Below are 545,565 nucleotides of genomic sequence, written 5' to 3'. Positions count from 1 at the left end.
GAACAACTGGTTTGGTGGAGAGATCCAATAACAAAAAGTTGGGAAATAGGTAAATAATTTGGGGTAGAGGTTATGCTTGTGTTTCTCCAGGCCAAAATCAACAGCAGATTTGGAAAACATCAAGACACCTGAAAACCTTATGACCCAGTTGCCGAGGAAGAGATTCTGGGAGGATCCCAAGGACCCCCCAGTGGCAGCCACATTGAGACTGACACTGAGGAGGACCCCAGCTATCATGAGCAACACCCATTGAACACAGCAACCCACCTGGGGAAGATCAAGAAGCTGTCACAGATGGTGGAAGAAAACCTGAGGAAAGTGGGACAACCAGTCACAATGAGCAATTTAACGGTAGCTATGATAGCAGTGATCATCACTGCCATGAGTATTCCTTCAACAAGGGCTGACACAGAGAACAATTATACTTATTCAGCATATTTATCAATCTTGGCTGGCAATAATGCCTGGATGTAATCATTCTATGACACAGTTACACATGCTTTCTGATCTCAGTATTTACCATAATAAATCTGCTCCTATAATTGAGGCATACCACCCTCAAAAACCTATTTGTAAATAAAATTGAAACTGGCCAGAAAATATGAACGTACTTGTTTAGGAAGATCGCATTGCAGAACAGACAGAGGTGCTGCACGATGATTCCTATGGAAACACTATTAATTCGTCCCCTAAGGGGATGTTTAGCTTAAATTGCACCTCTCAGACTGCATGCCATGGTCATACTATGTTCAGCTGGTCTGAACAAAATGGTCAGATGGTAGAAATGGTAAGAAGCACAGCAAGAGTTCCTGTTATCTGTATCTGGAAACATGGTGGTATAGTGGCACCTCAACCTCAAATGATATGGCCCATTGTAGGAGCTAAATACAAGGATTTGTGGAAACTATTAATAGCTCTTAGTAAGAACAAAATTTGGGAAAGAATAAAAAAGCATCTAGAAGGACACTCTACAAACTTGTTTTTGAATATTGCAAAATTAAAAGAATAAATATTTAAAGCATCCCAGGCACACCTGACCTTAATGCCAGGAACCAGAGTGCTTGAAGGAGCTGCAGACAGATTAGCAGCTATTAACCCATTAAAATGGACAAAAACACTTGGAAGCTCTGTAATTTCAATGATGACTGTGCTTTTAATCCGTTTTGTTTGTCTTTGTATAGTCTGCAGATGTGGATCCCGACTCCTGCTAGAAGTAGCTCACCATGGCAAAGCTGCCTTTGCTTTTATCGCTTTGCAAATCAAAGAAGGGGGACATGTTGGGAATAGGCCCCAAAAATCTGGCCATAAACTGGCCCCAAAACTGGCCATAAACAAAATCTCTGTGACAGGTTCATGATGGCCATGATGCCCACACTGGAAGGTTGTGGGTTTACCAGAATGAGGGCAAGGAACACCTCTCCCACCCAGAGGGGAAAACCACTTAAAGGCATTCTTAAACCACAAACAATAGCATGAGTGATCTGTGCCTTAAGGACATGCTCCTACTGGAGATAACTAGCCAGAGCCCATCCTTTTATTTCAGCCCATCCCTTTGTCTCCCATAAGGAATACTTTTAGTTAATCTATAATCTATAGAAACAATGCTTATCACTGGCTTGCTGTCAATAAATATGTGGGTAAATCTCTGTTCAAGACTCTCAGCTTTGAAGGCTGTGAGACCCCTGATTTCCCACTCCACACCTCTATATTTCTGTGTGTGTGTCTTTAATTCCTCCAGTGTTGCTGGGTTAGGGTCTCCTCGACTGAGCTGGTCTTGGCAAGTGGCGCCCAACGTGGGCAAGCTGGTCTCAGCATGAATTCAGGTAATGTTTGTTTATCACTCTAACAAAATTCCTGCAGTATATTGGTATCCCTAATAAAAAAAAAGCTATTGTTTGTAATTTGATTATGCATTCTTTATGATTGTGAGATCTGACTATGCAAGTTAGAAATATGTAAGGCAGACTGGCATGCTAGCAACTCTAGAGCAGGAGCCAATGCTATGATCTGCAGGTAGAATTACTTTTTCACTGGGGAAACTTCAGTTTTACTCTTAAGGCCTTTCAACAGGGTAGATGAGTCCCACCTACTTTGTTGAAGATCATCTCCTTTACTTAAAGTCAACTGATGGCAGATGTAAACCACATCTACAAAATACTTTCACAGCAACACCTTGTGTCTTAGTCCATTTTCTGCTGCTATAACAGAATACCACCAACTAGGTAATTTATGAACAATAAAAGTTTACTTGGCTCACAGTTCTGGAGGCTGGGAAGTCCAAAAGCATGGTGCCAACATCTAAAGAGGGTCATCCAAAGGTAGAAGGCAGAAGCAAGCACAGAACAGAGAAAAGGGGGGCTGAATTTATCAGGAGACCACCCACATAGTAACTAACCTACATCCACAATAATGGCATTAATCCATTCATGAAGGCAGAGCCCTCATGGTCTAATCACCTCTTAAAGATCTCACTTCCCAGTACTATTGCATTGAAGATTAAGTTAAGTTTCCAAAATGTATACTTTGCAGGGCATGCTCAGATCATAGCACCTACTTTAATTGAATAGCTGGGCACTATAGCCTGGCCTAGGTGACGCATAAAACTAACCATCATAGTACATTCCTGTCAGCATGGCATTCACACACATCTTAAATTGTATATAATCTTGAAATGACAACAATAAATTCCCATCAAGATGGCTGACTGAGAGAAGCTAGTGTACACCACTCTCATGGAGAGAAGAAAGAATGGTGAGTCAGCACTAACTCTTCAATTGGATCATCCAGGTGGACACACTGGGAATCATCAAGAAAGCAATGCAACCCACAGGGAATGGAGAAGAGCAAGACAGGATAACCTTTGACCTGGGAGTTGTGTGGAGCCAAGGGAGGCTCCCCACTGTGGTGAAATGCTGAGTGAGAGTTCCCAGGGACCCACACTTATGCCATGAACCTTTGCAACTCTAGGCTCAGAAAATCCTCCAATAATTCCATTACCCTTCACTCTGGGGATTCCAGATTGACATGAAAATGTATGTGGAGTCTTAGCAAAGCTTCCACTCAGGCACATGAGTGACTCTGCATTTCTCTGAGGTGGACCTCCCAGAGGCAACTGAAAGCCTCTTTGCCACTACCCCTACTGCCCATGGGCTAGGGAAGGAACAAAGATCCTGTGAGCTTTACCCACACCTCCAGTAAGCCACTGCTACCCTAAGAAGAGGCCAGTCTCTCTCCCTCATGTCCCCCTCCTCCCCTGGTTTATCACCAGGCAGAGGATCTTGGCTTGAGCCCACGACACAGCTACCCTACTCCAAGCCAATCATGTCAATTGGTAGTGGCTCTGCAATTCTCTGGTGGAGCCCCAAGAGACAAGTAAAAGGACCTCTGCTACAATGACAGCCAAGATTTCTTCCCCTGCTGCCTCCAAGCTGGAGAGTGAGCATAAAGCCTGAGCTTCACCCCACAGCTGTGGTGTGCAGCCCAGGAGTGCCAAGCCAATATCTGCAGCCAGAACTCAATGGGGCAAGGAGCCCACACTTTCAGAATACTGAGAGGGAGCATGGTTGCAAGCATGAGGAAACACAGAGGAGCAATGTAGCTGAGCAAGGGCCTATCTACTGGCCATTAAATTTAAGCACCATCTACTGGGTCACAGCCCAAACTTCAACATGAAAATATTTTACTAATATGCCCCCCACAACATGAAAGCCAGGATAAGAATTCAGCTACAAATACGACCCTACACAAAGCCTCAGCCCTCTGAAAACATCCAGAAAAGAACTTAACTGACTATACTCAAGTTACTCCACCATCGTTAAAGGAACATCAGCCCACATAGATGAGAAAGAACCAGTGCAACTTGTAATCTGGTAACTCAAAAAGCCAGATTGTCTTATTTCCTCCAAATGACCACACTAGCCCCCCAGCAAAATTTCTTAATTAGACTAAAATGGATGAAATGACAGATATAAAATTCAGAATATGAATAAAAGCTAAGATCATCAAGATTCAGGAGAAAGTCAAAACTCAATCATAGAAATAGAAGGATTATAATAAAATAATGCAGGAGCTGAAATATGAAATGGACTTTATAAGAAAGAACCAAACTGATCTGATACAGCTGAAAAAGAGTACAATAATTTTGTAACACAGTTGCAAGTATTAACAGCAGAATAGACCAAGCTGAGGAAAGAATCTCACAGCTCAAAAATAGGTTCTCTGAACTAACTCAGCCAGATAAAAACAAATTTAAAAGAATAAAAAAGAATGAATGAAATCTCTAAGAAATATGAGATCATGTAAAGAGGCCAAGTGTATGACTCACTGGTGTCCTTGAAAGAGAGGGAGAGAAAACAAGCAAGTTGGAAAACATATCTGAAGATATCATGCACAAAAATTTCCCCAACCTCACTAGAAAGACCAACATTCTAATACAGGAAATTCAGAGAACCCCTGCAAGTTACTATATAAGATACCATTCCCAGGATATATAATCATCAGATTCTTCAAGATCGACATGAAAAAATATATATATATATAAAAGGCAGCTGGAAAAAAGGAACAGGTTACCTATAAAGGGAAACCCATCAGGGTAACAGCACATTTTCAGCAGAAACCTACAAACCAGAAGAGATTGGGGGACTATATTAAACATTCTTAAATAAAAGAAACTCCAACCATGAATTTCATATCCAGCCAAACTAAGTTCCACGAGCAAAGGAGAAAGAAAAATCCTTTTCAAACAAGCAAATGCTAAGGGAATTTGTTACCATCAGACCTGCCTTACAAGAGGTCCTTAAGAGAGTGCTAAATATAAAAACAAAAGACCATTACCAGCCACCACAAAAACTTACTTAAGTCTACAGACCATTGACACTATGAAGCAACCACACAACCAAATCTGCATAATAACCAGCTAATAATGTGATTGCAGGATCAAATCTACACATATCAATATTAACCTTGAATGTAAATGGGCTAAATGCCTTAATTAAAAGGCACAGAGTGGTAATTTGGATAGAAACGCAAGGCCCAACTGTATGCTATCTTCAAGAGATCCATCTCACATGCAATGACACCCATAGGCTCAAAGTTAAAGGATGGAGAAAAATCTACCAAGCAAATGGAAAACAAGCAAATAAACAAAAAGCAGAGGTTGCTATTTTAACTTCAGTCAAAACAGCCTTTAAATAAATAAAAGGAGACAAAAATGGGCATTACATAATGGTAAAGAGTTCAATTCAACAAGATCTAACTATGCTAAATATGTATGCATCAAAGACAGGAGCACCCAGATTGATAAAGCAAGTTCTTAGAGACGTACAAAGAGTCTTAGACAATCACAGAATAATAGAGGGAGACTTCAACACCCCACTGACAGTATTAGACAGATCAATGAGGCAGAAAACTAACAAAGATAATCAGGATCTGAAATTGACACTTGACTAAATGGGCCTAACAAATATCTACACAACTCTCTACCCAAAAACAACAGAGTATACATTCTTGTCATCTGCACATGGCACATACTCTAAAATTAACTACATAAGTAGCCATAAAACAATCCTTAGCAAATTCAAAAAAAACCCAGATCATACCAAACTCATTCTCAGACCACAGTAAAATAAAAATTGAAACCAATACTAAGAAAATAATTTTAAAAATGCAATTATATGGAAATTGAACAACCTGCTCCTGAATGACTTTAAGGTAAATAATAAAATTAAAACAGAAATTAAATTCTTTGAAACTAATGAGAACAAACATACAACATATAAGAATCTTTGGGGCATAACTAAAGTGGTGTTAAGAGGGAAGTTTATAGCACTAAATGCCCATATCAATGTAACCAACATTAGAGCTGAATGGAAAGAAATGGAGATGCAAAAAACCATACACAAGGTCAATGAATCTAGGAGTTTGTTTTTGGAAAGAATAAGTAAGATGGAGAGACTTCTAGCTAGACTAATAAAGAAAAAAGAGAGATTTAAATGAACACAATCCAAAATAGCAAAGGGTACTTTATCACCAAATCCCACAGAAATACAAAAACCCTCAGAGACTACTATAAACACCTACAAGCACAAAAACTAGAAAACCTAGAAGAAATAGATAAATTTCTATAAACATAAAACCTCCCAAGATTGAACCAGAAGAAGCTGAATCCCTGAACAGACCAATAATGAGTTCCAAAATTGAATCAGTAAGGAAAAAACCTACCAACCAGAAAAAGCCCAGGACCAAATAAATTAACAGCTGAATACTTTCACAGCAACAGTTGTACAAAAAATATCTGGTACCATTCCTGCTGAAACTATTCCAAAAATTGAGGGAGAAGGACTCCTCACTAACTCATTCTATGAGGCCAGCATCACTCTGATACCAAAATCTGCTATCAGACACAGCAAAAAAAGAAAACCTTAGGCCAATATCCTTGGTGAACATAGATTTTAAAAAATCCTCAACAAAGTACTGGCAAACGAAATCCATCAGCACATCAAAAAGCTCATCCATCAAAATCAAGTAGGCTTTATTCCTGAGATGTAAGGGTGGTTCAACAAACACAAATCAATAATGTGATTCATCACATAAACAGAACTAAAACCAAAACCCACATGATTATCTCAGTAGATGCAGAAGTCTTTCAATAGAAATCAGGATCCCTTCATGTTGAAAGCTCTCAATAAACTAGACATTAAAGAAACATACCTCAAAATAATGACAGTCACCTATGACAAACCCACAGCTGACATCATACTGAATGGGCAAAAGCTGGAAGCATTCTCCTTGAGAACTGGCACAAGACAAGGACGCCCTATCTCACCACTTCTATTCAACATAGTACTGGAATTCCTAGCCAGAGTAATCAGGCAAGAGAAAAATCAGAATCATCTGTTTGTAGATAATATGATTCTATACCTAGAGAACCCCAGAGGTGCTGCCCAAAAGCCTCTAGATCTGATAAACAACTTAAGCAAATTTTCAGGATTCAAAATCAATGTACAAAATTAAGTAGTATTTCTATACACAAACAACGTCCAAGCTGATAGCTAAATCAAGAACAATTCCATTCACAATCACCACAAAAGAGTAAAACACCTAGGAATACAGCTAACCAGGGAGGTGAAAGATCTTTGCAATGAGAATTACAAAACACTGCTGAAAGAAATTAGAGATAACACAAACAATTGGAAAATTATTCCATGCTCATGGGATGGAAGTATCAACACTGTTAAAATGGCCGTACTGGCCAAAGCAATTTATAGATTCAATGCTATTCGTATCAAACTACCAATAACATTATTCACAGAATTAGAAAAAACTATTTTAAAATTCATATGGAACCAAAAATGAACCCAAATAACCAAGGCAATTCTAAGCAAAAAAAAAAATGAAGAAGAAGCTGGACTTTGTTCCCATTTTCAAATTATACTACAAGGCTACAGTAACCAAAACAGCATGATACTGCTACCAAAATAGATACGTAGAGCAAATGAACAAAATAAAGATCCCAGCGATAATGCCACACACCTGCAACCATCTGATCTTTGACAAAATTGACAAAATTATAAATTGGGGAAAGGACTCCCTATTCAATAAATAGTGCTGAGATAACTGGATATGTAGAAGACTGAGATGACCCCTTCCTTGCACTATATACAAAAATCTACTGAAGATGGATTAAAGACTTAAACATAAAACTTAAAACTAAAAAAATTCCTGGGACATAACATAGGAAATGCCATTCTTCACATAGGCCCTGGAAAAGATTTCATGATAATGCCAAAAGTAATTGCAACAAAAACAAAAATTGACAAATGGGATATAATTAAACTTAAGAGCTTCTGCACAGCAGAAGAAACTGTCAACAGAATAAACAGACAACCTACAGAATGGGAAAAAATATTTGCAAACTATGCATCCAACAAAGGTCTAATATCCAGAATTTATAAGGAATTTAAACAAATGTATAAGCAAAAAACAATCTCATTAAAAAGTGAGCAAATGACATGAACAGATCTGTATTAGTCAGGGTTCTCTAGAGGGACAGAACTAATAGGATAGATGTATATCTAAAGGGGAGCTTATTAAGGAGTATTAACTCACATGATCACAAGGTCCCACCATAGGCCATCTGCAAGCTGAGGAGCAAGGAAGCTAGTCTGAGTTCCAAAGTTGAAGAACTTGGAGTCTGATGTTCAAGGGCAGGAAGCATCCAGCATGGGAGGAAGATGTAGGCTGGGAGGCTAAGCCAGTTTAGCCTTTTCATGTTCTTTTGCCTGCTTTTATTCTGGCCTCACTGGCACCTGATTAGATTGTGTCCACCCAGATTAAAGCTGGGTCTGCCTTTCCCAGCCCACTGACTCAAATGTTAATCTCCTCTGGCAACACCCTCACAGACACACCCAGGAACAATACTTTGCATCCTTCAATCCTATCAAGTTCACACTCAGTATTAACCATCACAAGACCCTTCTCAAAATAAGACATACATGTGGCCAAAAAGCTTATTTAAAAATGCTCAATATAACTAATCATTGGAGAAATGCAAATCAAACCTCAAAGAGATTACCAACTCACACCAGTCAGAATGGCTATTATTAAAAAGTAAAAAAATAACAGATGCTCTCGAGGTTGCAGAGAAAATGGGACACTTACACACTGCTGGTGAGAATGTGAATTAGTTCAATGCTTGTGGAAAGCAGTGTAGCAATTTCTCAAAGAACGTAAAACAGAATTACCATTCAACCCAACAATCTCATTATTGGGTATACACCTAAAGGAAGAGAAATTATGCTACTATAAAGTCACGTGCATGTGTATGTTCATAGCAGTACTATTCACAATAGCAAAGACATAGAATCAACTTAAATGCCCATCAATAGTAGACAGGATAAAGAAATGTGGTACCATGAAATACTACACAGCCATAAAAAAAAGAATGAGATCATGTCCCTTGTAGCAACATGGATGGAGTTAGAGGCCATTATCCTAAGCAAACTAACACAAAACAGAAAGCCAAATATCACATGTTCTTACTTATAAGTGGGAGTTAAACATTGAGAACATATGGACACAAAGAAGGCAACAATATGCACTGGGGGCTATTTGAGAATGGAGGATGAGAGGAGGGAGAGGATCGTAAAACTACCTATGAGGTACTATGCTTATTACCTGGGTGATTAAATAATCTGTACACCAAACCCCTGCAATTTGCCTTTATAACAAACCTCCACATGTACCCCCGCACCTAAAATAAAAGTTTTTTTAAAAAAAGGACAATAATAAAATTGTATTTTCACTTCACAGATGTAACTATTCTGTATACAATAAAAAATGTGCTAATACTTTCCCCCAAAAAATATGCAAAGACCTTGGGTGATGTTCATTCTTCTCATTGATCTGCTCTAACTTATATACTGTAATGGAAAATTAACTATCATTAATACATTTTAAAAGATAAAGAGATAAGTGTGCAAAGGAAAATATTTTTATATAAGCATATATATGTATATATACATATATATATATAAACAGACTCATACCAAAATATGAATATTCATAACAACTATAGTCCTCGTTTCTACAGCTGGTCATATGATTGTAGCTTGTATTTATGACTATCATATTCCACCACTCTTTCTGTGTTCCCTTTGCCCTCGGCAGGTATTTCAGCTGGTCATGGTTTTTTCCTGGAAAAATGACACAAACCTTCATCCTAAAGGATCTGGTAGTTCTGCCAGAATTGAATTGTAGTTTTCCATTGACCTTAGTCACAGGACATGTTTGTACTGAAAGATGCTCTAAGGGATCTCCTCTACTCAAGACACATTCTTTTTAATTTAATTATACAATAGCAGCCCAATTTCCCCTTGATAATCAGGATCAATCACTCCAACCAGTACAGTAACTCCCTTCTTTGCCTAAAGAAGGGAGGCATAAAAGACCAAAGTGTCTGAGTTGTAGTCTTAATTTCCACTTCAGTGGAATCGTGTCTCCTGGTGAAATCATTCTTCCCTTTGGAACTAAGACCTCTAGGTCAGCAGAGCATTAGGTTTTTGGGATAGGAAGAAAAGAATTGCTAGTGAGTCACTAAGGGCAGCCTGCTCACTGTCTGCAAGCTGAACAAGGTAAATGTTGAGTAGCCGGATGCTCAATCCACCAATTTTCCTACTACTACATACTCTATCCATTAGTGTAAAATAAGCAATTAATTGGGAGAACTAGCAAGCATTAGGAGATTGTCCTATTCTGCAAGGTTATTGGGAAGGAGAAAATGTTAATTGCCACTAAGAAAAACAAAACAAAACAAAAAATGAAGTGCTGAAATCTATCATATTCTGGCATTAAGAATTTTCTGTTTTTCCCATAGAATATTGTAAAACATTTAGACAATAGGGTTTGTACTGTTATAAGATCATTCTGTGTTTATAATGGTTTCTTTAAAACATCATGTTAAGAATAAATTCTGGCCTGTAATATCAGCACTTTGGGAGGCTGAGGTGCAAGTATAGCTTGAGGCCAGGAGTCTGAGACCAACCTGGGCAACAAAGCAAGACCCTGTCTCTACAAAAACAAAACAAAAATTGTAAAAAAGAATAAACTCTGCTATTGAACAATATCAGTGAGGTAGTATAGCTTATTGAGATTAAATAAATAATCAAAGAACATACATAGAAAAAATTAACAGCATGCAATTTTGGTGGGATTGATGAAATAAGTGCAGAGCCAGTAGAATGATCTCAAAGGACTGAGGATTACATGCTATTGTATTTTAGGATAGGAAAGTAAATTGAGCTAATACATTTTAAACTTTTGACTTAAATGAATGATACAATGTTATTTATATAAGTCTATGCTTTTATAATTGATTATAACCAGAAAATATAAAAATAAAATACTGTCACTCTATTTGAACTAGCTTGAGAGAAATATTATCTACGTCATAAAATACTAATGAATTTTGTGTATCTTTCTTTTTTTTTTTTTTTTTTTTGAGACGGAGTCTCGCTCTGTCGCCCAGGCCGGACTGCGGACTGCAGTGGCGCAATCTCGGCTCACTGCAAGCTCCGCTTCCCGGGTTCACGCCATTCTCCTGCCTCAGCCTCCCGAGTAGCTGGGACTACAGGCGCCCACCACCGCGCCCGGCTAATTTTTTGTATTTTTAGTAGAGACGGGGTTTCACCTTGTTAGCCAGGATGGTCTCGATCTCCTGACCTCATGATCCACCCGCCTCGGCCTCCCAAAGTGCTGTGTATCTTTTTTGTTTTATCTCCTCACAGATTCTGGCCATCAGCTTTTGTGGCACAGACGACTGTGCAATTAATGGAAAATTAAAAACTAAATATCCATTTCTTCTAGGACACGAAGCAGCTGGAATTGTAGAGAGTATTGGAAAAGGAGTGAGAAAGGTAAAACCAGGTAAAATAACACAAAAGTAGAGACTTGTCAAATAGTGTTGGGGGGTGGTGGTTTCTGACAGTTTACAGATTGGAAAGAGGAATTCCAGTATGATCTTCATCCTATCATAGATTTGACTAGTGTATATTTAGTGCCAACTATCTGCTAAGTAATAGTTTGGTGCTGAATCTTTTTTAAAAATTAAAGAACCAAATCTCTCCTCTCATAGAACTTACATTCTGGTGACAGTGAACAAGATAAAAAGAAAGCTAGGCCCCAGTGTGTATTGTTCCCCTCTATGTGTCCATGTGTTCTCATCATTTAGCTCCCCCTTATAAGTAAGAACATGTGGTATTTGGTTCTCTGTTCCTGAGTTAGTTTGCTAAGGATAATTGCCTCCAGCTCCACCCATGTTCCCGGAAAAAGACATGATCTTGTTCTTTTTTATGGCTGCACAGTATTCCATGGTGTACATGTAACACATTTTCTTTATCCAGTCTACCATTGATTTAGGTTGACTTCATGTCTTTGCTATTGTGAATAGTGCTACAGTAAACATACGTGTGCCTCTGTCTTTATGATAGAACAATTTATATTCCTTTGGGTATACCCAGTAATGGGATTCCTGGAACAAATGGTATTTCTGTCTTTAGGAATTTGAGGAATCACAAAAACCATCTTCTACAGTGGTCAAACTAATTTTACGCTCCTACCAACAGTGTATAAGCATCCGTTTTTCTTCACAATCTCACCAGAATCTGTTATTTTTTGACTTTTTAATAACAGTCATTCTGTCTGGTGTGAGATGGTATCTCTTTGTGGTTTTGATTTGCATTTCTCTAATGATCAGTGATGTTGAGTGTTTTTTCATGATTGCCGGCTGCATGTATATCTTCTTTTGAAAAGTTTCTTCAATTGCCTATTGCAGGGTGGAGAGTGGGAGGAAGGAGAAGATCAGTGCTAGGCTTAATACCTGGGTGAAGAAATAATATGTATGACAAACCCCCAGGGCACAAGTTTACCTATTTGACACACCTGCATATGTATCCCTGAACTTAAAATAAAAGTTAAACTAAAAAAGAATAAATTGAAAATGACAGATACAAATTTAAACAAAGAAGATACACATAAAGCCTCATTTAATTAAATAGTGTGTTTTAAATGGACATGAAGTAGAACACTGTAGTACACTGTAAGGACTTTTACTCCTAAATGATTTTGAGTAAAAATGATACGCATTCTTATATGTTTAAAAGGAACACTCAGCTGCCATACTGAAAAAAAGAGATGAGGAGGAAATAAAGGTGGAAGTAGGAGGCAAGTTAGGATGTTATTATAGCAGTAAACACAAGAGGTGATGATAGCTTGGACCAGGATGATAGTATGAAAGTAGTGAAAAGTGATTGGATTCTAAGTATATTTTGAAGATAGAGTCAACAGAACTTGCTAAAGTGTGAGAAATAAAGGCATCAGGATGACTTCAAAGTTTGGGTAGAAAGACTAGTAAGTACATTGGGATTGCAATTTACAGAAAAGAAGGCTATGGAAAGCGTAGATTTTGAGGCACTATAGGGAGCTTGAATTTGGCCAGGTTATATTTAGGGTGTCTGATGAGAGCTTCCTTATGTCTTCATTATAGTGGAGATATATGTGTGTGTACATATATTTTTATATATTATATATAAATATATATAATTAATATATATTAATTTATAGATATTTTAAAAATTCTTTTGCTCTTGGAGAAGAGCTAAACATGTAAGCTCAGTTTATCATCTTAAATCAGAAATATCCTCTATATTTTCTTTACTTCTAATAGTTTTTTCTTTCAGATGTTGTCAAAATATTAGGTTTCTTGCCCCTAAACTCAGGCCAGATAATCTTGGAAGTTGAAATAACACAGCCCTTATTATACCCATATGACATAGTTACCATAGTAACTCAATTCCATGGTCATCCAGTAAAACTTCCCCCAAAGAAGTGGCTTGTCAGATAGAGGTTCAATGATCCAACATAATTTCAACCAAGTTCCAGAAAGTTGAATAAATTCCCTGTGATTTAATAAGATTTTACTTTACCAGTATCATAGAGATGAAATTAAAAATTAGAGGTGTCAGCTTTTTGGGTTTCTGACAAATGGAGTGAAGTGAGTAGGTTTAGCTAAAGTGACCTGAGGCATGGCCATTTGAGGTTCTAGTATTCATTTGACTAGGGACAATGTGTCTCACAGGTTAAATTTCTATTCCTCTTTAGGTATAAAAGCCCTCTCTTTCTCTGAAGCACTGTCTTCACTTTTCTTCCTTCTTCTTAATTTTAACCTTGCCTCACTCAGAAGGTAACAAGACTACTGGGTGAGATCTGAGGTGGGGGCCGCTTAACGGCCTCTCTACCTCCAGTTCTTCCCAGGCCCATCATCTCCAATGTCCCCAGTGTTGTGTTTCAAAACTAGATTTCACCTCTTGAGCGGTTTCCTCAGTTATCATCAAGATGTAAATATTGTAACAGAAATCTTTTCCCTCTCAGGAATCTTAATAAACAATAAGAGAGTTCTCCTAGTTCTCTTCTTAGGGAAAAAAATATTTCATGAGCTACTATGGCTAATGTATAAAATTGCCAAGTGCCAATGAGAGATAGCTGTTAAATGCTTTCTGTCTTTACCACTAACTTACTGAATGCATTAAGAACTCTATTGATGTGTATTTCACACACCACACAATTCACGCATTTAAAGTGGACAATTCAATGGTTTTTAGTATATCTGCAAATATGTGCAACCATCACCATAGTCAGCTATAGAACGTTTTTGTCACCTTAAATACAAACTCTGTACTCTTTAGCTACCCCCATTCCTCCTCCACTGACCAAGCCCTAAGAAATGTGCAATCTCCTATTTTGTCTCTGTAGATTTGCCTATTCTAAACATTTTGCATACATTGAATCATATGATATGTAGTCTTTGGTGTCTGTCCGGCTTCTTTCACTTAGCATGAAGGTTCATTCATGCTATAACATGTATCAGTATTTCATTTCTTTTTATGGCTGAATAATTTTCCAGTGGATACCACATTTTATTTATCCAATCATGAATTGATGAGGATTTGGATTTTTTTTTTTTTTTTTTTTACATTTTGGCTGTTGTAAATAATGCTTCTATGAATATTCACATACAAGATTCTGTGTGGACATACATTACCATTTTTCCTGGGTAACTCTGTGTTTTGTAGTTTGAGTACTGCCATACTGTTTTACACTCCTGCCAGCAGCGTAGGAGAGCTCTTATTTTGCTACATCCTCATTTTTTGATTCTTGCCACATGCTAGTGGGTGTGTAGCCAGTTTCAAAGGATGATGAAAATAGTCCCCACTAGGACAATGTCAAGCAAAACTGTGATGTCAGGGCAACCACAGAGAATCCCCACTAGGACAATGCCTAGTGGAGCTGTGGGAATGGGGCTGCTTCCAAGATGCCAGAACTGTAGAGCCACCAGCATGCATCATCAGCCTGAAAAAGCCTCAGGTATGTGACTTCAATGAATGAGAGCTGAAGCATGAACTGTTCCCAGCAAAGCCATAGGTGCAGGGCTGCCTGAAGCCTTTGGGGCCCAACCCTCACCCCAGTGTGTCTAGAAGATAGGACATGGAGTAAAAGAAGATTATTCTCAAGTCTTAAGACCTGACGTTGTTTGCTTTGTTGGGTTTTGGACCTACTTGGGACTTGTTGCTTTTCTTTTTTTCACTGTTTCTCCTTTTTGGGATGGGAATGTCCTTCCTGTAGCTGTCCCACCATTGTGTTCTGGAAGTGCATAGCTGGTTTGCTCACAGGCTCACAGTAGAAGAAAATTTAACACTGGAGCTAGTTAAGACTTCGGGGGCTATTAGGGTGGAGTGCATGTATTTTGTACGTGAGAAGGACATGAATTTTAGGGGACCAGAGGTCAAATGCTATGGTTTGAATGTGTCCTTTTCAAAATTCATGTGTTGGAAACCTAATTCCCAATGTTACAGTGTTGGGAGGTGAGAACTTTTGGGAGGTGATTAGGTCATGAGGGTGGCGCCCTCATGAATAAATTAATGTTGCTATGAAAAGGGCTTGCAAAAGTGGGTTTATTCTCTCTTATCCTTCCACACTCTGTCATGTGAGAATGCAATAAAAAGGCCCACATTAGATGCCCATATCTTGATTTTGAACTTCCCAGCCTCCAGAACTGTGAGAAATAAATTTTTGTTCTTTATAAATTACCCAGTCTCAGGCATTCTGTTATAGCAGCACAGACTAAGCCACCTTCCTTTATTTAATTATAGTTTTCTTTAGTTCTTTGATCATATTTATAATGTCTACTTTGAAGGCTTTGTGTGTTAAATTCAATGTCTGGTTGTTCTCACAGGCAATTTCTTTTGCCTGCTTTTTTTTCCAGTGTATGGGTCATAATTTCTGGTTTTATTTTTTTGCATGTCTTGTAATTTTTGAGAAATTGGACATTTTAGATAATACTGACAGAACAATCAAGTGTCTTACTACAGCTAGGAAATAGTAAGTACATGGCTCAAAACCCAGTTCTTTGATAAATTTAATCAAGAAGATAAAGGATATCTAACTTTGTTAAAAGTAAGCTTGGGCATGTGTTGTGAGAGGTTTTAATTGAAATACACCGTAGTCTTTTGTATATATTTATCCTTTCAACATTCCAGAGAGACTTTTTGATGAATGATTGCATTGTTCTCTCCAGGAGACAAAGTCATCCTTCAGTATGGAAAATCTGACCCTTGTTTGATCCCTAAAGGAAATATATGCAATCAATTCAAGTAGGTCTCTTTAATTACTAAAATTTCATCCTATACCTCCATTCATCTCTCATATGTGCTTTTATGGTTTGCTTTACTAAGCTTTGATGGTATTTGTGAAACCATGGCTGATGACACCACCAGATTTACCTGTAAAAGAAAACCAATCTACCAACTCCCTAACACAAGCACCTTCACTGAATACACAGTGTTAAGAGAAAGTGCATTTGTCAAAATTGATCCTGATGCTCCACTAGAAAAAGTATGTTTGATAGGCTGTGGATTACTTGCAGGAAGAGGGCAGGAATAAATAATGCAAAGGTAAGGATTTAGATTGGCTTTTTTCCATCACAGTCTTTTAAAGCCTCCATCATAGGCTCTTGCATTTAATGTATACAAGAAGTAAACCAAGCTCATCTCTGTGATGCCTCCTTCAGGCCATCCTGTTTAAAAAGCTCAAGGCACAAAAGAAAGGGGGGTAGGAGGAAGAGATGTATGCCCAAGACTGCCATTTTTCAGCTTTTATGGTTGCCTTCTTTTCCCCCATTCTAGGTTTAATGGTTTTATAAATTTTCACAAAATGAAAGGAAGGAACAAACACATAATGTTACAAGTCAGGCTTCCTTGTTGCTTAGCACATTTGAGAATACACAACTTAGTTTATACCACTTAGTATTTTACATTTACTTATTGCATTTTTCTTTGTTTTCTTGCATATAGAAAAGAATGCATGGAAAACAGGAGTAAAGGGAAGTGTTGAGAGTGGGATAGCAACTCATTAGGATTCTTGGAGTTCTCTCATAAAGTACTAGCAAAATGGTAGCATCTGTTCTTAACTGGTATTTTTAGGAGATTATCATTTAGAAAGCTTGCTTTTTGAAGAAAACTGGAATATGAAAAGTAAAGAGTTTGCTGGTCTTCTCTTTTGGTATAGGAAATTTAAATACCCTCATATACTAGTCTGGGCTGTCTTAAAGTGGAGAACAGAAAGGGAAAGAAGACAGCTCTTTCATTTGTCCTTTGTCTACAAGAATTTCTGCTTACAACATTTGGGGCCAAATTTTAAAGGCCCAAATAAATCTATCAAGAAATAAAACCCCCTAATACTACTGATTTTTGCAACTCTCAAGTCTGACACAAATTCATAACTTTATAAACTGCCTATGCTCCATTGGTAACTGGGCATTGTGTATGCTCAGTTGACTACCATGAATAGACAATCCCCCAAAAGAAGTGACACTGAACTAATGACTGAAGGTGCTGACCATTTCTGTCTCAACAGAAATTGCCTGAAGGGCCAAGGGCTTCTCAGTCAAGAAGTTATTTTTTTAAAAAAACACCCTTTTCAGGAAGATTGCATAAGTTAACTGGCTTTTTTTAGTGCAATAATGGAACCTAAGTGTTGTCCTCTTCTAAACAAAGGTAAATAGGTTCGGGTTAAAGATAACAATTCAGCTACCTTTTGTTGCCCTTTCTCATTTTTATGAGCCTTAGTCACATTTCGTACCCCCTTCCAGTTATTTCAAAGGAGAATAAAGGCTTTATAAGGAATGACAGTTACTAAATAGATTCTATGGATGCGTACTTTATTAGAATTGTTTAGCCTAATCATTAGAATGGAATCATTTAGAATCATTACATGTGTATCCTTGGTTAAAGGAGATGCAGTCAGTACAGATTTTTATGTGCATTTCTAGGAAATTCTTAGCCACATATTTCTGTTTTTTATGCATGGCAACCTCATAAGTAGACACCAAAAACTGAATCACAGTGGCTGGGTAAAATAAAATTTTTGCAGCTTCCTTCATGTAAATATAATGCCCAAAGGGAGAAAGTTACATCGACAGCTACTGCTACTCAACTGGTCTTCAACCTAAAAAAGAAAAATTGGAAACTGCTCTCCAAGCCCTTAGGGGAATCATAATTTTGACAATTCTAATACTAGTTTCTGACATTCCTATAAGAAATCTTTTCCTCTGTTGTCTAGAGATTGGTAGTACATCATATAAAGCTCTCAAGTTCCTTTCAAAGGAAAGTGTTATTTGAAAGATTTAATAATTTAAAAAGACAAATTGACCAGAAACATCACCTCCCTTTCCCAGTGGAATGGGGTCCACTCACTTTCTCAGCCTGCATTGCCTTTGGATGTCTGTGTCTTCTGATAATTTAGGTCAAATTCTTTCTAACTTGTACTGTGTTTGGCCTGGGTGAAGTTGGTCTCTTTATTATTATGGGTTGCAAAGCTACTGGTGCTTCCAGGATCATTGGTATTGACATCAACAGAAACAAATTTAAGAAGGCCATATCTCTGGGAGCTGCTGAATGTTATTAGTTCCAGGGATCTTGAGAAGCCTATCTGACACGTGCTCATTGAAATGAGTGACAACATAGTATTTGAAGTTACAGGCTTTGTTAAAACCAAGGTGTACTCCCCCCTGTAATTTTTAAGATTGCAGATTTTATGGTTGGGCAACCAATATGATTTGGCTGTGTCCCCCCACCCAAATCTCATCTTTAATTTTAGCTTCTATAATTCCATGTGTCATGGGACAGACCCAGTGGGAGGTAATTGAATCATGGTGGCAAGTCTTTCCTGGGCTGTTCTGGTGATAGTGAATAAGTGCCATGAGATCTGATGGTTTTATAAAGGGGAGTTCCCTGGCACAAGCTCTCTCTTTGCCTGGTGCCATATGAGATGTCTCTTTGCTTTTCCTTTGTCTTCCACCATGATGGTGAGGCCTTCCTAGCCATGTGGAACTGTGAGTCCATTAAACCTCTTTCCTTTATAAATTACCCAGTCTTTGGTATGTATTTATCAGCAGCATGAGAATGGAGTAATACAGCAACCCATCAGTTGCTGGGAATCTGGCTTTTAATAGCCTCTCAGAGTTGGGACGAGGCCTTTAAGATGATCTAATCCAGCCACTATGTAAGAGCAGGGAATCCCTTTCTTGCTGTTGCTACATTAACACTTCCAGTGAGGGGAAATGTCACACAAGAAAAGGCAGCCATTGCCCTTTCAGAAAAGTGGCAGTTTCTCATGTTCACCCTTTAGATAGCTCTCTCCTTCCTCAATGTATCCACAATCAGAAAGATAGGTTCTTTTAGTATCCCAGAATATAATTTGCCAGCATTCAAACCTACCACTTGCTATTTTACCATCATTTGACCTGTATTAGAATTTGTTTCTTAATGTTTAGTCTACCCATGATCGACCTATCAGAGTTTTCCTTACTGAAAAGATGTAAGAAAAATGACCTGAGTAATTCTGCTTTCTCTAGCTACTCTTTTCTCTTCCTTTTTCCTTGTTTGAGACATAGCATTATAACATTAACCACATTAAAAGCCTCCTTATTTGCCCTTAACTTTTTTTTAAAAAAAGAAAGTCTCAAGTCATTCTTTTGGTCTTTAGTTTTGAGACACTGTTCTTATAGGTCCCGAGACTCTATTTTATTATCCTGGATAGCAGGGCTCTCCTTTAATTTGTTGTTCTCTTCTTTGAGAAGTCTGTTTTAAGAGCTCTAGTGCAGCCATGTTGGAATCGTTACATGTGTATCCCTATTCTTCCTCACAGAGATCATTTGCAGAATCCATTGTCAGAGTTTCATCCTTTAAATATTCCTCCCCTTTGAAACAACTTATTGTCTTGAGTACATAGCCATGGGCTCTAACCTATTTTTCCTAAACTTTAAAAAATTTGGCCTTTACAAAGCTTAAATATAAGTCTGATTCTTCTTAATGTTGCTTCCTTGATGATTAGGAAGGAAATCATCTAAGATGACATGGTCATTTCCATCCTTCATCTTACTACCAAATAACGTTCCCTATTTGCATAGAGTTCAGTCAGGAAAAAGAGTTCTTTTCATTGCTCTTTGAGTTGGTTGGAAAATGCAGCTGTCAGCAAACAAAGGCAAAATGAGACTTCCAGCACATATTCAGTTAGTCTCCAGCACTGCTATTCATCACTGAGCCTTATCTCTATGGTTTATTTTGCCTTTTGATTCTTTGTTGAAGTGCTATCCTCTGCACTTAAACTCAGTTATTGAAACTTCGTAGGGATCTTCTAGGTGCACAGAACATTTATTTTTATTTGTAAGTAATTTTCTCACAAAAGGGGGTTATTTTAATGGACAGATTGTGATAAAAAGAGATTATTTTAACTAATGGGAGGAGAGTGGTTTTGCCAGGGATTGCTAAGCAGGAGCAAATCTGACTCCATAATTAAATGCTGTCTTTATATGAAAAAGTCTCTCTTTTTCATTCTCTGACCTTAAACAAGTTGACTGCCCTGAAATCCTGCAATAAGAATTATGGAAAATGTATGATTAATGGAATAGTTCCTTTTGGAACACACTTCATTTGATCCAGTGCTGCTCTTTTTTGGAAAAATAAATAGAAAGGCTCTCTGGAGGTTAAGGCACTAAGAAGACAATAATTTCTAGTATAAATGTGAACATAGCCATACATAATTGATGTCTTTCCAAAACCCAGATTGCTATTTTACCTGATGAAAAGTATTTTTAAGAAGTTTAAAAAACAAAACTAACAAAACACAAAACAGTAAAATGTGAAGGAAAGATTTTAGCTGCTGTGAGTACCATTCATCTTCACGCCTGGCTGCAATCGATGTCAAGAGAATTCCTCACCAACTCCCATCTGCAGGATGTGTCAACACAGTGGTTTAAGCAGCCTCCACTACCACACCTCCAAGAATTAAAATAAAGGGAAATAACCCATCAGCAGTCCAAGAATTAACATAAAATCAAGGCTTAAAACATTTTGGTGGGGTGAATTGTTTGAAGGTTAACACACAGACAAACACACACACACACACACACACACACACACACATTTTGGCTGTCTTAAAAATAAAAGAGAAAAGCAAAAGTGGGTACACGTTCACATATAGTTTCCAAATCTCTTCTAGTCAGAGGATTCTCTTCTAGACTTCATCATAATTTTCTTTCAGCCACTAAAGGTTTTATAATCATTTTTCAATAGCCAGGACACCCAAGGGTATTTAATCATCAACAGATACAACATGTTCCTATAAATGGAAGAGAGAAAATTCCTTAAAATAAAGGGTACTATATATATTCTATACCTTATGGGAAAAGGCCTGAAAGAAAATTCTCCAAAATGTTAAATGTGTTTTTTCTGATTTCTTTTCTTTTCTTTCTTTTTTTTTTTTTTAAGACAGGGTCTTGAGACCAAGCTGGTCTGAAGCTCCTGGGCTCAAGTGATCCTCCCGTCTTGGCCAACCAAAGTGCTGAGATTACAGATGTGAACCACAGTGGCCAGCCTAAATGTGGTTTTTCTGGGCATAAAGAGGACGGCTAATTTGATTGATTTATTTTAGTCTTTATTTTCTAACTCTTCTCCATGAGTATATTATTGTTTTTTAAAAATTTATTTTTAAACTGGACAGCAAAAACTTTTGTTTCTTTAATTTTTATTCCTTTCTTATTCATTTTTTAGTTGTAAAAGTAATATAAGAATAAATTTTCATTATAAAAATTTAAATCACATAAATGTAGAGAATATAGAAACTATAGAGGCATAGGGTCCAATGAGGTAGCCACTAGCCATATGTGGCTATTAAACACTTGAAATATGGCTAGTTCCAATTAAGTTGTGCTATACATGTAATGGAAAATATTTGATTCATACTTTTTGATTTAATTACATGTTGAAATAATATTTTGGGATATACCTGGTTAGATTAAATATGTTACTGAGATTAATTTCACCTGTTCCTTTTTGCTTTTTATAATGCAATAACTAGAAAATTAAAGATTAAATATAAAATTCACCAGTAAAATTAAATATATAGTCAAATTCAGAATATGCCAATACTGTTATGGTGCTTTGTACATCTCTAGTATAAAGATTAAAAGTCAAAACAGCCAAAAATAACTACACAGGGGGATTTATTCCTGGTATGCAAGGCTGGTTTAATATATGGAAATCAATCAATGCGATACATCACATTAACAGACTGAAGGACAAAAATCAAATGATCATATCAATTGATGCAGATACAGCATTTGACAAAGTTCGAGATTTTTCTTGATAAAAACTCTTAACAGTTTAGACATAAAAGGAAACTTCCTCAACTTAAAGGTCATCTATAAAAACTCCCAGCTAACATCCTAATCAATGGGGGAAAACTAATTAATTGTTCTTGATAATACTTTTAAACAAGAAGAAGAAATAAAAGGTACCCAATTTGGAAGTGAAGAAGTAAAATTATCTCTATTTTCAGATGACATGATCCTATATGTAGAAAACCCCAAAGGCTCCACCAGAAAACCGTTAATATAATAAATGAATTTAGTAAAGTTGCAAGATATAAAATCAACATACAAAATTTGTGACATTCTATATACAAATAATGACCTAGCTGAAAAAAAAATCCCATTTACAATAGCATCAAAAAATAAAATAAAATATTTAAAAATAAATTTAACCAAGATGGTGAAAGACCTCTACAAGGCAAACTATAAAACAGTTAAAGAAATTGAAAAGAATACAAACAACTGTAAATACATCCCATGTTCACAGATCAGCAGAATTAACATTGTTCAAATGACCATACTACTCAAAGCAATCTACAGATTCAATACGATTCCTACCAAAATACCAATGACATTCTTCACAGAAATAGAAAAAAATTATAAAATTTCTATAGAACTACAAAACCCTCAATAGCCAAAGCAATCCTGAGCAAAAGAAAGAAACCTGCAGGTATCACAAGATCTGACCTCAAAATATACTACAAAGCTATAGCAACCCAAATAGCATGATACAGGCATAAAAACAGACACATAGACCAATAGAACAGAACATAGAGCCCAGAAATAAATAAATCCAAATATGTATGGTCAATTAATTTTCAACAAGGGCACCAAGAAAACACAACGAGGAAGGGATAGTTTCTTCAACAAATGGTGCTGAGAAACTGGATTTAGTCCCAAAAATAAATAAATGGGACTATATCAAACTGAAAGGCTTCTGCACAGCAAAGGAAAGAACCAACAAAATGAAAATGCAATCTACAGATTGGGGAAAAAATACTTGTAAACCATATACCAGATAGGAGGTTAATATTCAAAGTTTATAAATAGCTCATACAAACATATATAACCCGGTTTTAAAATGGGCAAAGGACTTGATGTAGACATTTGTCAAAAAGCACATAAAAATAGCTAATGGATACATTAAAAGGTACTCAACATCCCTAATAATTAGAAAAAAAACAAATCAAGCCTGGGCGCAGTGGCTCACCCCTATAATCCTAGCACTCTGGGAGGCTGAGGCGGGCAGATCACTTGAGGTCAAGGGTTTGAGAGCAGCCTGGCCAACATGGCGAAACCCTGTCTCTACTAAAAATACAAAAAATTATTAGCTGGGCGTGGTGGCAAATGCCTGCAATCCCAGCTACCTGGGAGGTTGAGGCAGGAGAATCGCTTGAACCCAGGAGATGGAGGGTGCAGTGAGCCCTGATCGCGCCACTGCACTCCAGCCTGGGTGACAGAGTGAGACTCCGTCTCAAAAAAAAAAAACAAATCAAAATTACTGTGAAATACATCTTTACACATCTTAGGATAGCTATTATCAAAAAGAGAAGCAACAGAATGTGTGGGTGAGGGTGTGGAGAAAAGGGAACCCTTGTACACTGTTGATGGGAATGTAGATTGGTGCAGCCATTATGGACAACAATAAGGAAGTTCCTAAAGAAATTACAAATAAAGCTACCATATAACCCAGCCATCCCTCTTCTCTTGGCTTGCTGGCTTACTGTGTATTTCTCAACTCTGCCTCTATTTTCACATGGTCTTCTCCATCTCTCTGTGTTATCTCCTTTGTGTGTCCTAAAAGGATACAGGGTGTTGGATTTAGGGCTTACCAAGATAATATAGAATGATCAAGAGATCCTTAACCTAATTAACATCTGTAAAAATCATTTTCCCAAATAAAGTCACATTTATAGGTCCCAGAGAATTAGTATATGAACATTTTTTGGGTGTCCACCATTCAACCCAGTAGAAGGTGACTGTAGGATCATGGTTCTTTTAAACAAAGTAATGTGGCAGGGGAATTGAAACCCAAAAACACGTGAGCAAGTTCACCAGTGTCGCACAGAAGCCAGTGGCAGAACTGGTTCCATGTTTAGAAAAAATGGGAGAAGTGGTGCATCATCAGCCTGAGAATGTTGACAGATTCTCAAAATTCACACATATGAATGAGCTCTTTGTTTCTCATTTTTCTGCTCCCTCAGCTGAATAAAAAGGACAGACAGTGGAAATGTTTCCTGAGCTCCTTTAGGGAATCTTAGGATGAGTGACATTACTTTGGATTACCAAAGTAATGCAAAGTATTATGCATTTACTTTTTCCAGTCAGTGGGTCTAATTACTATCAGCTGTTATCAAGCAATATCTTAGGTTTATTTCTGTTAGAACTCAAAATGGAGCACTTCTGAATACATAGTTCTTCTGGCTCTGAGAAGAGATATTTCAATTCATTGAGAGAAGTGCTGTAATTTAAGTGTTGATAAAAGAAGTTTAAAGAGCATTCTCTGCCATTTGCATATCCATATTAGATATTTCACAGATACTGAATAGTTAAAATGATAGTTGGTTTATGATTTAAAAAAAGCTTTTAAGGAAAAATTACTGTAGGGTGTGACAAGAGAAAAGACAGCAAAAAGGCACTGGAATGCCTACTTTTAAAAATAGCTGATTATGTACTATCTAAACTTGTCAAAAGAATATATCTATATCAGGGTGGCTTTCTGGAGTGGGAAGAGAAATTCAAGATTCTTTTCAAACCGATGTTAATCTAAGTCTACCTATATATTCTCTTCTAACATCTTGTTTCCAGTCACAGGGTTTAAGTGCTATATTCACCACTAGGTGGTGGTAACACACCAGGCACAGACTTCACGGTGCCCAGTCAGCTAGGGAAGAGGTGGAACACAAGATTGGAGGCAAGAAAGGCTGTGGCCATTTACCTCCCTAAACTAAAAACCCTTAGAAGGTAAAAGTAAAGGCTACTATATAGCCCTTTCGATAAGACATTATTGATAAGTTGGAACATTCTGCAATACGTTACTTCCACTGACATAATTGACATTTTGCATCCTACCTCAATAATTGACATTCTGCAACCTACCTCAATAATTGACATTCTGCAACCTACCTCAATAGTCTTCCATTTTTTCTTCACTAAAGTTAAGCTATAAATACTTATAATAATACATCCCAAGATAAGCAGAATTAACAATTAAAATAATCCCTACAAAAATGCTTTACAAACTCACAAGTGCCAGAGAAATATGGAATATGCTTGGCCCTTAAATTTTTATTCAAGGATGAGAATATTTAGAAGAGTCCTTCTCGCTCTGGGAATACCAAAGGATCACTTGGGGACTTTTTGCAGCAGATTCTCCAGATATTTAGGTGGGATTTACCCTCTGTGATAGTTCAATAAATATTTACTGAGTGAATGAGTGACTTAATGAATGAATACATAAGACAAGTGTGGAGTTGGTGAAATGAAAGGCACTGACTTAGAGATAGACTCTTATGGCTGGACAGTAGGCTGTGGGAAAGGAGGGCAAGGGAAGAGGGGGAGACACAAAGAATCTCCAGTCAGTGACAGGCACTGTCCTTCCAGAAAAGTTGGAATTTGGGCAGTTGCAGTAACCCTGAAGCACCTGGATGTTAACAGACCATGTGCAGAAGTCAGCAGTTTGAGAGTTTCCCTCTGAGAATACTGAGTTTGTTAATATCTGGTACCAGGGCTTTATTCCAAGTTGAAGAGGCGTCTCCTACTTCTAATCTGTGGCTGGTAACCCTGCCTCAAGGATAAATATTATCCTCCTAACCCTAGGATTTTCTAAGTATTTGCTTTCTCTGAAGATATGTTGGTCCTCTCTGGCTATGGACTAGAGGAAACCTACAGGGCATAGCCCAGGACCACCTCTGTCCAGGACAGTACCAATGACCCTTGGAATAAAGAGTTTTGGCTCTTAACCCAAACATCAGAAGCACCTGAGGAGCTTTGCAAAATCGTGTAGGCTCTGAAGTCCAGCCAACAGTTTATGTTTGAAAAACCTTCCCTGGTGATTGATAAAGACCCAGGGTTGAGAAAAATAACTAGAACCAGGCCTCAAAGACTTGCTCTAGGGCCAGAGGGCACTGACCGCTCCACCAATGCCCTGTCACCCTGTTCCCTGTCATGTTGGGTTTATACAATACTGAGTTTTCAGTAGCTTGACCAGTACCAGAAATGTTACAGTATTAAAGGCAAATTTGACAGCCCAGCTGCTCATTTATGGTCGCCTGGGGGGACATCCTTTTCTTTTTCCTAGAATAATAATATTAATAGCTAATTGAATGATCACAATGTTCTACACTCCATTAAGCAATTTACATGCATTTATTCCATTTAACCCCCACAATCATCCTACGAGGCAGGAACTTTTATTACCCATATTTTACAGGTGAGAAAATTGAGGCTTATAAAGAAGTTGTGGATGGACCACTTAGTTTGGAAGGTGGCAGAGTCATGACCAGAACCAACTTGCGTTTGAAACCAAAGCTTCTGTTCCTCCAGAGCACATATTTCTGTTATCTATGGAGGCAAGCTTCATGAAATAATCTGACTGATAATATCTATAGGTTATTGAAACAAAATCCAATGCAGTCTGGAAGGAATAATAGTAGAAAATGTAACAATCATTGTGTCATTTCTGGCTTTAGTAGGAAATAAATAGGTGGTGTCATCAAGGTGAGTTATTGCAAAGAGTTTAAGAGATTATTTATAAACCTATGGATAGCATTTTGTAAAAGCAACCAGAAAGGGTCTAGGACCCTGGAGCTGGTATGTGTGGGAGCAGGAGAGGAAGCACTTGCTGGAAGCTGGAGAGAGGCAGGGCTGTATGAAGAGGGCCTCAGGACAGAGATTCATTGGATAGAGGGAGCCAGCCAAGAGGTGTCTGGGGAATAAATACCCCAACCTGATTCTGCCTCATTCTGTCCCTGCACTCTGTTTCCCAACCTCCAACTGACACCTCCCTTGGCCAAAATGCAGCCAAGGGGCAAGAAAGCCCTGGACTAGTCCACCTGAGTCAGTTAGCCCACCCAGTTACAGAGCAGGATGGATGGGGGACCAGGGAAAGGAAGTTGGTGCTGTCCAGAAGACTTACATTGACTTAAAATATATCTTTAGGGCCGGGCACGGTGGCTCATACCTGTAATCCCAGCACTTTGGGAGGCCGAGGGAGGTGAATCACTTGAGGTCAGGTGTTCAAGACTAGCCTGGCCAACATAGTGAAACCCCGTCTTTACTAAAAATACAAAAATTACCCAGGCATGGTGGCATGCACCTGTAATCCCAACTACTTGGGAGGCTGAGGCAGAAGAATCACTTGAACCCAGGAGATAAAGGTTGCAGTGAGCTGAGATCGAGCCACTGCACTCCAGCCTGGGTGAAAGAGTGCAACCCTGTCTCAAAAAAAGTGCATATATATATATATTATATATCATATATATACAGATATATATCAGAATATATATATCTATATATCAGAATATATATTCTATATATAATCTTTAGGTACTTTGGTTGAAAAATGAAAGGTATTACCCTCCAAAATAATGATTAGCAATCACAAATAAAACTGTCCTAGTAAGTACCTATTACAGTGTGCACTTTAACTTCATTATGTTATTCTACATTTATAATACCTCTTTAAGACATGCCTTATTTACTGGGTCTCTGAAAAATGCAGTACCTTTTTCAAGGTACATAGTTAGTACCTGGTCAAGCTTAGATTCTAACTCCAAAACCTGTTTTCTTTTCACCATGAAACACTGAAAATGAACCAAACTGAAAATGACTAAGCAAATAATTTTATCTAGAAAGACCTAAAAGAGTAAGAAGAAAAAATATAGTTAATATTTTTAGATAAATCATTTTTATAACATGATAATTCAAAGTATTAAAAACATTGATGTTTCTCAGTCTTCTCTCATTTTTCTCTTTAAAAGGAACTACTCCAATATGATAGTGCACTCAAAATAAGTTAATAATTGGCCTGTCTTGCTGAATCAATTTAGACTTACCTAATTTGTTTTGTTGACTTTCACTCCTCCACTGGGGTGGATGGAGAAAGCTACATTTACACAGGGCTATGTTTTAACATAAACTGAGGTGGGGTTCCTGAAGCTGGGCTCTCCAAAGGAACAGAATAGGCAGCATATAGTGCAACCATGGTATGACTGCCTCAGACTGACTCGATGCCTTTCTCAAAGTCCCAATAATAGAATCAATCTTTAGCTGGCACATTTCCTAGCGTGGTGCCATTTTAATCCATGAGCCCAAATTCGTTGGTCAGATGGGTTGGCGAGCTCTCTCCTCACACGGAGCAAAACAAGAACAGAAGGAGGGATATAAGTCAGGGGAGAGGATATAAGAAAGACCTGGATCTCAAAACATTTCAAGGAGGGAGCTCTACTTTTGAGACCCTGTGTTGTGTGAGGCAATCTAGCGGGCAGACAAGGCAGAAACCAAGGAAACAGGAGATTCATGACTAAACATGCATAATTATATATGGCACTAGCCACAGGCAAGAGTCATTCTGTGAGCTCACCTGTTCCCAAGCCCATCCCAGATTCCAGTGCTCTTGCCTCTGAATTAATACAATACTCCTTGTTTGATTAATTAATGTTAGCTGCTTATCGTCTTACGAAACTTTTCATAGGACAATGTCTTATGTTTTCTGCCCTACTGTAATGTGTCTTTTATGTTGCACATACTACAATGTTGCGCCACTGTTAGGATAATCGGTAGCTAAATGAATGAGTGGAATGAAGGAATGATAGTTAAGAATCTTTGCAGACTAGGGCAGAGACAGGAAGGTGTTGGGGGAGTCTGAAACAGGAATCAGGTTTCACCTCACAGCGTTCCTTAGGAATGATTGTTCATTCAGACAACTCCAATTTCCTGGTTTTCTTCTTTTGGTTAAAATGTGTACACCTCTTCTCTCAGAGTCTGTTCCCTGGAAGCAGCTCATCTTCCTCGGCGGCTGTCCTTTACCCCAAGGCTGTCCTCACCTCCTGTGCTCCTCGGCCATGCCAAGAGTCTCCAGGCCTCTGCTCCTTTATTTTTCCAGCTGTGGGGGGAAATTACCTTTTGTGAAAAGTAATACATAGAAACAAATAAGAAACAGTAAAATCATTTAATATATTGATTATTTCTTCTTGTGATGACTTACTGGATTAGAAAAAGAAATACAATGTATACTTTATTTCCAAGAAAAAGTTTCTGCATTTAAATATCCTAAGAATTCGAGTCCGTACAGGATTTGGAATCCAGATTTGTGACTGTTATAGAAGAGAAGGTTACATACGTGGTTTTCAAAATTGCTTTAGCCATAAAATTCTTACCATTCTTCCCTTGTGCTGTCCCTGAGGGAATCAATAAAGAACATGTGAAATCTGTTTCTAGATGATTGGAAAAGGTAGAACTCCAGACAGTGCCAGTTAGTGGGGTGCTAAGTTAGTTGGCTATCAGGCTGAGGAGATATGGAATCACTGGCTGTTAGATTTAAGTCAGTATTATGATACACATTGGTGGGGGATAATCTATTAATAGTTAGAAATATTGGTCTTGATAAAGTCTGGATTCAGATTCCACTGCTGCTTAGCTGTGTGATATTGGATTAGTTACTTAACCTCGCAACCCTTCAATTTACTTATCTGTGATATGGGAATACTAATATCAACCACTTCATAAAGTTATTTCATAAAAATGAAACGATATAATGCATGTAAAGCTCTTAGCCCTGCATCTGGCACATGGTAAACATTCAATAAATATTAGCTAACATTTGTGTAATCATATCTCTTAACAGCTTGAATTGATTTTCATTTATGCATAGTGCAGAAAGCTTATTGTCCAATACAACTCCAAACTACTTTTGATGACTTTAGTTGAAGTCCACCAGGGAGACACCTGAAATCAAAGAAAGATTTGGGTTTATTTGCTTGTTGTAACAAGAGACAACATGCCTTTGGGAACTGTAAGGTATCTCATAAGAGGATGCCAGAAAGAAGTTATTATAAGAGTTGTGCTTGTGTTAGATGAGTCTGCAAAGGGTTTAAGGAAGTGGAGCTTTGCCTGGGATTGGATGCTGTCAGGAAGCAGGGGCAATTCTATGATTGGGCATTTTAATAGCATTTATCAAGAAGGCAAGAGTAATAAAGTGGAAATGAACCTGTAATTGGTAAAGAAGCAGCAGTTACTCATTTAACCAGATACTGTAGTTATCTTTTCTGTGCAGCAAATTATCCCAAAACTTAGCAGCTTAAAACAACCACCAGTTAGTTGTCTCTCACTCTTTCTAAGGATCAGATATCCAGGAAAGGATTAGCTGCGTAGTTCTGGCTCAAGGCGTTTCTTGAGGTCTCACTGAAGCTGTCAGCTGGAGCTGCAGTCCTAGAAGACTGGGGCCAAAGTTGAGCTTCCAACACTTTCAAGTGGCTGTCGGCAGGAGGCTCCAGTTCCTCTCTATAGGGCTGCTCTGACATGGCTTACCCCATTGTGAGGAAGAAGAGAGCGCAGAAGGAATAAGGTCCAATGAGTTTTATGATGGAGTCTTAGAACTACACATTGTCACCTCCACCTGATTCTATTCATTAGAATCAAGTCACTAAGTCCAGCCACCCAACAGGAGGGGAAGCTCTACCTCCTGAGGGGAGGAGGATTCAAAAACTGCAGACATTTTTTTCACACTTCCACATTAGGGAAGTATGATGTTTTGTCACTTTTGTGATTTGAACAATGATCATGTATGTAGACATATGTGTATGCATGCTCTGACATGATTACAGAGTGGCCATGTTTTTCTTAATCCATTATGGTCACACAGCAGATTTGTGTAATGTTGGTATTTGGGAAGTTATTTATGTTTAACAAAGAACATCTGAACTTGCTGTGAGTGTCAGATCAACTCCTGGATATCAGGGACTGATTTATTTCTCCTTACTGTCCATAATAATTTCAACATTAAGGACTGTTGCCCTAGACACAATGATATGGCTCGCAGACCATTTTCCATGTATTTCTTTTCTACTCGAGTAACAGAATCTGAGCTTTATTTGGCATACATCTCAAGGCAAGTATCCCCTTCCCTGCTGCTAGTCTAGGTTTCACAGGTGACCTAGTTCTGGTGAAAAGTGGTAAAGGGACATCGCCAGGATGCTTTTTGGGAAAGATTGCTTTCCATGAAAGAAGGAGGCATGTGAATGGGAATGTCCTATTTAGTACTTTTCTGGATTTTTGTGTTTGTGTGAGGATGAGATGTTTGCAACTGCAGGCGCCATCTTGCTAGAATGAGAGGAAGGACAAAAGCCAGCCCAAGGTCCTGACATCACTAGGGCCCTAGACCAAGGCCAGCAATCACCAAACTCTAAACTTCTGGCTAGTTTGGATTTTTTTAAACACACACACACACACACACACACACCATTTTATTTAAAGTATTTCTGTTCCTTGGAAGAAAAATTTCTAACTGTCATAAAGAATCTCCTCAAGATAAATTTGATTGTTTCCTTTAGGAATTTTGTATAAAACAAAGAGAATAAAAATTGTTTCTATGAAGAAACAGGAAAGCTGCCACTTTGTACAAGGCACAGTATAACAGAATTACCTATGTACTTTGGGTGTTCTCATCATATTCCTACATAATCCCTGTATGGTATTAAAACATTCCCTTTTCACAAATGTTTAAACTGAGATCTAGATGGGGTTAGTAACTTATTATGGTCAGCTGCTAAGTATCAGAGCCAGAATTCCAACTAAAATCTATTAGACTCCATACCCCAAATTTGCTTGCTAGCACTGGCCTGATTTAAAGCAGCATGTGATTAAAGTAATATTCTAGTTGTCTGTCTGATAAATGACATTGGCTAGTATTCCTTCATAACATCTCTCATCTCTAGTGGAGAAATTGATAAGGAAATATGAGAAGACCAAAACTAGAGGAGCAGTTCAGCTTATAGAAATGCTAAGGGAATTCAAAGGGACTTGAAAAACAGATAAGCTTTAAAATATGAAAAATGCTACTTTTTAATCAAAAGTGACATTACAATTTTAGAGACTAAAACATGATGTTCAAGAAAATGTCTTTCATTGAAAGAATACAAAAATGTAGACTGGTAGTTCTTCATAGAGTATGTTTTTGCTGAGAACAAATTAGCCTAGATTTTATCTTTACTCTTCTTTTTGGAAAGTAGAGTTATTTGGGGACAAAAGATTATTGATATAAAAGTTGATTAAACATGTATTATATTGTAAACTTCTTGGAACAGAAACTACATCATAACCATTTTAATACTGCCAACTTAAATAACAAACAGAAGAAAAGGCTCTCCAAAAGAAAATGATGTTTATTCAGGAATAGGGTATTGCAATGGGAATATGTGTGCCACAGTGTACTATGTGCACATTCAGGGAGATGAAGAAAGACAAAGGTTTTGAAAGGAAAAATGAGGCGGGATGTGGCCAAGAAAGCCAACTAGAAGCAGCTAGTGTGCATGGCTTTCATGGAGAAAAAGAGAAGGGGCAAGTAAATACAACACCTTCAACTGAAACATCCAGGTACCCGCATTGGGACTAATTAAGGAAACAATTTGACCCATGAAGAATGGAGAAAAGCAAGGCAGGACAACGGCCCACCTGGGAGTAACACAGAGCCAAGGAAACCTCCCACACCCAGGGAAGCAGTGAGTGAATGTGCAACCTCGAGAATGCATGATTCTCTCACAGATCTTTGCAACCCTTGGGTCAGGAGATCCCCTCATGAACCCACTCCACTGGGGCCTTCTGATACACAGAGCTGTGTGGAGTCTTAGCAGAGCAGCTGCTCAGGAACACACAGAGATTCAGGATCGTTAGATATTCAAGTTCTCTGGGCTTTCCAGCAAAAGTAGCTGCAACTCCAGCAAAGCAGGAAGTTAGACTTTGGTACATATCACTAGAAAAGAGGCTGAATCCAGGGGGCTGAGCAGTGACAGTCTGCAGGCCCCATTTCCACGGCACCTCACAGGATAAGACCCACTGCCTTGGAATTCCAGTCAGCCACCAATAGCAGCATTGCACTTCCCTGTGATGGAGCTCCCAGGTATAGGGGCGGGCTGCCATCTTTGCTTTTTGGGCAACTTAGCCATTCCAGCCTTCAGGCTTTGGAGAGTCTGCTTCCCTGGGTGTGGGAGGTTTCCTTGGCTCTGTGGTACTCCCAGGTGGGCCGTTGTCCTGCCTTGCTTTTCTCCATTCTTCATGGGTCAAGTTGTTTCCTTAATTAGTCCCAGTGGAGGTACCTGGATGTTTCAGTTGAAGGTGTTGTATTTACTTGCCCCTTCTCTTTTTCTCCATGAAAGCCATGCACACTAGCCAGGGACAAAGGTAGTACCCAAGCACAGCACAGCTGCTCTGTGAAAATGTGAACAAACTGCTTTTTTAAGTGAGTCCCCAATCCCATTCCTCCTCACTGGCTGGGAACTCCCAAGTGAGGTCTACAGCCACCTCCTACAAGTACACTTGGGCCAGCAACAGGTCTGTACCTCCATGGTACAGAGCTTTCAGAGGAGGGACAGTCTGCCATCTTTGCTCTTTTGCAGTTTTCCCTGGTGATACCTCCAGGTACTGGAAAATCCGAGGAGACTAGAAACAGGAGCAGGCCTCCAACATACTGCAGCAGCCCTACAGAAAAGTGGCCAGACTGTCGCTTGGGTGCCTATTCCCATATCTCCTCAGCGGGCAGGTCCTCCAGGCCTGGGCCCTAGCTGACCCCTCCCAGACCTATTAAGCCAGTTGCAATTCAACAACTCCCTGAACAGAGTCTCCAGGGGCAACTAAATGCCTTTCTACCACTGCCTCTGCAGTGGAACTGCACTTGCTACCCTTGGACCAGTGAAGGAGCAAAGACCCTAAGTGCTTTAACCATACCTCCAACAAGCTGCAATTGACCCAAGGAAAGGAGATCAGTCTGTCTCCCATGGGTCTCACACACCCAGCACTGCTTGTCACCAGGCAGAGACCCCTGGCTTGGACCCACAGCACAGACCCTCCATCCTGAGATGATTGTACTGAGTAATTGCTGACCTGCATCTCTCTAGGTTGGAGCCCCTAGGAGACAAGCAAAAGACACTTGGCCACAACCACTACTAAGGTTCTTTACTCTGCTGCCTGCAAGTTGGGGAAGGAATATAAACACTGAGATTGTCCGAGAGCTACAGTGGCCAGCCCAGGAGTGCCAAGCCATGATCAACCACCAGCACTCAATGGGGAGAGGCACCCACACTTTCAGAGCACTGAGAGGAACATACCTGCAACTGTGAAGAAACACAGGGGAGCCACACAGCTGAGCAAGAGTCTACCAACTAATAAGCCTAAGTGACACCTATTGGATCACACCCCGAAGCTTCAACACCAAATCCTTGCTAACACATCCCATTCTGAAACCAGAGACAAGAAATCAGCTTCAAATAAAGACCCTGCACAAAGTCTTGGTCCGGTGAAAACATCAAAAAAGAAGTCTATTGACTGTATGCAATCTACACTGCTGTAAAGAACATCCACATGCAGAGACGAGAAAAAAAAAAAGTCAAGAACTCCAGTAACTCAAAAGGCCAGAGTGTTATATGTCCTCCAAATGACTGCACCAGTTCTCTGACAAAACTTCTTAACCAGGCTGAACTGGCTCTAATGACTGAAGTAAAATTAAGAATATGGATAGGAAAGAAGATCATCAAGATTCAGGAAGACAGCAAAACCTAATCCAAGGAAAATAAGAATCACCTTAAAGTGATACAGGAGCCGAAGGATAAAACAGCCGGTATAAAAAAGAGCCTGATGGGTCTAAAAGAGCTGAATAACAAAATACAAGAATTTCACAATGCAATCACAAGTATTAATGCAGAATAAATCAAGCTTAGGAAAGAATCTCAGAATCTCACATGAAAATAAAGAAAAAAGAATAAAAAGGAATGAACGAAACCTCTCAGAACTCTGGGATTATGTAAAGAGGCCAAATCCACTAATCACTGGTATCACTGAAAGGGAAGGGGAGAAAGGAAACAACTTGGAAAACCTATCTCAGGACATTGTCCCTGAAAGCTTCCCAAACCTTGCTAGAGAGGCCAAGAGTCAAATTCAAGAAATGCAGAGAAGTGCAACATTCTACACAGGAAGATCACCCCCAAGACACATAATCATCAGCTTTCCCAAGACTGAAATAAAAGAAATAATGTTAAAGACAGGTAGAGAAAAAGGGCAGCTCACCTACAAAGGGAACACCATTAGGCTAACAGCAGACTTCTCAACTGAAACCCTACAAGCCAGAAGAGATTAGAGGCTTAGATTCAACATTCTTAAGGAAAAAAAATCTTTAACCAAGAATTTTTATATCCAGCCAAACTAAGCTTCCTAAGTGAAGGAGGAATAAGATCCTTTGCAAATAAGCAAATGTTGAGGGAGTTTGTTACCACCAGACCTGCCTTATGAGAGATCTTGAAAGGTGCACTAAATATGGAAAGAAAAGTCTGCTATCAGCTAATACAAAAACACACTTAAACACACAAACCACTATCACTATTAAGCAACCACACAAACAAGGCAACATAGTAACCAGCTAACAACACAATGACATGATCCAATCCACACATATCAATACTAACCTTGAATGTAAACAGGCTAAATGCCCTACTTAAAAGGCATAGAGTGGCAAGTTGGATAAAATAGCAAGACCTAGTGGCATGCTGTCTTCAAGAGACTCATCTCACACAAAATGACACCCATAGGCTCAAAATAAAGGGATGGAGAAAAATCTACCAAACAAATGGAAAACAGAAAAAAGCAGGGGTTGCAATCCTAGTTTCAGACAAAAGAGACTTCAAACCAAAAAAGCTAAAAAAAAAGACAAGGGCATTGCATAATGATAAAGGGTTCAATTCAACAAGAAGACTTAACTACCCTAAATAGATATGCATCAAACACAGGAGCACTCAGATTCATGAAGCAAGTTCTTAGAGACCTACGACAAGACACAGACTCCCATACAATAGTAGTGGGAGATTTCAACACTCCACTGACAATATTAGACATAACTTTGAGGCAGAAAATTAACAGAGATATTCAGGACCTGAACTAAACATTGGACCAAATGGATCTGATACACTTCTACAGAACTCTCCACACCAAAACAACAGAGTATACATTCTTCTCTTTGCTACATGGCACATACCCTAAAATCGACCATGTAATTGGACACAGAACAATCCTTAGCAAATGCAAAAAAATCCAAATCATACCAAACACACTCTCAGACCACAGTGCAATAAAAACAGAAGTCAAGACTAAGAAAATAATTCAAAACCATGAATTACATGGAAATTAAACAACATGCTTCTGAACTACTTTTGGGTAAATAATGAAACTTAGGCAGAAATCAATAAGCTTTTGAAACTAAAGAGAACAAAGATATCATATTCCAGAATCTCTGAGACAAGTAAGGCAGTGTTCAAAGGGAAATTCATTGCACTAAATGCCCATGTAAAACAGTCAGAAAGATCTCAAGTTAACAACCTAACATCACAACTGAAAAAAATTAGAGAAGCAAGAAAAAATCAGCCCCAAAACTAGCAGAAGACAAGAAATAACCAAAATCAAACCTGAACTGAAGGAAAATGAGACATGAAAAGCCATTTAAAAGATCAATGAATTTAAGAGTTTGTTTTTTGAAACAATTAATAAGCTAGGCCACTAGCTAGACTAATAAAGAAAAGAGAAAAGATTCAAATAAACACAATTTGAAACGATGAAGGGAATGTTACTGCTGACCCCATGGGAATATAAATAACCATCAGAAACTACTACAAACTCCTCTATATGCACAAACTAGAAAACCTAGAAGAGATTGATAAATTCCTGGACACATACACTCTCCCAAGACTGAACCAGGAAGAAATTGATTTCCTAAACAGACCACAACGAGTTCTAAAATTGAATTAGTAATAAATATCTGACTAATCAAAATAAAGCCTAGGACCTGATGCATTCACAAATTCTACCAGATGTACAAAGAAGAACTATTATCATTCTTACAAAAGCTATTCCAAAAAATTGAGGAGACAGGACTCCTCCCCAACTAATTCTATGAGGCCAGCGTTATCCTGATACCAAAATACTGTCATAAGACACAAGAAAAGAAAACTTCAGGCCAATATCCTTGATTAATATCAATGCAAAAATCCTCAATAAAATACTTGCAAATCGAATCCAGCAGCACATCAAAAAGCTAATCGACCATGATCAAGTAGGCTTAATCCCTGGGATACCCAAGGTTGGTTCAACATAAGCAAATCAATAAATATGATTCATCACATAAACAGAACTAAAGAAAAAAACACATTATTATCTCAGTAGATGCAGAAAAGGCTTTTGATAAAATTCAACACCCCTTCACGTTAAAACTCTCAATAAACTAGGTATTGAAGGAACATACTTCAAAATAATAAAAACCATTCATGACAAACCCATACCTAACATTATACCAAATAGGCAATAGCTGGAACCATTCCCCTTGAACACCAGCACAAGACAAGGATGCCCTCTCTCACCACTCCTATTCAACATAGTACTGGAAGTCCTAGCCACGGTAATCAGGCAAGAAAAGAAATAAAAGGCATCCAAATAGGAAGAGAGGAAGTCAAACTATCTGTTTACAGATGACATAATTCTATATCTAGAAAATCCCATAGTCTCAGCCCAAAAGCTCCTTCAGCTGATAAACAACTTCAGCAAAGTCACAGGATAAAAAATTAATGTGCAAAAATCACTAGCATTCTTATATACCAACAATAGCCAAGCCAAGAGTGAAATCAGAAAGGCAATCTCATTCACAATCACCACAAAAAGAATAGAATACATAGGAATACAGCTAACCAGGGAGATGAAAGATGTCCACAATGAGAATTACAAAACACTGCTCAAAGAAATCGGAGATAACACAAACAAATGGAAAAAACATGCCATATTCATGGATAGGAAAAATTAACATCATTAAAATGGCCATACTGTCCAAAGCAATTTACAGATTCAACGCTATTCTTATCAATCTACAAATGACATTCTTCAACTAGAAAAAAAATTTTTTAATTTACGTGGAACCAAAAAACAACCTGAATAGCCAACATGATCCTAAGGGAAACAAAACAAAACAAAAACAAAGCTGGAGGAATCATGTCACCCAACTTCAAACTATACTACACGGCTACAGTAACCAAAATAGCATGGTATTGGTACAAAAACTGGCACATAGACCAATGGAACAGAATAGAGAACCCAGAAATAAGGCTGTACATCTACAACCACCTGATTCTCAAAAAAAACAAGCAATGGAGAAAAGGCTCCCTATTCAATAAATGGTACTGGGATAACTGGCTAGCCATATGAAGAAAATTAAAACTAGACCCCTTCCTTACACCATATACAAAAATTAACTCAAGATGAATTAAAGACTTAAATGTAAAACTCAAAACTATAAAAGCTCTGGAAGACAACCTAGGCAATACCATCCTGGACATAGGAACGGGCAAAGATTTTATGACAAAGACACCAAAAGCAATTGCAACAAAAGCAAAAACTGACAAATGGAATCTAATTAAACACAGGAGCTTCAGCACAGCAAAAGAAACTATCAACAGAGTACACAAACAACCTGTAGAATAAGAGAAAATAGTTACAAACTATGCATCTGACAAAGATCTAATATCCAGTGTCCATAAGAAACTTAAACAAATTTACAAGATAAAAACAAACAGTCCCATTAAAAAGTGGGCAAAAGGCATGAACAGACACTTCTCAAAAGAAGACATACACGTGGCCAACAGTCATATGAAAAAGAGCTCAACATCACTGATCATTAGAAAAATGCATTTTGAAACCACAATGAGATACAATCTCATAGCAGTCAGAATGGTTACTATTAAAAAGTAAAAAAAATAACAGATGCTGGTGAGGCTGTGGAGAAAAGGGAATGCTTATACACTGTTGGTGGGAGTGTAAATTAGTTCAACCATTGTAGAAGACAGTGTGATGATTCCTCAAAAACCTAAAGTCAGAACTACCATTTTATCCTGCAATCCCATTACTGGGTATATACCCAAAGCAATATAAATTGTTTTATTATAGAGACACATGCACACACATGTTCATTGCAGCACATTTCACAATAGCAAAGACATGGAATCAACCTAAATGCCCATCAGTGGTAGACTGGAAAAAGAAAATGTGGTATATATACACCATGGAATACTATGCAGCCATAAAAAAGGAATGAGATCAGTCTTTTGCAGGAACATGGATGGGGCTGGAGGCTATTATCCTCAGCAAACTAACACAGGAACAGAAAACCAACTACAGCATGTTCTCATTTATAAGTGGGAGGTAAATGATGAGTATGAACACAAAGAAGGAAACAACAGACACTGGGCTCTTCTTGAGGGTGAAGGTTGAGAGGAGGGAGAAGAGCAGCAAAGATAACTATTGAGTACTGGCTTAATTCCCAGGTGATGAAATAATCTGTACAACAAACCTCCATGAAATGAGTTTACCTATGTAACAAACCTTCACATGTACCCCTGAACCTAAAATAAAAGTTAAAAATAATGAGCAGAATTGTATAATTGTTTTGAGATAATTATCTTTCACTACAAAGATTAATAACAAAGGAACAAAGGTGGTGCCAGTCTGAGTTTGGACAGGCAGTTAGTTGCTGGGCAGATATCCTCACAGAAGTATTTTTTGTGTAAGGTTGTGATGACCTTTGTGCATTGTTGTGGCTTCTGTAGAGTCTTTTGTGGAAGTTTTTATTATCTGGCATATAAGTGTGAGAAGCCTCTCTTCATAGCCCTCCCCAGCTCTATTTGTCAGGGTTTTTTGTATTTGTTTGTTTGTTTGTTTGTTTTAAACATACATGACTCCATTTTGATTCCGACCACTTTCATATTTCTCTTTTTGATTACGATTGTTCTCGGAAGGTATCACAGATCAATCATCCTGTAGTTAGGTTTTGATTGTCCTTCAGTACCCAAATGAACCTGCACTGAGTTGCTGGTCTGTCCCACACTGGAGAGAGTGATTGGCAGCTAAGAGTCAATGTCAAACTCTGTTTAGCAACATTTCAGCAATAAGGGAAGTTTGAATGGACAGCTCTCCAGTCACTCCTCAGGTGGCTCTTCTCTTTTAAAGACAGAATTATTTGGGGATGAAAGACTATTGAAAAAAAAGATTGTTGAGAATCTATTATATTCTAAGCCTATTGGAACAGAAACTGTCTCAGAATCATTTTAGTATCTGACCCCACCACCAATATCCCGGCACCTAGGCCCACAGTAGAAACTAATAAAAAATCTCATTGAATGAATAAAAGATTTATTGCCTGATTAAGTAAATGAATGGTCACTCACACTTGTGACATTTGTAACTTTTAGGGGATCCTGTGAACTGAGTTTCCCAGGCTCCAATTTGATTCAGTTCTTTTCTTTCTCATAGCCCAGCCAAGCCTTCTTGATCCCATTGTGATCCTTCACACTGGAGGACTAGTCAAGCAGTTAATCACAGCCGGTGGTTTCTTCAGCTGCAAAGGGAAATGTCACTTTCACTGTGACTCAGCTCTTTTCCACTGCTTTCTCGAATTGCTGTTTGTTGAATAAATCTGGTCGAGTTTGACAATAAAGGTCTCCCAGGAAGTGTTAAAATAAATGAGGTCTTGGTAAGGTGTCTCCTAGACATTTAAAACAAACAAAACAAAAAAAAAACACACTTCATAAAAACAATTGTTTGGTTAATGGGCTATCCTTTGATTAAAATTGTAAGCATTTGATTTAAAACTGGCTGGTAGAACTTTCATTTACTAAGTAGTTTACATTTAGGTATCAGTGTTGTCTTTGAAGTATAAGAAGGTGGTCATCTTTTTGCTATATGCTTAAAAGGATTTATCAGTTAGTGTTGACTGGAGTGCCCAGACTCTGAATCTACATGGAGAGTCACCCTTGCAGTACTTGAGCAGCCCCATGTCTAAAAATTTTGTTCCTTTCAATATGATTATGTTTCCCTGCCTCTTCATGTCTGGCCCCCCACTTGGGATGTTACAGAACTACCCTCAGTTGCCCAATGAGCCACTGATGTAACAGAATGTGTACCTGCCCTTACAGTGTCTTCCAGGACCCACTTTCTGATGTCCTGTGTTTTTCTGGATACATTTGGTACTCCTATACACACGCTTTCTTCACTTCTCCTTGTTGACCCTGCCTGGAGAGGAGAGATCCTATAATATTCCTTTTGGTTAGAGACCGCTTTTGTGTTCATTTCATAGAGCTGCCATAACAAGGTACACAAACTTGGTAGCTTAAAACAACAGAAATTTGTTCTCTCATAGTTTCTGAACACCAGAAGTCCAAAATCAAAGTATCATCAGGATTGGATACTCCTAGAGTCTCTGAAGCAGAATCTGTTCCATGCCTTTCCCCTAGCTTCTGGTAGTTCCCAGCAATCTTTGGCATCCTTTGGCTTGTGGATGTATCACTCCAATCTCTGCCTCTGTGGTCACATGCTGTTCTCCTCTGTGTGTCTCTTTGCATCTTCACCTAGCCTTCATATAAGGACACTAATCTTTGAATTTAGAGCTCACTCTAATTCAATATGACCTCATCTTAACTACTTACATTACATCTGCAAGGACCCTATTCTCAAATAAGGCCACATTCTGAGGTTCTGGCATACGTGAATTTTGGAGGAACACTATTCAATCCAATACACCTCCTTTCTTCCCAGCTGGGTCTTACAGGAGCACAAGGTATCATTCAAGCTTTCTTGAGATTTTGCCCACACCCTATGCCTACATATATATGTGCAAGCTCATTTATCTAAAGAGAAAAGAACTAGAAAGCTAGGCTTTCATCATTTGAATGCACATTTAAGAGTGGCAGCTCGGAGAAAATAATGTGCATATAAATTATTCAAAGCTTGTCTCGTGGTATCCCAATAAGGGTAGTTACCTTGCAGTGGGCAGGCTTATCACTGATCTTCAGTAATGATAATAAAAGCTAACACTTGTTGATCATAAACAGTTTTTTAGGGAATATTTCAAGCATTTCATAAATGGTATCTCATTAAATCTTTACAACAGTTTTGTGAAAGAAGTACTAAATTGGTATTATCCTCATTTTACAGGTGAAGAAATTAAGACTTGCAGAAATTAGTTTATCAAAGGTAACAATATTCTTAAATGGATGTCAGAGTCCAGAGATGAAACTTTTAAACACTTCAATGTGGTCTTCTTATAAAAAATACATTGTCTTCTCCATTTGGCAGATGAGAAAAAACGTGGGTACAAGAAGTTAAGTCATTTGTCTGAAGTGTTATAGCCGGTACATCTGAAATGAAAATCCTGATCTGTTTTCCCTTAAAGCTAAATTCTTTTTATAGCACCTGACTGCAAATTTGTTTCTACAGGGGCCCAGGTGATGACAGCAATGGAGGAAAGTGGGTAGCTGGCTCTTTGAGGATCCAGCAGATCAAAAAAAAAAAAAGAGGTTGAATTATGAATAATAACCTCAATGGTTTGTCCAAGAGTTTGCTAAACCCACACTAGCCTGACTATGCCTGAGTTTAAATTTGGGAGCCCTTTCTTTCCTTTTGACGCTGAGATTCTGTGAGCAAGACACTGCCCTCAGCTCCATGGGTGTAGGGACACAGAAACTCCCATTTAGGGGGCTTCAGGCTGATAATACTGACTATACTGATACCTAAATGTAAACTACTTAGTAAATGAAAGTTCTACCAGGCAGAACTTTTAAATACTTAGAATTGTAAGTATTTAAATCTAATACTTACAATTTACTTTTAAATAATTAAAATTTTAAGTATTTAAAACTAATACTTACAATCAAGGGATAGCCCATTCCTTGATTAAATGATGATGGCCCAACTTAGAACTTGGTGTTAGGACTCAGACCACTTGCTGGCTTCCAGCTCATTTCCTTTCCTCTTTTTTTTGCCTTTTCCTACTTATTTATACCCTTTGTTCAACTATTTTATAAATATTTTCCACAATCCACCAATAGGTTTCCTATCACCCATGTAGCATATCATTTCCCCTTTGAGATTACCTTGAGATTTATTTTAAATTGTGCCTCAGTCTCTTTCTCTAAAATGAACAATATCATCTGCTTTGTAAGAGTTTTATAATCAAATGAGATAATTATTTAGTGATCTAATAAACATTTGCTATGATTAATTGAAGGAACATTCAGTTAAAAAGAGAAAGATATAGACCATAATTTAACCAAGGTAATTTCTAACAAATTACGGGCCATAATTTCAGATAGAAGGAGGTTACCTACTCTCCTTACACAATGGCAAAAATTTGGCCAGGTCTCTGACTTTCAAGCATCTTTTGATATAAAATATCCTGTTCTACTTTTTCTATAAAGCACTGAAATATTTCAGAAATTCTTCCATTTCAGTGTCCAAGTTACATTTCCAACACCAAGTCTCAAATATGGAAGTGACATCAACAACATCAATGCCAAAACTCTTTACCAGACTATGCATTGATTTTTAATTAATTCAATTAATTCCCCATAGTTTAGGCAGAGTTAAACCTTTTTATTTTAAAATTACAAGTTCTTCGTTTTGAAGAAATCCAGGACAAACCATAGCTTCTTGTCAGTTTAGACCTCTCTTACACAATTATAGCTCTGACCTCAATTTAGCCACCAGCATCCTCATAGTTATATAATTCCTGGTCTCGTCCTCAGTCAGCACTGCCATAAGACTCAATCTTGTCACAAAACTTCATTCCTAGGACAAGAAAAAAAAAAATACAAGGCCACAGTGTTGTCTGACCATAGTTCTTTAACAATGTCCGGGGCTCTTTCCTGCAGAGGTGTGTTTAGCTGAGGAACCTCAGATTTCATATCAGACAGGCACCTGCTCCTTAAGGTTCAATTGGGCTCTTCCTTTTGCTTTTATCACTGAGAATAAATGCACATTTTACACTCATACATTTCCATTTTTTCCAGGCAAATTATAGAAGGAGTGAGAGAGCATACCTATGTTATCTGAGAGAAAACTGGCAAAGACAAGCCAACCCTTTGAGGATGCTATGCTTTACCTCGGTAATGACACAAAAAGTGATGAAGGATGCAGTGCCAGTCTTGGAAGGACAGAAAGTACAGGGGCATATCTCACAAAGCATAGTCTTTGGAATGAACTAGGGTGATCTAATACATGGTTTTGGGCTGTGTTTCTTAAACTATCTGTGATGAAGACCCTTTCTATTCCTTCTCCAGTCCATCATGGACTGATCCTTTTATAAAATATAATAAAAATGGATTACTAGAAAAATAATGAGAAGCAAAATACTAATCCATATTTTTTGATTATATTTAACAGATATAAACTTAATTTGTCAGTTTCTATAGAAGTTTCTAAACACTCTTAGTTTTGAGGTCCGTCTTCTCATGGACTGAGGAGGGTTCATGCTAATAATAATAATAATAATAATAATCAGAGGGATCACGCTTTGGGTGGCACTGCTAGTATGGAAGAATAGTGGTCCCAGATAGGCTTCACACTGGGTCACTTGGGAAGATGTCCCCAAACTTGTGTTTATTGAAAGGGGAATCATGTGGATGTTGTTCTGGTATTGTGTTTTTTTAACAGCTTCTCAATTCTTTCTAATGTGCAGTGAAGTTGAAAAACATTCCTCCAGAATAACAGGCCTTGTTATTTAAGCTTCATTTCTGTCAATTACTGACAAACAGCCAGATCTACATAAAGAGTAATAACCTTGAAGGTACAGACAGCTTAGACATTCTAGCCCTGACCAGCTTAATTACATAAATAAAATTCTAGCTTTTATTTTTTAGAGATAGCCCTGGCATTCATTAAAAAAAAAAAAACTCAAGGAATTTCTTTAAGACAAAATGACATTCTTTGCTCTGATATCAGCATTAGTTGACCATTTGATCTAAATTTGTTTCTTGTGTGAATTTACCAGAAGGGGATACATTTTACAGTATGGTACACATGGACCTGTGTGTAAAACCAGACTTCATTTTACTACCTGTGGGAATATGGGCCAGTTATCTAAAATCTCTGAGTCCAGTTTCTTTTTTAAAAAACTTTTAAGTTCGGGGGTACATGTGCAGGTTACATAGGTAAACACATGTCATGGGGTGTTGTTGTGCAGATTATTTCATCACTGAGTTTTTAAGCCTAGTACCCATTAGTTATTTTTCCTGATACCCTGCCTCCTTCCACCCTGTACCCTCTTATAAGCCCCAATGTGTGTTCTTCCCCTCTGCATGTCCATGTGTTCTCATCATTTAGCTCCTACTTATAAATGAGAACATGTGGCATTTGGTTTTCTGTTCCTGCATTAGTTTGCTAAGGATAACAGCCTCCAGATCTATCCATGTCAGAGCAAAGAATATAACCTCATTCATTATAATGGCTGCCTACTTTTCCGTGGTGAATATGTACCACATTTTCTTTATCCAGTCTACCATTGATGGGCATTTAGGTTGATTCCATGTCTGTGCTATTGTGAATGGTGCTACAATAAACATACATGTGCATGTGTCTTTATAATAGAACAATTTATATTCCTTTGGATATATACTCAGTAATGTGATTGCTGGGTCGAATGGCAGTTATGTCTTTAGGTCTTTGAGGAATCACCACACTCTTTTCTACAATGGCTGAACTAATTTACACTCCCACCAACAGTGTATAAGCATTCCTTTTTCTCCAGAACCTCGCCAGCATCTGTTATTTTTTGACTTTTTAAAATGGCTAGTCTGACTGGTGTGAGATGGTATCTCATTGTGGTTTTGATTTTCATTTCTCTAATGATCAGTGATGTTGAGCTTTTTTTCATATGATTGTTGGCCACATGTATGTCTTCTTTTGACAAATGTCTGTTCATATTCTTTGCCCACCTTTTAATGGTGTTTTTTCCTTGTAACTTTAAGTTTCTTATAATGCTGTATATTAGATTTTTTGTCAGATGCATAGTTTGCAAAACTTTTCTCCCATTCTATAGGTTGTCTGTGTACTCTGTTGGTAGTTTCTTTTGCCGTGCAGAAGCTCTTGAGTTTAATTAGATACCATTTGTCAATTTTTGCTTTTGTTGCAATTGCTTTTTGCATCTTCCTCATGAAATCTTTGCCGGTGCCTATGTCCTGAATGATATGGCCTAGATTGTCTTCCAGAGTTTTTATTGTCTTGGGTTTTACATTTAAGTCTTTAATCCACCTTGAGTTAATTTTTGTACTTGGCTTAAGGAAGGGGCCTAGTTTTAATTTTCTGCATATGGCTAGCCTGTTATTCCAGAACCATTTATTGAATAGGGAATTCTTTCCCTATTGCTTGTTTTTGTCAGGTTTGTTGAAGATCAGATAATTGTAGGTGTGTAGTCTTATTTCTGGGTTCTCTGTTCTGTTCCAGTGGTCCATGTGTCTGTTTTTGTACCAATATCATGCTTTTTTGGTTACTGTGGCCCTGTAGTATAGTTTGAAATTGAGTAGCAGGATGCCTCTAGCTTTGTTCTTTTTGCTTAGAGTTGCCTTGGTTATTTGGGCTCTTTTTTGGTTCAATATGAATTTTAAAATAGTTTTCTCTAGTTCTGTGAAGAACGTCGTTGGTAGTTTAATGGGAATAGCATTGAATGTATAAATTGCTTTGGGCACTATGGCAATTTTAATGATATGGATTTTTCCTATCCATGAACACGGAATATTTTTCCATTCATTTATGTCATCTATGATTTCTTTGAGCAGGGGTTTTTAGTTCTTCTTAGAGAGATCTTTCATCTCCCTTGTTAGCTGTATTCCTTTTTGTGGCAATTGTGAATGGGAGCTCATTTGTGACTTCGCTCTCATCTCATCTTGACTGTTGTTGATGTACAGTTGCTAGCAATTTTTGTGCATTAATTTTGTATCTTAAGCCTTTACTGAAGTTGCTTATCAGCTTACAAAGCTTTTGGACTAAAGTGATGGGGTTTCCTAGATATAGGATCATTTCATCTGCAAGCAGGGAGAGTCCAGTTTATGAAATGCCTTCCTCAAACTACATTTTATTACCTGTGGGACCAAGAGGAAGTTATCTAAAATCTCTGAGCCCTTGTTTCTTAAATGCATTCCTCAAAGGATCATTGTGAGTTTTCAATAAAATAACCCACAAAAATTGATTATATATTAGTGTCTGGCAGGTAGTCGGATTACTCAAATATTAACCCTCACTCATTCCCAGGGCTGACATCTATCCGATATGCCTGGAAATGGCAAGTCAGCTGGCATCTATTAAATTAAGCTGTGGATGCACTGATTGATCAGTGCCATGTATTTTAGGTTGATAAATATTTTGAATATTTTGAATATTACATCTACCAATCGTGTTTCTTATGCGGAATCTGTTCAAAGTTATAGTGCCAGGCAGTATATATTAACAAATTGGTACCTTGTTTATCAATTTTTCATGTACATGATTAATGTGAATCAGATTCCAGAATCTAATCAACCTCAGAATCTAATCAAAATCAGGCTCTCAAACTTACATAGCTGAGAATTTTTTAGACCCAAGATAACCTCATCATACTATAGGAATCCCAGGGAGATGGGATTCAATATCATCCTGGATCTGCCCTTAACCACCTTAAAAACAATCTAAAACTCATGGGGCACCTGGGTGGAGAACAAAAGCAGAAATACCCGGTTCACTGTAAGAGCAGTATTCCTTTTGTTCTCGGAAGGTCCAGACAGCAGTGAAGCTTTCACCAGTTCAATAAGATGAAAGAAAACAGTTAAGAAGTTAATGAGAGTTGTGGTTTTTATCACATTTATAATATTGTATTAGGTTGTTGCAAAAGTAATTGCAGTTTTTATATTAAAAGTAATGGATTACTTTTGCACCAACCTATTAGCAAATTGTTGTTTTTGCCTCCTCTTCCTCTCTTTCACCTTCCTCGCCCATCCTTGCAAATACTCCTACATTTCAAGGTTCATGTGATATAATTGTATTTGGAGACTTAGACCTCCAAGGACTTTCCAGTTCACCTCCTGGGACATGTTGATCCATGTTTGGATCCATTCTGGCTTCTGATCTCTAGCAGCCAGAATGGATCTAGCAGCTCACTGGGGTGAATGAAGGAAGTCACAATGACCTCTGTTGGCTGCAGCCTAGATGAGTGCTCTTCACTATCCCTTGCATTTCCAATTATCAGTCCTTATGTTTCATGTCTTAGGTAATACTGAAGTTAGTCTAACCTCTCCCACAGTGCAGGAGTTTGGTCTGTATTGTTACTTGCAGATGGTTGTGACCTTTTCATGATAAGCAGCTCAAAACCTTCATAAGTTAACCTATTTAAGCTTGGAATTCTCTTCTCCATATATATAACAAGTTAGTCTCAAGAGTTTCTCTCATGTTTCTACTTCCAGGCTTTAGAAAATACAAGGGGGTAAAACCATGAGGAACCTCTTTTCTCCAAATAAAGGCTTGCAAATGTGAAACAGGTTAAAGCAAAACTTCAAGAGTTGAGGTGCGGTGGGGAGTCACTGAGGTTTCTTCCAGGCTTGCCCCTGACCACACTGCTGCAGCGTAAGGTGAGGTACTAAGTATGTGCAAAGCTCTGCAATGAAGAATTGGTCCAAGGCCACTTCCGCTGCTACCATACCATTCCAGGAGCCTGCTCTATATTTTAGTGACATGAGTCCTGAGGGGACCTTCGGAAACAGATGCAAAGAGAGAAACTTTAACTTGACTTAATGAGATACTGAACACCTCCCAGAGCCATGTCTGTCTTCTTCGCAAGGTTGTGCCTCCCATCTTCCAGTTTTTAGGCACGCTCCCTTTCTGATTGCTGTGTTTTGATGCCGGTCCTTCCCTGCCAGAAACAGCCTTTAGGCTCAGTCTCTGTAAAGAACTGCTAGGCCTTAGTGCCTTGGGGTCATTTTCAACAAATCCTTAGTTGCATACATCACAAAACTGATTCTCCTGTGCTTTTTTTTTTTTTTTTTTGAGATAATGAGTAGGAAAAAGAAAAAAACTTGGGTTTATTTTTTTCACAATCCTTGACCTCCTTGAAATGAAATTCTCATCAGCCAGCACACCGATTTCATGAGCTAAGTGAAATGGAGAGTTTATGGGAAGCAGATGTGAAGCCCTCATCTTGTGAAAAATCTGCTTTGGATTCTTTTCTTGAGTAGGGTGTGCATGCAGAAGCAAATTTTCTGAAACTACTAGGCACAATCTCCCATGGCAGTTCTGAAAGCTGGCACAGTGTGCCTGAAAAAGGATTAGCAAAAGCGTGACAAATCTGGGCAGAGCTGCAGAGGCCCGATCTCTGCCCTACTCGTGGCACAGCCTCATTCCCAGTTGGCTTGGCAGAGCTGATGGTATGAAAGGATGAGTTTCAGCTTGCATCTAGCCATAGGATTTACCACCTGAGTTTGCAGTGTTGGAGAAAGAGAATTTTAGAGACAATGGCAAGAATGAAACCCCACCCTCAAGGTTTGTAGTTTACTAAAGTGGAGTGTAAATGAGCAGCATTCACCCTAATACAGGGTGTCTAGTTATATCCCACTCAGTAAGTACAATTGCATAACTATTTATGCTATTAAGAATGATTTAGCAATAAACAGATCCTTTCTTCCCTTCTTAACCTTAGGGAAATACCTATTTAATTTTCAGTTACTGAGTGTTTGACAGTTTAATAAGCACTTCCGCACTTGTGCTTTACAGCAAGTCCTGAAGTGGGTATTATTTTCTCCCTTTGTGAAGGTTGGAGCATTTAGTTTTCTCGCCATAAGTGCCTACCAGTCCCTATGGAGCAGATACCTAGCTCTTTTGACTGTAGTGACTCTTTCACTTCTCTGCTGTCATTATGAGACTGGAGTGAGAACACTTCTGGACAGGGTCCATAACAGAAAGCTGTTACCGAAGGGCGAAGGAGCAAGGCTGTAGGAGAGTAGTGCTGATAACATGACCCTGTAAGCCTCCCACACTTACAGACTCCCACACTCACAGGTGCTGCAGAGTATGGACAGGGTAACCGACTAGTCTCCATTTGCCTGGGACTCTCCTGGTTTGGGAACTGAAAATCTTGCATCCTGGGAACCCCCTCAATTCTGTGCACACCAATGGCTGGTCAACACCTGTGTGGATCATATTTTGCCTCTTAGGTTTCATCTAAATTTCTGGTAGCACTTCCAGGTTCAAAAGACTTAGTCCTCAAACTCTTAGGAAATTCTGGCGGCTTCCAGGACCTCACAGTCGATTGCTGCAAGACAGCTTTACTGAGTCAGGACTCCGGGACATTTGGTCTCATGTGGTTCCATATTTAAATATTTGAGCAAACAATCCATAATAATAATAATAATCCAAGCAGCCAACTGGAGTCAAGTTAATAATAATGACATCTGCTACTGATTATGAATCAGGCAGTATACTTCAGTGCTTTCTGACCCTCACTACCAGTCCTCAGGACACCCATGCAATGTGGTTATCATTAGTCTTATTTTATGAATATGGAAGCTGAAGTCATACATATTCAAGCAAGGCTCCAGGCCCTGAACCAAGTGACTCTAATTCCAAAGCCCATATTCCTGTAGTACACTTTTCAAAGTTCCTCTAAGTTCCCCTGTATCTTGACCTGAGGAAATTACAGTTGCATGGGTGCTTTGAGGTAATCATTAAAGGCTTTTGTAAACTTTGGGAGTAGGACCAGGCTCACAGTAACTAGGAGATTGAGTACCCTGAGGGTTCTGGCCCCAGAATTTCATAGAAATATGGTGTTTAGAAGAAAGAAGTCATCTGTTAAATTCTCTAAACCTAAAATTAAGACTTAGCTGCTATATATCCAAACTGACCCATTTTTTTTATTACCTTCCAAGATTCAGCTTTTGGCACTTTATCATCCAATCAAGTTTCATGGAGACTGGATTAGGACCATAAGACTTATTCAGATATTAAGCCTCACATGATACATTATTTTTTGTAAAAAAATTTTAGATTAATATGATACAAAGTTTTGCCAAGCCCTTAAGAGGGAGTTTATCAATTCAGCGCTTTTGCATTTATGCTGTCACCACCCATGTTTGAACTCATTTTCTTTTGTTCATAAGTAAACAAGTTTTTGTTTGAAAGTCGAGACTAAGAATACCTGTCCTTGTCCACACCTGTTTAACTTTGTCTTATAGTGCCAGCAAACATACTGGAGTTCTTCAGCACTACTGCTAAAGCAATGGTGCTTACTCACAAGCCAAATCAACTGGCAATGGTTTTTCCTGGTGGATTTGATTTGGTTAATGAGTTGTAGTAACAAATTCTAATTACAAATTCTGAATTTGACATAATATATGTTAAATTGGATGTACATTTACTATGTTATATTGAAAGAGAGATGTGTGGAAAAAATGTATACTTATTTTTGAAAAGAAACTTTTGTTTGTATCTGAAAAATAAACTCTTAGCAAATTTCATCTCTGGGTTGTTAAGAGTCCAGGTTCTGGACTTCATAGCTTGAACAGCTTTGTCTGAAGACTTAGAAAACCTGCTTCACTGGATCACTTAACAAAAGTAAAATATCCTTTGTGTAAAGTTTTCTTGGAGGTGATGGTGTACCAGTATGCTGACCATCTGGTGTACCAGTATGCTGACCATCTACTGTCAAAAATAACATCTATACTGGACATTCTCCTATCAAATAATAGATCCAGAAGCTTCTGGAGCCATTGCAACTTATATTAAGAAATAATGGTCTGTAATGGTTAAACAGCTACTCAAGAAGACCTAGGTACTTGCCCAAGTAGATGAAAACCCTCTGGCATTCGATAGCCAGTATGCAGGCTGGATTTCAATTTCTCTTGAGCCCCTGCACTGTGTTACATTGGTGCCGTAAACAAACTGTACAACCATATGAGGCAACTCTGTGGTTAATGGGATTTGGAGTCAGATGATAATTTCTCTAAGTGCAGACACAGAAAGTTTCACTTAACTTTCTACACCTAAAATACTTAGAAACCATAGTCATCCATATTGATATTTTATATCATCTCAACTTCTCTTGCCCAAACTTGACCTACTGTTGCAATTATTTTACATTTCCTTGGCTCTGTTTTCATTTATATTTAATTCCAGAAACCACATCAAGTCTTTGCAGAATGAAGTAGAGCATTAAGAAGTAGAGATGTACACACGCATCTCTAAAATCAGCCATGCCTAGGCAAAGCAGCTTGCACTTAAACACCCAATACATTTTTCATGATTGTGTTGAAGTGAAGTAACCTAACCCGTTTTTATATCCTTCAAAATAAGGTGGATAGGAATGCTTTCAGCCCTTTTCAATAGCTTTGATTATCTTGTTTTTGTTAGATCCCTCCTCTTGGTTTGATCATAGTAGTTACTGTATTTCTTTTTATAAGTTGGTCTGCAAAGGGTAGGGCTTGCAGACCATTGCAAAGTTGTGACGGCTGTGAGTCATATTGCTGAAGGTGGAACTCTGAAGCCAGACTATCTATGTGAAGGCACAAGCTGCTGTTATATACAACAGAGTGAACTGAGCATCAGTCAGAAAAAGTCTATGTTTGCAGAAATACAGATCCAAGACAAAGACAGGATGGGCACTGCTGGAAAAGTAAGTGGAACATTTCTGTCCCCTCCTCATCATGACCTAATGATGTGAGGCTGATACTTAGAACTTTGAATCCATTAAAGTAATTAAACACTTGGAGATATTCCTTGAGGAATGAAATGCTTGGTGAGCAGGCATACAGTGAGGGAAACACTGGATATGGTGTTTCAGAGAATGTCAGTGGAAGCAGGGGTAAGTTGGAAATAGTATATCCAATGTCAGCAAGACATTGGTGGAAAATAGAGAAATTGATTTATATTGGCATTATTCATAATTTGATTTCCGGATAGCTGGGCAATTGCTCCAGGAAGCCAAATGTTTCCACAAGGACACTTCAATCGTCTCAGTAGCATGTGCTGCACTCGCTGCAGTAGTTCAATGGGAAACCAGGGTCTCATGCCCAGATGTTGGAAGAAACGTTCCTGCCATTAAGAATGGAAAATGCTAATTCTGGGATGCAAAATGGCCAAGAAAGTGTCATGAATTTTAGGTTTCTTACAAATGTAATTTTTATCAAAATATATATTTAAAAATTCTTTAAAATCAAGACTATATTATTGGTAAAGTATGTTTATCGTTCTAAAAACAACAGAGTTAGCAGAGTTGGTATTAACTTTAGAAACAGCTTTGCTTTGTTTTTTTTTATTTGAAAATAGGTCAGTATATTTCCTTACTTTAAATGGGTACATAATTGCTTAAAGGACTAAATTTTTTTGTTTGTTTTGTTTTAACTTGAACAATTTTGCATTTAGCTTGCTTAAGGTTTTGGAAAAATAAAGATGACATGAGAAGTCTGGGTAATGTGACAAGTCAGGAGACTCTATGATGTTAGAATTTGAAATAAGTTTTACTAGAATTGGATAGAACTGGAATAAAACCATCCTAATTTGGGTCAGAAATCCAGCAAAACTAGATTACTTGGGAAGTTAATTTTGCACTACAGAAACTAGCAACTCTACCCATGGATATTAATGAATCTTAGAACTGAAAGGAATCTTAAAAATTTGCAACTTTTACCACCCAACAGATGCTTCAGGTCTGGTTACACTATTTCTAGGAAGTCGATATTCATCCACTGTAAGAACATTTCTGATGATGGAGAAAGTAGCCTCAAGGCAGCACTTTCCAATTAATAATACAGTATATAATATATAAAGAGTATAAAAGTTATATGATTTTGATATATGGTCATGCAATAGTGTGGTTTGCCTAAGGATTATATATTTCCCAACTTTCTGTAGTGTTCCAGTGTAGCTCTTGAAAGGAGTTTCCCTTTACATTGGGATTGATTTTTTCTCTTTATAATAAATGTTTTCTTTTTCATTAAAAAAGTAAAAGATAACTGTATTAGTTTCCTAGGGCTTCCATAACAAAATATCACAGACTGGGTGGCTTAAACAGCAGAAATTTGTTTTCTTGTACATCTGAAGGCTGCAATTCTGAGATTAAGGTGTCATCAGGGTTGGTTTCTTCTGAGGCCTGTGTCCTTGGCTTGTGGATGACCCTCTTCTCGCTGTCTTCACATGATCTTCCCTTTTCCTAATCTCCCCTTCTAATAAAGACACCAGCCATATTGGATCAGGTTCCACCCTGATTACCACATTTTAAATTAATTACTTCTTGAAAGACCCCATCTCCAAATACAGTCACCTTCTGAGGTACGGGGGGTTAGGACTTCAACATACGAATTTGGAGGGAGACACAATTCATCCCATACCAATGATTATTCTAGAAAATTTGGAAGGTCAGAAAATATGAAGGAAAAAAATCAATCATAATATCACATCCCCAAACTACCATTTTTGTGTGTGTGTTTCCTTCTATTTTTCCATCCATAGTTTATGTAGCTGTACTCATACAATATACAAATATTTTATCCTATTTTTCCATCTTAAACATTTTTCAATTTATAACAATTTATAAACATTTTTAAATGTCTAATTTCTGCATTTAGCACAATTTATTTCATCATTCCTCTATTATTGTTTATGTATTTTCCTTTGTAAATAGTGCTGTGATGACATCTGCTATATAGAGAGGTTTTTCTAAAATTAATATTTCTTCGAGGTAGCCTTTAAAAATGGAATTACATGGGTAAACATGCCACAACATCCTTAAATATCTTGATGTACCATGCAAATTACTTTCTAAAGGGTTGACATAGGTAAGATGGCCCATTTTACCATTTATCTGACAATACTGTGTATTCTCATTAAGTTCTCATTAAGTAAAAAGTCATTTTCAGAGCATGGTGGCTTGTGCCTGTAGTCCCAGCTAACTGGGGAGGCTGAGATGGGAAGACCACTTGAGCCCAGGAACTAGAGTACAATCTGGGCAACAGAGTGTGATATTGTCTTAAAAAAATTTTTTTTTTTAATTCATTACAGACTTGATAGGCACAGAATTGTATCTCATTTTTATTTTTTTAAAAGGCGTTTTTATGAGTGAGAACAAACATGTCACAATCTATTCATTAATCTGTTGCAGTTTTTTCCATAGGTCCTTTGCCTGCTATGTATCTCCCAGGATGTAAGTGTGGTATGTGGAAGTGGGAAGGAGTGTTAGGAGTGAAGTTGTTAACACTTCCTCTGTAAATTTGAGTAAGCATTGTATTTATCAAATGTGGTAACTTTTATCTATTTAATATTTTCCCTCAGTACTATTTGATGTCAATGTGGAAAATTTACTATTTCTCAACACACAAAATTTTAATTCTTAGAAGCTGTTTCCTTTATGACTTTTTTTAACTTTTATTTTAGGTTCAGGGGTACATGTGCAGGTTTGCTACATAGGCAAATTGTGTATCATGGGGTTTGGTGTACAAATTATTTTGTCACCCAGATAATAAGCATGGTACCTAATTGGTGGTTTTTTCATCCTTACCCTCCCTCCACCTTCCACCCTCAAATGGGCCCTGGTGTCCATTGTTCTTTTCTTTGTGTCCATAGGTACTCAATATTTAGCTTCCACTTATAAGTGAGAACATGTAGTATTTAGTTTTCTGTTTCTGCATTCGTTTGCTCAGGATAATGGCCTCCAGCTCCTTCCATGTCCCTGCAAAGAATATGATCTTATTTTTTTATGGCTGCATAGTATTCTGTGGCAAATATGTACCACATTTTCTTTATCTAGTCTAGCATTAATGGGCGCTTAGGTTGATTCCATGTCTTTGCTATTGTGAATAGTGCTTCCGTGAACATACGCATGCATATGTCTTTATGGTAGGATGATTTATATTTCTTTGGGTATATACCCAATAATGGGATTGCTGGGTCAAATGTTAATCCTGTTTTATGTTCTTTGAGAAATGGCCAGACTGCTTTCCACAGTGGCTGAACTAATTAACCTTCCCACCATCAGTGCATAAGTATTCCCTTTTCGCTCCAACCTCACCAGTTTGTTTTTTGACTTTTTAGCAATAGTCATTCTGACTGATATGAGATAGTACCTCATTGTGGTTTTGATTTGCATTTCTCTAATGATTAGTGATGTTGAGTATTTTTTCATATGCTTGTTGGCCATAAGTATGTTTTGTTTTGAAAAATGTCTGTTCATATCCTTTGCCCAGTTTTTTATGGCGTTGTTTGTGTTTTGCTTATTATTTTGTTTAAGTTCCTTATAGATGCCGGATATTAGACCTTTGTTAGATGCATAGTTTGCAAATATTTTCTCCACTTCTATAGGTTGTCTGTGTACTCTGTTGATAGTTTCTCTTGCTGTGCAGAAGCCCTTTAGTTAAATTAGGCCCCTTTTGTCAATTTTTGTTTTTGTTGCCATTGCTTTTGGCATCTTTGTCATTAAGTCTTTACCAGGTCCTATGTTCAGAATGGTATTCCCTAAGTTATCTTCCAGGGTTTTTAGAGTTTTGGGTTTTAGATTTAAGTCACATCTTAAGTTAACTTTTATGTATGATATAAGGAAGGGGTCTAGCTTCAATCTTCTGCATATGGCTAGCCAGTTACCTCAGCACCATTTATTAAGTAGAGCATTCTTTCCCCATGGCTTGTCCTTTGTTATTTTTTCTATCACTCTTAAGCATAAAAGTTACTCCATGCTCAGTATGATCAATATTTACATCTTCACTGATTGATAAAATAGTTTGACTTTAAAAATAAATCTTGGGCCAGGCACAGTGGCTCACACCTGTAATCCCAGCTCTCTGGGAGGCCGAGGAGGGCAGATAACAAGGTCAGGAGATCGAGACTATGCTGGCCAACATGGTGAAACCCTGTCTCTACTAAAATACAAAAACATATTAGCTGGGCGTGGTGGCACACACCTGTAGTCTCAGCTACTCGGGTGGCTGAGGCAGGGGACTCACTGAACCTGGGAGGCAGAGGTTGCAGTGAGCCCAGATTGCGCCACTACACTCCAGCCTAGCGACAGAGCAAGATTGCGTCTAAAAAAAAATAATAAAAAAATAAAAATCTTAACAATGAATCCAGCTTGAATTTGTTTGGGAATGTGGTGTGAGATTTCTAACGTCAACATTGGGCCATATTACACTGTAACCCATAACATTTTCATTAGTAAGGCAGAGGGTAAATATTAAATTGAGCTACTGATGGCTTTCAGCCGCCCATCTGTTACCAGTGTATCATTTTTCACATTTAACCTTTTTACAAAAGAGCCACTTAAGAATCCATAAGAGCTCTCTAGGACTGTTGTGTTTGTTGACAAGTTGAAGGTAACTTATTTTGCATCTGAACAAATTAATTAAAATATTTTATAGGAGTCCTAGACAGATTGGGAGGTAGGAAGGTGGAAACAATTTCTCTATGTGTGTCTGTCTCTGTCTCTCTCTCTCTGTCATAATTCAATAATCTTAGCAAAACCATTTAATTGAATAACTACAGCAAAACCAGTTGAACAACTGGATGCCAGTCACTGGTATCTCCACACCTAGTGTCCACTACTATAAGATGACAAGCTTTAACCTGCCTATCAAGCCCTACCAGGTGCAAGAACTGGGCTAGGTGCAAATGGGATGCAGAGATGCAGACACAAATTCAATCATCCAGGAACTCACAGTCATAATCTGTATGCTTCATGATGTTCATGGTTCTCTTCATCCTTACCATGCTAATAGTCTAATTTCTTCACCATTGCTATGTGATTATATGCAGCTATTAAATACTGGTTTAAATTCTTACAGACAAGTCAGCAGCATTTTCTGTTTTATAAATTTGTCTCTTGTGAATAAGCGATACACAAAGGACAATTTTGTTAATCTATTAGATTTGAAATTGTAACAAAATAACCTATTTTTGGGTGGGGGTGTTATGTGAACAGCAAACAAAAATCAATAAGTTGGGAAAAGTACCTCAGGTCTAGTCCAGCTCTGCATGTCATGTGCTAGGTGACCATGGATCCATCATTTAGTCACTCTGGGCTGCATTTCTCATGCCTTAAGCAAAGGCACACACAAGATGATTTATAAGGCTTATAATACTAGTGTTTGATGAAAATCATTCTGGAAAACTTAAAATATTATATATGCTCTTCTGTTCATATTTATACTAGTCAGGGAGTCTGTAAGTTAAAGGCATAATTCAGACCCATTATAATACTTGCCTATTTCTTAGGTTATTAAATGCAAAGCAGCTGTGCTTTGGGAGCAGAAGCAACCCTTCTCCATTGAGGAAATAGAAGTTGCCCCACCAAAGACTAAAGAAGTTCGCATTAAGGTAAGCGTGAGCCCTAGAGAACTTAAGCCAAAAGCGTTATCAAACTTATATTGAATATAGCACTGTTGTGAGGCTGGATTCTTAAATAAGGAGATGCTTCCCATGTTTGGAGTATTAATTCCTTTACTGGCTCTTATATATTGTTAAGGATCTGGTTGTACTCGATGTGAAATTAATGAGTTCATTATCCTTTTAAAAAACAACAGTGCTAACATGCTTTATTATACCTTTGATTTGTTGAATTTTTATTCATATAGTGTCTAATTTAAAATGGTTAATAATCATAGCTAAAGACTTCTTTTAAAATCTTCTGGGAGTCAGATTGTTTTGAGGTTACTTTTTGCAAAGAATGAGGAACTCACTTGTGCCTGGAGAAATGACAACTTCGTGGAACGTTTTCCTCCCTTTCTTTGGACAGAGCTTAACCTTGGCTTTGGACACCAGTTGTTGAGTAGGCATTGCTACCAATCTTTCTTTGACCCTCTTACTGTTACCTGAGCACAACAGTAGCAGGAAGATTTTGCTCTTTGCTTACCTTCTTGCATGCCATTTCCTCTGTTCTTTGTTAAGAGAGCCCAATAAGGGCCTAGCTATAAAAATCTACTTTGGGGCCATCACATAGTAACATCTGTATTCTGGTTCCCTCACAAGAGCACCAATTTACTACAGACAGGCACCAAGATTCAACCTAGGGTATAAGGGAGCAATATTATAAGTTCCGTCAGAGAGGGATCTTGTCTGATGGTTGATTTTTGGCTCAGAATAGTCTAAGAGTAAATGTTGTTATATTAGGCAAAGATATTGATTAAACAATTATAATTTCTTCAAGAAGTTAAATATTCTCCCAACAGTGAAATGATCAGTTTGTTGATTGGTGCAATGTTTTTGTCTTTGAACACAGATTTTGGCCACAGGAATCTGTCGCACAGATGACCATGTGATAAAAGGAACAATGGTGTCCAAGTTTCCAGTGATTGTGGGACATGAGGCAACTGGGATTGTAGAGAGCATTGGAGAAGGAGTGACTACAGTGAAACCAGGTATATGCAGGTGTCAAACCACAAGTTTGAAATAATTAGGCTTTGATTAGCCTATCAAAGGAAATAGCACACACTAGGAATTATTAGAGGGATCCTTAACACAATTCAGGGAATTAAAAGGATACAAGAATGGATTTTACTGAGTAATGTTTAATTTGGCAAAACCTCAACCTTTAGAAGGCAAACCTTACGGTGTTTATAAACCTTAGAATATATTTTTAAAAGTTTTACCTATAGTATGGGCTCAATTCACATTTGTTAATTTCATATTTTAACATTAATGAACAGCATCTTATATCATGATTTTTTTCCTGTAGGTGACAAAGTCATCCCTCTCTTTCTGCCACAATGTAGAGAATGCAATGCTTGTCGCAACCCAGATGGCAACCTTTGCATTAGGAGCGAGTAGGTTTCAGTCATTTTTACTTTAATGTATTTACATTTTTCCTATGCTAATTTTTGAATTGAATTAATTAATACGTGTATTTGATGTATCAAACAGTATTACTGGTCGTGGAGTACTGGCTGATGGCACCACCAGATTTACATGCAAGGGCAAACCAGTCCACCACTTCATGAACACCAGTACATTTACCGAGTACACAGTGGTGGATGAATCTTCTGTTGCTAAGATTGATGATGCAGCTCCTCCTGAGAAAGTCTGTTTAATTGGCTGTGGGTTTTCCACTGGATATGGCGCTGCTGTTAAAACTGGCAAGGTAAGAAACAGGGTAGGCTAGTTTATTTGTTCTTCTTTCCTTTTCTTAAATGATTTGCTTGGAATCTTGAAGAGTTTTGGAAAAAAAAAAAACATTTAAAAGAATGTATTGCATATTCAGGCTGCCAAGCAACACAATGCCAAATCAACTAAAAGAAAAATAAAAAATTCAGATTAGAAATTTTATTTCTTCTTTTTACACTTGAGAATATTTATTGACTATATTTGCAAACTGCATCATTTCTCCATCTTTAAAATATACCCCTTCCCCATATGTTAAGTTTGTTAAGATAGGACAATCTCAGTATTTTAGTTACAGCAGAGGCTTTTTGTCAGAGCTTTTACTCCTAGTTTCTTGTCAGCTAAGTAAGATTTATTGTATAACTACAAAATACAGTAGTAAGTACATTACCAACTTCTCAGAAAAAAGTACAATTTTGTCAGATCACCTGTTATAGATAATATAAAGAGCAATAAAATCATTAATCATTTTGATTACCACCTATAATGCGTATCAGAAATAAAATACAGTAGTGTTTGTTGCCTATTATCAGTAATGCTGTTACTGTTCACCAAAACTGATTTCTCAGTATACATTTTTCCATCAACTGTGATGTTAGATAGGATCCCTGGAATTTTAAGTTAATCACATGAAATTTCACAAGTAAATTGGAGTTCAAGGAATTAAGAATCTTTGACCTCTTATTATTTTGAGATACGTCCCATCAATACCTAGTTTATTGAGAGTTTTTAGCATGAAGCATTGTTGAATTTTGTCAAAGGCCTTTTCTGCATCTATTGAGATAATCATGTGGTTTTTGTCTTTGGTTCTGTTTATATGCAGATTACATTTATTGATTTGCATATATTGAACCAGCCTTGCATCGCAGGTATGAAAGCCCATTTGATCATGGTGGATAAGCTTTTTGATGTGCTGTTGGATTCGGTTTGCCAGTATTTTATTGAGGATTTTTGCATCAATGTTCATCAAGGATATTGGTCTAAAATTCTCTTTTTTGGTTGTGTCTCTACCCAGCTTTGATATCAGGATGATGCTGGCCTCATAAAATGAGTTAGGGAGGATTCCCTCTTTTTCTATTGATTGGAATAGTTTCAGAAGGAATGGTACCAGTTCCTCCTTGTACCTCTTGTAGAATTCGGCTGTGAATCCATCTGGCCCCGGACTCTTTTTGGTTGGTAAGCTATTGATTATTGCCACAATTTCAGATCCTGTTATTGGTCTATTCAGAGATTCAACTTCTTCCTGGTTTAGTCTTGGGAGGGTGTATGTGTCAAGGAATTTATCCATTTCTTCTAGATTTTCTAGTTTATTTGCGTAGAGGTGTTTGTAGTATTCTCTGATGGTAGTTTGTATTTCTGTGGGATTGGTGGTGATATCCCCTTTATCATTTTTTATTGCATCTATTTGATTCTCCTCTCTTTTTTTCTTTATTAGTCTTGCTAGCGGTCTATCAATTTTGTTGATCCTTTCAAAACACCAGCTCCATGATTCATTAATTTTTTGAAGGGTTTTTTGTGTCTCTATTTCCTTCAGTTCTGCTGTGATTTTAGTTATTTCTTGCCTTCTGCTAGCTTTTGAATGTGTTTGCTCTTGTTTTTCTAGCTCTTTTAATTGTGATGTTAGGGTGTCAATTTTAGATCTTTCCTGCTTTCTCTTGTGGGCATTTAGTGCTGTAAATTTCTCTCTACACACTGCTTTGAATGTGTCCCAGAGATTCTCGAATGCTGTGTATTTGTTTTCATTGGTTTCAAAGAACATCTTTATTTCTGCCTTCATTTCGTTATGTACCCAGTAGTCATTCAGGAGCAGGTTGTTCAGTTTCCATGTAGTTGAGCGGTTTTGAGTGAGTTTCTTAATCCTGAGTTCTAGTTTGATTGCACTGTGGTCTGAGAGACAGTTTGTTATAATTTGTGTTCTTTTACATTTGCTGAGGAGAGCTTTACTTCCAACTATGTGGTCAATTTTGGAATAGGTGTGGTGTGGTGCTGAAAAAATGTATATTCTGTTGATTTGGGCTGGAGAGTTCTGTAGATGTCTATTAGGTCCACTTGGTGTGGAGCTGAGTTCAATTCCTGGATATCCTTGTTAACTTTCTGTCTCGTTGATCTGTCTAATGTTGACAGTGGGGTGTTAAAGTCTCCCATTATTATTGTGTGGGAGTCTAAGTCTCTTTGTAGGTCACTCAGGGCTTGCTTTATGAATCTGGGTGCTCCTGTATTGGGTGCATATATATTTAGGTTAGTTAGCTCTTCTTGTTGAATTGATCCCTTTACCACTATGTAATGGCCTTCTTTGTCTCTTTTGATCTTTGTTGGTTTAAAGTCTGTTTTATCAGAGACTAGGATTGCAACCCCTGCCTTTTTTTGTTTTCCATTTGCTTGGTAGATCTTCCTCCATCCTTTTATTTTGAGCCTATGTGTGTCTCTGCACGTGAGATGGGTCTCCTGAATACAGCACACTGATGGGTCTCGACTGTTTATCGAATTTACCAGTCTGTGTCTTTTAATTGGAGCATTTAGTCCATTTACATTTAAAGTTAATATTGTTATGTGTGAATTTGATCCTGTCATGATGATGTTAGCTGGTTATTTTGCTCATTAGTTGATGCAGTTTCTTCCTAGTCTCGATGGTCTTTACATTTTGGCATGATTTTGCAGCAGCTGGTACCGGTTGTTCCTTTCTATGTTTAGTTCTTCCTTCAGGAACTCTTTTAGGGCAGGCCTGGTGCTATCTATGACAAATCCACAGCCAATGTCATACTGAATGGGCAAAAACTGGAAGCATTCCCTTTGAAAAGTGGCACAAGACAGGGATACCCTCTCTCACCACTCCTATTCAACATAGTGTTGGAAGTTCTGGCCAGGGCAATTAGGCAGGAGAAGGAAATAAAGGGTATTCAATTAGGAAAAGAGGAAGTCAAATTGTCCCTGTTTGCAGATGACATGATTGTATATCTAGAAAACCCCATTGTCTCAGCCCAAAATCTCCTTAAGCTGATAAGCAACTTCAGCAAAGTCTCAGGACACAAAATCAATGTACAAAAATCACAAGCATTCTTACACACCAATAACAAACAGAGAGCCAAATCATGAGTGAACTCCCATTCACAATTGCTTCAAAGAGAATGAAACACCTAGGAATCCAACTTACAAGGGATGTGAAGGACCTCTTCAAGGAGAACTACAAACCACTGCTCAAGGAAATAAAAGAGGATACAAAGAAATGGAAGAACATTCCATGCTCATGGGTAGGAAGAATCAATATCATGAAAATGGCCATACTGCCCAAGGTAATTTATAGATTCAATGCCATCCCCATCAAGCTACCAATGACTTTCTTCACAGAATTGGAAAAAACTACTTTCAAGTTCATATGGAACCAAAAAAGAGCATGCATCGCCAAGTCAATCCTAAGCCAAAAGAACAAAGCTGGAGGCATCACGCTATGTGACTTCAAACTATACTACAAGGCTACAGTAACAAAAACAGCATGGTACTGGTACCAAAACAGAGATGTAGATCAATGGAACAGATCAGAGCCCTCAGAAATAACGCCACATATCTACAACTATCTGATCTTTGACAAACCTGAGAAAAACAAGAAATGGGGAAGGGATTCCCTATTTAATAAATGGTGCTGGGAAAACTGGCTAGCCATATGTAGAAAGCTGAAACTGGATCCCTTCCTTACACCTTATACAAAAATTAATTCAAGATGGATTAAAGACTTAAACATTAGACCTAAAACCATAAAAACCCTAGAAGAAAACCTAGGCATTACCATTCAGGACATAGGCATGGGCAAGGACTTCATGTCTAAAACACCAAAAGCAATGGCAACAAAAGCCAAAATTGACAAATGGGATCTAATTAAACTAAAGAGCTTCTGCACAGCAAAAGAAACTACCATCAGAGTGAACAGACAACCTATAAAATGGGGGAAAATTTTTGCAACCTACTCATCTGACAAAGGGCTAATATCCAGAATCTACAATGAACTCAAACAAATTTACAAGAAAAAAACAAACAACCCCATCAAAAAGTGGGCAAAGGACAGGAACAGACACTTCTGAAAAGAAGACATTTATGCAGCCAAAAAACATGTGGAAAAATGCTCACCATCACTGGCCATCAGAGAAATGCAAATCAAAACCACAATGAGATACCATCTCACACCAGTTAGAATGGCAATCATTAAAAAGTCAGGAAACAACAAGTGCTGGAGAGGATGTGGAGAAATAGGAACACTTTTACACTGTTGGTGGGACTGTAAACTAGTTCAACCATTGTGGAAGTCAGTGTGGCGATTCCTCAGGGATCTAGAGCTAGAAATACCATTTGACCCAGCCATCCCATTACTGGGTATATACCCAAAGGACTATAAATCATGCTGCTATAAAGACACATGCACACGTATGTTTATTGCGGCACTATTCACAATAGCAAAGACTTGGAACCAATCCAAATGTCCAACAATGATAGACTGGATTAAGAAAATGTGGCACATATACACCATGGAATACTATGCAGCCATAAAAAATGATGAGTTCATGTCCTTTGTAGGGACATGGATGAAGCTGGAAACCATCATTCTCAGCAAACTATCACAAGGACAAAAAAACAAACACCGCATGTTCTCACTCATAGATAGGAATTGAACAATGAGAACACATGGACACAGGAAGGGGAACATCACACTCTGGAGACTGTTGTGGGGTGGGGGGAGGGGGGAGGGATAGCATTAGGAGATATACCTAATGCTAAATGACAAGTTAATGGGTGCAGCACACCAGCATGGCACATGTATACATATGTAACTAACCTGCACATTGTGCACATGTACCCTAAAACTTAAAGTATAATAATAATAATAAATAAATAAATAAAATAGATCTATTTTATTAGAAAAAAAAATAAAATAGGTCTATTTTATTAGAAAAAAAAAAGAATCTTTGACCTAATACATTATTAAAAGAAAAACCTTTATCAAGAAATGCAATTGAAAATGAAGTTTCTAGATTTAATTTTTGTTTCTTCCACATCTCCTTCTGATTCAAATTTCTAAAATTTATATTTGTATCTAAATTTATTTACAAATGACTCAGAGTTATGATTTTTTATTTCTTCTATTAAAAAATGGGATATATGTGCAGAGCGTGCAGGTTTGTTACACAGGTATACGTGCGCCATGGTGGTTTGCTGCATCTGTTGACTCGTCCTCCAGGTTCCCTCCCCTCACCCCCCACCTCCTAACAGGCCCTGATGTGTGTTGTTCCCCTCTCTGTGTCCATGTGTTCTCATTGTTCAACTCCCACTTATGAGTGAGAACATGTGGTGTTTGGTTTTCTGTTCTTGTGTTAGTTTGCTGAGAATGATGGCTTCCAGCTTCTTCCACGTCCCTGCAAAGGACATGATCTCATTTCTTTTTATGGCTGCATAATATTCCATGGTGTATATGTACTACATTTTCTTTATCCAGTATATCATTGATGGCCATTTGGGTTAGTTCCAAGTCTTTGCTATTGTAAATAGTGCTGCAATAAACATACGTGTGCATGTGTCTTTGCAGTGGAATGATTTATATTCCTTTGGGTGTATACCCAGTAATGGGATGGCTGGGTCAAATGATATTTCTGGTTCTAGATCCTTGAGGAATTGCCATACTGTCTTCCACAATGGTTGAACTAATTTATATTCTCACCAACAGTGTAAAAAGCGTTCTTATTTCTCCATAGCATCACGAGCATCGATTGTTTCCTGACTTTTTAATAATCGCCATTCTGACTGGCATGAGATGGTATCACACGGTGGTTTTGATTTGCATTTCTCTAATGATCAGTGATGTTGAGCTTTTTTCATATGTTTATTGGCCACATAAATGTCTTCTTTTGAGAAGTGTCTGTTCATATCCTGTGACCACTTTTGGATGGGGTTCTTCATTTTTTTTCTTGTATATTTGTTTAAGTTCCTTGTAAATTCTGCATATTAGACCTTTGTCAGATGAGTAGATCACAAAAATCTCCTCCCATTCTGTAGGTTGCCTGTTCACTCTGACGATAGTTTCTTTTGCTGTGCAGAAGCTCTTTAGTTTAATTAGATCCCATTTGTCAAGTTTGGCTTTTGTTGCAATTGCTTTTGGTGTTTTTGTCATGAAGTCTTTGCCTATGTCTAAGTTCTGAATGGTATTGCCTAGGTTTTCTTCTAGGGTTTTTATGGTTTGGGGTTTTACATTTAAGTGTTTAATCCATCTTCAGTTAATTTTTGTGTAAGATGTAAGGAAGGGGTCCAGTCTGAGTTTTCTGCATATGGCTAGCCAGTTTTCCTAGCATCATTTATTAAATAGGGAATCCTTTCCCCATTGTTTGTTTTTGTCAGATTTGTTGAAGAGCAAATGATTGTAGATGTGTGGTGTTATTTCTGAGGCCTCTGTTCTGTTCCATTGGTCTATATATCTGTTTTGGTACCAGTACCATGCTGTTTTTGTTACTGTAGCCTTGTAGTATAGTTTGAAGGCTGGTAGCATGATGCCTCCAGCTTTGTTTTTTTGGCTTAGGATTGTCTTGGCTATATGGGCTCTTTTTTGGTTCTAGATGAAATTTAAAGTAGTTTTTTTCTAATTCTGTGTAGAAAGTAAATGGTAGCTTGATAGGGATAACATTGAATCTATAAATTACTTTGGGCAGTATGGCCATTTTCACGATATTGATTCTTCCTATGCATGAGCATGGAATTTTTCCATTTGTTTGTGTCCTCTCTTATTTCCTTGAGCAGTGGTTTGTAATTCTCCTTGAAGAGGTCCTTCACATCCCTTGTAAGTTGTATTCCTAGATATTTTATTCTCTTTGTAGCAATTGTGAATGGGAGTTCACTCATGATTTGTGTTTTTAACTGGAGGCCCTTTTCAGGTTTCACTTTTTGACCCTAACACCTAACATGTTCAAGAACATTCCTCTCCACAGGTCAAACCTGGTTCCACTTGCGTCGTCTTTGGCCTGGGAGGAGTTGGCCTGTCAGTCATCATGGGCTGTAAGTCAGCTGGTGCATCTAGGATCATTGGGATTGACCTCAACAAAGACAAATTTGAGAAGGCCATGGCTGTAGGTGCCACTGAGTGTATCAGTCCCAAGGACTCTACCAAACCCATCAGTGAGGTGCTGTCAGAAATGACAGGCAACAACGTGGGATACACCTTTGAAGTTATTGGGCATCTTGAAACCATGGTAAGACCCAAAATTTGAGAAGCCACAAAATACCCAAGTTATTAGACATGCACAAGGTAAATTTAATTGTCTATAACTTTATTAATAGTCAATAATGGAAATATCTCTGCGATAGTCAGTTTTACTCAGGCAAAAACTGATAATCACATAGCAATTTTGCCTAAAAAGTCAAACACTTAAGAGCAGGTTCACTGGACCAAAGTTAAATACCATATCATACCACTCTCAGCTGACTAGATGGCAAGGTAGTCAACCCTTCTAGATAATTGTTTTAAGTAGGATCTTCCTTGTATATGTAGATTTCTTGGCGAAAGCAATTCTGTCTCTTGAATGTCAGCAAAGTAAGCATCAGAAGGTGACTGAGGAGAGGTGAAAAGGGATTATTCCAAATGTTGTGGTCTATTCCCCCAAATCTGTGATCCATCGACCTTCTCACTCTTTACATCTGAGCTTTGTTTGCCCTCATCTGAATTCCCTTAGAATATGAACCTTCAATTTTCTAACCATGCCACCTGTATGGCAGCCCGCAGCACCAGACCTTCAGTTAGACCTGTAAAACAGATCTGAGATTCCTGGAACTAGAAAGCTCCAACCTGGCATAGCGTAAAGAGACTAGGAAAAATGGAATAAAGCCACTTTTGCTCAAGATTGAGTGGCAGATTAACTCACCTTAATGCTTTTGGTAATTTAAGAATAAATAGTCCTTAATTTATCATTGCTGTCATATTTCTTTCCTAGTGAATCACTTAGATTTATTTCATATCAACAAATAGCATTCTAGGTCATAAGTTTTTGAAGCCATATGTGATACTGGATATATCATTAGAGCCTACTGATTTCCAGTTGCTACTTGATGAAGGCTGGTCTCTAAAAACAATGCCATCTGTTGCTCCAATCTAGCAAGTATTAAATTATTGCTTAATAACTGGATGGGTTAATGACCAGAAAATGTGAGGTTAGTCTCAGAAATGCTCCCAAGAAAAGGGACTCTTTTGTCCCACATTTTAGTATTTTATTTAATTTTAAGACTAAACTTAAAAAAAAAACTACGCTAAATGATTTGGTATACTTAATTCAATTTAGTTTGGTTCAAATGGCTTTCTAAGGCTTATCTGAAGTGGTGATATTGGTATGAAAATATCACAAGAATTTCCCTTGTATTTTAGTGCATGGTACACTAAAAATGCCACAAACACTGACCACATTGATTGCTGTTTCTGCCTTAAAGGGCAAATGTGTATAGAAATTTAATTAAGGACTAAAGTTGCACTGAAATTTTTTTAAAGCAAGTAAAAAACAAGGTGGCTTAATTTAATTTCATGACTTTGTCATAGTACATAGGTCATTTCAGAGCTTATGTCACACTGTAAGAGACACAGGAAGCAAACGATCTCCTCCGTTTTAAACTCAGATTGATGCCCTGGCATCCTGCCACATGAACTATGGGACCAGCGTGGTTGTAGGAGTTCCTCCATCAGCCAAGATGCTCACCTATGACCCGATGTTGCTCTTCACTGGACGCACATGGAAGGGATGTGTCTTTGGAGGTCAGGAAAGCAAAGCCTCTGGATGGGGAGTGATGGCTTTCACTCTGGTGCTTGGCAAGTGGGAGAAGCCTGTTTCCTCAGGCCTTTCTTCCAAGAATGAGTATGAAGTGATCTAAAATGGAACTGTGATCATAATAACACAAAAGATAATTCTCCACTCCTCACCTTGATGTAGGACTAATATTGGTGGACGCATTTTTAATATTAACATCTGCAACTCAAGTTCCCCAAAGGCCTGAATGAGAGACACCAGTAGTGTTTCTATAGGGATGAATTATGTAACAGGAAGTTCCGATTTAATCCATTATTATTAATATACACAAGAATGTGTATTAAAGTGAATTTATTCGATTCATAATAGCACCAACAAAAATCCTGGACCCAAAGCCAAAACCAACAACAACAACAAAAGGGATTGTCACATTTTATGGGAACAGTTCAGATTCACACTGGAAGGACTTAGATTATCACTCAACAATTAATATTGTTTTAGGAGAGATGGAGCCAGGGCCACTCTGCTCAAGGTAGGTGACACAGTGAGTCCTTTTTTTTCCCTCCTTCACAAAGTCTCGTTTTCTAGTGCCTTCATACAGAGTTGTACTGGGTGCTTTGAAGGTACTCCCAATATTAGAGTCTGCTTTATACAATATAAGAGAATAGTAACTATTCAAGTACTTGTTAAGAGTATAAAAAGGAGAAAATGATTGTTCTTCACTTAGAGAAGTACATAATGTAGCGAAGGATACAAAAACAAATATAAAAGAAAGAATATAAAAATAAGTGCAGCTATAAATATTATAAAACAAATTATAAGAGGAGTTTTTTAGCATTTATTCTATGTTAAAAGTTTTACATTAATGTGTTTGAAGTTTATTTTATTTCTCAGTAACTCTCTGAGGAAGCTACTTAATGAATAATAAAACTGAGACTTGGAACTATTAAGTTTTTTGCCCCTATAGCTCTCAAGTTGAGAACTGAGATTTAAAGCTGGTCCATGGGAGAACAAAGTTTTTCCTCTTTCTGCAACATTACTTGGGGCATAAAAAAGCAAGAGGCTAGTTGGTATGGATGAGGTTTTATAGAGAAGGCTTTTCAGGGAAAATGAAACTTGAAGAACAAAACAATAAGAGATATAAGAAGTTGAACCTCCTTGCTTTGACTATTTGTGGGAAGTGGGAAGATTATAGATTATTCAGGAATATTAGAGGTAAAATTCAGTTATTCAGCAAATATTTGTTGAGTGTATACTGAGTACAGGTACCATTGTGTACATAGTGTACCATTCCAGGAGCTAGGAACGGAGAAGAGACAAAACATACCAAGTCCCTGATCTCAGGAAGTGTGAGAATCCTCTCACTTTGGTATAGAGAGACTGACAATAAATAAATGAATGCAGAATATACCATAAGGTTACAAGTGCAAAGGATAATAATAAAGGATGGGTAACGGGCAGTGCCAGAGGACTGGGGTGGAGGTGGAGGTGAATGCTATTTTATAAAGTTCAAGGAAGGCCTCCTTGATAAGGTAACATTGGAGCAAAAACATAAATAAGATATTCAGAAATCTTGGGAAAGAATATTCCAGGAAGGAGACGTAGTAAATACAACAGGGTGTTGGCAAGAACCATAAGAACGGGGAAAAGGTCAGTATGGCTACAACAGAGTGAGGACAGAAGAACAGTCACAGCTGGGGTCAGAGGACCTTAAATTATATGGGGCCTTTGGGCCATTGCAAGGTTTTAGGAGTTTATTCTGAGAGAGAAATAAAACCACAGAGGCTTCTGAGGGAGGTGTCACCTGATCTGACTTCCATTTTAACACTCTCCTTCTGGCTGCTCTATGGGGAATACTCTAAATGGGGCAAAGGGCACAAGCAGGGAGAGCATGGAAGAAGTCATTATAATGCTGGAAGGAAAGGATGCTGGCTTGGAGTGATGGGGCTGGTGAGAAGTAGTCAGCTCTTGGATACATTTTGAAGATAGAGTCAACAAAATTTGCCGAAATAGTTATTGTATGGCAAAAAGAGTAGCATCCAAGATTTTTGGGCCTAAGCAACAGGAATCATGTCACCATCATCATTTATTGAGAAGGAAGACTATAGAAGGAATAGATTGGGGGCTAGGGTGGAAGTGGTAGAAACCAGGAGTGGTTTGGGGCAGGTTACACTTGTGCAGGTACCTGTGAGATACCTGAATAAAGATGTCTATAAAATGTAGGCAATTGGCTATGAGTCTGTAGTACAGGTAGAGGTTTAGGATGGGTATAGAAACCTAAGTATTTTAAGAGGAGTATATCGAAAGCCACAAGACCAGAGGAGGTCACCCTAGAAGTAAATGTAGATAAAGAACAGAAATGGACCAAGGACCAAGCCCTAGGAATCGTTGGAGTTAGAGGTCTGGGAGATGTAGAGGACCCAGCAAAGATCTGTGGAAGAAGTAACTAGTGAGCAAGGAAAGTGACAATGATGATGACGATGTAGTATCTAGAAGCTAAGGGAACAGAGTGTTTCAGAAAAGGGGAGCCACCAACAGTATCAGTTATACCTAACAGTTCATATAAGAGGAGGACTGAGAAATGACCCCTGTCTGGGTCAAAATGGAGCTCAAAGATGACCTTGATGATATCCATTACAGGACAGTGCTGGGGGCAAGAGCGTAATCAGAGTGGGCTCAGAGAGGGTGAGAGGAAAGGAACAGGATCCAGAAACAGTGAACTGAAGACAATTCTTTCTGTAAAGTAAAGAAGTTTCTCTGCAATAGAAGCAAAGATATGGGGTGACTGGAAGGAGATGTGGGTATCAGAAGAGTTTTTTTAACCTTTGTTTCTTTTTAATTTAATTTAATTTTTATTTTACTTTAAGTTCTGGGATACATGTGCAGAACGTGCAGGTTCGTTACGTTGGAATACAAGTGCCATGGTGGTTTGCTGCACCCATCAACCCATCATCTAGGTTTTAAGCCCCGCATGCATTAGGTATTTGTCTTAATGCTCTCCCTCCCCTTGCCTGCCACCCACCGACAGGCCCTGGTATGTGTCATTCCCCTCCCTGTGTCCATGTGTTCTCATTGTTCAACTCCCACTTACGAGTGAGAACGTGCGGTGTTTGGTTTTTTGTTCCTGTGTTAGTTTGCTGAGAATGATGGTTTCCAGCTTCATCCATGTCCCTGCAAAGGACATGAACTCATTCTTTTTTATGGCTGCATAACTTTTGTTTCTTATGCTGGGACAAATACAGCTTATTTGTACACTGCTGGGAATGATCTAACACAGGGAAAGTCATAGTGCAGGAAAGAGAAGGAATAAATATAACATAATAAAAGATAAGGATTATTTAGTAATGTCTAAAGAGAAAATGTGTGCTTATTTGCAGGTTTGAAAAGCAGAGATGATGTCCCAAAACTAGTGACTGAGTTCCTGGCAAAGAAATTTGACCTGGACCAGTTGATAACTCATGTTTTACCATTTAAAAAAATCAGTGAAGGATTTGAGCTGCTCAATTCAGGACAAAGGTAACTGTTTCTTATGATGATCTTGTCTCTTCTCCACAGGCTACTTTTAAAATTTAGTACTTATAAATGTGCCTGTTTTCTTCATATTTTATTTCTAATTATTTAATCTAGCCAGATTGATACAGCTAATTACTTCTCTTTACCCACTGCATTAGTGTATTTTCATACTACTATAAAAAAAAAAAACTGCCCGAGACTGGGTCATTTATAAAGCAAACAGATTCAATTGACTCACAGTTCAGCATGGCTGGGGGCTTCAGGAAACTTATAATCATGGTGGAAGGCAAAGAGGAAGCAAGGCACCTTCTTCACAGGCTGCAGGAAGGAGAAGTGTCGAGCAAAGCGGGAAGAGCCCCTTACAAAACCATCAGATCTTGTGAAAACTCACTCACTATCATGAGAACAGCATGAGGGAAACTGCCCCATGATTCAATTACCTCCACCTGGTCTCTCCCTTGACATGTAGGGATTATAGGGATTATAATTCAAGATGAGATTTGGGTGGGGACACAAAGTCTAACCATATCACCAACTTAGTATGCCATTGTACTATATTAATCAATTTTTTAAAATCTTTTGGATTTTGTTTACCTAGTTGATTTCATTGTGGCTATTTTTATTTCATCATAAAGCTGCTATTTATTTCAAGTAAGCCACAAAATTTCCTTATTTTACAGTTTTCAAAGTGCTTTCTCAAATGTGCATTATTCAGATCCCTGTAAGCCAGGTATTATTTTTACCATTTTTAGATGAAGACCAAGGTTGTGAAAGCAAATAAATAACTGGTCAAACCTCCTGGGGTAGTGCCAGGATATAAACTAATTGCAAAACTTGTGCTCTTTTGACCATATAACAAACTTCTCTGACAGAGCTTGGCAAGCTTTGGGTAAACATGGGTGTGATGATTACTACTCTTGTTGCTTCTGAGGGTTGGGCAAGGATAGAGGTCAAGTATGAATTCATGCAAATTTTATCTACAACATCTACCTCATGGAGGTCTCAAACAGCAATCAAAAAGCCTGTCTACAAGATGAAATGACTTTCACTCATTGGGCCTATAAATAATTATTGAGCTTCCACTATGTGCCAAGGACGTGGATTTCATTAGTAAAAGGAACTGTATATTGAGATCCAAATTTTTACTAATTTTTTTTTTTACCTGAGAGATTTTTCAATGTTGTGTCTTGTCTCCACATTTGGTCTAGCCTACAGGATCATCATATTATGAACATACATTTTTTTAAGCAAGTAAACAATGGGATTTTGTAAGAAAAACTGTCAGAACCACTCAGTACTACTTTACTCAGATAAGCAAAACTAACAGCTTAGTATGGCCTGCTTGGAAAATAATTACTATTTGTTTTCCAAAGAAACATAAATTCTGCTTTCAGGAATTTTGCTTCAAATATCACCTTAAAGCAGGGACATCCAAACTAACATTTGTAAACCTAAACTCTTCAATTTCCACCTACTTCCTGCACAGCTCTATTTGAATGTCCCACTTGGAAATATTTTTTCGCCAGTAATTTTTATCTCAGTCATTATATTATGCGTTCCTCTTTTATAGATGAGAAGCCATAGCATCATGTCTGACTTCTTTTTCACTCTTGCCTACCACATACAAACCAATTCTAAGCCTTGATGATGCAACCCTTGATTTCTCCTTCAGAATCCCTCATCTCATTGCCCACGCTCATTGCTTTAATTCAGTCTAATCATTTCTGACATGGACATGGTAGTGAGATAATAGGTTTTCCACCTTCTGTATTAAAATACATTCCAGTTAGTCTTTCACTAAGCTGCCAAGCTCAAGTTTTGCCAAAATGCCAATGTCTTAGCATGGTTTTGAAAGCCTTTATTATTGAACTAAAACCTATTTTGTTTCAACAGTTAAGAATTTGGCATTCATTCTATCACCCTCTGCAGCAGGCTTTTGGGATAAAGTGAGGGAAGTAGGTCTCATCTACTTGCAGGATCTCTTGGGCACCCAGAAATCTAAACATATTGGATTACCTTTCCTGTTCACATGTTCCTAGGCTTGTTCATGCTTTCTCCTCAACCTGGAAACCACTTCCCTCTTGTTGGCATACTGAAATTATACTGATGCTTTCAGAATTAGCTCAGATACCCTTATCAGAGTTGCGTAACAAAGAAAACTAATTGTTAAGGACTTTGAGCCCAGAGGATTTCCAATAACAGAATTTACTTGAAGTTTCTATGACAGATAGAAAGGACAATTGTTTAAACTATCCTTTCTTGAAAGATATGAAAACAAGTCATTAAAAACTCTCATTTTACATTTCAGCATTCGAACGGTCCTGACGTTTTGAGATCCAAAGTGGCAGGAGGTCTGTGTTGTCATGGTGAACTGGAGTTTCTCTTGTGAGAGTTCCCTCATCTGAAATCATGTATCTGTCTCACAAATACAAGCATAAGTAGAAGATTTGTTGAAGACATAGAACCCTTATAAAGAATTATTAACCTTTATAAACATTTAAAGTCTTGTGAGCACCTGGGAATTAGTATAATAACAATGTTAATATTTTTGATTTACATTTTGTAAGGCTATAATTGTATCTTTTAAGAAAACATACACTTGGATTTCTATGTTGAAATGGAGATTTTTAAGAGTTTTAACCAGCTGCTGCAGATATATAACTCAAAACAGATATAGCGTATAAAGATATAGTAAATGCATCTCCTAGAGTAATATTCACTTAACACATTGAAACTATTATTTTTTAGATTTGAATATAAATGTATTTTTTAAACACTTGTTATGAGTTAAGTTGGATTACATTTTGAAATCAGTTCATTCCATGATGCATATTACTGGATTAGATTAAGAAAGACAGAAAAGATTAAGGGACGGGCACATTTTTCAACGATTAAGAATCATCATTACATAACTTGGTGAAACTGAAAAAGTATATCATATGGGTACACAAGGCTATTTGCCAGCATATATTAATATTTTAGAAAATATTCCTTTTGTAATACTGAATATAAACATAGAGCTAGAATCATATTATCATACTTATCATAATGTTCAATTTGATACAGTAGAATTGCAAGTCCCTAAGTCCCTATTCACTGTGCTTAGTAGTGACTCCATTTAATAAAAAGTGTTTTTAGTTTTTAACAACTACACTGATGTATCTATATATATCTATAACATGTTAAAAATTCTTAAGAAAATTAAAAATTATATAAAATGTTTTGTGGTGATATATTTTTAAACAGGCATATGTTGTTATTAAGCTTTTATTTGTTATAAACAAAGTGTTGAAGCGCCTGAAAACATAAAAATACTTTATAAGACATATAAGAAGTTGGGTGGTCATAGCAGAAATTGAGGCTTCCAATGCTAGGGCATAATATAGATTGGACACTTCTACCATGGTAAATTGCAAAATGTCCAGGTATTTATGAACCACTTTTACATGATGAATATTTCCCAGTGAAAAGTGGCATGAACTCGAGGAGTAAAATTTCCTTTTTCTTTTACCAGTTTGTCAATCTAGGCTTAATCTAGGTTTAAAAAAAATAGCTGAAAAGTGTAAATAATTATTTTGAAGTATCTTCATCATCAGCTGAGTTTAGCTATGGCAATTCTCAAAACACTATGAATATTTACAGCTTATAAGAATTATATTTTTATGTATACATATATATATCTATATTTATGTCAATAAATAGATACATAGATAGATGATAGATAGATAGATAGATAGATAGATAGATAGATAGATAGATGATAGATATAGATAAGTATAGAAAATCTCTATCCAAGAATCATTTGGAGACATTTCCTCTGTCCATTAGCAATATCTGTAGCTAGGATCTCAGAATCCATTAAGGAAGGAAAACTGCCCCCCAAAAAAGCATTTTTAACAAGAAAAATATGTAGAATGGATTAATTCCTTTATGTCTCCTGACTCAAATTTTGAAAAACATGTAAATAAGGATACTAAAAGTAATATGCAAATATAGGTACATCAAAAGAAATAAATCCAAGAAGGAATAAACACATTTATATTCTCAGATCACAGCTTTTTAAATGAAATCCACTTTATGCTTAGATAAAATTATATTTTGACAAATATGCTGCATATGTGACAATTTTATTTATTTAATATTTATTATGATACTTTGTGGAATCATTCCTCATGTCTGAGCTTGTCATGGCCAAATAATGAACAGAAAGACCTTCTACTATCTTTCTCAGGGTAACCTGCACATGAATAGCATTTTGAGTCATCAGAAAACACTGGTTCTAAGAAGAGATCAGGAAATCTGATTATTTTTGCATATTTCTTATTTCTGGTCAATGAAACCACAAAGCATTGTCAAACTGAGTTCTTGAATATAAATCAAAATATAAGTAAGCAATAAATAGCTAGAGGAATGCTAAAAGAAATATCCAGCTTCTTCTTTAAAGAATAGTCTAGACTTCTAATCATTTAACTGATATGTGGAGAACATTCATTGGGCAATTTTTTTTTTAATTTCAACCAGTATTAAGCACTGAGCTAGGTGTTTGGTATACAGTAATGAATAAAACAGAATAATGAATGTCCTTTGGAGCATATGGTCTAGTAGTGATGGCAGCTCCTCTCTGCTAGGAACTGAACACTCTTCGGGACACCCTGGCTGCAGAAAGGAGTGACCCACTGCAAGTCTCCTCTGAGCTGTTCTATCACTCAATAAAGCTCTTCTTCACCTTGCTCACTCTTCAGTTGTCTGCATACCTCATTCTTCCAGTTCGCAGGACAAGAACTTGGGGCCCACCAAATAGCCGGGCTAAAAGAGCTGTAACACCAACAGGGCTGAAACACGCCCCTTGCTCACCATGTTGTGGGTGACAAGGAGAGAAAAGAGATGGAGAGAAGAGCTGCGACCCTTTGGGGAGCCCAGACCTAGGAGCTCCCTAAGCCAGGCTGTAACACCCTCTTTGGAACTTTATGGTTCCTGATGTCTCCAAGCTTCCAGGCACCACTGCATTCTTGGTGTCAGCTGTGGAAGCTGCTTATGGTATGCCTGGTCCAGCCACAGACTTGCAGGAAGCGGGTGCTCATGCCAGCACCTGGAGCTGCCCACCCTGCTGCAGCCAGCATGCCTGGCTGTGTGCAGTGGCCAGACCCCATACTTCCTCACACACCCCTCATCACTCCATGACGGGCTCACCCTTGGCAGGTGTGGGACCCAGACCAGTAGCATGAGCTGAGCATAGCCTGCCAGGCCGAGTGGGCCGAATGAGCCCAGCAGGCCAGAGCAAAACATGAGCAAAGGCGCCACTGGCCACAGAGGTTTCTGGCTGGCAAAGTGACACCCCAAGGATCCTGTAACAGTAGGAGATTTAATAAGTAAATAAACATATAAGTATATTACTTCAATTTTTGATAAATGATAAATAAGGCAATGATCAAGGTGCTGTGTTAGAGAGAAAAAAGAGGGGAAACAGGAAGGTATTTCCAGCTTTCCATAAGGTACTTGAAGGCCTCTCTGAGGAGGTAAATTTAAGCTTACATGGAAGGATAAGCTAGAGCCAGTTCTGTGAAGAGAAGAGAAAATTATCTCAGGCAAAGGAAAAACATGGCCAAAGGCCATTAATTTGGGAAAAGCATACCCATTTATTGTTGGGAACTATAAAAGGGCCAGTGTAGCTGGTATTTGCTGCAAAACATTAATGATATTGTTTAGGTTCACGAAGCTGAAAAAGATGCTAAAACCTTGTGGACATTTTTATACATTTACCTCAATAATCAGCTTCCTTATGTATATTTCCCAAAGATAATGTGATTTGATTAGTGCCAAAATTGATATGAAATTATTTTAATTTAGAGGAAGAAAAGGACTATATAGAAATAGCATTCCCAAGAGTACCCTCTTGCCCACGACTTCAACTCCAGTCTCTGCAAAGATTTCTTTCACCAGCAATTTCTTTTTTGTTTCTCATTGCTATTTACATCTAAAATTATTTATATTTTTATGTAATAAGTAACTAACCAAGGCCCCATAAACTAGTTTATAGTATTCATCTTCTTCATGCATAGGTATTTGTCCATTTTTTTATTCCTTACTCCCTCACAGAGTTAGATTCCCTTCATTAAGGAAAATCTCGATTACCTAGGCCACCAGCTTTAGGTTCCAGTAGTTCTTTCCACCATGTATCTGACTTTGTCTGTTACCCTATAGGGTACAGAAAAGTGACGGATGCCTTCACTGAAAGTCCATTCCGTTTTACATGTAAAGTGTCAGAAGATAAGAATTATGTTCTAAGTTCTTTCTCAAAACAGTACCTAGTATTAATAGAACGTTTTGTGCCCAATGGACACTACGCAAACATTCTTAGCTGATTTAACAATTGAATTGAGAAGATTATGTATTTCTGGCTGTGTCACGTGTCCAGCTCATTAAATGCATCTTCATGTTAGCCAAAGAATTGAGTGAAATAATAAAGCATGTTTTTGGCAACAGCTCTTTCAGGTAGTCAAATTTTTAATTTTAAATTTGGATTTATTTTTCTGTTTGGTAAACCAATGAGACTTACACTTCAGATTCAAGTCAACATTTTAATTAATGTTTACTAGCATTAGGACAAATACCTAATGCATCTGGGGCTTAAAACCTAGATGACGGGTTGATAGGTGGAGCAAACCACCATGGCACATGTATACCTATGTAACAAACCTGTACGTACTGCACATGTATCCCAGAACTTAAAGTAAAATTTAAAAAAATAATAAGGCTTACTTGAATTTGCAATGGTATATTTGAAAAAAAAAATGGATATGTTGTTTTAATTTCACTAGCATTTTACAAATTTCAATGCAAGTTTTGGCAAAGAACCACATAGTTACATAACTACCTGGCATGCATCATTTTAGTACTATTTATTCAGAAAGGCCTTTTATAAAACAAACTTTCCTGCCAAAAAATAGGAAGTACAAATATTGTACTCTGATTGTGTATTACAACTTGTCAAAAGTGTGATGTGGTGACCTAATTCAGGAGGCCTGGGTTTGATTACAACTCTACCTCCAATTAAAACTCACAGTAGCTATTTTCTGAAGTCTGATATAGCATTCTCAAAGGTTCTAACTAGAATGAGGTTTCTTTTTTATTATTAATAACTTTTCTGTACCTACTATGGTTTTGAGAGGGTTTCTGAAATTGTCATAAAATTGGTTATTGGTTTTCCTTTACCTTCCAAAAGAAGACTGAGGGGTGTCTCCCTAAGGAAGAAAAGGTGCTAAAGCACTTGCAATTTGCTGCTTCAAACTAGGAGACTTATCTAGTGCATTTGTTCTAGAAAATTAGAATCATAGACATAGTCTCTCCTGGAAGACACTGAAAGTTCTAGGAAGCACTTGGCTACATTTGAAAGAAACACTCAAAAGAGATAGCTTAATCGAAGATGAAATCCCTCGGAAGAAACAAGAGAGGACTCGGTTCTAGGACCTCAGTCCCAGCACCATCAGGAAACCTTATTTTATCCCTATCTGCTTAGAGGATGCTTGGTATGGCAGAATTCTAATCCTACTTTGGGGTGTTGTCCCTTTGAAACTTAAAAGTATTGAAACAATCAATTCTCTCTTCCTCTTCCCTGCTAGCTTGTTGCCCTAGTTCATTCCTTTATCTCTTGCCCATATTCCTGCAATAACCACCGAATGCATGTCCCTGCCTACTGTAGAATGGCCTTGGAATTAATTTGAATGGCTTATTCAAATCCCCCAATCCCACCCATGGGAATGCTAAATTCAGCACTCTCTTCCTCTGTGCTTTAAATACATAAAGGATTTTTGAGAGCAAAGGAGAAAGCAGCATCACACTCATTCTCCACTGATATGGTTAGGCTTTGTGTCCCCACCCAAATCTCATCTTGAATTATAATTCCCATAATCCCCATAATCCCTATATGTCAAGGGACAGACCAGGTGGAGGTAACTGAATCATGGGGACAGTTTCCCCATGCTGTTCTCGTGATAGTGAGTGAGTTCTCATGAGATCTGATGGTTTCATAAAGGGCTCTTCCTTCTTTGCTCTTCTCCTTCCTGCTGCCTTGTGAAGAAGGTGCCTTGTTTCCACTTTGCCTTCTGCCATGATTGTAAGTTTCCAAAGCCGTGCTGAACTGTGAGTCAGTTGAATCTCTTTCCTTTATAAATTACCCATCCTTGGGCAGTTCTTTATAGCAGTGTGAGAATGAACTAATACATCCACATTCTCTCACTTCAAGCCTTAGAGCAGGATACCTCACGGTCCCAGCATGGACAGGATGTGTAGAATGTAGAGGAGATGCTCTGTTCATTGTGACCAGCTCTGCTTGAGCCCCAGCAGATTCTTGTTCATGTAGGAGAGAGGGGAATAGACCACCACCTGAAAAGGATGGAGGTAATGCCAAACACCTAGGCGTAGGTTTTATCTCTGCCCTCCTTCTTTCCATCAGAGCAGGAACTCTTTCTTATTCCTCCGTTTTCTTTAAGAAGAAGGATACTTATCTTTCATTGGCTTGTTTCTCTCTTAAAATCAAGGCAGAGGATTCAGGGTCTAATTACCATGGATTTACCTCCATTATCATTCATTGGAGACAAGCTCGGTTCTAAGCTTAGTTCTACTTTGGGAATTACGATATTCTTCTGGTGAGATTTACTGAGTTTCAAAATGTTTACTCAGTACTCACCAAAAACATGGTCTTTGTGACTTAATTTTTCATTTTTCTTTAGAAAATCACCAATACTTAAAGAGAAATTTTGCTATCTTCTTGTCTTTCTTCAGGATAATTACAAAGAGAACTTCAAGAAATTTCACATACCTTGCCTCTTGTCTTACTCCCTTCAGATATAGCTTTCCCACTGTCCCCAGACTGTAATATCCAAAAGGCAAATCTGACCATGCCACTTCTGCTTAATAAATATTCAGGGGCTTTACTTTGCCTCCAAGATTATTAATAGGCATCAAGGGCCCCTCGAGATGGGTTCCCATTGCTCCCTGCACTACCCAACATTCTCAGACAACATTAAAATGCTGCGCACACCATGCAGGGTTTTATTTTCTTTCTTGCTTTCTGTCTTGCTACTCCTCCTCCTTGAATATTCTCTCATCCTTCCCCTTTGTCTTGGCAAATTCCTGCTCATTTTTTAGGGTTTAGTTTTATCTTCACTCCTCCAGAATATCTCCTCTGATCTCAATGTGTCTGCTGTCTCTTTGTAACCTGGTATAAGTCTCTTTTCGTGTATCATGTTATCATTTAATTTTCTGTTTATGTGTTTGTTCTTTCACAGGTCTATTCATCTAACTCCAGCCGCTGGCAGAGAAGCTAACAAGAATAGAGATCCACCAGTGTTTCTTTTCTTTTCTTTCCTTTTTTTTTTTTTTTTTTTTGAGGTTCTCCATACTCGATTTTTAAAAAATAATTTTTCTCTTTCTTTTTCTTTTTCCTTTTTTTAATTTCAATAGATTTGTGGGAAACAGGTGGTGTTTGGTTACACGAATAAGTTCTTTAGTGGTGAGTTCTGAGATCTTGGAGCACCCATCACTTGAGCGGTGTACACTGTACCACCCTTCTCCCACCCTTTCCCCTGAGTCCCCAAAGTTCACTGTACCATTGTTATGCTTTTGCGTCCTCATTTGCGTTCCCACTTATGAGTGAGAACATACAGTGTTTGGTTTTCCATTCCTGAGTTACTTCACTTAGAATAATGGTCTCTAATTCCATCCAGTTTGGGCCTTTCAGGATTGGTTTCCTCTGCAGTACTTATGAGGGCAGGAAGGTGGCAGCATTTAGCTATCAGTGAGTTCATGCTGACGCTAGGAAGAGAAACAGAAATAACCACTCCTATCTTGGGACATTTTTCCAACTGCCTTGATTGCTTCTCTTTTCCAGCAGAACTGAGAAAATAAGGCCACAGTTGAGAATTTTGTGCTTGATGGAGACATCAAACCCAGAAATGCTGGACTGGCTGAGCAACTTGAGTAAAGCTCATCCTCCCACTTTTGTCATGCAGGCCCTGGGAACTGCTTTAGGAATGAGAAAAATGGACATAAAATGATCTGATCAGTATGTAAATTATTATCTTGCTTACAGTTTCATATACTAAGGGAATTATTGGGGGAGATTGCTTATATCTTCAATGTGACTTCAAGTCTATCTTTTTATACTTTATTTGCATTTATTAGTGTTTAATCCCACAGAATGATCCCATTCTCCTATTTTAAGTGTTCTAATTCCCGCACACAATTCCTCTACCTATAGGTTCTAAATTTATAATTGTAGGTTGAAAGAATGGTTTTGTTCATTCAACCCTAAGCATTCAGTGGTTGCTACATTCTTCATGTTACATTTTCTCAGTTCCTTATGTTGGTTAACGTCTTACTGATTAGGCTGAGAACTAGAATTTCCATCACAGTAGTACTCATGCTGAGTAGTCACTGCTTATTGATTTGTCTGGTGGAAAACCTGAAGGTAGGACCTGTATCAGTCAGGGTCTTAGCAGGGAACCCCTGTTTAATCAAGTTAGGGCTTAATGGGAGATAATTTTCTTTCCAGAGGTACAGGCAGGGTTAATCACTCCAATAAGGGATGTTGAAGTATCCAGGGTTTCGCTACAGTGGGAAGCTATTATTGCCCCTAGGCCTGAAGGTCGATGACAAGGAAGTTACTAGAATCTGGCAAGTGATGGAGTGGAGCTATAGCCAAGGGGCTGCCTGAGAGGAGCAGTGGCCAAATGTGATTGAGAATTGCTGGTGAAATGATTCACCAACCACAGGAAGAGGCTGACCATCATAGACCACATTTCAATGACTTATGTTTCATTAATGAGTCATCATCAATTTCTCTTTCATTTTGATAGCCCCCTCTTAGGATTCAGGTTTTGAGGTAACTCTTCTACTAGACAACATTTTAAAGTAGTAACTATTTTTCTCATTGCTATTAACCAAGCCACACATTAATGCCGAGCTTCTGTTAAGTAAAAAATAACTAGGGATACCAGACTGAGTTTTTCAGCCCAGTCAGAAGAAAAGCAATTTGACATACTGTTACCCTTTGCAGTCTTAGCAAGAGAAAGACAATGCGCTTGTTTATTGTCTAAATTAGCACTTTGCCCCTGATACTCCTCAAAGCTGAAAGACCCTCTAAGATCAAGAACTGATGAAGTAAGTCTTCAGATTTGATAAACTGGTGTTCTATAGGGAAATTAAAGCCAATGTGAAATTTGCAGTTGACTTTTGTGATGACTACCTTCCCCTTTTAAATTCTGAGTGTATTATGCATTTAAATATAAATTGGTCTTTTCAGGGCTATAGAAAAATGTGCTGCTCAAAAGGAGATTTCCATCTCGAAAAGGCAAATTACTGGGAAAAATGAATCTGTTTTCTCTGCCAAGGTAAGCTACTAATTTATGAAACACGCTGGGGACTTGAAGCAGGATATTCGGCACCACACCTTCTGATCACACCCACTCTTTGTTGAGTAGCTGGATTCTGTTTTCTCATTTAACACATGGTTTCTTTCCCTAAAAATGAGAATGAAAAATCTTGCTCTTTGAGAAACAAAGTTGGAACTTTGTGTATTTTTTATGGCATTATTTTGAGTATGAGTTTTGAGGTAACTATTTTCAGATTCCAGGAAGCTATGAGGCCATATCTAGTTTCAGAGTTGCATTGCTGTTACAGGCTCAGCATTAGGTAACATATTTTGTTTTCAGTCTGTTTCAGCTCCAGTATTGACTGGTTTCTCTCTCTTGAACTTTGCATCCACAATTCAGTTTAGGGAGAGTCAAGAACATAAGTGTTTTAATCATTAACCATTAACTTTTAAAGCACCGTTAATCCCGTGTATGATTAGCTCAGCTTTCAGAATCAGAATTCAGAAATATGGTAAAAATCACCAGGACAAACTTCTAACAGTTTTCACAAGTATTCCCAAAGTGATGATCAAAGCCTACAGTAACAGATCTTTTAAAAGAAGGGGCTTCCTTATGGGCTGGGCCCCCCCAACAGGGGTAGTTGATTAAGAAAATCTTACCACTTTCTTACAACTTTATAGAAAATAAGTCATGTTAAAGCACAGGGGTAGTGAAAGGAGTGTTTAAGAAGTGGTCTCAACTGAGGTTTTGGGGTGCCAGTGGAGCTCCTTTGCCTTGGTTCCAGCAGAAGAGTGATGCATGTGAAGCATGTGGTTATGAGTGCCCCAGGTCCTTTTGGGCTTTAGCTGCTTACCACATGGTGAAAAGGAATGGTGATAGAAATCCAAAGTGAACTTTTTAATATTATTATTATGGCTTTATATATAGTCAAAAGAGCTCACCTTCTTCTCCTAGCTCAGACATGGGTTTGGCTAAGGCAGGAGAAATGGGGTTGGGGAGGTTGGGAGCAGGGCATGCAATGCTCTTCTGAAAAAATAGGGACATAAAGGAGATATGCCCGCAACTCTCCATCAGGTTGAAGGATTCTTTCTATTAGCCTTTCAGCATTTGGATCCTTATGATTTTGGTGCTTCTCTGTAGCATTGGAGACATAGAAGGAGACTGCCTCCTGCTGGGGTCAGTATTTTCTGCATCCCATGAACGGAAGTGAGAACAGCCTTGGGAGCTAATGCCGAAGGTGGGAGAATCTGATGCCCTCAGTCTCCAGTGAACTAAAGTAAGAGTCTTACTACTTTCAGTGCTTGGGAACTGCTGCAATACATGGGCTGCTCCAACTTATTTCCTTAAACCTCCACTCACCAGATTTTCAGATGCTGCACAGGTGGAATGGTGGATCAAGTTCTAAATGTCACATGACTGTCTTGTTTAGTTATATGTTGGGTGTAGCCCGTGGAGTACTCAGGCCCTAAAGAAACCCTTTTGGATGAATAAACATCCCAGAGTCCTTATGCTAGTTCTACCTGTGAGGTGTTTGCTACGGTCTGAAAGTTTATGTAACCCCAGCACTCATATGTTAAAATTCTAAAACCCCCAATCCCCTTGATAGTATTTGGAGGCAGAGCCTTTGGAAGGTAATTAGGTCATGGGGGAAAAGGCCTTATGAATGGGGTTAGTGCTCTTATAAAAGAGGCCAGAGGCCAGGTATGAAGGCTCATGCCTGTAATCCCAGCACTTTCACAGGCTGAAAGCTAGGATCGCTTGAGCCCAGGAGTTCAAGACCAGCCTGGGCAACATAGTGAGACCCTGTCTCTACAAATAATTTTAAAATTAGCCCAACATAGTGGTGTGTGCCTGTAATCCTAGCTACTCAGGAGGCTGAAGTGGGAGGATCACATGAGCCCAAGAAGTCAAGGCTGCAGTGAGTAGGAAGGTACCTGCCTTCAAACCAGGAAGAGGGTCCTCACTAGACACCCAAACTGCCAGCACCTTGATCTTGGACTTCCCAGCCTCCAGGGCTGTGAGAAATAAATTCCTGTGATTTGTAAGCCACCCAGTCTATGGTATTTTGTTACAGCAGCCCAAATGGACTGAGGTAGTATTCCTAGTCCCATCTCACATCTTAGACTACAAGTCCTAGAGAATACATGCTGAGAGGAAAAAGCTTTTAGGTGTTTCAGGGCATCTCCTATTACCCCCATTACCCTCTTCTCCCTAAAGTCATGGAGTGAGGGGGTTCAGAATTACCTGAAGCACAGAAATTTATACTAGGAGACCATATAACACCCTTTTGTTGGCTGTCAGGCCCATGAGGTAACCTAGTGCCCAGAGCCCCCTCACTTGAGATCTTGGAGGTTCCCTGTCAAAGGCCTAGAAAAACTAGAGTTGAAGGCTGCCACTGCAGCTCAATGCAATTCCCATTTCACCTTCCAGTAAGAGCTTTCAACACCTCCCTGATCCTCCTAAAATCCTTTCATCGGTGATGGCCCAGAGGATAGTCTCTGCCTGAAGTCTCACCAGCTCAGAGTAGAGTTTCCATTATGAGAAACTCTGATGCTTCCATGCACATGGAGTGGGTAGATGGGTAGGGCAGGGCAATGGACATGTTTGGATGTACCAAGAAGGAAAGAGGAAAGGTCAGAGTCATCTTCTTCCTTATAGGCAATGCTCAATTTCCTATTTATAAAATGGGTAAAATCCCCTGCCCCATCCCCTTGCTGGAGTAATAGTGCAAAGCAGGTGAATCAGGAAGGATAATCAGGTCCTCAGTGGCATCAGTGGATTCTTACACTGTCTGAACCCTTAAGGTTAGAGGCAAGCAATATTTTTCCTAAGAGTCTGCAGAGAAGTCATGAGGAGTTTAAGTTTCTGTTATTCTACTAACTGTTTAACCTTTGGAACAGTTACTTCAAATCACTCAGCTTCAGTTTTTGCCTGTATAAAATATAATAGTAAATATCTTCTAGCATTTCCATGATAAACTATGGAGATGGTGAGGTCTGCCCAATTGCAGATGAGAGAAATTCACCCTCAAGCTTTGTTGAGCAGCTCTCCCTGTGTGGTTGCCATCCCCTCCTACTGCAATCTGCTTTCCTTGTGCAGTGGACAAATAGAATACAGATGGCTCAAGACTCAGGTCATCCCAGTATAGCAGATCCAGAAGAAAGAAAACTTCCCTCTCCTAGAATCTTTTCTTAAAAATCCCAAAGAAGAGCTCAAACAAGCATGGCTGGGGCCATGTGTTCATCCCAGAGCCAATATCTTTGAATGGAACAATGTGATGCTGTGATTGAACAGAGTTGGGTCTTGTGCTTATCTCCATGGCTGGGTTGTTGCAGTGGCAGGTTCATTGGAAAAACATGGAGTAAGGGAAGGATAATTCCCAAATGAAGAGGATTTATTATAAAAAGAAGGAAGAATCGAATGCTCTGGATTCAGTAACAACAGACATCCATGACAAATTGAGAATGTGTTAAGTCATGGAATACAAGGAAGTGTGAACAACCAAACCAAGAACAGCATAGGAAGGCACTTAGGCCTCGGCAATGCCAGAACAGAACTTGGCTTCAGCACAGGGTTCCTCTTTACTGTTATATCTACTTCTTTGTGTAAGTTTGCTTCTTTTTACTTCACTATACACTGGCTTTCTCCACATGTCATGAAACATAGTGGGTATTAGTACCACTCCCACCAACAATTCATGTCCTCCATTCCCACCAATGACTCATGTTCTTTTCATAGAAGGGTTGATATGGAAGCAGGGTGTTTAGGCAACTCTGAGACACAGAAGGCCTTCACTTTGTGATCCCCCATGTTCATCTTCTGCCCCTTTTCTTCATCTCTGGAGTCATCCATCTCCTGTGTATTAGCCAACATTGGTAAATGGCTATATAGCTCATTATCCGACCAGTACAATTTTTTTAATTTTTATTTTTTGGCGGTATATAGTAGGTATATATATTTATGGGGTATGTGAAAATTTTTGATATAGGCATGCAATGTGTAATAATCTCATCAGGATAAATGGAGTATCCATCATCTCAACCATTTATCCTTTATGTTATGAATAATCTAATTATACCCTTTCAGTTATTTTTAAATGAGCAATTAAATTATTATTGACTATAGTCACCCTGTTGTGCTGTCAATTTGTTATTCATTCCAACAATATTTTGGTACCTACCATCCCCACTTCCCCTGATCCGCCCATTACCCTTCTCAGCATCTGGTAGCCATCTTTCTACTCTATCTCCATGAATTCAATTGTTTTAATTTTTAGCTCCCACAAATAAGTGAAAACATGTGAAGTTTGGGTCTTTCGGTGACTGGCTTATTTCACTTTACATAATGATGTCCAGTTCCATCAGTGTTGTTGCAAATGACAGGATCTCATTTTTTATGGCTGAACAGTACCCCATTGTGTATATGTACCACAGTTTCTTTCTTTTCTTTTTTTTTTCTTAAAAGATGGGGTCTTGCTTTGTCACCCAGGCTGGAGTACAGTGGTGTGATCATGGCTCACTGCCACCTTGAACTCCCAGGCTCAAGGGATCCTACTGCCTCAGCATCCTGAGTAGCTGGGTCTAGAGATGTGAGCCACCATGCCTGGGTAATTAAACAACAAAAACAAAAACAAAAATGTAGAGATGGGGCCTTGCCATCTTGCCCACATTGGTCTCAAACTCCTGGACTCAAGCAGTTCTCCTGCCTTTGCCTCCCAAAGTGGTAAGATAAAAGGCATGAGCCACCACACCCAGCCTCACATTTTCTTTATCCATTCATTTGTTGATGGACACTTGGGTTGCTTCCAAATCTTGGCCACTGTGAAGAGTACCACAACAAACATGGGAATGCACATATCTCTTTGATATCCTGATTTCTTTTATTTTGGGTGTATACACAACAGTGAGACTGCTGGATCATATGGCAACTCTATTTTTAGTTTGTTTAGGAACCGACAAACTGTTCTGCTTAGGAGTTGTACTAATTTACATCCCCACTAACAGTTTACAAGGGTTCCCTTTTCTTCACATCCTTGCTAGAATTTGTTATTTCCTGCCTTTGAATAAAGCCATTTTAACTGGAGAGGGCATCTCCTTGAGGTTTTGATTTGCATTTATCTTATGATGAATGATGTTAAGCACCTTTTCATATAGCTGATTGCCATCTGTATGTCTTCTTTTGAGATATGTCTACTCAGACCTTTTGCCCATGTTTTAATTGGATTATTAAATTTTTTCCTATAGAATTGTTTGAGCTCCTCATTTATTCTGGTTATTAATCTCTTGTCAGATGGGTAGATTGCAAATATTTTCTCTCACTCTGTGGATTGACTCTTCATTTTGTTGATTGTTTCTTTTGCTGTGCAGAAGCTTTTTACCTTTTGTGTTCCCATTTGTCTGTTTTTGCTTTGGTTGCCTGTGCTTGTGGGGTATTACTCAAGAAATCTTTGCCCACTCCAACGTCTTGGAGACTTTCCTGAAAGTTTTCATTTAGTAATTCCATAATTTGAGGCCTTAGATTTACGTATTTAATACATTTTGATTTTATTTTTGTATATAGTCAGAGATAGGGGTCAAGCTTTATTCTTTTGCATATGGATATCCATTTTTCCCAGAACTATTTATTGAAGAAACTCTCCTTTCCCCAATGTATGATATTGGTGGCTTCATCAAAAATTAGTTCACTCTAGATGTATGAATTTGTTTCTGAGTTCTCTATGCTGTTCCATTGGTCTTTTTGTTTGTTTTTATGGCAGTACCATGCTGTTTTGCTTATTATAGCTCTGTGCTATAATTTAAAGTCAGGTAATGTGATTCCTTCACTTCTTTAGCTTAGGATAGCTTTGGCTATTCTGGGGCTTCTGTGGTTCAATATAAATTTCAGGATTGTTTTTTCCATTTCTGTGAAGAATGTCTGGTATTTTGATAGGGATTGCACTGAATCTGTAGACTGCTTTGGGTAGTATGAACATTTTAACAATATTGATTCTTCCAATGCATGAACATGAAATGTCTTTTCATTTTTTTGTAGCATCTTCAATTTCTTGCATCAGTGTTTTATACTTTTCATTGTAGAGATCTTTCACTTCTTTGGTTAATTCCTTGGTATTTTATTTTATTTTATTTGTTGCTTTTGTAAATAAGATTACTTTCTTGATTTCTGTTTCAGATTGTTTGCTGTTGGTGTATAGAAATGCTACTGATTTTGTATGTTTATTTTGTATCCTGAAACTTTACTGAATTTGTTTATCAGTTCTAATAGTTTCTTTGTTGGAGCCTTTAGGCTTTTCCAAATATAAGATCATATTATGGGCAAACAAGGATAAATTTGAATTCTTCCTTTCAATTTGATGCCCTTTCTTTCTTTCTTTTGTCTGATTACTCTAGCTAGGATTTCAGTACTATGTTGAATAATGGTGGTAAAAATGGGCAGCTTTATCATGTTCCTGACCTTAGAGGAAAGGCTTTCAGCTTTTCTCCATTCAGTAGGATACTAGCTATGGGTCTGTCGTATATAGCTTTTATTATGTTGAGGTACATTCCTTCTATGCCCAGTTTTTTCAGGATTTTCAACATCTCATGATGCAATATTGAATTTTATCAATGCTTTTTCAGCTTCCATGGAAACGATCATATGATTTTTGTCCTTCATTCTGTTGATATGATGTATCACATTGATTGATTTGCATATGTTGAACCATCCTTGAAGCTATGGGACAAATCTCACTTGATCATGATGAATGACCTTGTTAATGTGTTTCTGAATTCTGTTTGCTAGTATTTTGGTGATAATTTTTGCATCCGTATTCATCAGAGATATTGGCCTGTAGTTTTCTTTTTTCAATGTGTCTTTGCCTGTTTTCGGTATAAAGTATTACTGGCCTTGTACAATGAGTTTGGAAATATTCCTCCTCTATATTTAGAACAGTTTGAGTAGGATGGGTATTAGTTCTTCAAAAGTTTGATGGAATTCACCAGTGAAACCATAAGATCCTGGGCTTTTCTTTGCTGGGAAATCTTTTATTATGGCTTTGATCTCATTACTTCTTATTGGTCTGTTCAGGTTTTATATTTTTTCATAGTTCAATCTTGGTAGGTTGTATGTGTCTAGGAATTTATTCATTTCTTCTAGATTTTCCAGTTTTTGGCATACAGCTACTCATAGTAGCCACTAATGATCCTTTGAATTTCTGAAGTGTCAGTTATAATGTCTCCTTTTTCATTTCTGATTTTATTTATCTGGATCTTCCCTCTTTTTTTCTTAGTGACTTGGATAAACATTTGTCAAATTTGTTTATCTTTTCAAAAGACCAACTTTAAGTTCTCTTATATTATTCTTTTCAATAAACTTTCTACTCCTATCACTTTCTCTGCCTCCTCTTTAGGTCACTAACTCTTAAGGTTTGTCCCTCTGAGGCTTTTTTCTAGATCTTGCAAGCATGCTTTTTCAGTTTTTTTCTTTTTTCTTTTTGTCTTCTCTGTGTATTTTCAAATAGTCTGTCTTCAGTCTCACTAATTCTTTCTTCTGCTTGATCAATTCTGCTATTAAGAGACTAAGATGCATTCTTCAGCATGTCAATTACATTTTTCAAATCGAGAATTTCTGCTTGATTCTAATTATTTCAATCTCTTTGTTAAATTTATCCGTTAAAATTCTGAATTCCTTCTCTGTGTTACCTTGAATTTCTTTGAATTTCCTCAAAACAGCTATTTTGAATTCTCTTCCTGAAAGATCACATAACTCTATTTCTCCAGGATTGGTTTCTAGTGTCTTAAGTAGTTCATTTGGTGGCATCATGTTTTCCCGGATGGCCTTCATGCTTGTGAATGTTCATAAGTGTCTGTGCATTAAAGAGTTAGCTATTTATTGTAGTCTTGAGTCTGAGCTTGTTTGCACTGTCCTTCTTGAGAATGCTTTCCAGATATGAAAGGGACTTGAGTGTTGTGATCTAAGCCATATCTGCTTTAGGGATCTCCAAGTTCAGTTATGCTGTGGTTCTTGCAGACTCACAGAGGGGGTTTTTGTTCTTGCAGACTCACCTTGGTGGTCTTGGATAAAATCAAGAATAATTCTCTGGATTACCAGGCAGAGACTTATGTTCTCTTCCTTTATTTTCTTCCAAACAAGTGGAATTTTTTTCTTTGTGCTGAGTCATCTGAATCTGAGGATAGGGTGACACAGGCATCCCTGTGGCCACAACCACTGTAACCACTACCTAGCTACTAACTATGTTCATTCAAGGCCGTAAAGCTCTAAGCCAGCAAGAATACTTCAGCCTGTGACATCAAGGCTTGCTGAAACTTAAGTTTAGTCAACTGGGATGGACAGTTCCTCTCTGGCTAGAGCTGGTCTAAATGCTCCCTCAGTGGGTGGGAATTAGCTGAGTTCAGCCCAATTTTGCTTTCTGCTATGACAGGGCAGCACTGAGTTCACTTCAAAGTCCCACTATCACTGCACTCTCCCTCCCCCAAGCACACAGATTGTCTGCACCACAAAGCTGCTACCGGGGTATGATGGAGGGGTAGCATCAGTGACCCATGACTATCTTTTCTACCCTTTTCAGTGCCTCTTTCAGCTGTATGAAGCTAAAGCCTGGTACCGTGATTGCTCTCCCGATTTTTGGTTCTTACGAAGGTGCTTTTGCGTAAATAGTTGTTAAATTTGGTGCTCTTGGTGGGGGCAGGGGTGGTGATCAGTGGAGGCTTTTATTTGGCCATCTTGCTCTGCTCCTCCAACAAGTACAATTTTAAGAATGAATGGCTTCGTTATTGATAACTATGGTAAGACAGGGGACACAAGCCATCGGGGACCCAGAAAAATTAGGACATATAGTCACCCTCTGTTTAGTTTTCCACTCCTTCACTCTCCTCCTTTGTTAAGAGCTGCTCTTAGAAAGGGAATATCAGTCACTGCATGAATCAGAGTTCTTTGCCTTCCAGAGAAATTTTTAATGTTAACTCACATGGAAAAATAAATAATTTTCTTTCCCTTGTAAAGGAAGTAGTTTCTATCTTTGTTTAATGAAAATATTGTTTCAGTCCTGCAAGATAAAAAAGTTCCAGAGATCTATTTCACAATAATTTAAGTATGTTTAGTACTACTGAACATTACACTTAAAATGCTAGGGTGGTAAATTTTATGATAGGTGTTTGTTGCCACCATAAGAAAATAGATTCAAATTGAACTTTTGGACTTTTGGAATAGAAACTGGATAGAAACCATATGAATAGTTTCTATCGTTTTTTCTGTAACATATCAAACCATTTTGCCTTTTAAGTTTACAATGTTTTTAAAAGATAACTTTATGATTCATTGCCTTTAATCAAAGACTTTCCATAAGGGTTTTTTTTTTGTTTTTTTGTTTTTTTGGTTTTTGAACACAGGAAGGTAAAGCCAGCCTGGTGCCTGTTAGAAGAGTAATAACAAAAAATTACCCTGATCAATCTCATAAGGTATATGTAGGCCTTTTAAAATCTTCTTTGGTTCTAGATGCTTGATGAATCACCACACTGTCTTCCACAATAATTGGACTAATTTACACTCCCACCAACATTATAAAAGCTTTCCTATTTCTCCACAGCCTCGCCAGCATCTATTGTTTTCTGACTTTTTAATAATCGCCACTCTGACTGGCATGAGATGGTATCCCATTGTGGTTTTGATTTGCATTTCTCTAATGACCAGTGATGATGAGCTTTTCTTCATATGTTTTTTGGCTGCATAAATGTCTTCTTTTGAGAAGTGCCTGTTCATATCCTTCACCCACTTTTTGATGGGGTTGTTTGATTTTTTCTTGTAAATTTGTTTAAGTTCCTTGTAGATTCTGGATATTAGCCCTTTGTCAGATGGATAGATTGCAAAAATTTTCTCCCATTCTGTAGATTGCCTGTTCACTCTGATGGTAGTTTCTTTTGCTGTGCAGAAGCTCTTTAGTTTCTTTAGATCCCATTTGTCAATTTTGGCTTTTGTTGCCATTGCTTTTGGCAAAGTATTATAAATCATTCTGCTATAAAGACACATGAACACGTACGTTTATTGCAGCACTATTTACAATAGCAGGCTTGGAACCAAACCAAATGCCCATCAATGATAGACTGGATAAAGAAGATGTGGCACATATACATCAGGGAATACTATGCAGCCATAAAAAAAGAATGAGTTCATGTCCTTTGCAGGGACATGGATGAAACTGGAAGCTATCATTCTCAGCAAACTAACACAGGAACAGAAAATCAAATATTGCATGTTCTCACTCATAAGTGGGAGCTGAACAATGAGAACACATGGACACAGGGAGGGGAATATCACACACCAAGGCCTGTCAGGGGTGTGGGGACAAGGGGAAGGAGAGCATTAGGACAAATACCTAATGCATATAGGGCTTAAAACCTAGATGACGGGTTGATAGATGGAGCAAACCACCATGGTACATGTATACCTGTGTAAGAAACCTGCACGTTCTGTATATGTATCCTAGAAGTTAAAGTAAAATTTTTTTAAAAAGTAAAAAATAAGAAAAAATCTTCTTTGACTCGTAACTGACATACAATATACTGCACAGATATAAAGTGTACAATTTGATAACTGTTTATATATATTCACAATCAAGGTAATGAACATGTCCATTATGCCACAAAGATCTTTGTGCCACACTGTGATTCCTATTCCTGCCCCTCCCTGTCTTCCCCATCCCAACACAACTACTGATCTTATTGCTGCCACTGTCAGTTTTCCTTCTGCCTGAAGGATTTTCTTTAGTATTTTTTGTACTGTGAATCTGACGGTGATTACTTCTTTCAGCCTTTACATGCTGAAAATAGTCTTTATTTCACCTTCATTTTGGAAAGATATTCACTGGGTATAGAATTTTAGATTGAAAGGTATTTTCTTTCAATGCTTTCTACTCTGTTCTCTCTTGTGCTATTTCCAGTAATAAATCTATTGTCTTGCTTACTTGTGTCTGCTAAGCATCACCAATATTTTAAAAATTTTTCTCATTAACATTGGTTATGACTATGATGTGCCTTGACATAGTTTTCTCCTTATTGTTTGTACCTGGGGCTTATTGAGCTTCCTGAAGTTGTAAGTTTATGATTTTCATGAAATATGAAAAATGTTAACCATTATCTTCTAAAAATGTTTTCCTTTTCTTCCTAGGGCTACAATTACACATATATTAGGCCTCCTGAAGTTGTCTCACCTCGCACTGATGCTTTTTTCAGTTTTTTCCCTGTATTTAATTCTGAATGGCTTTTATCTTTTTTTCTGTGACATACAATTTGCTGTTAATCTCATCCACTGTATTTTTTATTCCAGATGTCTAAAAGTTCAACTTGAATCTATTATTGTCACAAAAAACGCCTGTCATAAAATTTACCATCTTAACAATTTTTAAGTATAATGTTTAGTAATGTTAAACATACTTAAATTATTGTGAAATAGATCTCTGAAACTTTTTTATCTTGCAGAACTGAAACAGTACTTCCATTAAACAATAACTCCTCTTTGTCTCCTCCTCCTACCCCACCAGAAACCACCATTCTACTTTTCATTTCTATGAATTTGACTACTTTAGATACCTCTTATAAGGGGAATCATACAGTATTTGTTCTTTTGTGATTATTTCGCTTAATATTATATTCCCAAGGTTCATCCATGTTGTAGCACGTGGTTAATTTTCATTTCATTTTATAGCTGTATAATATTCAACTCTATCACATTTTCTTTAACCATTCATCTGTTAGACATTTAGGTTGCTTTCACCTCTTGGCTAGTGTGAATAGTACAGCTATGAATATGGGTATGCAAATATCTCTTCAAGACCTTAATTTTAAATCTTTTTAATATGTACCCAGAAGTGGAATTGCTGAATGATATAGTAATTTAATTGTTAAATTTTGGAGGAACCACCATACTGTTATACATACTGCCATAGTGGTTGCACTATTTAAAAACCCAACCAACAGTGCATGGTGTCCCAATTTAGCCATATCTTTGCCAATACTTGTTTTTTTTTTTTTTTAATATAGTGGCCATCCTAATGGGTGTGAGGTGATGCTTCATTGTGGTTTTGGCTTGCATTTCTCTGATGATTAGTGAAGTTGAGAATTTTTTCATATCCTTGATGGCCATTTGTATAACATCTCTGGATAAATGTCTATTCGATTTCTTTGTTCATTTTTAAATTGGGTTATTTGTTTTTTTGATAATGAGTTGTAGAAGTTCTTTATACATTCTAGATATACCACTTACCAGATATATTATTTGCAAATATTTTCTTCCATTCTGTAGATTGCCCTTTCACTCTGTTGACAGTGTACTTCGATAAACAAAAGTTTTTAAGTTTGATGTAGTCCCATTTGTCTATTTTAGCTTTTGCTGCCTGTGTTTTTGCTGTCATATTCAATAAGTAATTGCCAACTCTAATGTCATGAAGATTTTCTCCTACGTTTCCTTCTAGGAGTTTTATAGTTTTGAGTATTATATTTAAGTCTTTAACCCATTTTAAGTTAATTTTTGTATGTAGTGTAAGATAAGGGTCCAACTTCATTTTTTGCCTGTGGATATCCGGTTTTCCCAATACCATTCATTGAAGAGACTCTTCTTTACCCATTGAGTGGTCTTAACACTCTTGTCAAAGATCATTTGGCCATATTTGTAAGGGTTTATTTCTGAGCTCTATATTTCATTGGTCTATATGTATGGCTTTAATGCCAATACCACACTGTTTTAATTATTATAGCTTTATGATATATTTTAAAATAGAGATGTGTGAGTTCTCCAACTTTGTTCTTTTTCAAAATTGTTTTGGCTATTCAGTTAGGACCTTTGTTATATTTGTATGTTTCTATGTAACATGTTCAGTCATTCCTCTAGCTTTTGGAACATATAGAATGATTATGGCTTAAATGTGTCCCCTCCAAAATTCGCATGTTGTGAATGTGGTAGTAATAAGAGATAAAACCTGTAAGAGGTGCTTAGGTCATGAGGGTGCCTCTCTCATGTATGGAATTAACACCCTTACAAAAGACACTGCACACAGCATTTGCTTGCCCTTCCACCTTTTTCCATGTGAGTACACAGTCTTCCTCCCCTCCAAGGGATGTAGCCTTCACCAGACAACCAAACCTGCTGGTGCTTTGGTCTTGATAATTTTCTGTTCTTTATAAATTACCCATTATCAGATATTAGAACAGCACAGACAGGCTAAGACAGCAATTGGTACCAAGATGTGGGGTTGTTGCTATAAAAAAAATCTAAAAATGAGGCCAGTTATGGTGGCTTATGTCTATAATCCCAGAACTTTGGGATGCCGAGGTGGGCAGATCACGAGGTCAGGAGATCGAGACCATCCTGGCTAACACAGTGAAACCCCATCTCTATTAAAAATACAAAAAATTAGCTGGGCGTGGTGGCAGGTGACTGTAGTCCCAGCTACTCAGAAGGCTGAGGCAGGAGAATGGCGTGAACCCAGGAGGTGGAGCTTGCAGTGAGCCGAGATCACGCCACTGTACTCCAGCCTGGGCGACAGAGCAAGACTCTGCCTCAAAAAAAAAAAAAAAAATACTAAAAATGTGGAAGCAGCTTTGGAACTGGGTAATGGGCAAAGGCTGGAAGAGTTTGGAGGAGTAGGCCAGAAAAATCATATACTGCTGTGGCTGCAGCATTAAGGGTAATTCTGGTGAGAGCCCAGAAGAGGAGAGCTGTAGAGAGAGCCTTGGTATTCTTGGAGATTACTTCAGTGGACAGGAAGAGAATATTGGTAGAAATATGGACAGAGTAGACAACTCTGATGAGATTTTAGACAGAAATAAGTAATATCTTACTGGAAACTGGAGGAAAGACCATCCTTGTTACTGAATTACATTCCTGTCCGATGACTTTATGAAAGACAGAACTTAAGAGCAATGAACTAGGATATTTGGCAAAAGAAATCTCTAAGCAGAAAAGCTTTCAGGATGCTATGTGGCTTCTTTTAACTGCTTATAGTAAAATGTAAAAGGAAAAAGAGTTTTAAGATAGAACTTATAATTAAAAAGGAAAGCAGAATGTAAAGATTTGGAAAATTTTTAGCCTGGCTATGTAAACAAAGAAAGAAAACCAAGGGTGCAGCCAAGTGACCCTTTTATAAGGAAATATGTATGGATAGTGTAAAGCCAGGTGCTACTCATCAAAAGAAGGGAAGAATGACCTCAAAGGCATTTTGGAGATCTTTGAGGCTCTTCCTCTCATCATAGACTCAGACTGCCAGGAATTTGAGGCCAGAACAATTTTGAGAGAGGTCCCAGAACTCTCATAAAGCCTTGGGATTCATGATTCAGGGCCACTCTATGTCTCTGCTACCTTCATTCCAGGACAGCACTCCTCAGCCACCCCAGCTGTGGTTCAAGTGAGCCTAAGTGCAGTTCAGGCTGCTACTCCAAAAGGCAAAACCCACAAACCTTGACAATGTCCACATGGTGCTAACTCTGCAGGGATGCAGAGTGTGCAAGCTCTATGCAGGCTGTTAAAAATGCCATCAGAATTTTAATAAAAATTGCATTGAATCTGTAGGTCACTTTGTGTAATATGAAAATTTTAACAATATTAATTCTTCCAATCCATGAACATGGGATATCTTTCCATTTATTTGTCTTTCTCAATATGTTTCATGAGTTTTTTCGTAGTTTTCAGTGTACAGATCTTTCACTTCATTATTAAATTTATTTCTTAAGTATTTTATTCCTTTTGATGCTATTTTAATAGAATTGTTTTCTCAATTTCTTTTTGAATCAGTCATTGTTCTTGTATTGAAATATGACTTTTTTAATGTTGATGTTATATTCTATAACTTCACTGAATTCATTTAACAGTTTTCTGGTGGTGTCTTTAGGGTTTTCTATATATAGGATAATGTAATTTGAAATCACAGACAATGTTACTTTCTTTCCAATTCAGATGCTTTCTATTTCTTTCTCTTGTCTAATTGTTCTGGCTAGAATTTTCAGTACTAGTTGAATAGAAGTGGTGAAAGTGGGCACCCTTGAAATCCAAACTGTTCCAAATAACATTTGAAGTAATACATTAATTAGATTCTACTTGCTTTTTAAAATTACTTCCCCTACTGCCTCCACACACTATACATCCAGCCAAAATATGCCCCATACATTGTCCCTTCTATGAAGGTATTTCTCCAGTTGGAATTATTTTTCCCTCATATGCCCACTTGTCAAAATATATAAAGCCCAGTTTAAATTACTTTATTCATGGAGATTTCTCAGTCACTCTGGTTTGACCTATGTGATAAGTCTTTTTTAAGCTTGTAATAAAACATGTATCTAACTTTTCCCTACATTAACTTTTAGAGTTTAAATTCCTTAAAAGCAGTAAGTGTCTCTAGTTCATCTTGGCATTTTTATTTCTTGCTTCAACTGAGTAATAAGAGTTGACTAAACAGAGTTAGCTAAGGAAAAGAAAGTACCCTCCTTTGTTTTGCTCTTTCCCACCCCAATCAGAATTTTTCACAAGCTTTGTTGAAACACACCTAACAACAATTCTCACCTACATTTTCTATATAGATCACTATCTCCCATAGAGACACTGCTCTCTGCTGAAGCCCAACAAGACTTGGCTCTTATTTTCACTAGCTTTATTTATTTCAACCTTCTGGCACAACCATATAATATTTTTGTATTTCCTTGTGGGAACATATGTGATTAATAGTTTTTATATTCTCTTATTCTTAAGCAAAGTATCCCAAGGGCTGGGCACCTGTTCTGACAAATATCAAACATCTACAGTAAGATAAGTGAACATATGATAAGCACACATTTATTTAAAATTCTCTCTTTGTTTAGAAAATCACACATATTTGCCTTTTATTTGTCCACACAAATTCACAAGAAATTTTTTCTTTGAATCCAAGTCAAGGCAGAAAAATATTGTGATTCTATGTCACCACAGACCCACATTATTTGCCCTCAGGAAGTAACACAAAGAATCAGACACTCTTCTCCTCCCTCATTTCTGGGAAGATCATCAGGTTGTCCCAGTGGAGGCTCATCTATAAGTACAAGTAAAACCCTTCTGCAGCCCTCTATTTAGTGAGTGGGCAATTCTAGCCTGAGCCTCAACTTTTCAGGTAATTGAAGATTTTAACCATCAAGGAGCAGCTGAACGCAGTGCAGCACTACCTGAGTAATAATTGGCTTCTAAACCAGTTTAAAGAAAAATGACAATGCCATAGGTACTTGAAGAATATTATTTACAAGCTAAGTAAATGAAAACTCAGTTGAATCAGTTTTGCCACCACGCATGTATATCTTGGACTGTCTTTTTCCACAAAACTGTCATAGGTTTTCTACTTCCTTAAGTTAAAGATCTAGGCTATAATTTTTCTTATTAAATAACTTAAGCTTTTTCCTGTTAGTACAGATGAGAGCATATTATAAACTTCAGTATATGACTTCCCAAAAAGTCCACAATTTCATTTTTAATTTATTCTGTAAAGCAATAGCTAATGAAAGTTTGTGTTTTTTTACTGGTTGGTTGGTTAATTTCTTTGTTTAAATCTGTATAATTAAATTTTAATCTAGTTTTCAGACTATATAACTTTACAATTTCTGCTCTTTGGAGTTAATAAGACTTTGTTTCCTAGGCCATCATGTATTTTGTAAGTCTTGTATAAACTTTCAAAAAAAGATATTCTTTGTATGTAGAATGTACAGCAATATAATTTTACCTCATTTAATATTATTATTCTAAATACTCTTCACATGTCAAGTATATTAGTGGTCCACAAGCTTTTTGGCACTCGGGGCTGGTTTTGTGGAAGACAATTTTTCTATGAACTGGGGTTGGAGGATAGTTTCGGGATAATTCATGCACATTGCATTTATTGTGCACTTTTTTCCTATTATTATTACATTGTAATATATAATGAAATAATTCTACAATTCACCGTAATGTAGAATGAGTGGGAGCCCTAAGCTTGATTTCCTGCAACTAGACAGTCCCATCTAGGGGTGATGGGAGACAGTGACAGATAATCAGGTATTCAACTGTCATAAGGAGTGCACATCCTGGATCTCTTGCATGTGCAGTCCACAATAGAGTTCTCACTCCTATGAGAATCTAATGCTCTGCTGATCTGTCAGAAAGCAGAACTCAAGCAGTAAAGCAAGCGCTAGGGAGCGGCTGTAAAAACTGATAACATTTTGTTAGCTCGCTCATCACTCACCTCCTGCTGTGTGGTCTGGTTCCTTAATAGTCCATGGACTGTTACTGATTGGTGGCCCTTGGGTAGGGGCCCCTGAAGTATACGACTGATTATGAATGAATAATGTGCACATGAATTACCTGGGGATCTTGTTAGAATGTAGATTGTGCTTCAGTAGGCACAGTGGGCCATGAGGTTCAACATCTCTAATAAACACCCCAGTGATGCCCACGTTGCTGGTCTGTGGACCTCACTTTGAGTAGCAAGGGCTTAAGCCACTCTTAGTTAGTATTCTGTAACTTGGAACCCAGGTATCACTATGGATGATGCCCCGACCTTTATGCATTCCTCTCCCTTAGATTAGATTGGCACTTCCAAGTTCCTTGAAGTGATGACTTCTCATTTTCTCTATGATTCTAACTTTTAAGATATTATATTATCTAATGCTAAGGTATTCCTTGACTATGCAATTTTCCTTCTGGCCATAAAAAATTATCCTCTCTGTCAGGTCTCAGGCTTCTTTGATGTTTATTAAGCCATCCTGATTTTTTGTGTTTAAATTTGCCCAATATATATGCTTAAAGACTAATGGGTACTCAAAATATTAATTAAATGAAAAACTACTACCATCTATTTTTTATATCTTTGATTTTTATTATTTTGGTTCAAGAAGTATCTTTTTGTTTTGTTGTCCTGTTCTAGGGTCTCTTGATAAGTATCTAGAAGTTGTCCAGATTGCTGATTTGACGTCAAGAGTGTCAATTCTGGTCTTTACTATTTCCATTTTGAGTTTTTATTTGTTGGCTTGTTTGCTTGCTTGTTTTTACTATTATATTCCTAGTTTATTGTGTAAGTTGTTCATTCACTGGGATTCCACTTGGAGCTCAGCCTTTACTTTAGCCGTAATGGGTCAAAGCATCCATTTCATAGAGGCTATTCTATTCATACACCTGGAGAAGACCAATGAACCAATTGCTTTCTAAAATTATGATTTGTTTCTTATAAAAAGTTATGTTCTTTTATGTTTTCGGGTGTTGTCTTCCCCCCCTTATATTGCAGTATTGTTTTATAGGCCCCATTTTAGTTTCTTCTTGTTTCCTTTTTCTTATATAAAATTGTTTCTGATACTGCATTTGTCAAAAGATAGGGTGAGTGGAACAGCCTTAAGCTTCCATTCTGTCTACTTGGGAGCTTGTTTGGTAGCTAAAGCTAAATTCTATTTTCATGCACAGCACCTAGCCATGCAATATGCAGTTCTTAATTAAGCAACATAACACATGGGACTAGACCTCCTCATTAACTGTTCCCACAGGCTAACTCCATCCACACTTGCAATACGTTTCCTTTGTTCACACTAAGCATACCAGGATGCCCTGTGCTTTCTCCAGACCGCTTTTATACAATATGTTGCATTCATAAAGAAGCCTGGATAGAGAAAGAGCAGTAGTAATGGTGCAGGATGTGTCTAGGAGAAGTAGGATAATTCCAATGGGCAAAGACAATTCTACATGGTCTGTTCAGGAATGATAACATTTCCTGATGGTCAGTAGAGCTCTTTAATCTGAAAAAGGCATAGAGAGGAGAGATAACAAAGTATTTTCATATTTCCTTTGGCATATGGTTCAAAAGCTAGAGTATGTGGTATGCCTCAAAAACTGTGCTTCTCAATACAGATGAAAAATCTATTCTGACTATGGCCTTTGAATTTATATTGTGGATACTAGCTTTTGTAGTAATTGTTGGCTTCATTGGGTGGAGGCACAGGAGGCATGATTATTCATCTATCATGTTAACCCAGTAATTTAATCCAAATACGCAATAACCTAGAGAATTAAGGAACCTGTGATCAGACCCCCATATTAGCAAGGGATATAAGAAAATACAGAATTCCCATTCTAGATATTTCACCAACTACATGTGACCTGAAAAAATTGCATAATCTCAGAGGGCCCTTAATTTTATCATGTGTGAAATAATTTAGACTAAATAATACCATCTAGCTGTAATTTTTTGTTTAAAAAATCCTCAAAGTACAATGGAAATGTTTTTATTTTTCCTACAGAGATTTAAAGTCCAAAAAGTCTTATAAAGCACAGGTTCTCATTTTCAAAAGACATAATGCTTAGAATTCATTATATTTTTTACAGAATATCATGTAATATTGATGTTACATTTAGAGTAACTAATTATGTAATTCTGAGATTATAGAATAAACATATGGAAGCAGATGTTTAAGTTTATGATAGAGAAAAAAATTATATTATTTTACTTCTGCTTCCTACTATTTTCTTGTTCTACATATTCTTTTTAATTATCTTTTTAGTTCTAGAAGACTTTTACAAATTGGCCTTACAATTAACTTTACTGAACTTTTCAGATTCTTGAGAATATTATTTGACATGAGGTGTCCAAACAGATATTAAACTTAGCTTGTATAACTTTGTCAACAAGCTATTAAATTGCTATTAAACTTCCTTGTTTAATTATTCTAATCATAACAATTCAGAAGAAAACAGGCAACTCTGACCCCATGGCTTATGCACCTGGCTTGGTCCTTTGGGTCTTTCCAATTACTGTGTGGTGTTCGAGGTAGATTTTAATCCCATAAGATTAAGAATAAACATTTCTTTCTTTATTTTCCTTTTAAAGGCAGAAGTTTTGAAATAAAGTTGAAATGTGTGGTGTCATTCTACCTGGAACATGTCCACATAGAACGAAAAGCATTTTTTTTCCTTTTCTTTTGGCTGCAGTGCAAACATGGTGCACATGCACAGGAAGCGTGACTGCGTGTTTTTACTAATGCATAACACATGTCTGGGAGTGCTTGACTCCTAAAAAACCATGAGTTTTTCACTTACTTTGCACGTGGTACCCTGAAGTTATAAGAGTGCTACAAATTATTCAGTAAACATGTAACAAAGTTCAGAAAGAGTGATGGTAGAAATGGGTGTCCAGAAAGAGAGTAAACAGATGTTTTCATTCAACAACCATGACCTTCAGCTTTGGCAATAAAAGTAAATATAAATGACATTGGAATTTTCCACCCAGATCCAAGGCTAGCCTTCTGGTTTAAACTTCTTTATATCTCTATGACATTATCTCCTTCTAAGACCTTCTTCTCAATTGACCCGAAACATTCATATGATTGGTGGCCAGAGAAATATCGATCAAGATTATTGCTATTTACTCCCCGATGTTTAAAATAGGACTTTGAAGCAAGACAATAAGCTTAAAAGCCAAGCTGTTTAGGGTAGAGAATTTTCTAAATTCCTTTTCTTTTTTTTCTTAAAGGCTGAAGAAGACTCAGATTTCTGACACAATGGTAACACCTATCCCTTCTGCCTGTGACTGCCAGGGCTTGCTGTATGATGATAAGAAGAGAATGTGACACAGAGGAAGGGGAAAAAGTCCATCCCTCTGGTAGTAGGGGGTTGTGGAATGGGAGGGAAAAAGGGAGAAGGAGAAGTAGAAAATACTCATATCTAAATGTCTTCATGTCTTCTGCTTGACTTTAGCCAGGAATGAGTGTTAGGAAAGAGGGGATGCTCTAGAAGAGGAAGCTATGGAGTCTTATTTGGGTCTATGTAAATAGCCCAACCACAGGCCCTTCTGCCCAATCTAGGGCAGACCCATACCAGAGTTTAACGTGGCAACAAAGTGTGGTTAGACAGAAGTTAGGCATGGAGTTTAGCTTTTCAAGGCAGCTTTCCATCACTACAAGGCCAAGGCAGAAATTAAATATCTCATTTCCTTTTTGCAGGGTAGAGCAAGCAGGGCAAAGGGGAATGACTGAGCAATCAGGTGACTTGAGAGCCAAATAACATTCCCATTCACAGGGTCTGAATTGGTGAAATGTATCAAGATCTTCAGCTTGAGATGGACCATCAGAGCAGGAGGCCAGAAGAGAGACATGGGGTTTGTTGTGATAACTAGAGCTAAAGTGAGCTAAGTGATCAGTAGAGCAACACTGGGCTCTGGCCAACCAAAATAAACCAGACCATGAGCTCCACCAGATAAGGCCCTCTGCTACAAGTACAGTAGGTGAGCAGCACCCAGGCAGAGAGAGGCATTGTCAGGAAGACTGAAGGAAAGAGGAGCATCACAAGTGATGAGGAGCTGATCTTCACCTAGGCAAGGAGGTGGGAAAGTCTTCCTTCCCCCAGATGCCCTGGGAGAGAATTGGGGAACAGGAAGACTCTGGGAAACTGAGCATTTCTTTTTATCAAAAGATAAAGAGCACAAGGATTATTTACATCATTGTAATAACCTACATTTTTTAGGCATAATTTTAGAAACATATCTTGGCTGCATATATGTGAGATTGCTTACATTTTTAAACATTACAATTGCTTATTAAATAAAAGAAGGACCCAAATAAGAAAGAAGAGAAAAAATAAGCAAGATGCTTAAAATGACTTATCTCCTTCAACAGTAGAGTTCTCCAGCAAGAGAAATACTAAAACCTAAGCTGTTGCTTTAGCACTAAGATTAAGGTTCCTTCCCAAGTGTTAGTCCCAGTAAAGAAGGGTATGAGAAAAAATTGTGAAGTGCATGCAATTTGTTGTTACTTCTTTCATGATTCAACATTCTACTAAGCTACCTGATTTACCCTGGTTTTGTTGTTGTTATTGTTGTTTTTAGCCATTACAAATACTTTGCTCTCAGGGAAGACTCAGATATTAATTATAAATCTCAGGGTGAGTTTATTAATGCTAAATGATGAACAGTGTTATATTGAAAGATATTTCAAAAACAACCAAATCTAGTTTCCATAGCAACTATTTTGTATATGGAAGAGACACAGAAATTAAAGAAAAAAGACCTACCACTTACTGTGTGACCTTGACCTCTTTGATAATGTTTCTTCATTTGTGAAATAATGAAAAACTAATCATTACTCTACCAACTCTCTTCCTTTTTATGAAGATTGAAACCACATTAGTGAAAGTGCTTTGTGGTCTTTGAAGAATATAGTTATAATTGTTATGTCAAAGACCAAAAGAGATATTCAGGACTCAAGGCAGGCCTTCAGGGTTTCCCTGAGATAGCACTGTGGGCATTGTTTCATGATCTTTTACTATATGAGAAGTAGAGAAAGGAAGAGAGTTCTAAATGTTCATATACTGTGGTCATAAAATGCTTAAATTACTCCCTCCTAATCCACTTCTAAGATAAATATTGGTGAGGAGCCAGGATAGGCACTTTTTTTGTTATTTACAATCGTGGGGAAGGAGTTGAGTTGAAATCAAAGCCTTTAGTAATTTAATATAATGGTGTATAGGATCTGAGTGCCCTACTGCCTCCTAGCAATAAAAAGTTTGACTTCTAGAGTCAAGAACTTCTGTTTTTGCTAGTCTCCCCAAAATTGTCACTCTGTGAATATACACATTTTCTGTTCACAGTAGTAGGGATGTGGATTTTTTGCTTATCATGCTAGTTACTCCCTTGAAAAACTGAGTGGTATTTATATGATTGATAAGCTTATATACCACATAAAACCCATGCTCCAGCTTGAACAGTTATGGATGGGTAATGATATGTCTTGGTTTGCTGAAAATATAATTACAAAGTAATTATTAATGACTTACCTTTCAGTCTCAAAAATGTTCCAGTTCCAACAATTAATTATATAATCATTTTACTTATACCTATATGCGAACCAGAATTGGGACACATGGGCACCCTCGATAAAACCCAGATTTAATCAACTGCAAAAATCTTCCTCAGAAAAAGAAAAATTCAAAGTTTCAAGAACTAGAACTTCATGTTAATTTTTAACGAATAGCTCTGACGTTGGTGACCTATTTCAGAAATATTGTAGCAATTTAAAAGAGTAATACAGAATAACAACTTTTGCTACTTTGTGGATCATACAAGCTAGTATAAGATTAGAAAGAGAAAAGATCAGTGTAATTGATTTGATAGAATCATAAAAATTACTCTTAGCAGAATTAGGGTGAATGAAGTCTATCTTCGATAACTAGATAATATTTAAATAGTAATCATTTCAGACATTTTGAGTGTCATTTTGTAAAACTGGGTCCATCTTGATGAAGGTTCCAAGTCATTTGAAAAGAATATATATCATTTCATCATTGAATATAATCTTCAGTTAACGTCAATTAGCTCAAGTTGGTTGGTAATGTTGTATTATTCAGGTCTAGTATATCCTCATTAATTTTCTTTCTACTTCTTCTATCAAGTACCGACAGAAGATATGAGAGTGTTGAATTCACTCTCATGGTATGAGACATGAGAGTGTTGAATTCATTCTCACGGTGTTGAATTCATTTGATAGAATTCAGTACTTCTATCAAGTACTGATATGAGAGTGTTCAATGAACTCTATCACCCTGCAGTGATATAGAACAATATAACTTATTCCGCCTATCTAGCTGTAATTTTGTATCCATTAATCAACCTCTCCCTATATCCCATTTTCCCCAACCCTTACCAGCCTCTAGTGAGCATTCTACTCTCCATTTTTATGAGATCAACTTATTTAGCTTCCAAAAATGAGTGAGAATATGCGATATTTATCATTTTGTATCTGGCTTATTTCACTTCATATAATATTCTTCAAACTCCTCCATGATGCCACAAATGACAGGACTCTTTTTTTAGCTTAGAGTCTATTTTATCTGATGTAAGTTTAGCTACTGATCACTTTTGGTTTTCCATTGCATGGAATATCTTTTTCCACCCCTTAACTTTAAATCTATGTGTGTTTTTAAAGGTGAAGTGAGTTTTTTATAGGAAGCATATAGTTGGGTGTTGTTTTTTTAATCCATTCATTTCAAAAAATCCATCCTTTTTTTAATCCAAATGGTTTTTTAAGCCATTTTATATCTTTTAATTGGGGAATTTAACCCATTTATATTCAAGGTTACTATTGATAGCTGAGGTCTTACTCCTCTCAATTTGTTAATTGCTTTCTTATTGTTTTGTGAATCCTTTCTTTCTTCCTCTAGTATTGTATATCCTTTTGGTTGGATGTATTTCTGTAGTGGTAAGTTAGATACCTTTCTTCTGCTCATTAGTGTATCCATTCTACCAGTGAGTTTTATATTCTCATCTGTGTTCTTATCCTTTCACTTCCAGATGTGGGATTCCCTGAAGTATTTCTTGTAAGATCTGTCTAGTGGTGATACATTTCCTGTTTTTGCTTGTCCAGGAAATACTTTATTTAGCCTTCATTTTTAAAGAATAGCTTTTCTGGGGGTAGTATTCTTGGCCAGCAAAGGTTTTTTCAGCACCTTGAATATGTTGTCCCATCCTCTCCTGGTGTGCAAGTTTTCTGCTGAGAAACAGTTGTTAGTCTAATGGAGATTTACTTATATGTGACTTAAGGCTTTTCTCTATTTTTAAAATTCTTTCTTTGTCTTTGCCTTTTGACAGTAAAATCCCAATAGGCCTTGGAGAGGAGCTTTTTGGATTAAGTATATTTGGAGACTTTGAGAGCTAGATATCCTAGATAACATGGATCTAGATATCCATTTCTCTCTGAAGACATGGGAAGTTTTCAGCTGTTATTTTCTTAAATATGGTCACTATGCCTCTTCTCATTTCTTCTACTTCTGCAACTCTCAGATTCATATATTTCATTAAAGCTACTTAATGGTGTCCCATAAATCCTATAGGCTTTGTGAAAGAAAAATAAACCTTGGGACCCTAAAATCCCTAAGCCAGAAGGAAAAGTCAATCTGGGAACTGCAAGGGCAAACATACCTTTCATTCTACTCCTAAATAAGATAGCTACATTTTTTTTTAAAGCTACATACCTCCCTCACAATTTGCCCATAAGGAAATTCCTTGCGAACAAAGGACAGATAGAACTCAAAGTCATCCCTCTGCTCATGTGGGACAAATGCCTATCTGATTGCTTCCTTTCCCTATTGTTTCACTAAGCCAGACTAAGGCATAAGTGACTATTCATGTAAATTGTGTATTTAGTAAAAGACTAATCAGAAACTCAAAATAACGCATCTATTTGTCTTTTATCTACTTATGACCTGGAAGCCGCCTCCCTGCTTCAAGTTGTCCTGCCTTTCCCGACGGAACCAATGTACATCTTACATATACTGATTGATATCTCATGTCTCCCTAAAATGTATAAAACCAAGCTGTGCCCTGACAACCTTGGGCAATGTCATCAGGCCCTCCTGAGGCTGTGTCATAGGCATGTCCTTAACCTTAGCAAAATAAACTTTCTAAATTGATTAAGACTTGTCTCAGATGCTCTTGGTTTACAACTTCTTCATTCTTTCTTATTTATTATTTTTTCTGACTGTATTATTTCTAAAGACTTGGCTTCAAGTTCAGAAATTCTCTCTTCTGCTCAACCTAGTCTATTGTTGAAGCTGTGATTGTATTTTTCATTTTATTCCTGAAATTATTTAGCCCAACTTTTTGAGTTTTGGGGGCTTTGTTTGTTTGTTTGTTTTTGAGATGGAGTCTCACTCTATTGCCCAGGCTGAAGTGTGGTGGTACGATCTTGGCTCACTGCAACCTCTGCCTCCTAGGTTCAAGTGATTCTCCTACCTCAGCCTCCTGAGTCACTAGGATTACAGGCATGCACCACCACACCTGGCTACTTTTTGTATTTTTAGTACAGAGGGCGTTTCTCCATGTTGGCCAGGCTGGTCTCGAACTCCAGACCTCAAGTGATCTGCCCACTTCAGCCTCCCAAAGTGCTGGGATAAAATTAACTTTTTAACTACAGTACTGGTTTGCTTGTGGGCTTGTTTATAATTTGTCCCAATGAACATTGTATATTAGAATATAATAATGTAAAATATAAAGAAAACTAAATATTTTAATTCCCAATATTCACATGTAATTGTAATATAACTTAGTTACTGTCATTCTTGTTTCCATTAAAAAGAAAGCCTTGGGCAATATTTTCAAAATAAAACAAACTATTAATAGCTGTCTCTAAAACCTTGATAAGCTTTTTAAGGACTCTGTACAAGATGCACGTTAGAAACAGATATAGAAATGTTACTTTCTTACTTCACTATTAAAAGGGTGAAATCAGCGGGTGCAGTAGCTCACTCTTGTAATCCCAGCACTTTGAAAGGCCAAGGAGGTGGGGTGGATCACCTGAAGTCAGGAGTTTGAGACCATCCTGACCAATATGATGAAACCCCATCTCTACTAAAAATACAAAAATTAGCAGGACGTGGTGGCATGTGCCTGGAATCCCAGCTACTCGGGAGGCTGAGACAGGAGAATTGCTTGAACCCGGGAGGCGGAGGTTGCAGTGAGCCGAGATTGTGCCATTGCACTCCAGCCTGGGCAACAAGAGCGAAACTCTGTCAAAAAAAAAAAAAAAAAAGTGAAATCAAGGTGCTAAAAGGCAGCACCCCCTCTAGTGGCTCTGGGAGATAGCCTGATGATCTAAAACAGATGGCAATTCAAAGAAGCTGAATAGTTGGAAACAAACCTAAAAACATATGTGAATTATTTGACAGATTGTTCTCTTTAACTGATGATCATGTTATTGTAGAGTTTAAAGTATTCTGGTTTATATATTTAAAAGATTAAAATAATCAGACTTTCTGGGTTAACCTGAATAGTCATAAATTTTTGCCATTCCCTCCAAGTGGTTTGTTGTCTTGGCTTCTATCTCATATTGCATTTATAGGTTCTCTTTGGGAATCTTTGCCCCCATCCTGTTCCCAGAATTCTGGAAGGTAGGCAAATATTGTCTCTTCTGTGGTAAATTCCAAACATAAAGGGCTTAAATATTGAGACATTGTGGATTCTCCAAGTAAACCTCCCAGATACCCTATAATGTATCTAGCAGTGGATAAACACCATTTATGTGCTCAGAAATTCTAAAGCAGTCTTAGATGACCACCTGTATTAGTCAGCTCTCACACTACTAATAAAGACATACCTGAGACTGGGTAATTTATAAAGAAAAAGAGGTTTAACGGACTCACAGTTCCACCTGTCTGGGAGGCCTCACAATCATGGTGGAAGGCAAGTAGGAGAAAGGCACGTCTCACATGGCAGCAGGCAAGAGGGAAATGAGAGCCAAGTGAAAGGGGAAACCCCTTATAAAACCATCAGATCTCATGAGACTTATTCACTACCAGGAGAACAGCATGGAGAAAACTGCTCCCATGATTCAGTTATCTCCTACCCATGATTCGGTTATCCCCTACCTTATCCCTTCCACAACATATGAAAATTATGAAAGCTAAAATTCAAGATGAGATGGTAGGGACACAGCCAAACCATATCACCATCTAACAATATGAAAATTTTATATATGTGAATACAATTTATATATAAATGTATAGTCTTTGTACACATATATACATATGCATACATATATATGCATTCAGAGAAACAAGAAGATGTATTTTCATGAAACAAAACAGCAGGTTATTTCATGTAAAATGCAGAAAACAAAGATGAGCTATTCACAATGATAGGAATTGTAGCATAAATTAAAAACTCAATAGAAATGATGGAAGAAAAATTCAGGAAATTTCCCAGAAAGTAGAACAAAACACAAGAGATATAAAAAAAGAGAAGGGGAAAAACAAGAAAATGAAGAATACCAAATCAAGACATTCAATATCTGAGTAGTAGAAGTTTCAAAATGAATGAATAGATAAAGCAGGGTGGGAGGGGCAGGGAGGGAAGATCATTAATATGACAACTTAAGTAAATATTTTAGAACTGAAGAAAGACAGTTTTCTTAAATCACTGAATGCCAATGAAATGGACAAAAATAGACCCACTCAAAACAGATCATTATAAAATTTCATATTACTAAGGATAAATGAAATATTTTACAAGCTTCCAAAGGCAATAGGAGGACAAAGAGGAAAAGGGATAAAGGAAGAAGGATAGGGCTGAAGTGATGTGGCCACAAGCCAAGGAATGCCAGCAGCCATAGGATCTGAAAGAGGCAAGGGACAGGTTCTCTCCCAGAGCCTCCAGAAGGAGTGCTGCCCTGCCAACATCTTGATGTCAGCCCTTGATACTGATTTCAGACTTCTGGCCTCCAGAACTGTGAGAGAATAAACTTCCATTGTTTTAAGCCACATACTTTGTAACAATTTGTTAGAGCAGTCACAGGAAACCAACAGAGCAGGTGTGCCCCAGATGTATAGCACACAGGATGTATTAGCACAAGTCAACATTGAAATACAAGAAGGTGGCTGGGTGCGGTGGCTCATTCTTATAATCCCAGCACTTTGGGAGACCGAGATGGGCGGATCACGTGGTCAAGAGATTGAGACCATCCTGGCCAACATGGTGAAACCACATCTCTACTAAAAATACAACTGGGCCTGGTGGCATGCACCTGTAATCCCAACTACTTGGGAAGCTGAGGCAGGAGAATCACTTGAACCCGGGAGGCGAAGGTTGTAGTGAGCCAAGATTGTGCCACTGCACTCCAGCCTGGCAACAGAGTAAGTAAGACTCTGTCTCAAAAAAAAAAAAAAAAAATTGCAGGATTAGAAATACAAGAAGGTTATAGAACACCAAGCAGATTTAACAGAAGACTACCTCAAGGCATTTAATAATCAAACTCCCAAAGGTCAAGGATAAAGAAAGAATCCAAAAGCAACAAGAGAAAAGTAACAAATAGCATACAATGGTGCTCAAATATGTTTGGCAGCAGACTTTTCAGTCGAAACAGGAGAGAGTGGTATGACACATTTAAAGTGCTGAAGGAAAAAAACTTCTACCCTAGAATAATATATCCAACAAAAATACTCTTTAAACATGAACGAGAAATAAAAACCTTCCCAGACAACAAAAGCTGGGGGATTTCATCAGCACCAGACCTGTCCTGCAAGAAATAATAAAGGAAGTTTTGAAATCTGAAAGAAAAGTGTGTTAATGAGCAAGAAGAAATCATCTGAAGGTACAGAACTCACTGATAATAGTAAGCACACAGAAAAACACAGAATAACATAACACTGTAATTGTGGGGTGTAAACTCTTGACATAAGTAGAAAGACTAGATGATAAACCTATCAAAAATAATAACTTCAACAAATTTTCAAGTCATAGTACAAGAAAGACATAAAAAGAAACAATGAAAAGTTAAAAAGTTGGGGGGCAAAATTAAGTGCAGACTTTCTATTAGTATTTTGCATGTTTATTTGTTTATGCATCAGTGTTACATTGTCATCAGTTTAAAATAATGGGTTATAAGGCTGGGTGTGGTGGATCACGCCTGTAATTCCAGCACTTTGGGAGGCTGAGAAAGGTGGATTGTGAGGTCAGGAGTTCAAGACCAGCCTGGCCAAGATGCTGAAACCCCGTCTCTACTAAAAATACAAAAATTAGCCGGACATGGTGGCACACACCAGTAATCCCAGCTATTCAGGAGGCTGAGGCAGGAGAATCACTTGAACCCAGGTGGCAGAAGTTGCAGTGAGCCGAGATCACACCACTGCACTCCAGTCTGAGTGACAGAGCAAGAATCTGCCTCAAAAAAAAAAGGGGGTTATAAGATGATAGTATTTGCAAGTCTCATGGTAACTTTGAATTAAAAAACACACAGTGGTACATTAAAAATAAAAAGCAAAAAATTAAAGCATACCACTAGAAAAAAAACACCTTAACTAAAAGGAAGACAAAAAAGAAGGAAAGAAAGACCAGAAAACAAATAACAAAATAGTGAAGGAACCCCTTACTTATCAATAATAACATTGAATGTGAGTGGACCAAACTCTCCAATGAAAAGACATAGAGTGGCTGAATGGATGAAAAAAACAAGACCCAATGACCTATTGCCTACAAAAAACACACTTTACCTAGAAATATACACAAAGACTGAAAATAATGAGATGGAAAAAGATATCCCATACAGTGGAAACCAAAAAAGAGCATCAGTAGCTATACTTATTAGACAAAATAGATTTCAAGACAAAAACTGTAAGAAGAGACAGAAAAGGTCACCATATATTGACAAAGGGGTCAATTCAGCAAGAGGGTATAACAATTGTAAATATGCACCCAACACTGGAGCAACCAGATATATAAAGCAAATATATGGAACCAAAGAGATAGACCCCAATACATTAGTAGCTGGAGACTCTAACACCCCACTTTCAGCATTGGACAAAACTCCCAAACAGAAAACCAAAAAAGCAACATCAGACTTATACTGCACTGTAGAACAAATGAACCTAATAGATATTTACATAACATTTTATCCAATGGCTGCAGAATACACATTTTTCTCTTTAGCACATGGATCACTCTCAAGGGTAGACCATATGTTAGGTCACAAAACAAGTCAAAACATTCAAAAAATTAAAGTAATATTAAGCATCTTCTCTGCAACAATGAAATAAAACTAGAAATCAATAGCAAGAGGAATTTTTAAAACTATACAAATATATGGAAATTAAACAATATGCTCCTGAATGACCAGTATGTCAATAAAGAAATTAAGAAGGAAATTGAAAAATTTCTTTAAACAAATGATAATAGAAACACAACATACCAAAATCTATGGAATACAGTGAAAGCAGTAGAAGAAAAACTTCAAATAAATCATCTAATTATGCATCTTAAAGAACTATACAAACAAGAGCAAAACAAACTCAAAATTAGTAGAAGAAAATAAATAATAAAGATCAGAGCATAAAATAATTTTAAATGAAGAAAACAATACATAAGATAAATGAAACAAAAAGTTGATTTTTTTGAAAAGGTAAACAAAATTGACAAATCTTTAGACTAAGAAAAAGCAAAAGAAGACTCAAATAAATAAAATCAGAGATGAATAAAAAGACATTACTGCTGAGACCAGCTTGGTCATGGAGACCTTAACCCAGCAGCACTAGAGGAATTAAGGACACACGCACAAATACAGCATCTGGAGTGGGAAATCAGAGGAATCACAGTCTTCAGACCTGAGAGTCCCAAACAGAGTTTGACCCACATATTTACTGACAGCAAGCCAGTGATAAGCATTATTTCTATAGATTATAGATTAACTAAAAGTATTCCTTATGGGAAATAAAGGGATGAGCCAAAACAAAGGGATGCACTCTGGCTAGTTATCTGCAGCAGGAACATGTCCTTAAGGCACAGATCGCTCATGCTTTGTTTGTGGTTTAGGAATGCCTTAAGTGGTTTTCCACCCTGGGTGGGCCAGGTGTTCCTTGCCCTCATTCCGGTAAACCCACAACCTTCAGCTTGGGCATCATGGCCATCATGAACATGTCACAGTGCTACAGAGATTTTTTTTATGGACAGTTTTGGGCCTGGTTTATGGACAGATTTGGGGGCCTGTTCCCAACATGTCCCCCTTTTCTGTTTTGCAAAGCAATAAAAGCAAAGGCAGCTTTGTCATGGTGAGCTACTTCTTCCAGGAGTTGGGATCCACATCTGCAGACTATATAAAGACAAACAACACAGATTAAAAGCACAATCATCATTGAAATCACAGAGCTTCCAAGTGTTTTTATCCATTTTAATGGGTTACTAGCTGCTAATCTGTCTGTAGCTCATTCAGGCACTCCAGTTCCTGGCATTAAGGTCAGGTGTGCCTGGGATGCTTTAAGTATTTGTTCTTTTAATCTTGCAATATCCAAAGACAAGTTCCTTATGTTTAGGTCCTACAGTGGGCCATATCATTTGAGGTTGAGGTGCCACTATACCATCATGTTTCCAGAAAAATAGGAACTCTTGCCATATTTCTTACTATTTCTACCATCCAACTGTTTTGTTTAGACCAGGTGAACATAGTGTGGCTGTGACACACAGACTGAGAGGTGTAATTCAAACTAAACATCCCCTTAGGGGACCAATCAATAATAATTCCATAGGAATCATTACACAGCACCTCTGCCTGTTCTGCAATGCAATCTTCCCAAACAGGTACGTTCATTAATTCTGGCCAGGTCCAATTCTGTTTACAAATAAGTTTTTGAGGGCAGTATGCCTCAATTATAGGAGCAGATTTATTACGGTAAATACTGAGATCAGAAAGCATGTGTAACTGTGTCATAGGGTGACTACATCCAGGCCATTATTGCCAGCCAAGATTGATAAATATGCCTAATAAGTATAATTGTTCTCTGTGTCAGCCCTTGTTGAAGGAATACTCATGGCAATGGTGATCACTGCTATCATAGCTATCACTAAATTACTCATTGTGACTGGTTGTCCCATTTTCCATGGTTTTCTTCTGCCATCTGTGACAGCTTCTTGATCTGTCTCCAGGTAGATGGCTGTGTTCCACGGGTGTTGCTTGTGACAGTTGGGGTCCTCCTCAGCATCAGTCTCAATGTGGCTGCAACCAAGGGGTCCTTGCGGTCCTCCCAGAATCTCTTCCTCAGCATCTGGCTCATGATAAGGCTTCAGGTGTACTGATGGTAACCAAATCGGCTGCTGGTTCTGGCCTGGAGAAACACAAGCATAACCTCTACCTCAAGTTATCATTTTACCTATTTCCCAACTTTTTGTTATTGGATCTCTCCACCAAACCAGTTGTTCCGCTTCTGTCTTTGCAGCTGGTTTCTGTAGATGCTGTTCAGCTGCTGATAGCATCTGGCCTTTAGGCAGGCTCAAAAAATTTAAAGTCAATAATGCTAGATTCAGTTAAATATGGGGTGTCCCATAGTCCCTGTTTCTCCCCTTTTGCTTTTACAACTGCTGTTTCAGGGAGAGATTCATTCTTTCTACTCTGGCTTGTCCTTGAGAATTATATGGGATGCCAGTAATGTGTTTAATATTCCATATAGAGAAAAATGTAGCTAGATCTTGGCTAGTATAGCCTGGGGAATTATCTGTTTTAATGGAAGCTGGAATGCCCATCTCCACAAAACACTGCAAAAGGTGGCATTTAACACAGGCAGAAGACTTTCCTGATTGGTATGTAGCCCAAAGTGAGAAAAGGTGTCCACACATACATGTACATAAGCTAGTCTCTCAAATAAGGGAACATGTGTGACATCCATCTGCCAAAGAGAATTAGGTTCCAATTCTCGAGGATTAACTCCTCCTGTAAAAGATGAGGAATGCACTATTTGGCAAGTTGGACATCACTGGATAATAGCTTTAGCTTCTTTCCAGGTAATGCTGTATCTGAGTTTGAGACCAGAGGCATTAACATGTGTTAAATTGTGAAAGTGTCTGGCATTAGATATTGCAGTAGCAACTAGGTGATCAGCCATTTGATTCACTGCAGTCAAAGGTCCTGGAAGAGGTGTATGAGCCCTAATGTGAGTGACATAAAAAGGGTGCATTCTACTCCTGACTCCTGTTTGCAATTGGGTAAATAAAGTCATCAGTTGTTCATCTGTATGAAATCATAACTCAGCATTTTCAATTAATTGTGTGGAATGAACCACATATGAAGAATCAGAAATCACATTAATAGGCATATCAAAAGCAGTCAATACCTCGATTACAGCTACAAGCTCTGCTTTTGAGCTGAAGTAGAGGGCGTCTGGAAAATTTTACCTTTTGAGCCAGAATAAGAAGCTTTACCATTACTAGACCCACCAGTAAAAACATTCTCAGCACCTTCAATTGGTTTGAATTTAGTTATTTTAGGGAGAATCCAATTAGTTAATTTCAAAAATTGAAACAGTTTCATTTTAGGAAAATGATTATTGAGAATACCCACAAAGTCAGCTAAATGGGTTTGCCAAGTAAGACTATTTATAAAGGCTTGCTGTATTTGTGCCTTCATGAGAGGGACAATATTTTTTCCAGGATCATATCCATGTAATTTAACAATCTGAGTTCACCCATTTCCTATCATAGTAGCAATTTGATCCAAATAAGGAGTCAAAGTCCCTGAATTAGTATGTGGAAGAGAAAGACACTGTACAAGATCTTGCTCTTGAACAATAACATCAGTAGGTGAATGCTGAGTTGAAAAAATTTGCAAATCTAGAGTCTTCTCTGGATCTATTCTATTGATTTGAGCTTTATGGACTTGCTTTTTGATGACTTGCAGCTCTGCCTCAGCTTCTTTTGTTAACTGCTGAGGGCTAGTGAGACTAGGATCTCCTCTAAGGATAGAAAATAGATTACTCAGGTAGGAATGCCTAGGGCAGGTCATGTCCAATTAATTTCTCCTAGTAATTTTTGAAAGTCATTTAATGTTTTCAATTGATCCCTACATATGGTTACTTTCTGTGGCACAATGGTGGTATCATTTACTAAGGTCCCCAAGAAAGAAGTAAGGAGTAGTAGTCTGAATTCTGTCAGGAGCTATAATTAAACCAGCATGAGAAATTAAGTTTTGCAAGAGATCATAACATTGGATTAATATTTCTCAAGTGATGGCAGCACAAAGTATATCATCCATATAATGAATAATGTAACACTGTGAAAATTTTTTACTAGTAGGTTCAATTGCTTGCCCTACATAAGTCTGGCAAATTGTTGGACTGTTTAACATGCCTTGTGGCAACACTTTCCAGTGAAAATGCTTAGCAGGCTGCAGGTTGTTTACTGCAGGAATTGTAAATGCAAACCATTCACAGTCTTGCCCAGCTAAGGGGATAGTAAAGAGTCTTTTAAATCTATGACTATTAAAGGCCAATTTTTCAGAATCATAGCAAAAGAAGGCAGTCCTGGATGCAATGTCCCCATAGGTTGTATAACTGAATTAATGGCTCTTAAGTCAGTTAACATTTTCCATTTACCTGATTTTTTCTTAATTACAAAAACTGGAGATTTCCAAGGGGAAAATGTTGGAGCTATGTGTCCTTTTTCTACTTGTTCAGTAACTAAGTCCTCTAAAGCCTCCAGTTTCTCTTTATTCAGCGACCATTGTTTTATCAGATAATTGGCTTATCTGTTAACCCTTTTAAAGGTATAGGTTCTGGAGGCTTAACAATGGCTGCCATCAAAAATGATATCCTAAATCTTGGCAAGAAGTTTGTCTTCCCACTTGAAGGGCTTCCTTCAAACCTTGCAAATTTTTTCCTAGTCCCATACCAGGGACATACCCCATTGCATGCATCATATGTTGACTTTGAGGGCTATATAATTGTTCTGGAATTAGAACTTGTGCTCCCCATTTTTGTAATAAATCCTTTCCCCATAGATTTATAGGTACAGAAGTCATAATTGGTTGAATAGTCCCAGGTTTTCCATCGGGCCCTTCACAATGCAAAATATAACTACTTTGATATACTTCAGGGACTTTACCAACTCCAACTATGTTAAATTGAGGGGGTTGAATTGGCCACATGGACAGCCAGTGCTGTAGAGAAATGATTGAAATGTCTGCTCCTGTATCTACCAAACCTTTACATTTCTTTCCCTGAATAGTTATTTTACAGGTAGGGTGTTTATCAGTAATTTGATTCACCCAAAGCTGCTTTGCCTTGTTTATTTGTGCTTCCAAATCCTCCTGTTCATTTAATTTCACTTTTCCCCATTTCCACATATGGCACAATCAGGAGCTGTGCTATACACTCTCCTGGCTCTGCTTTCCAGGGAACAGAAGTAGATATAAAAATTTCAATTTCCCTATTGTAATCTGAATCAATGACTCTGATATGTACTTGCACTCCTTTTAAATTTAAACTAGATCTACCTAGAAGTAATCCTATCATCCCCATTGGCAAGGGTCCACAGACCCGTGTTGGAACTTTTTGTGGGGGTCACAGGCAGAAGGCTCACAACTTTTGTGCAGCATAAATCTACTGCGGCACTACCGGCTGTGGCAGGGGACAGGAATTGTACAGGGGTGAGGGAAGGGCCTGAGCTGGAAATGCTCTGGTTTGGAACGGGGCCCAGGACTGGCCCCTCATGGCATTTCCCAAATTTAAAAGGAAAAGGCTCAAATGTAGCTATAATATTTCCCTGTTGATCTGGGGGGTGTATGCTAACAGGGAACTGCCAAGCCTGTATATCACCTTCTCATATAGCTTACTGGATTCCTGCCAGAATAGAACTGAGAGCAGTCACTTGAGGTACTGCTCAGTCACTGGGGCAAATACTTTTCACCCAGTGTCCTCCAGAAAAGAAAGATCTGGAGGGTCAGGCCACTCTTTTTCTTCAAAATAATGGGGGGGTGCCGAAGGGTAGGGATGAACCTCTTCCTCCTTTGCCACTTTAGCTTTAGCTGGCAAACAAACCTGCTCTGTCACCTCTTCTGTTACTTTGTTATACTTTCCTTCCTCCTCATCATCAGTGTGAAAAGGTTCCAAGGTGGAAAGAACCAGAGCCCACACTTGTCCCATTGTTACCCTGATGCTTCCGAGCTCCCCTTCTTACTCACCATGGGGACTGCTTAAGAGTACTCAGGTGTCCTCCAGTTTAGTTCCACATTCTCCAACCATTGCTCCAGTGACCATTCGACCTAGGTTCGAGCCCCCACATTGGGCACCGCTTGCCAAGACCAGCTCGGTCATGGAGCTAACCCAGTGGTGCTAGGGGAATTAAAGACACACACACAGAAATATAGAGGTGTGGAGTGGGAAATCAGGGGACTCACAGCCTTCAGACCCGAGAGCCCTGAACAGAGTTTGACCAACATATTTATTGACAGCAAGCCAGTGATAAGCATTATTTCTATAGATTATAGATTAACTAAAAGTATTCCTTACAGGAAACAAAGGGATGGGCTGAAACAAAGGGATGGGCTCTGGCTAGTTATCTGCAGCAGAAACATGTCCTTAAGGCACAGATCACTCGTGCTATTGTGTGTGGTTTAGGAATACCTTTAAGCAGTTTTCTGCCCTGGGTGGGCCAGGTGTTCCTTGCTCTTATTCTAGTAAACCCACAACCTTCAGCGTGGGTGTCATGGCCATCACGAACATGTCACAGTGCTGCAAAGATTTTGTTTATGGCCAGTTTGGGGACCAGTTTATGGCCAGATTTGGGGGCTTGTTCCCAACACATTACAACTGATACAACAGAAATTCAAATGATCATTATTAGGTACCATATGTTGATATACTGGAAAATATAGAAGAAATGGATAAATTTCTAGGAACATAAAACATGCCAAAATTGAACCAAGAGGAAATCCAAAACCTGAACAGGTCAATAAAAAGTAATGAGATTGAAGACATAATAAAAGATCTCCCAGTAAAGAAGAGCCTGGGACCCAACGGCTTCACTGCTAAACTCTACCAAACATTTAAAGAACTAATACTAATCCTACTCAAACTGTTCCAAAAAACAGAGGAGGAGGAAATACTTCCAAACTGATTCAATGAGGCTAGTATTACTCTAATACCAAAACAAGACAAAGGCATGTTAAAATAAATAAATAAAAACTACAAGCTAACATCTGTGATGAATATTGATGCAAAAATTGTCAACAAAATACTAGCAAGTGAAATTCAACAATATATTATAAAGATCATTCATCATGACCAAGTGGGATTTACTCCAGGAATGCAAGAATGGTTCAACATATGCAAATCAGTCAATGTGATACTTCATATCAACAGAATGAAGGACAAAAACCATATATTTCAATGGATGCTGAAAACTCTTTTGATAAAGATCTACATCTTTCAGGATTAAGAAAAAAACCTCAGAAAACTGGGTATAAAAGGAGCATACCTCAACATAATAAAAGCCATATATGACAGACCCCCAGCTAGTGTTATACTTTATGGGGAAAAACTGAAAGATTTTCCTCTTAAATCTGGAACACGACAAGGATGCCCACTTTCACCACTGTTATCCAACATAATACTGGAATTCTTAGCAAGAGCAATCAGGCAAGAGAAAGAAATAAGGAGAATCCAAATTGAAAAAGAAGTCAAATTTTCCTATTGGCAGATGATATAATCTTATATTTGGGAAAACCAAAAGACTCCCCCAAAAAACTACTCAAACTGATAAACAAATTCAGTAAACTTTTAGGACACAAAATCAATGTACAAAAATCAGTAGCATTTCTAAATATCAACAGTGAGCAATCTGAAAAGGAAATCAAAAAAGTAATTCCATTTATAGCCACCACAAATAAAATTAAATACCTAGGTATCAACCAGAGAAGTGAAAAATCTTCACAATGAAAACTATAAAATATTGATTAAAAAAATTGAAGAGGACACAAAAAATGGAAAGATATTCCATGTTCACGGATTGGAAGAATCAACATTATTAAAATGTCCATGCTACACAAAGCAATCTACAGAGTCAATGCAATCCCTGTCAAAATACCAATGACTTTCTTCACAGAAATAGAAAAAGAATCCTAAAATTTATATGGAATCACAAAATATTCAGAATAGCCAAAACTGTCCTGAGAAAAAGGAATAAAGCTGTAGGAATCACATGATCTGATTTCAAAATATACTACAAAGCTATAGTAACAAAAACAGCATGATACTACCATAAAAACAGACACATAGACCAATAAAACAGCATGGAAAACCCAGAAAAAAATCTTCATACCTACAGTAAACTCGTTTTCAACAAAGGCACCAAGAACATACATTGAGGAAAAAAAGTCTTTTCAATAAATGGTGCTGGGAGAATTGAATATTCATATTCAGAAGAATGAAACTTGACCCCTATCTCTCACCATATACAAAAGTCAAATCAAAATGGATTAAAGGCTTAAAATCTAAGACCCTAAAGTATGAAACTACTACAAGAAAACATTGGGGAAGCTCTCCAGGACGTTGGTCTGGGCAAAAACTTCTTGAATAATACCCTATAAGCACAGGCAACCAAAACAAAAATGGACAAATGGGGTCACATCATGTTAAAAAAAAAACTTCAGCATAGCAAAGGAAACAATGAACAAAGTGAAGAGACAACTCACAGAATGGGAGAAAATATTTGAAGAAAAACCCATTTGACAAATAATTAATAACCAGAATATATAAAGAGCTCAAACAATTCTAGGAAAGAAATCTAATAATTCAATTTTAAAATGGGCTAAAGTTTTGAATAGCTATTTCTCACAAAAAGACAAACAAATGGCAAACATGCATATGATGACGATCATTGATCATCAGAGAAAGGCAAATCAAAGCTACAATGAGATATCATCCTATCCCCATTAAATAGGCTTTTTTTTTTTTCTGAGATGGAGTCTTGCTCCATCACCAGGCCAGAATGCAGTGGCACGATCTCTGCTCACTGAAACTTCCGCCTCTTGGGTTCAAGTGATTCCTCTACCTCAGCCTCTGAAGTAGCTGGGACTACAGGCATGCACCACCATGCCCAGCTAACTTTTTATATTTTAGTAGAGACGGGGTTTCACCATGTTGGCCAGGATGGTCTCAATCTCCTGACCTCATGGTCCACCTGCCTTGGCTTCCCAAAATTCTAGGGTTAGAGGCGTGAGCCACTGCACCCAGCCTAAAATGTCTTTTATGCAAAAGTCAGGCAATAACAAATGCTGGCGAGGATGTAGAGAAAAGGGAAACCTCATACACTGTTGGTAGGAATGGAAGCCAGTACGACCACTATGGAGAACATTTTGGAGGTTCCTCAAAAAAATTAAAAATATAGCTACCATGTTATCCTGCACTCCCACTGCTGGGTATATAACCCAAGGAAGGAAATCAGTATATTAAGGAGATATCTGCACTCCCATGTTTATTGCAGCACTGTTCACAAGAGCGAAAATTTGGAAGCAACCCAAGTATCTATCAACAGATGAATGGATGAAGAAAATGTGCTTCGTATACACAATGGAGTACTATTCATCCACGAAAAAGAATGAGATCCTGTCACTTGCAACAACATGGATGGAACTAGAAGTCATTATGTTAAATAAATAAACCAGGCAGAGAAAGACAAACATCACATGTTCTCACTTATTTTTGGGATCTGAAAATCAAAACAATTGAACTTACGGAGAGAGAGAATAGAAGGATGGTTACCAGAGGCCAGCAAGGGTAGTGAGAGGGATGGAGGAAAGTGAGGATGGTTAATGGGTACAAAAAAATAGTTAGAATAAATAAGACCTAGTATTTGACAGCATAACAGGGGGACTATAATCAATAATAATTATGCACTTTAAAATAACTAAAAGAGTATAATTAGATTGTAACACAGAGAATAAATACTTACGGGGATGGATACCTACTTTTCCATGATGTGATTTTTATGCATTGCATACCTATACAAAAATATCTCATGTACCCCATAAGTATATACATCTACTGGGTAGCCATGAAAATTAAAAATTAAGATTATTTTAGTGTTCAAAAAAAGAGTTGCTTGCATTCCAAAATTCACAAAATACAAAATGAATAAAAATTGTAGAACAAAGTTCATAGCATTGTGCAAATAAGTATATATGGCTGGGGATAACATTTTCAGTGACTATATTGTATAAGAATTCTAAAGATACTACATTTCACACACCTTGGAAGTGCTCTGGAAAACTTCTACTTGAAAGCCAATGCAGGGTGTGTAGAAAATTGCAGAGCAGAGCTATATCAAGTCTATAAGAGAAGAGAGCAACTGGGGCCCATTAGTCAGCTCCACTGGCTTCCCCTTGGTTGACTCTTCTGGATCTTTTCCTCTCTTTTCACATCCCTTAAACTAACTCACTCCACTGCTTTCTATATTAGCAAATTATAATCATTAAAAAGACATCAACTCAGATATGGAAAAAAACAAAAAAAGAAAGAATAAGAAAAAAGATAGAAAGTAAATCTATGTAAACACATGTTTACTTGAGGGTCTGCTTCTGGAACCACTGCTGGGGCCAAGAACTGTATCAATGTATCCAGTTAGGAAAGGGAAAGAAAATTCTTTCAAACAAAGGTGATTTAATACAGAAAGTTGGTTATTGATGTGTTGGAAGGTGAAAAAATTACAAAGGGCAAACTGAGGTCACCCAAAACATTAAGAACATTAAGCTCCTGAGGGAGGACAAAAAAAAAAAAAGTGGTACAGTTACCAGAACTAAAACCTCAGAGGAAAGGGTATAGCCCAGTGGCTGCTCAGAAGGCAAAGCTCATACTTACACTGCCAAGAGAGTGTGGCCCAGCTGTGGCTGATCCCTGTGAGAATAAGGCAAGGCTGGTGCCAAGAGGGCCTAAAACAGCTGACCCAACCATGTGACATGGAGTGACACTAGTGGGAATTGGAAAGTAAGTCCCTTCTCCCCTCCACTGCTTTCAAATCTCTCTAGTACCTCTCATTGGCAGAAACATTAGAAAAGCCAGATGTCAAGGTAGACTAGGAAATCAGATTTGGAGAATCACAGCACTGGCAGCATAGAACAAATTATAAAAGGATAAACTGTGAGACAATAGGTAAATAAACAACATTGCATTTTTGTTTACTTCAACTCCAGCCTACACTCATACTTGCTTCCCTCCAATGGCCACATATATGACATCTCCCTTTTAGAAAATGAAACTCCTCCCTCTGATCCTTCCCAGCACTGTTTCAAGAGGTTCTCCTTTCTCCAGCATCTTCAGACACCCCTGATCTTTCCTGACTGAGATACAATTCTAAGAGGTTTTCCCCAGAGTTCAATTTCCTAACTAAGGAATAATAATGATGATAAAAACAGCTAACAATTAAGTGGCACTTAATATATGCCAGGCACTGTTCTAAGTGCTTTATGTTTACTAACGCATTTAATCCTCAGATCAATCCTATGATGTAGGTACTAATCTGATTCCTTTTCACAGGTAAGGAAACCATAGCCCAGAACCAGGGCCCCAGATCTTTCCAGACTGCCATGATCTTGTGAAACAATAGGTAAATAAATAAACTGTGTGAGACAATAGGGTAAATAATCTTTCTAGACTGCCATGGGTCTTGCACAGACAACTAACTGCTGTGAAAGAATCTCCCACTTAATCTAATTTTCCCTCCAGCTGCTCTACTGTTTCCTTCCCTTGGATGACAAACTTCCTAAAGAATAACTTGCTCCCCTTTCTGACCCTTTCTGATTCCTCAGCCTGTGGCTGCAGTTCTACCCTCCTTCCACAGTCATGAAGGACCTCTGGGAACCAATTCCAAGGCTTCCTTCAGCTTCTTTCCTCTTGACTTCCTGCTGCAGAGTTATCTTCTTTTCATGACTCTGCCTTATGTAATTTTCAGATTGCTGTCCATCTCTTCACTTTTTACTGTCAATTTTCTTGAAGACTGCTCTTCCCTCTAAAATTTCTCTCTCAAAAAATTAATTCATACTGAGAGTTAGAAATTATCACCTCTCACATTATTGGTCTCAAATCCATGTATTGAGTAATTTTATATTGCACACAACATCCCCATGCTTCCCATGACCCAGCTGGAACTTTCACTCAGCATATTTCAAAGTTACCTAAAATTTAACATGTTCAAATTAACCTCCTTTGTTAGTCAATAAAGCTACTTTCCTCCCACTCCTTCAGGCAGGAATGTTTGGAATTGTTTTGGAGTTATCATAAGTTCTTTGATTTTTTCTTTAAAATTTATTTCTTCATTCCTTCCTTGCTATTTCTACTAAGTCCTGGAACTAGAGCAGTGAGCAGATGAAAGTACAGACTTTGGAGGCAGACAGTCTGAGTTCTAACTCTGATTCAGCCACACCCTGGCTGGGGGCCCTGGTTCTGGGCTATGGTTTTCTTACCTGAAGAAAGGAATCATATTACTACCTAAATCATAGGATTGATCTGAGGATTAAATGAGTTAGTAAACATAAGGCACTTAGAACACTGCCTGGCATATATTAAGTGGCACTTAATTGTTAGCTGTTGTTATTGTGTCTGGAATTGGTGGATTCTTGGTCTCGCTGACTTCAAGAATGAAGCCACGGACCCTCGTGGTGAGTGTTACAGCTCTTAAAGATGGTGTGTCCAGAGTTTGCTCCTTCTGATGTTCGGACATGTTTGGAGTTTCTTCCTTCTGGTGGGTTCATGGTCTCGCTGGCTTCAGGAGTGAAGCTGTAGACTTTCACGGTGAGTGCTACAGCTCTTAAGGCAGCACGTCTGGAGTTGTTTGTTCCTCCAATCCGGAGTTGTTCATTCCTCCCAGTGGGTTTGTAGTCTCGCTGGCCTCAGGAGTGAAGCTGCAGACCCTTCACGGTGAGTGGTACAGCTCATAAAGGCAGTGCAGACCCAAAGAATGAGCAGCAGCAAGATTTATTGCAAACAGCAAAAGAACAAATCTTCCACAGTGTGGAAGGGGACCCAAGTGGGTTGCGGCTGCTGGTGGGCAGCCTGATTTTATTCCCTTATCTGGTCCCACCCACATCCTGCTGACTGGTCCATTTTACAGAGACCTAATTGGTCCATTTTGACAGGGTGCTGATTGGTGCGTTTATAATCCCTGAGCTAGACACAGAGTGCTGATTGGTGTATTTACAATCCTCTAGCTAGACGTAAAAGTTCTCCAAGTCCCCACTAGATTAACTAGACACAGAGCACTGATTGGTGTGTTTACAAACCTTGAGCTAGACACAGAGTGCTGATTGGTGTGTTTACAAACCTTGAGCTAGACACAGAGTGCTGATTGGTATGTTTACAAACTTTGAGCAGACACAGAGTGCTGATTGGTGTATTTACAATCCTTTAGCTAGATGTAAAAGTTCTCCAAGTCCCCACTAGATTAGCTAGACACAGAGCACTGATTGGTGCATTTACAAACCTTGAGCTAGACACAGGCTGCTGATTGGTGTGTTTACAAACCTTGAACTAGACACAGAGTGCTGATTGGTGCATTTACAATCCTTTAGCTAGACATAAAATTCTCCAAGTCCCCACCAGATTAGCTAGATACAGAGTGCTGATTGGTGCATCCACGAACCCCAAGCTAGACACAGAGTGCTGGTTGGTGAATATACAATCCTCTGCCTAGACATAAACGTTCTCCAAGTCCCCACCTGACTCAGGAGCCCAGCTGGCTTCACCTAGTGGGTCCCGTGCCAGGGCCGTGGGCAGAGCTGCCAGCCAGTCCCGCGCTGTGCGCCTGCACTTCTCAGCCCTTGGGCGGCCAATGGGACCAGGTGCAGAGCAGGGGTAGGTGCCCGTCAGGGAGGCTCGGGCCATGCCCAAGCCCACTGCGGGGGGGCTCGGGCATGGTGGGCTGCAGGTCCCGAGCCCTGCCCCATGGGGAGGTGGCTGAGGCCCGGCAAGAATTCAATCGTGGCGCAGGCAGGCCAGCAGTGCTGGGGGACCTGGCACCCCCTCTGCAGCTGCTGGCCTGGGTGCTAAGCCCCTCACTGCCTGGGGCCGGTGGTGCCGGCCAGCCGCTCCAAGTGCTCTGAGTGCAGGGCCTACCGAGCCCATGCCCACCCGGAACTCACACTGGCCCATGAGTGCCGCAGCCCTGGTTCCTGCCTGCGTCTCTCCCTCCAAACCTCCCTGCAAGCAGAGGGAGCCAGCTCCGGCCTTGGCCAGCCCAGAGAGGGGCTCCCATAGTGCTGCGGCAGGCTGAAGGGCTCCTCAAGTGTGGCCAGAGTGGACGCCGAGGCTGAAGAGGCACCCAGAGCAAGCGAGGGCTGCTAGCATGTTATCACCTCTCATTATTACCATCATTATTATTCCTTAGTTAGGAACTTGAACTCTGGGGAAAACTTCTTAGAATTGTATCTCAGGAATTTGCTTAACCTCTTTTGTCCTCAGTTTCTTTACAAAGTGTGACTTATGATACTATTTTCCTAAAGAGAATTAAGTTAAAAGATATCAGTAAAGCACTTAATAAAGTAATCACTCAATACATTTTGGCCATTGTTAGTAATATAATGTGATTATCAATGAAAATAATATGATTCTATGGGAAATCACTGTAGATTCTTCATCCTTAAAAAACTATTTTCAATATATAGACGGTTTATTAGTCTCTTCTCACACTATAAAGAAATATCTGAGACTGTGTAATTTATAAAGGAAAGAGGTTTAATTGACTCATACTTCTGCATTGCTGGGGAGGCCTCGGAAACTTACAGTCATGGTGGAAAGCAAAGGAGAAGCAGACACCTTCTTAAAAGGGTGGCAGGACAGAGTGAGTGCAGCAGGGGAAATGCCAGATGCTTATAAAACCATCAGATCTCATGAGACTCATTCATCATGAGAACAGCATGGGGGAACCACTGCCATGATCCAATTACCTCCATCTGGTCCCACCCTTGACACATGGGGATCATCGGGATTACAATTCAAGGTGAGATTTGGGTGGAATCACAGAGTCAAACCAAATCAGATGGTACCCATCATTTGTATATATTCTTTTATTGTTGAAATTGTGGAATTCATGCCATTTTTTATTATTTTAAATTATTATATAATATTTTTTCTCCATCATGTTAAAATGATTATTGGCATAGCATTTTCTTATACCAGTCTATAATATTTCACTAAACCGTTTGCTGAGCATTAAGTTTTTTTAGTTTGGTACTCAGAGGAAGCTGCCAGGAATATGTGTACAACTTTGTCTTTTGGCTTTTCTCAGATTATTTCCCAAAAACTTTCACAGGGAGAGATATGAACAAGCATTTCCAACACTCTGTATATATGTGTTTTATGAGAGAATTAGGACCAAGTTGGAAAAATATTTTCTAACCCAAGGGTAGAGGAGACAACTTTAACTCTCTCACCAACTTTGGTTTCAATGTCAAAGTGAAATGAATACTTGATTTGTGGTGTTGGATTTGGGTAGATTAAACATACGGCCCTAGAAGCTTAGACTTTTTGCTCCTCAGCCTGCCTCAACCTCACAATATTTGAAAGATGTTAGACTATGGAACTGTGAGAACAATCCTGTATTTTCCTTATCCAAATATATTTAAATAAATATTAACCACATTGTCTTGCCAAGTCATTTGGCCAATAAAATGAGGAATTTGAAGAGTATTGCTTCTGAGCTCCTTGCCAGTTACAGTGTTTTTCCTCAAGCCTTGTGCAGTGTGGAGCTATCATTCAGGGTAGATAGCCGAAAGTCGTACTCAAACTCTTTCCAGCCCCACTCCTTTTTTTTTAGTGGAAAGAATATGGGCATCAGACAGATGTGACTTGGCATTCTGCCTCTGCCATTTACTAGCTTTGTGACACCTTTGAAAATGATGTGGCTTTCTACACCTGCATAACCTCAACCCTCTGGTTTTCACTGATTGCTTCATGGCCAGACATCAGACCCAGGTTGGACCCCTGACTCAACTGTGTGATCGAGAGACTCTAGCTAAAAGATAGAAGAGTCAGGGCCAGAGTGTACTCAGAAAGAGAAAAAGAAAAAGAGAGAAGCAATGAGGAGAGACAGCCCCTGATGTCCAGTTGCTCAAGATATACCACCCACTTCTTGTCCTTTGATGTTTCTGTGACTGTCTGTTATATTATACTATAAAACTCATTAACACTAGCCTGACTGCAGTTCTGTTCTTGAAGCCAACATCTCTGACTTAAAAAGCACATTTAGAGATCTACAACTTTTGAGCTTCTCTTACCTCATCTATAAAATGAGACTAATAATAATACCTTCCTTGTATGATTGCACTAAGGATTCTGTGTAACAATGTGTGGAAAACTCTGAGTTCTGAAAACATAGTAGGTGCTCAATAAATTATGGCCATTAACTTCCTGCAAATTTATGCCTCATAAATAAACCACCAATATATTAGGAATTCAAATTATTTCTGATACCCTACCATGTCTGTCCATCACTCTGTAAACAGGCCAATCCAATGAGTCTTTCAAATTGGTTGCAACAGGTGAACTCCTTGATGTTATCCAGACTAAGTAGCTAGACTTCCTTCCTTTACACTGCTCTCCACAAAGTGGGTGAGCAGAGTGATGGCGATTTTCTAGAAGTGATGCCTACTCAATCACCATAAGACCACAATGAGGAAATGAAAAACCTTTCTCACCTCTCTGATAGGTGGAGTAGTGCACCCCTAGCAGGACTCTCTACACCTGCATAATTGGTGTAGTTAGAAACAGACAATAATGTTGTTCCTTTGACAATTCTAGAAAAATATAGTTTATGTATATATGTTGACAGACTACATCCAATTGAATAGTTAAATGCATTGTAGTCCTCAAGTCTTGGTAGAAGACTTGAGATTTATTTTTTTTAAATCAAACTCGTATTCACTTATATTCATGGCATTAAACAAAGAACAATGGAGTGCCCAAGTGAGTTTTTTGGTCTGTTTGCCAAAGTGATCACTTTTGTTTCTAAACATCTCTCTACAAAGCCTTCTTCCTCTAAGTTCTTTGATCAGAATGCCCTGTACCTGACACAGTACTACCCAGATAGGCTGACATGCCTACTGTGTGCCTTTTTCCTCCCTAGATTGAGAGCTTCCATTTATGGATAATAATTGTAGCTAATATTTGTTGAAGATTCTCCTATCTGCCATAGATGCTTTACATGGATTATTTCATTAACTCACTAAACAATCTTTTAAAGAGGTGCTACTGTGTCCAGAATTAGTTCCTTCTGGTGGGTTCTTGGTCTCGCTGACTTCAAGAATGAAGCCGTGGACCCTCGCAGTGAGTGTTACAGTTCTTAAAGATGGTGTGTCTGGAGTTTGTTCCTTCAGATGTTCAGATGTGTCTGGAGTTTCTTCCTTCTGGTGGGTTTGTGGTCTCGCTGACTTCAGGAGTGAAGCTGCAGACCTTCGCAATGAGTGTTAGAGCTCTTAAAGGTGGCACGTCCAGAGTTGTTTGTTCCTTTCTGTGGGTTTGTGGTCTCACTGACTTCAGGAGTGAAGCCGCAGACCTTCACAGTGAGTGTTACAGCTCTTAAAGGTGGCGCGTCCGGAGTTATTTTTCCTCCTGGTGGGTTCGTGGTCTTGCTGGCTTCAGGAGTGAAGCTGCAGACCTTCGTGGTGAGTGTTACAGCTCATAAAGGTAGTGTGGACCCAAAGAGTGAGCAGCAGCAAGATTTATTGCGAAGAGCAAAAGAAGAAAGCTTCCATGGCATGGAAGGGGACCAGAGCGGGTTGCTGCTGCTGTCTTGGGTGGCCAGCTTTTATTCCCTTATATGGCCCTGCCCACATCCTGCTGATTGGTCCATTTTACAGAGTGCTGATTAGTCCATTTTACAGAGTGCTTATTGGTCCATTTTTACAGAGAGCTGATTGGTGCATTTACAAACCTTTAGCTAGACACAGAGCACTGATTGGTGCATTTTTACAGAGTGCTGATTGGTGTGTTTACAAACCTTTAGCTAGACACAGAACGCAGATTGGTGCGTTTTTACAGAGTGCTGATTGGTGCATTTACAAACCTTTAGCTAGACACAGAGCACTGATCGGTGTGTTTACAATCCTTTAGCTAGACAGAAAAGTTCTCCAAGTCCCCACCTGACCCAGAAGCCCAGCTGGCTTCATCTCTCAATCCCCCATCTAAACATGACACCCCAACTGCTGTTGGGAATTGGGCGATGACTGCTCTAGCTAATTCCTGCTGGATAGGAGCGAAGAAGGGGCCCTGCAGTTGTAGTGTCCTCCAGAGGGGAACTCTTTAGGCCAGTGAAAGGGCCAGTGGGTTGGTCCAGGGGTCCTCAGTAGAAGTTGAGCTCATTTGGGGTTCCATTTGTAAGACCATCTGTAGCTTGACGGCCTCGATTCTAGAGGAAACAAATTTGACAAGGAGGTTAAAAATACAGGGCCTGAAGGCAAGTAATAGCAAATGGCAGCCACGGGACCTAGAAAGGGGAGAAGCCATGTTGCCCAACTCCAGAGGTTGGTATAAGAGTTTGAAAGGCATTGTCTGATTTCAGAAGCCTTTTCCTGTAAATGCTGGGAGGCATCTCGTACTATCCCTGATTGGTTAGTGTAAAAACAACACTCTTCCCCTAAGAAGGTGGAGAGTCCTCCTTTCTCAGCAGTGATGAGGTCTAGGCCTCAGAGGTTTTGGAGTGTCACTGCTGTCAAAGAGTCTATTTGGGATTGTAGAGTAAGGATAGATTTCACTGTTTCTTGTAAACTGAGAGATCCCTTGAGAGTGTGTGGTAGTAGGATAATACATGTTACACTGTTAACTTTTAGCAAACTTTACTTTTGTTGAAAAACTTGTAAGTTTGGGATTTCAATTATTCTTTGCTATTAATAAGACCTCGTTCAGTCCATATTAACTTAGAGTTGGTATAGATGGCTCCTTCCTGATACTGTAAGTACTTTAAGGTTTGGCTGAGTGCAAAACAACTCCCACGTTCGAACAGACCAATTATTAGGCAATTTTCCTAACTCTGCTTCTACAAGAGTTTCCTTATTACCTACTGAATACCCATTGTGTCTTTTTCCCTTAATCACCCTGGAGGAAACATCTATTGTCCTGTTCTGAGCTCCTCCTAGATCTGGTAGGAACTTTGTATGGTAATTAATTAAGATTTAGATCCCCTGTTAGGAAACTTGTTGGTTTAAAGATTTTTGATAGGAAGGCTACAGGTTGTCAGTGGCCTCAGTGCTGTCGGGCTACTCCCTTGTTTACACTGACAACAAAATGGTATTGGAGTGTTATAGGGTTACAGAGAGGACCTTCAATTATCAATTATAGGTTTTAAATTTACCCTGGCTTTTAAAGGAATAGAGTACACTATTTTTTCTTTACTACTTCTCTCTTTCTCTTTGACTTCTTCTTTGTCTCTCTCTTTCTGACTCCCTTTTTTGTCTGTCTCTCCCTCTCTGTCTTTGACTTTGTCTCTTACTTTCTTTCTCTCTGACTCCCTCTTTGTCTCTCTTCCTCTCTCTGTCTCTCTCTTTCTGACTCCCTTTTTGTCTCTGTCTCTTCCTCTCTCTCTCTTTCTGTCTATTGAGAGGTGAAGCCAGCTGGACTTCTGGGTCAGGTAGGGACTTGGAGAACTTTTCTGTCTAGCTAAAGGATTGTAAACACACCAATCAGTGCTCTGTGTCTAGCTAAAAGTTTGTAAACACAACAATCAGCACTCTGTAAAAATGCACTAATCAGTGCTCTGTGTCTAGCTAAAGGTTTGTAAACGCACCAATCAGCACTCTGTAAAAATGCACCAATCAGTGCTCTGTGTCTAGCTAAAGGTTTGTAAATGCACCAATCAGCACTCTGTAAAAACGGACCAATCAGCACTCTGTAAAATGGACCAATCAGCGCTCTGTAAAATGGACCAATCAGCAGGACATGGGGTGGGGGGGGCCAAATAAGGGAATAAAAGCTGGCCACCCAAGACAGCAGCAGCAACCCACTCAGGTCCCCTTCCATGCCATGGAAGCTTTCTTCTTTTGCTCTTCGCAATAAATCTTGCTGCTGCCCACTCTTTGGGTCCATGCTACCTTTATGAGCTGTAACACTCATGGCAAAGGTCTGCAGCTTCACTCCTGAAGCCAGCAAGGCCATGAACCCACCAGGAGGAACAAACAACTCTGGACGTGCCATGTTTAAGAGCTGTAACACTCACTGTGAAGGTCTGCAGCTTCACTCCTGAAGTCAGTGAGACCATGAAGCCACTGGGAGGAATGAACAACTCTGGACATGTCACCTTTAAGAGCTCTGACACTCACTGCGAAGGTCTGCAGCTTCTGGACACAATACTATTCATTCTCACCTTAAAGACGAGGAAACTAAGGCAAAGAACAGTCAACTAATAAGTCCAAGTATACAGAGCTGCTAAGGAATAGTCTGTCTGATCCCAAAGGCTGTGTCATAACCGCTTCCCTATACTGCCTCTCAGCAGAGGTAAGAGTCAAGTTTTATTTATCACTGCCACCCCATCAGCCCCAGCTTAGTGCCTGACACAGGGAGATGCTCAATCAATGCTGATTGTTATTGAGTGGACTAGAAATGCAAGGCACAGTGAGCCCCTTTGCTGTGACTGATGGGGTGTCTGATTTTCTGCTATAAAGAGGAGAGTGCTGTATCAAACACACTCCTCTGGCTCCTAGCTCTCTCTGTTCCACTTTGTTTATCCAATTTCCCTACTCCTCCTTCGTAACTGCACCATGTGGATTCAAAATTGCAGCTTAGTGCAGACAAAGGGAAAACGGAATTCTGAATGACCCCAAAGGGAAAACTGAACTCTGAATGACCCCTGTGGGTTTGAGAGAAGAGAAGCAGGAACTTGAGAGAGGAGGAAGAGAGAAAGTAATTAAAATGTATCGTTTTAACTTAATATTTAACCGAATGATAGCAAAATCTTATCTGAAATTGGAAAAGTCAAGGTTTTGAGTGCTGGTTCGGTGCCCATTTCTTTATGATTTGATAGTCTGAGAAGAATACGACGGGTGTGGCTTAAAAACCTAGATCACGTGTGTAGTTGGAATTGGGTGTTATATGAGCAAACAAAATAAATACCTGTGCAACATACCTGCTTTATGCACTCAAGCAGAGAAGAAATCCACAAGTACTCACCAGCCTCCTGGTCTGCAGAGAAGACAGAATCAATATGAGCACAGCAGGAAAAGTAAGCAAAAAATATATTACTGTTGATAATATATTCTCTTCAATATAACAAATAAAGGAATACAGTATTAATAATGAATAATTTAAAATTTAAAATTCATATCTAAATTAGATGATGAATAATTTAAAATTCATATCTAAATTAGAAATGATACACTGGAATATGATATGCAATATATGCTATAATATGTAATGTATACTGAACTACAGTGGAAATAAGCTATTCCTAAATACCTTCAAAAAGAATATATAGAATCTGTATCTATTGTCTTTATTTCCTACATTAAATAAATTTGCCGTAAAGTGATAGTTTATTCCAAGCTAATCATGACTGATTTGTAAACCTAAAGTTAGAAAAGTCTTTAATCAGAAGCTATCTTTATATTAAGAAAGCATAATTTAAATGTGTTATTATTTGTATTCATATTTTTTGTGAACACAAGAAGTCTGACAAAACTTTTATGAGAGGGATTTGAGAAGATTTTGAAATATACTTTTAATCTTACTATAAAATATCTTACAAAATACTCATTGATCTCACAGCATTAGAATCATCAAGGTTAAGCAAGACATCACATTCAAATTCCGTTTAAAGGGGGCCCATTATGACACAATTCAGGCAATTTCCACAGAAATCTTATGGAACAGTATCTCCCCTATATAAAAGTCAATATGATCTTACAGAAAAATAATAATGCAATTTGAATCACTTATTAGCACTCAGAACACAAATATTTGTTTTTTCTTCTATAAATTTATACTTATTTTTCAATGTGTTTACAGGTGCACAGAAATGCATGTGGTCATTCAATATAATCAATTGATATTATTAATTGCCTAATTTAAAAAAATCTGTGCAACTATTTCCAGCCATTTGTTGTGCTAGGAGTGTATCACACAATAAAACACCTCACTATGATAATTCAGTTTAAAGGTTCTGAGGCTTACCTTTATGCTGTGCGACAAAACAGGCTCATGTCAATAAGACTGGTTGGAAATCACATGAGTGGCCCATTGGTACTGTTCTTACACCACTTCACTTTACTTTACTTTCATTCATTATTGATTAATATTTACATTCCTCATAGAAAATAATTAGAAAAAAGAAAATTTAAATTTACCATTTACTAAACTCGACTTAAAAGAAATAATGAGTTCATAGAGCAAAAGTATAAACCAATCATTAATGAAAATAATAACTGATGAAATAGATAATCCTCCCCTCTTGAGTGCAACATCAATAACTTAGCTTTTTGACAGCATTTCATTTATGTTTACCCGTCCTGCATTTTATTTTCCTCAATCCTAAATTGTGACAATACTAATGTCTATTTCATAAGGTAGTTGTGAGAATTCAGTAAATTAATAGTGAAAAGCACTTAGAATAGTACCTGGTAAATAAAAATAAGTCAATAAATATTAGCCACTGTTATTATTGTTGCTTTATAACTTTTTGATATTTACTACCACGGAGTACAGAAAACGTGAGGCTACATTAATTTTTTCATTCGTTTTTTTGTTTGGAGATGGAGTATCTTTCTATTGCCCAGGTTGGAGTGCAATGGTGATCTCGGCTCACTGCAACCTCTGCCTCCCGGGTTCAAGTGATTCTCCTGCCTCAGCCTCACAAGTAGCTGAGTTTACAGGTACACGCCACCATGCTTGGCTAATTTTAGCATTTTTAGTAGAGACAGGGTTTCACCATGTTGGTCAGGCTGGTCTCCAACTCTTGACTTCAGGTGATCCGCCCACCTCGGCCTCCCAAAGTGCTGGGATTAAAGGGATGGGCAACTGCACCCGGCCTGATCTTTATTCTCTGGACAGCCAGCTTTGAGACTTCAGGAAAATTATTCAATCACTGAGTCAGTTGATCCTCAATTATTTCAGATGTAGTAAGACCAATAATTCAATAGTACTGTCCTGGTAGCATCCGTTTTAGGTTTAAAAGTAATTCATATTGTTTACAGCAGCACAATTTGCAATTGCAAAAATATGGAAACTTCCTAAATGCCCATCAACCAACGAGTGGATAAAGAGAATGTGGTATATGTACACCATGAGATACTACTCAGCCATAAAATGGAACAAAATAATGGCCTTTGCAGCCACTTGGATGAAGCTGAAGGCCATTATTTTAAGTGAAGTAACTCAGGAATGGAAAACCAAATACCATATGGTCTCACTTATAAGTGGGAGCTAAGCTATGAGGATACAAAGGCATAAGAATGATATAGAGGACTTTGGTTAGGGATAAAAGACTACACGTTGGATACAGTGTACACTGCTCGGGTGACACATGCAGCAAATCTCAAAAACCACCACTAAAGAACTTATCCATGTAATCAAAAACAACCTGCACCCCAAAAACTATTGAAATTAAAAATAAATAAATTTTAAAAATAAAAATAATGCATGTAACTCACTCAGCACAAGCCACAGTGCACCTGTCACATCATAGGCACCTGACAATCAGAAACTCCTACTATTAGAACTTTATTTCCAAGTATTCTGATATTTATTTTGGCATGGACCACATTGAAAATCCTGCAAAGTTGAAGGATTTGACAAATGAATAATGAAAATTAATTGGCAGAAGATGAAATTTCAATTGAATTTTTATTATATTTGCAATTATGTTGATTCTGTAAAGAAAGAGCTCAGTGAATTGTACATGCTTTACCACAATAAAGATGGGTTTTACAGTACACTGCCAAGCACTGGAAATATGTGATCAGCTTTTATTTTTAAGGACATCTGTGGATAAGCTTGCTAGCTAGAAACTCAAATACACAGTTTCTCCAGTTTTTAAATACATGTGTGTGGTCTGAATGCACACACACACACACACACACAGAAACACACATACACAACACCAACTCTAACCTCTGTAATTTTGGGCTCAAATCTAAGCTGGAAGGAGTCTCTGCACATAAATTAGATGAACAAAACAGGCTGCCAAAGCTAAGTTTCAAATGGGTGTTTGAGACAAGTAACACAGAAGTGGAGAGAGAAAATTAAAAGAGGACAATAGGCAAATAGAGAAAGAGACATCATCCTAAGCAGGAAGGTAAATGTATAACTGTTTTTATGGAGTCAGATCCTTTTGGCCTAAGCAGAAAATTGAGCAAGAAAGCAGTGTATTTTGGACAGACACTGACTCTGTCAGCAAAGTAAAGGTGACTTAGAACATGTACCAGCCAATAGTTGTGGGTAAACAGTTGTCTTCAGGACAGTGTTAGAAAATATCAGGATTAAACATCTTTGGAGAAAAAAAAATCAAAAGAATAAATGGTGCTGGGAAAACTGGCTAGCCATATGTAGAAAGCTGAAACTGGATCCCTTCCTTACACCTTATACAAAAATTAATTCAAGATGGATTAAAGACTTAAACGTTAGACCTAAAACCATAAAAACCCTAGAAGAAAACCTAGGCATTACCATTCAGGACATAGGCATGGGCAAGGACTTCATGTCTAAAACACCAAAAGCAATGGCAACAAAAGCCAAAATTGACAAATGGGATCTAATTAAACTCAAGAGCTTCTGCACAGCAAAAGAAACTACCATCAGAGTGAAAAGGCAACCTACAAAATGGGAGAAAATTTTCGCAACCTACTCATCTGACAAAGGGCTAATATCCAGAATCTACAATGAACTCAAACAAATTTACAAGAAAAAAACAAACAACCCCATCAAAAAGTGGGCGAAGGACATGAACAGACACTTCTCAAAAGAAGACATTTATGCAGCCAAAAAACACATGAAAAAATGTTCATCATCACTGGCCATCAGAGAAATGCAAATCAAAATCACAATGAGATACCATCTCACACCAGTTAGAATGGCAGTCATTAAAAAGTCAGGAAACAACAGGTGCTGGAGAGGATGTGGAGAAATAGGAACGCTTTTACACTGTTGGTGGGACTGTAAACTAGTTCAACCATTGTGGAAGTCAGTGTGGCGATTCCTCAGGGATCTAGAACTGGAAATACCATTTGACCCAGCCATCCCATTACTGGGTATATACCCAAAGGACTATAAATCATGCTGCTATAAAGACACATGCACACGTATGTTTATTGCCGCATTATTCACAATAGCAAAGACTTGGAACCAACCCAAATGTCCAACAATGATAGACTGGATTAAGAAAATGTGGCACATATACACCATGGAATACTATGCAGCCATAAAAAATGATGAGTTCATGTCCTTTGTAGGGACATGGATGAAGCTGGAAATCATCATTCTCAGTAAACTATCGCAAGAACAAAAAACCAAACACCGCATATTCTCACTCATAGGTGGAAATTGAACAATGAGATCACATGGACACAGGAAGGGGAATATCACACTCTGGGGACTATTGTGGGGTGGGGGGAGGGGGGAGGGATAGCATTGGGAGATATACCTAATGCTAGATGACGAGTTAGTGGGTGCAGCGCACCAGCATGGCACATATATACATATGTAACTAACCTGCACAATGTGCACATGTACCCTAAAACTTAAAGTATAATTAAAAAAACATTCAAAAAAAATAAAATAAAATAAAAAAGAATAACCTAAATGAATATATTCCATTTTATCTAAGTGCCTTATTGTACTTAACTCTGTTTATCTTTCCTTATGTTATTGCTTTTTTAAAAGATACTCTTATTCTCTTTATAAACCAGAGGACTTCATTTCTATGCAACACTTGTTAGGTGCCAGACATGGGACTCAATGTTGCATGTACAAAGATGAAAAGACACAATTTCTGACTGCAAGCGTGGGAAAACACTGGTACCATCTCTCTGTCTGATGTTCTAGGTAATCAAATGCAAAGCAGCTGTGCTATGGGAGTTAAAGAAACCCTTTTCCATTGAGGAGGTAGAGGTTGCACCTCCTAAGGCTCATGAAGTTCGCATTAAGGTGAAATACTTTTTCCATTTGTATTTAATTTTAAGTTTAAAGAATTCAGAAAATATTAAAAATAGAAACATCCAAAATCCACTAGAGGTATTTTTTATATAATTATCCAGAAAATAAAATTACATTTGTTGTCAAGGAAAGTATAAATTGTTAAATTTTTTTAAAGTGGGCAAACAGTATATGAAGGATAACTCCAGTGAAATACAAAAGAATTTATAGGTTTGTACAGAAAAAAATGCAAAGGGATATATATCAAGAGTTCACAATCAATTTGCATTAGATATTTTCTTGGTGTTAATTTGCAATTTCTACTTCTTTTTCTTTTAACTATGCATTCTTCTATATTATACAAGACAAAAATTTTAGGATCAATTATCTCACAGATTATTCTAAATTGTTAAATTCAAGGGAAAAAGAGGAAGGTTTTAGACTGGATAACCTTGGAGATAAACTGAATCTTTCATATTTGGGAATAGTAGGGATTATCAGCAAAACCCTTGAGAATATTTTTGAATAACAATTTTAGAAAATTGGGTTTGTTAAGTCCATCTGACAGTCATAATCTTTTCTGAATCTAAACATCTTCTCTTTATTCTGTAGATGGTGGCTGCAGGAATCTGTCGTTCAGATGAGCATGTGGTTAGTGGCAACCTGGTGACCCCCCTTCCTGTGATTTTAGGCCATGAGGCAGCCGGCATCGTGGAAAGTGTTGGAGAAGGGGTGACTACAGTCAAACCAGGTACAGGATTCACACTCAGGGAACATGCCTTGGTTCACCATCACAAGATTAGTCAGCCTGGATGAGGAAACCGAGGCAATGAAAGACGAAAGGACTTGCACAAGGTCACAGGGAAGCTGGGACTTCAGGGGTTTCCTCCTTCCCTCTCTGCTTGCCTGACTCAAGCATGTATGACTTCAGGCAGGCATGCGTGTATTCTACCCTTCAACCATTATGTACTACTAGATGCCAGGCACTAGGTTAGAGCCTGGAGATATATGAGGATCAAAAGAGACACAGTGCCTACCAGTGTGGAATTCATAATCTAGTAACTTCCACGTTAGTGTTAGCTGAACACTGTCTTCTGTAAGTGCCCAAAAAACTATAAATGGGAGGGGAGAAAAAAAAACATAAGTATGGACACTGTTCTGTGCTGAGTTCACAAAATGGAGGCTGCATGGTTATGGCTGAAGAAACATGACCTTTCCTTAGGTGACCTATGCAGCTCCTTTACCGATTTCCTCTTCCAACATGGTCTCTCTTCCTGAGCATGGAATCAATGAAACTGACTAGGTGAAAGAAAATGAAAGAAACATAGCAGGAGCCATCCACCATCAACAATGTCTGCCTTATTACCTTTGGCCATGCTTAAATGTGACTGATTATGGATTACTAATTATTTTATCTTCAATATTTATTTTACCTAATCTTATTATGTATTAATATAAATATTACTATATTAATTAAGGATGAATAACTAGGACATTTCCATACCATCGTTTTCATATGAACTTTACCCATAAAATGTTATGCACCAATCATTTTTCTTGGTCTTGTGAAATAGATAGCATAGGTGATTAAAAATAAAATTTGTCTTTAAAGAATCACTTTAGCCAATGGATTCGACCTGTCCACTTACCAAGTACTAATTTAGACTGTGAAAAGAAAATAATAAAATAAACTGTCCAATTTGAGTTTTAGCTCTATTTCCTTTACTCAGAAAAAAATTAATATCAAAACGACTGCCTTATTTCTCACCCCTCCTCCTTCCACCATAACAGTAAAAATAGATAATTCACAAATTACCAGCTAAAAACACTTGAAAGTCAATTCTTATCCTAAAAGAAAGTGTCTAACTTGTTGTGGAAGGTAGAAATTTTCAGACGAATTTCTGTAATTCTTCTTTGTCCTATTTTTGTTAGTTTTCCTCAAAAAAGAACTAAGATCTTTTTGAAAACATTCATTTTATAATTAAGATAAACCTAGTCTCTTTGAAAAGCCAAGACCTATGTTAAAAATCTCATTTTTGTTGTAAATCAAATTCTTACAAAATACCAGATCTTCCCAACATCTACTAGGACTAAAATAGGCTACTTTCAACTAAAATTTATATGTATACTTACAGCAAAAATATTTAGTTAAGATTTAATTAGACAAGGATTACATAAATTATATCTGCAAAGCCTCCAGGATAAATTAGTGCACTGCGTAAAATTTTATTAACACAGTTGATGGAATTTTTTTAATCCATCTTGTTTCCCACACTTGTATTTTCTCTTTAGGATTCTTCAGGCACTTATAAACCCAAACTAAAAAACAATGCCTTGGCAGGCAATGACAAATGACATAGTTGTGACTAGACCCTATTTCTTAGAAACTTTTCAGACACATAATTCTAATCTATACATGTGAGCGTTAAGTTTTTGCTCTATTAATTCCTGCATAGAAATTTAAGAAGAATTTGTTTTATTCCTCTGCAGGTGATAAAGTCATCCCGCTCTTTACTCCTCAGTGTGGAAAATGCAGAATTTGTAAAAACCCAGAAAGCAACTACTGCTTGAAAAATGAGTAAGTTTCTGATGCTTTCTTTGCACAGACTTTGAGTTTGCACATTAGTTATGGTCCTGTCTCATGCCTTTGTGTGTCTTTGTATTGCACTGCCCAGTCTAGGCAATCCTCGGGGGACCCTGCAGGATGGCACCAGGAGGTTCACCTGCAGCGGGAAGCCCATCCACCACTTCGTCGGCGTCAGCACCTTCTCCCAGTACACAGTGGTGGATGAGAATGCAGTGGCCAAAATTGATGCAGCCTCGCCCCTGGAGAAAGTCTGCCTCATTGGCTGTGGATTTTCGACTGGTTATGGGTCTGCAGTCAAAGTTGCCAAGGTAGAAATGACAATGGATGATAAAACCGGTTACACGCAGACTGTCAGGAACCAAAAGGGAAGCAATTTCTTGCAAGAATCAGAAATTATTTTTGTAGATTTGAAGTGTCGATTAAGAGTAGAAAAATGACCCAGAAAGAACTGAGAGCACAGGCTAGAAATTTCACCAATTTATTGCAGATAAAAACTTGTTAAGAAAATGTAAAGATGTCATTTTCAATAATTTTTCTTCTGAATTTGCTGTTTATGGGATCATGAAATTTTAGATCTGTGAACTAATTCATGTTGTAATTCAATCAACAATTAGAGAGCACCTATACATACCTCAGGCACCATAGGTTCTGCTAGGCTCTGACAGCAAAAGTAAATGAAATGAAGCGTTTGCCCTTGAGGACCATCTAGTCTGTGGATCCTCTCCTCCCAGAATTAGGATCAACAGTAGAGTCCAAAACCTTACCTGATGCACCTCGAAACCAAGGCTCACCCACTCTGTGGATTCTTAGACGGAAAGTAATAAAGACTCAGTGATGCATAATTCACTCATTATGACATTTCACTGCTAAAACTAACTCCCCTGGCATGAACACACATATGTATTCAGAAGTGGTAAATTTCAAGCAGAAATTCTTTAAAGGCTCCTCATCTGAGTAGACTGAAAATCTAGTAGTATGTTTTATTTTATGAAACCTAGATCGAGAGATATAAAGATATTTGCCCAAAATCTGACTTCTGCTTAATATGAGCACTAAGACTAAAATATCTTTTACAAATCTCCTGCTGAATGTCAAATCACAATCCATAATTATTAGCACTTTTAAACCACAGTCACAAACAAGCCTTGTATTTTTCTAAGTAAGGTAGAAAGTGGTGTTGTCCCCCATAGTATTGAATAACACTTGGTGAATGAATGAGTGAAATAGACACCCTTAAGGGAATATAAGAATGAGATTATTTGGAACAGGAACAGCATGTTACCCAAAACGAAGGCTGACTATGGGAGACTAGGTTTAGTAAATAACCGCTAGCCAATTTACACAATTTAGAGGACATCTTTTCCAAATTTCGGTGACTTTAGCACTTACTCCCTTGTTCAATTGCCTCATCTATTTTAATGGGTAGTCTAAGTGAGCCTACCCAAGAACAGAAGCTGAGGATACTCATAACAACAGATTTTATTTATTATTAAAATATAGACTAATGTTTCATTGCTGTGTTGTTCACAAGTGTATTTTTTAAAGGAGGGATATACTGGTCACGACTACTGAACAAAAATGAAGAAAGGAGTTAATTATTGAGAGTTAAAGTGGAATATTTTTCAGTCTCCTGGAGTAGCCTTTTCCACTTATTTTATTTTCCGAATATTGCCTTGGTGTATGTATGAGATACTGAAGCTGGCTATCAAGGGATTTCAGCAATTGAGAGTCCCTACAAGATTGTAATCACTGTCATCTGGATCTCAAAGATCATCCAGTCCCCTGGTTCCCAGCCTGACCCATTGGAGTCCCTTGAGGACTTAGTTCCACCTGCAGAGATTCTCATTTAATTGGCATGGGCTATGACCTGGACTGTGGGATGTTTTTAAAGCTCCCCAGATGAATCTAATATGCAGCAGTTTCAGAACTACTCAACTAATTCAACCCCTTGAATTTAAACATGAAGCATTTCAAGCCAAAACAGGTTTCGATAACAGATTGGACAGAAGAGTCTGAGTAGTTCTTGATAACACACAAGACATGGCACTTTATAAAGCTTAAGCAATTTCTAACAAACATTATTTAATTCATTTTTGCATTTTCTGAAAACATAGGTCACCCCAGGGTCTACCTGTGCTGTGTTTGGCCTGGGAGGGGTCGGCCTATCTGTTGTTATGGGCTGTAAAGCAGCTGGAGCAGCCAGAATCATTGCTGTGGACATCAACAAGGACAAATTTGCAAAGGCTAAAGAGTTGGGTGCCACTGAATGCATCAACCCTCAAGACTACAAGAAACCCATTCAGGAAGTGCTAAAGGAAATGACTGATGGAGGTGTGGATTTTTCGTTTGAAGTCATCGGTCGGCTTGACACCATGGTATGATCCGTGACATGCCCTGAAATTTCTGCCTCTGCAACCTGGAGGATGCATTTAGGCAGTAGAATATACGTATTATGTATAAAGGATATTTTTAATGATGAATGGAAATTTCCCGTCATCTTTTTGTTACCTGGCTTGTTTAATTTATTGTTATGAGAAGTCTTCCATTCAATCAGCTAAGCAAACCTGTCTCAAGTCATATTTCCTCGAGAAAAGAAAAAGGGCTTGTTTTTTTTAACACAGCCACTACAAATATGCTTTATTAATTTTTAGTTTAAAATGCAAACTTAAATATATATAAATAATACAAATCATTTTCTCAAATTAAAAAGTTTTATTTTTCTTTTACATTCTTAACAAAAATATTTTAACAATTTTATGTATGCTCTTAACGAATTCCAAACTTTTTGACATAGTATTCTTCGGTCAAAAGAAATGAGCAATTTTAGACCAACTATTATTTTATTAACAGAAAATATGCCCTAAGGAAAGTGACTGCTTTAATACATTGCTATATTTTATCACAGCAACTGGACAGTGCCTGACACAAAACTAGTACCCAGTATTACTTGGACTGAATGCTTTAAATAAAGTCAACAGATTTTACCACCCGCAAAAGTTAAGAGCTACATATCTCATGGCATTGTTTATGAAACGCATGAGACAATGCATGTAAAATACTTTGTGCAACACAACTCATCATGTGGTTAGCTTCCAATAAATGTCAGCAGCCCCCTTTTTTATTTTATTTTATTTATTTATTTATTTTTTTTTTTTTTTTGAGACAGGGTCTCACTCTGTCACCAGGCTGGAGTGCAGTGATATGATTATGGCTCACTGCAGCCTTAACCTCCTGGGCTTAAGTGAGTTTCCTACCTCAGCCTCCGAAAGTGCTGAGTACAGACATGAGCAACCATGCTGAGCCTCAGTTGGCATTATTGATATGAAATACTATTTCCAATCTTGCAGTGCTTATGTCATCTTTGAATTATTACATGATATTACTTTCAAACAGTTACAAATATCAAAGGCAACGGAAACATATCTCTAGCTATATTTTACCTATCCAGAATTATCTAGACTCCTACTGAAAAAGTCTCCAGAAACAAAAAAGTTTCCATTGCTGAGGTTTTCTAGAAGGTCCAGCAGTGTGGGTAACAGGGAGCAGCACCCTGAGATCAAAGTTCCCAGCAGCCTTGACCTGGGACAAATGCCACAGAGGAATAAAGTATCAAGAGAATCCAATTTTTTCCAGGGCTATAGCTTTTCTCCTTATGCTCTTTTTCTATATCTTCCTCCATTTTCTCATGTGGAACTGGAGTGTACATTATCTCAAGACACCAAATGTCTGACAGCCACATGTTCTGAGGATGTCAGTCTCCCAAAGATCAGAATCCAAAATCAAAGAACTAATCATTATATACCTAGAGGGATCCTAAACCATTTTCTAACTACAGAACATGTTCCAAAAGCTGACTGGAAAAGATTTTCTGAACTGTCTTTTGAGGTTCCCAAATAATCAGTGTAATTTAATGTAAAACCAATATACATTTGGGGAGGTAAAAACAATGTTTAAAACATGTCCACTTGAGAAATGGACATAGGAATCTGTTAAAAAGGGAGGCTATCAAGTGGACAAGAGACTAATTTTGGTGATATACTCATTTATCTTGTTCATCATCAAAATATCTGATTCAAAGTATTGGGTTCAAAATACCTATGTAATAAATCAATGAAAAAGGAACCAACTCACACATTGCCTAAGAATGATGTACACTTGTACAAGGAACAGGACTTTATATATGTTTGTAATGATGTTTGCCTCTTTATTCCTTTATTAGGAAGAACTAAGGGCACACAAATTTATTCGTCCATGCTTTCATTCAAAAACCATTTTCTGGGCATTTGCTACATCCACAGCATTATCCTATGCAAAGAAAGGGGGAATGAAGGAGCAAAAGACATGATCTCTTCCCTCTACACACTCACAATCCAGCTAAGCCTATTACATGATATTGTGCATTATGAGTATGAACTATGCCACTCCACGTTAAGGATACTAAATGTTCACTTTATTCCAGATGGCTTCCCTGTTATGTTGTCATGAGGCATGTGGCACAAGTGTCATTGTAGGGGTACCTCCTGATTCCCAGAACCTCTCAATAAACCCTATGCTGCTACTGACTGGACGCACGTGGAAAGGAGCTATTTTTGGAGGTATGTAGTTAGGCTTCAGAGCCAAATTCTCATTAACCTAAGAATTTCTCTCCTTTTATGAGTGACAAGGCAAGTTTTTGAAAAGCAATGAAATTAAAAATAAATTAAAATTTCTTTTCTATAGTCTCCAATAATGCAGAACTTTTCTTTTTTATTTTTTGGAGATGAAGTCTTGCTCTGTCACACAAGGTAGAGTGCAGTGGCGCAATCTTGACTCACTGCAACCTCCACCTCACAGGTTCAAGTGATTCTCCTATCTCAACCTCCAGAGTAGCTGGGATTACAGGCATGCACCACTGTGCCCAGCTAATTTTTTTGGGTAGAGATGAGGGTTCACTATGTTGGCCAAGGTGGTCTCGAACTCCTGACCTCAAATGATCTGCCTGCCTCGGCCTCCCAACGTGCTCGTGCTGGGATTACAGGCATGAGCCATCATGCCCAGCCCCAAGATAGACTTTTCTGATGTCACTATTAACCAGGACTTTCATCTCCACCTCTTTTTGTACTTGTGACTGCGTAAGGCAAGGAAATTTCTAGTAGGCCATGGAAATATATAACAATAAATCATATCTACACAAAAATCTAGACAACTAATAAATTTGCTCCTTAACTTTGGGCATAACATCTGTACTATAATTTCTCTGTGAGAGAGAGAATAACTAAGGACCCTTGTTTATCTGTGATTTTTTTTGTGAAAGCACTGTAAAAGCATATTGAAGTACTCTATCTCTTATTATCCTCAGTTATAGCAGTCTGGAATGCAGCACTTTTTCTAAACTTTCATTTATTTGGAAAATCTTCTCTTCAATTCTCCTACTTACCCTGGTTGAATCTATCAATGATATTTTCTTCTTTTCAGGCTTTAAGAGTAAAGAATCTGTCCCCAAACTTGTGGCTGACTTTATGGCTAAGAAGTTTTCACTGGATGCATTAATAACAAATATTTTACCTTTTGAAAAAATAAATGAAGGATTTGACCTGCTTCGCTCTGGAAAGAGGTAGATTTTAAGTTGTTTTTTTGTTTTGCTTTGTATTCTACAGTAGCGGCGGGGGGGGGGGGGGCGTTGTCTAGCAGAGAATGAAAAGGTGGAAGGATGAGAAAAAATTACAGTGCCTTGGTTTTCCATTGCCAGTTCAATCTTTGCATGGAGCACATGTAAGGTAATACTGTGAGAAGCTAAAAACAGTTGCTTTGCATTTCCTATTCTGCTGAAGGCAAATTATGTTGATTATAGCATAACTGAATGATCAGAGTCATTCAGCCTTCTTTAAAAGAGAACACTCACTTTGGCCCCCATCCCCCTCCAAAAAAAGTTTAAGCAACCAGAATTATAACATGGAATCACTGACACCTCTGCCTGTCATATAAGTAAGTGTGACATCTAATGATTGTATATTAAAATTATTTTCAGGACATCCTCAGCATATTCATTATGGGAGTAGGTGGAACTACATTGAGATTGATTTCTAAGTAGATATTACTAGATTTTCCTTTTTCTTTTCTTTTCTTTGCAGTTTAGAAAAAAAAATTTACTAAGAAAAGTTGTTGTAAAAGAGAAGGGTACTAAACCCTATTTTAAATATTTGTCTTACATTTTCTCCAAGTCTTAGAAAAATAAGCCAATTCTATTTCCTACCTCTAACACTTACACTTACAATCACCTAATATAATGAACTTTGTCACTTGCATTTATATGAGACATAACTGGAAATAGGCAGTTATATCTAATCTCTGCCTTCTAGCTCCAGAGTCTGAGATTTTTCTGCTATCCCACACTTATTTTCATGAGGTTTTCAACTTCAAATAGTGTTTCTTTGAAACTCACAAAACTATCATACTAGATACTTTATCCGACAAATATTCTTGAGGAAGGAAAGACACTAGCACCCACAGAGCACCAGCTGTTCTACTAAGTGTCTTACATGCATTTTCTCATGTGATTCCCAAACAACGCTCAGTGTCAGTCTCAATCTCATTATCTTAGAGAAGAGAAAACTAAGAAGCAGAGAAGGCATGACTTGGTCAAAATCATCAGGTGGTAGGAAGGAGAGCCAGAATTCGAAGGAAGATCTTGTTATTAGCAAATCTATTCACTTTCTATTAAACCACACCACCCCTCAAGAGTGTGTATATATATATATATATATATATATATATATATATATATATATATATATAGAAAACAGTATTCATCAAAGGTTAATTATCATTGTCATTATTATTATCATTGACATCATCATAGAATTGATAAGATGATGGCAAATAGAGATGACCAAAACCAGAAGACACTATTGAGCAACAAAAGAAGGCATGGAGCATGCCTAAATTCACTTTACAAGAATGTCATATAGTAATACGCATATGTAAATAAAATCTTATCAATAAGCAAAGAATAAAAATTGTGATATCAATATTGGTAAGAGTAAGGTGACTTGGATGCTTTCATATACTTTCATAGTAATTGATACATCCTTTTGGGAAAGCAATTTGGTAATTTGTATCAGAAACCTCCAAAAAAAACCTAGATCCTTTGTTCCAGCAATACCATTTCTAGAAATCTATTCTATAGAAATAATCAACTCAAACATACATATATGTTTAAGCATGTTTATTTACTATCAGTAATATCAATATTTAGAAACATTAGAAAAGTCCAACATTAAGAATATGATTTAATAAATTCTAAGCAACTGTTAGAAATGAAAAAGACTTCATTGGCAAATTCTTAAAATGTAATTTTAAACTCATAAAATAAATCATATAAATTGTATTTATAAGATGATCCCAAATTTTCAAAAAGGACAATAGAAAGTGTATCTGTATCTAGAAAAAGCTGATAGAATTCAAGAAAACATTGACCATGATTACTCCGAGGTCGTAAGATTACAGATTTTTTTTAGCGGCTTCTTCTGTCCTGTATTCTCTAAATTATGTGCATATATTTTTCTTATCTGTGTATATATATACACACACCACACACACACTATATATAAAATTCTCAGTCGCAAATATCTTCTTTTCTTAAAAGTGTTCATCAAAAGTTGGTTTATAGAAAAGGCATTAATTCTAGTGTAAATGTTACATTTCTAATCTTCACAAGAATGAAGTAGCTTAGAATTAATACAAATCAGCTTTATTCTCTACTTCTAAGAATCCTTAAACATCTCTGTATCAAAGGTCTATTAAACCTCCAGCATGGTCCTAACTTTATTAAATTATCAGTTCTTTCAGGCAAGGTATCTATCATTATATAATTTGTGCAAATTTGTATTTGGGTTTGAATCCCAACACCCTATACTAGATGTGCGACCAGAGCAAATTACAAATCTTTCTAAGTCTCAGTTTTTATAATCTCTAAATGGAAATAATATGGAAACCAACTTCCTATCGTCATTGTTTAGGTTGAGATTTAAGTGAAAAAAATGCATGAAGCATGTGACAAATAGCAAAAACTTATTGCATGTTATTATCTATTGTTATTTTATATTCCTTATTATACCAGGAACTTGGGCACGCCAAAATGATTTTTTGAAGATGCTAATGTAGATCTGAAGTCTAAATGACAGGCATACTCAGGAGGTTTTGAGTGAGCTTAAGATTGAAGAAAACACAAGAGAAAACCAAAAAACATGAACTTCCCTTCACTTGACTTGACCCAAATGCATAGGGATGGGAAGGGAGTGGCTGAGAACACAGAGAGATTTTCACTAAGTCACCTCAAATACTCCTTGGACTATCACATGGAAGCATGTGGGTTGTCTAAATGTTAACACAATGTCTCTTCTTTCCTATTGCAGTATCCGTACCGTCCTGACGTTTTGAAACAATACAGATGCCTTCCCTTGTAGCAGTTTTCAGCCTCCTCTACCCTACATGATCTGGAGCAACAGCTAGGAAATATCATTAATTCTGCTCTTCAGAGATGTTAAAAATAAATTACACGTGGGAGCTTTCCAAAGAAATGGAAATTGATGGGAAATTATTTGTCAAGCAAATGTTTAAAATCCAAATGAGAACTAAATAAAGTGTTGAACATCAACTGGGGAATTGAAGCCAATAAACCTTCCTTCTTAACCATTCAACTTGTGTGCCATCTTTGCCATTGAGGAAAAATATTTCCTATGACTTCTTACATTTTTGATATCTTCATAATTTTCAGTCATTGAATCCAGTGGAGGGGACCCTTCACTTGTCCTGAATATACACATGCTGGGCTATGGTGCTTGAAGTCTTCTAACTCTATCTCAATTTTCACTGTCTGCATTTTCCTTTTTTAAATAAAATGTACCAAATCCCTAAGGTAAAAACTACAGTATGGTAAAGAATAGACTCAAATTTATAAGTGAAGAAGATCCAGAAGTTCTAAATCCAGGATTTTAATTAGTAACTCAAATAAAATGCCACACATTTTCATACAATGAAGGGAAGTGTTTTTATTGCTTTTATGCTATTTGTTTACAGTGAAAATACAATTGATTTTTAAAAATAAAAGCGGATTTTGTGCTTCATGTGACAAACTTAGGTTCAGACACTAAATGTGAAAACTGAACTATTCCTAGAATCATGTTCAAAAAATCTGTAATTTTTGCTCATGAAAGTGCTTCATTAGCTAAGCAGTCTTAGTTTATGATTCCAATTGACTGAAAATGAAGTATAAAGTAATTTAAAGTATTATGGTGGCTTTATATGTAGATATTGGGTGGCAAATGCTGTGAACACAGAGTGTAAAATTGGTAACTAAAATGGCAAAAACTCCTCAAGCAATGTGTTTTCCAAGTAGACACACACACACAGATGTATATTTGTGCAAAATTGTTTTTAATCTGGAACTTTCCTATTAACTACCATGTCTTACATCGTCTATGATCCTAGAATTTGTTTAATATTTTGAATAGGTAAAGGCCTGCGGTGGCCATTTGTTAATGCTTTTCCACTCTTGGGGAAGATTTGCATTTTGAGCTTTGTCTCTAAATGTGACATGCAAATATGATTCCTGGTAAAGGAGTTACAGCTGTCTCCAAAAATGCTACTTGTTGCAATACATACAATCTATTTCATATTGTGGAAGACCCTAGACATAAAGTAAAATAGTCTATCATTTACTGTGTGACCTTCAGTAAGTCACTCAATCTCTCTGAGCTTGTTCATCCTTTGTTTTGAAAAAAGTACTCAACCAGCCCATTACAGCTTTACCGAGGCTAAATGTGATGATATTAATGAAAGAGTTTTGCCAACTGGGAAGGGCATCCTAAATGTAGAGAACATGTGATTGTTTGGTCAAAAATGCTGAAGGAGATACTCAGGGTCAAGACACTTTTCAGCATCTCCCTAAGATAACATCATGGGATACCACCTGTTGCTGGGTGCTCTGTGGCTTTTACACTGATGCTGATGGTGTGAGATCCAGAAAAACAAGAAGCAGTTCTACATGGCCACCCCACAACAGGGTCATCAAATCCTGCCAGTGACACAGAGGCTGACATCCAGCTCCCACCCTCCTTCCTCCCAGGCTAGGGGAGAAGGTAGAGTTGAGGGCATTAGGTGGGCACTGCCAGTGTTGTTATAGAGTGGCACAGTCCTCCATGGGGTGAGAGTGGCACCTGGGAGCCTTCTGCACCATGCATTGGCTCCTAGTTACATTGACAATGGTGGGTCTAAAAAGGCAAGTAAAAATCAAAACATAAACGTGGAACCCCAGAGTGGCTTGTGTCCTGGTGGACCTAAAGTGGTGCACATGATCTGGGTGACTTCCAGCAAATTTTGACTCTAGAATCAAGGACTTCTATATATGCTGATCACCCCCTCTATAATGTAACTCTGTGAATGTACATAGTTTGCACTCATTTTAGCCAGCAGCCAAAGGCTTTGTCAAAATAAAGAAACTTTTCAAACTTTAAAAAGAGAAAAGTTTATGTTGACGGTTTAATTAATAACTGTGTGAGGTGCACTGACTTAGCACCTCCAGAAAGGGCATACAAACAAAACTCTGAATTAACTTTTTTCTACTTTATAAATCATACATGCTGCCCTGGGATTAGAAAGAAAGTCATCCCGACAGAATTATTAGAAAATTGCTCACATGTTGAAGTATAGTGAGAGCAAATCTATATCTGATAAACACATGCTTAGACACCTGACTATTCATTTCTGTAACCAAATGTTCCTTGAAACTGTTAAAATAACTATTTTATTAAAGTACATTAAATTCTATTTGCCTATCAAATATCTAGCAACATTCAGGAAGTGGTCCATTGGATAAAAAGAGAAAGAAAAATTGGTGGGACAAAAGTAAAAGTGGAGCTGGTACCAAACACTGATTTAATGAGATGGATGTTTACATATATTAACTTGGTTTGCTCATTTCTTTTACTTAGATCTCAGGGTCCAGATCACCTGCACGGCACTATCACAATCACCATAGAACCCACAGGTTGCTTAACACCTTACCAATAAAACTAATAAACAAAGATAACCAGAGAGATAAAAATATCTGGTTTCCATTGTTTCCAGGCTTGCTCTTTGAGGTATTTGACACTTCAGCAAATAACTCCGTAGTTATCAGTGAAAGCAGGTCAGAGAGATCAACAGATAATTCTTATGGAAATGTATTTAAAGACTACTACTCACTCAGAAACCAATAACGTACTGTGTTTTGGAAGATATCTAATTGCCTTAAGGAGATATAACTACAGTTTTTGAGTTTTTTGTTTGTTTCTTTGGTTTTTCTATTTTTATTTTTTAAAGTTTTATTATAGATTCAGGGGTACATGTGCAGGTTAGTTATGTAGGTAAACTCATGTCATAGGCAGTTGTACAGATTATTTTATCACCCAGGTACTAGGTCTAGTATCCAATAGTTCTTTTTTCTGTTCCTCTCCCTCCCATGCTTCACCCTCATGGAGGCTCCAGTGTCCATTGTTCCCCTCTTTGTGTCCATATGTTCTCATCATTTAGTTCCCATCTCATACCAGTCAGAATGGCTAGGTCTGACAAGGTTGCAAAGAAAAGGATATACTTATACACTGTTGGTGGGAGTTTAAATTAGTTCAACCATTGTGGAAAGCAATGTGGCAATTCCTCAAAGAGCTAAAAACGGAACTACCATTTGACCCAGCAATTTCATTACTGGGTATAAACCCAGAGAAATATAAATTGTTCTGCCATAAAGACACATGCATGCTTATGTTTATTGCAGCACTATTCCCAATAGCAAAGACATGGAATCAACATAAATGCCCATCAATGGCCAACTGGATAAAAAAAAAATGTGCTACATATACACCATGAAATACTATGCAGCCATAAAAAAGGAAGATATCATGTCCTTTACAGGAACATGGATGGAGCTGGAGGCCATTATCCTTAGCAAACTAACAAAGGAACAGAAAACCAAATACCACATGTATTCACTTATAAGTGGAAGTTAAATTATAGCTACAGTATTGAAACATTTTTAGGTTATTGTAAATTTAAATAATAAACATCACTTAGATGATACCATGTTTTAGGTAGGTGGGAGAAAAGAGCTCAGAAATAACTTCAAGACTAAATACTTATTTTGAACCTTAATTAAAACCTCAGGAAATTGGAAGCAAAACAAAAGCCAGAATAAATTATTTCATTAATGGAAGGAAATTCTAAGGCTTTTGATTTAATCTTTCCAAAATCTTCAAACTGTAATGAATAGCAGAAATAATTTGGAGCAGTCAAATACTATTTATTTTACATTTGGTATCTTCTCCTTCTTCAGGGACATTTAAAGACAGAGGACATTCAAAATGTGCTAGTTGACTTCTGAGAGTCAAAGAGCTTTGTGGTTCTCTGAGCTATCTGCTCTCCATCTCTCACAATAGTTCTGAGCAAAAGGAAGAATGAGGCAGGGCAGGGATAAGTATTAGATCCAAAATGAATACCTAAAAGAGAAAATGGCAATTTTCTCTTTTAACCTGAAAGTTCCATTCTATTGATTGGTACCTAATGCAAATATTTATGCCTAAATTTAAAGAATAAGGAGGAGTTTGATGGAAGCAAAACTAGAGGAGGGCATCCAAGACCAAGGGTTCAGCAGGAAACAGCAGAGCACGTTAAGGAATTACAAGAACTTAAAATTAATGGCCTGTAAACTTCACAATGGGAAAGGTCTATGGCCAAGTAACAATGATTCCTGGATTCCTTACAAGAAGTTTAGATTTTACCCTCTAAGAACAAGAACGCTGTTAAAACTTTTTGGAGAAGATTGATGATATGATCAGATTGGCATATTAAACTCATTCTTTTGGCCTTGAGGAGGGTGTATTAGAGGTGAGGAGAAGAATAGAGAGGGTGAGGAGAAGAATAGAGAGAATGAGGAGGTTTTAGCTGTGAACAAGACAGAATGGATTCTGTTTCAAGTAGTGACAAAGGAAAAGCAGGGAACCAGATAAATGAGACATTCTTAGAACATATCAGTGACATGTCATCAATATCAAGAGTGTGTGGTAAAAAAGGAAGAGGAAGAAAGCTAATTCCAAAGCATCAGCCTAACAACTTGATGTGGTTGTCCAAAGGTTGTCCAAATTTACCAACTTAGGATCTAAAGACAGTATCAGGTATTTGTGGGGAAGCTGGTTGTCTTAGTCCATTTTCTGCTGCTATAACAGAATACCTGAGACTGGGTGATTTATGATGAACAGAGAAATGTATTGGCTCACAGTTCTGAAGGCTGGGAAGTTCAATATCAAGGTGCCAACATCTGTTGAAGGCCTTCTTGCTAGATCATCACATGGTAGAAGGTGAGAGAGTGAGACAGAGCAAGAAAAAGCTAAATCTACCTTTTTGTAATGTAGTTAACCTCACCCATAATGGCAGAGCCTTTTGCCCTACTTTGTATGTATGTATGTATGTATGTATGTATGTATGTATGTATGTATGTATGTATTATGAGACAGTGTCTCACTCTGTCACCCAGGCTGGAGTGCATGGCATGATCTCGGCTCACTGCAACCTTTGCCTCCCAGGTTCAACTGATTCTCCTACCTCAACCTCCTGAGTACAGGATTCCATCACCACACCCGGCTAATTTTTGTATTTTTTGGTACAGACAGTTTCACTATGTTGCCCAGGCTGGTCTCGAACTCCTGACTTCAAGTGATCTGCCCACCTCAGCCTCCCAAAGTCCTGGGATTACAGGCATGAGCCACTGGGCCTGGCTAGCCTACTTCCTTCTTTAGGAATGGCACCTCCTAATACTATTACAATGGCAAGTAAATTTCAAATTGAGATTTGAAGGACTAATATTCAAACCATCACAATGGTAAAGTTTGGGAAATGGACTTGATGAGTTTGAAGGCCCTCTAGGATTTTCAAATGCAGTTTTTTATGCAAAGTCTACCTCCCGTTCAGAATGGGAGGTGCATGCCTGTAATCCCAGCACTTTGGGAGGCCGAGGCAGGAGGATCACAAGGTCAAGAGATGAAGACCATCCAGGCCAACATGGTGAAACCACGCCTCTACTAAAAAAATACAAAAATTAGCTGGGTGTGGTGGCACACGCCTATAGTCCCAGCTACTCGGAAGGCTGAGGCAGAAGAATCACTTGAACCCAGGAGGCAGAGGTTACAGGGAGCCAAGATTGCACCACTGCACTCTGGCCTGGTGACAGAGCGAGACTCCATCTCAAAAAAATAAAAATAAAAAAAATAAGAAAAGAAAATAATGGGAGGTACAGTTGTTGTAGGGCCAACTCTTAGTCATTTTTGTGGGGCAAGAATCTCTGACCTCAATTAATAATGGAGTCCTTACAGTCTCTTTGTTACTTTTTCACAACTACAAAAATTGTTGGCTAAACCCTCCACTTAAAACTCCTTATGTGAATATCAGAAGCAGAAATAAAAGCAATTTTATCATTTAGCCAGTATATAGAATTTTTAAAATTATGTTATACTATGTTTCAATTCTTACATCATAATCTTTCATAAATTATGCTAAATCTTGTCTCTATTCTATAATTTTTTTCTATTTGAAGCTGAATTTTTTATTTTTAAACACTTTTAGTAAGTTACATTATCTTGTCAGTTTCTCCCATGCCTTCCTACAAGTGAAAATCTTATCCCAAGTGACACTGGCATCTCTACTCACCAGTCTTTTTTATATCATGAAAAAGTTTGTCCAAATTCTCTCCTCTTTCTGAAGGCTTTCCTGGAAGAGATCCCTTTCTAAACATCTCCCTTAATTACACATAAAAGTTTACTCTAAAGTTTTTGAAAACGTGCTTGAAAAAATAACCAGAGTTGAAAGTGATTAATTATATAAAACATTTATTCACGTGTATATTAGTTTTCTATTTCTGAGTAACAAATTACCACACAATTATTGGCTTGAATGAACACCATTTATTATCTCATGGTTTCTGCAAGTCAAAAATCTGGAAACAGCTTAACTAGTTGCTCCAATTGCAGTCTCAATGGTATAGGCTGGCCTGTGTTCCTTTTTGGAGCTTGAGGCCCTCTTTCTGGCTCACATTGCTGGTCCCAGAATTCAGTTCCTAGTGGCTGTGGGACTGAGGCTTCCAGTTTCTTGCTGGCTGTTGACCAGGGAACAATCTCAGCATGGTTCCCTCCGCACATCCTCTCATGCTCCCAAACTCCTGACTCCAAAACCCCTCAAGTCTAACACAACAGAGTCTCCTATAATGTCAGATGATCACACACCTGACTATTCCATCAGCACTTGCTCTGTAACACAACCTAATCCATGGAGTGGCTGTCCCATCATATTCAAAGGTTCCATCCCCAAGCCATGTAAGCATAAGGGATCATACAAGGCATGTACACCAGGGAGCTGGAATCTTGGGAGTCAGCTTAGAATTCCGTCTATCATCATGTTCAATAAGCTTGGGCTGCTATACCAAACATAACAGACTGGGTGGCTTAAACAACAGACATTTATTTCTCACAGTTATGGAGGCTGGGGAGTACAAGACCAAGGGGCCAACAGAACTGGTGCCTGGTGAAGGGCAACTTCCTGGCCTGTAGACAGCCACCTTCCCTCTGTATCCTCACATGACTGAATGAATTATCACCTTGTGTCTCTTCCTATAATGGCACTAACCCCATTCAAGAGAGTGAAATCATCTCCCAAAAGCCCCACCTCCAAATACAATCACACTGGGGATTAGACTTCAACACGTGAATTTTGGTGGAACACGAAACTTCAGTCCATAGCACACAACATGGCAATAGAATTCATGAGGATGCTCTCGATGTCAAGTTCCTATAAATTATTAAAGAATGTGATTGACATTCTTTAAAAAGTTATTAAAGAAATTTGATTGGCCTGCTTCTATTTAAGACTTTCAAGAATATTATGTAAAGGAATTTGTACTATAGGGCAGATAGTTTACATAGTTAAGGGATTGTATTTATATATAAATATGTATTCCAGCGTAGAAATTATTGGCTAGGTCTGTAATCAAGTATTCCACAGAAGTGACTTTATAAGTGCTGAAACAGGATGATAGACACAAGGCTGAAGAGGATGGGGAGAAAATGCGTATGGTTGTGAGAATATATTGCTTTGATTCTTTGACTTCTCATGATATATAAAAACAAAGTGGGAAGTTGACTCCAATAATTTCATAAAAGTATTTCAAATCAAATTCTGAGCATGGATAAAATTTTCAAATTTTGGTATAAACAAATAAACTATGAAAGAAAATAATAGACAAGAAAAAATATTTTCAACATATATGATTGACAAAAAATGATATCTCTAGTATCCAAGTGCTTTTTTATTTAAAAATAGATAATAGGAAAATGGACAATGATGGAAATTCACAGAAGAGGAAATTAAAATGTCCAGCAGCCATACTAAATGGCACTGGGCCTTGGAAGTGGTCAAAAAATACAAAATGAAGCAAAATGAGATATTACTGCTTATCTATTAGCTTACACTGTTGGTAGAAATGTGCATTGTCTTAGGTTTCTGACAAGCAATTTGTGATATTTATTAAAATTTCCAACATGCACGCCCCAAGCAATATCACACTTGGGAATCAACTCCATAAAAATAAAAGTATATTTGTGTAAGAATATAGAGACAAGGCTACTTACTGCAGCCTTATTTGTAGAAGAAAAAAGAATTTTAAACTTACTGATTGGCAAAATAAGGAATGATAACTCCCTATTTTGAATGGTAAGTGAATCTTTTAAAAACTAGGGAGTCGGATGTCAGGCACACCTGTGATTCCAGCATTCTAGGAGGCTGTGGCAGGGAGATCCCTTGAGCTCAGGAGTTAAAGACCAGCATGGGCAACATGGCAAAGCCCTGTCTGTTGGGAACAGGCCCCCAAAATCTGGCCATAAACTGGCCCCAAAACTGGCCATAAACAAAATCTCTGCAGCACTGTGACATGTTCATGATGGCCATGATGCCCATGCTGGAAGGCTGTGGGTTTACTGGAATGAGGGCAAGGAACACCTGGCCCATCCAGGGCAGCAAACCGCTTAAAGGCTTTCTTAAACCACAAACAATAGCATGAGCAATCTGTGCCTTAAGGACATGCTCCTGCTGCAGATAACTAGCCAAACCCATCTCTTTATTTCAGCTCATCCCCTTGTTTCCCATAAGGAATACTTTTAGTTAATCTATAATCTATCAAAACAATGCCTATCACTGGCTTGCTGTTAATAAATACATGGGTAAATCTCTGTTTGAGGCTGTCAGCTCTGGAGGCTGTGAGACCCCTGATTTCCCACTCCACACCTCTATATTTCTGTGTGTGTGTCTTTAATTCCTCTAACGCTCAGGCCCGCTCGGTTAGGGTCTCCCTGACCAAGCTGGTCTCGGCACCTGTCTCTACAGAAAAACACAAAAATTAGCCAGGCATAGTGGTATGCAACTGTAGTCCCAGCTATTTGGGAGGCTGAGGTGAGACAATCACTGCAGCCTGGAAGGCAGAGGCAGAGCCATGATCGTGCCGCTGCACTCCAGCTTGGGCAACAGAGCAAGTCCTCATGTCAAAAAAAATTATATCTTAAAATCCGGAGGGATTAATATAATGCATCACTAAGTATAAAAAGCAAGTTACACAGTAATGTGTACTATATGATCCAATTTTTGTGAAAGACAAAACAAATTAAAATTTGTAATTATATATAGGTTTGTATGAGCATAGAGAAAGATATAGAAATATACAGAACAGGCTGTTCATCTCAGAAACAAGGATCTGAAAAGAGTTGAAGAACTAAAGTTAACTTTTTAACCATAACTGTTTGGTTTTACTAGTTAGGATGAGATTTATAATTTTATTACTTTTTTAACTTATAAAGAAACTATAAAGAAAGACTCCAGCTGCCAACATGTACATGTAATTGTAAAATAAAGGTATTGTAATTGTAATTTTTATTATTTAAAAAAAGTCTGACCAAATAATTGTCAAAATAATATAAACTGTCTCGGTCACCTCTAAAGCCTTAAGAAGATGTTATGCATTATGGAGTAATAGAGTCATAGAAATGTTTTCTTACTGGATCATTCAGGAATCTAAGATTATCAATGGCAGACATTTAAGTCTGGATATAAGAAAATTCTCGCAGGCCTAAATAGAAAACTTTTAGAACTATTAAAGATGAGATTATTATAAGGTCCAATAGATTTTTGGCTATAGTCTTGCAAGATTAATGCGAACAAGCTTTTGGAATTACCTGGGTAGTCCTGGGTTTTGCCTTTTTTCTCCCAAGTGGCTTATATTTGAATTTTCAATTGCCCTCTTGGGCCCCAGAGTGCTGGCAGCTGGGCATGTGTCTTCTACATGGAAACTTCCAAAATCATCCTTTGAAAAATCTGACCAGCCCAAGAGAAAATACCTACTCTTACTGACATTATATCCCCCAGCAATTAATCCCGCCAGATAGTTCTGTAGCAAATCTCACATGACACAGATGCCACCCTTGTATTCAGAGCTTCCCAATAGCTCATTAGTGCCCCATCCTGCAACAGAAGACAACCGAGATCATCAGAAATGTGGAGTGATTCTAGCTTTGTAATAGGAAAGATAGAAACAGGCAAAGAAAAAAGAAGTTGGAAGAAATAATCCATGAAATAAAAAAATTCAAAATTTTTTTAAAAGCTGTTATTAATATTTGTAAAAAGATATTACATACATGAAAAAAGAATATGTTGCCATAAAAAACTCTTGAGAATTAAAACTCATCACAGCACAGTAGAAATCCAATAGAAAGAAAAGATCTCAATAAATTCACCCCTTGGTGTAACTTTTTCTCCAGAAGATTACTAATGAAGTGCCCCAAAACTGATAAATTAATTCAAAGAAAGATGTGGTATCTGAGAAGCTGATGCTCTCACCCTGAGAAGAGGGAAGGGATTCCCCAGGATGAGGGTGAGGAGGCTCCAGGATGGCAGGTGTGGCCTGATGCAAAGCACCTCCTGCCCACATGGAAGTAAGTCAAAGACTCCAGGGAGATACACAGCTGGGAATAAAATTTTCAGGGACTATGTCATCATCTCATATCTCAAGCAATTTAAATGGAAATAAAATTGACATGTTCTGGGAAAATATGCTAAAAAATTCAAAAGTGGCTTTAAGGCTGACGAAGACATACAAAATACATATTTTGTATGTATTATACCATTTTGTATAAAATGGTAATAACAGTAGAATCTGCCTAATAGTATTATTGTGAGGATTACATGATCTGTTAATTGTAAAGCATTTAGAACAGTAAGTGGCACATACTTACAGTGACAAGGATATTAGCTATTTTATTGATATTTAGGTTATTAAACTCGAGTTAGGCTTCCTGGGATCCTGGCTCCACCACTAGATGTGTTACATTGGGAAATTTATACAATCTCTCTAAACCTCAGTGTCTTCATCTGTAAAATGTGCATGGCAATGGTATCTACCTGATAAGTTAATGCTAAACATTGCTATAAGTAAGGCAATGTGTGCACAGAGATTAGCAAAGTCAGCACTCCATGGATGTTACATACTGATACTAATCAGTTGTAATTTTTACAACAAAATATATTTTTAATTTTCAAAAGGAAAAAATTCTCCACCATTAAAGAACTCTTTAGCTTTTAGATATTTTTATATTGTGACAACCATACCATTTGTATTACTTTGTATTGTTTTAATAAACACTTGGTATTCCCACATCATCTCAGTAAATGTACTTTTAAGCATATGCCAAGCACATCATCAGAATAACTTAAAATGCATCAATAACTCATTTAAAATACATCAGTAAATCATTCGTGGAGCATTCAGATCGTTTGCAGTTTGGCTATCACAGAGAAGGCTGGATGGAACATCTCTGTTTTTGGATTGGGCTTCTTAGATTATTTCCCAACTGCCTTCACAGGAGGAATGTAAACAAACATTTTGTTCTCTCACACACGCTCTTCATGGAAGAATTCCAGGCTCCACAGCCACAGCCAGTCCAGCAAGCATTTCAGTTCCCTCAACATCTTTGGCTTCAGTACCAAAATCAAAATGAAATGCTAATTGAGTAAGAATTCATGGTTTTGAATGTGGGTATTTTCAAAAATTCCTCTAGGAACTTAAAATTTACTCTACTTATTGTAATATTCTATAGATTATTTATGTAACTATTCCATTCTCAAGTTCTATTTATTGCTACTAAAGTCCCTCTCCCACTCTTCATTTTGCATCTCATCCCCAAAAATGCTTTAAAGTCTGTTATTTATGCACATACTTGAAATGTTACAATTTTTTTCTAGCAATCATCTTTACAATAATATTAATCTTACCATTTTGCCAAATGATTTAACCCCAAAAATGAAGAATTTGTACTGAAGGTACTTTCTGCCAGTTACAATATTATTTCTTAGATCCAGGTAAATTATTGGCCCATGGGGAAAAGGAGACAGTTGGATCTCTTACAGAGATGCTAGTCTGTCCTTCTCGAGGCTTTGGAGTCACATCTCTGCACTACTCATCATTACATGCATAATTATATTAGAGATGCCAGTCCTTGCCTTCCACTAACCTTCCAAGAGAGCTTGTGGTAATTTGTTACATCAGCAATAGAAAATTAACACACCCTTCTTGCAAACATGGCCATCTACAGGCTGTGGGTAGACACATCTCCCTCTTTGACCACAACCTGGAAAAGCTCTCCAATTTTAAGAAGCCATAAGATTAGATTAGGTTCACCTGGATAATCCAAGCTAGTCTTCCCATCTCAAGACCTTTAACGGAATCACACCTACAAAATTCGTTTTTTTCCATGTAAAGCAATATATTCCTAGATTCCAGGGATTAGGAGTGGACCTCTTTGAGGGCCATTATTCTGCCTAGCACACCGGGGATCGCTGACCCAAACTGAAGCAAGCATATCATCTCTCTGGATAAGCTGCATTTATAATATAGTAGTTGGTGGAAATGTAATATAGAATCGGGCTGGCTTACAGAGACACACACAGAGAGAGAAACAGAGGAAAGTGATGCCCTGTGACCCCTAGAGAGTGACAGGGTTACCTTTGGACATTCCAGATGTTGCTACAGGCCTGCCATGGCCCTCTGATACTAGAACACTGACACTCAATCATGTGACAACTGCTCTTCCCCTCCATTTAAACTTTTAGAAGGTGGGGCAAAGAGTAAGCACAGAGTAGTTGCCAGATGGTATTAAGAAAGATCTCTTGACTCTATGAAGTTTGTGCCAAAGTTCTTTTGGCAGTTCATGGAGCCATGTGTTCACAAAGTGATGCAAGCTCATAAGTGGATATCACATTTCCAAATTCATTAGGGCCTTGAAAACAAGGTGGTAGTGGCTATAATTCCCTGAAATGCTATGTCTACAGGTGTGAGAGAGGATTAAACAGAAAAATGTATAAAAGGGGGTATTAGGGGAGAAAAATGTTTTCAAGATTCTTTGTCCATATGCTGACTGCATCTATACCTCTCAACTGCAACTCATCTTTCTTAATAAATCTTAATAAAATATCTTTCTTTCAAGGCTTCCTCATTCTCAAATTAGATGTCATTCATTTAATTTAGTCAACAAATATCTGAGCACTCACCCTGTGCCACTCATTGAGTTAAGAGCTGAGAATTCACAATGAAAAGACGGAGTAGGGTCTTCCTCTTTTGATTCCACGTTGAACTTTCTCCTGGCACTCACCACTTCCTGCTTCACAGGAGGGTTCTCTGTCTTCTCTACCTGACCACAGCCAATCCCACTGCTAATCTGTAATCCCTTAAAGAGGAGACACCAGATCTTCTGGATTATGGGACTGCTCATAGAACAGTGCGTGTCCTAACATAAAGGAGCACAAGAATTCAACAATCTTTCATTAAACACCTATTGTACACATGAAACTAGGTACAGTTGAAGATTTAAATGAAATTCAAGAACATCTCTGACCAGAAATTTCCAGTAGAACTTAGGAGACTGATCTCTACACTAAATATAAAGGCCACAAAAGAGAATGGGCCCTAAAACCACAGGAGGGATGCTAGTATGACAGGGATGGAAAGAAGTGAAGCATGACTGTGAGATGGCGTTAACATATCTCCACAAGGGCGACCTTGTCCTAGATCTCAAAGTTTGGGGAGGATTTGAATGGGCCAGAGGGACAGAAAAGAAGAGAAAAAGCATGATGAGCAAGAGCTTGAATGAGGAATGGATTCCTCTTTGGAGGACCACAGAGATACATGCTTCTAAAGAGCATAGGCCCTGTATTGGAGAATGGTGAGGAATAGTTGGATGAGAAGGCTAAAGCCAGGTTATCTGGGGCTATCTTCTTTCCGTCATACCTTTCCAAACTAGAAGCAACTAAAATCATAGGACCTCCTTTGCTTTCTATTGGGTGAATGTTTCTCAGTCTTGGTGTGAGTCTCAGTGCCTACATAATTAAAGCTTACTGAAATGTTCCCTTGGCAATTTTAGAGAAATATGTCCTCTATGCTAACATGTTCATATTGACAGACTATATCTAATTAAATAGTTGCCTGTATAGTTTTATGACGCCTCCAAGTGTGGATAAAAGAAAAATCAAACTCCTATGCTTGGAAAGCCATGAGGATACTAGCTACATTGATCAAAGGGTAATGGAAATGATCCAGTGAGGATTTTGCTCCATTTCTCACAATTATTTAAAATCTGCCACAAATGCCTGTTCCTCTACAATGCCTCCCCTGAGTCCTTCATTCTGAATAGCAACTCTGTCTCTGTTCCCAAAGCATTAACTGACCCCTGTGATAGGGCACTTCCCAGCCAGGCTGATATGTAGACTTGGTTTCCTGCGTGTCTTTTCACTATAAACTGTGAGCTTTCTTTCATGAATAATAATTGTAGCTAACATTTAGGAGGGTGCTCCTATCTGCAAAACTCCATGATGAGTGCTTTACAAGGATTATTTCATTTATTCACAAACAGTCCTTTAAAATGACGCCATTATTCATCTTCATCTCACAGATAAGGAAATTAAGGCAAAAAAAATTCAGTGAAATAATAAGTCCAAGTACACAGAACAAGTAAGGAACTGGGTTGGCCTGGTCCCACAAGCCATGCCATCACCGCTGCCCCATACTGCCTCTTGGCACAGGCAGAGGTCATGTCTTATTCATCACTGCTACTCCACTGGACCCAGCTTAGTGCCTGACACAGGGAGGTGTTCAGTCCATACATACTAGTTTTGAGTGGAGCAGAATTGCCAGGCACAGTGATCCCCTTTGCTGTGACTAATTGGGTGTCTGATTCTCTGCTGTAAAGACAAAGAGGCTGCTCTCTCTATCCTACTTCGTTTTTCCTGTTTTCTTACTCTTCTTCCTTCCTCGCCACCCCATGTGCATTCAAAGTTGCAGCTTAGTGCAGACAAAGGGAATACAAGGCAGAACGACCTATGTGGGATTGAAAGAAGAGAAACAAGGAATTCCAGAGGCCGGGGGGGGGTGGGAAGTGAGGAAAAGAGAAAGTGATTACAATTTATCACTTTAACTTAATATTTAAACTAATGAAAACAAAATCTTATCTAGAATTTGGAAGTCAATATTTTGATTGCTGGTTCAGTACCCTTTTATCTGTTTTGACAGTCTGGGAATAATCCAGTGGGTGTGGCTTAAAGACATAGATCACGTGTGGAATTGGAATTGGATGTTACACAAGCAAACAAAATAAATATCTGTGCAATATATCTGCTTTATGCACTCAAGCAGAGAAGAAATCCACAAAGACTCACAGTCTGCTGGTGGGCAGAGAAGACAGAAACGACATGAGCACAGCAGGAAAAGTAAGCAAAAAATATATTACTGTTGGTAATATATTCTCATCAATATAACAAAGAAAGGAATACAGTATTTGATGAATAATTTAAAATTCATATCTAAATTAGAAATGATATGCTGAAATATGATATGCAATATACACCTCAATATGTAATGTATACTGAACTGCAGTGGAAATAAGCTATTCTTAAGTACCTTTAACAGGAATGTATAGAACCTGTGTCTATTAGTCTTTATTTCCTACATTAAATAAATTTACAGTAAAATGATAGTTTATTCCAAGCTAATCATGACTGATTTGTAAATCTAAAGTTAGAAAAGTCTTTAATGGCAAGTTATCTTTATAATAAGAAACCATAATTCAAATGTGTTATTATTTTTATTCAAATTTTTTATGAACACAGGAAAGTTGTCTGACAGAAGTTTGATGAGAGGAATTTGACTCAGAAGACTGAAATATCCTTTAACCTTACTATAAAATATCTTACAAAATACTCATTGATTTCACAGCATTAGAATCATCAAGGTTAAGCAAGACATCAACATGCAAATTCTGATTAAAAGGGGTCCATTATGATACAATTCAGGGAATTTCCACAAAAATCCTATGGAACAGTATCTTCCCCATTTAAAAGTTAATATGGTTTTACAGAAAATCAATGATACAATTTGAATAATAATACAATTTGAATCACTTAGCACTAGGAATACAGATATTTGGTTTTTTCTTCTATAAATTTGTACTTATTTGCTCAATGTGTTTACAGGTGCATGTGGTCATTCAATATAATCAATTGATTTTTTTAATTGTTTAATTACATAAACCTGTGCAACTATGTCCAGTCCTTTTTTTGTGTTAGGAGTGTACCACACTGTAAAATATCTCACTATGATAATTCAATTTAAAGGTTCTGAGGCTTCTCTCTGCATTGTGTGACAAACAGGCTCATATCAATAAGACTGGTTGATGGAGCTAGAGGACGTTATTCTAAGTAAAGTAACTCATGAATGGAACACCAAATATCCAATGTTCTCACTTAAAAGTGGTAGCTAAACTATGAGGACACAAAGGATGAGAATGATATAATGGACTTTGGGGACTGAGGGAAAAGGGCAGTAGGAGGAATAAGACATAAAAGACTACATATTGGGTTCAGTCTACACTGCTTGTGTGAGGGGTGCACCAAAATATCAGAAATCACCACTAAAGAACTTATCCGTGTAACCAAAAACCATCTGCACCCCAAAAACTATTGAAATTAAAAATTAATCAATGAATAAATTTTAAGATAAAAATAATGCATGTAATTTACCCAGCACAGGTCACAATGTGCCTGTCACATCATAAGCACCTCATAATAAGAATCTTCCTACTATTAGTACCTTCTGTCTAAGTATTCTGGTATTTATTTTGGCATTGACCATGTTGAACATCCTACAAAGTTGAAAATTTTGACAAATAAATAATGAAAATGAATTGGCAGAAAAATAAATCTCAATTGAATTTTTAAATTATATTTGCAATTATGTTGGTTCTTTCTAGAAAGGGCTCTGCGAATTATACATGCTTTACCACAACGAAGATGGGTTTTACAGTACACTGCCAAGCACTAGAAATATATGCTGAACTTTATTTTTAAGAACATCTATGGATAAGCTCTGCTAAACAGAAATCCAAGCACACTGTTTCTCCAGTTTTAAAATATACATGCGTGGGTCTGAGTGTATACACACACACACACGTGCACACACACACACCACCAACTCTAATCTCTATAATATTTGGCTCAAATCTAAGCTGAAAGAAGTCTCTACACATAAATTAGATTACAAAACAGGCTGCCAAAGCTAAGTTTCAAATGAGTAGGAAACAAGTAGCACACAGAAGTAGTGGAGAGAGAAAATTAAAAGAGGACAATAAGCAAATAGGGAGAGAAAGAAATGTCATTGTGCGCAGGAAGGTAAATGTATAATTGCTCTTATAGAGTCAGATCCTTTTGGCCTAAGCAGAAAATTGAGCAATAAAGCAGTGTATTTTATGTAGACAGACACTGACTCTGTCAGCAAAATAAAGGTGACTTCTAACTTCATATATCAGCTAATAGTTGTGGGTAGACGAGCATTTTCAGGACGGCATTAGGAAATACCAGGAATAAACACCTTCAGAGAAAAAACAACAACATAAGAATGGCCTAAATAAATATATTCCATTTTTCTCAATGTCTTATTATACTTTGTTTATCTTTCCTTATGTTATTGCTTTTTAAAAGATACTTTTATTCTCTTTATAAACCAGAGTACTTCATTTCCATGGAGCACTTGTTAGGTACCAGACATGGGACGCAATATTACATGTACAAAGATGAAAAGACACAACTTATGACTTCAAGAGTGGGAAAACACTGTCACCATCTCTCTGTTTGATTTTCTAGGTAATCAAATGCAAAGCAGCTGTGCTATGGGAGGTAAAGAAACCCTTTTCCATTGAGGATGTGGAGGTTGCACCTCCTAAGGCTTATGAAGTTCGCATTAAGGTGAAATATTTTTCCATTTATATTTCATTTTACATTTAAAAAACTCAGAGAACATTAAAAATGGAAACATCCAAAAATCCACTAAGAGGCATATCTTATATGATCACCCAGAAGATAAAATTACATTTGTTGTCAAGGAAAGGTATAAATATAAATTTTAAATTTTTAAAAAATGATCAAAGAGTACATACAGTATAATTCCAGTAAAATACAAAAGAATTTATGTTTGTACAGAAAAAAATTCCAAAGGATATATATCAAGACTTCAAAATCAATTAATATTAGATATTTTCCATGTGTTACTTTGCTATTTCTACTTCTATTTTTTAAAGCGTGCATTCTTACATAAGACTTAAATATTTCAGAATCAATTATTTCACAGATTATTCTAAATTGTTTAATTCAAGAAGGGAAGGTAGAGAAGGGCTTTAGACTGAATAACCTTGGGGATAAACTGAATCTTTCATATTTAGGAATAGTAGGGATTAGTAGCAAAACCCTCAAATACATTTTAGAAACACAATTTCAGGAATTTGGGTATGTTAAATTCATCTAGTTACAATCTTTTCTGAATCTGAACAGCTTCTCTTTATTCTGTAGATGGTGGCTGTAGGAATCTGTCACACAGATGACCACGTGGTTAGTGGCAACCTGGTGACCCCCCTTCCTGTGATTTTAGGCCATGAGGCAGCCGGCATCGTGGAGAGTGTTGGAGAAGGGGTGACTACAGTCAAACCAGGTACAGGATTCACACTCAGGGAACACGTGTGGTTCACCATCCAGGATTTCCCAGCCTGGATAAGGAAACCAAGGCAATGAGAGACGAAAGTGCTTGCACAAGGTCACCGCGCAGCCAGGACTTCAGGAGTTTCCTCTTTCCCTCTCTGCCTGCCTGACCCAAGCATGTATGCATTCAGGCACTCATGTATTGTACCCTTCAACCATTATGTACCGAGTATCTACTAGAAGCCAGGCACCAGGTTAGAGCCTGGAGATATGTGAGGATCAAAAGAGACACAGTGCCTACCAGTGTGGCATTCATAGTCCAGTAATTCTGTGTTAGTGTTGGCTGAACACTGTCTTCTGTCAGGGCCCAGATAGAAGTAGAAACGGGAGGAGGGAAAAAAAGTAAATGTGGAAACTGTTCTGTGCTGAGTTCACAAAATGGAGGCTACATGGCTACGGATGAATAAACATGACCTTTTCTTAGGTGACCTATGCAGCTCCTTCACCAATTTCCTCTTCCAACATGGTGTCTCTTCCTGAGCATGGAATCAATGAAACAGGCTAGGTGAAAGGAAATGAAAGAAACGTAGAAGGAACCATCCCACCATCAACAATGTCTGCCTTGTTACCTTCAGCCATGCTTAAATGCAACTGGTTACAGATTACTAATTATTTCATCTTCAATATTTATTTTACCCTAAACTTATGTATTAATGTAAATACTTTTAGAAGTAAAGGGTTAATAACTAGGACATTGCCATACCATCATTTTCACATAAACTTTACCTATAAAATGTTAATGCACCAACAATTTTTCTTGATCATGTGGAATGTATAGCATAGGTGATTAGAAATAAAAATTATGTTTAATTTTAAAAAGTTGCTTTAGCCTGTAGATTCACCCTGCCCCCTTACCAAATACCAATTTAAACTGTGAACAGAAAATAATAAAATAAACTATCCAAAGTATGTTTTAGCTCTATTTTCTTTAGTTAGAAATAAATTAACAACAAAATGACAGCCTTACTTTTTACCCCTACTCCCTCCACCATAACAGGAAAAGTAGATAATTCGCAAATTATCAGCTAAAAATATTTGTTAAGTCCATTCTTATCCTAAAAGAAAGTGCCTAACTTGTTGTGAAGAGCTGAAGTTTTCAGAGAAATTTCTGGAATTCTTCTTTGTCCCATTTTTGTTTTTCTCAAAAAAAAAAGACCTAGGATTTTTTAAAGCATTCATTTCATAAAAAAAGATAAGCATAGTCACTTTGAAAAGTCAAGAATTGGTTAAAAATTCTCATATTTATTGTAAATCAATCTTTTACAAAATACCAGATCATCCCAATATCTACAGGCACTATAATAGATCACTTTCAACTAAAATTTATATTTATACTTATAGTAAGAATATTTAAGATTTAATTAGTTAAAGTTTAAATAAAAAGATGTTTGCAAAGCCTCCAGGAGAAATCAGTACACTGTGTAAAAGTTAACTATTAGTACAGTGGAAGTAATTTTTTTAATCTGTGTGGTCTCCCACATTTGCGATTTCTCAGTAGGAATCCTCAGGCACTTATAAACTCAAACTGAAAACAATGCTGTGGCAGGCATTGAAAGATGACATAGTTATTATTGAACTCTATTCCTTAAAGACTTTTAAAGAAACATGCTTCTAATCAATACATGTGAGCTTTAAGTCTTTGCTCTATTAATTACTGCATAGAAATTTAAGAAGAACTTGTTTTATTCCTCTCCAGGTGATAAAGTCATCCCGCTCTTTACTCCTCAGTGTGGAAAATGCAGAGTTTGTAAAAACCCGGAGAGCAACTACTGCTTGAAAAATGAGTAGGTTTCTGATGCTCTCTTTGCACAGACTTTGAGTTTGCACATTACTTATGCTCCTGTCTCATGCCTTTGTGTGTCTGTGTATTGCACTGCCCAGTCTAGGCAATCCTCGGGGGACCCTGCAGGATGGCACCAGGAGGTTCACCTGCAGGGGGAAGCCCATTCACCACTTCCTTGGCACCAGCACCTTCTCCCAGTACACGGTGGTGGATGAGAATGCAGTGGCCAAAATTGATGCAGCCTCGCCCCTGGAGAAAGTCTGCCTCATTGGCTGTGGATTCTCGACTGGTTATGGGTCTGCAGTTAACGTTGCCAAGGTGAGAATGACAATGGGTGATAAAACTGCTTACATGCAGACTGTCGGAAACCAAAAGGGAAGCAATTTCTTGCAAGAATCAGAAATTATTTTTGTAGATTTAAAGTGTCGATTATGAGTAGAAAAATGGCCCAGAAAGAATTGAGTACACATGCTAGAAATTTCACCAATTTATTGCAGATAAAAAGTTGTTACGAATAAAGATGTCATTTACAATAATTTTTCTTCTGAATTTGCTGTTTATGGGATCATGAAATTTTAGACCTAAGAATTCATTTAGTAATTCATTCAACGATTAGAGAGCACCTATAAATGCCTCAGGCACCATAGGTTCTGCTAGGCTCTGACAGCAAAAGTAAATGAAATGAAGCGTTTGCCCTTGAGGACCATCTAGTCTGTGGATCCTCTCCTCCCAGAAATAGGATCAACAGTAGAGTCCAAAACCTTACCTGATGCACCTCCAAACCAAGGCTCACCCACTCTGTGGATTCTTAGACGGAAAGTAATAAAGACTCAGTGATGCATAATTCACTCATTATGGGATTTCACTGCTAAAACTAACTCCCCTGGCATGAACACACACATATACTTCAGAAGTGGTAAATTTCAAGCAGAAATTCTTTAAAGGCTCCTCATCTGAGTAGGCTGAAAATCTAGTAGTATGCTTTATTTTATGAAACCGAGGTTCAGATATATAAAGATATTTGCCCAAAGCCTCAGTGCTGAGACTAAAATATATTTTTAATATGAGAGCTGAGACTAAAATATCTTTTTCAAATCTCCTGCTGAATCTTAGCTCGCAATACATAATTATTAGTGTTTTTAAATCACAGTCACAAGTCTTGTGTTTTTCTAAGTAAGGTAGAAAATGGTGTTGTCCCCCATAGTATGAATAATATTTGGTGAATGAATGAGTGAATAGACACCCTTAAGGGAATATAAGGATGAGATTACTTGGGACAGGAAAGCATGTTACCCACAATGAAGACTGACTATGGGAGACTAGGTTTAATAAATAGCCCCTAGCCAACCACAAAGAAAAAATTCAGAAGGCATCTTTTCCAAATTTCTGTGACTTTAGCACTTAGCCCCTTGTTCAGTTGCCTCATACGTGTTAGCAGATGGTCAAAGTGATCCTACCCAAGAACAGAAGATGAGGATACTCATAACAATAGATTGTATTTGTTATTGAAATATAGACAAACATTTCATTGCTGTGTTGTTCGCTAGTGTATTTTTAAAGCAGGGATATACTGGTCACAACTACCGAACATAAATGAACCAATGAGTTAATTACTGAGGGCTTAAGTGGAATATTTTTCAGTCTCCTGGAGTAGCCTTTTCCACTTATTTTGTTTTCCAAATATTGCCGTTGTGTATGTATGAGTTACTGAAGCTGGCTATCAAGGGATTTCAGCAATTGACAGTCCCTTCAAGATTGTAATCACTGCCATCTGGATCTCAAAGATCATCCAGTCCCCTGGTTCCCAGCCTGACCTTCCCATTGGAGTCACCTGGGGACTGAGTCCACCTGCAGAGATTCCTCATTTAATTGACATGGGCTGTGACCTGGACTGTGGGATATTTTGTAAAGCTCCCCAGATGAATCTAATATGCATCAGTTTGAAAACCACTCAACTAGTTCATCCCCTTGAATTTAAAAATAAAGCAACTGAAGCCAAAAGAGGTTTTGATAAACGGTTGGACAAAAGAGTCTGAGTAGTTCTTGATAAACACCTACGCATGGCACTTTATGAAGCTTAGGCACTTTCTAACAATCATCACTTAATCTATTTTTGCATTTTCTGAAAACACAGGTCACCCCAGGCTCTACCTGTGCTGTGTTTGGCCTGGGAGGGGTCGGCCTATCTGCTGTTATGGGCTGTAAAGCAGCTGGAGCAGCCAGAATCATTGCGGTGGACATCAACAAGGACAAATTTGCAAAGGCCAAAGAGTTGGGTGCCACTGAATGCATCAACCCTCAAGACTACAAGAAACCCATTCAGGAAGTGCTAAAGGAAATGACTGATGGAGGTGTGGATTTTTCGTTTGAAGTCATCGGTCGGCTTGACACCATGGTATGTACCATGACATGCCCTGAGATTTCTGCCTCTGCAACCTGGAAGATGCATTTAGGCAGCAAAATATATGTTTTATGTATAAAGGATATTTTTAATGATGAATGGAAATTTCCCATCATCTGTTTGTTATGTGGCTTGTTTAATTTTTGTTATGAGAAATCTTCTCTTCCATCAATTACCCAAACCTGTCTCAAGTCATATTTCCTCTAGAGGAAAAGAAAAGGGTTTGTTTTTCTTAACTGAGCAATTATAGATTTACTTTATTAATTTTTAGTTAAAAAATATAAGTTCAAGTAAACATAAATAATATAAATTCTGTTCTCAAATTGGAATGTTTTATTTTTCTCCTACATTCTTAACAAAAATGGTTTAACAATTTTGCCTATGTTCTTAATAAATTTCAGATTTTTAACATGTTAGTATTTGGCCAAAGGAAATGAGCAATTTTAGGCCAACTGCTGTTTTATTAACAAAAATATGCCCTAAGGAAATTGACTGCTTTAAGACATCACTGTATTTTATCACAGAAACTGGACAGTGCCTGGCACATAGCTAGTACCCAATATTAGTTGGACTGAATACTTTGAAAAGTCAGCAGTCTCTACTAAAAATACAAAAATTAGCCAGGTATGGTGGTGTAGTGCATACCTGTAATCCCAGCTACTCCGGAGGCTGAGGCAAGAGAATCACTTGAACCCAGGAGGCGGAGGTTGCAGTGAGCCAAGATCGCGCCATTGCACTCCAGCCTGGGTGACATAGTGAAACTCTGTCTCAAAAAAAAAAAAGAAAAAAGAAAAAAAAGAAAAGTCAACAGACTTTACCAACCCCCAGAATTTAAAAGCTACGTATCTCATAGCATTGCTTATAGATTACATGAGACAACGCATGTGATATACTTAGCACAGTGCCGCCTGTCATATGGTAAGCTCCCAATAAATGTCAGCTGACTTTTTTTTCTTTTTTTTGAGACAGGGTCTCACTCTGTCACCAAGGCTGAAGTGAAGTGGCATAATTATAACTCGCTGCAGCCTCAACCTCCTGGGCTCAAGTGATTCTCCTACCTCAGCCTCCAAAAATGCTGAGAGTATAGGCACAAGCCACCACACTCAGCCTCAGTTGGCATTATTGATATGAAATACTATTTCCAATCTTGCAGTGCTTACATCATCTTTGGCTTATTACATGGTATTTCTTCCAAACAGTTACAAATATCAATTGCAATGGGAAACACATCTCTAGCTATATTTCACCTACCCAGAATTCTCTAGAATCCTACTGAAAATGTCTCCAGAAACCAACAAGTTTCCATTGCTGAGGTTTTCTAGAAGGTCCAGCAGTGTGGGTAACAGGGAGTGGCACCCTAAGATCAAAGCTCTCGGCAGCCTTGACCTAGGACAGATGCCACAGAGGAATAAAATGTCAAGAGAATTCAACTTTTTCCAGGGCTACAGCTTTTCTCTTTATGCTCCTTTTCTATATTTTCATCCATTTTCTCATGTGGAACTGGAGTGTACCTTATCTTAAGATACCAAGTGTCTGACAGCCACATGTTCTGAGGATGTCTGGTCTCCCAAAGGTCAGAATCCAAAATCAAAGAACTAATCATTATATTCCTACGGGGATCTTTAACCATTTTCTAACTACAGAACATGTTCCAAGAACTGACTGGAAAACATTTTCTGAACTGTTTCTTGAGGTTCCCAAATGATCAGTGTATTTTAATGTAAAATCAATATATATTTGGGGAGGTAAAAAAACAATGTTTAAAACATGTCCGTTTGAGAAATGGACAGTAGAATAGGAATCCACTTAAGAGGGAGACCGTCAAGTGGACAGGAGACAAATTTCGGTGATATAATTGTTTATCTTGTTCACCGTCAAAATATCTGGTTGAAAGTACTGGGTTCAAAATACCTTTATTAGGAAGAATTAAGCACACTCCAATTTATTCATCCATTCTTTCATTAAAAAACCATTTTCTGGGCATTTCCTGAATCCACAGCACTATCCCGTGCAAAAAAGGGGAATGAAGGATCAAAAGACATGATCTCTTCCCTCTACACACTCACAATCCAGTTAAGCCTATTACATGATATTGTGCATTATGAGTAGGAACTATGCGACTCCACGTTAAGGATGCTAAATATTCACTTTATTCCAGATGGCTTCCCTGTTATGTTGTCATGAGGCATGTGGCACAAGCGTCATCGTAGGGGTACCTCCTGCTTCCCAGAACCTCTCAATAAACCCTATGCTGCTACTGACTGGACGCACCTGGAAGGGGGCTGTTTATGGTGGTATGTAGTTGGGCTCAAGTGCCAAATTCTCATTAATCTCAATATATCTCATTAATCTCAATATAATCTCAATATATATGCCCTTTTACAATTGACAAGGCAAGATTTTGAAAACAAATCAAAAATAAATTTAAATTCCTTTTCTATCTACAGTCTCCAAATCAACTAGATATGGAACTAATGCAGACAGAAGGTCCCAATATAGACTTTTTTCTGTTGTCACCATAACCCAGGACCTTTAATCTCCATCTGTTTTTGTACTTGTGACTGTGTAAGGCATGGAAATTTTTAGTAGAACATGCAAATCTACAACAATATTTCATATCTACACCCAAATTTAGACAACTGATAAATTTGCTCCTCTACCTTGGGCATAAACTTCTGTACTATTATTTCTATGGGAGAGACAAAATAACTAAGAACCTTCGTTTATCTGTGATTTTTTTTAAGTCAAGACACTGTAAAAGCATATTGAAGTACTGTATCTCTTCTTATCCTCAGTTATAGCAGTCTGGAATGGAGCACCTTTTCTAAACTTTGATTTATTTGGAAAATCTTCTCTTCAATTCTCCTACTTACCCTAGCTGAATCCAACAATGATACTGTCTTCTTTTCAGGCTTTAAGAGTAAAGAAGGTATCCCAAAACTTGTGGCTGATTTTATGGCTAAGAAGTTTTCACTGGATGCGTTAATAACCCATGTTTTACCTTTTGAAAAAATAAATGAAGGATTTGACCTGCTTCACTCTGGGAAAAGGTAGATTTTAAGTTAGTTTTCTGTTTTGCTTTTTTTTCTACCATAGGGGATTGTCTAGCAGAGAATGAAAAAGGTGGAAAGATGAGAAAATATAGAGTCCCTTGGTTTTCCATTACCAGTTCAGTCTTTGCATGGAGCGTATGTAGGATCATACTGTGAGAAGTTGAAAACAGTTGCTTTGCATTTCCTATTCTGCTGGAGTCAAATTACGTTGATTACTGCAAATCTGAATGATCAGAGCCACTCAGCCTTCCTGAAAAGAGAACACTCACATTTGCCCAAAAAAAACCCCACAAAAAAACAAAAGTCTATTTAAACAGCCATAATTATAACATGGTGTCTTTGAAGCCTCTTCCTTCTACCTATATAAAGCTGACACTAAGTGTCTGCATATTTAAATAATTTTCAGGACATCCTCAACATTTTCATTACAGGAGTAGGTGGAACTACATTGGGATTGTTTTCTAGGTAGATATTACTAGTTTTTCTCTTTTTCTTTTTCTTTTGTAGTTTAAGAAAAAATTTTTTACCACTGAAAGTTATCATAAAAGAGTAGTAAATACTATTTTAAATGTTTGTCTTACATTTTCTCTGAAGCTTAGAAAAATAAGCCAATTCTATTTCCTACCTCTAACATTTAACACTTACAACCAGCTATTAAAATGAATTTTGTCACCTGCATTTACATGAGGCACAACTGGAAACAGGCAGTTATATCTAACCTTTGCCTTCTAGCTCCAGAGTCTTAGATTCTTCTGCTATCCCACACTTACTTTCATGAGGTTTTCAACTTTAAATAGTGTTTCTTTGGCACTCACAAAATCATTATACTAGGTACTTTAACCGACAACATTCTTGAGGAAGGAAAGAAACTAGCACCCACCGAGCACCAGCTGTTCTATTAAGTGTCTTACCTGCATTATCTCCTGTGATTCCCAAACAATGCTCAGTGTCAGTCTCAATCTCACTATCTTAGAGAACAGAAACTGAGACTCGGAGAAGACATGACTTTGCCAAAATCATCAAGTGGTAGGAAGGGGAGGCAGAATTCAAAAGTAGATCTTGTTTTTAGCAAATCGATTCACTTTCTATTAAACCACACCGCCCCTCAAGAGTGCATGTACATATGGAAAACAGTAGTCATCAAAGGTTAGTTATCAGTCATTATTATTACCATTGACATCATCATTGGGATCATCATCATCATAGGATTGAAAAGATGATGGCAAATATAGAGATGAACAAAACCAGAGGACAGTGTTGAGCAACATAAGAAGTCATGAAGCATGCCTAAATTCACTTTATGAGAATGTCATATAGTAATATGCATATGTAAATATAATTAATCCTATCAATAAGCAAAGATTAAAAATTATAATATTCAATATTGGTAAGAATAAGGTGAGTTGGGCACTTTCATGTACTTTCAGTAGTAATTGATACATACTTTTGGAAAAGCAATTTGGTAATATATATCAGAAACCTTTAAAAAATAACTGAATCCTTTGCCCCAGCAATTCCATTTCTAGAAATCTATTCTACAGAAATAATCAACTAGTCAAACATGCATATATGTTTACTTGTTAGAACTTTAGAAACATTCTAAAGTTCAACACAAGGAAAATAATTTCATAAATTCCAGTCATCTATTAGAAATAAATGAAACCATCAAAAAGAAATGACTTCATTGGGATATTCTCATGATGTAATTTTAGACTCATTTAATGAAGAATATAAATTGTATATGTTGTATATGCAATGTCTCAAATTTTCTTTTTTTATATTTATTTTATTATTATTATACTTTAAGTTTTAGGGTACATGTGCACAATGTGCAGGTTAGTTACATATGTATACATGTGCCATGCTGGTGTGCTGCACCCATTAACTCGTCATCAAAAACAGTAAAACATGCACAGATTTCTAGAAAAAAGTTCATAGAAATTCAAGAAAACATTGAGAATGATTATTTCTAGGTTGTGGGATTATGGATTTCTTTTACTTTCTTCTTCCTGCTGTCTTGTATTCTCTGAATTATGTGCATATATATTTCTCATATATGCATATGCATATACATATATATGTTAAAAATTATTAAAGAGTCACAAAGACCATCATTTTCTAAAAATATGTATTCATGAGAAGTTGGTTTATAGAAAGGGCATTAGTTCTAGTGTAAATGTTCCATTTGTAATCTTCACAAGAATGAACTATCTTAGAATTAATACAAATCAACTTTATTCTCTACTTCTACAAATCCTTAAACATCCGTATCAAAGGTCTTTTAAACTTCCAGCATAGTCTTAACTTTGTTAAATTATCAATTCTTTCAGGCAAGTTATCCATCATCTTATAATTTTTGCAAATTTGTATTTGGGTTTGAATCCCAACACTCCATACTAGATGTGCTACCAGAGCAAGTTACAAATCTTTCTAAGTCTCAGTTTTTATAATCTCTAAAATGGACATAATATGGGAACCTACCTCTTAGTGTTGATGTTTAGGTTGAAGTTTAAGAAAATGCACGAAGAATGTGACAAATAGTAAGAACTTACTGCAAGTTATTATCCACTGTTGTTTTATATTCCTTATTATACCAGGAACGTGGGCACACAAAAATGATTTTTTGAAGATGCTAATGTAGAATTAATGTAGAATTGAAATGACAGGCATACTCAGGATGTTGTGAGTGAGATTAAGATTGGAGAAAAAAAGAAAAGAAAAGAAAACCAAAAAAGATGAACTTCCTTTTTCTTGAACCAAATGTATGGGGATGGAAATAGGGTAGCTGGGATCACAGACAGATTTTCACTAAGACACCTCAGATGCTCCTTGGACTCTCACAACAAGCATGTGGGTTGTCTAAATGTTAACACAATGTCTCTTCTTTCCTATTGCAGTATCCGTACCGTCCTGACGTTTTGAGGCAATAGAGATGCCTTCCCCTGTAGCAGTCTTCAGCCTCCTCTACCCTACAAGATCTGGAGCAACAGCTAGGAAATATCATTAATTCAGCTCTTCAGAGATGTTATCAATAAATTACACATGGGGGCTTTCCAAAGAAATGGAAATTGATGGGAAATTATTTTTCAGGAAAATTTAAAATTCAAGTGAGAAGTAAATAAAGTGTTGAACATCAGCTGGGGAATTGAAGCCAACAAACCTTCCTTCTTAACCATTCTACTGTGTCACCTTTGCCATTGAGGAAAAATATTCCTGTGACTTCTTGCATTTTTGGTATCTTCATAATCTTTAGTCATCGAATCCCAGTGGAGGGGACCCTTTTACTTGCCCTGAACATACACATGCTGGGCCATTGTGATTGAAGTCTTCTAACTCTGTCTCAGTTTTCACTGTCGACATTTTCCTTTTTCTAATAAAAATGTACCAAATCCCTGGGGTAAAAGCTAGGGTAAGGTAAAGGATAGACTCACATTTACAAGTAGTGAAGGTCCAAGAGTTCTAAATACAGGAAATTTCTTAGGAACTCAAATAAAATGCCCCACATTTTACTACAGTAAATGGCAGTGTTTTTATGACTTTTATACTATTTCTTTATGGTCGATATACAATTGATTTTTTAAAATAATAGCAGATTTCTTGCTTCATATGACAAAGCCTCAATTACTAATTGTAAAAACTGAACTATTCCCAGAATCATGTTCAAAAAATCTGTAATTTTTGCTGATGAAAGTGCTTCATTGACTAAACAGTATTAGTTTGTGGCTATAAATGATTATTTAGATGATGACTGAAAATGTGTATAAAGTAATTAAAAGTAATATGGTGGCTTTAAGTGTAGAGATGGGATGGCAAATGCTGTGAATGCAGAATGTAAAATTGGTAACTAAGAAATGGCACAAACACCTTAAGCAATATATTTTCCTAGTAGATATATATATACACATACATATATACACATATACAAATGTATATTTTTGCAAAATTGTTTTCAATCTAGAACTTTTCTATTAACTACCATGTCTTAAAATCAAGTCTATAATCCTAGCATTAGTTTAATATTTTGAATATGTAAAGACCTGTGTTAATGCTTTGTTAATGCTTTTCCCACTCTCATTTGTTAATGCTTTCCCACTCTCAGGGGAAGGATTTGCATTTTGAGCTTTATCTCTAAATGTGACATGCAAAGATTATTCCTGGTAAAGGAGGTAGCTGTCTCCAAAAATGCTATTGTTGCAATATCTACATTCTATTTCATATTATGAAAGACCTTAGACATAAAGTAAAATAGTTTATCATTTACTGTGTGATCTTCAGTAAGTCTCTCAGGCTCTCTGAGCTTGTTCATCCTTTGTTTTGAAAAAATTACTCAACCAATCCATTACAGCTTAACCAAGATTAAATGGGATGATGTTAATGAAAGAGCTTCGCCAATTAAGAAGGGCCATGTAAATGTGGGTAACCTGATTGTTTTGTCAAAAATGCTAAAGCGGGGTGGGGGGTGGCGCAGTGGCTTATCCCTGTAATCCCAGCACTTTGGGAGGTCAAGACGGGTGGATGACCTGAGGTCAGGAGTTTGAGACCAGCCTGGTCAACATGGTGAAACCCCATCTCTACTAAAAATACAAAAATTTGCCAGGCATGGTGGCAGGTGGCTGTAATCCCAGCTACTCAGGAGGCTGAGGCAAGAGAATCGCTGGAGCCTGGGAGGCGGAGGTTGCAGTGAGCAGAAATCTTGCCACTGCACAGCAGCCTAGGCGACAAGAGCAAAACTCTGTCAAAAGAAAAGAAAAGAAAATGCTGAAGGAGTTACTCAGGGTCAAGAAAGTTTTCAGAATGTCCGTAAGATAACATCATCATGGGACACTACCTGTTGCTGGGTGCTCTGCGGCTTTTACACTGATGCTGATTGTGTGAGATCCAGAAAAAGAAAATGGAGTTCTACATGCCCATCTCACAGCAGGGTCATCAAATCCTGCTAGTGACACAGAAGCTGACATCCAGCTCCCACCCGCCTTCCTCCCAGGTTCGGGGAGCAGGTAGAGTGGGAGCCATTAGGTGGGCTCTGCCAGTGTTGTCATAGAGTGGCAAGTCCTCCATGGGATGGGAGTGGCATGTGGGAGCCTTCTGCATCATGCACTATGAAAAAAGAAAATTTACTATGGGGCAAGTGGTTCATATAGTTAAGTGATTGTATATATATATATATATATATATATATATATATATATATATATATATACACTATGGGGCAAGTGGTTCATATAGTTAAGTGATTGTATATATATATATATATATATATGTATTCCAGTGTAGAAAGTATTGGCTGGGTCTGTAATCAAGTATTCCACAGAAGTGCCTTCATAGGTGCTGAAACAGGATTATGAGAGTGACAGACACAGGACTGAAGACAGGGAGAAAATGTGCATGGCTGTGAGAATATATTGCTTTGATTCTTTGACTTCTCATGATATATGAAAACAAATAAAGTGGGGGGGGGTGACTTCAATAATATCACGAACATATTTAAAATGAAATTCTGAGCATGGAGAAAAATTTCAAATTCTGGTATAAACAAATAATCTAAAAATATAGATAAGGAAAAAATGTTTTCATTTTTTTGGTCATATTGATTTGGGTCATATATGATTGACCAAAAAAAAAGATATTTCTAAAATCCTGGTGCTTTTTCATTTAAAAATAGACAACCAAAGAGGAAAATGAACAATGATGGAAATTCGTGGAAGAGGAAACTAAAATGGCAAAATAGCATATTAAATGGCACTGAGCCTTGGTGTGATCAAAAAAAAAAATAAAGCAAAATGAGATATTACTGCTTACCTATTAGCTTATGCTGTTGGTAGAAATAAATGTGCATTGTCATAGGTTTCTGACAAACAATTTGTGATTTTTATTAAAATTTTAAACATGCATATCCCAAGCAATATCACACTTGGGAATTGACTCCATAATTATAATTATCTGTGTATAAGAATATAGAAACAAGACTATTAGCAGCAGCCTTACTTGTAGAAGAAACAAAAATTTTTAAACTCTCTGATTGATTGACAGAATAAGGAATGATAACGGAATGATAACTCCCTATTTTGAATGGGAATTTTTTTTTTTTTTTTTTTTGAGACGGAGTCTCGCTGTCGCCCAGGCTGGAGAGCAGTGGCGCGATTTCGGCTCACTGCAGGCTCCGCCCCCCGGGGTTCACGCCATTCTCCTGCCTCAGCCTCCCGAGTAGCTGGGACTACAGGCGCCCGCCACCTCACCCTGCTAATTTTTTGTATTTTTAGTAGAGACGGGGTTTCACAGTATTAGCCAGGATGGTCTCGATCTCCTGACCTCGTGATCCGCTCGCCTCGGCCTCCGAAAGTGCTGGGATTACAAGCGTGAGCCACCGCGCCCGGCCTTGAATGGGAATCTTATTAAAAAAAAAAAAATAGGGGACTGGGCATTGTGGCTCATACCTGTAACCCCGGTGCTTTGGGAGGCCGAGGCAGGTGGATCACTTGAGCTCAGGAGTTCCAGACTAGCCTGGACAACATGGCAAAAACCTGTCTTTACAAAAAAACACAAAAATTAGCCAGGCATAGTGGCATGCAACTGTATTCCCAGCTACTTGGGAGGCTGAGGTGGGAGGATCGCTGGAGCCCAGGAGGCACAGGTTGCAGTGAGCCATGATGGCACCATTGCACTCCAGCTTGGGCAACAAAGCAAGTCCTCATTTCAAAAAAAAAATTTTATCTAAAAATCTGGAGAAATTAATATGAAGCATCAGAAAGTATAAAAAGCAAGGTACAGAATAATGTGTATTACATGATCCAATTTTTGTGAAAGAAAAAACAAAACAAATTAAAATTCCTATTTATTAGTATATAGGTTCATATGAGCATGGAGAAAGACATAGAAATGTATAAAACAGGCTGTTCCCCTCAGAAACCTGGATCTGAAAAGAGTTGAAAAACTAAAGTTAACTTTTGAGCCATAACTGTTTTGAACTAATATTATGTAATTTCTTTACATACTATTTTTGAAAGTCTTGAATAGAGGCAGGACAATGAACTTTAACAATTTCTTCAAGAATGTCAATCGCATTCTTTAATCATTTGTAGGAGCTTGACATCAATATTGTCAGTTATGATGAGATTTATGACTTTATTACTTTTTTACCTCATAAAGAAACAGTAATGAAAGATTCTAGCTGCCAACATGTATATGTAATTGTGAACTAATTTAAAGGTACTGTAATTGAGATTTTAATCACTTAAAAAAAAAAACTGACCACATAAAGGTCAAAATAATATAAACTATCACAGCCACCTCTAAAGCCTTGGGATGATATTACTCATAGAGTCATAGAAATGTTTTTCTTACGGTGAAACCCCGTCTCTACTAAAAATACAAAAAATTAGCCGGGCGTAGTGGCGGGCGCCTGTAGTCCCAGCTACTTGGGTGGCTGAGGCAGGAGAATGGCGTGAACCCGGGAGGCGGAGCTTGCAGTGAGCCGAGATCCCGCCACTGCACTCCAGCCTGGGCGACAGAGCGAGACTCCGTCTCAAAAAAAAAAAAAAAAAAAAAAGAAATGTTTTTCTTACTGGATCATTCAGGAACCTAAGATTATCAATGGCAGACATATAAGTCTGGATATAAGAAAATTCTCCTAGGCCTTAATAGAAAACTTTCAGAGCTATTAAACATGAAATTATTATAAGGTCAAATAGATTTTTGGCTATAGACTCGCAAGATTAATGCAAACAAGCTTTTGGAGTTACTTGGTTACCTGGGTAGTCCTGGATTTTGCCTTTTTTCTCCCAAGACGCTTATAATTGGATTTTTTTTTTGAGACGGAATCTCGCTCTGGCCCAGGCTGGAGTGCAGTGGCGCGATATCTCGTCTCACTGCAAGCTCCACCTCCCGGGTTCACGCCATTCTCCTGCCTCAGCCTCCCGAGCAGCTGGGACTACAGGCGCGCGCCACCATGCCCGGCTAATTTTTTGTGTGTGTATTTTTAGTAGAGGCGGGGTTTCACCGTGTTAACCAGGATGGTTTCGATTACCTAACCTCGTGATCCGCCCGCCTCGGCCTCCCAAAGCGCTGGGATTACAGGCGTGAGCCACCGCGCCTGCGCTCAATTCTCAAGAGATTTTTTTTTTTTTTTTATGATATCATAGTCTTCTTTCATGCATATATCTTTTCTCTTTGTAAATAATAACAGCTTTTAAAAACATTTTGTATTTTTTCACTTCATGGATTATTTCTTCTAACTTCTTTTTTCTTTGCTTTGTTTCTATCTTTCCTATTACAAAGCTGGAATCACTCCACATTTCTGATGATCTTGGTTGTCTTCTGTTGCAGGATGGGGCACTAACGAGCTATCGGGAAGCTCTGAATACATGGGTGGCATCTGTGTCATGTGAGATTTGCTATAGAACTCTCTGGTGGGATTAATTGCTGGGGAATATAATGTCAGTAAGGGTGGGTATTTTCTCTTGGGCTGGTCAGATTTTTCAAAGGATGATTTTGGAAGTTTCCGTGCAGAAGACACATGCCCAGCTGCCAGCACTCTGGGGCCCAAGAGGGCAATTGAGAATTGAAAATCATCACAGCAGAGTAGAAATCCAATAGAAACATAAAAGATCTCAATAAATTTATGCCGTGGTGTACCTTTTCTCCAGACGATAACTAATGAAGTGCCCCCAAACTGATGATTCAAAGAAAGGTGTGATATCTGACAAGCTGATGCTCTCACCCTGGGGAGAGGGAAGGGATTCCCCAGGACTAGGGTGAGGAGGCTCCAGGATGGCAGGTGTGGCCAGAGGCAAAGCACCTCCCGCCCACATGGGAGTAAGTCAAAGGCTCCAGAGAGATACGCAGCTGGGAATAAAATTTCCAGAGACTGTATCAACAATCATGGTGTGTCTCAAGCAATTTAAACGGAAATAAAGTTGACGTGTTCTCAAAAATATGCTAAAAAACTCAAAAGTGGCTTTAAAGCTGACATAGACATATAAAATATGTGTCTATGAAAATAATAGTAGAACCTACCTCATAGAGTTATTCTGAGGTTTACATGAGTACATAATTTGAACCAACCATTTGGAACAGCAACTGGCACATGCTGAGAGTGGCAAGGATATTACCTATTATTCTTTAGGTTATTAAACTCTAGAGTTAGGCTTCGTGGAATCCTGGCCCCACCACTAGCTGTGTTACATTGGGAAATTGATGCAATCTCTCTAAACCTCAATGTCTTCATCTGTACAATGTGCATGGCAATGGCATTTACCTCATAAGTTAATGCTAAACATTGCACTAAATGAGGCAATGTATGCTCAAAAATGAGCATAGTCAGCACTCCATAAATGTTAGCTATAAATAGTAATAATTTGTGCTTTTTACAAAAATTTATATTTTAACTTCAAAAAGGAAAACAATCTCCACCATTAAAGAACTCTTTAATTTTTAGATACTTTTATATTGCGACAAACATACCATTTGTATTACTCTGTATTGTTTTAATAAACACTTGGTATTTCTACATCATCTCAGTAATTACATGTTTAAGCATCTGCCAAGAACATTTTCAGGATAATTTAAAATACATCAATACATCATCAAAACACTTTTGGAACATTCAGATGGTTTGTAGTTTGGTTCTCACAGAGAAGACTGGATGGTACATCTTTGTTTTTGGATTGGGCTTCTTAGGTTATTTCCCAACTCCCTTCACAGGAGGAATGTAAGCAAACATTTTGATCTCTCACACATGCTCTTCTTGGCAGGATTCCAGGCTCCACAGCCGCTGCAAGACCAGCAAGTATTTCCGCTCCCTCGACATCTTGGGCTTCAGTACCAAAATCAAAATGAAATGCTAATTGAGTAGGGATTGATGGCTTTGAATGTGGCATTTTCAAAAATTTCTCTAGGAACTTAAAATGTATTCTATTTATTGCAGTGTGCTATAGAGTATGCATCTATTCCATTCTCAAGTTCTGTTTACTGCTACTAAAGTCCCTCTCCCAATTTTCATTTTGCACCTCATCCCAAAACATGCTTTAAGGTTGTTATTTATGCACATACATGAACTGTTACAATTCTTTCTAGCAATCTTTACAATAATATTAATCTCATTATCTTACCAAGTTATTTAACCCCCAAAATGAAGGATTTGAACTGAAGATAATTTCTGCAAGTTACAGTATTCTTTGTCAGGCCCATGTAAATTATGGACCTCTGCGGAAAAGAAGACAGTTGGATCTCTTGCAGGGATGCTGGTCTGTCCTTCTCCAGGCTTTGGAGTCACATCTTCGCACTGCTCATCATTACCTGTATAATTATATTAGAGATGCCAATCCTTGCCTTCCACTAACCTTCCAAGAGAGCTTGTGGTAATTTGTTACGTCAGCAATAGAAAATTAACACACCTCTGTTGCAAACATGGCCATCTAGGATCTGCGGGTAGGCACATCTCCGTCTTTGATCTCAGCCTGGAAAAGCTCATCAATTTTAAGAAGCCATAAGATTAGATTAGGTTCACCTGGATAATCCAAGCTAATCTTCCCATCCCAAGACCTTTAACTGAATCATATCTACAAAATCCATTTTTGCCCTGTAAAGCAACATATTTCTAGATTCCAGGGATTGGGAGCGGACTTCTTTGAGGGCCATTATTCTGCCTACCAGGCAGAGGATCACTCCCCCAAAGTGAATCAAGTATATCATCTCCCTGGATAAGCTAAATTTAGAATATGGTACTTTGTGAAAATGTAATATAGAATCAGGTTGGCTTGCAGAGACACACATAGAGAGAGAAGTAGAGGAAAGTGATGCCCTGTGATCCCCAGAGATTGACAGGGTTACCTGTGGACATTCCAGATGTTGCTCCAGAGGGCCTGCTATGGCCCTCTGATACTAGAACACTGGCTTTCAATAATGTGGCAACTGCTCTTCCCACCTGCCCATCTAAACGTTTAGAAGGTGGGACAAAGAGTAAGCACAGAGTAGTTGCCAGATGGTATTAAGAAAGATCTCCTGACTGTATGGAGTTTATCCCAAAGTGCTTTCGGTATTTCATGGAGCCATATGCTCAAAATGTGATGGAAGCTCATAAGTGGATACCACATTTCCAAATTCATTATGGCCTTGAAAACAAGGTGGTAGTGGCTATAATTCCCTTAAATGCTAGGTCTCCATATGCGAGAGATGATTAAACAGAAAAATGAATAAAAGGGTGTATGAAAGGGAAAAAATGTATTCAATATTATTTGTCCATACTGTTGATTGCATATATACCTTTCAATTCCATCTCATCTTTCTTGATAAATCCTTTTTGGGGGGTAACTGATAATTTTATTTTGGGATTGATAACAGGTTTTTTACTTTTATTTATTTATTTTTTCTATTTCAATAGGTTTTGGGGGAACAGGTGGTGTTTGGTCACATGAATAAGTTCTTTGGTGGTGATTTCTGAGATTTTGGTGCACCCATAACTTGAGCAATGTACACTGTACATAGTGACTAGGTTTTATCCCTGACCTCCCTCCCACCCTTATCACTGAATCCTCAAAGTCCATTGTATCATTCTTTTGCCTTTGTGTCCTCATAGCTCATCTCCTACTTATGAGTGAGAAAATATGATATTTGGTTTTTCATTCCTGAGTTACTTCACTTAGAATAATGGTCTCCAATTCCACCCATCTTGCTGCCAGTGCCATTATTTAGTTCCTTTTTATGGCTGAGTAGTATTCCATAGTGTTTGTGTGTGTATGTGTTTTATCTAGTCAATGATCGGTGGGCATTTGGGCTGACTCTATATTCTTGCAATTGTGAATTGTGCTACTATAAACATGCGTGTGCAAGTATCTCTTTCTTATAATGACTTCTTTTCCTCTGGGTAGATACCAAGTAATGGAATTGCCGGATCAAATGGTAGATTTTCTTTTAGTTCTTTAAGGAATCCCCTCACTTTTTTCCATAGTGGTTGCACTAGTTTACATTCCAACCAACGGTGTCAAAGTGTTCCCTGTTTACTGTATCCACACCAACAAGTATTATTTTTTGATTTTTTGATTATGGCCATTCTTGAAGTAGTAGGAAGGCATCACATTGTGGTTTTGATTTGCATTTCCCTGATCATTAGCGATATTGAGCATTTTTTCATATGTTTGTTGGCCATTTGTTTATTTTCATTTGAGAATTGCCTACTCACATCCTTAGCCCACTTTTGAATGGGATTGTTTGTTTTTCTCTTGCTGATTTGTTTGAGTTCTTTGTAGATTATTGATATTAGTCCTTTGTCAGATGTATAGATTGCCAAGATTTTCTCCCACTCTGTGGGTTGTCTGCTTAATCTGCTAATTATTTCTCTTGCTGTGCAGAAGCTTTTTAGTTTAATTAAGTCTCATCTATTTATCGTTGTTTTTGTTGCATTTGCTTTTGGGTTTTTGGTCATAAGTCTCTGCCTGAACCAATGTCTAGAAGGGTTTTTCCAATGTTATCTTCTAGAGTTTTTATGATTTCAGGTATTTGATATAAGTCTTTGATCCAGCTTGAGTTGATTTTTGTGTAAGTTAAGAGATGAGGATCCTGTTTCATTCTTCTACATGTGGCTTGCCAACCATCCCAGCACCATTTGTTGAATAGGGTGTCCTTTCCCCACTTTACGTTTTTGTTTGCTTTGTCAAAGATCAGTTGGCTGTAAGTATCTGGGTTTATTTCTGAGTTCTCTATTCTGTTCCATTGGTCTACAAGCCTGTTTTTATACGAGTACCATGCTGTTTTAGTGACTATAGCATTATAGTATAATTTGAAGTTGGGTAATGTAATGCTTCCAGGTTTGTTCTTTTCCCTTAGTCTTGCTTTTGCTATGTGGGGACTTTTTGGTTCCATATGCATTTTAGATTGTTTTTACTAGTTCTGTGAAGAATGACAGTGCTATTTTGATGGGAATTTCAATAAATTTGCAGATTGCTTGTGGCAGTATGTTCATTTTCACAATATTGATTCTACCCATTCATGAGCAGGAGATGTGTTTCCATTTGTTTGTGTCATCTATGATTTTTTCAGCAGTGTTTTGTAGTTTTCCTTGTAGAAGTATTTCACCTCCTTTGTTAGGAATATTCTAAAGTATTTAAATTTTTTTTGCAGCTATTGTAAAAGGGGTTGAGTTCTTGATTTGATTCTCAGCTTGGTCACTGTTGGTATATAGCAGGGCTACTGATTTGTGTACATCCTGAAACTTTGCTGAATTCATTTACCAGTTCTAGGAGCTTTATGGATGAGTCTTTAGGGTTTTCTATGTATACGATCATGTCATCAGCAAACAGTAGCAGTTTGACTTCCTCTTTACTGGTTTGGATGCCCTTTATTTCTTTCTCTTATCCGATTGCTCTAAGACTTGCAGTACTGTATTGAATAAAAGTGGTGAAAGTGGGCACCCTTGTCTTGTTCCATTTCTCAGGGGAAGGCTTTCAAATTTCCCCATTCAGTATTATGTTGGCTGTGGGTTTGTTGTCAATGGCTTTTATTACCTTAAGGTATATCCCTTTTATGCCGATTTTGCTGAGGGTTTTAATCAGAAAGCATGCTAGATTTTGTCAAATGCTTTTTCTGCATCTATTGACATGATCATGTGATTTTTGTTTTTAATTCTGTTTATGACTGGTCTCACATTTATTGACTTGTATATGTTAAACCTTCCCTGCGTCCCTGGTATGAAACCCACTTTTCATGGTGGATTATCTTTTGGATATACTGTTGGATTCACGTCACTAGTATTTTTTTGAGAATTTTTGTATCTATGTTCATCAGAGATACTGGTCTGTAGTTTTCTTTTTTTGTTATGTCCTTTCCTGGTTTGGTATTAGGGTGACACTGGCTTCATAGAATGACTTAAGGAAGATTCTCTCTTTCTCTATCATTTGGAATAGTGTCGATAGGATTGGTACCAATTCTTCTTTGAATGTTTCATAGAATTCAGCTGTGAATCCGTCTGGTCCAGGGCTGTTATTGGTCTCTTCAGAGTTTCTATTACTTCCTGGTTTAATCTAGGCCAGGTGTATCTTTCCAAGAATTTATCCATCTCCTCTAGGTTTCCTAGTTTATGCACAAAAACTTGTTCATAGTAGCCTTGAATGATCTTTTGTATTTTTGTGGTATTGGTTGTAATTCTTCCCATTTCATTTCTAATTGAGCTTATTTGGATCGTCCGTCTTCTTTTCATGGTTAATCTTGTCAATGGTCTATCAATATTATTTTTCAAAGAAACAGCTTTTTAAAATTTATCTTTTGTATTTTTTTGTTTCAATTTCATTTAGTTCTGCTCTGATCTTGGTTATTTCTTTTCTGCTGGGTTTGGGTTTGGTTTGTTACTGTTTCTCTAGCTCCTTGAGGTGTGACTTGAGATTGTCTGTCTATTTGTGCTCTTTCAATCTTTTTGATGTGGACATTTAATGAATGCTATGAACTTTCCTCCTGGTATCACTTTGCTGTATCCCAGAGGTTGTGATAGGTTGTAACACTATTATCATTCAGTTCAAATAACTTTTTAATTTCCATCTTGATTTCACTGTTGGCCCAGTGACCATTCAGGAGCAGATAATTTAATTTTCATGTATTTGCGTGGTTTTGAGGGTTCCTTTTGGAGTTTATTTCAAATTTTATTCCACTGTGGTCTGAGAGAGTACTTGCCATAATTTCAATTTTCTTAAATTTATTGAGACTTGTTTTTTCACCTATCGTATGGTCTACCTTAGAGAATGTTCCATGTGCTGATGAACAGAATGTATATTCTGCAGTTGTTGGGTAGAATGTTCTATAAATATCCAGTAAGTCCATTTGTTGTAGGCTGTAGTTTAAATCCATTGGTTCTTTGTTGACTTTCTGTCTTGATGACCTGTCTAGTGCTGTCAGTGGAGTATTGAAGTCTCCTACTATTGTTGTATTGCTGTCTATCTCATTTCTTAGGTCTAGTAGTAATTGTTTTGTAAATTTGGGACCTCCAGCGTTAGGTGCTTATATATTTAGGATTGTGATATTTTCCTGTTGAAATAGTTCTTTCTTTTATCATTATATAATGTACCTCCTTGTCTTTTTTAACTTCTGTTGCTTTCAAGTTTGTTTTGTCTGATATAAGAATAGCTACTCTTGCTTGCTTTTGGTTTTCATTTGCATGGAATATCTTTTTCCACCCCTTTACCTTAAGTTTATGTGAGTCCTTATGTGTCAGGTGAGTCTCTTGAAGACAGTAGGTACTTTGTTGGTGAATTCTTATCCATTCTGCCATTCTATATATTTTAAGTGGAGTATTTAGGCCATTTACATTCAACGTTAGTATTCAGATGTGAGGCGCAATTCTATTCATCGTGCCATTGTTGCCTGTATACTTTGTTTTTTTTTTCATTGTGTTGTTGTTGTATAGGTCCTGTAAGATTTATGCTTTAAAGAGGTTCTGTTTTAATGTGTTTCCAGGATTTGTTTCAAGATTTGGAGCTCCTTTTAGCAGTTCTTTTAGTGCTGGCTTAATAATGATGAATTCTCTCAGCATTTGTCTGAAAAAGACTGTAACTTTCCTTCATTTATGAAGCTTAGTTTTGCTGGACACAAAATTCTTGGCTGGTAATTGTTTTGTTTAAGGAGACTAAAGAAAGGACCCCAATCCCTTCTAGCTTGTAGGGTTTCTGCTGAGAAATCTGCTGTTAATCTGACAGGTTTTCCTTCATAGGTTACTTGATGCTTTTGCCTCACGGCTCTTACGATTCTTCCCTTTGTCTTGACTTTAGATAACCTGATGACTATGTGCCTAGGCGGTGATCTTTTTGTGATGAATTTCTCAGGTGTTCTTTGAGCTTCTGATATTTGGATATCTAGGTCTCTAGCAAGGCCAGGGACGTTTCTCTTGTTTATTCCCTCAAATATGTTTTGCAACTTTTAGATTTCTCTTCTTCTCCAGTAACACCAATTATTCTGAGGTTTGGTCATTTAACATAATCACAAATTTCATGCAGGCTTTGTCCTTTTTTAAATATTCTTTTTTCTTTGTATTTGTTTAATTGTGTTAATTTAAAAGCCTTGTTTTTTAGAAGTTCTTTTTTCTACTTGTTTGACTCTATTGCTGAGACTTTCCAATGCATTTTGCAATTCTCTCTGTCCTTCGTTTTCAGAAGTTTTGATTGTTTTTCTCTTATGTTATCTATTTCACTAGATATTTTCTCATTCACACCCTGTATTGTTTTTTTGATTACTATAAGTTGGACTTCACCTTTCTCTGGTGCCTCCTTGATTGGTTTGATAATCAACCTTCTGATTTCTTTTTATGGCAATTCAGAGATTTCATCTTGGTTTGGATCCACGGCTGGTAATCTAGCGGGATCTTTTGGGGGTGTTGAAGAATCTTATTTTGTCATATTACCAGAATTGTTTTTCTGGTTTCTTCTCATTTAGGTAGATTACATCAGAGGGAAGATCTAGGACTCAAGGGCTGCTGTTCAAATTCTTTTGTCCTATAGGATGCTCCCTTGATGTGGTGCTCTCCCCTTTTCCCAAGAGATGGAGCTTCCTGAGAGCTGAACTGTAGTTATTGCTTTTTCTCTTCTAGATCTAGCAACCCAGTGGAGCTACCTGGCTTTGGACTGGTACTGGGGAGTGTATTCAGAGTCCTGTGATGTGATCCATCTTCAGGTTTCTTGGCCATGGATACCAGCACCTTCTCCAGTGGAGGTAGCAGGAGAGTGGAGTGGATTCTGTGAGGGTCCTTGGATGTATTTTTGTTAAGCGTGCTGGTTTTGTGTTCGTTGGCCTCCAGCCAGGAGGTGACGATTTCAAGAGCACCTCAGCTACGGTAGTCTAGGGAGGATCAGGTCGTGGGCAGGACCATAGCACCCCCAATAGATTATGTCCTTTTCTTCAGCTACCAGGCTGGGTAGAGAAAGACCATCAACTAGGGGCAGGGCTAGACATGTCTGAGCTTAGACTCTCCTTGGTCAGGGCTTGCTGTGGCTGATTTGGGAGATGAGGGTGTAGTTCCCAGGCCAATGGAGTTATGTTCCCAGTGGGATTACAGCTGTCTCTGCCGTGTCACACAGGTCATCAGGGGAGTGGGGGAAAGCTGGCAGCCACAGGCCTCACACAGCTCCCATGCAGCCCAGAGTCTGAGGGCCGGTCTCACTCCCACCATGAGCCCTCAACAAAAATGTGTTTATTTCCTTCCAGTCAGCTGGTGAGCAGAGCTGAGAAATTGCCCCAGGCTATAAGCCCCGCAACTGAGAAAGCAAGCTGGCTCACGTTTCTTCTGCTGTCCCACAGAGGCTGGAGCAGCAGTCCACCGCCTTCAAAGGGTCTGTGGATTCTCTCTGCTTTCCTGGTATGTCCCTGCAGTAGTTCTTGGAGCAAAAGTTCACAATGTGGGTCTCCATGAACTGCTCTGTTCATCCAAGTAGCAGGTGCAAGTTAGTCCTGCCTCCTATCCTCCTCCATTTTGCCTCCTGATGACCCACTTTTCTTGATACATCTTAATAAAATACCTTTCTTTCAAGGTTTCCTCACCCTAAAAGTAGAAGTCATTTCTTTAATTTAATCAACAAATATCTGAGCACTCACTCTGTGCCAGACATTGAGTTAAGAGCTGAGAATCCATAATGAAAAGATGGAGTAGGATCTTCCTCCTTTGAATTCCACGTTGAACTCTTCTCCTGGCACGACCACTTCCTGCTTCACAGGAGGGTTCTCTGTCTTGTCTACCTGACCACAGCCAATCCCACTGCTAATCTGTAAACCCTTAAAGAGGAGACATCGGATCTTCTGGATTATGGGACTGCTCATAGAACAGTGCCTGTCCTAACATAAATGAGCATAAGAATTCAACAATCACTCATTAAACACCTACAGTATACATGGAGCTAGGTATAGTTGATGATATAAATGAAATTTAAGAACATCCCTGACTAGAAATTTCCAGTAGAAATTAGGAGACTGATCTCTACACTAAATATAGAGGGCGACAAAAGGGAACAGACCCAAAACCACAGGAGAGATGCTAGCATGACAGGGATGCAGAGACATAAAGCACAACAGTGAGATGGAGTTAATATACCTCCACGAGGGTGACCTTGTCCTGCATCTCAAATTTTGGGTAGGATTTGAATGGGCCAGAGGGACAGAAAAGAAGAGAAAGAGCATGATGAGCAAGGGCTTGAATGTTAAATAGATTCCTCTTTGGGGGACCAGGGAGATACAAGCTTCTAAAGCACATACGCCCTGTATTGGAGAATGGGGAGGAGTAGATAGATGAGAAGGTTGAAGCCATATTACGAAGCCTTGAATGCTGAACATCAGATCTGGGGCTATATTCTTACCTTGATACATTTCAGAAGCAACTGAAATCGTAGGACCTTCCTTGCTTCTCTATTGGGTGAATGTTTCTCAGTCTTGGTGTGAGTCTCAGTGCCTACGTAGTTAAAGCTTACTGAAATGTTCCCTTTACAATTCTAGAGAGATATGTCCTTTATGTTGACATGTTCATGTTGACAGACTGCATCTGATTAAACAGCTGCCTGTGCAATGCCTCCAAGTGTGGATAAAAGAAAAATTAAACTCATAATCTTGGACAGCCATGTGTAGACTAGTTACATTGATCAAAGGGCAATAGAAATGATCCAGTGAGGATTTGTCTGAATTTCCCACAATTATTTAAAATCTACCTCAAATACCTGTTCATCTATAATGCCTCCCCTGAGGCCTTCATTCTGAATAGTACCTCTGTCTCTGTCCCCAAAGCACTAACTGATCCCTGTGATAGCGCACTTCCCAGCCAGGCTGATATGTAGACTTGGCTGCCTGTGTATCTTTTCCCCATAGACTGTGAGCTTCCTTTTATGAATAATAATTGTAGCTAGCATTTAGTAGGGTGCTCCTACCTGTTAAACTCTATGATGAGTGCTTTACATAGATTATATCATTTATTCACTAAACAGTCCTTTAAAATGGTGCTATATTCACTAAACAGTCCTTTAAAATGGTGCTATATTCACTAAACAGTCATTTAAAATGGTATTATTCTTCTTCATCTTACAGGTAAACAAACTAAGGCAAAAAAAAAAGTGAAATAATAAGTGCCAGTACACAGAGCTAGTAAGGAATAGGGTCTGCCAGGTCCCAAAAAGCATGCCATCACCTTTGCCCCATACTGCCTCTGGTACAGATAGAGGTAATGTCTTATTTATCACTGCCATCCACTGGACCCAGCTTAGTGCCTGACACACAGAGGGGCTCAGTCAATGCTGATTGGTTTGAGGTGGAGCAAAAATGCTTAGCAGGGTGAGCACCTTTGCTGTGATTGAGTATCTGATTCTCTATGAAGAGAAGGGGAGTCCTGAGCCAAACACATTCCTCTGGCTCCTGGCTGTCATCTTTATTTGCCCGGCTTCTTTGCTCTTCCTCCTTCCTAACTGCACCGTTTGGATTCAAAGCTGGAGCTTAATGCAGATAAAGGGAAAACAGAACTTTGAATGACCACTGTGGGACTAAGAGAGGAGAAACAAGAAATTTGACAGATGAGGAATAAAGTGAGGAGAAGAGAAAATGATTAAGCTTTATCACTTTAACTTAATATTTAACCTAATGAAAACAAAATCTTATTTGAAATTGGAAAAATCAATGTATTGATTGCTGGTTCATTGCCCTCTTCTTTATGATTTGACAGTCTGTGAATAATCTAATGGGTGTGGCTTAAAGACCTAGATCATGTGTGGAACTGGAATCGGGTGTTATTCAAGCAAAAAAAATAAATAAATACCTATGCAATACACCTGCTTTATGCACTTGAGCAGGGAAGAAATCCACAAGGACTCACCAGTCTCCTGGTCTGCAGAGAAGACAGAATCAACATGAGCACAGCAGGAAAAGTAAGCAAAAAATATATTACTGTTGGAACTATATTCTCATCAATATAACAAAGAAAGTAATACAGTATTTGATGAATCATTTAAAATTCATATCTAAATTAGAAATGATACACTGAAATATGATATGCAATATATGCTATAATATGTAATGTATACTGAACTACAGTGGAAATAAGCTATTCCTAAATACCTTCAAAAAGAATGTATAGAATCTGTATCTATGAAGTGTTTATTTCCCACATTAAAGACATTTGCGGTAAAGCGATAATTTATTCCAAGCTAATCATGATTAATTTGTAAAGCCAAAGTTAGAAATGTCTTTCATCAAGAAGTTTTCTTTATATTAAGGTACCATAATTTAAATGTATTACTATTTGTATTTATATTTTTTGTGAATACAAGAAAGTTAAGTCTGATGAAAGTTTTATGAGAGGATTTGATTTAGAAGACTTTGAAATACCCTTTTAACCTTAACATAAAATAGTTTACAAAATGCTCATTGGTCTCACAGCATTAGAATCATCAAGGTTAATCAAGACAACATCAACATTCAAATTCTGATTTAAAAGGGTCTAGTAGGACACAATTCAGGCAATTTCCAGAGTAATCCTATGGAACAGTATCTTCCCCATATAAAAGTCAATATGGTTTTACAGAAAATTAATAATACAATTTGAATCACTTATTAGCACTAGGAACACAGATATTTGGTTTTGCCTTCCATAAATATCTTAATTGTTCAATGTGTTTATAGGTGCACAAAAATACATGTGGTAATACAATATAATCAATTGATATTTTAATTGCCTAATTACAAAAATTTGTGCAACTATTTCCAGTCCTTTTTTGTGTTAGGAGTGTATTACACAGTAAAATATCTCACTATGATAACTCAGTTTAAAGGCTCTGAGGCTTCTCTATACACTCTGTGACAAAACAGGTTCATATCAATAAGACTGGTTGGAAATCACATGGGTGGCCCATTGTTACTGTTCTTATTCCACCTCACTTTACTTTCATTCATTACTGATTAATATGTACATTCCACATAGAAAACAATTAGCAAAAAAATTAAATTTACCAAACTCAACTTAAAAGAAATAATGAGTTCCTACAGCAAAAGTATAAACCAATCATATTAATGAAAATAATAACTGATGAAATAGACAATTGCCTCCCCTCTTGGGCACAACATCAATAACTTAGTTTGTTGTCAGCATTTCATTTATGTTTATACATCCTGCATTATATTTTCCTCAAATGCTAAATAGTGACAATACTAACATCTATTTCATAAAGTAGTTGTGTTGTGATAATTCAATAAATGAATACTATAAAGAACTTAAAATTGTATTTGGGATGTAGAAATAAGTCAATAACTATTAGCCACTATTATTATTGTTGCTATTTAACTTTTTGCTAACTTTTTACTGACACCGAGTAGTGAAAACATAAGGCTAGATTCATCTTTATTCTCTGGAAAGCCAGCTTTGAGACTTTAGAGAAATTAGTTAATCACTGAGTCAATGGATCCTCAATTATTTCAGCTGTAAAATAAAGCCAATAATTCAATAGTACTGTCCTGGTAGCATCCTTATGAGATTTTAAAATAATGCATGTTGTTTATAGCAGCACAATTTGCAATTACAAAATACAGAACTGACCTAAATGCCCATCGACAAACGAGTAGATAAAGAAAATATGGTGTGCATATACCATGGAATACTACTCAGCCATTAAACAGAATAAAATAAAATAATGGCCTTTGCAGCAACTTGGATGGAGCTGGAGACCATTATTCTAAGTAATTCAGAAATGGAGAACCAAACATCATATGTTCTCATTTATAAGAGAGAGTTAGGCTATGAGGATGCAAAGGCATGAGAATGATATCATGAACTTTGGGAACTCGAGGGGGAAGGTTGAAAGGGGAGGTGAGGGATAAAAGACTACATATTGGGTGCAATGTACACTGCTTGAGTGAAGGGTGCACCAAAATCTCAGAAATCACCACTAAAGAACTTACCCAGGTAACCAGAAAACACCTGCACCCCAAAAACTATTGAAATTAAAAATAAATTTTATAAATAAATATAATGCAAATAACTCACCGAGCACAGGCCACAATGTGCCTGTCACATCATAGGCACCTGATAATCAGGAACTCCTACTATTAGTACTTTACTTCCAAGTATTCTGATATTTATTTGGCATTGATCATGTTGAACATCCTGCAAAGTTGAATAATTTGACAAATAAATAATGACAACGAATTATCAGAAGAACAAATTTCAATTGAATTTTTATCATAATTGCAATTTTGTTGATTCTCTCTGGAAAGAGTTTTGTGAATTGTACATGCTTAACCACAATGAAGACAGATATTACAGTTCACTGCCAAGCACTGGAAATTATGTGTACATCTTTTATTTTTAAGAACATCTATGGATAAGATCTGCTAGCTAGAAATTCAAACACACAGTGTCTCCAATTTTGAAATATGTATGTGTAGGTCTGAGTGTATACACACACACACATACACACACACACACACACACACCCAACTCTAACCTTTGTAATTTGGGGCTCAAATCAAAGCTGGAAGGAGTCTCTACACATAGATCAGATAACAGTACAGCCTCTCAAAGCTAAGTTGCAAATGGGTGTTGGAACAAGTAACACACAGAAGTGGTGGAGAGAGAAAATTAAAAGAGGAGAATAGGAAAAGAGAGAGAAAGAGATGTCATCCCAGGCAGGAAGGTAAATATATCCTTATAAACTCAGATCCTTTTGGCCTAAGCAGAAAATTGAGAAAGAAAACAGTGTATTTTATGTGAACAGACACTGACTCTGTCAGCAAAATGAAGGTGACTTAGAATTTGATGTACCAGCCAATAATTGTGGGTGAAGAGACATTTTCAGCATAGCATTAGGAAATGTCAGGATTAAACAACTTTGGAGAAAAACAACAACAACATAAGGATGGCCTTAATGAATATATTCCATTTTATCTCAGTGTGTTGTTATAGTTAACTGTTTATCTTTCCTTATGTTATTGCTTTTTTAAAATATATTTTTTTCTCTTTATAAATCAGAGGTGATCATTTCTATAGAGCACTTGTTAGGTACCAGACATGGGATTAGATGTTGTATGTACAAAGATGAAATGACACAATATCTGACTGCAAGCGTGGGAGAACACTGGTGCCATCTCTCTGTTTGCTTTTCTAGGTAATCAAATGCAAAGCAGCTGTGCTATGGGAGTTAAAGAAACCCTTTTCCATTGAGGAGGTGGAGGTTGCACCTCCTAAGGCCCATGAAGTTCGTATTAAGGTGAAATACATTTTTCCATTTGTATTTAAGTTTTAAAAACTCAGAAAAGTTAAAAAACGGAAACAACCAAATTTTTATATGATCATCCAGAAAATAGAATATACTTGTTGTCAAGGAAAGGTATAAATATAAATTTTTAAATTTTAAAAAAGTGCACACAGTGTAATTCCAGTAAAATACAAAAGAATTTATGTGTTTGTACAGAAAGAAAATTTCAAAGTGATATATATCAAGACTTCAAAATCAATTAGCATTAGATATTTTTATGTATTAATTTGCAACTTCTACTTCTATTTTTTAAAGGCATGCATTCTTTTATATTATTTAAGACTTAACTATTTCAGGATCAGTTACTTCACAGATTATTCTAAACTGTTTACTTCAAGAATGGAAGGTAGAGGAGGGTTTCAGCCTGGTCAACCTTGAGGATAAACTGAATCTTTCATACTTGGGATAGTAGGGATTATTAGCAAAACCCTTGAAAACATTTTGGAAGCGCAATTTCAGGGAACTGGGATTTTTAAATTCACCTGAGACTCACAATCTTTTATAAACATCTTCTCTTCACTCTGTAGATGGTGGCTGTAGGAATCTGTGGCACAGATGACCACGTGGTTAGTGGTACCATGGTGACCCCACTTCCTGTGATTTTAGGCCATGAGGCAGCCGGCATCGTGGAGAGTGTTGGAGAAGGGGTGACTACAGTCAAACCAGGTACAGGATTCACATTCAGGAAACATGATGGTTCACCATCCTAAGATTTCCCAGCCTGAATGAGGAAACAGAGGCAAAGAGGGACGAAAGGGCTTGACCAAGGTCACCGCGCAGCCAGGACTTCAGGGATTTCCTCTTTCCCTCTCTTCCTGCCTGACTCAAGCATGTATGTCTTTAGGCACGCATGTATTCTACCCTTCAACAATTATGTACTGAGCATCTGCTAGATGCCAGTCACCAGGTTGGAGCCTGGAGATATGTGAGGATCAAAAGGGACACAGTGCCTACTAGTGTGGCATTCATAATCTAGTAACTTCCGTGTTAGTGTTGGTGAACACGGTCTTCTGTCAGGGCCCAGACACCTAGAAATGGGAGGAGGGAAAAAACATAAGTATGGACATTGTTCTGTGCTGAGTTCACAAAATGGACGCTACATGGCTACGGCTGAATGAGCATGACCTTTTCTTAGGTGACCTATGCAGCCCCTTCACCAATTTCCTCTTGCAACGTGGTCTCTCTTCCTGAGCAAGGAATCAATGAAGCAGACTAGGTGAAAGGAAATGAAAGAAACATAGAAAGAGCCATCCACCATCAACAATGTCTGCCTTATTACTTTCAGCCATGCTTAAATGTAACTGGTTACGGATTACTAATTATAAAGGGAGAATAACTAGGACACTTCCATACTATCATTTTCACATAAATTTTACCTATAAAATGTTATGGGCCAACCATTTTTCTTGGTCTTGTGGAATAGACAGCATAGGTAATTTAAAATAAAAATTATGTTTAATTCTAAAAAAATCACTTTTTTTTTTTTTTTTTTTTGAGACGGAGTCTCGCTCTGTCGCCCAGGCTGGAGTGCAGTGGCGCGATCTCAGCTCACTGCAACCTCCACCTCCCGGGTTCACGCCATTCTCCTGCCTCAGCCTACCGGGTATCTGGGGCCACAGGTGCCCGCCACCACACCCAGCTAATTTTTTCTGTTTTTAGTAGAGACAGGGTTTCACCATATTAGCCAGGATGGTCTCGATCTCCTGACCTCGTGATCTGCCTGCCTCGGCCTCCCAAAGTGCTGGGATTACAGTCTAAAAAATCACTTTAGGCACTAGATTGGACCTGCCACTTTACCAAATACTTATTTGAACTGTGAACAGAAAAATAAAATGAACTGTCCAATTTGGGTTTCAGCTCCTACTAATTTCTTTAGTAGTAATAAATTAATAACTACTGAATAATAACTAATAACTACTAAACTACTAATAATAACTACTAAATAATACTAATAGTAACTAATTAGTTAGTAATAAGTTAATAACAAAATGACACCCTTACTTTTTACCCATGCTCCCTCCACTGTAACAGGAAAAGTAGATAATTCACAAATTATCAGCTAAAAACATTTCAAAGTCAGTTCTTATCCTAAAAGTGCCTAACTTATTGTGGAGGGTTGAAATTTCCAGAGGAATTTCTGGAATTGTTCTTTGTCCCATTTTTGATAGTTTTCCTCAAAAAAAGAACTGAGATCATTTTAAAAGCATTCATTTCATAATAAAGATAAACCTAGTTACTTTGAAAAGAATTAGTTCAAAATTCTCATTTTTATTGTAAATCAAACTATAACAAAAAACAGGTCTTACCAACATCTAGTGGAACTATTATACCCTACTTTCAACTAAAATTTATATTTATACTTACAGTAAGATTTATATAGTTAAGGATTAAATTAAATGTTTGTAAAGCCTCCAGGAGAAATTGGTACACCACATGAAAGTAACTGTTAATACAGTGGAAGCAATTTTTCTAATCCATGTTGTTTCCCATATTTGCATGTCCTCTTTAGGAATCTTCAGGCACTTATAAACCCAAACTGGAAACAAGGCTGTGGCAGGCAATGACAAATGACATATTTGTGATTGGACTGTATTTCTTGGAGACTTTTAAAGACACATGTTTCTAATGTTTTAAAGACATGTGAGCTTTATGTTTTTGCTCTATTAATACCTGGATAGAAATTGTAAAAGAATTTGTTTTATCCCTCTCCAGGTGATAAAGTCATCCCACTCGCTATTCCTCAGTGTGGAAAATGCAGAATTTGTAAAAACCCGGAGAGCAACTACTGCTTGAAAAACGAGTAGGTTTCTGATGCTCTCCCTGCGCAGACATTGAGTTTGCACATTAGTTATGGTCCTGTCTCATGCCTTTGTGTGTCTTTGTATTGCACTGTCCAGTGTAAGCAATCCTCAGGGGACCCTGCAGGATGGCACCAGCAGGTTCACCTGCAGGAGGAAGCCCATCCACCACTTCCTTGGCATCAGCACCTTCTCACAGTACACAGTGGTGGATGAAAATGCAGTAGCCAAAATTGATGCAGCCTCGCCTCTAGAGAAAGTCTGTCTCATTGGCTGTGGATTTTCAACTGGTTATGGGTCTGCAGTCAATGTTGCCAAGGTAAGAATGGCAATGGGTGATAAAAACAGTTACACGCAGACTGTCAGGAACCCAAAGGGAAGGAATGTCTCACAAGAATCGAAGATTATTTTTGTAGATTTTGAATGTCGACTAAGAATAGAAACACAATCCAGAAAGAATTGAGAGCACATGCTAGAAGTTTCACCTGTTTATCAGATTAAAAAGTTGTTGAGAGTTTAGAAAATGTAAAGATTTCATTTTCAATAATTACTCTTCTGTATTTGCTCTTTATGAGCTCATGAAATATTAGGCCTGAGAACTCATTTAGTAATTCATTCTACAATTAGAGAGCACCTACACATGCTTCAGGCACCATAGGTTCTGCTAGGCTCTGACAGCAAAAGTAAATGAAATGAAGCGTTTGCCCTTGAGGAGCAGCTAGTCTGTGGATCCTCTACTCCCAGAATTAGGATCAACAACAGTAGAGTCCAAAACCTTACCTGATGCACCTCCAAACCAAGGCTCACCCACTCTGTGGATTCTTAGACTGAAAGTAATGACGCTTCAGTGATGCGTAATTCACTCATTATGACATTTCACTGCTAAAACTAACTCCCCTGGCATGAACACACACATATATTCAGAAGTGGTAAATTTCAAGCAGAAATTCTTTAAAGGCTTCTTATCTGAGTAGGCTGAAAATCTAGTAGTATGCTTTATTTTATGAAACCGAGGCCCAGAGATATAAAGATATTTGCCCAAAGTCTCACTGCTGGTTAATATGAGAGCTGAGACTAAAATATCTTTTACTAATCTCCTGCTGAATCTTAGATCATGATACATAATTATTAGCACTTTTAAATCACAGTCACAAGCCTTGTATTTTTCTAAGTAAGTTAGAAAATGGTGTTGTCCCCCATAGTATTGCATACCACTTGGTGAATGAATGAATGAATGAATGAATAGACACCCTTAAGGGAATATAAGAATGAGATTATTTGGAACAGGAAGAGCATGTTACGCAAAATGAAGGCGGACTATGGGAGACTAGGTTTAATAAATATCCCCTGGCCAATTAAAAAAATGTAGATGGCATCTTTTCCAAATTTCTGTGACTTTAGCTCTTAGTCCCTTGTTCAATTGCCTCGTCTATTTTAACAGGTGATCTAAGTGAGCCTACCCAAGAACAGAAGATGAGGATACTCATAACAATATATTTTATTATTAAAATATAGACTAATGTTTCATTACTGTGTTATTCACTAGTGTATTTTTTAAAGCAGGGATATACTGGTCATGACTACTGAACATAAATGAACCAAGGAGTTCATTACTGAGGGTTTAAGTGGAATATTTTTCAGTCTCCTGGAGTAGCCTTTTCCACTTATTTTGTTTTCCAAATATTGCCTTTGTGTATATATGAGTTACTGAAGCTGGCTATCAAGGGATTTCAGCAATCGAGAGTCCCTTCAAGATTGTAATCACTGCCATCTGGATCTCAAAGATCATCCAGTCGCCTGGTTCCCAGCCTGACCTTCCCATTGGAGTCACCTGGGGACTAAGTTCCACCTGCAGAGCTTCTCATTTAATTGGCATGGGCTGTGACCTGGACAGTGGGATATTTTTAAACCTGCCCAGATGAATCCAATATGCAGCAGTTTGAGAACCACTCAACTAGTTCAACTCCATGAATTTAAAAATAAAGCAACTGAAGCCAAAAGAGGTTTTGATAACAGATTGAACAGAAGAGTTTGAGCAGCTTTTGATAAACACTAAGCATGGCACTTTATAAAGTTTTTATAATCCATTTTTGCATTTTCTGAAAACACAGGTCACCCCAGGCTCTACCTGTGCTGTGTTTGGCCTGGGAGGGGTCGGCCTATCTGCTATTATGGGCTGTAAAGCAGCTGGGGCAGCCAGAATCATTGCGGTGGACATCAACAAGGACAAATTTGCAAAGGCCAAAGAGTTGGGTGCCACTGAATGCATCAACCCTCAAGACTACAAGAAACCCATCCAGGAGGTGCTAAAGGAAATGACTGATGGAGGTGTGGATTTTTCATTTGAAGTCATCGGTCGGCTTGACACCATGGTATGTACCATGACATGCCCTGAGATTTCTGCCTCTACAACTTGGAGGATGCATTTAGGCTGCAGAATATATGTTTTCTGTATAAAGGATATTTTTAATGATGAATGGAAATTTCCCATCATCTGTTTGTTACCTGGCTTGTTTAATTTATTGTTATGAGGAATCTTTTATTCTATCAACTATGCAAACGTGTCTCAAGTCATATTTCCTCTAGAGGAAAAGCAAAGGGCTTGTTTTTCTTAACTGAGTGATAATAGATTACTTTGTTAATTTTTAGTTAAAAACTGTAAGTTAAAGTAAACATAAATAATACAAGTTCTGTTCTCAAATTGGAATGTTTTATTTTTCTGCCACATTCTTAACAAAAATGATTTAATAATTTTGCATATGTTCTTAATAAATTCCAATTTTTTTAAACATATTAGTATTTGGCCAAAAGAAGTAAGCAATTTTAGGCCAACTATTGTTTTATTAACAAAAACATGCCCTAAGGAAAGTGAAGCTCAAATGCATTACTATATTTTATCACAGAAACTGGACAGTACCTGGCACAAAACTAGAGCCCAATACTAGTAGGACTGAATACTTTGAAAAGTCAACAGATTTTTATCACCCCCCAAATTTCAAAGCTATATACTCATGGCATTGTTTATAGATTGCATGAGACAATGCATGTAATATACTTAGCACAGTGCAGCCTGTCATATGGTAAGCTCCCAATAAATGTCTTCTTTTTATTTGAGACAGGGTCTCACTCTGTCACTTAGGCTGAAGTACAGTGGCATAATTATAACTCACTACAGCCTCAACCTCCTGGGCTCAAGCAAATCTCCTACCTCACCCTCCAAAAATGCTGAGAATATAGGAACGAGCTACCACGCCCGGCCTCAGTTGGCGTTATTGATATGAAATACTATTTCCAATCTTGCAGTACTTACATCATCTTTGGCTTATTACATGATATTGCTTTCAAACAGTTACAAATATCAAAGGCAATGGGAAACACATCTCTAGCTATATTTCACCTACCCAGAATTCTCTAGAATCCTACTGAAAAAGTCTCCAGAGACCAACACGTTTCCATTGCCAAGATTTTCTAGAAGGTCCAGCAGTGTGGGTAATGGGGAGCAGCACCCTGAGATCAATGCTCTCAGCAGCCTTGCCCTGGGACAAATGCCACAGATGAATGAAGTGTCAAGAGATTCCACTTTTTCCAGGGCTATAGCTTTTCTCCTAATGTTCTTTTCCTGTATCTTCCTCCATTTTCTCATGTGGAACGGGAGTGTACCTTATCTCAAGATACCAAATATCTGACAGCCACATGTTCTGAGGATGTCTGGTCTCCCAAAGGTCAGAATCCAAAATCAAAGAACTAATCATTACATATCTTGGGGCAATCCTAAACCATTTTCTAACTATAGAACGTGTTCAGAAAGCTCACTGGAAAAGACTTTCTGAACGGTCTTTTGAGGTTCCCTAATAATCAGGGTATTTTAATGTAAAACCTATATATATTTGGGGAGATAAAAACAATGTTTAAAACATGTCCATTTGAGAAATGGACAGTAGAACAGGAATCCATTACAAAAGGAGACCATCAAGTGGACAAGAGACTACTTTGGTGATATAATCATTTATCTTGTTTCCCATTAAAATATGTGGTTGAAAGTAATGGGTTCAAAATACCTATGTAATAAATCAATGAAAAATGAATTAACCAACTCACAGATTGCCTAAGAATTATGTGATGATGAAATTGTATGCTTATATAAGGAACTGGACTTAATATATATTTGTGATGATATCTACCACTTTATTCCTTTATTAGGAAAAATTAAGTGCACTCCAATTTATTCATCCATTCTTTCATTAAAAAACCGTTTTCTGGGCATTTCCTAAATCCACAGCACTATCCCGTGCAAAAAAGGGGACTGAAGGAGCAAAAGACATAATCTCTTCCCTCTACACACTCACAATCCAGTTAAGCCTATTACATGATATTGTGCATTATGAATAGGAACTATGCGACTCCATGTTAAGAATGCTAAGTGTTCACTTTATTCCAGATGGCTTCCCTGTTATGTTGTCATGAGGCATGTGGCACAAGTGTCATCGTAGGGGTACCTCCTGATTCCCAAAACCTCTCAATGAACCCTATGCTGCTACTGACTGGACGTACCTGGAAGGGAGCTATTCTTGGTGGTATGTAGTTAGGCTTCAGAGCCAAATTCTCATTAACCTCAGCATATCTCCCCTTTTACAAGTGACAAGGCAAGGTTTTGAAAAGCAGATCAAAAACAAATTAAAATTCCTTTTCTATCTACAGTCTCCAAATCAACTAGATATGGAACTAATGCAGGCAGAAGGTCCCAAAATCGACATTTCTGATGCCACCATTAACAAAGTCTGTTCCTCTTCATCTGTTTTCGTACTTGTAACTGTGTAAGGCATGGGAATTTCTAGTAAGACACAGAAATCTACAACAATATTTCATATCTACACCCAAATTTAGACAACTGTTAAACTTGTTCCTTTGGGCATAACATCTGTACTATGATTTCTCTGTGGGAGAGAGAATAACCAGGGACCCTTGTTTATCTGTGATTTTTTTTTAAGTCTGAGCCTGTAAAAGCTTATTGAGGTACTGTATCTCTTATTAACCTCAGTCGTTGCAGTCTGGAAGCAGCATCTTTTCTAAACTTTCATTTATTTGGAAAATCTTCTCTTCAATTCTCCTACTTACCCTGGTTGAATCTAACAATGATACCATCTTCTTTTCAGGCTTTAAAAGTAAAGAATGTGTCCCAAAACTTGTGGCTGATTTTATGGCTAAGAAGTTTTCATTGGATGCATTAATAACCCATGTTTTACCTTTTGAAAAAATAAATGAAGGATTTGACCTGCTTCACTCTGGGAAAAGGTAGATTTTTTAGTTAGTTTTCTGTTTTGCTTTTTTTTCTACCATAGGGGATTGTCTAGCAGAAAATGAAAAGGTGGAAGGATGAGAAAAATTAGAGTGCCTTGGTTCTTCCATTACCAGTTCAGTCTTTACATGGAGAGCTTGTAAGAGAAGTTTAAAACCTCTGTGAGATGCTAAAAACAGTTGCTTTGCATTTCCTATTGTGCTGAAGCCAAATTATGTTGATTACAGCAAATCCGAATGATCAGAGACACTCAGCCTTCTTTAAAAGAGAACAATCACCTTTGCCAAAAAAAAAAAAGTCTTTTTAAATAACCATAATTATAACATGGTGTCATTGAAGCCTCTGCCTACCACCTATATAAAACTGACATTAGGTGGCTGTATATTTAAATAATTTTCAGGACATCCTCAACATTTTCATTATTGGAGTATGTGAAACTATATTTAGTTTGTTTTCTAAGTAGATATTACTAGTTTTTTCTTTTTCCTTTTTTTTCTTTTGCAGTTTACAAAAATTTTTTTATCAATAAAAGTTATTATAAAAGAGAAGTATACTAAACACTATTGTAAATGTTTGGCTTACTTTTTGTCTGAAGCTTAGAAAACTAAGCCAATTCTATTTCCTGTCTCTAACACTTAACTCTCACAACCAGCTAATAAAATGAATTTTGTCACCTGCATTTACATGAGGCACAACTGGAAACAGGCAGTTATATCTAACTTCTGCCTTCTAGCTCCAGAGTCTGAGACTTTTCTGCTATCCCATTCTTATTTTCACGAGATTTTCAACTTTTAATAGTGTTTCTTTGGCACTCACAAAATTATTATAGTAGATACTTTAACCGACAACATTCTTGAGGAGGGAAAGAAACTAGCACCCACAGAGCACCAGCTGTTCTACTAAGTGTCTTACCTGCATTATCTTATGTGATTCCCAGGCAATGCTCGGTGTCAGTCTCAATCTCACTATCTTAGAGAAGAGAAAACTGAGACTCAGAGAAGGCATGACTTGGTCAAAATCATCAGATGGTAGGAAGGAGAGCCAGAATTCAAAGGTAGATCTTGTTGTTAGCAAATATCTCACTTCTATTAAACCACACCGCCCCTCAAGAGCGCATGGATATATGGAACACAGTAGCCATCAAAGGTTAGTTATCATTGTCATCATTATCATTGACATCATCATCGTGATCATCATCATCATCATAGGATTGAAAAGATGATGGCAAATATAGAGATGAACAAAACCAGAAGATAGTGTTGAGCAACATAAGAAGTCATGAAGCATGCCTAAATTCACTTTATGAGAATGTCATATAGTAATATGCATATGTAAATATAATTAATCCTATCAATAAGATTAAAAATTGTAACACTCAATATTGGTAAGACTAAGGTGACTAGGCACTTTCATGTACTTTCAGTAGTAATTGATACATCCTTTTGGGAAAGCAATTTGGTAATATGTATCAGAAACCCTTAAAAAAAATGGATCTTTTGTTCCAGCAATTCCATTTCTAGAAATCTATTCTACAGAAATAATCAACTATTCAAACACACATATGTGTTTCAGCATGTTTACTTGTTTCTGTAATATCAAACATTAGAAACATTCTAAATTTCAACATGAGGAAAATGATTTAATAAATTCCAATCATCTATTAGAAATGAATGAAGCCATCAAAAAGAAATGACATTATTGGGAAATTCTCATGATATAATTTAGGCTCATATAATAAAGAATATAAATTTTATATACAATATCGCACATTTTCAACAACAGCAGTAAAACTTGTACATATGCCTAGTAAGAAGTTGATAGAAATTCAAGTAAACATTGAGAATGATTGTTTCTAGGTTGGGGGATTATGGATTACCTTTACTTTCTTCTTTCTGCTGTCTTGTATTCTCTGAATTATGTGCATATATTTTTCTTATATATGCATATGCAAATACATATATATTTTAAAAATTATTAAAGAGTCACAAAGACCATCATTTTCTAAAAATATTTATTCATGAGAAGTTGGTTTATAGAAAGGGCATTAGTTCTAGTGTAAATGTTCCTTTTGTAATCTTCACAAGAATGAAGTATCTTAGAATTAATACAAATCGACTTTATTCTCTACTTCTAAAAATCCTTAAACATATCTGTATCAAAGGTCTTTTAAACTTCCAGCATGGTTTTAACTTTGTTAAATTATCAGTTCTTTCAGGCAAGTTATTTATCATCTTATAATTTGTGCAAATTTGTATTTGAGTTTTAATCCCAAAACTCTATACTAGATATGCGACCAGACCAAGTTACAAATCTTTCTAAGTCTCAGTGTTTATAATCTCTAAAATCAAAATAATATGAAAATCTACCTCCTAGTGTTGATGTTTAGGTTGAAGTTTAAGACAGAAAATGCATGAAGAATGTGACAAATAGCAAAAACTTATCACAAGTTATTATCCATTGTTGTTTTATATTCCTTATTATAACAGGAACGTGGGCACACAACAATGATTTTTTGAAGATGCTAACGTAGTATTGAAGTCTAAATGACAGGCATACTCAGAATGTTGTGAGTGAGCTTAAAGTTGAAGAAAACACAAGAGAAAACCAAAAAAGATGAGCTTTCCTTTGACTTCACTTGACCCGAATGCATGGGGGTGGGATTAGAGTGGCTGAGAACAGACAGATTTTCACTAAGTCATTTCAAATGCTCCTTGGACTCTCACATGGAAGCATGTCTAAATGCTAATACAATGTCTCTTCTTTCCTATTGCAGTATCCGTACCATTCTGATGTTTTGAGACAATACAGATGTTTTCCCTTGTGGCAGTCTTCAGCCTCCTCTACCCTACATGATCTGGAGCAACAGCTGGGAAATATCATTAATTCTGCTCATCACAGATTTTATCAATAAATTACATTTGGGGGCTTTCCAAAGAAATGGAAATTGATGTAAAATTATTTTTCAAGCAAATGTTTAAAATCCAAATGAGAACTAAATAAAGTGTTGAACATCAGCTGGGGAATTGAAGCCAATAAACCTTCCTTCTTAACCATTCTACTTGTGTCATCTTTGCCATTGAGAAAAGCTATTTCCTATGACTTCCTGCATTTTTGGTATCTTCATAATCTTTAGTCATGGAATCCCAGTGGAGGGGACCCTTCACTTGCCCTGAATATACACATGCTGGGCTATTGTGCTTGTAGTCTCCTGCATCTATCTCAATTTTCACTGTCGGCATTTTCGCCTTTTTTTTTTTTTAATAAAATATACCGAATTCCTAGGGTAAAAGCTGTAGTAGGGTAAAGGATATACTCATATTTACAAGTGGTGAAAGTCCAAGAGTTGTAAATCCAGGAAATTTCTTAGGAACTCAAATAAAATGTCACATGTTTTCTTACAGTGAAGGAGAATGTTTTTCTGACATTTATACTATGTCTTTATGGTCAATATACAATTGATTTTTAAAAATAATAGCTGATTTCATGCTTCATATGACTAAGGTACAATTACTAATTGCAAAAACTGAACTATTCCTGGAATTATGTTCAAAAAATCTATAATTTTTGCTCATGAAAGTGCTTCATTGGCTAAACAGTATTAGTTTATGGCTATAAACGATTATTTAGATAATTGAAAATGGGTATAAAGTGATTCAAAATAATATGGTGGCTTTAAGTGTAGAGATGGGATGGCAAAAGCTGTGAACACAGAATGTAAAATTGGTAACTAAGAAATGGCACAAACACCTTAAGCAATATATTTTCCTAGTAGATAGACATATAGACATATATATACACACATATACAAATGTATATTTTTGCAAAATTGTTTTCAGTCTAGAACTTTTCTATTAACTACCATGTCTTAAATCAAGTATACAATCCTAGAATTAGTTTAATATTTTGAATATGTAAAGACTTGTGGTGCCTATTTGTTAATGCTTTCCCACTCTCAGGGGAAAGATTTGCATTTTGAGCTTTATCTCTAAATGTGACATGCAAAGGTTATTCCTGGTAAAGGAGTTACAGCTGTCTCCAAAAATGCTACTTGTTGCAATATCTACATTCTATTTCATATTATGAAAGACCTTAGATATAAAGTAAAATAGCCAAAATCGCGCCACCACACTCCAGCCTGGGCAACAGAGCGAAACTCCGTCTCAGATAAAAAAAGAGACAGAGAGAGAGAGAGAGAGAGACAAGGGATAGGGAGGAGGCTAATTCCAAAATGTTGGCCTGACAACTTGGTGTGGATGGTTGGTCCTTTCACCAACTTGTGATCTCAAGACATTATCAGGTATTTGTGGTGAAGATGGTTGACTTATTCCGTTTTGTGCTGCTATAACAGAATGCCTGAGACTGAGACTGGGTGATTTACAATGAAGAAATTTATTAGTTCACAGTTCTGGACGCTGGGAATTTCAATATGGAGGTGCCAACATGTGTTGAGAGGCTTCTTGCTACATCATCACATTGTAGAAGATAAGAGAGAGAACAAAAAGAGGCTGAATTCATCTTTTTGCAATGTAATTAACCCCACCCATAATGGTAGAGCCTCCTGGCCTACTTCTTTCTTAAGTTGTTCCACCTCTTAATACTATTACAATGGCAACCAAATTTCAACATGAGTTTTGAAGGAGAAAGACATTCAAGCCATAGCAATGGTTAAGTAGGAAAATGGACTTGAGTTTGAAGTTCCTCTAGGATTTTCAAATGCAGTTGTTTATACAGTCTGGAGCTAAAAATGGGAGGTACAATTGTTGCAGGACCAATGCTTAGTCATCTTTGTGGAACAAAGATATGTGATGCCAATTAATAATGGAGTTCTTACAGTCTCTTTGTTAACTTTTCATAACTGCCATAACTGTTGGTTAAATTTTCTACTTAAAACTCCTTAATGTTCATATCCGGAGTAGAAATAAACATAATTTTAGGCAATATCTGGTATATAGGACTTTTTAAATTATATTATACCATGTTTAAATGATACATCATAATCTTTCATAAATTATGCTAGACCTTGTTTCTATTCTATAATCTTTTCGATTTGAAACTGAATTGTTCATTTTTAAATAATTTTAGCATGTAGTATCACATTTTCAGTTTCTTCCATGCCTTCCTACAAGTCAAAATCTTATCCCAAGTGACATTCCCATCTCTACTCACCCGTCTTCTTCAAATCATGGAAAAGGTTCCCCAAATTCTCTCTCCTTTCTGAAGCGTCTCTTCGAAGATAACCCTTTCTAAACATCTCCCTTGAGTACACATAAAAGTTTACTCCAAATTTGTGAAATGTACTTGAAAAAATAAACACAGTTGAAGGGAGTTAATTGTATAAAACATTTCTTCACACGTATGTTAGCTTTCTATTTCTGAGTAACAAACTACCACACAATTATTGGCTTGAATGAACACCATTTATTCTCTCACAGTTTCTACAGGTCAAAAATCTGGAAAGAGCTGAACTAGTTGCTCCAACTGGAGTGTCAACAGTATTAGCTGGCCTGTGTTCCTTTCTGGAGCTTGGGGCCCTCTTTCTGGCTCACATTGCTGTTGCCAGAATTCAGTTCCCAGTAGCTGTGGGACTGAGGCTTCTGGTTTCTTGCTGACCGTCAACCTGGGAACAATCTCAGCATGGCTCCCTCAGCACACCCTCTCATGCTCCCAACATATTGACTCACAAACCCCTCAAGTCTAACACAACAGAGTCTTATATAATGTCAGATAATCACAAATGTGACTATTCCATCAGCACTTGTTCTGTAACACAACCTAATCCATGGAGTGGCTTTCCCATCATATTCAAAGGTTTCATACTCATTTAAGCATAAGGGATCATATAAGGCATGTATACCAGGGAGCTGGAATCTTGGGAGTCAGCTTAGAATTCTGTCTACCATCATGTTTCAATAAGTTTGGGCTGCTATACTAAACATAACAGACTGGGTGGCTTAAACAACAGACATTTATTTCTCACCATTATGGAGGCTGGAGAGTACAAGACCAAGGGGCCAAAAGAACTGGTGGCTGGTGAAGGCCAACTTCCTGGCCTGTAGACAGACGCCTTCCCTCTGTATCTTCACATGACTGACTGAATGATCACCTTGTGTCTCTTCTTATAAGGGCACTAACCCCATTCATGAGGGTGGAATCACCTCCCAAAAGCCCCACCTCCAGATACCATCACATTGGGAATTAGAGTTCAACATGTGAATTTTGGTGGAATACAAACACAACATGACAATAGAATTCATGAGGAAGCTCTCAATGTCAAATTCCTATAAATTATTAAAGAATGTAATTGACATTCTTTAAAGAGTTATTAAAGAAATTTGATTGTCCTGCCTCTATTCAAGACTTTAACAAATATTAGGTAAAGAAATTTTTACTATGGGGCAAGTGGTTTATAAAGTTAAGTGAATGTGTATATATATATAGGTCTGTAATCAAGTATTCCACAGAAGTGCCTTCATAGTTGCTGAAACAGGATTATGGGAGTGACAGACACAGGGCTGAAGAGGACAGGGAGAAAATGTGCATGGTTGTGAGAATATATTGCTTTGATTCTTTGAGTTTTCATGATATATAAATACAAATACACAGTGGCTCACCCCTGTAATCCCAGCACTTTGGGAGGCTGAGGCAGGTGTATCACCTGATATTGGGAGTTAGAGACCAGCCTGGCCAACATGGTGAAACCCCGTCTCTACTAAAAATATAAAAATTAGCTGGGTATGGTGGCACACACCTGTGGTCCCAGCTACTAGGGAGGCTGAGGCAGGAGAATCGCTCCAACTTGGGAGGCGGAGGTTGCAGTGAGCTGAGATCATTCCACTGCACTCCAGCCTCGGTGAGAGAGTGAGACTCCATCTCAAAAAAATAAAAATAAATAAATAAATAAATAAAGTAGGGGATTGACTTCAATAGTATCATGAAAGTATTTAAAATGAAATTCTGAGCTTGGAGAAAATTTTCAAATTTTGGTATAAACACATAAACTAAAAATATAGATAAGGAAAAAATATTTTCACATATATGATTGACCAAAAAAAGATCTTTCTAAAATCCTAGTGTTTTTGTTTGTTTGTTTCTTTGTTTTGAGATGGAGTCTCACTCTGTCACCAGGCTGGAGTGCAATGGCACAATCTCGGCTCACTGCAACCTCCACCTCCCAGGTTCAAGTGATTGTCCTGCCTCAGCCTCCTGAGTAGCTGGGATTACAGTCGTGCACCACCACACCCAGCTAATTTTTTTGTATTTTTAGTAGAGATGGGGTTTCACCATATTGGCCAGGATGCTCTCGATCTCCTGACCTCATGATCTGCCTGTCTCAGCCTCCCAAAGTGCTGGGATTACAAGCGTGAGCCACCATGCCCAGCCAAATCCTAATGCTTTTCTATTTAAAAATAGACGACTCAAAGAGAAAATGAACAATGATGGAAATTCATAGGAGGAGAAATTAAAATGGCCAAAAAGCATATTAAATGCCATTGAGCCTTGGTAGTGGTCAAAAAATACAAAATAAAGCAAAATGAGATATTACTGCTTACCTATTAGCTTACACTGTTGGTAGAAATGTGCACTGTCCTAGGTTTCTGACAAGAAATTTGTGATATTTATTAAAATTTACAAAATGCATGTCCCAAGCAATATCACACTTGGGAATCAACTCCATAATTATAAGTATCTATGTGAAAGGATACAGAAACAAGGCTACTTACCGCAGCCTTACTTGTAGAAGAAACAAAAATTTTTAAACTATCTGTTTGATTGACAGAATAAGGAATGATAACTCCCTATTTTGAATGGTAAGTGGATCTTATTAAAAAAAAAAAAACAGGGGGCCAGGCGTGGTGGCTCATGCCCATTATCCCAACACTTTGGAAAGCCAAGGCAGGTGGATCCCTTGAGCTAGGGAGTTCAAGACCAGCCTGGGCAACATGGCAAAAACCTGTCTCTACAAAAAAACACAAAAATTAGCCAGGCATAGTGGCACCCAACTGTTGTCCCAGCTACTTGGGAGGCTGAAGCGGGAGGATTGCTGGCATCCAGAAGGCACAGGTTGCAGTGAACCATGATGGCACCACTGCACTCCAGCTTGGGCAACAAAGCAAGTCCTCATGTCAAAAACAAAAGCAAAAACAAATTATATCTTAAAACCTAGAGAAATTAATATGATACATTAGAAAGTATAAACAGCAAGGTAAAGAATAATGTGTATTATATGATCCAATTTTGTGAAAGACAAAATGAAACAAATTAAAATTCTTATTTATTGGTATATAGGTCGATATGAGCATAGAGAAAGATATAGAAATGTACAAAACAGGCTGTTCACCTCAGAAACCTGGATCTGAAAAGAGTTGAAGAACTAAAGTTAATTTTTGAACCATAACTGTTTCAAACTAACATTATGTAATTTCTTTACATACTATTCTTGAAAGTCTTGAATAGAGGCAGGAAAATCAAATTTATTTAATAATTTCTTCAACAATGCCAATCACATTCTTTAACAATTTATAGAAACCTGAAATCGAGATTGTCAGTTATGATGAGATTTATGATTTTATTACTTTTTTACCTTATAAAAAATTGTAATGAAAGATTCGAGCTGCCAACATGTATATGTAATTGTGAAATAATTTAAAGGTACTATAATTGAGATTTTAATTACTTTAAAAAACTTCTGGAGGAGGTTCCAAGATGGCCAAATAGGAACAGCTCCAATCTACAGCTCGCAGCGTGAGTGACGCAGAAAATGGGTGATTTCTGCATTTCCAACTGAGGTACCGGGTTCATCTCACTGGGGCTTGTCAGACAGTGGGTGCAGCCCATGGAGCAGGGTGGGGCATCGCCTCACCAGGGAAGCACAAGGGGTTGGGGAATTCCCTTTCCTAGCCAAGGGAAGCTGTGACAGATGGTACCTGGAAAATCGGGACACTCCCACCCTAATACTGCGCTTTTCCAATGGTCTTAGCAAATGGCACACCAGGAGATTATATCCCGCACATGGCTTGGAGGGTCCCATGCCAACGGAGCCTCACTCATTGCTAGCACAACAGTCTGAGATCGAACTGCAAGGCAGCAGCGAGGCTGGGGGAGGGGCACCTGCCATTGCTGAGGCTTGAGTAGGTAAACAAAGTGGCCAGGGAGCTTGAACTGGGTGGAGCCCAACGCAGCTCAAGGAGCCCTGCCTGACTCTGTAGACTCCACCTCTGGGGGCTGGGCATAGCTGAACAAAAGGCAGCAGAAACTTCTGCAGACTTAAACGTCCCTGTCTGATAGCTTTGAAGAGAGTAGTGGTTCTCCCAGCATGGAGTTTGAGATCTGAGAACAGAGAGACTGCCTCCTCAAGTAGGTACCTGACCCCTGAGTAGCCTATCTGGGAGACACCTCCCAGTAGGAGCCGACTGACACCTCATACAGCCATGTGCCCCTCTGAGATGAAGCTTCCAGAGGAAGAATCAGGCAGCAACTTTCCTGTTCTGCAATATTCGCTGTTCTGCAGCCTCCACTGGTGATACCCAAGCAAACAGGGTCTGGAGTGGACCTCCGGCAAAGTCCAACAGACCTGCAGCTGAGGGTCCTTACTGTTAGAAGGAAAACTAACAGACAGAAAGGACATCCACACCAAAACCCCATCTGTATGTCACCATGACAAAAGACCAAAGGTAGATAAAACCACAAAGATGGGGAGAAACCAGAGCAGAAAAGCTGAAAATTCTAAAAATCAGAGTGCCTCTTCTCCTCCAAAGGAACAGAGCTCCTCACCCGCAATGGAACAAAGCTGGATGGAGAATGACTTTGACAAGTTGAGAGAAGAAGGTTTCAGATGATCTGTAACAAGAAATTTCTCCAAGCTAAAGGAGGATGTTTGAACCCATCACAAAGAAGCTAAAAACCTTGAAAAAAGATTAGATGAATGGCTAACTAGAATAAAGACTATAGAGAAGGCCTTAAATGACCTGATGGAGCTGAAACCCATGGCATGAGAACTACATGACGCATGCACAAGCTTCAGTAGCCAATTTGATCAACTGGAAGAAAGGGTATCAGTGATGGAAGATCAAATGAATGAAATGAAGTGAGAAGACAAGTTTAATGAAAAAAGAGTAAAAAGAAATGAACAAAGCCTCCAAGAAATATGGGACTATGTGAAAAGACCAAATCTACATCTGATTGGTGTACCTGAAAGTGACAGGGAGAATGGAACCAAGTTGGAAAACACGCTGCAGGATATTATCCAGGAGAACTTCCCCAACCTAGCAAGACAGGCCAACATTCAAATGCAGGAAATACAGAGAATGCTACAAAGATACTCCTCGAGAAGAGCAACTCCAAGACACATAATTGTCAGATTCACCAAAGTTGAAATGAAGGAAAAAATGTTAAGTGCAGCCAGAGAGAACGGTCAGGTTACCCACAAAGGGAAGCCCATCAGACTAACAGCTGATCTCTTGGCAGAAACTCTACAAGCCAGAAGAGAGTGGGGGCCAATATTCAACGTTCTTAAAGAAAAGAATTTTCAACCCAGAATTTCATATCCAGCCAAACTAAGCTTCATAAGTGAAGGAGAAATAAAATACTTTACAGAAAAGCCAACGCTGAGAGATTTTGTCACCACCAGGCCTGCCCTAAAAGAGCTACTGATGGAAAGATAACTCCCTATTTTGAATGCTAAGTGGATCTTTCTTTAAAAACAGGGGGCTGGGTGTGGTGGCTCATGCCTGTAATCCCATCACTTTGGGAGGCCACTGTGTGAGGACTGACTTAGCTCAGGAATTCAAGACCAGCCTGGGCAGCATGGCAAAAAGTCGTCTGTACAAAATTAGCCAGGCATAGTGGCATGTGACTGTAGTCCCAGCTATTTGGGAAGCTGAGGTGGGAGAATCACTGGATCCCAGGAAGCAGAGGTTGCACGGAGCCATGATTGTGCACTGCACTCCAGCTTGGGCAACAGAGAAAGACCCTGTCTTAAAAAAAAAATTATATCTTAAAACCTGGCAGTATTAATATCATAAATCACTAACTATAAAAAGCAAGCTACACAGTAATTTGTATTATATGATCCAGTTTTTGTGAAAGACAAAACAAGTTTTATGCCTGTTCCTCTACCATGCCTCCCCAAGTCCTTCATTCCAAATAGCACCTCTGTCTCTACTCTTAAAGCACTAACTGACCCCTGTGATAGGACACTTCCCAGCCAGGCTGATAGGTAGACTTGACTGCCTGTGTGTCTTTTCTTCAGAGACAGTGAGCTTCCTTTTGTGAATAATAATTGTAGCTAACATTTAGGAGGGTGCTTCTACCTGCTAAACTCTGTGATCAGTACTCTAAATGGATTATTTCATTTATTCACTAAACAGTCCTTTAAAATGGTGCTGTTATTCCTCTTCATCTTACAGATGAAGAAACTAAGGAAAAAAAAAAAAACAATGAAATAATAAGTGCAAGCACACAGAACTAGTAAGGAATAGGGTCTGCCAGGTCCCAAAAGTCATGCCATCACCACAGCCCCATACTGCTTCTGGCATGGGTAGAGGTCATATCTTATAACTGCCACTCCACTGGACCCAGCTTAGTACCTGACCTAGGGAGATGCTCAGTCAATGCTGATTAATTTTAGGTAGAATAGAAATGTCAGGCACAGTGAGCACCTTTGCTGTGATTGATTGGGTGTCGATTCTCTGCTATGAAGAGAAGGGGTGTGCTGGATCAAACACATCCCTCTGGTGACTAGCTCTCTGCTTTATTTGTCCTGCTTTCTTGCTCCTCCTTGTTAACTGCACCACTTGGATTCAAAGCTGGAGCTTAGTCCAGTCAAAGGAAAAACAGAACTGTGAATGACCTGAGTGAGCCTGAAAGACACATAGAAAGTCTAGCAAGTAAAAAAAGAGAGATTAAAATTTATATATTGGGAAATATTTAATCTAATCAAGATATTATCTGAAATTGGTAATTTGCAAACAATGTCCAGATTTCAAGTGCTGATTTAGTGCCCATTCATTCTGAAATGATGTTGATTGAATAATACATGATGTATGTGGTTTAAAGACTCCAGATAACATGTGTAGAAATAAGTAATATTTCTGCTTTGCTGATCAAGGCAAATAATTCATTGAAATCTCCTGGAATGCAGAGAGGAACTAAATCACATATGTGCAGCAGGAAAAGTACATGCAAGAGTTTCATGTGGAATAATATTCTCCATAAGTGTAACAGATAAAGTAATACAGAGTTAAAGAATGGCTTAATATTTTTATTTAAGTAAGAAATAACACATATTATGTTGACTTATTTTGGTAAAAAAGCTTACCTAAATGTCTTACAATGTATGGCTTCTTATCATCATCTTTCTTCTGTGTCTATAAAAATAATTTTATTGTGGGTTTATGCAATAAATTAATATTGCATGTTTATGGAATAAATTAAATATAACTGTCCTGGTAAATCTAAGATTATTAAAGTCTCTAATCATGAATTTATCTTTATATGAAGAAGTTGAAATTTACAAGAACTATAGTTTGAGGTCTTATACACCTGAAAGTTCAAACTGACAAATGGTTTTATATAAGGACTTAGAATCAGAGGGCTTTGAATTATTTCTCCAAAATTTCATATCAAATTACTAAAGCACAACAAATCAAAGCATTAGAAATGGCATAATTAAGTAAGCCAAATAAGTATAAAAAGTTTTATTACACATATTTTAACGTAGTTAATAAAATTTCCACAGAACTTATATATATATAGCAATATTCTCATTCTTAAAAGTCATCATAGTTCTTATAGCATGTGAATAGTAATACAATTTTGAAAACTTATTAGCATTAAAAACATATGCTTCAATTTCATGTAGACAGGTACTTATAAAATATATAGCTACACACGTACATAGATTATACACATTCAATTAATAAAATATGTTACTAAGCTCCAAGAGCCTTGAAGCTCTTTCTAGTATATTTGTTGTATTGAAAGTTGATCACATAGCAATAACAATTCAAGTCAAAGAGTTCCTATAGTTTTTAAGCAGACACAAAGGCACAGCAAGGTAGTTAGAAACAGCTAACAAGTGACCAGTTTTCAATTGTTTTATTCCAACTCTATTTAAGTATTCATTGCTGATTAGCATTTATAGTTGACTAGTGAATTCCAAATGAGGTAGAAAAATAACTGGCAAAAAGAAAAACTAAATACACCAAAGCCTAGATGAAAAAAGTATCAATAAAGAACTAAAAAAGGTTAAGCATAAATGTTGATAAGGAGAACAGAGGAATAAATAGGTGCTAAATCCTCCCCACCTATAAACCGCATCAGACATTAGTAATCTTTGTTTAACCCTTTCATAACTGCTTGCCTTCACAAGGCCTCTACTCCTTCAAAAGTTAATAATAACTCATAGAGTTACTATGAGGATTAAATGATTGAATAGAATAAAGCATAAGGTGCTTGGCATATTGTAAGAGATAAATAAACGTTAGCTATTAGCATTGTCATTATTATTTAACTTTTCAATACAGTGTTTAAACAGATCATGGGATAAAGGAAATAATAGAACTTTGGATCGAGATAATGCTGAATTCTATCTCAGATCTGTAAATTATCAGCCATGTGATCATGGGAAAATTGCTCATTCATTCTAAGCCTCAGTCTTTTCATCTATAAAATAAGACTTATGATTATTTTTATTATTTCCAATGTATATGACAGGGAAAACACTGAAGGCTATATTATAAAAATGAATTGTAAAAAAAATGCATTTCAATTGAATATGTCTTAGCATATTTTAGTGTATGTCAATTTCACTATCAAAATGTTTTGATTGGCAGTACTTTACAACAGTGAAATAGAAATTGATATGAATCAACACCAATGTAATTCAGCACTGAAATCAAGACTAAAAATATATTAGTGAATTTAATTCCTAAGAATAACTATTAAGATGCTGAGGTAAAGATTCAAAACCGGCTAGGCGTGGTGGGTCATGCCCATAATCCCAGCACTCTGGGAGGCCAAGGAGGGTGGATCACCTGAGGTCAGGAGTTAAAGACCAGCCTGGCCAACATGGAAAAACCCCATCTCTACTAAAATTGCAAAAATTAGCCAGGCATGGTGGCATGCCCCTGTAATCCCAGCTACTTGGGAGAGAAGAGAAAGAGAAGAAAAAAAAAGAAGAAAGCTTCACTCTTCAATTTTGACTTCTGCATTTCTTGACTCAAATCTAACCTAGAAAGCAGTCTCTGCATATAAAACAGAGAACAAAACAGGATGTGCATGCTAAGTTCCAAATGAGTTACATAAACAAGAAGCACCACATTAGTAATGTGGAGAGAGAGCTAAAGGACAGTGGAGCAGACACATAAAGAGTGGAGAAGAAGCACTCCCACTAAGTCAGGAGAGAGAAGAGAATCAAGGAAATGGGAAGATACAGGGAATGATAAACACAGATTCTGTATTTGTTTTCTAGTGCTACTGTAACAAATTACCATAGACTGAGTGGCTTAAAACAACAGAAATTTATTCTTTGACAGTTCTGGAGGCTAGAAGCCCAAAGTGAAGGAGTCAGCAGATGTTTCAATGAAGGGCTGGAGGTGTCTAATAGAATGGCAGCATGGAGAAGTGAGAGGGAGGTGAGGAAAAGGATGCAATGAGTATAAAGGATCTTTTCTTAAACTGTGTCTTTTCTTAAACAATATGACCCTGGTTTATTGCTGGCTTTGCAGTCACAGCCAGACATCTCTTGAAACTTCCAGAAGCTACAAAATCCCAATTACAAAATCAAAATATATATTGGCCCTTGACTCAAATTATAAAGTCAAATTCAAATTATTCCCATTTGTAAGTCAATTTATAAGTTAGTCAAATTACAAAATCCCAATTACTTCAGGATATTACAATTTCTCAAGGCCCACCAATGGAAGCCCAAATTTGGCCTAGAAGTGGTATTACTACTTCTAGTACACTAGAGGTAGTATTTGGCCTAGAGCTCTCAACCCTCAATTCAGAGAGCATGTAAATATCCCTCTTGACTCTCCCAATGGTAGTTGGAAAGATGTGGGGCAATGGGGAGTTTGTTGTTGGTTTCTATGTTTTCCTTTTTAATAAGAGAGAGATGAATATGTTAAAAAGATGACAAATCGACAGCGGCTGGCAAGATGGCTGAATAGGAACAGCTCTGGTCTGCTACTCCCAGGGAGATCAACGCAGAAGGCGGGTGATTTCTGCATTTTCAACTGAGGTACACTGCTCATCTCATTGGGACTGGTTAGACAGTGGGTGCAGCACACGGGGGACAAGCCAAAGCAGGGTGGGGCGTCGCCTCACCTGGGAAGTGCAAGAAGTCAGGGAACTCCCTCCCTTACCCAAGGGAAGCAGAGAAGGGCCATGCCCTGAGGGATGGTGCACTCTGGCCCAGATACTATTCTTTTCCCACGGTCTTCACAACCTGCAAACCAGGAGATTCCCTCGGGTGCCTGTGCCACCAGGGCCCAGGGTTTCAAGCACAAAACTGGGTGACCATTTGGGCAGACACCAAGCTAGCTGCAACAGCTTTTTTTTCACACCCCAGTGGCACCTGGAATGCCAGCGAGACAGAACCATTCACTCACCTGAAAAGAAGGCTTAAGCCAGGGAGCCAAGTGGTTTATCTCAGTGGATCCCACCCCCATGGAGCCCAGCAAGCTGAGATCCACGGGCTTGAAATTCTCACAGCCAGCACAACAGTCTGAAGTAAACAGTTACACTTGACCTTAGAGAGAGGAGCGTCTGCCATTACTGAGGCTTAAGTAGATGGTTTTCCCCTCACAGTGTAAACAAAGCTGCCAGGAGGTTCAAACTGGGTAGAGCCCACTGTAGCTCGGCAAAGCCACTGTAGCCAGATTGCCTCTCTAGATTCCTCCTCTCCGGGCAGGGCATCTCTGAAAGAAAGGCAGAAACCCCAGTCAGGGGCTTATAGATAAAACTCCCATCTTCCTGGGACAGAGCACCTGGGGGAAGGGGTTACTGTGGGTACAGCTTCAGCAGACTTCAACGTTCCTGCCTGACAGCTCTGAAGAGAGCAGCAGATCTCCCAGCACACCGCTCAAGCTCTGCTAAGGGACAGACTGCCTCTTCAAGTGGGTCCCTGACCCCTGTGCCTCCTGACTGAGAGACACCTCCCAGTAGGGGCCAACAGATACCTCATACAGGAGAGCTCCAGCTGACATCTGGTGGGTGCCTCTCTGGGATGAAACTTCCAGAGGAAGGAACACGCAGCAATCTTTGCTGTTCTGCAACCTCCACTGGTGATACCCAGGCAAACAGGGTCTTGACTGGACTTCCAGCAAAGTCCAGCAGACCTGCACCAGAGGGCCCTGACTGTAAGAAGGAAAACTAACAGACAGAAAGGAATAGCATCAACATCAAAAAAAAAAAAAAAAAAAAAAAAAAGAGACTTCCATACAGGAACCCCATCTGAAGGTCACCAACATCAAAGACCAAAGGTAGATAAATCCACGAAGTTGAGGAAAAACCAGTGCAAAAAGGCTGAGAATTCCAAAAACCAGAAAGGCTCTTCTCCTCCAAAGGATCAAAACTCCTCGCCAGCAAGGGAACAAAACCAGATGGAGAATGAGTTTGATGAATTGACAGAAGTAGGCTTCAGAAGGTGGGTAATAACAAGTAAGCTAAAGGAGCATGTTCTAACCCAATGCAAGGAAGTTAAGAACCTTGAAAAAAGGTTAGAGGAATTTCTAACTAGAATAACCAGTTTAGAGAAGAACGTAAATGACTGATGGAGCTGAAAAACACAGCATGAGAACTTTGTGAAGCATACACAAGTATCAATAGCCAAATGGATCAAGCAGAAGAAAGGATATCAGAGACTGAAGATCAACTTAATGAAATAAAGCATGAAGACAACATTAGAGAAAAAAGAATGAAAAGGAACTAACAAAGCCTCCAAGAAATATAGGACTATATGAAAAGACCAAACCTACATTTGATTGGTGTACCTGAAAGTGGCGGGGAGAATGGAACCGAATTGGAAAACACTTTTCAGGATATTATCCAGCAGAACCTCTCCAACCTAGCAAGACAGGCCAACATTCAAATCCAGGAAATACAGAGAACACCACTAAGATACTCCTCGAGAAGAGAAACACCAAGATAGACAATCATCGTATTCACCAAGGTTGAAATGAAGGAAAAAATGTTAAGGGCAGCCAGAGAGAAAGGTCGGATTACCCACAAAGGGAAGCCCATCAGACAACAGTGGATCTTTTGGCTGAAACCCTATAAGCCAGAAGAGAGTGGGGGACAATATTCAACATTCTTAAAGAAAAGAATTTTCAACCCACAATTTCATATCTAACCAAATAAGCTTCATAAGTGAAGGAGAAATAAAATCCTTTCCCAACAAGCAAATGCTGAGGGATTTGGTCACCATCAGACCTGCCTTACAAGAACTCCTGAAGGAAGCACTAAATATGGAAAGGAAAAAACGATACCGGCCACTGCAAAAACATACCAAATTGTAAAGACCTTCGACACTATGAAGAAACTGCATCAACTAATGGGTGAAATAACCAGCTAGCGTCATAATGACAGAATCAAATTCACACATAACAATATTAACCTTAAATGTAAATGATCTAAATGCCCCAATTAAAAGAACAGACTGGCAAATTGGATACAGAGTCAAGACCCATTGGTTTGCTGTTTTGAGGAGACAGATTTCATGTACAAAGTCACACATAGGCTCAAAATAAAGTGATGGAGAAATACTTACCAAGCAAATAGAAAGAAAAAAAAAAGCAGGGGTTGTAATCCTAGTCTCTGATGAAACAGACTTTAAACCAACAAAGATAAAAAAAGACAAAGAAGGCCTTTACATAATGGTAAAGGGATCAATTTAACAAGAAGAACTAACTATTCTAAATATATATGCACCCAATACAGGAGCACCCAGATTCATAAAGCAAGTTCTTAGAGACCTACAAAGAGACTTAGATTCCCACACAATAATAGTGGGAGACTTTAAAACCCCACCGTCAATATTACACAGATCAACAAGACAGAAAACTAAGAAGAATATTCAGGGCTTGAACTCAGCTCTGGAACAAGTGGACCTAACAGACATCTATGGAACTCTCCACCCCAAATCAACAGAATATACATTCTTCTCAGCACCACATAGCACTTATTTTAAAATTGGCCACATAATTGGAAGTAAAACACTCCTCAGCAAATGCAAAGGAACACAAATCATAACAAACAGTCTCTCAGACCACAGAGCAATCAAATTATAATTCACGATGAAGAAACTCACTCAAAACCACACAACTACATGGAAACTGAAGAACTTGCTCCTGAATGAATACTGGGTAAATAAATAAATTAAGGCAGAAATAAATAAGCTATTTGAAACCAATGAGAATGAAGACACAACATACCAGAATCTCTGAGACACAGCTAAAGCAGTGTTTAGAGGGAAATTTATAGCACTAAATGCCCACAGGAGAAAGCAGAAATGATCAAAAATCGACACCCTAACATCACAATTAAAAGAAATAGAGATTGGCTGGGCGTGGTGGTTCACGCCTGTAATCCCAACACTATGAGAGGCTGAGGCAGGTGAATCATGATGTCAGGAGACTGAGACAATACTGGCCAACACGGTGAAACCCTGTTTCTACTAAAAAAAAAAAATACAAAGAATTTTCTGGGCATGGTGGCATGCACCCATACTCCCAGTTATCCGGCAGGATGAGGAAGGAGAATTGCTTCAACCTGGGAGGCAGAGGTTGCAGTGAGCCAAGATCATGCCAATGCACTCCAGCCTGGGTGACAAACTGCGACCCCATCTCAAAAAAAAAAAAAAAGAAAAAAAGGACTAGAGAAGCAAGAGCAAACACATTCACACACGAGCAGAAGACAAGAAATAACTAAGATCAGAGCAGAAATGAAGGAGATAGAGACATGAAAAGCCCTTCAAAAAATCAGTGAATCCAGGAGTTGGCTTTTTGAAAAGATCAACAAAATAGACCACTAGCCAGACTAATAAAGAAGAAAAGAGAGAAGAATCAAATAGACACAATAAAAAATGATAAAGGGAAAATCACCACTGATCCCACAGAAATACAAACTACCATCTGAGAATACTATAAACACCTCCATACAAATAAACTAGAAAACCTAGAAGAAATAGATAAATTCCTGGATACATACACTCTCCTAGGACTAAACCAGGAAGAAGAAGTTGAATCCCTGAATAGACCAATAACAACTTCAGAAATTGAGGCAGGAATTAATAGTCTACCAATCAAAAAAGAGCCCAGGACCAAATGGATTCACAGACTAATTTTACCAGAGGTACAAAGAGGAGATGGTAACATTCCTTCTGAAACTATTCCAAACAATAGAAAAAGAGAGAGGTCCTCCCTAACTCATTTTATGAGGCCAGCATCATCCTGATACCAAAACCTGGCAGAGACACAACAAAAAAAGAAAAGATCAGGCCAATATCCCCGATGAACATTGATGTGAAAATCCTCAATAAAATACTGGCAAACTGAATCCAGCAGCACACTGAAAAGTTTATCCAGCATAATCAAGTCAGCTTCATCCCTTGGATGCAAGGCTGGTTCAAAATACACAAATCAATAAACAAATTCCATCACATAAACAGAAACAATGAAAAAAAAACACATGATTATCTCAATAGATGCAAAAAAGGCCCTCAATAAAATTCAACAGTGCTTCATGCTAAAAACTCTCAATAAACTAGGTATTGATGGAACGTATTTCAAAATAATAAGAGCTATTTATGACAAACCCACAGCCAATATCATACTGATGGGCAAAGGCTGGAAGCATTCCCTTTGAAAACCAACACCAGACAAGGATGCCCTGTCTCACCACTCCTAATCAACATTGTATTGGAAGTTCTGGCCAGGACAATCAGGCAAGAGAAAGAAATAAAGGTATTCAAATAGGAAGAGAGGAAGTCAAATTGTCTCTGTTTTCAGAGGATATGATTGTAAATTTAGAAAACCCCATCATCTCAGCCCAAAATTTCCTTAAGCTGATTAGCAACTTCAGCAAAGTTTCTGGATACAAAATCAATGTGCAAAACTCACAAGCATTCCTATATACCAATAATAGCCAGAGAGCCAAATTATGAGTGAACTCCCATTCACAATTGCTACAAGGAGAATAAAATACCTAGGAGTAAAACTTACAAGGGGTGTGAAGGACCTCTTCAAGGAGAACTACAAACAACTGCTCAAGGAAATAAGAGAATACACAAACAAATGGAAAAACATTCCAAGCTCATGGATAGAAAGAATCAATATCATGAAAATGGTCATACCGTCCAAAGTAATTTATAAATTCAATGCTATTCCAATCAAGCTACCACTGACTTTCTTCACAGAATTAGAAAAATAAATGCTTTAAATTTCGTATGGAACCAAAAGAGAGCCCATATAACCAATATAATCCTAAGAAAAAAAAACAAAAACAAAAACAAAAAACAAATCTGCAGGCATCATGCTACCTGACTACAAACTATACTACAAGGCTACAGTTACCAAAACAGCATGGTATTGGTACCAAAACAGATATATAGACCAATAGAACAGAACAGAGGCCTCAGAAATAACACTACACACCTACAGTAATCTGATCTTTGACAAACCTGACAAAAACAAGCAATTGGGAAGGATTCCCTATTTAATAAATAGTGTTGGGGAAAACTGACTAGCCATATGCAGAAAACTGAAACTGGACTCCTTACTTACACCTTATACAAAAATTAACTCAAGATGGATTAAAAACTTAAACGTAAGACCTAAAACCATAAAAACCCTAGAAGAAAACATAGGCAATACCATTCAGGACAAAGGCATGGGCAAGGACTTCATGACTAAAACACCAAAGCAATGGCAACAAAAGCCAAAATAGACAAATGGGATCTAATCAAACTAAAGAGCTTCTGCATGGCAAAAGAAACTACCATCAGAGTGAAGAGGCAACCTACAGAATGGAAGAAGATTTTTGCAATCTACCCATCTGACAAAGGGCTAATATCCAGAATCTACAAAGAACTTAAACAAATTTACAAGAAAAAAACAAACAACCCCATCACAAAGTGGGCAAGGGATATGAACAGACACTTCTCAAAAGAAGACATCAATGCAGCCAACAGACACATGAAAAAATGCTCATCATCACTGGTCATCAGAGAAATGCAAATCAAAACCACAATGAGATACCATCTCACACCAGTTAGAATGGCAATCATTAAAAAGTCAGGAAACAACAGATGCCAAAGAGGATGTGGAGAAATAGGAACGCTTTTACATTGTTGGGAGTGTAAATTAGTTCAACCATTGTGAAAGACAGTGTGGTGATTCCTCAAGGATCTAGAACTAGAAATACCATTTGACCCCACCATCCCATTACTGGGTATATACCCAAAGGATTATAAATCATGCCACTATAAAGACACATGCACATGTATGTTTATTGCGGCACTATTCACAACAGGAAAGACTTGGAACCAACCCAAATGTCCATTAACGATAGACTAGATTAAGAAAATATGGCACATACACACCATGGAATACTATGCAGCCATAATAAAGGACGAGTTCATGTCCTTTGCAGAGATAGGGATGAAGCTGGAAACCGGCATTCTCAGCAAACTAACACAAGGACTGAAAACCAAACACTGCATGCTCTCACTCATAGGTGGGAATTGAACAATGAGATCACTTGGACACAGGGGGGTGTACATCACACACCAGGGCCTGGCATGAGGTGGGGGCTGGGGGAGGGATAGCATTAGGAGAAATACGTAATGTAAATGATGAGTTGATGAGTGCAGCAAACCAACATGACACATGTATACCTATATATCAAACCTGCACGTTGTGCACATGTACCCTAGAACTTAAAGTATTAAAAAAAAAAAAAACTAAAGCCCTTACAATGGTCTAGAAGTACCTGCACAATCTGTCCTGCAATGATCTAGAAGTACCTGAACAATCTGGCCCCCATTCCTCTCTCAGCTCATCTGATGCTTTCTTCTATTTTGCTCCCTCCTCTCCAATCACACTGGCTTCCCTGGTATTCTTCAAATACATTTCTCATTCTTTTATCTTAGTGCCTTTGCCTGGAATATTATTTTCCTACATATTCACATATGTAGAAAATTTTAAATCATCCTAATTAAAATGGAGGCTCCTAACCTATTTCTCCTTATATATCTTACTATTGCTTTTATTTTAAAAAATACTATATGGTTTATATTTATGGTTTAAGTCCCTTCCTCAATAATATAAAACTTCATGAGTCTGGAGACATTTTTATTTGTTCATGTATTCCCAAAGCAAAGAACAGTGCTTGGCACACATAGTAGCTTCTCTTTCTGTCTCTATGTACGTATGTGAGTGCCTGTGTGCATGCACACATGTTATTTATGTGTTTGTGTTTAGTTGTTATTTTTGTTGAATGGATGAATGAAGGAATGGATGAAATACCACCTACCCACCCCCTTGCTCACGTAACTTACACTTACTTGTCTTCTTCCTGTTCCTTAAACATGCTCAGTTCTTTCTTTCTTTAAGGCCTTTATATTTTTTTCCATTCATTCTGGTATACTCAACTCCTCACTCTTCAAAATTTGCACTAAGCTTTTAATGTGAATCCTTCAGTCTCAGTTTAAATATAATTTCTTTTGAGAGCTCTTACCGGAAAATTCTATCAAAAAGACGTCTCACTCATTGCTCTTTGCTCCAGCTTTCTGTTTGTTTCCTTTAGAGTACTTCTTATGCTCTTAAATTGTTTTGTTTATAAATGTGATAACCCGCTTATTGTCCATATATTAAAACATTTAGTCCCCACAAAAAAAAAAAGTGGGCCAAAGATATGAACAGAAACTTCTCAAAAGAAGACATTTATGCAGCCAACGAACATATGAAAAAAGGCTCATCATCACTGGTCATTAGAGAAATGCAAATAAAAACTACAATGAGATACCACATTCTAACGCCAGTTAGAATGGTGATCATTAAAAAGTCAGGAAACAAAAGATGCTGGAGAGGATGTGGAGAAATAGGAACACTTTTACACTGTTGGTGGGAGTGTAAATTAATTCAAACATTGTGAAAGACAGTGTGGAGATTCATCAAGGATCTAGAACCAGAAATACCATTTAAGCCAGCAATCCCATTAATGGATATACACCTAACGGATTACAAATCATTCTATATAAAGACACATGCACATGTATGTTTATTGCGGCTTTATTCACAATAGCAAAGACTTGGAACCAACCCGAATGCTCATCAGTGATAGACTGGATAAAGAAAATATGGCACACATACACCATGGAATACTATGCAGCCATAATAAGGGATGAGTTCATTTCCTTTGCAGGTACATGGATGAAGCTGGAAACCATCATTTTCAGCAAACTAACAAAAGAACAGAAAACCAGACACTGCATGTTCTCACTCATAAGTGGGAGATGAACAATGAGAACACATGGACACAGGGAAGGGAACATCACACACCAGGGCCTGTCAAGGGGTTGGGGGCTAGGGGAGGGATGGCATTAGGAGAGATACCTAATGTAGATGACAGGTTGATGGGTTGCCGCAAATCACCATGGCACGTGTATACCTGTGTAACAAACCTGCATGTTCTGCACATGTACTGCAGAACTTAATGTGTTAAGAAAAAAAAAGGAAACAGCAGACGCTGGAAAGGATGTGGAGAAATAGGAAGGCTTTTATACTGTTGGTGGGAGTGTAAATTAGTTCAAACATTGCGGAAGACAGTGTGGCGATTCCTCAAGGATCTAGAACCAGAAATACCATTTGACCCAGCAATCCCATTACTAGGTATATACCCAAAGGATTATAAATCATTCTACTATAAAGACACATGCACACGTATGTTTATTGCAGAACTATTCACAATAGCAAAGACTTGGAACCAACCCAAATGCCCATCAATTATAAACTGGATAAAGAAAATGTGGCACATATACACCATGGAATACTATGCAGCCACAAAAAAGGATGAGTTCATGTCCTTTGCAGGGACATGGATGATGCTGGAAACCATCATTCTCAGCAAACTAACACAGGAACAGAAAACCAAAAACCACATGTTCTTACTCATAAGTGGGAGTTGAACAATGAGAACACATGGACACAGGGAGGGGTACATCACACACTGGGGCCTGTCAGGGGGTGGGGAGCTAGGGGAGAGATAGCATTAGTAGAAATACCTAATGTAGATGACGGGTTGATGGGTGCAGCAAACCACCATGGCACGTGTATACCTATGTAAAAACCCTGCATGTGTATACCTATGTAACAAACCTGCAGGTTCTGCAAATGTATCCCAGAACTTAAAGTATAATTTAAAAAAGAAAGCTCACAAATCATATTGTGAAGAAGCAAAAATAAATAACAGTGAGTTTCCTTAAGAGATGTAGATGATGGAGAAGGAGAGTAGAATGAGTGTGGGTGCTGAAGTAATAGGAAGCTGAGGGAGTTTCTGTCTACCTTCTATTTTAATTTATTTATTCAATACTTACTGACTTTCTACTATGTATCAAGCACTTAAGGTAGAGAAAAATAAGAGACCTAAGGTCCCTACTCTCATAGAAATTCAATTCTAGAGAAGGCATTTAGACATTAAGCACTAAAAACTTTAAGATATACTTTGGAGGCAAAGCTGGCAGGGCTTCTTAATGAATTGGACATGGAGAGGGGAAAGACTTTTCTCTAGAGGGTGAATTTTCTGTGTACAGTAAGTTCATCACCTGAGGCAAAGGAGATGGAGGAAAATAGGATGATGATGTTCAGAGGTTTGACATGAGTGTTCAAAGATTAAGATAGCTATTTCAGGAAACTGGGCAGCAAGCTGGCTAGGAAAATGTCATTGGATTGCCAGGCAATGTTGAGGCTTCATTTGATCTTACTGATCAAGTATAGTCAGTCCTCCATATCTGCAGGTTCTGGGGTTCTGCATCCATGGACTCAATCAACTATGAATCAAAAATATTTTTTAAAAAATTTAAAAAATACAACATTTAAAAAATACAAATTTTAAAATACAGTGTAACAACTATTTACATAGCATTTATATTTTACTAGGTATTATAAGTAATCTAGAGATTATTTAAAATATACAGGAGGGTGTGCATAGATTATATGCAAATACTATGCAATTTATATCAGGGACTTGCGCATCTGCAGATTTTGGTGTCTGCAGGGGTTCTGGAACAAATCCCTCAGGTTCCAAGAGACACTGTATATACAATGGAACCAATCTGCCCTGTGACTTTCCCCACCCACCTTCAGCTGCTCAAGGATGTCCACATGACTGCCATAGTAGCTGTCAAACTCTTCCCAAACTCCACAAATTTGGTGAGATTTCATTGGCTGAGGAGTGAGCACCAGACTCATGCTAGCAAAGAGAGCCTCCCTTACATCTTTGGACTTAAGATGAGGGAAAGATCAGAATTCTCCTGTTGCAGTTAGACTTACGAATCAAACATTTTTATTGGCCATATTTCCTAACTCTATAACAAAAGCAAGTCAATGGTGAACAACTGAAATCAATGTTCTCAGAGATACCATAATAATAACAGGTAGCACTTATACATAGGTCCCGCTATGTGCTAGGCACAAATTCAAACGTTTGTCATATGATAACTCTCTTAATGCTCATAATAAATGTATGAGGTGGGTACTACTATTATCATACCTTATTGATAGGTAAACTGGGGCACAGAAGTTTTGGGCTTCTTGCCTTATGTCACAGAAGAGAAATAAAGCTAAGATTTGAACCCAGATCTATTAGGGCTAGCATCTCTGCTCTTAACCACTATGCTACATACACCACTTCACATAAGAGAGAGGGAAAGTCTTCTTTAAGTTGAATGGTTTCAAGTTTCTGCTCCCAGTTGTATTTCTGCCCACTTTCTTTGTTTTGTTTTTCGCTCATTTCATGGTTTCTATCAGTCAAAATGTTCCCTTTTTTCTCTAAGGTTATGCATGCTAGGTTTTTGTAACTTGGAAGCAAGAGCCCATGGATACCAAGGTTATTCATGTTGGGTTTTTGTAAGTTGCAAACAAGTAGACCATAGTGATACACTTCACTGATATCCCTCAAATATGTAACTCACTGAGTGAAGTGGGTCAGGGAATCAGTAAAGATTCCACCACCTTCGATTCCACCTATACATAGATTCTATAGTAAAGCAAATAATTAGTTAATTATCACCTGTAATCTCTTAAAACTCAGACCACAGGAAGCTCTACATTTAGATAACTTGGCAGGGAAAAAAAGTGGCTACTGTTGCAGGGTTTAGTAAAATACTACAAGAGATGCAAGCCCAGGCTGGTCCTTCTGAGCAGGATCGTTCAAACAAGAACACTCCTTCATTTCAAGTAACAGTCAGTCTCCTCAGGCTGTTGGGTATTCATCCAAACTCTGCTGAACAGGAACAATGTATAGATTGCAAGAGTAGGCACGTGGGTACAGAAAGCATGGGAACCAGGATACTGCGGGAGAAGGTTACCTAAGGAGCGAGAGGAATGAACAAGCCTCAGTCCCTTTAGCCCCATCCAAGTACCCATCTTCTTAAACCATCTTGCCCATAAATGTAATACATTGCTATATAAAGCATAATTATCTGGGATGCCTCCTAAATGCATTCTCTTGGCCAGATTTCAGAACAACTGAGGCAAGTCTCTTCACCCTAGCCCAGGTTCTGATTCAAGTCTTAAAGCAAAAGTCTGAAAAAGTCCTAAGAGAAAGAGCAGGTCCCCATACCGTATGCTAAGACAGAAGCAGTGTAAGGGGCCAGGACCCTGAGAGACTTACTGAATTACCTGCAGATATAAAATCCTTCACATGAAATGTAAACAACTGACTAAGGGATTGCTGTTGCCAGAAAAGCTCCAAATGTAGAGGCCTGCAATTGCTGAACCTTGTCCCAAATTACTATCTCACCCCCTCCTTCCCAAACTACCCTCCCCTTACAGTAGCTGTAAACTGTGAAGGTGACAGTCCTCAGCAGAGAAACTGCTTCACTGTCTCCCTCCATGGAGGCTGTGAAGGATGCTAGACAAATGATGTCTAATGAGGCGAATTGGGGCAAAGTGACAATATTGTAACAAAAGCCTCAAAAATGTGACCTGAAAATTTATCCAACAAAATGCAGACATCCCCAACTTAAGATGGTCCAACCTACAATCTTTTGACTTTACAATGGTGCAAAAGGTGTATGCATTCAGTGGAAATCATACTTCAAATTTTGAAATTTGATCTTTTCCTGGGCTAGTTGTATGCAGTATGATACTCTCTTGCAATGCTAGGCACCAGCAGCCAGAGCAGCTCCCAGTCAGCCATGCAAGGGTAAACAGCCAGGACTTTACAATGTACTGTATTGCAAGATGATTTTATCCAAATATAGGGTAATATAAATGTTCTGAGCACGTTTAAGGAAGGCTAGGCTGAGCTATGATGTTTCATAGGTTAGGTGTATTAAATCCATTTTCAACTTGCAATGGGTTTATCAGGACATAACTCCATTGTATGGAGGAGCATTTGTAATTATGTATATTTTTATAAACAGATTAACTGTAGCATTATTTTTAAGAAAAGAACACTGAAAGCAATATATGACAAGTACTAGTAAACTGATTAAATAAAATATGATATATTAGCCAATAAAATCCCAAGTGATCTTAACAAATTACTTGCAATGCATTCATAATGTTAAGTAGAAGAACAATGATATGGTTTGGGTCTATGTCCCCAAATCTCATGTCAAATTGTAATCCCCAATGTTGGAGGTGGGGTCTGGTGGGAGGTGATTGGATCATGAGGCAGATTTCCTCTTTTGTGTTATTCTCTTGATAATGAGTTATCACAAGATCTGGTTGTTTAAAAACATGTAGCACTTCCCCCACCCCCTTCCTCCTGCTCCAGTCGTATAAGACATGCCTGCTTCCCCTTCACCTTCCTCCATGATTGAAAGTTTTCTGAGGCTTCCCCAGCCATGCTTACTGTACAGCCTGAGGAACCATGAGCTAATTAAATTACCCAGTCTCTATAAATTACCCAGTCTCAGGTATTTCTTTACAGAAGTGGAAGAATGAACTAATACAAACAGGCTGTAAAACAGCACGCTCAGTATGATCATACTGACACACATAAACATGCATGTTGACTGGAAGGACTCATCCTGAATTGTTAACAGTGATAATAGGTGGATGCCTTTTGTCACAGTTGATTTCCCTTTACATTTCTCTGAGTTTTCTAAGATTTTTGTGTTGAGTGTGTACTATTTTTGAAATTAGGAAAATTTTTTCATGAAATTTTTTTTCAGGTATACATTTTATATTTTTATTTTTAATTTATATAAGTATATAATAGCTGCATATACTTATGTGGTACATAAGATATTTTGATACAGTCATATGATGCACAATAATCACATCAGGGTAAATGGGGTATCCATTCCCTCAAGCATTTATCCTTTGTTTTACCTACAATCCAATTATACTCCTTTAGTTATTTTAAAATGTACAATTTAATTATCATTGATTATAATCACCCTGTTGTATTATCAAATACTAGATCTTATTCATTCTAACTATCTTTTGTATGCATTAACCAACCCCAATTCCCCCAATCCCCTCACCACCCTTTCCAGTCTCTGGTAACCATCATTCTACTCTCCACCTCCATGAGTTCAACATGAAGCATATTTTTTATATGAGCTTGGCAGGTGAAATCAAAACTATTTTATCCTCAGAAACAAGTAATATTTTCTTTATCATTTTATTTGAACTTCTCTTGTGACATTTGTCCCTTTTTCTTGTATGGCAAGACATGTATTATCTCCTCCATTGGAGTCTGAATTTCTTGATAACACAACAGATTTTCTCAGCTCAGTATACTTTACAATTACTAGTGCAACAATAATACCCTGCAAATGGAACATAAATAAATTATGAAGAGAATTAGTATCACCATATATTAAGGTATATGGAAAAGATAAAGCATTTAAATCATTGAGGTGCTGCTGCAAGAACAGACAGAAAGACACACAGAACAATAGACACAGTCTCCAAGAAAGAAACTGTAAATATAAGAACTTCTTACCGAAGGTGCTAATTAACACAGAAAAAGAAACAACTAATCACCAGTTCATGCTGGGACAATTTGTTTAGCTTCTTACTTCACACAAAATAATTTTCAGCTGAATTTAAGAGTTGAATGTTTAAAAATCAAACTATAAAAATCTAGAAGGGGCCAAGTGCGATGGCTCATGCCTATAATCCCAGCATTTAGGGAGGCTGAGGCAGGCAGATCGCCTGAGGTCAGGAGTTTGAGACCAGCCTAGCTAACATGGTGAAACCCTGTCTCTACTAAAAATACAAAAATTAGATGGGCATGGTGGCAGGTACTCAGCTGTAATCCCAGCTACTCAGGAGCCTGAGGAGGGAGAATCGTTTGAACCCGGGAGGCATAGGTTGCAGTAAGCCGAGATTGCGCCATTGCACTCCAGACTGGATGACTAGAGCAAAACTCTGTCTCAAAACAGAAACAAAAAAAATTTAGAAAGAAAGATAGAAAATGTATTTGGTCTCTATATGAAGAGAATTTTCAAAGAATGGAAACAATAACAAAGAAAAAGATATTTTTATGAACCAAAATTTTTAAACATATATATATATAACTTCATACAAAATTAAAGGTCAAAAATTAACAAAGGAAAAACATGTCTGACAATGTGACAATAATAGGTCACTCCTTTAACATATAAAGAACTCAAATGCATTAATCAGAAAAACACCAAGTTGCTAGTAGATACTTACACAAACTATATGATCAAATACTTCACAAAAGGAGAAAATACAAATGACTAAAACAAACATAGAAAATATTCAACATCACTAGCGCTGAAAGAAATACTAACGAAAGGCCAATCACAGTGGCTCTAGCCTGTAATCTCAGCACTTTGGGAGGCCGAGGCTGGCAGATCACCTGAGGTCAGGAGTTCAAGACCAGCCTGACCAACATGGTGAAACCCCATCTCTACTAAAAATACAAAAAATTAGGTGGGCGTGGTGGCAGGCACCTGTAATCCCAGCTACTTGGGAGGCCGAGGCAGGAGAATCACTTGAACCCAGGGGGCGGAGGTTGCAGTGAGCCGAGGTCATGCCATTGCACTCCAGCCTGGGCAACAAGAGTGAAATTCAGTCTAAAAAAAAGAGAGAGAGAGAAGGGAAAAAAGAAAGAAATACTAATGAAAAGAAATATTAGGTTGGTGCAAAAGTTATTTGCCATTACTTTTAATGGCAAAAACTGCAATCACTTTTGCACCAACGTAATAGTTAGCTTTTTATGCCTGTCAAGATATTTTGTGTTTAATAGCTACAGTCAGTGCTAATGTGGGTGGAGTAAATAATGATATAGACATTCTATTTTACTTCTAGGCAGCATGCCAAATGATTCAGCCTTTCTGTAAAGAGGTATGGAAGTCAATTTAACCCAAATAATGTCTTTATCCTTTCCCAAGTAATTCTCAAGGAAACCAAGCAAGTAAAAATTATGAACAAGAGTGTTCATCACAATATAATTTATAATAGCCAAAACAATAGAAATAATTCTATGTCTAGGTAATTACTGATTAAGCAAATCAGAACACATTCAAATGATAGACTGCAGGGGAGAGCTGGGCAAGATGGCCGAATAGGAACAGTTCCCGTCTGCAGCTCCCAGCGAGACAAACACAGAAGGCAGGTGATTTCTGGATTTCCAACTGAGGTACCCAGTTCAACTCATTGGGACTGGTTAGAGAGTGGGTCCAGCCCACAGAAGGCCAGCAGAAGCAGGGTGGGGTGTCACCTCAAGGAGAAGCACAAGGGGTCAGAGAACTCCTTCCCCTAGCCAAGGGAAGCCATGAGGGACTGTGCCATGAGGGACAGTGCTATCCAGCCCAGACATTACGCTTTTCCCATGGTTTTTGCAAACCACAGACCAGAAGATTTTCTCAGGTGCCTACACAACCAGGGCCCTGGGTTTCAAGCACAAAACTGGGTGGCCATTTGGCAGACACCGAGCTAGCTGCAGGAGATTTTTTTTCATAACCCAATGGTGCCTGGAACCCCAGCCAGACAGAACCGTTCACTCCCCTGGAACAAACCGTGGGGTCTGAAACCAGGGAGCCAAGTGGTCTGGCTTAGCAGGTCCCACTCCCACGGAGCCCAGCAAGCTAAGATCCACTGGCTGGAAATTCTTGCTGCCAGGAAAGCAGTCTGAAGTCAACCTGGGACACTCAAGCTTGGTCGGGGGAGGGTCGTCCGCCATTACTGAGGCTTGAGTAGGTGGTTTTTCCCTCACATTGTAAACAAAGCTGCCAGGAAGTTCGGACTGGGCAGAGCCCACTGCACCACAGCACAGCAAAGCCACTGTAGCCAGACTACCTCTATGGGCAGGGCATCTCTGAAAGAAAGGCAGCAGGCCCAGTCAGGGGCTTATAGAAAAAACTCCCATCTCTCTGGGACACAGCAGCTGGGGGGAGGGGCAACTGTGGGAGCAGCTTCAGCAGACTTAAACATTGCTGCCTACTGGCTCTGAAGAGAGCAGCAGATCTCCCAGCACAGTGCTCAAGCTCTGCTAAGGAACAGACTGACTCCTTAAATGGGTCCCTGACCCCCGTGCCTCCTAACTAGGAGACACCTCCCAGCAGGGGCCGACAGACATCTCATACAGGAGAGCTCCAGCTGGCATCTGGTGGGTGTCCTTCTGGGACAAATCTTCCAGAGGAAGGAGCAAGCAGCAATCTTTGCTGTTCTGCAGCCTCCACTGGTGATATCCAGGCAAACAGTGTCTAAAGTGGACCTCCAGCAAACTCCAGCAGACCTGCACCAGAGAGGCCTGACAGAAGGAAAACTAACAAAGAGAAAACAAAAACATCAGCATCAAAAGAAAAGTATGCCCACAGAAAAACCCCATCCAAAGTGCCTCAGCATCAAAGATCAAAGGTACATAAATCCACAAAGCTGAGGGGAAAAAAGCACAAAAATGCTGAAAATTTCAAAAACCAGAATGCCTCTTCTCCTCCAAAGGACCACAACTCCTCACCAGAAAGGGAACAAAACTGGATGGAAAATGAGTTTGATGAATTGAACAGAAGTACACTACAGAAAGTAGGTAATAACAAACGCCTCCAAGCTAAATAAGCATGTTCTGCCCCAAAGAAAGGAAGGTAAGAACCTGGATAAAAGGTTACGGGAACTGCACACTAGAATAACCAGTTTAGAGAAGAACAGAAATGACCTAATAGAGCTGAAAAACACAGCATGAGAACTTCGTGAAGCATACACAAGTATCAATAGCTGAATCAATCAAGCAGAAAAAAGGATATCAGAGATTGAAGATCAACTTAATGAAATAAAGCATGAAGACAAGATTAGAGAAAAAAAAAGAAGGAAAAGGAAATAACAAATCCTCCAAGAAATATGGGACTATGTGAAAAGACCAAACCTATGACAGATTGGTACACCTGAAAGTGAAGGGGAGCATGGAACCACGTTGAAAAACACACTTCAGGATATTATCCAGGAGAACTTCCCCAACCTAGCAAGACTGGCCAACATTCAAATTCAGGAAACACAGAGAACACCACTAAGATACTCCTCGAGAAGAGCAACCCCAAGACACATAATCATCAGACTCTCCAAGGTTGAAATGAAGGAAAAAATGTTAAGGGCAGCCAGAGAGAAAGGTCAGGTTACCCACAAAGGGAAGCCCATCAGACTAACAGCAGATCTCTCTGCAGAAGCCAGAAGAGAGTGGGGGACAATATTCAACATTCTTAAAGAAAACAATTTTCAACCCACAATTTCATATCCAGCCAAAATAAGTTTCATAAGCAAAAGAAAATAAAATCCTTTACAGACAAGAAAATGCTGAGGGGTTTTGTCACCACCAGGCCTGCCTTACGAGAACTCCTGAAGAAAGCACTAAATATAGAAAGGAAAAACTGGTACCAGCCACTGTAAAAACATACCAAAATATAAAGATGAACAAAACTGCATGAACTAATGTGGAAAATAACCAGCTAGAATCATGATGACAGGATCAAACTCACACATAATAATATTAACCTTAAATGTAAATAGGTTAAATGCTCCCAGTTCAAAGACACAGACTGGCAAATTGGATAAAGAGTGAAGACCCATTGGTGTGCTGTATTCAGGAGACCTATCTCATGTGCAAACACAGACATAGGCTCAAAACAAAGGGATGGAGGACAACTTACCAAGCAAATGGAAAGCAAACAAAAAAGGCATGGGTTGCCATCCTAGTCTCCGATAAGACAGACTTTAAAACAAGAAAGATCAAAAAAGACAAAGAAGGCCATTACATAATGGTAAACGGATCAATGCAACAAGAAGAGCTAACTATCCTAAATATATATGCACCCAATATAAGAGCACCCAGTTTCATAAAACAAGTTCTTACAAACCTACAAAGAGACTTAGACTCCCACACAATAATATTGGGAGATTTTAACACCTCACTATCAATATTACACAGATCAACAAGACAGAAAATTGACAAGGATATTCAGACTTGAACTCAGCTCTGGACCAAGCAAACCTAATAGACATCTACAGAACTCTCCACCCCAAAACAACAAAATATACGTTTTTCTCAGCTCCTCATAGCACTTATTCTAAAACTGACCACATAATTGGAAGTAAAACACTCCTCAGCAAATGTAAATGAACAGAAATCATAACAGTCTCTCAGATCACAGTGCAATCAAATTAGAGCTCAGGATTAAGAAACTCACTCAGAACTCACAACTACATGGAAACTGAACAACCTGCTCCTGAATGACTGCTGGATAAATAATGAAATTAAGGCAGAAATAAATAAGTTCTTTAAAAACAATGAGAGCAAACACACAATATACCAGAATCTCTGGGATACAGCTAAAGCAGTGTTTAGAGGAAAATTTATAGCACTAAATCCCCACAGCAGAAAGTAGGAAAGATCTAAAATGACACCCTATCATCACAATTAAAAGAACTAGAGAAGCAAGAGCAAAAAAATTCGAAACGTAGCAGAAGACAAGAAATAACTAAGATCAAAGCAGAATTGAAGGAGATAGAGACACCAAAAACCCTTCCAAAAATCAATGAATCCAGGAGTTGGTTTTTTGAAAAGATCAACAAAATAGATAGACCACCAGCCAGACTAATAAAGAAGAAAAGAGAGAAGAATCAATAGACACGATAAAAAATGATAAAGGGAAAATCACCACTGATCCCACAGAAATAGAAACTACCATCAGAGAATATATAAACACCACCACACAAATAAACTAGAAAACCTGGAAGAAATGGATACATTCCTGGATACATACACTCCCTAAACACTAAACCAGGAAGAAGTTGAATCCCTGAATAGACCAATAACAACTTCAGAAATTGAGGCAGGAATTAATACTCTACCAACCAAAAAAAAACCCAGGTCCAGATAGATTCACAGCCTAATTCTACCAGAGGTACAAAGAGAAGCTTATACCATTCCTTCTAAAACTATTCCAAACAATAGAAAAAGAGGGAGTCCTCCATAACTCATCTTATGAGGCCAGCATCATCCTGATACCAAAACCTGGCAGAAACACAACAACAAAAAAAAGAAAATATCAGGCCAATATCCCTGATGAATATCGATGTGAAAATCTTCAATAAAATACTGGCAAACCAAATCCAGCAACACATCAAAAGGCTTATCTACCACAATCAAGTCAGCTTCATCCCTGGGATGCAAGTCTGGTTCAACATACACCAATCAACAAACGTAATCCATCACATAAACAGAACCAATGACAAAAACCACATGATTATCTCAATAGATGCAGAAAAGACTTTCGATAAAATTCAACACCGCTTCATGCTAAAAACACTCAAAAAACTAGATATTAACACAATATATCTCAAAAAATAGGAGATATTTATGACAAACCCACAGCCAATATCATACTGAATGGGCAAAAGCTGGAAGCATTCCCTTTGAAATTCAGCATAGGACAAGGATGCCCTCTCTCACCACTCCTATTTAACATAGTATTGGAAGTTCTGGCCAGGGCAATCAGGCAAGAGAAAGAAATAAAATGTATTCAAATAGGAAGAAAGGAAGTCAAATTGTCTCTGTTTGCAGATGACATGATTGTATATTTAGAAAGCCCCATCATCTCAGCCCAAAACCTCCTTAAGCTGATAAGCAACTTCAGCAAAGTTTCTGGATACAAAATCATTGTGCAAAAATCACAAGCATTCCTATACATCAATATCAGACAAACAAAGAGCCAAATCATGGGTGAACTCCCATTCACAATTGCTACAAACAGAATAAAATACCTATGAATACAACTTAAAGGGGATGTGAAGAACCTCTTCAAGGAGAACTACAAATCACTGCTCAAGGAAATAGGAGAATACACAAACAAATAGAAAAACATTCTGTGCTCATGGATAGGAAGAATCAATATCATGAAAATGGTCATACTGCCCAAAGTAATATATAGATTCAATGCTATTCCCATCAAGCTCCACTGACTTTCTTCACAGAATTAGAAAAACTACCTTAAATTTTATATGGAACCACAAAAGAGTCTGTATAGCCAAGACAATCCTAAGCACAAAGAACAAAGCTGGAGGCATCATGCTACCTGACTTCGAACTATACTACAAGGCTACAGCAACCAAAACAGCATGGTACTGGTACCAAAACAGACATATAGACCAATGGAACAGAAAAGAGACCTCAGAAATAACACCACACATCTACAACCATCTGATCATCAACAAACCTGACAAAAACAAGCAATGGGGAAAGGATTCCCTATTTAATAAAGGGTGCTGAAAAAACTGGCTAGCCATATGCAGAAAACTGAAACTGGACCCCTTACTTACACCTTATACAAAAATTAACTTGAGATGAATTTAATACTTAAATGTAAAACCTAAAACCATAAAAACCTTAGAAGAAAACCTAGGCAATACCATTCAGGACATAGGCATGGGCAAAGACTTCATGACTAAAACACCAAAAACAATTGCAACAAAAGCCAACATTGACTAATGGGATCTAATTAAACTAAAGAGCTTCTTCACAGCAAAGAAACTATTATCAGAATGAACAGGCAACCTACAGAATGGGAGAAAATTTTGCAATCTATCCATCTGACAAAGGTCTAATATTCAGAATCTACAAGGAACTTAAACAAATTTACAAGAAAAAAAAACAAACAACCCCATCAAAAAGTAGGCAAAGGATATGAACAGACACTTCTCAAAAGAATACATTTATGCAGCCAAAAAACATGAAAAAAAGCTCATCATCACTGGTCATTAGAGAAATGCAAGTCAAAACCACAGCAAATTACCATCTCACACCAGTTAGAATGGCAATCATTAAAAAGTCAGCAAACAACAGATGCTGGTGAGAATGTGGAGAAATAGGAATGATTTTATGCTGTTGGTGGGAGTGTAAATTAGTTCAAACATTGCAGAAGACCGTGTGGCAATCCCTCAAGGATCTAGGACCAGAAATATCATTTCAGCCAGCAATCCCATTACTGGGTATCTATCCAAAGGATTACAAACCATTCTACTATAAAGACACATTCACACATATGTTTATTGCAGTACTATTCACAATAGCAAAGACTTGGAACCAACCCAAATGCCCATCAATGATAGACGGGATAAAGAAAATGTGGCACATATACACCATGGAATACTATGCAGCCATAAAAAAATGAGTTCACGTCCTTTGCAGGGACATGTGTGAAGCTGGAAACCATCATTCTCAGCAAACTAACACAGGAACAGAAAACCAAACACCACATGTTCTCACTCATAATTGGTAGTTGAAGAATGAGAACTACATGGACAAAGGGAGGGGAACATCACACACCAGGGCCCGTTGGGGAGTGAAGGGCAAGGGGAAGAATAGCATTAAGAGAAATACTTAATGTAGATGACAGGTTGATGGGTGCAGCAAACCACCATGGAACGTGTATACCTATGTAACAAACCTGCATGTTCTGCACATGTATGCCAGAACTTAAAGTATAATAAAAAAAGATAGAGTACTAAAAGTAGCCATTTACAATTATGATTAGAAAGCATTTCAAAGTCATGAGAAAATTCATATGAACAAGTAAACGGTAACTGTTCAATAAATGGTGACTGTTATTAGCAAAAAAATAGAGTATAAAAAAAGATCTCTTCAATACATGGTGTTAGGATAACTGTATATCCATAAGCAGAAGAATGAAGCTTGACCTCTGTCTCTCATCATATACAAAAATCAAATCAAAATGGATTAATGACTTAAATCTAAGACCTCAAACTATTAAACTACTAAAAGAAAACATTGTGGAAACTCTCTGGCACATTGGTCTGGGCAAAAATTTCCTTATTAATACCCTACAAGCACAGACAACCAAAGCAAACATGGACAAATGAGATCACATGAAGTTCAAGAGCTTCTGTATAGTAAAACAAACAGTCAACAAAGTGAAGAGACAACCCACAGAATGGGAGAAAATATTTGCAAACTACCCATCTGACAATGAATTAATAACCAAAATATATAAGGAGCTCAAACAACCCTATAGGAAAAAAACTCTAATTATCCAATTTAAAAATGGGCAAACTATTTTAATAAACATTTCTCAAAGGAAGATATACAAATGGTAAACAGGCATATGTAAAGGTTCTCAACATCATTGATCATCAAAGAAAGGCAAATCAAAGCTACAATGAGATATTATATCACCCCAGTTAAGTTGGCTTATATCCAAAAGACAGGCAATAACAAATGCTGGCAAGAATGTGAAAAAAGGGAAACTTCATACACTATTGATGGGAGTGTAAATTAGTACAACCACTACAGAGAACAATTTGGAGGTTCCTCAAAAAACCAAAAATAGAGCTACCACATAATCCAGCAATCCCACTGCTGGGTATATACACAAAAGAAAGGAAATGAGTGAATCAAAGAAATATCTGCACTCCCATGTTTGTTGCAGCACTGTTCACAATAGCAAAAATTTGGTGGCAACCTAAGTGTCCATGAACAGATGACTGAAAAAAGAAAATATGGTACTTATACACAATGGAGTACTATTCAGCCATAAAAAAAGGAATGATATCCTGTCATTTGCAGCAACATGGATGGAACTGGAGGTCCTTATGCTAACTGATATAAGCCAGGCACAGAAAGAGAAACTTTACATGTTCTCATTTATTTGTGGAATCTGAAAATCAAAACAATTGAACTTATGGAGAAAGAGAATAGAAGGATGGTTATCAGAGGCTGGCAAAGGGAGTACAGAGGTGGGAGGGAAGCTGGCAAGTGTTAATCGGTACAAAAAAAGTAGTTAGAAAGAATAAGACCTAGTATTTGATAGCCCAACAGGGTGACTATAGTCAATAATAATTTGATTGCACATTTTAAAATAAATAAAAAGGTATAAATGCATAGCTTGCAACACAAAGGATAAATGTTTTAGAAGACGGATACCCCACTTACATGATTTGATTATTATGCATTGCATGGTTATACAAAACAGCTAATGTTCTCATAAAAATATACACCTACTATGTACTCACAAAAGCTAAAATTAAAAAAATTTTTTAATAAGCAGAATATAAAATTGCTTGTATGACATCTCAACTATATAAAAATTACACTGAAAGACTGGAAGGAAATATGCTAAAATTTCAGCAGCTTGCACCTGAAATTGCATGTGATCTTTTTTAATGATTTTTTTTGCATTTTTACAAATTATAACAAGTAACAGTCATTTGTGTAATCAGAAAAAAAGATAAATTAATATGGTCTCGATTTTTGTTCCTACCCATAACTCATGTTGAATTGTAATCTCCAGTGTTGGAGGTAGGACCTGATGAGAAGAGATTAGCTCACAGGAGTGGATCTTTCATCAGTGGTTTAGCACCATCACTTTGGTGCTGCTCTCATGACAGAGTTCTCATGAGATCTGTTTGTTTAAAAGTTTGTATCACCTCCCCCCTCACTCCCTTCCTCCTACTCCAGGCATGTAAGATGTTCCTGCTTCCTATTTGCCTCCACCATGATTGTAAGTTCCCTGAGCCCTCTCCAGAAGCCAAGCAGAAGCCACTATGCTTGCTATTCAGCCTGAAGAACTGTGAGCTAATTAAACCTCTCTTCTTTATAAATTACTCAGTCTCAGGTATTTCTTTATAGCACTGTAAGAATGAACTAATACATAAATGTTATTGTTAAATAATGTCATTTCGTTTTCCTTGTATCTGCAGACAACCACATGCCAGGCAGCCAGTTCTCTTTCAATTGAAGAAATGCAAGTTGAGCCTCTAAAGGCTGGGGGAGTTTGTATTAAGGTAAATTTAAGTGGTTTAGCCTTTCCTTTTTAAGGCAAAAAAAAAGGAAATCCTGTTTCATTAAAAAGATTTATATACATATATTCAAGTGAGTTATATATATTTTATTTACATTTTTAGTCTGTCCACTTTGCTTAGTAAAAGAAGAATTTTTAAAACTAAGATAAATGAGGGGATCTATTCCAAGATGGTGGAATAGGAACAGCTCTGGTCTGCAGCTCCCAGCATGATTGACGCAGAAGATGGGTGATTTCTGCATTTCCAACTGAGATACCTGGTTCACCACATTGGGACTGGTTGAACAGTGGGTGTAGCCCATGGAGGGCAAGCCAAAGCAGGGTGGGCCATCGCCTCACCCAGGAAGCACAAGCAGTCCAGGGATTTCCCTTTCCTAGCTGAGGGAAGCCATGATAGACTGTACTGGGAAAATCGGGACACTGCCACCTAAATACTGTGCTTTTCCAATGGTCTTAGCAAACAGCACACCAGGAGATTATATTCCATGCCTGGCTCAGAGGGTCCCACACCCACGGAGCCTTGCTCAATGCTAGCGCAGCAGTCCAAGATTGAACTGCTAGGTGGCAGCCTGGCTGCAGGAGGGCCATCCACCATTGCTGAGGCTTGAGGGGGTAAACAAAGCAGCCTGGAAGCTCAAACTGGTTGGAGCCCACTGCAGCTCAACAAGGCCCACCTGCCTCTGTAGACTCCATCTCTGGGGGAAGGGCATAGCTGAACAAAAGGCAGCAGAAACTTCTGCAGATATAAACATCCCTGTCTGACACCTCTGAAGAGAGCAGTGGTTCTCCCAGCACTGTGTGTGAGCTCTGAGAACAGACAGACTGCCTCCTCAAGTGGGTCCCTGAGCCCCAGTAGCCTAACTGGGAGACACCTCCCAGTAGGGGCCAACTGACACCTCATACAGCCACATGCCCCTCTGAGACGAAGCTTCCAGAAGAAGGACCAGGCAGCAATATTTGCTGTTCTGCAATATTTGCTGCTCTGCAGTCTCCACTGGTGATATTCAGGCAAACAGGGTCTGGAGTGGACCTCCAGCAAATTCCAATAGACCTGCATCTGAGGGACCTGACTATTAGAAGGAAAACTAACAAACAGAAAGGAATAGCATCAACATCAACAAAAAGGACATCCACACCAAAACCACATCTGTAGGTCACCATCATCAAAGACCAAAGGTAGATAAAAACCACAAAGATGGGGAGAAACCAGAGCAGAAAAGCTGAAAATTCTAAAAACCAGGGTGCCACTTCTCCTCCAAAGGATCGCAGTTCCTTGCCAGCAACAGAACAAAGCTGGACAGAGAATGACTTTGATGAGTTGGCAAAAGTAGGCTTCAGAAGGTAGGTAATAACAAACTTCTCCAAGCTAAAGGAGGTAATTCAAACCCATTGCAAGTAAGCTAAAAACCTTGAAAAAAGATTAGATGAATGGCTAACTAGAATAAACAGTGTAAAGAAGAGCTTACATGACCTGATGGAACCGAAAACCATGGCACGAGAACTACGTGATACATGCACAAGCTTCAGTAACTGATTCAATCAAGTGGAAGAAAGGGTATCAGCAATTGAAGATCACATTAATGAAATGAAGTGAGAAGAGAAGATTAGAGAAAAAAGAGTAAAAAGAAATGAATAAAGCCTCCAAGAAATATGGGACTATGTGAAAAGACCAAATCTACTTTTGATTGGCATACCTGAAAGTGATGGGGAGAATGGAACCAAACTGGAAAAACACTCTTCAGGATATTATCCAGGAAAACCTCCCCAACCTAGCAAGGCAAGCCAACATTCAAATTCAGGAAATACAGAGGACACCACAAAGATACTCCTTGAGAAGAGGAATGCCTAGACACATAATTGTAAGATTCACCAAGGTTGAAATGAAAGAAAAAATGTTAAGGGCAGCCAGAGAGAAAGGTCGGGTTACCTATGAAGGGAAGCCCATCAGACTAACAGCTGATCTCTCAGCAGAAACTCTTCAAGCCAGAAGAGAGTGGGGGCCAATATTCTACATTCTTAAAGAAAGAATTTTCAACCCAGAATTTCATATCCAGTCAAACTAAGTTTCATAAGTGAAGGAGAAATAAAATCCTTTACAGACAAATACTGAGAGATTTTGTCACCACCAGGCCTGCCTTACAAGACCTCCAGAAGAAAGAGCTAAACATGGAAAGGAACAACCAGTACCAGCCATTGTATAAACATGCCAAACTGTAAAGACCACTGATGCTAGGAAGAAACTGCATCAACTAATGAGCAAAATAACCAGCTAACATCAAAATGAAAGGATCAGATTCACACCTAACAATATTAACCTTAAATGTAAATGGGCTAAATGCACCAATTAAAAGACACAGACTTGCAAATTGGATAAAGAGTCAAGACCCATCAGTGTGCTGTATTCAGGAGACTCATCTCACGTGCAGAGACACACATAGGCTCAAAATAAAGGGATGGAGGAAGATCTACCAAGCAATGGAAAGCAAAAAAAAAAAAAAAAAAAAAAAAGCAGGGGTTGCAATTCTAGTCTCTGATAAAACAGACTTTAAACCAACAAAGATCAAAAGAGACAAAGAAGGCCATTACATAATGGTAAAGGGATCAATTCACCAAGAAGACCTAACTATCCTAAATATATATGCACCCAATACAGGAGCACCCAGATTCATAAAGCAAGTCCTTAGAGACCTACAAAGAGACTTAGACCTTCCCCCATTAAGCAAATTATGCTATTCTAAGTCCCATATCTCAGGAAGGGATATTGTAATTGAAACAGTGGTAAAAGAAATTCTTCTCTTGGCTTTTGTGTTTCAAAAGCTGAAGAATTGAGAATGGAAATGACCTAAGATAGAGATAAAAAAAAAATGAGAAAAAAAGCAGGATAAGAGGAGCTAAGTTTTTCCCAATCTCCCAACCCCAAATGAGGTAATGATTATAACAGTTTGGTGAAGACAAAAGGCTTGAAAGGAAATAATGGCATTGTGCCTGGGAGACAGCAAGACTCCATCTCCAAAAAAAAAAGAAATAGTAATATGTAAATAACTTAATATATAAATATTCCTTACAAATTAATAAAAATGTGATAAATACCCCAATACAAATTGGAAAATGACATTAATAGTAATTCACCAAAAAAGAAATGTAAATCAAATAATGAGATAATAATTCTGTATATCAGGTTGGCAAAACATAAAATAACACTCAATATATGCCAAGATGTAGAGAAACTTGTGCTTCTATTTGGAGGCAATTTGATGTAACATAACAAAAGTCTTAAGCATTCCCTATCCCAGCAACTTTTCTTCTGGCAATGTATCCTAAGCACACAACAAATTAATAAATGTCTCCATTTTGTTCAATACATACTTTCAAGAACCTTCTATATGCCATGCATGGCTGTAGATGTGGGGGATCAGCAGTGAAAAAAAATGCTGTGCTCCCCATCCTCAGCTCTCATGGAGTTACAAGCAAGAAGAGACTTTGGGCTACATATTCAGTTATAATGACGCCTAGGTAGGTCAGGGTTCTCCTGCAGTATGTAGTTACACCATTAGCTAGTGTAACTCAAAGAATCCAACAAATTTCCCAGAGGAAAGGATCTAAGTAGAGTAAAGATTAGCCTGGCAGTGAGAGATTAGGAAGAGTATTCTGAGGAAATGGAATAACGTGCAAATGCTCAGAGGGAGGAGAATGCATGGTACCTAAAAGGAATTGTAGTTCATTATGATATGCATATAAAGAACAGGTGGGGAAGTACAATAAATGAGACTAGAGAGGCAGGAAGGAGACAGAGCATGAAGAACTTTCCATACATGTTTGTTTAAGGATAGTCATGTAAACATGGTTTATAAAAGTAAAAACTTGAAACAACCTAAATTTCCAACAGTTGCAATCAACTAAATAAATATTTATCTATATAATGTTATACCACACAGCTTTTTTAAATGATGAAAAAAGCTCTCCCTTTGTTGATATGGAAACATACCTACAATACATTGTTAAGTTTAAAAACAAATCCAGGCATCTAAGGCAGTTTGCAAAACAACACATATGTTATGATCTTGTTTTGGTATGTATAAATAAACAAACAAATAAATCTGGGAGTCTTTGTTCCAAATGTTGAAGTGGCTATCTCTGACTAGTAGGATTATGTTGATTTGTGAGAAGATACTTAAGTGTTTTTAAAATATCTTGATGAAGAATGTTACAGAAACCCTTTCCCTATCCAATTATATATCTGCTATGATAGATCCAGGTGAACAACACTTCTATGGATCTTCCAGAAATAAACTGGCAAAGAATGACTTAAGGACATTTAGTTATTTTATAAACAGAGGATTTAATTGCCTCTGAGGGTGTCTGTTGGTTAGAAGAGTAAAGGAACAAAAATAAAAACAAGACTCTTATATAAGAGACAGGTGAGAGAGGAAAGAATTTCTGCAGAAAACAAAATCTGGGAAGACTGAATAGTGTTCACACATTGGTAGGAAGGTAAGGAAACTGACTAGCAGGCAGCTAGAGAAGAGGTTAGTTCTGTCTTTAAATAAGCTTACTTGTACTGTCAAAGAAAACAATTTCAGTTGACGAATTCTCCAGAAGCCCTGAGGATTTCGCTATGGAGCACATGAATCAGGTTTTCTCTGTAATGTCTGCCAGTTTCCTTCCATAGCACCACCCTATTAGTTAGGCCAATACAAGGTGTGCATCATTTCTTCCCTTAAAATTTCTCACCAGGTAAATGCTCCCACCAGACCAAAATTCTCATGTTGCTTCTACCCTAGTCCATAGAGCCTAACTTGCCTTTCCATTAATCACTTAGCACAGAAAGTCCAAGACCCTGATTACTAATCCTGGTATTGAAGGCCCCCAGTGATTTGGCCCTGTCCTCCCTGGCCTTAATGTGCATTCCCTACAAGCACCCTGTGCTGTAGTTCAGTGTTTCTCAAAGTATGGTCCTGGGGCTACTGTCTTCCTACTGAAACAGAAATGCCCAAGGTGAAACCTGAAAATATGCACTTTAAGTCTGCTCCCTGAGTCATTCTTGTACATACTAAAGTTGGTGAACTACTCCTAGTAACCTGGGGTTGGGGAGACCAGCAAGGGCACTGGTGCAAGAGTCCAAGGGAGGGTGTGGTAATGAATGAGGGTCTAGCCCAGGATACTTTCCATCCAAATGCATTCCTACTGAATGCACACGGACAGAGTGGAGAGAGTCACTTCCAAAAACCCAGGCCAGGAAGGAGGGAAAGAAGTTGCTTTTTACCCCCATGGCATGTGGAATTTTGCTGATGATTTATTGGAATTCTTCCCAAAGCTGGAATGACCCAAATAACTCACTGAAGCCATTCAGAAGGGATCTGATACTGGAGTTTGCTTTAAGAAGTCAATCGGCAGAGAGTACATGGAAGTAATTTGTTGTGGTTGGAAAGACAGATAAACACATTTTCCAAAATTTTATTCTGGAGTGGAATGCATTAGTGCTGAGCAGGCCCATAAAACTGGTATAGATCATTCTCCTCATTTAACAGATGTGGAGACCAAGATTAGGAGTGGAGAAGTAGTTCATCTGAGGTTGGAAGGAAAAATAGAAAAAATAGATTCCCAAAGTGCTGGAATTACCGGCATGAGCCACCGCACCGGCCCTGGTTAAAGCTCTTTTAATTCTAATAAAATGTTTAAACACAAATATATTAAATATAACTATAATCAAAAAGTATGTTACAGATACATGTATGAATATATGTAAATTATAATACCAATAACAAAAAGTGTATGGGGGTAGTTAAAGTATAGAGTCTTTAAATGCAATGAAACTAATTGTTAGCAACTAAAAATAGACTGTTATAATAAGATAGTTTAAGTAAGCCCAAGGTAACCACTATATATATATATATAAATTACACTGAAGAAAGGAGAAAGGAATCACAGCACATCAATATAAAATGTCACCAAAAACAAGGAAAACAACAATAGATAAAAACACAGATGAAAGATAAGTTTAACAGCAAACAACTAATAAAATGGCTATAGTAAATCCTTGCTTGTCAATAATTACCTTAAATGCAAGTGGATTAAAATCACTACTTCACTGCGTTTGCTCTAGACAAAGAGTGTCTCAATAGTTTCTTAAAGAAAAAAAAGACCCAACTGCATGCTGTCTACAAGAAAGCTTACTTTACATTTAAAGATACATATAGGCTATTAATAAAGGTATAGAAAAAGATATTCTATGAAAATGGTAACCAGAATAGAGCAGGAGTAGCTATACTTACGCAAGACAAAATAGACTTTGATTCAAATCTGTTATAAGAGTCAAAGAAGGGCTGGGCACAGTGACTCATGCCTGTAATCCCAGCACTTTGGGAGGCAGAGGCAGGTGGATGACCTGAGATCAGGAGTTTGAGACCAGCCTGGCCAGCATGGCGAAACCCCATCTCTACTAAAAATAAAAATAAAAAATAGCCAGGCATGGTGGCAGGTGCCTGTAATCCCAGCTACTCAGGAGGCTGAGGCAGGAGAATCACTTGAACCCAGGAGGCAGAGGTTTCAGTGACCCGACATCACAACACTGCACTCCAGCCTGGGCAACAAGAGTGAAACTCCATCTAAAAAAAAAAAATAGTCAAAGAAGAACATAATATAATGATAAAATGATCACTATAGTAGAATATGTAACAATTATAACTATATATGCACCCAACACCAGAGCACACTAACATTGATATATTTGAAGCTAGAAATAGACAACAATACAGTAACAGTAGTAGAATCAAACATCCCACTCTCTATAATGGATAGGCCATCCAGACATAAAGTCCATAAGTAAACAGCAGAACTGAACAATTCTACAGATCAAATGATCCTAACAGATATATACAAAACACTTCACCTAACAGAGAAGCAGAATACTCATTCTTTGCCAGGGAACATTGATGGTTCTCCAGGATAGATCACATGTTAGGTTTGAAACAGAATTTAACAAATTTAAGAAGATTGAAATTATATCAAGTATCTTTTCTGACCACAATGGAATGAAATTTAAAATTAATGATAAAAGAAAGCTGGAAAATTCACAAATATGTAAAAATTAAATAGTATTCTCTTGACCAAACATTTAGTCAAAGAAGAAATTGAAAAGAAAATTTTAAAGTTTCATGACATATCAGAAATTGAAGATCAACTTACTAAAATAAACCATGAAGACAAGATTAGAGAAAAAAGAATGGAAAGGAATGAAAAAAGCCTCCAAGAATTATGGGACTATGTGAAATGACCAAACCTATGATTGATTGGTATACCTGAAAGTGACAGGGAGAATAGAACCAAGTTGGAAAACACACTTCAGGATAATCCAGGAGAACTTCCCCAACTCAGCAAGAGAGGTCAAGTTTCAAATTCAGGAAATACAGAGAACACCACAAAGATACTCCTCAAGGATCTGGCCAGCAGCTCGCAATGCAGGGACTCTCTCTTTCTTCCCAGGTGGATTAGCAGGTCGAGAAATAATAGACAAACACAAGATAGTGAAAGCTGGGTCCAGGGGGTCACCGCCATCTGGTCCCGTGGTGCCAACAATGCACTGGATATACCAGAATTTATTATTAAGTTTAGTGAGGGCAGGGGTAGGTTAGTGAGGGATTTAGGGTCATTTGATTATGAGGTGAGATGGTCACATGGGGATGAAGTAGTTCTTTAACATAACATCCGTATGCTGAAGTACACTATACAGGGATAAGAATTTACAATATAGTGTGTGCTTCAGTAATTTCTAACAGAGCCTTAAAATAGAAACACAGTCTTTCCGTAACCTATGATTAGCAAGATATTAATCAGCAGTAACAGTTGCAGCAAAAGCTGGTTACAAACAATCCATAGAAACAGGACGTGAAGCTAGACAACTGGTTAGACCAGAAATTCTCAGAAGGGAGTATGCCTTAACCCTAAAGAGGCCTAGAAGAGCCATGGCAAGATGAGGGTGTTTATAGCCCTATCTTATCCATATGGACAGGCACCCCCCATGTGTCCATTTATAGGCTCTCCACAACGGTTGTATTCCATTCCCAGAGCTATGAACATCTGCTTTTCTGGGATAGGAATCTTGGTAATGTGAAGCCTCCCTGACTGCACGTCCATTCATAGGCTCTCTGCAGGGGGAAGCACATCACACACTGTTGGCTCATTCTGGCAGTCCAACCTGGCACTGTCTTTACACAATCCTGCATGCAATTTTGTATTTACAATAATCAGGAGCATTTCATCTTTTATTGCGTAGCAATAGTTTCAGGGGGTCTCCCTAAAAAGAGCAACCCCAAGACACACAATCATCAGATTCACCAAGGTTGAAATGAAGGAAAAAATGTTAAGGGCAGCCAGAAAGAAAGGCCAGGTTACCTAGAAAGGGAACCCCATCAGACTAACAGTGGGTCTCCCTGCAGAAACCCTATAAGTCAGATGAGATTAGGGGCCAATATTCAAAATACTTGAAGAAAAGTATTTTCAACCCACAATTTCATATCCAGCCAAATTAACTTTCATAAGCAAAAGAGAAATAAAATCCTTTACAGACAAGAAAATGCTGAGGAATTTTGTCACCACCAGACCTGCCTTACAAGAGGTACTATGAAAGCACTAACTATGGAAAGGAAAAACTGGTACCAGCCACTGCAAAACCACACCAAAATGTAAAGACCAATGACACTATGAAGAAACCACTTCAACTAATATACAAAATAACCAGCTAGCATCATGATGATGGATCAAATTCACACATAACAATATTCACCTTAAATGTAAATGATCTAAATTTCCCAATTAAAAGACACAGACTGGCAAATTAGATAAAGAGTCAAGACCCATTGGTGTGCTATATTCAGGAGACCCATCTCATGTGCAAAGATGCATATAGGCTCAAAATAAAGGGATAAAGAAATATTTACCAAGCAATGGAAAGCAAAAAAAAGCAGAGGCTACCATTCTAGTTTCTGATAAGGCAGACTTTAAGAAAACAAAGATCAAAAAAGACAAAGAAGGGCATTACATAATGGTAAAGGGATCAATGTAACAAGAAAAGCTAACTATCCTAAATATATATGCTCCCAATACAAGAACACCCAGATTCATAAAACAAGTTCTTAGAGACCCACAAAGAGACTTAGACACCCACACAATAATGTGGGAGACTTTAACACCCCACTGTCAATATTAGACAGATCAATGAGACAGAAAATTAACAAGGATGTTCAGGACTTGAACTGAGCTCTGGACCAAGCAGACCTAATAGACATCTACAGAACTCTCTATCCAAAATCAGCAAAATATACATTATTCTTAGCCCCACATAGCACTTATTCTAAAATCAACCACAAATTGAAAGTAAAACACTCCTCAGCAAATGCAAAAGAATGGGAATCATAACAAACAGTCTTTCAGACCACAGTGCAAACAAATTAGAACTCAGAGTTAAGAAACTCAATCAAAACTGCACAACTACATGGAAACAGAACAACCTGCTCCTGATTGACTACTAGGTAAATAACAAAATGAAGGAAGAAATAAAGATGTTCTTTGAAACCAATGACAACAAAGATACAATGTACCAGAATCTCTGAGGCACATTTAAAGCAGTGTGTAGAGGGAAATTTATAGTACCAAATGCCCACAAGAGGAAACAGGAAATATCTAAAATCAACACCCTAACATCACAATTAAAAGAACTAGAGAAGCAAGAGCAAACAAACTCAAAAGCTAGCAGAAGACAAGAAATAACTAAGATCAAAGCAGAACTGAAGGAGATAGAGACACAAAAAAAAAAACCCTTCAAAAAACCAATGAATCCAGGAGTTGGTTTTTTGAAAAGATTAACAAAATAGATAGACCACTAGCTAGACTAATAAAGGAGAAAAGAGAGAAGAATCAAATAGATGTAATAAAAAAATGATAAAGGGGATATCACCACTGATCCCATAGAAATACAAACTACCATCAGAGAATACAATAAACACCTCTATGCAAATAAACTAGAAAATCTAGAAGAAATGGATAAATTCCTGGACACATACAACCTCCCAAGACTAAACCAGGAAAAAGTCAAATTCCTGAATAGACCAATAACAAGTTCTGAAATTGAGGCAGTAATTAATAGCCTACCAACCAAAAAAAGTCCAGGACCAGATGGATTCACAGCCAAATTATACCAGAGGTACAAAGAGGAGCTTCTGAAACCATTCCAAACAATAGAAAAAGAAGGAATTCTCCTTAACTCATTTTTTTGAGACGAGCAACATCCTGATACCAAAATCTGGCAGAGACACAACAAAAAAAGAAAATTTCAAGCCAATATCCCTGATGAACATCAGTGCAAAAATCCTAAATAAAATACTGGCAAACTGAACCCAGCAGCACATCAAAAAGCTTATCAACCATGATCAAGTTGGCCTCATCCCTGGGATGCAAGGGCTGGTTCAACATATGCGAATCAATAGACATAATCCATCACATAAACAGAACCAGTGACAAGGACCACATGATTATCTCAATAGATGCAGAAAAAGACCTTCAATAAAATTCAACATCCCTTCATGCTAAAATCTCTCAATAAACTAGATATTGATGGAACATATCCCAAAATAATAAGAGCTACTTATAACAAACCCCATAGCCAATATCATACTGAATGGGCAAAAGCTGGAAGCACTCCCTTTGAAAACCAGCACAAGACAAGGATGCCCTCTCTCACCACTCCTATTCAACATAGTATTGGAAGTTCTGGCCAGGACAATCAGGCAAGAGAAAGAAATAAAGGTATTCAAATAGGAAGAGAGGAAGTCAAATTGCCTCTGTTTGAAGATTACATGATTGTATATTCAGAAAACCCCATTATCTCAGCCCAAAATCTCCTTAAGCAGTTAAGCAACTTCAGCAAAGTCTCAGGATACAAAGTCAATGTGCAAAAATCACAAGCATTCCTCTACATCAACAATAGACAAGCAGAGAGCCAAATCATGAGTGAACTCCCATTTAAATTGCTACAAAGAGAATAAAATACCGAGGAATGCAACTTACAAGGGACATGACAGATTCTTCAAGTAGAACTACACACCACTGCTCAAGGAAATAAGAGAGGACACAAACAAAAGGAAAAATATTTCATGCTCATGGATAGGAAGAATCAATATTATGAAAGTGGCCATACTACCCAAAGTAATATATAAACTCAATGCTATCCCCATCAAGCTACCATTGACTTTCTTCACAGAATTGGAAAAAACAACTTTAAATTTCATATGTAACCAAAAAAGAGCCCACATAGCCAAAACAATCCTAAGCAAACAGAACAAAGCTGGAGGCATCATGCTACCTGACTTCAAACTATACTACAAGGCTACAGTAATCAATACAGCATGGTACTGCTACCAAAACAGACATATAGACCAATGGGACAGAACAGAGGCTTCAGGAATAACACCACACATCTACAACCATCTGATCTTTGACAAAAACAGCAATGGGAAAGGATTCCCTATTTAATAAATGCTGCTGAAAAAACTGGCTAGCCATATGCAGAAAGCTGAAACTGAATCCCTTACTTACACCTTATACAAAAGTTAACTCAAGATGGATTAAAGACTTAAATGTAAAACCTAAAACCATAAAAACCCTAGAAGAAAACCTAGGCAATACCATTCAGGACACAGGCATGGGCAAAGACTTCATGACCAAAACACCAAAAGCAAGGGCAACGAAAGCCAAAATTGACAAATGGGATCTGATTAAACTAAAGAGTTTCTGCACAGCAAAAGACACTATCTTCAGAGTGAACAGGCAACCTACAGAATGGGAGAAAATGTTTGCAATCTATCCATTCGATAACAGGCTAATATCCAGAATCTACAAGGAACTTAAATTTAAATTTACAAGAAAAAAATACCATTAAAAAGTGGGCAAAGGATATGACAGACACTTCTCAAAAGAAGACATTTATGCAGCCAACAAACATAGGAAAAAAAGCTCATCTCTTGTCATTAGAGAAGTGCAAATCAAAACCACAATGAGATACTATCTCATGCCAGTTAGAACAGCGATATCAAAAAGTCAGGAAACAACAGACGCTGGAGAGGATGTGGAGAAATAGGAACGCTTTTACACTGTTGGTGAGAGTGTAAATTAGTTCAACCACTGTGGAAGTCAATGTGGCAATTCCTCAAGGATCTAGAACTAGAAATACCATTTGATCCAGCAATTTCATTACTAGGTATCTACCCAAAGGATTGTAAATTATTCTACTGTAAAGACACATGCACACATATGTTTATTGTGACTCTATTCACAATAGCAAAGACTTGGAACTAACCCAATGTCCACCAATGACCGACTGGATAAAGAAAATGTGGCACATATACACCATGGAATACTATGCAGCCATAAAAAAGGATGAGTTCATGTCCTTTGCAGGGACATGAATTGTGCTGGAAACCATCATTCTCAGCAAACTAACACAAGAACAGAAAACCAAACACCGCATGTTCTCACTCATAAGCAGGAGTTGAACAATCAGAACTACACAGACACAGGGAGGGGAACATCACACACTGAGGCCTGTCATGTGCGGGGAGGCTAGGGGAGGGATAGCATTAGGAGAAACACCTAATGTAGATGATGGGTTTATGGGTGCAGCAAACCACCATGGCATGTGTATACCTATGTAACAAACTTGCACGTTCTGAACATGTACCCCGGAACTTAAAGTATAATTTAAAAAAAATCAGTCACATTTATATACACTAACAATGAACTATCTAAAAAGGAAATTAGAAAATAATCCCATTTATTCCCATTTATGACACTAAAAAGAATCAAATACCTAGAAATAAACTTAACTAAGGAGGTGAAGATTTGAACACCATTCACTACAAAACACTGAAGAAAAACAAACAAGATACAAACAAATGGAAAGATACCCCATGTTCATGAATTGGAAGAATTAATATTGGTAAGGTCTCCACACTACCCTAAGAGATCTAGAGATTCAATACAATCTCTATCAAAATTCCAATTGGATTTTTTAAATAGAAAGAAATTCTAAATTTCATATAGAAGCACAAAAGACTACAAATAGTAAAGCAATACTGAAAAAGGACAACACTGGAGGTATCACACTTCCTAATTTTGAAACATATTACAAAGCTACAGAAATCATAACAGAATGTTACTGGCTTAAAAACAGACATATAAACCAATGGAACAGAATAAAGAGTCCAGAAATAAAACTCTGTATATATAATCAACTGAACTTTGACAAGGGTGTCAAGAATGTACAATGCAGAAAAGATAATCTATTTAATAAACAGTGTAGGGAAAATTGAATATCCACACTTAAAAGAATAAAATTGGACTCTTATCCCACACCACACACACAAAAATCTACTCAAAATGGATTAAAAACATAAACATAAGACTTAAAACTTGTAAAACTACTAAAACCACTAGAAAAAAAACACAGAGGGGAAGCTCCACAATTTTTGTCTAGGAAATGATTCCCTGGATATGACCCCAAAACACAGGCAACAAAAGCAAAATAGACAAATGGGATTATATCAAACTGAAAAGTTCCTGCCCAGAAAATAAAACAATTGACAGACTGAAGACACAATCTATGGAATGGGAGAAAATATTTGCAAACCGTACACCTAAGGGGTTAACATCCAAAATGTATAAGGAACTCAAACAGCTCAATAGCAAGAAAGCAAATAAACCAACTTAAAAATGGGCAAAGAACCTGAACAGACATTCCTTCAAAGAAGACATACAAACAGCCAACATGTATATGAAAAAAATTCTTAATATCACTAATTATCAAGGAAATGAAAATCAAAACCACAATGAGCTATCACGCACACCTATTAGGTCACAATTATGAAAAACCAAAGATAACAAGTGTTAGTGAGGATACAGAGAAACAGGAATCTTTGCACACTGTTGGTAGTAATTTTTTTTTTTTTTTGAGATGGAGCCTTGCTCTGTCACCCAGGCTGTAGTGCTGGAGTGCAGTAGCGTGATCTCAGCTCACTGCAAGCTCTGCCTCCTGGGTTCTCGCCATTCTCCTGCCTCAGCCTCCTGAGTAGCTGGGACTACAGGCACCTGCCACCACGCTCGGATAAATTTTTGTATTTTTAGTAGAGACGGGGTTTCACCATGTTAGCCAGGATGGTCTTGATCTCCTTTCCTCATGATCCGCCCGCCTTGGCCTCCCAAAGTGCTGGGATTACAGGCGGGTAGTAATTTTAAATGTTACAGCCATATAGAAATAGTATAGAAAGTAGGCCAGCATCATCCTGAAACCAAAGCCTGGCAGACAGACAACAAAAAAGAGAATTTTAGACCAATATCCCTGATGAACATCAATGCAAAAATCCTCAATAAAATACTGGCAAACCGAATCCAGCAGCACATCAAAAAGCTTATCCACCATGATCAAGTGAGCTTCATCCCTGGGATGCAAGGCTGGTTCAACATACACAAATCAATAAACATAATCCAGCATATAAACCGAACCAATGACAAAAACCACATGATTATCTCAATAGATGCACAGAAGGCCTTTGACAAAATTCAACACTCCTTCATGCTAAAAACTCTCAATAAATTAGGTATTGATGGGATGTATCTCAAAATAATAAGAGCTATCTATGACAAACCCACAGCCAATATCATACTGAATGGGCAAAAACTGGAAGCATTCCCTTTGAAAACTGGCACAAGACAGGGATGCCCTCTCTCACCACTCCTATTCAACATAGTGTTGGAAGTTCTGGCCAGGGCAATCAGGCAAGAGAAGGAAATAAAGGGTATTCAATTAGGAAAAGAGGAAGTCAAATTGTCCCTGTTTGCAGATGACATGATTGTATATCTATAAAACCCCATTGTCTCAGTCCAAAATCTCCTTAAGCTGATAGGCAATTTCAGCAAAGTCTCAGGATACAAAATCAATGTGCAAAAATCACAAGCATTCTTACACACCAATAACAGACAAACAGAGAGCCAAATCATGAGTGAACTCCCATTCACAATTGCCTTCAAAGAGAATAAAATACCTAGCAATCCAACTCACAAGGGACGTGAAGAACCTCTTCAAAGAGAACTACAAACCACTGCTCAATGAAATAAAAGAGGATACAAACAAATGGAAGAACATTCCATGCTCATGGATAGGAAGAATCAACATCGTGAAAATGGCCATACTGCCCAAGGTAATTTATAGATTCAATGCCATCCCCATCAAGCTACCAATGACTTTCTTCACAGAATTGGAAAAAACTACTTTCGAGTTCATATGGAACCAAAAAAGAGCGTGCATCGCCAAGTCAATCCTAAGCCAAAAGAATAAAGCTGGAGGCATCCCACTACCTGACTTCAAACTATACTACAAGGCTACAGTAACCAAAACAGCATGGTACTGGTACCAAAACAGAGATATAGACCAATGGAACAGAACAGAGCCCTCAGAAATAATGCCACATATCTACAACCATCTGATCTCTGACAAACCTGAGAAAAACAAGCAATGGGGAAAGGATTCCCTATTTAATAAATGCTGCTGGGAAAACTGGCTAGTCATATGTAGAAAGCTGAAACTGGATCCCTTCCTTACACCTTATACAAAAATCAATTCAAGATGGATTAAAGACTTAAACGTTAGACCTAAAACCATAAAAACCCTAGAAGAAAACCTAGGCATCACCATTCAGGACATAGGCATGGGCAAGGACTTCATGTCTAAAACACCAAAAGCAATGGCAACAAAAGCCAAAATTGACAAATGGGATCTAATTAAACTCAAGAGCTTCTGCACAGCAAAAGAAACTACCATCAGAGTGAACAGGCAACCCACAAAATGGGAGAAAATTTTCGCAACCTACTCATCTGACAAAGGGCTAATATCCAGAATCTACAATGAACTCAAACAAATTTACACGAAAAAAACAAACAACCCCATCAACAAGTGGGCGAAGCACATGAACACACACTTCTCAAAAGAAGACATTTATACAGCCAAAAAACACATGAAAAAATGCTCACCATCACTGGCCATCAGAGAAATGCAAATCAAAACCACAGTGAGATATCATCTCACACCAGTTAGAATGGCAATCATTAAAAAGTCAGGAAACAACAAGTGCTGCAGAGGATGTGGAGAAATAGGAACACTTTTACACTGTTGGTGGGACTGTAAACTAGTTCAACCATTGTGGAAGGCAGTGTGGCGATTCCTCAGGGATCTAGAACTAGAAATACCATTTGACTCAGCCATCGCATTACTGGGTATATATCCAAAGGACTATAAATCATGCTGCTATAAAGACACATGCACACGTATGTTTATTGCGGCACTATTCACAATAGCAAAGACTTGGAACCAACCCAAATGTCCAACAATGATAGACTGGATTAAGAAAATGTGGCACATATACACCATGGAATACTATGCAGCCATAAAAAATGATGAGTTCATGTCCTTTGTAGGAACATGGATGAAATTGGAAATCATCATTCTCAGTAAACTATCGCAAGAACAAAAAACCAAACACTGCATATTCTCACTCATAGGTGGGAACTGAACAATGAGAACACATGGACACAGGAAGGGGAACATCACACTCTGAGGACTGTTGTGGGGTGGGGGGAGGGGGGAGGGATAGCATTAGGAGATATACCTAATGCTAGATGACGAGTTAGTGGGTGCAGCGCACCAGCATGTCACATTTATACATATGTAACTAACCTGCACATTGTGCACATGTACCCTAAAACTTAAAGTATAATAATAAAAAAACAATGTAATCAAATAGATTTATAGAATTTTTAAATTTACCTTTAATTAGCTATCTTTAAAAATCTTTAACTAAATATTTGACTCCTATACCCAGGCGGTATTCAAATGGGTGCATTCCATCAGTCACCAACAGCGAGGGAGTATTGAAATCCATCCATCACTAGTCCTAGAAAAGCAAAAGACACCCCTACATTGCTAACAGTGGATTAGAAGCTTCACCTTTATAGAAAAAACAAACACGCTGAGAATTTAGCAAAATTGCAGGTATTCATATTCAAAGCATCAGGCTAACACAATGTTTCATACAACAGTGTTTGTGAGAAAAACTAAGCTGAAGGTTAGAAAACACAGAGTTATCGTGCATTTTTAAAATTAATTCTCAAAAATACTTAAAGATCAAAGTCACCAAAGTTTTGGGGTAAATGCAAAGAGTAAATCTAATTATCTGAGGAGATGAGATAGGCATTGATAACAATTTGACGGAAAGCATGCTTTTATTTATGGAATGGCCACTTGTGCAAAGTTGAGAAGCAATAAAAAGAACAGAAAATCTGCCATTTCTGCCACTCACATTAACTATGACTAATAGGTAATGACTACTAATGAGCCCTAGAAATTTATTTTAAACAGTATTATCCCTACCTTGAAACTTAATTCCAGAACTTAACCCAGGAAGAAGGCTTTTTTCATTAACTTATTCACAAAGACCTCATGCAATTTACATTGCTGAAATAGCTATCAGGAAATACTACTTCTGTTTAAATACACTTTATTGGAATTGACTTGATAATTCTTTTTTTTATGACTTAGGAGCATTTGATGTTGGCACCAGTGGTAAAACATTAATATTGCCTTTGTAACATTAGCACGATGTGTGGTAACAGAATAAAATGTGCTATAGAGGATCTGGGATAAACTTCCCTGAGAGGAAAAAAAATGCAGGCCAAGCCTCCAGAGCTTATGCAAAGACTCTTAGGCAAGAATGGTATTAACCCATTCCACCCCACAAACAGAAGCCATTTGTTAGAGGAACCTCTTGAACTTAGCATTTACAGGATATGAGCTGATGTAAGCTCTGACATCACTTGACTGTCTCTTTCATTTATGGAGAGGGAAATCAAGACCCAAAGAAGTACAGTGAACTTCCAGAATTACATAGCCAGTTACCAATTGAGTAGATTCTCCTGGATTCTCAACTACTCCTTTCTTTTTTTTGAAATAGAGTCTCACTCTGTCGCCCAGGCTAGAGTGCAATGGCATGATCTTGACTCACTGCAGCCTCTGCCTCCCGAGTTCAAGCAATTCTTATGCCTCAGCCTCCCAAATAGCTGGGATTATAGGGGTGCACCACCACATCTGGCTAATTTTTGTATTTTTTTTGTAGAGACAGGGTTTCACCATGTTGGCCAGGCTGGTCTCAAACTCCTGACCTCAGGTGATCCCCCCACCTAGGCCTCCCAAAGTGCTGGGATTACAGGTGTGAGCCACTGCACCCAGCCTGCGACTCCTTTCTCTACATCAACCTTCCATGTTATTCTCACATTTTGTCATTTCACCCCTTGAATTCAATGCCTCAATCACACTGAGGTCCTTTCAATGCTTCCCCCAAAGTCTGCCCCTCAAAGAATGATCTCAGGCTCTCTTGTCTCTGAGCCTTCACACTTGCAGTTCTTTGTTTTGGAACCCACCCATGCCATACCCCAACCCCACCAAACTCCATGTCTCATTATCTCCTAGCCATTGTCCAAATCACAGTTTAGCAAGGCCTCTAAGTTCTCAGAAATCTAGGTTATATACATTTTCTCTCAGTTCCCAGACAGAAATAAACAAAAGAAATAAAGCAAAACAAACCCAAAACAAACAGAAGAAACGAAATAAGAAAAATAAGAACAGAAATTAATGAAACAGAAGAGAAAAATGGAAGAAACAAGAGCGCTGAAAAGTTCAACAAAATTAATAAACTAAGAAAAAAAGAAGACACAAATAACTAATATTAAGAATAAAATGGCCTGGCGTGGTGGCTCATGCCTGTAATCCCAGCACTTTGGGAGGCCAAGGCGGGTGGATCACCTGCAGTCAAGAGTTCAAGACCAGCCTGGTCAACATAACAAAACCCCGCCTCTACTAAAAAAATACAAAAACTAGCTGGTCATGGTGGCGGACGCCTGTTATCCCACCTACTCGGGAGGCTGAGGCAGGAAAATCACTTGAACCCGGGAGGCGGAGGTTGCAGTGAGCAGAGATCACAGCACTGCACTGCAGCCTGGGCGACAAGAGTGAAACTCTACCTCAAAAAAAAAGAATAAAACAATATGGCTGCAGACACTGCAGACATCAAAAAGATAATAAGGGAATAACACTATTAACAACTCTACACAGATAAATTTGACAATTTAGGTAAAGTTGATCAATTCCTCAAAATTGCAAAGTATGAAAACTCATGAAATAAGAAATAGATTATTTGTATAACCTTATAATTATTAAGGTAATTTAATTTATAACTTAAGACATCTCAAAAAGGAGATTCTACCAAACATTTAAAGAATTAACATAGGTTGGGAATGGTGGCACATGCCTGTAATCCCAGCACTTTGGAAGGCCAAGGTGGGTGGATCACTTGAGCCCAGAAGCTCCAGACCAGTCTGGGCAACATAATGAGACCCCACCTCTACAAAAAATACAACAATTAGCTGGGCTTAGTGACACACATGTGTAGTTCCAGCTACTCAGGAGGCTGAGGTGGGAGGATCAGTTGAAGCTGGGAAGTTGAGACTGCAATGAGCTATGATCACACCACTGCACTTCAGCCTAGGTGACAAAGCAAGAACCTATCTTTAAAAAGAAAAAATGAAAATGAATAACAGTTCTACACAATCTCCTCCATAAAATAGAAGAGGTGAAAATACTTCCAAGTTCATTTTATAAAATTAATATTACTGTGACACCAAAACCAAAGATGGTGCCAAAAAAAGAAGAAAACTAACATTAATAACTCTCATGAATATAGACACAAAAATCTTTAACAGAATGTTAGCAAAGTGAATCCAGTGACTGATATATAAAAAAGAATTATACATCAAGTGTGATTTTTTTCCAGGTATGCAAGGCTGGTTCAACATTTGAAAATTAATCAATGTAATCTACCATATCAACATGCTAAAAATGAAAAATCATATGATTGTATCATTTGACACAGAACAAGCATTTACTTATTCTCTCTTGTCTTCTAGCTAAACCCTGCCCACTGGTGTTGCCTTTTATTGGAAATGTATTTTATCTCCATTCTTCATCAAGATCCTTGGGCCTTGGGTCAAGACCCAGGTCCACACACGGAGATTTTCTAGGGTCCAAATCCAAGTTGGTAGGCCCTGTATGCAAATTAGTTTCACTTCCTCTGAGTAACCAGCTCTGCAAACCAAAGAGTGAGGAGCTCTTGATAAACTACTAGAGAAAATCTGACACCATCCTTATCTGTCAACAAGGGGCCTACATTCAGAAACCTGAAAGAATTACTCAAGTTTAGAGACAAATATGACCATTTTTGTATTTTGAAAACAACAGAAAAGAAATACTTTTGTACACTCTGTTAGAAATTTTAAGTTTGGACATTTAAAAGTCCAAATTTAAAACTCAAAAAAATGGATAATAAGAGGGGACCTGTTTGATTAAGGGAGAAAAAAATAGTTTGCATTTTCACCTTTTGTGCTCTTTCACTGAGATGAGCCTATTTCAGATTACACTTAGGAACTTCCATCAAGCAGCGGGAGAGCCTACTTTTCCTGTTTAATAATTACCAGACTACAGAGAAAGCTCAGGACCCAGCCTTCTGATCTACCAGTCGCCTGTGTACCTTTGTACTTTCTACAGTGAAAGTTGCTACAGGATCTCCCTTTCTCAATAAATTCATCTGCGGTGGAGAAAATCAGCATGAGTACTACAGGCCAAGTAGGTGCAGTCTTATTCTTTATGTTGTGTCATATCTTTGTCAGTTTGTGTGCTCATCTCTTTACCAACATCTCATCACCCAGCTAGTCTCTGGGCTCCTAAAGGTGAGAGGCTGTCATAATCATAGTATCTCTCCTCCTCCTCTCCTTTTTCCTTAATTCCCTTTTGACTTCCCTCAGTTCTTTCATCTCTTCAATAAGTAATGTCCAAGCCCTTTATCAGAATTTCCAGAGTCAAAGATATATCCCCTTCTCCAAGGATCTCACAGAGAGACAATAATTATAAAAGAGCAATTATAAAGCAATATACAAGGATAGTAAAGTAGAAAGAGAATGGGAGCCTCAAGGAAAAGCTCATAACCCAGCTTGGCTTCCCAGAGGTGATACCGAAGGGGAAATCACTGGAGAAATATGAATTCACCAGGTAAAGGAGAAGTGTGTGCAGGCAGATAAAACAACATAAGGAGTAATACAGAGACTGAGAAAATATCCCATGCAAGAAGCTTCAGAATATGTTTGGGGGCTGAAAGGTAAAGCCTGAAACACAAAGTGACAGGAAATAAGGTTGGAGAGACTGACAGAGAGAAAATCCTGATGTCAGCGGATCCAGGTAAGCAAATGGTAACAACATCATTTTTAGATAGGAGATTGGTGTGATTAGGATTATATTTCAAATGGCAATGGTATAAAGGTGATTTCGAAGGTGGTAAAAGCAAGAAAGAGATAAAGCAGAAAGCTTTTTTAGTACTAGCAGCAGTGGAGAAAAGACACATATCCTAGAAAAATTTAGACTGTGAAGATTGAGGGACAGAAAAATTGAGGCTACTTCCCAGGTTTCTACTTGGGTGAGTGAACACATCGCATGGCTGCTAGTTGAATAGAGGTAGCAGAGGGAGGAATATATTGAGTGTTTTGTCCACTAGAGCGTGGTGGAAGGTGGAGATGGGAAGAAGAAATAATGATATGTTCATGTTTTAACATGTTGAGTTTGAGATACCTCCAGTACCTTCAAACAGCAAATGAATACATTAGCCTATAACTTAGGGAGAAATATGTCCCATAAATATAGTTTACTCACATAAAGGTAGTGGTTGAATCTGCAAAAATAGATAAGACCACACAGAAAGAGAATTTATAGTGACAACAGTGGTGGCCTGAAATCAGAACCTTTAAGAACTACCTTGCCACCAACAACTTCTCCAACCTCAATCTGCCAAGAGACACCATTTGATGATTGCCTCCATTCGTTGCTCCATAACTCACCCTTCCACCCCAAAACTGATTTTTCCCATGCTTAGGATCACAAATAACTCCCACACTGTAATGCCATTCCTACCCTGAAACAGCCACCAGGCCACTTTATTCATAGTAATATAAAAAGTATGACACCTGCAATCCCACTACTGGGTACCTACCCACAGGAAAATAGTATATTAAAGGTATACCTGAACTTGCCTGTTTATTGCAGCACTATTAACAATAGCAAAGATATAGAATCAACGTTAAGTATCCATCAACAGATGAATGGATAAACAAAATGCGGTACATATACACAATGGAGTACTATTCAGCCGTAAAAAAGAATGAGATCCTGTCATCTGCAGCAACAGGGATAGAACTGAAGATCATTATCTTAAGTGAAATAAGCCAGGCACAAAAAGACAAATATCACATGTTCTTACGCATACGTGGGAGCTAAAAATTTGAACACATGGAGGTAGAGAGTGGGAAAATAGATAACAGAGACTGGGAAGGGTGAGTGGAGAGGATGATGAGAAGTGGGTGAAAAGGTACAAACATGGCCGGGCGTGGTGGCTCACGCCTGTAATCCCAGCACTTTGGGAGGCCAAGGTGGGCGGATCACGAGGTCAGGAGATCAAGAACATCCTGGCTAACACAGTGAAACCCCGTCTCTACTAAAAATACAAAAAAATTAGCCAGGCGTGGTGGTGGGCGCCTGTAGTCCCAGCTACTCAGGAGGCTGAGGCAGGAGAATGGCATGAACCCGGAAGGCGGAGCTTGCAGTGAGCCGAGATCGTGCTACTGCACTCCAGCCTGGGCAACAGAGTGAGACTCCATCTCAAAAACAAAAACAAAATAAAGTACAAACATACAATAAGATAGAAGGAATAAATTCAATGTTTGATACCAGAGTAGGGTCACTATGCTCAACAAAAATGTATTATACTCAGATAATGGACACCCTGAATACCCTTACTTGGTCACTACACATTATATACATTTAACAAAATTTTTCATGTACCCCATAAATAGGCACAATTTTTTTTTTTTGAGATGGAGTCTCGCTCTGTTGACAGACTGGAGTACAGTGGCATGATCTCAGCTCATTGCAACTTCCGTCTCCCAGGTTCAAGCGATTCTCCTGCCTCAGCCTCCTGAGTAGCTGGGATTACAGGTGCAGGCCACCACACCTGGCTAATTTTTGTATTTTTAGTAGAGATAGGGTTTCACCATGTTGGTCAGGCTGGTCTCAAACTCCCGACCTTGTGATCCGCCCGCCTCGACCTCCCAAAGTGCTGGAATTACAGGCGTGAGCCACCGTGCCTGGCCAATAGGCACAATTTTTTTAATTAAAATCTTTAAAAGTATGACATCTATCCTCTTGGTCATGTTACATTTTGTAAATATAGTTGGTATTTTCAAAACTAATTTGAATACAGAGGCTGATAGTACAAGAAAACTTAAATTGGGGTCAGAAAGACTACCTTCAGCATATATTTATTCTTTTTTTTTTCTGCAGTGCGGAAAGTTGGACTAATCCAATTTAATGATTCTATAATCACTAATATAGCAATCTTCCAACTCCCAAGCTTAAGGAGCTTCTCTTTCTGCCCCTGTATTCTATTTCCCAGGTCATCAGATGCAAAGCAGCCATACTCTGGAAGCCTGGTGCACCATTTTCTATTGAAGAGGTAGAAGTGGCCCCACCAAAGGCAAAGGAAGTTCGCATAAAGGTAAAAAAAAAAAAAAAAAAAAAAATCACACCAAAAGCCAAAAGCCAGAGCTTCTTACTGTAAGTTACATATTCTTATCCGGATATTCAACTCAGAAAAAAAAATAATAAAACTACATATCTTTGTATTTCTTTTTCATTAAACATTTCCATCAATTTTTAAATCCAGCCAGATAAAAGGTTAGGGAGGTAAAGCATAGGCTAACTGCCCAAAGGATAAAACTCAGGCTTATTTACAGCTATTGTACTAATTATTAATTTAAAAAAATTCTACCTTCAAACCCTATTTTAATCTGTACTTGTAAATTTTTATGGCATCCTTCATAATACTTGTCTTGAAATATTTTGAATAAAAATTGATTACAGACAAATCATCTCTGAATCTGGAAACTCAAGTTAGAGCTGGAAGGGCCTTAGGGATACCTGATATTTTACAGATGCGAAGACTGAAGCCAGCTGCGGTTTAGTGACTGGTCACACAGCTAGTAGAGTAAAAATAAAGACTAATTTTTCTCGGCTGAGCATGATAGCTCATCCCTGTAATCCCAGCACTCTGGGAGGCAGAGGCAGGAAGATTGCTTGAGTGCAGGAGATGAGAACAGTTTTTCTCAACCTTGGTTACCTATTTGGAATCAGCTGGAAGCTTTGAAAAATGCTGATAACCAAGTCCCATCTCCAGAAATTCTGCAATTGTGATTTAATTAGTCTGGGGTGCAGCCTGGACATGGAAAGTTTTTAAATTGCCTTCAGATGGTTCTATAGGCCTCCTCCAAACTAGAAAATAGTTTACCTGACTTGCAGTTCAGAGTCCTTTGTTATTATTTTAATTATAACAATAAAGAATAAGTACAGTTTAATGATAGATTACAAAGAGACAGTCATTTTCTAAGTCATCTCATCTGCACAGTTCATGCCTTCTTCTCAGAGAGCCTTCTCCATCCTACATCCCCTATGGAGTAAGCAGTGGGCTATTGGGTTGTTCGCATCCACTCCCCACCCACAGGGTCACAACTCATGCAACCAGGTTTGGACCCTCACTCAAAGACATTCAACCATTATCAGACAAGCTACACATCTGAATGTCTCACCAGTGAATTTGAACCAAGATATGGGCACTATAGCAGAGTAAGTGATGGTAGGCAATGGTGAGGTTGGGCAGACTCATCACTGGTTAACTGTTTTTAACCACGATCAGCAAAATAAATGGAGAAAGCCAATCTGCAGAGAATAATAGGTGAATGCAACTATGCCCATATTGAATCAAAGTAAAGAGATAAAGAGAATGACTATTTGGTAAATGTCTAGGTCTATGAGGTCTGACAGCACTTTCTACAGTTGGGTTGCAGGCAATTCAGGCAATTTTATGGTATTGTTCCAATAATCCTCCTTTTACATGCACAAATTTCAATATATTTCATTTCTTGACTAAGGAGTATGTGCATGTGAATGTGTGGCTATGTGTATGCAAACTTCATATTTGTTTTAGAAATGAAGAAACTGAGACCCAGAAAGAAAAATTTACCCCCAAGTTCACACAGCTGAGAAGGGGGAGAGCCAGTATTTCATCCCTGAACACTTAACCACTGTTCTGGAGTGTCTTCATTTTAAACTGTCTGGCTAACTTACAATAAAGTGGGATTATGACTTGTACAAATAACAAAACTATAAAGCTCACTTGTAAAATAAATTAAGGTTTTAATTAAATTATAATAGGAAACATTATTCCTTTGCCTCCTGTGTTCCAATTTCTTTATTTCATTTCATTTTAGAGACAGGGTCTCACTCTGTCACCCAGACTGGAGTGCAGTGGTACAAAATCATAGCTCACTGCAGCCTCGAACTACTGGGCTCAAGTGATCCTCCCACTTCAGCCTCCCAAGCAGCTTGGACTACAGGTGCATGCAACCATGCCTGGCTAATTTGTTTATTTATTGTAGAGATGGAGGTCTCACTATTTTGCCCAGGCTGATCTCAAACTCCTGCCCTTGAGTGACTCTCCTGCCTCAGCCTCCTGAGATGCTGGGATTTTAAGCATAAGCCACTGCACTCAGCTCAATTCCTTTATTTTTATAGTCGTTCTTTCTCCTCCACACTTCCATCTACAAGATCAATGAAGCCAATTGAGACCTCAGACATCAAGTCACACTGCAATTTTACAGCTTCTCTTCTGACCCCATTCTACCCACACTCCCCAGTAAATTTTCAATCATCTTGATTCTGAAATCAGCTAATGAAAAACATTTCATTGCTTTAACAAATTATTATTGACCCTTCCCTAGAATTAAAACTGATAAGAAATGAATGCAGTGTATAAATGGAGAATATCAAACTAGCAAAAAGCCTTACAGTCAACAACTCTAAAACACCATTATCTGAAACAGCGGGAACTGCAGTACCCTTTGCCTTCCATACAGGTTGTGGCCACCGGACTGTGTGGTACAGAGATGAAAGTGTTGGGGAGTAAACACTTGGACCTCTTGTATCCCACCATCTTGGGCCATGAAGGGGCTGGAATCGTTGAGAGTATTGGAGAAGGAGTAAGCACAGTGAAACCAGGTAGGAATTAGCACCTGGTAATAGGAAACAGCAACAACTTGGAACCAACTCGAGAAAATGATAAGCACCCCTTAAGTATGTCAGGATCAAGTGAAATGAAAGGTGAAATGTTTCCAACTTCTTAGAAAAGTAGGGATAAATTACTTGTAAGTTACATAAAATACTAAATATATTGTATTCTTTGCATTTACATTTTGAAAATAAGAAAAAACAAGAAGTAGAATGCACTGAAACTGGACTTGAAAGTACAAATGAGACAAAAATTTATGAAAAAAAGGTTGACTGAGGTAAACTATTGAACAATTATTTAAATGAGGCATATGATAAATAATCAAACACATTAGTGGAACCAAATAAAGAAGCAGTCCAGAATTGAATCCAAATAAACATAAGAAGTTAATGCAGCATGAGGTTTGTCTTTCAAACTTAAGAATAGAAACAGATTATTCCACAAATTGTGTTGAAACAACTAGATAGTTATCCGGGCTAAAAAAGTAAATTGGGTTGCCATCTCATTCTTTATATAAAAAAATTATACATGCATCTAAAAATTAAATGTGAAAAGCAAAACCATAGAAGTACTATAAAATAACATGGGAGAACACTGTATTATCTTGGAGGAGGGAAGGAAATTTTAATCAATACAAAAAAATACCCAGCAGATATAAAATAGATATTTATATAGATAAATTTGACAATGTAAAAATTACATAGATTCTGCATGTTTAAAAAAAACCCCAAAAGTCAAAACCCAGTATGACAATGGACCAATTTTCTTAATATAGAAATAATTTCTTTAAAAGCAATTTTTAAATAAAAAAAGGCAAACAAAATACATGTCTAATTTAAAGAAATATATATATACACATATATGTGTGTGTATATATATATATGAATGCTTTAAACACATTAAAATATGCCCAACCTCAGACATATTAAAAATAAAAAACATTTTAAAAGGCTGGGGGTGGGAAAAATGGAGAGATGTGGTCAAATGGTATAAAATTTCTGCTAGATAGGAAAAATAAGTTTTTTGAGATCTATTGAACAGCATGGTGATCACAGTTGATAATAATGAATTATACTATATTTCAAAATTGCTAAGAGTATACATTTCAAATGTTCTTACCACAAAATATAAGTCTTCAAGTGTTTAACATGTTAATTACTTTGATTTAATCATCCCATATTATATACACATAATATCACATTGTACCCCATAAATATATAATTTGTCAATTTACGATAAAATTTTAAAATGCAATGAAAAAACACTTTTTCCCTAGCAGATCGGCAAAGATTAAGAAGTTTGATAATATATAGAGTTCACAAGAATATAGGCAGACAGCTCCCTCATATCTTATTGTTTGGAACGTAGATTTGCTCGACTCTAAATGCAGCAATATGTAATATCATTTAAATTTATATATTCTTGGACACAACAGTTTCAATTCTAGAAACTTATTCCATAGATATATGTTCATGTACTCATTTTCTATTGCTGCTGGAAAAAATCACCACAAATATAACAGTTTAAAACAACACAAGTTTATTATCTCAGTTTCTATAGGTCAGAAATCTGAGTGGGCTTGGCTGAGTTTTCTGCTCACGTTTCAAGGTCAAAATCAAGCGAGTAGCCAGCTGGGTCCTTATCTGGAGCCTCTGGAGAAAAATCCACTTCCAAGTTCATTCAAGTAGTTTTCAGAATCCAATTCCTTGAGGCTATAGGACTGAGATCCTTATTTCCTCACCAGTGGTCGGCTCCCTGAAATTGCTCACATTTCTTCTTCTGTGGCACCTTCCAGCCTCGAAGCAGCCATGGCCCACTAAATCCTTCCACAGGTGTTAAGTCACTTTTACTTCCTCTTCTGCCTTCATCTGCTCTTCTTCTTTTGATGGCTCATGTGATTACCTTGGGTCCACCTGGATAATTCAGTATAATCTCCCTATCTTAATGACAACTGATTAGTGAACTTAGTTACATCTACAGAGTACCCCTTGCCATGTAGCATAACATACTCACAGGCATGACACCACAACATAGTCACAGTTTCTAGGGATTTGTGCAGGATATCTTTCGGAGGGCATTTTAGAACTCTGTCTACAATAAGATACTCATTGCATTACTGGTTTTAGTGTTGGGGTGTAGAGAAACAAAGAACAACCTAAATATCTATCAGTGTTCATGGCACTGGTTAATGATGGAGCACTATATGTACTAAAATAGAAAGCTCCATGATACAGTGTTAAGTAAAAAAGCTAGGCCCAAACCAGGGTAGATAGCATGCTTACCTTTGCATTTTTAAAGGGGTTACAGTGCTGAAAAATATCGTGGTTACTGGTCAGAGTACCTGTCTCTAAGATGGGGAACTGGGGAATAGAGTAATAATTTTCACTTTTGTGCAGTTTAAATTTTTACCATATGTATGTGTTACTTTTTAAAAAAATAAAAATAAATAAAATAGAAGAAACTAAATCTTCATAAGGTTTTTAACTAAAAGTATAAAACAAATTTCTCTGGTTTACAGTGTTAGACCATGGGGGCAGCCAGTAAAATACATCACAGGCAAGCTCTTCTAATCATGTCCTGATACTTTGACCACTACTAGAGAAATCTGCCTACCTTTGATCTCTAAGGTCAAGAAGAAAGGGTTGATGTCAAACACAGAGAACAGCATAGAAGCAATTTTTTTTCTCCCTAATCCAGAGCTTACTCTGTTAGTATGTGGTATCCATACTATTTTAAATTCAATCCCTGAGAGAGGAAATTAGTGTTGAAAATGTTGAGAAGAGATAAGACTTGACTGAATGGATATATGACAAAAAACTATTTCATACTTGAAAAGGAGCTTACAAAAGAGGCAAATCTGGGGCCAGTTCCTCAAGATTCAGCCACTGAGCCCAGGGCTGGGCCCAGATGCTAAAGACATTCTCTCTTTTTGTAAGTATTTGATATTCTTTGTGGTATCAAGCACAACTGAATGTGGAAATAATTTTCAGCTGTCATTTCTTCTTGGGTGCCTTGCTGTCAAAATCCTGAAAGACAGCTATGTCTTTACTTTAAAAAATAATATGTTAATAAGACATGATTTTGCTCTTTTAGGTGACAAAGTTATCACACTCTTTCTGCCACAGTGTGGAGAATGTACCTCTTGCCTGAATTCTGAGGGCAATTTTTGTATACAATTCAAGTAAGTTTTTACTAATATTTTCTTTTTGAAAACTTAATTCACTTTCATTGGAGAAGATCTAAGCTTTCTAATTCAAAATAAACTTTGTGTTTTGTTTTTTGTTTTGTCTATAAAAGACAGTCAAAAACCCAACTGATGTCTGATGGTACCAGCAGGTTTACCTGCAAGGGAAAATCAATATATCACTTTGGTAATACCAGCACCTTCTGTGAATACACAGTGATAAAGGAAATCTCAGTTGCCAAGATTGATGCAGTCGCTCCTCTAGAGAAAGTATGCCTAATTAGCTGTGGCTTTTCCACTGGGTTTGGTGCTGCAATCAATACTGCCAAGGTGAGGGGCATTTATACCCATTTGGAAGGGAATTATTGGGATATGGAGTTGAAAGGCCTCTTGCATCTTTGTCATCTCTTATCATACCAAAGGAAAAATCCCAAGCCTGACTCCAAACATCCTTGAGTTCTCTGCTATCTACCTAGTCATCCCACACCCCCTTCAACATTTTTCCCATTCCCTCTTGGTGAGTAGTAAAAGACAGATTAAGTCTGGATGCCATTCACAAGTGGAAAGATCAGGAATTACTGGAAATTAAATCTAACATAGTTACAACATGACTCTGTGGCCTTTCATATTCCAGTTTATCCTTTCTTTCCTTAGACAAATATTTTCGGAGCCATTCACTGTCCCAGGTGCTAGAATTCAGCAGCTAACAAAACTCATGAAGCTAATATTATATTGCATGATATATTAGGTAGTGATAAATGCTAATAAAAAGAAAAGGAGAGTAAAGGAACCAAGTGATGAAGTAGGTGTTACTACATTAGACAGATTGACCAGGGGATCCCACTCTGGCTGAATGGGCTGCTATTGAACTCTTATTTCTAAAACATCACTCAAACCTTCCCGGCTCCCTTCCTAAAGGTGCTGTTGAATTTTAGAACTTTGCATTTTCCAGTGTCCATCAGTCCCAATACTATACAGAGAGATAGAATGGAAAAAAATTATTTAAATTAGTCCTATGTAGGACAGTACTCAATAAAAAAAAAGCCTTTGCCTTCACAAGGTATTGACCCGATAAGTTATGAAAAATTTACAGATACCGAGAGAGAGAGAGAGAGACAGAGAGAAATGGTTGTAGGAAGATAGAGATAATTTTAAAGAACTCAAAAATATCTGGAATTAAATACACTGTCAAGTAAGTCTTAATATTCAATGCAAATTCATTTAAACTACTACTCAGACTAATTCCTGGGACTTGAAACTCTACTTTCAGGCAGTTTTTTGTTCCTGTGCCAAGAGTATTCCATATCTAGAAATATTTTTGAAAAATCAAAACTTTGTAGTTATAATATGTTATGTATGTAAACATCATTTGCTTATGACTCGTTAAAAAATACATGCATATAGACTTAGCCTTCCCAACTGAGTAAAGGTGTATGTTCTCTTTGCTTTTTGTTTTCTGAGTTTTCTGCCTGTATGTGTTTAGGTGACTCCAGGTTCTACCTGTGCTGTGTTTGGCCTGGGAGGAGTCGGCTTGTCTGTTGTCATGGGTTGTAAAGCAGCAGGAGCAGCCAGGATCATTGGAGTGGATGTCAACAAGGAGAAATTTAAGAAGGCACAGGAATTGGGTGCTACTGAGTGCCTCAACCCTCAGGACTTAAAGAAACCCATTCAAGAAGTTTTATTTGATATGACAGATGCTGGTATAGACTTCTGCTTTGAGGCCATTGGAAATCTGGACGTTCTGGTATGTAATCCTCTGGAGTGAAAATTACCAATACTTTTACCAGTCATCGTTTAGATTATAGTTGAATGAGCTTTCTAAAATTCCCTCCACTTTGCTCTATTTAATTTTCCTTGTGTTCCATGACATCTCAGCTGGTGCCGTCTGTGTACTCTTACAAATTTGTTCACTATCCCAGATACTAAATCTAGAACTTTCATATAATTTCAAAGCCAGAAGTTTTAAGCAAGATAAGATTAAAATTTGATTAATGACCTTATAAATCAATGTGCTTTTCACTTTCAGTCGTCTTTCATGTCAGATCTGAGATAAGTTTCCAAGAAAAATATTTACTAGTCACGATTAAACGGGTTCATTTCAAAAATGAAGGGGAAAAAAAGTGGTGGTTTTTCTGGCTAAACGTGGTTTATATAAAAGAATAGAAAGTGAGGGGAAGTTACTTAAAAATCTAAGGCTTGTTTTCTTTGGGGATTTGAAGAAATAATGTATTATTAGGTTGCATGGCTCTATCGTCTAGTCAGCTGTATGGAAACTCAACAACTGCCTCTTCCAACTTGGGCCCTTTTCCCAGCATAAAAAATCTTTTCATGATTCACCATACATAAATTCCTTTATCTGTAAGAAGAAACAGCAAAACCTTTCTCACACTCTTACTCTGAGAAATAGCCTTTGAACATAACGAATGTAACGGTATCTGTTTCTCACTTTGCTATCATCTTATTATATAAATATCTGTCTTCTTAGATGTCTAAAAGAAAAATGTCAATTCTTACCAGCCACCTGCATCAGTAATAATTTTTATAAAAATTATTTTTATTATTATCACTACTGTGGATGTTTTTACTATTTTCATTTTTGTTATTTCCATTTATTGAGTCCTAAAGTGCCAGGTACTATACTAAGCAACATACAACGTCTTATATGTGTTTCATAGCATCCTTACAAGATAAATGTTACTTCAAATGAGAATAGGGAGAATCAGAAAAGAAAGTCATAGACCATTTAGGAGTTAAGCTGAAATTAAGATGTAGGCTCAATCCTCACATACATCTTTTAACCCCTATACTGTATTGCATCACTTTCTAACAGGCAGCTGCCCTCGCCTCCTGCAATGAGAGCTATGGGGTCTGTGTGGTTGTTGGGGTGTTGCCTGCCAGTGTTCAACTCAAAATCAGTGGCCAGTTGTTCTTCTCAGGACGTTCTTTGAAGGGTTCTGTTTTTGGAGGTATGGATGAAGCAGGGAAAGGTGGAAATGCCTGAGGAGGTGAAGGTGGGAAATAGAAAAATGTACCATAAACGCTTAAGAAAGGACATAAAACAACAGCTTTATATTACAGATTTTTTTTTTCAACATATGAATACCCAATATAAAGGGATGGATAGTGGGTGTATCTAGTGCCTCTTGGAAAGCTTTTTCTCATGCAAAGATAGAGAAGAGGTTTCTTAATTGATTGGTAAAGAATCCAGTGTCCAACATTTAAAGCAAACTCTAAATTGAAAAGAAGGCAATATTGTAATCTATAACTACACTTCAGCGAAATTATACACCTGCCAGCTGGGATTCTTTGGAGAATATACTTAGCCATTAGTTGTCATTGTTCAACTCATGTAAAATCTTATCCCAAACAAATGAGTTGTCACGCTACCAACTCAAATATATTAAACACAATGGATTCTTGATTTAAAAGAAATACTATTGATTAAAAAAAATAAGAATTATTTTACCCAGAGGAAAAATATCTTATAGAATCCTTTGATTTTCTGTTTTTTACCTGTCCTGGAACATTTTTATAGACTTTAGAAGACTATTTTATTGAAAAAGTAGAAGACAAACTAAATTAAATAAATCTGCTTAAGATTCTGGGCTCATAAGCAAGAAATCTGAAATTTACGAAGAAATGTATTTATCCAGAAACTCTGGGCAATCTGAATGCCTGGGCAAAAAGAGATGAGAATTAGAGGAGTGCCTGAATTACTTGCACAAGTGAGCTGTCTGTAGTCCCCAAGTAAGCTATGGCAGCATGTTATTACAGATATTAGAAGCCTTACCTAATTCATTTATAAAGAGTAGATACATGGCAGGACCAGCAAAAAAAAAAAAGTAATAATCCAGTTATATATATAATCTATTAAATAGAAGAACTGTAATTTCAGTTCTTCTATTTAAGATCATTGAATACATCCATTGCCATTTCTCTCTATTGTATTTATAGATGATAATGTTAATTCAAAATACACATACTCAGCTAAGTCTTATAAAAATAAGATTACCAATATTCTTAAAACCCTCAGTGAATGAAACTAATTCACTGGCCACTCTAGCACTCATATAGTGATCATTAATGTAAATTAGTTTATTCCACAAATAGTATAGTCCTCTGGTTCAATGATTTTCAATCAACAATAGCATTTAACAGGTGTTGGACAGTCCTGCTAAACCTCCCACAATGTGCAAAAGAAAGAATGTTCCCCACCCAAAATGCCAGTAGTGCCCTTGTTGAGAAACACTGCCTAGTCCCGTCTGTGGTCCTAGAATTTTCTTTCCTATGTCATTTGGTTGAAATAAGAAAAAAAGTGGAGGGTTGACATAGATGTAAAAATGTTTTATCAGATCACCAATCAAAATATAAAAACAAATAGAAATATACACTGGCCCTTCATGTCATGACATAGAACAGTAATTAGTATTCTTGGTTACACATAACAGAAACAAACTTAAATTAAAAATAAATCTATTAGAAGAGTTTGTGGTAGTTTGGAGAAGAAGTTGGGGAGCCTAACCTAAGCTAGAACCAAGAAAAGCAAGTAATTGTCAAGATCCTATCACAGAATAATCCGCATAGAACACTAAGCAGATTACGCCACATTATACTTTGCACAATTACACCACACCCACCCTTTCTAGCAATGAGCAGACTGCCAAAGTCTGTGTGGTAACTCACTGAGCGTGGCACTTAGCACAGTGCTAAATTTAATGTGTTTCTTGAAAATCACGGGAATAGAGAAAATACAATGCTAAACTACATCTTACCTTAGCTAACTCCATCTTTGCTTGTTCAATTCTTACTTCCAGAAAGCACATTTTATTCTTATATTGCTTTGTACACATTCTTTTCCCAAGAGCTTTCACTGGGACTGCTGCCACAGTGAGAGTTCTTCTTTTCCTTTAAGCTATTTGACTCTTTTATGAAGTGGCAGATCAAAACATACACATGAGGGAATGCACACACAAAAAAATGTGCTATATTTAACATTTGAATTGCTTCTTTCCATGATTCCCAAGACCTTGGCCTTTGTTATACATTAGATATAGATTCACTGCTCCCCAGAGATTGCAACATGACACCAGGAACACTCAAGGCAAGGTCCACATTCTATCTGCTTTGAATTAATTCTCCTCTGTAGTACCAGAAGTCTCCTTTAGGAACACAGCCCTCTATATAATGTGTGTGGTTGGGGTAGGCATTCTCCTGATGATTGAGGCAAGTAAACGGGACAGGCTTAGATTTTCTCAGTCAAAGCCAACAACTTCAGCAGTTACTTTGAATGACCTTTCCTTTATAATGAAGCCTCATGTGTAAAATTCATCATTAATCTGTATTTCCAGGCTGGAAGAGCAGACAGCACATCCCTAAACTGGTTGCTGATTATATGGCAGAGAAGTTGAATCTAGATCCACTAATTACTCATACTCTGAATCTTGATAAAATCAATGAAGCAGTTGAATTAATGAAAACTGGAAAATGGTAAACTGCCCACATAAATTTTATGTCTGTGTGTTTGAGACCAAGAGAAAGGGTGTATTGGCTTGGGAGTAGAAGAAGGGTCGTCCCTGCTGCAGAAGCTGTATACTGATAATTGAAGAGGCTTTCAGGAATTTGTAAAGCATCTCCTTCCCCTCTGCATTTTGTTTTATTTCTAGCTAATAAAATACATAATCCTGAAAGTATTTAAGTGTTCACCTACCGTTACTTTTGCCATTAGCATTGTATTTCCAATATGGATTTTTTTTTTACATGACATATTAATGGAAGTCAGCTTATAAAATTGTAGCTCAAGTTTAAAAACATAAGAAGGTAGTTCACAAATAGGCCATTGTTGTATTTGTTGTTCTACTTTGGGGGAGAAGAGGAATTATTCATAGGATTCCTAATTCTGAATCCTATCTTTGACCCAAAAAACAGAAACCAGCCATAACCCAGAAACTGGCATTCCCCACACGAGTATAAGCTTGCTTACCTACTTTTTACCCTTGGAGTTTCATGTCATTTTAAAAAATCTTCCCATGGCTTATTTAATCTTCTCATTTTTCACCTAAAGAGAAAAAAAATCTAGTTTACTGCTCTACAAAGTGAGAATTTGAAATCCAAAACACAAATGTTGCTCTAAAAATGTTCCAACCTTTTTTCTCTTCTTCTTTTTTTCAGTATCCGCTGTATCCTGTTACTTTAAGTACAATGTAATACATGCAAGACCCAAAGGATATTTCACCAACTCAATGGCATTTGATGTAATTTTCATGATTTAGAAGAATTATTCACCCAATCCCATTTCTATATTCTGACTTCTGATTCACTCCGCAGTGGACCTATATCTGGCTTCTGACCTAACCATTTCATCAAAATTGTTCTTACGTAACCCAGTGTCACCAAGGATCAGCCTCCTTTTCAGAGCTAGATTAAGGTTGGCTTGAATCACTCAACTCCACATCCTTCAGACATAAAAGGTCAATGCAAGATGCTCCCATTTTCATAGTTCCTCTACCTGTGGACCTTTATATTCTTGTACACTATATGTCTCTCTCACAGGCCTAGACATGAAACTCTGCCATTTTACTCTAAAGAAACAAAACTCCGCATTAATGAGTTTATTGAAGATTCAGGTTAACCTGAATCAAGTTAACCCAGTCTCAAATGCTCACTTATCCTATCTCCTTGGCACAAATCTCTCCTCTCCTGGATTGCCAAAGAAAATTCAAATTATTCTTCAATTAGTCAGGATGATTTGACTATCAGCAGTTCATAGTACCCATCTTCATAACTAAGCCACCTAGGGATCCAGCAGAAAAAAAAGGGATGAGGGGAGTCATCATACAGGAGGTGGATCATTTAGCAGGATCCACACTTCCTACAAAGCGGTTGTAATATTAAATAACAAAACTGTTTTTTATTCCAATCTTCACATAAAACAGGAATAATTGTATACTTTCTTACTAATGTGTTCCATGGAGTTTTTCCTCCAAGAAGTGGCTTAGGGGAAAATGAGCCCCAGTAATGCTTTGTGGCATCCAATCCTTCTACCCCGACCCTTTGACTTTCTGCCCCAGCCCCTCTTAGTTCTCCTAGAATTAGGACTAAGGTTAAGTGCCCTCTTGGGATATGACTTCCTTCCCTTCCTCTTGATACAAAAAGAGCCTATTACCAACCCTCATACACACAAGAGTTCCCTTCCTAGTTGCAGACTCTTCTGCTCCAGCTGGACTCCCCTAGCTCTGGACTCCCACTAGATCACACAGGGGTCCCTGCATGTCAGTAAACTTTGGATGACCTTGGGAGACCAAAAAATGGAATATCATTTTTTGATCTAAACAAAATAGTTTCCTGATTTAACACTGGCCAGGAAGGTGGGCTGCACCCTCAGTCTCTCTCTCCCATCATGGTTTTCACATGATATCAAAGGACTCTCATAACAGTCTGATTCTTATGAGTTGGGCATCCTGTGTTTCCCTTTAGGGGCCTGCTTCCTTCAAATAGAGGAGATGGGTGCTATGAAACCTATTCACTCTGGACTTGGGATGGCTCTTCTCCATCTTCCCAAGTCTGAGCTGGAGCCTCCATGCCCAACTCTGCTCTGCTCTTCTATTTCCTGACAGCAGCTAAGGCATGTTCCTGTTCTGCCCCCAAATTGACCTTACTAACAGTGAGAACTTGGAGGAGTCTTCGGGTCTTGGGAAATCCAAGTTTTCCCGGAAACGTTTTGTTGTAAACAGTGTCCACACTCTTTGCTCCAATAAAGCTCGGTTCCTTAAGCCACTTTGAATGTCTTGTTATGGTGTAGCTCGTTGCAAAATTCACCTAATTTTATCACAAATGCAGGAACTTTTTTTCCTTCCTGTTAATATACAGTCAAACATATTACCAAGTACTGGAGACTATCTATATCACTGTATAACCATTCACTGTTGTTGCCAGCTTCAAGACCACATTTGAATCCTATCAGGCCCAGTAAACTCTGTGAATAGACTCTGTGAACTGTCTCTAAGTCTCACTGTTTTGTCCACATTAAGTGTCTTGTTTGAAGCACAAAGTAAAATCTTTCTTTCCAATCCCTGTCACTGCACCTCCCTAGACAGTCACTACATGGGGCAGTTTATGGACTTCAGCAATGTTTACCTAACTCCAGATCCACACTATAGGAGTCCAGCCTTCAGGGAGAACTAGTTTTTTACATTTTTTGCCTGCATAATGAGAAGCTTTAAGTTTTTCATATTTTTACCTGAGAACAAGAATAATTACATTCTAGGCTATCACCCAACAATAATAAAATAATATGTGTCCATGCAATATAAATGCCCCATACTAACACACAAGGTACATGCAAAAGCCCATTATTGCACCACCAGGAATATGCACTACCAAACATTGAGAGTTAATGTTCCCTGATAATTTTCAAGTGAGAACCATCAGCTCCTACATATTCACAATGAAGCCTTTATACTGATATTGGCACAAGCTTCTGAAAATGTTTTAAATCCTATACACACCCTCAGTTTCCTATTAAATGTTGTAAGTTAACACTAGGGTTCTCTCTAGTGGTGAAATTTGACATTTCCCTACGCAATAATTTCAAAAGAATTTGATTTCTCCCACTTATTTCTCTCTAACATCATTCATAAGCCAGACGACCAATCACTGGAGGACTGACAAGAGTATGAACTTCGTTCTTGTTTTGTTTTGTTTTTGCCTTTTTGATGAGCTTTGATAGTCTCTTAACTAATCACTCACTCAACCAACATTTATTTAGTAATGTACATAGTATTGAAGACTCTATACAGCTTGACATCTAGGGACACAGATATGAAAGTAATTAAAATGCAATATAGTAACTATTATATCAGAGGAAAAATCAACCAATAAACAGAGGGGAAAAATTAGTCCTACCTAGGAGAGATTAGAGAAAAATACACAGAGAAGGAAACCTGAAGTTTAGCCTCAATGGGTGCATCAGGTTTTGCCAAGTGGAGAAAGAATATTGCGAGCCTATGTAATAGCATGAGAAAAGTTCAAGTTGGTGAAAGAGTATGGGCTGTGATGGTGAATGTGAGAAAGGTGAGAGAGAGGTGTGGCTGGACCAAACAATGAAGAGGGGGAAGGATTTAGTTCTATAGACCAGGGATAGTTACAGAGGTTTTCAAGGAAAGGATTGGCATGCCCAAATCTGTGTTTCAGAAAAACATGACTTTTCAGCCTGGGCAACATAGCAAGACCTATTCTCTACAAAAAGTTAAAAAAAAAAAAAAAAATTAGCCAGACATGGCGGTACATGCCTCTAGTCCCAGCTACTCGGGAGGATGAGGTAGGAGAATCTAAAGCCAAGAAGTTGGAGGCTGCAGTGTGCCAGGATTATGCTACTGCTCTCCATCCTGGGCAAAAAAGCGAGACCCTGTCTCACAAAAAGAAAAACAAAATGCCTTTGGCAGCACTGTGGAGGATAGTATGAAGAGGACAGAGACTGGAAGTAGGAAAAATAATTGACAAGCTGTGCGTTAAGGCACAATTGAGAAGCTGTGTATTAAGGTGCAATTAAGGAGAAAAATTTTGCATCTAAAGCCAATGGCTGTGAGTACAAGTTACATGAAAGGTTCTTGTAGCTGCTGCCATCAGTACCTCATCCATATTCCTAGGACCTTACCACTTCTCTGTGCCCCATTAGCTTTCAGCTGCTGGTGTCAGCACTCTCATGTCTGAGGGCTTTTGCCAGAACTATAGAAGATTGATCTGCCTACTTCTGTTAAAACAGCCCAGAAGACCTAGGGAATTTATACCCCACCAAGCAGCCCTCCACAAGTGACTGGTAGAAGTCTCTACAAAATAAACAAGGCCAGAGAGTTTTCCATGAGATTAAACTCTAGTTGCCCCCTTTGGTAGCCAGTTTTAAAATGCACTCTTATACTCAAGTTTATATTAGGACTTATGTAGGGCCTATTATGTAGGCTATCGTGAACTATATTAGGACTTATGTAGGGCCTGTAGCTCCTTTCTTTTGGCCAATTTATCCCTTTTGGAATAGGAGTAGTTACCCAATGCCTGTATCCCCATTGTATCTTGGAAATCATTAACTTGTTTTAGATTTTACAGGTTAATGGGTAGAAGAGACTAGCCTTGTCTCAGATGAAACTCTGGACCTTTAACTTTTGAGTTAATGCTAGAATGAGTTAAGATTCTGAGGGGCTGTTAGGAAGGCAAGATTGTATTTCAAAATGTGAGAAAGACATGATATCTGAGAGGGGTCAGGGGCAGAATGATATAGTTTAGATCTGTGTCCTTGCCCAAATTGCATGTCAAATCTTAATCCCCAATGTTGGAGGTGGGTCCTGATCGGAGGTGATTGGATCATCGGGATGGATTTCCCCCTTGGTCCTGTTCTCATGATAGTGAATGACTTCTCATGAGGTCTGGTTGTTTAAAAATGTGTAGCACATCCCCTGCAACTTTCCTCTTGCCCCATCCATGTGACATGCTTCCCTCCCACTTTGCCTTCTACCATGATTGTAAGTTTTCTTAATCCTCCCCCAAAGCAGAAGCTGCTATGCTTCCTATACAGCCTATAAAACCATAAGCCAATTAAACATATTTTCTTTATAAATTACCCAGTCTCAGGTATTCCTTTATAGCAGTACTAGAACTAAATAATACAACACATAGTCATCAGATTTTCTAAGGTTTACATGAAAGAAAAAATATTAAAGGCAGCTAGAAAAAAGGGGCAAATAACATATAGAGGAAAGCCCATTGGGCTAACAGCAAACCTATCAGCAATAACCCTACAAACCAGAAGAGATTGGGGGCCTGTATTCAGCATTCTTAAAGAAAAGAAACTACAACCAAGAATTTCATATCCAACAAAACTAAGCTTCATAAGTATAGGAGAAATAAGGTTATTTTTAAACAAGCAAATGCTAAGGGAATTTGTTACCACCAGACATGCCTTACAAGAGGTACTTAACAGAATGTTAAATATGGAAATGAAAAACCATTACTGGCCACCAAAAAAACACACTTAAGTACATAGACAGTTGACATTATAACCAACTGCACAATCAATTCTGGATAATAACCAGCTAACAACACAATGACAGGATCAAATCTCCACCTATCTATGCTAACCTTGAATGTAAGTGGGCTAAAAACCCCACTTAAAAGGCACAGATTGGCAAATTGGATAAACAAGCAGGACTAGACTATATGCTGTCTTCAAGAGACCCATCTCACATACAAAGACAGAAGAGGCTCAAAGTAAAAAGATGGAGAGAAATCAACCGAGCAAACAAAAGTAGAAAAAGGCAGTGTGATGGTTAATACTGAGTGTCAACTTAATTGGATTCAAAGGATGCAAAGTATTGATCCTGGGTGTGTCTGTGAGGGTGTTGCAAAAGGAGATTAACATTTGAGTCAGTGGGATGGGAAAGGCAGACCCACGCTTAATCTGGGTGGGCACCATTTAATCAGCTGCCAGCATGGCCAGAATTTAAAAGCAGGCAGAAAAATGTGAAAAGACTAGACTGGCTTAGCCTCCCAGCCTACGTCTTTCTCCCATGCTGGATGCTTCCTGCCCTCGAACATCAAACTCCAAGTTCTTCAGCTTTGGGACTCAGACGGGCTTCCTTGCTCCTCAGCTTACAGACAGCCTATTGTGGGACCTTGTGATCATGTTACTTAATACTTCTTAATAAACTCCTATATATATGTGTGTGTGTGTGTGTGTGTGCGTGTATATATATATATACATAAAATACCTACGTATTAGTTCTGTTTCTCTAGAGAACCCTAACTAATACAGATTTTGGCACCAGGAGTGGTTCTAGAGGAACAGAATATTAAGGATGGAGTTCTTTCATTGGTTTTGGGATTTCTGGAGTTGGCTGCTTAATATGATTACACCCAAAAATGCTAAGGACTCTACTTCTAATAGTATGGAGAATACTGGTAGTCCTTGGTATGAACTGTTTAGACAGTTATGCAAAATAAATGCATTTGACACTACTGATTCACCACTCATGAGAGGCAAGGAGTTTAGTGACTCTATAAGTAATACCTTTGACTATATGTGGAGAACCAAGAGACACAATGAAGTTGGTTGGTTGCTCCTAAGTTCACTGGACAGAGTGAAGAAAGAAAATGATGAACTCAGGGATTCTAACTCCAGGCATCAGAAGCAGATACTGAGCCTCAAATCTGCTAAGATTGCCCTGACAGTCTTATCTCCTGTAGAGAAGAGCTGAAATTGTGGAAAAACAGACACAAGCTCTTATCATGCAAGTGGCTGACCTGCAATGATAGGTGCATGGAGAGCCCCACCAGGTGTCTCCTGTTAAAGTGAGGGCATTGATTTGAAAAGAATGAGACCCTGAAACTTGGAATGGGGATGTGTGGGATGACTGTGATGAAGCTGGGGACACTGAGCTTGTAAACTCTGATGAACCTTCTTTGCCAGAAGAAACAGCTTCCCCATCTCCAGCAGCGGCAACACCCCTCCCCAACCCATGCTGCCATCAGCCTTTCCACCTTTGTCTGAAGAGATATACCCTGTACTGCCTGAGGCAATAGTGATGGCCCCCCTTGAACAGTTGCCAGGCAAGATAATGTTGATTCACCTCAGGAGCCACCCCCAACACCCCCGTTTGCTTCTAGACCTATAATTAGACTAAAGTCCCCACAGACCCCTAGAGGTAAGGTTGAGTGTGACCCATGGGGAGGCACACTACACTCGAAAAGAACTGCTTGGGTTTTCTAATTTATATAAGCAGAAATCTGGAGAACAGGCATGGGAATGGATAATAAGGGTGTGGGATAATGGTGAAAGGAACATAGCACTGGGTCAGGCTGAATTTATTGATTTGGGCCTACTAAGTAGGGATTCTGCAGTTAATGTTGCAGCTTGGGGAGTTAAAAAAGGTTCTAATAATTTATTTGCTTGGTTAGCTGAAATATGGATTAAAAGATGGCCCACTGTGAGCGAGCTGGAAATGCCTGATCTCCCTTGGTTTGATGTAGAGGAGGGGATCAAAAGGCTCACAGAAATTGGGATGGTGGAGTGGATTAGTCACTTTAGATCTACTCATCCCAACTGGGAGGGTGCAGAAGATATACCTGTAACCAATGCTTTGTGAAATAGATTTGCGAGGGTAGCACTTGCATCCTTGAAGAGCCCTGTGATTGCTCTTCACTGTATGTTAGATCTAACAGTGGGATCGATAGTCACTCAATTACAAAATTTAAATACAATGGGAATAATTGGATCCTGAGGTGGCAGGGGCCAAGTGGTGGCACTCAAACATTAAAGGCAAGGTGTACGTAACTACTGTAATCGACAGCAAAGGCAAAGCAGCAATCAGAATAGTCTGCCTCATGTAGAGCTCTGGCATTGGCTAATTAATTATGGTGTTCCTAGAAGCAAAATTGATAGGAAAGCTACTGCATTCCTACTTAACTTATATAAGCAGAAAACTTTCAGGTCGAATGGACAAAAGACTAATTTGAGTTACAAAAACAGAGAATCACAGCCCCTCAAGCAATTTCCAGACTTGGGCCAGTTTACAGACCCAGAACCTCTTGAATGAAGGGGAGGCCAGTTCTTTTTTTTTTTTTTTGAAGTAAAACTGGTTTTATCGTTTTATTTATTGAAAACTCTGGCACAAAATCTACAAAAAACTATCAGATGAAATAAATGACCAAGACTACAGGTCATAAAATCAATACACAAATGTCAATTGCATTTGTAGTACACCAGCAATGAACAATCTGAAATTGAAATTTAAAATACCATTTACAACAGCATCAAAAATATTTGAGTCAGGCATGGTGGCATGCACATACAGTCCCAGCTACTTGAGAGGCTGAGGCAGAGGATCACTTGAGCCCAGGAGTATGATAGCTCACTGCAGCCCCAGAAAGAGAATGGAAAGACAAGCCAAAAACTGAAGCAGCTATTTGCAAATCACGTATGGGATAAGATTGTGAGTGTGTTTTGGTTTTTTCTTTTTTTCTTTTCTTTTTTTTTTTTTTTTTTTTTGAGACAGGGTCTTGCTGTGTCTCAAAAGAGCTAGAGTATAGTGGCATGCTCACGACTCACTGCTACCTTGACCTCCCAGGCTCAAGCGATCCTCCCACCTCAGCCTCCTTAGTAACTGGGACCACAGGTGTGCATCACCATGCCTGGCTAATTATTGTATTTGTTATAGAGGATGGAGTTTCCCCATGTTGCCCAGGCTGGTCTCGAACTCCTTGACTCAAGCAATCCACCTGCCTCAGCCTCTCGAAGTGCCAGAATTACAAGTGTGAGCCACCACGCTGGGCCCTGGTAAATAATTTGTATCCAGGCCGGGCGAGGTGGCTCACGCCTGCAATCCCAGCACTTTGGGAGGCCCAGGTGGGCGGACCACAAGGTCAGGAGTTTGAGACCAGCCCGGCCAACGTGGTGAAACCCCGTCTCTACTAAAAATACAAGAATTAGCCTGGCATGGTGGCAGGCACTTGCAGTCCCAGCTACCCGGGAGGCCGAAGCAGGAGAATCACCTGAACCCAGGAGGCAGAGGTTGCAGTGAGCCGAGACCACACCACTGCACCCCAGCCTGGGCAACAGGGCGAGACTCTGTCTCAAAAAAAAAAATTATATCCTGAGTGTCTATTTTTTGAACTCTCATACCTCAATAATAACCCAAAAAACAAATGAGCAAAAGGTTTGAAGAGACATTTCATCAAAGAAGCCATATATCAATGACAAATAAAGGCATGAAAAGATATGCAGTATCATTAGTCATTAGAGAAATACAGATTAAGAGAAAAATACAAATTAAGACCTCAACAACATACCCTACCTATTTGATGGTAAATTCCAAAAGACTAGTCATACCAAGAATTTGTCAGAACATAGAGCAACTGAAACTCATACACTACTATTGGGAATATGAAATGGTACAACCACTTTGGAAAAAACTTACGAAGTTTCTTAAAAGGGTAAGCATATATTTATTTGCATGTGATTCAGATGTTCCATCCCTAGGTATTTACTCAAAAGGAATGAAAGCACATGTCCACAGAAGGACTTGTACACAAATATTCATAGCAACTGTATTTGTAATTGCCTGTAATCCCAACCCTTTGGGAGGTCAAGGCAGGAGGATTGCTTGAGGCCAGAAGTTGGAAACCAGCCTGGGCAACATGGTGAAACACTGTCTCTACTAAAAATACATAGCAATCTCAGCCACTAGGGAGGCTGAAGAAGGACAATCGTGTGAGCTTGGCAGATGGAGACTGCAGTAAGCCATGATCGCACCACTGCACTCCAACCTGGGTGACACAACAAGATCCTGCCTCAAAAAAAAAAAAAAAACAAAACCTGGAATGCAAATACCCATTAACAGGCAAATGGGCTGAGAGTGGTCACACCTATAATCTCAGCACATTGAGAAGCCAAGGTGGGAGGATTGCTTGAGGCCAGGAGTTGGAGACCAGCCTGGCAACACAGTGAGACCCGCATCTCTACCTAAAATACAACAGCTGATGAGCTAGAAAAAACAAAATTGGAAAGAAAATACCATAATGTTTTAAGAAAGTTTACAAATTTGTGTTGGGCTGCATTCAAAGCTGTCTTGGACCTTATGCAGCCTGTGGACTGAGGTTTGGACAAACTTGCTCCCACCTACTTAGGGAGGTTGGAGAGGGAGGATTACTGGAGCCCAGGAGTTTGAAGTTGCAGTGAGCTCTGATTCTACCACTACAATCAGAGTGAGACCCTATCTCTGAAAACAAAACTAAAAATAAATTTAAGATAAAAATTAAAACCAAGATGGGCACGGTGGCTCACGCCTGTAATCCCAACCCTTTGGGAGTCCAAGGCGGGTGGATCACCTGAGGTCGGGAGTTCGAGACCAGCCTGACCAACATGGAGAAACCCCGTTAGCCAATCAGGGTGGCCACAGTATGCCTGTAATCACAGCTACTCGAGGGGCTGAGGCAGGAGAATCGCCTGAACCCAGGAGGCAGAGGCGGGAGGCCAAGTCTTCTTAAGAAAGGACCCCACACCTGGCTAACATGGTGAAACCCCGTCTGTACCAAAAATACAAAAAAATTAGCCGGGCATGGTGGCGGGTGCCTGTAGTCTCAGCTACTCAGGAGGCTGAGGCAGGAGAATGGCATGAACCCGGGAGACAGAGCTTGCAATGAGCCGAGATCGCCCCACTGCACTCTAGCCTGGGTGACAGAGCGAGACTCCATCTCAAAAAAAAAAAAAAAAAGAAAAGAAAGGACCCCACTACATTACCAACAATTTATGCAGTGAATCTTTCTCCCATCCTTCCCCAAGGAGCCCTCCAGCATTTTACCAGGGTAACTGCACTGGGGAAAAGGAAATAATCAGACATTTCAGGGACTACTGGACATTGGCTCTGAGCTGATGTTGATTCCAGGGGACCCAAAATATCATTGTGGTCCTCCAGTTAAAGTAGCAGTTACAGAGGTCAGGTAATTAATGGAGTTTTAGTTCAGGTCTGACTTACAGTGGGTCCAGTGTGTCCCTGAACACATCCTGTGGTCATTTTCCCAGTGCCAGAATGCATAATTGGCATAGACATACTTATCAGCTGGCAGAACCCCCACATTGGCTCCCTGACTTGTAGACTGAGGGCTACTATGGTGGGAAGGCCAAATGGACACCATTACAGCTGACTCTACCTATAAAAATAGTAAATCAAAAACAATATCACATCCCTGGAGGGACTGCAAAGATTAGTGCCACCATCAAGGACTTGAAAGACGCAGGGGTGGTGATTCCCACCACATAGCCATTCAACCCTCTTATTTGGCCTGTGCAGAAGACAGATGGATCTTAGAGAATAACAATGAATTATTGCAAGTTTAACCAAGTGGTGACTCCAATTGGGGTGACATAATTGAAATTGTAGTTTCATTGCTTGAGCAAATTAACACATATCCTGATACCTGGTATGCAGCCATTGATTTGGCAAATGCCTTTTTCTCCATTCCTGTCCATAAGGCCCACCAGAAGCAATTTGCCTTCAGCTGGCAAGGCAAGCAATATACTTTTACTGTCTTACCTCAGGGGTTTACCAGCTCCCTGCCTTTGTGTCAAAATCTTATTCAGAGAGCCCTTGATAGCTTTTAGCTTCTGCAAGATATCACACTGGTGCATTATATTGATGACATTAGGTTGACTGGATTCAGTGAGCAAGAAGTAGCAAACACACTGGACTTATTGGTGAGACATTTGTGTGCCAGAGGATAGGAAATAAATCTGACTAAAATTCAGGAACCTTCTACCTCAGTAAAAATTTCTAGGGGCCTGGTGGTGTGGAGCCTGTCAAGATATTCCTTCTAAAGTGAAGGATAAGTTGCTGCATTTGGCCCCTTCTACAACCAAGAAAGAGGCACAACACCCTGTGGGCCTATTTGGATTTTGGAGGCAACACTTTCCGCATTTGGTTGTGTTACTCTGACCCATTTATCAAGTGACTCAAAAGGCTGCCAGTTCTGAGTGGGGTCCAGAACAGGAGAAGGTTCTGCAACAGGTCCAGGCTGCTGTGCAAGCTGCTCTGCCACTTGGGCCATATGACCCAGCAGATCCAAAGGTGCCTGAGGTGTCAGTGGCAGATAGGATGGTGACTGGAGCCTTTAGCAGGCCCCCGTAGATGAATCACAGAAGAGCATCTAGGATTTTGGAGCAAGGCCCTGCCATCTTCTGCAGATAACTACTCTCCTTTTGAGAGATAGCTCTTGGCCTGTTACTGGGCTTTGGTGGAACCTGAATGTTTGACTATGGGTCATCAAGTCACCATGCGACCTGAACTGCCTATCACGAACTGGGTGCTTTCTGACCCATCTAGCCATAAAGTGGGTCATGTACAGGAGCATCCCATCATCAAATGGAAGTGGTATATATGTGATCAGGCTTGAGCAGGTCCTGAAGGCACAAGTAAGTTACATGAGGAAGTGGCTCAAATGCCCATAGTCTCCACTCCTGCCTCCCTGCCTTGTCTCCACCAGCCTGCACTGAAGGCCTCATGGGGAGTTCCCTATGATCAGTTGACAGAGAAACAGAAGACTAGGGCCTGGTTCACAGATGATTCTGCACGATATGCAGGCACCACCTGAAAGTGGACACCTGCAGCACTATAGCCCCTTTCTAGGATGGCAGCGAAACATAAAAATGTTGACAGATCACTAGCTAGACTAATCAAGAAAAAAGAAAGAGAGGATACAAGTAAACATAATCAGAAAGGGCAAAGAGGACATTACCACCGACCCCATAGAAACACAAGAAAGCCCTCAGAGACTATTATGAACACGTCTATGCACACACACTAGAAAACTTACAAGAAATGGATGAATCCCTGGAAAGATACAACCTCCAAAGATTGAATCAGGAAGAAATTGAAACGCTGAACAGACCAATAATGAGTTCTGATATTGAGTCAGTAATTAAAAAGCCTACCAATTAGAAAAGGTCCTGAACCAGACAAATACACAGCCAAATGCTATCAAATGTATAAAGAAGAGCTGGTACCCTTCCTGCTGAAACTATTCCAAAAAATTGAGGAGGAGGAACTCCTCCCGAATTCATTCTATGAGGCCAGGATCACTCTGATACCAAAACCTGGCAAAGGCACAAAAATAAAAGAAAAGTTCAGGCCAATAACTCTGATTAACATAGATGTAAAAGTCCTCAACCGAATACGGGCAAACCAAACCCAGCAGCACATCAAAAAGGTAATCCACCACAATCACGTAGGCTTTATCCAAAAACTGCAAGGCTGGTTCAACATATTCTAATCAATAAATGTCATTCATCACATAAACAGAACTAAAAACAAAAACCATATGATGATATCAATGTGTTGCGAACAGGTCCCCCAAAATGTGGCCATAAACTGGCCCCAAAACTGGCCATAAACAAAATCTCTGCAGCACTATGACATGTTTGTGATGGCCATGACACCCACGCTGAAGGTTGTGGGTTTACCAGAATGAGGGCAAGGAACACCTGGCTCACCCAGGGCAGAAAACCACTTAAAGGCGTTCTTAAACCACAAACAATAGCATGAGCAATCTGTGCCTTAAGGACACACTCCTGCTGCAGATAACCAGCCAGACCCATCCCTTTATTTCGGCCCATCCCTTTGTTTCCCATAAGGAATACTTTTAGTTAATCTATAATCTATAGAAACAATGCTTATCACTGGCTTGCTGTCAAAAAATACTTGGGTAAATCTCTGTTCAAGGCTCTGAGCTCTGAAGGCTGTGAGACCCCTGATTTCCCACTCCACACCTCTATATTTCTGTGTGTGTGTCTTTAATTCCTCTAGCGCCACTGGGTTAGAGTCTCCCCAACTGAGCTGGTCTCGGCAAGTGGTGCCTATACGTGGGGGCTCTTATCCACGTCGAAGGGTCACCAGAGTGACGGTTGGAGAACATGGAACTAAGCTGGAGGACACCCAAGTACTCTTAAAGCAATCCTCATGGTGAGTAAGAAGGGGAGCTCAGAAGCATCAGGGTAACAATGGGACAAGTGTGGGCTCTGGTTCATTCCACCTTGGAACCTTTTCACACTAATAATAAGGGGGAAGGAGAGTATAATGAAGTAACAGAAGAAGTGACAGAGCAGGTTTGTTTGCCAGCTAAAGCTAAAGTGGCAAAGGGGGGAGAGGTTCACCCCTACCCTTCTGCACCTCCTATTATTTTGAATAAAGAGTAGCCTGACCCACCACCGGAGGACAATAGGCAAAAAGTAGTTGCCCCAGTGACTGTTCGAGTGGTGCCTTGAGTGACTGCTCTCAGTTCTATTCAGGCAGGAATTCAGCAAGCTAGATGAGAGGATGATTTAGAGGCTTGGCAGTTCTGTGTTAGAACACACCCACCTGATCAACAGGAAATATTACAGCTACGTTTGAGCCTTTTCCTTTTAAATTCAGGAAACGCCATGAGGGGCCCATCCTGGACCCCATTCCAAACTGGGGCATTTCCGGCTCAGGCCATTCCCTCACCCATATACAATGTCTGTCCCCCAGCACAGCTGGTAGTGCTGCAGTAGATTTATGCTGCACAAAAGCTGTGAGCCTTCTGCCTGGGGAACCCCTGCAAAAGGTCCCAACAGGAGTCTGTGGACCCATGCCAGCGGGAATGATAGGATTACTTTTAGGAAGGTCTAGTTTAAGTTTAAAAGGGGTATAAGTACAAACAGGAGTCATTGATTCAGATTACAATGGCAAAATTCAAATTGTTATATCTACTTCTGTTCTCTGGAAAGCAGAGCCAGGAGAGCGCATAGCACAGCTCCTGATTGCGTCATATCTGGGAATGGGGAAAAGTGAAATTAAATGAACAGGAGGATTTGGAAGCACAAATTAACAAGGCAAAGCAGCTTATTGGGTAAATCAAATTACTGATAAATGTCCTACCTGTGAAATAACTATTCAGGGGAAGAAATTTAAAGGTTTGGTAGATAGAGGAATGGACATTTCAATCATTTCTCTACAGCACTGGCCGTCTGCATGGCCAATTCCACCCACTCATTTTAACATAGTTGGAGTTGGTAAAGCCTCTGAAGTATATCAAAGTAGTTATATTTTGCATTGTGAAGGGTCTGATGGACCACCTGGGACTATTCAACCAGTTATAACTTCTGTACCTATAAATTTATGGGGGAGAGATTTATTACAACAATGGAGAGCACAAGTTCTAATTCCTGAACTATTATATAGCCCTCAAAGTCAACATATGATGCATGAAATGGGGTATGTCTCTGGTATGGGACTAGGAAAAAATTTGCAAGGTTTGAAAGAACCGCTTCAAGCAGAAAGACAAAGTTCCCGCCAAGGTTTAGGATATCATTTTTTATGGCAGCCATTGTTAAGCCTCCAGAACCTATACCTTTAAAATGGTTAACAGATAAGCCAGTTTGGATAGAACAATGGCCACTGAGTAAAGAGAAACTGGAGGCTTTAGAGGATTTGGTTACTGAACAATTCTCAATAATCATTTTCCAAAAATGAAACTGTTACAATTTTTGGAATTAACTAATTGGATTCTCCCTAAAATTACTAAATCTAAACCAATTGAAGGTGCTGAGAATGTTTTTACAGATGGGTCTAGTAATGGCAAAGCTTCTTATTCTGGCTCGACAGGTAAAGTTTTCCAGACGCTCTATACTTCAGTTCAAAAAGTGGAGCTTGTAGCTGTAATTGAGGTATTGACTGCTTTTGATATGCCTATTAATGTGATTTCTGATTCTTCATACGTGGTTCATTCCACACAATTAATTGAAAATGCTCAGTTACAATTTCATACAGATGAACAACTGATGATAAAAACAAAAAAGGAGGAGAAACAGGGATTATGGGACGGCCCATATACAATTGAATCTAGCATTATTAACTTTAAATTTTTTGAGCCTGCCTAAAGGCCAGATGTTATCAGCAGCTGAACAGCATCTACAGAAACCAGCTGCAAAGACAGAAGCAGAAAAACTGGTTTGGTGGAGAGACCCGATAACAAAAAGTTGGGAAATAGGTAAAATAATAACCTGGGGTAGAGGTTATGCTTGTGTTTCTCCAGGCCAAAATCAACAGCCGATTTGGATACCATCAAGACACCTGAAACCTTATTATGAGCCAGATGCTGAGGAAGAGATTCTGGGAGGATCCCAAGGACTCCCCAGTTGCAGCCATGTCGAGACTGATGCTGAAGAGGACCCCAACTGTCACAAGCAACACCCATCGAACACAGCCACCAACCTGGGGACAGATCAAGAAGCTGTCACAGATGGTGGAAGAAAACCTGAGGAAAGTGGGACAACTGGTCACAATGAGTAATTTAATGGTAGCTATGATAGTGGTGATCACCATTGCCATGTGTATTCCTTCAACAAGGGCTGACACAGAGAACAATTATACTTATTGGTCATATTTATCTATCTTAGCTGGCAATAATACCTGGATGTAATCACTTTATGACACAGTTACAAATGCTTTCTGATCTCAATATTTATCATAATAAATCTGCTCCTATAATTAATGCATACTGCTCTCAAAAACCTATTGGTGAACAAAATTGAACCTAGCCAGAAAAAATGAACGTACTTGTTCAGGAAGACTGCATTGCAAACCTTGTTTAGGCAGAGGTGCTGCACAATGATTCCTAGGAATTATTATTGATTGGTCCCCTAAGAGGATGTTTAGCCTGAATTGCACCTCTCAGTCTGCGTGCCATGGCCACACTATGTTCAGCTAGTCTGAACAAAACAGTCAGATGGTAGAAATGGTAAGAAGTATGGCAAGAGTTCTTATTATCTGGAACCATGGCCATATAGTAGCAACTCAACCTCAAATGATATGGCCCGTTGTAGGAACTAAACATAAAGATTTGTGGAAACTATTAATAGCTCTTAATAAGATCAAAATTTGGGAAAGAATAAAAAAATCTAGAAGGAAACTCTATAAACTTGTCTTTAGATATTGCAAAATTAAAACAACAAATATTTAAAGCATCCCAGGCACACCTGGCCTTAATGCCAGGAACTGGAGTGTTTGAAGGAGCTGCAGACAGATTAGCAGCTAGCAACCCATTAAAATGGATAAAACACTTGGAAGCTCTGTGATTTCAATGATAATTGTGTTTTTAATGTGTGTTGTTTGTCTTTGTATAGTCTGCAGATGTGGATCCCGACTCCTGCAAGCAGTAGCTCACTGTGACAAAGCTGCCTTTGCTTTTATCACTTTGCAAATCAAAGAAGGGGGATGTGTTGGGAACAGGCCCCCCCAAAATCTGGCCATAAACTGGCCCCAAAACTAGCCATAAACAAAATCTCTGCAGCACTATGACATGTTCTTGATGGCTATGATGCCCACGCTGGAAGGTTGTGGGTTTACCAGGATGAGGTCAAGGAACACCTGGCTCACCCAGGGCAGAAAACCACTTAAAGGCGTTCTTAAACCACAAACAATAGCATGAGCAATCTGTGCCTTAAGGACACACTCCTGCTGCAGATAACTAGCCAGACCCATCCCTTTACTTCGGCCCATCCCTTTGTTTCCCATAAGGAATACTTTTAGCTAATCTATAATCTATAGAAACAATGCTTATCACTGGCTTGCTGTCAATAAATACTTGGGTAAATCTCTGTTCAAGGCTCTGCTCTCTGAAGGCTGTGAGACCCCTGATTTCCCACTCCACACCTCTATATTTCTCTATGTGTCTTTAATTCCTCTAGCACCACTGGGTTAGGGTCTCCCCACCTGAGCAGGTCTCAGCATCAATAGATGCAAAAACGGCTTTTGATCAAATTCAACATCCTTTTGTGTGAAAGACCCTCAAAAAAGTAGGCATTAAAGGTACATACCTCAAAATAATAAGAACTGTCTATGACAAATCCACAGCCAGGCCAGGCATGGTGGCTCCTGCCTGTAATCTCAGCACTTTGGGAGGCTGAGGCGGGTGGATCACTTCAGGTTGGGAGTTCGAGACCAGCTTGACCAACATGGAGAAACCCCATCTCTACTAAAAATACAAAATTAGCCAGGCATGGTGGCACATGCCTGTAATCCCAGCTACTCGGGAGGCTGAGGCAGGAGAATCACTTGAACCCAGGAGGTAGAGGTTGCGGTGAGCTGAGATCATGCCATTGCACTCCAGCCTGGGCAATGAGAGTGAAACTCCGTCTCAAAAAAAAAAAAAAAAATCCACAGCCAACATCATACTGAATGTGCAAAAGCTGGAAGCACTTCTATTGAGAACCAGAACAGACAAAAATGCCCACACTCAACACTGCTATTCAACATAGTACTGGACGTGCTAGCCATAGCAATCAACAAGAGAAAGAAATAAAAGGTATCCAAACAAGAAAAGAAGAAGTCAAACAATCTGTTTGCAGATGATATACTATACGTAGAAAACCACATAGTCTCTGTCCAAAAATTTGTAGATCTGACAAACAACTTTAGTTAAGTTTCTGAATACAAAATCAACATACACAAACAAGTAGCATTTCTGTACACCAACACTATGCAAGTTGAGTGTCAAAGCAAGAATGCAATCCCATCCACAAGAGTCACACAAGAAAAATGAAACACCTAGGAATACAGCTAGCCATGGAGGTGAAAGATCTCTGCAATGAGAATTACAAAACAGTGCTGAAAGAAATCAGTGATGACAAACAAACGGAAAAACATCCCATGCTTGTGGATAGGAAGAATCAATATTGTTAAAATGGCCAAACTGCCCAAAGTAATTTACAGTTTCAATGCTATGCCTATCAAACCACCAATGACATTCTTCACAGAATTAGAAAAACCATTCTATAATTCATTTGGAACCAAAAAAAGGGGGGCCTGAATAGCCAAAGCAATTGTATTAGGGTTTTCCAGAGGGACAGAACTAATAGGATATATGTATATATGAAAGAGAGTTTATTAAGGAGAATTGGCTCACACGATCATGAGATGAAGTCCCCCAATATGCCACCTTCAAGCTGAGGAAGAAAGAAGCCAGTAGTATCTCAGTCCAAGTCCAAAAGCTTCAAAAGTAGGGAAGCCAACAGTGCAGCCTTCAGTCTGTGGCAGAAGGCCTAAGAGCCCCTGGCAAGCCAATGGTGTAAGTCCAAGAGTCCAAAGGCTGTAGAACCTGAAGTCTGATGTCCAAGGGCAGGAAGAATGGAAGGAAGCATCCAGCACAGAGAAAGATGAAAGACTCCACAAGCTGGCTTATCCCACCTTCTTCTACCTGCTTTATTCTAGCTGCTGTGGCAGCCAGTTGGGTGGTGACCACCCACAATGAGGGTGCGTCTTCCTCTCTCAGTCCACTGACTCAAATGTTGGAAACACCCTCACAGACACACTCAGAAACACTTTACCAGCTATGTAGGTATCCTTCAATTCAATCAAGTTGACCCCTAATATTAACCAACACAGCAATCCCAAGCAAAAAGAACAAAGCTGCAATCATCACCCTACCCAACTTCAAACTATACTATAGAGCAAGAGTAACTAAAACAGCATGGTACTTATACAAAATCAGACACATAGACCAATGAGACAGAATAGAGAGCTCAGAAATAAATCTACACACCTACAGCCATCTGATGTTTGACAAAGTTGACAAAAACAAGCAATGGAGAAAGAACTCCCTATTCAATTAATGGTACCAGGATAACTGGCTAGCCATATGCAAAAGATTAAACTGGATCCTTTCTTCAAATCATATACAAAAAACAACTCAAGATGAATTAAAGGCTCAACTGTAAAATCTAAAACTATAAAAATCCTTGAGGAAACCCTAGGAAATGCCATTCTGGACAAAGGCCCTGGCAAAGACTTCATGACAAAGATGCTAAAAACAAAAATTACAACAAAAACAAAAATTGACAAATGGGACCTATGTAAACTAAAGAACCTCTACACAGCAAAAGAAACTATCAACAGAGTAAACACACAACCCACATAATGAGGGAAAATATTTGCAAACTATGCATCTGATGAAGTTCATCCTGACAAAGCTCTAATACCCAGATCCAAATCCTAATCTATAAGGAATGTAAACCAATAAGCAAAAACAAACAACCCTATAGAAAAGTGGGCAAAAGACATGAACAGACATTTTTAAAGAAGACATATATGCAGCCAACAAGCATATGAAGAAATGTTGAATAGCACTAATCATTAGGAAAATGTAAATTAAAACTACAATGAGATACCACTTACACCAGTCAGAATGGCTATGATTAAAAATTCAAAAAATAACATATGCTAGAGAGATTACAGAGAAAAGGGAATGCGTATACACTGCTGGTGGCAATGTAAATTAGTTCAGCCACTGCGGAAGGCACTCTGGAGATTTCTCAAAGAACTTAGAACTACTATTTGACCCAGCCACCTCATTATTGGGTATACATCCAAAGAAATTCTACCATAATGTCATATGCAGTTGTATGATCATCACAGCACTATTCACAATAGTAAAGACATGGAATCAATCTAGATGCTCATCAAACAGAAACCAAATCCTGCATGTTCTCATTTATAAGTGGGAGTTAAATATTGAGCACACATGGACACAAAGAAGAATAGACTCAGGACCTGCTTGAGGGTATAGACAGGGAGAAGGGAGAGGTTTTAAAAACTACCTATTGGCAGAAGACAAGGACACCCTCTCTTACCAATCCTATTCAACATAGTATTGGAAGTTCTGGCCAGGGCAATCAGGCAAGAGAAAAAAAACAAAGGGTATTAAAATAGGAAGAGAGGAAGTCAAATTGCCTCTGTTTGCAGATGACATAATTGTATATTTAGAAAACCCCATCATCTCAGCCCAAAAACTCCTTAAGCTGATAAGCAACTTCAGGAGAGTCTCAAGATACAAAATTGATGTGCAAAAATCGCAAGCATTCCTATACACTAATAATAGACACAGAGCCAAATCATGAGTGAACTCCCATTCACAATTGCTACAAAGAAAATAAAATACCTCGGAATACAACTTGTAAGGGAGGTGAAGGACCTCTTCAAGGAGAACTACAAACCACTGCTCAAGGAAATAAGAGAGGATACAAACAATTGGAAAAATATTCCATGCTCTGTTCTCACTCATAGGTGGGAATTGAACAATGAGAACACTTGGAAACAGGGCGGGGAACATCACACACTGGGGCCTGTCAGGAGGTGGGGGGCTGGGGGAGGGATAGCATCAGAAGAAATACCTAATGTAAATGACGTCGTTGATGGGTGCAGCAAACCAACATGACACATGTATACCTATGTATCAAATCTTCATGTTGTGCACATGTACCCTAGAGCTTAAACTATAATAATAATAATACATTCCATGCTCATGAATAGAAAGAATCAATATCGTGAAATTGGCCATACTGCCCAAGGTAATATATAGAATATATAGATTCAATGCTATTCCCATCAAGCTACCTTTGACTTTCTTCACAGAACTAGAGAAAACTACTTTGAATTTCATATGCAACCAAAAAAGAGCCCATATAGCCAAGACAATCCTAAGCAAAAAGAACAAAGCTGGAGTCATCACACTATCTGACTTCAAACTACACAAGTCTACAGTAACCAAAACATCATGGTACTGGTACCAAAACAGATATATAGAAGAATGGAACAGAACAGAGGCCTCAAAAACAACACCACACATCTACAACCATCTGATCTTTGACAAACCTGACAAAAACAAGAAATGGGGAAAGGATTCCCTATTTAATAAATGGTGCTGGGAAAACTGGCTAGCCATATGCAGAAAACTGAAATTGGACCCCTCACCTTACACCCTATACAAAAATTAACTCAAGATGGATTAAAGACTTAAATGTAAAATCTAAAACCATAAAAACCCTAGAAGAAAACCTAGGCAATACCATTCAGGACATAGGCATGGGCAAAGACTTCATGACTAAAACACCAAAGCAATGGCAACAAAAGCCAAAATTGACAAACGGGATCTAATTAAACTAAAGAGCTTCTGCACAGCAAAAGAAACTATCATCAGAGTGAACAGGCAACCTACAGAATGGGAGAAAAATTTTGCAATCTATCCATCTGACAAAGGTCTAATATTCAGAATCTACAAAGAACTTAAACAAATTTACAAGAAAAAAAAAAACCTCTTCAAAAAGTGCACAAAGGATATGAACAGACATTTCTCAAAAGAAGACATTTATGTGGCCAACAAATCTATGAAAAAAAGCTCACCATCACTGGCCATTAGAGAAATGCAAATCAAAACCACAATGAAATACCATCTCATGCCAGTTAGAATGGCAATCATTAAAAAGTCAGGAAACAACAGATGCTGGAGAGGATGAGGAAAACTAGGAATGCTTTTACACTGTTGGTGGGACTGTAAATTAGCTCAACAATTGTGGAAGACAGTGCAGCGATTCCTCAAGTATCTAGAACCAGAAATACCATTTGACCCTCCAATCCCATTACTGGGTATATACCCAAAGGATTATAAATCATTCTACTATAAAGACACATGCACACGTATGTTTATTATGGCACTGTTTACAATAGCGAAGACTTGGAACCAACCCAAATGTCCATCAATGATAGGCTGGATAAAGAAAATGTGGCACATATACACCATGGAATACTATGCAGCCATAAAAAGGGATAAGTCCATGTCCTTTGCAGGAACATGGATGACGCTGGAAACCAGCATTCTTAGCAAACTAACACAGGAAGAGAAAACCAAACACTGCATGTTCTCATTCATAAGTGGGAGTTGAACAATGAGAACACATGGACACAGGGAGGGGAACATCACACACCAGGGCCTGTTGAAGAGTTGGGGGCAAGGGGAGGGAGAGCATTAGGACAAATACCTAATGCATGCTGGGCTTAAAACCTAGATGATGGGTTGATAGGTGCAGTAAACCACCACGGCACATGTATACCTATCTAACAAACCTACACATTCTGCACATGTATCCCGGAACTTAAAGCATAATAATAAAAAAACTACCTATCAGTACTATGCTGCTTACCTGAGTGACATAATTCTTTGTATAATATATAATATAATATAATATATAATATAAGATAATATAATATCTGTATAACAAACTCCCACAACATGCAATTTACCCATGTAACAAACCTGCACATGTACCCCCTTGAACCTAAAATTAAAGTTGAAAAGAAAAAAAAAATGTTTGGAAGCCTGAGGTGGGAGGATCACTCGAGCCCAGGAGTTAGAGATCAGTCTGGGAAACAGTGTGGAACCCTGTCTCTACAAATGTTTGTTTAATTAGCTGGGCATGGTACTGCATGCCTATAGTCCCAGCTACTCAGGAAGCTGAGATGGAAAGATCACTTGCACCTGGAAGATCACAGCTGCAGTGAGCCATGATCCTACCACCACACTCCAACCTTGGTGACAGAGTGATAGCCTGTCTCAAAAAACAACAAAAATACTGAATATGCATATGCAGCAGAATAAATTTAGATCTCTATCTTCACCATATACAAAAATCTATCAGAATCAACTAAAGACTTAAATCTAAGACTTCAAACTACAAAACTACCAAAAGAAAACTTTGGGGAAACTCTCCAGGACATTGGTCTAAGCAAAAATTTCTTAAGTAGTACCCCAAAAGCACAGGCAAACAAAGCAAAATGGACAGAAATGATCACATCAAGTTAAAATGCTTCAGCACGACAAAGGAAACAATCGACAAAGTGAAGAGACAGCCCACAGAATGGGAGAAAATATTTGCAAACTCTCCATCTGACAAGGGATTAATAACAAGAATACATAAGGAGCTCAAACATCTCAATAGAAAAAAAAATCTAATAATCTAATTTTAAAATGGGCAAAAGATTTTTGTCTTCCAAGATAGCAGATTGGAGGCAGTGTTAGCATGCCTCTCCCACTTGGAAAGACATGATAGTGTGCAGATGTTCATGCTGTGAACTGTTTTCCAAGAAGCAATGCAGGAACTTAACAGGGAAACTGAAATTCGTAGATTATTTAAAAGAAGTGACAGGCTGTAGCCTACACCATGAGCCAGGTGGAAAACTGTAAGTCTCCGGAGTGTGAGAGAGTGAGAGACTGCCTCCAGGATATACACCCCCACTGGGGAAACTGGAAATCCAGGCCAAGAGGGAAGGCATTAGTGCTACTCAGCACTGGAACTCATTTAGGGGGCACTGAGAAAACTAAAAGTAGAAATGGCAGCAGAAGGATCCTTCAATTTATTCCCAGTGTCCAGGACAAACTAGGGGAAGCTATTCCTTATTTTGCCTCATAGGGGACCTCATGGAAGTCTGCCAAGTTACTCAGGCAGTAGTCACTGGTTGAAAGAAGCTCTCAACTGAATTTCACAATATAACCTCAAGTGGGGAAGAACATCCTTGGACAGAACCAAGGGGCAAGTGGCAAGTGTGCTGCATCCATGAGCACAGGAGCTAGACACCCTGGCTCTGTGGGAAAACTTGGAGGGGCAAGGCCTCAAAGCCATGGTTGCCCTCTCCACTGGGAAAGTGTACGGCTGGGTAAGTCTTGAGTTCTGAGCATAGATGCCTGGAACTTAGCTCGCTGCTACTAGCAGAAAACTGCGGGTCTGAGATATGGCTTACCAAGTGCTGAGGAGCTAGGTGAGTTTTACTGGCATCTGTTACTCCTCACTCCCTGCACAAACACTTCTGTGCAGCAGAAGCAGTAATGCTTCTCTCTGGAACGTTATCCCAGTAGCCAGAGAACCACCCCACAACTCACACCAGGGCTGCTCCACACGTGGAGAGTAAAAGCACGAGCCTGCCTGACAAAACCCCAACCTCACTTTCCCCCTTCACTAGCCCTGGTAGCTTAAAACAAAGGATAGAAACTTTTGGAAGCTTTATGGCCCTACCTATCACATGAAAAACCAGATTACTGCTCCTGGGTAACATAAGGCAAACAAAAATCCCACTGCTACTACAGCAACTGGTGCTCTTTTGCAAGTGCCACCTCCTGGCTGGAGGCCAATCAACACAGCATTATAGCATTTCAAGGTAGAATAACATTGCACCCAGGAAGGATAAAACTTGTGCATGACCTCAGCTATCACCATCGCCTGCAGCACTCTGGCTAACCAGGAGGCCCTGAGTCTGTCCATGTGAACTCTTCATTACTACTACAAAGAGCATTTGAGAAAGCCAACACACTAAGGCTATCTATAAACAAGGAATCTCACTGAGTCTATGTCACTCCCCTGGCACCCCCATCAGACTAGTACTGGTACCCACTGCTGGGAGACTTAATCACAGGTCATATCTCTAGACCTCTTGCAAACATTCACCTGCACCAGCCTGGAATGGGCAGCTAGACCCTCGCCTAAGACAAAAGAATCCAGACAGCAGGCCTTGAGTCCCAAATCTTTCTGCTGGTGGGAAGTCTCTTTCAGCAGAGGCACAGTTGGCAGTACTGGGCTCAGCAGGGAAAGTGTGCAGCTCCACCTCCACAATCAGGCAGCCCTGGTGCTCATGAAGAGTCTTGGAGAAGATTTCTTTTTCCCCTTATCCACCACTGTAGATACAGCTGGGGCTTTTCTCACAAGAGCTCGGTATGGATGCACCTACAGACCTCTCTGGAACACTTCAAGGTGACTGCATCCCCACAGAAGGAGCACCCTCCAAATGCAGGCCTACACAGGAGGCAGAGTCACAGTTTCTCTCCACTTGGAACATCAATATTCCTGCAGATGAAAGGAGGTACCTCTCTGATTTGAATAGCCAGAACACTGGGTCAGGAGTGTGTCTGAGAGGTGAACAGCTTTCCTGTGGGCCTGGCAGGGGAGGTGAAGTGGCTCTGGTCCTTCTCTCTGAGAAGACCTCAGTGTATTTCACTGAGTGCTCCCCCAGTCACATCTGTCAAGTCTGGGACCTCTGCCCACCATTAGGTATTGCATTTACCCACCTGCTTTAGCCACAGCTGGCTTTCACCTGTGGAAAGCTCTCCTACTGGGCTGAAGCCTGAACTATTCAACCCAGTAAATATAATACTGTGGGAAAAAAATAATAAATAAGTGTACAACATGGGGGAATTAGATAAGCTTCAAGAGACCTCTGCCATTTCAACACTATAGGAGAGGGTGAACTTGCTCACACACTGAGCACATTGCTGCTACAACCAGCATCTGAGAAATTCATCACACAAAGACTCTCTGTAACTAAGTAACTCATAGAGAGTCTTCACCCCTGAGAGCACCAAGAGCCAAGTTATGCTACAGTAAACTATAAACATAAAAGTCACAACCTTAAGGTGGGAAAAAGAAATTTAAAAAAACAGTCAAAGCAAAAATAAATTCAAGGATAATCATGAAAAATAGTCTACAAACATGAGAAGGAACTACAAAAGTAATTCTGGTAATATGGCAAAACAGGGTTCTATAACACCCCCAAAACATTACACTAGCCCTTCATCAATGAATCCAAACCAAGATTAAATCTTTGAAGTACAAGATAAAGAATTTAAAAGGTTGATTATTAAGCTATCCAAGGAGATACCAGAGAAAGGTGAAAACCAATATAAAGAAACTTTTTTTAAAATTCAGGATATAAATAAAAAATTTTCTAAAGAGAGAGATATATTGAAGAAAAGCCAATCAGAACTTCTGGAAATGAAAGACACACTTACAGAATTACCAAATGCAGTGGAAAGTTTCAACAGTAGACTAGAACAAGGAGAGGAAAGAACTTCAGAACTCAATGACAAGGCATTCAAATTAACACAGTCACATAAAAATAGAGAAAAAAGAATAAAAACAAATGAGCAAAGTCAGGAAGAAATATAAGATTGTGCAAAATGGTCAAATCTAAAAATAATTGGTGTTCCTGAGGGAGAAGAGAAAGCAAAAAGTTTGGAAAATTTATTTGAGGGAATAATTGAGGGAAACCTCCCTGGCCTTGCTAGAGAATTAGACATCCAAATACAAGAATTATAAAGAACTCCTGGGAGATTCATTGTAAAAACATCATCACCAAGGCATATACTCATCAGGCTATCTAGAATCAATATGAAGGAAAGAATTCTATGAGCAGTGAGACAAAAGCATTAGGTAACCTATAAAGAAAAACCTGTCAGACTAGCAGCAGACTTCTCAGCAAAAACCTTACAAGCCAGAGCGATTGGGGATTTATCTTTAGCCTCCTTAAACAGAATAACTGTCAGCTAAGAATTCTGTATGTAGCAAAACTGTTTTATAAATGAAGAAAAAATAAAGTCATTTTTAGACAAACAAACGCTGAGTGAATTTGTTACTATCAGACCAGCCCCACAAGAAATGCTAAAAGAAGTTCTAAGTCTTGAAACAAAAGCTCAATATGCACCAAAATAGAACCTCCTGAAAATTCACAAGGGCTATAAAACAACACAATGAAAAAACAAAGTATCTAGGTAAAAATTAACATGGTGAATGGAACAGTACCTCACATCTCAATATTAACATTGAATGTAAATGGCCTAAACGCTCCACTTAAAAGATACAGATTGGCAGAATGAGGCCAGGCGTGGTGACTCACACCTGTAATTCTAGCACTTTAAGAGGCCAAAGCAGGTGGGCCGCCTGAGCCCAGGAGTTCAAGACTAGCCTAGGCAACATGGTGAAACCCATCTCTACCAAAAATACAAAAATTAGCTTGGCATGGTGACACATACCTGTAGTCCCAGTTACTCAGGAGGCTGAGGTGGGAGGATGGCTTGACCTCAGAAGGTGGAGGTTGCAGTGAGCCATGAACTTGCCACTGCACTCCAGCCTGGGTGACAGAGCCAGACCCTGTCTCAAAAAATAATAATAATGTAAGTTGGCAGAACTGACTTTAAAAATCACAAACTAAATAACTGCTGTCTTCAAGAAACCCACATACACATAAGGATTCATATAAACTCAAAGTAAAGGGATGGTAAAAGATATTCCACACAAATGAAAACCAAAAGTGAGGAGGAGTAACTATTGTTATATCAGATGAAACAGACTTTAAAGCAACAACCAAAAAAAGACAGAAAGGATTATTATATAATGATAAAAAGATCATTCCAACAATAAGATGTTACAATCCTAACTCTGTATGCACCAACACTGCAGCTCCCACATTCAAAAAAATAATTACTAATTGACCTAAGAAATGAGATAGACATCAACAATAATAATGGGGGACTTCAATATCCCACTGACAGCACTAGATAGATCACTGAGGCAGAAAGTCCACAAAGAAACAACAGACTTAAACTACACTCTAGAAGAAATGAACCTAACAGATATTTACAGAGCATTCTACCCAAGAACTGCAGAATATACATTCTTCTCATCAGCATATGGAACATTCTCCAAGATAGGTCATATGATAGACCACAAAACAAGTCTCAATAAATATTAAAATATCAAAATTATATCAAGTATCTTCGCAGATTGGCAGAATGAAGCCAGGCGTGGTGGAAGAAAACTTGAAATAAACTACAGGGGCACCCGCCATTGCTGAGGCTTGAGTAGGTAAACAAAGCAGCCGGGAAGCTCGAACTGGGTGGAGCCCACTGCAGCTCAAGGAGGCCTGCCTGCCTCTGTAGACTCCACCTCTGGGGGCAGGGCATAGCTGAACAAAAGGCAGCAGAAACTTCTGCAGACTTAAACATCCCTGTCTGACAGCTTTGAAGAGAGTAGTGGTTCTCCCAACATGGAGCTTGAGATCTGAAAATGGACAGACTGCCTCATCAAGTGGGTCCCTGACCCCTGAGTAGCCTAACTGGGAGGCACCTCCCAGTAGGGGCCAACTAACACCTCACACAACAAGGTGCCCCTCTGAGACGAAGCTTCCAGAGGAACGATCAGGCAGCAACATTTGCTGTTCTGCAATATTCGCTGTTCTGCAGCCTCCATTGGTGATCCCTGGTAAATAGGGTCTGGAGTGGACCTCCAGCAAATTCCAAAAGACCTGCAGCTGAAGGTCCTGACTGTTAGAAGGAAAACTAACAAACAGAAAGGACATCCACACAAAAACCCCATCTGTACGTCACCATCATCAAAGACCAAAGGGAGATAAAACCACAAAGGTGGGGAAAAACCAGAGCAGAAAAGCTGAAAATTCTAAAAATCACAGCGCCTCATCTCCTCCAAAGGAACGCAGCTCCTCGCCAACAATGGAACAAAGCTAGGCGGAGAATGACTTTGACGAGTTGAGAGAAGAAGCCTTCAGACGATCAAACTTATCCAAGCTAAAGGAGGATGTTGGAATCCATTGCAAAGAAGCTAAAAACCTTGAAAAAGATTCAACGAATGGATAACTAGAATAATTAGTGTAGAGAAGTCCTCAAATGACCTGATGGAGCTAAAAACCATGGCAGGAGAACTACGTGACGCATGCACAACCTTCAGTAGCCAATTTGATCTACTGGAAGAAAGGGTATCAGTGACTGAATATCAAATGAATGAAATGAAGCAAGAAGAGAAGTTTAGAGAAAACTGAGTAAAAAGAAACTAACAAGGCCTCCAAAAAATATGGGACTATGTGAAAAGACCAAATCTATGTCTGATTGGTGTACCTGAAAGTGATGGGGAGAATGGAACCAAGTTGGAAAACACTCTGCAGGATATTATCCAGGAGAACTTCCCCAACCTAGCAAGGCAGGCCAACATTCAAATTCAGGAAATACAGAGAACGCCACAAAGATACTTCTTGAGAAGAACAACTCCAAGACACGTAATTGTCGAATTCACCAAAGTTGAAATGAAGGAAAAAATATTAAGGGCAGCCAGAGAGAAAGGTCGGGTTACCCACAAAGGGAAGCCCATCAAACTAACAGCTGATCTCTCAGCAGAAACTCTACAAGCCAGAAGAGAGTGGGGGCCAATATTCAACATTCTTAAAGAAAAGAATTTTCAACCCAGAATTTCATATCCAGCCAAACTAAGTTTCATAAGTGAAGGAGAAATAAAATCCTTTACAGACAAGCAAATGCTGAGAGATTCTGTCACCACCAGGCCTGCCTTACAAGAGCTCCTGAAGGAAGCACTAAACATGGAAAGAAACAACCAGTACCAGCCACTGGAAAAAACATGCCAAATTGTAAAGACCATCGAGGCTAGGAAGAAACTGCATCAACTAACGAGCAAAATAACCAGCTAACATCATAATGACAGGATCAAATTCACACATAACAATATTAACCTTAAATGTAAATGGGCTAAATGCTCCAATTAAAAGACACAGACTGGCAAATTGCATAAGGAGTCAAGACCCATCAGTGTGCTGTATTCAGGAGACCCATCTGATCTGCAGAGACACACATAGGCTCAAAATAAAGGGATGGAGGAAGATCTACCAAGCAAATGGAAAACAAAAAAAATCAGGGGTTGCCACCCTAGTCTCTGATAAAACAGACTTTAAACCAACAAAGATCAAAAGAGACAAAGAAGGCCATTACATGATGGTAAAGAGATCAATTCAACAAGAACAGCTAACTATCCTAAATATATATGCACCCAATACAGGAGCACCCAGATTCATAAAGCAAGTCCTTAGAGACCTACAAAGAGACTTTGACTCCCACACAATAATAATGGGAGACTTTAACACCCCACTGTCAACATTAGGCAGATCAACGAGACAGAAAGTTAACAAGAATATCCAGGAATTGAACTCAGCTCTGCACCAAGTGGACCTAATAGACATCTACAGAACTCTCCACCCCAAATCAACAGAATATACATTCTTCTCAGCACCACATCGCACTTATTCCAAAATTGACCACATAGTTGGAAGTAAAGCACTCCTCAGCAAATGTAAAAGAAAAGAAATTATAACAGTCTCTCAGACCACAGTGCAATAAAATTAGAACTCAGGATTAAGAAACTCACTCAAAACCTCTCAACTACATGGAAACTGAATAACCTGCTCCTGAAGGACTACTGGGTACATAATGAAATGAAGGCAGAAATAAAGATGTTCTTTGAAGCCAACAGAACAAAGACACAACATACCAAAATCTCTGGGGCACATTTAAACCAGTGTGTAGAGGGAAATTTATAGCACTAAATGCCCACAAGAGAAAGCAGGAAAGATCCAAAATTGACACCCTAACATCACAATTAAAAGAACTAGAGAAGCAAGAGCAAACACATTCAAAAGCTGGCAGAAGGCAAGAAATAACTAAGATCAGAGCAGAACTGAAGGCGATAGAGACACAAAAAAACCTTTCAAAAATCAATGAATCCAGGAGCTGGTTTTTTGAAAAGATCAACAAAATTGATAGACTGCTAGCAAGACGAATAAAGAAGAAAAGACAGAAGAATCAAATAGACACAATAAAAAATGATGAAGGGGATATCACCACCGATCCCACAGAGATACAAACTACCATCAGAGAATACCATAAACACCTCTACACAAATAAACTAGAAAATCTAGAAGAAATGGATAAATTCCCAGACACACACACAATCCCAAGATTAAACCAGGAAGAAGTTGAATCCCTGAATAGACCAATAACAGGCTCTGAAATTGAGGCAATAATTAATAGCCTACCAACCAAAAAAAGTCCGGGACTAGATGGATTCAGAGCCATATTCTACCAGAGGTACAAGGAGGAGCTGGTACCATTCCTTCTGAAACTATTCCAATCAATAGAAAAAGAGGGAATCCTCCCTAATTCATTTTATGAGGCCAGCATCATCCTGATGCCAAAGCCCGGCAGAGGCACAACAAAAAAAAGAGAATTTTAGACCAATATCCCTGATGAACATTCATGCAAAAATCCTCAATAAAATACTGGTAAATAGAATCCAGCAGCACATCAAAAACCTTATCCACTATGATCAACAGCCCTTCATGATAAAAACTCTCAATAAATTAAGTATTAATTTGACATACCTCAAAATAATAAGAGCTATTTATGACAAAACCACAGCCAATATCATACTGAATGGGCAAAAACTGGAAGCATTCCCTTTGAAAACTGGCACAAGATAAGGATGCCATCTCTCACCACTCCTATTCAACAGTGTTGGAAGTTCTGGCCAGGGCAATTAGGCAGGAGAAAGAAATAAAGGTATTCAATTAGGAAAAGAGGAAGTCAAACTGTCCCTGTTTGCAGATGACATGACTGTATATTTAGAAAACCCCATAGTCTCAGCCCAAAATCTCCTTAAGCTGATAAGCAACTTCAGCAAAGTCTCAGGATACAAAATCAATGTGCAAAAATCACAAGCATTCCTACACACCAAAAACAGACAAACAGAGAGCCAAATCGTGAGTGAACTCCCATTCACAATTGTATCAAAGAGAATAAAATACCTAGGAATCCAACTTACAAGGGATGTGAAGGACCTCTTCAAGGAGAACTACAAACCACTGCTCAACGAAATAAAAGAGGACACAAACAAATAGAAGAACATTCCATGCTCATAGGTAGGAAGAATCAATATCATGAAAATGGCCATACTCCCCAAGATAATTTATAGATTTAATGCTATCCCCATCAAGCTACCAATGACTTTCTTCACAGATTTGGAAAAAACTACTTCAAAGTTCATATGGAACCTAAAAAGAGCCCGCATTGCCAAGACAATCCTAAGCCAAAAGAACAAAGCTGGAGGCATCATGCTACCTGACTTCAAACTATACTACAAGGCTACAGTAACCAAAACAGCATGGTACTGGTACCAAAACAGAGATATAGACCAATGGAACAGAATAGAGCCCTCAGAAATAATACCACACATCTACAACCATTTGATCTTTGAAAAACCTAACAAAAACAAGAAATGGGGAACTAATTCCCTATTTAATAAATGGTGCTGGGAAAACTGGCTAGCCATATGTAGAAAGCTGAAACTGGATCCCTTCCTTACACCTTATACAAAAATTAATTCAAGATGGATTAAAGACTTAAATGTTAGACCTAAAACCATAAAAACCCTAGAAGAAAACCTTGGCAATACCATTCAGGACGTAGGCATGGGCAAGGACTTCATGTCTGAAACACCAAAAGCAATGGCAACAAAAGCCAAAATTGACAAATGGGATCTAATTAAACGAAACAGCTTTCTGCACAGCAAAAGAAACTACCACCAGACTGAACAGGCAACCCTATAGAATGGGAGAAAATTTTTGCAATCTACCCATCTGACAAAGGGCTAATATTCCAGAATCTACAAAGAACTTAAACAAATTTTACAAGAAAACATCAAACCACCCCATGAAAAGGGGGCAAAGGATATGAACAGACACTTCTCAAAATAAGACATTTATGCAGCCAACAGACACTTCTCAAAATAAGACATTTATGCAGCTAACAGACACATGAAAAAATGCTCATCATCACTGGCCATCAGAGAAATGCAAATCAAAACCACAATGAGATACCATCTCACACCAGTTAGAATGGTGATCATTAAAAAGTCAGGAAACAACAGGTGCTGGAGAGGATGTGGAGAAATAGGAACACTTGACACTGTTGGTGGGACTGTAAACTAGTTCAACCATTATGGAAGACAGTGTGGCAATTCCTCAAGGATCTAGAACTAGAAATACCATTTGACCCAACCATCCCATTACTGGGTATATACCCAAAGGATTGTAAATCACGCTGCTATAAAAACACATGCACATGTATGTTTATTGCGGCACTATTCACAATAGCAAAGACTTGGAACCAACCCAAATGCCCATCCATGATAGAGTGGATTAAGAAAATGTGGCACATATACACCATGGAATACTATGCAGCCATAAAAAAGGATGAGTTCATGTCCTTTGTAGGGACATGGATGAAGCTGGAAACCATCATTCTCAGCAAACTATCGCAAGGACAGAAAACCAAACACCACATGTTCTCACTCATAGGTGGGAATTGAACAATGAGAACACTTGGACACAGGAAGGGAAACATCACACACCAGGGTCTCTCATAGGATGGGGGGAGGGGGGAGGGATAGCATTAGGAGATATACCTAATGTAAATGACGAGTTAATGGGTGCAACACACCAACATGGCACATGTATACATATGTAACAAACCTGCATGTTGTGCACATGTACCCTAGAATTTAAAGTATAATAATAAAATAAAAAAAGAAAGAAACTACAAAAGGAACACCAAGAAATATACAAATACATGGAAATTTAAAAATCTACTCCTGAATGATATTCAGGTTAACAATGAAATCAAGATAGAAATTTAAAAATTCTTTGAAATGAATGATAATAATGACACAAGTTCTCAAAACTTTTAAAATACAGCAAAAGCAGTGCTAAGAGGAAAATTTATAGCACCCTAAATGCCTACATCACAAGGATCACAAATTGACAACCTGTCATCACACCTCAAGGAACTAGAGAAACATAAACAAACTGAACCTAAAGCTAGCAGAAGAAAAGAAATAACAATGATCAGTGCAGAACTGAATGAAACTGAAACAAAGAAAAAAATACAAAAAATAAATGAAACAAAAAACTAGTTCTCTGAAAAGACAAACATAATTGGCTGGGCACGGTGGCTCACATCTGTAATCCCAGCACTCTGGCCAAGATGGGAGGATCACCTGAGGTCAGGAGTTTGAGACCAGCCTGGCCAACATGGCAAAACTCTGTCTTTACTAAAAATACAAAAATTAGCCAGGTGTGGTGGTCGGTGCCTGTAATCCCAGCTACTCAGGAGGCTGAGGCAGGAGAATTGCTTGAATCCTGGAGGTGGAGGTTGCAGTGAGTCAAGATCACACCACTGCACTCCAGTCTGGATGACAGAATGAAACTCTGTCTTAAAAAAAATAATAAAAAGAAAAAGAAAAGAGAAAAGAGAAATGAAATTTATTGACCATCTAGATTAATGAAGAAATAGAGAGAGAAGATTCAAATAATCTCAATTAGAAATGAAACTGGAAACATGACAACCAACACCACAGAAATATAAAAGATCATTCAAGATTACTATGAACACCTCTATGCTCACAAACTAGAAAACCTAGAGGAAATGGATAAATTATTGGAAACATATAATCCTCCTAGATTAAATCAGGAAGAAATTGAATCCCTGAACAGACCAATAACAAGCAGCGAGATTGAATCAGTAATTAAAAAAAAAAAAACTGCCAACCAAGAAAAAGCCCATGGCCAGATGGATTCATGGCGGAATTCTACCAGACATTGAATGAATTGGTACCAATGTTATCAAAGTTATTTAAAAGATTGAGTAAAAGAGAATCCTCATTGAATGACTCTGTGAAGCCAGTATCACCCTGATACCAAAATCATGAAAGGACACAATGAGAAAAGAAAACTGTGGATCAATATTACTGATGAACATAGATGCAAATGTCCTCAACAAAATGCTAGCTAAACAAATACAACAGCACATCAAAAAGATAATATACCATGATCAAGTGGGTTTCATCTCAGTGATGCAGGGATGGTTGAACATAAGTCAATAAATGTGATACATCACATAAACAGAATTAAAAAGAAAAATCACATGATCACCTCAGTAGGTGCACAAAAAAGCATTTGACAAAATCCAACATCCCTTTACGATTAAAACCCTCAGCACAGTTGGCATAAAGGGGACATACCTTAATGTAATAAAAGCCAATAAAAGACAAACCCACAGTCAACATTATGCTGAATGGGGAAAAGCTGAAAGCATTTTCCTTGAGAAGTGGAAAAAGACAAGGATGCCCATTTTCACCACTTCTCTTCAACATAGTACTGGAAGTCCTAGTCAGAGCAATCAGGCAAGAGAAAGAACTAAAAGGCATCCAAATCTGAAAAGAAGAAGTCAAACTATCACTCTTCACCAATGATATGAACATATTCTTAGAAAACCCTAAAGACTCCTCCAAAAGACTCCTGGATTTGACAAACACATTCAGTAAACTCTCAGGCTACAAAATTAATGTACACAAATCACTATCACTGCTATACACCAACAATAAAGCTGATAATCAAATAAAGAACTCAATCCCTTTTACAACAGCTGCCAAAATAAAATAAAATACTTAGGAATATACTTAACCAAGGAGGTGAAAGATGTCTGCAAGAAGAACCTAAAACCACTGATGAAAGAAATCATAGATGATATGAACAAATGTAAACACACCCCATGCTCATGAATGGGAAGAATCAATATTGTGAAAATAACCTTACAGCCCAAAGCAATCTACAGATTCAATTCAATTCCCATCAAAATACTAACATTATTTTTCACAAACTTAGAAAAAACAATTCTAAAATTCATATGGAACCAAAAAAGAGCCCAAATAGCCAAAACAATCATAAGCAAAAAGAACAAATCTAGAAGCATCACATTACCAGACTTCAAGTATCCTACAAGGTTATAGTTAACAAACATCATGGTACTGGTATAAAAGTAGGCACATAGATCAATGGAACAGATAGAAAACCCGGAAATCAAGCCAAATACTTACAAACAACTGATCTTCAAGCAAACAAAAACATAAATTGGGGAAGGGACACCCTACTTAGTAAATTGTGCTGGGAAAACTAGCTAGCCACATGTAGAAGAATGAAACTGGATCCCTATCTCTCACCTTGTACAAGAATCAATTCAAGATAGATCGATGACTTAAATCTGAGACCCAAAACCTTACAAACTACTCGTCAATAACTTTGGAAAAACTCTTCTGGATATTGGTCTTGGCAAAGAATTATTGACTAAAATCCCAAAAGCAAATGCAACAAAAACAAAAATAAACAAATGGGACCTAATTAAATTAAACAGCTTCTGCACAGCAAAAGACATAATCATCAGAGCAAACAGGCAGCCCACAGAATGGGAGAAAATATTTGCAAACCTTCCATCCACAAAGGACTAATATCCAGAATCTACATGGAACTCAAATAAATCAATAAGAAAAAACAAACAATTCCAACAAAAAGTGTGCAAGTGACATAGACATTTCTCAAAAGAAGATATGCAAATGGCCAATAAACATATAAAAATACTCAACATCATTAATAATCAAAGAAATGCAAATTAAGACCACAATGAGATACTACATTACTCCTGCAAGAATGGCCATTATTAAAAAGTTAAAAAAACAATAGACGTTGGCATGGATGTGGTGAACAGGGAACACTTATACACTGCTAATGGAAATGTAAATTGGTATAACCACTATGGAAAACAGTACGGAGAGTCTTTAAAAAAAAAAGTCAATCTACCATTCAGTTCAGCAATTTCACTACTGGGTATCTACCCAAAGGAAAAGAAGTCATTATATGAATAAGACACCTGCATGTGTATGTTTGTTGCAGCACAGTTCACAATTGCAACGATATAGAACCAACCTAAGTTCCCATCAACCAATGAGTGGATAAAGAAAGTGTGGTATATACACACTGTGGAATACTACTCAGACACAAAAAGGAACAAAACAATTTATTTTTGCAGCAACTTGGATGGAGCTGGAGGCCATTGATTATTGTAAGTGAAGTAACTCAGGAATAAAAAACCAAATAGCATATGTTCTTACTTATAAGTGGAAGCTAAGCTATGAATACACAAAGGCATACAGAGTGCTATAATGAATTTGGAGACTCATAAGGAATCAAACTTGACTTATAGAGCCAATAAAAGCCGCTTGGGAAAACTAGCCTCATACCTTGTCTACACAATCCCTGTACAGTGTTCTTGACCTGTGGTAAGCAGAAAATGTCACTTTCTGACAGGCCCAGGAGCCCCAAGTTATCTTGGTATCTGAAGAGGAGAGAAATTTACCTTTAAAGTATACGAATTTGATAGTACAAACCCATTGCTGGGTTCTGCTTAAAAAAAAAAAAAAAAGGCTTATCTGATATTCCTTTTATGGAACAAAGATACATCAAAGCTAATTTTAAAACCCTATGTGGCAAATAATTCTTCTTGCTGCACTTTATACAAATAATCGGGCCAAGTATAAGACTAAAGCTTACTTTTGCAAACAAATGGGTCCTATTATGATTTGTCTTTAGTAAAAATGGAAGACTGGAAAGAGAAAAGTTATGTTTCAAAAACTATGGCACATCTGTTATTATAATATATTCTAGTCTCGTCGGTTGTTTTTTAGGTTTTTTTTCTGCCCTTTAGACTGACTTTGCTTATTCCTGTAAACCAACAGTGATCTCTGGCTGCTGCTCAAAAGAAACAAGAGGGATAGGTAATGTAAAAACCTGGATCAATATTCTAGTTCTGGGCACACATTGGAATTAGCTAGCAATCCCATATCAGCTTGGTTTCAACAGTTGCTCAGTTCATGGAAAGCCTTCTTATTTAGTTTATTTGGGATAGTGTTGCTTATTTGCTTTACTGTTGTGGAATATATTGCTGTTGTACTCTTTGTGTAGGAATGCAGGATAAGCTTACTCAATGTTTTCTTAAATTGAACACTTATTAATCTTCCAGATATCATCTTTTGTCAGAATTCAGAGTTATGAATGACCCTCAGTATATGGATGCCTTGTGACTGAGCTCCTCTCTACCTCAAATACAAGAGATCCTAATAGTTAGGCAAGAATATCATTGCCCCTATTCAGCCTGAAGAAGAAGTTACAGAAGATGGATCTTTGTCCCTCAACAACCCTTAGGATTAAGGGTTCTCTTGTAAAAGGGAGGGGGGAAATATGTCAGATGATTGCCAGTCTCAACCCAGAGAGATTCCATCCTGAATAGGCACTGGGTAAAATAAGGCCAAGACCTATAGGGCTGCATTCCCAGGAGGTTAGGTGTTCTTAGTCACAGGATAAGACGGAGGGTTGACACAATATGCAGGTCACAAAGACCTTGCTGATAAAACAGGCTGTTGTAAGAAGCTGGCCAAAACCCACCAAAACCAAGATGTTGTTGAAAGTGATCTCTAGTTGTCCTCACTGCTCATTATACACTAATTATAATACATTACCATGCTAAAAAGACACTCCCACCAGTGCCATGACAGTTTACAAATGCCATGGCAACATCAGGAAGTTACCTTAAATGGTCAAAAAAGGGAGAAACCCTCAGTTTCAGGAATTTCCCACTTTTTTCTCGGGAAGTTCATGAATAATCCACCCCTTGTTTAGCATATAATCAAGAAATAACTAAAAGTATACTCAGTTGAACAGCCCATGTTTCCATTCTTTTATTCCTGTACTCTCTTAATAAATTTGCTTTCATTTAAAAAAAATGAATTCACTACTATATAATTCATCCATGTAACCAAAAACAACTTGTTCCCCAAAAGCTGTTGAAATAAAAATATATTTTTAAAAAATAGAAATTAAACAAATAATAAAATAAACAAAAGGTCTGAATAGACATTTCTTAAAATAAGACATAAAGATTGCCAACACGTATATAAAAATGTGCTCAACATTATTGATCATCAAAAAAATGCAAATCAAAGGTACAATGAGATATCATCTCACCTCAATGAGATGTCTTTTATCCAAAGGAGAGGCAATAGCAAATTCTGTTGAGGATGTAGAGAAAAGGGAGCTCTTGTTCACTGTTGGTGGCAATGTAAATTAGTACAGTCACTATAGAGAACAGTGTGGAGTTTCCTTAAAATACTAAAAACAGAACTACCATGTGATCCAACAATCCCACTGCTAGGTATATACACAAAAGCGAAGAAGTCAATATATCCCAGAGATATCTGCACTGCCATTTTTATCACAGCACTATTAATATAGCCAAGGTTTGGAATCAACCTAAGTGTCTATCAACAGGTGAATGGATAAAGAAAATGGAGTATATATATATATACAGTGGAGTACTATTCAGCCATAAAAAAGAATGAAGTCTTGTCATTTGCCACAACATAAATGAAACTGGCAGACATTATGTTCAATGAAATAAGACAGGCCCAAAACAGACAAATTTCACATGTTCTCACTGATTCATGGCAGGTAAAAACTAAATCAATTGAACTCATGGAAATAGAGGGTAGAATGATGGTTGCCAGTGGCTGGGAAGGGTAGTGGGAAAGGGTAGCAGAGGATGCCCTGATGGTTAATAGGTTCAAAAATATAGTTAGATAAAATGAATAAGATCTAGTATTTGAAACTACAACAGGAGAGTCAACAATAACTTGTTGTATATTTTAAAATAACCAAAAGAGTGGAATTTGAATGTTCCTAACACAAAGAAATGACAAATGCCTGAGGTGATAGATACCCTATTTACCTTGAGGTGACTATTACACATTGTATGCCTGTATTAAAATATCTCATGTACCCCATAAATATGTATACCTAATATGTACCCATAAAAAATTAAAAATAATGTTTTTTTTAAATAAAAGATGATGTTATCCTCCTCAAAGTATGTCCTCATGTCCCTACATGGTTTCTAGGCCAATAAATAAGGTCAACAATCAAATCTCAGCTTGACTAGGGAACCAGTTCACCAAAAAATCACTATAGGACCCAACTCATATGTACCTGCAGGAATAGAAAAACCATATTAGACATCAATCATGAGCATGCTCAGCCAGGGGAGCAGAATATAAGGGAGAGGTTGTTGAAATCGGGGCAATCTCCTGCAACTGAGGAAGTAGTACCCCAAGAAAGACATCTGGAATCAGTTCTGTGCCACTGGGATAGCTCCTTTAAAATTGGGGGCAGAGGGGAAATTATGGCCTACAACAAATCAGGTGAAGATTCCAGAAATGCTTTGGAAGAGTGCTAAGGAAGAAGTCAAGAGGCTCAGAGAGGTGGGAATGTTCAACTGGACCTATCATATGAGACCTGAAAATCCAGAAGATGACCGTGTTTCTCAAGAGAATCAAAAGGGAACACCCCTTTTACTAAAGCAATAAGAAATGCAAAGTGGTGCAAGGGCTGGGGATGAAGGGCACTGGCCTCATTGAGAGGCTTGGCAGTGTCTATGCTTTGTACACCAGGGATAATGATAGGGAAGCCCCTAGGATTCAGGGATGATAGGATTATGAAACAGCAGAGGCCAGGAGGCACTACTTAGCCATCAAGAGAAAGACAGATGTAGTTATCCAAATAGGTAACAAAGGTTGAATGGAAACCAGGGGGCTGTGACATACAGGGATCTATAGTGATGGTTAATAGATCATGGTGTGCCTAGATCTAAGATGGATGAGGGTACTGCCTGACCTGCACACCCAAAAGAAGATCAATAATGAGTGAGCCAAAGGCTGATGTCAGCTGCCACAATAGAAAATTATAATCTCTTTATCCAGTTTCCAAACCTAACCCAGTTCTCAAATCCAGAGCCCATCAGTTGAAGCAAGGCTAGGTCCTCTGCAGAAAGAACCCAACACACAGTAATTGTATACATTATCAATTCCCTCAGACCTTCCCTAGACTGATAAACCAGTATTAATATATATGGGGAAAGGGGAAATGCTTGTATTTATTTATTTATTTATTTATTTATTTATTTTGAGATAGGGTCTCACTCTGTCACCCAGGCTAGAGTGCAGTGGCACATTCATAGTTCACTGCAACCTCAAACTCCTGGGCTCGAGCAGTCCTTCCACCTCAGCTTCCCAAGTAGCTGGGACTACAGGGACTTGCTATAAAGCCTGGCTAATTTTTTTTTTTTTTTTTGTAGAGGCAGGATCTTGCTATTTTGCCCAGGCTGGTCTTGAACCCCTAGTCTTAAGCAATTCTCCCAAATTGGCCTTCCAAAGTGCTGAGATTACAGGCCTGTGCTACCACGCCTGGCCAGAAATACCCATATCTTTAAAGAACTCTCAGATGCAGAGTCTGAGCTGACATTGCCACCAAAGTAACCCAAATGCTAGCATGGGTCCTTCATTCTGTGAATGAGGAGGCATCCCAGTTAACTAAAAAATTTATTGGGGGTGAGGGAAGGAGAGGATCAATGAATTAAAAATTTTTGAAATGTTTTATGTGAAAGCTTTTTATTTGGCCACATGTATTGTTGGTTACCTTCTCAACATTGAAAAAATAAAGAGAAACATGAATTCAAGAGTCCACCCCCCTGGTTACAGTTGTACTTAACCAGGAAGACAAATATAGATTGTCATCACTTGTAGACCTTCATTCCAAAAAAAAAGTGTTTGGTTGCTTCCATGTACAAAGGAATAAATACTTGTATTTTGCTGATTATTTTGTAATCAACAAGTAATAATTTATAGCAGGCTTGTGGAAAACATGAAAACTTGAATTGTAGCATTCCCTCGGTAGAGTTACTAATTTGGTAGATGCCATAGTTTCAATATGTCCCCAAAATTACAATTTCCTGTGCAAAAGATGGAGTAAAATTTTCTGCAAGTGGAGAACTTGGAAGTGGCAACATTGTTACAAACAAGTAATGACAATAAAGAAGGGGCTGTTGCCATAAAGATGAATGAGCCAGTTCAGCTAACTTGTTGAAAACCTCATCTCCAAAGCAACAGTGTTGGAAGATAGAACCTAAAAGGAGGTGTTTAGCTCATGAGGGCTCCACCTTCATGAATTAATTAATGCTATTATAAAAGGGTGAGCCCAATTCTCATTTGTCTCCTTTCCTCTCCTGCTCTTCTGCCATGTGGGGACACAATGTTTCTCCTCTCTGGAGGATGCAGTGCTCAAGGCACCATCTTGAAAGCAGAGAGACTGAGCCCTAACCTGACCGTGCCTTGATTTTAGACCTGCCAGCCTCTAGAACTGTGAGAGAATAAATTTCTGTTCTTTATAAATTACCCAGTCTGTGAAATACCATTATAGCAGCACAAAACAGACTAAGACAACAGGCTACTACTTCAGATCCGCTCTGTCTGTACCACACCTTGTATTCTACTTCTATCATAACACCTATCACACAGATGGAAGTAATGTATTGATTTATGTACTGGTCTCTATTTGTTATCTATTGGTGCATAACAGATTACCCCAAAACCTAGTGTCCCAGAACAACCACATTTATTCTCTCACAGTTTCTGTGAGTCAGGAATTCAGGAGCAGCTTGATGTACCAGTGCGGGGTTTACCATGAGGTTGCAGTGAAAGGTTGACTGGGACTGTAGTCTTTGAAGACTTGCCTGAGGCCAGAGGATCTGTTTTCCAAAGACCGTCATTTGGTTGGCAAATTAGTGCTGGCTGTTTGTGAAGGTCTTCAGTTTTACCACCTGCGCCTCTTCACAGTGCTGCTTGAGTGTCTTTGTGATATGAAAGCTGACTTCTCCCAGAAACAGTGAGAAGTCACAATGTATTTTATGACATAGCCTCAGATGTCACACACTGTCATCTCCACAACATCTTATTAGTTGCACAGTCAGCCCTATTCAATGTGAGAGATAGGCCTGCTGGGACAACAGTTCAAGCAGGTGAACCTACACAGCATGAAAGTATCACACATTTCCTTAGTGCAGCTAACCCTGTGTGACCAGGGCTTCAACACATACCACTGTGACCACAACCTAGCCATGAGCATGAGCCTCACCAGCATGTCCAAAATGCTAAAATACAACAATGGCAGTGAAGACATCACTACATGGAGGGCTGAAGGTACTATGGATCTCTTGGTGCTAGAATTTGAAGCACTAAATCAAGAGAACTTTTAGACTGTGAATTGAAGTTAATGACTCTAGATGTTGAGCAACTTGAAATTCCAGAACAAGAGTACAGCTGTGTAATAAAGATGCATTCTAGTGAATTTGTTCATATATGCCAAGATCTCAGTCATATTGGAGAGTCTGCTATAATTTCTTGTGCAAAAGATGGAGTGAATTTTTCTGCAAATGGAGAACTTGGACATGGAAACATTGCCACAAACAAGTAATTACAATAAAGAAGAGGAGGCTGTTGCCATAATGATGAATGGGCCAGTTCAGCTAACTTTTGCACTAAGTTACTTAAATTTCTTTATAACAGGCACTCCACTCTCTCTTCCCAGTAACACTCAGTATGTCTGCAGATGCACCCCTTGCTGTAGAGTATAAGATTGCCGGATATGGAACATTTAAAGTATTATTTGGCTCCCAAAATTGAGGATGAAAAAGGATTTTAGAAATTCTTAGAATCCAAGAAAATAAAACTAAGCTCTTTGAAAATTGCTTCTGAGATTCCAGCGTGTACTGAAGTCATTTCCATCAAAAAATTTATGCCTCTGAATACACAGGTAGATGCGGTTTTCTGTAAATAACATATTTTTTCATCTATCTTCTAGAATCTATTTAAAGTACAAAATCCAAAGTCAAATCTGGTCTCATTAACCTAGAGAGATATCTGCTTTACTTACAAATATTCCTTCTGATTTTTATAACAAGAGGGTTATAAAAGGGATCTTGACTCTAAATGCAATTTTTAAGAATTGTGTTTCTGATTTAAATAAAGTTTAATCTGAATTTTAAATGTCAGAAAAGAAACTACTATAGCACATTGGCAGAGTAATTTTGTCTTTTGAATCTACTAATAAAAAATGCAGTTTGTATTTTGTATGTCTGTTTTTATTTACGATTTTACATTTCTAACAACTAATTTTATTATATTTTACACAAAGTACCAGTCCACAATACACTGAAAATAAAACAAACAAAAAGTCATCCTTCACTATGGATCACTCGAGAAAGACTGTCCTAAACCACAGATATGCTGCAAATTGAATGGAAGATACATGAACAGGCATGACTTGAGTCCTGGGGGGAATTAGCAGGTGCTTTATTTTTATGATGGTCCGGGGAGCATTCTGGAAATGATTCTAGACATCTAGCATCTTTGGAAGATTACAACTCATATTATCTCTGGGGAGATAACAACTAGAAAGTTGAGGGCTGTGGACAGACTCTAGGACCAGGAGCAATTGCATCTCTGTCCAGGCAGTTTGACAAAAGGAGAAGAAGCTAAATCTGAAGAGAGAAAATCCAAGTGCCTATGACTGCTGGCAGAACATGGTGCTTGTAGCTCTTTATCAGGAAATCTTCAAGCAGCTACTGGACATCTTTAAGTGTTCAACCATGGTTTGCATTGAGCACCCTGATGACCTCAAAAAAAAATGTGCCCTTTCCAATATCCCAGATTTTTTTTCATGGTATCCTGATAGCTAGAGTGCCATCTATAGACCAAGAGATAGTACATATATCTGGAAGAGAAAACCTGAAGAATGTAAAGACCTGCTGGCCATTATCAAAATATAATTATACAGTTATTTACCTGGGGAAGATAGATTAAAACCACCCTAACTTACATCTATAACAAACGTTATTTATGTAATTTTTTTATTATACTTTAAGTTTTAGGGTACATGTGCACAACGTAAAATTAGGCCTTTAAAAGTCTTCAACAGCATGCTATTTTTATCTAGCATCTACAAGTCTTGAGGTACCTTACTAGTGTTTTCCAGAAGGGCTCCAATTACTCTTTTGGTACTGAATTGTTTCTTCCTAAGTTACGATCTATTCTCGGTAGCAATTGTCTTCAGCAATTCAGTAGACATTCTCTCCAATGGCCTCTCTTTATGCATAGATCCAGCCTCTGGGAGTTTCTGGCAGTCTCACAAAGAACTAAACCCAGAATCATCCATGGATCTGCAAAACGTACAATGACTAAATGCAGATCTAAGATTAAAGGAAACGATTTTTAACAAGAAAGGGTTTTTGGTGTTTTTTTTTTTGTTTTTTTTTGAGACAGAGTCTTGCTCTGTTGCCCAGGCTGGAGTGCAGTGGCACAATCTTGGCTCACTGCAAGCTCCGCCTCCCGGGTTCACGCCATTCTCCTGCCTCAGCCTCCCGAGTAGCTGGGACTACAGGCGCCCGCCACCAGGCCAGCTAATTTTTCGTATTTTTAGTAGAGACGGGGTTTCACCGTGTTAGCCAGGATGGTCTCGATCTCCTGACCCCATGATCCGCCCATCTCGGCCTCCCAAAGTGCTGGGATTACAGGCATGAGCCACCAAGCCCGGTCAACAAGAAAGATTTTTAAGCAACATTAACGTTCATGCTACAGAGGCCAAATTTATTCTGTCATTATTTCAAGCTGGCTCAGTGTGCAGACGTTCCTGGCCCTAGTCACTCCACATTCAGTAAACAAGTAGTCTATAAAATGACAGTAGGTCAGGCATTATTAGTAGGGAGGCACTGAGTACATGATTTGAACAGAACAGACACGGTCCTTACCTTCACAGAGCTTACAGTCTCATAAGGGGAATCGACATTAAACACATAAACACACAAATAATAGATGATTACAAATTGTGGTAAATATTAGAAAAAGATTATTGGCTGTTCCAAGCCAGAATGAAAAGGTAGACTTATTTTAGATTGGAAAGCAGATTTTAGTTTTCGAGGTAAGCTGTAACGAACTGTAGAAATGAACTCTGAAAGTATAGTCCTAAGATAAACTGTAAATACTAAAATAGCAATGTGTGTGTATAAAATACTTAGATATTTTTATATTTGTACTAAGCCTTTTAGAAAATATGGCATTCATTGTCTTTAGAGCTATGTTCTCTGGCTTTTAGGTTTTTTTATTTGATTTGACGACTGTGCTTTGTTTCTACCACTAGCAGAATGTGAAGGTGTTTGACATATGATCACTCATTTCGTATTTCATTAATATCCAATAAAACATATGCGATGTTTGACAACTCAGTGTCTCTTTCTTCATTATCTTCCAGTCTCTGACCTTCATTTTCTTGAGGAATAACCCATTACACTGACCCTGCCTCAGGGCAGCTCAGGTCCATTCTGTGAACGTTTCCCTGCTATTCTGCAAGTGCACTTCAGTCTTGCATGTTATATTCATCCCAGAGAAATCGCAAGATGAAACTGAGATAAAAGTGAGCCCACCAAATTTTGAAAGTATTAATAAAAGTTTAAAGTACTATGAAGGAAAAGTATAGGTGGCTTGTAACTCAGGGTCCTGACCTAGTCTGAGAGATTTAGGGAGGCCCACCTTGAAGAGGTAATGTTTAAGTAAAATCTGAGTAATACAGAAAAGTTATATTTGCCTGGTATCTCAATACTAAAATAATTATATTAGTATGAATTGTTGACTTACAGATACTCATCTAATGATGAAAAAATATTTTTCCTGCATTCTAACTATGACCTAAAGTAGTAATCCGATAGAGTAACCATTAACTTTACAACAATAACAGTACAAAATCTCAAATGTAAACAATCTCTCAAACATAAAACTGAACAATTTCTCAAAGTTCTATTTACAGATAACAGCAAGAGAGGGGAGACTACAAAGCCCAAATTTCATCGAACATCCTAAAACTTTCAAGATCAGCAATTTGACAGCAAACATGAACTTTGTAATCAAACAGACTTCAAATCAAACCTCTGCTTCCCTAACAAACACTGAAAAGATCAAACGGGGTAAGCATGTTGTCTTATTTGTTAATATGGTACATAATACTTACCTCACAGGGTTGTGGTCAAGATTCAATTGATTATGTGTACAAAGTGCCTGATGTTAACTAGGCACTCAATGAGGGTTAGTTTCTTCCCACTAAATAAAAACAAACAGAAGTTTTCTCTTAGCTAACATTTTAAATATCAAACAAGATTTATAACAGAGACAAACCCTATTATAAAAATCAAACTATTAAACAGAATAAGACTTCTTTCCCTTCCCCAAGATGAAGACTACAGGAGCAAAGGTCATTTAGCTGGAAATTTAATTGCATATTTACTAGAATTGGGTATTTCAAAGTCTCTTTTCTGGAAATCAGAGATCTGTCATTGAAGAGTCACATTGCTCCATTATTTGTGCTCTGGCTGGCCCAAGGGAGAACTTGACTCAGCCTAAATAGAATGACTTGTAGATTTGTGAAAGCTGTGTGGTGACCTCGTGTTAATCATGTGGCAATTAAAGTGTCCTATCTTTCTCTCCTCAATATAGTTTTAGACCACATATTTTTCAAGGATTAATGTTTATCCTTGAGATGTAGGTGTGTGTATGTTTTATACACATGATAAAATCAGTCTAAGAGTGAAAAAAAAAAGATGAAACAGTAATAAAAGTGTGATTACTGTTCAAACTAACAGAAATATCACCCAGGAGAACCAGCATGGAGGACCAGGCCCATCCTAGATCTGGGACCCCAAAGCTACTATCCCACAAATTGTTCTGTAGATAGATAGATAGATAGATAGATAGATAGATAGATAGATAGATAGATGATAGATAGATAGATAGAAATAGAATTTAATATCAGACTCTATTGCCCTAGTCCTGAAATTCTGGTGCTGTTCTAGCTGGAGATGTGGAGATATCTACTAAACTTCAACCAAGTGACGGAAACTTAGGGGAATGATTTTTAAGAGAAAGTAGATCCAGGGAGCAAGACCACTGGGATTGGGATTCTCTAGGCTGCTCATATAATTGCTACAGTGAATGTTTGAGGCGGGCACCAGGAGAGTAAGATACCCATGAGATTTCAGGAAATTAGGACAAGCACTAGAGAGCCTCTATAAAGAAATCATGAAGAGCTTTCACTTTGGCTCATTAGAAACATTTTTTGTTTCTTGAAATTTTCTTAATTCAGACCATTTACATGGTCTGAATTCCCACTCCCACCGAAATTGTTTTAATCATCCCACTGGCCAGCTTTCCTCCTATCATCTGTGACACTGCACATTTGCCGTACTTTCCCTCTTCTGGTATTTCCCAAAGCACCACCGACCCAAGGCCCCAGTGGATAGCAGACTTTGCCAATGGTTTAGGAAAGATAGGGAGATTACAGCGCAGTGCAATATGAACAGACAACAGCATTAAATTCAGAGTTAGATTCTGCTGCCCTGGTGTTCCCTGGCCATCTCCACTTACGGAATTTTTCTCTCTTCTCACTCATCTTATTCAAGCCTATTCTTGTCCTTCTCTAACTTCTCCTCCAAGTAATGGTACTACTGTTGCACTAACCCAAAAGCAAAAGACCAAATATTTCTCCTACTTTATTACTTACAACAATATTATTTTATTTTTATTACTTACAACAATTTTTTATTTTTATTATTTACAACAATATATTATCTACACCCCTTCCATCAAATCACTGACCAGAACCACGGTCCCATTATTACCCATGACCATTAGGGCACTTTTCCTACACCAATGTGAACTTTTTTTCCCTCGGCTAATTATTACAAACTATAGGCATATTCTAAAATAACGCTTTTTATTCCAGTTACAGAAGTATATACTTGCTAAACAGATGTGTGCAGATGCCTTGCTAGTTTTCAGGTGGAGTTTATTTTAAAATGGTGTCACTCTGGATCACCTAGGCTCCTGCTTTCCTAACATTCCCCTCTCTACTTACAAGAGGACCCTTAATCGTAAGGGCAAAGGCTGGTCTTCTGTAACTTCTTCCTGCTGACAGTGGATGTTCATTTTGGGGACAGGATTTTCTCATAAGGGTCTACAGTTGGCCTCTGGGGTACCAAGGGAGGTCCTCATTTACATGGTATCCTGATGAGTCTACGGGCATAGACCCTGCCAAGTATTGGAGGAGTAAAAATCTCTAGATGCCTGATCTAGATCTAAAGACACCTAAAGGCAGGGTGTCTTTATTTCCCGGTTCAGAAGACGGGATGGATTGGAAGCTTTGTGTCAGTATCATCTTTATGTGGAATTGTTGTAATCTAAAAAACACAAACTTTACCAAGAATTTAAACAAGCAAGGGCCAAAGATTAATAATAAGACAACTATCAAAGTTCCTAGGAAGGGCAACAACCAAGTGAGACTCAGGAGGGTGCTTCTAATGGCTGACCAGATACAGTTGGGATTGGTGCCTTGGTTATATTTACGCAACCACACAGCTTGTTCATGTATTTTCTGTATATCTTCTTCTATGTGACCTGAGGTGTTTACATAACTGCAGCAGGTTATATTGATTATGGTGCACACTCCTCCTTGTTCAACCAATAAGAAATCTAGTGCTAATTTTCAACGAATAAGTAATCTAGTGCTAATCTTAATTCATCTAAAGCATCCCCCATTTTATGAGACAGTGTTTAGAAACGAATAAGTAAAGTTTTGAAGAGTTGCCTAATAATAGGCAAATTTTCCCTCTGGGGCTCCAACTCCAGCCAATATAAGGCCAATTGTCCACTTGGCTCTCAGGTGAGTGATTTTATATAACTGTGTATTAGAGGACTTTGCTTGTCATATTGTACATTGACCCCTGAACCAAACATTTTCATATACACTGATAACCATGGGTTTCACAATATCAAATAAGACAAGTCTTTTATAGGCTGATCGAATGGGTGACCACATAGCCATATGTATCTGCTGGGGATGCAAACCTGTGTGGGATGGGAGTTGTTAAGAAGATTGAGTACCTATAGGAAAGAGTAGGAATGTTACTTATCTGTTTATTTGTAAAACCACAGCTTTAGGTCTCCTAGGGGTTCGCAAGTGTGGGTTGTGATTTTCTCAGGTGCCTGCAGGGACTCAAGAAACAGGTTTAATTTTGGACATGTGTACTCAGCTAGTCATTCAACTGAAATTTAACAGCAGTGGAGGTGCTTAAAAATAACCTGATAGGGGCCCTTCCATTTGGGTTGTAATTAATCTTTGAGGGATTCCCTCTTTCCAAGTTTTTAATAAGACTAAGTCCCCTCATTGAACAGGGGAGCTATGAATATCTATGGACGTGGTCCTGATGCATGTATATTGAATGAACATGCATGTAACATATGACATTGTTTACTTGGGGTGGAGACTTAACCCTTACCTGGCATGGTCTTAGATCCTGTTTATAATTTGACATCTTATTGCCATAAAGAATCTTTTCCGGCTGGGCGCGGTGGCTCACACCTGTAATCCCAGCACTTTGGGGGAGCCAAGGCAGGTGGATCATCTGAGGTCAGGAGTTTGAGACCAGCCTGGCCAACATGGTGAAATCCCATCCCTACTTAAAATACAAAAATTAGCTGAGTGTAGTGGCACACACCTGTAGTCCCAGCTACTCGGGAGGCTGAGGCAGGAGAATCACTTGAACCCAGGAGGTGGAGGTTGCAGTAAGCTGAGATCACACCGCTGCACTCCAGCCTGGGTGACAGAGCGAGACTCCATCTCAAAAATAATAATGATAATAATAATAATAATAAATAAATAAAAATTTTTAAAAAGCACGGTGAGATACCACCTTACTCCTGCAAGAATGGCCATAATTTAAAAATCAAAAAGTAATAAATGTTGGTGTGGATGTGGTGAAAAGGGAACACTTTTACACTGTTGGTGGGAATGTAAACTAGTACCACCACTGTGGAAAACAGTGTGGAGATTCCTTAAAGAACTAAAAGTAGAACTACCATTCAATCCAGCAATCCCAGTATCCAAAGGGAAAAAAGTCAGTAGTGAAAAAGACATATGCACACACATTTATAGCAGCATAATTCACAATTGCAAAGATATGGAACCAACCTAAGTGCCCATCAATCGACAAGTGGATAAAGAAAATGTAGAACATATACACCATGGAATACTACTCAGCCATAAAACAAAATGAAATAATGGCCCTTGCAACAACTTGGATGGAGTTGGAGGCCATTATTCTAAGTGAAATAACTCAGAAATGGAAAACCATATACTGTCTGTTCTCACTGATAAGTGGGAGCTAAACTATGAGGACTCAAAGGCATGAGAAAGACTTTGGGGATTTGGGAGGAAGGGTGAAAGGGGGTTGAGGGACCAAACACTACATATTGGGTACACTCTACACTGCTTGGGTGATGGGTACACCAAAACTCAGAAATCACCACTAAAGAACTTATCCATGTAACCAAAAACCACCGCTTCCCCAAAAACTATCAAAAATTTAAAAATAAATAAATAAATACCTAAGAATGGAAGGGTCTGTTCTGTCAATCTTATGATCACTATTTCAACGTTAATGCTCGTCGATTGTGCCTGAATTCCAGGTGGGGGAGATGTATAGTGAGACATATGTGACCCCCAGCTTCCCTTCATGGCCTAAACTACACTTTAAAGGTTTTTAAAATTATTATTATTATTTCTTTTCATCAAGAGGGGGTCCATTCTGTTGGGTCTTAGGATTTTATTTTATTTTTTTACATTTATATTCCGTCCTTTTTGTCAAGGTATGCCAAGCTTTTATTTTGTCCCATATTGATGCTGAATGTGTGTTATCATGTCCCAAAGATGTGTTATCTGTCCCAGATCCATCATGGCCCTTGCTGGAAACTCTATGGCTAGGGGACTTAGAGTCAAAAGACTTACAGCCAACTAATGCACTAGGCCAGATGGGAATGGAAGTGAGTAGACATTCATTAACCTTAACACCTCTTTTAAGCAAAATAAATCCCAAAACCAAAAGCCAAAAAGCAAAGTTACGAAATTGACTTATCTATAAATTCTATGCATCAACCTACTGCAATCTGGGCTTTTAGCAATTAGTTATACAAATCACAGCATTTTGTTCAGCTATTTAGGAATCTGTGTACCATCCTTGATTTGGAGGGTCTGAATTAATTTTACTCCTCAAAACCAGCCTTTACAATCTCATGTGATAGTCTCTGGGCCTGGCAGGATTTCATAGTTTCAAATTCTGGGGGTAAAACAAAACATAAGGATGATTTCAGGTAAAGGCAAAATTATTAAATAAATCTTAATGGTTATTAATACAGGCCTGTCCCTGTGTTTCATGAAAGCTGTTTACTCTGTTGCCTTTGCCCAGGTCCAGAGACAAGGCTTTGGTTAACTTGAGTTTGATGTCAGATACTTGCATGAGTCAGTGCCTTCTTTAGCTAACATATGTGTACTAAGGAGTCAAAGCCCTGTAACTTAATAGCACAGTATTAATTAATAGTACCTGATAAGAACCTTTTACAAGGGAGCTAGAGATGGTGATAATGAAGTCCATGACCCGACTGGAAGCTGTAAAAAGATTTTATAACTTTGTTTGATTAGTTTTGATAGCTTTAATAATCCCCAGCAATTAGTCAGACTTCATTTAGGGTTTAATTGTGAGGATGTTTGTTAAAAATGATGAAGGCTTAAAACATTTGATAAAAACAGAAGCACAGGTCACTGTAAAATAATAGTTACTCATTTAACCAAATTGGTAATTAAAAGACTTTAAAGAGAACCTACAGAAGGTCATATGGATGTAAAAACTTTAGCCCTTTTAAATCCCAAGTTTTTTAAAAGCAGTTGAAAACCTAATAAAGACATAGGAATACGAAATCCTGTTTCTTAAGTCAGTTACCAAAAAGTCGAAAAAGAACTTCTGCAATATGACTGCTTCTCCTTGTGAGAAGCTCACTTAGATAGTCTGGAAGTCAAACTTGATGGGAAAAAAAGTGCTTGAATTTAACAAGACACAGGTGTGTTCAAGGTTATCAGTAGAGCGGGGGAATATGTGACTCTTGGGAAGAGCATGAGTTTTCTGATTACATTGAAAATTTAGACATATCAAGAAAAGCCAAGAGTACAAAATCAAATTATACTGGAGGAAAGAATTGCTTCTCTAAACTTGCAACATAAAACATTTTAGCATTAGGCCACAACAACAGTTAGAACTGGAAGAAAAAAGTTACAGGAGCTAACAAAAATGCTGTAGGAGAGAGTTATTGTCTCAGGCTTCTCAAGGGGAGAAAAAGCTGAAAGCAGCAGGACACAGAAAAGTTGAACTGAGATATGATTGAGAAATTTTTAAAAGAAACAGATTATAAAATTAAAAGTAAAATTTCTTGCAATTTCATTAAGAGCAAATCAACACCTTAAGAAAATCTTGTTTTAACATAGGGGACTAACCCTAGAAAGAGTATTATAAATTATTTCCTTTTAATTATAACCAACTTAATCACATACAAAATTCCTTTCATAAATTCCCCTTCACAAAGCTTATCACAACTTATATAGACCACCTACAGCAAGCTTGGACTTTCTGACTTGTCCTAAACTTCCCTTTTTCTTAATCAGTCATTTTATTTTAGGACAGAAATTTACCATACAAGATCCTTTTTCATGCAAAATTATTCTCTTTTCTTTATAACCTGAGTTACCAAAAAATATATCTTCATATCCATAACTTTATGTCTCTCTCTCTCTTCCCTACTTACTGGTTCTTTCTCACTTTGTTTCATAAGTAATTATTTTCAAGTTCATAATTTGAGTTGACCTTTAGATAACTTCTGAATTTGACAAAATGATTCTTTTTCTCAATAAGACTAGATCCCAGGAGGCTTTTCTCTGCAATCCTGTCCAGAGAGATGCCAAATTAAATAACCCAAAGAACAAAAATCATCAAGATCAGAAAGAAAATGGTAGCTATTAACTTCAGGGCATGCAAGCATAGGTCGACATCCATCACTAGTGAGGCACAGACAGCAAGTATGCAACAGAAAAAGGGGACAAGGGGGACCAAGAAGCAGTAGGTGCTGACAAATATCTCTCTGTACCTCAAACACTTTATCCGTCAGGGAGACATTGCAACTCTAAACCCCTAAAGGCTGAAAAACCCTGTCCAACAGGGTGGCAGCCGACCTGGAGGATCCCATAACTCCAGGCTCCTCAGCAGACGTGGCCCAAAGGATCCAACAACCAGGGACCCCTAACCCCCAATCCCTGGGGAATAAAAGGAACGTGGGTATCTCAGTGTCTTCTTGGGTTCAGAAGGCTAAGCAGAGTGCAAAAAGGAAAAGGGACAAGAAAGGGAAGAGAAGGGACAACAAAGGTCACTCACTCATCCATGAATCCAGAAACTTAGGAAGCAGGAAATCCTGAAATATTTGTCAGATGTTAGCATTTTATAGATAAAACCATTCCACAATTTCAGAAACATCTTTTCCCATATCATAAACTTTCTTAATTGGAAATCACCCAGACATCCAACAAGTAATCCAAAGAAATATGTAAACCAAAACTTTGGGTAAAGTGGTCTTTGGTGGGGGTTTGGTTTTTTTAAAAAAGAGCTTTTTTGCCTTTTTTTTTCTTCAGTTTCAAATGAGTTTCTAATGTTCACATTTTAGCCAGAATTGGTTGAACTCTACAAGAAAAACAAAATCTCCAAGTAACTTTGAACAATAAGCTTTATCTCAATGCCAGTAGCCTAATAACAGCAGATTCAAAACAGGCAGAAAGAAAAGAGAGAAACAGAGAACTTCAGATGTGGTAATCAGATGGCAAGCATGAAAAGTGAAAGTAGTGAAGCGCTTGCCCAGCCATACAAGGCCAGCATAGAGCTGCAGTAAAAGCAAAGGCATCAAGCTGGAAAATGATGAGAACTATAGCTTTTCCATACCTGGCAAAGGGGATCAGGTGGATTAATCCAAAGCACACAATGGCAAAGATCTTGCAAGGCTACTTCCATTTTTATTATACCCCAGGGACTCTAACCTCATGTGCCTAGTCTCTAACCTGAATATCAGCTTTGCCTAAACCTAATAGAGGACACCAAGATGGACCCAACTTACCAGAGGGGCCAATGAGTGTTGTGCAGACTGAATTTCCTTGGCATTAGGTAACATCTTAAGGTCCTTTTATAGTGTCCCCAGAAGATGATGCTAGAAAGGGGTCTTTTCGGCCGGGCGCGGTGGCTCACGCCTGTAATCCCAGCACTTTGGGAGGCCGAGGCGGGCGGATCACGAGGTCAGGAGATCGAGACCATCCCGGCTAAAACGGTGAAACCCCGTCTCTACTAAAAATACAAAAAATTAGCCGGGCGTAGTGGCGGGCGCCTGTAGTCCCAGCTACTTGGGAGGCTGAGGCAGGAGAATGGCGTGAACCCGGGAGGCGGAGCTTGCAGTGAGCCGAGATCCCGCCACTGCACTCCAGCCTGGGCGACAGAGCGAGACTCCGTCTCAAAAAAAAAAAAAAAAAAAAGAAAGGGGTCTTTTCAAGATCCAGACCCCAAGAAAAGGTTCTTGGATCTCACCCAGGAAGGAATTCAAGGTGAGTCTCAGATTTCTGTGAGAAGAGATAGTTTACTGAAAGCCACTCTGTCACCCAGTAAAGCATCCTCAAAATGAAAGCAGAGGAATGCACTGTCTTTAAGTTTTTCTTATATAGGGGTCTTGCCTATGTAAAGATTAAACTAAGCTGTGCCTATGTGCAGGTGGGCTGACAGCATGACTAAATGTATTATTCTACTGATTTAAAGAAAACTATCCTTGATATCTTAATGTGTAAGTCCATCGAAGCATAACTATATCTTGAAAGCATATATTGTTATAGGTGTTGTAACATCTGGACTTTTCTGTTGTAGGACTTTGTCCTTGCAGGCATTACCAAGCTGCTTCCTTAGTGGTAAACATCTTAGGACCATAGGTCATGACTGGCAAGGAATATGCCTTGCTAGTTTTAAGATAGAGCTTATTTGAAAATGATGTTACTCTGGCTCTCCTAGGCTCCTGCTGCCCTAACATGTCCACCACTTTTCAGCATTTCAGCATTTTCAGCACTCTCCAGCATTATTAGTCCCTTTCAAGGAATGTCCAGAATAGGCAAATCAATAGAAACAGAAAATAGATTAGTGGTTGCCAGAAGCTAAATGGAAGGAGGAATTAGCACATATGGGGCCTCTTTTGGGTGACTGAAATGTTCTGGCCGGGCATGGTGGCTCCTGCCTGTAATCCTAGCACTTTGGGAGGCCGAGGCAGGTGGATCACCTGAGGTCAGGAGTTCAAGGCCAGCCTGGCCAGCATGATGAAACCCTGTCTCTACTAAAAATACAAAAATTAGCCAGGTGTGGTGGCAGGTGCCTGTAGTCCCAGCTACTCAGGAGGCTGAAGCACGAGAATCGCTTGAACCCAGGAGGCAGAGGTTGCAGTGAACCGAGATCACACCACTATACTCCAGCCTGGGTGACAAAGCAAGACTCCATCTCAAAAAAAAAAGAAATGTTCTAGAACTAGTAGTCGTGATAGTTGCATAACATTGTAAATATATTTTGAAAACAGTAAGTTGTACACCTTGAAATGGTTAAAATGGTAAATTTTATCTCAATTTTTTTTTAAACAGGAAAAAAAGAAACAGTGAGGAAATGAACCATAATGTAGAAGTGTAGGGTGAAAAAGACAAATGGGCCAGGAATGGTGACTTGCCTGTAATCCCAGCACTTTGGGAGGCCGAGGCAGGCGGATCACCTGAGGTCAAGAGTTCGAGACCTGTCTGGCCAACATGGTGAAACCTCATTTCTACTAAAAATACAAAAATTAGCTGGGCATGGTGGTGGACACCTGTAATCCCAGCTACTCAGGAGGCTGAGGCAGGAGAATCGCTTAAACCCAGGAAGCAGAGGTTGCAGTAAGCCAAGATTGCACCATTGCACCCCAGCCTGGGAGACAGAGCAAGACTCTGTCTCAAAGAAAAAAAAAAGACAAATGGGTGAAATGCTGAGGAATTGCAATCTATACATTTTTACAAATACTCTACCTTATCAGGGCTAAGACATCAATTGTCAGATATGCCATAATTTTATGTACCATTATGAAAGAAAAATGGTGCTAATTAAACTATGACATGCCATCAATAGTAAGAAGCAACTGATTACAGAGATTTTAACATGAAAAGGAAAGTTTTAGAATCTAGGAGAGATGTCATTAGATGTAGAAAATAAACAATTATTTTAAAAATAAGGAGAAAAGAGGCTGGGCACAGTGGCTCACGCCTGTAATCCCAGCACTTTGGGAGGCCGAGGCAGGCAGATCACGAGGTCAGGAGATCAAGGCCATCCTGGCTAACACAAGGTGAAACCCCGTCTCTACTAAAAATACAAAAAAAAAAAAAAAAAAGCTGGGCATGGTGGCGGGCACCTGTAGTCCCAGCTACTCGGGAGGCTGAGGCAGGAGAATGGTGTGAACCCAGGAGGCGCAGCTTGCAATGAGCCGAAATAACACCACTGCACTCCAGCCTGGGTGACAGAGCAAGACTCCATCTCAAAAAAAAAACAAAAAAACAAAAAAAAGGAGTGGTTGGTGCAGAAACCCAATGAGTTCAATTTGAAACATCTTGGGTTTCAAATGTGCTATTTGGGTATTCAAGTTGAGAATGATGGAATATTATAAAATATTATTATTTATGCTAATATAATGGGAGAGAAATTATATTTCTAAAGGTATATATAACATTGGGAATTTTGAAAACATCTAGAAGCCCAAAAATGAAAAGTCACAAAAGGTAAAACCATTCTCATAAGAAGAATCCATGATTTTCTTTTTTTCCATTAGGAGAAGCCCTCACATTCAAATGCCCAGGATTTACTATTCTGAAACCTCTTCTCCCTTCTCCTCTCAAAACAATTCTCAGCAGATCCTTTGATATTTATAGAAAGGAAAAGACCATCTTTACCTTCAAAGAAGTTTATCAAAGTGCAGCACAGAAGGAAAGACCAAGAAAAGACAGATATCAAGCATTCAGAAAAGAGTGTTAATTCCAATTGTGTTTCCAAGGTCATTATTCAATTTGACCAGCATTTAGTAATCACCTAGTATTTTTTCGGGGCTCTGAAGTATACTCTTCAGGATATGAAATGTAAATAAAATACAATCTCTACAGTTAAGGAGGCTACAGGTAGGAAACAGGTTGTCAAAAAAGGCACAAGTAACAGAACATGAGACAAAATGAAGCAAAACTTACTTTGCTTCATTTGCCTATTTATGTATAAGCCTGAAGAGTCATGCAAACACGAGTGCTACAGAGATTCAAAAAGGGAAAAGACCATATCCAAATAGAAAGAGTGGGGATGCAAGATAGGAACCTGGAGACACACCTTAAGGAAATATAAGGGGTTAGTTGGCCACAGTAGATGTTCCAATCAGAGCAAACTAAAAAAAACTCATGCATTGCATTGGGGAAAACAGTTTCAATAGAACAAGGAGATGGAAATCAAACAAGTTGAGTGAAATGTGGTTAGTGAAAAAGTGGAAACGAGTATAAATTACGCTTTCTAAAAGTTTAATAGAACAACTGAAATATTTAAGAGATGGTGGAATACTAGGGGACTATTAAAAGAAATAATGTAGATAATGAAAACACACTGCCAGGGAAAGATAGTAAAAATGTCATTAAATTTCTTAAAACACATGGAACACAGAATACTTGCATGCACGTAATATCAAGCTTCAAGATATGTAAAGTAAAAAAAAGTACTCTCAGAAATTAACAAACTCATAATAATGATGTATTTTTGTTTCTTTTTATTTTTAGTTATTATTTAAAATAATTTTATTGTTATTTATTCATTTTTATTTTTAATTTTAATATGTACAGAAAGAATTGTACATATTTGTGAAGTACCTATGATACTTCAGTACACACATACAACGTGTAATGATAATTAGAGTAATCATAATGATTTCTAAACATCTCTCAGTAGTTAATAGAATAAGCACAACAAAATCAGTATGAGCTGACTCCAGTACAGGACTGGTGCTTATCCTTATTAATAATCAGATCAATACAAATTAAAAACAGAATTAGATATCTTTACACACGACCAGATTAAGAAGATTTTTAAAGTCTGCCAATTCCAAGCATGGGTGAGGATGTGGAGCAACGAGGACTCTCATACACTGCTGCTGGTAGGTGAAGCCATTCTGTGAAATTCCTTGGCCTTGCCTATTAAAGTTGAAGACTTTAATTCCACTCCTAGTCAAAAAATATTTAACAACCAGTACAGAAAGGAAACTCCATTTCTCACAAATGGCCATATACATGTGACTCCAGGGGAGTTCTGACCCACAGCACTGGAGGCCACAGCCACAGGAGGTCAGATGGACACTAGGTATTTATCTACTGGGGTTCCAGGGACTACTCTGTTTTAGGGGGACAGCCAGAGACCCAGAACCATCAGGGCTGGTTGATGGACTCACACATCAGGTGGGACAAAAAGAGTAGCTCCTTAGCAGTGACTAAATAGGGGCCCCCAGGGCTGCAACAGAGTTGAAGGGGAACTTGGGGATTTGGGATAGTGACTTTTTACCAAGCTGAATAAAAATACTTCAATATTTTGATAATTGGCATGGCCTTCATAGTGGGTACTGGCTGAATATCAGCTCTGAATTTTCTTTAAGGCAACTCAAGCATATGTGCAACCAAGTACATGAAAAGAATTTGTATGTAACCACTAATTCATCATAAGCAAAGAGGAAAAAAAACAGCAAAAAGGAAAATGGATGAATAAATTATGTTCAATTCATACACTGGAATATTCTAGAGTAATGAAAATAAGCTACAGCCACAGGCAATGTGAATGATTCTCACATAGAGTAGAGGGGAGAAAAAAGACATGAAACAATACATACACTATGATTCCATTCATAAAAAGGCTTTGCTAGATTAAACTATTGGATAGAGAAGCTTAAATAGGTAGTAAACCACTAAATATGCAAGGAAGTGATTATCAGGGTTGTGAAGGAGAAGAACAGGTAAGTTAAATGGGCGATTCTGAGGAGTAGAAATTTCCTTTACTTCATAATTATTTGTTAATTCATCTTTATATGTTTAATGGGCTTTTCTCTATTATTTTATATTTTTCAATAAAAGAAAAAAGAATTTAAAAAATCTTGGAGCTCACTGGGAGCAATGAGGTTTGCAGCTGAAGTCCAATAGTACAAATGATGTGGTAAGAGGCCGGCAGGGCTGTGAATTACAGCAACAAAGGAGAAAAGGAAGTGATTGGAGAATTAAGCAACATGAATGGTATTTATTCAAAGACAGCTCATTATAGGACACGGAACTCCCTGGGTAGGAGTTTGAAGCTTTCTTAACTCAGAAAGAAACTTCCAACACAGTTTCCCAAAGAAAAATGGGCACCAAGGGCAAAGTAAGCAAGTAAGCTGTATCTTTGTTCAGTTTGTGCTTTTCTGTGTCCTTGTATGTTTGGCTAAAAGGAGCTTCCTTCAGGAACTCAGGAAGCAGTGACTTACAGTTGATCAAAAGGATATGAGTGACCCCTATGCCAGGAATTTATTCTAGGGAAATTAACTGTGGATTGCCAAAATGTTTATTAGAAGGGTGTTCAGTTAATATTAATATTATTTAAATGGCCAAAAGAAGAGAGATTTAAGTAACTGTGCTGTAACCATAAAATATAATATGCATATGTTACAAATAATGTTGCAGGAGAATATGGGAAAATGTTCACAGTATATTAATAGTAGAAAAAGTATATTACAAAATACTATGGACAATGTATCTTATTTGGGGATACTCGAAGAATCTGCATCAAAAGCATAAAGTGGGTGATGAGCTTACAGATGAATCTTATTCTATTTTTTGTCTTTAAAAACTTGATAGGCCTTGGCATTTTGAAACTTCCTGTTAATTAATATATACTTCATTTGAAACAAAATAAATAATATTCAAAAACATAATTCAAAATTATGTAACTATTGAAAAATATACATTAATGTGGTCAAAGACTTTGGGAAAAGTATACCAAATGTAAGCATAGTAGTGTTAGAACAGAAGATTATAGGTTTGTTTCTTTCTACTTTCTTTCAATGTTGCTTATATTTGAAATTAAAAATATAATTTGAGGCTAGAAAAAATTGGGGTTATAGAATCCTAAATATTTAATTTCTGTTCATTCATCTTTACCCAAATTCTTACAATTAGATGAAATTTTTATTTAATTTATATCCTACAGATAAATTTAATAATGATGTAAGCCTCATTTCTCAGACTTTTAATGAATTCTCTGGGGATATTGTTCAAATGCAGATTTTGATTTAGTGGATTTGAGGCAGGGCTTTCATCTCTAACAAATTCCCAAGTGATGTGAATAAATGCTTGTCCGAGGACCACACTTCGAGTTGCAGAGATGTAAAACACATCTATTCTCCAGCAATTATCTGACTCAGGTAATTCAGAGGTGATTTCAAACAGTTCACTCAATAGATTTTTATAGGCCATCTACCTTATTCAAACTCCATAAATCTATTCTCTCTGTTATAGAGGGAAAAACTTGAGACATTATATCAAGGTAAACTTTAATACACCTGTTTTTTTTTCAAGAAATAAAAAATGTAATGACTATAATGTAGAATTTAACTTCTTATTTTTCTTTAAGATCCCTTGTCTTTAAAATAATATCTATAAGATCCAGCTACAAACTCTTTAACTCTTTGTCATGAAATTACAGTATCAATATATTCTAATTTTTTCTCATGATCTCCTCTCTCCTACCCCCAACCCTGTCAAAATCTCTATCTCTATCTCCCTCTTCCTTTTCTTTCTCTCTTTCAGGTTATTAAATGCAAAGCAGCCATCGCCTGGGAAGCAGGCAAGCCCCTTTGCATTGAAGAGGTTGAAGTAGCTCCCCCCAAGGCTCATGAAGTTCGCATTCAGGTAAGTGGAGACTTTCCTTGGGTGGGAACAGACAGGGCCCCAAGTGGAGACCTGGCTTCTGTCAGGTCAATCCTCTGTGCTATGATTCAGAGGCCTTGGAGTTTCTAGTACAGGGAAGCTGTATTTTTAGATTCAGTCAAAAACAGGCATTATCCCAAAAAGGAATAAATCATCCATTATTTTAGTAATTTTCAAATAATGGGCTTAAAATTTAATTGATCTTAACATTAATCATTTACCCTAAGAATCAGACAAAGGAATTCACTTTGGATTTGAATTAGTTAGGTTTTCTTTTTGCTTTCCAATTGCTAATTATTTGAAAGTGTTATTAAAAGGAAGATAGACAATTTGATCGAAAACAAGACAGAAGAAAAAACCTGACGTGCTGCCCTAGGCAGCCGAAGGGTCCTGGGTATCCAGAGGAAGGGACAGGAGTAGGTCACAGGGAGAAGAGAGTGCATGGAATGGAGTGAGATCACTGATGGCAAGTTTGGACAATTTCCCCATTTTTCCCAAGCTGACCAGGCTTATATTTTCCTTGAGGACCCCCACATTAAGAGTCTGTACATGAGAGTGAATGGGACATTCTCACTGACAGAACCTTAAAGAAGAATATAGGTATACATTGGTAATTAATTCAGACAATCCTTGATTTGATATTGTTCTCTCAACTGTAAAAGGTGTATTACCTCAACTTCATTTCAATAAGCCCTATTACCTTTGATTTTTTCCTCTCCTGGAGGCAATAATTGCCAATCCTATCTCTTTTATGATTTTCTGACAACAGCAAAAGGTAGAAAACAAAGATGCATTATAAGAGGAAAATAATCTAACCCAGTATATTTTTATTGGTTCTTTTTTCAAAAGGTGATTCTTTTATTGAGTTCTAGAAGTCTTATAAAGTTTTAAAATGATATCAAGCCTAATCTTATATGTAACATCCAGCCCAATAATATAGTTGCAGAAACACAATTAAAGTCTGTGATTGCCTTGTAGATCATTGCTACCTCTCTGTGCCATACTGATGCCACTGTTATCGATTCTAAATTTGAGGGCCTAGCTTTCCCAGTGATCGTTGGCCATGAGGCTGCAGGTATTGTGGAAAGTATTGGGCCAGGAGTGACCAACGTCAAACCAGGTATTTTATTTTATTCAGAAAAAATGGAAATGTCACAATATTTCAGAGATAATTATTGATAGAGTCCTGGCTTGGCATGCTATAATTGATCTCTATTTACAAAAGGGGACCATCTTTTCCAAAGTAAAACGAGAGACACAATTTATCACAGTCTAGCAATAGGACAGAATATTTGAAATCAGAATTGTCTAATAAAATCTAGGAAATGTGGTCACTTTATTTACACATAGCACTGAGAAACTGTCCCATGAAGCAAAGTTATGAGGTTAGCTCTAACTGAAACTTCCATGTTTAACAAATGACACCTTATAAAAGAACAAGATCATGTCCTTTGCAGAAATATGGATGAAGCTGTCAGCCATTATCCTTAGCAAACTATTGTAGGAACAGAAAACCAAATACTGAATGTTCTTACTTATAAGTAGGAGCTAAATAATGAGAACACATGGACACAAATGGGGCAATGACAGGCACACTGGGTCCTACTTAAGGATGAAGGATGGAGGGAGGAGAGGCTCAGAAAAATAACTATCGGGTACTATGTTTAGTACCTGGGTGACAAAATTATCTGTACACCAAACTTCCGTGACACAAGTTTACTTATATAGCAAACCTGCACATGTACCCTTAAATCTAAAATTAAAGGTGTTGTTTTTCCTTTTTTTTTTTTTTTTGAGATGGAGCCTTGCTCTGTCACCCAGGCTGGAGTGTAGTGGCACGATCTCAGCTCACTGCAACCTCCGCCTCCTGGGTTCAAGCAATTATCCTGCTTCAGCCTCCCGAGTAGCTGGGATTACAGGCATGTGCCACCACACCCGGCTAATTTTGTATTTTCAGTAGAGACGGGTTTTCACCATGTTGGCTAGGCTGGTCTCGAACTACTGACCTCAGGTGATCCACCCACCTCGGCCTCCCAAAGTGCTGGGATTACAGGCATGAGCCACCTTGCCCAGACTTTTTTTTTTGTTCGAAACAGAGTCTCACTCTGTGCCAGGCTGGAGTGCTGTGGCACGATCTTGGCTCACTGCAACCTGCACCTCCCAAGTTCACACAAATCTTGTGCCTCAGCCTCCAGAGTAGCTGGGATTACAGGCATGAGCCATCACATCTGGCTAATTTTTGTATTTTTAGTAGAGACAGGGTTTCACCATGTTGGCCAGGCTGCTCTTGAACTCCCAACCTCAGGTGATCTGCCTACCTCAGCCTCCCAAAGCACTGGGATTACAGATGTGAGCCACTGCACCTGGTGTAAAATAAAAGGTTTTTAAATGACATGTTATAATAACTTCTATATAAAAAAGCAAACTATTTTAATATTAACAGCAAACTATGTAAAGAATGAGGACTTAGAGGTAGCTTTAGTGAGAAATATTATATATATGTCAACGTTAGCTGAAGTGTTTTTTTGGAAGTTTGTAAGATAAAGATAATACCTAAATGAAGCACCCCAATAGCTGAAATTATTTACTCCACATTTTACAACAGATCCTCCAGATACTGGAATATGGGCTATGTAATCCTCATTTGGCAGGCCAGATGAACCGTGCCACTCTTTTCTCTTTTAATGAGAATGCTCCAAAGTTAGAGGTATATTAGTATCTTTCCATTCCAAAAAAGATTGTACAAACAAATTGCTTCCCAAAATTTTGTGTCAATGAAGGAGTCTGGCCAATATAATCCCTTTAGCCCCAGCTCTGCCACTTACTGGCTATGTGATCTTGGCCAGTTATGTCACTTTTCTGTGATTCAGCTCAGATTTCTGTTTTCTATAGTGTGAATAAAAATAGGGCTCGTCTCAAAGAGTTGCTCTGAGAATTAAGTTCTGAAATAATACATGTAAGTAGTTATAATGGTGCGTGGTATGTATTAAATGTTGAATGAATGTGAATTATCATCATTAGACCTCAGGCATCGAAGCACAGAAGTCACTATTAAATTGGAATTTATTAAAAAGTGGAAAAATGTGGAATTTGAAAGTGAATCTAAAGGTGAAACATAGCAATGATATAAAGTTTATACCTAGCCTATAATTGTTTACCTCTCCTATTATCTAAGGATGTTATGTTTCGTACATGGTGTTTGGAAATGTAATAAACAATAGTCATGATGCAGAGAGTCACAATGACAGCAAAGTCCCAGAGTTCTGTATCTGATGATATCAACATAGATTTGTTGCTGGACTGCCTAGCAGAGTAATTTTTTAAAAAATACAATATATGCAATACGTTGGGGAATCTGCAGTCTTGTAAGGTAATGAAATACTGTAGCCACCTATACTTTCCACTGAATATAAAATGTATACTATAAAGAAAAGGTGTTTTCCACTGATTTATCTGGTAGAAGCTATAAGTAACACCTTAGGCACCATCCAACATATGGCCTTTCTTTCTAGGTGACAAAGTAATTCCACTTTATGCACCTCTATGTAGAAAATGCAAGTTTTGTCTGAGTCCACTCACAAATTTGTGTGGGAAAATCAGGTAAGCACTCTACACTGTTAGTATTAGTATAAATTTGAATGAATATTTTGGAAAGCATATTGACATTACCTAAATGGCCTTGAAGAGGTGCAAACCTTCCACCCACTAATTCTAATCCTAGGTGTGTACAAGATACTATTGCAAGTGCACACAAAGAAACATGTGCTGGAATGTTCTTTGTAACACTGTTTATTAGAGTAAGCAATTTAAAACAGCACAAATGTCCATCAGAAAGAGAATGAATTTTAAAACTGCTATGTAGTAGCACAATGGACTACTACACAACAATAAAAATGGCTAAACTTGAGCTGCATGTATTAACATAAAATAATCTCACACACATAATGTTAAGGGAAATAAGCAAATTGCTGAAGGAATATTTAGTAAAGTGTCATATACAAAAACAATACTATACTTTCTTATGGTTATTTGTATATGTAGTAAAAGCATAAACAAATCACTGAAATAATAAATGCCAAATTCAGAATAATAGCTACTTCTACAGGGATGAGAGAGGGATACAATAAGGCACAGTAAAGTAATTTACTCCAAGGCAACATAGTTATAAGTCTTAGAGCCAGGTTTTTAACCCCGGCAGTATGGCTCTGGAGTCTAAAATCTTAATCATCTTGTTTTTGCTTTACTAGACTACAGAAGGATCCTTTCATCCTTAACACTAATTGAAAGCAGTTATTTAAGAAGCTAAAATTGTACTACTCTTACATCTATTACTGTGCCTCAATTTTTTCATCTATAAAATGAGGAGCAAAATAATGCCTGCTTCATAGACTTGTTCTAGATATTCAAAGAACTAATTTTTTTTGCAAAGCTTTAATGAAATAATGGATTTAGGCAATACCAATAAATTCTTTCTAATAAATGTTATAAAAAGAGATAATCAGATATTCCAAATGAAATATACGATACCACCTATAAAGTATTACCACAAAAATATAAAATCTGAATCAGATCAAGTGTTTAGATCAAAAATACTAATTTATGAGGGGATGCAGGGATAGAGAAATATGTTCAACCAGATTACAGGAATGTTATGAGCAAAATTCAGAATGAGAAAAACTCTATAGGACAAATGATTCAATTTCTTCAACAAATAAATTGCAAGGGGAAAAAGAGAGGGAGAAGGGATCTATAATTTAAGATAATTAAGAGACAACAAAAATGTGGACCTAAAGTAATCCTTTAGAGATATATGGTAATGTTTTTACAGATGAAATCGTGATATCTGGGATTTGCTTCAAAATATTCCAATGTGGGGGAGGGAGCAGATATTGTGGAGGAATAATAGATGAAACCTGACTGGCCATGAATTGATGGTTACTGGAGCTGGGACATGGACACATAAGGGTTCATTATGCTATTCCTTCTACTTTTATACATGTTCAAATTTTCCACAACAAAAATGTTTTAAGAGTTAATACATGTAAAGCCCTTAAAAGCATTTCTGGTACACAAAAGCATTCAATGAAAGTTTGTTCCCTGGCCGGGTGCGGTGGGTCATGCCTGTAATCCCAGCACATTGGGAGGCCAAAGCTGGCAGATCACCTGAGGTCAGGAGTTCGAGACCAGCCTGACCAACACGGAGAAACCCCGTCTCTACTAAAAATACAAAATTAGGGCCAGGCGAGGTGGCTCACACCTATAATCCCAGCACTTTGGGAGGCTGAGGCGGGTGGATAGCGAAGTCAGGAGTTCGAGACCAGCCTGGCCAACACGATGAAAGCTCATCTCTACTAAAAATACAAAAATTAGCCGGGCCTGGTGGTGCGTGCCTGTAGTCCCAGCTACTCGGGAGGCTGAGGCAGGAGAGTTCCTTGAACCCAGGAGGCGGAGGTTGCATTGAGCTGAGATCGCGCCACTGCACTCCAGCCTGGGCGACAGAGCAAGACTCCGTCTCAAAAAAAAAATAATAATAATAATACAAAATTAGCCAGGCGTAGTGGTGCATGCCTATAATCCCAGCTACTCGGGAGGCTGAGGCAGGAAAATCGCTTGAACTCGGAAGGCGGAGGTTGCGGTGAACGGAGATTGTGCCACTGCAGTCCAGCCTAGGCAACAAGAGCAAAAACTCCGTCTAAAAAAAAAAAAATTGTTCCCTGCACTCCAGCCTGAGTGACGAAATGACACCCTGTCACTTTTTAAAAAATTGTTGCTGTTATTTTTTAAATTTGCTGTTATTCAACAAACTATATTTTGTGAAAAGTCTTGTTGTTTCCCTAATTTTTCTGTCTTGTAAATTGTCATCAAAAATATATAATGCTCAACATATTTTGTAGGAAAATGATCAGTGTTCCATTTATTATAACTTCTCTTTATTTGTATCACTCTTTTTTTTAATTTTCTAGTAATCTCAAAAGTCCTGCTAGTGATCAACAACTAATGGAAGACAAAACCAGCAGGTTTACCTGCAAAGGAAAACCAGTTTACCATTTCTTTGGAACCAGTACATTCTCTCAGTACACTGTGGTGTCAGATATCAATCTTGCCAAAATAGATGATGATGCAAATTTAGAGAGAGTTTGTCTGCTTGGATGTGGGTTTTCAACTGGCTATGGGGCTGCAATCAACAATGCCAAGGTAAATGGTTAAACACCAGTTTGTGTAAAACAGAAGTTACTAGGAGGCAGTGTGATACAGATGAACTAGAGTTAGTTATCTTCAAACTGTGGCTGTGTCATTTATTACCTCTGTGATTTTAAGCAAGTTATTTAATCCCTCTAGAATAATATCTACTACAAATACTTATGAGGATAATTGAATAATATTATATATGTAAAACATCTGGCCCAGTAGCCTACATATAATTGACCCAGCATATGTTCTTATACTATACTAACATATTAGGTTATAGATCTTCCCTGATTTAAATACAGCCTGTTTAAATATGTCTCCTAAGGATGAATGCTCATCCTAGGACAGCTGACTCAGTCAAAGGGCAACAAAAATGACAGAAACTCACTTCCATCTTCACACAACCACCCCTGTCTTCTCCCTGTTGCTACAGATTTATCTCCCTCCATCAGTAGTAATTCATTTCTGCTACTCATCATGTCCCTTTGTGGCTTCAAAGGAGGGTCTCTGGTAGCAGCCGTAATGTTGACCAGATGTGTCCCTGGAATCCCATGTTAGAATTTAGAAACTCTTACAAAGCATCTGATCTAGAACTAGAGAGACATCAAAGAGGGATCTCACAATTGGACATCTCAACCTGCTTATCTGAACCTCCCTGACATCGATCTTTATTCCTGACTCAAAACCGCAAAATGCAGCCAGAGTGGTCTTTCAAACAACAAGTCTGAAGATTTTATTTTTCCTGCATTATTTCATTTTTCCCTCAGGGTGAGCTCAAATTCCTCAGTAGGCTACAGTGACTTCCTACTTCTCCCTTTCCACTGTGCACTCACTGTTCCCTTGGCTCCACTCTGAGTCTCCAGGCTTCAGTCACTGTGGTCTCTGGGCTTTCCACACTTGGCTTCCAGCAACAATGCAGAGAAGACTGCCCTACCTCCTTCAGGCTGACTCCACTTATCACTTCCTCTCAGAGATCTACTTCAGGCTCTCAGCCATGCTTTGGGTATCCCTCCCAGTTTTCACCCCAAATTTTTTTCTTTTTTGAGACAGGGTCTCACTCTGTTGCCCATGCTAAAATGCAGTGGCATGATCATTGCTTACTGCAGCCTTGACCTCCTGGGCTCAAGTGAACTTCCCACTTCAGCCCTCCAAGTAGCTGGGATTACAGGCATGCACCACGATGCCTGGCTATTTTTTTAATTTTTTATAGAGACAGGGTCTCCCTATGTCGCCCAGGCTGGTCTTGAACTCCTAGGCTCAAGCAGTCCTCCCACTTCGACCTCCCAAAGTGCTAGGATTACAGGCATCAGCCACCACCAGCCTCTGTCTTCATTCTTATCACACTATAGAGAAATCTCCCATTTATTTTTTTGTCCTATTGTACTATTTGTTCCTTGAGGGCAAGAACTCTCTGTTGTTCATTGTGATAGCTCCAGAGCCTGGAATTGTCCCTGGCACATAACAGGAGCTTGATAATTTTTCAACGAATGAATAAATAAAACCAGGTGCATAAAACATCCTGGTGAGGCCTGGTCCTCGGCTTTGTAATCCAGAAAGTCCTTCTTATCAGGTTACCTAGAGTTGTTCAGTGTCAAGGAAACAAAGTCAGCCTCACCACAATAAGAGGTTGATCTAGTAGCCAAGATACCAAAGTATGACTCTTCATTGAGAATTTTATCTGCCACATAGACAAAAATGCTACCCTTTGCTATCAACATGTTATCTCCCTTTAAAAATGTATTTACGCACACAATTACTCATTAATAAAAAATTTAAAAAATTGTGTTAGAAACCAAACTACAATCAGAGAAGGGTACTAGTAGCTGGGTGGAGTTGACAGCAGATGTGCACATGGCAGTCAAAGCCTATTTTCTGCTGTATGGCGCTAGAGACTTAGGGAAGAAGTATCACTCTTCAAGTCTTCCTTTGCTGGGCTCCATGCAGTCCATCCTCTTCTACTACTCCAGTCCTTTTAAGGGCCATCAGCACTAGAGGTTCAGCTACAGCTTTCTTTTTTAATTACTTATTTATTTTTAATTGAAAAAAATTTATACATTTATGAAGTGCAATTAACGTTTTGATATATATATACACTGTAGAATAATTAAATCAAGCTAATAATGTATCCATCACTTCATATACTTATCTTTTTGTGGAGAGAACATTAAAAATCTACTATCTTAGCAATTTTCAGATATACAATACATTATTATTAATTATAGTCACCAGAGCGTACAATGAAATTCCAGAAATTATTCCTCCACTCTATCCGAAATTTTGTAACCTTTGACCAACATCCTCCTATTCGTCATTTATCCCCCCAGACTCTGGTAACCACCATCCTAGTCTCTGCTTCTGTGAGCTTGTCTTTTCCACATATAAGTGAGATCATGCAGTATCTGTCTTTCTGTGCCTGGCTTATTTCACCTGACATAATGTCCTCCAGGTTTATCCATGTTTTCACCATAACAGGATTTTCATTTTTTTAAAAGCATAATTAGTACTCCATTGTGTATATACATATCATATTTTTCTTATCTATTCATCTATTTGTGGAGCAAAAGCCAGAGGTGTGCATACCTAATATTATTGATAAATAAGGAAAACATTGCAGTTTACCTGTTGCTTAGTAATTTTGTTTCCAATTTAGAATGTATTAAACTTACCTTGAGCAGATTTTCTGTTTTCCTTTTGTTTAAGGATTGGTTCCACATTTTGGCTATTGTGAATAATGCTTCATTGAACATGGGTATGCACATCTCATTTCCTTTGGTTGTATATACAGAAGTGGAATTGTACAGCTTTCTTTTAAATCCAGTCAAAGTCGACCTAAATTTCCAGGAGTTGTTCTTCCCACTGTTAAGGAAGAGATTCTAGCTGCTAAGCCACCTCATGAGATCCTCAGAGAGAAATGAATCTGATAGGAAGAAATTAAGGAAAGTGAAGTATCAGTAATTCTGCCCAAAAGGCAAGAGCTTTAGTAAAATTTAACTTACTTCTGGGAAGAAAAGTGAAGCAACTTCTCTGTATAATTATTGAGAACACACCAACATCACCAGAACCCCTCTTTCTTTTTGATGTGCTTGTATCCTTTACTGCCAATTAAACAACATTACACAGAGACCTTTGGAAGTGTGGAAATGTCCTCTAACAGTGGTACTTGCAGATAGATAATCATCTACTGTGTGTAGACTCACTTGCAAATTGTGGGGGCAATTTATAGTGACCCCACCTAAGTTCTGCAAACAAAGGCACTTTTACACACAGGGGTCCAGTTGTATAATACAAGTAATGCAGCATATTATATTTATACACTGTTGTGAGCTAGCCTGAGAATCCAACTACTAGTTACATTGCTGCAATGGGAAAAATGCATTTCCACTTCCTAAGAGACTCACAGGCTCCTTTTAACTGAGACTCTGGAGCAATATATTAAGAATCATACTGAACACATGCCACAACATTATAGTAAAGAAGCCATCATAAGAACAATATTCTTACTATTTGCAATATATATACATATTTATTATTTCCTCTGAGTAGCAAAAGCCAGAGGTGTGTATACCTAATATTATAGTAAATAAGGAAAATATTGCAGTTTACCTGTTGCTTAGTAATTTTGTTTCCAATTTAGAATGTATTAATACTTACCTTGAGCAGATTTTCTCTTTTCCTTTTGTTTATGTTTTAATCCTAACAGCTTTGCATCCTCATTAGGAAATATTAAGTATTTCTCTATGTAGTATTTTTCTATCGCTATAATAGTCTGTAGAATAACATATTCCAGTTACAGCATCTTTTCTTACCATCTTATCTATTATTTCCATTTAATGCAATGAAACAAATATTTATTAAAGACTCAATATACAGAAGACTCTTTCATAATAATATGGAATTTAAAAAGTTTCTGCCTTCATAAAATTTACGGTCTTTTAAAGAAACACACCATACACCCACAATCAAGGCAGGTTATAAATTATATAATAAAAGAAAAGCAAAAAGACAGGCATTGATTTCTGATTGAAAAATCAAGAAAAGTTTCATAGACAGAATGTCTTGGAAGTCAGGCCTAGGAGTATAGGTTATACTTTAATTAAAGAAAATAAGGTTAAAAGTACATCAGTCTGAGGGAGCAGCGTCAACTACGGCATGAGAAGAAAGTGCAACAATCTGTTCGCAGTTCTTGTACTGGGAATATCATGGGGATGAAGCTGGAAGGTAAACAGAGGTCAGACAATAAAAATGCTTTCATGCCATGCAAAACAAATTGGACTTCATTCCAAACTGGTGATTTGGAGTGATCAAGTAAATCACTGTAATATTAATACAACCAAATGAGGACTATTCGAAATATAGATGTCAAATTAATAGTGATCCAATTTTAAAAGGAAAGCAATAAACCCTTCAGAATGTGTGGGTTTTCAAATTTTGTTCAGATAACACTGAAGGGAAAAAGTAAAACAAGGGAATTATTTTTACTTGGGTTTGTTTCTTATAATCTTAATGAACACTAAATAATTCTCCAAATTTAAGTAGTAATGCATCCATTTTCGCATTGGCAGATTTCCTCCATTGGCTATATCATAGAGTTTAATAGCAGGCTGTCTTTAATTCATATGTTCATGCCCCCACTTCCTCCTGACTCTTAAAAGAAAAAAAGTGGGACTGGCTGCTTTAGAAGTTACTTTATAATTTTCCTGCTTGCAGGTCACCCCTGGTTCGACTTGTGCTGTCTTTGGCCTAGGAGGTGTGGGTCTTTCTGCTGTAATGGGTTGTAAAGCAGCAGGAGCTTCCAGAATCATAGGTATTGACATCAACAGTGAGAAGTTTGTGAAGGCTAAAGCCCTGGGAGCCACTGACTGCCTCAATCCTAGAGACTTACATAAACCGATCCAGGAAGTTATCATTGAATTGACCAAGGGAGGTGTGGATTTTGCCCTTGACTGTGCAGGTGGATCTGAAACCATGGTATGTATATTTTGTTCTTGGATCATATTTTCAATGTATTCTTTGGCTGTCAAATAATAGGGGAAAGTGGATTATGTTTATTATGGTACTTAGTACTTTCAAATGGATGACAGGGTGGTAGAACTATAAGCCACAAATCATTTCCCATTCCCTCAGCTATACTCCATTTCCTTCAATGCCCATGAATGTGTCCCCCCAAATGCCAGTACTATCTTGGTGAGTTCAGTCTTCTCTTGTGATAAGAAGCCATACCAGCATTATTTGTAGATGCTGATTTTTCTTTTGAGATCCCTTTAAAAAGCTCAATATTATTTGTCTGGAGATAATATTTTCTAATTTTGTTTTCTATGATAATTCCAATTCCTATTCCTTGGAGACAATTTTAGGGGTTTTTTCATTTTTAATTAGAGAAATGTTCCTTTTGACTATTAAATCAAATAAAATGACAAGTGCATTAACTAGACAGCATTCTTTAGCCAAAGATATAAAGGGATGAATTAACTGCAATGCATAAATAGGAATAAACACCTATTTTGTTTAGCTATCTTATGCATTATATACATTATTAATATTAACATTTGTTAATGTAGAATCTTTTCTTTAACAGTATATAATATTTAAAATTAATAAACAATATGTGCATGTGTTGTTATATTTAATATTAACATATTCTCAACACTAGCTATATGTTAGAATTTCCTGAGGGGTTTTTCGTTGTTTTGTTGCTTTTTTAATACCAATGAATGGGCCAAACCCAGGATATTCTTGTGTGCTGGGAGCCCACTGACAACATTTTAAAAATTAATTTCTCAAGTTGAGAACCACTGACCTAAAAGTTAGCATCTTCTATTATTAAGCTGACTTATTATACCATGAAAGTCATTTTCAATTATGGAACAGAATTATATTAGAGAATCCAAATGGAAAGAGAAAGATTTATTTAATCACCAAAAGATGAGTTACCTACTCTCCCACCAAAAGTTTCTATAGCTAGGAAAAGCTTCTATAGAAAGTTTCTAGGTTCCAATGACCTCTAACCCTCTAAACCAAGGGTCAACACCCTGTAGCTTACCAGCACAAGGATTGTTTACTAACACCTGCTAAGGACCCTTTTAAGGAGCTGAATGTAGTGATACTGGAGTCTATGACCTGACTGGAAGCTGTAGAAAGATTTTATAACCTTGCAGTGATTAATTTTTTAGAGCTTTGATAACCCCCAGCAATAAGTCAGAGACTTAATTTAGAATTTAATTTTGAAAGTGTTTGTCAAAAATGTTAAAGGCCTCAAAACATTTGATTAAAACAGAACCACAGGTCATTGTAAAACAATAGTTACTTATTTAGCCAAATAAATCATCAAAAGACTTTAAAGGCAATACATGAGGATGTATGGATGTAAAAACCTTAACACTATTTTTTTAAGCAATTAAAAACCTAATGTAGACAACATGGGAATTATTTTGATAAAATGTAAAATGTTGTTTCTTAAGTCAGTTACCAGAAATGGAAAGAAAAACTGGTAGTGTGACTGCTTCTCCTTATGGGAAGCCCATTTCAATAAACCTGATGGGAAAAGTGCTTGAATTTAATCAGACATGGGAAAAGTGTGTTCAGGATTATGAGTACAGCAGGGGAATACATAATTCTTAGTAACTGCATGAGAAATTTTCTGGTTACATTGAAAAATTTAAACATATCAAGAAAAGCCAAGAGTACAGAATCAAGTTGTACTGGAGGAAAACATTCACTCCTAGACCTTTAAGATAAAACATTTTAGTATCAGGCCATAAGAATAGTTAGAACTGGAGGAAAAAAACTTATAATAGCTGATGAAAAAGCTAAAGAAAAGAGTTATCTCTGTCCAAGGGGAGACAAAGCTGAAAGCAGGGAGACATAGCAAAAGGTGAACTGACATATGATTTTGAGAAGTTTTCAAAAGAAACAGGTTATAAAACTAAAAGTTAAGTTTCTTTTAATTGTATTAAGAGCAAATCAATACTGTAAAGAGACTTTGTTTTAACATAGGGGAATAATCTTAGAAAGACTATTCTAAATAATCCTTTTTTAATCACAGCAAATTTAATCACATACAAAATTTTTTTATAAATTCCTCTTCATGAAACTTATTATGACTTACACAGATGATCTATGACATGCTTGGACTTCTGACTTATCCTAATTTTTTCCTTTTAAATAATAAGTCATTTTATTTTAGGACAAGATTTTACCATAAGATTCTTTTTTATATGAAATTATTCTTTTTTAATAACCCTTTTATTAAAAATACATTTTTATATTTATAACTTTACATTTCTCTCCCCTACTTACTTTTTTTTATCTTTTTAAGTAAATAACTTTAAAATAATTTCCAAATTATGTAAAATTATTCTTTAATAAGAATACAGGCCAGGCACAGTGGGTCATGCCTGTAATTCCAGCACTTTGGAAGGCTGAGGTGGGCAGACTGCTTGAGCCCAGGAGTTCGAGAGCAGCCTGGGCAACATGGCAAAAACCCACCTCTACTAAAAATATGAAAATTAGTCAGGTGTAGTGGCACACGCCTATAGTACCAGCTACTTGGGAGGGTAAGGTGAGAAAATAACTTAAGCCCAGGAAGTTGAGGCTGCAGTGAGCTATGATCACGCCACTCCACTGTAGCCTGGGCAACAGAGTGAGACTGCCTCAAAAAAAAGATAATACAATTATATATTTATATATGAATTAGAATTCTTATTCCTAGTAACCTTAAATTTTCATGAAAACTTAGAAAGCAAGAAATCCTGAACTGTTAGATGTAAGCATTTTATAGATGAAATCATTTCACAATTTTAGAAACATGTTTTCCTATATCATAATTTTTTAATTGGAAATGACTCACATATCCAGCATTTATTATTTAATTTAAAATAATTTTCAGATTTTATATTACACAAAAAGTCCACTTATAAGCATTTATTTCATTTACATATACTTTTTCATTTTTAATAGTTATCTAGATAACTTTTGATAACTGAGATATTATGCAGAACTAGCCATTATTTAAAGTTATTTCCTTGTTAACTTTTTTTTTGAGATGGAGTCTCACTCTGTCGCCCGGTGGAGTGCAGTGGCACGATTTTGGCTCACCGCAACCTCCACCTCCTGGGCTCAAGCAATTTTCCTTCCTCAGACTCCTGAGTAGCTGGGACTACAGGCACATGCTGCCATGTCTGGCTACTTTTTTGTATTTTTAGTAGAGACGGGGTTTCTCCATGTTGGCCAGGCTGGTCTTGAACTCCTGATCTCAAGTGATCCACCTGCCTTGGCCTCCCAAAGTGCTGGGATTACAGGCGTGAGCCACCATGCCTGGCCCTTGTTAACTAAAGTCTAAACATTAGGTGAAAACCTAAGTAAGAACCATAAGGTTAAACACATAGGTATTTTGCTGATAAATTAGGTGATTCAGTTGCTGTTATTGACCTAACAATTTTAAATTAGTCTTATTTGTCAAAAAAAAAAAAGTCACACAACGATAGATTTGGCTGGGTTTACAGTCTCACAACCTTTGTCCCAAACCCTGACACTTTAAACATTTAGCAGAGGCAAATATAAAACTTATTTACTTACACACAAATGTATGCTGATTTTTTAGACATCTTTATTTTTATTTTACTAATAATTTTTTTTTTTTTTGAGACAGAGTCTCACTCTGTGACCCAGGCTGCAGTGCAGTGGTGTGGTCTCGGCTCACTGCAACCTCCTCCTCCTCCCGGGTTCAGGCAGTTCTCCAGTCTCAGCTTCCCGAGTAGCTGGGACTACAGGCAGGCACAACCACACCCAGCTAATTTTTGTATTTTTAGTAGAGACGGGGTTTTGCCATGTTGGCCAGGCTGGTCTCGAACTCCTGGCCTCAAGTGATCCACCCACCTTGGCCACCCAAAGTTCTAGGATTACAGGAATGAGTCACCTGCACCCGGACTGTGCTGAACATTCTATTTGTAATGGAACACTGGGCCCTCAAGGCTCAATCTACAATGATACTATGATGTCATTAGCTTGAATCCCATTATCTTACATGCAGAGTTGGATTAATTTTTTTCTAAAGCATTGTACATTGCCACACTGGAGTTCATATTCTACTTTTCCACTGACTCAAGTATTCTTTTATGCTCCATCACAGAAAGCAGCCCTGGACTGTACAACCGCAGGCTGGGGATCATGTACTTTCATTGGAGTAGCTGCTGGTAGCAAAGGATTGACTATTTTTCCAGAGGAGCTAATAATCGGCCGTACTATAAATGGAACATTCTTTGGTGGTCAGTTTTTTTTTTCTTCATAGCTTTAAATTCTTTTCCTAGTAGTTCTGAAATTCTTAGAGTGAAGGTTATTGAAAAGAAATAAAAATAATTTATTCAACCATTGAATCCCTAGAGCATATCCAAATACTACATAAAAACTATTAATGACTTATAAATAATTTATATAAAAAGGTAATTATAATTTGCAAATTGAAATTTAATTTGCATTTGAATGAACCAACATGGAGGAACAAAAAATAAACATTGACCTTATTGAGATAATTTCTTATATAGAGTGGAAAATAATCTTAAATTTTTCTTATAAAGAAAAATTTTAAAATAGATATAAGTACAGAAAATTAAAGATGGAAGGAGTTTAATCTATTTGAAGCAAACCAAATCTGACCTAATAATTTCATTCATTCAGCAAATGCTGATTAAACTACTTCGTGTCAAGTGCCATGTCTTTATTTTGCATTTTGTCCACATTACAGGTTGGAAAAGTGTAGATTCTATCCCAAAGCTGGTCACTGACTATAAGAATAAGAAATTCAATCTGGATGCACTGGTGACCCATACCCTGCCTTTTGACAAAATCAGTGAGGCATTTGACCTAATGAACCAAGGAAAAAGGTACATTACTAATAGATGACTGAATGATTTAAAAAACGTTTACAATGATTCTATCTTCTTTTTGATGTTAAGAAGCAACCAGCTTGTTTTTTCTGACATTTTCCACATCCCAGGTACTAGATGTGCTTAAAAGATTAAATAGTGGTCATTTCAGAGGGGAAAACCTTCCATTTCAATAATGCACATCTGTACACTGTTACAATATAGAATGGTGGCATAAATTGATACAATTTCCATTTCACAAACCATTAACTCAGTTGGGCCTGCTCCCTAGAAAGAGAGGTTTCTGTGTAGTATGTTAGATCCCTCTAGTAGAGTGTACCCCTGAGTTTAGCACCGTGGTGTTCTGCAGTTTGACACAGAGTGCCTACCCCAGACCCTTCACAATCAGAATGGGGTGAAAACCATGCCTCTGTGGCAGGGATCAGACATGTAAAGGATGCCCCAACTGTCTCATTCTCTTGCTTTGTCATGGAGTTCCTCTAAGATACCTTCTGATCCACTATTTTAGTTATACAGTGCTCCCATGTCAGGGATCCCAGGAACTGATGCATAGAAATGTTCCACCTGGAAGATTCTTAGGGGTTGGGGGATTAGTAAGACTAGGATCAATGATTCTAGGTAAAATGTTCAAGCACAGCCTTGATCAATAGAAACAAAGGTCAAAAACATTAGGAACAATGTTACATAGAGGAGACGCAGGACCAAGAAGAAATGAAAAGAGAAGATACAACAAAAGAGAGGAGGAAAAGTCTAAAGTAAAATTAAAATAACTGGGATTTGAAGCAGGGAATAAATGTTGCAGAAGAAGAAGATAGTTTCATGGTGTGAGGACCCAGACTACTTCTTGGGGAAGAAACCTGAGGAAATATCCCCACTGACATGAACTCCCCAATTTGCAAACGTGTCAGTCACAACATATCAGAAGGAAGTTCAATAAAAAGAAAATACAAGCATTATTTTTTAAGCTACACCATGTAAACTTAGTATATAAGCCCTGCAATGTATTATACAACTTCAATATCCCCATAAGGAATACTCCTCAAGTTAGGAGATAGAAGTTGAAGTGGGGTTTGAGCCTCACACCCTTCTATTCATATCCTCGAACACAAACCTTTTCTCCTAGAATTCTCAATTATGGAATACATCCATAAGGAATGCTAAGTGGCAGCCAGGTGGAAAATGCTGCATTGCTTTATGGGCAAGTCTCCCACATTCTCCCAGGAGGCTTCCCTGGTAATCAGCCTAGGGGTAGACACCAGAGTGAGGCCTCCTGCTCCTTCTCTGGCCCACTGAGAATACCACCTGACTGCCCACACAGATGGAAAGGTGGCAATGAGGAAGGCAGAAGTTGGGCCTCATCAGGTGTGTCCACCATATGGGCACAGGAAGCACAAGAGAGGGCAGGCCCTCCTACCACCCAACTGCAAAGAAGCAAGGAAGTGGGGGGATGGGGATGGGATACAATGACTGACTAGCCTGTTGAGGTGTAGTGATCCTGCCCCAGAGTGAGGAAAGGACACAGAGATTCTCCTTCTACAGGTAGGGGTGTCTTCCAGTCCTGGGTGAAGAAAACATTTATGCATAGCACCCTGCTCATAGCAGGGGTTCCACAGTTCCAGCAGTAATGTTTGAGATAAAGACTGCTCTGTCCTTGAGGCTTATCCCCCTCTTTGTGTCTACATGTTGGAGTTACCCAGAAATAAGAACATCTGGGTTCTTAAAAAGTAGCATCCCAACACACCAACTTTGATGCCCACTCCCTCCTTCAATGCTCAACTTTGCCCTCAGCTATAGGAGATCCGAGAACAGTGACTATTCCAAGACTAAAACCTGACTCCCTCCTTGGTACATTCTAATTCTCCTCAACAGCACCACTGAGTAACAAGGACGCTGCCTAAGGTGAGTAAGGGTCCTCAATTCCCCCCAAGTTTACTAGCACATGCATAAAATATTATTAACACCATGAATGGAAGAGGATGACGGGATAAAAGAAATTAGGCTTAATAAAGTGAATGTCTATAAAGGAAGACCAGATCCTGAAATGAAAAGGCAAAACTTATTTGTGAGCTTTGGTTAAATTTATCATGAAAATTATACTTATTAATGTTTTATTGTTATTAACAGCGTCCGAACAATCCTCATCTTTTGAAGATGCCAGGAGCAATTCAGAATACTATCTGATTGAATGTGAACCTGCCTGGTTAATTTATTACCTGATTTGATGAACCAAGGAAAGCCATGAGTTTAAACAAATATTTACATTTAATATGGGAACATAAAAGAGCTTTAAATATTATAGACTTTGTACCTGTTATATATATGAATATTCCCTATGTTAAATAATAATAATAACTAGTGTTTATGAATAGAATCATATCATCTTTAGAAATTGTTTAAAATTAGTTCTGGGAAGTTGAAAGTGGGGAATGAAGAGATAATAAATAAAACTAGATTGGCCATATGTTTATAATTTTTTTAGATTGGGTAATGAATACATGGAGTTTCATTATACTTTTCTCTCCACTTTTGTCTATGTTGAAAATTTTCTGGGAGCTAAATGATGAGAACACATGGACACATGATGGGGAACAACACACACTGGGGCCTGTTGAGGGCAGGGAGTCGGCAGAGAGAGAGCATCAGGAAGAATAGCTAATGGATGCTGGGCTTCATACCTGGGTGATGAGATGATCTGTGCAGCAAAGCACCATGGTACATGTTTACCTATGTAACAAACCTGCACATCCTGCACATGTACCCTGGAACTTAATAAAAGTTGGAAATTTTTAAAAAGAATGAATAAGACCTGGTATTTGATAGCACAACAGGGAGACTATAGTCAACAGCAATTTAATTGTATATTTTAATATGACTAAAAGAGTATAATGGATTGTTTGTAACACAAATAAATGCTTGAGGAGATGGACACCCCATATTACATGATGTGATTATTACACATTGCATGCCTATATCAAAACATCTCATGTACCCCATAAATATATACACCTAATACCCACAAAACTTAAAATATAAAATGTTTTAAATAAAAATAAAGAAAAGATTTCCCACAATAAAAAGATTTTTACTGGAAAAAAATCACTATATTTCACATACATGTGTACATATATACATTATATATATATATACACTATATATATGAAATATATAGTAATTGTGATTATGTGTGTATATATATATTAATATATACACACATATATACATAAAACATTATTATATACTTTGTGTTCCAATAAGCCACAAGCTACTTTTTAAAAATAAGTTGCTAAATAATTTTCTTTTTAACATCTGCTAATTTCTTTTCTCTTAGCCCCACTCTATCATTAACTGCAATCACATGGAAGGAGATATCAGAATCTATTTAAGTGAATATTTTAAAAAGAATAAAAGCATATCTACTCTCTCAAGTTTCTATCTCTGTAAAATAACTGCCCTTTCATCTTTGATAATTTTTTTTCTTCAACTTTTAAGTTCTGGGGTACGTGTGCAGGATGTGCAGGTTTGTTACATAGGTAAATGTGTGCCATGGTGGTTTCCTGCAGAGATCAACCCATCATTTAGGTATGAAGCCCAGCATCCATTAGCTATTCTTCCTGATGCTCTCCCTCCCCCTACCCCCCTCAACAGGCCCTAGTGTGTTGTTTCCCACCATGTGTCCATGGATTCTCATTGTTCAGCTCCCATTATAAATGGGAACACACAGTATTTGTTTTTCTGTTCCTGCATTAGTTTGCTGAGGATAAGGGCTTACAGCTCCATCCATGTCCCTGCAAAGGACATGATCTCATTCCTTTTCATGGCTGCATAGTATACCATAGCATATATGTGCCACATTTTCTTTATCCTATCTATCATTGATGGGCATTTGGTTTGATTCCATGTCTTTGCTATTGTGAATGGTGCTGCAATGAACATACATGTTCATGTATCTTTATAATAGAATAATTTATATTCCTTTGGAGATATACTTGGTAATGGGATTGCTGGGTCAAATGGTATTTTTGCCTCTAGATCTTTGAGGAATCACCACCCTGTCTTCCACAATGGTTGAACTAATAATTTACATTCCCATCAACAGTGTAAAAGCATTCCTTTTTCTCTGCAACCTCACCAGCATCTGTTGTTCCTTGACTTTTTAATAATCACCATTCTGACTGGCATAAGATGGTATCTCATTGTGGTTTGGGTTTGCATTTCTCTAATGATCAGTGATCTTTCATAATTTTTACAACACATAATGTTGAGCTTAATGATCTGCAATTGGCACTAATTAATACTATTGATCTGTAACTGGCACTAATTAATGCTATTTTCAATAGTCAATTAAAAGTTACAAAAATTGATGTACTTATAAAATAATGTAGTAAGTAAACTTTTATAGTTATAAGATTTAACAGATAAAAAGATGTATACAAAAATAGCAAAATGGAAGGTTTCAAGTTATTATACTCGAGATGTTACAATGAACAGTTTAAAAGGACAACATAGAACCTAAATGCCCATCAGTGATAGACTGGATAAAGAAAATGTGGTACATATACACCGTGGGATACTATGCAGTCATAAAAAGGAATGAGATCATGTCCTTTGCAGGGACATGGATGGAGCTGGAAGCCATTAACCTCAGCAAATAACGCAGGAACAGAAAAACAATCATCACATGTACTCACTTATAAGTGGGAGCTGAACTATGAGAATACATGGACACATCATGGGGAACAACACACACTGGGGCCTGTCTGGGGGGCAGGAGGGAGAGCATCAGGAAGAATAGCTAATGGATGCTGGTCTTAATACCTAAGTGATGTGTTGATCTGTGCAGCAAACCATCATGGCACACGTTTACCTATGTAACAAACCTGCACATCCTGCACACGTACCCCAGAACTTAAAAGTTGAAGGAAAAAAAAAAGGATCAGATAATAATTTAGATCAGAGTAATAAAGACTAGCTTTCACCTTGGACCAGAACTTAAAATAAAAGTTGAAGGAAAAAAAACAGGTAAGATACATAATAATTTAGATCAGAGTAATAAAGACTAGCTTTCATCTTGGAGCAATTTCTGAAACCTATCAGTTTTCTTTAAAATGATTTACCACGTATTGAATTCTGAGAGAAGATAAACATCTTTGAAAGTTTTGGCTGAAAGGATAGTAATTAATATCTCAAAGTAGAAACTTATATTCTTGCTTATTTAAGATTCTCTCTCATTAGAAATGGAAGCCAGACACTTTATCTGTAAATGCTTTCTTTGTTGGCATTGTGGGACTAAAATGCACCCCACAGGTTGTTGGCCTTTCTCATGCAATTCCCTATATCAGTTCTTTTCTCTCTCCTCATCCCTTTCCTCCTTTCCTTTGCTTCAGTGAATCCTTTCTAGATTCCATTTCAGACCCACCTCTTTTTCAGATCTTTGCAGCCACAAAGCTGTTCTCACTCCCTGATCTCCTTTGATGCTCGGTGTTTTTAATCAAAATCCTATCACACGCCGTTTCCATTGCTAGTTTTTCAAGTACATGTTTGTAAAATCCCTGAAGGCAGAACGATCTTTGAATCCATCCCTCTATCAGAGATGGTCGATAAATATACGTTGCTTGATAACAAAATTCTATCCTCGTGTGTGAATAGTTCATATTCACCCTTTTGAATGGAATTTTTCCAAAACATTTTCTATATTTCCTTTTTTTCCTAATTAGATAATCCCAAATCTAATCTTAACAACTCAGAATAGTCATTATTGAAATGGGAGAGTTCCCTGATCCCCCTCACAGGATGTGCAACAGGGGTGTGACTCGCCTGTTCAGTCACCATTGCTCAAACCCCTGACAAGAATGCGAGCATGCAGACTGGCAGGTGCAGGAGTCAGGGCGAGTGCTTCGGGCTCCGGCCCCACAGTAGTGTCCAGGGGTGGGTGCCTGCAGCCCCAGTGTTACAAGGTTCTTTTAGCCTTGCTGTCCACAGACAACATAACTGTTAACCAGCTCAATGGACCCTCTGCTTTTTTGCAAGGGCAGAGGGCCAGTGTGACAACTTTCTGTATCCCAAGCTCTTGCCCAGCATCCAGGAAGAATTAGGTTGCACACAGACTTGAAGGATGAATGCAGGGTTTTATTGAGTGGTGAAGGTGGCTCTCAGCAGGATGGATGGGGAGCTGGAAGTGGGGATGGAGTAGGAAGATTTTCTTCCCCTAGAGTTTGGCCATCCAGAGGCCAAACTCCTCTCCCACCGCCCCCAGCCTAACTCCTCTTGGTGTTTAGATGTTCCTCCTCTTCTCTCTTTCTCTGCCACATCATTCTGCCATTCATCTGCTTGTTTCCTCATCTCCTCATCTGTTCATCTGCTTCTAGAGCCTGAGGTTCAGAGTTCATATGGGTACCAGATGGGGGGCATAGCAGGTCAAAAGGCAACTTTCAGGGCACAAAAACAGAAATGCCCATTCCCACTTAGGGCTGAGGGTCTCCAGACTTGAGGGTGGGGCCTTTGCTGGGGAACCACCCTCTTCTATCCAGTATTTCCCTGTCTCTTGTCCATATTATTATGATCATTAATTTTTATGCTAAATTGTGATTCAGTAGTCTCAGTCTCTCTCTACTGCCCCCCACCCTCTGAGCAATCACTGCTGCAGTAAATGTCCCTGTCTCTATCAGTCTTCTAATTTTCATACCTAGTTCTGCGATTCAAAAAAAAATTCTGATTATCCTTGGCAGAGCTGTTAGAATTGTATATAAAATCAATGAGACTGAGCAAAGTGGCTTACATCTGTAATCCCAGCACTTTGGGAGGCTGAGGCAGGACAATGGCATAAGCTCTGATGTTTGAGACCAGCCTGGGGAACATAGCAAGACTTTGTCTCTACTAAAAATAAAAGTAAAAATGAAAAATAGCTGGGCATGTCAGTGTGTGCTTGTAGTCTTAGCCACTTGGGAGGCTGAGGTGGAAAGAGGATCACTTGAGCCCAGGAGATCGAGGCTGCAGTGAGCTGTGATTGCACCACTGCACTCCAGCCTGGGCGACAGAGCAAGACCCTGTCTCAGAAGCAAAAATAAAACTGAGAAACCCCAGAGTGAGATGCATGGAGTTTAAGGCTTCACCTCCATCATTCCTTCAGCAACAGAGGCTTTTTTTCTCCTCCATGCACCCAGTTGAAATTCCTAGTAATGTATAGTATAATTTTTGTTTTGTTTTGTTTGTTGTCGTTGTTACTGTTTAAGACAGAGTCTCTGTCACCCAAGTTGGAGGGCAGTGGCACGATCTCTGCTCACTGCAATCTCCACTTCCCAGGCTCAAGTGATTCTCCTGCCTCAGGCTCCCAAGTAGCTGGAATTACAGGCCGTGTGCCACCACCCCCAGCTAATTTTGGTATTTTTAGTAAAGATGGGTTTCTGCCATGTTGCCAAGGCTGGTCTCGAACTCCTGGCCTCAGGTGATCTGCCCGCCTTGGCCTCCCAAAATGCTGGGAGTACAGGCATGAGCCACTGCACCTGGCCAATAGTATAATTTTTCAAAATGCACATCAAATGCCTAAGTTGCTCAAATATATCTCTTTCAAAATGAGGAATGAATGCTGAATCTCTATATGATACTCCAGAGAAAACAAAAATCATACATCAATGATGCCATTGGCAATATGTAGAAAACCTCCAGTTAAGAACTATGCTTCAAAGGCATTTTTAAAAGTTTGTAAACTACTGACAGTTGTCCACTTTTCCTGAGTATTCTCATTCATTCTTCACTTAAAGAATATTGCTTTTTGAAAGAGTAGGGGCAACAAAAATTAAAATATTTCAAAGGAGTCAAGCCAGTGAAATAAAACTGGAATGGAACTTGACCCCTCCAAAGGAAAAAATCAAAAGTGGTAATTTAAAGGTTTGATGGAAGATCTACCTTCCCGTGTTCTAAACACTTCATTAGAATTACCGCTCCCCCTCCCACAATGCTCTGGACCAAACATTGAAAATCTGTCCAAGGCATATAAGCCATGGACCTTCAGTATGTTAAAGATTATTAAACTTTCAGGAAAAAAATTATATTGTTCAGTATAATAAGATACATGGGTCTATGTAAAAAAAAAACTTATTTTTTGGTCTGAAATTATTACAAACACTTAAGAACACCAGTTAATACGGTGCACAGTAGTTGAATTTCGAAGGCAATACAATCACAGTATATTACTCCGAGAAGAAAAAATTATGCAGTTTTAAGATATATTTACAATGCCTTCAAACATTGCTTTTCAAATGCTACTACAAATGCTACTATAGTGCCCTCTGGTGTTTTGTTTTGTTTTGTTTTGTTTTGTTTCGGTTTTTTTTTTTTACGTTTTTCCATCTGCTAAATCTTATTTTCTTTGAGAAAAAGAATTTGCAAAGAGATAAAATAGCATCTTTCACTTATATCGTAGTTGACATTTAAGTATTTTCATACATATTATTTCATCTGAAGAGCTTCTTGAGGGCAGGACTATTTTCATATTCTTTGAGAGGCTTGCAGAGAGCAGGCCTCCAGCAATGCACCTTGTGAAGCAAGCAAGAACTTCACTGAATGAATCCTGTATTACAGGGAAAACAGGCAGTATTTTTCTTACTGGTTTATGAGAATCATAGCACCTGCAAGCTGAACATTATCTTAAGGATGAATGGGAACAGTAGGAAAATGTCTTTGTTCTTAGGGGATACTTGCTGAAGAAGATAGCGGTGAATTTCATGAGTTTTGCAACTTCCTTTCAAATGGTTCATCAAAAAAAATGTGTGATCGGGGAGTCAAGATGGCCGAATAGGAACAGCTCCAGTCTACAGCTCCCAGCATGAGCGACGCAGAAGATGAGTGATTTCTGCATTTCCATATGAGGTACCGGGTTCATCTCACTAGGGAGTGCCAGACAGTGGGCGCAGGACAGTGGGTGCAGCGCACCGCACGCGAGCCGAAGCAGGGCGAGGCATTGCCTCACTCCGGAAGCACAAGGGGTCAGGGAGTTCCCTTTCCTAGTCAAAGAAAGGGGTGACAGACGGCACCTAGAAAATCGGGTCACTCCCACCCCAACAACGCGCTTTTCCGACGGGCTTAAAAAATGTCGCACCAGGAGATTATATCCCGCACCTGGCTTGGAGGGTCCTATGCCCACGGAGTCTCGCTGATTGCTAGCACAGCAGTCTAAGATCAAACTGCAAGGCCGCAGTGAGGCTGGGGGAGGGGCGCCCGCCATTGCCCAGGATTGCTTACGTAAACAAAGCAGCCGGGAAGCTCGAACTGGGTGGAGCCCACCACAGCTCAGGGAGGCCTGCCTGCCTCTGTAGGCTCCACCTCTGGGGGCAGGGAACAGACAAACAAAAAGACAGCAGTAAGCTCTGCACACTTAAAATGTCCCTGTCTGACAGCTTTGAAGAGAGCAGTGGTTCTCCCAGCATGCAGCTGGAGATCTGAGAAAGGGCAGACTGCCTCCTCAAGTGGGTCCCTGACCTCTGACCCCCGAGCAGCCTAACTGGGAGGCACCCCCCAGTAGGGGCAGACTAAAACCTCACATGGCCGGGTACTCCTCTGAGACAAAACTTCCAGAGGAACGATCAGACAGCAGCATTCACGGTTCATGAAAATCCGCTGTTCTGCAGCCATCGCTGCTGGCACCCAGGCAAACAGGGTCTGGAGTGGACCTCTAGCAAATTCCAACAGACCTGCAGCTGAGGGTCCTGTCTGTTAGAAGGAAAACTAACAAACAGAAAGGACATCCACACCAAAAACTCATCTGTACATCACCATCATCAAAGACCAAAAGTAGATAAAACCACAAACATGGGGAAAAAACAGAGCAGAAAAACTGGAAACTCTAAAAAGCAGAGCACCTCTCCTCCTCCAAAGGAACACAGCTCCTTACCAGCAACAGAACAAAGCTAGATGGAGAATGACTTCGGTGAATTGAGAGAAGAAGGCTTCAGACGATCAAACCACTCTGAGCTACAGGAGGAAATTCAAACCAAAGGCAAAGAAGTTGAAAACATTGAAAAAAATTTAGATGAATGTATAACTAGAATAACCAATACAGAGAAGTGCTTAAAGGAGCTAACGGAGCTGAAAGCCAAGGCTCGAGTACTACATGAAGAATGCAGAAGCCTCAGGAGCCGATGCGATCAACTGGAAGAAAGGGTATCAGTGATGGAAGATCAAATGAATGAAATGAAGTGAGAAGGGAAGTTTAGAGAAAAAAGAATAAAAAGAAATGAACAAAGCCTCCAAGAAATATGGGACTATGTGAAAAGACCAAATCTACGTCTCATTGGTGTACCTGAAAGTGATGGGGAGAATGGAACCAAGTTGGAAAACACTCTGCAGGATATTATCCAGGAGAATTTCCCCAATCTAGCAAGGCAGGCCAACATTCAGATTCAGGAAATACAGAGAATGCCACAAAGATACTCCTCGAGAAGAGCAACTCCAAGACACATAATTGTCAGATTCACCAAAGTTAAAATGAAGGAAAAAATATTAAGGGCAGCCAGAGAGAAAGGTCAGGTTACCCACAAAGGGAAGCCCATCAGACTAACAGCGGATCTCTCGGCAGAAATTCTACAAGCCAGAAGAGAGTGGGGGCCAATATTCAACATTCTTAAAGAAAAGAATTTTCAACCCAGAATTTCATATCCAGCCAAACTAAGTTTCATAAGTGAAGGAGAAATAAAATACTTTACGGACAAGCAAATGCTGAGAGATTTTGTCACCACCAGGCCTGCCCTAAAAGAGCTCCTGAAGGAAGCACTAAACATGGAAAGGAACAGCCAGTACCAGCCACTGCAAAATCATGCCAAATTGTAAAGACCATCGATGCTAGGAAGAAATTGCATCAACTAACGAGCAAAAAAACCAGCTAACATCATAATGACAGGATCAAATTCACACATAACAATATTAACTTTAAATGTAAATGGACTAAATGCTCCAATTAAAAGACACAGACTGGCAAATTGGATAAAGAGTCAAGACCCATCACCGTGCTGTATTCAGGAAACCCATCTCACGTGCAGAGACACACATAGGCTCAAAATAAAAGGATGGAGGAAGATCTACCAAGCAAATGGAAAACAAAAAAAGGCAGGGGTTGCAATCCTAGTCTCTGATAAAACAGACTTTAAATCAACAAAGATCAAAAGAGACAAAGAAGGCCATTACATAATGGTAAAGGGATCAATTCAACAAGAACAGCTAACTATCCTAAATCTATATGCACCCAATACAGGAGCACCCAGATTCATAAAGCAAGTCCTTAGAGACCTACAGAGAGACTTACACTCCCACACAATAATAATGGGATACTTTAACACCCCACTGTCAACATTAGACAGATCAACGAGACAGAAAGTTAACAAGGATACTCAGGAATTGAACTCAGCTCTGCACCAAGCAGACCTAATAGACATCTACAGAACTCTCCACCCCAAATCAACAGAATATACATTCTTCTCAGCACCACACCACACCTATTCCAAAATTGACCACATAGTTGGAAGTAAAGCTCTCCTCAGCAAATGTAAAAGAACACAAATTATAACAAACTGTCTCTCAGACCACAGGGCAATCAAACTAGAACTGAGGATTAAGAAACTCACTCAAAACTGCTCAACTACATGGAAACTGAACAACCTGCTCCTGAATGACTACTGGGTACATAACAAAATGAAGGCAGAAATAAAGATGTTCTTTGAAACCAACGAGAACAAAGACACAACATACCAGAATCTCTGGGACACATTCAAAGCAGTGTGTAGAGGGAAATTTATAGCACTAAATGCCCACAAGAGAAAGCAGGAAAGATCCAAAATTGACACCCTAACATCACATTTAAAAGAACTAGAAAAGCAAGAGCAAACACATTCAAAAGCTAGCAGAAGGCAAGAAATAACAAAAATCAGAGCAGAACTGAAGGAAATAGAGACACAAAAAACCCTTCAAAAAATTAATGAATCCAGGAGCTGGTTTTTTGAAAAGATCAACAAAATTGATAGACCACTAGCAAGACTAATAAAGAAGAAAAGAGAGAAGAATCAAATAGACGCACTAAAAAATGATAAAGGGGATATCACCACCAATCCCACAGAAATACAAACGACCATCAGAGAATACTACAAACACCTCTACGCAAATAAACTAGAAAATCTAGAAGAAATGGATAAATTCCTCGACACATACACCCTCCCAAGACTAAACCAGGAAGAAGTTGACTCTCTGAATAGACCAATAACAGGATCTGAAATTGTGGCAATAATCAATAGCTTACCAACCAAAAAGAGTCCAGGACCAGATGGATTCACAGCCGAATTCTACGAGAGGTACAAGAAGGAACTGGTACCATTCCTTCTGAAACTATTCCAATCAATAGAAAAAGAGGGAATCCTCCCTAACTCATTTTATGAGGCCAGCATCATCCTGATACCAAAGCCTGGCAGAGACACAAACAAAAAAAAAGAGAATTTTAGACCAATATCCTTGATGAACATTGATGCAAAAAAATATGTGTGTGTGTGTGTGTGTGTGAGAGAGAGAGAGAGAGAGAGAAAGTAAGTGTGGCAAAAAATATTGGTACACCTAGGTGAAGGACATAGAGATGTTTATTGTACTATTTTTCAGATTTTGAAATCTTGAAATTTTTCAAAGTAAAAAGTTGGGTGAAGAAACATGGATGGTTTCCAACTCCAAATGCAATAAAGAAATCACTTTTTAAAATATGTCTGGCAGGTCAGCTAACCTTGGGCTTAACACATACACAGGCCAATTTCTTCCTTATGGCTAAATCTAAGCTCTGCCTTCCTAGTTCTGCTCTCTGGAGTATCACAGAGTAAGCCTAGTCCCTCGGAGAGTTGAAGACAATTGGCATGCCTCTCCCCTACTCTTCCCACTACCACCAAGTCCTCTTTATTCCTAATTAAATGTCTCTAAGTATAACTTAAACTCAATATTCTACATACAGTCTGAATAACATCCTTATTTGGAAAAATATGCCAGTAAATGCAGTCTCTATGTATTCTCTTGCCAGCCATCTCCTATTGTTGACAAATATTGAGCTTTATAAAATTCCTAAATATATCCACTCTGAAATGCTATTAAACCAGACTGCTCTTATTATATAACTTTATTTTTTAATTTTTTTCTTTCATACCTCTTAGGCACTATTATTCTATAACTTTAAACCCAAGGATAGGCCAGGCACGGTGGCTCACACCTGTAATCCCAGCACTTTGGGAGGCGGAGGTGGGCAGATCACAAAGTCAGGAGATCGAGACCATCCTGGCTAACACGGTGAAAACCTGTCTCTACTAAAAATACAAAAAATTAGCCGGGTGTGGTGGCGGGCGCCTGTAGTCCCAGCTGCTCAGGAGGCTGAGGCAGGAGAATGGAGTGAACTTGGGAGGCGGAGCTTGCAGTGAACTGAGATCCCGCCACTGCACTCCAGCCTGGGTGACAGAGTGAGACTCCATCTCAAAATAAAATAAAATAAAATAAAAAACCCAAGGATAGACCATTTATCTTCTCTGAAGTTTCAAGTTCTTTTTGAAAGAAATTATAGGTAAACAAGGTACTTAATAATATAGAAGAAAAACAATATCATCCTATGTTTTGGTATTAAATAACTTTTTATCACTTTCTCCATTTCTGACAATAAAATTATCTTCTATAGACCTGCTTATAATATAGCTAATAAAATTTCAGAAGCTGGCCTTAAAAATAAATCTTTATAATTAACCAAAGAAGTCTGAGAAAAAGGATGTCCCTTCTCCTTGCATCTATGAAAAGAGAAATACAATTCTGCATCATTAACTATTTCAAAAAATCTGATTTGATTAGGTAATAAATTAAGAATGTTCCAAAAAATATCCATTTGTTCTCAGCAATATGGAGCTGTGTGAATATTCATAACTGTTACTAGAACACCTTCTGTTCCTTACTAAAAAGAAATCCATTCTCTGTAAATGTTATTTGAACCAAAATGTCTTATAAGACTCTAAAGTGTTAGAAAGTGTTGCTTTGTCCTATGAAAATAACCTCCAAAAAGAATCTGTAATTCTGATTGTCTTACTGACAAGGTTTTGACCTGGGAAGAATGTTGTAGGAATACATCTCTGTATTTCTAAGCAGTATTTTAGTTTTTCTGCTTAGTTAAAAGAAAGTCATTAGCATTTTCCTTTCCCCCTACATGCATAATGGAGTAATTTAAAGCTTATGCCTTAATTTTTTAAATCTCAGAGTCTGAGTCTATGTTTAATTTATATTAATAAATTCATGGATGATAGTAGAAGTAGAAGCATGACAGAGCCAGAAAACAATTCTATATCCAGAGTAAGTGTTGGTCCCAGTGAGAACAAATTTCTGCCTCCTCCATGATGAAAGAGATCAAATGTGACCAACCTGTCCCATAGAAACTGTCTACTCCCCTTGAGTTATTATACCATACTGGGGACCCAGGGTTGGTGGTGCTACTTCTCAATCTGGTATTCAGCAGTGGCTGAGCTAGAACAGCCTTGACAAGAAAGTATCTATGATGTTGGGTCCATGCTTATATCCACGGCCACTACGTTTACAAGCCCACTGAGCAAGCAGTTGGATGCCCTGCTCAACAACATCCCCAAGGTGGTCATCTTGTTCACCTAATTATTGACAATGTCCTTCAAAATCAGACCTTTTGGTGAGAAGCACATGGAACATAATTTTCCTCACTCAGTGACCATTACAAAAGGTCCATCACACCGCTACTCCAGATTTCCTTGTTACCAATCTTACAATCATATTCCTTCAAAGTCCCTGATCATCTGACCAAATCATAAATTACTACCCATAAGTCAATGTAGATCTTTACTTCAGGTGATTTCATTCCTGTCCAAGAGGGCTCACAGAAATATAATGCTTGAAGTTCTATACCCCAGCAAGATTTTTCCAAGTCTGCCACTATCAACTACCAGGATATTGTGCAGAGCATTTCTAAACCAAGCTATAATTCTCTTCCTGCTCTTTGAACTGCTTATAGGAAATTCCCCCAAGGAGAGGAAGTGAAGGAAGAGTGTGAGTTAACTCTTCCTTCACTTCCTCTCCCAGCACCTTTGGGACCTGCTGGGATCCAGTTTATATATATATGTGTGTGTGTGTGTGTGTGTGTGTGTGTGTGTGTGTGTGTGTGTGTAGTGTATATATATACATATATATACATATATACCTATGTATATATATACGTATATATACATATATACATGTGTATATATACACATATATACCTATGTATATATACGTATATATACATAGGTATATATATACATATATATGTGTATATATATATACGTATATATACAAATATACACAGAGAGAGAGAGAGAGAGAGAGCCCACTCAGATAGCACAGATATATCACTTCCACTTGATAATAGTATTCTCCTGGGCATGTCCAGCCTTATAATTCTGTGGATCAGGTAATACCCAGTTCACAGTGAGAAACTCAGGTAGCACAATCACCTAGTGTGTCTCATAGCCAGGCATTTAATCACAACAGGACTGAAACAAGCATTACTTTGCTCTAAAACTCGAGGTTCTCCATCATGCTTCTATTATTGGACCTTCCCACAGGTTACATTCAACACCTGCCACAGACACTTAAAAACCATTCATTCCCGCCGGGCACGGTGGCTCACACCTGTAACCCCAGCAATTTGGGAGACCGAGGCAGGCAGATCACCTGAGGTCAGGAGTTCAAGACCAGCCTAACCAACATGGAGAAACCTCGTCTCTACTAAAAATACAAAATTAGCCAGGCATGGTGGCGCATGCCTATAATCTCAGCTACTCGGGAGGCTGAGGCAGGAGAATCGCTTGAACCCGGGAGGCAGAGGTTGTGGTGAGCTGAGCTGAGGTAGTGCCATTGCACTCCAGCTTGGGCAACAAGAGCAAAACTTCGTTGCAAAAAAAAAAAAAAAAGAAAAAAGAAAAGAAAAGAAAACCATTTATTCCATAAAAGGAAGGCATCAGAGTTGTTCTTGTGACAATTTAGGCCAGCTAAAGAGACTTCTTCTGCTCTAAGCTCTGCTCAAAGCTGGAAGTCTTTTAAGTTACATTATAAATAGGTGAGAACTCCCCCAAAAGGAGGCTCCCTACACTGATTGCCTATTCATCAGCCATTCCTCATTTCTCCCTTAGAAAGAGAACCCCAATTCTGTTCAAGAAACAGGCAATAATGAGCTCAGGGAAGATGGGACTCTCCCAGTGCTCCAGGAGATGATCCATGATTAGTCTAATTCTATTCCCATTGGTAGTGACTGATTTGGAATGAACATGTGACTCAGTTCTGGTGAATGAGACATAAAAGGAAGTCTGCTGGAGGACTTTTGGGAGCCATTTCCCTCTTTATTAAAAAAAAGCAGGGGAAGGAGTAGGGAAGGGTGAAAAGAAGACTCTTCCCTTCCTGCCCTTGGATGCTGTCATGTAAAAACATGACAGGCCAGAGTTGCAGCAGCTGTCTTGCAACCATGATGGGAAAGACAAGAAAATGGCAGAGAAGCAATCTAGGGCCCTGGCATCACTGAAAAGGAGAATTTATCAACATCCTCTAGACTTTTGGTTGTGTGAGATAATAAATCTTCATTTTTGGGGGGACAACCCCCTTTGGGTCCCCTCCCATTGTATGGGAGCTCTGTTTTCACTCTATTAAATCTTGCAACTGCACACTCTTCTGGTTCGTATTTGTTATGGCTCGAGCTGAGCTTTCACTTGCCGTCCACCACTGTTTGCTGCCATCACAGACCCGCTGTTGACTTCCACCACTCCAGATCCAGCAGGGTGTCCGCTGTGCCCCTGATCCAGTGAGGCATCCATTGCCACTCCCAATCAGGCTAAAGTCTCGCCATTGTTCCTGCGCAGCTAAGTGCCCAGGTTCGTCCTAATAGAGCTGAACACTAGTCGCTGGGTTCCACGGTTCTCTTCCGTGACCCACGGCTTCTAATAGAGTTATAACACTCACCGCATGGCCCAAGGTTCCATTCCTTGGAATCCATGAGGCCAAGAACCCCAGGTCAGAGAACAAAAGGTTTGCTGCCATCTTGGGAGTGGCTCACCACCATCTTGGGAGTGGCCCACCACCATCTTGGGAGTTCTATGAACAAAGATCCACCCGTAATATTCGGTGGCCCGTACGGGGATTCTTCAAAGCGGTGAGTAATAATTTGCTCGCCATTCTGTCCTATCCTTCCTTAGAATTGGAGGAAAATACCAGGCACCTGTCAGCCAGTTAAAAACAATTAGCATGGCCACTGGACTTAAGACTCAGGTGTGAGGCTTCCTGGGAAAAGGCTTTCTAACAAGCCCCAACCCTTCTGGGTTGGGAGCATTGGTCTACCTAGAACCAGCTTTTGCTTTCACAATTTTCCTGGGGAAGCTGAGGGTTGACTAGAGGCAGAAAGCTGTTGTCCCAAACCCCCAGCATTGGATGGTCGAGATTATGGTGCAGCCAGAAGTCTCTACTCAACAGTCGCCCATGCGTGTGCCCCTACCTCTCCTTCTGACCCATACCTCCTGGGTCCCAACCACAACTTTCTTGAAAGTGTAGCCCCAAAATTCTTCTTACTTCTGAATCTACTTCCTCTGATCCCTGCCTCCTAGATACTAATGCTTCAGACTTTCACTTCCTCTCCCAAGTATTAGAGCAAGTTGTATCTCTAAAGGGATCTAAGGAAGCTCTACGCTGTGTCCTTGGGCACCTAGGCTATGAATCCAGGGAGTTTTATCCCTGGTGTTCCTCCCAATTTAGGCATGCAGCTCTCGACATGGGCAGTTATGTGGGACCCGTTCCCCACCACCCTTGCCAGGGCCTTAGAACTGATAACCCAGTACTTTAACAACTGGAACTGGGTCTACAACATAATATATCAAGATGAAAATGAATTGAGTAAATTAAAGGGAGGCACATATTCCTATAGCGGCAAATGGGGGCAACAAGTGAACGACCCTCCACTGTGTTTCCAAAATCCACCTACAGAGACAGAGAGGAGAGAGACAGAGAGAGACAGAGAGGTGGGGGTGGTGGGTAAGAGAGGCAGAGAGAGAAAGAAAGAGAAAGACAGAAGTAGTAAAGAAAAAACAGTGTGCCCTATTCCTTTAAAAGCCAGAGTAAATTTAAAACCTATAATTGATAATTGAAGGTCTTCTCTGTGACCCTATAACACTCGATACTACCTTGTTGTCAGTGTAAACAAGGGCGTAGCCTGAAAACACTGAGACCACTAACAACTCGTAGCCTTCCTATCAAAAATCTTTAACCCAGTAACCTGCGGATGGCCCAAATGCATTCAATCTGTAGTGGCAACTGTTTTGCTAACAGAAGAAAGTAGAAAAATAACTTTTAGAGAAAACCTCATTGTGAACACACCTCACCAGTTCAGAACTATCCTAAGTCAAAAAAAAAAAAAAAAAAACAAAGCCAAAAGGTAGCTTACTAACTCAAAAATCTTAAAGTGTAGGACTATTCTGTTAGAAAAAGATGATTTAACATTAACCACTGAAATTTCCCTTAACCCAGCAGATTTCCTAAAAAGGGATTTAAATCTTAATTACCATACGAAGGTCCCACCAGACCTAGGAGGAACTCCCTTCAGAACAGGACAATAGATGGTTCCTCCCAGGTGATGGAGAAAAAAAACCACAATGGGTATTCAGTAATTGATAGGGAAACTCTTGTAGAAGCAGAGTTAGAAAAATTGCCTAATAATTGGTCTGCTCAAACGTATGAGCCCTTTGCACTCAGCCAAGCCTTAAAGTACTTACAGAATCAAAAAACTCCATCTCAATCCTGACTCAAAGGTTACCTACACCCTCTCTGAAATGAATTTGCATAAGAACTGTTGTTTATGGGAATGCATCTTGATGGGGCAACTGGGTTGTTATGAAATACTCAGGAACCCAGCCTAGCTCTAGGACTCACCCCTGAGCACAAAGGCAATGTTGGGCACACTGGTAAAGGACCACTAGAATCCAGCAGCCTGGACCCCTTTCTTTGTGGTCAAGAAAGGCGGGAAAAGGGGTGCAGGACTGCTACATCAGTGAATGTTAACTAATCCGATAAGCAGATGTCCATGGGTGGTTATGCACCCTGGAAAGGAATAAGCATTAGGACCATAGAGGACGCTGTAGGACTAAGGCTCATCAGAAAATGACTAGGGGTGCTGGCATCCCTATGTTCTTTTTTCAGATGGGAAATGTTCCCCCCAAGGCAAAAAAGCTCCTAAGATATATTCTGGAGAATTTGGCCCAGTCAGAGTGCACGTAACTCTTTCCCTCTCAGACTTGAAACAAATTAAAATAGACCTAGGTAAATTCTCAGATAACCCTGATGGCTACATTGATGTTTTACAAGGGTTAGGACAATCCTTTGATCTGTCATGGAGAGATATAATGTTACTGCTAGATCAGACACTAACCCCAAATGAGAGAAGTGCCACCATAACTGCAGCCCAAGAGTTTGGCAATCTCTGGTATCTCAGTCAGGTCAATGATAGGATGACAACAGAGGAAAGGGAATGATTCCCCACAGGCCAGGAGGCAGTTCCCAGTGTAGACTCTCACTGGGACGCTGAATTAGAACATGGAAATTGGTGCCACAGACATTTGCTAACTTGCATGCTAGAAGGACTAAGGAAAACTAGGAAGGAGCCTATAAATCATTCAATGATGTCCACTATAACACAGGGAAAGGAAGAAAATCTTACTGCTTTTCTGGAGAGACTAAGGGAGGCATTGAGGAAGCATATCTCTCCGTCACCTGACTCTACTGAAGGCCAACTAATCTTAAAGGATAAGTTATCACTCAGTCAGTTGCACACATTAGAAAAAATTTCAAAAGTCTGCCTTAGGCCTGGAGCAAAACTTAGAAACCCTATTGGCAACCTCGATTTTTTTATAATAGAGATCAGGAAAAGCAGGTGAAATGGGAAAACTGGGATAAAACAAAAAAGGCCACCCACTGCTTTAGTCGTGGCCCTCAGGCAAGTAGACTTTGGAGGCTCTGAAAAAGGGAAAGCCTGGGCAAACTGAATGCCTAATAGGGCTTGCTTCCAGTGCGGTCTACAAGGACACTTTCAAAAAGATTGTCCGAATAGAAATAAGCCACCCCCTCGTCCATGCCCCTTATGTCAAGGGAATCACTGGAAGGCCCACTGCCCCAGGGGATGAAGGTCCTCTGAGTCAGAAGCCACTAACCAGATGATCCAGCAGCAGGACTGAGGGTTTCCAGGGCAAGTGCCAGCCCATGCCATCACCCTCACAGAGGCCCGGGTATGCTTGACCATTGAGGGCCAGGGCGTTAACTGTCTCCTGGACACTGGCGTGAACTTCTCAGTCTTACTCTCCTGTCCTGGACAACTGTCCTCCAGATCTGTCACTATCTGAGGGGTCCTAGGACAGCCAGTCACTAGATACTTCTCCCAGCCACTAAGTTGTGACTGGGGAACTTTACTCTTTTCACATGCCTTTCTAATTATGCCTGAAAGCTCCACTTCTTTGTTAGGGAGAGACATCCTAGCAAAAGCAGGGGTCATTATACCCTAGAATTAGGAGAAGGAAAAAGGGTAAATATATATACAGACTCTAAGTATGCTTACCTAGTCCTCCATGCCCACGCAGCAATAAGGAGAGAAAGGGAATTCCTAACTTCCAAGGGAACACCTATCAAACATCAGGAAGCCATTAGGAGATTATTATTGGCAGTACAGAAACCTAAAGAGGTGGCAGTCTTACACTGCCGGGGTCATCAGAAAGGAAAGGAAAGGGAAATAGAAGGGAACTGCCAAGCAGATACTGAAGCAAAAAGAGCCGCAAGACAGGACCCTCCATTAGAAAAGCTTATAGAAGGACCCCTAGTATGGGGTAATCCCCTCCAGGAAACCAAGCCCCAGTACTCAGCAGAAGAAATCGAATGGGGAAACTCACAAGGACATCGACATCGTTTCCTCCCCTCAGGATGGCTAGCCACCGAAAAAGGAAAAATACTTCTGCCTGCAGCTAACCAATGGAAATTACTTAAAACCCTTCACCAAACCTTTTACTTAGGCATTGATAGCACCCATCAGATTGCCACATCATTATTTACTGAACCAGGCCTTTTCAAAACTATAAAGCAGATAGTCAGGGCCTGTGAAGTGTGCCAAAGAAATAATCCCCTGCACTTCAGGCCATACATTTCAATCCCTGTATCTTTAACCTCCTTGTTAAGTTTGTCTCTTCCAGAATCGAAGCTGTAAAACTGCAAACAGTTCTTCAAATGGACCCCCAGATGCAGTCCATGACTAAGACCTACCACGGACCCCTGGACCGGCTTGCTAGCCCATGCTCTGATGTTAATGACATCGAAGCCACCCTTTCCAAGGAAATCTCAACTGCACAACCCCTACTATGCCCCAATTCAGCAGGAAGCAGTTAAGAGTGGTTGTCGGCCAACCTTGCCAACAGCACTTGGGCTTTCCTGTTGACGGGGGGACTGAGAGACAGGACTAGCTGGATTTCCTAGGCCGATTAAGAATTCCTAAGCCTAGCTGGGAAAGGTGACCGCACCTACCTTTAAACACAGGGCTTGTAACTCAGCTCACACCCAACCAATCAGGTAGTAAAGAGGGCTCGCTAAAATACAAATTAGGCTAGAGCAGAAGGTAAAGACACAGTCAAATCATATATCGCCTGAGGGCACAGGGGGAGGGACAATGATTGGGATATAAACTCCAGGCATTCGAGCCGGGAGTGGGCAACCTCCTTTCAGGGGCAACCCCCTTTGGGTCCCCTCCCATTGTATGGGAGCTCTGTTTTCACTCTATTAAATCTTGCAACTGCAAAATAATAATAATAATAATAAATCTTCATTTTTTAAGCCTCTTTTACTCAAATTTCTATTATTTTCAGGCAAAACAATCTAATTGATACATATGGTACCTCCACTGCCACCTCCAAAAATTGCAGTAGATCAGACAATACTATTTTCCAAACTACTCCAGCTACCTGTCATAGTGATCATGCCTACCTGGCTTCTCCTGCCTCACTACTTAGCCTCTACCACCCCAGTATCTGGTATCCTGGTTGAAATCAGGAAGCCCATCTCAACCAAAGCATCCCCTGCCAACCTACAGGGAAAAATGAACCATAGCCCTCCCCCTTGACAATTTATTTCTCAATCCCTTGTTGGAAAGTTTATTTTCTGGGCTTCTCTCAAGGAACATAGTATGGGGGTTAGGTAAGCACGTAGCACATGAAAAATTCCTCCCTACATTCCTCTCTCTGTGTCCTTGTATTCCTTCCTTTATATTATCTAAAGAAATATCTGGCATCTCAACTTCATTGAACATGGATCATTTTTGAGCTTGGATTTCTATCTATAAATAGAACAAACAATTTTAACTTCTAATGTTTTTTGAGCTAGTGTGATCAATACAGAATTTCTAATAAAGGCACCCATCATGACCCATTTAGCCTGATCTAAAATTATGCCCTTCCCCACTTGCCCTAGCACCCACAGAATTCATTTTCGCAAGAGTTGGTCAGAGTTTGGTCAGCATTCATCAGCAAAATATAATACATATTATTTTGGTATTTAACACTTCTCCTTCCAACTTGCCCCCTTACTGCTTAGTCTGACTATAATTATAGGCCTGAAGACAATGAGAGATGGAAGTGAATAGGACATGAGGAAATTGGCTTCCCCTTACAGGGACGCTGCTCAGCCAAGGTCCTTATATGTCCTCAAATCAAGCAGTGACATCCTCATCAGACAGGCAAAAGAAAATGTTTCAGTAGGCAAAGAAAGATCAGTGGAGACTGGGAGTTCAGGATAATCTGAGGGACATTTGAATCTTTCAATATATACCCATTATAGTATTTGAGATCCTATTATTTCCCAGTCAATGCCCTGGTTTTCACCTAAGAGATCTTTTGTGTTCCTATGAATTTAATCAGTGTTACAGCTGGAAACCTACAGGATCAAATTTTTAATTTGGCTTCTGGCTAGTTTAACCTTATGGCTTCAAGAAATTATGTCATAAAACATCCTTAGGTTTCAGTTTATACCATGAGCCAAGAACCTGAAATTTTAAGCTTACCATTCTCCTTAACTAAACTGCCCAACACTTTAATGAAGTAACCACCTACCTTACAGACTTTAAATAGCTCATGCACTTTAATATTCTTCCATGGCAATAACCCTATTGTCTCTAAGGCCTTGCCTTTAATTCTTATTTCCTTTCAGGAAGTCAGAGGTTTTTTTTTTATTATTAACTGTTCCACTCCTGCATGTCTAGAGCTGCTCCACCCTTAGAGTCATCTGAATTATCACTGCCTTCAGCCTAAACCAGGTCAGAAAATTAATCCCAGATTGACCCATTTCCCTGGTGGTCTGTTTTCTAGTAATAGTCCAGGTATTTTTTTTTTTTTATTGATTTCATTGCAAGTCACAGAAATCAATTCGGAATTATTTTAAATGATAAGTCATTTATTTAAAGGATATCATGTAGGTCATAGAATTATTAGGAGGATTAGAGATATACAGCTTGAAATTATGTCTAATCTGAGGCAGCAAAACTGATCTGGTCACCATTTTCCTTATCCTTGTACCTCAGAGGCTGCAAACTGAATCACCAATACCACTCCTGGACACAGGATACCACCACTGGCTTGGCTGCCATTGCTGCCCCAATGAATTAATCATGCTTGCAACAACTTCACCAGAGAGTCCCTCCGCAGTCCACAGCTTTCAACTTGAGGTCTTGGACACATACTTCTTTGGTGGCATCTGAGTCACATGTGTATTACCTGGCTGCGAAGAAATATTTTCAGACTCATAAGATGGAGAATACCCCAATGTCAGTTATCAAAATAATTTTAAAAAATCCACCATAAACTTCCTTTATAAACTCACTGGTTATGGTTTTGGTTTTGGTTTTTCCTGAACTGAACGAAATCTTGGACAGATTTCATAGCTCTTCCAGTGAATTTTAGATATAAAGAAAAAAGTATAGACCAGTCTAAAGAAATATTTCATCCAATTAAAACTTCTCGCCTCTCTCCTCTCCCAACTCAGGTCTGCTTCAAACCAGCAAATCCACCCTGGTGAAGGAGTGAGGAGTCTGCTTCTTCTTGCTTCTCTGCTCCATCTCTTCTACCACTTGCCAGCTACTGTTTCAAGCCTCCTCCATTGTCCAGCCTAGAAGAGAGGGGAAACCTGGAGAAAAAGACTACATTGCATATGGCCAGTACAGTTGCGATCTGATATTGGTGCTCTACATTGCATATGGCCAGTACAGTTGCAATTTGATATTGGTGCCCTACCTTTTAGATACTACGTTTTTTGGTTTTTTCTTTTTTTTTTTTTTTTTTTTTTTTTTTTTTTTTTTTTTGAGACGGAGTCTCGCTCTGTCGCCCAGGCCGGACTGCGGACTGCAGTGGCACGATCTCGGCTCACTGCAAGCTCCGCTTCCCGGGTTCACGCCATTCTCCTGCCTCAGCCTCCCGAGTAGCTGGGACTACAGGCGCCCGCCACCGCGCCCGGCTAATTTTTTGTATTTTTAGTAGAGACGGGGTTTCACCTTGTTAGCCAGGATGGTCTCGATCTCCTGACCTCATGATCCACCCGCCTCGGCCTCCCAAAGTGCTGGGATTACAGGCGTGAGCCACCGCGCCCGGCCGGTTTTTTTTTTTTGAGTTGGGGGATTTCTGTGGGTTTCACAAAGAACTCCTCCTCTATTAGAGAACTCCTCCTCTATTAGAGATCTCCTATCTCAATTCTTTTATAAGGATGATTCTTTCCACAACTGGCCATTTAAGACCTGCATTCAGTCCTTGGCTTTCACCAGGGTGACCTTCACTATCCATCTGTGCATCTATCTCTTTCGTGAAGTTCTTTTCCCGATGATCCACAACCGTATCCTTTCCAGAGTCTGTATTTGGTCCATGAAAAATACACTTGTATCCTTGTTCCCACTAAACTGTTCTACTTCATTCTGCCAACAGACAGGCTGTTCTAGCTAGATGTTACTATTTGAATGTTCCCTCCAAAACTATGGGGAAATTTAATTGCCATTGTGATAGTGTTAAGAGGAGGAATCTTTAAGAGGTTATTAGAAGCAGGGCAGGGTGGCACACGCCTGTAGTCCCAGCTACTCAGAAGTCTAAGGCAGGAGGATCACTTGAGCCCAGGAGTTCTAGGCTGCAGTGAGCTACAATCACCACAGCACTCCAGACTGTGTGACAGAGCGAGATGCTGTCTCAAAAAAATAAAAATAAAAGGTGATTAGAGGATGAGGGCTCTGCTCTCATGAATGAATTAATGCTGTTATCTCAGGTATTCTGTTATACCAGCAGAAAGTAGAGTAAGACAGCAGCTTCTTGCCTTAATTTTTTTTTTCTTTCACATACCAGAACTTGAATTTTCTAGATTCCAGAGAAAACATTTCAAGCTTTCTGAGCAGTTTTCTTCTCTTGGCTTCAGATGAAGGGGAAGTACTTTCACCACCCTCACTGTGGAGATGGGAAGGGCAAACACAGCATACTGACAACTATCTCCAAAGAAATCTTCACTTCCAAATACTTCCACCCTTCCCCATGAATTCTTTGCCTCACCTTATATAGATGAGAGACAGGAGATAGGCTAATGCTGGCAGAAGCGATTTCTCTATCTCTTAGCATGTCCTACATAAGGTGGTCTAGCCCCTTGCTTTAGAATGTGGAGGTAATTTGGTGTCTGTATAGCTTGGTCTTGAGTTCTTAGCTAAATTGAGATCATATGTAAAGTCCCATTTAAATTTCCTGTTATGTTTAATCATGAAATCATACCTTGTATTTCTCCAACCTGTCAAATTCTCCATAATATCAAGGAAAACATATGATCCGGTTACTTACAACTATGGATAACTTACAACAAATCATTACCTACAAAAATATAAAAGAAATGTACTGCTTCAGAATTGTAGAGCTGCCCTCAGGAGTCTCTGACCTCCCTATACTGTGATATGTGTTGGTCTTGAAAAGTAACAGGAAAAATTACACAATGCTATTGAGATCTACAGCTACAAACTAAATGTCTACCTTATTTTTATGTCAGGTGTATATGTGTTTCCCAAGAGGAAAAGAGTTTGTTGGGTAGCTTTGGTACCTCTCAGTATGGAATCTCAGTATTTAGAATTAGTTCTACCACTTCTGACTCCTTCATGTTTAACCCATCTGTGACTGCCTCCACTATGGACAATTTCTGTTTCAATTCACAGGAGCTATGGCAATAGCTGTCTCTACTCTAACGGAGTACGTAGCCAAGCAATGTCAACTAGTGCTGAGAGGTTAAAAAAAGAAAAAAAAAGTTTCCCTCAATATGAAGCAGACACATATGGTTTTATGAATTCTTCCTTCAATTCATCCAGTATGTATCTTTCTTTCTTGTAAGTTTTATAAAATATGCTTCAAATTTTTGAAATGTTTGACTATGTTTACTGCATAATCACCTCCCTGTAACAAAGTCTGAAATGATGAATCACTTTCACTTAGTGAGTCCCTCAGTCCAAAATAATCCTTACTTAAGAGTAAAAATTAGGGGGTGGAGCCAAGATGGCTGAATAGGAACAGCTCCAGTCTACAGCTCCCAGCGTGAGTGACACAGAAGACGAATGATTTCTGCATTTCCAAATGAGGTACCAGGTTCATCTCACTGGGGACTGTCGGACAGTGGGTGCAGGACAGTGGGTGCAGCACACTGAGCGTGAGCTGAAGCAGGGCGAGGCATTGCTTCACCCGGGAAGCACAAGGGGTCAGGGAATTCCCTTTCCTACCCAAGGAAAGGGGTGACAGATGGCATCTGGAAAATCAGGTCACTCCTACCCTAATACTGCCCTTTTCCAATGGTCTTAGCAAACGGCACAACAGGAGATTGTATCCTGTGCCTGGCTCGGAGGGTCCTATGCCCACGGAGACTCGCTCATTGCTAGCACAGCAGTCTGCAATCAAACTGCAAGGCAGCAGCGAAGTGGGGGGAGGGTTGACCGCCATTGCCGAGGCTTGAATAGGTAAACAAAGCCTCCGGGAAGCTCGAACTGGGTGGAGCCTACCGCAGCTCAAGGAGGTCTGCCTGCCTCTGTAGACTCCATCTCTGGGGGCAGGGCATAGACAAACGAAAGGCAGCAGAAACCTCTACAGACTTAAATGTCCCTGTCTGACAGCTTGGAAGAGAGTAGTGGCTCCCCCAGCATGCAGCTTGAGATCTGAGAATGGACGGACTGCCTCCTAAAGTGGGTCCCTGACCTCTGAGTAGCCTGTGAGGTACCCCCCAGTAGGGGCAGACTGACACCTCACACGGCCGGGTACCCCTCTGAGATAAAACTTCCAGAGGAACAATCAAACAGCAACATTTGCTGCTCACCAATATCTGCTGTTCTGCAGCCTCTGCTGCTGATACCCAGGCAAACAGGGTCGGAGTGGACCTCTAGCAAACTCCAACAGACCTGCAGCTGAGGGTCCTGACTGTTAGAAGGAAAACTAACAAACAGAAAGGACATCCACACCAAAACCCCATCTGTACCTCACCATCATCAGAGACCAAAGGTAGATAAAACCACAAAGATGGGGAAAAAACAGGGCTGAAAAACTGAAATTCTAAAAATCAGAGCACCTCTCCTCCTCCAAAGGAATGCAGCTCCTCATCAGCAATGGAACAAAGCTGGACGGAGAATGACTTTGACGACCTGAGAGAAGAAGGCTTCAGATGATCAAACTTCTCCAAGCTAAAGGAGAAGTTTGAACCTATGGCAAAGAAGTTAAAAACATAGAAAAAAGATTAGACAAATGGCTAACTAGAATAACCAATGCAGAGAAGTCCTTAGCCGATTCGATCAAGTGGAAGGAAGGGTATCAGTGATGGAAGATCAAATGAATGAAATGAGGCGAGAAGAGAAGTTTAGAGAAAAAACAATAAAAAGAAATGAACAAAGCCTCCAAGAAATATGGGACTATGTGAAAAGACCAAATCTACATCTGATTGGTGTACCTGAAAGTGACAGGGAGAATGGAACCAAGTTGGAAAACACGCTGCAGGATATTATCCAGGAGAACTTCCCCAACCTAGCAAGACAGGCCAACATTCAAATGCAGGAAATACAGAGAATGCTACAAAGATACTCCTCGAGAAGAGCAACTCCAAGACACATAATTGTCAGATTCACCAAAGTTGAAATGATGGAAAAAATGTTAAGGGCAGCCAGAGAGAAAGGTCAGGTTACCCACAAAGGGAAGCCCATCAGACTAACAGCTGATCTCTCGGCAGAAACTCTACAAGCCAGAAGAGAGCGGGGGCCAATATTCAACATTCTTAAAAGAATTTTCAACCCAGAATTTCATATCCAGCCAAACTGAGCTTCATAAGTGAGGGAGAAATAAAATCCTTTACAGACAAGCAAATGCTGAGAGATTTTGTCACCACCAGGCCTGCCCTAAAAGAGCTCCTGAAGGAAGCACTAAACATGGAAAGGAACAACCAGTACCAGCCACTGCAAAAACAGGCCAAAGTGTAAAGATCATCGATGCTAGGAAGAAACTGCATCAATTAACGAGCAAAATAACCAGCTAACATCATAATGACAGGATCAAATTCACACATAACAATATTAACCTTAAATGTAAATGGGCTAAATGCTCCAATTAAAAGACACAGACTGGCAAATTGGATAAAGAGTCAAGACCCATCACCGTGCTGTATTCAGGAAACCCATCTCACGTGCAGAGACACACATAGGCTCAAATAAAAGGAAGATCTACCAAGCAAATGGAAAACAAAAAAAGGCAGGGGTTGCAATCCTAGTCTCTGATAAAACAGACTTTAAACCAACAAAGATCAAAAGAGACAAAGATGGCCATTACATAATGGTAAAGGGATCAATTCAACAAGAACAGCTAACTATCCTAAATATATATGCACCCAATACAGGAGCACCCAGATTCACAAAGCAAGTCCTTAGAGACCTACAAAGAGACTTACACTCCCACGTAATAATAATGGGAGACTTTAACACCCCACTGTCAACATTAGACAGATCAATGAGACAGAAAGTTAGCAAAGATATCCAGGAATTGAACTCAGCTCTGCACCAAGCAGACCTAATAGACATCTACACAACTCTCCACCCCAAATCAACAGAATATACATTCTTCTCAGCACCACATCCCACTTATTCCAAAATCGACCACATAGTTGGAAGTAAAGCACTCCTCAGCAAATGTGAAAGAACAGAAATTATAACAAACTGTCTCTCAGACCACAGGGCAATCAAACTAGAACTGAGGATTAAGAAACTCACTCAAAACTGCTCAACTACATGGAAACTGAACAACCTGCTCCTGAATGACTACTGGGTACATAATGAAATGAAGGCAGAAATAAAGATGTTCTTTGAAACCAATGAGAACAAAGACACAACATACCAGAATCTCTGGGACACATTCAAAGCAGTGTGTAGAGGGAAATTTATACCAGTAAATGCCCAGAACAGAAAGCAGGAAAGATCTAAAATTGACACCCTAACATCACAATTAAAAGAACTAGAAAAGCAAGAGCAAATACATTCAAGCTAGCAGAAAGCAAGAAATAACTAAGATCAGACCAGAACTCAAGGAGATAGAGAAACAAAAAAACCCTTCAAAAAAATCAATGAATCCAGGGGCTGGTTTTTTGAAAAGATCAACAAAATTGATAGACCGCTAGCAAGACTAATAAAGAAGAAAAGACAGAAGAATCAAATAGACACAATAAAAAATCATAAAGGGGTTATCATCACCGATCCCACAGAAATACAAACTACCATCACAGAATACTATAAACACCTCTACGCAAATAAACTTGAAAATCTAGAAGAAATGGATAAATTCCTCGTCACATACAGTCTCCCAAGACTAAACCAGGAAGAAATTGGATCTCTGAATAGACCAATAAAAGGCTCTGAAATTGAGGCAATAATTAATAGCTTACCAACCAAAAAAAGCCCAGGACCAGATGGATTCACAGCCAAATTCTACCACAGGTACAAGGAGGAGCTGGTACCATTCCTTCTGAAACTATTCCAATCAATAGAAAAAGAGGGAATCCTCCCTAATTCATTTTATGAGGCCAGCATCATCCTGATACCAAAGCCTGGCAGAGACACAACCAAAAAAGAGAATTTTAGACCAATATCCTTGATGAACATCGATGCAAAAATCCTCAATAAAATACTGGCAAACCGAATCCAGCAGCACATCAAAAAGCTTATCCACCATGATCAAGTGGGCTTCTTCCTTGGGATGCAAGGCTGGTTCAACATATGCAAATCAATAAACATAATCCAGCATATAATCACAACCAATGACAAAAACCACATGATTATCTCAATAGATGCAGAAAAAGCCTTTGACAAAATTCAACAGCCCTTCATGATAAAAACTCTCAATAAATTAGGTATCGATGGGACGTATCTCAAAATAATCACAGTTATTTATGACAAACCCATAGCCAATATCATACTGAATGGGCAAAAACTGGAAGCATTCCCTTTGAAAACCGGCACAAGGCAGGGATGCCCTCTCTCACCACTCCTAGCAACATAGTGTTGGAAGTTCTGGCCAGGGCAATCAGGCAGGAGAAAGAAATAAAGGGTATTCAATTAGGAAAAGAGGAAGTCAAATAGTCCCTGTTTGCAGATGACATGTTTGTATATCTAGAAAACCCCATTGTCTCAGCCCAAAATCTCCTTATGCTGATAAGCAACTTCAGCAAAGTCTCAGGATACAAAATCAATGTGCAAAAATCACAAGCATTCTTATACATCAATAACAGACAAACAGAGAGCCAAATCATGAGTGAACTCCCATTCACAATTGCTTCAAAGAGAATAAAATACCTAGGAATCCAACTTACAAGGGATGTGAAGGACCTCTTCAAGGAGAACTACAAACCACTGCTCAATGTAATAAAAGAGGATACAAACAAGTGGAAGAATATTTCATGCTCATGGATAGGAAGAATCAATATCATGAAAATGGCCATACTGGCCAAGGTAATTTATAGATTCAATGCCATCCCCATCAAGCTACCAATGACTTTCTTCACAGATTTGGAAAAAACTACTTTAAAGTTCACATGGAACCAAAAAAGAGCCCGCATTGCCAAGTCAATCCTAAGCCAAAAGAACAAAGCTGGAGGCATCACACTACCTGACTTCAAACTATACTACAAGGCTACAGTAACCAAAACAGCATGGTACTGGTACCAAAACAGAGATATAGACCAATGGAACAGAACAGAGCCCTCACAAATAATACCACACATCTACAACTATCTGATCTTTGACAAACCTGACAAAAACAAGAAATGGGGAAAGGATTCCCTGTTTACCAAATCCTGCTGGGAAAACTGGCTAGCCACATGTAGAAAGCTGAAACTGGATGCCTTCCTTACACCTTATACAAAAATTAATTCAAGATGGAATAAAGACTTCAATGTTAGACCTAAAACCATAAAAACCATAGAAGAAAACCTAGGCAATACCATTCAGGACATAGGCATGGGCAAGGACTTCACGTCTAAAACACCAAAAGCAATGGCAACAAAAGCCAAATTTGACAAATGGGATCTAATTAAACTAAAGAGCTTCTGCACAGCAAAAGAAACTACCATCAGAGTGAACAGGCAATGTACAGGATGGGAGAAAATTTTTGCAATCTACTCATCTGACAAAGGGCTAATATCTAGAATCTACAAAGAACTCAAACAAATTCACAAGAAAAAAACAAACAACCCCATCAAAACGTGGGCAAAGGATATCAACAGACACTTCTCAAAAGAAGACATTTATGCAGCCAACAGACACATGAAAAAATGCTCATCATCACTGGCCATCAGAGAAATGCAAATCAAAACCACAATGAGATACCATCTCATACCAGTTAGAATGGTGATCATTAAAAAGTCAGGAAACAAAAGGTGCTGGAGAGGATGTGGAGAAATAGGAACACTTTTACACTGTTAGTGGGGCTGTAAACTGGTTTAACCATCGTTGAAGACAGTGTGGCGAGTCCTCAGGGATCTAGAACTAGAAATACCATTTGACCCAGCCATCCCATTACTGGGTATATACCCAAAGGATTATAAATCATGCTACTATAAAGACACATGCACATGTATGTTTATTGCGGCACTATTCACAATAGCAAAGACCTGGAACCAACCCAAATGCCCAACGACAGACTGGATTAAGAAAATGTGGCACATATACACCATGGAATACTATGCAGCCATAAAAAAGATGAGTTCATGTCCTTTGTAGGGACATGGATGAAGCTGGAAACCATCATTCTCAGCAAACTATCGCAAGGACAAAAAACCAAACATCACATGTTCTCACTCATAGGTGGGAATTGAACAATGAGAACACTTGGACACAGGAAGGGGGACATCACACACCAGGGCCTGTTGTGGGGTGGGAGGCGGGGAGAAGGATAGCATTAGGAGATATACCTAATGTAAATGACGAGTTAATGTGTGCAGCATACCAACATGGCACATGTACGCACATGTAACAAACCTGCACGTTGTGCACATGTACCCTAGAAGTATAATAAAAAATAATAATAATAATGCAAAACTCCCATAAGGCAGTTTCTCTGGCGACAATCCACGCTGTCTCACTCTTATGAGCAGCCCGGCCTGGAATATCACTCTCAGGTTGTACTGTATTCTGCACTTAACTTCCAATTTTTTTCAACAAATTATGCTGTACTTTAAAAAAAAATAAAAATAAAAACTTTGAAATCAGTTCGTCAATATCCACAAAATAATTTGCTGGTATTTTTTTACTGGGATTTAGTTAAATCTATAGAGCAAATGGGAATAAATGATATTTTGACAATGTTGTTTCAGAATATCCATGTACATGAGACATTTCTCCATTTATTTTTTTTCATCAGAGTTTTGTAATTTACCTCACAGATCTTGTACATATTGTGTCAGATTTCTACCTAAGCATTTCATTTCTGGGGATGCTAATGTAAATGGTATTGGGTTTTTAATTTCAGACTCCACTTGTTCATTGCTGGCATATAGGAAAATGACTGAAATGTGTGTATTAAACCTGTATCATGCAACCCTGCTATAATCACTTATTAGTTTCAGGAGACTTCTGTCAATTTTTTCAGATTTTGTAAATAGATAAATGTCATCTGTAAGCAAAGAGAGTTTTACTTCTTCCTTTCTAATCAGTATACATTTTATTGCTTCTCCTTGTGTTATTCCATTAGGTAGGATTTTCAGCAAGATGTTGAAAAGGAATGGTGAGATGGGACACCTTTTTCTTGTTCCTAGTCTTAGCAGGAAGTCTTCTAGCTTCTCACCATTAAGTATGATGTTAGCTGCAGGCTTTTTGTAGATGTTCTTTATCACATTGAGACAGTTTCCTTCTAATACTCGTTTGCTGAAAGTTTTCATCATGATTAGGTGTTGAATTCTGTGAAATGTTTTTTACTCCACCTATTGCTATAATTATGTTATTTTCTTCTTCTTTAGCCCATTGATGTGATGGATTACATTAACTGATTTTCTAATGTTGAACCAGCCTTATATACCTGGGATAAATACCACGTGGTTGTGGCATGTAATTATTCTTATACATTGTTGGATTCAATTTGCTAATACTTTGTTGGGGATATTTGTATCTAGGTTCATAAGGGATATTGGTATGTAGTTTTCTTGCAATGTCTGTGGCTTTGGTATTACAGTAATGCTGGCCTCATAAAACGAGTTAGGAAATATTCTCTCTGCTTCTATCTTCTGAAAAAGATTGTAGAAAATTGGTATATTTCCTTCCTTAAATGTTTGGAAAAATTCATCAGTGAACCCATGTGGGCTTTGTGCTTTCTGCTTTGGAAGGAACACTTGTTTGGTGTTCTCTAAGTTTCCTGGATCTGTGGTTTATTTCCTGACTTTAATTTGGGGAAATTCTCAGTCATAGTTGCTTCGAATACTGCTTCTGCTCCTTTTGCTTTCTTCTCTTTCTGGTACTCCCATACATGTATATGATACCCTGTTCCATTTATTCGTTTCTCCTCTTTGCTTTCTTGTTTTGACTGTTTCTATTAACATATACTCAAGCTCAAAGATTCTTTCCTTAGTCACATCCAGTCTACTAATGAGCCCATCAAAGGCATTTTTCATTTGTTACAGTATTTTTTCTGTCATTTATTCTCAATTCTTTCTTAGAATTTCCATCTCTCTGCTTACATTATCCATCGGTTCTTGCATGTTGTCTACTTTTCCCATTAAAGCCCTTAGCATACTGTAAAAAATAAAGTAGAGGTTCTTCTTCAAAGACTTTCCTGCCCATCTAATTAGGAATAAATGGTAACTTCTCTTATAAGCAAAATTTATTCAAAGACCTGTGCTCCTAAATATTTGCCCTGGCATGCTTATACTAGTCCAAGCAAGCACTAGGTCATAGCCTGTTCCTCTTCCTTATTTAAAAGTGTTTTTACCTTTCTCAGCATTCCACAAGTTACCTCCTCCTTCCTTTGTTCTCCTCTACCTCTGCCTCTTTTAAAAAGTTCTAAGTTGCTAGCAAGTCAGGACAAATACAGAATGTGAGGTCCCGTTCCAGACAATGGAAACCGGACACAGCAGTAGGGTGGATACATTAGGTTATAAATGACCCTGTCTCCTTTGTTTGGTGTACTCTCATGGCAAAACTGCTGGCCAGTGTACCCTTTCTGCAAAAGTAAAAATGGCCTTACTAAATTAAATTTATGTTCAAGTACTATTTCTTTACAGCACCGGGGAACAAGCATTTCAAACAATATTAATCATAGTTGTTTTAAATTCATGGTCTGATAATAGCAACATCCCTGTCATCCTCTGGGTTTGGTTCCACTGCTTGCTCTGTCCATTCAAACTATGTTGCCTTTTAATATGCCTTGTAATTTTGTATTGAAAGGCGGATATAATATACTGAGTCAAAGAAATTGCAGTAAATAGCCCTTTAGTAATGTAGTGGTAAGATACACGGGAAGGGGAAGTGTCCTATAGTTCTACCATTTTATCTCAGTCTTTTAGTGAGCCTGTGTCCCTAGGCTGTAAACTTCACAGTTCTCAGTTTGTTTTTTCACCCCCTTAGGTGGTACAGAATGTCTAGAGGGAGCTGGAGTTGGGTATTTCCTTTCCCCCAGGTCAGTTAACCACTTGTAAAAATCCCAGTACACTAGGCTCGAGTAAAATAGTTTCTTTTGTTGGCAAGTCTTGTTAAGAACAAAATGCACTAGAATTTTTCAAAATAATTCCTTTTACACTCCTCATGCAGGAAGCAATTGGGGATTTTTCTCTGATCTTCTCTGAGAATTCACGGAGGTAAAACTCACAAAAGTGTGAAAGCCCCCCTAAGATTGGGTCCCCCAAGAATCTTTAACTCTCAAACTAATCCACAATGAGCCTCTGGCAATTCATCAATTACAGCTCAGACTTTCCTACTCCAGTAACAGTTCCTGCAAAAGTGTGTTTCTATGGTAAGTTGTGATTCTTTGAATCCACCCATCTGTGTCTCTAATTTTGGAGAAGCTGTTTTCTCTGTGACCCCACTTCACTTACAGCTCTAAGAAGAGTTATTAATTTCTCATTTTTTTTAGCTTTTTAGTTGTTGTTAGGATGGAGTGATGACTTCTAAATTCCTTACATGTCAGACCAGAAACCTAAAGTCTTGCCTATTATTGTTAAACAAGGCACTACAAAAATGCAAGTGTCTCTTTCCAGAAAATAGACAATATATCTGCAATAGGGAAAAGAAAACTCTCTGCCAAGTCTTTTTTTTTTCCCACTAGAAATTGCTTGCTGCATTCCAAGCAGAAGTATTGACATACACAAAGGCCTGGAATCAAGAAAAAGCATAGTCCCTTTAAGGAACTACGAATGTTCCTTAAATGTTGGTGTGAAATTTGGCAGGAGAGCAGGAAATAAGGATAGAGGTATATACAGAAGGAAGTAATTCAGAGCCTGAGTGGCCTAAAGAGTTTGGATTTTATCCATTTGTTCTCCCTTGAATATTTTTAAATAGAAGAATGGTATTTATTTATTTATTTATTTATTTATTTATAGCCTAACTCATTCAAAAATTATTGAAGGAAAATAGGAAATGGCATTGATTGATGTTACGTTTTGGAAAGATCACTAACAGGGCATTCCTTTTTAAGTATTAGATTCAAGGGCCTGGCATCAAAGAAATCAGATGGGAGGCTCTTTCAGTAATCCTGTAAGAAATTATGAAAGCCTGAACTAATACAGCAGCAGTGGGGAGAGAGAGGCACAAGACCAGAGAGATATTTAGGGCTTGGTGACAAACTGAATGCAGGGACCGAGGGAGAGGGAGAAGTTGTGACTCTCATGTTTCTGGCTAGGGTAAGTATGTGGAGAGTGTCAACACACAGAGGAAAGAGTCCCTATAAGGAGAAAATATTAATAGGAGTTTTAGGAGTTGCATTCGATTGTGAGATATCCTAATGGAGACAGAAATCCAGTAGGCAGTTACATGTCCAAGTCTGGAGTTTAGGGGAGCCATCCTGATTGGAGATAATAATCTGGTAGTCATCTTTCCATAAATAGACGTTAAAAGCCAAAGTGTGAGTGAGAGAGTGGAGTGAAAGGACGGAAAGACTTTGGACAATCTTACCATATGTACCCGGAAAAGAGCCAAGAAAAAGACTGAAAGACAGAAAAGAGCAGTGTGTCTGACAGAGCTATTTTAACAAAATTCAGCGTTTACAACAGAGTTTAAGAGTAAACTGGCAGGCCAGGTGCGGTGGCTCATGCCCGTAATCCCAGCACTTTGGGAGGCTGAGGTGGGTGAATCACTTGAGGTTAGGAGTTCAAGACCAGACTGGCATACATGGTGAGACCAACCCCCTGCCCCCACTCCCAATCTCTACTAAAAATACAAAATTGAGCCAGCGTGGTGGCGTGTGCCTGTGATCCCAACTACTCAGGAGGCTGAGGCACGAGAATCACTTGAACCTAGGAGGCGGAGGTTGCAGTGACCCGAGATCGCGCCACTGCACTCCAGCCTGGGCGACAGTGCGAGACTCCGTCTCAAACAAACAAAGAAAGAGTAAACCGACAAATACTACATTCTCTCTCTCTACACTCTGGCCCACTCTTAACACAAAAAACTGTCCAGGATCAGGAGACTTTTTGTTCTCCTCATCTCCTCCTTCCAAAGTTCTCTGCCCACGTTCTACTGTCTCCCCAAAATCCTACCTACCCTTCAGGAACTGCTGGAATGGGAGCTTGGGAAGTTTCAGCAAACTCCTCTCTCCTCCTTTGTGGCCCCTTTATTCCCAAAGCTGTGTCCTCTCCCTATGACGAGTCCCTTGAGGGGCTGTATCTTACTCCTTGTGTCTCCAAGCACACATAATGTGTATTAGGGGAGGAAGCATTCGCCAGTGGAGCACAAAGCTGTTGCAGGTCTCTTACTGGTTCTCAGGCGCTTTCAGTGAAATTCCCGTTCCCTCACCGTCCACATCTGTAATTTGCAAGTCTTATCTACGATAACTGCTGTAAAGTTACACGGGGAAGCCCTTTCCCGACAAAAAAAACGAGTTCTGCAACAAGTCCGTCGGATTTTAGCAATGAAACCGGCGCCGTGCAGCCTCGCCGGCGAGTGCACCCTGGAACGCACAACTTAGCGGCACGCACCACAGCTCGAGCACCGCCCTTCCGGTTGGAGCCATTGCAAGCCCCCCCCACGCCCCGCCCCCCTCGCTAGGCGCTCGCCACGCCCATGCCTCCGTCGCTGCGCGGCCCACCCCGGATGTCAGCCCCCCGCGCCGACCAGAATCCGTGAACATGGCGAACGAGGTAGGGCCCGTTGAGCGGAGGGCCCTGAGTCCAAGGGAGGGAGTGCATGGCATGGGACTAGGCTGCTATCCTCGGGGGCGCGCGAGGCTCGGCGCCCAAGACGGGATCTGGCTCTTGGTTCTGAAACTGGGCCCCCAGCGAGCGGCTCAGAGGGGCAGAAAGAGAAGGAAGCTTTGTCTCGGCTCTTCAGTTGGGAAGCAGCTTTCTTTGCTGCTTCTGGGACAGTCGGAACGGGGTGGGGGGGTGGGAGAGCCGGAGAGTGGGGGGCAGGGGCTGGTCAGGTCGGTATCCCAGTGGAAATGGCTTAGGAGCGGCCACGCATTGCTTCTTACACGAAATTAAGTAACTCGCTCTGGGTCATTCTTGCAGCTTGCATACTTGGCAGAGCTGCAGCCAGATCCCGTGCTTCTAACTCCTAGGTTGCTTGTGTTGCATAATTGAGCCTACGCCTTAATTATTGTGCCTCCAAGGAGTGTATTTTGGAAAGACCCCTACGTCCCTTTCAGAAACATTTTCGAGCACTTAAATACCAAGAGATTTATATTCCCTCTAGTCCTCACGTAACAAACACCTCTGCGAGGTGTTATCCCCATCTTACCAAAAACTGAGGTTTGAGGTTGGTTGTGCTTGGTCACACCAACGATGGCGAGCTGGGATTCCGACCCAGGTCTGCTCCTCTATGACAAATTCATAAAATACAAATTAGACAGTAAAGAAAGGCAGAAATTACGAATAACATACTCAGTCTAAAGTTGCTGATTATTTTAATGTTTTGCAATTTTGGACATTTTCTAGTAAGACAAATGGCCTTAAACATATTGGAGTTTGAAAGAAATAAACTCTAAACAGTCTTTCAGACTTAAACTGGTAGTTGCTTTTCCTTATTACTGAGTGTCTTTATTCAGAGAAGGTGAAAGATTATAATTGTTACTATAGTTCAAATGTTGAAGTAGGGCCATTTCCCGCGGATTTAGAGTGGGGCTTTGTTTTGCTTAGAATTGTCAGTAAAAGGAAAAGGTTAGGCTCCATTAAGACATTTTTTAAAGGGGAGCAGGCCATCAAATTTAGTATTCTTGTTTCTTTGGATTCCTATGTTGCATAACTTAATTGTTAGTATTCTGAATCTGACTTGTGGAGTTGAAATTTATGGCACATTGAAATGAAAAAGGTTCTAATGCAGTGTCTGATTCTTTGTACTATGAGATTTAATATCTGCAATTTAATTTTAAAAACGATCATTTCCACATTTCCAACCTCACCAATTTACAGAGGCCATTTCCCTCCCCCCCCCCTCCCCCGCCAGTTCAGACGGAGTTTCGCTCTTTGTTTCCCAGGCTGGAGTGCGATAGCGCGATCTTGGGTCACTGCAACCTTTGCCTCCCGGGTTCAAGCGATTCTCCTGTCTCAGCCTCCCGAGTAGCTGGGATTACCGGCGCCCGTCACCATGCTCGGTATTTTTGTATTTTTAGTAGAGACGGGGTTTCGCCATAGTGGCCAGGCTGGTCTCCAACTCCTGACCTCAGGTGATCCGCCCATCTCGGCCTCCCAAAGTGCTGGGATTACAGGCGTGAGCCCCTGCACCCGGCCTACAGAGGCCATTTTTTATATCTCTATGTAGTTCACCTCTCCTTTCCCTCAACCGTTTGTTCTGTTGCTACCAATAACTACTAACTTATTTTGCAAAGCTATGCTGTGCCAAGGATTGTGTTAGGGACTTCATATTCTTTTTTTTTTTTTTTTTTTTTTTTTGAGACGCAGTCTTGCTCTGTCACCCAGGCTGGAGTGCAGTGGCGCGATCTCGGCTCACTACAAGCTCCGCCTCCTGGGTTCACGCCGTTCTCCTGCCTCAGCCTCCCCGGTAGCTGTGACTACAGGCGACTGCCACCTCCCCTGGCTAATTTTTTGTATTTTTAGTAGAGACGGGGTTTCACCTAGCCAGGATGGTCTCGATCTCCTGACCTCGTGATCCGCCCGCCTCGGCCTCCCAAAGTGCTGGGATTACAGGCTTGAGCCACCGCGCCCGGCCAGGGACTTCATATTCTTTCTTATTCAGTTCTCACAATCACCCTATATGTAGGTGTTTTACCACCATTTATAATTACCTTTTCCTCATCCTTCAGTATCCTGGTTAGAAGTGAAGCTCTCCCAAACCAAGCAAAGTTACACTCTTAACCTACTTTTTTTGCTTTCTGTATTACTTTGTGCCTGTCTCTTTAAATCACACTCTTTGTAATTATTAACTTTAAAGTCTGTCTCCTGTAAACCCAGTGGCTTACAACCTTTAGTCTGTCCACACATTTCTCAAGTGTAATGTAAACTAATTAGAACCTTTCTCATTACGTGTGATTCTCTTGTAATGGAGGGTATACATGACTATAATCTCTAAAGCAGGTCTGTGTGCTATAATTAGTCACGTGTAATTTTAAATTTTCAGTAGCCTCATTAAAAAGGAAAAAGTGAAGTTTTAATATTTTAATTATGTTAAATTACATTATTTATAATGTTGTTATAAATAAACTACCATTTCAACATGTAAGCAGTATTTTTAAAAATACTGTTGATGAGATATTTTTACTTTTCTTTGAACTAAGTCTTCAAAGTCCAGCTATATTTATAGCATATCTCAGTTTTGTTTGTTTGTTTGTTTGTTTTGAGACGATGTCTCGCTCTGTTGCCCAGGCTGGAGTGCAGTGGCACAATCTCGGCTCACTGCAACCTCCACCTCCCGGGTTCAAGCCATTCTCCTGCCTCAGCCTCCTGAGTAGCTGGGACCACACAGATGCGCACCACCATGCCCAGCTAATTTTTGTATTTTTGTAGAGATGAGGTTTCACCATGCTGGCCAGGTTGGTCTTGAACTCCTGACTTCATGATCTGCCCACCTTGTCCTCCCAAAGTGCTGGGATTACAGGCGTGAGCAGCCAAGCCCGGCCAGTGGTCATTTTCTAAGAGCTCAGTAGTCATATTTGGCAAGTGGCTGCTGTATTGGCCGGTGCAGTTACAAGGGATATAGCTCCTCACTGTTACACTCCTAATCCTCCTTCCCACCCTGCAGTTTTGCACCAAGCCGGTGGTATTCAGAACAGCCTGAGCAAAAGAATTTCTTCAGGCATATGTTAAGCATGCAGATTTCTTGGACCCCATGCCAGACCTGCTGAATCAGATTCTCTCGGAACTTGTGTTCTTAACCTGCTTTTGCATATGCACTGTAGAAGGCCATTAAATATTTGATGAGTACAACTTTTTAACCAAAAGATACTTTTCTATCTGACCAGGTAATCATCTCAATTAAATCATTTTTGATGTATACTATTTGTGTGAAATCTAAAAACATATCACTTGGAAGCATATGTTTCTTTGTGAATCTGTGATATACTTTTTAAGATTAGCATTAATCTGTATCTAAATTGGCTATTAAGTAGTTACTTGTTTAGGAGGATAAACAGCTTATTCCCTTTTTTCCCCACTTCAGGTTATCAAGTGCAAGGCTGCAGTTGCTTGGGAGGCTGGAAAGCCTCTCTCCATAGAGGAGATAGAGGTGGCACCCCCAAAGGCTCATGAAGTTCGAATCAAGGTAATGATACATTTAAGGCACTGGGAAAAAAAGAGACACAATGAGGTCTCTGGATAGATGAGTAGATCTGAGATCTGCAGAGGATAAATCCCAAAGGACAGTGTCAAAGAAAAGGTGTTGAAAGTCATCCAGCCTTACAATCACAACATCCTTCTCTTATCTTTCACCTTTGCAGCATGCTTCTCCATCTCTTTTAGTTTTGATCTTGGGCTGAGCAGCTATCCCCATGGGTCACTGGATTATTGCAATTTATCTTCTGCAGTTTAGGTTTAAGGTAACTCTGTAGGATACTCATTTTTCTGCTGATTAGATAACTTTAAATATATGCTGACACGTTAGAAACAAAAGAAGAAATGTTACCAGAAAGGGGTCCTTATTCTGACCCCAGAGAGGGTTCTTGTACCTCACGCAAGAAAGAATTTGGAGTGAGTTCATAGGATAAAGTGGAAGCAAGTTTATTAGAGAAGCAAAGAAATAAAAGAATGGCTTTTCCATAGACAGAGCAGCAGTATGGGCTGCTCAACCGAGTATACATATAGTTATTTCTTGATTATATGCTAAACAAAGGATGGGTTATTCGTGAGTTTTCCAAGAAAGGGGTGGGCAATTCCCAGAACTAAGGATTCCTCCCCCTTTTAGACCATATAGGGTAACTTCATGACATTGCCATGGCATTTGTAAACTCGTGGCACTGGTGAGACTGCCTTTTGGTGTACAAATGCACTATGATTAGCCTATAATGAGCCTTGAAGATGACCAGAGGTCACTTTCATTGCCATCTTGGTTTTGATGGGTTTTTGCTGGCTTCTTTACCCCAGCCTGTCTTATCAGCAGGGTCTTTGTGACATGTGTCTTGTGCCAACCTCCTATTTCATTCTGTGACTAAGAATGCCTAGCATCCTGGGAATGCAGCCCAGTAGGTAGGTCTCAGCCTTATTTTACCCAGCGCCTATTCAAGGTGGAGTCGCTCTGGTTAAAATGCCTCTGACAGAAATGGTCTTCAGTTTTGCTACAGCGACTTAAACAAGATTTGAGAAGAGGCTCCTGATTGAATAGAGTAATAAGCAAATGAAGTCAGCTTGCTTAGAGAGCTTTAAAATGCACCCACCCTGGCGGACAAGGGTAGGGTTCAGGGAATTCATTATTCTAGTGCTTCTCAACCTCTGGTGGCAGAGAAATGATGTTACCCTTGGAGAGAGGCATATTGTACAAGGTAGCCAGCTGGAGAGATCTTTGAAACCTTGGCATGTAGAAAACTTCATGTGTTTAGCATTCTACTACTCTCTACTTGTTTTGATATAAAATTAGTGCTTTAGAGTAGTGATCATTAACATTCTAGGAAGAGAGTCACAGCAAAAAAGAGCTGTGACTTGGAGTATACTTCCCCTACCATCTCACTTTCAAAACACACCACACATACTGGCTCATGCTCCCAAAGATCACAAATACCAGGTGGAGCAGACCAGGACCAAATAACGTCTTTTTATCTTTTTTTTTTTTTTTTTTTTTTTTTTGGAGACAGAGTTTCACTCTGTCGCCCAGGCTGGAGTGCAGTGGTGCGATCTCGGCTCGCTGCAACCCCTGCCTCCCAGGTTCAAGCAATTCTCCTGCTTCGGCCTCCCTAGTAGCTGGGATTACAGATATGCGCCACCACGCCTGGCTAGTTTTTGTATTGTTAGTAGAGACGGAGTTTCACCCTGTTGGCCAGGCTGATCTCCAACTACTGACCTCAAGTGATCCACACGCCTCAGCCTCCCAAAGTGCTGGGATTACAGGTGTGAGCCACCACACCTGGCCCAAATAACATCTTAAGGTCCTTTGCAACCCATACACAGGAATTTGAAATCATATAATAGTGTTTTTTTCTTCAAATTCAGAAATTAAGCTGACTGTGATTTTGCCACTGAAGATGTTTGTCCTGGATGTATTAAGTGCCCATACAGCTCAATGGGTATTCATTGTGCTCATTGAGCTGTATGGACACAATGAGTACAGCCATCTTCCCTGCAAAACTGCAGACAGGTAGCAAAGATTGTTACGTTGTAAGTGGATATATAAGCCAGGAGCAGAGACGCATAAATAGAAATACTCCAAGATTTTGCCTTTCTGTGCTTTTGGTGGCTTTAAAATATAAGTTACGGCTGGGCATGGTGGCTCACGCCTATAATCCCAGCACTTTGGGAGGCCAAGGCAGGCAGATAATGAGGTGAGGAGTTCAAGACCAGCCTGGCCAGCATGGTGAAACCCCATCTCTACTAAAAATATAAAAAATTAGCCAGGCCTGGTGGTACGCGCCTGCAGTCCCAGCTACTCAGAAGGCTGAAGCAGGAGAATCACTTGAACCCAGGAGGCGGAGTTTGCAGTGAGCCGAGATCATGCCACTGCACTCCAGCCTGGGTGATAGAGCGAGACTCTTGTCCCAAAAAAAAATAATAAGTTACTTGAAAGCCAGAGAGATAGAGATAACAGGCTTATTTAAATAGAACTTGTATGTGGTTTGTAAAAAGGGAGTTGGTTCCTCTGAAAGTTCTGAAATTTGGTCCAGACTCAAGCAGACTGGCCTATTTCAGAAATAGTCATTACCTCTTTAAAAATCATATTTCCCAGCTGTCATGAGGAAACTAGAAGTGAGTTGGATTCCACCTGTTTTGCACACAGGCGATGGTTCTCTCCATGCTTGAAGGCATAGTGCCCATAAAATGACCTTGTTTACCTTCTCTTGCTAACGCGCGCTGAAAGGGGGACTAGATGTTCCCTATTTCGTTGCATATAAATGCACCATTGCTTTTATGTACCACTAAAAAATTGCTGCCAATTCTAATTGTTAAGATGCCATGGATTATAAGCACATGCTGATTTTAGAGAGGTTAAAATATGAAAGAAATGTGTCTTAGAGTCAATGAAATATAGTATTATAATAAAATGACTTTTCTTGTATCTGTACCTCTGAATTGCATGCACACATACTTACACATTCGTTGTTTTAATGTCCTGATAGATCATTGCCACTGCGGTTTGCCACACCGATGCCTATACCCTGAGTGGAGCTGATCCTGAGGGTTGTTTTCCAGTGATCTTGGGACATGAAGGTGCTGGAATTGTGGAAAGTGTTGGTGAGGGAGTTACTAAGCTGAAGGCGGGTAAGGAGAATACTTGAACCACTTGTTTAATAATTTTGGCTTATTCCTATGGGGAAATTGTTTTTCTGATAAAACTACCCACTATTTATGAATAGGTATCATCTAAGTAGATTGTCAAGATTAAGTTGATTCCTCATCTGGGAAGCACAAATATTTGGATATTTTTTTCTCTCTGATTTTGCAGACTACTGTTTTTGTGAAACTTTTCTAAGTACATTTCCAAAACCAATTTTGGCATATTAAGCAAGAATTTTTAGAGATGCATCAATGAAGCAGGATTTTGAAGCATATAACTTCATTGTTCTTCAGTTATTGTTTAAAGAGTTTCATTTAGATAAAAATATTGAAACATACTTTTTGCATGGTCAGACAGTATCTGAATGATGTTACCTAGGTAAAGTTCTAAGACTTGAAGTTTTTAACTTTGCAAAGCCACATCCGTTGACAGGAATTTGCAAGGGCTGATGTTTTCATTTAGAAATAGATACTACCTATTCAGGATGTCTTTGCATTTGTTTCCAGGTGACACTGTCATCCCACTTTACATCCCACAGTGTGGAGAATGCAAATTTTGTCTAAATCCTAAAACTAACCTTTGCCAGAAGATAAGGTTAGTATCTTTTTATGTTCTTCTTAAAACACAAGTGCTGCGGGATAATTAAGGAATCACAGAGACCGAGGGGTTGAGGAGGAATTATTTAATAATTTAGGTTCATTAACCCAGTCGGATTAACGTTCAAAGGACTGAGTCCCGAACAAAGAGTCAAGCTACCTTTTAAGCATTTCGTGGGGTGGGGGGAGACCTTTGTAGGGGGAGCATATTACAGAAGCAAGAAACAAAGACAGTTATTCAACTGAGACATGCATTACATCATTTCTTATTTTTCAAGGAACAACGTGTTTTATGATTTGAGATGATCTGTCTAGTGACCTTGCAGCTGCACAGCTAGAGAAACAGAGTCTTCACAATGCGTGGGAAAGGGAGAGAGAAGGCTCACTAGCCACAGAAAAACAGGCAGTTAATTTTAAAGGACTCCAGCTCTTTCTCTTCCTCAGGGGGAGTTGGGTTTTCTTACATACAACTGAGTTTTTGCTTACACATTCTTTAATTTCTTTTAATTCCTGTTCCACAAGGTCATATTAACAATGATAAGAATAAATAATTGTGTGGCAGTTTATGTAGTGCATTGTACATCAGTGGTTTCATTCCATCTTTATAACAACCTCACTACTATCCCCATTTTCACAGATGAGAGAAGACTCAGAAATTAAGAGGTTTTGACACAGAGAGGGTACCTGGGCACAGCAACAGCCTTCTCTACCATTTGCGGTTTTCTGCCTAATTGTGCAACTGAAGAAACATTTATTTTTCACATGAGGAAATGTGTAGCTTGTAGAGGTGGCTGATTTAAGTAACTTGTGCAGCTCTCAAGGGGTGTCTGCCTTCTGTCTCCTTTCTACCCCATAAAAGAAAGAAGCGGGGGGATGTGAAGAGACCAGGGGAGTGACTCCACCTTATGCCTCACCCTGGTCTCATCTTGCCCAGCTGTGGTACCCTATGTTAACCTTGGCTGGTCTTCACAAAGGCGACTGGACCCTGGGCCCTCCCTGTCCCAGGATCCCCTAACCCCTACCCCAGAATGGTTTGTCATAATCTGGAAATTTGTTGGCTCATTTTTCTTTCAACTCCTTTATTTTTCATTGAACAAATCTCTGCTTTTGAAGAGTTGAGGTTATCTGCTATCTTTTTTTCTTTTCTCTCCCTCCCTCCTGCTGCAAAGAAAAGAACCAATAAGTTTTAGGGATTTTTGTGTGTATAGACATTGTCATCCGGATGTAACTTGCTTTGAAGCAGTGTTTCTGTTGTGAGTGTCTCTTACTGTAAATATTTGTTCATATTTTTGTGAATTCAGTACTGTGTACCATTGTATTAATAGTAACTTTTTATAAAGCAAACCATAAATATACTGACTTTTCTTACAGATAAAAGAGAAACTAAAGGGGTGTGCCCAGTATCACCAGCCGTTAAGATATAAAACAGAATTTTCTGTACCCATTCTCTTCACATAACAGCAGGCTAAATTTGCCAAACCATGTAGTAAGGAAAGACGTGCTTCTGAGATTAAACGAAATCATTTTTATGAACCACTGCCCAGTAAGTGAGAGTAATAAAACTTACCCACTAAGGCTATTAGGAAGACTGCAGGAGATAACCTAACTCCTTGACACAGAAAAGGTAGTTGTTTTTATTGTACTAGGTAACAACACTGAAAGAACTACCTCTTTGAGGAAATTTAAGATCCCCTTGTGTGTGTTCCGTTTTTTTTTTTAATTGAAGTAGAGCATGCATATTATAAAGCACTTAAGGTGTATAGATCTTAAGTGTACAGCTCAATGAATGATTATGTATATAAACACCTGTTGATTTGAACGTCACCCAGATCAAGATAGAGAACCCTGCCAGCACCCGATAAGCTCCCTCATGTCCCTTCCAAGTCAGAACCTACCTCCCTCTTAGGTAACCACTGTCCTGATTCTTCCTTTCACTGTGACCTTGTATAAATAGAGTCATGCAGTGCATGCTCTTTTGTCAGGTTTCTTTTTTTTCATAATGTCTGTGAGATATATCCAAGCTGCATATGCGTCAGTAGTTCCTTCTTGTTGCTCTGTCTTAATCCATTCAAAATACCAGTATTGATCCATTCTCCTGTTGATGGACATTTAGATTACTCCCAGTTTTGGGTGGTTACAGTTAATGCTGCTAGGAACATTCTTATTTATACATGTCTTTTGATGGATATAGGCATTGCTTTCTCTTGAGCATTTTCTTGAGATTATAATTGCTGAGTCGTAAGATATGCATCTACAGCTCTCTCGTGTACTTGTACCAGTTTACACTTGCACCAGCATTGTATGGGAGATCCATTTGTTTATAATGCCATTGACAAAATTAGTTTATATTTTTGGAAAACAAAATTCCATTTATTTTATAAAGCAAATCCAGTTACTTTGGTAAAACCAGAACCAAAAACAAAAAAATCTAATCACTTTGAAAGGGAATTTTAAACGCAGTCTGAAAGATTTTGCAACACATCAAATATAATAGTGGTGATGGGTTCTTTGTGATTGTAACCATTTAAATTCTTTCAAAGCATAAAATGTATTCCACATCACCTTTTGTTCAAGAAACTCCTCTGGAATACAGTGATTTCTCACATTAAGGAAGGCTAAACAAACTTAAATTGTTCTCATTAAGATATAGCAGTTATTTTTAGTCGGGTGCAGTGGATCACACCTGTAATCCCAGCCCTTTGAGAGGCTGAGGCAGGTGGTTCACTTGAGTCCAACAGTTAGAGAACAGCCTGCACATCTTGGTGAAACCCCCTCTCTATAAAAAATTTAAAAAATTAGCTGGGCTTGGTGGCACGTGCTTGTGGTCCCAGCTGCCCAGTGGCTGTGGTGGGAGGATCACGAGCCCTGGAGGTTGAGGTTGCAGTGAGCCATGATGTGCCACTGCATTCCAACCTGGGCGACCGAGTAAAACCCTGTGTCAAAAAAAAATTCTTTCTGATGGAGCTTTGTCACCTCTTCTTTGTTTCTGGTCATATTTATTTTTCTCTCAAAGGAAATGTATTTGCTCTTGAATCTAGAGACAGTCCATTTTCTCTTCATCTGTATATTTATTCATATGTATGTTCGAAAGAGTTTAAGAGTATACATCAAATTATAGTGTTCAGCCTGGGCAACATAGTGAGACCCCGTCTCTATGCCCCTGTAGTACCAGCTACTTGGTACTGAGATGCAGGAGGATCACTTGAGCTCAGGCAATCCTCCTGCCTCAGTGTTCAAGGCTGTGGTGAGCTATGCACTCCAGCCTGGGCTGTCTCAAAAAAAGCAATTATAGTGTTTATTTTATTTAAAATAACATAATTACTAAACATCAGTTCTGTGCCAGACACAATGCTAAAGCCTCATATAACATCTCATTAGACTTTTATAGCAATTTGTAAAGGAAGTTACCTATGTTTCTCAGCATTTTCTAGTGAGAAAATGAAGGCATAAAGATTAATTAACTTGCTCAGATCACACAGGATTTGAACCCAAGTGCTCTGACTTTAGGGTGGGTCCTCCTAAGCAAGATGTTACATCACCTCTGTTTAGAATAGCAAAAGTAATTTTTGTTACCATTTATTATATCAGTGGCCTTTGTAAGCTTTTTGGGTTTTCTTTCCTATTGGTGTAACCAAGTCACAGGCAAAACAAAGTGAAGAAGTAATTTAACTTGCATTATTGAGGACTGTTAGTTACACTTCAGAAAAATGCCTCCTGAAAGATATAAATTAGCCAGTTTGGCTATCTGTTTTCATTAGTTGATCTGGTTAATGGTTTGTAATCTCTACTTGCATAGATACTGGTTTTGACTTTATCCTTTATGATGTTATATTTGCTCACAGAGGTTGTTTTATTTTTTTTTATTTTTGAGACAGGATCTCATTCTGTCACCCAGGCTGGAATGTAGTGGCACAGTCACGGCTCACTGCAGCCTCAAACTCCTGGGCTGAAGTGAACCTCCTGCAGGCACGTGCTCCGCTACACCTGGCTAATTTTATTTTTTGTAGAGATAGGGTGTTGCTATGTTGCCCAGGCTACTCTTGAAATCCTGGCTCCAAGTTGTCCTCCTGTCTCAACTTTCCAAAGTACTGGGATTATAGGAGTGAGCCACTGCACCTGGCCCACCGTTTTAATGATGGGATTTTAAAATAATTCCATCTGATCCATAAGTTGTACCTTTTAAAATGAGTTCAGTATTCTGACAGTATGATCTAGAAGGATAGTGAATATTGGAAAAGATGGATAAGATTATAAATATCTTATAAATTTCCTTTATAAGGCATTGCTGCAAGGTGCTAAATTACTAATGAATATATTTGAAATTGTAGTTTACAACACTTTCTTAATATTTACTGGTCATTATTTTTAAAACATTTCTTTTTCCTGTGGGTTTTAAGAAACCTAATTCCAACTTGCCTTTTTCCTTTTTTTTTCTTTAGAGTCACTCAAGGGAAAGGATTAATGCCAGATGGTACCAGCAGATTTACTTGCAAAGGAAAGACAATTTTGCATTACATGGGAACCAGCACATTTTCTGAATACACAGTTGTGGCTGATATCTCTGTTGCTAAAATAGATCCTTTAGCACCTTTGGATAAAGTCTGCCTTCTAGGTTGTGGCATTTCAACCGGTTATGGTGCTGCTGTGAACACTGCCAAGGTAAGAGACTGACTTGGGTTTTTTGCTTCTGCCTTCTAATTTAATTCAGTGAAACTTTCCTGGAATAGTGAAATTGGCCAATCTGTATGAAACCCAGTGATTCTCTTGACTCTGGTAGAATGAGTACTTTATAAACTTTCTTTACTCCTAGTTGGAGCCTGGCTCTGTTTGTGCCGTCTTTGGTCTGGGAGGAGTCGGATTGGCAGTTATCATGGGCTGTAAAGTGGCTGGTGCTTCCCGGATCATTGGTGTGGACATCAATAAAGATAAATTTGCAAGGGCCAAAGAGTTTGGAGCCACTGAATGTATTAACCCTCAGGATTTTAGTAAACCCATCCAGGAAGTGCTCATTGAGATGACCGATGGAGGAGTGGACTATTCCTTTGAATGTATTGGTAATGTGAAGGTCATGGTGAGTATGGGCTTCATTCCTTTTTAGTTTATGGAACTGCTTTTTTTGAAGTGCAGTTTTAGATTAAAAATTGTTTTGTTTTGGCAAAGGAAAAGTCTCTTAATAAGAATTTTTCTAGTGAAAGAAGGGGAAAATATCTATTTGAACTACAATGGGAAATGATACAAGAACAGCTCAGGGAAGGATGAGAAAAGATGTTTCTTTGCCTTTCAATGCCTGCTAAGTGCATGTCTCATGAAATGAAAAGACAGAATAAAGCAGTTGTGCAGAGCATGATCTTTGGAATCAAATACACATCCACTTACTAACTCAGTGACCCTGAACAAACAGCTTCTCTCAACCTCAGTTTCCTCATCTGTAAAATGCAGGTACAGGTTGAACATCTATCCCTAATCCAAAAATCCAAAATGCTCCAAAATCTGAAACTTTGAGCACCAACATGATGCTCAAAGAAAATGCTCATTGGGGCATTTCAGATTAGGAATGCTCAGCTAATAAATACGATGCAAATATTCCAAATCCGAAAAAACCCAAAATTCAAAACACTCTGGTCCCAAGCATCTCAGATAAAAGATAATCAACCTGTAGTAACAACACCTACTTAAACCTACATAGACACTCAGTAAAAGTATTACTATTAATTCTGCTGCCTGCTTTTTAAAATTAAATCTTTTAGAGTTTTGAACTACAGTTTACTTTTTAAAATAGAAAGCAAATAAACACTTCAAATTATTTTAATTTATGTTAATATTTAACCAGGTTAATTTGTTAAAATAAATTGTTCAGGCCGGGCATGGTGGCTCACACCTGTAATCCCAGCATTTTGGGAGGCCAAGGCAGGTGGATACTTGAGGCCAGCCAGGGCAACATGACGAAACCCCGTCTCAACTAGAAATACGAAAATTAGCTGGGTGTCGTGGCGCACGCCTGTAATCCCAGCTACTAGGGAGGCTGAGGCACGAGAATCACTTGAACCCAGGAGGTGGACATTGCCATGAGCCAGGATCATGCACTACACTCCAGCCTGGGTGCCAGAGGGAGACTCTTATCTCAAAAAAAAAAAAAACAACAAAAAAAATTAAAATATAAATTGTTCAATAACATTGAGCTCACTAAATGTTAAGTTTGGCCTTTTGTTGCCATTATCTTTAAAAACTATGCCATCTCTAGAAGTTTCGCCAGCAGTTGTTCTCAGGAAAATGCACTGACTTCTGTGATTTGGTCATATCTCTGTGCCTGCAGAGAGCAGCACTTGAGGCATGTCACAAGGGCTGGGGCGTCAGCGTCGTGGTTGGAGTAGCTGCTTCAGGTGAAGAAATTGCCACTCGTCCATTCCAGCTGGTAACAGGTCGCACATGGAAAGGCACTGCCTTTGGAGGTAATTCGATGGATGAGATGACTGCATTTTCTCTTTTGTTAGTTGCATTGGCAGATGTTTAATCCCAGCCACCTAATTTTTTTTATATTAACAAGAATCTTCATGAGTTCCTTCTCATTATAAGTTGTTGCATGCAAGGCTGTTTTATTAGAAGGGATTCAGACTCAATCACTATTTACCCCTGGGACTTGGGGGGGAGGGTGGTGCTCACCTGAAACATAGGACCACTTGGTGCATATTCTATAAAAGAAAAATATCAATATTCTGATAGTGAGGAAGTAGTTATGGGTATAGCAGGGACAGGAAGTTGATTGCAAAGTAAGCAAACAGCAGTATCAGCCATGGTGTGTTTCTTGTGGACCCAAGTAGCTTGTTACATTTTTATTCATTTTTCCAGGAGTGCAGTGATCACTGGATGTGATCATATATCTGTCTGATTTTAGCAGTAACCAATATTGAGTCTCAAACTGAAAATATTTAATTGGACAAAGCCTTATCATAAAATCAAAAAGCTGCTAGACTGATCATTTTTCCCTTTGTGATCCTAAAAAGTCCTTGGTGGTTTGGGGTTGCGGGGAAACAGTTTCTATCTTTTCCATGGTTGCTCAGCCAGAGGAGAGAAAAGATGTCACAACATGTTTGTATTTCCCAACAGTTGTGAATGAATGAGTCTAAAGTTTTTAAAGGGCTTTAAAAATATATATTTATATTTCATCCTCCTCCTAAAGAAAAAAAATCACATAGTGTGTGTTTTGAATGATCTGTGTTTAACGGGTTGTCTTTTAAGGTCCTCTACCTCATATTATGCCAGCTTTTTTGAAGGCCAGAAGAAAAGATTTGGAAAATATGCTAAAATGAGGGGTTTGGCCAAAATCTTCGTTCTTTATAACTACAGAATTTGCCTTAGAAGATGTCAATCTGACTTGACCTCCTCTTCAAAGCTCTAGATACATGTCACAGCAGAGTATCATAGAAGAAACTTTTTAAGCCATGTATGCTATTCGGGGGTATCATTTTGGAGTCCATAGCTGTATTTTAAAGGGCATTCTAAGCCTGGCTGATCCAGGGGATCTTGCTAGTAACCTCTAACTGAAGCCTCATTCTAGCACATGCTGGTTGGGAAATTCATTGTATCATTGAGGCCCCTTGCATTGCTGATCTAAAGATAATAGAAGCTTTTGTCTAGAGAACAGGAGTGACTGTGGTCATCTCAGTTACCAGGACATTTAAAGGAGAAAGAAAAAATCCCTACCATTTGTGGGGAAAGAATAATTAGTGGAGAATATAAGAGAGGAGATTTGGAAAAGGCTCAAAAGAGGTTTGAAATATCGTTGAAAGCATCCTTAGAAGGTGAGAAGGCTTCTTGTTGATTGTATTCCTTCTTTAGATACAGTGAGAAATTGAAGTACCTAATTTTATTTAAAATCTTACCATTTAGTCGGGCCTGGTGGCTCACGCCTGTAATCCCAGTACTTTGGGAGGCTGAGGCGGGTGGATCACGAGGTCAGGAGATCGAGACCATCCTGGGTAACATGGTGAAACCCCATCTTTACTAAAAATACAAAAAATTAGCTGGGCGTGGTGGCAGGCGCCTGTAGTCCCAGCTACCCGGGAGGCTGAGGCAGGAGAATGGCGTGAACCTGGGAGGCAGAGCTTGCAATGAGCTGAGATCACGCAACTGTACTCCAGCCTAGGCGATAGAGCGAGACTCCGTCTCAAAAACAAACGAACAAACTTAGCATTTAGCTAAAGAGTTCTACTTCATTTTTCAGTTTCATAGTTTTCTGTTCTGATATGCTATCCCTATTTCATTGTTAAATTTAAAACCAAGGAAATAAAGTCCTGTATTAGTTTTTTTCTTCCTTGAATATCATGATTATAGAAATCTTTGCTGATGTGGACCTAAATAAGCTTGTTGTTGAGACTTCCAGAGTTCTGTCCTGGGTAGTTTAAAAGTCTCAATTGGCCAAAACTTTAATGAGGTTTTAGTAAATCTTAATACAGAGGAAGGGAAATTTCAAAAGTATTTACTTCTTCACTGAAAGGTGTTGGTCAAATTCTTCATCTCCATGCTATTTTGGAGTTTCTCATTACTCTTTAACTCATCAAAAAATTCATTCTTTTAAATGCCTTTTGTCCTCAGCTAAGTAACAAGCATACTGCAGAAATTTGTTGAATAAATTAATGTGTGATTTCTTTTAGGATGGAAGAGTGTAGAAAGTGTCCCAAAGTTGGTGTCTGAATATATGTCCAAAAAGATAAAAGTTGATGAATTTGTGACTCACAATCTGTCTTTTGATGAAATCAACAAAGCCTTTGAACTGATGCATTCTGGAAAGAGGTAGGCTTTCTCTTTATATATCATAGAATGTAATAATGATGTTGAGTTTGAGGGGATGGAGAGTCGAAAAACACAATTTTAGTTGTCTTAAAGGTATCATTTAAAACTTAGTATGTTGCTTCCTTTTACAGCATTCGAACTGTTGTAAAGATTTAATTCAAAAGAGAAAAATAATGTCCATCCTGTCGTGATGTGATAGGAGCAGCTTAACAGGCAGGGAGAAGCGCCTCCAACCTCACAGCCTCGTAGAGCTTCACAGCTACTCCAGAAAATAGGGTTATGTGTGTCATTCATGAATCTCTATAATCAAGGACAAGGATAATTCAGTCATGAACCTGTTTTCTGGATGCTCCTCCACATAAATAATTGCTAGTTTATTAAGGAATATTTTAACATAATAAAAGTAATTTCTACATTTGTGTGGAAATTGTCTTGTTTTATGCTGTCATCATTGTCACGGTTTGTCTGCCCATTATCTTCATTCTGCAAGGGAAAGGGAAAGGAAGCAGGGCAGTGGTGGGTGTCTGAAACCTCAGAAACATAACGTTGAACTTTTAAGGGTCTCAGTCCCCGTTGATTAAAGAACAGATCCTAGCCATCAGTGACAAAGTTAATCAGGACCCAAGTCTGCTTCTGTGATATTATCTTGAAGGGAGGTACTGTGCCTTGTTCATACCTGTACCCCAAATTCCTAGGATGGCATCTGCCCTTCAGGGGGCACTAAAATGTATTATTGAAACAGCATTCTGGGCTTAAATAGGTGTATGTATGTGTTGGTTGTGACTGTACTATTTCTAGTATAGTGAACTACATACTGAATATCCAAGTTCTCAGCACCTACTTTTGTCAAATCTTAACATTTTGCCACTTCGAGATCACATTGCCATTCCTCCCCTCCAGAGGTAACAATTATCCACAATTTGATGTTTATCATTCCTGTGTTGTTGTACTTTCACTGTGTATAACCTAAACCATCTACTCTTTAGTACTGTTTTATATATTTTTAAGCCTCATACTTGCTCATTCTACAGCTTTTTTCACTCATTATTGTATAATTATATCTGAAGCTCTCGTTCATTAATTTTAGTCCTGTGTAGCAGAATTCAATTACGGGAACTACCATAATTTATCTGTTCTCCAGTTGAAGGCATGAAGTTGTTGCCAGTTTCTGTATTATAACACTGTAGTGGAACATTCTTCTGCATTGGGCTCACTGCGTGTTACCTAAGACGTATCACAGAATAAACACATTTAGCCTTATAGACATTGCCAAATTGCTCTTCAAAGTAAATGTGAGTTTTTGTGAATTACATGAGTATGGAATGGTGTTTTATTATGACTTTAGTTTGCATTTTCCTCAATTCTCGTTAAATCCTTCATTCTAATGGACATTTTATTGTGAAGAACCTGTTCATATCCTGTGCTCAACTTTGTATTGAATTATTTTTCTCTGAATAATTTTTAGGAGTTCTTTTATTCTAGACATCAATCATTTGTCAGTTTTATATGTTGCAAATATCTTCTAGTCTATCTTGTGACTTTTCTTTTTACTTTATGGTATTTTGTTGAATAAAGTTTTAATGTAGTCACATAAATCTTCCTGGTGGTGGTAAGTAACATTTAGGTTATTTTATCCTGAGAAGTATAAAGAAGCAAACAAAAATGGTCCAGGATCTTACCATCCTGATAATCCTTGACATAAAAATAAATTAATGAATGCAATATACCTAAGGGTTAGAAAATATAAATTGTTAGGAAATTATATAATGAGAAAGAAAAGCTATACACCTGCAAAAAAATGGGTGATTACTGTTAAGTTTCTTACGTATCTTTTTAGGAGTTTCTATGCACACAATAGCATATATATCCTCTAAAATTACACGAAAGGAATACTATCAACACTACTCTGTGAACTTTTTTCTCCACATGATAACATAGAGTTTATATCAGTGCATCACGTTTACCATGCAAATATCTTTTGGTTGGATTGATGCTATGTGCTTTTTCAATTTATTGATATGGTTTAAATGCTCCCACAGAATTGTGTGAGAGAGCAATATGTCATTGATTGAAAAGTGGGAAACAAACTGGTAGTAATGGTCAGGATTTCCCCTTTTCAGAACTTTGGTGCATTTGAAGTGCCTGACAATGTAGTCCAGCTTCCCTCCTGTTTTACCTAGAGGGCTGGAGATATGAGGGCCCAAAGGGGCCACAACTGTTATCTTAAGTGGACTGAAAGGAAGACGAAATTAAAACTAGCTTCTACTCCACTTGTAGGAAATGTGCTTTTAATCTTTGGTGTAGCCCAGCCTTCTAGGAACAAAAGTATCCTATGTTGGCAACTGCAGTAACAAAACAGTTATGGAGAGTATGGAGGAGAGCCAGTAACTCCTAAAGGTCTTGTTCCTTTGACTTTTCTTCTCAAACAAACATGAGATATTCATGAATTGCAATGGCAAACGTTTTTTAGGTTCGCCAATATGAAAATGTAAAGCAGTTTTAAGATGATTAATATTAAAATAGGCCAAGTGCGGTGGCTCACAACTGTAATTCCAGCACTTTGAGAGCCCAAAGTGGGAGGATCACTTGGCCTCCGAAGTTCAAGACCAACCTGGGCAACACAGATGTCATCTCTAGAAAAAAAAAAAATTTTTTTTTTTTAATTGGCCGGGCATGGTGGCATGTGCCTGTGGTCCTAGCTACTAAGGAGGCTGAGTTAGAAAGATGGCTTGATCCCAGGAGGTCGAGACTGCAGTAAGTCATAATCGCAGCACTGCACAGCCTGGGCAACAGAGTGAGACCCTGTCAAATAAATAAATAAAATACTACTCTAATTTTTGTAGCTAGCCTATTATTGAATTTGCTTTTCATTTCTGGCACAGTTAAGTACATACTCTTGAGCCAGCTGATTAAGTTTAGTATTAGCATTTCCTGGCTGAAAGCACAACTATCTCTTTCAGAGATCCAGTATAAAGAATCAGTTTTACAAAATCTGTGCTTGAGCCCGGGAGGTCGAGGCTGCTTTGAGCTGTGATTGCACTACCGCACTCCAGCCTGGGTGGCAGAGTGAAACCCTGTCACAAAAATAATAAAAATAATCAATTTTACAAAATCTTTACTATTAGAATTCCTGGGTCATGAGACTCGGCTATAGTTGTCAAGTCTTTTTTTTTTTTTGAGACAGAGTCTGTGTTGCCCAGGCTGGAGTGAAGTGGCACGATCTCAGCTCACTGCAACCTCTACCTCCCGGGTTAGAGCGATTCTCCTGCCTCAGCCTCCCGAGTAGCTGGGATTACAGGCGCATGCCACCATGCCCGGCTAATTTTTGTATTTTTTGTAGAGACGGGGTTTCACCATGTTCACCAGGCTGGTCTTGAACTCCTGACCTCAGGTGATCCACTCACCTCAGCCTCCCAAAGTGCTGGGATTACAGGCGTGAGCCACTGCGCCTAGCCAAGTCTTTCTTTTTAAGATCATTTTAATACATCGTCTTGAATTGAGGAATTGCTTAACATATGTATGTTATATATGCTAAAAACTGCCAGGCGTGGTGGCTCACACCTGTAATCCCAGCACTTTGGGAGGCCGAGGCAGGTGGATCACTTGAGGTCAGGAGTTTGAAACCAGCCTGGCCAACATGGTGAAACCCTGTCTCTACTAACAAAAATCAGCTGAGTGTGGTGGCGCACAACACCTGTAATCCCAGCTACTCGGGAGGCTTAAAGCCAGGAGGCAGAGGTTGCCGTGAGCCGAGATCGCGCCACTGCACTACAGCCTGACCGACAAAGCAAGACTCAGTCTCAAAAAAAAAAAAAACCAACCAACCATTCACTAAGTGCATGTAAGCAAATCTACCCTGGTTGTCCCAAATTGGGATTCAACCACTTTAGAAGTCTTGTTAGACATTTTTTCAGTGGATACATAATAGTTGTATGTACTTACCGAGCATGTGATATTGATATGTGCATACAATATATAATGATCACATCAGAATAACTGGAATATCCATCACCTCAAACAATGATCATTTCTAAAAGAACATTCCAAAGCTGCTCTTTTAGCTGTTTTGAAATATACAATAAATTATTAATTGTTGGGAAACTTTTGAAAGTTATCTTTAAGCTGCTTTTTTGGACAAGAGGTATATAATTGCAATACAGATGGATATTAACTTCCACTGTATATTTCATTAAAGCTGGTAAAATTTTTTTAAAGGATCTAAAATTTTGCCATGTAAGGAACTTAAGCATCTTTATGTTTAATTGCAAAATTTTTATATTCCCAATATAAAAATTTCTCTTCAAGTATTTCCTGCATTGCCATTTTTAGCATGTTTGGCTATTCTGCTATGTAACCTACCTAGTGATACTCGCTGGAGACAGTCCGTCTACAGGCATGTCTGATAGGCACAAGTTCTTTATTCACACAAAACTAACATATAGAGTAGAATTTATGGGATGATGACGTCGTTTGGGATAGAGGTATGGAAAAAACTGCATTATGTCCAAAACTTTACTACAGTGGAGCCAGTCAACATGTGTACAACTTAACACCTAACAAAAATGGCTCCAAAAAGTATACATAGCACTATTTCTGTTCATCCCATCTGAATGGAAAATTTTACTTAGCTGGTAATTCTCAAAATGTTTTGTTGACTCAGGGAAGGGGAAACATATTTTACATGCACAGAATGCTTCAGAACTTTTCTGCTCGGCTACCAATCTGCCATGTAGGTTGATAATCAAAGTCCTAAAGTACAGTTTAGTTCTTTGGGCCTACAGGGACACCTTGTTGACTAACTGGCTTCAGCCAATTTTTTTCAGTTCACACACAAGATCAATTTCTTTGTCAGCAAATACCTTTTAGAAAAAGTACACTACAAACACACTTGGAAAACATTTTATTAAGTACTGTATAAACAGCTATTTAGATAATAATTGCATAGAACTATACCAAGGTAATTGTGTCTTTAAGGAACAACTACCAAGTGAACAAGATGAGCAAAGTCCTCTATTATACAAGATTTCCTTCGGTGGAACATTATGGTGACAAAGCAGCGTAATGGGCTCTTAAGCAGATTGATTTTTATCAAACTGGACATATCAGAATTCCTTATGTATAAGAGAAATATGCACATGCTCCTTTCAAGAAAAGAGTGATAACCCACCATGGAATTACCTCCAGTTTAAACATGTACTCTTGACTGCCAAAAATATCGAGATATGTTAAGCAAGATAAAGCAGCAGAACACGCTTTAAAATATGTTGATCTCTTTCTGTAATCTACATGTTAATATTAAATGTTCTTATCCTTGGCATTGTTTCCTCAGAATCATCCAGGGCTCAAATTCAGATTTAAGTTTAAAAAATTCTATCTGGAATTGTCTGGTGATCTCTGACCCAACTACTGAAACAAAGCAAATCTGCTTCATAGCCAGTCACATTCTGTATAGAATAAAACAGTTGGTAGTTGTCATATCACTGCACAAATAGGAGATTGCCACAGAGAAGTGTGGTGATTTGTTCTCCTAGCCACAGAATCAATTTAAAAATTGTAGAAATTGGCTGGGTGTGGTGGCTTACACCTGTAATCCAAGCACTGTGGGAGGCTGAAGTGGGAGGATCACTTGAGGCCAGGAGTTCAAGACCAGCCTGGGCAACATAGACCCTGTCTCTATAGAAAAATAATAATAATCAGGTGTGTTGGAACATGCTTGTAGTCCTAGTTACGTGGCAAGCTGAGGTGGGAGAACTGCTTGAGCCCAGGAGGTCAAGGCTGCAGTTAGCCATGATCATGCCACTGCCTCCAGCCTGAGGAACAACAACAACAACAACAACAAAAAACTATTAAAATACTGTGAACGACTAACAGCACAATTGTGATAAGTGAAAATTTTTATAGGAAGTCCTTCTTGAGTGCTCCATATTTTAACTTTTTGGAGTATTCTAGTAAAATACCAGTGTTGACCTTTTTTCAAAAATAACCAGAATCACCATATACACAGTTCTATTGTTGCTCACCCACAGTCCCCAAAATGAAAAGCAGCAAACACGTAGCCAGGGCCACCTTATTCCTGCTTCATCTTGCAAAACACCCAAATAAATGCAGACTATTTTTCTTTTTCCTACTTAGCACCAAAAGGAAGATGAGAGAAGGTTGCCATAAGGGCCAGAGTTTCCATACACAGACTGTGTGCTAAGCTAACCTTTCCTTAGGTGTCCATTTTTAAAATAGAACAAAACACAACTTTTATAGGTTTTAGCCTAATGCAGCCTATGTTATGAAACAGTTTGTTCCTAAAACATGAATGTCTAAATGTTATGTTCTAACATAAAGGAGTTGGCCCCATCAAAAAGTGGGCGAAGGATATGAACAGACACTTCTCAAGACATTTATGCAGCCAACAGACACATGAAAAAATGCTCATCATCACTGGCCATCAGAGAAATGCAAATCAATACCACAATGAGATACCATCTCACACCAGTTAGAATAGCAATCACTAAAAAGTCAGGAAACAACAGATGCTGGAGAGGATGTCAAGAAATAGGAACACTTTTACACTGTTGGTGGGACTGTAAACTAGTTCAACCATTGTGGAAAACGGTGTGGCAATTCCTCAAGGATCTAGAACTAGAAATACCATTGGACCCAGCCATCCCATTAATGGGTATATACCCAAAGGATTATAAATCATGCTGCTATAAAGACACATGCACACATATGTTTATTGTGGCACTATTCACAATAGCAAAGACTTGGAACCAACCCAAATGTCCATCAGTGATAGACTGGATTAAGAAAATGTGGCACATATACACCATGGAATACTATGCAGCCATAAAAAAGGATGAGTTCATGTCCTTTGTAGGGACATGGATGAAGCTGGAAACCATCATTCTCAGGAAACTATCGCAAGGGCAAAAAACCAAACACCACATGTTCTCACTTACAGGTGGGAATTGAACAATGAGAACACTTGGACACAGGAAGGGGAACATCATACACTGGGGCCTGTCGTGGGGTGGGAGGAGGGGGGAGGGATAGCATTAGGAGATATACCTAATGTAAATGACGAGTTAATGGGTGCAGCACACCAACGTGGCACATGTATACGTAACAAACCTGCACGTTGTGCACATGTACCCTAGAACTTAAAGTATAATAAAAAAAGAAAAAAATAAAAATAAATAAATAAATAAAGGAGTTGGAAAATGAGCGACACTGCCACAAGTGTGGTGTAATTTACAAGTGGTATGATTTGCTCCTCTTGCAGCTGGAAAGCTTGGTAAAAGTTAAACACTATCAAATGTAGACAGAATCTTACTACACTGTCTCAAACAGTTCCAGCATTTCTAACTGCCAGACCACTAATATATCCCTCCCCACCTCTACTGTATTTTTTGCCCCCGAGATTCACTGCATTCATTCTTAAAGTAGCCCATGGTTTATGAAATTCAGAATAAGATCTAAATTACTTCAATGATATGTTCTAAGAAAAAAAGAATCATAAAGAAAGTGTACTTTATTGTTGGCAGTGATTTTAGTGTAGTAATTTTGAAACAATTTTACATCTGTCTGGTAGTATCAAGCAAATATTAATCTCCCAGATTACTTGTTTAGGAAAAAAGGTATTTTTACAGTGAAAAGGTCTGACAAACACCAAGTGATCAAACTTTGCATCAGCAATAAGGTGACAACAACATTATGTGCCTCACGTTGTACAATGAATGGGGCATACAACTGCCATTTCTGTAGTCTTCCACCAAGATGTTTATCCTGCATCTATCCTCATGAGGAACAATCAGACAAACGGACTTTTGTAAACTAACCTGATTTTTCAAGTGTCCATTTCGTAAGACATCAAAAAAGGTGTGAGGGTTATTCTAGCATGGGTGTCCAACCTTTTAGCTTCCCTGGGCCACAGTGGAAGAAGAATTATCTTGGGCCACATGTAAAATACACCAACGATAGCTGATGAGCTCAAACAAAGGCCTGTGCATAATTTTCATGATATCCACCACCACAGATAAAAGATCCTCGCACTCAAAGGATTAGACACGGCTGCTAGAGTTAAGAAGACTAAGACCAGGTATGGTGGCTCACTCCTGTAATCACAGCATTTTGGGAGGCCGAGTCAGGTGGATCACCACGGGTCAGGAGTTCGAGACCAGCCTGGCATCAACATGGTGAAACCGTCTCTACTAAAAATACAAAAATTAGCCTGGGTCATGGCGGGGGCCTGTAATCCCAGCTACTAGGGAGGCTGAGGCAGGAGAATCGCTTGAACCCAGGAGGTGGAGGTTGCAGTGAGCCAAGATTGTACCACTGCACTCCAGCCTGAACAAGAGTGAAACTCCATCTAAAAAAAAAGGAGACTACAGATACATGACAACTAAATGCCATGAATTTGGAAGCTTTAAATAACATTTTGGGGGAAAATTAAAGTTTATATCCTATACATTATATAATTCTGTATTAATACTAAATTTCTAATTGTGTTATGATCATGTAAAAGAATGTCATTAGGTTAAGAGATACATGCTGATGTAGTAGGGTGAAGTACGATGTTGCTTCTTTCAAAAGAAAAGTGCTTATACAGAGATAAAGCAAAGGTGACAAAATGACATTTGTTAGATAAAGGTAAGGGATATATGATTATTTCACTGTACTATACTTTCAACTTTTCTGTAATTTGAAAATTTTCAATATAAAAAGTTGGAGATAAAAAATAAAAATTTTAAAAGAAGGGAAAAACAGGAAGGAAATCGCTTACAGATACCATGAGGGTAGAGGTTAAGCAAAGGGGAGCATCCTGCTCTCAGTTTTAACCAAATCCAATGAAAACCCAGAAGTCGTTAGAGAACAAACTGAGGAATCAAGCAAACAAATTCCTAAACCTCATCAACTCTTGCCTATTAATTTAGATATGTGGGTGCAAGTGGTATAAAGGTGTTGGTTAATCCTTTTTATCAACAAAAGACATAAAATGAAGTTCATGTTTCCCTTCTTCCAAGTTATAATTCCAAAGGAGTTGGAAGACTGGCAGGGGGAAAAAATTATTCTAAAAGTTAATGTAAAAAAAGAAGTTAATACTTTGATTTTTTTTTTTTTTTTTTTTTTTTTTTTGAGATGAGGTCTCTCTCTCTCACCCAGGCTGGAGTGTAGTGGCACAATCATAGCTCACTGTAACCTTGAACTCCTGGGCTCAAGCGATCCCCCCATCTCAGTCTCAAGAGTAGCTAATGCTACAGGCTCGCACACCATGCTCTGACTTGTTTTGTAAAAAGGTGGCAGAATGATGAAACTAGGTGTTTTGTCACCTAAATCCAATGAACATTTGTAATTAGATATATGCAATTAGACTAGAGTCCATATTGTTTTAAAATCTCCCAAACTAAGAAAAGCATTATCACCAGTGTGGTGTTTTATCTTTTAACCAAAAAACTATCACACCAAGATCTTTCTTCCTTCAGCTTATATTCTAATGACAGACACTGAATAAGCCCACATTGTTAATTCCACAATCAGTACATAAAATGCTCCCCTAATATTCAGCATTCTGTCTTAAAAGCTCTCAAAAATATGGTTGCATCTCAAATGCTGCTGGCACTCTACTGAGTTTATGTACAGCCATTACACCTGAAAAAACATTTCTACTCAAATGGTCATGAATTTATTTTAGATTATCAAACAGCCTCCCCATTCCCACCATTTCCCTCTGAAATCCCAAAGAAATGCAGCAAAGTTAATGACTACATGGTAGGATAATCATTCAAACTTTTTAATCTCCCTTTACACATTATATTAACATTCATATTGCAAGGCATTCCATTCACAAATATTACAGTTTGATAAAAACTTCACACACATACTCCCAAAGTCTATACCAGATTCAGTCAACTTTACTAAATCATTCAAATAATAAAAGTAATGAAAACATTATTATATTTTAAAGCAATAAGGTCTGAGGCACTCTGGGAAAGATGTTCTCTTACAAGTATAATGTGTCAGTGGTATGAAATTATATTACAAGGATGCCCAGTAATCAAGTACACTCTAATGACAATGACTTTGTGATTTGATATGTCTTCACTGGATACACTCCTACTTGGACAACTGCTGAAAGGAACGTAGATATGGGGCAGCTGAGGTCATTTCTAATGAGGTTCCCAACTATGTAAAGGAGAGGTGTGTTTCCACACACGAAGGACAGCTGCATCTCTACTGCAAGGTTACAGTACACAAAATTCCTTTCTCATCACTATCACATTTACTCAACGTTAGATTTTAATAGCCCACTTGACCTCCTGGGTTCACAGCTGGAGACACTTTAGAACTCTTTCCCCATCCTCCACCATAGTGCAAACTTCACGCTTCTCTGAGCACCTCCAAGGTATGCCCTTGAAGTAAAACAGAAAAGGGAAGAAAGGGGGCTTTTTCTTTTCCATTTCTGACCAAACAGAGGTCTGAAATAGCAGTGTATTATGAAATTCTCATTCCCTGCAACAGTCAGCCACCACTTGGAAAATGGCTATTTTTGCCATAAACTAGATTTTTAAAAGCCTGATAACCTTCCAAAGTGAATTTTACTACATTCATTCACTGACACACAGAGTCCACATTGGAGAAAGTCTCATTGGGTGAGTGCTTCCCTATGCACAATTACAAGGGTAAATAATTAGCATGGGGGAGAGGGGAGGCCAAATCCCAACCAGGAATTAAATCACTGCAAACTATGGATCCATTTGTAAGAACATATAAACCTGTCAGAGCAGAAACAACACAAACTCCAGGTCACATAGTGTTTGGTAATTATGTATACAGAACTTAAAATGTATACATATATATTTCCATATATATAATTTAAAAAATCTGGTGCAACACATATTGCTAAGTTTCAAAGATTCTCATTTCCAATGTTCACCTGGAAAGCAGATGGCTCTTGATGGCTGTTTTGCGGCAGTGATAAAAGCAACTACAAGCAAGTTTAAGTAAAAGTGCTCAAAGGGCAAATGAGAAAACAGGTGTGCAGGGGGAGGGGGCTGAAGAGTTGAGCAATGTTTCCTTTATTCTTCTCAGCTTTTTCAGACCCAAGACAAGTTCTTGAGGACACACATCAAATGCTGTAGTCCTTTCTTATCTATAGTCAAAACAAAACAAGTGATTAAAAAAAGGTTCCTCTTCCTTTCTGTACTCTCAATAAAATGCATAGCACAGTAAGAAGGTACTGAGATGTGCCATCTTGGGAGAAATTAAAATTGAGACATGAAGTGAGGCCGTGCACTGTCAAGTCGCCGGGTTAGGATTTCACAGCCAGTGTCTGTGACCAGGAGGGTGTGCTCAAACTGAGCAGACCGCTTTCCGTCTCTTGTCACCGCAGTCCAACCATCTGGCCAGGTTTCATCCTGCCATCCGCCTTCAACAAACAAAAACAATTTCTTAGTTCACTCAGTTTTCTAAATGAACTCTATCAAGAAGAAAGCCAAGGAAAAAATTCACTACTAAGATCCTTATTTACATGCCAATTGTTTTAGCTAATGCCTTTCCAACTTCATTTTGGTCTTCAGTATGTTTGATGTTTAAATTTCATCAGATGTATTACAACCACATTTTTTATATATCCCAAATATCAAATCAAGATGGAATTTCCAAAATAAAGGCGCTGGATTTCATTTTAACAACATATTGATACCAATCACCACAACTTTGAGTAACAACCTTAATTAATTATATGTATCATTATATGTATCAAAGCATCACTATGTACCCTATGAATATGTACAATAATTGTCCATTTTAAAACAGGAAATTTTTTAAAAAGGACATTCTGCAATATGCTACAACACAGATGAACCTTGAGAACATAATGCTAAGTGAAATAAGCCAGTCATAAAAAAGCATATGCTTGGCCAGGCGCGGTGGCACACGCCTGTAATCCCAGCACTTTGGGAGGCCGAGGCGGGCAGATCACAAGGTCAGGAGATTGAGACCATCCTAGCTAACACAGTGAAACCCCATCTCTACTAAAAATACAAAAAATCACCCGGGCATGGTGTTGGGCGCCTGTAGTCCCAGCTACTCGGGAAGCTGAGTCAGAAGAATGGCATGAACCTGGGAGGCAGAGCTTGCAGTGAGCTGAGATCGCGCCACTGCATTCCAGCCTGGGCGACAGACCAAGACTCCGTCTCAAAAAAAAAAAAAAAAAAAAAGCATGTGCTTAATGATTCCACTTCTATGAGGTAGAGTACAGTAGTCAAAATCATGGAGATAGAAAGCAGAACAGTGGGTGCCAAGGTCTGGGAGTAGTGAGCAATAGGAAGGGAATGTTTAATGGGTTGAGTTTCAGTTTTACAAGATGAAAAGACTTTTGGAGATGGATGGTGGTAATGGGTGCACAACGTTATGAATGTATTTAATAATATTGAACTGTACATTTAAAAATGAGATGTGTATTTTACAATTAAAAAATCAGAAAAAAAACTTGAATGAATTTAGCTCTTTCCTAGTATAACTTGGGCATCTGACAAAACTATACTCAGCATATATTGTGAAGGAAATCATGTAAATGTTTACAGTTTTATTACAGCATTCAATTCCTGATATAATTTCAAAATGGTAGGCACACAAACAGATGGTGAGAACAGATTATACAGTGAAATTTTTGTGAACTATACCCCTGGAATCAGAAAGAGGGGCAAAAGAAAGACTGGTGTGAGAGCATAAGAAAAATATGAAGCAGAATGGTCTGGACAGGAGTTGAAACCAGAGAAGGGAAGCAAAGGGACAGTGAATCTGGGAGGCCATGAAAGAAAACTCAGAGAAAGGAGGGAAAGGGGGTGAAGGGGTCATAATGAGGGAAAGCAGAAAGCAAAGGCCCAAGAGAATGTGAAGCAGAGGTGGAATGAGAAAGGCAATTCTAGATACTACTGTAAAAGATGTATTTGCGAGCTTTCTTCTTTCAAAATTAGATGTTAAAAAAAAATCAATACTTTCTTCATTTTGAGTAATCTTTAGGTGAAACATATTACCTCTAGGACTCACTGCCTCAGACAGACAAATCCCAGAACATAAACTCTGTAGTGAAGTAAACTACTTTTGCAATATTAAATCCCAGGCTAAAAAGAAAATACGAGGCGGCCTAAAAAAGTTAACTCATGCCTCATCAAGCAACTAAAGATGAGTACATCGATGTTTTTCAATGTAATGGCCTTTACACAAATGGCCTTTACACAAATTTAAAACATTACTACTGTAATTTTATTGTGATCTGATAAAACAGGATTTTTAGTAATGTCAAGTCAAACTTATTTGGCTATTCTGAGGAAATTCTCCTGCAGATTTGAGACTTTCTAGTCCAGGGATTTAACCTAGCTGAGTTACACTTCAAGTATATCTGCTATAATTTGATGATTAATTACCTGTGCTGGCTGTATAGAAAGTTATTTGCTTACTGAAAACACTACATCATGGCTCACCAACCAGGTGCTAGTTAATGGAAATACGTAGCCAAAATGACAATTTCCTCCCACTATCTTTCTTTTCACTGCTAAATACTTACCATCTTTACAACTGGTTGCACGTGATCAGAACTTTATCCTTATTATAAGAGGATGACAAAAACTTTACTGCACATTTGTGCAGTCTTTTAAAGTATATAACATAACATAAATCATCTCAGTCTAGCAGCCCTGGGTGTTGGCAAGATAGAGATTCTAATTTTCATTTTACAGAAAACGCAATAAGGAACCAGCTTTAGAAGGCAGCCTCTAAAGTGACTTCAGTGATCCCCAGCCTCCTGGCATGCAGGCCCTTGTGTGAGCTCCTGCTCCCCTTGAGTGCGGGCTGGATTCAGTGAATCACTTCTAAGAAAGACAATATAGAAGTCACTCCCAAGACTGGGTTATAAAAAGACTGGAAGGATCAAGAGAGGGAGTATCCTTTAAAACAGGGCTCAGGACACACAAGCTCTACTGCTACTGCCTCACTTTGCATCCCCTAACCAGAAAGCTCCATTACCAGAATCACTCTGAAAATCTCGGTGAGGAGCCCTAATTGTGACTCCCAGTCTCCTATCACTGCTACAAGCCTGTCTGGAAGAGATGACAACAGTGGGGAGGCTGCCAGAGCCAAGTGTGCTTTCCAAGTGTCCTTGGTGTGCTTTCCCCACAATAGCTATATGATGCCACGTGATGACATGAGTACAGACCATGAAGGGTCAGAACAGCTCATGAGCTGAGTCTGACAAATTCTGCCAAGTAACAAGCTAAGTTACAGGCAAGCTACCCACCCTCTTCAAGGACCAGTTTCCTAGTTTCTATAATGGGGTAACACCTACCTTATAAATTGTGAAGAATTAAATCATATAATCATGTCTGCCTCGAACTGGGTGGCTCGTCAATGCTCTGCTCTGTTCCCTCCTCTTCCCTCTCCTACATCAAGCAAGAACGTCCGCACAGACTTGACCTGGGCACCTCATTATTACAATGCACCCTTTGACATGATCTTTATGAAAAGGGACCAGAATTCAAGCATTTCAGCATCTCCTGACAGAAGACTACCACGCAGAACCCATGCCGTTCTTGCCAACCCTCACAATTTTCAGTTCTTCACGATACTGAATCAAGTTTGAGGTGGGACAGGGAGTGAGTAGGAAGCAAAAAGCAAGCAGGTAGAAAAGACCACTGACATGATGAATTACCTAAAATACATATAAATTCAATTGAAAAATATCATGGCATCCTTTTTTCTCACCTTCACAAATCATTGGCTCAATTGTAAATACATGGCCCGACTTCATCACTCCAACTGCTTTATTTTCTGAAATCAAAGAAAAAAATCTCAAAAGGTAGCAAAACCAACAGTGTACTGTTGAACAGCTAACTAGAAAGAGTACATAACTCAAATTCCCATCAGTGATTGTTAAATTAATTACCCTGATTCCCTTTCTTAAAGTTCAACAAACAGGTATTATACTGGCAGCCATCTAATATGGTGCACGTATTGTCCTAGGCACATTTCAATTACGCTTATGTGTTCTCTAGGAAAACAGAGGTATTTGTAGGCTGTATTTCAGAGATGAGTATCACTTCTATAAAAAGAAAAGTGGCAAATAAAGAATAAAAGAAAAGTGCCTTGATTTCTATTACCTCATGATTAGAATTGCAATCACAGAACCAAGAGTTCCACTACTCATCCGGGTAGAGAAGCTCAAAGGAGAATGACAGATGTTTCAGATTATGCCAGAAATTTCCCACCGCTTTGGGGGGTAAGCATGTGTTTGCACACAGGTGCACAGCCCATAGAAACTACATGATTTTCATAATGTTTCATAAGCTGTTGTGTTTTTCTCATCTTCAAAGAAGAACAAAATCTATGCACATTAACCTACTTTTTAAAAAATAAGCTGGGTGCGGTGGCTCATGCCTATAATCCCAGCACTTTGGGAAGCCGAGGCAGGTGGATCACCTGAGGCAGGTCAGGAGTTTGAGACCAGCCTGGCCAACATGGCGGAACCTGTCTCTACTAAAAATACAAAAATTAGCCAGGTGTGGTGGCGTGCACCTGAAATCCTAGCTACTCAAGAGGCTGAAGCAGGGAATCACTGGAACCCAGAAGACAGAAGTTGAAGTGAGCTGAGATCAATTGCGCCACTGCACTCCAGCCTGGGCGATTGAGCAAGACTCTCTCAAAAATAAAAACAAGGCCGGGCGCAGTGGCTCACACCTGTAATCTCAGCACTTTGAGAGGCCGAGGTTGGTGGATCACGAGGTCAGGAGATCGAGACCATCCTGGCCAACATGGTGAAACCCTGTCTCTACTAAAAATACAAAAAATTAGCTGGGCGTGGTGGCGGGGGCCTGTAGTCCCAGCTACCGGGAGGCTGAGGCAGGAGAATGGCATGAACCCGGGAGGCTGAGCTTGCAGTGAGCCGAGATTGTGCCATGCACTCCAGCCTGGGCGACAGAGCAAGACTCCGTCTCAAAAACAAACAAACAAACAAGCAAACAAAAAAAACAAAAAACAAAACAAAAAACAAACAACTAAGGAGACCATTATTTTTTAATTCAAAGCAAAAAAGCAAACTCCATTTCTCTCTCCAAGTACTTTTTAGCTTCTTTGTCCAAGTTCACTAATGTAAGTTTTTTTCAGGATCATCATGAGCAATACAACAATAAATTACAGTGACCAGACCTGCCATACCCCTCAAAAATGCCAAAAATGTTAAAACTAGGAATAGGCTTTTTTAGACAAAAATGGAGAACTAATTTAAATTCCAAGTTAAACAAAACCTAATAAGGGTATCAGCTAAGTGAATGACTGCAATGCCCAACCTGACCACCAGATGGCTAATACATCAGCTTTTCAGGGTTCCTCTGCGAGGTTGTTCTGATCTGCAACTTTGTTATGAATGGCAAATTTGCCCGCCCTTTGAGGCTGACTCAACTAAACTCTCCTCTTTCCAGGAATGGTCTAACCTCCCCTACACGTTTATATTCCTGCATAACTTTCCAGATGAATAGCTATCGTGCTGCTTTCCACTATCTTAGGTATTGCCAAAATACACTTACTGCAGATTTCAAATCTGGAGCTTCTAAACTGTTATAAAATCCTAAGGTCATTTGAAAAAAGGAAGAAAAGAAAAACAAACATTTGACTTTTAATTTCTAAATTCATAAACTTTCAAAATGACATGCTTAATACATATACAGAATTGGTCTGTATTTCCTTGGAGAAACCAAAAAGAAAACGTCAAGAATGTCAGTGTGGTGTCACAGAAAGTAAAAAGGATGAAAGACTCTTGAACTCTGCCGTCCAGAACAGCAGCATTGGCCATGTATAGCTAGAAAGTACTTGAAAAGTGACCAATCAGAACTGAGGCTATCAGTGCAAAAGCCCTTTGGATTTCAAAGACTAAAACAACATGTAACATATCTCTCAATAATTTTTACACTGATTAAAGTTTCAGTTTCCCAACATACCTCACTCAACAAATACACATTATCTGAGTGACTATACTATCGCAGACACTCTTAGGTACTTTTTAAAAAATTTGTACCTGATCTATAGTCTCTCACAGAATGACTGTAATATGCAGGCATGCCTTGTTTTATTGCATTTCACTATATTATGCTTCACAGATACTGCTTCCTTCTTTCTTTTCTCTTTTTTTTTTTTTTTTGAGATGGACTCTTGCTCTGTTGTCCAGGCTGGAGTGCAGTGGCACGATCTCGGCTCACTGCAACCTCCACCTTCCAGGTTCAAGTGATCCTCCCACCTCAGGCTCCTGAGTAGCTGGGGACTACAGTTGCATGCACCATGGCCGGCTAATTTTTGTATTTTTAGTAGAAGCGTGGTTTCACCATTTTGGCCAGGCTGGTCTAGAACTCCTGACCTCAAATGATCCGCCTGCTTCAGCCTCCCAAGGTGCTGGAATTACAGGTATGAGCCACCACATCTGACCAGATGCTTTTTTTTTTAAAAATAAATTGAAGATTTGTGGCAACCCTGCTCTGAGCAAGTCTAACAATGTCATTTTTCCAACAGTGCATGTTCACTTCATGTCTCTGTGTCACAATTTGGTAATTTTCACAATCTTTCAAACATGTTCATTATTATCACACCAGTTATAGTGATCTGTGATCAATGGTCTTTGATGTTAAAATTTTAATTGTTTTGGAGCACCACAAACTGTGCCCATGTAAAGACGGCAAACAAATGTTTGTGTGTGTTCTGAAGGCTCCATCAGCCTGCCCCACTTCTCTCTCCCTCTCCTCAGGCCTCCCTATTCCCTGAAACACAATACTGAAATTAGGCCACTTAATAGCCCTAGAATGGCCTCTAAGTGTTTAACTGAAAGGAAGAGTCACATGTCTCTCACTTTGAATCAAAAGCTAGAAATGATTAAACTTAATGAGAAAGGCATGTCAATAGCCTAGATAGGCCAAAAGCTAGGTCTCTTGTTCCAAAGAGTTAGCCACATTGTGAATGCAGAGGGAAAGTTCTTGAAGGAAATTGAAAGCGCTACTTCACTGAACCCACAAATGCAAGAAAGTAAAACAGTCTTACTGCTGTTATGGAGGAAGTTTGAATGGTCTGGATAGATCACACAACCGACAACATTCCCTTAAGCCAAAGCCCAATCCAGAGCAAGGCACTAACTCTCTTCAATTCTACGAAGGCTGAGAGAGGTGACAAAGCTGCAGAAGAAAAGTTGAAAGCTAGCAGAGGTTGGTTCGTGAGGTTTAAAGAATCCGTCTCCATTACATAAAAGTGCACGGTGAAGCGGCAAGTGCTGATGTAGAAACTGCAGCAAATTTGCCAGAAGATATAGCTAAGATAATTGATGAAGGTGGCTATACTAACAAACAGATTTTCAATGCAGACCAAAACAGCCTTCTAATGGAAGAAAATGCCACCTAGGACTTTCTCACTAGAGAGGAGAAGTCAACAACTGGCTTCAAAGAACAGGCTGACTTTCTTGTTAGGGGATCCTGCAGCTTGTGACTTTAAGTTGAAGCCAATGCTCATCTACCATTCCTAAAGATTCCTTAAGAATGAAGCGAAATCTACTCTGCCTGTGCTCTAGAAACAGAACAACAAAGCCTGGATGACAGCACCTCAATTTATAGCATGGTTTACTGAATATTTTAATAATATTAATATATAATTAACATATAATATAGTTAATATAATTAATAATATTAATGCTGAAACCTACTGCTCAGAGAAAAAGATTCGTTTCAAAATATTACTGCTCACTGACAATGCACCTGGTCGCCCAAGAGCTCTAACAGAGATGTACAAGGAGATGAATGTTGGTTTCATGCTTGCTAACATGGCATCTATTCTGTAGCTCATGGATCAAGAAGGAATTTTGACTTTCAAGTCTTATTATTTAAGAAATACATTTTCTAAGGCTGCCGTAGATAGTGATTCCTCTGATGAATCTGGACAAAAGTAAACTGAAAAACCTTCTTGAAAGAATTCACCATTCTCGATGCCATTAAAAACTTTGTAGGCTGGGTGTGGTGGCACACGCCTGTAATCCCAGCACTCTGGGAGGCAGAGGCGGGTGGAATGTATGACTCCAGAAGTTCAAGACCAGCCTGGGCAACACAGTAAAATCCCATTTCTACTAAAAATACAAAAAAAAATAGCCAGGCAGGGTGGTACGTGCCTGTAATCCCAGTTACTCAGGAGGCTGAGGTGGGGGAATCACCTGAGCCCAGGAGGTGGAGGCTGCAGTGAGCTGAGATCGTGCCACTGCACTCCAGCCTGGGCAACCAGAGTGAGACCCTGTCTCAAAACAAACAAAAACAAAACCAAAACCAAAAAATTGTGATTCATGGGAGGAAATTGTGTGATGCATGAGAGGAAGCCAAATATCAATATTAACATGAGTTGGGCAGAAAGTGATTTCAACCCTTTTGGATGACTATGAGGAGTTTGAAACTTAGTGGAGCAAGTAACTGCAGATGTGGTGGAAAGAGCAAGAGAACTAGAATTAGTAATGGAGCCTGAGGATGTGAGTGGATTGCTGCAATCTCATGATGAAACTTGAACAGTTGAGTAGCTGCTTCTTACAGATAAACAAAGAAAGTAGTTTCTTGAAATGGAATCTACCCATAGAGAAGATGTTGAGATGACAACAAAAGATTTGGAATATTACATAAACTTAGTTGATAAAACAGGAGCAGGGTTTGAGAGAACTGACTCCAATTTTCAAAGAAGTTCTGTGGATAAAATGCTATCAAACAATATCACAAGCTACAGAAAAATCCTTCGTGAAAGGAAGAGTCAATCAATGTGACACACTTTGTTGTCTTATTTCAAGAAACTGCCACAACAACCCTGATATGGTTTGGATCTGTGTTCCTACCCAAATCTTATGTTGAAATGTAATTCCCAGTGTTGGAGGAGAGGCCTGGTGGAAAGTGACTGGATCCTGGGCGCAGAGTTCTCATGAATGGTTTAGCACCACCTCCCTTGGTACTGCACAGTGAATGAGTTGTCATGAGATCTGGTTGTTTCTCCTCCCATGCACTCTCTCTCTTGCTCCTGCTCCCACCATGTGAGACACTCACTCCCTCTTTGCCTTCCGCCATGATTGTAAGTTCCCTGAGGCCTCTCCAGAAGCTGATGCTGCCATGCTTGTATAGCCTGCAGAACCGTGAGCCAATTAAGCCTCTTTTCTTTATAAATTACCCAGGTTCTAACAAGAATTCTACCAGGAATTTCTAACAATGTGAGAATGTAATACAAACCCCAGCCTTCAGCAACCACCACCCTGATCAGTTAGTAGCCATCAACATCAAGAGAAGACCTTTCACCAGCCAGAGGATTACAACTCACTGAAGACTCAGATGACTGTTAGCATTTTTTAGCAATAGAGTATTTTTAAATCAAGGGTTGTGCATTGTTAGACTACACACACAATAGACTACTGTATAAACATAACTTTTTATGCACTGCACTGGGAAACCAAAAAATCTGTATGACTTGCTTTATTGTGATATTCACTATATTGCAAGGGTCTAGAACCAAACAGTTACCTCTGAGGTATGCCTGTACAGTTTAAATGCAGAGTATTATCATCATTACTTCCCACCCATTGATTCAAACATAGAAGCAAATAAACTCTCACCTAACAAGGATTTCTCCTACATAGAAGGAGTGGAGGAATGTTATACAACAATTTCCTGGTTCTTCCCTCATTTGGGCTAGGAATATAGAGTTACAAACTAAAGCAGAGATTTACATTTCAAAAGATATCTCTGCTATACAAAAAAAAAAACCCTCAATAGTTTAATACTTCCCTACAGTGATCATTGCATATTTTGTTTTACATAAATGTGACTCTTCATAAACATAATATATAAGGCTGGGTGTGGTAGCTCACACCTGTAACCCCAGCTCCTTGGGAGCCTGAGGTGAGCAGACTGCTTGAGCCCAGGAGTTTGATATCAGTCTGGGCAACATGGAGAAACCCTGTCTCTACAAAAATATAAAAATTAGCCAGGGATGGTGGCCCACACCTGAAGTACCAGCTACTCAGGAGGCTGAGGTAGGAGGACTGCTTGAGCTCTCGGAGGTCAAGGTTCCAGTGAGCTGTGACTGCACCACTACACTTTAGCCTAGGCGACACAGCGAGATCCTGTCTCAAAAAAACTATATAAAATAAAGTACACCTGGGTCTTTGTTCCTCTTTTCATAATTGTTTCTTATGTCTAATCAAATGCTTTAATAGGAAACTCACATGACACCTTTTGTATAACAGTGGCAACATATTTTGCTGACACTATAACCACTGACCAAAATCCCCTTCTCCCATAAATATTATTGTCTTCAGTCTCTCTCTTTCCCTCACACTCAAATCCATATCTAAACTCAAATTTTATTGCTTCTGCAAGTAAGGGGACTGTTTTCATTCCCTCCCCTGCACATACTCTTACATACACACACCCCACTGTAACTAGAATAGCTACTTCCATTCTGTGAAAGGGAATGCATATTCAGATGATTACAGGGTATAAAAGGAAGGAATGAAGTCAGTTACCTATTTTCTGTTGCTAGCTTTTATTTCAAGCATGATTCACATTTTAAATAAAAAGAATTAGGTGGTCTGCTAATAACCATTTATTGACACACATTAGATGCTGTGCTCTAAACCAGCAGTCCCCAACCTATTTTGCACTAGGGACCGGTTTTGTAGAACAGAATTTTTCCACAGACCAGGAGGATTTTGAGGGTACAAGCCTTGGGGGGATGATTCAGGATGAAACTGTTCCACCTCAGATCATCAGGCATTAGATTCTCTCATACGGAGTGCGCAACCTAGATCCCTCACATGCACAGTTCACAACAGGGTTCAAACTCCTATGAGAATCTAATGCCACTGCTGATCTGACAGCAGGTGGAGCTCAGGTGGTAAAGCTCGCTTGCTTGCTGCTCCCCTCATGCTGTGCAGCCCAGCTCCTAACAGGCCATGGATTGGTACCTGTCTGCGGCCCAGGGGCTGGGGACCCCTGCTCTGAATGACTGCTCCAGCTTCTCCCTTAGAAAGGTTGCTCACTCATTTCACTTTCTCTTCACAACTATCCACGTCTAGGATTTTACCACCTCACACCTGCACTACAGCAACAACTGTCCATCAGGCCAACTATCTTCAGAACTCCCACCTGCAATCCATCTTAGTCACCACTGCCAAATTAGCCTTCTCAAAATATCAGCTTCATTATGCCATTCTTCTGCCCAAAAATATTTCTGAAGATTCCGACATACAAGTCAAATTCCTTCAGTCTGGCATTTGGCACACCTGGACTGCCTGCTGCTAGTCCTTAACATATAACTCAGCCAACCTTATATTTTCTCTGTTTTTCTCTATTTGAAGCACCCATGTTCACCCACCAACTGGCTTTTTCTCCTCTCCACCCAACCAAAACTTAGTTCTCCCACCGCCCCCTGCACCAAATTTCTTCAATCCTTACTCGTCAGCATGAAGTATGGGAGAAAAGACTGACTCCAGAAAGCAAGACAGAACCCAGGTATCAATGCTAGTCTGGCATTTAATTACTAGTTTGTGTGACCTTGAGCAAGCCAATTACCTCTGTAAGCACAGAGTTGCTTTAAAAAAATTGGGCTAAGAAGTTATCCATAGAGTTGTGATGATCAAATGAGATAATGCATATTACTGTCATTGTAAACATTAACATTAAATGCTTTCATGTACTGTTTTCATGCAGAATTCTAAGTGCTTTCCATGTATCATCTCACTTAATCCTCATAACAATTCTACAGTAAGTACCATTCCCTACTATTGTACAGATGAAAAAAATTAAGCACAAGGAGATGAAAGTGTTCATCTAGCAGCGGCTCAAAATATATGTGCTAAGTTCCTTCCTAGGTCACTTACTGTGGACAGCTTTCATTTCTGACATTAAATAACAGATTCATTCCTGAACATGTTCTTCTCTCTCTACAGAAAATGTTTCTGTAAGATATTATCTATCTTACACTTTCTTTGTTATTGTATCACACGGCACTCAACCTAAGGAAAGGCACTTTGTTTATTCCCCTCTATTTATATAAACAAATATTACAGGATCTGACATACATTAAACACTCAAACCAAGCAAGACGAACTGACTTCACCTAAGGAATCAGAAGAGTAATGGCTAGGCCTGTGGCAAACTGTTGACTGTTTGCCAAAATAAGGTTACTTTTCTTCCATAACACAATTAGATTACGTTTTCCCATCTCCCTTGCATTTAAATGTAGCCATGTGACTGAATTCCTGCCAATGGAAAATAAATTTGATTTATGCCAATTCCAGCTGTCTGTTAAAAACTCCCAGGTATACCCCTTCAAGCTTCAACCCCCAACATCTCCACTATCTACTGACCAGGAGGGCAACTCCCAAAGTGACTTTGAAAGCCATAGGTCAAAGATGACACAGCCTGTGTCACATAGTAACTGCCCTGCCCCCACAGTGACCAAACACACCTGCCTTGGACTATTATGTGAGTAAGATACGAACTTGCACTGTGTTTCAGCAAATACACATTTTGGGAATCTATCTATTACAGCTAAGAGATTACTCTAGTGAATACAAAATAGTAGGTACTGTTAAATGTATGAATAAGTATTTGTTGAATAAATGGTGAGCTTATACCAAATCTCTGGATAGTACTTACTAGCATAGTGGGGTACATTGGGAGCTGTATGAAAAAGCTTGTGGATTCCATGCCCACAATAGCTTCGAACAACTGAAAACCCATTTGCTTGGGCATGCTTCTGGATAATGTTTCCCAATTCTCTGTACCGAACACCAGGCTTCACTGAAAGGAAAAAAGAAAATTCATGATAAACTAATAACTAATACGTACTAAGCAATTACTATCAACCAGATGCAGTGGCTCATGCCTGTAATCCCAGCACTTTGAGAGGTCAAGGCAGGAAGATCGCCTGAGCTCAGGAGTTCAAGACCAGCCTGGGCAACAGGGCAAAGCCCTGTCTCTGCAAAAAATATGAAAATTAGTCCCGCATAGTGGTGCATGCCTATAGTCCCAGCTACATTTGGGAGGCTGTGCTAGGAGGATCACTAGAACCCGGGAGGTCAAGGCTGCAGTGTTCCTGCCACTGTACTCTGGCCTGGGCAAAAGAGAGAGACCTTGTCTCAAAATAGAAAAAGAAAAAAAAAAAGTAATTACTATCTTTGTGCTAGGAAGTTTTTGAAACACTTTTATGCATCCATGCCTCAACTTACAGATGAGGCACAGAGAGGCCAAACAGCCAGTAATTGGTAAAGTTCTAATTCAAACCAAGGGCATCTGTAGTTCCTCCTTTCATGCCAAAAACGTTAGACTCATAGCAGCACTAAAGGGTTGGAAGTAGGTACCTTTTGCTTTCTTTAACAACAGAGAAAAATAGAGAGGAAAATACACTTCTTTTCGCATCCTTCCCTAAGGCCAAGTGTTCCATTCTATTAATATGAGCAGAAGAGATAAGAAAGTGCACTAGGAGTAAAAGGAACGTCCAAAAAGTAACGAATTGTCCTGAGTTTCAGCCTGGACAACTTCTAAAAGACTTACTTCCCCTGGGCTTCTTTATCCCCATAAAAATAGTTCTCAAACTTTCCATGACTGCCTCTACAGGACAACCCTAGAGGTACAGTACAGGAAAGATACTTCTCACTATATACACTTTCTGCTCTGTTTAGTTTTTATGACTTTTACTAGTGTTTCAATAAAACACAAAACAAAAAAAGTGGTTCTCATCACTATAAGGTTCTCCCTCACACTAAGACCCAGGAGCTGGGCACTGTCAGACTCCTAGAGAACCTCAAGATGGCTCTGGGGATCCTTAACTCTCTCTACTCTCCTACTCAGCCTATCTGATTCCCAGACTGAGGTTCAGATACAATGTATCTTTCCCATCCATTTCAGGGTAAATAGCTCAAGGAATCAGTTTAATTAACATTTTTACTTGCTCTTAACTGTATTTTGCAGCTTGATTTTGGGGGGAGAAGGAAGGAGGTTTCTGGTTTTGAAAAATCATGCTGACTTTCATAATTACTTTCTTTCATTCCTATCCAGGCCTTCCTATCAGCCTGGGGTGGGAGGGGGAACAATATTGTAATCCATGTTGCATAGAAAGAGTGACAGAGGAAGTCTTCCCTAATTTTCAAACTGCTCCAACTGCGGCCCCAAGGGTAGTATCTAGAGATATTAATATTTCTGGTTGTCAAACACAGGGTGGTGGTGTAACTGGCATTTACTGGGTAGAGACCAGGAATGCTTGTGGAACATCTTATGTGTATAGAACAGGTCTCTACAACAAAAAATTATCAGGCCCAAAAGCCACTAAGTGCATAGACTAAGAAACCCTACTTAAGAAGCCTAATTTCAACAGCTTTTCAAACCCTCTACCTGGGGGAGTAAGGGAGGTGCAAAATGAGGGGCAAAAATGATATATACAAAGGAATTCAAAGCACTTTCCAAAAAAGATCAAGCCACTTTCGTTCCTTCCTGGCTACTGTTATGAAAACTATTGGCAAGTTCCAGTCATACGTCATATAAAACAGCATTCTAACTATCTGGTTTTTTCTTTTTCTTTTTTTTTTTTTTTTTTTTTTGTTTCTTCAGTTGATTCACAGAGAAGCAAAAAGAATAGAAATATTGACTATATTATCTGGCAGAAACTCTAAAAATTATTTCAAACTTAAGCTTTCACAAATGACAAATTAAACATTAAATTTCTTCAATTCCACCTCCTGTATTAATGTTTTAAAATAATCAACAATGAGTAATAAGTTTTCAAAATTTCACCTGATACACAAAAATATCATATTCCTTCATTTCCATTCCTCCAACTTGAGTAAAAATTTCATCTCCCATACACATTAAAGAACGCACTAAAAACAATAAAAATACTGGATCAACATTATTAGAGATAACTGTATGTTTGTCTAAGAACTCTGTCCTGTTCACTATTCTGTTGATGACATCAAGATTTGGAGAGACTGGGGAGGATTGCAGGTAGCACACTGGTAATAAAGTTGATATGGTAAGGATTTAACCAGAAGGCTGTTTGCCCATTTATTAACAGTTTGTTAACAACTCCAACAAGATGCTGTTAAGAACTTTCCTTTCTTTTTTTTCTTTTCTTCTTTTTTTGAAATGGAGTCTCGCTCTGTTGCCCAAGCTGGAATGCGGTGGCACAATCCACTTCCCAGGTTCCAGCAACTCTCCTGCCTCAGCCTCCCGAGTAGCTGGGATTACAGGCGCCCGCCACCACACCTGGCTAATTTTTGTATTTTTATTAGAGACAGGGTTTCACCATGTTGGCCGGGCTGGTCTCGAACTCTTGACCTCAAGTGATCTGCCAACCTCAGCCTCCCAAGGTGCTGGGATTACAGGAGTGAGCCACCATGCCCAGCCCCTTTCCTTCTCTTATCCCCATAAGATACTGATTAAACAAAAAAGCCTCGATAAGTTGTTCATATGTACAAAGACAGACAGCCTGAGAAAAATCCTCCAGAAATACACCCCTACCCATTACTACAATAGTAAGAAATCTGGAAAGCACCAAAATCCAACAGAATAGTTACACAAATTGTAATACTATAGAATATAATACATAGCCATTAAAAGAATGAGGTAAATCTATGTCTGTAGGTATATATGCTAACTTGAAAAGATCTCTATGATAGTTGAAAAAACAGCCCAGTTACACATTAAAAATATTATGATTCCATTTAACTTAATTTAACACATACACATACGTGTGTGCATTAATGCACAGGAGAGAGAAAAAACCTAAACGGTAATGGGATATCTCTAGAGAGAAGAGAGAGATAAGAGGGGAGGCAAGTGTAAAGGAGGATCACACATTTTTCACTCATAATCTTCACTTTTAATTTTTTATGAGGAGAACATAATATTTATGTACTGGAAAGAATTTTAAAAATAGAATAAAAGTTGCACTAAAAAACCATCTGCACAGTCCTCTTCATTTATCAGGCAAAGAAAAGGAAGATAAATCACAGAAGAAACAAAGGATGCTAACCAATCATCTGGTCTATCACCACCAAGAGATTCCCAGATCATCCTTTTACCCATTACTGCTAACAACCAAAGCTAACTCAGGTAGAACAGGGGCAACCTGGAAGGTACAAGGAATGCACAGAACTGCAGCGCCCAGTCATTCTTGGCCCATCAACACACAGGACTGCCAATAGGTGCTCAACACTGAGGCTGACCTGCATCAATGGCTTGCATCAGGCACTCATATGTGGTCTGAACAAGTTTCCGTGCTCCATCATCCACTTCTCCAACAAAAAATGTCTCATTCAGGTCCCCATGATAACCATTGCGATAAAGAGTGATATCCACTGCAAGAGAATGTGCAAATATAAAGACCATACTTATTTTCATTTCAAAATTCAAGTGTTTTTCCAACATGACAGCATCTAGCAACTTAATGAAAAAGACAACTTCTGCATTCTCAAATTAGACACCAATGGATAGATAGTTATTGCCCAACAGAAGCTCCCTGAGATGTAACTGAACTCACTGTGGAGAGCAGGAATATGGCCATGTAACATAAGCCAGATAGTGGGTTTTTATACTCTTATAGTAATTGTATCACTTGTGGCAAAAGAAAAATGTATGTGGGACACAATCATGCAAAATAAATTACCAGAGTTAGTAACATTAAATTGAAAACTTTGCTACATTGCTACAAAATACCATTTTCACTTATCTTTTACAAGTTCCTTACTCCTGCTAGGGAATAACAGAAAAATTTACACTGCTCTACACCTGTTTTTTTAAAACTCATTTGCTTTTCTCTTATTTGTGAATATTCATTCTTCTCTTTGTCCCCATGTTTAAGAATATAGATTACTATTATACTATATATTATATACTATTATACCATTATAATGTATCTAGAGAGCACATTGAGTATTTTTAAACCACATATTTCAATCAACCTGTAACATCACAATATAGATATTTTGGTTCTAGCACAACACATACATTCCTGAAAAACCTCACACATTCTACATATAATAAAAATAACAGGCTTTATATTTGAAAAACAGGGTTGGCCTCAAAACCTATGGAACTTTATGAACAGATACCCTAACTAAAGCAGTAGCAATTCTAATAAAAATAGTGTCATAGTTAAATTTCGGCTATCATTCACAGCTAGCATCACAATCAGTCAATTATCTGCAGCCTCTAACACTTGGGCTCATGCTTCCTCATTTGATAGGTAGTTCCTTTAAGATATCTTATTAACAAAGAGTCTAATTCCATCAATATTAAAATGCCATCTAAGCCAGGCACGGTGGCTCATGCCTGTAATCCCAAGACTTTGGGAGGCCAAGGTGGGCAGATGCTTGAGTCCAGGAGTTTGAGACCAGCCTGGGCAACATGGCAAAACCCCATCTCTACAAAAAATACAAAAACTGAGCTGGGCATGGTAGCAATGAGCCTGCAGTCTCATCTACTTCTGAGGTGGGAGGATCACCTGAGCCAGGGAAGTCAAGACTGCAGTGAGCCATGGTGGCGCCCCTGCACTCGAGCCTGGGTGACAGTGAGACCCTGTCTCCAAAAAATAAAATAATACACAAAACAAAAACAAATGCCATCTAGGAAAGCCTTCATTAATGTCTTTTAAACTACTTCCTCTACTCTCTATACTTGTAACTTCCCAAGGTAGCTTAACATAGGGGTCTTTAAAGCTACTTCCACTCAAGTAAGGCACTTCTGCAAGATTTTCAGCTTTCCTTTAGGTCTTCATATATTATGAAGGGTTTTCCTGTATCTATAACAAAGCCTGCCCTGGTCTCTTCAAAACCATTAGTGAACTTCTGGGGGAAAAAAACTAGACTCCACATTTCACTGACATCTTTGACCTATTTACCAATCACATATGAGATAAGCATTAAAGAAATACACTGCACCAAACACATCACACCGGAAGTATCTTAAAAGCAACATGCACAAAACCGTTAAGAGAGCTTCCTGTAGATTTAAGAGTTAGTGATACTGAATTTTAAAAAGGAAAAAGTTTAAGTACAGGAAGCAAGTCAAGAAAACACAAGTCACTGTCAGATTCCCCAAGCTTTGTTGTTTCTTTGCCCATGGTGATGAAAGTAACATATTTTTCTTACCATTAACAATGTCACCTTCTTGTAAGGGCCTTCTGTCTGGTATTCCATGGCAAATGACTTCATTCACTGAGGTACAACAAGACTTTGGGAAATTATAATAATTCAGGGGAGAAGGGTAGCAATTTCTTGCAATACATGCCTATAATACAGAAAAAATAATTTGGAATATATAAAAGAAAAAATCTGTATGAAATTACAGATTTTAAAATTTGAAAAATGTGAAAACAGTTGGACACATGCTACTATGAAGAACTCAGTATTTTATTTTAGTAACAGTACTGGATATTATCTTAAACAATATACAACAGGGTTTGTGCCAGTCAGGTACACATACACAAACCAGTTTACTGGTAACTGCACAAAGGAAAAGTAAAATGACATACAGGTTAAGTATTCCTAATCCAAAAATCTGAAATCCTCCAAAATCTGAAACTTTCTGAACACCGACAGGACACTCAAAGAAATGCCCATTGGAGCATTTAGAATTTCAAATTTGAAATTACAGACACTTAACCAGTTACGTATAATACAAATATTCCAAAATCCAAAAAAATTCAAAATTCAGAACACTTCTGGTCCAAAGCATTTCAGATAAGGGATACTCAACCTCTATAACAAATATATATATAAATATTACCACATATGAAGATTTTACTTTAGAATTAACTAGTCCTTATGAAAAATGTTAAAGTAAAAATAAAATATTTGAAGTAAATATTAACAAGCATTTTTGATGTAATTATAATTCTTATGTTGAAACAAGCCTATATCACTATGCCCCAAAAATGACTACTAGTATAATTAAGAAACGGTAAAGTACTTCCAGATATTTTAATAACCACATTCAGTGGAACAACAAAAGAACTCCTAACAGAAAAACATGGTCTGCTCTCCATAACAAGTCTTACTTTACTGGATGCTTTTACACAGTGGTAATCACAGTATACGTAATTTCTGTTTCCAACCTGCTCTAGTCTTCAGGCTAATATTTTTTAATGGTTGCACAATATACCATTTGCAGAATATGCAGAATATACCATGATTTTACTAGCAATTCCATTCTTACTGAAAATCTAAATTAATATGAAGTTTCCTCAATTACAAAAAAAAAAAAAATCTTACAACCAATAACTACATTTGTGGCTTTTCCCTCATTTAGGAATATACTTCTCTACTTCTCATAGCATTACAAATAATAGTTCAGAGCATACAGAATTAGACTTTCTAGATTGAAAATGCCAATTCCATCACTTACAAGTTGTGTAACTTTTACCAATTTAATTAATTAACCTCTCTCTTCCTCAGTTTCCTTACCTATAAAACGGAGATTACAATAGTACCTACCCTCAAGAGGTTGTTGGTAAGATTAATGAGTTAATGTAAAAGAAGCACTTGAGTACCTGGCCCACAGAGCATACTCAAAATGCTATTATTGCATACGATACGTCTTATACTAACATATGAAACAATACCCAAAAGTCAGGATTAATAAGATTCTGAATAAAAAATTTATAAACATTTTCATAGCTCAAGATAGATTGTCAAATCCTTCCAAAAGGGTTCTTCCAATTTACAATACCATCACCAAGCAGAAGAGAGGACCAGTTTCATCATTTCCACACAAGCAATGCATATAAACATCTTTAAAATACAAATTTACTAGGTCTTTATAATTTGTATTTGTTTACTAGAACACGTGTGATCTGCTTTCCATATGTTATATTAACTACTTATCACTCTTTTTTTTAAAATTCATATAATGTGTACACTCATCTAATAAGGTCTTAAGGTCTCTCTTTGATGGGCAGACAATCTTTATTTATTTATTTTTAATCCCTATACTTACTACAAATATTTATGTGGACTGTTCATTGCCTTGAGGAAACATTTAACTAATCTACCATCAGAAGTCATATTCTTTTTTTTATTTCAGAATATTTGATGTCTGTAGTGGCAGGATTTACTTAAAGCAGATAAAATCAATCATTTTATAAAAGCTCAACTGAAATGCTTATTACAAATATGTTGTTTCAGAAACAAGATATTTCAAGCTTACCTCAGACCTTAATATTATAGATTCTTAAAGATGAGAATAATGACTGTTGAATGTTTTCCATATTTGAAACAAAGCAAAAATTTGCTTTCAAATGAGTTTACCCAAGTTACCTTAGACACTCAGAACTTAAATCTACTTAATGTTTAAGTTCAAAGCATCTAGTAATGTAACAAAATTACTCAAAGTAAAAAAGTGAAGTTCTTACTAAGTGTACAGCGTGATCTATTTCTTCAGTAGTTACACCTGGTTTAATCATGCCGGCAGCAACATCCAAAACTTCTCTAGCAAGCTGTAAAAAAGGAACACTCAATACATTAAAAAAGACACAGAAACAGAAATCTATACCCTTTCTACTGTTTGACTGTGGAAGATTGGTAAAAATGAATCTCCCCTTGAATATTATAATTTTATAGAAAATATATAAATATATTATATGTAAATACATAAAAACAAACATTAATTTTATATAAAAATTGGGTTAACAAGCAAGCAGCAGTAAGGTTGGCTGATTTCTATGTGAAAATATACATCCTAAGAAATCTAAACTATCATCAACTGATAGAGGTAGTCTTCTCTCATTTCTATAATGGGGAAAAGTAGAGGAAAAGAAAAAAGAACAGATGAGCCTGGGCAACATAGTGAGATCCTGTCTCTTAAAAAAAAAAAAAAAAAAAGTAGTCAGGTGTAGTGGCACATGCCTGTGATCCCAGCTACTCAGGAGGCTGAGGTGGAAGGATAGCTTGAGCCCAGGAGTTTGGAGTTACAGTAAGCTATGAGCTATGATCTATATGATCTATGATTGTGCCACTGTACTCTAGCCTGAGTGATAGCAAGACCCTGTCTCAAAAAAAAAAAAATAGATGAATGAATTCCTCAAAGAATCACAGCAAGTCATAGGAAGAGAAAGTTCTCCAGGATATCAAACAAAATTAGAATCAAATCACTTTTAAAGCACTGAATAGAAACCTTAAGAATCTTACTTAAATGAATAATATCAATGTATTATATTTTCCTTCAGAATAAATATGTGATTTCACCTAATGAGTACCAACCACTACTACCACTCATCATAGGTATTTCACAAAAAGGCCTACAGCATAACCCTCTGAGCCTTAAACTCTGTCCTATGTTATGATGACTTGTGAAAATAAAATGACAAAATGTTTTTAAATATCATTAAATAAATGAAAAGGATTGTCATCTAAATATAGACTATCCACCAGATTAATTCTGAAATAGGCTTTTAAGAAGAAAACTGTTGACTAAAATTATATACTAACAATAGTTTAATGAAAAGCATGGCTAAACCGGGCACAATGGCTCACGCCTGTAATCCCAGCACTGTGGGAGGCCGAGGCGGGCAGATCACCTTACGTCAGGAGTTAGAGACCAGCCTGGCCAACATGGTGAAACCCTGTATCTACTAAAAATACAAAAAAAGGCCAGGTGTGGTGGCTCACGCCTGTAATCCCAGCATTTTGGGAGGCCAAGGTGGGCAGATCACGAGGTCAGGAGTTCGAGACCAGCCTGGGCAACATGGTGAAACCCCATCTCTACTAAAAATACAAAAATTAGCCAGGTGTGGTGGTGGGCACCTGTAATCCCAGCTACTCAGGAGGCTGAGGCAGAAGAATCGCTTGAAAACAGAAGGTGGAGGTTGCAGTGAGCAGAGATCACGCCACTGCACTCCAGCCTGGGCGACAGAGTGAAACTCTGTCTCAAAAAAAAGTTAAAAAAAAAAAAAAAGCATGGCTGGTCAGTCTAACAATATAACATTTGCTATCTTTATAAATCAGCAAACCACTGACTTCATGTCTAAGTACTGCTTAAACATTTCCTACCCCATGGAGAAAAAATCACTCTTACCCTACATACAAGTCGCATCCCTTCTATATCTTCAGATGAGAGTAATTTAATCTGAGAAGTACCTTTAAGAGCCTGTTCAGATTCAGACATTCCTGGAATGAAAATTCGGTAAGTAAAACCAAAATGAATGCAAAGATGTAGTATTTATTTGCATAATTATAAACCTGTGGCATAAAAACAGTAGTCTCACTGTTTCACACAACAGTAATTCATGATTTGGGATGGTCTAGGTTAGATTTTTAAAAAAAAACATTTTCAACATCAAAGGGAAACTCGCTAAACCAACTGAAGAAAAAATTCTAAAAGATAAATTTTCAGACCTATTAGAAATCAGCCAATACTTATAGAGTACTTATTATATGCCAGGCCGTGTGATAATCAGACTCAGTAAATGATATACATTTGAAAAGTACCACAGAATTTACAAATTACTTTCATAATCATCTCATGAAGCAATTATACATCAACAACTGATGAATTAATTACACTATTTTCTGAAACAGGAACCAAAGTTAAGTGTTTTTCAATCTCCAGTTTGTGACCTTTTATTAGGCTACACTTAACATTTTTTAAAAGTAAATAAATGGGACAGAAAATATTAAAATGGCATAACAAAGTATTATACTCGTATTATACGGAGTAGGAATAAGTGCTGCCATGAAATCTTTATTTATATACACATACAAAGATCACGTTATAAAAGCCATTTCTGAGTCATACTCAAAAAAGTTTTAAAAATATTGCCCTAAAAATCTTCACTAATAAAATTTGTTAGCTTCAAGTTTTACATACATGAAAAGTAATAAAGCCAGGATAGCAATTAACTCAAAATCTAACAAAAATAATGTCAACTAATCTTATTTACAAGTACTAATGGAAAAATTCCAAATAAAAATATTAACAAACAGAATCCAAAAAAACTTAATACATCAGGATGCAAGTGAGATTCATACCAGAAGGCAAGGATAGTTCAATACTGACAAATCTATTCATCCAATTCATCATTCATAAATAAAGTAAAAGTAAATAATCATCTAGAAGGAAAGTTAATTCTGATAACATGGCCAGCTACCACCTTGACATGATAAATATAAATCTCAAACTGAGAACCAACATTACAGAATGCCCACTATCGGCACTATTATTTAACACTGTCCTGGCAATACTAGCAGATGCAATTAAACAAGAGAAAGAAATAAAACATATAAAACTAGAAAAGAAAGGACAAAATTCTTATCAATTTCAGATGTGATTATGTATCTCTAGAACAGAAGAATCACCTGGTAAATGACCATAAATACAAATTCAGCAAGTTGGCATATTGTTTAAGATAAATTTATCAAAATCAATAACTTTCCCACATACAAATAATCAGCTAAAAAATACAGAAGCTATTATGTACAAAAACAACTAAAAAGATGAAGTACCCAGGAATAAATTTAACAATAAAATCCCTACATGAAGAAAATCTGAAAACACCACTGAAAGACATAAAAGGAGTCAAATAAAACTTTAAAAACATACCCTGTTCCTGGACAGGAAGACTCAATATTGTAAAGATGTCAATTCTTCCAAAATTAATCTATAAATTTAATACTATCCCAATAAAAAAATGTCAACAGGATAATTTTGAGAACCAGACAAGCTGATTCTAAATTTCACATGGAAAAACAAACATGCAAGAATAGCCAGGAAAATTCTGAAAAAGAGGAAAGGTAGGGGCAACAAGGCCTACCAAATATTAAACATTATATAGCTATGATAATTAAAAGTTTGGCAGTGGTACATGATTAGACAAATGGGTTAATAAAACAGAATAGAATCCAGAAATAGACCTAAAGACATGTGAGAACATAATACAACAATATAGGTTGCACTTCAAATCAATAAGGAAAGGCTGATTTTTTAAATAACTGGTGATATAATAACCAGGTATCCTTCTGAGAAAAAAAATTAAGTTGCATCCCTATTTAACTCCTTATGCCAAGTAAGTTTCAGATATACAAATGATTTTTATCATACATAAAAAAGACTGAAACCATAAAAATGCTAGAAGAAAACATAGGAATATTTTTTTATAACTTCTGCACCAAAAAGGTCTTTCTAGGTCATAGAGCCATACACACTGTAAAATAAAACACTGATAAATTTTACTATGTTAGGATACTCAAAATCTGTAATAAATGTAATGACAAAACAAACGGTCAATTGGTAAAAAACAGTTTTAAAAACATACATCAAAAGGTTATTTTCGTTAATATACTAAGAACATTTATAAATCAATATGGAAAAAACTAGTACTCTAACAGGGAAAAAAAGGCTAAGGATATGAATAAACATTTCAAAAGGGAAGAAAATATAAATGACTTTAATATATGAAAAGATGCTCAACCTTACTCATAATTTTAAAATGCAGATTAAAATAATAGCAAAATAACATTTTTCGTCTTTCAGATTAGCAAAGATCATAAAGCTTTGTAACACACTATGCTGCGAAAAATATAGCAGAAAAGAGACATCCATGTATTTTTAATGGAACTGGAAAAATCTCTGAAATTTGTAATATCTCTCAAAATCAAAAATGTATATATCCTTTGATCCACCTATTTTAGACTATCAACCTACAGAAATACTTTGACACATGGACAAAGATATAAATATAAGAGTAGTTACTGCAGTCAAATTGCAACAAATTTGCAGTCAAATTACAATAAGCAAAAACCTCGAAATGATCTAAACACTCAGTAGTAAAAGCCTGGCTTAAGAAATATGATACATCCACATAACCTTCATTCACTAAAAAGGAGGTGGCTTTATAAGACACATTTGTAAGACATATTAAGTGAATACAGCAAGGTGAAAAGGTAAATATAGTTTTTTCCATTTGTGTATAGATGGCAGAGACGGGGTCCTAATGTGTTTACATATATAGAATAGTTCTGAAAAGTTCTGTACATAAAGGTGAATAGCAGTTACCTCTAAGGACTAGAACTTACTTTCACTGCATAACATTTGTTAGAATTTACCTTGTCTATGATTGTTTTTCTAAAATACAAGCTAATACTACATTTAAGATTAAATAGAAAAATAATGAAATTATACATCCTCAACAGTAGGCTATCATTTAGACTATCTTTCCCTTAAATTTTTCTGAAATAGTAGGGTTTAACTAAAATTTAAAAATGATATTCATAAGAATGTTATGTAATACAGTTCCCCACTTCTTAGAGAACAAAGCAAGGATAGCTTAGCTTGCTAGATAAAACCACACAAAATTGCTGAGAGTCGACCTTCTTTGACATGCAAAATCAGTAATTTCACAAAGTCTAAATTAATTATGTGTACAGGCCTTAAGGTCAGAGATTGTTCCACTGACCTGTGTTGCAAATTACCTATCTTCGCTGGGTGTCTCAGTATCATTATCTATAAAAATGGAGAAGACAACAGAACCTACCTCAGCAGTGTTGAAAGTGTTAAATGGAGTAACACGTGCAAAGAACTTAGCACAGTGCCTGACACATAGTTAAGCAAAAATAAATACCAGTTATTATTAGAGAACCATCATCATCATATCATTCTCATCATTACTATCACTATCACCACCATTACTACTTCTGTTAATGTTACAGTCCAAAGTCTTTAGTTATGCATTCACTCAGGCCTCTACCATCTGCCTTTACCTAAATAGATATTGTTTAATTTAGATAGGAGGGAATATTAAAATTAAAAACTGTTTTTTAGTAAGTCTAGAAGTTGTTATAACAACATAAAATACAGTATTATTTTAAATATAGTCTTTAACAGCTACATAGTGTTTTCAGAGGTAGGTAGATTTCTAATGGGGGCAAGAATCTTTAATTCTCTTCAATGTTCTAATGGTGCTTGAAAACACATTTATTAGAAGTCCAGCACTGAAAAATTTCTACAAGAAAAGCATTCCTTCCCTTTGCAGTAGTCATCAAGCCCACAAATTGAAAAATGAAGAATCAACATAGCAGAGCTTACCTAAGGGATGATCAGCATAATCTGGTCTTTGAATATAACTTGGCACTGGCCTTGTTGGCATCTAAAAACAAAGTTAGTTAAAACTGATTTACCAACGAAAAATAAATAAAACGAGGGGAGAAAGAAGTCCATTCAAAAGTTTTTAGAAGTTTTAAATGGCATCTTAAATATTATAACAGATATATATTTCATTAAGATTATGCTTTACTTTTCCTAGTGGTAATGCCACCCCTTTTGCAGGGTATTTAGAAAGGGGGAAAGTGGCCAAGGCCATTAAGGATTTAAGATTAGACAGAGACTAATAACAAGACACCCATGTTATTCCAAACAAATTGGCAAGCTAACAACAATAAAATGATGTCTCAAAGTAAATATATACCAACATGTTCCTAGTCATTATCTCTGGGAGGCAGAATTAAGGAGATTTTGTTATGCTTTTCCTATTTTTCCAAATTTTAAAGATTAAAGATGTATTCCTTTTATAAAAAGAAAATCATCAGTAAAGAGAATTTAAATATTTAAGGGTGACAAACAGATTTCAACTTGAATGAATTCTTACATTAAGACTCCAAGTCCTATCTGCCAAGAATAGAGGAAGGCAAAAGAGTGGCAGAAAAGCCATATCTAAATTAAGGGAGAAATATATCATAATAAAATAATTTTAGAAAAGTATAATACAGTCAGTCCTCCATATCTCCTGGTTCTGCATCTGTTGACGCACAATCTGTGATACGGAAGGTTGACTTTAAGGGACTTGAGCGTCAGTGGATTTTCGTAACTATATGGGGAGTGAGGATGTCCTGGAACCAATCATCCATGGATATCGAGGGACGACTGTACACACTACCATCATGCCAGCAACAAAATATCTATTCTACCTTACCCTACACTTCTTTTTAAAAGTTTTAGTTCTTTCATCTAAAATTTTTCCCACTTCTTCCATGATTGCCAAACTACCAGCTCCCAAATGATGCACCGTAAGAGCTCAAGAGCTAAAATTCGAGTTCCTTTGTAAACACAATCCTGATTATATGATTCACTACTGGAAAACAAATTACGAGTATCATTTTTGGAAAATTCAAAATTGGAATGTTGTTTTTATTACCTTATTTACTCACCAGTGGATAATGTGGTCTGAGTTTACCAGTATATCGATAACCTGCCCATGGGTCAGTATTAATATCACCTTCCACAGTCCAGGAAGACACTTCTCGCTTCGCCTTTTCATCTTCTGGGAGACGGAGGAATAGATATGAGAGGAAGGAGGAGAAGGAGGGAAAGGAATGTTTCAGTGGTCAAGCTAATGAGCAGCAGCATACTTTGAATATCTCTTGTTTAAAACCAAGCCAACAAGTCCAGGCACAAAAATCCACCAAACTTTTACCTTAACCTAAATCACCAAAGCAACTGCTTTACTGCTATATTCAAAACCCTTATAACTCCTTTTTGAAGATCTAAAGGTCTTGGAAGAAAAAACTCCATGTAAACATATACTAAGTTTTTACATAATATCGAACAAGAACAGGTCATAGACAGCTTTTCTAAATGTATTCTGACCACATCAATTTATAGAAAGCCCATTTTAAAATATGAAACATAAGCCCTAGTAAAACCTACCCAACTGAGGTCAGATGTTACAAATAAATTATGTTCTTACTAAAAGAACAGATCCCAAGTAATCCCAAAGCAAATTCAAAATCAAAAATAATTATTTCTCACAAAGCTGATCAATTGCTTTCAAGTCAATATTTCAAATTGCTTTGAAAACTTTATGATCATCATTTGCCTCTTTTCAGAAAGGGGTAAAGGAAAGAGGCAGGAAAAAGGCAAAGACAAGGGAGGGAACGGTCTGTTTAAAGTTCAGCAGAAAAATTAAGAATCATATCCATACACACAATCGTGTCAGTTATTAATCTATGTGTGCTGACTGAAATATACGCAAGAATTCTACTCACACAGAAGACACTCTTTGGTGCCTGTGATGTCAACATACTGGCTGCACCTCTTATTCACATAGTAAAATAAAACTCTTATCCACATAGTAAAATAAGACTTTAAGTAGCCGGAATACAAGTCCCTCGTAGACCAAGTATTGGCCTAAACATCTCCCAGTGCACTCAGACCTTTTCCTGATTATTGTCATTCTACCATAGGTTTTAAAAGTCAAACTTCAAACTTGATTTTAGAAGTGTCCGAAAAAAAAAAAAATAAAACTCCCCTCTTAAACAATCTATTTAAAATACAAAATGAAGGAAACTAGATGGAATCTTAAAATGTTAAACTTAGAGAGGATCTTAAAGACAATATAGTGTTGTTTCTTTATTGTACATATGAGGAAACAGAGACTGTGTGGTTCACAAGAGCTGTGACACAAGAATGCCAGCCCCCGTCCAGTACTCTTAAAGAGCATGTGGCTAACTCTGGAAAGGCCCTTAAGGTACAACTGACAAGAATGCAAAAATATGGAAAATCCATTCATATTACTTTGGAAAAGAATATATTTATACTATCACATATAAAGGAATAGAAAGATACCATGCTATTGAATTTTAAAATATCTTTCTCCCCTCTGGAATTCAAGAAAGCCACTGTGAATGTTAATATCAATAGGAAAACTTTCTCCTCACAGGACAAAAACAAACTTCATTCACTGCTAGTTGGGTCAAACATGACAGAAAACAGTTCAAAATGGGGGCCAACTGAGCCTGCTTCAGCTATGAAGTGCATCAAGTGATTTTGTCTGAAACATGAACCTCAAGAATAACTTTCTCCCAAAACCTAGGAGAGAAAAGCAATCAAGACGCAGGCTTTTTGCACTAGCATACTTCTGGGGAGGAGAACAGGAGAAGGTGAGGGTGTAAAAATCCTTTAAAGCTTCCTGTTGCTCTGGATTTTACCCTTCCACAGTTTATATTCAAAAGAGAATTTAGGTACAGGCACAGCAGGTCACGCCTGTAATACCAGCACTTGGGAGGCCAAGGCAGGTGGACTGCTTGAGCTCAGAAGTTCAAGACCAGCTTGGACAACATGGAAAAACCCGTCTCCACAAAAAATACGAAACTTAGCTGGGCATGGTGGTGCACACCTGTAATCCCAACTACTCGGAAGGCTGAGGTGAAATAGAAGGATTGCTCGAGCCCAGGAGGTTAAGGCTGCAGTGAGCCATGATTGCACCACTGCACTCCAGCCTGGGCAACAGAGGAACACCCTGTCTCAAAAAAAAACAAAACAAAACAAAACAAAAAAAAAACGAATGTAAAGCAAACAAATAATATAACCCAAAACTACCAAGACAACTAAAGTTGAATATGGCAAGTTCTCCTCTCATCTCTAGGTACAATTTACTTAACGGAAAATTCACACTTGAAAAGAAAATTCGTTTACATTTTAGGATCAATTTGATCTGAGCCTTAGGTGCTAACCAGATTAACAGACCATTAACAAATCTGAATTGAGCTGATGATGGTAGCACAACTGCATAATAACTAGTCTTTTTGAAAAGACTGTACAACAACAGGGCAGTATAAATATACATTTGTAAGCTGTCTTCCAAACATCACAATGCAACAGTCCCAGGTAAAATGCAGGTAGTGTCATAAGTACGTGATACATGCAAGGTCTGGCCCAAAGTTCATCACAGTCAGGCTTTATTCTTTAAAAAGTTGTATGCAGGCTGCTTCCTCTGGTCAGCTGACACAAAATAACTACAGATGTCTAAGCTTTGCATGGGACAGGATTTTCTGATCAAAATTCTGACTCAAGTCTTCCAGAGATGATTATTAGTTTTTGAGTACTTACTATGCATGGTACACATGCTAAGCACTTCTCATGGATTTCTTTATTTAATCCTCACACAAACCTATGATTCCAGCATCTTGGAGGTGAGACTTAGAATAACCCATGGTCACAAAGTTTGGTGGAGCCAGTTTAAGACATTACATAACACCTTCTCTCTGTAATCCAAAAATCAGGCACACTAGTGTGAATGGGTAGGGGAGTGGAAGGAAAAGTATTACTTAGAGTTCTTTTATTAAATGCGGCTTTTATACCTTAATTTTGGCTATTCAAGATACTTGTCAAATTATTCCACCTTTACTTCAGGAAAATGAGAAACAAACACACTGAATATGTCAGCGATACATTAAAAAGTGTACAATAATACAGTCTTGAGATGTGAAATGCTACAACTTCTACAGATAATACTAAAAGTAAATGCTGCTTAAGGTACACTGTGACAGAAGACACAGTATAAAAAACATGCACCCAAGAATCAGCATTAAGTGCTTTTAATTAAGGACTTTACCATCTGAATGGTCTTCTTTACTATATGACAAGTAAAAAAAAAAAAAAAAAAAAAAACTACCTTTGAGTCATTTATTTAACTCACTTGAAAATTTCCTAAGGCCTGCATAAGAAAATTAAGCTTCTATGATTAAGCAAACTCCAGATCCAGATGTTTCAGTGGTGAATTCTATCAAACATTTAAGAAGAAATAATATCAATTCTACATAATCTCTTCTAGAAAACAGAAGTGGGAAATATATCCCATTTTATTTTAAGAGTCCAGAATTGCTCCAATACCAAAACCAGTCAAATATATTAAAAGCAAATTATAGATCAATATTCCATATGAATATTAATCAGAGATCAGTAGACACTATACTTAAAAAAAAAAAAAAACCTAACTATATCGTCTCCATGACAAGAAATGCTTGCTATGTGTTATCTCACTATCACTTCTTGGACTGAAGTGCTAACTTTAAAGATGCATTGGTTCCTTCCTAGTGCAACATTCTGTTTCCCCAATGCTTTTCCTAATACTCTTCTTGTCTCTGGAGATCACCCTTCCCCACACCATTCCCTCCCTCTAGGACTGTCACTCAAAATTTACTGTGGTCAACTTACTAGGGTATGAAAGATACAGAGCTGGCCACCTAAGGATGATCTCTATCCATCACAGCCAAAGGGATTAAGAACAGCAGGCTCATCCACTGAAAAAAGTTATCCCAAAAGATCCAACAGAGCAATAGCTACAAGATGGCACCATACTAAACACTAGAGGTGTAAGTAAAAATGCAAATAGCCTAAATCCAGTGTTGTAATAATCACCTTCTTTTTACATAGGGAACACTTGCTGTTTATTCCCTTGTAGTGTAAGTCAAAAGGAAATAGCCCTGCCCCTAAATATCCAGTATTGAAGAAACAGGCACACATCAATGAGTTAGCAAATCTGAGGGAGAGGCCGATTTTAAGCTTTTTTACTAACATATTGTTTAACCTCAACCCTTTATTACTTACCAATGCTTTTAACTTCCTGGGTATAAAATGCTAGTAACTGGCTCAAAGAGCTCTGCAAAATACCTAACACATTAGAAACACAGGATGTATGTAATGCATGAATGAATATAGTTAAGTGAGATTATTTAAATCCATCTCTAAATTTTGACAGAGGTAACAAATCAACAAGTCCTATCTTTTATGCGTTGATAAACTTACACTGAGTCACATCATTTTTCCTCATCTCTAACCACATTTCTCCCACAACAGCCTAGCATGTCCATTAAATGTAGATGTCGCTTTATACAACTACAGAAAATTTGTCTTTTTAAAATTTGTATTTCCCTGTTCCTTCAAATGGTGGTTTGGCTGACCTCAATTAGATTTGTTTTGGTAAAAACACACTACATTCAAACTTCATTAAATCAGCTAACTCCTAAAAAAAAAATACACAAGTAGATGAATATAAGACACCAAGATCAGGTATGTAGAAACAGAAACCTTATACCAAGAACAATGTAAATAAATAACCATGTTATTTCCCACTTCAAATTAAATCAAGCTTTGATCCATCAGGATGGCAATGCTATATAGAACAGAAAGCCCTTGTCAACTTTCAGGCAACTGTGACAGGTTGTCTTAAACCAGCCACGCTAATGACATGAATTTACAGGATAAATTAGCTGGAGCAAAAAAGGCAATGTGAATCTCAGCTACATCAGTGTGGCTGACAGTAATAGCTAAGGAGCAGCTAATAGTTTTACTTTGTAGTGTCACACAAAAAACTTCAAAAAAGAAAATTAAACATAAGACTGCAGGTAATAACATTAAAACACCAAAAAACAAAGTAATATAGTTTTGAGTAGAAAAAGCAATACAAATTGAAACTAAAAGAAACCAAAAGGAATCTGGTTAAATGAAGCCAAATCACTCACATAATCCCTGACTACAATATGCAAACACTTCCAGCAACATAACAGTGTGTCAAAAGATGACAGCATCATCAGGTATGGCTCAAGCAAGATCCATCTATACTAACAACTATCTCATGTTTTCATGTTAAATATGTAATACAAGATTAAGATATTATCCAGACATATTTTATTTACATATCACAAAAATTTAAAATATGTCATAATTCTAGTATTCAGGATTATACTTTCAGAACATTCAAATATACACTTTCAGAACTAGAAGAATTCTTGTTTTCTGGCACAAATGCCACTTCTAAGACAAATGGTGTAAAAATTTGTGATTGTACTTACTTGCTTTCTTATGTAGTAACTTGTGAGTAGCCCAACTTCCTTTAAAACATTCCTAAAAGAACAAAAAAGGAAAATTAGTGTCAGGCCTTCCTTAATAAGAAACATTTTAAGGAATATTGTATATAAGCAAGAGTTATTGTAAACTATTTGCAAAAACCAAGACCTGTAACTTTGCGAATTAAATATTTGGGAAAAGCTTAAGAAATGACACCTGTTCAATATTCACTTCAAAAAGCAACCTAAACTTTATTTCAAATAAGCAAGGAATATTAGGCTAAATGTTATATAATAGTCACAGTTATATTTCAATTTTATGTCAACAAACTATTACGAAGTATTTCAAAAGAATCATTAGACAATTAACCAATCATACACTGGAAAAAAACTGCAAGAAAATTTTTGCAGATTCTTTTATTTACAGTAGTTAGATTCCCAATCAGTCATACACACACTAAAATCACCCATGTAAGTAGTTACTATGTGACACAGCCCTGAGGCCATAAGCTGTGTGAGGGAAGGGATGGTATCAAAGTTTACCACTATTGCTCAGAGCCAAGCAGAGTGCCTGGCATGTGCTAGGGTTTCAGTGAATGCTTGACTGAATGATCAGAATTAATGAGTAACTAGAAAGACTTTTCATTTAGGAAAATATGTTCATGTAACATATTTCAGACACTAGTAAGAAGTGGCAAACTGGGAAAATGAATTCAAGTAATTAATTGAATTCAAGTAAGGAACTCAAGTAATAAAGGAAAAGAATAATTCAAACAGACATAGACTTTATTTATGTTTTGAGGTTGATGGCCTCTCCTTCAAAGAGTTCAAAGTTACTCAAATAAATTATTAAAAATGCTAAGAGAATTCACAAAGTCTTACAAATGTGTTATCTTTGTAGACATAAAACTAGTAAGACACGGACAAGAAGAAAGTTAAGGAAAAAAAAAGCACGGGAAAAAAAAATCCCTAGGACTACGTAGTTAACCAAATCATATTACACTAAAGCTGCCTTCTGTAAAGGTTTGCCCAAGGGACTCTGAAAGATCAGTTTCTCCAACCTCAGCTAGAATCTTCACTACTTTCTCTTTACTCTTTCTGTAGCCTCCACAGCCCGCAACAGTTAAGCAAAGAAAATCCAGGTCATCCCTATCTCTACAACCTACAACCTAAACAAATTCCAAATGTATAAAAAGGTATCTACAGCATTAGAGATTTTTCAGTTTTGAAGCTAAAACTGAGCTCAGTCTTTTGGGGAGGTTGGGTTAGTCTGGTAAGCAGAATAATGGCACTTCAAAGATGTCCACTTCCTATTCCTCAGAACCCAAGGAATGTGTAAATATAAATATGTTAGGTTATATGACAAAGGCGGGGGGGGGGTGACCTCTTGTCCCTTCCCTGAGTTTTCATTAACTGAACTCATACCGCAGGAAGAAAGACTAAAGTCTGTCAACACACCTGGAAGGACTTTTCACAAACCATGTCTGTTCTGCAGGCCTAAAAGACTGTCCCAGGCCACTTGTCCTTGAAGCCCACTGAGTTCCCCTAAAAATCATTTACAATCCCCATAAAAACATCCACATTTCCCCATCTCCTTTTCCCCTAAGAAGTAGGGTAATAAGCATCTGTACCCCAGTGGGTTATTAGACAATCATTCTGTGATTCTTCCCCATGCACACTAATAAATTTGTATACCATTTCTCCTATTAATCTGGTTTTTGTAAGTTGATTTTTCAGTGAACCTTCAAAGGGCAAAGGGGAAATTTTCCCTTGGGTCTACACAGCCATCATTAACTAATATTTTGAAATTCAGTATATTCATTGAAAAGTAGCTACTCAAATAGCCTTGTATTCTCCTCAGAGGATTTCAGAGTGCTTTATACTTGGTTCATGAAACATTCATCAAATTCTTAGCTTTTTAACAAGAGGGCTGATAGAATTATTCTCATTAAATAAACTAAGGACTTGTCTCACAAAACAGATTCATTAGCTAAGGGCTTGTATTTCAAGATATATGAGCATAAAGTAACCAAAATATTCATAATAAACACCTCTCACCTCTTTAAGGACACCCATCTTTATCTTCCTTACTGGGGCCATGAGGCAACCAAGTCATGGTCTTCAACATCATTAATGGTGTCAAAATATTCCCACATCTCCTAAGAACTCTCTAAGCCTAAATAATGTGCCTTCTCTAAACCACAACTTCACTCTTTTTCTTCCTCTTATTCCCCAGTAGAAGAGGAATACTCAAAATCCTGAAAGACTATCCATTCTCTGAAGAGTTAATTTCTGACTCCTTAACAGGGCAATCTTTCCCTCCTCATCTCTAACAAATGAACCAAAGACCTAACTAACCTAGATTTAGAGGTCCCCAGGCAAACACCACACTTCCCAATCTCTTCCCTTTGTATAACCTGACCTACCTAATCCTAACACTCACCGTTATAACTACGTCCTCAGAAGCTTTACCCATTCCATTAGGTCGTTTCAAATGCTACTTTCTCTAAAAAATGTCCACACTTCACTCCACACACAAGCTTAACATGTCACATGTACTTATTCAATACTCGCTGAACAGCACTTTGTTTTACTACTTTATTCTCCACTTATTTAATAACACCAAAGCATTATTATAACTAGTAGGTAAAACTTTAGTTTTCAATCCAAGACAACATGCTTTTTTCTTTAGCACCAACAGGAATTTACTAAATTTAGGAGCTTATGAACCCAAAATATCTGAGACAGGTCTCAGTCACTTTAGAAAGTTTATTTTGCCAAAGTTAAGGATGCACCAGTGACAGCCTCAGGGAGTACTGACAACATGTGCCCAAGGTGGCCAGGGTACAGTTTGCTTTTATGCATTTTAGGGAGACATAATACATCAATCAATACATGTAAGACTTAACTGGTTCCATCTGGAAGGGTGGGACAACTCAAAAGTGGGGAAGGAGCCTTCCAGGTGACAGGTAGATTTAAACATATTCTGACTGGCAATTGGTTGAAAGTGTTATTATCTGTAGAAAGGAATGTCTGGGTTAAGACAAGGGGTTGTGGAGACCAAGGTTTTTACCATGCAGATGAAGCCTCCAGGTAACATAACAGGCTTCAGAGAAAATAGACTGTAAATATTTCTTATCAGACTCAAGCTCTGTGTTGATGCTAATGCTGGAAGGGTATAATGAGGCACGTCCAAATCCCACTTCCAGTCATGGCCTGAACCAGTCTTTCAGGTTAGAGTGCCCTGGCCAAGGAGGGAGAGTCCATTCAGATGGTTGCTGGGGGCCAGGGTGGTTGGCAGTTCAAATTTTATTTTTTTGGTTTACAAGCTAAAATGGGATAGTGTGGTTCTCAGCTCTGGCTCCTCATTAAAATCCTGTGAAATGCTTTTCTTTACAAATAAATAGCCATGTTATTCCCCACTTCAAATTCAATCAGAATCTCTGGGAATTTGCTATGTAGGTAATTCTTATTTATTTCCAGTACTGTGAATCACTGAAAAGAGTCAGAGTTAAGAGAAGGTGCTCTCATTTCACTTCTAGAACAAGTTATTTCCTACTGAAATCGCTACTGCAAAATTATAACTCAAACAGTGAAAGAGATCTGACCTAACCAACTCTGTCTTGCTTCTAACCTCCAAGCTGTCCTTGTTCATTCCTAGGCATAGGCCAAACTTGTTCATTCCTGGGCACAGGCCAAACTAACTTTGGGAAAAACTTAGTTTATAGTTTAAAACAGGGGTCCCCAAACCCCAGGCCATGGACTGCTACTGGTCAGTGGCCTGTTAGGAACCAGCCCACACAGCAGGAGGTGAGCAGCAGATGGGCTGGCATTATTACCGCATTACCGGGTGGAGCCTGAGCTCCACCTCCTGTCAGATCAGCAGTGGCATTAGATTCTCATAGGAGCGCACAAACTCTATTTTGAACTGCACATGCAAGGAGCCAGGTTGCACACTCCTTGTGAGAATCTAACTAATTCTCGAAGATCTGAGGTAGAACAGTTTCATCCTGAAACCATATCCCCACCACCCCCAAGTCCATGGAAAAATTGTCTTTCACAAAACTTTTCCCTGGTGCCAAACAGGTTAGGAACCACTTAAAACAAAGACAATAACAGCTCTTTCACAAACCAAACCCTTCTTCCTGGAGACCAGACTGCCTTTGTGGGACTAACAAATTAGCCAAAAGATTAGAAATTATGTTTCAGGAGTCATGCAGCTGGAGGCTACAAGATTCTGACCCTCCCCAAATCGCCCCTGGGGATAACAACACTATTGTAAAACCTAAGATCAGTGCTTGAAATATTTTGCAGACTCTGCACTTGATGGATCAGCTGCCATCACCCAGATCAGTAAACTGGCTCATGTGGTCTTGTGGCCCCCACCCAGGAACTGACTCGGCACAAGAGGACAGCTTTGACTCTCTATGATTTCATCTCCGACCCAACCAATCAGTACTCCCAACTCACTGCCCACCCCCCAACCAAATTATCCGTAAAAACTCTGATCCCCTTGTAGCAGGAAGAGCCACAGACAAAACCCCTCAGACACCAAGTTAAAGAAGGAAGGGGTTTATTTGGCCAGGAACATCGGCAAGACTCCTGTCTCAAGAGCCGAGCTCTCCAAGTGAGCAATTCCTGTCTCTTTTAAAGGCTCACAACTCTAAGGGGGTCCGCGTGAGAGGGTCATGATCAATTGAGCAAGCAGGGGGTACGTGACTGGGGGCTGCATGTACCGATAATCAGAACACAACAGAACAGGACAGGGATTTTTACGATGCTTTTCCATACAATGTCTGGAATCTGTAGATAACATAACCAGTTAGGTCAGGGGTTGATCTTTAACTACCAGGCCCAGGGCGTGGCGCCGGGCTGTGGGCTTGTAGATTTCATTTCTGCCTTTTAGTTTTTACTTCTTTCTTTGGAGGCAGAAATTGGGCATAAGACAATATGAGGAGTAGTCTCCTCCCTTACCCAAACGCTCGAGGAGACTGATTTGAGTAATAAAACTCCCATCTCCCACACAGCTGGCTCTGCATGAATAAGTAACTCTTTCTCTACTGCAATTCCCTTGTCTTGATAATCAGCTCTGTCTAGGCAGCAAGCAAGATGAACCCATTGTATGGTTACACTACTTTAGTATCTATCAAATTAACCAGTGCAACTAACTCCCACCTTATTTTAGGCCCCACTGACTTGCCAAACTACAACGGCTTCACAACATATCTCCCCATCTTGAACCTCTCTCAAATTCTTTCCTATTCCAAACCATCCTAAAGTAGTGGCTAGAATTAACATTAAATGGTTTTCATAATGTGACCACCCATAATGTGTCCTATTACCTTAAGATCCTGTATTACCTCTCTCTCTTTTCCACCATCTCAAATCTAACATCAATTCATGTTGATGAGAGTGTGAGCAAATAAGCACACCATACAATGTTAGAAAGAATGCTGAGTAGTCACCTGGTAACTAAAAGGATTTGTATGTATCAAGATATAACATATATATAAATACTTACAAATACTTAATATATAAACACATATGCAAAGACAAAAAAAAATACTTTGACCCAGTAGCTCAATTCCAAATAGTTAACCAAAGGAAATAATCTGACAAACGAGCAAAACATATGCAACTTAATGCTCACTATAGCATTACTTACTATTGTGAAAAAGAGAATTTAGATATACATCAATATAAAATAGGTTAAATTGTGATTTAACCATGCAAATGAATCTATGCAGTCATTAGAAGTAATGAAATTAGGTCGTGCTGCTCGTGTCAGTCAACACGGAGGCAGAGGAATCGGAGAAGGCCGCAACAGAGCAAAGGCGCTGGAAGGGACAGACCAGACACTAGATGTGGAGGAGGAGCAGGAGGAATCCAAAGCAGCAGCCTGTGGCAGCAAGAAGCGGGTAGTGCCAGGTATTGTGTACCTGGGCCATATCCCACCACACTTCCAGCCCCTACATGTCCGCAACCTTCTCAGTGCCTATGGTGAGGTCAGATGCGTTCTTTCAGGCTGAGGACTGGTTTGTGAGATGCAAAAAGAAGGCAGCAGCAGCCGTGGGAGGGAAAAAAGCAGTACCACAGCAAGGACTACACAGAGGGATGGGTGGAGTTCCGTGACAAGCGCATAGCCAAGAGTGTGGCGGCCAGTCTACACAACACGCCTATGGGTACCCACAGGTGCAGCCCCTCCCATTATGACCTATGGAATCTCAAGTACTTGCACCATTTCACCTGGTCCCACCACAGCGAGCACCTTGCCTTTGAGCGCCAGGTGTGCACACAGGCAGCACCTGAGAGTGGAGGTCACTCAGGCCAAGTGTGAGACCATCTTCTATCTTCAAAGTGTGGAATGGGGACAATGCTTTCTTGCTGTTGATGGGGATCTTGCTCACCCAGATGGCTCCTGGACATTTGCCCAACGTCCTACTGAGCAGGAACTGAGGGCCCGGAAAGCAGCACAGCCAGTAGGGTGTGAATGGGCTCACCTGGCAACTGCCTAGGACAAGGCCCACTCCAACAAAGCACTCCTGGCCAGGATCTTTGGAGCCCCGCCACCCTCAGAGAGCATGGAGGGATCTTCCCTGGTCAGGGACTCCTGAGGGCAAGGGAGGCCCCTTCCATCTCCTGGCCCTGCTCTGTTTCCTGTCTACCTCATAATAGAATGATCATGACTACCCAGGCAGACATTTTATTGTGTTTCTAGACCAGTGTCTCTGGTGAGGGCCCAAACGTGGAAGTTTTGTGGGCTTCCACTATTCCCCCATCTAAACTCCTATATATGCCTGGCTAATTCATACTGTCATACTAGCATGATTATGACTACTGCATATGCTTGTTTTGACTCTTGGTTGCCTACTGCTATAGGGTCCTCTTGGAATCTCACTTCCTGCCCCCAGGAAGGGCCTTGTAAGGCATGAAGAAGTTCTTCTACAAAGTTTCTTAAATCCATAAAGGATTTATCATTCCCCGGTTAAATGTTAGGATGTGTATATTCCCAGGCTGCTCCAACTTGTTCCAGTAGGTTGAGATAAGGCTAAATGAGTCCCAGATTAGGATACATGCCATTCCTTATTTGGGAACCCCTCTGACCTCTCATCACTAACTTCCTCTTTTCTTTGTCCTTTTTCCCTTCTTCCTATTTAGGAAAGTTTTAAATTATTACCCAACCCAGTTAAGTTTAGAGTGTGAGGTCCCATCCCAGCCAATGGGAACGGGACACAGCCATAGGGGATTGTGTCAGGATGTAAAGGTTATAAATGTCCCTGTCTCCTTTGTTTGGTGTGCTCTCGTGGCTGGACTGCTGGTGAGTGTACCCTTTCTGCAGAAAGTAAACTAGCCTTGCTGAGAGATCCTTTGTCTCGGTGTTGATTTCTTTACAACATCAAATTCCCGTGCCCATCAATTTTGTGGCTCGTATGGGGACACTGTTTCCCCTCCAGTCCTTGGCCCTCTCTTGTGGGGAGGCACCCAGCTGCCCTGCTGCAGCAGCCCCAGGGAGATAGCCAGGGCTCACCCAGTAAGAGGAATACATCTGGATTCTCAGCAATGCAGGGGACAAGGAGACTTTTAAAACCGCGGGACCAGGAGACCTCGTGCATGAGCCAAGGTAGGAAAAACTGCTAGAGGGTGGCAAAGTACTTCTTTGGTGGTCCTTCCTTGAAGGGTTGTGTGATGTATGTGAGTGAATGACTGTGGTTGAGAGAAAGTGACTGTAAGAGGAATGTGGATTATCTTCAGAACAGGGAACAGAGGGGAGAAAGTTATCTCCAGGGAACTGAGAATACAGGCAATAAGAAACTAACACTAAAAAGGGGAAGGCTAATCCCCAGGGAAAAGGAGTAAATACATTTGAGCAGACAAGATATCCCTGAGCTGGAGGATCTGGGGGATTGAGTCTACTGGGAAAAAGTCTCACCCAACATGGGGAATACTTCTAGTAGGCCTGCAACTGGAAACAAGGCCAGAGATGAAGGAGGCAAGAAAGACTGAATCCCTCCTGATAGTCCTTTAGGACTTATGCTTACACACTGGAAAGAAAATGAAAGGACTAAATATAAGAAAAAGCAACTAATGATCAAGTATTGTTGCTTTCTGTGGACCCAAGAGCCAATTTTAAAACCTGCTGTTTTCTGGCCAAAATATGGCTCGAATGAAGACTGGGTCTGCCAGCTTCTAATACTGTATGTTAATAGCAAAAGTTGTATGTCTTCAGAAGAGATACACTATGCCATGTGCTGGCAGCTGGGGCCAGTTTCTCTTTATCCCCTAAGGGATCTGAAGCAAGGGATGGAGGAGGGTAAAAAGAGAATATCCAGTGGGATCCCCTAAACCATCTTCCTCCTTTTCTAGTCCCGCCTCCTCCTCCTCAGGCAGCAGTTAGTCCCACCTCCTCCTCAGGTGGTAGTCCCGCCTCCTCCTCCTCAGGCTCCGGAGGCAGAAGTCTCTGATATCTCCTTAAAAAGAGGGCTTCAGAGAGAGATAGAACAATGTAGAAGGGATATTCAAAATTTTCCCTTTCCCTGCGCTTCCGAAGAGCTGGCTTCTCAGCTCTTCCCTCTAATGGAGGTGCCACAGGGTAGGGGTACAACTGGATTCATGAACGCCCCTTTAACCACCTCTGAAGTCCGAGGTCTAAAGAAAGAGCTTAAGCCTTTGCTAGATGACCCAGAGAGAGTAGCAGAGCAAATTGACCAGTTTTTAGGTTCCAAACTATATACTTGGACTGAATTAATGTCAATCCTGGGTATCCTCTTTTCAAAGGAAGAGCGGAACATGATCTGCAGAGCTGCTATGGGGGCCTGGGAACGTGATTACCCTGCCGGTCAAAATATTCCGGCAGCGGATGTTACATTTCCTGCTCGGGACCCACAATGGAATAATAATAATGCTGCTCACCAGAAGAATATGAGGGATCTACAAGAATTAATTATAAAAGGTATCAAGGAGTCTGCACCCAGACCCCAAAACCTCACTAAGGCCTTTGATGAACAACAAGAGAAAGATGAGGGACCTATGCACTTTTTAGACTAAGGGAGCAGATAAGAAGGTATGCTGATTTAGATCCTGACAGTCCACTAGGACAAGGTATGTTAAAATTACATTTTGTTACCAATAGTTGGCCAGGTATCGCGAGGAAGCTACAAAAGATAGAGAGGTGGAAAAATCAGTCAATTGAAGAACTTTTAGCAGCAGCAGAGAAAGCATACATGAGAAGGATGAAGACAGACAAAAACAAAAGGCAAAAATTTTTTGGCAGATTTCACTAGGACCAAATATACCTGGGATGAGATTTTGACCAGTGTCCAGGGGTGCCATCTCACAGAGAGGCAGGGGTCGAGGTTGAAATGGAACATGAGAAGACCACAGCATATGTCATAAAGGGTGGAGATGTAGAGCAGATGAAGAGAAACTAAAACAAAGGATCTCCAGAATAGAACAAGAAGGGGGACAAGATAGGTATTATAAATGTGGAAAAACAGGCCATTTTAAGAGAGAATGCCCTGACCTAAAGGCCACAGAGGAAATTCCTCCTCTCATGCCAACCTTCAGAGAGGAAGAATACGTGAGTCAGGGGCTCTTTCTTTTCCACCTTGAGTCCCATCAAGAGCCCTTGATAAATTTGGAGGTGGGACCAAACCATTAACTAATAACATTCCTCATTGATTCTGGAGCTACTTGTTCTTCCTTACGCTTTTCTCCAAGTGGCCTCAGCTGTTCTCCAGAAGAGCTACTATTATCTGGGGTGAAAGAAGAGAGGTTTAAGGCCAAAATCCTAGAAGATATAGAAGTCAGATACAAAAATGAGGCAGCTAATATTCAATTTCCATTAATTCCTGAAGCAGGCACTAATTTGTTAGGAAGAGACTTAATGCTAAAGTTAGGTCTTGGACTGCAAGTAGGGCCAAAGGGGTTCCTTCCCTCTCTCCACCTGCTAACTACTGTTGATGAGAGGAAAATTCATCCGGATTTATGGTCAAGAGAAGGAAAGCAAGGGAGTTACGGATTCCCCTGATACAAATACATTTAAAGGTTCCAAGGGGGAGTAGCCCGGAGAAAGTAATACCCGATCTCCCTGGAAGGCCGGGTAGGACTAAAACCTGTGATTGAAGGCCTTATTAAAGATGGACTTTTAGAGCCTTGCATGTCTCCGTATAATACCCTTATCCTACCTGTCAGGAAGCCTGATGGATCCTACCTATTAGTACAAGATCTCAGAGCTATAAATGAAATAGTTCAAACCACTCACGCTACTATGACAAATCCATATATTAACCTTAGTAAAATTCTGTAAAGTCATCAATGGTTTACTGTAATAGACTTAAAGGATGCTTTCTGGGCACGTCCTTTGGCTGAGGACAGCCAAGATCTATTCACATTCAAATGGGAGGACCCCCATACAGGACAGAAGCAGCAGTACCGGTGGATAGTATTGCCCCAGGATTTGAGGATTCACTGAATATTTTTACTCATGCTCTAGATAGGATTATTAGAAAGACAGACACTCCACCACATTTACAATTAATCCTATATATGGATGACATACTTATATCTGGAGAAGATATAGAAAAAGTAAGTGAATACTCTGTGTACTTCCTGAATCATTTATACTCTAAGGGACTGCGGGTCTCCAAAGAAGAGCTCCAATATGTAGAAACAGAAGTTAGACATTTAGGTCATCTAATTAGCACGGCCAAAAGGAGAATAGGACCTGAACAGGTCGAGGGAAATGTCTCCTTGCCCCTGCCTCAAACAAAACAGGAACTTATTTCTGGGATTGACTGGATACTGTAGATTATGGATTGATTCTTATGCATTAAGAAGTAAATTGCTTTATGAGAAATTAACTAAAAATAGGCCAGACCCACTTATAAGGACTTCTGATGAAGTAGACCAAATAAATGAATTAAAAGCATGATTAATATCTGCCCCTGTTTTAGCCCTGCCTTCTTTAGAAAAACCCTTTCATCTTTTTGTTAGCACAGACAATGGAGTGGCCCTTGGAGTACTCACTCAACAACATGGAGACCACCGGCAACCAGTTGCCTTTCTGTCCAAAGTCTTAGATCCAGTTGCCAGTGGCTGTCCCCAGTGCATCCAGTCTGTGGCAGCCAATGCCATATTAGTGGAAGAAAGCAGAAAGATTACCTTTGGGGGATACTTAACAGTAAGTACACCCCATAAGGTCAATGTCATCCTAAATCAAAAAGCGGAAAGATGGCTGACTGATTCTAGGATTTTAAAGTATGAGGCTATCCTATTAGAAAGAGATTATCTAACTATAACCACTGATAGTTCACTTGACCCTGCCGGATTCTTAAGAGGGAATCCATTGCTGCAAACAGAACATTTGTATCTAGATTTAATTATGATACCAAGGTATGACCAGACCTATCTGAAACCCCTTATAAAACAAGACAACATTTGTTCCTAGATGGGTCCTCTCGGATGTTTGATGGAGACAGGCACAGTGGATATGCTGTGGTGGATGGAGAAACTCTTGAGGAAACTGAATCGGGGCAATTACCTGATAACTATTCCGCCGAAGGCTGTGAACTATTTGCTCTCAGTCAGGCCCTTAAATATCCAGAAAATGAGATAGGAACACTTATACAGGCTGTAAGTATGCTTTTGGGGTAGCGCATACATTTGGAAAAATTGGGGCAGACAGAGGCCTGATGAACAGCCAAGGCCAAAAGCTTGCTCATGAGTCATTAGTGACTTGTGTTTTAAATAATCTCCAGCTACCAGGAGAAATAGCTATTGTACATGTCCCTGGACACCAGCATGACTTTTCATTTGAAAGTCGAGGTAATAATCTTGCAGATCAGGTAGCCAAAAGAGCAGCAATGGCTGTGAAACAAATATTTCATCTAACTCCCTCCCTCCTCTCCCCCAAATTAGCTCCTATTTTCTCTTCAGCCTAAAAGGAAAAACTAAGCGAAATGTGGGCTAAAGAAAATACAGAAGGGAGATGGATTCTCCCAGATCAGAGAGAGATGCTCTCCAAACCCCTTATGAAAGAAGTTCTGTCCCACTTACACCAAGGAACATGCTGGGGCCCTCAGGCCCTATGTGACGCTGTCCTCAGTCTATGGATGTACTGGGATCTACACCCTGGCCAGACAGGTCACTGACAGCTGCATTATCTGTAAGAAAACTAATAAGCAGACCCTAAAGAAACTACCTCTAGGATGAAGAACACCTAGGCTAAGACCATTCCAAAGTGTTCAAGTTGATTATATTGAAATGCTGCCAGTAGGCTAAAATACCTATTAGTGATAGTAGACCACATCACTCATTGGGTAGAGGCCACTCCTTTCTCAAAGGCCACTGCCAGTAATATAGTGACGGCCTTAATTGAACATATTATACCCAGGTTTGGATTAATAGAAAATGTTGACTCAGATAATGGGACCCACTTTACGGCACACATTATGATAAAACTGGCCCAGGTGCTGGACATAGAATGGGAATACCACATTCGGTGGCACCCCTCCTCCTCCAGGAGAGTAGAAAGAATGAATCAGACAAGTCATCTAACTAAATTTTAGAGACTCATCTACGATGGACCAAATGCCTCCCTATTGCTTTATTCAGAATCAGGACAGCTCCCCGAAGAGATACAGGTTCATCCCCCTATGAAATGTTATATGGATTGCCTTACTTACATTCCTCAGCTGATGTGCCTACCTTTGAAACCAAAGATCAGTTCCTTAGAAATAACATATTTGGACTCTCCTCTACTTTTTCTTCCCTTAAAACCAAAGGTCTTTTAGCACAAGCACCACCCTTGGAATTCCCAGTACAATCGCATCAGCCTGGAGACCACGTCTTCATAAAGGGATGGAAGGAAGGAAGGCTCGAGCCAGCCTGGGAAGGATCCTACCTCATGTTATTGACCATCGAAACCGCAGTTCGCACTGCCGAGAAGGGGTGGACCCATCACACTCGAGTCAAGAAAGCGTCGACACCCTCAGAATCCTGGATTGTGGTCCCCGAGCCAAGTCCCACCAAGTTAAAATTAAGAAGAACCTAACATACCTTTATTTCTATTTTTCTTTCTTTCCTCTCACTATCTCTCATTTTATTATTAACATAACTAGATTGGAATCATCTCAAGTGATATCCTTTGATGCTTGTCTAGTGATGCCATGCGGGGACCTACATAACCAAAGGCAACTAGCCTCTTCAGAAAAATATCTATGTCCTGGTCCCCCATTTAATCTAACAGTCTCTCACTCCCATAGATGCGATCAATTAAAGCCAAGACGCCGCTTCTTCATTCCCACCGAATGGCAGCCTTGCAGCAGTTGGAATAATGTTCTATGGACCACTCAATACAGAGGCTGGACCTCTACAGGAGGGGTTTGTACTGAGCTTAGGCCTAATCTTTATTTCACATAAGGAAGCATTTCCCCTGATTGTAAGCTTTATCAGTGTAACCCTATTCTTAATTCTAATATAGATAATCAGCCAGCTATCGGCCATCTCTACGGTATTGGGCAAATGTCAAAGGGGAAGGATCCGATAGGGAGGTTTGAAATACGCCTTCTCCCTCTTCCTCCTTTCCCTTCTCCAACCCCAGTAGTCTCGGCTTTAAATCAAACTTCTATTATCCCAATTAGTCCTTTACTAAATGATAAGACAAAAGCATCAGTAGTACAAGTAAATGACTTAAAGCAGACTTAAGCTATTGAGACAGGGTATCAAGATGCAAATGCCTGGTTAAAACGGATTAAATATTCTGTCCACACTCTAAACAAAAGCGACTGTTACACTTGTGCACACGGTAAGCCAGAGGCCCAGATTGTCCCCTTTCCACTTAAGTGTTCTTCACATGCGACGGATTTGGAGTGTGTGGTAGCTCTCTTTCAAGATTCTACAGCCTGGAATGATGAATCTTGCCAAGCTCTCTCTCTGCTATATCCTGAAGTACAACACCCTGAGGGTCAGCCCCCGAGGGCCATTCAGCCTCCATCTTCCAGGGCAGAGTTTGCCTCATGCCTCTCACAGCAGGAGGAGAACTCAATATTCCTTGGAAATTTCACAGGATGCAGGGAGGTAAGGCACTTCTAAGAGCTAACCCATGAGGCCTCCATCAGCCATCCTTGAGTGGGACATATGGTGGTAATGTCGGGGGGCACTTACTGGATACTCTGCCATATAACTGGAATGGTACTTGCACTCTAGTCCAATTGGCTATCCCTTTTACCCTGGCATTTCATCAACAAAAATAGGAAACACCCCACCACCAACACACTACAAGAGCTCCTTACAGATCCTTTGATCCTCATATCCACCTAGATGCGACAGGTGTTGCAAGGGGGGTTCCTGATGAATTTAAGGCCAGAGATCAGATAGCTGCTAGACTCGAGTCAACGTTATTTTGGTGGGTCACGATAAACAAAAATGTAGACTGGATAAACTATATTTACTATAATCAACAATGATTAGTTAACTACACCAAAGTGGTCAGGGGAATTGCAGATGAATTAAGATCTACTAGCCAAATGACACAGGATAACAGAATCACTCTTGATATGATGCTAGCTGAGAAAGGTGGTGTTTGCGTAATGATTAAGACCCAATACTGCACGTTCATTCCAAATAACACAGCCCCAGATAGAAGTATAACAAGAGCCCTAGAGGGACTTACTGCTTTATCAAACAAGCTAGCTAAGAACTCTGGCATAAATAACCCATCTCTAGCTGGCTAGAAAACTGATTTGGAAATTGGAAAGATATCTTAACCTCAATCCTCACTTCCTCTATAACTGTGTTAGGTATACTTCTACTTATTGGATGTTGTGTCATACCCTGTATTCGACGGCTTGTACAAAGGCTCATCAGTACAACCCTTAATAATCTATCCTCTGCCTCTCCCCCACCCTATTCGGAAAGGTTGCTTTTATTAGGGGATCAAGCCAAACAACAAAGCAGAGACTTGCTAGACAAGTTTGAAGAATTATAAAACAAAAAGAGGAGGGAATTGAAAGGAATGGAGAAGTTCCTCAAAGTTTCTTAAATCCATACAGATTTATCATTCCCCGGTTAAATGTTAGGATGTGTGTATTCCAAGGCTGCTCCAGCTTGTTCCAGTAGGTTGAGATAAGGCTAAATGAGTCCCAGATCAGGATACATGCCATTCCTTATTTGGGAACCCCTCTGACCTCTCATCACTAACTTCCTCTTTTCTTTGTCCTTTTTCCCTTCGTCCTATTTAGGAAAGTTTTAAATTATTAACCAATCCAGTTAAGTTTAGAGTGTGAGGTCCCATCCCAGCCAATGGGAACGGGACACAGCCATAGGGGATTGCATCAGGATGTAAAGGTTATAAATGTCCCCGTCTCCTTTGTTTGGTGTGCTCTCGTGGCTGGACTGCTGGTGAGTGCACCCTTTTGGCAGAAAGTAAACCAGCCTTGCTAAGAGATCCTTTGTCTCAGTGTTGATTTCTTTACAAGATCAAACTCCCATGCCCAACAGCCTTTATTTCCAACTAGGGGAATAATGCCTAGTCCAGGCAATATTTTTCTGTTTAGCAGTCACAGGTGAGGGTGGTATTAGCATCTTTTTTAGTAGAAAAAACTGACAGTTAATGGGGTGGACTGGGTTGGGAAGAAATAATTTCTTCCAAATGTATTTATAGAAAATAAAAATATTTTCATAAAAGAAAGAAGTAATGAAATTAATCTTACATGTGCAAAGAAGTCTACAATGTCTTAGGTTTTAAAAAAATAGGTAAGTTAGAAATGTGAAAAATCCACAAATATGTGGAAATGAAACATACTCTCAATCCAATGTGTCAAAGAAAAAGTCACAAGGGAACTTCAACACAAATAAAAACAAAAACATTTAGTATGCAAAACTTACGGGATGCATAGTAAGAACCTTGGTCTTCACAATCCCTTATTTTAATCCAGACACTCCTTTCTATTAATTCCAGTCCCCTAGATAATAAGTTGCCTCTTTCAACCAACTGCTAATCAGAAAATCTTTGAACCCACCTATGACCTGGAAGACCCCACTTCAAGTTGTCCCACCTTTGCGGACCAAACTAGTGCACACCTTACATGTACAGATTAATGTCTGCCTGTAACTTCTGTCCCCCTAAAATGTATAAAATCAAGCTGTAACCCAACCACCTTGGGTACATGTTTTCAAGAACTCCTGAGGCTGTGTCACAGACCTTGGTCGCTCTTATTTGGCTCAGAATAAACCTCTTTAAATCTTTAAAAAAAAAAAAAAAAAAAAAAAAAACTTTATGGGATACAGCCAAAGATGTTTTAAAAGGAAAGTCTACAGCTGTAAACATATACACTAAAAAAGAAACACCTCGGCCGGGTGTGGTGGCTCATGCCTGTAATCCCAGCACTTTGGGAGGCCAAGCGGGGCAGATCACCTGACGTCAGCAGTTCGAGACTAGCCTGGCCAACATGGTGAAACCCTGTCTCTACTAAAAATACAAAAATTAGCCGGGCGTGGTGGCAGGCACCTGTAAGTCAGTGCAGCTACTCGAGAGGCTGAGGCAAGAGAATCACTTGAATCCAGGAGGCAAAGGTTGCAGTAAGCCAAGATTGTGCCACCTCACTCCAGCCTGGGTGACAGAGCGAGACACTGTCTTGAAAAAAAAAAAAAAAAAACTCACATTAACAACCCGACTTTTACCTCAAGAACTAGAAAAAGAAGAAAAGATAAAACCTAAGGCTAACAGAAGGAAATAATAAATATTAGAAATTAATAGGCAATAAGGAAGACTGAGGTGGGAAGGACTGCCTGAGGCCAGGAATGCAAGACCGGCCTGGACAACACAGCAAGACCCCATCTTTACCCAAAAAAATAAAAACAATGAAAAGAAAGTGGCCAACCCTTAGCTAGACTACCGAAGAAAAGAGATAAGACTCAATAACTAAAAAGGAGGAGAGAAAACTTCCAAGCTCATTTTGTTTTGTTTTGTTTTGTTTTGTTTTTTGAGATGGAGTTTCACTCTTGTTGCCCAGGCTGGAGTGAAATGGAGCGATCTCTGCTCACCGCAACCTCCGCCTCCTAGGTTCAAGCAATTCTCCTGCCTCAGCCTCTCGAGTAGCTGGGATTACAGGCATATGCCACCACGCCTGGCTAATTTTGTATTTTTAGTAGAGATGGCATTTCTCCATGTTGGTCAGGGTGGTCTCGAACTCCCAACCTCAGGTGATCCGCCTGCCTCAGCCTCCCAAAGTGCTGGGATTACAGGCATCAGCCACCACGCCCAGCCCAAGCTCATACTTTGAAACCACCATTACCCTTATACCAAAGCCAGATAAAGACTAAAGACCAGTATCCCTTATAAATATTGATGCAAAATCTTGAACAAAACACTAACAAATAAATTCAATAGCACACTGAAAGGACTATACACCATGACCAAGTGGAATTTATTCCAGGAATGCAAGAATATTCAAAAACAAAAATCAATTTAATACATCACATTAACAGAATGAAGGATAAAAATCACATAATCATCTCAATTGATTCAGAAAAACCATCTGACAAGATCTGATACTCCTTCAAAATAAAGACACTCAACAAACTAGGAATACATGAAAATTACCTCAACATAACAAAGCTCATATATAAGACGCCCATAACTAACATCAAACTCAATGGTGAAAGACAGAAAGCTTTTCATCTGAGTCCAGGAACAAGATAAAGATGCCAGCTCTCATCACTTCTATTCAACATTGTATTGGAAGTCCTAGCCAGAGCAATTAGGCAAGAAAAAGAAATAAAAGGCATCCAAATTAAAAAGGAAGAAGTAAAATTATCTCTGTTCACAGATGACATGATCTTATACATGTAGAAAACCTTAAAGATTTCATTAAAAAAAAAACTGTTAGAGCTAATAAACTAAAGTTGCAGGATAATCAACATAAAAATCAGTTGCATTTCTATACACTAACAATGAATAATTTTAAGATAAATTAAGGAACAATTCCATTTAAAAATAAATTTCCATTAAAAATAAAATACCTAGAAATAAACCTAAACTAAGGAGGTTAAAAGACTTGTATAATGCAAACTACAACACGTTGCCAAAAGCAAGTAAAGGCAACACAAATAGAGAGACATCCCATGTTCATGTATCTGAAAACGATAAGGTTAAGATATCAATATTACCCAAAGCAGTTTACAGATTCAATGCAATCCTCACCAAATCCCAATGGCATATTTTGCAGAAATTGAAAAAAATTCTAAAATTCATATGAAATCTCAAGGGACCCAAATAGCCAAAACAATTCTGAAAAAGAGCAAATTTGGAAGACTCACACTTCCTGATATCAAAACATACCAGAGCTACAGTAATGAAAATGGTGTAATACTGGCATAAAAACAGATACACAGACAAATGGAACAGAATCCAGAAATAAATCCTTGTGTATTTGGTCATGTGTGTTTTTTGGGAGGTTTTTGTTTTTTAAAGATGGGGTCTCACCTCGTCACCTAAGCTGGAGTGCAGTGGCACAATCATAGCTCACTGCCACCTCAAACTCTTTAGGGCTCAAGGGGTCCTCCTGCCTCAGCCTCCCAAGTAGTTGGCACTACAGGCGCATGCCAACACGCCTGGCTAATTTTTGTATTCTTTGTAGAGAAAGGGTTTCACCATCTTGCCCAAACTGGTTTCGAATTCCTGGGCTCAAGCAATCCTCCAGTTTCAGCCTCCCAAAGTGCAGGGATTACAGGTGTGAGGCACCACACCTGGCCTCAGATGATTTTTGACAAGGGTGCCAACAGGCAAAGAATAGTCTCTTCAATAAACACTGTTGGGAAAACTGGATCCAAATGCCAAAGAATAAAGTTGTGCCCTTATCTTAACCATATATAAAAATTAACTCAAAAGAGATTAAAGACCTGAACATGAGACCCAAAACTATAAAACTCCTAGATGAAAACATAAGGGAAATGGGGAAATACTTTGTGACAATGGACTAGGCAATGATTGTTTGGAGATAACACCAAAAGCACAGGCAATTAAAGCAAAAACAGACAGATGAGACTACTCAAACTTAAAAAACTTTTGTTCATCAAAGGACACAATCAACAGAGTAAAAGGTAACCTATGGAATAGGAGAAAAGATTTGCAAATAACATACCTGGTAATGGGTTGACATCTAGATTATATTTTAAGACTCTTACAACATAATATCAAAAAATGAATTAACCCAATTTTTAAAATGGGCAAAAGACTTAAGCAGACATTTCTCCAAAGATGATATATACTAGCCAACAGGCATATGAAACGTGCTCAACATCACTAATCATCAGAAAAGTGCAAATCAAAATCTCTATGAAGTATCAGCTCATACCCATTAGGATGACTACTATGAAAAAAACAAAACAGAAAAGAACAAATGTTGGTGGGGATATGGAGAAATCAGAACCCTTGTACATTGTGTTGGAATTGTAGAACAATCCAACTACTATAGAAAACAGAATGACTGCTCCTCAAAAAACTAAAAACAAATAATCGTGTGATCCAGCAATCCCACTTCTGAGTATAGATCCAAAAGAACTGAAAGCAGGGTCTCAAGGAAATATTTGCACGCTCGTGTTCATAAGCACTATTTACAATAACCAAGAGGTAGAGACAACCCAAATGTCCATCAAGAGAAGAATGGATAAACACAACATGCGGTACACATAAAATGAAATACTATGCAGCCTTACAAAGGAAATCCTGTGACGGGTACAACATGAAGGAACTTTCAGGGCATTAAGTGAAATCAGCCAGTCACAAAAGAACAAATATTGTGTAATCTGACTTATATGAAATGTCTAAAGTAGTCAAATTCCTACAGAAAGTAGAATAGTAGTTACCAGGGGTTTGGGAAACAGGACAAAGGAGAGTTGCTGTTATAGGGCTATGGAGTTCAGTTCTGCAAAATGAAAACGTTCTAGAGATCTGTTTCACAACATAAATATGCTTAACACTACTGAACTATACACATAAAAATAATTAAGACAGTAAAATTAAATGTTTTTTATAACAAATTTTTTAAAGATATGTAAAAAATGGTAAATTACAAAACTGTATAGGTGTATATAATGCAGAGCAACAATTCTATTTTATTTTGAAAGATAAAAAACAGCAGCTAACATTTGAGATTTTACTACATACCAAGCACTGATTAGGCAGAGAATTAATCCTCACACCACTACCAAGACATAGGTACTATTATCACAGATATCTCATTTTACAGATGAGAAAGCTGAGGCACAGATTAACATGTCCAAAAAACACAGGGGTAATTAATGACAAGTCCAAGTTTTGAATGCAGGCCCTCTTAAGACAGCATCCATGTTCTTAACCTGTATATAGTACATATGTAAAAATCTGGAAAGATAAGAAACCAAACAATGCTTTGGTTTTAGGATGCTAGAATTATGATAGTTTTCACCTAACACACTTCTGTTTTAAATTTCTGCAAAGATCATGTACTCCTTTTTATAACAATATATTTAACAGGAAATATTTACATTTTGGAAAAAAATATTCAACTGAACAGCAAGGTCTCTATCCCTACTAACGATCATTTCATTTCCTTATATTTCTGTACTTGGACTCTTCCTTAAAGTAAAGCTGCTAATCTACTTGCTATTACCTACATGCCTCAGCTTGCTCCTACTTCCATAAACACATCCTTTCCCTGCAGAGAATGTCCTCTCCTTCACCTTAATATATACCATTTTATTTACCTACTCCTCTATTTGATTTTCACACCTATTTATCAAAATTCAGTTCTTAACTCCTTCATGAGGCGTTTCAAAGCCTGTCTTTACCTAGTACATTGTTCAGCTACTTAGTGTGCTGCTTTTAAAAACTGTTCTTTAGCTGTTTTATCTGTGTCCTCCACATGAGCAATATTCCTTGAAGATGTCACTACCCCTTCTTCTAAAGGCAAGGACATTACAGGAGGAAGCATACCTAGCACTCAGATGTAGATTTCTAAAAACATTCCTGCCAGAAACCAGGGCTGCTTAGAAACAAGACTGATTGCAGATCTGGGGCTGGGAAAGTATTAGGGAATGTGTTTTATCATATGCCAGAGAGCTAGGAAGCAATCAGAGAGTAATGGAGGAGACTCAAAAGGATATAGAAGCCACTTTAAAGGTGATAACACTAATCAAATTTGAGACAATTTGAACATGAAAAAGAAAACAATCCAAAGCTCCTAATTGAAAACAACAAACATTTGCAACTACTGGTTAGTGCCCAGTACACAACCATTTCTATCTTCTTGGTAGGAATGGTGGAACGTAGTTCATTTACCAGTTGATGAGGGAAAACTCTACCTTACAGAAAAAAAAAAAAAGATCAGCTATTGAATGACAGACTTAGGGAGAAAATCACCATTTGCAACCTCCACTGAAATAATTATCAGGTAAGGATCATCGCAATGCTAAAACCACTCAGAGAAAGATTGTTGAGAAAATGCATACTCTCCAAGTGCCAGAATATCATCCCACAGATTAAATGCCAATTGTGAGGTTAAAAAAAAGTACCTGTGCAATCAATGGTGATCTGCTAGGAACAGAACCACCAGCCACTCTGTGCCTCCTGATGTGATGAAATGTGAAGTGGATAACATCACCTATGAGTCTTGTCAACAGCGTTTCACGGTCAGGTGCAGTGGCTCACACCTGTAATCCCAGTACTTTGGGAGGCCGAGGCAAGCAGATCACTTGAGCCCAGGAGTGAGACAGCAGCCCGGGCAACATAGGGAGATCTCCATCTCTACAAAAAGTACAAAAATTAGCCAGGCATGGTGGCATGCCTATGGTCCCAGCTACTCAGGAGGCCAAGGCGGGAGCATCACTTGAGCTCAGGAGGTTGAGGCTGTAGTGAGCCATGATCACACCACTGCACTGTAGCCTGGGCAACAGAATGAGACCGTCTCAAAAAAAAAAAAAAAGTGTTTCACAAATCTAACAGCAGTTGGGCTTGATTTCTGGCTTACAGAAACTACAGGGGACAAAAGAACAACTTAAAGACACTTTGAGGAAACAGTTAATCAAAAATGTGTAACATTCTACAAGACAACTGACTAGCCTCTTCAAGAAGCTAGTATCATGAAAATAAGATGAGGACTATTCTAAATTAAGAGACATGACAGCCAAATGCTATATGTGAGCTTTGATAGGTTCCTGAGTCTATAATCAAAAAGCAAAACAAACAAAAAAGCTTTTATGGATGACATTTGGGAGATAATTGAGAAATTTAAGTAAGATTGGCCTATTAGATGAAATCAGAGAATTCTTGTTAATCTTCTTAGGTGTAATAATAGTATTATAGTTAAGAATGCCCTTGTCATTAGAAAATGTTTGCTGAATATTTAATAGATTCAGTGTCGTGTTTTCTGTGTCTTATTCCCAAAATATTTCAACAAATACACATATACACACACACCCAATACACATACAAGCACACATAAATAAAACAAATACAGCAAAATGTTAACTTAGGTGAAGAGTATACTGCAATTATACTATATTCTTCTTTAAACTTTTCTATTTGTTTGAAATTTGTCACAGTAAAAAGCTAGAGAAACTCAGTAAAATTATAAAAAATTCAAGGAAAACATAGTTCCTTGTCTATAACATTCACTAGCACTTCCCTGTTATTTATCTTTTTTCCAGTACTTCTTGTCTATACAAGAATAGCATAAGCCCCTTGAAGACAGTTAAACCCTTTTAAATTTTTGCAAGTGTACTGATGCAAATAGCCCAGTGAACACTGCTGTTCATGAGTAATACACAACTCCAGACTGGCAAAAATAAAAAGTCTGTTAACAACAAGTCCTAGCTAGCATATGAAACAACATAAACTCTCTATAAGTACCACCATTTTTGTTTTTTGTTTAATGCTAAAGTCTGAGATTTTAGTGCAGTCATCCTAGTATGTACATTGTACTAAATATGTAGTTTCTTATCCCTCACCCTCAGCCAGCCCTCCCCCTTTCTGAGTCTCCAAAGTCCATTATACCACTCCGAATGTCTTTGAGTACCCACAGCTTAGCTCCTACTTGTAAGCGAGACGACCTGGTACTTGGTTTTCCATTCCAGAGTTACTTCACTTAGAATAACAGCCTCTGGTTCCTTCCACGTTGCTGCAAAAGATATTATTTCATTCTTTTTTTAATGGCTGGGGAGTATTTCATGATGTATATATATCAAATTTGCTTTATCCACTCATCAGCTGACACTTAGGTTGGTTCCCTATCTTTGCAATTGTGAAATGTGCTGCGATAAACATACATATACAGGTGTCTTTTTATATAATGACTTCTCTTCCTTTGGATAGATACCCAGTGGTTTCTACAGTGGTTGTACTAAATTACATTCCCACCAGCAGTGTTTAAGTATTCCCTTTTCATCACATCCATGCCAACATCTATTGTTCTTTGACTTTTTAGTAATGGCCATTCTGGCTGGAGTAAGGTGGTATCTCATTGTGGTTTTAATTTGCATTTCCCTGATGATTAGTGACATTGAGCATTTTTTCATATGTTTGTTGGCCATATCTTCTTTTGAGAAAATTCTATTTAGGTCATTTGCCCACTTTTTGATGAGATTATTTGATTTTTTTTTCTTGCTGATTTGTTTGAGTTCCTTGTAGATTCTGGGTATTAGTCCTTTGTCAGATGCATAGTTTGCAAATATTTTCTCCCTACAGGTTGTCTGTTTACTGTGATTATTATTATTATTTTTGCTGTGCAGAAGCTTTTTACTTTAATTATGTCCCAATTATTTATTTTGAAGTACAACCACTTTGGAAAACAATCTGGTATCATCAAAGTAAAGCTAAACACATATCCTATGACCCAAAAAATTTACTCCTTAGGGGTATACCCAAGAGAAATTTTTACAAACAGGCACCAAGAATCAGGCACAAGAATGTCTAGAGGAGGACTATTTATAATAGAAAAACCGTAACAACCCAAATTTCCATTGACAGAAGAATGTAAAAGTTATGATATATTAATTTATTGGAATATCACATAGCAGTGAAAACAATGAAAATGAACCAGAGCTACAATGAAACATGGATAAATCTCAGGAACATAATGACAAACAAAAAAACGCATGTTGTAAAAGAATACATGTAATCATTTTGTTGGTAAAAAAAATTTCAAAAACATTAAAAATACATTTTTTAAGAAATCAAACATGGAAATGCAAATGAATGATAAACACAAAATTCAGGATATGGAATACCTCTTGGATGAGGGACAAAGAAAAAGGAGCCTTCTGTTTTCACTTGTTTTCCTGGTAATGTTCTTTTTAATAAGTTAGATGGTAGGTATATAGGCATTTACTGTATCATGCTTCTTTAGATCCCGTGGATGATTTGCTGTGTTATTTTGTGTGTGTGTGTGTGTGTGTGTGTGTGTATGTGTGTGTGTGTGTGTGTGTGTGTGTGTGTGTGTGTATCTGTCCACAGTTCCTTGGCTAATAACTCCCCTAGCCTTGTTGCAGTCTCGTTATAGTGTTGGGTGCTTTAGGCCTCAGGAAACAGACTCTCTCCAACCTTCTCCTGCTCTCTTCCTTTCACCCTACCTGAAGGCAAGTGTCTAACCCCCACCTTTGTGATGTGGGTCATAAGACTCTCATTCCAGAGAGGGTCCCACCCCATATACCCTGAAGGAATGAAGATTCCATAAAAACCCAAGAGGATTGGGTTCAGAGAGTTTCCAAATAGCTAGCTGAACACTGAACTCATGGAAGCTTGGCATCCCTTCCCCAATACCTTGCCCTATGCATCTCTTCATCTGTATCCTCTGCAATATCCTTTATAATAAACTAGTAAAATAAGTATTTTCCTGAGTTCTGTGAGCTGCTCTAGCAAATTAACCAAACCCAAAGAGGGGGAGCCATGAGAACCCCAACTTGAAGCCAGTCAAGTTTTAAGTTCCGGAGGCCCAAACTCGTGACTGGTGTCTGAACAGGGTGGGAAAGGGGCAGCTTCGAGGACTAAGCCCTCTATCTCTGGGATCTGACACTATATCCAGTCAAACAGTGTAGGAAATGAACTAAAGGACACCCAGTTGGTGTCCACTGCAGAAATGATTGCTCGCTTGGTGGTGAGGAGAAACCCCCATAGGTTTGGTTACAGAAATCATCTGTGTTGATGACTGTTGTGGTATGAGAACAGAGGGAAAAAAGTTTGAGTTTTTTTCCCAAACATTTACTAATATTTTTATTCTACTCAATATCAAAAACAATTTAGAAAACATACATCGACAGATCCTGACTTTATGGTCCTTAAAACTTTAATTCAAAAGCAATATTAAATTATTCATGTAACAACATTCACATTTTTCTCTATCATTTGTTTAGTGGAGTGAGAAGTTAACAGTATTCTAATAGTCAATCCCATCCCTATTACCAGTTAGTGAAATAATCAGTAATAACATAAATCCCCACTCAGAAGACAAAAAAAAGTTATGACATTTTTAAAACCTAACGGAACTTACATTTACCTATTTTATTGAACGACTAAGCCTGTAACTTGCTGGATAAGACAGGGTTAACCTTCAGAATGTGATGCAAAGATTGGTTTGCGTTTTGTACTTAAATCACAGAAGAATCATTAAACACACATTCAAAACACAGAGAAGTCTCTGTTGCCTCCCACTTTATAATGATAAGGGAAGTTGCTAAAGTTACAATTTCACTTATCATTTATATCCTAACCACTCTTTAAAGGCTTGAGCCTGTGACCCAGATAAATGCCACATTAGCAGATAGCAGACCCCAATTAACAGGGGCTTTTCTTGGTTTGTTGTTTTTTGTTTGTTTGTTTGTTTTTGAGACAGTCTTATTCTGTTGCCCAGGCTGGAGTGCAGTGGCGCAATCTCAGCTCACTGAAACTCCACCTCTCAGGTTCAAGAGATTCTTGTGCCTCAGCCTCCTGAGTAGTAGCTGGGATTACAGGCATGCACCATCACCACCCAGCTAATTTTTGTATTTTCAGTAGAAACGGGGTTTCCCCATGTTGACCAGGCTGATCTCGTAGCAAGATATCTGCCCGCCTCAGCCTCCCAAAGTGCTGGGATTACAGGCATAAGCCACGGCGCCTGGCCTTAACAGGGTTTTTAGAAATGCTTTCCAACAGACATGGCACAGCTCTGGTGTATCAGGAAGAAATCTTTACTGAGCCTTGCAATAAGTCAGGTTACTGGAGATAAAAACAGGAGAGAACTTATTTACAACTTACAAAGCATGAGAAGTTCCATGGGGTCCCTATCCTAGTTTCATCCATAAGGTGCCCCACACACACATGCACACACAATGAGAAAGGCAGGCCTCGTTTACAGAGTGTTTTGAATTGCTCTTTATTCAAACCCAGAGACAAGACTGATACCAATCAAGGAAATCAAAGGAAAAGACTTATAATTGTTGAGCTGGGAGCACTACCTGCCCAAGCATGAATAAAAGAATGCTTCATGTTAAAACTGTGAGGTCAGGCGAAGTTCAGGATCAAGCACAAAGGGTTGTAATTACATTTATATTCCATTACATTAAACATTTGATACAGAATGAAGCTCAACGGTTGCTTTATAAAGTATTTCTGCCTATTTAATATCTATCTAAAAGTGTTTGCTATTGCAGTAATACCAAAGACAATTACAGAAGGAGTTACCGTGCCACTGCTTTTCTTCCGAATATCTAGAGCTGGAATGAGCTTAGCTATGCACTTATGTCTGTCACTCCTATGAAATTTACTAAAACTTAACTAAAATTTTGCAAATATGCTAAACATGAAAAAGATTCACCTTAAAAAACCATGACTAAAACTTGATTTCAATCCACAAACTAAGTGAACAGTATAAGATCACATTTCCTATAGCACTTCAATTTCCAAAAAGGTAACTCAAAGACTGGTATAACTTTTGATTGCCTACCAACCAAATGATGCTCGTTTTTTTGTTGTTGTTGTTTTACAAATTCTACTGTAATGTAGGTATATTTCATGCCAAAACTTCATAGATGACCAGAAGGCCCTCAAACCAACAATAATCCACTAACTACACTGTGAGAACCACTGTTCTGGAAAAGGATATAGAATTAGCTTAGGATAGTTCAATTCTGGGTTCATGTACCAAATCCTGTACCATTATTATACGTTCCTGAGTAAGTCAAAATGATTTAAATTTTCGAGGAATATTTATTGAAGAGTAAACAGAAGGTAAAAAATTGAAAAGAAATTAAATTCAACTATAAGTGAATAAACAAATGACAGTACACCCATAACAGTCTTTATAAAGGATCATGTAAATGTAGCCATGACATGACACTACCAAAACACTGGTTAAGACATTAAGGATGAGAAAATTCTCTAAGATTATATGTATTATGGTTGCCATTTTTGTAAAAACATACACAACTGTGTGCACATGAATAAATACGCAAATATGTTCTTAAGAATACACACCAAAATTTCATAGAAATCATCTCTGGGTAATTGATTATCTTCACACATATTTTCTATTTTTCTACAATAAACAATTTATGAAATTATTTTTGTTTTGTTTTAAAAAGACTCATAATTTCTCTTTACCTCATCCTATCTTTTTGCTTATAAGAAGCTATGGCATTTGTACCTAAACTCAGCTAACTTACAGGAGTGTTTAAGGGTGGTCTGAAGTGACATGAGGAATTTAAAGAAAATCCCTATAAATAAAAACGCACAACATGATAATATCTCCTTTAATGAAGATGAATTCCAGAAACACCCTGCACTGGCAGGAATGTTGTTACTGACAGAGAAAGTTTCAGAGGGCAGGGTTGCATTTCAAAGATACTGCATGTTATAACGGCAATTCCTTCTCTACCTTCTAACTCCAACCTACAAGATGCTCAACAAGACTTTCTTCCAGCCAGGTGCAGTGGCTCACACCTGTATAGACAACACTTTGGGAGGCTGAGGCAAAGTGGAACTCAGAAATTCAAGACCAGCCTGGGCAACACGGTGAAACCCCGTCTCTACCAAAAACACAAAAAATTAGCCAGGTGTGGTGGCTCAAACTGGTGTTCCCAGCTACCTGGGAGGCTGAGGTAGGAGGATCACTTGAGCCTGGGAGGTGAAGGTTGCAGTGAACCAAGATCACGCCACTGCACTTCAACCTTGGGTTGACAGAGTAAGATCCCAACTCAAAAAAAAAAAAAGAGAGAGAGAGAAGAAAAACTGTCTTGTTATTTAAAAAAAAAAAAAAAAAAGACTTTCTTCCTGGATTCAGTTAATCATGTTACCTACCACTTCTTTTAAAGAACCTATTATTGGATTTGTCAAAAATGTTCATAAACAAGTAACATTTCCCCTCAAAGATTTTTAAGCCTTCCTTGGTACTGATTTTAATAACATTACATATGAGGTTATATGCACAATAAGGCCCAAATTTACTATATGCTCTACTAGGCACCCTGGATGCTCTCTTAGTCACCTTCTGCTCAACTCCATTGAAGAGGATGCTTCATTAAGCAAAGGAGGGGACTTACCCAAGGTCATGGGAGCAAAATCCAGGTCTCCTTCCACTTACACTATGCTTACTACCTTTTATGCCTTATAAATATAAATAGTTACAGATCACTCAGGTCCCTCCCAGCTGATCCTCTAACCAGAGGAGACAGCAACTGCCCTATGCTATTCACAAAGTTAAACATCAGCTAAAAAACTGAAAAGTAACTAAATTCAACCATAAGCAAATAAATGAGTGTATCAACAATATACTATACTATTCAGTGTTTACAAAGGATAATGTAAATACAGAATTTCTTTGTTTTCCATTGCAAGCCCACTGATGTCTTTTCTTTCATGTAAGGAAATGAGGGCCTACTGTGGGCAAGGCACTTTGGAAAATACAAAAATGAGTAAAACACACCCTCTGTCCTCAAAAAATTCTTACACACAAATGAAAAAGACATACATAAACTATTAAATAGGAAGGAAAACTTCTATTAATAAACACAATCGAACATCAAGAACTCTTGGAAAACTCAATTTTCAAGTAAAACTGGTTGTACTCCTCTAAAGAACAAAAGCTTTCCTTAAAATCAAACATCCTAGGCTGGCACAGTGGCTCATGCCTGTAATCCTAGCACTTTGGGAGGCTGAGGTAGGCGGATCACGAGGTCAGGAGTTACAGACCATCCTAGCTAACACGGTGAAAGCCCGTCTCTACTAAAAATACAAAAAAATTAGCCAGGCGTGGTGGTGCGCACCTGTAATCTCAGCTACTGGGGAGGCTGAAGCAGCAGAATCGCTTGAACCCGGGAGGCAGAGGTTGCAGTGAGCCGAGATCACACCACTGCACTCCAGCCTGGGTGACAGAGCAAGACTCGGTCTCAAAAAAAAAAAAAAAAAAAATTAAGCATCCTAGATAAAATATTTCTACTTTCCTAAACATAAAACAGTATAACAATAAAAAGAGCTAACATTCATTAAGTTTACTAATATGCTAAGAGCTTTACATACTTTGGATTTAGTCTTCATCAAAACCCTGAGATAGGTATTATTAATAGCCCCATTTTAAAAAGATACAGCTGAAAAAGAGAGGTTATTTGCCCAAGTCACATAACTAGTAAATGATGGAGCTGTGATTCAAACACAGCAGTATACCTCTCTATTTTGATGCATTTATCCATTAATTCAAACATTTAATGGCCACCTACTGCATACAGAGCATCATACTGGGAAATGAGAACAGGGCAGTGAACAAGATAGGATCATTCATGAAGTTCACCTTCCGACTAAAAAACAGACATTCTCGGCCGGGCATGGTGGCTCACGCCTGTAATCCCAGCACTTTGGGAGGCCAAGGAGGGTGGATCACCTGAGGTCAGCAGTTCGAGACCAGCCTCAACATGGAGAAACCCCATCTCTGCTAAAAATACAAAATTAGCTGAGCGTGGTGGTGCATGCCTGTAATTCCATCTACTTGCGAGGCTGAGGCAGGAGAACTGCTTGAACCTGGGAGGCGGAGGTTGCGGTGAGTCGAGATCGCACCATTGCACTCCAGCCTGGGCAACAAAAGCGAAACTCCGTCTCAAAAAAAAAAAAAATCCTCATTTTTCTAACAGGTGAGGTAATCATAGATTGCACAAAAGGTCATAAAGGAATAAACAAGGTGGTGTGACAGAGTAACTGGGAATGCCTTACTTCTGTTAATGGTGTGATAGAAAGGCCTCTTGCAGTTTTGTTCTGTTTGTTCCCAAAGACAAGCTGGCCAGACAGCCAGGCCAGGGACCAGAGCAGTAGAAAGAAAGACCTCCTAGTGATCACAGAAGTGTTAAGGAAAATCCCTAATTTCTTCTTTTTGGTTTTTTGTTTTGTTTTGTTTTTGTTTTTTTCTTGAGACGGAGTCTTGCTCTGTTGCCCAGGATAGAGTGCAGTGGTGCAACCTCGGCTCACTGCAACCTCCACCACCCAGGTTCAAGTGATTCTTGTGTCTCAGCCTCCTGAGTAGCTGGGACTACAGGCGTGTGCCACCACGCCCAGCTAATTTTTGTATTTTTAGTAGAGACAGGGTTTTGACATGTTGCCCAGTCTGGTCTCAAACTCCTGACCTCAGGTGATCCACCCGCCTAGGCCTCCCAAAGTGCTGAGATTACAGGTGTGAGCCACCATGCCCAGCCAAGCCCATATTTCATCACAGATGTATAAAGCGCTTAGAATAAGTTACAGTGACTTGATCAAGGTCTCAAGCTGGGATTGGGGGAACAGCTGTGATTTCAGAAGACAGGTGACACTTCGGAAAGGAAAGAATGTAAACATAGCCTTTGGCTAGAGCAAGAGGCTCAGAAGAGGGGCCCTGAATGTGGGGCTGGAATCCTGAAAGCAATGAGGGATACGCATAATCAGACTGCGGGAAAAATAACTTCTGTACAAAAGGTTTTGTTTGATAGGGTTTTTTGTGGGCGTTTGTTTGCAAGGGGAGGAATTACAGTAGAGAAATAAATTAAGAGAGTATGACAACTGATTTGGTGGGAAATTTTAAAAGCTGACCATAGGAGGTGGTAACAGAAATGAAGAAAAAGAGACAGTTGGGACAGCCACTCTGGGAATATTTGAGTGCATGTCTAACAGTGATACCAGAAATATACCTGCAGAATCCAACATGTAAATACCTCCAATCCTAACACACGGAATAAACCCTAGATGTTTTGTTTTCACAAATTTGTCTAGCATTTTTCCACAAACCCCAGTGATTCACCTTCTTTCTACCTGTTTCATGAATGTGGTTTCACACTACCTTTTTAAAATCTTAACAGAAGATTGTAATACATATTAATTCAAAATGCCACCTACTTTTAAAGTTATTCTACTCAGATGGTACAACTGTCAAAAGCAAACACTGTTTCTTAATTTCAGGTCCCACACAGGCCACAACAAGATAGAATTTGGGAATTTTAAAGAATCTAAAGGACGTGTACTAGGTCTAACATGAGTAATGCTCAACATGTTAAACCTAGTACAGGTCCTTTAGATTGTTCGGTAATGCTATTTTTAGATCAAGCAACACTCCTCCACGTGCAAGTTTTTCCAAATTATACTAACAAGGTCAAGGATCATATCCTATCTAAAAACAAGACTGTATAACACAGCTAAGACCTTTTGCAATCGCTTATCTACAAATATTGTGACGTAAAGATTGTATTTATTTATATCTTTACGTTTTTATGTTTTATGTTGGAAAACACTTTTATTATTTGTATTGTGTTCATATATCTGCCTTCATTCTTATTCATATTTTTATTTATGGCAGAGTTAAATCGTACTAGAATCCTTTAAAAAATAAAGGACTTTACATTATAACAGCATTTCACGTTCCTTGGATAATCTGGGTCTCAGAAGAAGCTTGTGAAACTTACAAAGAAAGCTATAATCATCCCCTCTGTACAGTGTAACACTGGAACTCAGAAAGATTAAGTAACTTTACTAATTCAAGATCGCACAATAACTGGCAAGGGCAGGGCCCCAATCAGGCCTTCTCTTTATTCCGGCTCTCCTCCCCACAGGACGCTACCAATTTAATATTTGAATATTCATGTGCCTCTCTTCACTAAACCTGGACTGTAACTAAGAGCCATACTATTGCCGCCCAGCCCTCATCCTGGGTCTCGAAATGCAGCAGCAACACTAGTACTCTTCAGTAAACAGAAACACGAGCACACGCTTCAGTCTGGACCCCATTCAACGCTGGGTTTGCTCTACTGCACAAAACTTAAAATACACTACAGCATTCACGCCTAACCCTCAATGGAACTGTCCTTTTCACTCTGGGAAATTCAGTCACAGGTGACTCATCCCGTTAGCTTACAGTTTTGTAAATTAATAATTTTATATACCGAAAGAAAAGAATGAATTACACAGACCTCTCCCTTCCCCACCCCCAAAGTTGCTTAAGTGTCAAAGCACGGTAGTAAAGCACAAAGAAGTGGGGCTGGAGCTAGCTAGCGTTCCTCCTCTCTGCGACTCCGACGGTCCTCGGGCCACCCATCTCTCAGAGCCCGGCAGGTAGCTTCAGCCCCCCACCCCGCAGGGACCCGACGGACGGCCCGGCGCCTCCAGCGCCCAGACCCGAGCCCCGCCGGTGCTGCGGATGTGGAGGCTCGCGACGCTCGGGCTGCCCTCCTTCCCGGCGCCGCTACCTGCCTCCGGCAGCCCGCACACCTGGCGGCCCCCGCCCCAGCGCGGGGAACCGGCCCCAGAACGCGGAGGTCTAGCGCGGCCACGCGACCCCGCACAGCCCGCTTCCGCCCCAGCCCACATGGCCGCGGCGGGTGGCGCCCCCGCCCCCGCGTGAGCCCAGCGCGGTTCCCGAGGACCCAGGGACCCCAGGAGGCAGGAGGGGGCGGTGGCGACGCGGGTGGGGGGAGGAGGAAACGCGGCCGGGGGGAAGAGGAGGAGCGCGTCCCGACTCGCCGCAAGGGCGGGAGGAGCCAGCAGGGGAGAAGCGAGGAGGGGTCCCGCAGCGGCGGCATATCCGCGGGGCAGCGGGCGCCTACCTGCGAGCAGAAGTACGAGCCCTGGATGCCCAGCTTGATGCAAGTGGGACACTGGAGCTTGGCCTCACTGCTGCAGCCGTCTGTCTCGCACACCCGCGTCTCCACGGCCGCCATGCTGCCTGCCCGCTGGAAGAGCGCCTCACCGAGGAAGAGGCGGCGGCGGGAGGGAGGAACTGCCGGGCGGAGGGGAGGGGAGAGAGACCGAGTCGGGGGAGGAGCTGGGCCCGCCGCTGGCCTGGGCGCGGGAGGGGGAGGAGCCAGGGCCGGCCGGGACCACGCAGCGCGCCCCGCCCCGGCCCCGCCCCCGCCCCGCGCGCGCAGCTGGTGCCCCGCCCCGCCGGCTTCGCCCCGCCCCCCGCCGGCGGTGCCTGCGTGCCCAAGCCTCCCGGCGGCGCGCACATTGGGGCTGTAAGGGAGCTCGGCAGGGCCCCCCCATTCGGCGCCTTCGGGCGTCGGCCAGCAGAGAACGCGACCTGCCGGCGCCTGACGGTGAGGAGCCGCCCTCTCGCGGCGCACTCTCTGTGCCTACAGTCAGATAAGACAGTCGTCTTCACTGACGAACACCCAGGAGCCCTGATCATCCCCGACACCCGCAGGAGGCTAGAGAGGGCGCTGCGCTCCTCTGCGTTGGATTCCCCCGCCGCTCCTTGGAGAACAGTCCCTTGGGTTAAGTTCTGTTTCTCACTGACATTGTCGGGTCTGAGGCCTAAGGACCACCGCTCATTCACAGAAAGGAGAGCCATAGAGCTGTCAACGGGACGGTGGGCTGGGATTCACATCTGCCCTCCCTCCTGCCAGACTTTTTTTTTCCACACACCACCACCTCCCCTTCAAAACCGATAGTGCTAGTAATAGTAACACAACTGTCAGGTATTCAATACAAATAATTTTTTTGTATAATCCCAGTTGATTGCTTCAGCAGTAAATAGGGGAGAATTGTGCTGATCCTGAAATGTCAGAGTCGAAAGAAGCTGTAAAGGCCTTCCCCTGCGAACCTGTTGCTTCAATCTTTTCAGCTGTATTCCAGGTCGGTTGTGTTGTAACTCATGCTTGAGTGCCTCCTTGTCACTAGGGAAGAGCGAAAAACTAACATTTACTGATCACAAAAGGCTGTGAACTTTGTTATTGTATTTTTTTAACTTCTCCGTACTTAATACACCAGAAAAGCTCATACTACTTTTATTTTTAAGAACTTTGTTTTGGCTAGGAGCGGTGGCTGACGCCTGTAATCAATCCCAGCACTTTGAGAGGCCAGGGCATCCAGGGCACCAAGGCCAGCGGATTCTTTGAGGCCAGGAGTTCGAGACCAGGGTGGAAATATGGCAAAACCCCGTCTCTACAAAAACTAAAACTAAAAACTAAAAAATTAGCCGGGCATGGTGGCAGGCGCCTGTAGTCCCAGCTACTGAGGAGGCTGAGCTGGGAGGATCTGTTGAACCTGAGAAGTCAAGGATATGGTAAGCTATGATCCTGCCACTGCACTCCAGCCCAAACGGCAGAGCAAGACCATGTCTCAAAAAAAAAAAAACTTAGTTTTGCAATATAAGCAGTAAAAATGATGTAATAAAATCAAGTAATAGAAATGTTTACATGCATACATACATATACTTTTGTATACAAGAAAAAAATCAATAAGTATGTATGTATGTATAAAATATTTTTTAAATAAAAACTGCACCATACCATATAAAGTAATTTACTTACCTGATTTCTTCAGTTACTATGATGTCAACTTTTTGTTTGTCGTTTGGTTTTTCTTTGAGACAGCATCTCATCCTGTCAACCAGGCTGGAGTGCAGTGGTGCTCACAGTGAGAGGTGACAGCGAGGTGACAGCATGCTGGCAGCCCTCGCAGCCCTTGCTTGCTCTCGGTGCCTCCTGGCCTCAGCTCCCATTCTGGCCGTGCTTGAGGAGCCCTTCAGCCGCCGCTGCACCGTGGGAGCCCTTCTCTGGGCTGGCCGAGGCCAGAGACGGTTCCCTCAGCTTGTGGTAGGTGTGGTGGCAGAGGCACGGGTGGCAACTGCGGCTGCGTGCGTCGCTTGCGGGCCAGCTAGAGTTCCAGGTGGGCGTGGGCTTGGCGGCCCGCACTCAGAGCGGCCGGCCGGCCCCGCCGGCCTCGGGCAGTGAGGGGCTTAGCACCTGGGCCAGCAGCTGCGGAGGGTGCGCCGGGTCCCCCAGCAGTGCCGGCCCACCAGTGCTGTGCTGGATTTCTTGCCGGGGCTTACCTGCCTCCCCACGGGGCAGGGCTCAGGACCTGCAGCCCGCCATGCCTGAGCCTCCCCCGGCCCCACCGTGGGCTCCTGCCCACGTGGCCCAAGCCTCCCCACGAGGGCCACCCCCTGCTCCAGGGCACCCGGTCCCATGGACCACCCAAGGGCTCAGGAGTGTGGGCTTACAGCTCGGGACTGGCAGACAGCTCCACCTGCGGCCCCAGTGCGGGAACCACTGGGTGTAGCCAGCTGGGCTCCTGAGTCTAGTGGGGACTTGGAGAACCTTTATGTCTAGCTAAGGGATTGTAAATACACCAATCAGCACTCGTATCTAGCTCAAGGTTTGTAAACACACCAATCAGCACCCTGTGTCTAGCTCAGGGTTTGTGGATGCACCAATCCACACTCTGTATCTAGCTAATCTGGTGGGGACTTGGAGAATCTTTATGTCTAGCTAAGGGATTGTGAATACACCAATCAGCACTCTGTATCTAGTGCAAGGTTTGTAAATGCACCAATAAGCATCATGTGTCTAGCTCAAGGTTTGTAAATGCACCAATCAGTGCTCTGTGTCTAGCTAATCTAGTGGGAACTTGGAGAACTTTTGTGTCTAGTTCAAGGTTTGTACACGCACCAATCAGCAACCTGTCAAAATGGACCAATCAGCTCTCTGTAAAATGGACCAATCAGCAGGATGTGGGTGGGGCCAGTTAAGGGAATAAAAGCAGGCTGCCCAAGCTAGCAGTGGGAACCCATGGGGGTTACTTTCTGCACCGTGGAAGCTTTGTTCTTTCACTCTTTGCTATAAGTCTTGCTACTGCTCACTCTTTGGGTCCACACTGCATTTATGAGGTGTAAGACTCACCATGAAGGTCTGCAGCTTCATTCCTGAAGCCATCGAGACCACCAACCCACCCGGGAGAACAAGCAACTCCAGAAGTGCCGCCTTAAGAGCTGTAACACTCACCGTGAAGGTCTGCAGCTTCACTCCTGAGCCAGCGAGACCAGGAACCCACCAGAAGGAAGAAACTCTGAACACATCTGAACATCAGAAGGAACAAACTCCAGGCACGATGCCTTTAAGAACTGTAACACTCACGGTGAGGGTCCATGGCTTCATTCTTGAAGTCAGTGAGACCAAGAACCCACCAATTCCGGACACAACAGCTCACTGCAGCCTCAACATCCTGAGCTCAAGTGATGTTCCTGCCTCAGCCTCTGGACTAGTTAGGACTACAGGTACACGCCACCTTGCCCAGCTAATTTTTTAGCTTTTTTGTGGAGACAGGGGTCTCACTATGTTGTCCAGGCTGGTCTTGAACTTCTGGGCTGAAGTGGTCCTGTCACCCCCGCCTCCCAAAGTGCTGGGATTACTGGCACAAGCCACTGCACACAACATTCTTTATTGTCATCAATTATACTTTTACCACATAATTTTAATGTCTGCATAATATTCTATCGTATGGGTAATTTACTGAACCAAATCCACTAATAATGGACATTTAGGTTATTTTAAATTGTTATCTATTATAAACAAGGTTTCAGTGAATATCCGTTTAGCTAAAACTTTACATACATCCTTATTTACTTAGGAGATATATATATATATATATATATATATTTTTTTTTTTTTTTTTTTTTTTTAATAGCAACAGGGTCTCCCTATGTTGCCCAGGCTGGTCTCGAACTCCTGATCTCAAGCCATCCTCCCACCTTGGCCTCCCAAAGTACTGGGATGAGCAGGCATGCAGCCTGCATGCAGGCATGAGGCGAGGAGGTCTTCAGATACAGTCTTAAAAGTGGAATTGCTGCGTTAAGAGTTTTCACTGTCTTTTGTTCTTTATATAGTTTGCCATATTTTTACATATCTCAGTGTAACTCCCTACAAAACGTTTATCATTTAAAAAGGAAAAATAGTAACTTTAAAGTGGAGAGACCTGGGAGATACTCTTTATTGTGATCAAAGTGAAAAATCACCAATAATGTGACAAATAGACATTGTACACCTCTCTATATGAACCATTGAGGAGAATACAGTATTATCTTTTCTAGTGTTCCTGAAAAAAAATGCATAAATGCCTCTAATCATGAGGAAATATCAGACAAACACAAGCTGAAGACATTCTACAATATAATTGACCTATGCTCTTCAAAATGCCAATGTCCCAAAAGACAGATTTGAAGAACTCTTCCAGATTCAAGGAGACTGAAGAGACCTGACAGCTAAATGCAACACATGATCATGGGTTGGATTTTTGGATCAAAAGAAAGAAAGGTTTTTGCTATAAAGGAAATTAGGTTGCGTTGTATCCTTATGAATTCCCTGATTTTGACAATTACACATAGTGGAAGTCAGAAAGAGAAATGAATGATAAGACAAATGTGAGAGAACGTTAAAAATTGGAGAACCTGGGTATAGCAGAGTTTTTTATTTTTTCAATTTGCTACTTTTCTACAGCTTTGAAATTATTTTAAAATAAAAGTTTTAGAAATTCTTCCTCTCAAAAGCAAGTAAATGGTGCTAAAAATTAAAAATTAGAATTAAAAATTCTTCCTAGATGCTCAACTGCAGGATCAAGTCCAATCCAGGCTTTTTGTGTATACCTCCACGTAACTCAGCCTCGTCTCATTATTTTTCATGCCTAGGCCTTGACCATTTAGCAATAGCAAGATGCTCATGTTTTCCTGAACACATAGTGCTATTTCATTCTTCCATGTTCTTATACATGTTGTTTCCTCTGTCTGGATTGCCTTTCCCCACTTGATCTCTTGGTGAAAGTACCATTTCCTTAAGATCCGGCTCTGACATCGCTTCACCCATTAAACTTCTGCTGACCTCCTTAGCTCTACTTAATCAGTGCCTCCTCTGTGCTACCTCTAAACCAAGTACAAAGTGCTATTGTTACAATTGACAATAATTTTAGGTAACATTTATTAAGGACTTAATATATCCTAGGCATATAGTCATGTGTATGACATTCCAACACTTGGGTCAATGACAGAGCACATATACAACAGTGGTCTCATAAGATTTATTATGCCATATTTTTACTGGAACTTTGTATGTTGAGATACATTTAGATACACACATACCACTGTGTTACAATTGCCTACAGTGTTCAGTGCAGTAACATGCTGTACAAGTTTGTAACCTCAAAGCAGTAGACTGCCTGTGCACCACACAGCCAGGCGTGTAGTAGGCTACACCACCTAGGTTTGTGTAAGGACACTTTATGATATTCACACAACCACAAAATCACCTGACAATGCGTTTCTCAGAGCATATCCCCATGGTTAAGCAACACATAACTAGTGAGATGTAAAAGTATAGATACTAGTGCTTTTACTTTTAATCCTCACAACTACCCTATAAGGAAGGTACCAGTAGTAATCCCATTTTTATTTCTGTAGCCCAAGGTCACATAGCCAGTAGGTAACAGAACCTAGAATTGAGCTCAGGTTTCTCAGACTGCAAATCCCATGTTTTTAGCCACTATACTTCATTGCCAGTTTTTCACCTGTGTCTCCTACTAGACTGTGACTTCCTTGTAACAACAGATTTAATTTATTTTTCTCTCTATCTCCAAACCTTAACCCTAGCACAATGCTTGATATATAATAGGTGCTCAATAAATGTTTGGCTGGGCATGGTGGCTCTCACCTACAATCTCAGCACTTTGGGAGGCCAAGGCAGGAGGATCACTTGAGCTCAGGCATTTGGGACCAGCCTGGGCAACATAGCGAGATCTCATCTCTGCCAAAAGTAATTTTTTTTTTTTTGAGACAGTTTCGCTCTTGTTGCCCAGGCTGGAGTGCAATGGCGCAATCTTGGCTCACCGTAACCTCCGCCTCCTGGGTTCAAGCGATTCTCCTGCCTCAGCCTCCCGAGTAGCTGGGATTACAGGCATGTGCCACCACACCCTGCTAATTTTGTATTTTTAGAAGAGACGGGGTTTCTCCGTGCTGGTCAGGCTGGTCTCAAACTCCTGACCTCAAGTGATCCACCCACCTTGGCCTCCCAAAGTGCTGGGATTACAGGCGTGAGCCACTGTGCCCAGCCTAAAAGTAAAATTTTAAAAATTAGCTGGACCTCGTAGTGGTCACCTGTCATCCCAGCTACTTAGGAGGCTGAGGCAGAAGGATCGCCTGAGTCTGGGAAATTGAGGTTGCGGTGAGCTATGCTCACACCACTGCACTGCAGCCTGGGCGACAGAACAAGTCCCTGTATCAAAAATTAAAAATAAAAGTTTTTTCTTCTCAACTTGTTAGCACATTATGTCAAATATGCAAAAAAAAGATTCATGTGTCTGGAGAGAGAAAAAGAGAGAGAATATCTATTCTATCAGTCAGAACTCAGCAACCCAGCAAAAAAACAGATGGCACTCTCAAGCTGGGTAACACCAAATAAATAAAATGGTATTTTTGTGTATTTATTTTAGAGTCAGGGTCTCATTCTGTCCCCTAGGCTGGAGTGCTGTGGCTCAGTCATGGCTCACAGTAACCTCGAGCTTCTGGGCTCAAATAAGATTGTCTCACACTACAAGTACTTACCGCCACTCCCAACTATTTTGTTTTTATTTTTTATAGAGATGGGGTCTTGAAATGTTGCCCAGACTGGTCTCCAGTTCCTGGCCTCAAGCCATCCTCCCATCTCAGCCTCCCAAAGTGATGGGATTACAGGTGCAAGCCACCATGTCCAACTACAGTCTCTTCTTTTTCTTTGTCCCCTTCTCTGTTCCTTAATTCAGGATGGCTATAGTCTCGATTAAACTCTTCATTCTTTTCAAATTACCTGTAATCCCAGCACTTTGGGAGGCTGAGGCAGGAAGACAGCTTGAGGCCAGGAGTTCCAGACCAGTCTGGGCAATATAGCAAGACCCTCATCTCTTTAAAAAATAAAAGGCCGGGTGCAGTGGCTCACGCCTGTAATCCCAGCACTTTGGGAGGCCGAGGTGGGCGGATGTTCGAGACCAGCCCAGACAACATGGTGAAACCCCATCTCTACAAAAATTATCCAGGCATGATGGTGGGTGCCTGTAATCCCAGCTACTGGGGAGGCTGAGGTGGGAGAATCGTTTGAACCCTGGAGGCGGAGGTTGCAGTGAGCCAAGATCGCGCCATTGCACTCCAGCCTGGGCGACAGAGCGAGACTCCATCTAAAAATCATAATAATAAAAATTAAAATTAAAAGAAATTAAAAACAAATAGTTAAAATTAGCCACAGGTGGTAGCATATGCCTTTAGCTTCAGCTCCCTGGCATTGCTTGAGCCCAAGAGTTCAAGGCTGCAGTGAGCTATGATCCAGCCACTGCACTCCAGCTTGGGTGGCAGGGTTTCGGAAAACTGTAAGGAATGGTGTAGTAACTGAGTGTTAACAATAGGACATTTCCATTTCTGGCCCTGCAGGCACAAGGGGACTGGGCAATTACCAAAACTCACAGTGGGCTGGGTAGAGAGGGCCTCCAAACAGGAGATGTGACCTCTGCTTAAGAGACCTGGCCAGCCCAAAGTCATCCTAAAAAGTCAGGAAGCTGAGACTTCATTCTCTTCCACCTTATGATCTTCTGAAAGCTGGGACAAGGAGCCCATTGATCCTATAGAAGACCACACAAGTCAGCCTCTCAGGACAGAGGGCAGAAATGAGAAGGTAGAAAACAGATTCAGACGGACAAAAGGAAGATAATCCAGAATAATGTAATATTCACCACCCAGCTTAAGAATGAAATATGGCCAATACAGTTGATCTCCTCAGCATAACTCTCTCTGATTGCATCGGCCTTCTTCTCTTCTGCAGAGTCACTATCCTAAATTTGGTGTTTATCATTCCCATGAAGACCTTAAACCTTTGTCATGGCATTATACTCTGTACTCTTCATTCTTGCCTTCATTATTCTTCATCATGATTGTGAGATTCATCCTTGAAATTAGGGATACTTGAATCCCTAATTTCTTTATTTTCCCTACCATATAATTTTCTGTTCTCTGAATATATCACAATATGTGCATTCTCTTACGAATGGATATTTAAATCTTTGTTTTCTGTATTTTGCCCTTACAATCAATGCTTCCATGAATAGACTTACACTTGTGTGGAATACATTATTTTAAGACATAAAATTGAATAATGGAATTTTCTAACAAGGATTAGCACTTTCCTTGCTCTGTCATATCCTCATACTTGAGAATCATTGTGAGTAATGGGTTGGGAGCCAGAAAACTGATTGATTTGTCTAGTTCGTAATTCCTTGTCTCATACAAGACACTTAAAATCTTTGAGCTTTTGTTTCCTTATCTGTAAAATATTGTTATAAAAATTGGGCCAGGCACGGTGGCTCATGCCTGTAATCCCAGCACTTTGGGAGGCCAAGGCAGGTGGATCACCTGAGGTCAAGAGTTCGAGACCACCCTCGGCAACATGGAGAAACCCCCGTCTCTACCGAAAATAAAAAAAAAAAAATAGCCAGGTGCGGTGGCATGCACCTGTAATCCCAGCTACTCGGGAGGCTGAGGCAGGAGAATCGCTTCAACCTGGAAGGCAGAGGTTGCAATAAGCCGAGATTGCACCACTGCACTCCAGCCTGGGCAGCAGAGCAAGTCTCCAACTCAAAAAAAAAAAAAAAATTAAATGAGTTGGTGCCCATGAAAGCACTGTGTAAACAGTAAAGCACCATGCAAATGTAAGTTGTCACTGTTTATTGTGTGCCACCCCTTTTATAAGGTATCTCCTGTGAGAGGAGGAATCATGTCTCTTATTTGTTTCCTGTTGCATCCCTAGTACCCAGAATAAGGCTGGCACAGAATAGACATTGCATTTGTATTAATCAGGGAAGACTCATGGCTGTAACAAACAATCTCAAAACTTTTGGGAGCTTAAGAAAATCAAAATTTATTTCTCTCTTATGTCACAGTCAGCTATAGGCCAGCCAGGGAAACCCTACCTTAGCAAAGATCTCAGATCCATCTTGTGGCTCCACCAACTCCAAAGTGCTTGGAGTCCCCACCCGAGGAGAGGCTGGCACATGAATGTACAGAATTGTGCATGAGATTTGACAGGCCAAACCTAGGAGTGATGTATTTCACTCTACTCCATTCCATTGTCCAGAATTCAGTCAATGACCACATCTTATTCTGAGGATTGCTAGAAAATGTAGTTCAGCTGTGGCCTTAGGAATAAAACAAAATTGGTTTGATCAACATCTAGCCAGTCTTTGCTACAACAATTGATAAATATTTATAGAATAAATACATCAATAAATGAATAAAATATACATATCTAAATGTAGCCTATATTCCTTTTGGTTTGGTTTTTTAGCTTCTCAATAACGCCTTAAACTTGAATTTGCATCAGCTAAAATGCCTAAAGCATTTTCACTATTTGCTGTTAAGGCCCCACTGAGAGAATAGTAGTTTCCCAAAAGTCCCATTTCCGGCTGGGCATGGTGGCTCATCCCTGTAATCCCAGCACTTTGGGAGGCCAAGGCAGGAAAATGGCTTAAGTCCAAGAGTTCAAGACCAGCCCAGTCAACATAGGGAGACCCCCATTTTTACAAATAATTTTAAAAATTAGCCAGGCATAGTGGCATATGCCTGTAGTCCCAGATACAGGGGAGGCTGAATCAGGAGGATTACTTGAACCCTGGAGGTTGAGGCTGCAGTGAACTATGATCGGGCCATTGCACTCCAGCCTGGCTGACAGAGTGAGACCCCCAGCTCAAAAAAAAAAAAAAAAAAAAGTTCCATTTCCCAGGATGGATTTGGAGAAATTTGTAACCAAATGCTGCTGTTTCCCCATTACTAGGCCCATTCTCTAGTATGGGCCTCACGGACTAGACCCATTCTGTGATAATGTTGTGACAGCATCTACCTTCCTTAAGAGGCAGAGCCAAAAGTTCTTTTTCTTGAAATTTTGCTTCCAAAATCTCACTTGGATTGTTCATAATATGTTTCTGTTGGCCAAGAAACTAACTTTTTCTATTTCATTCTGAAGCAAAAATGGCCCCACTTGAGGTTTTGCTCTTATTCCACCTCAATCTTCTTCACAGGTGGGCAGCCCTGGATCAAGTGAATGTTAAAACTTCTGAAGTCAGGCCTTCAGAGATCTGGAGCTTCAACCTTAACCCCTCTTAGAACATTCTTTCTCAGTAGGTACCCAACAACCATATAAGACTTTTGCATAGAGGTCACATTTCTTTTCTTTGTCTTGTATGGATAGCTGCCTAAAAATTTGATTTTGGGGGAATTAGAGACATAAATAAGAAAAGTAAACAATATAGCTTCTAGATGATAACACTGGACAGTATCTCACAACCTTATGGAAGGTAATGATTCCTTAAAGAGGACAGGAAAACTTCATTTATTGAAGCCCACCCTTTCCCCGCTGCTCTGCAGACCATCTTTGTCTTATATCAAGTAACCATATGTGAGTGGAGTCATGTCTTAACATTCTATATTATTCTATTTGGCTATCCCTTGCCTCTATACAATACAGCCTTATTTACTGTAGCTTTATAATAAGTTTTGCTATCTGAAAGAGCAAAGCCTCACATTTAGTTCTTTTTCCAAGATAGTTGCAGTCCTTAACACCAAGGGAGGCTGAGAGTGTAAGAGCTCAAGAGGAAAGAGTCCGTACAGGGGTGGGATCCATGCAGCTCAGAATAGACTGTCAGAACCTACACAAGATGTGGAGAGGGTCCATGCAAGGAAATAGCTCAGCACTGAGGCTGACTGCCAGAGCCTAACACACACCTCACCTTGCTCAGGTTCCAACTCCCACCCTAGACTGCCTCTCTTTGGGAATTCCCTTTTCATCTTGGTCAGGCTGTAATACTCAGTATCAAGAGGGTGTCTCCCTGAAGGGGATGGCCTGGAGTAGGATGTCAGAGCCTCAGAACAATGATGTGCAGATGTCTCTGCAGTGTAAGGGTCCAGGCTGGGATGTTATAACCTGGGTATGGTGAGAAGAGCATTACCACTGAGGGACAGCCTGGCAAGGGGAGTCATCCGCCAAGTGTGATGAGAAGGGTGCCCACAAAGGAGGAGGCTCAGGATGAAAAGTCAGTGCCTGGTGGGGTCAGGAGGGTGTCCTCCAGGGGTGAACCAGCATGGGAGTCAGAACCCTAGTGCAGTAAGGAGGAGTCCATTGGGAAAGGGGCAGGCATAGGGTGTCAGAGCCAAAGCCATATGAGGAAGTCATCAATTAGAAAGGAGAGACCGTAGACCAGGCATGGTGGCTTACACCTGTAATCCCAGCATTTTGTGAGGCCGAGGTAGGTGAATTGGTCCCAGCTACTTTGGAGGCTGGAGCGGGAGGATTGCTTGAGCCTGGGAGGTGTAGGTTACAGTGAGCCAAGATCACGCCACTGCACTCCAGCCTGAGTAACAAAGTGAGACCCAGTCTCAAAAAAAAAAAAAGAGAAAAGAAAGGAAAGGGAAGACTAATGTGGGATGAAATAAGCCCCGGTCTGTCGTAGCCCTCCCAGGCTTATTAGGACAAGGAAATTCCCGCCTAATAAATTTTGGTCAGACTGGTTGTCTGCTCTCAAACCCTGTCTCCGGATAAGATGTTATCAATGACAATGTGTGCCCGAAACTTCATTAGCAATTTTAATTTTGCCCCGGTCCTGTGGTTCTGTGATCTCGCCCTGCCTCCATTTGCCTTGTGATATTATATTACTTTGTGAAGCATGTGATCTCTGTGACCCACACGCTATTCACACACTCCCTCCCCTTTTGAAAATCGCTAATAAAAACTTGCTGGTTTTGCGACTTGGGGGGGCATCACGGAACCTGCCAACATGTGATGTTCCCCCAGACACCCAGCTTTAAAATTTCTCTCTTTTGTACTCTGTCCCTTTATTTCTCAGACCGGCCGACACTTAGGGAAAATAGAAAAGAACCTACGTGAAATATGGGGAGTGAATTTTCCCAATAATCAAAGAATTGTGGGGACACGTAAAACAAACAAGTATACAAAAGAACCAGAAAAGTATGCTTGATGAAGTTCCCACAGTCAAAATCACAGAGAATATTAGCTCCAAAATAAATAATGATAGCAATAGATTACGGCCTGTTGAAATAGGCTGTGATTTCATACTAATAGTAAATGATGAAGCATACTGATATAAAATGATAAATGAATAAACTGACGGTTTAATGAGAAACAGAATATTTACATAATCCCAAAGTACTTCCCCACAAAATCCTTATTAATTATAATGGGAAAAGTAATTTGAGTTGATAAGCCAGGCAGACACCACCTTAATCAAGTAATCAAAGTAAACAATATCAGCAATGGGACAAATTGAAATTGTGCTCTCCACATGATAGGCTGCAATAAAATGAATGTAGCATGACTTCTGTGATGCCCCTCCCAAAAATGCATAACCTGAATCTAATTATGAGGAAACATCAGACAAACTAAAATTGAGGAACATTATACAAACATGCCTTATAATTTTCAAAAGAGTTAAGGTCATGAAAATAATGGAAAGATTAAGGAAATGTTTTTGGATTTGTTATGGACTGAATGTTTTGTGTCGCCCTCCCCAAATTCATATGTTGAAATTCTAACTCCCAATGAGATGCTATTAGGAGGTGAGACCTTTGGGAGGTAATTAAGTCATGAAGGTGAACTCCTGAATGAATGAGATTCGTGCCTTCATAAAAAAGAGACAGGAAGGCTTGCTTCTTCTCTCTGTCTCTCTCCCTCCGCCACCCCATATGAAGATACAGCAAGAAAGCAGCCAGTAAACCAGGAAGGATGTCCTCATCAGACATCAGATCTGCGGGTGCCTTGATTTTGGATTTCTCAGCCTCCTGAATTGTGAGAAATAAATGTTGATTGTTTAAGCCATTCCATCTGAACTAAGACAGGGCTGAAGGACACTAATGAGACGTGATGATTAAAATTAAGACACGGTTCTGAAATTGATCCTTTTGCTCTAAAGGATATTATTCCAACATTTGGTGAAACTTGAATGAGGTCTGAGGATTAGATGGTAGTAATGTACCAATGGTAATTGATTTTTTTCATAGTGTTTTTCCTGATTTTTTTAGTAGTGTTTAGCTATATAGGAGAATGTCCCAGTTGTAGAAAATATACTCTGAAGTATGAGGAACTGATGGGGCATCAGGCTGGCAATTTACTCTCAAACCGTTTAAGAAAAAGTAATTTTTGTACTATATTTACAACTTTTCTGTAAGTTTCAGATTGTTTCAAGAAATGTTGCCTACCCAATGCAAGATATTTATAAAATAATGCCTTATGTATGCTAACTTAATGCATTTTTCTAATGTATAGTACAATAAACTATTTTTTTAATGATGGGCAGAGCCATTGCCTGACCCACAGATGTTGCAAAAATTGTCTGACCTATTCTGAGGAGATAGTTTGACCTTGATTGAAATGTTTCAATTTTAGCACATGCATATTTTAATTCTACTAAAAAATAGTTTTTACAATTAAGAAACAAATGTTATATACTTGTACATTCATTTTTGGATGTCTATGTGCACAGAGTAACAAAATAACAGAAGAACAGGGTTGCACAAATGCACATTTCAGCTGTGAGCTACATAAAACATATCTCTGTGTGCCTATACTCAATATTCATGGGGTCATTGAACAGTAGATATGGTAAATTGCATCTCCAATAATGGTTCTTACCAAGGAATTGCAATAGAATTAGCACGCTTTGCTGCAGACTCTCTAAAAGTCAGTATTTCCTTTACTGTATTGCCATTGAGTGCCTTTCCAGAATATGCTTTTTAAATTTTCTTTAAAAAACAGATTATGACAGGCTGTTTATAATTCTGAACAAAGGCATCTTGTTCTTATTAAATTATAAAGAACTAAATGCATTTTAATAGTTGTTTTGATTAAATTATATGAATAACAAAATTTCTATTAGTCTTAAATTACCAATGTGTATGTGGAATCATCATCGGGGAAAAGAAACTCCCATACCTGTCTTACACATAAATACATGATTCTTAAAATATTTAAAATATGAAATTTGCATTTAAAACCATATCAAAAATGGATTTTCAATAAATATTAGCTGATAAACATCTGTTAGTGATTTTTTGTTGTTTTTTTTTTTTTTTTTTTTTTTGGAGACAGAGTCTTTCTCTGTTGCCCAGGCTGGAGTGCAATGGCATGATCTCAGCTCACTGCAACCTCTGCCGCCTGGTTTCTAGCAATTCTCATGACTCAGCCTCCTGTCCTGCATAGCTGGACAGGAGCACCCACCACCCCAGCTAATTTTTTTGTATTTTAATGGAGATGAGATTTCACCATGTTGCTCAGGGTTGTCTTGAGCTCTTGAGGTCAGACAGGTGTGAGCCACCACCCCCTGCCTTATTAGTGCTTTTAAGAGGATGATTTTCTCACTTTGTAAAGAACATCTAGTAGATACAGCAAACTAAGAAAAATAACAAAGAATATTTCTTTTCTTGTCTTTTTTTTTTTCTTTTGAGATGGGGTCTCACTCTGTTGTGCCCAGGCTGGAACACAGTAGCACAATCATGGCTCACTGAGGCCTCGACCTCCCCAGGCTCAGGTGATCCTCTCATCTAAGCCTCTCAAGTAGCTGGGACTACAGCCATGCATCCTCACACCCAGCTAATTTTTTGAATTTTTTGTAGAGATGGGGGTTTCACCATGTTGCCCAGGCTGGTCTTAGACTCCCAAGCTCAAACAATTCACCCTACTCAGCCTCCCAAAGTACTAGGATTACAAGCGTGAGCCACCACACCCAGCCAATATGTCTTTTATAATAGCAATTTTTAAAATACCAACGAGTAGCTTGTTGAGAAATGGGTTAATATCAAGATGAAAACATTTAGAAAACTTTATTGAGAGACTTAAATAAATGGAAGGACACATATTTATATACAGGAAGACAAATTTTTCAAAAAATGTCGGTTTGAGGCTGGGCACAGTGGCTAATGCCTGTAATCCCAGCACTTTGGGACACTGAGGCAGGTGGATCACCTGAGGTCAGGAGTTCGAGATCAACCTGGCCAACAAGGCGAAACCCCATCTCTACTAAAAATACAAAAATTGGCCAGGTGTGGTGGCGTGGGCCTGTAGTCCCAGCTACTCTGGAGGCTGAGGCAGGAGAATCACTTGAACCCAGGAGGCGGAGGTTGCAGTGAGCCGAGCTCATGCCACTGCACTCCAGCCTGGGTGACAGAGCGAGACTCTGCCTCAAAAGAAAAGAAAAGAAAAGAAAAGAAAAGAAAAGAAAAAAAAGAAAAGAAAAAAATATTGTCGGTTTGTCCCAAGTTAATATATAGGTTAGTTACAACTACAAAACCAGTGAGAGATATTATTTTGTTAATTGTATTGAAATAATTAAAATAATTTTTTGAATAAGGCAAGGATAGCCACAAAATTATGGAAGAGACATAAATTAAATGAAAAGCCTAATTCTACCATATAGAGATGCTACCATAATAATAATATAGTCCCAAGGGACAAAACAGTCTAGAAAGCAGAGTGGGAAAAATAAGAATATCTGAGTTCAAGTTCTTCTCTCTCTCCTTTTTCTTTTTCTTTTTTTTTTTTTTTTTGGTAGAGAGGAGATCCTGCTTTGTTGCCCAAGCTGGTCTCAAACTCCTGGGCTCAAGCTATCTTCTTGTCTCAGTCTCCCAAAGTGCTAAGATTACAGGTGTGAGCCACCATGCTTGGCCAGAGTTCAAGTTCTAATTCATCTGCTTTGCAGTTAGTTTCTCCCTATCCTCTCCAATATACGACAATTTCTTCATATGTGATGTCTAATGAAAATACTACAAATTCATGTGAAAGGGAAGAATGATCAAATAATTTTAGAAAAATTGGTTAACAATTTGGAAAAAATCTTGATGAAAGAGCAAAAGTAAAAAAATTAAAGATAACAAGATTGGCCAAAGAATAACTAAAATAAATAAAATCAGCATTTTCTAAAATTCTATTTAAAAATTATTAAAAATGGAAGAATATGTCCAAAATTCAACTTTATCATGTATTTAGTGAGCACCTACAACATTCCAAGCACACTGTTCTAGGTTCTCGAGATACATCAGTAAGCAGTAGACAACATAGAATTTATGTTTTTGAAGGTTCAGACAATAATCAAATAAATATCAGGAGTAGATAACTACTATCAAGAAGAAGAACATACAGGCTTATAAATAGACATAAATCAGTGGGATATAATTGAGAGTTCAGAAATAAACTCATACATTTATTTTTCAAAACATGAAAATAATCTGCTATGGTCTAAATGTTTGTGTCTCCACAAAATTCATCTGTTGAAACTTAATCCCCAGTGTGATGGTATTAAGAAGTGGTGCCTTTGGGAGGTGATTAGGTCATGAGGGCTTCACCCACATAAAAGGAATTAGTACTCTTACAAAAGAGGCCCAAAGCCGGGAGCTTGAGACCAGCCTGGCCAACATAGTGAAACCCTGTTTCTACTAAAGATACAAAAATTAGCCAGATGTGGTGGTGCACACCTGTAATCCCAGCTACTTGGGAGGCTGAGGCAGGAGAACTGCTTGAACCAAGAGGCGGAGGTTGCAGTGAGCCAAGATCTTGCCACTGAACTCCAGCCTGGGTGACAGAGTGAGACTCTGTCTCAAAAAAAAAAAAAAAATGAGACCCAAAGGAGCTCGTTTACCCCTTCCACCACGTGAGGATACATAGAAGGCACCATCAATGACTAGCAGGCCCTTACCAGACACTGAATCTGTTGGCACCTTGATCTTGGGCTTTCTCACTTCCAGAACTGTGAGCAGTAAACTTCTGTTGTTTATAAATTATCTAGTTTAAAGTCTTTTGTTATAGCAGCCTAAAAAGACTAAGACACAAACCAATATCCATCCACTGATGAATGGACTTTGCTTTTTCCTAGAGATGAAAAACATTTTATTTTATTTGCCTTTCCAACTTTCAGGGGGTGCACGTGCAGGTTTGTTACATGGGTAAATTGTGTGTCATGGGGGTTTGGTGTAGAGTTAATTTTGTCACCCAGGTAATCAGCATACTACCTGATAAGTAGTTTTTCAATCCTCACCCTCCTCCCACCCATGAGTGGACTTTTTTAAAAAAAGTGCTATATCCCTATAATTTATATCATTCAGCCGTATAAAGAAATGAATACATGCTATAACTCAGATAAATCTGAAAAACATTATAATAAGTGAAAGAAGCCAAACATAAAAAACCACATACTTTATGATTCCATTTCTATGAAATATCCAGAATAGGCAAATCCATAGAAAGTAAATCAGTGATTTCTAGGGGTTGAGGGGAGGAGAAAATGGGGAGTGACTGAGGGTTTCTTTTTGAGTGATAAAAATGTTCTAGAGTTAGATAGTGATGATAGTTATACAGCTTTGTAAATATGCTAAAAGTCATTGAATTGTACACTGCAAAATGCTGTATTTTATGGTAGATTAATTACATTTCAATTTTAAAAATTTACTTTGCTCTGTGTCCTGTGGTTTCATGATTTTAAAAATAACTTTGAAGCAAAGTGAAAAGAAAAATAAAGATATAAAGGCTGACTCCTGGAAGTGCTCCTGAAAAGGACTTTAACGTTATTGTTCCAATGTCTCCTGGTTTTCATACTCTTTCTTTTTTTTTTCATACTTTTGTTTAAAAGCTGGATGTTAGTCTTATTGCCTATTCAAAAGTAATTTTTTTCCTTCCAAATGGTTTTAAGATTTCTCTCTTTGTTTTTAGCTTTCGGTAGTTTTGCTATATTTGTACATAGATCTCATTTTCTTTGTATTTATCCTGCTTGGAGTCTAGAGCTTATGAATGCTTTGGATGAATGTCTCTTGCCAGATTTTGAAAATTCTTAGCCAATATTTCTCATTACAACACATATTAAAAATAACTTCCTGGCCAGGCGTGGTGGCTCACGCCTGTAATCCCAGTAGTTTGGAAGGCCAAAGTGGGTGGATCACCTGAGGTCAGGAGTTTGAGACAAGCCTGGCAAACATGGCGAAACCCCGTCTCTACGAAAAATACAAAAAAAAGTAGCTGGGCATGTTTGCGGGTGCCTGTAATCCTAGCTACTTGGGAGGTTGAGGCAGGAGAATTGCTTGAACCCGGGAGGTGGAGGTTGCAGTGAGCCAAGATCATGCCATTGCACTCCAGCCTGGGTGACGGAGTGAGACTCTGTCTCAAAAAATAATAATAATATAAATAAATAAAAATAAATTCCTCTAAATTCCACAAACTTTCTCCTTCTCCTCCTCCTCCTCCAACAGGGTCTCACCCTGTCACCCAGGCTGGAGTGCAGTGCTACAATCTCAGTTCACTGCAGCCTCAATCTCCTGTGCTCAAGCTATCCTCCCACCTCAACCTCCCAAGTAACTGGGACAGCAGGTGCATGTCACCACACCTGGCCAATTTTGTTTATTTTTCATAGAGACGAGGACTCACTATGTTGCCCAGGCTGTTCTTGAACTCCTGGACTCAAGTGATCCTCCTTCCTCCACTTCCCAAAGTGCTGGGATTACAGGTATGAGCCACCACGCCCAGCCCATGCCTTTCTTGGATGTGCAAAAAAGGTCTGGCTTTAACATAGATTGATGGATGACAATCCAAAGTGCTGAACAGCCCTACAAGATTCCTGCTCAATGCCATGGGTTTGAAAAAGAATGGAAAGAATGTACATAAGGAATCCATAGTATCCGGGCAGAGAAAGAGTGCAAGATAAAATTTGATGATTTCATAGTGTTTGTTTTGGCAGGAAACAATCAGACGTGTGAGTACCATCCAGAAGCAGCAGAACAAGCTAGTAAAGGAAGGGTAATATACCTCTCCACGTCACCAATTCGGCAAGGGGATACTAGGCCCTGAGCAGAGCAGCTGCTGATGGCTGGAGGCTGATTTTCATGTTCTCTGTTCTCCACAGGAAACATTGTTTACTGAAAACCTTTTTGTCAAAGTGTGTAAAAAATAAAGGATTGCTCCATCCTATTTGTTATATTTTCTCTTGGATTATAATATACTTTTCTATAATGAGATTGCAACCTATTTTTAAATTTGAAAAAATGGCCGGGTGCGGTGGCTCACACCTGTAATCCCAGCACTTGGGGAGGCCAAGGAGGGTGGATCACTTGAGGTCAGGAGTTAGAGACCTGCCTGGGCAACATGGCGAAACCCTGTCTCTACTAAAAATACAACAATTAGCAGAGCGTGGTGGCTCATGCCTGTAATCCCAGCTACTTGGGAGGCTGAGGCAGAAGAATTGCATGAACCCAGGAGGCGGAGGTTGTACTGAGCCAGGATGACATCACTGCACTCCAGCCTGGGTGATAAAGCGAGACTCCATCTCAAAAAAATAAATAAATAAAATAATTTGAAAAAATGCCTCTACCTGTTCCTAAAAAATTAGCATCTATAGAATAATAACTAACATTTTATGAACGCTTACTATGTATGAGAGACTTTAAATATGTTAACTCATTAAAGAAGTTGCAGTATTCTTTAGTGTTTTCATCCTGGGTTTTCTTTTTTTTTTTTTTTTTTTAAACACACGCTTCGGCTGGGAAAGGGATACAGTGGATACAGTGGTATAAGTGTTGAGAATGTAGTTGAAACCTTGGATAGCCTATAAATTTTTTTCCAATTTTTTTATCATGGTAAAATTATAAAATTCACTACTTCAACCATTTTTAAATAGTTAAGTGGTATTAAATATGTTGTTTTTGTTGTTGTTGTTAGCGTTGAGTTTTAGGAATTTACTGTATTTTCTGGATATTAATCTCTTATCAGCTATATGATTTGTAAATATTTTCTCCCACGCTGTGAGTTGCCTTTTACTTTCTTGATAATGTCTTTGGGTGCACAAGATAGTTTGATTTTCATGAAAAAAAAAAAGTTGAGGAAAGAAATTTAAGAAGGCACAAATAAATAGAAAAATACTCTATGTTCATGGATTAGAAGAATTAATATTGTTAAAATGTCCATATTACTCAAATCAATCTACAGATTTAATGCAATCTTTATCAAAATTCCAATGTCATTTTAGAAAATATAATCCTAAAATTCATATGAAACTATTAAAAAAAAAAAAACAAAAAAAAAATAGCCAAACCAATGATGAGTAAAAAGAACAAAGCTGGAGGCACCACAGTAATCTGACTTCAAAATATACTATATATAAATTGTAACCCAAACACTATAGTACTGGGAATAAAAAAAAAATAGATACATTCATCAATGGACCAGAACAGAGATCCCAGAAATGAACTCATACATGTACAGTCAATTGATTTTCAACAAAACTGCCAAAAATGCACAATGGGAAAAGGATAGTCTCTTCAAGAAATTGTGCTGAGAAAACTGGATCTCTACATGCAGAAGAATGAAAATGGACCCTTATCTCACACTGTATACAAAATCAACCCAAATGGGTTAAAGGCCAGAAACTGTAAAACTACTGAAAGAAAACATAGAAGAGAAACTGTATAACATTTTTCTGGCCATGATTTTTTTTTTTCACTTGGTCCCCAAAGCACATGAAGCAAAAACAAAAGTAGACAAATGTGATGTCATCAAACTAAAAAGCTTCTGCACAGCAAAAGAAACAATTAACAGTGTGAAGACTCAACCTACAGATTGGGAGAAAACATTTGTAAGCCAAAGCCCTACATCCTAAAGGAGTTAATATTCAAAATATATAAGGAACTCAAACCACTCAATAGCAAGAAAACAAAAAAAATTCAATTTAAAAATAGACAAAAAGGGCCGGGCGCGGTGGCTCACACCTGTAATCCCAGCACTTTGGGAGGCCAAGGCGGGTGGATCACGAGGTCAGGAGATCGAGACCATCCTGGCTAACACGGTGAAACCCTGTCTCTACTAAAAATACAAAAAATTAGCCGGGCATGGTGGCGGGCACCTGTAGTCCCAGCTACTCGGGAGGCTGAGGCAGGAGAATGGCATGAACCCGGGAGGTGGAGCTTGCAGTGAGCCTAGATCTCGCCACTGCACTCCAGCCTGGGCAACAGAGCGAGACTCCATCTCAAAGGAAAAAAAAAAAACACAAAAAGGTCAGGCACAGTGGTTCATATCTGTAGTCCTAGCTACTCTGGAGGATGAGGGAGAATTGCTTCAATCCAGGAGTTTGATGCTACAGTGAACTATGATGGTGCCACTGCACTCCAGCCTAGAAGCAAGATCCTGTCTCAAAAAAAAGTTGGTGGGGACAAGGACCTTGAATAGATATTTCTCAAAAAAAGAAGATATACAAATGGCCAGTAGATATGTGAAAAAATGTTCTACTTCACTAATCATTAGAGAAATGCACATTAAAACTACAAATCACCTCACATCGGTCAGAATGGCTATTCTCAAAAAGACAAAAGATAAATCTTGGCAAGGATGTGGAAAAAAGGCAACCCTGTACAACTGTTGTTGGGAGTGTAAATTAATGCAGCCAGTATGGAAAACTGTATAGAGGTTTCTCAAAAATTAAAAATAGAATTCCATATGATCCAGTAAACCTACTTCTGAGTGTTTACTCAAAAATTTTGAAATTAATGTGTCAAAGAAATATCTGTACTCCCATGGCCATTGCAGTGTTATTCACAGCAGCAATATTATGGAATCAACCTAAGTGTCCACCAACAAATGAATGAATGAAGAAAATGTGGCACATACACACAGTGGAATACCATTCAGCTTTCAGTTATTTTCAACAACTTAGATGGAATTAGAGAGCATTATGCTAAGTGAAGTAAGTCTGGCACAGAAAGACAAATACTGTATGTTCCCACTTAGATGTGAAATCTAAAACAATCAAACTCATAGAAGTAGAGAGTAGAATGGTAGTGAGAGGCTGGATGGTGGGGGACATGGGTAGATGATGGTCAAAGGGCTACAAATCTCAGTTAGACAAGAGGAATAAGGTGGTTTTAAAAAAAATATATTGCACAGTGTGGTGAGCATAGTTAGTAACAGTGTATTGTACATTTCAAAATTGCTAAGAGAGCAAATTTCAAATGTTCTCACCACAAAAAATAGTAAGTTTTTGAAGTGATAACTATATTAACTTGATTTAAGTTTTCCACATCATATTCATAAATCATAACATCATTTTGTACCCCACAAATATATATAATTATCAATTATCAATTTATACTGAAATTTTAAAAATAAATTTCAATTACACATATATTCTATTACCTCTTCATGTTCCATAGGTTTCTAAGCTCTTTTCTATTTCTATCCTTTGTTTTCTCTTAGTTTTTGTTTGAATATTTTGGACAACAAGCTGGAAATTGTACTGGGAGCCCAGAATATTGTTATTTTGTTGTCCTTTCTCCTAATCTTGTAATTCAAAAACGAAAAAAAAACCTCTCCTATTTCATGCCAAAAAGTCATACATCTGACTGTCTGTGTTTGAGGCTAGGAAACTCAGAAGAGTTTATGTATTTTCATTTTATTCTCCTAGTCAGCTCCTGAAGTCACAGCTTTCTGTGCTCCAAATCTCCTGTTTTCACTCTCATTTTCTTTGATCTTATGGGTCTGTACATATATTTTACTCTTTTGCTCCCTCTTTAATAAAATTTTGAGTAGAGGAGAAAATAAATGTATATGATCATTCTATTATGTTTAATAGGAAGTCATATATATATATATACACACACATACATGATGCTATTCAATGCTGGCAAGACTGCCACCAAGCAAAGCATTGTCATAGATTTCTGATGATAATACATTTTTTGAATGAGTCTTTAAATTTTATTCCCTTTCTGAGAAAAAAGCCTAAACATAAAATCTAAAATTCAAAATTAAGAGTATTTTCCATACATAAAGATATAATAGCATACTTTATGAAAGGGAAAACTTAGGTCCACCTAAAAAGATCTGAGACTAAATAAATAAATTATGGAAACTGCATGTAATGGAAAATTGTACTATACTGTAAATTTCTTTGTAAAGGTATGTATTAGCATTCATAGATAAATGCTATTATATATTGTTAACTGAAAAGGCAAGAATTAAAAAATTTTCTAAAAATAAACACACCAGAGCCAGGCACAGTGGAACATGCACATGTAATTCCAGGTACTCGGGAAGCTGAAGCGGGAATATCACTTGATCTCAGGAGCTGGAGTGCAGCCTGGGCAACACAGTGAAATCCCAGTTCTAAAACAATAATAATAATATAATAAAATAAATGAAACACACAACACAAAACAAAAGAATAAGTATAGTGGAAACGGCCAGGTGTGGTGGCTCACTCCTGTAATCCCAGCACTTTGGGAGGCTGAGGCAGGGGCATCAGTTGAGGTCAGGAGTTTGAGACCAGCCTGGCCAACATGGCAAAACCCCATCTCTACAAAAATACAAAATTAGCCAGGCATGGTGGCCCACGCCTACAATCCCAGTTACTCGGGAGGCTGAGACAGGAGAATCGCTTGAACCCGGGAGGTGGAGGTTGCACTGAGCCAAGATTGTGCCACTGCACTCCCACCTGGGCAACAGAGCAAGACTCCATCTCAAAAAAAAAAAAAAAAGGTATAGAGGAAACATACCTAAATATAGCTAATACCTATCTTTAGTGGACAATGACAGTTTTTTTCTTTATACTTTTCCATATTTTCTAGTATCAATTAATGAATATTGATTGTTGAATCATAATGAATATGATTCGACCCCTTAAAATTAAGGGGTTGAAGCCAGGTGCAGTGGCTCACATCTGTAATCTTAGCACTTTGGGAGGCCTTGGTGGGAGGGTCGCTTGAGGCTAGGAGTCGTGACCAGCCTAGGCAACATGGGGAGACTCCCATCTCTACAAAAAATACAAAAATTAGCTGGGTGTGGTGGCACACACCTGTGGTCCCAGCTACATGAGGCTGAGTCAGGAGGATTGGTTGAGCCTAGGAGGTTGAGGCTACAGTGAGCCGTGATCACACTCCTGCACTCCATCCTGGGTGTCAGTGTGACCCTTTCTCAAAAAAAATTTTTTTATAAATTAAGGGGTTGATTTGATCGTTACACATTGTATACATGAATTGAAATATCACACTGAACATCATAAGTACATATAATTATTATGTGTTAATTAAAAATAATTTTAAAAGAAGGGGAAAAGCTATTTTTAAAAGAAGGAACATTATTTTTAAACTTATATAATATGCTATTTACAATAATGTAATGCCCACATTATTTGTCCAAAATTTTCTATTTCTTTTTAATTTATTACAAGGTCTAGATTTCAGTTCAGATTATAACAATGGAGAATTCTACATCAGCATTTCTAAAATGTAGCATGAGAAAGAGTTCTGGACTCACAAGCCTAACACACTTCAGGTACTATCCTTTCTACTTTTCATATTAAAAAAACATGTTTCATTCTACAATTCAGCCTCAAAATTAGTTGACTAAAATTTTGTGCTACTACAATTCTACCATCTAAAATGCAATGTCTCAGATAAATATCAACCAAGCATTATAAAGTTTAATTGGAAATATGTGTTCCATATCTGGTTTCCCTCCATACCATTTAACAAATTAAAATGGCAAGTGGTGTCATCTGCTATTCCTTTGAGGTTAGTATGAGCTGCTGAAGGGTTGCTTGAATTGATTTCTGCTGACTTATTATACAATGTATTACAAAACTGTTCTAAGATTGATTATAGAGGCAAGATGAACTAAAAGTAATTTTTTACAAAGTGGGTCTGGAGATGTGGTATAAAATAAGCACCATTCTGATTTCTGTCTTGAGTGCTTGTGATAAATTTAAAATAAGTGGAAACTTTGAGTAGAGTTAAGACAAATATCCATGAATTGTGGAATATTGGATATGTACATTAACACCAAAGCCTCATTGCAAAACTTTATTTCTCATTTGAACTGTGAAAGTAATACATCATACAGGCTAGTAGGATCTAAAGACTTGATTATCCAGGAACATGACATTTTTATGTTAGGAAATAACCTTTTATATTCTGCTTGAGTTCAGAACAACCCTTTTAGCAGAAAGAGGACCAGAAAGAGGAAAAAAGGAAGGGGAAGTACAGTTCTTTCATACCTTCCAGTTTGGGCTCAAATTACACAGAATACTTTGTCATGTCTTCCAAGTAGGAGCAGGAAAGACAACTACATCACACCAAACCAGTTTGGAAATGAAAGAAACGCCTCTGTTTGATATACATTTATCAGCTTCTTACAAGCCCCTCTCCAGCTGCCATTCCACATTGCTTAGTGGTACACTCATATGAAGGGAGTTTACAGATTTCTGTTGCTTCTTTTCTTAGCAAAATAGTACTTTTACATCAGTCCTTTCTGGTTACTCTATTTGCATATCTTTAAGTATCTCAAAGGAACACACACCACATAGCATATAAATTAGGAATTTTATAGTATCCATTCACAGATTTTGATTTATGGCAGGACTCCATTTCAGCTCTATTCTGGGCATGCCTGAAAGCAGCACAAGAGGGGAGATCCACAGGGGCTAGCAGAGAAGTCTCAAAGGAGAGGTCAGACATGATACCAAGGTCAGAATGCCTTTTGAGAATGCCACTACACCCAGATGTGAGTACAGCTGCTGTTGTAAGAATGACCACTGTGACTGTGTGATGCTATTTAATCAAATGTCTCTTGGTAATTCAAAAAGTGGCAATATGCAACTGGGATTGCATAAGCCATCCATTTTGCTTTATCTCAGTCTTATCAGCATGAAAATGAATAATGCAATTGAATAATGCATTTCAGTCTCCTTCCATATCTTACAGTTAAATCATATTTCTTCTCAAAACACTTGCTGCATTTAGGCAAATTTTTTTTCCAATAATAGTCTTTACTACAAGAATACAAGTAACGTGTCTTTAGGGATTCTCAAGTAATTTTATCTTCATTACTGTTTATTACATGTATTCTGATATTTAAAAATTTTTTTAAAAATGTGTGGGTACATACTAGGTGTATATATTTATGGGGCACATGAGATATTTTGCTACAGACATATATTGCATAATAATCACATCAGGGTAAATGGAGTATCCACCACGTCAAGAATTTATCCTTTCTTTGTGCTACAAACAATACAATTGTATTATTTTAGTTATGTTAAAATGTGCGATTATTGTTGTACTGTAGTCATCCTCTTGTGCTAATTCATTCTAACTACATTTTTGTTCCCGTTAACCACTCACTCTTCAACTATCTTTCCCAGCCTCTGGTAGCCATCATTCTACTGTCTATCTCCATGAGTTCAATTGTCTTAATTTTTTAAGCTCCCACTATTCTGATATTTTTTACAAAGATGATCAGGATAGGCTTTCAATTCCTAACATCATTTCATCTTACTTAAAGCAATGCTATTGTTGTCTATAAATACTTGAGTCTATAATTTAGAAAAACTGAATAGGACATGCCATAAAACATTTTTGGAGGACTCTGAAAAATCTGATATTAATGAAGCTGCTCTTTTAAGGCTTCTATCCTCTTTGAATATAAACAACAGTACAGGTCCCTGAACAGAATTATGTTATGCTCCTGATGGTCTGGAATGCTGAATAACATTGAAAGAAAATATCTACCCTAATAACATCTCTTTTTTCTTTTTCACTTAGGAAGAAAGCATTTGATGAATTTCTGGGATTGTTGAAAGAATCTTCCTTACTAATACTGTTAGTGATACTCAAAGGTTGATCCGCAATCAACAGTTTAGTAAGAATATTCTTGGCTTAATTATCAGTCTCAATTCAGAAAATAAAGGAACAGATCCTAATATAAAGAGATCTCACAGAATACAAGCAGAGAGCACTGCTTATAAAAAAGCTAGACTGCCTGGCTAGAATCCTAGCTCTGCTGCTTACTGGCTATGTGATCCTGGAAATATTGTCAACTTTAACCACCTTAGCTTCCTTATCTGTAAAATGGGTATATTATTTGGAAGGTTGAACAGACTACACAGCACTTAGAACAATGTCTGGCCCACGGTTAGCACTCCATAAGTGTTCGCTTTTATTCTTCATCTCACAGGGTCTGCCACAATTACAACTCCTTGTGAGGTAAGCTCAGAAAAGCTTGAGAACCGGCCGGGCGTGGTGGCTCACACCTGCAATCCCAGCACTTTGGGAGGCAGAGGCAGGTGGATCACTTGAGGTCAGAAGTTCAAGACCAGCCTGGCAAACAGGATGAAACCCCGTCTCTACTAAAAATATAAAAATTAGCCAGGCTTGGTGGCACAAGCCCATAATCCCATCTACTTGGGAGGCTGAGGCAGGAGAATCACTTGAACCCAGGAGGCAGAGGTTGCAGAGAGCTGAGATCGCACCACTGCACTCTAGCCTGGGCAGCAGAGCAAGCCAGCTCAAAAAAAAAAAGCTTGAGAACTCCTATCCCTGGCTGCAGCTTGGACCAGGGATAAGCAAATGATTCAGGAATGATAGCCTTGCCCAACAGAGGTGGCCATGATTGAATGAATGGATCAGTATTCTCTCTTACAAAGCTGAGTGCACAACACACAGAGTAAGTCAGCAGTTTATCATGGGGGTAGAATTCAAAAAAAGAAAAGAACAAAGCCAACCTTTTCTCACCCAGAGAAAAGGCAATGATCAGAAGCCATGAGACAATAAAAGCCAAGAGTAGTCAGAAACCATGAATGGCAAAAGCTGAGAAAGACAATGGAGAGAAGTCAGTTCATTGCTCAGTAGCAGGAATAGCAGCTACAGAGAGTAGCTGAATCACCAGAATGGTATAGGACGGCAATAGGAATCTACAGCAGCATGAGAACACAATGGCAAGAACTGGTAATATCCCAAATGATTTTCCAGATTCATTCCAACGCGGGTGGGAGGACTGGCTGTAAGACAGAAATTTGTCTTCTTTACTTTAACACCCCTAAGATTCCCTAACATGTCATTTTGGCTTGTAATTAGAAAGAGCCTAACTGTCCTTGCAGCCACTGTGATCCATTGAAACTCAGAAGTGAGCTTGATTCTTGTCTTTTCTGATAACTCAGGTATAGTGGGTGGGAATATCAGTTCTCTACAGATGTGCAAAAAATTTTGTACATCAAGATACTTTCTGATTTTGAGCAACACTCCCCACCCAGATTCTACCCAGAATATAGAAATTTAACTTTGTTCATTCTTTAAGCTTGATGCCAATCTCCCCAGGGCTGTTCGTGGTTCTGGAATCTTATGCAGTGCCAGGGCATCAAGGAGGTAACAGAAAGGCCCACTAGTCATTGGTCATCTCTTCATAGACCTGTCCACGCTCTTTCTGCATCATCCCTTCACATCCAGTAGGGCTTAGCTGCTTCCACACCAGGTTTGCAGCATGGGTATTTTTTGCCAAGGCTGAGAATTTCATACTTTGGGGTCTCTTGCTCTCTCCCTAGCAATACTATCACAAATCTGGATCAGGGTCCTCATGTCCAAAACGCAAGTTCCTCTGGTATTATCGAGCATGTGGGATATTGTTTTATCAACTGAGCAAAGTTCTTTTACTTCAGCTTTCTGCAAGTCATTTTATCTTTACCTGCTATTTCTCTCCTTTACTGAGGCTTAGCGTTTTGAAATAAAACCAGACAGTTTTCTAGGCAAGTTCAATGTCCATCCTTACAACAGACTTCACCTTGAAGAGGAAAGTACAGACCTGGCTAATATGAGAGGAGGGAAAGGGAAAAATAAATGAAGATAAAAGTTAAATATTTTAAAATATTTTTGTTCTCATTTTTTTTTCTTTTTGCCTTAAATACTTGGAAGCCAAGATTCGAATTTCATGCTCAGTACCCACAGAGTAAGAATATTTTCCAGCGTTATATCTCTTTTAGAATTTGTCTAGCAGCTTTTCCAGTTTTCACTGAGGTAAAAAGAAGTAAAAAAAGAAGGCTGAGCATGGTGGCTCACACCCGTAATCCCAGCACTTCGGGAGGCCAAGGCAGAAGGATAGCTTGAGCCCAGGAGTTTGAGATCAGTCTGGGCAATAAAGCAAAACCTCATCTTTACAATGAATAAAGAAAGAAAAGGAAAAAATAATATTTATTAGTTTTTCTTAAATTTTGATTTCTGTCAGTCTTGTTTCACTTTGTTACTAATGCCTACTAATACGTTTTCCTACTTATTTAAATCAGTATTGATTTTTTAAAAACTGGTAAAATTCATTGCAGCCATGTGGGAGTAGCTAGAGTTTAGTAGGTTACAGGAATAAAGACATGCTGAAGCTATCCTGCAGGACTCAAGGAGACAGAACATGATTTGAGAACTGAAAATTCCTTCTTGATGTCCAGTTGTTCTGGTTAACTGGGTAGCTTCTAATGGCTCCATTTTGTGCTTCACTATAATGGAGACAATTATTCTGAGTCTGATTGTCCTTCCAATAAGTCACCAGTATGTGTACTCTCTTCTTTTGCTCAACATAATAGCATCTGTTGTATTAGCTTTTCCTTCTTTTTGGCTTCTCCTGCTTGTAGGCTTCTACTAGTTACATTTCTCTTTTTCTTTCAGTTTTTGCCTTTGCTAACAGTTGAACTCCTTTCAAAGAAAGGTGATATTCTTCAGTCCAGTTAGCTACAATTATCTCCATTGAACAGTCTTCATGATCGGACAAATCACAGGTTTTTGACTGAATGATGGGTTGCTTTTCCTTGGATTAGATAACTGCTCTCATTCATATCAATTGTGGTTAAGGTGACAGGGTCATCTTACACAAGAAAAAAACTACACACAGAAGTAATATTCTAGAAGAAGACTATAGGGAAAATCCTTTCTAAGGGACTGTAAGCAGACAGCTATCTTAAGGCTTAGCTTGTTCAGTATTGCTGTTAAAAGTAAGATACATAAGGCAAATATTACTCTCAAGATAGTATAAATATATCCTTTCTCTTTGGGAATAAAATCCCACCCCAACTCATGAAGACATTGTTTGGTCCTATGACTTCTATGAGATAATGACCACAGTGTAAATTGGTACATTCTCACAGTCTAGGTTATTTAGTCTTACATAAGAACTTATACAACATTGTAACCTGTGACTATAAAATGAAATTACACTTTCTATTTGTACCTAAGTTATTATAACATAAGTTGCCCAGTGGCCCCCTAAATATTCCCATCATCTCTGATGACAACTTCTAATCTCTAGATTATTTTGTAGATCCATTTGCTCAGTGCCTTAGTCTGTTTAGTGTCGTTATATTTTATTTTATTTTATCTTTTATTGAGATAGGATCTCACTCTGTTGCCCAGGCTGGAGTGCAGTGGTATGATCATAGCTCACTGCAACCTTGAATTCCTGGGCTCAAGTGATCCTCTGGCCTCAGCCTTCTGAGTAGGTAGGACTACAGGCACACATCACCATACCCAGCTAATTTTTAAGTTGTTTTTGTAGAGACAGGGTCTCACTATGTTGTCCAGACTGGTCTTGAACACATGGGCTCACCCCTGCCTCCCAAAGTGCTGGGATTACAGGCATGAGCCACTGCACCTGGCCTGTTTAGTGTTGCTATAAAGGAATACTTGAGGCTGAGTATTTTATAAAGAAAAGAGGTTTATTTAGCACACAGCTTTGCTGGCTGGAACGTTCAAAATTGGGCATCTGGTGAGGGCCTCAGGCTGCTTTCACTCATGGCAGAAGGCAAAGGGAAGCTGGTAAGGGCAGAGACACAGTGAGAGAGGAATGAAAGAGACAGAGAGAGGAAGTGCCAGGCTTTTTTTTTTTTTTTTTTTTTGAGATGGAATCTCTCTCTGTCACCCAGGCTGGAGTGCAGTGGCGCAATCTCAGCTCACTGCAACCTCCACCTCCCAGGTTCAAGTGATTCTCCTGCCTCAGCCTCCCAAGTAGCTGGGATTACAGGCATGTACCACCACACTTGGCTAATTTTTGTATTTTTAGTAGAGACGGGGTTTCACCACATTGGCCAGGCTGGTCTTGAACTCCTGACCTCAGGTGATCCACCCACCTCAGCCTCCCAAAGTGCTGGGATTACAGGCATGAGCCACCGCGCCCTGCAAGGCTCTTTTTAACAACCAGCTTTCATGGGAACTAAGAGAGTAAGAACTCACCACCCCCACAGTGAGGAGGTTAATCCATTCATAAAGCATCCACCTCCATGACTCAGATATTTTCCATTAGGCCCCATCTCCAACACTGGGGATCAAATTTCAACATGAGGTTTTGGGGGAAAAATATCTGAACTATGGCACCCAGCTTCCACTAGCTTGTAGATACAAGTAAGTCACATTAAGTGGAATAACCCAATAGTCACAGGCTCACAGCACCTGCATAATGCAGGACTTCAGTCTCCTTTTAAAATGTCAGTTTCTAGAGGTGTTTTTAGGCATCTTCAGTGGGTGTCTCACATATGCTCACAAACACACACTGATTCAGCAACCACCCACCAGGCACCACATTTGCTTACTGGAGCTATAGTTCTTCCACCAGCGCTGTGTTTCCCCAAAGGATCTGGTTCTGCTCCGTTGGCATGGTAATTTCTTCTGGGTTTTGCAGTGTTCAAGGAGGCCTCTGGATCATTTGATGAGCACTGCAGGCACCAAGTTCCCTATAGATGCTGCAGAGCCTGGGCATCAGCTTCTGCCTCTGCTCCACCAGGCAGGGCAGTTCTTACTGGTCTCAACCACTCCTCTGCCTGTTAGTGCCTCTCTCTTTAGGCAATGCCTTCACCACTATCTCTCACCAAGCACCACCACAAAGGCACTGAAGGAAGGATGCTTCTCTTCCTCTTGGATTCAATTCTGCAGGAGGAATTCAAATCAGTGGCATCAGTGTTTTACAACTTTAAGTGAAACAGTACTTTCAATTTTTACTTACAGACCACTCTTTCTCTAGGTCCCAGACACCCACTCAGGGGCTTGTATATGATAAGAAACTGAATGATAGCCACCAGCCTGCCTACAGAGCACTATTATCCTCCTACGAAGGCTCTCTTACAAACTCAAGTTTATTGTTTCTGACTCAGCTTTTCTTCATCGTGATTTCTCCCAAGAGGGAAATTTTTCCTTATAAAAGTGGTTCCTGTTGGGCCAGACATGCCTGTTCATGTCGGGAACTCACCTAACTTCAAACTGAGATTCCCTTCTGTGCTTGGATACTCTTTGGTACATTGTCCTTTCCCAGTTTCATCTGGTAGAGTGGAAGATCTTCAAGTAATGCACAAACACATATGCTGTCTCCGCCATTGAAAGAGAACCAAGACATCCCTATAGACATTAGCAAGTGACAACATAATGATTAAAAATACTGTTGAGATGAGAAAAACAAAATCCACTTCATTTGTGTGAGAGCCAACTGCTTAGTCTAATATGTATAATTATAGACTTGCAGTTTTCAGCAACTTTACAGAAATTTTTTCAAAAATAATAAATTATTGAAATCCAGAATCTTAGAAAAATTTAGAAAGCTGTCAGTAGCTCATAGAACTCAATAACAAAAGGCTGGGCGTGATGGCTCACGCCTGTAATCCCAACACTTTGGGAGGCCGAGGCAGGCAGACTCACCTGAGTTCAGGAGTTCAAGACCAGCCTGGCCAACATGGTGAAACCCTATCTCTACAAAAATACAAAAATTAGCCATGCATGATGGCATGTGCCTGTAATCCCAGCTACTCGGGAGGCTGAGACGGGAGAATCTCTTGAACCCAGGAGATGGTGGTTACAGTGAGCCAAGATTGCATCACTGCACTCCAGCCTAGGGGGCTGAGCGAGAGTATGTCTCAGAAAAAATAATAATAATAATAATAATAGTGCCTGTCTCACAGGATTGTGGTGAGGATTGGGTGAGATTTCACACATATATCCTAAAAATGTTGCCTACATATATCTAAAAAGGCATGTTATCATTTTAACAAGTATATATTATTACATTGTATAAATGTTTCATAATTTATTTGTGTTTAAGTTTCAAGTATCAGAGGAAAATCTTATTTCTTTTATTATTTCTAAATTCTTGAAAGTTATCTCACCATAATCTTTCTGGAACAACTAACCAGCTGACACATAGCAAAGTATATGTGATCATTATTATTACACCTTTAATTTATGTATGAGTACTTTTCATTTTAAGTTAAAAAAAAACCTTAAAAGATTTTGAACTAATATGTTTTAATAAGCTAAAAACTAAACTTTTCTTTTTTTCGAGACAGAGTCTCCCTCAGCCATCCAGGCTGGAGTACAGTGGCACCATGTCGGCTCACTGCAACCTCTGCCACCCGGGTTCAAGTGATTCTCCTGCTTCCTGAGCAGCTGGAATTACAGGTGGACACCACCACGCCCAGCTAATTTTTGTATTTTGTATTTTTTTTTTTTTGACATGGAATTTCGCTCTCGTCACCCAGGCTGGAGTGCAATGGCACCATGTCAGCTCACTGCAACGTTTGCCTCCCGGGTTCAAGTGATTCTCCCACCTCAGCCTCCCGAGTAGCTGGAATTACAGGTGCCCACCACCACACCCAGCAAATGTTTGTATTTTTAGTAGAGACGGGGTTTCACCATATTGGCCAGGCTGGTCTTGAGCTCCTGACCTTGTGATCTGCCCACCTCAGGCTCCTAAAGTGCTGGGATTACAGGTGTGAGCCAGGACTTTTTTTTTTTTTTTTTTGGAATGATTTATTCCATTTCATAAATGGACAGTGTAAACAGACACTTATGATGCCTCATATCACATCCCTGGGGCCCACCCCTTATTTCTACAACAGATATGGTACACAGATACCAGCAAGTTAAGACTCGAACTCATAGAGTCCACCTCCAGCTCACCTTGTGTGTATGTTTCTGCTTCTGCCTCAGCATCCTACCTGTAGATGCAAGCGCTCACTCTGGCAGCAAGCACAGAGTGGCTATCAACCTGCAGAGCTTCCCACATTTGTGCTGTTGTCATTGCTACTTATTACTACAGTTATGTTGCTGTATTTATTGTGGTAAAGTTCAGAGGAAAATAAGGTCTTATACAAACATGTTATATGTTTCTTAGAAATAGAAGATTGTATTTTTTTCTTTTTTTGTGGTTTAGTCCATTTGTGCTGCTGTAACAAAATACCTGAGACTGTGTAATTTACAAATAATAGAAATGTATTTCGTACAGTTCTGGAGGCTGAAAAGTCCAAGACCAAGGTGCCAGTAGGTTCAGTGTTTGGTGAGGGCCCTCGTCTCTGCTTCCAATAGGGTGCCTTGATCACTGTGTCTTCACATGGAGGAAGGGAGGGAAGAGCCAAAGGACCCAGGCTGTTTCCCTCCAGCCTTTTTATAAAGCACTGATCCATTCATGAGGGGACAGCCCTTATGACTTAATCACTTCCCAAAAGACCCCTCCTCTTAATACCACCACAGTGTGGATTAGGTTTCAACACGGATTTTGGAGGGGACACATTCAAACCATAGCACTGGCAAAGAACATTTTATAATATCCTGGCTACTTCATCCATTTATGCACCCTGCCTTTCCCTGTAGGTATTTAAGTTTCTGGGCCATCTTCAGAAACTTAAGTTAAACCACATAGTAAATTATACAAATATTACCTTGGTAAAGATTTTCAAAAGAGTGGAGGCCAGACGCAGTGGCTCACGCTTGTAATCCCAGCACTTTGGGAGGCCGAGGCGGGCGAATCACAAGGTCAGGAAATCAAGGCTATCCTGGCTAACACTGTGAAACTCCGTCTCTACTAAAAATACAAAAAAATTAGCCGGACATGATGGCGGGCGCCTGTAGTCCCAGCTTCTCAGAAGGCTGAGGCAGGAGAATGGTGTGAACCCGGGAGGTGGAACTTGCGGTAAGCCGAGATCGCACCACTGCACTCCAGCCTGGGCGACAGAGCGGGATGATGTCTCAAAAAAAAAAAAAAAAGAAAAAGAAAAGAAAAGAAAAGAATGGAAATGTCAGGGCTGGCTTCAGATGAATGCCTGTAGTATTTCATTGTTAAGTATGACATTGGCTATTGGTTTCATATAAGTAATTATTATTATGGTAAGGGAGCTGCCTGCAATTCTAGTTTGAATCTGAGGTTGGCACTTAATTTGTATTAAATATATTTTCAGCATTTATCTAGATGCATTCATGAACTGTTTCCTTTAACTGTTTAATGTGATTGACTTTGTACATAACATATACATACATATGACAGGCTTTCAAAGAGTGGATTATTTTTCTTTTTTTCTTTTTTTTTTTTGAGACAGAGTCTTGCTCTGCCACGCAGGCTGGAGTGCAGTGGTGAGATCTCGGCTCTCTACAACTTCTACCTCCCTGGTTCAAGCAATTCCCCTGCCTCAGCCTCCTGGGTAGCTGGGATTACAGGTGCACACCACCATGCCTAGCTAATTTTTTTGTATTTTTAGTAGAGACGAGGTTTCACCATGTTGGCCAGACTGGTCTCAAACTCCTGACCTCAGGCAATACGCCCACCTCGGCCTCCCAAAGTGCTGGGATTACAGGCATGAGCCACCGCACCTGGCCAGATTATTTTTTATTATTGAAATAAATCTCACTTTGAGACATGACTGGTATATTTTTCTAATATTTTATTTGGAATTATTTTCCATTTTAATTTCTGTTCTTAATCAGTTTTGATGACAGAGTCATCTTAGCCTCCTAAATTGAGAAGTTTTCTACTGTTTCTATTTGCTCCAAAATATCTAAATAGAATATATGGTATCTGTTCCCTGAAATATGATGTAAAATAGTTTATCAGTTAAACCATTTGTGTAGTTTGTTTTGGGGAGAGTTAATTATTTGACCATCTTCTCAACAACTTCTGTTGTTACTAGTCTATTTGGTCATGACTCTTCTTGGCTAATTTGTTCAAAATTTTGCCATAAAGTTGCATATTACATGTTCATGCAATATAATTTTTTTTTCGGATTTTTGAGTGCATCTCTTTTCTCATTTGTAACCTGGTATATTTGTTGTATTTTTTTCTCCTCTCACTCTCTCTCTTTTGTTATAATTCAATGCCATTTGGCTGGGAGTGCCTGAGATACATACCCCTTGTCAATAAGGCCTCCCCATTGGCTATGATTCCCCCTTTCTTTCACAGTGCATGGATCATCACTGCCTAAGTTTGTTTCTCTGATTCTTTGCATTCAGTGCTTCAATAGCTGACACGTCCCCTACTCGCCAACACATTCATACTTTGTATATGTTAATGCTGTTACAGTCTAATCCATCTTTTACAGTCCAATCAAATTGGTTTAGAGTCTTGCTATTTGAGGTGACTTCACCCATTACTGGTTTTTGCTTTTGACATGAAAACAACATTAATTTTCTGATTTTAAAAACAACACAAACTGGTAGTAAAACATTTAAATATTACACTACAGCATAAAGAATGTAAAATTTACCAGAGATATACTACTCAGTTAAAGTCACTGTTAATGTTTTGGAAAACATCCTTTTAGATCTCCCTTAATTAAAAAAAAAAATGGCCGGGTGCGGTGGCTCACGCCTATAATCCCAGCACTTTGGGAGGCCGAGGCAGGCGGATCACCTGAGGTCGAGAATTTGAGACCAGCCTGACCAACATAGAGAAACCCTGTCTCTACTAAAAATACAAAATTAGCTGGGCGTGGTGGCACATGCCTGTAGTCCCACCTACTCGGGCTGAGGAAGGAGAACTCGGGAGGCAGAGGTTGCAGTGAACCGAGATTGCGCCATTGCATTCCAGCCTGGGCAACAAGAGCAAAACTCCCTCTCAAAAAAAAAAAAAAAAAATACTGTAAGTATATGCCTTTTTGTTACTTACTTTATGTACTCAAAAATATATCACAGACATTTGCCCATGTCAACTGCAAATGTATGTTATCATTTTAACAAGTACATATTACTAGATTGTATAAATGTTTCATAATTTATTTGTGCTTAAGTTTCAAGTATCAGAGGAAAACCTTATTTCTTTTATTATTTCTAAATTCTTGAAAGTTATCTCACCGTAATCTTTCTAGAACTAACCAATTTCTTTCTTTTCTTTTTTTTGTTTTTTGAGATGAAGTCTCGCTCCATCGCCCACTGGGCTCACTGTAACCTCTGCCTCCCGGGTTCAAGCACTTCTATTGCCTCAGCCTCCTGAGTAGCTGGGATTACAGGCGTGCACCACCAGGCCCCCGGCTAATTTTTGTATTTTTTAGTAGAGATGGGTTTTACAACGTTGGTCAGGCTGGTCTCGAACTCCTGACTTCATGATCTGCCCACCTCAGCCTCCCAAAGTGCTGGGATTACAGGCGTGAGCCACCACGCCTGGCCCCAATTTCCAAGTTTATCATGTCCCAGGCCCTTGGCTAAGATACTTCACATGCATTAGCTTATTTCATTCTTCTTACAAAATAAAAGCAAAACCTCAGTGAAAAGTGAAATCACAGACCATATTCCAGGTGACTGGGCACCATAAGTTTACCACATGAGAGTGATTTTTTTCTCTACTTGTTTTCAAAGCCTTCTTGAAGGTACTTGTTGACCCTCTGGGGCTGAATTTTCACTTTCACTTCAATTAGCATTTATTGAGCCCTTTACCAACACTGATTTGAGCCCAGTTTCTTCACCTATAAAATAAGATTATTGGATTAGATGTTTCTAGGACTTTCTCCAGCTCTGAAGTGTTTGATTCTAAGTAGAAGATATTGTGGCAGGTGGGTTTGTGTGTTTTCAGGGAAAGGGGAAAGACACAATGATTGTAAAATGTCCCTTACTATTAAAGAGTTTATGATATATCAGCAAAGACAAGTATATAGACAACTCATTAGAAAGTGTAAAGCTTAGGCCGGGCGCGGTGGCTCACGCCTGTAATCCCAGCACTTTGGGAGGCCGAGGCGGGTGGATCATGAGGTCAGGAGATCGAGACCATCCTGGCTAACAAGGTGAAACCCCGTCTCTACTAAAAATACAAAAAAAATTAGCCGGGCGCGGTGGCGGGCGCCTGTAGTCCCAGCTACTCGGGAGGCTGAGGCAGGAGAATGGCGTGAACCCGGGAAGCGGAGCTTGCAGTGAGCCGAGATTGCGCCACTGCAGTCCGCAGTCCCACCTGGGCGACAGAGCGAGACTCCGTCTCAAAAAAAAAAAAAAAAAAAAAAAAAGAAAGTGTAAAGCTTAAATCTTTTTTTCCCATCTTACTCCTTTTATTATACAGCAAAACACCCTTAGTGTGAAATTAATGGTTAGATATATAAATATGAGGGATAACATGAGAAAATCTAGGAGAAAAAAAAAATCCTCATTTAAATCTGAGATTGTGGGATTATCAGCTCCAATTAGCCTTAATCAGCAACTTACCTATTTTTATTTATTTATTTTTTGTAACAGAGTTTCACTCTGTCACCCAGGCTATAGTGCAGAGGCATGATCTCAGCTCACTACAACCTCCGCCTCCCAGGTTCAGGCTATTCTCCTGCCTCAGACTCCCCAATAGCTGGGATTACAGGCACCTGCTACCATGCCTGGCTAATGTTTGTATTTTTAGTAGAGACGGGGTTTCGCTACATTGGCCAGGCTCGAACTCCTGGTCTCGAACTCGCGACCTCTGGTGATCCACCTGCCTCGGCCTCCCAAAGTGCTGGGATTACAGACATGAGCCACTGCGCTTGGCCTCTATTTTTTTTTTTTAAATGCACAAATAAGACAACCTTGATAATTTAACTTTTAAATTGGCAATTGAAGCTCTAGGGTATCCTTAACTTTTTTAAAAGATCATTTTAAACCAAAGCACTAATTCAACACACAGCAGAAATGGTACAAATTTCAGATTTGGCTTTTGCTGAATAGAGCCTAAGAATGAAGAAACATTTCTCTTTTCCAGATTATTTAAGTAATTTAAAATATAAATAATTGCATTAAGTCTCACTGAGCAGAGAATGTGAAAGTTCCTGGTATAAAAAAATAAAACCCTTAGGGTTTGAAGTTTGATAGTCATTTCATTTTGTAGTAGAAAAGAGACGAGATTTTGTTTGCTTTCCATAATTACTTCACTGTCTCCCTCCATTTCAAAATTGAGATTCCCAAATGAACTGAATACCACTGTCCCTGGTTGATCTGTCTGAACAATGGAATCAGTCTGCAATTTATTCTGTTGGGGTTTTTTTTTTTTTTTTTTTTGAGACAGAGTCTCACTCTGTCATCAGGCTGGAGTGCAGTGGCACAATCTCAGCTCACTGCAACCTCTGCCTCCAGGGTTCAAGCGATTCTTCCGCCTCAGCCTCCCAAGTAGCTGGGACTACAGGGGCGCACCACCACACCCAGCTAATTTTTGTATTTTTAGTAGAGATGGGGTTTCACCACGTTGACCAGGATGGTCTCGATCTCTTGACCTCGTGATCCGCCAGCCTCAGCCTCCCAAAGTGCTGGGATTACAGGCGTGAGCCACCACACCTGGCCTTATTCTGTTGATATTGTCTTTCTGCTCATACAGACATTCTCCTCCTCTTCCTCCTCCTCCTCTGTTGGTAATGTCTTTCTGCTTCTGTAGACATCCTATTTTTCTCCTCCTCTTCCTTCACTCCACCTCCTCCACCTCCTTCTTCTTCTGGGTCAAGAGTAGGCAAAACATCTTTCCTCTCTAGGCCATCAACTTCATCTTCATCTGTGCTGTATTCCTTCATTGTGTCATCACTAACAAAGAGGATGGCTCTCCTTGGGACTTTCTTCTTTCCTTGTATCACTCCCAGTTCTACATTTTCAAAGCCTCTTTTGTCACTCATCCAATCTCATATTTCCCCATGAGATAAAATTTGGTTTATGGTTGTCCTGACATCAACGGTTCCTTTTGGACCATCTAAAGTTTAAATCTTTTAAGTGGCGTTTTATGGGAACACATCAGAGGACAAATTGACTAAACAAGTCAGAGATGGCTTCATGGAGAACGCGAAAATTAAGCTGAGCTCAAAGGCCAAATAAACAGCAAGCGGGCAAATATTCAGGTATGTAGAGATTTAATCTGTGATTTGAGATGAAGAGTAGGCTGAGTGTGGTGGCTCACGCCTGTAATCCCAGATTTTGGGAGGCTGAGGTGGGCGGATCACAAGGTCAGGAGATCAAGACCATCCTGGGTAACACAGTGAAACCCCATCTCCACTAAAAAAAAAAAGAAAAAAAAATTAGCCGGGTGTGGTGGCATGCGCCTGTAGTCCCAGGTGCTCAGGAGGCTGAGAGAGGAGAATCCCTTGAACCCAGGAGGCAGACATTGCAGTGAGCCGAGATTTTGCCACTGTACTCCAGCCTGGGAGACAGAGTGAGATTCTGTCTCGAATGAATAAATAAATAAATAAATAAGTAAATAAATAAATAAATAAATAAAATAAGATGGAGAGTAAATCGAATGGAGGATGTGCCTGACACTGTCCATTTAGCCTTTGGCTTCCCTCCCCACTGTGCTCCATTCTTCTCCATAATGCTTTGTGCCCTGGGAAGCTTAACTGCATTGGTGGACTTGTTTATCCTCTGGATTCGAGATGGCTTTAGCTAGCTTGGAGATAAGAGGGTGGGGAGAGAGTGAAGTATTCGAGATCTTTATTCCTTTGGCCCCTTCCCTACCATGTTTCCATGGCTCACTCACTCTCTCTACTGAAGTCCGCAACTTTTGTCTAGAGTCCTGCTCTGTACACTTCTCTCTCTGGTTTCTGGCAGAGTTCCTTCCCCTCAGCCTTCATACCTAGATATTCGGTTGCAACAGTCCCCCACCCACCCTAAAGCCAGCCTGGGAATACTATACCATGTCCTATTGGCTCCCTAAACTTTGCCCATGTCTGCAAATAATTACCTTACTAAAAATCTCCTATAATTACGCAGGTTAATATGCCATCCATTTATTGCTGTTACCTTAATACTGTTGCTGTGATTACAGGAATAATTTAATATGCCTCTACATTTTCATAATTGTGAAATCACAATGTATCTTATCACTGATGCGTAGGTTCCATTGTGCCTCTTGGTCCCTGACCCAAAAGCTTTTGCTAAATCAATGACATATAATCATAATATATAGTCTATAATCAATGGCATGTTAGAATTGAGGAACTATGGTATATAGTGAAAGATACTCTAGTGAAGGGCTGAAAAGGGCCATCTCATGTTCTTGTGGAAAAAAAGACCATTTGAATTTTACTCCATAGGCAACCGAGAGCAATTCCTTGGCTTCTAGAACAGAGTGCCATAATTAGGCTTGTGATATTAAAAAAAAATAAACTTTCGACAGTACGAAGAGTGGACTGAATATAGAGGTCTGAATACAGGAAGGCCAATTAGGCTGCTGTTGCAATAATTCAGATGAAAAGCAGTGAAGGTCCAAGTAGGGCAATTAGAGTAGAAATAAAGAGGATGAGATAGATATAACAGCCTGATGAGCTGCTACAGTTGCAAGAAAAAGTGTTTAAATCATGATAGCTCAAGTATTGGGTTTATGACCTACAGGAAATCTGAAAGGATAGGTACAGACCCACAAAGCTTCCTTCTCCTAGGTGCTAGGAACAATAGCACCATCTACGTGGAAACTAGGGAAGAGTTCTCAACCTTATACTAATAACTTTTTTTTTTGAGATAGGGTCTCTCTATATCATCCAGGCTGGTCTCAAACCGCTGGGCTCAAGTAATCCTTCCAACATACCAAGAACTATGAAGGCCATAAGACAATAACAATTAAAACTGGATGATAGACCGGGCATGGTGACTCATGCCTTCAAAACCCAGCACTTTGGGAGGCTGAAGCAGAAGGATCACTTGAGCCCAGAAGTTCAAGACCAGCTTGGGCAACATAGTGAGACTCCGTCTCTATTCTAAAAAAATGGAATAAAAATAACATAAAAAAATGAAACTGGATGATGGGTAAATGAGATTTATTGTTATTCCTCCAGCTTTTGTTTAATGTTTGGAGTTTTTTATATTAAAAAATTAAAAAAATTTTTTTAAACTTTGAGAAACATCTCTCAAATACCGAAGAATTTGGACTAAATTGAAGAAAAAATAGAGAGACAAAAACATTAGAGGTTAGGAACACAGTCTCTGAGCAAGACTGAGTTCATTTCTAAATCAGAAACCAAGACCCACAAAATACTCAAGCTTCCCATAGCTTCAGCCCTCTTCCTCTCTCTCTTAAGCCATAGAAGGGGATAATCCTAATTCTAAAACTTACAAAGCCTTGACTATGTACCAGGAACCATTTCATACATCTTACAAGCATTAACTCATTCAATCCTAACTAGTCTCCTGTTACAGATAAGGAAACTGAGCCACAGAAAAGTTCAGAAGTCCAAGGGCAGCTGGGCGCAGTGGCTCACACCTGTAATCCCAGCACTTTGGGAGGCTGAGGCAAGTGGATCATGAGGTCAGGAGATCGAGACCATCCTGGCCAACATGATGAAACCCCATCTCTACTAAAAATACAAAAATTAGCTGGGTGTGGTGGTGCGTGCCTGTAATCCCAACTACTTGGAAAGCTGAGGCATATGAATCACTTGAACCCAAAAGGCGGAGGTTGAGGTTGCAGTGAGCTGAGATCACGCCACTGCACTCCAGCCTGGTGACAGAGCAAGACTCTGTCTCAAAAAAAAAAAAAAAAAAAAAAAAGAAAAGAAAAAGAGAGAGAGAGAAAAAAGAAGTCCAAGGGCACACAGATGGTAAGCAACAGACACAATCAGACATTCTGGTTCCAGAAGGTGAGTTTGTACATACTACATATCACAGAGTATAGTGTAGATGTTATTACAAAGAGAATATACCCATTTCTAATATTATGGTACAGTTTACAGTTCCCAGGTAAAAAGAGAGTGGACAGTCAAGCAGAATTCACCAACACTTTTTGGGTGAAAAGCAGATTTGGACAGAACTGCTCATAAATGAACCATGGAAAAAGTCTACTATAATAAACAAGTACACAAACTAAAAGAAAGAAAACATCATGGTACTATTGGATAATAGTTCAGAAAAAATACAGGTTTTTACATAAAAGTTTTTATATAACACATTATATAAGGGTTTTTATATAACACATTAAACCAAAAAAATTGCTAAATAATCCAAAGATTTAAACTTAAGATCTAAAAACATGAAACTGCATAAAAAATAATTAAATACACACACACACTCTCAGTGTGCAGATGGGTGGATTAAAAAAAAATATATAAATAGGGCCAGGTGCAGTAGCTCATGTGTAAGTGCCTGTAATCCTAGAACTTTGGGAGGTTCACAAGGCAGGAGGATCACTTGAGCCAGGAGTTCCAGACCAGCCTGGGCAAGACAAGGAGATTCTGTCTCTACAAAAATTTTTTAAAAATTAGCCAAGCATAGTGGTGCACATCTGTAGTCCTAGCAACCCAGAGGGGTGAGGTGGACGGATCACTTGAGCCCAGGAGGCCAAGACTGCAGTGAGCCATGTTCATGCCACTGCACTCCAGCATGGGTGACAGAATGAGACTTTGTCTCCAAAAAAAGTAAAACATGAATACTTTTATATTATAAATATTTATATATACTATAAATATATATTCTTATATACATATATTACATATAAAATATTTTAAAAATATTTATTGATAATTATTCAGGATTGATAATATTTATTTGGGATTGAGCATAGCAATGGGAACATGGTGAGCATATTCAGGGAGGTAATGAAAGAAAAGAGTTGTTAAAGAAAAAATGAAAATATTACATAAGTGTCTGTAAACAATTATTCTTCATTACAAGAATCAATAACAAGGGTGGCATCAGTGCAAGGCTGGACAGGCAGTTGCTAGGCAGATGTACTCACAGAAATATTTTTTGTGTATGGTTGTGATGGCCTTTGCGCAAGGTTGTGGTTTTTCGCAGTCAGTCTTTTGTGATAGTTCTTATCAGGTATACAAGCATGACAACCCTCCCTTTGTGGCCTTCTCTGGCTCCATATTTCAGGGTTTGACACAAGTGACTCCTTTTTGATCCTGACAACTTTCATACGTCCCCCTCTTGATCAAAAGATTTTTCTACAAGCATTGCTGATCAGTTACCCATAGTTAGGGCTTGGTTTTTTTGGGGTTTTTTTTCCCTACTTTTAAAAAAAGTAGGCCAGGCGTGGTGGCTCACCCCTGTAATCCCAGCACTTTGAAAGGCCAAGGCAGGCAGATCACTTGAGCTCAGGAGTTCGAGACTAGCCTGGCCAACATGGTGAAATCCTGTCTCTACTAAAAATACAAAAATTAGCCAGGCATGGTGGTGCATGCCTGTAGTCCCAGCTACTCAGGTGGCTGAGGCAAAAGAATCACTTGAACCCGGGAGGCAGAGGTTGCTGTGAGCCAAGATTGCACCATTGCACTCCGGCCTGAGCAACAGAGTGAGACTCTGTCTTAAAAAAAAAAAAAAAAAAAAGTCTAAACAGTGTCTTGATATGTTGCCCAGGCTGGAGTGCAGAGTCTGTTCATAGGCTCAGTCACTGTGCACTATAGCACTGAACTCCTGGGCTGAAGTGACCCTCTTGCTTCAGCCTCCTGAGTAACTGGGTCTGGAGGCAAATGCCATCACACCCAGCTATGGAGTTAGGTTTTGATTGTCCCTCAATGCCAAGACTTATGTGTCCCAGGTTGTTGTCTAGTCCTACATTGGAGGGAGTGACTCATGACTAAGAGTCAGTGGCAAAACCTTTTTAGCAAGGGAGGTTTGGAGGAAGTGACTCTCAGGCTAAATCTGCCAGGAGTCCATTGTTAAGTTTTTGTGTGTTCCATAGGCGTTGTCTATCATCTCAAAGTGCTGGACCAGCATTATTCTGCAAAGAGTTGTATATCTGCAGAAATGTGACAGGCAACAGGTACAAAGTTTAAAAAGGAAAACACTAAGTAAAATTAATAGTAATATGATAATCCCAGTTTGCATTATGGTTTTAAGCCATGAGCTTATGCTTAAAGGCAACCAATTGAATAAATCAAATGGCCATGGGAAATTGGATGAGACCTGGTGTTTTTGTTGTTGTTGTTGTTTGTTTTTTGAGATGGAGTCTCATTCTGTTGCCCAGGCTGGAGTGCTGTGGCACAATCTCGGCTCACTGCAACCTCCGCCTCCTGGGATCAAGTGACTTTCCTGACTCAGCCTCCTGAGTAGCTGGGATTACAGGTGCATGCCACCACGCCTGGGTAATTTTTATATTTTTAGTAGACATGGGGTTTTACCATGTTGGCTAGGCTGGTCTCGAACTCCTGAGCTCAAGTGATCTGCCCGCCTCGGCCTCCCTAAGTGCTGAGATTACAGGCGTGAGCCACCGCACCCGGCCATATGAGACCTGCTGTGACCATGGCTTCTTTTCTTATTTTGTGTATTTGGGTCTCAACTTCCCCAGAATAATTTATCCTGGTACAGCATGTAGTGTTTGTGTTGATACAGATATCTCTGTTTAGCTAGTAGGTAGCAATCCTGTTATTTAGCATTCCATGACTTGGTTGAATTAAAGCAGAGAGAGCTAGCTCAAAAAAAAAAAGAAAAGAAAAGAAAAGAAAAAAGGACCCTTAGTATAATATGAACAAAAAGTTGTATTAGGGATGTTGCCACAGTTACCCACTAACTAAAGGATTTCTTAGATCAGGTTCTGTCAAGTTACATGCAATAGCTACTAATTGTGAAATTTCCATTACACCTGTCAAAGACAAAAGGTAGGCATAAGCAAAGAAAAAATAGGGATAAGAGTCTCATTATGATGGAGAATCTTATTCCATTGTCTTGGGAAAACCCATCTACAGTATGAAACTGTCAAATTCACATCCTGGTTTTGGTGTGAATGTTTCTGGTCCTGGCACTGGGTGGTCCAGTGAACTTTTGGGGAAGCCCTTACATTAGGCATGAGATTTGTCCCTTAAAAGTTACTCAGTTTCATCTTATAAGGCCTGAAAAACAGAGCAGTTCCTTTTTTTTTTTTTTTTTTTTGAGATGGAGTCTTACTCTGTCACCAGGCTGGAGTGCAGTGGCTCGACCTCGGCTCACTACAATCTCTGCCTCCTGGGTTCAAACAATTCTCCTGCCTCAGCCTCCCAAGTAGCTAGGACTACAGGCACGCGCCACCATGCCCAGCTAATTTTTGTATTTTTAGTAGAGACAGGGTTTCACCATGTTGGCCAGGAAGGTCTCGATCTCTTGACCTCGTGATCCGCCCGCCTTGGCCTCCCAAAGTGCTGGGAGTCACCGCACCCGGCTAAAACAGAGCATTCTTATACTTAGTTGAATAGTTGTAGCCAGATATTGGTAGGAATGAGGTGAATTCAGGATCTAATCTAGTCTATAAGCAGATATCGAAAACCCAAAACACTGCACAGGGCTACAATTTTGTTTTTCAAATTAAGCAGAGGTCAACCATGATACAGGGCTACAATCTAGTCACAGGTGTATTATAGCTTTTTTAAAAAACAACAAAAAACAACAACAACAAAAACACATAAATTTCCAGTCATCCCAATTTCTACTAAAAACAATCAGAAAAAGACAAAATTATTTGTAAAATAATTTAGTGTCATCAATGTTGGTATGATCATTTACAGAAGTGCAGCAAGAATAGTTATTTTTCACATAGAAATTTCATCTTTTTTCTTTTTCCTTTTTGTTTGTTTGTTTGTTTTGAGTCAAGGTCTTGCTCTATTACCCAGGCTGGAGTGCAGTGGCATGATCTCAGCTCACTGCAGCCTCGACCTCCCAGGCTTAAGCAATCCTACCAGCTCAGTGTCTCAAGTAGCTGGACCTACAGGCATGTGCCACCATGCCCGGCTAATTTTTGCATTTTTGTAGAGATAGGTTTCACCATGTTGTCCAGGCTGGCCCCAGACTCCTGGTCTCCAGTGATCCGCCCACCTCAGCCTCCCAAAGTGCTAGGATTATAGACACGAGCCACTGCGCCTGGTGGAAATCTCATATTTAAAAACCACTTGAGGCTGGGAAGCCAAACCAAAAGAGACTTCAGATTTTGCCTGCAGTACCTATAAATGATTTTTTTTTTTTTGAGACACATTCTCACTCTGTCACCCAGGCTGGAGTGCAGTGGTGCCATCTCGGCTCACTACAACCTCTGCCTCCTGGGTTCAAGCGATTCTCCTGCCTCAGCCTCCCAAGTAGCTGGGATTACAGGCGCGGGCCACCACACTCGGATAATTTTTGTATTTTTAGTAGAGATGGGGTTTCACCATGTTGGCGAGGCTGGTTTCAAACTCCTGACCTCGTGATCCACCTGCTTTGGCTTCTCAAAGTGCTGGGATTACAAGCATGAGCCACCGTGCCCGGCCTAAATTATTTAAATATAACATCCCAGTCAAAATCTTGCTAGTAAAGCCAACATTTTCAATTGTATCCTGTTATAAAGAGAGCAGATCTTATTGAACTTATGCAAACTATTTTATTTATCTATCATTTATTTGTTTATTTATTTATTTTTTGAGACAGAGTTTCACTCTTGTCGCCCAGGCTGGAGTGCAATGGCGCAATCTCAGCTCCCTGCAACCTCTGCCTCCCGGTTCAAGCGATTCTCCTGCCTCAGCCTCCCGAGTAGCGGGGATTACAGAGGCCCACCACCACGCCTAGCTAATTTTTGTATTTTTTTTAGTAGAGATGGGGTTTCACCATGTTGGCCAGGCTGGTCTGGAACTCCTGACCTCAGGTGATGCACTCGCTTTGGCCTCCCAAAGTGCTGGGATTATAGGAGTGAACCACCACGCCTGGCCAAAACTATTGATTTAAAAAAATTTAAACTAAAATACAAATAGTTTCGGAATTTTGGAGGAATCAAGTAGGAAGAAAAAGTAGATTCTTCCAATTTTATTACAAAAGTATGCATTATCAAATTTCCATAAACTATAGCTAGTTATGAGAAAAGGTTTCCTTAAATCTGGAAAACAAAACATTTAAGTAAAGAGCCAACAATGTTTCAAATAAAAGTTATAAAAACATTATCCTTTTCAGTTATACAATCTCATGTAATTAATTTTTGTTTTACTTGGTCTTGATTAACAGTTTCATGAACTCATCAGTTTCTTCATTACAATTCTGTAAATTTTTACTAGAGCCATTGATTTTAAAGTTATCAGAAACCTGTATTCAAGAGCATTTGCTAGAGTCTTTCCATGAATCTGATTGCAGATGCTCTTATTTTTTATTTATTTTATTTTATTTTAAATAGAGACAGGGTCTTGCCGTGTTGCTCAGGCCGATCTTGAACCTATAGTCGCAAGTGATCCTCCTGTCTCAGCCTCCCAAAGTGCTGGCATTACAGGCATGAGCCACCATACCCAAGCTGAATGCAGATGCTTTTAGTGAAAAATCAAAATTGTGGATGACAGAGACTCTGAATAACCATGGGGAGAAATCTGATGAAAGTTTAGCAATTGACAAGGAAATTCAGTTATATTCAGATATGAAAATTTCATATATCATTTTAATATAACAACCAGAATCATGACTGACAGCAACACATCAGGATCATCAGACTTTCAGAAATTTTACATAATCTTCAGAACAGTCACAGTGTTAATATATAGAATATCAATATTATATTCGTATAAATATAACTTTAACAAAGATTTAACATCATTTATTTGACAATGCTTCCCAAACAATTTAATACATCTAATAAGCCTAATTATTAACATTTCTACCAGATGAGAAGTACATTATTGGAGGCTCTCCACAGGTCCAAGTGGAAAATCTCAAAGTTAATTGTAGGTCAAGAAAACTTAATTTAGAGCTTTGATACGAGGAAGCCTGCCAAAGATGTCAAAAGGTTTAAAACATCTGATCAAAATGGGATCACATGTCATTGTGAAATAATAGTCATTCACTTAACTAGAATGGTAATTAAAATATTTCAAAAGCAAATACAGAATATTATATAGATGCAAAATAGAAACAAAAACAAAAGAAAACAAAACAAATAAAGAAGCTTTAACTCTTTTAAAGCTCAGTTTTCCTACATAATAAAAAACCTAATAAAAACAATATGATACGCAGGAATTATCTTGATAAAACACCAAATCTTTGTTTCCTAGGCCAATTACCAAAGTGAAAAGAAAAACCTCCTGCATTGTGATTGCTTTTCTTTATGGGAAGCACATTCAGATAACCTGGAAGTCAGATTTGATATAAAGGTACTTGAATTCAATCAGACACTGGAAGAGTGTATGTCCAAGGTTATGAGTGTACACTGTGTCATAGAAGTAAACAAGAAAACCAGTCCCTTGAGCAGGGAGAATATATGGCTCTTAGAAAAAGCAGAAGCATGTGAAATTGCCTGGTTACATGGAACAATCCAGACACATCAAGAAAAGCCAAGAGTACAGAATCTAGTTATATTGGAGGAAAGCATTGCTCTCCTAGGCCTTCAAGACAAAGATATTCGGTGTCAGGTCACAACAGCAGAGTTAGGACTGGAGAAAAAAGTTACAAGAGCTGACAAAAAGGCTGAAGGCAAGAGTCATCACCCCAGCCAAACAAAAAGAGTACCTTCTCAAGGAGAAAAAGAGGAGAAGCAGAAGGTAATCATGCCTGACCTGCAAATCACATGCAGTGAGATGCAGCAAAATTTGAACTTCTGAGATATGAATCCGAAAAGCTTCCAAAGGAAAACTCTATTTTGAGAAAATAAATTACTATTCGCAATGAAGAAGATAGCATTTTTAACCTGGAATTATGGAAATTAAATGGAGACTATAAAACAGAAAAAAGCTTAGTTCAGAAGATGGTTAAAAACTTAAACAGATTTCAGAATCGATTTTAGAAATCAAAACCTCTTACAAATTTTATGAAGAGCAGATCAACACTCCAAAAAAAGTGCTTCTAACATAGGGAACTAAAATTTTAGTTTTGTATCCATAACATATTTATATATATGTATACATATGTAGCTGTTTTTATTTAATTATACATATAATTAAATCTAAATCTTTAGAAATATTTATAAATAATTCTCTTCTAATTTTAGCCAACTTCATCGCTTCTCAGCCTTTTGGCTAAAACCAAGTGTAATTTTAGCCAACTTTATCACACACAAAATTTCTTTCGTAAGAGTCATCTTTCACAAACCTTTTACAACTAGCTCAGACTGTCTGTGACCTGCCCAGACTTTTGGTTTTGTCCTATTTATAGTTGCTCTTTCTTTAACAACCAGTCATTTTACTTTAGGACACAATTTACTTTTTTTCTTTTGATTTTGACCACTTGAGATTCTCTCTCATACCAAAAAAAAAAACCTCTTCTCTTTTTAACCTCCCTTTCCAAAAATACATCTTCATACCTATAACTTTCTATGCAAGCCTCTCTTCTTCCTACTGGTTCCTTTCTGTCTTGCTGCTATCTTCTTTCTAAATTTACTTTTAAAATAACCTTAAATAACCTCTGAATTTAGACAAAACTATTCTTTTCTTTAAAAAAATTCTCATCTTCAAAGTTTTTCTCATCAAAAACACAATTTCTTATATATCTTGCATGCAGAATCACATACATTAATTAGAATTTTTAACTCTCAGTAACCCTAATTTCTAGTGAAAGCCCAGGAAGCAAGCAAACTCTGAACTATCTGACATACATCAACCTCCTATGAATATGTATTTCATAATCTCTAGAAACATGTGCTTTCTCATAGAACAATTTTCCAATGTGAAACAGAACGTATTTATTAATAAGCCCAAATAGCTTTTCTCTTTCTTTAAAACTTAAGAAGCCAAAAGTAGGCCAGGTGTGGTGTCTCCTGCCTGTAATCCTAGCACTTGGGGAGGCTGAGGTGAGAGGACCGCTTGAGCCCAGGAGTTCAAGACAAGCCTGGGCAACATACAGAGACCCCATCTCTTAAAAAAAAAAAATCAAAGGCTGGGCATGGTGGCGCATGCCTGTAATTCCAGCTACTCGGGAGGCTGAGGCAGGAGAATCTCGGGAGGCTGAGGCAGGAGAATCGCTTGAACCTGGGAGGCGAAGAATGCAGTTAGCTGAGATTGCGCCATTACACTCCAGCCCAGGTAACAAGAGCGCAACTCTGGCTCAAAAAAAAAAAAAAAAAAAAAAAAAATCAAAAAATTAGCTGGGCATGGTGGTTCACACCTGTAGACCTAGCTACTGGGGAGGCTAAGCTGGGAGGATCTGCTCAAGCCTGGGAGGTAGAGGTTGCAGTGAGCTGTGATCATGCATTCCAGCCTGGGTGAGAGTGAGACCCTGCCTAAAAAAAAAAAAAAGAAGGCCGGGCATGGTGCTCATGCCTGTAATCTCAGCACTTTGGGAGGCCAAGGCGGGCAGATCACCTGAGGTCAGGAGTTCGAGACCAGCCTGGCCAACATGGTGAAACCCTGTCTACTAAAAATACAAAAATTAGCTGGGTGTGGTGGCAGGCGCCTGTAATCCCAGCTTCTTGGGAGGCTGAGGCAGAATTGCTTGAACCTGTAAGGGGGAGGTTGCAGTGAGCCGAGATTGTGCCATTGCACTCCAGCCTGGGGGACAAGAGTGAAACTTTGTCTCAAAAAAGAAAAAAAAAAAGCCAAAAGTAAATTAATTTGAATCTATGTTCAGTAATTAATGTTTTCATATTTTATCTTATTTGGCTATGACCCAGACATTTAATGAATAACTATTACTTATTTAACATAACTTTAAGATCTCAAATCATATGAAAAGTTCATTTATACATACTTATTCCCTTTTCATTTACCTAATTTATTTTTTAACCATTATACCTAGATTACTTATGAAAACAGATATTACACAGAGCTAATCATTATTTCAAGTTACCTTTCTGTTAGCCATTTTTACAGCATGTGAATGTTAGATGTTCACATTAAGAACCTTAAAGTACATGGATATTTTATTGATTACTTAGAAGATACAGCTGTTTTCACTAAAGTAACAATATTAAACTAGTCTTATTCATCAAAAAGTTGCACAAAAATAGGCTGGGCAGGATGGTTCATGCCTGTAATCCTGACACTTTGGGAGGCTAAGGTGGGAGGATCACTTGAGCCCAGGAGGTTGAGAGTAGCCTGGGCAACATAGTGAAACCCTATCTCTATAAAAAAATTAAAAAGAAAAAAAAAGTCCCATCTATTTGGGAGGCTGAGGTGAGAGGATTGCTTGAGTCTGAGAGGTTGAGGCTGCAGTGAGTCATGATCGTGTCACTGCACTCCAGACTGGGAAACAGAGCAAGATCCTGCCTTAAAAAAAAAAAAAAGTAGGCCGGGTGTGGTGGCTCATGCCTGTAATCCCAGCACTTTGGGAGGCTGAGGTGGGAAGATTACCTGAGGTTGGGAGTTCGAGACCAGTCCGATCAACATGGTGAAACCCTGTCTCTACTAAAAATACAAAATTAGCCAGGCATGGTGGCGCTTGCCTGTAATCCCAGTTACTCAGGAAGCTGAGGCAGGAGAATCACTTGAACCTGGGAGACAAAGGTTGCAGTGAGCAGAGATCGTGCCATTGCACTCCAGCCTGGACAAGAGCAAAACTCCATCTCAAAAAAAAAAAAAGTGACATAAACTGTATCAGTCAGGGTTCCCTAGAGGGACAGAGTAATAGGATACATACATACATACATACATACGTAACATACATACATATATATATATGTTTATAGATATATAGGGGAGTTTATTAAGTATTAACTTACATGATCACAAGGTCCAACAATAGGCTGTCTGCAAACTTGAGGAGCAAGGAAACCCAGTCCAGGTCTCAAAACTGAAGAACCTGGAGTCCAATGTTCAAGGACAAGAAGCATCCAGCATGAGAGAAAGACGTAGGCTGGGAAGCTAGGCCAGTCTCTCCTTTTCATGTTTTTCTGCCTGCTTTATATTAGCTGCAGCTGATTAGATGGTGCCCAGCAGATTAAGGGTGGATCTGCCTTCCCTAAGCCCACTGACTCAAATGTTAACCTCTTTTGGCAACACCCTCACAGACACACCCAGGATCAATACTTTGTATCCTTCAATCCAATCAAATTGGCACTCAGTATTAACCATCAAAGATCATTTTGCTTTTAAGGCTGGAATTATAGTTTTATGACCTGTGTGTCGAATCCTGACACTTTAAAACAGCTAGAACAAATATAAAAATTGTCTGAACAATAAGTGCAGGCAAGAATGTATGCTGACAATTCTAAAAACATTTCTATTTTACTGATAAATTTAAAACC

General features: G+C 38.7%; 8 protein-coding genes, 4 long non-coding RNA genes, 1 other non-coding gene and 6 pseudogenes across 40 annotated transcripts, besides 86 other annotated features; 14 read left to right on the top strand and 5 right to left on the bottom strand.

The window, feature by feature from the left end:
• Positions 40,434-41,633: an enhancer, noted in NCBI's record as "MED14-independent group 3 enhancer chr4:100367692-100368891 (GRCh37/hg19 assembly coordinates)". NCBI's record gives its function as "activates an origin of replication core promoter dependent on BRD2, BRD4, P300/CBP and CDK7 cofactors, and independent of MED14, by STARR-seq in HCT116 cells {active_cell/tissue: HCT116}" and the evidence as "EXISTENCE:reporter gene assay evidence [ECO:0000049][PMID:35650434]".
• Positions 52,340-52,913: a promoter, noted in NCBI's record as "-495/+79 promoter". NCBI's record gives the evidence for it as "EXISTENCE:reporter gene assay evidence [ECO:0000049][PMID:9703017]".
• Positions 52,705-52,733: a protein binding site, noted in NCBI's record as "C/EBP footprint C". NCBI's record gives the evidence for it as "EXISTENCE:protein binding evidence [ECO:0000024][PMID:9703017]".
• Positions 52,705-52,733: a protein binding site, noted in NCBI's record as "C/EBP footprint C". NCBI's record gives the evidence for it as "EXISTENCE:protein binding evidence [ECO:0000024][PMID:9703017]".
• Positions 52,765-52,778: a protein binding site, noted in NCBI's record as "C/EBP footprint B". NCBI's record gives the evidence for it as "EXISTENCE:protein binding evidence [ECO:0000024][PMID:9703017]".
• Positions 52,780-52,804: a protein binding site, noted in NCBI's record as "AP-1 footprint A". NCBI's record gives the evidence for it as "EXISTENCE:protein binding evidence [ECO:0000024][PMID:9703017]".
• On the top strand, positions 52,826-75,905 carry ADH7 (alcohol dehydrogenase 7 (class IV), mu or sigma polypeptide). Of its 2 annotated transcripts, none has more exons than NM_000673.7 (9): positions 52,826-52,952; positions 58,535-58,636; positions 59,538-59,676; positions 59,994-60,081; positions 60,179-60,395; positions 67,375-67,635; positions 69,047-69,182; positions 72,552-72,690; positions 74,996-75,905. In NM_000673.7, the coding sequence occupies exons 1-9, from the start codon at positions 52,935-52,937 to the stop codon at positions 75,018-75,020; spliced, it is 1,125 nt and encodes a 374-aa protein (NP_000664.3). In that variant the 5' UTR covers positions 52,826-52,934; the 3' UTR covers positions 75,021-75,905. The 2 variants fall into 2 exon arrangements, with proteins under 2 accessions (NP_000664.3, NP_001159976.1); NM_001166504.2 differs by lacking the exon at positions 52,826-52,952 and adding an exon at positions 53,034-53,141.
• Positions 78,028-85,174: an enhancer, noted in NCBI's record as "7.1 kb BamHI fragment used in the 7.1KF+SV40, 7.1KF+ADH1A, 7.1KF+ADH1B and 7.1KF+ADH1C reporter constructs". NCBI's record gives its function as "activates ADH gene promoters by reporter assays in HepG2 cells {active_cell/tissue: HepG2}" and the evidence as "EXISTENCE:reporter gene assay evidence [ECO:0000049][PMID:16675441]".
• Positions 79,441-79,782: a transcriptional cis regulatory region, noted in NCBI's record as "E fragment used in the 275/344+SV40, 275/344+ADH1A, 275/344+ADH1B and 275/344+ADH1C reporter constructs". NCBI's record gives its function as "cooperates with the D enhancer by reporter assays in HepG2 cells {active_cell/tissue: HepG2}" and the evidence as "EXISTENCE:reporter gene assay evidence [ECO:0000049][PMID:16675441]".
• Positions 79,448-80,448: a DNaseI hypersensitive site, noted in NCBI's record as "HS site E observed in liver of transgenic mice with a human ADH transgene; the nucleotide coordinates are approximate for this feature". NCBI's record gives its function as "accessible chromatin region in transgenic mouse liver {active_cell/tissue: liver}" and the evidence as "EXISTENCE:in vivo cleavage assay evidence [ECO:0001075][PMID:16675441]".
• Positions 79,518-79,567: a protein binding site, noted in NCBI's record as "NF-1 site in the E region; 50 bp (CA138481-138530) oligo". NCBI's record gives its function as "binds NF-1 from mouse liver nuclear extract {active_cell/tissue: liver}" and the evidence as "EXISTENCE:protein binding evidence [ECO:0000024][PMID:16675441]".
• Positions 82,212-83,157: an enhancer blocking element, noted in NCBI's record as "iA1C fragment used in reporter constructs". NCBI's record gives its function as "blocks ENH activation of the ADH7 promoter when located between the enhancer and promoter in HepG2 cells {active_cell/tissue: HepG2}" and the evidence as "EXISTENCE:reporter gene assay evidence [ECO:0000049][PMID:24971505]".
• Positions 82,362-82,656: a silencer, noted in NCBI's record as "tiled region #3022; K562 Repressive DNase unmatched - State 12:CtcfO". NCBI's record gives its function as "represses a minimal TATA promoter and a strong SV40 promoter by Sharpr-MPRA in K562 cells {active_cell/tissue: K562}" and the evidence as "EXISTENCE:reporter gene assay evidence [ECO:0000049][PMID:27701403]".
• On the top strand, positions 82,588-109,476 carry LOC102723576 (uncharacterized). Of its 3 annotated transcripts, XR_939020.3 has the most exons (5): positions 82,788-83,847; positions 83,990-84,077; positions 85,200-85,335; positions 104,548-104,676; positions 109,276-109,476. It is a non-coding gene; the product is annotated as an uncharacterized LOC102723576 (long non-coding RNA). The 3 variants fall into 3 exon arrangements; XR_001741777.2 differs by lacking the exons at positions 82,788-83,847; positions 109,276-109,476 and adding an exon at positions 82,588-82,750 and having other exon boundaries at positions 104,548-108,103; XR_427569.4 differs by having other exon boundaries at positions 104,548-109,476.
• Positions 83,208-83,397: an enhancer, noted in NCBI's record as "active region_21738". NCBI's record gives its function as "activates an Ori minimal core promoter by ATAC-STARR-seq in GM12878 lymphoblastoid cells {active_cell/tissue: GM12878}" and the evidence as "EXISTENCE:reporter gene assay evidence [ECO:0000049][PMID:35858748]".
• Positions 84,056-85,056: a DNaseI hypersensitive site, noted in NCBI's record as "HS site D observed in liver of transgenic mice with a human ADH transgene; the nucleotide coordinates are approximate for this feature". NCBI's record gives its function as "accessible chromatin region in transgenic mouse liver {active_cell/tissue: liver}" and the evidence as "EXISTENCE:in vivo cleavage assay evidence [ECO:0001075][PMID:16675441]".
• Positions 84,283-84,557: an enhancer, noted in NCBI's record as "275 bp D or ENH enhancer fragment". NCBI's record gives its function as "activates ADH gene promoters by reporter assays in HepG2 and CP-A cells {active_cell/tissue: HepG2 | CP-A}" and the evidence as "EXISTENCE:reporter gene assay evidence [ECO:0000049][PMID:16675441, PMID:24971505]".
• Positions 84,371-84,515: an enhancer, noted in NCBI's record as "145 bp enhancer 160 fragment used in the MPRA reporter construct; PK_construct_2059". NCBI's record gives its function as "activates an SV40 promoter by MPRA in HepG2 cells {active_cell/tissue: HepG2}" and the evidence as "EXISTENCE:reporter gene assay evidence [ECO:0000049][PMID:23512712]".
• Positions 84,436-84,449: a transcriptional cis regulatory region, noted in NCBI's record as "HNF4 motif; MPRA enhancer 160 activity is reduced when this motif is scrambled". NCBI's record gives its function as "necessary for full MPRA enhancer 160 activity in HepG2 cells {active_cell/tissue: HepG2}" and the evidence as "EXISTENCE:site-directed mutagenesis evidence [ECO:0005528][PMID:23512712]".
• Positions 84,479-84,507: a protein binding site, noted in NCBI's record as "HNF1 site in the D region, 29 bp (CA133549-133577) oligo". NCBI's record gives its function as "binds HNF1 from mouse liver nuclear extract {active_cell/tissue: liver}" and the evidence as "EXISTENCE:protein binding evidence [ECO:0000024][PMID:16675441]".
• Positions 84,494-84,505: a transcriptional cis regulatory region, noted in NCBI's record as "core sequence of two HNF1 motifs; enhancer D activity is reduced when this region is mutated". NCBI's record gives its function as "necessary for enhancer D activity in HepG2 cells {active_cell/tissue: HepG2}" and the evidence as "EXISTENCE:site-directed mutagenesis evidence [ECO:0005528][PMID:16675441]".
• Positions 133,891-134,630: a mobile genetic element.
• Positions 133,891-135,476: a biological region, named in NCBI's record as "ADH1C promoter region". NCBI's record gives its function as "regulatory_interactions: ADH1C | LOC111240471".
• Positions 133,919-134,221: a promoter, noted in NCBI's record as "E-R promoter fragment". NCBI's record gives its function as "promoter in liver cell lines" and the evidence as "EXISTENCE:reporter gene assay evidence [ECO:0000049][PMID:12489990]".
• Positions 133,946-134,232: a repeat region, noted in NCBI's record as "contains four repeated motifs of two subrepeats; consensus A = tgtctagctaaaggtttg B = taaaaaygcaccaatcagcrctctg". NCBI's record gives the evidence for it as "COORDINATES:motif similarity evidence [ECO:0000028][PMID:12489990]".
• Positions 134,003-134,027: a protein binding site, noted in NCBI's record as "BCAT". NCBI's record gives the evidence for it as "EXISTENCE:protein binding evidence [ECO:0000024][PMID:12489990]".
• Positions 134,069-134,093: a protein binding site, noted in NCBI's record as "BCAT". NCBI's record gives the evidence for it as "EXISTENCE:protein binding evidence [ECO:0000024][PMID:12489990]".
• Positions 134,135-134,159: a protein binding site, noted in NCBI's record as "BCAT". NCBI's record gives the evidence for it as "EXISTENCE:protein binding evidence [ECO:0000024][PMID:12489990]".
• Positions 134,163-134,184: a protein binding site, noted in NCBI's record as "BCAT". NCBI's record gives the evidence for it as "EXISTENCE:protein binding evidence [ECO:0000024][PMID:12489990]".
• Positions 134,320-135,476: a promoter, noted in NCBI's record as "-1107/+55 promoter; HindIII/PstI fragment". NCBI's record gives its function as "drives expression in kidney, heart, neural tube, hindbrain, limb buds" and the evidence as "EXISTENCE:reporter gene assay evidence [ECO:0000049][PMID:2169444]" and "EXISTENCE:transgenic organism evidence [ECO:0001131][PMID:8120040]".
• Positions 135,094-135,150: an enhancer, noted in NCBI's record as "RARE; -328/-272". NCBI's record gives its function as "mediates induction by retinoic enhancer; antagonized by thyroid hormone" and the evidence as "EXISTENCE:reporter gene assay evidence [ECO:0000049][PMID:1996113, PMID:1321136]".
• Positions 135,094-135,476: a promoter, noted in NCBI's record as "-328/+55 promoter; EcoRI/PstI fragment". NCBI's record gives the evidence for it as "EXISTENCE:reporter gene assay evidence [ECO:0000049][PMID:1996113]".
• Positions 135,119-135,142: a protein binding site, noted in NCBI's record as "RARE; -304/-280". NCBI's record gives the evidence for it as "EXISTENCE:protein binding evidence [ECO:0000024][PMID:1321136]".
• Positions 135,314-135,349: a protein binding site, noted in NCBI's record as "G3T Sp1 site". NCBI's record gives the evidence for it as "EXISTENCE:protein binding evidence [ECO:0000024][PMID:1446829]".
• Positions 135,371-135,391: a protein binding site, noted in NCBI's record as "C/EBP footprint". NCBI's record gives the evidence for it as "EXISTENCE:protein binding evidence [ECO:0000024][PMID:2050667]".
• Positions 135,393-135,400: a TATA box. NCBI's record gives the evidence for it as "COORDINATES:motif similarity evidence [ECO:0000028][PMID:2050667]".
• Positions 135,401-135,412: a protein binding site, noted in NCBI's record as "C/EBP footprint". NCBI's record gives the evidence for it as "EXISTENCE:protein binding evidence [ECO:0000024][PMID:2050667]".
• ADH1C (alcohol dehydrogenase 1C (class I), gamma polypeptide) lies at positions 135,422-151,671 on the top strand. Of its 2 annotated transcripts, none has more exons than NR_133005.2 (9): positions 135,422-135,510; positions 140,322-140,423; positions 141,024-141,162; positions 142,902-142,989; positions 143,087-143,306; positions 145,113-145,329; positions 147,458-147,593; positions 148,453-148,591; positions 151,392-151,671. NR_133005.2 is itself a non-coding variant. In NM_000669.5 (9 exons), exons 1-9 carry the CDS (start codon positions 135,493-135,495, stop codon positions 151,414-151,416), a joined length of 1,128 nt encoding a protein of 375 aa, NP_000660.1. In that variant the 5' UTR covers positions 135,422-135,492; the 3' UTR covers positions 151,417-151,671. The 2 variants fall into 2 exon arrangements, 1 of the variants encoding a protein (NP_000660.1); NM_000669.5 differs by having other exon boundaries at positions 145,113-145,373.
• Positions 166,495-166,601: an enhancer, noted in NCBI's record as "Beta-GRE". NCBI's record gives its function as "mediates induction by dexamethasone and Nr3c1" and the evidence as "EXISTENCE:reporter gene assay evidence [ECO:0000049][PMID:2210383]".
• Positions 166,495-166,801: a promoter, noted in NCBI's record as "-272/+34 promoter". NCBI's record gives the evidence for it as "EXISTENCE:reporter gene assay evidence [ECO:0000049][PMID:2169444]".
• Positions 166,522-166,541: a protein binding site, noted in NCBI's record as "GRE-0". NCBI's record gives the evidence for it as "EXISTENCE:protein binding evidence [ECO:0000024][PMID:2210383]".
• Positions 166,543-166,562: a protein binding site, noted in NCBI's record as "GRE-I". NCBI's record gives the evidence for it as "EXISTENCE:protein binding evidence [ECO:0000024][PMID:2210383]".
• Positions 166,568-166,600: a protein binding site, noted in NCBI's record as "GRE-II". NCBI's record gives the evidence for it as "EXISTENCE:protein binding evidence [ECO:0000024][PMID:2210383]".
• Positions 166,619-166,654: a protein binding site, noted in NCBI's record as "FXR site". NCBI's record gives the evidence for it as "EXISTENCE:protein binding evidence [ECO:0000024][PMID:23772048]".
• Positions 166,659-166,694: a protein binding site, noted in NCBI's record as "G3T Sp1 site". NCBI's record gives the evidence for it as "EXISTENCE:protein binding evidence [ECO:0000024][PMID:1446829]".
• Positions 166,687-166,716: a protein binding site, noted in NCBI's record as "USF site; -150/-121; inhibited by DNA methylation". NCBI's record gives the evidence for it as "EXISTENCE:protein binding evidence [ECO:0000024][PMID:16737450]".
• Positions 166,716-166,736: a protein binding site, noted in NCBI's record as "C/EBP footprint B". NCBI's record gives its function as "positive regulation of promoter activity" and the evidence as "EXISTENCE:protein binding evidence [ECO:0000024][PMID:2169444]".
• Positions 166,738-166,745: a TATA box. NCBI's record gives the evidence for it as "COORDINATES:motif similarity evidence [ECO:0000028][PMID:2167445]".
• Positions 166,746-166,757: a protein binding site, noted in NCBI's record as "C/EBP footprint A". NCBI's record gives the evidence for it as "EXISTENCE:protein binding evidence [ECO:0000024][PMID:2169444]".
• On the top strand, positions 166,767-183,197 carry ADH1B (alcohol dehydrogenase 1B (class I), beta polypeptide). Of its 2 annotated transcripts, NM_001286650.2 has the most exons (10): positions 166,767-166,854; positions 167,254-167,375; positions 169,282-169,383; positions 169,984-170,122; positions 171,866-171,953; positions 172,051-172,270; positions 174,087-174,347; positions 176,512-176,647; positions 177,265-177,403; positions 180,304-183,197. In NM_001286650.2, the coding sequence occupies exons 4-10, from the start codon at positions 169,984-169,986 to the stop codon at positions 180,326-180,328; spliced, it is 1,008 nt and encodes a 335-aa protein (NP_001273579.1). In that variant the 5' UTR covers positions 166,767-166,854; positions 167,254-167,375; positions 169,282-169,383; the 3' UTR covers positions 180,329-183,197. The 2 variants fall into 2 exon arrangements, with proteins under 2 accessions (NP_001273579.1, NP_000659.2); NM_000668.6 differs by lacking the exon at positions 167,254-167,375.
• Positions 169,265-170,464: an enhancer, noted in NCBI's record as "P300/CBP strongly-dependent group 1 enhancer chr4:100238861-100240060 (GRCh37/hg19 assembly coordinates)". NCBI's record gives its function as "activates an origin of replication core promoter dependent on BRD2, BRD4, P300/CBP, MED14 and CDK7 cofactors, with strong dependence on P300/CBP, by STARR-seq in HCT116 cells {active_cell/tissue: HCT116}" and the evidence as "EXISTENCE:reporter gene assay evidence [ECO:0000049][PMID:35650434]".
• Positions 177,311-177,812: an enhancer, noted in NCBI's record as "NANOG hESC enhancer chr4:100231513-100232014 (GRCh37/hg19 assembly coordinates)". NCBI's record gives its function as "activates a minimal SCP1, AML or CMV promoter by ChIP-STARR-seq in primed H9 embryonic stem cells {active_cell/tissue: H9 hESC(primed)}" and the evidence as "EXISTENCE:reporter gene assay evidence [ECO:0000049][PMID:30033119]".
• On the bottom strand, positions 186,812-399,311 carry LOC100507053 (uncharacterized). Its single transcript, NR_037884.1, has 10 exons — positions 398,884-399,311; positions 354,363-354,613; positions 330,589-333,623; positions 283,737-283,811; positions 201,135-201,373; positions 199,383-199,502; positions 197,220-197,231; positions 187,798-187,869; positions 187,513-187,699; positions 186,812-187,217 (listed from the first exon to the last, which is right to left on the bottom strand). It is a non-coding gene; the product is annotated as an uncharacterized LOC100507053 (long non-coding RNA).
• Positions 196,021-197,237: a promoter, noted in NCBI's record as "-1163/+55 promoter". NCBI's record gives the evidence for it as "EXISTENCE:reporter gene assay evidence [ECO:0000049][PMID:2169444]".
• Positions 197,029-197,066: a protein binding site, noted in NCBI's record as "FXR site". NCBI's record gives the evidence for it as "EXISTENCE:protein binding evidence [ECO:0000024][PMID:23772048]".
• Positions 197,129-197,148: a protein binding site, noted in NCBI's record as "C/EBP footprint". NCBI's record gives the evidence for it as "EXISTENCE:protein binding evidence [ECO:0000024][PMID:2050667]".
• Positions 197,150-197,161: a TATA box. NCBI's record gives the evidence for it as "COORDINATES:motif similarity evidence [ECO:0000028][PMID:2050667]".
• Positions 197,162-197,173: a protein binding site, noted in NCBI's record as "C/EBP footprint". NCBI's record gives the evidence for it as "EXISTENCE:protein binding evidence [ECO:0000024][PMID:2050667]".
• On the top strand, positions 197,183-211,799 carry ADH1A (alcohol dehydrogenase 1A (class I), alpha polypeptide). Its single transcript, NM_000667.4, has 9 exons — positions 197,183-197,271; positions 200,503-200,604; positions 201,180-201,318; positions 203,365-203,452; positions 203,550-203,769; positions 205,562-205,822; positions 207,889-208,024; positions 208,604-208,742; positions 211,520-211,799. The coding sequence occupies exons 1-9, from the start codon at positions 197,254-197,256 to the stop codon at positions 211,542-211,544; spliced, it is 1,128 nt and encodes a 375-aa protein (NP_000658.1). The 5' UTR covers positions 197,183-197,253; the 3' UTR covers positions 211,545-211,799.
• Positions 200,702-201,901: an enhancer, noted in NCBI's record as "MED14-independent group 3 enhancer chr4:100207424-100208623 (GRCh37/hg19 assembly coordinates)". NCBI's record gives its function as "activates an origin of replication core promoter dependent on BRD2, BRD4, P300/CBP and CDK7 cofactors, and independent of MED14, by STARR-seq in HCT116 cells {active_cell/tissue: HCT116}" and the evidence as "EXISTENCE:reporter gene assay evidence [ECO:0000049][PMID:35650434]".
• Positions 268,580-268,978: a promoter, noted in NCBI's record as "-342/+57 promoter". NCBI's record gives the evidence for it as "EXISTENCE:reporter gene assay evidence [ECO:0000049][PMID:10975466]".
• Positions 268,796-268,803: a protein binding site, noted in NCBI's record as "C/EBP footprint E". NCBI's record gives the evidence for it as "EXISTENCE:protein binding evidence [ECO:0000024][PMID:10975466]".
• Positions 268,813-268,829: a protein binding site, noted in NCBI's record as "C/EBP footpring D". NCBI's record gives the evidence for it as "EXISTENCE:protein binding evidence [ECO:0000024][PMID:10975466]".
• Positions 268,860-268,889: a protein binding site, noted in NCBI's record as "C/EBP footprint C". NCBI's record gives the evidence for it as "EXISTENCE:protein binding evidence [ECO:0000024][PMID:10975466]".
• On the top strand, positions 268,922-285,529 carry ADH6 (alcohol dehydrogenase 6 (class V)). Of its 3 annotated transcripts, NM_001102470.2 has the most exons (9): positions 268,922-269,033; positions 271,906-272,007; positions 274,421-274,562; positions 277,666-277,753; positions 277,870-278,086; positions 279,240-279,500; positions 280,587-280,722; positions 283,105-283,243; positions 283,925-285,529. In NM_001102470.2, exons 1-9 carry the CDS (start codon positions 269,016-269,018, stop codon positions 283,947-283,949), a joined length of 1,128 nt encoding a protein of 375 aa, NP_001095940.1. In that variant the 5' UTR covers positions 268,922-269,015; the 3' UTR covers positions 283,950-285,529. The 3 variants fall into 3 exon arrangements, 2 of the variants coding, with proteins under 2 accessions (NP_001095940.1, NP_000663.1); NM_000672.4 differs by having other exon boundaries at positions 283,105-285,529; NR_132990.2 differs by lacking the exons at positions 274,421-274,562; positions 277,870-278,086.
• Positions 282,601-283,102: an enhancer, noted in NCBI's record as "NANOG hESC enhancer chr4:100126223-100126724 (GRCh37/hg19 assembly coordinates)". NCBI's record gives its function as "activates a minimal SCP1, AML or CMV promoter by ChIP-STARR-seq in primed H9 embryonic stem cells {active_cell/tissue: H9 hESC(primed)}" and the evidence as "EXISTENCE:reporter gene assay evidence [ECO:0000049][PMID:30033119]".
• Positions 325,478-325,614, top strand: PCNAP2 (proliferating cell nuclear antigen pseudogene 2; annotated as a pseudogene).
• Positions 326,521-327,575, top strand: PCNAP1 (proliferating cell nuclear antigen pseudogene 1; annotated as a pseudogene). Its single transcript, NR_028270.1, has one exon. The product of NR_028270.1 is annotated as a proliferating cell nuclear antigen pseudogene 1 (transcript).
• Positions 330,385-330,950: an enhancer, noted in NCBI's record as "4E3 fragment". NCBI's record gives the evidence for it as "EXISTENCE:reporter gene assay evidence [ECO:0000049][PMID:20363298]".
• Positions 330,445-330,484: a protein binding site, noted in NCBI's record as "FOXA site 1". NCBI's record gives the evidence for it as "EXISTENCE:protein binding evidence [ECO:0000024][PMID:20363298]".
• Positions 330,509-330,539: a protein binding site, noted in NCBI's record as "FOXA site 2". NCBI's record gives the evidence for it as "EXISTENCE:protein binding evidence [ECO:0000024][PMID:20363298]".
• Positions 330,546-330,584: a protein binding site, noted in NCBI's record as "FOXA site 3". NCBI's record gives the evidence for it as "EXISTENCE:protein binding evidence [ECO:0000024][PMID:20363298]".
• Positions 330,665-330,705: a protein binding site, noted in NCBI's record as "FOXA site 4". NCBI's record gives the evidence for it as "EXISTENCE:protein binding evidence [ECO:0000024][PMID:20363298]".
• Positions 343,577-343,899: a promoter, noted in NCBI's record as "-308/+17 promoter". NCBI's record gives the evidence for it as "EXISTENCE:reporter gene assay evidence [ECO:0000049][PMID:9570155]".
• Positions 343,748-343,774: a protein binding site, noted in NCBI's record as "C/EBP footprint region 4; binding inhibited by methylation". NCBI's record gives the evidence for it as "EXISTENCE:protein binding evidence [ECO:0000024][PMID:9570155]".
• Positions 343,819-343,841: a protein binding site, noted in NCBI's record as "C/EBP footprint region 2". NCBI's record gives the evidence for it as "EXISTENCE:protein binding evidence [ECO:0000024][PMID:9570155]".
• Positions 343,871-364,510, top strand: ADH4 (alcohol dehydrogenase 4 (class II), pi polypeptide). Of its 3 annotated transcripts, none has more exons than NM_001306172.2 (10): positions 343,871-343,963; positions 344,863-345,002; positions 345,388-345,489; positions 346,486-346,627; positions 349,020-349,107; positions 351,471-351,702; positions 356,404-356,664; positions 360,824-360,959; positions 361,436-361,574; positions 363,702-364,510. In NM_001306172.2, the coding sequence occupies exons 2-10, from the start codon at positions 344,928-344,930 to the stop codon at positions 363,724-363,726; spliced, it is 1,200 nt and encodes a 399-aa protein (NP_001293101.1). In that variant the 5' UTR covers positions 343,871-343,963; positions 344,863-344,927; the 3' UTR covers positions 363,727-364,510. The 3 variants fall into 3 exon arrangements, with proteins under 3 accessions (NP_001293101.1, NP_001293100.1, NP_000661.2); NM_001306171.2 differs by having other exon boundaries at positions 343,871-343,971; NM_000670.5 differs by lacking the exon at positions 344,863-345,002.
• On the bottom strand, positions 385,056-385,940 carry LOC124900739 (uncharacterized). Its single transcript, XR_007058202.1, has 2 exons — positions 385,503-385,940; positions 385,056-385,400 (listed from the first exon to the last, which is right to left on the bottom strand). It is a non-coding gene; the product is annotated as an uncharacterized LOC124900739 (long non-coding RNA).
• Positions 388,516-388,810: an enhancer, noted in NCBI's record as "tiled region #12553; K562 Activating DNase matched - State 5:Enh, and HepG2 Activating non-DNase unmatched - State 24:Quies". NCBI's record gives its function as "activates a minimal TATA promoter and a strong SV40 promoter by Sharpr-MPRA in K562 cells, with weaker activation in HepG2 cells {active_cell/tissue: HepG2 | K562}" and the evidence as "EXISTENCE:reporter gene assay evidence [ECO:0000049][PMID:27701403]".
• Positions 398,182-399,435: a promoter, noted in NCBI's record as "FokI promoter fragment". NCBI's record gives the evidence for it as "EXISTENCE:reporter gene assay evidence [ECO:0000049][PMID:1446828]".
• Positions 398,182-399,450: a biological region, named in NCBI's record as "ADH5 promoter". NCBI's record gives its function as "regulatory_interactions: ADH5".
• Positions 399,348-399,397: a silencer, noted in NCBI's record as "silent region_15582". NCBI's record gives its function as "represses an Ori minimal core promoter by ATAC-STARR-seq in GM12878 lymphoblastoid cells {active_cell/tissue: GM12878}" and the evidence as "EXISTENCE:reporter gene assay evidence [ECO:0000049][PMID:35858748]".
• Positions 399,350-399,365: a protein binding site, noted in NCBI's record as "Sp1 site C-2". NCBI's record gives the evidence for it as "EXISTENCE:protein binding evidence [ECO:0000024][PMID:12004059]".
• Positions 399,350-399,365: a protein binding site, noted in NCBI's record as "Sp1 site C-2". NCBI's record gives the evidence for it as "EXISTENCE:protein binding evidence [ECO:0000024][PMID:9867805]".
• Positions 399,359-399,372: a protein binding site, noted in NCBI's record as "Sp1 site C-3". NCBI's record gives the evidence for it as "EXISTENCE:protein binding evidence [ECO:0000024][PMID:9867805]".
• Positions 399,367-399,385: a protein binding site, noted in NCBI's record as "Sp1 site C-1". NCBI's record gives the evidence for it as "EXISTENCE:protein binding evidence [ECO:0000024][PMID:12004059]".
• Positions 399,367-399,385: a protein binding site, noted in NCBI's record as "Sp1 site C-1". NCBI's record gives the evidence for it as "EXISTENCE:protein binding evidence [ECO:0000024][PMID:7721811, PMID:9867805]".
• Positions 399,367-399,385: a protein binding site, noted in NCBI's record as "Sp1 site C-1". NCBI's record gives the evidence for it as "EXISTENCE:protein binding evidence [ECO:0000024][PMID:9867805]".
• ADH5 (alcohol dehydrogenase 5 (class III), chi polypeptide) lies at positions 399,380-417,190 on the top strand. Its single transcript, NM_000671.4, has 9 exons — positions 399,380-399,479; positions 402,952-403,053; positions 406,052-406,193; positions 406,716-406,803; positions 411,245-411,464; positions 411,616-411,876; positions 413,119-413,254; positions 415,457-415,595; positions 415,727-417,190. The coding sequence occupies exons 1-9, from the start codon at positions 399,468-399,470 to the stop codon at positions 415,749-415,751; spliced, it is 1,125 nt and encodes a 374-aa protein (NP_000662.3). The 5' UTR covers positions 399,380-399,467; the 3' UTR covers positions 415,752-417,190.
• Positions 399,388-399,409: a protein binding site, noted in NCBI's record as "Sp1 site B". NCBI's record gives the evidence for it as "EXISTENCE:protein binding evidence [ECO:0000024][PMID:7721811, PMID:9867805]".
• Positions 399,388-399,409: a protein binding site, noted in NCBI's record as "Sp1 site B". NCBI's record gives the evidence for it as "EXISTENCE:protein binding evidence [ECO:0000024][PMID:9867805]".
• Positions 399,427-399,450: a protein binding site, noted in NCBI's record as "Sp1 site A". NCBI's record gives the evidence for it as "EXISTENCE:protein binding evidence [ECO:0000024][PMID:9867805]".
• An 8,168-nt stretch (positions 417,191-425,358) lies between the features above and the next one.
• METAP1 (methionyl aminopeptidase 1) lies at positions 425,359-492,447 on the bottom strand. 15 transcript variants are annotated; one of them, XM_047449884.1, is made up of 12 exons: positions 468,537-468,599; positions 459,250-459,301; positions 456,506-456,660; positions 453,826-453,938; positions 452,708-452,768; positions 448,703-448,794; positions 447,042-447,125; positions 444,781-444,919; positions 442,858-442,989; positions 439,292-439,435; positions 430,350-430,415; positions 425,359-427,014 (listed from the first exon to the last, which is right to left on the bottom strand). In XM_047449884.1, the coding sequence occupies exons 3-12, from the start codon at positions 456,519-456,521 to the stop codon at positions 426,851-426,853; spliced, it is 1,011 nt and encodes a 336-aa protein (XP_047305840.1). In that variant the 5' UTR covers positions 456,522-456,660; positions 459,250-459,301; positions 468,537-468,599; the 3' UTR covers positions 425,359-426,850. The 15 variants fall into 15 exon arrangements, with proteins under 15 accessions (XP_047305840.1, XP_047305839.1, XP_047305841.1 ...); XM_047449883.1 differs by lacking the exon at positions 468,537-468,599 and adding an exon at positions 465,744-466,009; XM_047449885.1 differs by lacking the exon at positions 468,537-468,599 and adding an exon at positions 465,183-465,408.
• Positions 433,344-433,413: an enhancer, noted in NCBI's record as "active region_21737". NCBI's record gives its function as "activates an Ori minimal core promoter by ATAC-STARR-seq in GM12878 lymphoblastoid cells {active_cell/tissue: GM12878}" and the evidence as "EXISTENCE:reporter gene assay evidence [ECO:0000049][PMID:35858748]".
• On the top strand, positions 465,013-466,046 carry ABT1P1 (activator of basal transcription 1 pseudogene 1; annotated as a pseudogene).
• Positions 466,539-474,688, top strand: LOC124900738 (uncharacterized). Of its 4 annotated transcripts, none has more exons than XR_007058198.1 (2): positions 466,539-466,864; positions 472,026-474,688. It is a non-coding gene; the product is annotated as an uncharacterized LOC124900738 (long non-coding RNA). The 4 variants fall into 4 exon arrangements; XR_007058200.1 differs by lacking the exon at positions 466,539-466,864 and adding an exon at positions 469,748-469,827; XR_007058201.1 differs by lacking the exon at positions 466,539-466,864 and adding an exon at positions 470,356-470,422.
• MIR3684 (microRNA 3684) lies at positions 490,708-490,781 on the bottom strand. The gene has a single exon (NR_037455.1). It is a non-coding gene; the product is annotated as a microRNA 3684 (primary transcript).
• Positions 491,252-492,034: an enhancer, noted in NCBI's record as "H3K27ac hESC enhancer chr4:99917285-99918067 (GRCh37/hg19 assembly coordinates)". NCBI's record gives its function as "activates a minimal SCP1, AML or CMV promoter by ChIP-STARR-seq in primed H9 embryonic stem cells {active_cell/tissue: H9 hESC(primed)}" and the evidence as "EXISTENCE:reporter gene assay evidence [ECO:0000049][PMID:30033119]".
• Positions 491,252-492,235: a biological region, named in NCBI's record as "H3K27ac hESC enhancer GRCh37_chr4:99917285-99918067".
• Positions 491,776-492,235: a silencer, noted in NCBI's record as "silent region_15581". NCBI's record gives its function as "represses an Ori minimal core promoter by ATAC-STARR-seq in GM12878 lymphoblastoid cells {active_cell/tissue: GM12878}" and the evidence as "EXISTENCE:reporter gene assay evidence [ECO:0000049][PMID:35858748]".
• Positions 492,396-492,715: a silencer, noted in NCBI's record as "silent region_15580". NCBI's record gives its function as "represses an Ori minimal core promoter by ATAC-STARR-seq in GM12878 lymphoblastoid cells {active_cell/tissue: GM12878}" and the evidence as "EXISTENCE:reporter gene assay evidence [ECO:0000049][PMID:35858748]".
• Positions 492,956-493,005: an enhancer, noted in NCBI's record as "active region_21736". NCBI's record gives its function as "activates an Ori minimal core promoter by ATAC-STARR-seq in GM12878 lymphoblastoid cells {active_cell/tissue: GM12878}" and the evidence as "EXISTENCE:reporter gene assay evidence [ECO:0000049][PMID:35858748]".
• On the top strand, positions 511,025-511,509 carry NDUFS5P4 (NADH:ubiquinone oxidoreductase subunit S5 pseudogene 4; annotated as a pseudogene).
• RNU7-149P (RNA, U7 small nuclear 149 pseudogene) lies at positions 521,295-521,353 on the top strand (annotated as a pseudogene).
• Positions 523,212-532,185, bottom strand: FAM177A1P1 (family with sequence similarity 177 member A1 pseudogene 1; annotated as a pseudogene).

Source organism: Homo sapiens, chromosome 4 (genome assembly GCF_000001405.40).
Source record: "Homo sapiens chromosome 4, GRCh38.p14 Primary Assembly".
Lineage (NCBI taxonomy): Eukaryota > Metazoa > Chordata > Mammalia > Primates > Hominidae > Homo > Homo sapiens.
This window is presented reverse-complemented; position numbering and strand designations above follow the sequence as displayed.

Bases quoted from the DNA above. Each gene is read 5' to 3' on its own strand.
- ADH1A (NM_000667.4), top strand. The intron at 200,605-201,179 runs GTGAAATACATT...TTCACTCTGTAG, and splicing joins CCCATGAAGTTCGTATTAAG to ATGGTGGCTGTAGGAATCTG. The intron at 205,823-207,888 runs GTATGTACCATG...ACTTTATTCCAG, and splicing joins TCGGTCGGCTTGACACCATG to ATGGCTTCCCTGTTATGTTG.
- ADH7 (NM_001166504.2), top strand. From the start codon at position 53,064: ATGAAATGCTTGGTGAGCAGGCATACAGTGAGGGAAACACTGGATATG. The intron at 60,082-60,178 runs GTAGGTTTCAGT...TGTATCAAACAG, and splicing joins AACCTTTGCATTAGGAGCGA to TATTACTGGTCGTGGAGTAC. The intron at 69,183-72,551 runs GTCAGGAAAGCA...GCTTATTTGCAG, and splicing joins GAAGGGATGTGTCTTTGGAG to GTTTGAAAAGCAGAGATGAT.
- ADH4 (NM_001306172.2), top strand. From the start codon at position 344,928: ATGCTTGTCCGAGGACCACACTTCGAGTTGCAGAGATGTAAAACACAT. The intron at 346,628-349,019 runs GTATTTTATTTT...CTTTCTTTCTAG, and splicing joins AGTGACCAACGTCAAACCAG to GTGACAAAGTAATTCCACTT. The intron at 349,108-351,470 runs GTAAGCACTCTA...TTAATTTTCTAG, and splicing joins AATTTGTGTGGGAAAATCAG to TAATCTCAAAAGTCCTGCTA.
- ADH5 (NM_000671.4), top strand. The intron at 411,877-413,118 runs GTGAGTATGGGC...CTGTGCCTGCAG, and splicing joins TTGGTAATGTGAAGGTCATG to AGAGCAGCACTTGAGGCATG. The intron at 415,596-415,726 runs GTAGGCTTTCTC...TTCCTTTTACAG, and splicing joins CTGATGCATTCTGGAAAGAG to CATTCGAACTGTTGTAAAGA.
- METAP1 (NM_015143.3), bottom strand. From the start codon at position 492,414: ATGGCGGCCGTGGAGACGCGGGTGTGCGAGACAGACGGCTGCAGCAGT. The intron at 444,920-447,041 runs GTAAGAACTTCA...TCTGTATTATAG, and splicing joins TAGATCACGCTGTACACTTA to GCATGTATTGCAAGAAATTG. The intron at 427,015-430,349 runs GTGAGAAAAAAG...TGTTTGTTGAAG, and splicing joins TGAGCCAATGATTTGTGAAG to GCGGATGGCAGGATGAAACC.
- ADH1B (NM_000668.6), top strand. The intron at 170,123-171,865 runs GTACAGGATTCA...ATTCCTCTCCAG, and splicing joins GGTGACTACAGTCAAACCAG to GTGATAAAGTCATCCCGCTC. The intron at 177,404-180,303 runs GTAGATTTTAAG...TTCCTATTGCAG, and splicing joins CTGCTTCACTCTGGGAAAAG to TATCCGTACCGTCCTGACGT.
- ADH6 (NM_001102470.2), top strand. The intron at 274,563-277,665 runs GTAGGAATTAGC...TTGCTCTTTTAG, and splicing joins AGTAAGCACAGTGAAACCAG to GTGACAAAGTTATCACACTC. The intron at 280,723-283,104 runs GTATGGATGAAG...CTGTATTTCCAG, and splicing joins GAAGGGTTCTGTTTTTGGAG to GCTGGAAGAGCAGACAGCAC.
- ADH1C (NM_000669.5), top strand. The intron at 141,163-142,901 runs GTACAGGATTCA...ATTCCTCTGCAG, and splicing joins GGTGACTACAGTCAAACCAG to GTGATAAAGTCATCCCGCTC. The intron at 142,990-143,086 runs GTAAGTTTCTGA...TGCACTGCCCAG, and splicing joins AACTACTGCTTGAAAAATGA to TCTAGGCAATCCTCGGGGGA.